This window comes from Galleria mellonella, unplaced genomic scaffold (assembly GCF_026898425.1).
Source record: "Galleria mellonella isolate WM207_F2 unplaced genomic scaffold, CSIRO_AGI_GalMel_v1 utg855, whole genome shotgun sequence".
Classification (NCBI taxonomy): domain Eukaryota; kingdom Metazoa; phylum Arthropoda; class Insecta; order Lepidoptera; family Pyralidae; genus Galleria; species Galleria mellonella.
Genome location: NW_026442164.1, coordinates 112,582 through 556,044, shown reverse-complemented (window position 1 = coordinate 556,044; position 443,463 = coordinate 112,582). Strand labels below are relative to the sequence as shown.

Genomic DNA, 443,463 nt, shown 5'->3' with positions numbered 1-443,463 from the left:
AAAAATAAAAAATCTCTTTCGTCTTTATAGAAGTTTAAAAATAAAACATAGATAGGGTAATATTTTCAACATGGAACTGAGACAAATACGGGTAGAATATGGTTTATGACAATGAAGGTGATAATGCAGCGAAATTATACCTTATCCATTTTATTATTGTTTTTTAAGATATCTCAATTAGAATAGACGTGGGCAATATATAGAAATATTTATATATTTTAGTTACAATATCTATGTATTGGTACGATAACGAATATGTTAAAAATCTGTTACCCTAAAAACAATATTCTCACGACTCTGTAACGCGCTTCCTGATGCCATTAAGAGACTTGCTTTATGTCATATATATGTAAGTATATTTGTTATACATATATATTTATTCGTTTATATATGTAATTTTAGTATGTATGTATATCAATAATTACTAGTGCCGCATTCGAGTATTCTGACACTTCCCTATGTTTGACTGGGAGAGAATGCTTTTAGTATTAAGTCCGCCATGTACACATATTTGTACTAATGAATAAATAAATAAATTGAACAACAGATTTTTAACATATTCGAAAACACATATAGAAATAGATTTCTCTGTCAACAGTGTCCAGAGATACCCAATATATACATAGGTATAAGATTGCTACCCATATAACCCATGTCTAATTAAGAACAATTATTAATGACTTTAAAATGATTTTTATATATTATTATTGTTTAATTAAGTCGATTATTACATTAAATGCTATTACAAAGTTGGAAAAACAACAGTCTTTGTAGTAAATTGATTTTGTTTCTAGAACATTAAGGGATAATAAAATGGATAAGATATATTCAAGTGAAGCAAATTTCACATATGTATGGTAAAAGTGCCATTTTTTGCTGTCAATGTTTATAAATTATGTGTATTTGTATGTACGATTAGAGCATCTGAAGTCTTAAACTAAGATTGATGTTTCGGCACCAAAATTTGTGATATTACAAGGTAACTAATAATATTAAACGAGATTGCAATATATGTATTTATAATAGTAATAATATCTATATAATAAAACTATTTACAAAGAATATCTTCATTTGTGATTTTTGGTTTTAAATTGTTCTTTCCTCGCGAGGAAACATAATATTTATTTACCGTGCGTATTGTTTCATATGACATTATTTATACAGGGTGATGTCAAAATCATCAGCATTCCTTTGAGGGGGTTACCATTCTATTATCACCCATTAAAAAAAAAAACAGTGAATCTTAAAATAACATGATAAATATTTCAAGCCTTACCAACACGGAGTTAGTGTGAGAGGCTCATTTAATCTCTTTTCAATTCATTTTCTTCACAAAATATGCACGAATGGATTCAAATAATGGTACTTATTAAATTGTGTACATTAAAACCATTAACAACACGTATACAAATAAAAAATAAAAAAAAAAAGAAAGATGGAGGGGTAACAACGGGCGGCTTTATCGCTAAATAGTGACATATCCCAGGCTCCCAGGCAATCTTAAACGTATTCAGTTTCACTGACCCTAAGAACGACAATGTTTTTGATTTCACGCTGTATGAATAAAAAAAAACATCAGTGTCATGCAAGCACGCTAAATTTTTTGGCCCTCAAACTAGGATACCCTGTCTTCTGAGGAGTTAGATTATATACATATATTGTTTACTATATAATATATATGTATACATAATATTTGACAGGCCTGTGCATTATTTTTTATAACGATTCATTATTATGCAATGTAGCATAATAAAAAGAAATATATGTAATTTAGTTTATTTCACAACATTTTATTTGTAATTGTTATTTTAATTTACAATTACTCCGTTTATAATTCAAATATTAATATTGTAATAGTAAATATCGACTTATTTACAAATATAGGGTAACAGTACCGTGTGTCGTCATCGCGTCATGTTACGAGTAATTTAATTCGTGTACACTATAAATACTCGTAAATTTATTCAAATTGAAATATATATATATATATATATATATATATATATATATATATATATATATATATATATATATATATATATATAAGTAGTTTTAATTCGACTAGTGCGTAATATACTTTATTTACAATATGTGCATTTTCTTATTTAAGTTTTTGCAACGAATATTAACAGGCAGCTGTTTCCCGTGACATCACTTCGTTATTTTTCGTTTGTATGGAAATTTCCAAAAATTCTTAAAGATCCTGTAATGAATATGTAGGTCAAATTACAACTTTAATGTTTCGAATTTATGAAATTTCTTTATAATTTAATGGTTTTTAATTCTTAATTTATATAATTACCGTGCTGCTATGTACGTTTTAACTGATTTTCGATACAGTTCAAGTTTTTTTTTTATGGAATTTTGTAAATGTGTTTCGTTTACTTCAACTTGAGTGTTACGATAGTTTTTATCTCCATAAATGATCTATCGAGGCAAAAGGACATCTGTCGGGTCAGCTAACCTATACTATTAAAACATTGCAAAGAGGAAATACATACATTACGCAGCTGATTTTCAAAATTCTTTCACCTATAAAGGTACATTATTTTTTAAAATTTTACCAACCGGTGCGAAGCCGGACCGGACCGCCAGTTATATATATTTATAATGTCATATGAAACACACGGCCAGCTAACTACTAGCTAAATACGATACAATTGTGATGGTCACTCAGACTGATCACTTAATTTATATTTACAATCAGACTTTACAACAATAACACTAAATTAAAAAAAAAAAAATGTTAAACCAGATATATTCTCAAACTTTTATATTACACACAGTTTGCGCCTACACTTCATGTACAATACATACGAATATAATTTTAAATATATAATTAATACTAATTTCCTGGTCGCAGGACAGGTACGGTTATTATGTGCTTAATTGAAAGTTACACAATATGACTAGTGATATGTCGATAACTATAGAATATGGTAAAACTCATTATAAACGTATCCATTCACAAATATATCCAATGAGATTATAGTTTTTTTTTTTATTCATATGTTATTTATTAGTCAATATTAACATTAAAATATGTTACGCTATACACAACGCACCACGGGGAGAATGTATATTTAAAAATATATAAATATCTAAATAAAACTAATTATAACAGTATGCTTGTAATTGGATATTAGTTACTCCCTAAGGATTATGATAGAGGACAACAAATCCTTGAAACGTGGAGGTAGGTTTATTAATTTATTCTATTATGCATGCTCATTGTAATAACTATTTAACTTAACTATTTACACTAACATCAGAAATTTGGTCAAACTTGTTAATTTTAATGGAATATAATATCTAGGTATGACGATAAAAATATCATTTACCTTATATTGAGATTTGAAATTGGGTATAATAATAATAATATTAATTATGACTGTAAAAATATAGTGTACAGTCATACACATCAACAATTATTATATATCGACGCAATAAATGTTTAAAACTTCCTTAAGCTACAATAAAGTTTGGGTTAAGAAAAAAAGTTTGAACTTGCAACTTTTTTACGACATTCGCCAGTGTTGTAACATAGGAGAACTTAAGCAGACTGCAAGTTCCGCCTAAGTGGAATGCTTGGATCATACGTTGGACTCGGGTCCTTCTGTATTGTGCTTGAACGACGCGCGTATTCTCGCCAAGTACAGTGCGCAGATGTGGCCGTAGCATTTGTTGTACCACTCCGGTGTACGACCCCTGAAAATTAATAAATAAAATTGTATTTCCTTGATTGATTTGTATTTTTAGTAGTATGATTCTTTGCCAAGTAGCTCAGAAGTTATGATGGGGAAGGAAACACGTGTTTGGTATTAAAGAATTGATGAAAATGAGTCAAAACTTGGAGTATTTTGACATTAACTAAACCACTTTTTGGAGACAAGTTGTTGTATGTCTAAAGAGCTGATCCCTTTAATACAATATAGAGTCCTTTCTAAAGGGCAGCGTTAAAAAGAGCAGTAAATATTATTTTTACTCGAAGTGGTAAAATTGTTAAATAATTGAAGCCATATGTATTTTGGGAAAAAGATATTGTCGAGTAAGGCTCAAGTTTCTGAGAACACGATGCCCACTCCGTGATGTGCTGTTCACGACACCTTGTACGTCACACGAAACCATAGACAAGAATGCACTATGACGTACATGTCACTCTGCAGTATTACCACCACTGTACCCTGTAGTTTCACTGCCATATCTCTCCAAACTAAATAGGATTACGGTAGAAACTTAGTGGGGACGTAGATATTCGAGCAGACGATATCAGTAAATTTGCTCTCTAACATTTTTGTCAGTTTTATTCACCGATGTTAGTGATTGCTACAGTTAATGGTGTACACCAGAGGGAGACTTTGTACAAAAGTTGTTTGCTTGGCCAACTCTGTCCCATTCGTGTTTCTAACGTGAAGCAGTTGTGTTTGCATGGATGGCTGTCTTTCGGTTTGTAGGGTGGGATATGTCTGTAAATTTATGAGGTAAAAAGGAACTAACCGAGTACTCAGGAATGGCAACGCATGGGGGGTATCATGGGCGAAACAGTATACTCTGTTATGTCCGTGGTACTACTCATGTCTATAGGCGACGGTTACCACTTTATATTAGGTGGGTTGACAGTTTGTTTGCGATTCTAAGTTGCTTAAAAAAAACAAAGTGTAACTCACATGGTATCGACCCTGGCGAGGTGCACGAGGCGGCTGCGGCCCTTGCCGGCGGGCTGCGCCAGGTAGCGCGACGCCAGCACCACGCCGCGCGCCGCGCCGCCCGCGCCGCCCGCGCCGCCCGCGCCGCCCGCGCCGCCCGCGCCGCCCGCGCCGCCCGCGCCGCCCGCGCCGTCCGCGCCGCCCGCGCCGGTCACGCCGGTCACGCCTGTCGCGCCGGTCACGCCTGTCGCGCCGGTTGCGCCGCCGGGGGGCGCAGCGGCGTGCGCCACCGACGTCTCCGCCACCGCACACCAACCGCCGGCGCCGCCGCTGCCACCGCCTTGCTGCCACGACCTGTGGAAATTATACCGGGATTTGTAATTCCTCACACTCTCAATTTGCATTATAATATTGTCATTGGTTGTTTCATGTGTTATACAAACTTAATCAAGTCAGTTTTCAAATACAAATTTTACTTTAAAAACCTGAATGCAAAAGAAAATAACATGTACCTTAGAACACAGTAATCCCTCGGCGGCAGGCCCACACTGGACGCAGTAATATACTGGAACACTTCAGCGTTGGTGCCCAGCTTCTCCACTATACGCCACTTGATCAACGAGTCATCCCATATGTGTCGCTCTCGGAGTATTCTGCAATTAATAATAAGTAAAATTGATTAATTCACAAACTACAATAAACGCTAATATTGTCTTTTTTATGCAACTTAGAATGACAAACAAGCTGACGGTCCACCTGATAGAAAGTGGTAACAGTCGCCTATAGACATGAGCAGTACCATGGGCATAACAGAGTATACTGTTTCGCCCATGATGCCCTCCATGTGTTGCCATTCCTGACGACTCAGGTGTTATTCCTCCGTACCCTGTAAATTCACTGCCATATCCCACTCTTCAAACCGAAACACAGCCATGCAAACACAACTGCTTCACGGTAGAAACATGAATAGGGCAGATGTGTACAAGCAAACGACTTTTGTACAAAGTCTTCCTATGATTCCTCTGCAGAGGGATTTAAAAAATAAATTTACCATTACAATTTAGCTCTGTCTATCGACGTTGTTTGACAGGTAAAGTAAATATAATCTCATGATGATAATGATGATATTATTAATTATTTATTTTATGTAATTTTATTTACAGAAAAATATTGCCAGCAATCGTAACATAATTGCAAGAAAAACATCAGCGTTTTTGCTGACGTTGATTTTAATATAAATTCTGAGATATGGCACCATCATCGGCGTGTTCCAAATTATCCAGAAGCTAAATCCAAACGTTAAAAAACGTAATAGTAACAGCATCGGAGCCTACAATATTTATTGTTATTTATGTGTTTTTTTTTATTGGTAGAAAATGGTATAGTAACTCCGCCTGCGCTAACGGGATACGCTGCATCAGTGAAGGGTGATCGATGAGGATGAAAACAGGCCAGTTAGCCCATCATGACGAATTCATCAGGATCATCAATCTGGTTGGGTATATTGCTAGCAATGGGATTCTCAATCTCCATTACTAACAATCCCTTTCCCCTCCCTTCCTTCCTTCCTTTCCCTTTATTTATGTATGTTCAGGATATGAACAGTCATGCATACTTAGTCAATTAAACACAAGCGTCCTTTATAATGGGCATTCTATCACTGATATCGGGGTTACTGCGACACATATGGCGAAAACATATTTTTATTTTTTGTTTTATATTTAAAAAGATGTAATTAATTTGATTGTATTAACTCGTTGTTAATTTACATGTGTCATAAATGGCTCAAATAAAGTGTTTATCTATCTATCTATCTATATCAAGTAGTAAGAACAAGACAATTATTATGTATTAAATATCGATAGCAAAGCGTACTGCCAACATTATATTACAGATAGTTGCTTCTACTTATGATTCATATTCAGAATTGTTTATCATCATCCTACCCTTATCCCAAATATTATTTGAGGTCGGCGTAATAAGTTTTTTATTCATATTACAAAAAGATTTGGCTTATAGTTTTATGACCGGCCGCTACCCTGAAGTCAACCCTTTTTGAAAATGTATTTGTAGGTGGTTTTTGCCATCTAAGATATGGAGGAAAGGATTGAGGAAAAAAAGAAGGGTACGTTAGAAATGCGTTAAGGAAATTGGTAAATAGGAGGAATAAGGGATTTATCTGGGAAAGGAAAGGACTGGGACTATAAGAAGGAAACACTGCAGTTGCAGAAAGGACTGGGAAACTGCAGCTGTTCGGGTAGCCAGGGTTACATACCCGTATGGCCTTATTCTAAAATCGGACAGATTTCTAGAAAAGGACACCCCTGACGCTGTTCAGAATTGAACACCATGCTACTTTAATTTTGTTGTTGATTATGCACACGCACCTTTGCATAACCTCCTGGGGCGGCGCTTCCACATCGGTGGTAGCTCTCCACAGTCTCAGCGGGTGACCATCCCCCACTTTCTTGCAACACAACTCGACGTGAGGAGCTGCGCCCGACACCGACATCCATCCACGTGTTCTGGAATATAAGCCATATCATTCATTTTCTCTTTTTAGGTTAGACTAAACATTTTATTAGATTTTAGTAACGTACTAAGCCTCTAAAATGTCCTCTACTCTTTCATTTTTTATTATAGCTAGAGACATTTTACATTCAGGGATATTGAAAGGTTTGATTTCATTTGTAAGTTCAAATCGTTTACAAATAAATTTACAAATTTGAGGGTATATCGAGTAAAGTTTTGATTTAAGTTTAGCAAGAAGTTGTTAAGTTTAAATAGACTTCATAATTATAATAAATTTGGTTAGACTTACAGTCTATAATTCTAAGACTAACTCTCAAATTCAACATTAGTTAGAGAACGTTTTTCGTTATTTTATAGTGTTATCATAAAAATACTTATTATTTAGAAAATATTAAAAAACAAAATTATATTATTTTAAAATTTCAAAAAAAGGGTCTTTAGTAGTGAATATAGTGTCGGGAATAATATTAAATGTGTCATATTGCAATTTAAAAAGTGCGTAAACATGCAATTTTTAATTATTTGCAATCAACAAACTTTCTTATTTTAGTTCCAATAAAAAACATTAAAACACCTAAGTGGCCACGACGTTGCTACGATGAGAATGGAGTGAGAAACTGAATTTCGGTTAATGATCCAGAAAATAAACAGTTCTGTTTCCTACTGAGATTTTCTATGGAATATAAAAGTACGTTCAGGTTTTAATTTTCCTTGAAGTAATATTTCATCATTGTGTGTCGGAGTCATTGTTTGTTTTATGTAACTCATAATGTTATATTTACCATTATTATTAACTTCTTGAGGTAATTTTTTGGACTATGACTCACTCTAAACAGATTTAAATTGACAAGATCTAATCTTGTCAATTTAAATCTGTTTAGAGTGAGTCCATTTACATTCAATTTATGAGAGATTATTTTTCTATAATTTCTTTAGGCTCTTTATAGATCTTTTCAATCTGATGACAATTTTCATTCGTAATAATATAAATAAAAGAATATTTAATTGATTAAATAAATTATTACTTTACAATTCCGAACACACCATAATTCTCCTTGTTTCTTCGTAGTATAAACGTACGGTGTGTCATAGATAATACAGTATTTTCTGTAAAATTTATGGCATTGTACATGTCTATAGAAGACGGACACTACCTATCTACTTTTTAAAAGACATGATTAGTCCTAAAATTGTAATTCAAGAGCTGAGCTATTATTATTATGATGATTTTATTACAATAATAATAATCTGCATCGGCATTTATTTACAATAGGACAGAAGAAACATTTGCACTTTATTAATAGGTAGATAATAGTTTCTAGATTTTATTAAAAATTATTGTAAATATTTGTAAAATTATTGATTTAAACTATTTTGTATAAATAAAAAATTTGAACACTCTAAGTAAAATACAGTAGAAACAGAACTGCAAAATCTACATCGATGATAAAAGGTTAAGTGGGACACGCTCTAACACCGATATCTCACCTCTTTCCCGATCGGCCACAGACTCTAAAAAAGCATGAAAAAAGTTAGAATCTAGACACAAGTGTAGGTACAACAGAAACAAATGAGAGGTGGTTCAAATATAATTTCTTTAATGATCGCGTAAATTAAAGAGAAATTCTATAGATAAGAAATAGTTAATAAAATATATCTAATTAATAAATAATCACTTATACATACAAGTTTTCAACCAACTCTCACATATTTCTGGATAGACTTCATGTATAAAAAATAGTACGGCAAAAGGAGAACCATGGTCTATAATACGGTCTACGTAAGGCGCAGTTGTTCGGCATTAAATGAAAATTAGGTAGCTTCTGGAAGTTTTGCAGTAATTTTAGTACGAAAGACTCACTTTTCTTTGGCTTCTTTGAGTAGAGCTTTAATGCACGCCTGCTGGAAACCTTTCCAGTCTTGGTTAAAATCTCCACCTAATTCTTCTAACGCCACCTAAAAATTATTTGGGTGTAAAATTCAGAAATAATTTGTCTTCTAGATAGATTAGATTATTTAGAGTTAGATTATTTAATTGCAAAACTCTCAACTCTTTGACAATAACTGCTTGAAATATTCTACATTATTTAAATGTAAATTGACCAAATCAGTTGGAATCAAATAAACAACACAATAAAATTAATTGTAAACAATTTTAAAGAGTACCTCAGGGTCTAATTTTGGGCCCGCACTTACCGGTACACTTTCTTCGAAGTAATTGAATTTACAGCGGGCCAGCATATCAGCAGGTGCTAGGAATAACTGTTTATGCTTCTGTATTAGTAGCAAGAGGCAGGCATGAGCAGCGCGACTCTCACTTATCTGACGTTGATCAGCAACGCTCTCAATCACCATTCTATAAAAAGTAATAAAATAAGTATTTGTTTAGATGACTTTAATAAAAACTTACTATCTGTAAGACAAAAATACTATCTCAATCGTCCTCATCATTCTCCATCAGGCTAGATTAAAGTTAATCGCGGGATGATAAAGTTGCCAATCGACTTACCTGTTAGAGTTGCCCTCTTTGGTGCTGCCAGTGGTGGGTGGCGCGTGGTGCAGCCGCAGCAGCGTGGGTGCAAGGCACACCGCCAGATTCGACGCTGTCATCTGGTTCACGGCCGAGTGCTCCGCCACCTAGCGGCATACCAGGTATTACAAGACGAGAGCTATGTTTGGGACTAACATGGATACTTCTACAAACATGAATATAAATAGATACCGTAACTGCGTCTATAATTTATGTATTAATTTTATATTACATGTCGTATTTTAATTTAAAGGATAACGTATAACAATGCCATTACTGGATACTGTCATTTAAGATCTTCATTGATATCATTGGTGTCGTTTTGTTAATTTACAATATGATTGATTGTATTCTTCATTGTTAAAAAAATTATTTGTTATTAGTCTCAATTTTATTTGCCTATGATATATTCATAATATAATATCTAATATGAATGATCGAATATGTAATATTAAGATTTATTAAACTTTCATACTAACATCAGCTAGAAATATCAATAAGGAATGCAACGCCTCCAAATGTTCTTCAGGCAACAGTAACAAAGCACACTGTACCGCATCAGGTCTTAATGGTTCGGGAACATCTGAAAATAATAAAAGCAAAAATAAGTAACTTCATAATAGTATTGCGGAAATGATAAATATTGGAGGAAGTCTAGACTGAACAGAAACAAATAGATCGTGTACAGTTTGATCTTCCTCAAACTCAATCAAGAGTAGGGGTATAATGTGAGACTAGTTATGAATGTGGGTGAAGCAAGAAAAGTAGTTAAAGATAAAAGCTTTGGTACTGTATCTATTGGGTCAGAGATCTGACTATAATTCACCTTAAAAGATAAAACTACCGTTCACAAAATATATTCTCCCTTGTGATTATGGAAGTTATTGGTAGTTAGAATCCTAAATAATATCCTAAAAGTAAACGTAAATACTTTATTCTTCGTAAAGTATCAAAAGACAAAACTAATGAGAGGTTATCCTAGTTTTTTCTGTTGACCTTTACTGAGTGATAATTAACGACAAAATGAAGTACAAGTACTAATTACACAGTATTTACCTTTAATTAAGTCGTAGATTTTTCTTTCTTAGATGAGATTTCTAAATTTCATTTCATGAAATGTTTATAAAAATCATTACTTAATTTTAAAAATTTTATACAGCTGTTTCATACCAGCATCATTATATATGTAAATTTATTTTGTTACTTTATTTTAACTGTATGTTGATATCTAAATTTTTATGATACGATGCTTATATTCATATTCACAGAGATTAGTAACTTGTAAAATTAACTATTTAAAATCAGTATTAGTTGAGTTATCAATTGCAGCTGCCCTGTGAGAGGCTGAAGACCGTGCGAAATGGAGAAATATCATAAGAGAGGCAATAGACACCTTTCAAGGATACGATCTTCAGTAATGAAGTGGACGAAGAGAGAAAGAGAACAGCTGAGTTGATTGTCTGAACTATTTAGTTGATTTCGAATGGTTGATACATAGAAAAAAAAACACTCTTTTTAATAAAAAAAAATGATTACTTACGTTGGAATATAGCAATGAAGGTTTCGCTTAGTTTATTGGTCAGCAGTGCATCAGGCAACTCTCTGAAGTATTGCTTCACCATGTCGGCGACATCATGAGCTTGGGATCCGTCGAAGTTAAGGTTCGATTGGTTAGGATCTACTGTATTGATGTTCTCTATTGCAAATGGCGCGTTCGCTGCCCCCGCTGCTTCTACTGTCTGCCGAAGTTTCGCTATACGTGATTTAACACCAGCTTTTCTAAATATGCCCATCTGGAAAAAAATATTAAATTAAGATTTTGTTATATATTGACAATATAATTTTTTATTATGTTTAAATTTTTTTTATACTGTTGAGCTAACGATGTTTGATGGAAAGTGAAAATTATCTTTAAAATATTTTTTTATGTTCACATTTATTCAACTAAATAAAAATTAATTAACAATTAATTTTTATTTAGTTGAATATTTAAATCAAAAGGCAGATATGTAAACACTTTTAATTAATAAACTATCAGTTGGTATTATGTACGAATGTAGGCTAAGTACTTAATACGAATCTTTAATAAAAGTAACTGGCTTCTAAACGCCAAAATTTGCATCAATTTTAGAATCCTATTTTCTTAAGGTACTAGGAAAATATGAATTGTGCAAAACAAGTAACAAAAATGCGCAGTTGATTCTTGTTGAATGAATAGCATCCAATTATAATAAGTACTTGTCACGGACAGAGGAAATGTGTTTAAATTAATTCATGCAAGATGAAGATTAATTCATGCATCTACGATATCGTTGAGGAAAAACCGATCCAATTATTATTTCGAGCAATATTTTTCTTGTAAATTCAATTAATATTTTTTCAATTTATATACTCGTATTAATTCTTTTCTTAAGAACAAAATAACTTATTGCATAATCTTTGCCAATGACTTACAAAATCATATTTATGAATCAATTAAAAATTAATTATTTGCTACAAAGAGAATCTAATATTAATTTGTTTAACTATCAAAATTACAGAAATTAAATTTGCTTAACTAAATCTGTTTTAAGTTTTTGTATTTTCTGATCTATATAAATATAAAGATGGAAATGTGACAAGTGCATTTTGCTTTGCAAAATAATTCAGTTGTCGCATACAGACTGACAAAATACAAAGTATTTTGTAGACGCCTTGAAAATATTTGAATTTAGAACGTGAAGTAATTATATTTCACAATAAGTAGTTTTGCGTCTCAAACAATATATCAGCTTCAATAGCACACAATTAATATGGGATCAGCATAGGAGTTCGTAATAAACGAATTTAGAACCATCTTTTTTAGGAAGTGGTTGAAAAAAACTGTTCCTTACCTGATCCAATGCGTTGTTCTTCAACCAATTCAACGCAGATTGTATTGGTTTTGGTAAGGAATGGCCTGTTCTTTGTAATGACACTGTTAGAGGTACACCGAACACTGTTTTATCTGAAAACAATATTTTCATATGTAGATCTTTAAGTTTTATATTGCATTAATTTATATGTAATTTAAAATTATCAATATACATGCCTATAGATTTAGTATAGCAATCAAATTTTATAAAAAATTTATAACTATGTTAAGATTGTTATTTTGATATTTATATTATCAAGATTTTGTCTTGAAATTCATTTACAGTTATAATTTTTTACTTCATTATCATATTCTACAGTACTATTAATACTTCAACAGTCCTATCAGGAATTACAGGATTTTCGAGCATATTTCATGGTATAAAAAAAAAAATTTAAATTATGTCTATTCAGTTGAGGATTATTACGTTCTTTACTGATTATAATTTTCTGGCAAATATATTTTACATTAAAATCACCATTGATAAAACTGCTAATTCCATTAACTTCTTTAAATACTTTATTTTTTTTTCTAAAAACAAATTCGTATTATTGTTTTCTTTAATTCTTTAATTTTATATTTTTACCTTTGTAATCTGGGGTTTTTATCTTTCTGATGAGTTTGGGAAGTTCCCAGTTCCATCCAGATTTGTGTGAGGGGCAGTATCTCTCCATACACGCTGTCAGTCGTAGAAGAGCTAGCTTCCTCAGTATATGCAACTGCCCGCATGATAACGATGACATTGGTCGCGACACTACACATAGAAAACAGTTTAATTAATTATTATATTATTTAAGACCTTTTTTCCAAAGATACCTTATCAAAAATTTTACCAGAAGATTCACAAACTAACATTTTGCAAATTTAGTCTGCTTGAGTAGTACCCTTTGTTCCATTCGTATTTGCATTAATATATTGCTGTAGCTTCATTGTTGTGTTTCAGTTAGAAGGGTAGGATATTGCAAAGAAATTGTTATGTTTAGAAGCATAAAGTTTTAGTTCTTAGAATGTCAATGCGTAAAGTATTAGGAACCTAGAGCATTCTGTACGTTCTTTTTGATATGTATAGGTAATAGTTACCAATTTCAGGAACAGGTTGATGAACCTGTTTGCCATTCCAAGTACAAAAATAGCAATAAAATAATGAATATAATATTTATCACAAAGGAGTAAAGGCTAACTTACAATAAGTCTCAGGGTCCTTTTGGTTGGGTACCGGTTGGAGGGTATTATTCGCTTTGGGTCCACCGTTGAGTGCACTTGTCCGAAACGAGTACCATCTCTGAATGTTGTTTCTGAAATGAATTGATTTCTGCTTTATCAACTTTGTTCAAGACTTTTGATATCTTTTAAATACGTATTTTTATTTCCTATAGGAAAACATCCTTCCGATTATCATACAATTTAAAATTAGACACAAGACGGTTGAATGTTATAATAAAAATAATCTATTATTATTATTATTATACAATGTCCTAATTTGTTAGTAACATAATCTTAGCCTAATGCTAGAACATCTTACAATAAAATAAAAAAATGAAATAAACAAATTTGGTCACCAATGAAGCATTTGATATACTACAACAGTGGCCAATGTAAGGCAGTCCAACCTGCTTGCATACATATTCAGGATACCTTTGATTGGTTGGTTTGTCGGTAAAAAAAATTTAAGATTAAGTGAAGATTTTTTCATTATATAGTATATGTAGTTGGTCAAAGCATATAACCCATCAGATTAAGGTCCTTCTAAATAATCCTTGATTTTACTTGCATATGGTCCAGCATTTTATTATTTTATTACCCGAATATATTGATACAATCCGATGGACAGCGGTAATTGTAACATCGGTTTCCATCTGGTGGGCTCTTAGCTTGTTTGACATGCAAATTGCATATAAAATATATATAACGTACAGACATCAAAGGTCATCTCCTAAAAGTTTTAAGATCCTATATCTATCCACCATTGTATCTTTGGATACTTTAATCTTGATTATAAAAGTATGTACTAACTTCTTAGTTTTGATATCGAGGCTATCGTCATCGTCATCCTGATCCCCGTCGTGCGAGCGAGAGCCAGCCGAGTTCGGGCTGCTGTTCAATTCTGAACTTCTGGATGCTGATTTATCTCTTTTGAGACTTCTGTCCCGGAACCTTTGTAGAAAAATGAACATATTTAAGAAAGTTAAAATGAAAATGCCCGGCGGGCGATTTTTAATGTACTAAAATTTTTAATAGATTAATTTTTTGCTCGACTTATTCAGCACGCAACAAAATCGCCCGTTATGAATTATGGTAACATTAACATTAATTGACTGTTATAAACGAATTTCGCTTTGTGATAATTGCTTAGTTCGTATATAATGAGCGAGCTGCAAAGTATCCCGTTATTATATGCTTTACTGGTAATGAAGACACACACACATACACACAAGCATATACAATCAAATAAACACGTACACATATAGTTTTTGTCAAGCCATACAAGCCCAGACAAATTTATTATATGTATTGCACGAATTCCTATGATCACCTTCCGTCTTTATTATCAGACGACGATAAGATAATATTAAATTGTCATGGAATTAAATAATTATGGCAAGTTTCAGTACAAGTTGATTCCAGCAGGTGGTTAACAAATGGACAACAATATTTCGAATGAAAAGACATACTAAAGCAAGTTTAATAGAAGCTTATAAAACAAAGGAAAATGACACTAACTTTTGTCCATCCTTCCCGAGGTTTAGCGAGCTGGTCCTGATAGCCTGCCGCCTGTGTGGCGTGTGCCCTGGTGACTTCTGCACCTCGCGCAAGATCTCCGGATCCGGCTTTAGCTCCACTGGTGACGGTGGTTCTACGTACACCTGGTAATCAAGAAGAATGAATGTGTGACCTATTATATTCTTTTTGAAGTCGATTTCTAGAATTTGTTTTTTATTTGAACTGAAACTTAAAATATATGCTCTGAGTATATTCGAATCAGCCATCAACTGTTCATTGCTGAACTTAGGTTTCCTCCATAAGGGGGTTTTGTCTGTAGTTGCCACACTTGGTAGGTGGGTTAGTTATGCTATTGGTGCACCTAAGATATAACTATTAGAAATAAATTATCATAAAGTACGAATGATAAAAATGGCAGTCGCATTATTTGTCGCGTTGGCTTTTCACTCAACGTATTTAAAATTCCATAATTTTTGTCAAGACTGTAATGATCAATATACAATTATAATTTAAGTGAAGTGAAATTGTACTATAGCATTTAGGATATTTTCGGGGGTTTTTTTGCCAGTGGTTGCCACGCTTGGCTTGTCATTAGCTATGTACCTTGTGAAAATTTCTTTGTCTGTAAATATCTTAACAAAAAATAGAAAAATTACCTCAGTAGTGTGATGAGTATTATGATCCTTATAGTAATTGTGTCTCCAACTAGCCGGCTGACATTCCGAGTCACTTAGGGCACTGGAATCATCATTCTTCATGCCTCTATGAAAAATTCTCTTTGCCCGTCCAAGCTTGGACTTGGTACTTTTATTGCTCGAACCCATACTACCATCGGATGCATAACTTGAGCTATCATCTCCAAAAGGAGGATTCAGTACAAAGGATTGCTCCAAAGGGGCTATAGGGGATGGTGGCATTATAGTCATGGGAGAAGGTGGTTGTGTTCTAATTGCTGGGGCATGGAGAGGAGAACTGTTAAAGTCAGGGAAGGGAAACGCAGTTGGGGAGGTAGGAGTCATATCTATGTAGTTCAATTCTGGATATCTATCTTGTTGTGTATCTAAGAAATGAGGAGAAGAGACGATAACTTCTGTTCTGTTTTGCCGTTTTCTTCTCCTCGTTTTGAGAGATTCGACTCTTCGAAGAAAGGCTTTAGCGCCGTCTCTGAGACGTTCGGAGCCTGTCCTTCGAAATCTGGTACCAGTGTCCTCTTCATCTTCTTTGTCACTCGGTAACTGTATTACTGGCTGGCCTGGTATAGTTAATCTAAAACAAATAATATATGTCTTAAAAACAAATACAGCTGCACTAGTTATGGAAGAAGGTAACAAAATTCTGTATGCATAATTTTGTATAATAAAATTAATAAAGAATCCTCCCCACCGAGTATATTAGAACCTAATATAGCAAATGATAAGCCTACTGTTTACCATTTGGTACATTATCGGTTAAATTCAGTCTTTTTCGTAATCAGAGCTTTATTTTTCTTATTATTTAGAAATTAAATTATTACATGACAGCAGCCAATAAAACTTTGACGTCGTTGGTAGTCAGTTAATGTTGTAGTAACTTGTCCTGTGCGATCCCGAGTAATCGTCAAGATAACAGGCAAGCAATAACTTTAAGAGTTACATTTTAAACGTGTAGTTTGTGAGCTTATCGCTAACGTTAGCAGCAATTACGATATCTCCTCACTATCTCTGTCGCAACAGTTGCGTATGGTATCCGGTATTTCTTTTTACTAGTCTGTTTGACTCGTTTGGTCAGGTAGCATGATCTTAACTGTTTATTGTCATGTGAAATAGTTATAAGTACGTTGTTATGTCTCAGTTTGTGCATCTGTAGTTACAATTTCTGTGGTATTGAGGTACCAAAATGAATTTCAGTTTAATTTCTGTTGTTAGAAGCTACCGCATTTCAGATGGCCGATCAGGCAACAATCATCTGAAAGCCAACCATGGATGGATTAAGGCATGGATAATATGGATACCGTGTGGGGGGAAAGGGATTGTTAGTAACGGAGACTGAGAATCCCATTGCTAGCAATATACCCAACCATAGTCGACCTCCTCGCGGTTCTCCCTGGAAACTATCATGGTTAATTCCTAATGGGCTAACTGGCTTGTTTTTATTCTCATTTATCACCCTTCACTGGTGCTGCGCTAGCATATCCCGTTAGCGCAGGCGGGGTTACCATACTATTTTCACCCATCAAAAAAAATATGGATACCGATCCAATATCTATATATTGGGGATTGGGGAAAAAAAATCATCACTAATTTCGATATTACGCGTATAGATCGGATATCTATTTTCGAATAGTTTAAAAGTCTGTTATTTAATATTATTTTTTTGGATAACAGACTTTCGTCCCATTCGTGTTTCTATTGTGAAGCAGTTGTGTTTGTATGGTTGTGTTTCGGTTTGAAGGGTGGAATATGGAGTGAATTTACAGGGTACAGAGGAATAATACCTGATTCATTAGGGATGGCAACGCATGGGGGATATTATGGGCGAAACAGTATACTCTGTTATGTCTATAGGCGACGGTTACCACTTTCCATCAGGTGGGCCGTCAGCTTGTTTGCCATTCTAAGTTGTATAAAAGAAATCATTATTGGACCAGTATATAGTATATTCTAATTACAATATATATATATTGCTATATATTATATAATTTTATTTATTTATTTATTATTACTATTACCTATTATATATTACCTACCCCTACCAACCAAACCAGAGACAATCCACGAAACTTCGTTGTCTAAAATGGCTCGATGAGTATGAACTTGTACTTGAAACTAGGGCAGATGTTCTCGTCACGGGAATTCCTTTTAAGGAAACCAAAGGGAATGACATTTATAGATACTTGGTATCAGCAACAAACTGTCGTGACACGAAGCAAGTACTTACCATATCTGTTAACTATTTCTAAATTGATACTACTAGATGTATTAACTATTCTGCCGCACGTATCCACTTTGGCACGTGTAAAGCCAAACTATTTAGTTGCTAAGTAATTGACTTGTTCGATACTTGATTCGAACTTGTAGCATGTCCTTAGATTCATAATTTATTTACAATTACTCGATGTTGTTTCTAATCCACAACTCCCATATAAACTTCCATTGCTTATTTAAATCTTCTAAAGAGATGATTTTTTAAATTAAAAAAAAATGAAAATTCCTTCTTCCTTCCTTCTCTTGTACCTAAATTATTTACCAGTATAGGCAAGGTTCCCGTCTGGTCCTGGCATAGAATACCACTTCCTTTCCCATTGGTGTAGTAAGAGGCGATTAAGGTAAGGCGAGGGATATGCGGCGTCTCTCCTAAAACATCACCAAAGCCTAACTGCAGTTACCAATCCGGCTGCCAAGCATGGCAACTACTAGTAAAACCCCTAGGGGGAGACTTATGTTCAGCAGTGGACAATTAAAAGCTGATATGGTGATGATCAAGAAAAGACAAATTATTAGATCTATTGAGGACAGAAGGGGAAAAATTTTGGGACACTTGATACGACACGACGAACTTATGAACATTATAATAGAAGGTAAGATAGAAGGAAGGAGGGGAAAAGGGAGACCGAGATATAGTTACATCAGGCAGATCGAGGAAGGAGTTGGTGTCGTGTCGTATCAAGAGGTGAAGAGACACGCTGAAAATCGTAGTGAGTGGCAAGAGCTCCACCGACAAGAGCGCAGCTCTTAGATAGGATAGATAGACGGTGATGATACATATTAACAGATTTAAAAGTGTAACTGTTGAATTTCTTGCGAGCTCTTGTCAACATATAACAACTTTGAGAACCCTGTATTTATAAAAAAAAATGACGATTTAGAAGTACTTGTGAACAAGTCTATTTTAATAAAAATAATTAAAATTCGTATTTGAATAAATTTAAAACTTTTATTAAGTGTCAATTGTTAAGAAAAGTTTTTTTTTTTTACTCTAAAATCAACTTAGAAGACAAACATACTCGGTACTATATTTATTGTTCTGGGTCTCCGACATAGCTGAATACGGCAGTTTCGAAAACTACTGACGACGCTTGTTAAAAGTTGTATAATTGTTAAATCTCATATAATAAAGTCGGTTTGTGAAACTTTACAACTTTAGGCTGGATCAGCGATGGCGCTAATACAAACAAATAGAGTTATTAAATCACGCTGTTGTAATTGTAAATACAGCCAGTGTTTAGTAAGTGATATATATATATAGAGTTAGAGAAAATAATTAATTAGCGGGTCTAGTGCAGGAAAGGTATAAGTAAAAATAATACAAATAGAATAAACATACACAAATTGTTATATATATATATATATATATATATATATATATATATATATATATATATATATATATATATATATATATATATATATATATATATATTATAGAATCAAGATCCTGGCATAGAATAGGACACCCCTACTGTGGGGGGAAGGGATTGTTAGTAATGCAAATCAGAACCAGTCCCATTGCCAGCAATATACCCTGTCAGGCCGACCTCTACGTGGTCTCTCCTAGAAACTGTCGTGCTGAATTCCAGGTGTATTCATCACGATGGGTTAACTGACCTGCCTTTTCATTCTCATCTATCATCCCTCACTGGTGTCTCGTCAAAGTATACCGTTAGCGCAGGCGGGGCTACCATTCCATTATCATACATTAAAAAAAATAGCCTACCCCTTCCTTTCGTGCGGGTGTCGTAAGAGGCGACTAAGGGAGGGCCAGGAATGGGCAGCAACGTCTCTGTTGAAACATCACCAAAAGCCAAACTGCGAGTGCCAATCTACCTTCCAATCGTGGTATTCTATGCTGGGACCACACGCCAAAATTACAATATGTTAACATTACGTGTAATTATTTAAATGCACTATTATAATATTAAAAGACAAATCCAATGTAATTTAACGCTCGTTCTCATAAAATTGATTTTTTTGTAAACCATATTTCAGAGTAGCAAGCTTGAAGATTATTGTTTTAAGAAATAATAGAAGTTAGTTAAATGGAAAATCAGCGTTGATTTTAAGAATGACGAGTACAAAATAAATAAAAATCAACCATTTTATAATGATTAATATTCAGTCTACGTTTCAAGAGAGGACCTGCCACTTGGTCTTTCTTGACTAATCAACTAAGGCCGCGAGATATAGGTAATAAGATCATAAAACAATAATGGTTATTAATTACTAAAAATTAAAAAAAAAAGATTTCATTTTAAAGAATTACTGTAGCATTTGTTTTTATTACCGTCACCTGTACTCGATTATAGAATGGAATCTGCGTTATCTCATATCGTATCGTGACGAATGAGCGTGAATTCTATCTCAAGATGGAAATATTTCCCTTGAGTTTTACATTCTAGCAATTAATCTTGCGTTAACGCTTTCCGCTCCAAATTCGTATACCCTTTATTTGGGTTATTCGGCTGGCGTAATGTATGCGGACAATGCGTGGACTCACTGAGAGCGTTTATAATCTAATATTAATATATTTTAATTAATAGCAAAATATAAACTATTTAAAGTAAGATTTATAAATAGTTAGTCTAAAAGAATCTTAATTTATCTAATAAATACATACAGCAACCAATATATAACCATCTTAGCTCATAGAAAATTAAATTCCTTTATATAATTTCTTCTACCCAAAAGATGGGAAACTACACATGCATTGCTGATTCACGACAAAAACAGGCACGATTGTAGAGTTACACAGAAATCCTATTTACTCTGATTCCCCTAGAGACCACAGCATGGGGTTCTTCAAAAGGGACGCAATAAAGTATTTGAAGGATTAGCAACACGTACGTGACATCTCTGGTATTGCAGGCACACATAGGCTACAATTACCGGAATAATTTGTCACTGAAATGGTATAAAAAATCATAGTATTATATTGATATACTACATATACCATAGCTCTGTATCAATGGGATATGCAGAAACAGGGATCGCCAAAGGATCATAATTAAATAGATAGAACTTCCGTCCCTTACACGTCTGTTAATTCAAACGGTAGAGAATGGCCCTTCCTTATCAGTATTTACACGTATTTCGCGCTTGGTATATTCTTAAATGAACAATTACCTCTATCGTAATTCTTTTTCATTCAATCTCTCCAAATAATCAAACCAACATACGGAAAACATCTACTTTTTACTCTTTGTCACGCTTCTCTGTGATTGTTCTATTCTTCACTCTATGTTTCAAATAGATTCTCTATATAGAATTAATTATAAAAATTATATAGAACTAATAGAACTAATTATAAAAATTATATTAAATGACAATTAAACGACAATTAAACGGAGTTAGTTATGCAGAAAATAGTAACATTATTTGAGATGACCAATTATCTATAAGTGATGGCTGTTTTTTGCATAAGATTTGTTTATCTTATTTGTTTATATTTATGTTTAAAAAGATACATATTACATTGTGTATTATCAGATTACGTCCTAACGCTACAAAATCAATATCTGCTGATTAATCGCTTTTCAAATTGTACTACGTTTGCTAATCCGCTCACCGCTCGCAGTGGTTCCAAGCCCGCCGTAATAGCCTATCATTATAAGTTACGGTTTGGCAATCCGAAATGGAAACGTGATAGGTGAAGGGCTAAGTAAGTAGTTAGGCACTACAATGGTAAGTAGAACAAATGGCTTGTACCCTTGATTATAGTCATTGTTGGCCCTTTCAATGTACAACTCGACACAAAAATAACACACGTCCGAGCGGACGTCGCCGTGCATTGCATCATGTCATTATATGCAAACTGTATTTGTCATTGCGGTAATGTTGCTTATATACTTGCTATTCGTAAAGACCTTTCACTAGTTACAGTATTAGGACTCGAAATAGTACGTTTTTTTTGTGATGTAATGATGCGTTCCCTTAATGATACAGTAAGAACACTATATGTAATTTTTTCTCAGTTCATTATTTTATTAAATATATTTAAAATATCATATTCATTAAAAAATTAACCTATATTTTTATTATTAGTTTCTGAGGAACGATAAAAATTATCTAAGGCTTGGTAAATCGTATAGTCAGAAAACTAAATAGACAGAAAGTGTCAAAAACATTATATCAAATAGAATATGGAAATACCAGTGGGAGACTTTGTGCAAAAGTCGTTTGTTCAAGCACCTCTGTCCCATTCGTGTTTCTACCGTGAAGCAGTTGTGTTTGCATGGCTGTGTTTCGGTTTGAAGGGTGGTATATAGCAGTAAACTTACAGTGTACAGAGAAATAACACCTGAGTCCTCAGGAATGGCAATGCATAAGAGGTATCATGGACGAAACAGTATACTCTGTCATGTCGATGGTACTGCTCATGTCTATAGGCGATGGTGACCAGTTTCCATCAGGTGGGTAGTCAGCTTGTTTGCCATTCTAAGTTGCATAAAAAACCAATACAAAAACGCCGGGTTACCAAGTTGTCAGCTACATCTACTTTACTTTATTACCACACCATCAAACTCACTCAAAATAAAACTATATGTTATACCAAATCACCTAGATTTGATATATGGTTTTATTTTGAGTCACTTACAACTCATAAAGTGTGTCAAAAACCGTTATTGTTTCAAATATGACACATGACGTACAGTATAACAAGGCCCCCCAAGTGTTACGAAATTGATCTCACTGCTTGGAAGTTTCGACAAGTGAGAAGCTCGCGCTGCGATGGTTGTAAAGTGCAGACTCAGCATCTATCAAACATATCAATCGTATGCGCAATCAAAGGCCAATTATTTAGAATTGAGACAGTCTGATTCACACCGACAGCATTATACGACATTAACTGTTCCGTCTTAATTGGAACCTGTTGCTTTCTATTCTCGGGGGGATTTCGGCAAATCCTTTCTTAGTGGATGCTTATAACAACATTGTGATGATGGATTCAAACATTTCTTTTTTTAACTTTCAACTATTTTCAAAGAGGCAGCAAAAGTATTTTTAAGTGCATTTACTTAGCGTCATACACGTATTTGTTCTTATATGCTCTGCACATAACCTGCTGTTTAAATAAATTTCAAACAAAATTATGCCTTATTGTTATAATATTTGAATTTTGACTCGAGATACTGAATTTAAATTTTTTTATCTTTAATATTTGTTTGATACTGATATTTTTTTTTATACGACTTAGAATGGCAAACAAGCTGATGCCCCACCTGATGGAAAGTGGTAACCGTCGCCTATAGACATGAGCAGTACCATGGACATAACAGAGTATACTGTTTTGCCCATGATACCCCCCATGCGTTGCCATTCCTGAGGACTCAGATGTTATTCCTCTGTACCCTGTAAATTCACGCCATATCACACCCTTCAAACCGAAACACAGCCATGCAAATACAACTGCTTCACGATAGAAACACGAATGGGACAGAGGTACCCAAGCAATCGAATTTTGTACAAAGTCTCCCTCTGGTAAATATCTGGTACATAGGTACTGATATTAATTAACATACAACGGTCGGGTATTATTTATAGTTATGTTATAAGGAGGAAAGACTTGATATATTGTATGTTTGTTCATTTGTAATGGATTAACTCAAAAATTATTCATGCGATTTAAAAAATCTTACAATTAGAAAATTATCAATAAATAACATCAACTGTATATTATTAAAAAAAAAAAAGAAATAAAACCTACAATTATAAACTAAAATTACAATAATGTAACCTAAAATATCTAAAATGTGCCTATTAAAGATAATATAAAATACTAATTGTACCTACCTAACTTAATCTTTTATCTATCTACGCATGAAAAGCCGGAGTAGAACGCTAGTAGACTAATAATTTGAAGAGAATTCTGCATATCACTATACAGGTGAGCAATTAAAATATCGCGTTGTCGTAATGACCGTTCAGTGTGAACGTGCCTCAGTACAGTTAGTCATTAACATGTCAGCATCGTGATTAGTGGATTGTGGGAGTCGATTATTAATTTCTTTGTTACAACATTGATTGATAGGGCTTTTGGTATTTTAATTCGAACGATTGTTAAGACGGTGGCTATTAGAGATGATATCGTTATTTCTAAAGTGATTTCAAATGAGAATAGACCAATTGAAATCGTTTCATTTCAGTTGAATGGGTTTATGATCGAAGTACTTAGCAAAATGAGATATTGCAAGCAACTGGCAATTTTCGTGATACCTAATGGATCTTTTTATTATATAAAATATATATACTATTAAAAGTCGCTTAATAAATATAATTCTGCTGTTTTTTTTTTTTTACAACACAGGGGGCAAACGAGCATGCGGCTCACCTGATGGTAAGTGACTACCGCCGCCCATGATCACCCACAACACCAGCGGCATTGCAGGTGTGCTGCCGGCCTTTTAAAAAGGAATATACTCTTTTCTTGAAGGTAATGTTGTTGTATCGGTTCGGAAATACTGCTGCTGGAAGTTGATTCCAAAGAATGGTTGTGCGTGGGAGAAAGTGCCTTGAAAAACGCACGGTGGAAGACCGCCACTCGTCCAGATGATTAGGATGAAACTTTAGTTTGTGGCGGGTTGTACGGTGGTGAAAATCAGCAGCAGGTATCAATCCGAACAATTCCTCAGAACACTCCCCATGATAAATTCGGTAGAAGATGCACAGATGTATATCCTTTTAAATAATCCATATTAATTTTGTTGTTAAAAGAATCTTAAGTACATCTACACATCTATATAATAACGTAAGAATAACCAGTAAATCGGGAAAGCTCAACTAATTTTCATGGCCGCTCACGACTAAGGGTCCTGTATGGTCCTGAAACTAGTCAAGCTTTTTCGACTAAAATACATGCAAGTCAATCTGGTTATTTTTATATTGAAATAAATTAATTTTGTCGACCTCGATGGTGTAGCTGTTTAACTAACTGCCTTGTTTTCCGATGGTTGTGGGTTCAATCCACTGATACAAATATTGGTATTCATGAGTACATTTGTCTGTATTATCCTGGCCGTATTTTCTACGTTAGCATGAATTTGTAAAAATGTATGTAGTTTACATAAATTCAAATCAACTTTATTCTAATAGACTCGTTTGGGGGGAAAGGGATTGTTAGCAATGGAGACTGAGAATCCCATTGCTAGCAATATACCCAACCAGGTCGACCTCCTCGCGGTTCCCCCTGGAAACTATCATGGTTAATTCCTGATGAATTTATCATGATGGGCTAACTGGCCAGTTTTCATTCTCATTTATCACTCTTCACTGGTGGTCCGCCAGCGTATCCCATTAGCGCAGGCGGAGTTACTGTTACCATACCATTTTTACTCCATCAAAAAAAATAGACTTGTTTACAAGCACTTTTAAATCGTAACTTTTTTTTAATCATACTGCAGGGTTCTGAAGGTTGTTATCTGCTGAGAAGAGCTCGCAAGAAACAACAATCAACAGTTACTCTTTTAAATCTCTGTTAACATTATGTGTATTTTTTTAAATGCACTATGTCTAAAATCACATGGTCATTAAAAAGCCCATACATGATCGACTAACACCATGGCCATTTGTCATTCAAGTAATATATAAGCTCTTCTCTTAATTTGCAAATGGATGGCTTATTTATTTAGGTATTAGTACTAATGCCACTTGGTCGATTACAAGGACAATACCGCTTGGATAATCTGAAATCCAAGGTTAGCGGCAGGCACGGCGGCAGTGTTATGTATCTAATCTACATGTATCATACAAACAATGTAAAGCGAATTAAACTTTGTAAACTGCTTAAGGGGCCTATCATATATTACAGGGAGATAATCCTGAGTAACTTGGAGGAAAAGGGATTGTTAGTAATAGAGACTGAGAATCCCATTGCTAGCAATATACCCAACCAGGTCGACCTCCTCGCGGTTCCCCCTGGAAACTATCATGGTTAATTCCTGATGAATTCATCATGATGGGCTAACTGGCCTGTTTTCATTCTCATCTATCACCCTTCACTGGTGCTCCGCCAGGGTATCCCGTTAGCGTAGTCGGGGTTACCATTTCATTTTTACCCATCAAAAATCCTGAGTAACATGGGGGAAAGGGATTGTTAGCAATGGAGTTTGACAGCCCCATTGCTAGCAATATGTCCTATTAGGTCGATCATCACGTGGTTCCCCCTGGAAGCCATCCTGAATAATTCTTGTTGAATTCGTTCGGCTAATTGACCTGCTTCATCCTCACCTATCATCCTTCACTGGTGCCCCGCCGGTGTATACCGATAGCGCGGGTGGGGTTACCATTCCATTATCACCCATTAAAAAAAATCCCGAGTAACTTTATACAATGCAAAATTCATCAGTTCGAATGAGTTTGAAAAAAACGTAGCATTAACTTAAACTGTCGATTACTTTTTTCAAATGATGGAAACACCGTTAACAAACCAAGTCAATCTAAGTGACAGCGGTAGTTTAGTAGATATGGGCATGTCTCGTGTTACGCTTGCCACAACGATGCTATAAAAGGATACGATGCTGAATAGGCCACCCCTTCCTTTCTCGTGGGTGTCGTAAGAGTCGACTGAGACAGGGCGAGGGATGGACAGCATCCCTTTTAAAACATTTCTATAACCTTAACTGCGGTTACCAACCCGCTTGCCAAGCGTGGCAACTACTGGCAAAACTCCCCTTATAGGGAAGGCTTATGTCCAGCAGTGGACAGTTAATAGCTGAAGTAATAGTATAAAAAATAATACAGCTAGGTTTAGGTCGGTATTTGGACATACATTTCTCACAATCAAACTGTGCCCTTTGACTGAGACAAAACGTTCTCAAAGCTTTACTCTGCTGAGAGTCATCAGGCTCAGTGCTCTTGATGCGGCCTCTTTGTATTCCGGCCCGGTTCCTTTGTGAAGTGGTCGGAACGTGTCTACAGAGGGATGTTTAGAGATTTCACCGTTTAATTGTGTAAAGTGTAAAATGGAAAACGATGGAAAACATGCATGCCATTTTTTTTTTATCAATGTAATATATAAGGTAGGTGTCTTTAAAATTATTATTGCTTTTAAATATTTCGACTAGCTTTTTGCTCGTTACTCAGTATGTGTGGATTTCAGAAGTAGAAAAATCTATTAAATAAACAATAAACGAACATACATACAGACTAGCAGACAGAGAAAATTTCTAAAAATTATAGTTTTGGTTTCTATAGGTAGTTTTTATTACATATATACATACATATCTGTCACGCCTGTCTCCCATTAGGGTAGGCAGAAACAATGGAACGCCAAATGCTTCGATTCAAACAAACCTCTTTCGCTTCTTCCACATTCATCAATCTTTTCATACACGCTCGCCGGTTACGGGTACTATTAATTCGGCCCTTCTTCAGCACGTCGCCTATTTGGTCGACATACGTCCGTCTAGGGCGGCCTCTACCGACATCCCCATTCATTCTTGCTCGATAAATAGTAGCTCTTATTAAGATCTCTCATATATATATATTTTTTAAATGTATTAATATTTCTTCAGGATCTTTTTTTTAATGGATGATAATGGAGTGGTAACCCTGCCCGCGCTAATGGTATACGCTGGCGGGGCACCAGGGAGGGATGATAGGTGTATAATAAAAAAAAAAAGCAGGTCAGTCAGCCTATCGCGATGATTACGCCTGGTGTTCAGCACTATGGTTTCCAGGGGAACCGCGTGGACGTCAACCTGACAGAGTATATTGCTAGCAATGGCACTGGTAGCCCGCATTACTAACAATCCTTTCCCTCCTCTTCAAGGTCTACAAACGTGCATGTGGTACCCCTATATTGGCTGTATATTAGTTTACCTTCGTGGTATAAAAACAAATACTTACAGGTCTGGCTCAACATCAGTGTAATGACCGTCCGCGTCAACCAGCCCCACCCTGATGGTGGGCAGGCTGTCGTCCTCGTCATCTTCTACTTCCCCTCTTGCTTCTCGTGCCTCTTTTTCCGCTAAAGCTTTCGCTGCTATTAACTGTAACAAAGAATTGATTGATATTAGATAAACAGTCATTGTAATCGTAGTACCTTATCAGCCGTTGATATTTTTTTTATACAACTTAGAATGGCAAACAAGCTGACGGCCTACCTGATGGAAAGTGATAACCGTCGCCTATAGACATGAGCAGTACCATGGACATAACAGAGTATACTGTTACGCACACGATACCCCCCATGAGTTGCCATTCCTTAGAACTCAGATGTTATACCTTTGTACCCTGTAAATTCACGCCATATCCCACCCTTCAAACCGAAACACAATATGCAAACACAACTGCTTCACGGTAGAAACACGAATGGGACTAAGGTACCCAAGCAATCGACTTTGGCATTTCAAGTTGTATAAAAAAAATACAGGAAAATAAAATTTAACCCTTTTTTGGTTCTTAAAAATAAAGATTCGCCGCCTCTTTCCTCTTTAACGCGGGACAAGAAAAGGGTTGGTGGTGTTTCCTTGTGTATTTTTTATATATAGGAGGGTAGCTATTTCACCATGCTAATATAATAAACAAATGTAAGCAGCTGTAACGTTTATAACATTTGTTTGACTTGTCTTGCAAGAAGTAAGGCGTGCGTTATCGTGTTTTGCTCTAAATTTAAGTATACGTATATAAACAAGGATATTTGTTCAACGAAAAAGCTTTTATATATGTTGTGAACTTGCAAACATGAATTTCAGTTACAGCAAAATGCTTCGTATTCACAGAACACTAAAGTGCTAGTTGAAAGCAGACAATCTGGGTGCATTGTATTCTATTTTAGCTCATCATTAATTAAAACCAAGTTTTAATTAAATAGAAATGAACAAAAATGTACTTGCAGAGATTAGTGGTGGGATCTTAATTTATTATCAACCCACTTCAAAAAGAGGTGAGAGGGAGGAAAAATCTCGGATGTATTTTTTTACGTTTTGTTTTGGTACCTTATAACGCCATCAATTTTTTTTTGATGGGTGAAAATGATATGGTAACCCCGCCTGCGCTAACGGGATACGCTGGCGGAGTACCAGTGAAGGGTGATAGATGAGAATGAAAACAGGCCGGTTAGCCCATCATGATGAATTTATCAGGAATTAATTATGATAGTTTCCAGGGAGAACCGCGAGAAGGTCGACCTGGTTGGGTATATTGCTTGCAATAACGCCATCAATTGTAAACCGAATTGGAAAACTCTTTTTTGTCTGAAAAAGTATACTTACAAATTGGTAATTAATTGGTCTAGTAGTTTTTAAATCAAAATAACTTGTTTTACCACAATTGAATTATTTATTTTATTTAGACACGAGTATGGATAATATTTATAATTTTTTATAGTACTTAGAATGGCAAACAAGCTGACGGCCCACCTGATGGAAAGTGGTAACCGTCGCCTATAGACATGAACAATACCATGGACATAACAGAGTATACTGTTTCGCCTATGATACCCCCCATGCGTTGCCATTCCTGAGGACTCAGGTGTTATTCCTTTGTACCCTGTAAATTTTTTTTTTTTTTTTTTTTTACAACACAGGGGGCAAACGAGCATGCGGCTCACCTGATGGTAAGTGACTACCGCCGCCCATGATCACCCACAACACCAGAGGCATTGCAGGTGTGCTGCCGGCCTTTTAAAAAGGAATATACTCTTTTCTTGAAGGTTATGTTGTCGTATCGGTTCGGAAATACTGCTGCTGGAAGTTGATTCCAAAGATTGGTTGTGCGTGGAAGAAAGTGCCTTGAAAAACGCACGGTGGAAGACCGCCACTCGTCCAGATGATTGGGATGAAACTTTAGTTTGTGGCGGGTTGTACGGTGGTGAAAATCAGCAGCAGGTATCAATCCGAACAATTCCTCAGAACACTCCCCATGATAAATTCGGTAGAAGATGCACAGAGATGCAACATCTCTGCGCAGTTTCAATGGGTCAAGTCGGACAGTAAGGCGTTGACTATCGATAATTCGAGCCGCCCGACTTTGAATGCGGTCTAACGGAAGGAGTTGGTACTGTGGCGCTCCTGCCCACGGGTGAGAACAGTATTCCATATGCGGCCTGACTTGGGCTTTATATAAATTCAGGCGGTGTTCTGGCATGGAATATCGTCTCACCCTATTGAGCACTCCTAACTTTTTGGAAGCTATCTTAGCCTTCTCCTCCAGATGACCGCAAAACTGGACGTCGCAAGATATATCAACGCCCAGAATTCCTAGACTTGACTTTTTATCAAGGGAAGTGCCCTGAAAGTGAGGAGATACGACAAACGGCGTCTTTTTTGCGGTAAACGCGCAGACTTGTGTCTTTTTGGGGTTAAATTGGACAAGATTTTGTTCACCCCAGATCGAAACTTGATGGAGTGAAGTTTCGATTTCAGACACAAGTCTATTCCGGCACTCATCGGTATGTGCCCGCGAGATCTTTGCATGACCGGTATATAATGTATCTCCTGTACTGTCGTCCGCATAGCAATGAATATTACTTATCTGTAACATATCATTGATATGCAGAAGAAACAGAGTCGGAGATAGTACACAGCCTTGCGGGACACCAGCATTCAAAGGTTTTAAATCAGAGCATGCACCGTCGACTACGACCTTAATGCTACGTTCCTTGAGAAAACTGGCGACCCAAATGCACAGTCTCGCAGGCAACCCAAATGAAGGTAGCTTTGAAAGCAGCGCTCTATGCCACACCCGATCAAAGGCCTTCGCAATATCCAGACTAACTGCTAAGGCCTCTCCCTTATTCTCGATTGCCACTGCCCATCGGTGTGTTAAGTAAGCTAAAAGATCACCGGCCGAACGTCCCTGTCGAAAGCCGTACTGGCGATCACAGATCAGCCGGTGCTCTTCTAGGTACCGGAGCAGTTGACGGTTAATGATGGATTCCATAACCTTCGAGAATAACGAAGTGATAGCTATGGGCCTATAGTTATCTGGATCTGAGCGATCTCCCTTTTTTGGGATCGGATGCACCAGAGCAGTCTTCCAAAACTTTGGGACTATGCCCGATGAGTAGCTAAGCCGAAAAAGACGCGTAAGAACCGGAGCCAACTCTGGTGCGCACGTCCTAAGCACAATTGGAGGAATACCATCAGGCCCACTCGACTTATGGATTTCGAGGGAGAAAAGTGCTCTACGCACTGAGCTATGCGTGAATTTAATGTCAGGCATAGAGCTCCTACTACACGTGATGGTCGGTGGTGGTTTCTCCCCGTCATCCAATGTCGAGTTTGACGCAAAGATGGATCCAAGAAGATCGGCCTTTTCTTTAGCGTTCTGGGCCAACGAGTCATCCTCCCTGCGCAAAGGTGGAAAAGATGACTTACAGAAATTCCCTTGTGCAGCTTTGGCAAGAGACCAGAAAGCTCGAGTCCCAGAGGGCAAACTAGCCAATCTCTTGCCAATTCTACTAATATGCTCTGACTTCGCTGTGGCTATAACTCTTTTGAAGGACCTAGAGGCAGAGTTATACTTCTTTTTAAGAGCACTGGTGTTAGGATCTCGCGACGCCACACCTTTAGCCCAGGTTAGGAAGCACTCCTGTTTCAGACGAGATGCTGTTCTACAGGAGGCTCCATACCAGGGCTGGGATTTCCCGCCGACGGGCACCACAGAGTTAGGAATAAATAATTCCATTCCCTGAAGCACCACATCAGCAATGGAATCGGCAATGGCGTCGGGATCATCCAGTGTGAAGCAAACCTGCCTCCATGGGTAAGATGCGAAAAAAATCCGCATCTCATCCCAATCTGCCGACCTGTAGTGCCAAATGCGACGTCTACCCGTAGAACGAGTTGGAGTCGGACTCGTAAGAGGCACTTCGCTCCGCACCAAACAGTGATCCGACGATCCAAGCGGGGCTTCGACGGAGATCACATAGTTGTCTGGGTGGGTGGTCAGCAGAAGGTCCAGCAGTGAAGGTGAATGGTCCAACACATCAGGGATTCGCGTAGGCGAGGAAACAAGCTGTGTCAGACCATAAGCCAAAGCAAAGTCATGAACAGATCTTCCCGCATAGTCGGTTGTACGCGAACCAAGCCATTCGGCATGGTGGGCATTAAAGTCGCCAACAATCACGACTTCAGCGGAAGGAATCTGCTCAAGCAGGGAATCTGTAGCCATTTGGACGTGCTCAATAAGTTGGTCGGTTTCAGTGTTACCGCTGTGGGACCTGTATAGGCACGCATAGATGCGGGGATGGTCATTGCAATCTACGCGCAGCCATAGAATGGACAGGTCCGTACCTTCAAGAGTCCCAAGGCGTCTACAACAGATATCCTCTCTGACATACGCACATACACCGGCACGCGAAACAAAACAATGTTCAAGCTTATACCCCGGGTAGGTCAGGTATGATGTTTCGTTAGGAGGGGATATCTGTGTCTCCGTGAGGAAGAGCAATGCCGGCCGCGCCGTTTCTAGGTGGTGGTGGACAGCGTTCAGGTTTGAATGAATTCCCCTAATATTACAGAGGCTCACATTGAGCAAAGGGGATGCCGCAGAAGTCTTGCTCTGTTTGCCCTTGGTCCCATAGAGCGGAATTTTGCCCCCCCCAGAATACGCAGGGCAGCCCGAGCGTGGTTGCTCGAGGGAGGATTTTCCAGCAACATGGCTGCTGGTACCTCCCTGGGGTACGTTATTTTTTTTAAATTCCACTGCCATGGTATTGAAAGATGGGGGGACGGAGTTGGGGGAGGATTTTAGGATAAGGAAGGGGATGGGTATAGGATGGGCCTCCGGACTCCCTCACTCACCATACGGAATGTGGTCGCACTAAAAGTGCGGCCACTTAGCGTCGGTATTCTGTGAGGGTGTGGTACTTCCCCGGTCGAGCCGGCCCATTCATGCTGCAATACCATATGGTATTACAGCGTGGCTCTACCACCTATTACACATATACACACCACATCCCACCCTTCATTCCCATTCTGTCCGATTCTGTTTAGACTGTGCGAGAAATGTGGAATATTCTGTGAAGGTATTTTAATCACAAATGCTCTCTTTGCACAATACACACGGTACGCGTAATGGACTGCGGATTGTCGACATATTTCTGTATAGAGGTAGATAGGTATATGTGTGTGGACAATTTTAATTAATATTGAACTAGAGCTACATTAGTTTACTATTGTGTTAATTTTTTTTTTATATACAACTTAGAATGGCAAACAAGCTGACGGCCCACCTGATGGAAAGTGCTAACCGTCGCCTATAGAAATGAGCAGTATATAATATAAATTCAACTCATATTTACTCCAATAGAGTTATTTTTAAGCTTTTTTAAATTTTAACTTAACTAGCATAACTGAATTTGCCAAACTTCTTGCAAAGCGTAGTAACTATTAGCAACACCCTCCTAATGGGGGAGGTCTGTATTCAGTATCGTAAATTTAACGGCTGATATGAATGCATTATACATTTAAAACCTCCGGTTACGTGGTTTATATTTAATATTTATCTACACTAATATTATAAAGAGGAAAGATTTGTATTTTTGTGTGTATGTATGTTTCTAATGAATGAACTCAATAACTACTTTGCCGATTTCAAAAATTCATTCACCATTACAAAGCTGCATTCACGTTGAGTAACATAGGCTATATTTATTGCTAGAAAAGATTAGGGATCCTTACTAAAACTTTAGTAACGTAACTCAAGGTGTAAAAAATGCTATAAAATATCTTTCGTCGCGTGCGCTGCGGAAACTATTGGTGATAGAATAAAAGTATGTTCTACAATATTGAAGAAAATATCAATAACTACAAAAAACTTCGCGGTACTATATGACCAACTATTATAGTTATGTCACAATAACCACTTTTTAAAATGTTGTAGAAATGTCCACCCGTGCGAAGCCGGGACGGGCCGCTAGTAATATAAGAAAGAGAAAGAAATAATTTAATCAATGAAGCTTACGGCCCACACAGTAGCGCACAAAACAAGAACAAAAGAAATCAAAACAAAACAAATATAATATAAAAATATTATATGTAGGAGCACATGCCTGTAGCCGGCGCTGCGCTTGCGGCGTGATCTCGACGACTCGCGACCACCGCCGCGACTTCCTCTCGTACTGCCACTTGTCGCTCAGCGCACACTGCTCGTCGTCAGAGTCGTTCTGTGGGCAATAACAATTTAAATTCAGTAAACATATCTATTTTATTAAAATAAATACAATGTTGCCTAGCTAGTTTTCTTTACTGAAAATCAGTCCTTTCGGACATGGCGTATAGCTAAGTGACACCATTTTATGGTTTTCTTTTTGTTTATTTTATTTTATTGCTGAGCATTAAATAAATCTTTCTTTCTCATACGTCATACTTGAGAACGGAAGCAGAATAATGCATCTACAAGGATCTGCTTGACACGAAACATTTTTTGTTTCATAATAAAAAATATATATTTAGAATAAATATATTTAAATATATATTCGGAATAATAAATATATAGATGGATAGATAGATAATTTATTTGTATTACTTACAGCACACAAATAAGAATAGATATAGATACGTACGCAAATAAAGGAATAAAAGAACACACACATCCCTATGGTTGACTGGGAGAGAATGCTTTTAGCAGTCCACCATGTACACATATATGTACTAATGAATAAACAAATAAAATAAATAAATAAATATATAAAAAAAGAAGAAAATATATAAAAGAATAATTTTTCCTTTCATGCATGTGCCACAGTTACACAAAATGGTCACGACATATTCTATTGTGGCCACTAGCCGGCTGCGAAATGTCTTAACGAAAAAAAAAAAAATTAATCGCTACAAAAATAATTTGTCATTAAAAATAGAAACAGTTGTAAATAATAATTCCAATTTGGAAATTGAACCTCGATCTTTATTCTATAATGTTACAAGGCTATATCTAACATAATAACTTAAGAATTACACTAACAGAATTCCGAATACTGATATCGCACAAGCGATGTGGAAACGGATACGTCTCCACTCCTAGCTCTAAAAGGCCTTTTGAGATCTGTCTCCCCGGAGACAATAAGCGATGTTGTCACAATATCGTCGGGGAATTGTTCTCACCGGTGTAAATGAAGCGACTGACGTTTTCTCGTAATAATACGGATTTTACTATAACAATGAGAATATAAAAAAAGAAAAACTATAGACATTATTACTGAATTTGAGAAATCGACACAGAATGAGCAAATTGGTTTTAGAGAAGATTTGTTTTAGGAGATTTGATTTAAAAAAGCGTTAGAAAAGTTGTTTGACGCGAAAATTAACTTTGGCGACTAGTTTCAATTTTAGTTTTTTTTTAGATTTTGCGATTTTATCGTTACGATATAAGTATTTTTTTAATAGATAATAATGGAGTCGTAATCCTGCCGGTGCTATCGGTATAGGCTGGCGGAGTACCAGTGAGGGATGATAGATGACGATGAAGCAGGTTAGTTAGCGTATTGTAATTAATTAAAAAAATTATAATTTTTACTTTTGTCTACCACGGAATGAAAATGAACAAAAAATCTTAAAAGATTTTGTGTTTTTGTTCTAACTTTTTTGTTTTTTATTTGTATGTTGTTAAAAGGTGAAGTCGCCTCTTTTTGTTAGTCAGACAAGTACTTTATATAATCTCATATTGGAATAATTTCTAAATAAAGTGTAACCGTTGAGGAGATGGTAACTTTAATAATTTCTTATTACGTACATCGGTTTGAGCAATATTTCCTTTTGAATAATCACGATTTTAATAAATTGTTAGATTTTCCGAAATATAATAATGATATTAAACTTTATTTCGGACGCATTAAGAGCCTTTTTTCACTAGGTAAGTTAGAAACGAATTGAAACTTATTCTCAATGGAAAAAAAACAAATTAGGTTCCTAATTCGTTTGTATTTTTTTTAGTTTGTCACTTCATAACTCCGTCAGTTATAAAGCGAATTGGAAATTTACTTTTTTATCTAAAAGGAAGTATTTATATAGGCCTTATATAAATTCTATTAAAATCTACGACGTAGTTTAGGTTTTAAATTAAAATAACTGATTTTTTCCCAATTGAAGTAGATTTTTTTTTGTGGAAGGCAATTTTAATATTTTTTAAATAAGTATGTGTTTTCTTTTCCCAAAAAAATTACTTCAATCGTAATAAAAAAAAAAATAATTAACAACAATATAGTTTATATTGAAAATATTTGTATTTAGAACGCAATGTTGTCTACCTATAAGATTTTGCTTCGCAAATGGCAGTCTTTTGCTTAGCAAAGAAAAATAGACTGGAAATTGATTTAAAATTATCGACGTAATTGCGTAACACAGATATAAAAATATATCGAAACAGAAAAGTAGGAAGGAGGAGGCGTTCTAGAAATCTCTAAAATATAATTGGTGAAAATATATCATGACATGCATGTGTTAGTATTTTTTTTTTAAATATCTCATGCACACTTATTAATAACTGTAGATTTTGTTCTTTTTTTTTAAGCGGCTTAGAATGGCAAACAAGCTGACGGTCCACTTGATGGAAAGTAACCGTCACCTATAGACATGAGCAGTGCCATGGACATAACAGAGTATACTGTTTCGCCCATGACACCCCCATGCGTTGCCATTCTTTAGGATCAGATGTTATTCCTCTGTACCCTGTACATTCACCACCTACCCTTCAAACCGAAACACAGCCATGCAAACACAACTGCTTCACGGTTGAAACACGAATGGGACAGAGGTACCCAAGCAATCGACTTTTGCACAAAGTCGCCCTCTGGTAAAACAGGTGGTTTGTTATAACATAGGGGCCAAATGAGCATCTGTCTTGGCTGATGGTGAGTGTTTACCGCCGCCTATAGGTGCCCGTAACATTAGAAGAATTACAAGTATGTTGCCGGCCTTTTTGTGAAGAAATATGCTATTTCCTTGAATGTTTCAATGTCGTATCTGTACGGAAACACTGCTGCTGGGAGTTGATTCAATACTTTGCCTATTTTCAGAACTTTTTTTTTTATACAACTTAGAATGGCAAACAAGCTGACGGCCCACCTGATGGAAAGTGGTAACCGCCGCCTATAGACATGAGCAGTACCACGGACATAACAGAGTACACTGTTTCGCTCATGATACCCCCCATGCGTTGCCATTCCTGAGGACTCAGGTGTTATTCCTCAAACCTTCTTTCGTGACGTCGGTTAAAAGTAATTTCAAATGCAAAATCAAGTTTCCGAGTCAATAGTTTACTAATACGATAACTTCAAACAGAAATGAATATGCATTAATGTGAAATATTTTAATTAAACTTGGGTTTAAATCGATTTTCGTAACGAACGAGCCGAATAAAGCGGGCGAATCCCACTGTAAACGTAATAATCGTCTATTGAAGGAGCTGAGCGGTTGTATAACTTAAATTAATTGTAAATATATCGTTAACGACGCTAGCGACATCTACAAGATTAAAATGAAACGTTTAACATATTTTTAAGGGAGTTTTACTAGTGAAGTGGGCACCGCCGTTTCGCCTGTACTGCTCAGTTTGCTCCCACTTATCAGGCTATTTCTCTGCTCAATTCTCTGATTGCTCAGCAGCCAGATATTGACATTTTTAATTACAAATTAGATAGATTTTCTAAATGTTGTTTAAACTTTTTAATTTTATAACATAAACCTATGGCTCACTACACGTAAACTGTAGTGAGCCATAGGTTCAATGTGCTCACTTCACTTACACGGGAAACTGTAAGTGAAGTGAGCACATTGTACATTAATATATAAATAAAAAAAATTAACAATTTTTTTTTAAAGTAGAAATAAAATACAATCGAATAAAGTGTCTCCTTTTTTAACTCCGCAGTCCAAGTGGCAAATATATAAGTTACTATTTTATTATCGATTCGTTATAAAAATGAATACCCTACTTGCACCTTCTGTGGGGGATAGGGTTTGTTAATAATGGGTTCTATCAACCCCATTGCTAGCAATATACCCACCTTGACCTCCACGTGACTCCCTCTAGAAATCATCATGGGTAATTCTTGTCGAATACTTCAAGATGGGCCGACTGATCTGCTCAACTATCATCCATCACTGGTGCCCCGGCAGCGTATACCGATAGCGCAGGCGGGGTTACCATTTCATTAAAAAAAACCTGTACCTATTGTATATTACCTACATGTGGAACGAACGTGTAATAATATAAGAATTTCCATCGAGGAATCAATAAAACATGATTCATTACAATACGGCAATCCGTGGGGAAATCACGGGATGGACGAAGTTTCACAAACGATCAACACTCTGACGGATCGACGTAAAATCGAAAATCGAGAGTATCGCTTCGACCTAGTTTTTATTTTTTTTTCTAATATTTTAAACCAGCTGTGAATTGGGAGTTTGTTTATATGACATATAGGATTTTATTATTATTATTATTATTACAGGGTACAGAGGAATAACACCTGAGTCCTCATGAATGGCAACGCATGGGGCGTATCATGGGCGAAACAGTATACTCTGTTATGTCCATGGTACTGTTCATGTCTATAGGCGACGGTTACCACTTTCCATCAGGTGGGCCATCAGCTTGTTTGCCATTCTAAGTTGCATAAAAAAACATATAGGTAAGCAGTTACCTATATATTTTTTTAAGAAGACGAAGGGATTTTTAGTATCCGCATTATTCTTGTATCCCCGTAACTACTAATATTTATAACCAGCTGTATCCCGCGGTTTTGCTCGAGTGCATCAGTAAATAAAATGTCCTATATGTTACGTTAGGATTATAACCTATTCGTGCGATATATCTCATTCAAATCAACTGAGCCGTTTAAGCGTATTTGTGTAACAGACATACAAATATCTTTGAAAACTTTCATGTAATATTAAGTTGGATGTCACAATGTCTAGTGGCTTCGTGGTTCATTTTTGGATAATTCGTCACCATTTGCGTGACCTGACTTCATTCTCAGCTATCATCCGTCACTAGTGTCCTGCCAGCGTACACCGATATCAGAAGAAAGGTCACTGTTCCATTGTTACGGGTTAAAATGTATTAATTGACAATTAATATACACATTGTCATTATAGACATATTGTTCGTGTGGTCCCGCCATAGAATAGGCCACCCCTTCCTTTCCCGTGGGTGTCGTAAGAGGCGACTAAGGAAATATAATAGTTGAGGGATGGACAGCAGCGTCCCTTTTAAAACGTCACCAAAGCCTAACTGCGGTTGCCAAACCACCTGCCAAGCGCGGCAACTACCGGCAAACACTCTCTTGGAGGAAGTCCATGTTCAGCAGTGGACAGTTAACGAGTGATATGACGACGGTGATGATTGGAAATATTATTTTTGTTTGGACGAATTGAGAAAAAAATTGTTTTATTATATATATATTCTTTATTGCACATGTAAATTACATTGTTAATGCATTTATAAATATTGTGAGCAAGGGTGGACTTATCTCTGACAGAGATCTCTTCCAGTCAACCCGATGCAGTTAGAAAACATGTTGTTAGCGGGCAGCTGAAGTGTTACAACTATTAATATTTTTGTTTTATACTGAGTCAGGAATATAATTTCGGTTACGTTCACAAAACAACCTAAATACCGTTTATATTTGATTTATATACAAGCACGTACGTGTTCCTTAATACCCTCTTTTAAAACATCATTTTTCATCATTACTTGTCGTAACATTTTTGACTCATTAAAACGATATTAATGTTGTCATCATTATTTGCCAATGACCCACGAAATCTGCTTTAATAAGAAATCGGCAAAGCGTGAGCCGTATTTACAGTAACCATATCGTATAGATAGGTATTTTTTTTTTATTTACAATTCAAAATTTTTATAAAACAGTTTGCTCTATCTTTAAATTATAATGATGAAATTCGCTTGAAAATGGCAGCATATTTTATTGCTTAAACTAAGTAATAATAGTAATTTTTTTCCTAATATTTTACTTACTCAGTTTAAAAATGAGGATACTGAGTAAGACTCAGTATCCCTAACTACAACCAGTAGGATAATATTAATACTTTATTGCGTAAATCAGCTTACAATCTTATGTAGTCCTGATTTCTGAAATAGCGTCTGCTGTATATCTAGAATTATTTCCTTCAAAACTGATACAACAAACAGACAGTCAGTTATATATTAAGTTTTTTTTTTATACCATTGTGGTGATAAACTAGCGTACGACCCACGTGACCTGTGAACGTCTGCAATACCAGATGTACGAGGTTTGTCCGGAAAGTACGTATAAAAGTTTTTTAAAAATTTTATTTTACAATTATTCAGGTAAATCAATTTTATCCCCTTCAAAGTACTCCCCCTGTGACATAATGCACTTGTGCCAACGCCGTTTCCACTGTGAGAAGGCTCCTTGAAAGTCCTCTGGTTGTAGGTTTCTCAGCTGCCCCGTCGTAGCTTTTTTTATCTCATTTATGTCCCCCAAATGCCGCCCCCGAAGTACCAATTTGGTTTTTGGGAACAAGAAGAAGTCACACGGGGCCAAATCCGGCGAATAGGGGGGTGTTCGGTCACCGTAATGGAATTTTTACTCAAAAACTCACGGACAACAAGAGAGGTGTGGGCAGGGGCATTGTCGTGGTGAAGAATCCAACGCCCCTCTCGCGCCAATTCTGGACGAACTCGTGCCACACGAGCTTTGAGGCGTCTGAGCACATCGACGTAGAATTTTCCATCAACTGTCTGGCCTGGAGGAACGAATTCTTGATGGACAATCCCCCGAACATCGAACTCTTTCTTGGCCCTCTCTGAATCTTTTTAGCCACTTGTGGACGGTTGGTTCCTTCACAGCATCATCCCCATAAACTGTTCTGAGATCGGCAAAAATTTCACGGCCATTCTTGCCGAGTTTCGAGAGAAACTTGATTACGACGCGCTGCTCTTCAACGGAAGCGGGCTCCATGCCGACGGGGTTTCGTTAAGAGGTAACTTCACAGATGGCGTGACAAGCCAGTTCGCACCGCACGGCGGTCAGACCAGAACTGAAGCATTGTTAGGGACATAAGGAAGGGGTCCTGCGCTTACCTGGCCTCCCCACTCCTCTTTCTCGCATTCCAGAACACTTTTATACGAACTTTCCGGACAGACCTCGTATTTCGCGTGCGTTGCCGACCCTAAAGAAATCTCTTTACCCCCCTTTTTGGACATTTATTTTATATAATACTAGCTGTTGCCAGAGACTTCGTCCGCGTTTCCGTCGTTTTTTGTAAAATAAGTAGCCTATGTCCTTCCTCACGATTAAGTGATTTTGATGTAACAGACACATTTCCCTTCACTGCTCTGCTCCTATTAATCGTAGCGTGATGATACTATAACCTGCCCAGCAGTATAAAGAATAATTTTACCAAGTTTCGTTAAAATCCGTCGAGTAGTTTTTGTTTCTATAACGAACATACAGACAGACAGACGAACAGACAAAAATTTTACTGATTGCATTTTTGGCATCAGTATCGATCACTAATCACCGCCTGATAGTTATTTTGGAAATATATTTCATGTACAGAATTGACCTCTCTACAGATTTATTATAAGTATAGATTTGCGCTATTTACGGGAAAATAAATTTGACATATATTTTTTAATATAAAAAAAAAGGAAAGCCATTTTAAACCCGAAAGTAGTGACCTAAAATGACTTTTTTAATTACAATAACATTAAATATCTGTTTATAATTCATTTTCACGGAACGCTATAAAAAAAAAAAAATTTTGCAGAGATACGCGGTCGGCGGTTGATTTTTTTTTTGCAACTTAGAATGCCAAACAAGCTGACGGTCCACCTGATGGAAAGTGGTAACCGTCGCCTATAGACATGAGCAGTACCATGGACATAACAGAGTATACTGTTTCGCCCATGATACCCCCATGCGTTGCCATTCCTGAGGACTCAGATGTTATTCCTCTGTACCCTGTAAATTCACGCCATATCCCACCCTTCAAACTGAAACACAGCCATGCAAACACAACTGCTTCACGGTTGAAACACGAATGGGACAGAGGTACCCAAGCAATCGACTTTTGTATAGTCTCCCTCTGGTGTCTTTCGTTATTTACTTTATTTAATTAAATCACTGCTTTTAATAAGGAATTCCTTACACCTATGATTGCAACATTGATTTATCGATAAATATCGAATCATCGAATTGAATCTCTCACAACACTTACTGGCATAACGATCATTGGCAATCGAGTATTAAAGATACGATCTTTCGGCGCGTCATCGCTACAAATTGGTATGTAATCACTTCACCTTTGTAATTTACACAAAGAGGTATTAAATGGCTAGTTTAGTTTGTCCGTCTGCTACACCTGACCACCGTAACAAGGTTATGACAGCCGGTATTGTCGGTTTAATTGAATGTTTCTTTGCAGTTAACGTATATCGAAGTGGAAATATTGTGGCGCGGTATAAGGCACTTGGACAGTGATGGAATTTCATTTACAATTTATCAGAAGTATATTTTGTATAAAAATCGTCTGTTGGGTACTTGTGTCCCATTCGGGTTTTTACCGTGAAGCAGTTGTGGAAGTGTTTTACTTTAAAAGTGGTTTCTGGCAATGAAATTACGGGGTATGGAGGCATAACATCATTGTTGGGGGGGAACAGGATTGTTAATAATAAGGTCCAATTCTTAGCAATATTAGGTCGATCAGGTCGACCTCCACACGGTTCCCTCTGCAGAATAATAGTGTGTAATTCTTGAAATTCTTCTAGAAATTATGTTATGTCTTTTATATACTTTCTTTTTTTTACAACACAGGGGGCAAACGAGCATGCGGCTCACCTGATGGTAAATGACTACCGCCGCCCATGGTCACCCACAACACCTACGGCATTGCAGGTGTGCTATATATTTTTTGTATATGTTTTATTGCTTTTTTTAAGTATGTACTTAACTTATGTATAGCTAATGTTATTTGTGTGCTGCAAGTGATTCAAATAAAGTATCTATCTATCTATCTATCTATCTATAGGCCAACTGACGCAGGTCAGTCAGGGTGAAAGCAGCCTCACCTATCATTCCTTACTGGTGCCTCGGCTGTGAATACTAATAGCACACGTAAGTGCCCAAAAACACATATATGGTTCCAAAGAATAAGATTTATATTAATAATAATTTATTTGCTCGAAATGTGGTAATAATAATGGTCTTAAATATAATAGATCTACACATTTCGCCTTATCTAGAGGCATGGAAATTTAGTATTATAATTTAGTGGCTTACGTATATTTATTAATTAAATTAATAGCCTAGTAGGAGTCACTCCATAAATATTGGCTGCCGCACACATACTAATGGTAGCAGAACAAAACAAATACAAATCAAACAAAAACAAATACATAACAAGTCAAAAACATAACAAATGACATACAATACAACATACTTTTTAAAAAGGTAATTTATTGAAAAAAAATTGCATTCCAGTAACCATTTTTTTAACCGTAATTTAAAGTGACTTACTGGTAGTTCTCTTATTGATTTTGCTATTTTATTATATATTTTAATAGTCATTATATCACAGTTTTGTTGATACAGTGTGGTTCTGCAGATGGGCAGTTTCAACATTGCCAATATTGAAATTGCCCATCCAAACTAACACTATTCTTTCTTTCCAAATCGGGTAAAATATGTAGCTACATAAATTTGTTTTAAACAAGACACAAACTTTGAAGAGTTCCGCAAAGTTTCGATCATTTGCTAAAGTTTATCTTGCACCTACTATATTTTTCATAAATTACAACTATGAATACTTGATTCACGTGACGAAACTGAGCGTCCTAGCGTTGATGTCAGTTCAACTCGGAAAGTACGTGACGAAAAATACTGTGGGACAAGTTTTTATGATTCCAGTGGCGTCGTAATTTTCATAATAAAAGGGTCCGATAATAAAAAGGGGTCTGAGTCTGAGGTTCTATCCGAGGAATAGTACATAAAACTGATGCAATGTCGTATAAACTCATGTAATTTCAGTTTCACGGAACGTTGAAATAGTGTTAATTAACATGATGGTTTGAAAATAAATCTAATTCGGAAATTTAAATAAATATTATTATTATTATTCCCAAATTCGTGTATAATATAGTATATATCATATATGTATAAGTATATTTGTTATTCATATATATTTATTCGTTTATATATGTAATTTTAGTATGTATGTATATCAATAATTAGTAGTACCGCATTCGAGTATTCTGACACTTCCCTATGGTTGACTGGGAGAGAATGCTTTTAGCAATAAGTCCACCATGTACACATATTTGTACTAATGAATAAATAAATAAAATAAATATTATATAGATTTTATATTTTATTAGATAATCCTCGCGTTAATAGTATACACTGGCGGGGCATCAGTGAGGAATGATAGGTGAAGATGAAAAGGCAGGTCAGTTAGCCCATCGTGATGAATACACCTGGAATTTAGCACGATGGTTTCTAGGAGGGACCACGTGGAGGTTGACTTGGCAGGGTATGTTGGACGGTAGTTCGTATTATTAACAACTTCCTCCCCCCCCCCCCAATGCCGTCCCAATTAGAAATAAGAACCTTTGAGGAGGCAACAGTCTACAAATGCCTCTGACTGGAATAGCCAAATGAAATTTTTTCCCTCAAGTGTACATACTCGTACATGAACTGGAAAAGCGTGAAAACTACTGAAAAAACCCCCAATAAATCCCCTATTGGGGGTTTTTCCAGTAGTTTTCACGCTTTTCCTATGTTCAGCAGTGGACAATTAACAGCTGTTATGGTACGGTACGGTACTGAAATAAACTATGTACAAGTAATCACATGTAGTTAGATTGTAAGACACATTTTTTTTTGTCATTTTTAAATTGATTTATTTTGGAAAAATATTTAAATTCATTCATATAGTATGTATATTTATGTAATCATAACGTGCAGTAGTTCTCCATAATACAATGGGGAGGAGTGATTGTGATTTGTAAGTCAATATCGATACGTACGTATCAATATTTATTTGTAACAATTTTCAATTTTTTTCACTGCATAATTAAATTTCTGTTTTGCCAAAGGTTGACTGGCAGAGAATGCTATATAGTATTAAGTCCGCCTTTTGTATCAGACATATTTTGTAATGTGGTCTAAAATAAATAAAAATAGTACATTAATTTAAAATTATGTTAATAATTACTATTTCACTCTGGTATACTTACACGTATCTACACCGGAAAACAGTACCGTACTTTCTTTAGCAGTCGGGTAATAAACTACAAAGCGATATGGTTCCCATGAGCTTGTAACACAACAAAACAAAGCTTAGATAATGCGAGAAACCTCGGTGATAAAGAATAAGATTAGGCCGCCTTGTTTGCAGATGCCCGATTTATCAACAGTGGTGATAAGTGTAGGGATATATGTTCCACTATGAACTAGTGAAATATATGATTACCAGAGGTAATTATATGTTTTACCAGAGGGAGATTTTGTACAAAAGTCGTTTGCTTGGGAACCTTTGTTTTTTTTTTATACAACTTAGAATGGCAAACAAGCTATCGCAAGCAATCGACTTTTATATAAAGTCTCCCTCTGGTAAACCTTTGTCACATTCGTGTTTCAACCGTGAAGCAGTTGTGTTTTCATGACTGTGTGTCGGCTTGAAGGGTGGGATATGGCAGTGAATTGACAAAGTACAGAGTACAAAGTAACACCTGAGTCCTCAGGAATAGCAACGCAATATACTCTGTTATGTCCATGATACTGCTCATGTCTATAGGTGACGGTTACCATTTCCCATCAGGTGGACCGTTAGCTTGTTTGCCATTCTAAGTTGCACAAAAAAGTGGTTAAATCTCGATATGGATTAAAAATAATGATAAATATAAATGCTATACAATCGCCATCAATCGCCCGGTCCGTAAGCTAAGATACCTTGTTTTAAAAGAGATATTGATTATCAAAGAAAGAAATGACCCTTTTTCATTCAAAGTCCGATATCTCTGCGAAAAATGATCGTATTGAGAATTTAAAAAAAAGGAATTTGAAGCTGAATAAACAAGTTATCTGGTGCATATAGTGATAATGTCAAAAAAAATTAATTTTTTTTTAAAATGTCTCTTTGATTATTTTTTAAGTTACAGCCTATTAAAAATCACTTGAAAATTTGAATTTTTTTTATCCCTTAATTTTCCCATTAGTATATTACATCACCTGGATGAGCTTTACAGTCTTCCACTAGAACTCGAATAGTAATATATAGTATAGTGATATTCGAATACATTGTATTCGAATATCGAATAAAGTGTATAAATAAATGGAAGTGGAATCTTTCAAACAATTTGCACGTAGATACCACTCATAGATACTACTCATACTCGTACATCCCTATGATGCCAATTACTTAAAGTACATCACGAATACTGCATAATACCAGTTGTCGTGGTAGAAACACTTTCCGCGTGTAACTACCACGCGTCAGTGTCGACACTCCATAATTTATGACCTTTTACTGTATTACAGTCCAATTGCATCTAGATAGAGTACATCACTATAAAACAGCCTCAAAAAAGCGCGTTTATAAAATAATTTTTATTTAAATTTACTTATTTACATTTTTTATTGTTATTTCAACCGTTAACTGTCTATTGCTGGATATAAGCCTTCCCCATAAGAGGAGTTTTGCCGTAGTTGTCACGCTCGGTAGGTAGGTTGGCGACTACAGTTAGGCTTTAGAGACGAGAAGAGGGACGCTGCTGCCCATCCCTCGCCCTCCTTTAGTCGCCTCTTACGACACTCACGGGAAAGAAAAACAAAGTCTCCCTCTGGTAAATATATATTGGTAATCTATAGTGTTTACTTCCATATGATTCTTATATTAATTTTGTACCGATTGAAATATTTTTTTATATTTTTGGATCAAAAATCTAGAACATTTTTAAACACCCAGTGCTACATCTAAACACGCATATGATCTACGTTTAACTTGTAATTTAGCAGACATTTCAAAATGGCTCAGCGCTTGGAAAACACCATGGGATTATTATGAAGGTGTTAGGATGCAATGATCAGGGCAACTGTTTACCCGACTGCCGCATAAAAAAGGGTAATGTTTATCGTGTGTATCCTATAACTAAACATTAGTGACCCGTGACCGGATTTTTAGATAAATAGGTAGATATTTTTATTTTTAAGTGACTTAAAAATAGAGGTTTTCATTCAGTCTGAATTTCTCTTTTTTTTTCGATAATTATTATTAGGCAATGATTATATATAAAAGAATTATCAAAATAAGTTTTTAATTCCGCTAATTTTAATATTATTTTGCTGATTCTTTTTGATATTTTAAGATTATTCCTGCTTTGGTCAAATATTAATTTTGTCGAAAGTAAGGTTTTTTTTGCGGAGCAAAAAAATTCATTGTTGCAAAATAAAAGTGCTTGTAGACATATATACCTCGCATTCTAAATTCAAATATTAGTTACAATTGAAGAGGTTGTACTTTTGTGGGGCAAAATCTAAACACAGATGTGCATAAACAGAGATAGAAACTGTCAATCTGATATCACATTCAACGCGAAATGATGTTAAGATGGAAAACAATGTGAATATGTTTCTCATATCCCGTTATTAGATATTGAGGTACTGAACCGTGAATGACTACCGATAGCCGCCCTATCTTGTAAATATAGTATAATCTACAGGGTTACCATCCATATATAGATTTATATGGACATACATATATGATTTTTCCGGACTTCTAACCGGATTTTGCGGACTTCATTCGTCAGAATTTATTAAAACATTAGAATTTGTTATACATTTTAGATTAACGTTTTTATAAATGGCAAATATATATATATATATATATATATATATATATATATATATATATATATATATATATATATATATATATATACCTATCTTTGGAAGATTTTTTTTATAAATAAGAGTCACACACTTGGTTCCCAAGTTAGAGTCATCATCGTCATCATCGATATCATGTGTTAGTTGGTTTCCTAAATTGGTAATAATCAAATCCAGGGCCTTATTATGCATTATGTCTTGCTTACTGATGAGCCATAGAGGTCAATGTAGATAGATATTAGTTTGTGTGTGAAGGGTTAAGGGGAAGATCGTTAGTAATGGGGACTAATACTTCCTATAGCCTTGGTCTGCCTGATATAACTATGCTTTGGTCTCCCTCTTCCCCTCCTTCCTTCTATCTTACCCTCTATTATAATGTTCATAAGTTCGTCGTACCGTATCAAGTGTCCCAACATTTTTTCCCTTCTGTACTCAATAGTTTTTATAATTTATTTCTTTTCCTTAACCCTAAGCAGGACCTCCTTAATATTAATTCGATCTCTCCAGCCAATCTTTTCCATCCTTCTCCAGCACCACATTTCAAAGGCTCTAAGTTTATCTATTCCCTTCTGAGTTAATGTCCACGTCTCACATCCATTACGAATCATATTTCATTAAAATTCGTCCAGACTTGTCGAAAAGTCCGGATTTTCGTCCGGGCTTTTCTAATTTAATTATGGCAACCCTATTATGTAGCCTGTTGTTGTAAAGCGAGCCACTCGCACGCTGTCACGCTTGAAATTGGATGGGCGCTGTGTGAACACTGATGAGTTTTAACGGCATTGTTACAGAATTATGGTACTTATGGCCAGGGATTATAATATTAGGTTTGGCCACGGTGTGACGTTTCAGTATTCATTTATTTTTAGCACACCGGGAAAGTACCTAGATAAATACCTGTAGGGTATCCAGTCGTCAGTATTTTTTTACTGTGTAACTTACTCTGTACAAGTGAAATTAATCTTTTTTTTTTAAAAAAAAATAGTAAACGAAAAGACAAAAGGAAGAAAAATGTTTTAAAGCTCCCCCCTCACTATTTTATTAGAAGAACGAAATAATCAAAGGCATTAATTTATAAATAAACACCATAGAAATTGATTTAAACTATTTCTATTTTTTGGTATTTAAGTTTTTTTTCATACAACTTAGAATGGGAAACAAGCTGACGGTCCACCTGATGGAAAGTGGTAACCGTCGCCTATACACATGAGCAATACTATGGACATAACAGAGTATACTGTTCGCCCGTTCCGTTATAGAGTCGCCCATGATTCCCCCCATGCGTTGCCATTCCTGAGGACTCAGGTGTTATTCCTCTGTACCCAGTAAATTCACGCCACATTCCACCCTTCCAACCGAAACACAGCCATGCAAACACAACTGCTTCACGGTTGAAACACGAATGAGACAGAAGTACCCAAGCAATGGACTTTTGTACAAAGTCTCCCTCTGGTCCTAAGTACTCAACCTATGTGTAATATTTAGGATTCCAAATGATTATTCATTTTAAAAATATCTTTAAAAATGCTCAATAGTATTATTCAGATTTTTGTACATTTTGCGAATGGTAACACAATACATTTAAAACTAGCAGCTTCCCGCGGCATTGCCCATTTCTAACTACGTAGTTTGCGTATATGATTCCCATTGTAACTCTTAATAAATCTGGTCTTATATTGTATTATATACTTAAATGATAATTACGTACCTAATACCTTCATAAAGTTTTAGGCCATTCAACTGATCGGTTACTTTATAGCATTTTATATGTTATTCTTTAGATTGATATATTTTTTTTATTTATGAACCGATTGAAATGAAACAAACACAAAATGTTAAGAGAAGTAAACCGCAGCGTATTATTGAAAATGGTGTTCAAATCGGTTAAGCCGTTTCTGAGATTTTTTTTTTAATGGGTGATAATGGAATGGTAAGCCCGCCTGCGCTATCGATATACGCTGGCGGGGCACCAGTGGGGGATGATAGGTGACAATGGAAGCAGGTTAGTTAGCCCATCGTGACAAATTCCGCTAGAATTAACCGCGAACCTAGGGAACCGCGTGAAGGACGACCTGACAGGGTGTATTGCTAGCAATAGGTCAGTTAGACCCCATTACCAACAATCCCTTTCCCCCCGTTTCTGAGATTAGCATGCACAAACTCACAGTCAAACAGATAAAAATTCTAAAAATCATTATTTTGTGTACTATTACAATCATAAAGCTAAATCATAAGGCAAAAGATATAGTTTTTCTTATATATCTTTTATGTACAGACAGCGACCAGTTAAGATTTTATTGTATACACTAGCTGACTCGGCAAACGTTGTTTTACTATATACGTTATTTCTAGAACTATACATGAAGTTTTCTCGTACTACAATTATTATATTCGATTGTCATCTTGCAACTCTATTGCGGCATATAAAAATCGCGATTAAAAAACAGGGGTTGATCGTAAAATCGTGAAAACTTGAATTTGTATGTATTTTTCAATGCTTAATCATAATAAAATGAAAATAAAAAAAATTGTCAAAAAAAAAAAAAATCATTGAGGGGTATGAAAAATAGATGTTGGCCGATTCTCAGACCTACTCGATATGCACACAAAATTTCGTAAAAAATCGGTAAAGCCGTTTCGGAGGAGTTTGGTAACAAACACCGCGACACGAGAATTTTATATATTAGATTGATGTTCGTTTGAATGTAAACGAGTAACGTTTTACGCACATCTCCCAGGCTGTCAGTGAGCATAATATTTCACAGTGTTAACAAGGCAGGTCGCGACACGCGCATCCATCACACTACCACATAATTATACGGTTAGCCAATTAAACAGTAACAAATTAACTAATTTAAATAACTCGAACGGAGATTTGCATTTTTGTGAACGTGTTAATGTCATATGTAGTTTGTTTGACGGTTAATCTTTGCGGGTAAGCGGTAAAACAATAGATATTTGCAAGCTGAAAGTTGAAAGATTTATATATAAAATTGTTTAACAAAAAAAAAATTCAATGTTGTTTTCAAAATTAAACTAGTGAACCGATTTTGATAAAATTTCTATTTTGCCAATTTGCAATTTTTATCTTTTCAGATATTTTTTTTATACAACTTAGAATGGCAAACAAGCTGACAGCCCACCTGATGGAAAGTGGTAACCGTCGCCTGTAGACATGAGCAGTACCATGGACACAACAGAGTATACTGTTTCGCCCATGATACCCCACATGCGTTGCCATTCCTGAGGACTCAGATGTTATTCGTCTGTACCCTGTAAATTCACGCCATATCCCACCTTTAAAAAAGAATTTTCCAAATCGGTCCGTGACTGACGGAGTTATGAGGTAACAAACATAAAAACAATACAAACGTATTCAAAACCTCCTACTTTGCAAAATAGGTTGAAAATTCCAAACTATCGTTTAATTTCGCAAGATCCCATCATACTGAAGTTAGTAGAACTGATAAGAAAACAAATTTCGGGTTTGCCAATTAGAATTTGGCAAAGTTTACCCGAGTAGGATGCATGTATGTACACGGCGGATACATACTTCACTAAAGAAACTAACTGTATTAGTTTGTTGTACAATAAGTTGGGAGTATCGGTTTGTTAACCAACTTATACACTAAACTAGTTGTTGCCTGCGGCTTTACATGCGTGGTATCGTGTGCGAAGCCCCTTTAAGTTGAAATTTTCAAATATCCCTTCTCAGTGGATGCTTATGTTGTATTAATGTTTCAAATGTCAGCATTCTAGACTGGATAGTTTTAATGTAATATCTACAGGTTTAGCTTACGTGTAATTACATCGAAAAAGCTCGACTAGTTTTAGAGTCAACTCGTGATCTTTAGTAATAAGCGATTTATTTATTAGCACGAGCTAATAGTGAATAGTTTTGGCTATACGGTAACTGTCAATCTAGACAAACAATTTTATAAGTATACAGATTAATTAGATTGAAACATGATAACTTCTATGTAACATAATAAATAAAAGTAATTTTTATTCAAGTAAACTGTTTTGAAAATAATAATCTTTTATGAATCTAACGCAATGCATAAATAATTAATTAATTTAAAAATTAATTAAAAGCAATCTCGATTAAATCTGTCCTTAAGACAACCGCCGCCGACAAATTATAAGATTTTTCCCGTCTTGAGAGCTTTTCTTGCATCGGGGATAAAAGAATGGTATCGCGTAAGTGTTTTAATTATAAATCACAGCGGTATTCGGTGTGGCACGGCGCTGTTCATCTATAGACGACAATAACCACTTCCTATCAGATGTACTGTAGCCATGTGGGCCCGGTATAGAATGGACCACACCTTTTCTCTCCGCAAGTATCATAAGAGATAGATAAAAAAAAAATTTCCAAGGTAATAAATAAAAGAAAAAAGTACAATGGAATTGAGAACTTTTTTTTTAAGTGGATTGAAACTATGTTATTATTATGTCCACTGCTGGACATAAGCCTTGTCCAAAAGGGAAGTTTTGATAGTAGTTGCCACGCTCGGCAGGCGGGTTAGCAACCGCAGTTAGGCTTTTAGAGTTGTTTTAAGAGGGACGCTGCTGCCCATCTCACGTCCTTCCTTTGTCGCTTCTTAAGACATCCACGGGAAAGGAAAGGGTGGCCCATTCTATGCCAGGGCACACACGAAGAAATTGTATATTGAGTCAAAATGTTACGTCATCAATCGACATACTCTTAGCATTAGTTTAGATCAGAGAGAAACTCTGTAAAAAAGTCGCTTACTTGGACACCTCTGTCCCATTCATGTTTCTACCGTGAAGCAGTGATTTTAACAGTGACAGGCAATGAATTTATAGAGTACAGAGGAATAACACTTGAGTCCTCAGGAACGGCAACGCATGGGGGGTATTATGGGCGAAACAGTATACTCTGTTATGTCCATGGTACTGCTCATGTCTATAGACGACGGTTGCCACTTTCCATCAGGTGGGCCGTCAGCTTGTTTGTCATTCTAAGTCGTATAAAAAAAACTGAGTCTTACTCAGTATCCTCATTTTTAAACTGAGTAAGTAAATGTTAGAAAAAAAAAGAAATTAGTTTAAACGGTAAAATATGCTCCTATTTTCAAGCGAATTTTGAACAAGCTTGTTTGCCATTCTAAGTTGCATAAAAAAAAGCATAACAATTTTATATACATGTAAGTCTTTAGATCCATCTATTCACCTTATTCCAATACGAGTAATAATAGTAAATAGGTAAGCATAATTGTATATTTAAAATTGCAGTGATACCAAGCACGAGCTAGTAGTCTGTGGTTTCATCGGCAATTTGTGTGGGACACGAGGTTTCTCTTCTGACACGGCGAGGTAGTAATGAGGGAAGCAATAATCGTAATAGTTAAAATATTAACTTAAGTGCCTTAACCGAGGGTAAGTGCACAGTTTTATAGGGTTTCTTCATAGGTACGCGTTGGAGTAGAATGGCCACGTAGTTAATTTGGGTTTTTAGATACAATAATAAAATCTCGTTTTTAAAAAATGGGATGTTGAGGGGATGGGTAGCAATGACTCTCTTAAAACGTTACCAAAAGCCGACCCGCATGCCAAATGTGGCAACTACTGGCAACTCCCCTCCCCCCCCCTCCTCCTTATGGGGACGGCTATAATCAGCAGTGTAAAAATTGCACAATGCCATCAAGATCCAAACTAAGTAAATCTTGTACTATGGGAACTAGATAACTTACATGGAATAAACATAAATAACTTTTTATTCTACATATTATACCCATAACAATATAAACGGGCATCATCATCATCATATCCGCCTTTAACAGTCCACTGTTGAACATAAGCTTCCCCCTTGGGGGGGTTTTGCCAGTAGCTGGCATATTTGGCAGGTGGGTTGGCAACCGTATTTAGGCTTTAGAGACGTTTTAAGAGGCACGCTGCTGCCCATACTTTGCCCTCTCTTAGTCGCCTCTTACGACCTATGGGAAAGGAAGGAGAGGCCTATTCTATGCTGGGACCACACGGCATAAACAGGCCTACCTACATATTAATACAAATATTTGCATTACGCGGAAATCGAACTTACGGCAATTCGAAGATAAAACAGTGTTATTCCGCTGTACCACAAAGTTTGTCAATATAAAATATGTTTTTTTTTCTCTTATTCATCTTTTTTTTTCTGTTGGATAAGCAAAAGGAACAAATCCATACAGCCTAGTTTGACGTAAGTGAAGTTTGATTTTTTATTTTTTTCTTTTTATGAATATTATAACTAGGTACTTAATCTTCTTAATTGTGTTCTTAAAAAAATATATATAGATAAGAATATTATTATTAATATCGGGAAATCTGTTGTATTAGAGATAGCTTCTGTCAGTTCCATTTCTTTGTGCTGTCAAAGCAAAATCGCTGATTTATCTCTATCAAAATTTCATAAAAATGGCCGGTGTGCCTCAACGAAATTTCTGGATTTTCTTCAATCCAATAGAAATGTTTACGGGTGGCGATGGTCGCCGTGTACCTTGATTGCTTTTGTAAATTGATATAATTAAACGAAATAGGTGTCATTGTAAATTTTATAAGTCGTTTGACTAATACCTTCGTCTCTATTGCCAGCAGAATTTATTAACTGCCTTTTTAGAAGTCTACACCTTGAAATGGTAACGGAATTTATATACAATTGCTTTTTTCGTCAGTCCAGTAATAAGCGGGACACGATTCCCTGCTCCTCATATTAGGATACTCAGTGTAAAGTAAAGAGGAAACACGCGACCACCACCAGAGGGAGACTTTGTACAAAAGTCGATTGCTTGGGCACCTCTGTCTCATTCGTGTTTCAACCGTGAAGCAGTTGTGTTTGCATGGCTGTGTTTCGGTTTGAAGGGTGGGATATGGCGTGAATTTACTGGGTACAGAGGAATAACACCTAAGTCCTGAGGAGTGGCAACGCATGGGGGGTATCATGGGCGAAATAGTATACTCTGTTATATCCAAGGTACTGCTCATGTCTATAGGCGACGGTTACCACTTTCCATCAGGTGGGCTGTCAGCTTGTTTGCCATTCTAAGTTGTATAAAAAAAAAAGCAACGAAAATCTTTGAGCCGAAACTCAAAATACCCAGACTTAAAACACCCAAACCCAATATAATTATATCTACTTATATTTTGATGTTCATCATCATACCAGCCTTTAACTGTCCACTGCTGGACATAAGCCTCCCCTTTGGGGGGTTTTGCCAGTAGTTGCCATACTTGGCAGGCGGATTTGCAAACACAATTATGCTATACAGATATTTTAATAGGGACGCTGCTGCCCATCCCTCATCTTCCTTTAGGCGCTTCTTAAGACATCCACGGGAAAGAAACGGTGACCTATTCCGGGATCTACACATCTAAAAAGAGCATATTATTTCTCAAAAGACCGGTAACACACTTGCAGTTTCTCTGATGCTGCGGATGCATATGGGTGACAGAAATCGAGCTGCACGCTCGTTTTTCTCCTATGTTATAAAAGAATCTGTAAAAACACAGCGAGATTGTTACCCTACTATAATATTGTAAGGATCTAAAATAATTATCTCAGTATATTGTTTACACGAGGCAAGTGCCCGTACAACAATCACAAATCGTAAAATCCTTACGGAATGCCCACTTGTCTATAGGCGATGGTGGAATGAGTCGGGAGCCATTTACAAAGAAATTATTAGCCATGCGCCAGTGGTAGGTTGGCCGATTTCATTTCATTATATCTGTTTTCACTTCCAATACATGTGTGTGGTGTGTTTGTATGCGCTAATCACTCGTGCGAGTGACTAAACACTTATTTGAGTTTTGTTTTTATAGTTATCACTTTACATACTTTCGTTTTCTAATGAGATTGAAGTTTTGTTGTTTATAGTGTTTTGAGATTTAATTGGATTTCCACGATGGCCCACGTGATGGAAAGTGGTAAGCGTCACCTATCCATCATATCCAATGCAGTTTAAAAGTAAAATCAACAAGTTATTCAGACAAATAGTGATTTTTATCAATTATTAAATGAATAATATTAATATTTACGATACTCGAATATAGCATTTCGTGATTTAAAATAAAAAAAAAGTAACTTGGTAGAGTAGTTGTATAAAAGTGTTTTCTTTTTTGTTTTTATGGGTCAAATTGGAATGGTAACCCCACCAACGCTAACGGGATACGCTGGCGGAGCACCAGTGAAGGGTGATAGATGAGAATGAAAACAGGCAATTTAGCCCATCATGATGAATTCATCAGGAATTAACCATGATAGTTTAAAGGAACCGCGAGGAGGTCGACCTGGTTGGGTATATTGCTAGCAATGGGATTCTTAGTTTAACTAACAATCCCTTTCCCCCCTGTATAAAAGTGTTGTTAAAAATATATATATTTTATTATGATTTTTGTTAATTCAAATTATTAAAACTACATATATACGTATAACTATATAGTTAACAATGTTGTTATGTATATATTGTACAATATTATAAGACGCGTTTATTTTCAGAAAGTAGAAATTTTGAATTAGATTTATTATGAAATTTATTTGCTAGAAACATTGTAAAAAAGGTGTTGTATTTGTGAAGTTTATAAGACGTCCATTATGTTTCGCCACATCAAATGGCATGTAAATATTAATTATTGAATTTATCTACAGATATGCTATTTAATACAGATATATTATATATTTAATTTTCAATTATTTACTATTATATATTTAATTTACTACATTATACAATAAATCACTAGTAATACCAAGTGCACACTTTGGTCATGCATTATAAGCAGTCAATAAAGCTATTATGATTATTAGTGCAGTATTAAATTGTCATTAGCAATAGATTTGGATTGAGATCGATGTTGGATTCAAGAGTTATCCTACTGTTTGTTTGTTTGTTTGTTTATTTATTGATTATTATTATAATTTAATTGCTTTCTATTTGTATACAATTGTTGTTTTCTTTTGTCTGTTTTGTTTTGATTTCTTTTGTTCTTGTTTTGTACGCTACTGTGTGGGCCGCATGCTTCTTCGATTAAATTATTTCTATTCCTTCTTTTCTTTCTATTATAAATAATAATAATGATAGAAATGCCAATTATTCAAATTATATATAAAGGAATAATATAAATTAAATTATATAGTCAATTATAGAAATGTTAATTATTATTATTACAATTTAAGTTTAGTCAATTACTTGCACCGTTTTAAACGGGTCACAGTTACGTCATTAAATATAAACTTTATACACAAGGTAATCGTAAAACCAGTGAACTTATCTGTAAACTTAACTCGCTCTATAGGAATTAATGTAGGAAACGATAAGTACCGCTTAGTACACGCACGGGAGAAATGTGAAATAATATGTTAGTCTTAGACCAATAACATGCAGGTATACTCTATCTAAGTGGCAGTGTGGTCCCGCCATAGAATAGGCCTCCCCTTCCTTTCCCGTGGGTGTTGTAAGAGGCGACTAAGGGAGGGCGAGGGATGGGCAGCAGCGTCCCTATTAAAACATCTCTAAAGCTTGTTTGAAGACTGGCATATGATATAAAATCTCTTTCCCTTTAAGCTTCTCCTGCTGGTTACTCTGTTCGAGTCATAGATTACTATTTGCTCTTCTATTGCAGTTGTTTTATTTAATTGTTTTATATAGTAATATTTTATGTATTTATTTATGTATGCATTTATTGTATGTATATATTTATTTATTTAATTATTCTCTATTCAAAAATGCACCGCCTACGTATTTCTCAGTTTGCCCAATGGTTGACTGGTAGAGAACACCGTCCGGTGTTAAGTCCGCCACACGTAAGCACATAGACTTTTACTGTGCATTAAAGTTTAAATAAATAAATAAATATGGCAGTGAAATTACAGGATACAGAGGCATAACATCTTAGATCTCAGGAATGGCAAAGCATAAAGGGTATTATGGTAATAACTACGTGTAATTTGGTTGAGAAAGCTCGACTAATGTAAATGTACTCTAAGGACTAAGGGTCCCGGGTGGTCCCGAAACTAGTCGAGCTTCCTCGACTAAATTAAATACGTAAATTAAACTGGTAGTTATTATATTAAACTATAATGTGTACTTACAAAACTTTTAACATTACACTCTGTTATGTCCATAGTACTGTTCATGTCTATGAATGTACGAATGAATGAATGGTTTATTTTCTCTTCACGAAAGGTAGTATAAAGTGACAACTTGAGGTACAATTAAATATGTAAGACCAATTTTGTGAGAGACTGGTGCTTGCGGTAGGTTTTGAAGGACCTGTGTTACAAGTCACCAGTGCCCCATCTCCATGGACTACACACACACAAGGCAACCAATTAGTGTTATAATACACAGATAACAATAATGAGGTATAAAGTGTAAGAATAAACGTAACATTAAAACTTATAAGAATTATAACTTAGGCAAAATTAATTACAAAGTACAGACTCTGTGTTCGTGCGCGCGTGTGTGCGTGCGTGCGTGCGTGCGTGCGTGCGTGCGTGCGTGCGTGCGTGTGTGTGTGGGGAGGGGGGAAGGTTTGAGAGAGAGAGCATAGGGAGTGAGTGTATGTGATGTCTATAGGTGACGGTTACCACTTTCCATCAGCTGGGGAGTGGCAAGTATGTTCAGTACTGGATCAACAGATGGTTTTTCTGATGATGATGGACAGAGATATTAATATTATGGGAGTGCAGTCTCAACAGATTATAAACTTTGAGGGTTTCTCTTCATATATTAAAAGGCATGAGGAACGTTCGAGACTAATTTTGATAATTAAATTCTGCATAAAAGTTTAGAACTCTTGTGGCTGATGTCGGTCGTCAGAGTGGGTTAATCCTTAAAATAAACTTTTGCGTTAATTATTGTGTTATTCATATACATGGATTTATACGGATGTCAGGAATGGTATTTAGCGTGCTACTTTTTTGCTCTAATTAAGCACTAGGGCAAAAAGTGTCACGGAAAAAAATCCTAGTTCAATATAAACCTCCTGGCAAAAAATTATGTCGAAATTATTGATAAATTGACTAGAATATCATCAAGTGTTATTAATATTCATCTTACCAGAGGAGGATTTTGTACATAAGTCGTTTGCTTGGGTACCTCTGTCCCATTCGTGTTTCAACCGTGAAGCAGTTGTGTTTGCATGGCTGTGTTTCGGTTTGAAGGGTGGGATATGGCGTGAATTTACAGGGTACAGAGGAATAACATTTGAGTCCACAGGAATGGCAACGCATGGGGGGTATCATGGGCGAAACAGTATACTCTGTTATGTCCATGGCCATGACCATAATGCTCATGTCTATATATATATATATATATATATATATATATATATATATATATATATATATATATATATATATATATATATATATATATATATATATAACCTACATATATATTATTAAATATTTACAACAAAATAACAAAAACAAAGGTAATTTACCAAACAGCCGAAATATATGCCACTAAGGGATATTAATATATGTATATTATGTACAGAGTAAATAGCAGTTACAACTTAGTAATGTAATTTAAAGTTAAGAACACAATTACAGACTTTTCAGGACCTAGGTACATATATATGAAAACAAATGACTCTAGTTTTGTAATCGTAAAAGTACATTAACAACACTTGCTGTAACCCGCGGATTTTCTTCTGTTAATAGAGTGTTTGTTTTGAAAATAGTACGTATAAATCTATAATTATAATAAATCTGTAGAGAGGTCAATTCTGTACATGAAATATGTTTCCAAAATAACTATCAGGCGGTGATTAGTGATCGATACTGATGCCAAAAATGTCTGTCTGTATGCTCATTATAGAAACAAAAACTACTCGACGGCTTTTAACGAAACTTGGTACAATTATTCTTCATACTCTTGGGCAGGTTATATTATACTTTTCATCACGCTACGATCAATAGGAGCAGAGCAGTGAAGGGAAATGTTGGGAAAACGAGAGAAGTTACTTAAATTTTAAGCTTCCGTCGCGTGTGCAGCCTTAATGACCATTTTTTTAAATGTAAAAATGCCCACCCATGCGACCCCGGGACGGACCGCTAGTAACAAATATGAGTATTAAATATCAATCTGTATTTACCAGAGGGAGACTTTGTATGAAAGTCGTTTGCTTGGGTACCTCTGTCCCATTCGTGTTTCTATTGTGAAGCAGTTGTGTTTGCATGGCTGTGTTTCGGTTTGAAGGGTGGGATATGGCGTGAATTTGCAGAGTACAGAGGAATAACACCTGAGTCCTCAGGAATGGCAACGCATGGGGGGTATCATGGGCGAAACAGTATACTCTGTTATGTCCATGGTAGATAAATAACTTACGTATGGTGAGTCTTTAGATTGATATATTTTTTTCATTTATGAACCGATTGAAACAAAACAAACGTTAAATATTAAGTGGGGCAAACCGCAACGTACTAGTGAAAACCGTATTCAAATCGGTTAAGCCATTTCTGAGATGAGCTTGCACAAACGTACAGACAAACGGATAAAAATTCTAAAAATTATTGTTTTGGGTTCCTATCGTATTCAAAAAGCCCCCCTTTAATAGTTTTTCTTATTAATCCTCCATGTGCAGACAGCAACCAGTTACGATTTTATTATACGTATTGGTACACTATCGGAACGCGATGTAAAACGTTTGCAGGTAATTAGTACCTACGTACCTGTTTCTTTCTTTGTTGCCGACGTTTTGACGTGGATTGCACCATGGTGTAATCACCATAGCTACTTACATATGATTCTTGTTATGTAATATTAAAAAAGAACATAATAAAACCATCATGGCCACCATAGCTACCCCTACATAATGATAATAATAATAAATAAAAGTTTATTTTTTTATACCACTGAGGTGGCAAACAAGCATACGGCCGCCTGATGGCAAGTAATTACTGTAGCCTATATGTACTCTTTTTTATTTTTATTTTATTTATTTTATATGTACTCTTTATTGTAAAATGGCAGTCATAACCTCAATTTGTTTGCCATTCTAAGTAGTATAAAAAAAAACTTAAGATACTACCAATAGTAAATCTTCAGTTTACATATGTTTTCTTGTTATGTAATATTAAAAAAAGAACATAATAATCCTACATCCGTTTGTAATATCCAATCATAGTTCAATCGTTTTCGAGTGACGTAACAAGAAAAAGATGTCGAACACAACAGTACAAATACAGACGTGGGCGAACTGGCTCGACACCATGTAACAGGTAGGCAACAAAGAAAAACAAAGTTTTCCAATCAGCACGCAGTGCCAATAACACTGTCACTTTCTTTATTCCTCTATCCAAAAGTGGCATGTTTTATTTTTATATTATTACACTAACTATTTAGTATGATTACGTTCAAATATTAGCTGTAGTCGAGGGGGAAGGGGATTGTTAGTAATGGGCTCTGAACCATTGCTTCCACTTGGACATCATAATGGTAACTTCTAGTGGAATCCACCACGATGGGCTAACTGACCTGCTTTCTAACTACTAACAAACTGCCGCCTATCATCCCTCCCTGGTCCCTAGCCAGTGTATATCGATACCGCTGCTGTAGTCCCCACTTTCTCGAGTAAATTTTGATTTATATAAAAAAAATGTATCTCACAGATTAAATCACTTGTACATTAGGTTAATACGTAACTTGATTTTTGAGCTTGGAAATTATCTATCTGCGTACCAAATTTCATTGGAATCTGTTGAGCCGTTAAGTATGAATATGCAATAAATATATTAAGGTACATATTTTTTTTATGTATAACGAGAATAGCTTAAAGACTATGATACGAGAGGGAGTCATTTTCTTATGAGCAGTAGAAGGATTTCAAATGTACCACTCACCGATCTCTTCTGATGGTGATGGTGTTCCAGCTTCATGTTGGCGCAGCGGTTCAGGGCCGTGAGTCGTCTGAAGAGGGACTGCAAAGAGTCTGCATCGAGGAATGGATGGTCGTTCTGTACTCCGGACACGTCTATAGGGAATTGGAGATCTGTAACAAGCAAATTTTTGGTAAGTAGGTAATCTTTATGGCAGTAGCATTCATATTTCTTTTTATTATTATTTTTAATAAGGAATTTTGCGACTGGCTCTTGTCCACAATTAGATTTTTTTTATACAACTTAGAATGGCAAACAAGCTGACGGCCCACCTGATGGAAAGTGGTAACCGTCGCCTATAGACATGAGCAGTACCATGGACATAACAGAGTATACTGTTTCGCCCATGATACCCCCCCATGCGTTGCCATTCCTGAGGACTCAGGTGTTATTCCTCTGTACCCTGTAAATTCACGCCGATGTCGTACAATGACGTGCAACGTCTCCGAAGAGATCTCCGCGCCACATCAGGTGGACCGTCAGCTTGTTTGCTATTCTAAGTTGTATAAAAAAAAGTCTCTTGATCTGACTGCCGTCAATTAAAGTGACATGTCATCACATGCCCGAAATCCATTGTTTTCCAAAACACACCGCAACTTTGCATAAAATATCGCTCATTTATCGAATCAGACAATGAGCAAGCAACATTATCTTAACCCAAACGACAGGAAACGTCACTCAGACATGGGAATAAAGCGGCTGTCGCGCCACACGTGAACGTCAAAGCAGAGCTGAGTCCATTGAACAATATAGGGAGACGTAGGGAACACCATTCATAAGTCTCCAACTTGATGAATGTGACAATTATACATACATTTGATGTTCATATGAATGATTCTATTCGCATGGTGACAGCACTTTCCATAATGTTGAAAATTGGCAGTAATTTGAGTTAGGCGAATTGATTTATTTTATTTCATTCCGCTACCGTTAGTATGCATGCGACTGCCAACATTTCATGACTGATTACTCGACTCCACTACTGTAATTACAAACTACATACATACGAGTACATATCTGTCACGCCTGTCTCCCATTAGGGTAGGCAGAAACAATCGAACGCCAAACGCCGAAGGGGGAGAAGGTATTGTTAGTAATGAGGACTACTAGTCCCATTGCTAGCAACAACGTCCTTCCTGGAAATCATCATGCTGAATTCCAGGTGTATTCATCACGATGGGCTAACTGACCTGCCTTTTCATCCTCACCTATCATCTGTCACTGGTGCCCCGCCAGCGTATACCATTAGCGCAGGTGGGGTTACCATCCGATTGTCATCTATTAAAAAAATGGCATGAATTTACTGGGTACAAAGGAATAACACCTGAGTCCTCAGGAATAGCAACGCATAGGGGGTATCATGGGCGAAACAGTATACTCTGTTATGTCCATGGTACTGCTCATGTCTATAGGCGACGGTTACCACTTTCCATCAGGTGGACCGTCAGCTTGTTTGGCATTCTAAGTTGTATAAAAAATAAATAAAAAAAAAGTGAAGGTTTGAGTAAACTACAATAATAACAACCCTATATTTTAATCTAAATTTAAACTCTTTTCTAACAGTAATAATTAACTGTCATGTAAGTAGGTGGGTAGTGTAAAGTTCTTGCATCCGTAAAACTAGGCCGATTGTCATTTCAATACTGTGTAGTTTCCGGACCGATGCGGGGCCGTCGAGGGGGTGGGGAGGGGTTGCTTTGAACGCAGTGGTGGGAGATTTCCGACGTAGGCATACACTTGTCGACCATCGAACAAGTAGGTCGCGTCAAGATTGTTGAGTTTGGTACTTTTATGTTTATAATTTCTTTCAAAAGTATGCACGTGAGTCAATAATATATGAAATAATTATATATTGCATCTGATCATTAATAAAACGAAACTTTAAATGGAATTGATGTTTTTATCTACTGTTATTCTGTTTGTCAAGGCACTTTAAATAAAGAGAAGGCAGAAGAAAATCTTTCAATTGTATTTTTATGAACCGATTTTGATAGAAATTTTTGTAATATTAAATTAAAACAAAAACAAAATTGCTTATTGCTTACTTCAAATCAATAATCATTATTTTCTAATGTTATTAAGTATAAAGATGTTACAATTAAACCAATTCTTAGGTACATGAATATAATTTTGTGTTACTATGGCACATGCGTGAAAAAGGGAAATTGTTGTTCTATATATTTTGCTTTTTGTTTGTTTTTTTTTGTTGCTTTTTTGTTTTTCATTCTTTTATCTCTTTTACTGTGTATTATGTGTATGTTTGTATTGTAATTTGTATGCTGTAAGTAATGTAAGTAAATCATCTATCTATCTATAAATATAAAATACAAATAACCATAATAAATGTAAATAGATTGACAAATAATAAAAAAAAAATAATACGTAAACGACAAGTAAATTAATAAGCTCTTATTATTTTAACACGTTTTTAAATTAATTTCAAAATAGATTAGCAATTATTTGTCATTTTGCAATTTTTTCAGTTTTCAATTAAAATTATTTCATGGTAGCTCAATTGTAATTTCGTTTAACTGTAATTAATTATTTCATCGTAATTGCTTTTTACACTTACTTAGGGCTATGCATATATTTTACCGTAAACTAGTTGTGTTTACATGGCTATGTTTCTGTTTCAAGAGCGGGATATGGCAGTCAAAGTATAAGGTATAAAGTGATAACACTTTAGGTTAGGGGGGAAGGGATTGTTAGTAATGAGACTCCATTGCTAGCAATAAACCCTATCAGGTCGACCACCACTCGGTTCCCCCTAGAAACCAGCTTAATTCTTATGGAATTAGTCATAAGGTTAGTTTTTCGAAAATATTCAATTTGAGTGATAAGAAACCGTTTTAAAATAATATCTTAATGTCGCTTTGTGTATACAGCAGCTCGGCAATGTACGGGCTTGTTTAAAATTAACCCGTGGCCACCGAATCGTGAACGTTCGGCTCGTCGCTCCCGCCTTTCATCCCGGACCGGCAGCGTGCCGCTTCAGTACATTTAAATGGGATTTTTCGTATATTAGCAACTCACTATTGTTAGGTATTTATAATGGTTCGCTGGTGTTATTATTAGCTAGGCATTAAACTAATGTAGTGGAAGCTCGCTCTGTTTTAATATATCATTATCTATTTTTAAGACAAGGGGTTAACAGAGCTATAAGGCCTCCATCGTGCGTTTTTCAAGGCGCTCTCTTCCACGCACAACCATTATTTGAAATCAACTGCCAGCAGCAGTATTTCCGAACCGATACGACATCATAACCTTCAAGAAAAGAACATATTCAATGCCTCTGTTGCAGGTGATCATGGGCGGCGGTAGTCACTTACCATCAAGTGAGCCGCATGCTCGTTTGTCCTCTGTGTTATAAAAAAAAGTACAACTTTTTATGAATTAAAATATGATTCTTTTTAACTGACTCAAAAAGAAGGAAGTTTTTTATGGAATTGTCTTGTATTTAAGTTTTATTATTACATAATCAGTCGTTAATTGTCCACTATCTTGCTAGTAGTTGCCACGCTTGGCAGGTAGTTTGCCAATCTTTTGTGATGTTTTAAGAGGGACGCTGCTGTTCACCTCTCGCCTTCCCTTAGTCGCCTCTTACGACACCCACGGGAAAGGAAGAGGTGGGCTCACACCATACCATTTAGACGTGCCATGTTAGTGTCAGATTGGCATTGGTATTTAATTATGCATTGCAGGGAGTCAATCGATGCTGGTAGCTCAGGACCGTTCCTTATGGTAGTCTATGAGGGAGGTTTATGTCCACCAATGGATGGGTAATGGCTGAGATGGTGATGATGATTCAATTATGAAAGTTTTTTTTTAAAACCTATTCAGTTTCACTAACAGAACACACTCTAAACCGAATGTTCTTTTTTTTCTTGATGTGTGAAAATGGTATGGTAACCCCGCCTTCGCTAACGGGATACGCTGGCGGAGCACCAGTGAAGGGTGATAGATGAGAATGAAAACAGACCAGTTAGCCCATCATGATGAATTCATCAGGAATTAACCATGATAGTTTCTAGGGGGAACCGCGAGGAGGTCGACCTGGTTGGGTATATTGCTAGCAATGGGATTCTCAGTCTCCATTACTAACAATCCCTTTCCCCCCACCCTAAATCGGATGTTATCAATTCAGATAACACGCTGTATACGCTTTCAGCAATTTCAGACGATCCCGCGGTTTGCTGAAGGAGAATTCTTTATTAAACAAATAAGGAAGTCATGTTTTGCACGCACGGAACTTGGGAACAGTTTGGAGTTTTATTAAATTCTAAATTGGGTACACGCTATGTGGCTCTTGGATATTTTAAGACTTTAATCTGCTACCCCTAATCTTATCAGGGGTAGCAGTGCAAAGTTTTCTCTTTGACGTCAGAAGAAAGTCGAAGACCAAAATAGCTTTGTACTTTGTTGTTTAAATGTATATATATATTATATATATATGTTAAAGATATATAGGTTAATTGTACTAAATTTTTTTTAATGATATCTTATTTACCAGAGGGAGACTTTGTATAATAGTCGATTGCTTGGGTACCTCTGTCCCATTCGTGTTTCTACTGTGAAGCAGTTGTTTGCATGGCTGTGTTTCGGTTTGAAGGGTGGGATATGGCGTGAATTTACTGGGTACAGGGGAATAATACCTGAGTTCTCAGGAATGGCAACGCATGGGGGGTATCATGGACGAAACAGTATACTCTGTTATGTCCATGGTACTGCTCGTGTCTATAGGCGACGGTTACTACTTTCCGTGGGCCGTCAGCTTGTTTGCCATTCTAAGTTGTATAAAAAAATTTTGATATCATTTTCAATCGACGAATCAATTCAGTCATATTTTTTAATGTTTGTTACCTCATAACTCCGTCAGTTATTAACCAATTTAGATTTTTTTTTGTCTGAAAGGATGTATTTTAAGATTAGTTGCGTAGAGGTTTTATCAAAATCGGTTTAGTTTTTAAATCAAAATATATTAACTAATTTTGCTATACAATTGAAAGTGATTATTTTTTAAGGGAACACAATCTCAAATTATGATATTAAAAAACTCTGTATGACCTCGTAGTGAAGTAGTGGATATTGTCTTGAATAAATAAGGTAACGGGTTCGATTCTCGGTCGGGTCAGTTTAGAAAACTGAACTTTTCCGAAATCTTGGTTTTCTAGATATACCTCTAATTTTCATCACCTCGTTTCTTATAACGCAGGTTGTCTTAGTTCGGGGTCCAGACAATTGGTGTGTTTGTATGGCATTTAATATTTTATATACATATATATACATATATATATATATATATATATGTATATATATATATATATTATACAACTTAGAATGGCAAACCTTTAGTTCTCCCACAAATAAAGAGGAAGGCTGCTACGTGGCACGTCTACGTGACTTTACTAGTTTTTACCAAACACTTCATTCGTACGACCGTTATAATAATTATGTTCCCTGTCCAGGATAATAAGTCTATGTCTTTCTTCATCACAAATGAATGAGTTCACATGTGTACCAAATTTTACAACGATTGGCTGAAAGGTTAAAGTGTAAAGAGGTAATAAACAAACTAATTTTCACGTACATATAAGGATATTAATTTGTAAGTGAAAAGGTTAAGCCACAACAAATGAATAGAATAGAATAGAATAGAAACATTTATTATCAGTAAATATAAAATTACAATATAATATATAAATAACATATACAAAAAGTGTCCCATACTAGGCAAAAGGAACCGGCTCAGCTGATGCTGCGAGTGTCCCAGCGCAATGTGAACAGCAGCACGGCGCTGGTTTTCAGCTAGTCCCTCCAAATCCAGTGTTCGATAAAAATGGCATTTAATCTATTACATATTGAGGTGGCTACCGTAATATCTGGATAATATTCTTATCGCTCGAGTAATCTCACTGATAATGCACTTGTGCACCGTTTTTGCTAAGTTCTTAGTTTGTTATATTTGTTTTTATATTTAGCAGTATGAGCGCCCAACGGTTAACACTAGGCTCTGAGTAGAGATGGAAAGTGGTAACCGCCGCCTATAAACCATTTATATATATATTTACCAGAGGGAGACTTTGTACAAAAGTCGATTGCTTGGGTACCTCTGTCCCATTCGTATTTCAACCGTGAAGCAGTTGTGTTTGCATGGCTGTGTTTCGGTTTGAAGGGTGGGATATGGCGTGAATTTACTGGGTACAGAGGAATAACACCTGAGTCCTCAGGAATGGCAACGCATGGGGGGTATCATGGGCGAAACAGTATACTCTGTTATGTCCATGGTACTGCTCATGTCTATAGGCGACGGTTACCACTTTCCATCAGGTGGGCCGTCAGCTTGTTTGCCATTCTATGTTCCATAAAAAAAAAAAAAAAAAAAAAAAAAAAAAAAAAAACATGAGCAGTACCATGGACATAACAGAGTATACTGTTTCATCCATGATACTGCTCATGCGTTGCCATTCCTGAGGACTCAGGTGTCATTACAGGGTACACCTGTAGATTCACTGTCATATACCATCCTTCAAACCGAAACAGCCATGTAAATACGACTGCGTCACGGTAGAAACACGAATGGGACAAAGGTACCCAAGCAAACGACTATCTATAAATGCAAAGCCGGATGGAACCACGGTCATGTACACAAAGTAATATTATTACTCATTATTTAAAAAAAGTGTTCTAAATTAAAATCTCTAATTTTTTCGAAATGAATGTTTCATCAAAAACTGACGAAACATTTATAAGCTTCTATATTTATATGACGCGACCCACTTTTAGTTATATGAGAGATGAAATTGACATTTTTCATTCTACGTTCCTTTGGAAGAAAATATGAAAATTTTGTTACCACTTTCCATCAGATGGACTTTTTTTATAGCCCTCTTAAAATGGCAAAAAGCTTTCTTCCCTTTTCAAATTTCAACAAAAAATACATCAGTTAATTGTTTCTAACAATCTATACAAAATATAGCTGTACTTGCTTATATATACTTTATTGTGTTGGTATTGCCTTTATAAACATTAGATATTGAAATAACAGAGAATCGGTGGAAACAAAGCTCGTCGCTGGACCGAGCATTCCATTAACTCTGCAAATGGACTCTCTCTTTGTTTTCTTTATTCGTTACTCTGTTGACAGATCTGTGGCTTTCCGTTTTAAATTTAATTTTGCTACGTAAAAACACCAGCAACAGTTGTAAGAAAATTGATATAGGACATGTTTGGATACGGGAGAACTTATAAGTTGTAATTCAATGCAATTCAATCATTTATTGCTATTTTAAGTAACAATATAGGTCTTAAGTTATTAAAGGTAAAGAATCAACATGAACCCTGGAAGGGCGCAGCAATCACATTAATAAATATTTCATAAAGTACATAACAAAATTTTTACATTATATATATGTATAGTCGATTAACATAAAATAAATAAAACATTACTACATTGAAACAAATAGGTACAAATACAATTAAATTTTCTTATTGAAAAATTCCTGTAGTGTATAATAACTTTTTGTAATTAAATATTTTTTTTAGAGCTATTTTTAACTTTGAATAATACTACAAGTTGATTTTTTATTTATACTAGGGGCAGGTTATTTATAATAATATCTATATATTTTAGTTATAATATGTTTTTTTGTGTAACTTATAATGACAAACAAGCTGACTGCCCACCTGATGGAAAGTGGTAACCGTCGCCTATAGACATGAACAGTACTATGGACATAACAGAGTATACTGTTTCGCCCATGATACCCCCCCATGCGTTGTCATTCCTGAGGACTCAGGTGTTATTCCTCTGTACCCTGTAAATTCACGCCATATCCCACCCTTCAAACTGAAACACAGCCATGCAAACACAACTACTTCACGGTTAAAACATGAATAGGACAGAGGTACCCAAGCAATCGACTCTTGTACAAAGTCTCTCTCTGGTAAGTAGCGTCCCTCTTAAAACATCTCCAAAGCTTAACTGCGGTTGCCAATCCACCTGCCAAGCGTGGTAACTACTGGCAAAACCTTCTAAAGGGGAGGCTCATGTTATTAGAAGAGTAGTTTTAGTTTAAGTAGTATTAAATATACTTAATGCGCCAAATAGCTACCGCCTCTTTTCTTCTCTACCCAAAGGTTGTCTGGAAGAGATTGCTTTACCGATAAGACTGTCTTTTGTACTTTATTTTTTATTGATTTATTAAATTTTTTATTGTACACACAAGTTATAACAATATGATAGAGGTAATCAAATGTACAAAGGCGAGCTTAACTCTAATAGAGTTCTCTTCCAGCAACACCCAAAGTGGAAAGGAGCTTCAATGTCAGCGACTAGAGCGATATAAAATATTGTGACAATTGTAAAACAAACTAGACAAAATTAAATTAAATTATATATATATATATATATATATATATATATATATATATATATATATTTTATTTGTATTATTCTTTAAGTGGTACAATAAAAAGCCAATAAACAAAAATAAATAACTTTTGGAAACCGCCAAAGACATTACGCCTCTTTATTTGGCAGCTGAGTAAACATAACGAGGTCGACTACGTAAGGTGAAGGTTAGTTAGAACAATTGACCTCTGTGCTTATACAACGAAGCACTTTGAATATGTACTCTGTTGGAGTCGAATCCAGACGGAGAGGCAACGAGGTGAACATTGCACCTACGTACTCGTGTGAGATGGATTTTGTCGTTTGTTGCAAGTAAAGAACTTACGGTATTACACAATAAACGTAGCTTTTACCCGCGACTTCGTGTGCATAATATGTTTACTGATCGGGACGAAAAGCTACCTATATCCTTCTCCGTCCCATATAGTATGTATGTATCAAATTTTATAACGATTAGTACAGGGGTTAAGGCGCTAATAGGTAACAAAAAAAAACTCATTTTGACATTAATTTACAATGTAAATATTCGAGAATGGGTGTGTATTCTACGTATAAGGTCTTTTGTATTCTATTTAAAATACTCGTAAATTTATATCTTTAATTCCATATCATCATCACCATCATCATGAATGATGGTACTTTACTTCCGTATTAGTCCCATTTTAATTTATCACGCTTGAATTCTAAAGAAAAAAAACCAGATAAATGTCCTTATTAAATTTTCGTGCCTCTTCACTAAACCGATTTTGGTGATTCTTTATGCAATTGATAGGATTTACTCTTTTTTTATAACACAGGATAAGTTAGCGTATAGCTTACTGATAGGAAGTGATTACCGCCGCCCATGATCACTCGCAACACCAGAGGCACTGCAGGTGTGCTGCCAGCCTTTTAAAAAGGAATATACTTTTTTCTTGAAGATTCCTTTAATCTCGTATAAGTTTCTAATAATCTTATTTAGACCAAAATAGTTTTTTTTTATAGTAAAAGCAATATAAACGTTTTAAACAATTAAACATTCTTCACTCGCTTATTTCCTATAACTTAAACACTAGCCTGGATTATTTTGTATGCGCATGATTGGAAGCGAAACGGCCAAGGTTGAGCCGCGCATGCGCATACAGCACGTGCGGCGTAATACAGTTAGTGCGGCAAGGATTCTCTTGAATGAATTAATACAATTAAGAGATCAAGGTCGTTGGCGACCGCTTTTAGCGGTAAGGTACTTTATTTTTATTTTTACTGTGTGACATGTCTCTTATATTCTTATGGGTATTTAAAAAAAAAGATTTTAAGTTTCTTAAAATTATTTGTATTGGTTTTGTAAATGGTACTGCTCATGTCTGTAGGCGACGGTTACCACTTTCCATCAGGTGGGCCGTCAGCTTGTTTGCCATTCTAAGTTGTATAAAAAAATATGCTATGAGATGACATCGTAAATATTGAATTGACTTCCATAAAGAATTTTGAATATAGAGATATATACTAGAGTGAGACTTTGTACAAAAGTCGATTGCTTGGGTACCACTGTCCCATTCGTGTTTCAACCGTGAAGCTGTGTTTGCATGGCTGTGTTTCGGTTTGAAGGGTCCTAAGTCCTCAGGAATGGCAACGCATGGGGGTATCATGGGCGAAACAGTATACTCTGTTGTGTCCATGGTGCTGCTCGTGTCTATGGGCGACGGTTGCCGCTTTCCATCAGGTGGGCCGTCGGCTTGTTTGCCATTCTAAGTTGTATATATATATATATATAGATTTTTCTATAATTGTACCGTCCATTTGATACGCAATTTCGGCTAAGTAGAACAGGCAAGAAACTCAGTTATTGTGTTTCATGATAAAATTTAATTATAATTCTTTTTGTAGTAAGTAGTTCCTCTTTTTACAGCCATATGGAGGCTGGCTCCCGTGTTGGTTTCATATAAAAAATATTATAACATCAATTGCCTTTTTTAGTTTCACCATCATCATATATCTTCTTATCTTCATCATCATCTTATCATCATCATCATCTTATCATCATCATCTTATCATCATCATCATCTTATCATCATCATCTTATCATCATCATCTTATCATCATCATCATCTTATCATCATCTTATTATCATCATCATCTTATCATCATCATCTTATCATCATCATCATCTTATCATCATCATCTCATCATGTATCTTAATATTTTATTTAACTATATATTTGTTTATGTGCACTAAATATTAATAGTTGTAGCACTTCAGCTGCCCGCTAACAACATGCTTTCTAACTGCATCGGGTTGACTGGAAGAGATCTCTGTCAGAGATAAGTCCACCCTTGTTCACAATATTTATAAATGCATTAACAATGTAATTTACAAGTGCAATAAAGAATATATATATCAGCCTTTAACTGTCCACTACTGGACATATATGAACGTAAGCCTCCCCTTGGGGGATTTTGCAGTAGTTGTCACGCTTGGCAGGCGGATTGGGTCCGCCTTCCAAGCGTGGCTTGTCAAGCGGCAGTCAAGCTTTAGAGATAATTTTAAGACGAACGCTGCTGCTCATCCTTCGCCCTCCTTTAGTCGGTTCTTACGGGATTAGGAAGGGGTGGCCTATTCTATGCCGGGACCACGGCCAGTTTTACCTTATACGCGATTTTGAGTGAGTTCAAATTCCATCCGTTTTGAATTTTCATTTATTGGAAAATCATTTTTTATATTTTAATAATATTTCTATGTAAAATGGATTAAATATTTTTTTTAATATTATTAAATGGTACAAATTAAACTGTTTTTAGTAATAACAACTCAATCTCGGCAAGGATCCCCAAAATGGCTGCTATCAACGTCCCGTCCGTGTAAAATTAACATCAAAAGAACCCCTGATCCCTTAAAATGGGGTAAGGGATGTTCGTCTAAATCTGAAATACCAATTGAAAAATAAATCCATGGAATAAAGGAAACACGTAGAAGGGTTTCTATTGAATGATATGCATATTTATTTATTTATTTATTTAACACTTTATTGCACCAATATAACAGGATTTGTTGAACAATTTTCGATACGTATAGTGTAGTACAAAAGGCGGTCTTATTGCTAAGCAATCTCTTCCAGACAACCTTTGAAATATCATTAAATTCACAGTTTAATTTTTTACTAATATTATAAATTTGAAGGTGAGTTTGTTTGTTTATTATCTCATAACGCCTTAAAGGGCTAATCAATTATTATAAATAATATTTATTTATTTATTGTTTTAAGGGAAACTTACAGCTATAATAACTTTATAATTAAATATATATAACAAAATAATAAGCTAATTAATTATTAATCTACTCTTGCGCCACCTACCCACTACTTTCTGCTCTCCTTTAACCAAAAGTTGTCTGTAAGAGACTGCCCTAGCGATAAGACCACCTTTTGTACTTTTATGTGTATATTTCAATCTGTATTTATGTTACTGTATTTCACTTGAATTATTCAATTGTCATTGTATATTTTTGTGTATCTAGTGCAATAAAGAATTAAATCAATAAATAATGAAGAAGGACATAAGGTACCTTTTACTTTGATTACTGAACATATAATAGTCATGCGGATAAAGTAGCGGATAAAAATTGTTTTATTTATTGTATTGTATGTATTTTTTGTATGTATATATTTATTTATTTAATATATTATGTATATGTTTATATAATATGAATTTATCAAGTGTTGTTTTATTTTTCCTCTATTCAAAAATGCACCGCCTACATATTTCTCGGTTTGCCCAACGGTTGACTGGTAGAGAACACCGTTCAGTGTTAAGTCCGCCAAACGTAAGCACATAGAATTTTACTGTGCATTAAAGTTTAAATAAATAAATAAATACACAAAAAATATATAAGAATGTAGAACCTACTTATTTATAATAAGTAAATTGTGAGATGGTTTTTTTAATGGGTGATATTGGAATGGTAACTCTGCCTACGCTATCGGGATACGAGTTACGGGGCACCAGTTATAGATGACAGGTGAGGATAAAAAGACAGGTCAGTTAGTCCATCGTGACGAATTCTACTAGAACTAACCACGATGTTTTTTCCAGGGGGAACCGCGTGTAGGTCGACTTGATACACCCTGTATTGCTAGCAATGAGTCAGACTTAATTACTAACAATCCCTTTCTCCTCAGTAAATTGTAGGTATGGCTATGCAGACTTGTTGTGGCAACCCTAAACGTAACAGGACTTCTGTTAAATGTAACAGAAACATATATTTGCTCAGAAGGAGCGGCTTATTTTCGTGTCATCGCCGACCTTTGCCCCTCCTCCCCCCGCATAGAATACAGGTAATATGCGTGCCGAATACCCATTATAAACTATATATTTTATATTATAATATTATATAAATACACGACCTTGTAATGTCGACTCTGTACTGTGTTCGAAATGATTGGGCGAGGTTTAGTTACTAAGCGAAATGCCTAATTATTCATTAGGGTTGACGCAGCTAAGCATGCTTGTTAGCAGCTCCTAAACACAGATCTTATGAATAAGCGTATTACTTTTTAGAAATAATTATAATATTACTTGTATTGGTATAAAATAAACCATATTTTTTTATACAATTTAGAACGGCAAACAAGCTGACGGTCCACCTGATGGAAAGTGGTAACCGTCGCCTATAGACATGAGCAGTATCATGGACATAATAGAGTATACCGTTTCGCCCATGATACCTTTTATGCGTTGCCATTCCTGAGGACTCGGGTGTTATTCCTTTGTACCCTGTAAATTCACTGCCATATCCCACCCTTTAAACCGAAACACAGCCATGCAAACACAACTGCTTCACGGTTGAAACACGAATGGGACAGAGGTGGCCAAGCAAACGACTTTTGTACAAAGTCTCCCTCTGGTAATATAACTGTAATTATGATTAATTTCATTTTACATTACGTAATGTTATCAGGGCGACCCCAACGATAAACAACGAAAAAAAAAAACAACAGATTTCATAACAAAAATAACTCATTACGATAACAACCTAGATATGAGTAGATTTGACATCTCAATAATAATATATAAATGAATCGTACCTTTAAGCAATGTAATATATAGCTTCTAACCGCGACTTTGTTGATAATAATAATTATTTATTTAACAAAAATATACTAATGCAATTATAAGTAACAAATACATTACATATGATTGTATTGTATGCTCGATGTATGTAGGCTGTGTTTTCCTTTAAGACGATTTTTTTTTATACAACTCAGAATGGCAAACAAGCTGACGGTCCACCTGATGGAAAGTGGTAACCGTCGCCTATAGACATGAGCAGTACCATGGACATAACAGAGTATACTGTTTCGCCCATGATACCCCCCATGCGTTGCCATTCCTGAGGACTCAGATGTTATTCCTACGTACCCAGTAAATTCACGCCATATTCCACTCTTCAAACCGAAACACAGCCATGCAAACACAACTGCTTTACGTTCGAAACTCGAATGGGACAGAGGTACCCAAGCAATCGACTTTTGTACAAAGTCTCCCTCTGGTAAAACGTTCATCCCTTGTGTAATGATTTGTGAAATAGTCGAGCAATAGTTGACTAAGGCGTTATCATACCGACAGTGCAAACATTCAATCTCTTATCACGGTCTATAAGCACTGCGGTAATAGAAATTTGAATGTAAATAAATAAAGATAAAAAGATAAAATAAATAAAAATAAAAAAAAATACGATACCTTCATTACAAAATTCGTTAAAATTTTCTTCTAGTTTTTTTTTTGTGCAACTTAAAATGGCAAACAAGCTGACGGCCCAACTGATGGAAAGTGTTAACCGTCGCCTACAGACATGACCAGTACCATGCACATATGAACACCGTTAAGCGGCGAAAAATGTTGTAAATATTATTGGGTTACGTCATGAGGAATGAAAAGTACAGAGTACTCTGCCTAATAATCAAAGGCAAGTTTGCTGGTAAAAAAGTGCTGGTAGAAGGCGTCACTCCTGGCTGAAAAACCTGTGGCTGTAGTTTAGCTGTAACACCACCTCGCCCTTTAGAGCTTCATAAATTTGGACTGCTCTTATATTGTCCAATCAGTAACCAACAACAACCAACAGTATACTCTGTTATGTCCATGGTACTGCTCAAGTCTATAGGCGACGGTTACCACTTTCCATCAGGTGGGTAGTCAGCTTGTTTGCCATTCTAAGTTGTATAAAAAAAATATAGGTGGCTCAGGATTGTTCTTTACCGCAGTCTATGGGGGAGATCTATTTTCAGAAGTGGACAGACAACGTTCGATATGATAATTTATTATTACTTGAAATTTAGTAACTATTGTTATAATATACTATGGTGTAAAGTAGTTGTTGATATCCTTCTAAATTATATGTAATTACTCCTGCCACGATACATTTACATTGCTAAGTCAGTGAAAACCTGTTATTGGCTTTTTATATTAATAAATTATTGTTATTCTATTTATTTATTTATTTCTTATTGCATTCCATAATATACTTAGTAGATAACATTTCAATTATGGACCCTGTTGGACACAGCAAGTAGGAGAGAGGAGGACAACACTTTTTTCACTTTAGAAATAGTCTAAGGATCTGTTACAATATTATCCAGTCATTGAAATTGTATCACTATATGTACGTATTTTCTTATTATTATTCATTATTTAAGTATTGGTGTGTATCTATTTAAGCCACAATTTGTAAGCTGTTGGTTTCCCAGTAAATAAATAAATGATAATAATTGAATTTAGTAAAAACAAAAAGAAAAAACTTAGAACGATTGGTTAGAACTGAAAAAAAAAAAACTCTATGGCTGAACAAAAAGGTATGCTCGTATTGACTTTAGGCGAAACTTTACAGACCTATCAAACTAGTATTGCTTCGAACAAAGTTTCATTAAAGCAAACTCATTATTTCTTGTAAAAGTAATTGAAGTCTGTCCATTTAATGTGCGTAACAGATTTATTTTTAGAATTACAAATAAAAGAAAGAGTATCATTCTTGCCTTCAAATGTAAAAATACGATAATTTTTTTTTTATGCAACTTGGTATGGCGAACAAGCTGTCGGCCCATCTGATGGAAAGTGGTAACCGTCGCCTATAGACGTGAGCAGTATCATGGACATAATAGAGTATACTGTTTCGCCCACGATACCCCCCCCCCCCTGCGTTGCCATTCCTGAGAACTCAGGATTTTAAGTAAGTAAGAGGTTCTCAAGTCATCTATATTTTTTGTTTATTTTTTTATACAACTAGTGATCCGACCCGGTTTCGCACGAGTAGATGGAATTTTTGAAATAATATAGAAGCCTATATTACCCAATGAAAATGTAGCTTTATACAGGTGAAAGAATTTTTTAAAATTAGTTGAATAATTTTTGAGTTTTTCCATTACAAATAAACAGTCAAATATTTACTCTTTATAATATTAATGTACTCGTAGATTTCGTTACTAATTCTGAACCGATATCGATGTTTCTTTTTACAACTGATATGGTTTATTTCCATGTGACTAGACTATTATTTCTGTTACGATAGAAATTGTCTACATATACATAATGGCACAATTCCACGTGTTTATTTCAATTATTTTTAATTTAATGTGACATTATATTAATACGTTTGTTTTAAAAAAAAACCGACTTCAATTATGGCAAAAATCTGTTATTTTGATTTCTAAACTATATTTCCATGAGACCAATCTGTAAGTATATCCGTTTAGATAAAAAAAAAATCCAAACAAGTTTATAACTAAGGAAGTTATGAGGTAACAAACATAAAGAAAACCTCTTTTTTTAAGTCGGTTAAAAATACTAATCACGTGGCATACCGAAGGACTTCTATTTTTTTTACAACGTACTACAATTTTCGTGAGAGACATTCAAAATTATACTATATCTATACTCACTCTACTATAAAACTTGTAAACGGCCTTGCATTTTTTCAACTACACTTTAGTCCACTAAAAGAATAAACAAAGTTTTTTTTTAAACACCAAACACTCCACTAAACAGCCATCATTTTACGAGTTGATAACGTTTCGATACGGGCGGTTTCCACCGCGCTCCAACTCAACTACTAACTATGCTGTACCTGCAGCCATAATAAAAAAAAAAGTATTTTGACAGCTTCGTGCTATCCGTCACTTATTTCGACCCCCTACCCCAAAAAAACCTACTTATCCACCCGACAAGATAAAACCACTCATATTCTGAACACACTAGCGTCCACTATCATTTACCTTATCACATTACGTTTTTTATATCTGTGTAGCGATGCGAATATGTCACCATTTAAAAGTAAACTTTGTATCTAATTATTATGGTTGATTTTTATTTATATTGTTAAGGAATTTAGTCATCCCGTGGCAATGTTTACCTGAGCAAGATAAGGCTAATCGGTTATATTATGTTTGTTCAAAGTATGACGTTAAATAATGTTCTCCGACAGCCGGAAAGGGCGGACACTTTCGTTTGTCACTCGAGACCTATTATGGTCGAGTTACCTGTAAATTATACTATTTAAAGTCCATAAACCGGTAGTTATACAATCCAATCGAGTTAAATAGTTCGGGTTGCGGTTACAGTAAACTGTATACTTTAAAACTATTTCCGTTAAAAAATCCGTTACCATTAACTACGTAAACTACCTTTATGTTCGAAATTTAGGGATTGTTAGTAATGCGGACTGCCAGATCCATTGCTAGCAATACACCTTGTCAGGTCGACCTCCACGTGGTCTCCTCTAGTAACCATCGTGCTGAATTACAGGTGTATTCATCGCGATGGGATAATTAACCTGCCTATTCATTCACACCTATCATCCCTCACTAGTGCATCAGCGCAGGCAGAGTTACCATTCCATTATCGTCCATTAAAAAAAAGTACCTTTATGAGTTGGTAAAACAAATTAAGAATTATTAGACTAATCTTAAAAGATAGAATTTTTCAAAAAATTTAGAAGAATAGAATGTATATTTATTTATATGTATTATTATATCCAATAATGAAGTAGCGCGTTCGTGATTCACTGTTCATCCCAAAGGTTGACTGGTAGAGAACGCTACTAACAATAAGTCCTTTTGTACCATATTTTATTTTGGTCAATAAAGTTATTATAGATAAAATAAACAAATAAACTATTCTTTGTACGAAATAAAAATTTAAAAATCTCCAAAAACAAGTATGCAGAAAAAGGAAACTAGTCAGATAAAACTGGGAGAAACAACCAGTATTACAAACTTTAAGATATCACTCACCGCTGATGCATACCACAACAATGATTCATCATAGTTGGAATCAATGCACTTGTTCCGAGAATTGAATTCGGCGTGCGCACACGCAGCTAACAAAACAAATCCTCTAGTCATCACTCTTACAACCTTACGATACGGTTTAACATTATTTTTATCAGTTATCAGAACGGTTAGTTTACCTGCGATACAAACGACTTGAACACCTAATCTTATCTGTTGTGAATCATTTACTATTATATTTTTATATTACATTACTAATGGAAAGTGGTAACCGTCGCCTATAGACATGAGCAGTACCATGGACATAACAGAGTATACTGTTTCGTCCATGATAATCCCCATGCGTTGCCATTCCTGAGGACTCAGGTGTTATTCCTCTGTACCTTGTAAATTCACGCCATATCCCACCCTTCAAACCGAAACACAGCCATGCAAACACAACTACTTCACAGTAGTAAACACGAATGGGACAGAGGTACCCAAGCAATCGACTTTTGTACAAAGTCTCCCTTACATTCTTCACATAACAACATTGATTATTTATAAAGTAAGAATAAACTGTGTCACTAGTTTTTTTCATCCCCACAATGACAACTCGTCATCGACAGGGAATTCATTCTCGCACATTATCGGGAATGGCAATGCATGGGGGGTACCTATCATGGGCGAAACACTACTACTGTACTATACTAGCGACCCGTCCCGGCTTCGCACGGGTGCACATTACATCACATCACATTAGTAACCTTAAAAATTATTAGTGTTTCTCTACTATATTATGCATGTATTATACATATAAATCTTCGTCTTAAATCACTCTATCTAATAAAAGAAACCGCTTCAAAATCGGTTGCGTAATTTTGAAGATTTAGGCATACATAGGGACGGACAGACAGCGACAGCGACTTTATTTTATACTATGTAGTGATTTGTGTATATGAGTATATATATAATATTTATACATATTTTAGTAGTAAATGCACCGCCTGAATTAAAATTGCTTAATTTTCTGCTTATCTCATGGTTGATAAGTACGCCATATGTACATATATATTATATAATTATGCATTGAAGTTTAAATATATAAATAAATTAATTCTTTGCTTCTTTAAAGTACTTTAAAAAGAGAAGTTTTAAAGTTTCTGATTTCTAAGCGAAGCTTGTCAAATCAAATGTGCCACACAATGATATCTGATTGCTATAGAAACGTGCCCATTTGTGTAAAGGGCTGTTTACCTTTAATAGGCAATAGGTACGGACCCGTCACTTGGCCATCACAGGATACATCACTTGATACTTGTCATCGTTTTGCGTTGAAATAGTATGGACGTCTCTATTGAAATTAAATTGTATTTTTTTTTGATGGGTGAAAATGGTATGGTAACCCCGCCTGCGCCAACGGAATACGCCGGCGGAGCACCAGTGGAGGGTGATAGATGAGAATGAAAACAGGCCAGTTAGCCCATCACGATGAATTCATCGGGAATTAACCATGATAGTTTCCAGGGGGAACCGCGAGGAGGTCGACCTGGTTGGGGTATATTGCTAGTAATGGGATTCTCAGTCTCCATTACTAACAATCCCTCTCCCCCCAATAAATTGTATTAAAAAATAAAACAGACTTTAATTGTGACTTTATGACTGCATTACTAACAACCCCCCACCCCCCCTTTCCAATATTCGTAGTTAAAACATGTTGTGGAGGCGAAAACCGGCGATTTGTTAATTTGTTCCTCGCGTTAAACTTGTTTGTAGGATGGAAAGGGATTGTTAGTAATGGGGTCAAATAGCCCCATTACTAGCAATACACCCTTTCAGGTCGACCTCCACGTGGTTCCGGAAACCATCGTGGTTAATCTAGTTGAATCCATCACGATGAGCTAACTGACTTGCTTTCATCCTCACCTATCATCTCCCACTGGTACCCCGCCGGTGTTTACCGATAGCGCAGGTGGGGTTACCACATCATTATCACCCATTAAAAAAAACTTGTTTTTAACGGATAAAGTTGTTTGTTATCATGCTATCAAGGTTACAAATCATGACCGTATTTGCTAATCTTATCTCATAGTACGTACCCCTTCGTTTACGGTGAGTGTGGCATTTTAATGAGTTTTAACATGTCGCTTACTTGCAGCATGACAATCATTCGTTTTTACATCATAATGGGGACTTTAATATATTAATTCCTCTAATATACTAGAGGAAGAAGAGAACAGTACAGAACTTGTCTTTTTTTTTTATACAACTTGCAATGGCAAACAAGCTGACGGCCCACCTGATGGAAAGTGGTAACCGTCGCCTATAGACATGAGCAGTACCAAGGACATAACAGAGTATACTGTTTCGCCCATGATGCCCCCCATACGTTACCATTCCTGAGAACTCAGATGTTATTCCTCTGTACCCTGTAAATTCACGCCATACCCCACCCTTCAAACCGAAACACAGCCATGCAAACACAACTGCTTTACGTTTGACACACGAATGGGACAGAGCTGCCCAAGCAAACGACTTTTGTACAAACTCTCCCTCTGGTGTGTTGTCTGCACGAGTACCTCTGTCCCATTCGTGTTACTTTCGTGAACCAGTTGTTTGCATGGTTGTGTTTCGGTTTGAGGTTGGAATACATATCCCAGTTGCTATACGCAGTGAAATTACAGGGTACAGAGGTGTAACATCGTAGTCCTCGGTAATGGCAATGTAATAGGGATACCATAGACATTATAGTATATTCTGTAGTATCCATGGTGTTCAAAATGTACCTTTATAGACATTAATAGTTATATTTTTTAATCATATATATATATATATATATATATATATATTTATTTATTTATTTATATATGCTATATGCTAGTAATGCGGAATAAATAATAAATACCTATTACTAACAATCCCTTTCCCATCTGTATATAAGCATTAGATACATAGGTATGTAAATTTCTAAAATCATAACCCTTCCTTCCGACCGCACACAATCGGCTAAAATAAGCCGGGCGGATCAGCCCTCCTAATATACAGGACAAATGACATACTCTGTCCGCTAAGCATGATTAATAGTTTTGGGGGACAGGTAGGGTCTCCTATTGTACTCATTTAATATAATGACATGTTATTGATAAAAATACTGTGGAATTCTCATGTCCAATCATTAGACTTGTAATACAAATCTATTGATAGCTCGCAGAAGGGATATTTTTTTTTATACAACTTAGAATGGCAAACAAGCTGACGGCCCACCTGATGGGAAGTGGTAACCGTCGCCTATAGACATGAACGGTACCATGGACATGACAGAGTATACCATGGAGTAGGGTGTTATGCTTCTGTACTTCATCATCACTACATAGTATAAAACAAAGTCGCTGTCGCTGTCTGTCCATCCCTATGTATGCTTAAATCTTTAAAACTACGCAACGGATTTTGCAGCGGTTTTTTTTAATAGATAGACTGATTCAAGAGGAAGGTTTATATGTATAATACATGCATAATATTGTAGAGAAACACTGATAATTTTAAAAGTTTCTAATGTGATATGATGTAATGTGCACCCGTGCGAAGCCGGGGCGGGTCGCTAGTTATAAATAATAAAGTGTTCATACACGATTCCGTTTTATCCGTCTTAGCTAATCTTTGATGAATTTATCACAATGGGTTAATTGACTTTATTTATTTAACTTCATTTATACTTATCAACTCACACTTGTACTCTCCAGGGTTTAACATGTACAATACACTACGTATGTGGATACCATTTCACCGTATTTATATAAAAAAAAAAGCAAAACCGAACACTTACCTTCGTACATCTGCGCGTACTGCGGGAAACCAGCTGCTCGTAGCCATTTGCATGCTTCCGTCGCTTCGATCTCTGTAACAAAAATTTTTTTTTATATTAATATAAGTTATAGTTATATTAAGTAATACATTTTTTCACGACAAAAAAAAAAACAATTGTTTCCACCATTTCATTGAAAATATTTATTTATACTTAGATTCGTGTAACTACAAGAACAAAGTAATTTTTAACCCAATAATTTTTTGCTTCGCAAAACAAAACGCTGAAATAAATGTAATATACTAATAATAATATATTTATTTATGTCTTTTCACAAACAACTTAAATTTACACATAGGTATTTAGGATACAATAAAATTAAAATAATACGGAACTCTGCTGTGAGGAGCTGGTGTCTGTAATAGGTTAAAACCTGTAGTACAGATCACCAGGCCCCCAACCGATATATGTTTAAATAATAATTAAACAAAATACATTCCACTGAAATTAAACAATCCGAAAATAAAATAAAAAATAATATGAGTCCACACAGTATATCGAATTCAGAAATAATTATTAAAATCGGATCAAAATTGACGAGTTAATTGTGTAATATAGCCACTACATTGTTTATGTAACAATGTAGTAGTATATAAATAAAAATACAGATGTATTAAAAAAAAAAAGAAAAAGAGGACGTTTTACACCGCATTTGCTTGTAAAGGAGCGCCATTTGGGAAACCGAATGAATTGTAGGTTTTTCGATCTACTCGTATATGGCTGGCTTATTGCTACTTTAGCTTGCTTATCCTTGGGGCTATATTAATAACTTTGGTTCTTCTATAGATATACTCATTTTAAATGCTGTCACGTAGTGAAACTATGAGTTTACTATAGCCCTTTCCATAAATCTTACATATTACAGTAATATGAAGTTTATATTCGGTTCAAACCACAATAGGTTTTGGACAATATAAAATTAGGGAAAACAATACCATTTGTAAATCTTACATTACACAAGCGGTCAAATCCCTAACTAGAATAGACAATAGATATGTAAATCAAGCTTTCACCTAATAAATATTAATATATGAGGTCCAGCGTTACAGATCCCCGTAAATTTACTAATACTGAGACATGGGACTAGAATGTTTAGATATTGAAATGTCAGGTTATAATGGCCAGTTTTATATGCTGTTACACGTTCTAGGGCAAAGGGCCAATCAGTACTATTGTAGGGTCGACGTGTACTAATGTCTAAATAATGGACGAAAGCAGATACAAAGCTATAAAATGGACGCGCGCAGATAAGCCGTGAAAGCGATTGGATACGGCAGTTTCTTGTCACGTAGACTGTTACGTCATTACGTTAGTAGGGAACGTGTGATTAGTTGCCGGTAGGTGCTGCCATCTTTCTATAATAATTATTATATTCATTGTTGGTATAATTTGTTTAAAAATTGTGAATAAAAAAAGAGACAAAATTTATCATAAAGTAATAATACTATATATAGAAAAATTGTCTCTCTTTCAATTCATAAAATCAATTGTGAAGTGAGAATTGATTTTTTTGTTTCAGAAAAAAAAAATATACAACATGTCTACTGCACACTACACATTAAAATGTATTTTTATATATAAAAAAAAAACTACAAGAGTTATTATTCTTGAGAACATATTACCCTATTGATGATAAAACTATTAAGTTAAACAATTTAAGTTACTAAATTGTTGAATTTAGTAACTTAATGTGTTTAAACACATTAAGTTACTAAATTAATTTAGTATTGTTTAATTTTGTCCTTCACTTGTATTACATTTGTGCAAACTTTAATGGCTGTCAAATCATTATATAAGTGTGTAAATATGTATTGTTCTAGCTGTTTGCCTTAAATAAATAAATAAATACATATATATAAAATAAGATAGGGTTGTTGTAAATTATTTAAAAAAAAAAGACAGATGGAGTGTATCGAAACAGACATATCTAGAAAGAAAGTGCATAATAATATGATTGCTAATAGAAATACCAGTAAATGGAAACAAAAACATAATGGCGGCTCCGAATAAATATTATATAAAAATTTGACAGGAAGATAATGAGAATATGACAACCATATCCTAGCTACGCACACTGTATTCGTATATCCAGGTCCGGTATTTAGTGGCAAACTAGAGATGTGGTTTTTTATTAACATTTATTTGATCGGCTAATGTAGTTGCCGCCGTGCATGTCTCTAAGATGCGTAATGTGTTTGTCCATCAGAGAGATAAACTCAAGAGTGGAAAATTTAAGTTGTTTTCGCCATTAATCTTATTGTGTTTGTTGGATCCATCTGACACACTAATTAAGGGTCTGAAACTCAAAACAAGAGTACTTTACATAGAAACAAAACAATGAATCGAATGTTATTTGTTGTTTTGAGATAAAAGTTAAAATTGAAAGCGAGTCTTTAGTTTTTTTCACTTTTAACAAATTCCTACTAATATTATAAATGTGAAAGTGAGTTTGTTTGTTAGTTCTTAGCGCTTTAGAGGCTTAACCAATTAATATGAAATTCGGTATACATATATTATAGGATATAGAGAGGGACATAGGCAAATTTTTATCCTATTTAATGAAACAAATGCGGGTAATATGGATAAAGTTGCAGCTAGAAGATAGTAATATATATTTTAGGTCATCATCATTTTCGTCATTATTCGTCCACTGCTGGAAATATGCCTTTTTTATATAACTTAGAATGGCAAACAAGCTGACGGCCCACCTGATGTAAAGTGGTGATCGTCGCCTATAGACATGAGCAGTACCATGGACATAACAGAGTATACTGTTACTGTACTTTCGCCCACGATACCTCCCATGCGTTGCTATTCCTGAGGACTTAGGTGTTATTCCTCTGTACCCAGTAAATTTACGCCATATCCCACCCTTCAAACCGAAACACAGCCATGCAAACACAACTGCTTTACAGTTGAAACACGAATGGGACATAGGTACCGAAGCAAACGACTTTTGTACAAAGTCTCCCTCTGGTTTCTGCCTTCTCCATAGACTGCCATAAGAAACGGTTTTGAGCCACTTGCGTCCACTGACTCCCTGCAATATATTTGAGGTCGTCACTCCATCTAGCGGGGGATCGTCCTATATTGTGTTTGCTCATACGCGGTCGCTAATAAAGAATCTTTTTCCCCCATCGGTTGTCGATTCCTCGAGCTATGTGACCAGTGATTTTAGATCAATAAAGCTTTTAAAATAATTGAACAATGAGTGAAAAATAATTGGAAGGTTCTAGTTGCAGTTAAAAAGACTTTTCCAATTTGATGTAATTTTTTTTATATTAATTTAAAATTTACAATTATTGAAATTTCCAAGGTCTTTTTTCCTAGCCTATATCTAGTTTCTAAAAAAATAAATTAAATACTATAAAAGTGGAAATAAAAAGTGGAAATACCTAAGAGTTCACTTGCAGGTCATTAAACTGGAAGTGCAATTGCTAGATCAACCTTGACACTACGAAGCGTGAACTTGTCAAATTTGATGCAATACTCTAACTATATAAATACATAGTGACCAGTTCAGGTTGTATTCGACAAGTCTTACTATGAGGTGGTGCATAGCATTCGGACTTACCCTTGCGGTTGTATCCGCCATGGGCATTATAAAAAGAGACGTAGATTTGGAGACAGCTGCCTCTCATCACGGAGACAAATGGGATAAAGGTCACGGAGGTCACCATCATGGCGACGGTCATGACCATCATAAAGGAGGACACCATAAAGGGCACAAGGATCATTATGGTGAACATCACGGTCATCATGGACATCATCATCACGGAGGGCATAAGGGTCATCACGAAGGGCACGGTGGACACGAGAAGCATCATCATCACGATGACGGTTATCATCATCATGACCATCACGGTGAAAAGGGTGAGCACGGCCACGGACACGAAGAGCATGGCCACTGGGAGAAGGGACATGACACGAAGGGTCATCACGAGATTGATAAACACGACGAATTCGAACAGGTGACGCATTTCCACGAGAGTCACGGTGATAAAGGTCATCACGAACATTACGGGGGTCATCACGACGAGGGAGAACATAAGAAGGGAGGCCACCACCATCACGGGCATAAACACGGTGAAGATCATGAACATCATCACGGCAAAGGCGGTCATCACGAGCACGGCGAACATCATCACGGTCACAAGGGTCATCACGAAGAAGACGACCATCACGAGCATTGGGATCACGATCATGGGCACGGAGAAAAGGGCGAGCACGGCGACCATAAGCATTGGGAATTTAAGAAGGGTCACTGACACTGAGTTAATGGGTTATTAGGTAAGAGATACATATTTGTTTTTTTTTTATTACAATTGTATATTTTGTATATATAAAGAATAATATTTTACAAAAATATGTTTTTGTTTCTTTTTTTTTTCTTTTTAAATTGCATACAACTTAATCTATTTATATATAATTATATAGTATTCATATATTTAAATATTTGATAATATTATATTATATATATAATATATAGTTTATTTATTATATCTTCAAGTTTAATCAGACCTTATACGATATATATACACGTATATAGTATTTGAAATAGAAAAGGCTATTTTTATTCCGGCCAATTAACATATTACGGTCACGCGGACCATGCAACATACATACATTTCTGTCACGCCTGTCTCCTATTAGGGTAGGCAGACAAACAATTACAAGAAAATATTGATAGAAAATTTAGGCTATTTTATTATTTCTCTTTTTTCTTTCAATTAAATGTCTGGTTTTTATTCGAAATATCGAACGTTATGCCGTGGTCTCAAGTTAACAGATTCTGTTCTGTAAAATTTAATTATTAAAAAAAAAAACCATTTAATATTGTTAAAGTAATTGATATCCAGTCAACATGAAAGATCGTAATTATTTAGCGGAACATAGATTTAGAAACGGTTTCATCGGACAGACGGAAGGTCAAATATTATCTAGGAATATAATAGACACCAATAAAAACTTAATTCAATTTAAACTTTCCACAATCGGACATTTTTTTTATGCAACTTGGCATAAAAAAACAATGGCAAACAAGCTAACGGTCCACCTGATGTAAAGTGGTAACCGTCGTCTATACACATGAGCAGTACTATGGACATAACAGAGTGTACTGTTTCGCCCATGATACCCCTCCATGCGTTGCCATTCCTGAGGACTCAGATGTACTCTGTACCCTGTGAGTTCACTGCCATATCCCACCCTTCAAACCGAAACACAGCCATGCAAACACAACTGCTTCACAGTAGAAACACGAAAGACATTTTTGAAAGAGCCGATAAATTTTCTCTAGTTATTTTTTTCTTCCTTGTTGTCATGTTTATCAAAATTCAGGAAATTAATTAGTTAAAAGAGAATTAATATTCTCAATTATGACAGGTAAATGAAATTATAATTGATTGATGTTAATCATTAGGGTTCCTTGTATTAATAAAATATACATTATAATGACTTGAGAATTTTCGAGAACGGTTAAATGGTCAAGTCAAGCCAATTTTTTCAGTAAACATTGTTTTAAAAGTACCTACTATAACTTTGTTATTTCTTAACTAAATTTCAAGTTAGCAGCATTTTCTCGTCATCATCATCACCATACCAGTCTTTAACTGTCCACTGCTGACCATAAGCCTCCCTCTTGGGAGGTTTTGCTAATAGTTGCCACGCTTGACAGGCGGATTGGCAACTGTAGTTAGGCTCTAAACATGTTTTAAGAGGAATGCTGCTGCCAATCGTTCGCTCTCCCTTAATCGCCTCTTACGACACTCACGGGAAAGGAAGGGGTGGCCTATTCTATACCGGGAACACACGACATAGAATAGGCATATGTAGCATTTTTTCTGCTTTCATTCTTTCCCCGTGTTTATTATACATAGCTTTGAATTTTAAATTCAATTATACCTTTCCGATATGACCGAAGTTATTGGACATAAATATTTTCGTAAAATCATATTTACTACAAAGTAACAGTACCGTTTACTATGACGCCTTCAAACTATCTGTTTACAATTATAAACTTTATCAAATATACAATCCTTACTTAGATTCGTGGAAATAGTCTGTTGTTATTCTATTTCAAGGCTAAAATATTAAACTTAAATAATTTTATGTCGGCAATCTTTTTTTTATACAACTTAGAATGGCAAATAAGCTGAAGGCCCGCCTGGAAAGTGGTAACCGTATGGACATAACAGAGTGTACTGTTTCGCTCATGATACCCCCCATGCGTTGCCATTCCTGAGGACTGAGGTGTAATTCCTCTGTACCCTGTAAATTCACACCATATCCCACACTTCAAACCGAAACACAGCCATGCAAACACAACTGCTTCACCCAAGCAATCGACTTTTGTACAAAGTCTTCCTCTCCTAGTGAGGAAGAAAGTTTTCATACAGGCAAAAGCAGCATGGGACAACACCCGGCACCGCATTACACATCTCTAATTTTTATAATTGTTCATATTATGTGTATACCAGAGGGAGACTTTGTACAAAAGTCGATTGCTTGGATACCTCTGTCCCATTCGTGTTTCAACCATGAAGCAGTTGTGTTTGCATGGCTGTGTTTCGGTTTGAAGGGTGGGATATGGCGTGAATTTACTGGGTACAGAGGAATAACACCTGAGTCCTCAGGAATGCAACGCATGGGGGGGGGGGTATCATTGGCGAAACAGTATACTCTGTTATGTCCATGGTACTGCTCATGTGTATAGGCGACGGTTACCACTTTCCATCAGGTGGGCTGTCAGCTTGTTTGCCATTCTAAGTTGTATAAAAAAAAATACAAATTACGTTTCTAAATTCTTTGTCTATTAAATCAATCTAAACAAATAAATATGTACATTTTTTTTTTATATTTCTACAATTATTCAAATTTCAAATTGCCAAAGTACAGTGACACATTCCGTGTGTGTGTGTCTGTGTGATACGCAATGGATTTCACATGAACAGTATTCATAAATAATAAACATAGGTGAGCGGACAAAATTAATTATTTATAAACCATATTGTAGCTATTGTGAGATAACAGAATAAATGGTTATATTATACGAAAAAAAAGCGATAATATATTTGGTATATGATGTGATAATTCAAAGGTTAGGTTACCAGAAAAGAGAAAACTATGAATGTAACAAAATCGTGGGAAGGTTAATTCGGTAGTCGCTAATAGTATGCGTCGTATTAAATAAATTTATTATAGACTCATTATCATATTGATCGTTAACTGTCCACTGCTGGACATAGGCCTCCTCCATAAAGGGGGGTTTTGTGAGTAGTTGCCACGCTTGGCAAGCGGATTGGTAATCGCAGTCCGACTTATATATATATATATATATATATATACTATACGGATTGCGGATATAATACGTAATAAAGAGTAATAGTTGGACAATTATTTACCGACTATTACCAGAAATAAAAGATGTTTTTAATCTTGATATCTTGTTCAATGCGTGTTCCCTCGACAAATATTAAAGCAGGAATGAATGACAGCCAGTCTATTCGGTACTACCCACACAAAAAAAATATATCTACAAAAATAATTAAACCGATACATGATCGAATCAATTGCTACATTTTAATTCATAATTAAAACAATTGACATTTCAATAATTTAATGTGCATTTACGTGACAATTCCTTTCAAATACTTTATTGCCATTTAAACCTAAATTTTCAGTGATTGATCGATAAGAATATTATCGCAAGATTAAGTTTGCTGGCTAAGCATTTTTTTAATAATCAATCAAAGACATTGAAAATTGTTTTTGAAAATTGACAGTTAATCTGGAACGTCGACACACTTCCGCAAGCAAAATCTTTTGAATGCTCATATTATATATATATATATATATATATATATATATATATATATATATATATATATATATATATATATATATTCTTTATTGCACTTGTAAATTACATTGTTAATGCATTTATAAATATTGTGAGCAAGGGTGGACTTATCTCTGACAGAGATCTCTTCCAGTCAACCCGATGCAGTTAGAAAACATGTTGTTAGCGGACAGCTGAAGTGTTACAACTATTAATATTTAGTGTACATAAACAAATATATAGTTAAATAAAATATTAAGATACATAATAAAATATTACATAAATACATATACTATAAATAAATATAATACCTACCTACTTAACCTACTTATACAATGGATGTTAAAATAAATGCATATACTACCTACAATAGAAATTTAGTTAAATGATTTTGAGGTCATAATATAATTTACTGTTTCCGAATCTATATTTGGCAGTCCAAGTGGGTCCTTTTGGGTTTAATTAAGGCAAAACGCTGACACCCAAAGTACCAATAGTTAGTAAATCTGTTTGAATCTATTTCTGTAGTTACTAAGTACTAACTATGTACTAACTAACATTAAGGGTTCGATGAACCACGTTTAGGATTCAGTCTCGGCTGTGGTAGTTAAGATGGGAGATTAACTGCCGAGTCCACGTACGTTACAGTAAACACTGTATGATTTACGACGAATTACATTTAACTAGACAGCTTATAAAATTTACAACCTCGTGAAACGTTCTCACGTAATTATTACTAGTTACATCCCTCGGCTCCGCCCACAGTAATGAAGTTAACTTGCACTTTGGTTACATAAGGATACTAATGGGTGACTTTCAGCAAATACGATTTCTCTCGTACCTTCCTTGAAATTTTTCGATTCTCTAACTTCATCGAAATTCGATTTCAAATCTTCTGAACGTGGACGTTCCCGAAAGGTATTTTATAAAAACCTTGTTTCGGGAACATTGGATTTTCCGGGAACACGAAGTTGAAAGCAGAGTTGAAAGGTCACCACAGTTGAAGAGAGGTCACACTTGCTGAAAATCACTCTATTATAGGACTGTAACTAACATATTTTTTATGTTGTTATTGTTTATTTTAGTTCTATTTTTATTACAAAATTACAAAATAAAAGAATGGCAACCCATTCTATTCTCCATAGGACAATGATCCTGCATCCTCGAGTCTCTTTGCTCCTGATTTTGCTCTTCAATGGATAGTATCGTAGAATATGGTCTATGGAGGTGCAAAATGTCTTTCGAATACATTCAGCTGTTTACAAATATTTCTGCAAGCTTTTACATTCATAATTTTAATAGGTTTACTCGAAATCAGCGTGCATACATGAGTTATGAGAGCACGGAGGCGAAAGATATGAGTAAGGTAAAGACCTTCTTTGCCACTTAGTTCTTGAGATGACGATGAGAGTAATATTATTAACCGACATTGCAGACGGTTGCATTACTTTAGAGGTTAGGGTATTAAACGTTGTAACGTTTATCTGTAGATAAAAACATATCATTAACAAAACAGCAGATTACGGAATAGTCGTAAACAAAACAAAGTAGAAAAAACAATGTGAAGTTATTAAAAAATTAAATATTTCGATTTTATTTTAACATGACCACTTTTCGCCGAGCACATTCGAATCCAGTGTAATAGGAGACGAGTCTGCTGCAGTCACTTCTTATTTTCGGCGTTTTCCCAGAGTCTAAAGTTTAAATAGACCCAAAAATTTCTGATATCCGGTAGATTCGAAGTCACAAACTTTGGGATCTATAAGTCAGGGTCATTATGTCTGTGAGTCATGACTCTTTTAATGTATATCTATAGGGAGACATTTGTTATTATTATAATCATCAATCTAATGTTGACAAATCACAACTCTCTCTGTTTTTTTTACCTTTACTAATACTTACTTTCTTGTTAAAAAAAAAATGTGCTCGTGCCATCTGTGGTATCCCACCTTGGAAATCATGTCGGCCTTTATTCAAAAAACTTCACCTTCTTCTCTTACCATGTATGTACATATACGAAATAGCAGTATTTGTTAAAAAATATTTTAGCAAATTTACTACTGCTGTACAACAATACCCAAAAAATACGAGACAGCCAAATAGATTAGTTTTAAATTGTATTCCAAAAACAGCAGTCTATCAAAAAAATTGTTATTATTATTATATTATAAATGTGAATGTGAGTTTGTTTGCTATATCTTAACACCTTAACCAATCACTATGAAATTTGGTATACATGCACTGTATGGGATAGACAAAGGTTACTTTTTATTTAGATCAATAAACTTAACATAGAAAATGCGTATATATAATGTAATTGTAAATACTAAAGACTAACAACTAAATGATCTAATTGCAACACTCAAGGAATTTGATTTAATTAGTATCTAATATTTAAAAAACAAAACCGATAATTACCTGTTATTTGATCAACGCTCAAATTAGGAACACTCATACTGCACATCACTTGAAACGGACCACTAAAAACTAAACAGAACGGGAGCGGCGCACGCGCATCGGCACTGAATCACTCAACTTTCTTGAAATTCGATCGGTTATTAACAACTGTACACTGATTAACACGTTTTAACTAACCGTTTTTTTTGTTACACAACCGACCGGTCCACGGAAAAGTCATGGCGTGGCTATCAGTTATACGTTTTATTGGTAATAACATCTATTGATCGCTGTTGTTTTATTCATATCAGGGAGAAGCGGTCCCATTGATAATTATAACTGTATACCACTGACTGAGCTTATTAACGTTATAGTTTATTAAATTTTACATCACTCTATTATACTTTTTTTTTTTATTATATACCTGACAGAAACAATTTAAAAAATAAAAATCTTACTATAAACTTGTTAATAAAACTGGCCGAATATAATAAAAAGTGTCACACATTAGAATAAAATTTAAAAAAGTGATAATTTAAAAATGGAACGCCGTACACGGATGTTAGAAGCAAATGAGTGTGTACTTGAGGAGTCGTTGTTGAGATTAGTTATCAGTTTTTATCGCGACCAGTCGTTAGTTGCGCCCTTTAATCGTTGGACGCCTCAGCGATAGTGGTGCACTGCGCCTTGCAATAAATACGTTCAGTTAAAGTTTGGATGTGTTTATTTATTTTAAAATACAATTTATCAAGAAATAAAGTAGCAAATAAATTTAAAAGTGAATATATATATATATATATAATATATATATATATATATATATATATATATATATATATATATATATATATATATATATATATAAAATATATGTAATAATAATGTTGTCGCTTTGTGTGTTAACTTCATTAAACATAATAAATTATTCTAAAATCTGTGAATAAATAATCAAAATTACTTTATTTATTAACATGTTATTTTTTATTTTCATGCAATATTATAGATAGAATACAATTTTATTTTAATATTTTTTAAAATCGCATAAATATTGTTAAACAAATAAAAATAAATATTTTTTAATTTTTTTTATGCTGTATAAACTTAAAAAAATACAATCAAGTTAACTGTCCACCTTATGAAAAGTGATAATTGTCATCTATTGTTCAGAAAATCATAGCACGATGGGCATTACAGATTATACTGTGACACCTTCGGTACTCCTCATGCGTATTATCTCCGTATAACTCTGTAAGCACAATTGCTTGGTGATAGAAACCAGAGTATTCAATATCTTCTGACTATTATTTATTAATTATATTTATATAGTATAAAAATAAATAAATCTATGAAGAGAAAAATATAAATAAAATGAAAGAATTATATTTGAATTACCGTGTCCAAACTAGTCAATTATCCTACATCCTTGTCTAAGTAACGAATGAGTTTAAAAATTAAGGAAAATATTTAGAGCTATGTTATCTGGCCTGTCATTCAACGTGATATAATAATACTTGTTGGTATACGGACTGCGACGCGGGGCGAGCTTGTCTGTGTGCACCGTACCGTTATCAAAATAACACAGTGTAACTTGGCTGTTTGCATTTAGTGTTTGCGTCGTCTAATATGTATAAAAAAAAAAAAAAAACATTCTTTATTTAAAAATTCATATTCTTTGAATTTTAGCATTTTATTTTTAGAACAAAAATTAATTTAGACTGATGTAAACTTCCGAATCTATAAAGTGTAATAATTATTTTTAAATAACTAGCTGTTACTTGTGGCTTTGCCCGCGTGAATCGCTATATATGTATAGTATTACATGTGTTAGGATATCAGCTAGCCGTGTACCAAATTTCATTCGATTCAGTTCACTCGTTTCAGTGTGTTTGAGTAACAAACATATAAACATTTTCACACACTTGCACATTTATAATATTAACGTGATATTATTTTTTTACGAAAAAAAAACTATTCCAAGTTTCAAAGAATAAATCTAGAAATACTAAGTAATCCCAAACTATTTTATTTTATTTATATGTAATAAACATATATAACTTAATTACTTAATTTTATTTATTATATTTATATTTAATTATATTATCTGAAAACAACTATGGAATAGATGTTTTTAATTAAAAAAGAACCATTAAAATCATTTCACATTTTTCGACGACACCGCGATAGACAAGTAAATATGGGACAATATAATCGAATGGAAACCCATAATTTTGAAATCGATTGAAAAGTGGAAAGTTATAAGTGTATAACGCGAGTTGATAATCGTAATTTCATTCGGCGCCTGTCATATTACTGCACTATAACGACTTTATGCAACTTTAATGGCAGTATCAGAGTGATGGTAGCACGCGACCGCTTCACCGTCACTAATAATATTATAATAAATGTGAAAGTTTGTCTGTTTGTTACGTATCCGAAATAGTAAGCTACTGCGCTGATTTCAATGTTATTATTAAAAAATATTTTAATTAAAAAATTTGGTTACTTGAAAATTGCTTTTTACAATTCGTATGAATTATTTACTTCTTGAGATATATTTTTTTTTTATACTGACATCATAAATGATATACATATGTATATGAGGTGATCAAGTACCTTTCCGTCGCAAGTATCGAAGACTCGTTTATAGCTACTTCAGTTTGCTGATTGTTGGAGTATGAACAATCGTAAAAATCATTGCCATTAATCATTACTCACAATCATCTCGATGGAGATTCGATAAGGAAACAGTAAATTCGATAACATCTCAGTGCTGTGACTCATACAAGTGTTTGATAAATGATTATGCATGCCATTTGTTTTTGCATTTTCATTCAAGAAGGATAATTCATTTGTATCTATAAGAGACTTTAAAAAACGATAACTTTCATGATTTCATGATTTTAATGACAAAAATGGTATTTATTTTTACGGCCCGTCCCGGCGTCGCACGGGTCGACATTTTTAATATTTCCCTTCACTGCTCTGCTCCTATTGATCGTAGCGTGATGAAAAGTATACTATAACCTGCCCAGGAGTATGAAGAATAATTGTACAAAGTTTGGTTAAAATCCGTCGAGTAGTTTTTGTTTCTATAACGAACATACAGATAGATAGACAAAAATTTTACTGATTGCATTTTTGGCATCAGTATCGATCACTAATCATTCCCTGATAGTAACTTTGGAAATATATTTCATGTTCAGAATTGACCTCTCTACAGATTTATTATAAGTATAGATGATCCTCAACATATCAGCCTTTCACTGTCCACTGCTGAACATAAGCCTTTCCTTGGGTTTTTTTTTACAACACAGGGGGCAAACAAGCATACGGCTCACCTGGTGGTAAGTGACCGCCGCCGCCCATGATCACCCGCAACACCAGAGGCATTGCAGGTGTGCTATCGGCTTTTTAAAAAGAAATATGCTCTTTTCTTGAAGGTTATGACATCGTATCGGTTTGGAAATATTGGTTGGAAGTTGATTCCAAAGAGTGTTTGTGTGTGGAAGAAAGTGCTCAATCGCCAAACATGTCAAACAAAATTTTGTTTTTGTTTTTATGGGTGAAAATGAAATGGTGGCTAGGACTGTTGGTATACGTTAACGGAGTACCAGTGAGTGGTAACGAGGATGTAAGCAGGTCAGTTGGCTCATACTGATGAATTCAAAAGCAATTAATCATGATGGTTTCAGGGGAAACCACGTGGAAACTGACTTGATGAGCTATATTACTTACAATGGACTGTTAGACTTCATTACTAATCCCTTTTTCCACAAAATGGATTTTCATTTAGGCCGTTAACTGTCTTTTTTCTTTTTTTTTTATACGACTAACTAAGAATGGCAAACAAGCTGACGGCCCACCTGATGGAAAGTGGTAACCGTTGCCTATACACATGAGCAGTACCATGGACATAACAGAGTATACTGTTTCGCCCACGATACCCCCATGCGTTGCCATTCCTGAGGACTCAGGTGTGTTATTCCTCTGTACCCAGTAAATTCACGCCATATCCCACCCGCCAAACCGAAACACAGCCATGCAAACACAACTACTTCACGGTAGAAACACGAATGGGACAGAGGTAGCCAAGCAATCGACTTTTGTACAAAGTCTGGTAAATGGTCTGTCTACTGCCCATATATATAGATATCCGTGCAGTAAGGAACGGTTTTGAGCCATCTGTTTTAAGGATTATGGATAAGTCAGTCGCTATTATTGTAAACTATGAATCTGGGAAGTTATTAATACAAACATACTTTGCATCGAATCTACACGAGACAATCATCGTGTTCCTGAAACCGGTTTTAATACATTTACAGTAAATAAACCAGATGCTCTTCCAGTTAGTTGAATAAAGCTCATAATAATGTTACCGGGAACCGACGATCAGTGTGGGAATTGAGGAAAATTTGTTACTTATTTATTTATTTATTATATTACGTAGTTGCTGTGTGGTCTCCGCAGCCGTATGGTCCCGGCATAAAGTGGCCCGACCCCTTTTTTCCCGTAAGTGTCGTAAAAGATGACGCGATCGCGGTCGCCAGCGAAAAGGAATCTTGGAAACTTTAGTGGTTCAATTCCTTGAGAATTCATCACTATGGACCGACTGATCTGAATACATCATCATCTATCATCCCTCATTAATACTCGTATTATGCTAGCATGTAGACAGTACAGACAGAGTGATCATTTTCATTATTTAAAAATCTATCTATTGTACTAGTATTGCCCTCTTTTAGGGGAAAGGGGTTGTCAGTAATGGGGTCTAATTTCCTCATTACTAGCAATATACCCTATCAGGTCGACCTCCACGCGGTTCACCCTGGAAACTATCGTGGTTAATTCTAGTGGAAATTGTTACGATGGGCTAACGGACCTGCTTTCATCATCACCCATCACGCCTCATTGGTGCCTTGCCAGTGTATGCGCCAGCGCAGGCGAGGTTACCAGTCCATTATCATCTATTAAAGAAAAAAGAAAAGTACTGCCCTCTAGCGGATAAACAAGTTAATCGAGTATCAAAGGCTATTTTTACATTCATCTCTTACTTCGTTCTCTTTTATAAATTGTATCATACATATACAATTTAAATCCTATCTTCTCCATCACACAACAGTGCAGCATTCTCCTAAGCGTTGTCCTCAGTCAAAAATACCACTGTCCCCAGTGGCCGGAGCTTGTCATGTCCAGTTTGTGTTTTCACGTACTTAAGTTTGAATTTAGAATTTAAACATTTTAAACCGGAACTACGGATTTTTTTTACATTCATTAAAAATATTAGCTTCATAAGTCAACGGGGTCATAATAGATAAATTTATCTTAACAATTTGTCAGTTTACAGTACCTAATTATATTTGTGGACATGATAATTATTGCGTTAATGATTTACATAATATATTATATACAAGTACAATTTATTGTATCTATGTATCAATGGAGGCAAAGAAAAATATCTTTGTGACGAAATATTTCTGCTCTTATCTGCTGTATTATTCAGATTTGACATAAAATTATTCATTCCATTTCCACAGATCTATTTGTCGCAACTTAGTATTTAAGCGCTTTATAATTATGTATGTATATATTTATTTCTTTAACTTATGTTAGATTAACTTCGAAGTAATTCTCCAGAAAGCCATCATGGTTAATTTTAACTGATCTGGTTGCATCCTAATATACAAGTATTATATATATTCTTTATTGCAATTGTAAATTACATTGTTAATGCATTTATAAATATTGTGAGCAAGGGTGGACTTATCTCTGACAGAGATCTCTTCCAGTCAACCCAATATAGTTAGAAAGCATGTCGTACATATACTACAACTACTAATATTTAGAATACATAAACAAATATACAGTTAAATAAAATATTAAAATATATAATAAAATATTACATAAATACATACACTATGAATAAATATAATACCTACCTACTTATATAATAAATGTTAAAGTAAATAAATATACTTAAAGTAAATAAATTTAGTTTAACGATTTTAAGGTTTGACAGTTCAATTAGAAAAAGAGTATTATCGCTTACCGCTACCCCACCGACATAAACAAACAACGTTTGATCCATTAAAAATACCATACCATTTACAGCCTGTCCATTCGTCTCTTCTATCTTAGTTAAGTAACCGGTATATGACAATTATCTGTATGTACGTGTATATTACAAAAAAAAATATACCAATTCCCTAACGAATAATTTTCATCTGATAGCAGAAAAAATTTGAAAAAGTAATTATTTAGTAGAAACTATTAAGTAACCAGCTTGTAGTCGCGTAGGTCCCAGCATAGAATTGGCTACCCCTTCCTTTCCCGTGGGTGTCGTAAGAGGCAACTAAGGGAGCTTATGGTGGAGAGATGGGAAGCAGCGTCCCTCTTAAAGCCATCACCAAAAGTCAAACTGCGGTTGTCTACCCGCCTGTCAAGCGTGGCAACTAGTGGCAAAACCCTATAGGGGAGGTCTATGTTTAACAGTGGACAGTCAATCGTTTTTTTTTTTATGGGTGAAAATGGTATGGTAGCCCCGCCTGCGCTAACGGGATACGCTGGTAGAGCACCAGTGAAGGGTGCTCTACCTATCATGATGGATTCATCAGGAATTAACCATGATAGTGTCCAGGGGGAACCGCGAGGAGGTCAACCTGGTTGGGTATATTGCTAGCAATGGGATTCTCAGTATCCATTAGTAACAATCCCTTTCCCCCCGACAGTCAACGGTTGATATAATAAAATAATAACTAAATAGTTTATAATATGGTGCAATCGAGGAGACGTTACAATCCAGGATGATGTCACTGATCCATCAACACACGAATGATATCATTGCAATGATTGCATGACAGAATGACCGTTAGTACACAGGTATTAATGAGGAATAAGCTGTGAGACCATAATCCACGTTAACACCTAATGATGCAATGGACGCTGTTAAGACCTTAGGATACGGATGTACCAAGTTTAAGACAGCGAATTTCGATGAGCGCAAGAACTACTCAAAACTTGTTGTTATGTTTAAGACATGCTTAAGTAATGCTTAAATAATCTTTAAGATTTTACTGTTTCCTCTTTGCTTGGATGTAATATTTATTTATGATTATAGTAATTAATAAACTTGTCGTGTGTCATATGGATTTATCTTTTCATAATATACTAATTTTCCAACCAGGTTTCGCATGGATATATAGTATTTTAGAAAGTAACATGTAGCTTATATTACTCGCTGATACTGTATCTTTCTATAGGTGAAAGAATTTTTAAAATCGGTTGACTAGTTCTTGAGATTTATCTATCACAAATAAATATATAAAACATCAAATCTTTTCTCTTGAAAATATTAACTGTAGACAATGAGTTACGGCTGTTGTCATAAATTAAGCGGCGTTTATTAGCTATTTAATGACTTTTCTCATGCAGCATGTCCACTATTTAATAATGTTACGTCGAGAATGTCAATTTTCAATGTGTGGGTTCCAGATTAGGCCAAGTTGGTGAGCGGATGCTGACCCGGATACCGGTTTTGCCTAATCTAACTTGCATATATGAGAAACTGTGGCTTCATCTCCACAATTTGGTCGAAACACGGCGCTACTGTTTAATTAATTTCGTATCCGCCGTGGTAATTAATGTAATTTTAATTAATATTATTGGTGGAATGATTGAGTATATACATAATATGAGATGCGTACAATTTGACCAATGTGTAACACTTGTCTTTGTTTTGTTTTTATTGTAATAAAAATTGAATATCAATGATAATAACAATTAAACAAAAAAATACAATAAATAATATTAATTATATAATTATTATTATATATATATGTAGTAATATATATGTGTATGCATATTTGCACACACACACGCAATAAAAGGGGTTGGGATCTCAGCTTTCTTTTTTCCAAAGGTTTTTAAGACGGGTTGGGTTGTCTGAGAAAACCGACAAATTAGCCGAGAACGAAGTAAATAGTAAGTAAATATTTTATATAATTATATATAAAATATATTAATTTTATAAATTCAATGACTTTTTTTATAAAGCTTGCCATTAAGTGGACTGTAAACTTCTATTTTACGTCAGTGGTATAAAAAAAAATTGAATAAAGTATATGTAATTCTAATTTCGCCATCGCTGTGTAGTACCGGCATAGAATAGGCCATCCCTTCCTTTTTCATGTGTATTGTAAGAGGGGACTAAGGAAGGGCGAAGTATGGGCAGCAGCGTCCCTCTTAAAATATCTCCAAAGCCTAACTGCGGTTGCCAATCTGTCTGCCAAGCGTGGCAACTACTGACAAAACCCCCAGGCTTATTTCAGCAATGGACAGTTAAAGGCTGATATAAAAATGATAATGCATTGTAATTTCAATATGACGTGAAAATTTGTTATTTCTTAGTATTTTAATTGCTCAACTAACTGTCATACAGCCACTTTTAGGGAAGAAGAATAACATACGCCACTTTTTATTACGCTCATTAACTTGTCGTCACGCGGACGAAATCACGGGTAAAAGTTAGTAATAAATATAGTACAACTCTATAACATTAAGAATTATTGACATAGTATAAGGTTTAAAGGAATACTTGAGGCGATGATCGGAATGGACTCATTCCAACGATTAGAGATATTATGCATGTTATATATATATATATATATATATATATATATATATTAAACTTTTATAATGTTGTTATGTAGTATCTAGCCTACACAATGTACTTTGTGCTTTGGATAAATAAATGAATATTCATGTTGCAATATTACAAATACCTTCTGTTACACGCAATACAACTACTAGTGTGACAGTTAAAAAATATTACACGACGTGCACCGTTGTGATTTAAAACTAATAGTAAAATAATAGTTAAATATAAAATAGCGCTCTGGGATTAAAGAAAAGGCAGCAGAAGCAATCCAGCAAGTTGTTATTCCTTCGCTTGATTCAATTTTCTATAAAACATAAGAACATTTGGCACAAATCGAATTGTGGAAACATTAGTGGCATACATAAAACAATTCAGTAACAATATAAATTTGTTTTAAGACTGTCATTGATAACTGCTTTGTCCTAACATATCGACACAAATACTTCTACATCCAATATCCGCCTAGAATATGCAGTTTGTAATAATTTCCAATGTCGCCGGTTATTTACGCATTCATTACTATTTATGAGGTAACTATATATAGCTGCGAATTGACAATATTCAATTGCCTTAAACGCAGCCATGACTCAGAGACACCTTTTCGTATATAAACCATGATGTCCACAAGTCACATCGACTGCCTCATTCACATTCATGGCCATATAGAGAGATACAGAGCAGAGGGAGAATAGTCGTTTGCTTCGGTATCTCTGTCCCATTCGTGTTTCAACTGTAAAGCAGTTGTGTTTGCATGGCTGTGTTTCGGTTTGAAGGGTCGGATATGGCGTGAATTTACAGGGTACAGAGTAATAACACCTGAGTCCTCAGGAATGGCAACGTATGGGGGGTATCATGGGCGAAACAGTATACTCAGTTATATCCATGGTACTGCTCATGTCTATAGGCGACGGTTAGCACTTTCCATCAGGTGGACCGACAGCTTGTTTGCCATTCTAAGTTGTATAAAAAAAAAGTATTAATGAAATTCCTCAAGCAGTCATCTCACCAGTATCTCTGCTGGGATATTACAGACCGTATGTTCCATAAAGCATGCGCGCGACATTTTTACGACACTGCCCGACTAGTGAGGTCCACAAACGTCCCTGTTTTATGTGCTGTTTAAAATTCTTTGCTTGGGAGAGGGCATGATTAGTTCGCATTGCGAGGTTCGGCTCGTGACACGACACGATTTATTTATGTTAATCACAACATTATATCTGTGATTTATGAATTGCGAATAATTTTCTAATGATATTTAAATGATTTTCAAAAGAAGGGAATTCTCAATTGGTTTGTATTTTTTGCGTGTATTGTAACCATTTCTGTGCTAATTTTGACGATTATTTTTCGTATCGATAGGATTTTCTACCATTATTTTTTAACAATTAAAGTTACCATTTTATTTACGAAACTAAAAGCTGCTTGATAAGAAACAGAAAGATGGAATTTTGCATTGTAAATAGAAATATTTTCAATTTAATTTGTCTACGAAATAGATTATTGTACATACATCAGTGGATTTTAATAGACAATAATATTTTATTTTTTGCTGAAAATGTTAGTAACACATAGTTGTTTTTTGATTTGTCCTGTGGTTTTGGCAAAGAATGGTCCACCCCTTCCTTTCCCTTGGGTGTCGTAAGAGGCGACTATAGGAACTTAATGGTCGAAAGATGGGCAGCAGCATCCCTCTTAAAACATCACCAAAACCTAACTGCGGTTCGGGGGGAAAAGGGATTGTTAGTAATGGAGACGAAGAATCCCGTTGCTAGCAATATACCCAACCAGGTCGACCTCCTCGCGGTTCTCCCTGGAAACTATCGCCATTAATTCCTGATGAATTCATCATGATGGACTAACTGGCCCGTTTTCATCCTCATCGATCACCCTTCACTGGTGCCCCGCCAGCGTATCCCGTTAGCGCAGGCGGGGTTACCACTCCATTTTCATCCAATAAAAAAAACCTTACTGCGGTTGTCAACCCGCCTGTCAAGTGGCACTACTGGTAAAATCCCCAGGGAAGTCCTATGTTCAACAGTGGACAGTTAAGAGCTGATATGACGATGATGATGATGTTTTTTAAACACAGTTTTTATAAAAAATTCAAGTATAAACTTGAATTCCACCTCGAGCTAAACAATCCCACGACAAGCGACAACCATTGACGCGTATACAATATTTACATTTTTTTTTTATGTTTTATCTAGAAAATTTATGACAGGAAATCATATTTTCGCAATGTTAACAAGAGCTTATCAGAAACATCGTAAAGTGTGTTTCAAATGGTGGAAAGTGATCGAGCGGTCGTCTGACGAGGTTTACGACCCGGCGATGGCCAATATTCAACTATGTTCTAAATTTTAATAAGGTTCTACTTAAATGTGTGCTGTTACATTATATTTATGTATACTATTTATATTTTTTACGAGACCATAGCATGGGATTCTTAAAGAAAGGGATAAAGAGATTTTGCGAATCTGCGACTGTCAGAAGGCGTAGAATTAACGAATTAATTTTTTATTTCCGAAATATTTGCTAGATATAAAAAGTATAATTATGAATTTTAATACAGCTTGAATTATATTTATATTATATAGTATTTTTTTTATACTACTGAGGTGGCAAACAAGCATACAGCCCACCTGATGGTAAGCGGTTACCGTAGCCTATGAACGCCTGCAATACCAGGGGTATTACACGCGCGTTGCCGACCCTGAAAAAACCTCTTTACCCCGCTTTTGAAGAATCTTTTATACATCAATGACTGATGATGATTTTGCCCTCATATTTATATACATTTATCGTGCATTTTTCAGGGCACTTTCTTCCACGCACAACCTCTCTTTGGAATCAACTTCCAGCAGCACTATTTCCGAACTGATACGACATCATAACCTTCAAGAAAAGAGCATATTCCATTTTGAAAGACCGGCAGCACACCTGCAATGCCGTTAGTGTTGTGAGTGATCATGTGCAGCGGTAGTCACTTACCATCAGGTGAGCCGCATGCACGTTTTCCCCTGTTTTGTAAAAAAAAATATCGTGACGTGAAAATCGTGCGATATCGTGTCGTGCTACGACAAAATTGTTATAGCGCTCAATAGATAAGTGCCAGTTCGTAGGTCGATTGTAGGCAGATGGTAATTCGAACAGATGTTCCGTTTCGTCATGGTGTCATGGTGCCCACACTTAATGTTGCTATGTTTTGCAACATGATTATGTATTAGTTCACAAATTAAACAGTGCTAAAGTCGCCCATTGTTTCCTCATTGTGATTATTTCTTGTAATTGTTTATATCTATAATAAGTTTACTATTGTAATCTTTTGGAGGAAACAATAAAGAGTATCTGTCTATCTATCTATCTAAAGTGAAAATACGCAGGTACCGAGAAAGTGTATGCTAATGTACCTCTATAGGGGGGAAAGGGATTGTTAGTAATGTAGACTGAGAATCCTATTGCAAGCAATATACCCAAAAAACAAAAAAAGATAACTATTACGCTAGTCTATACAATGGACGCCACTTTTAGAAAAAAAACTACGTACTCAAACGTACGTAAAAACTACACTCAATTCAATGAAGCCTAACAAATGTGCGTCTCAAAAAAGAATCTCATATTTTTAATTTCTGTTATAAATTATACGGCAACATTACGATGCTATTTCACCCCCTGAATGATCCACCCGGGACATCACCTCTCATAACTAGCCGCTTTATACCGTGCCTTCAAAATTTATGACCCCTACGTAAACCTAATTAGTCCTACTAATTCCTACCACCAACGAAGATATAAGAATCAAATCAAAATTGAACTCTACGCTTTCGGCAAAAAGTTTATTATAATTTTATATTTATTTTATATGATTCACTATTTCAATTTTATTTCTTTAATTTTAACCCTACACTTATATAAATAAGGTGTATTTAAACATTCATCTCTAAAAGTTGATATTGTGTATTTTAAATTGTACTCTATAACTGTAATAATTAAGTTGAAATTTCAACATGTTAGAAGTTAATTTACGTTGAATATAATTAAGAGATTGGTGCACTATACAAGGTGGTTTCTTTTGTACGATATTATCATATTAAATACATTTGTTTATGATTATAAAATTAATAGCCTTGTATTCATTAGTTGAATAAGTAATTATTATACATGTATGCCCATTATTCTTTACCTAATATGTGACCAATTACCAGAGGGAGTCTTTGTACAAAAGTCGATTGCTTGGGTACCTCTGTCCCATTCGTGTTTCAACCGTGATGCAGTTGTGTTTACATGGCTGTGTTTCGGTTTGAAGGGTGGGATATGGCGTGAATTTACAGGGTACAGAGGAATAACACCTGAGTCCTCAGGAATGGCAACGCATGGGGGGTATCATGGGCGAAACAGTATACTCTGTTATGTCCATGGTACTGCTCATGTCTATAGGCGACGGTTACCACTTTCCATCAGGTGGGCCGTCAACTTGTTTGCCATTCTAAGTTGTATAAAAAAAATATTTTATTCCCGTAATAAAGTCATATTCATTAGCCGACTTTACCCTATTACCCTTCAAACCGAAACACAGCCATGCAAACACAACTGCTTCACGGTAAAAACACGAATGGAACAGAGGTGACCAAGCAAACGACTTTTGTACAAAGTTTTCCTCTGGTAAATTCTGATTCTAATATGTACAACAATCAAAATTTGTTTATACCAAGAAAATTAGTGTGTTAATTAAATAATTTGCAACACCCAAACTGTGTTTTTATGTTACCTGTATGGCACACAATAAATAAATATCTTAAAAGCGATCTAGTTGGAAGCATTAGAGAAATGGATATATTAGAAAATCTTTGCATCTATCTCATTTTAATCCTCTAACTAAATAATAGAATTCTCGTTTCGTTCACATTTGATTTCGTAATGATTCGTATATTTATTTTCTCGTAACTTTATTCGCTTTTGAACATAGTTCAAGAAACGTTAAAGTCCAAAACAAACACTAGACTTGTATGAGTGACATCATCTCGCGCGCCGCACTCCTGCGCATGGTGTACAGTCCAATTCATAAGTATTAGCGGAAGAAAAATAGTGTTCGAAATTGGATTTTAGAATTTTTTGTACAAAAAACATATGTTAACGTAGAATCGTAAATAAGCTGGCAGCCCACTTGGTGGTAAGTGGTATCTATTGCCTATATATGTGAACAGTATCAGGGGTCCTACAGAATGATGTGGTGAGTGCGAAAGCGAACCCATATCTCCGGCATATGGCACCTCGAGGGTATATCGTCTGGTTTTTGGTAGGTACACCCCGCCTTACGGGGGATTTCCACAGTACCCATTCACCTCCTACAAGGTGTATGGGTCTGCATAAAGCATTTTCCAGACGTTACAAAAAAAGGGTCCTACAGAATGTACTATGACGCCCGTAGGATCCCTCATGCACTTACATTCCTGAGAACTAAAATAGTATGTAATTTTATTGCAAATTCACTTTAAACTGACTGCTTTATGGCAGAAATACGATTGCCTGGAAGACATCGCTATTTACCGACAAGACAGGCCATTATTACCCCTCAGCAAATTTTTTGTAATTAATTATATTTTTTGAAGAATAAATAACTTTCATTAACTAATTAAAAAGCAAATAGTGCAATTTTTTTTGGCGTTATTTAAAAACGATCCGTTCTTTCCGCTACACGCCTATAACTTGTCTCATCACAATCGAAACACAAAATTGTTACGTTTAGTTGTGTTTGGATATTAACACAATCGCACTTACGAAATCCGTCCGTTACCTGTTGTTTGCCGGACGGATTCTTTGCTCCTGATGCGATTCGCTAAGTGTTCACCAAACACACGCGTTGCCCAACTTGTGGGTGATTATCCATAAAACATACAGTATTTTCCTAATAATAATAACACAGTGCTATTTTTTTGGTTATTTTGTAATAGGATTTTAGTAAGTTTAAAGCCCATCACAAACAAAATGGACGGACGGAATACATATTATATTAATATAAATGGTGGTTGGTTATAGTTGAGAGTTGTACAAAAGTCGATTGCTTGTGTACCTCTGTCCCATTCGTGTTTCTGCCGTGAAGCAGTTGTGTTTGCATGGCTGTGTTTCGGTTTGAAGGGTGGGATATGGCGTGAATTTACTGGGTACAGAGGAATAACATCTGAGTCCTCAGGAATGGCAACGCATGGGGGATATCATGGGCGAAACAGTATACTCTATTATGTCCATGGTACTGCCTATGTCTATAGGCGACGGTTACCACTTTTCATCAGGTGGGCCGTCAGCTTGTTTGCCATTCTAAGTTGTATATATATATAAAAAAAAAACACTAATATTATAAAGAGGAAATATTTGTATTTTTGTGTGTATGTTTGTAATGAATAAACTCAAAAACTGCTTTGTCAATTTCAAAAATTCTTTCACCATTAGAAAGCTACGTTCACCCTGAGTAACATAGGCTATATTTATTGCTAGGAGAGATTAGGGATCCTTACTAAAACTTTAGTAACGTAACTCAAGGTTTAAAAAAATGCTATAAAATATCTTTCGTCGCGTGCGCTGTAGAAACTATTGGTGATGGAACAAAAATATGTTCTACAATATTGAAGAAAATATCAATAACTACAAAAAACTTCGTGATGCTATATGTCCAACTATTTGTCTTTATGTCACAATAACCACTTTTTAAAATGTTGTAAAAATGTCCACCCGCGCGAAGCCGGGACGGGCCGCTAGTTTTACTCGCCTCATGGTTGACTGGTAGAGAACGCCATTAGCTGTTAAATCCGCCATATGTACGCTTACTTATACTATATAAGTGTGCATTAAAGATTAAACGAATAAATAAAGAATACAGTCTAAATATAAACTTCTAAAATCAGTTGAAAACGTTTAATACAATGGAAAATTAACAATTCCCACAGTGGACACATTAATACGCGTTATCGGACAAAATTTGACAAATCACGGAAGCTTGTTGACAAATCGTGCTCGCCGCGCATCTATCACAGCTTCATTGTTCGGAGCGAAGCGTGTTATGTAGCAATACCAACGACGCACTCTACGTACTGTTGGTATTCCCGTTGATAAATAGATTTACAGTTGGATTAATCGAATCCTGTGGTTTCCTCTTGCAATACACTGGTTTAAGGACTTAAAATCAAACGGGAATGAGGTTATTAACCGACATAGAAGTTTACAAACTAAATTGTAGGTGCAAAGAAAAATAATTTCACCTAATAGTAATTTATTATATTTATTTGCTTTGCTGTGCTTGGAGTCTTTTTGCGTGATAGAATCCGAAATGAGGATATCCGCAAAAGTACCAAAGTAACCGACATAGCCCGAAGGATAAGCAAGCTGAAGTGGCAGTGGACTGGTCACATAGCTCGAAGAACCGACAACCGATGGGGAAGAAAGGTTCTTGAGTGGCGACTAAATGGAGTGACGACCTGAAATGCGTTGCAGGGAGTCAGTGGATGCAGGTGGCTCAGGGCCGTTCTTTATGGCAGTCTATGGGGGAGGGTTATGTCCAGCAGTGGACGAATAATGGCTGCAATGATGATGATATCTGATATGAGATATATCATTTATTCAGAACAAAATGTATTTTATTAAAACAACAAATGAATTAGAAAAATATGTGATATGCAATATATTAACTATTGGCAATGCAATTGGCGATTTTAATTATTATTTTTCATTTCATTCAGTCAAACTGTATTTGCGAATTTTGGGTATTTACAATTTAGTTTTATGATAGTAATAATATTAGATACACTATATTCGGTCTGGTAGGTATCAATATATTATATACCTTTAATTGTTTACTGTTAAACCGCTTGCCACGTTTGGCAGGCGGGTTGCCAACCGCAGTCAGGCTTTAGAAAGGTTTTAAGAGGGGCACAGTTGCTCATCCCTTATCCTCCCTTAGTCGGCTCTTACGACACTCACGGGAGAGGAAGGGGTGGCCAATTCTATGCCGGGACCATATAGGTATAGAATGGCCTTAAAAGTATAGAATGTTCATACAATATTAGAATTGAAAAATTTTCAAATACATAATTAAGACATATATATATTTTTTTCATTTATTTAGGTAAACAAATATTAACAAAATAAGGAATAATAAAAAAAGATTAATAAAAAAAAATGGATAAAGTTGCCATCAATACGGAACTTTTATTACTTTTATTTAATTAAAACATTGAAATAATGTTTATTTTATGAGGTATAAATCCTTTTTGATATCTCCAAACAGAAGCCCAGTAACAATGGTTCGAGACAGCGGCGCGAGCGACGATACCAGCCGACGATATGTCACGCTAATGCACTTCCGTGAGAAACGGCGGACAATGCGGTCCAGTGACAATGCATTGTCTCTCTCCTGTTGCATTGTTATATAATCGTCTCAAACTAATGGTGACACTGTATATCTACTGCACCCGTGAATGGATTAATTGTACTGTTTTATTGAATCTTATTGTACTTGTAGAAAGAAATATCCAATTTTTTTCCAATTTTAAATTTAAAATGGTAAAGTTTGCATGTTTGTTGAATAGATTATATATATAATATAATAATAGTTGAATTTGGTACATAGATGTAACGTAATTAGAAAAGACTTGGGATAAAACATTTTAAGTAGTCAATTCTATATTTTCACGTTTTTCAACTGACTCCAAAAACAAGGAAATTCTCAATTTGGTTATATTTTTTTATTTGTTATCTTCTAACTCCATCAGTTATAAACCGATTTATAAATTATACCTTTATTTGAAAAGATATACTTTTTATTTTGGCACCACAGAATTTTTTTTAAAAATCGGTTCAATAGTTTATTTTTTAAACCCTAAATGATAACTGGTTTTGTCACAGTTGAATTCGCTTTAATTGTGGGACACGAATTTTTAATTAAAATCAGCTATAAAAAGTCTGCTAAATATCTGCAGAAAGTACTATTAATGCAGATAAATAATAGTCAACATATTTTAAACACACAATCACAATAGTAAATAGTAACTATTAATAATCTACATACCTGAATGCATTTTAATAGAATCCGAAAATAAATTTAATCAACCGCTAGATATACTATTTTATTTTTTTGAACTTCTGTCATGTCTGTCTAACGTAACTGTCCAGCATTTTTTTATGAAATATATATGAAGTACATCAGGCAGATCATGGAAGGAGTTGGTGTCGCGTCGCATCAAGAGGTGATGAGACTCGCTGAAAATCGTAGTGAGTGGCAAGAGCTCCACCGACAAGAGCGCAGCTCTTAAATAGGATAGATAGATAGATAGATATATGAAGTGCCTTTCAATTTCTATATGCATATATATTTTTGTAATTTTTATAAAATTCACAAACGGTACGAAATTGTTCAAAAGCGCACTTAACCGGCGCACTGTCCAATAAAGTGCAATGATTGATGCACTCTCAACTCTCCTATCAATTTCAATACATTTTTCCAATGGCACATGGCCGTCCGTAATTGGCTATTGTTTAAAAGAGCTCGGATAATCTGTACGTTTGTTTAGTAAGTAAATATTGTGAATAAATCGTTCGGATTGGCTATAAAGATTACAGAACGATGCGAGGGCGGGTAACGTGTACCAGAAACGACTAAATTACTCCATAATAGACAAAGATGACAACCTAAATAAAAAAAAAAATCAGATGAATTAGGAACCTGAGGGCTTACCATGAAGTGTGTTCCGAAATTTCGGTGACAAACGAAACACAGATTTGATGTTAAAATTACATAATACATGCCGTTTGGAAATATAAATGAATTGTTAAAATATTGTTCCTTTGGACGTTTATGATAGGATGTATGACGAACGAAATGTTAAACTCCATTTGTTGATCCGATTTTGGTATAAACAAAAACATGAAATTGGGTCCGAAATTTCGGAATTTCATTTCATGGTTTTGAACTTTTGAACTTATCGTATAGCATTATTTATTTATTTCATCATTATTATGTAATAAATTAATAAATATGATAATGTTGATTGATTAAGATAAATAATATATATATATATATATATATATATATATATATATATATATATATATATATATATATATATATATATATATATATATATATATATATATATATATATATATATATATATATATATATATATATATATATATATATATATATATATATATATATATATATATATATATTATTACATTTTTTTTATACAACATAGAATGGCAATCAAGCTAACGGCCCACCTGATGGAAAGTGGTAACCGTCGCCTATAGACATGAGCAGTACCATGGACATAACAGAGTATACTGTTTCGCCTATGATACCCCCCACGCGTTGTCATTCCTGAGGACTCAGGTGTTATTCCTCTGTACCCAGTAAATTACATGTACATTTATAATATAACATAATACTTATATAAATAATAATGCTACTGTTCAAACAATACACACAAAAGTAACGTCGACAAACACAGCAACAGTAGCTGGTGGTGAAATCAAACGAGTTCCTTATATTGTGTTAGACAGTGGACAATATATCAAGCGGTAAAACATTAGTCAAGTGGCAAGTCAAATTAATTGCTAATTTTATTATATCTGTTGATCGGAGATAACTCCGGCCGTACCAGTATGTGTAAAAGCTGTTGATATATTGTTTTAGGATTGTTGTATAACTGGCTAGCTATTGTAGTTTTACTGGCTTCGTTTGCTGTTGATAACTTGTGTATTTATCACAAATTGTCACAATTAATGTTCAAGGAAAATCCGATTTGTATCTCGACAAAAATATTATGAAATCAATGTAAAAAATTATATGAAATACATAATATAATTATTTATTATAATATATGTAAACAGGCAGGTAATAAATAAAGTGGTATATAAAAAAAAAGAAAAAGTATTATTAAAATCGGTTCGATATTGGAAAACAAAAAACATAATAAAAAAAAAGTTTTGTTAAAAGTTTCGTAAGCTCACATTATATTTTAATGTAATAACTGCCGATTTAATTTACATGTAATTAAATCGAAATAGCTCGACTCTTTGCAGTCAGGCTCACGTTCGCATCACAATTGCTCATGACTAAAGATCACGGATTGATTCCGAAAGTAATCATTACAAATGTTTGTAAAAATGTTTCAATGTATTTCTAAACGGATTTAAATGAAATTTGGTACGAAATAAACATTATGTATAAGCGTAAATAGGAGATATTTAAGAAAAACAAGGTCTTGGTAAGAACAACATATGAGAATGCAATAATTTTTAGAAGTTTTCTGTCTGTCTGTAACTTTTATATTATATTATATATATATATAAGTTTGGGTATTTATATAGGAATGTAGAATATATAATTCGACAAGCTGTTATTCAACTGAATAGGTTTCTAATAACAGGATCGCTGTATCGACAACGACAATCGACAATAAATTATTAAATTTCTATAGCTGACGACATCGATTGATGACATGTCAAAAGAAACTGCGCAATGAGTCACATAATCCTGTGCCGCCAAAATGGTTGACAGTCTAGAAAACATGTTTATTAGAGAGAGACTGTACCTATAAAAGTCGTCTGCGGACAACTCCACCCCATTGGGGGGATAATGGATTGTTAAAAATGGGGATTAGTAGCCCCATTGTTACCAATACACCCTGTCAGGTCGACCTCCTAGCGGTTCCCCCTGGAAACTATCGTGTTCTATTCCAAGTGAATTTATCACGATAGTCTAACTGACCTGCCTTTTCATTGTCACCTATCATCCATCACTGGTGCCCCGCCAGCGAATACCGTTAGCGCAGGCGGGGTTACCATTCCATTATCATCCATTAAAAAAAAACTTCACCCTATTTATGACTCTACCGTGAACCTACAGTTCTTTCTCATCTATTTCGATTTAAAGGACATACCATCATCGTCATCATCATATCAGCTATCAAATGCCCACTTTTGAATATAGGCCTTTACAATAAGAAAGGTTTTGGCAGTATTTACCACGCTTGGCAGACCACACGGGTCTCGTGTCACGCTTTAATCTTTTAGTCTGTCACGGGTCTCGACCACACGGCAGACTCGGGTGTTATTCCTCTCTACCCTGTAAATTCAACCTTCAAACTGAAACAGAGCCATGCAAACACAACTGCTTCACGGTTGAAATACGAACGGGACAGAGGTACCCAAGCAATCGACTTTTGTACAAAGTCTCCCTCTGGTTATATATTCATTATATATTTTACATGGTTTATGTGCCAGTCACGCAGACGAAGTTGCGAGTAAAAGCTAGTATTAAATTAAGTTTTAATTTTTAATTTATTAAAAAAAGTTAAATAAATCGAATCCGGGTCCGGGATTGTGAGAAACATCGGCAATTTTCGGCACTGCGCCCACGCATCATGTAACTATACTATTATAGATCTTATTCAACAATATTGCATAAAAACGCATTGAAGGCAATACAGACACCATGTTTTATTCATTGCATATAAATATTGGTGTCTCATTGTATTCAAATGTAGTTAACTTTCGCCAATTATACCGATGCGGATAGTGCTTTCACGGGCAGAGCCTGGGCGCGGGGCTAGTGGGTGTGCTTTCGAAATTTTATGGTGGTGAAACATCATCACTCGTCACCATGACGACTGACAACTGCGTACAACACTAGTTTGCGTTTTTAAAGGACATAATAAAATTATATTTTTTTATGAAACATGCAATGGCAAATAAGCTAACGGCCCGCCTTATGGAAAGTCCACCCATTGTCTATAGACATGAACAGCACAATTATCTTCATAAAACACTCCGTGACTCCAATGGTGTGCGTTGCCGTTCCTAAGGATTTTTTTTAGAACATAGGGGGCAAACGAGCATGCGGCTCACCTTATGGTAAGTGACTACCGCCGCCCATGATCACCCACAACACCAGCGGCATTGCAGGTGTGCTGCCGGCCTTTTATTGAAATTGAAATTGAAATCATTTATTTGCTGGAATAAGGTACATTTTTATAGGAGTTACATTATAAAATTTTAAAAATAATAAACTAAATTTGAAAATTTTTTCTTACTGAAAGTTTATACTTTTACATTGGTCCGATAGAAATTTCATAAAGTGGTTTAGTTTTTGAATCAGATTGACTGGTTTTTACTACGATTAAAGTCGGCACTTTTTCGTGAAACTAAATCAAACTTGTTTACAATAAAGAAACCAATGGACACTTTCCAATGACATCATTTCGGCGTCTCCCAGTAGAAATCCGAGCGGCTCCGGTTACGTCCAGAATTTCACTGTGACTAACTCGCAGAAAGCGTTATAAAATAGGAATATTTATGAGTGGCGGCCAACAATGCTCGGGCCCAATGAAATGCACGTCAAATTATTTGCCATTAGCGCGCGCTCTCGTATCTTGTACAATTCCACTTACCTGTCCGACGGAAATTGTGTACTGTTTTAATAGATTACTTATACAGGATACCCTCTTAAAACAACTTTAAAAGCCTAGCTGCGGTTGTCAACCCGCCTGCCGAACGTGGCAACTACTGGCAAAACTCTCCTTATGGGGAAGGCTTATGTCCAGCAGTGGGCAGTTAACGGCTGAAATAATAAAAAAAAAATATACAGTATGAAATTTGTTTATTTTATTTCCATACTTATATTAACACTATTTTTAACCGACTTCTACACTAATATTATAAAGAGGAAAGATTTGTATTTTAGTGTGTATGTATGTTTGTAATGAATAAACTCAAAAACTACTTTGCCGATTTCTAAAATTCATTCACCATTAGAAAGCTACATTCACCCTGAGTAACATAAGCTATATTTATTGCTAGAAAAGATTAGGGATCCTTACTAAAACTTTAGTAAAGTAACTCAAGGTGTAAAATAATGCTATAAAATAACTTTAGTCGCGTGCGCTGCGGAAACTATTGGTGATAGAACAAAAGTATGTTCTACAATATTGAAGAAAATATCAATAACTACAAAAAACTTCTCGATACTATACGTCCAACTATTATCGTTATGTCACAATAATCACTTTTTAAACGTTGTAAAAGCGTCCACCCGTGCGAAGCCGGGACGGGCCGCTAGTTAAAAATAAGAAAGAATGTATTTGTATTGCAATGATTATTGTAATTAATATTGGTAATTCTAAATAAATAATGCATAATGCACGTTAAAATGTATTTTAGTAAAATACATGATAATGACAACGTCCTATAAAGAGCGACAAATTCAAACAGATTATAACAATAATGAGGTACTTATATCATCCAAATTAGTAAAGAGAGGAGAAACAATGGACAATTTATAAAAAAAACCAATCGTAATTTCACAACGAGACACAATTGTAGAAAAAAATAAAAAGAAAACTGTGCAAGTGAAACTCGACTCTAATAACAGCAATTGAAGTGCCGTTATTGAAAGTCGATAAAAAGTTGGCGTTGTTCATCATTGGGTTCTACCTGCGATTCCCACAATAATATTATAAATAAAAAATACTGTCAGGTATGTCTGCGACTTATTCTCTTATAAAGTTCCGTATCATAAGTTTTGATAAATGATATTAATATTATATATGGTATATATATATATATATATATATATATATATATATATATATATATATATATATATATATATATATATATATTGCTAGTAGTTGTCACGCTTAGCAGGCGGATTGGAAACCGTAGTCAGGCTTTAGAGATGTTTTAAGAGGAACGTTGTTGCCCATACCTCGCTCTCCTTAATCCCCTCTTATGACACCCACGGTAAAGGAAGGGGTGGCCTACTCTATGCCGGGACATGTACATAATATTATAAAAAGTAAAGATTTGATCGTTTGTTTATAAATAAACTCAATAACTAATCAATTAATTTCAAAAATTCTTTCATCTATGGACAGTTACAATATTAACGATTAATACTATTATATAATTTTCAAAAATACTATTTACCCTTGCAAAGTCTGACCATATATGTATAATATAAAGAACATGTGCAAAACAATTGCCTAAACTTTTGACAAACTTTACTAGAAGGAGACTTTGTACAAAAGTCATTTGCTTAGGTACCCAAGTACTGTACTATTTGTGTTTCAATCGTAAAGCAGTTGTGTTTGCATGGCTGTGTTTCGGTTTGAAGGATGGAATATGGCGTGAATTTACAGGGTGCAGAGGAATAACATCTGAGTCCTCAGGAATGGCAACGCATGGGGGGTATCTTGGGCGAAACAGTATACTCTGTTATGTGCATGGTACTGCTCATGTCTATAGGCGACGGATACCATTTTCCATCAGGTGGGCCGTCAGCTTGTTTGCCATTCTAAGTTGTATAAAAAAAACTACCCACAATTCTCCGTTATATTTTTTTCATTAAAGACATAACTTTTTACTCAAAATTTCGTATAAACGTTCAATCAGGCAAGACTGGTCTTGGAAATGGTCTCAGATCTATTAATTAACTGGTTCGAATTAAAAAATTACTTTTATACTATTATTATTATTCTTTACCGTTCAGGATTATGGACGGAACCCTAAAAATAAGTGGGAACATTAAAAACCCGCTTCGTAATGTCAAAATGTCTGTCTGTCACTCTCATCAGTTTTTGTCGCGTCGCGATGTCGCCTCGTCTCGAGCCCTTACCGAGACGTTTGGACAAATAATTATTTAGTACGTACGAAATAAAAAAAATAATGGCAAATACCTACATTATAAAGGACTAGCTCTTACCCACGACTTCTTCCGAGTGACCGAGATATGTTTATTGACCGGGATAAAATTTAGCCTATGTCATTCTCCATCCCATACAGTGTATACCAAATTTAACAGTGATTGGTTAGGCCGTTGATGTACCAAGAGGAAACAAGGAAACAAACAAACTCTGATGAAATTTGATATATTCGTAAATACAGATAGAAAACTAAATTCTATTGTAACAAAACCCAGTACTTAGGATTTAAAAACTAAACTGACTCTGATGCAATTTCAGTGATTCCAGTTTATATTGAATTTACAACCGACTTCAAAAGGGGGGAAAAGGATCGTTAGCAATGGAGTTTGACAGCCCCATTGCTAGCAATATACCTTATTAGGTCGACCTCCACGTGCTTCCCCCTGGAAACCATTGAATTGGTCACGATGGGCTAACTGACCTGCTTCATCCTCACCTATCATTCTTCACTGGTGCCCCGCCGGTGTATACCGATAGCGCAGGTGGGGTTACCATTCCATTATCATCCATTTAAAAAAAAAAACCGACTTCAAAAAGAAAGTGGTATATACTCTATTTGGTTGTACTTTTTTATGTTTATTATACCTCAAAACTGCGTCAGTAGTAAAACCGATTTGGAAAATTCTTGTTTTATTTAACAGAATATACAGAATATTAGTCAAATTGAAATTTTAATAAAATGTATTCAGTAATTTGGTTTCTAAATCAAAATAACTGGTTTGGTAACAACTGTTGGGGACACTTTATACAAAAGTCGATTGCTTGGGTACCTGTGTCCCATTCGTGTTTCTACCGTGAAGCAGTTGTGTTTGCATGGCTGTGTTACGGTTTGAAGGGTGGGATATGGCGTGAATTTACTGGGTACAGATGAATAACACCTGAGTCCTCAGAAATGGCAACACATGGGGCGTATCATGGACGAAAAAATATACTCTGTTATGTCCATGGTACTGCTCATGTCTATAGGCGATGGTTACCACTTTCCATCAGGTGGGCCGTCAGCTTGTTTGCCATTCTAAGATGTATGAAGGAAAAAACTGAACTTGATTTTTTGTGTGACACAATCTTTATTTATTTTGAAGTCGATTGAAAAACAAGAACTATCCCTATCAATCAATATATTCCGTTTACACGGACGAAGTCACGTTTCAGTACAAGTACACTGTATAAATGCACGTGACAGCAGGCAGCGCTAAAGAAAACTATACAGTAATATCCCATAAACAACCATTAAGACTGCACTTTTTATGGGAACGTATACAATGAGGACGCAATTCTTTGGAACAACGCGCGGCCCTCCGAATTTCGACTTCTGAATGGACGTCCGAAAACATTGCCGCACATTTCCTGCACCGTCGGTTAACAACCTGAATGGAAATACATAAAACATCAAGCACGGTCGTTGAACCTTTAATTCCTTCGGTGCAATCATCTCATTAAATGTTCTTTTTAATTTCCGAATACTGCTTTTTTTTTGTTTAATTTTAAACGATTTAAAAAAGAAGTAGGATTCTCAATTATTTCGTATTTTTTACATATTATACTTTTTTTTTACAACTTAGAATGGCAAACAAGCTGACGGTCCATCTGATGGAAAATGGTAACCGTCGCCTATAAACATGAGCAGTACCATGGACATAACAGAGTATACTGTTTCGCCCATGATACCCCCCATGCGTTGCCATTCCTGAGGACTCAGGTGTTATTCCTCTGTACCCTGTAAATTCACTATATTAGCCGTGTAAGTCCTGGCATAGAATAGGCCACCCATTCCCTCCATCATAAGTCCCTTACTTACCTTAGTTGCCTCTTACGACACCTACGGGAAAGGAAAGGATGGGTCATGCTAAACCGGGACCACACAGCGAATATATGCATTATAAGAATAGAACAGAACAGAAAATGTTTATTGGCAGTAAAAAATAATTACAAAAGAAAATGTAAAGGTATTACATGTATAAGAAGTGTCTCATATTAGGAAAAAGGAACTGGCTCAGGTAATGTTGTGAGTGTCGCAGTGCAATGTGTACAGCACAGCTACACAGCACACAGGGCCTACCATGAAATGTTTTCCGAAATTTCGGAGTCGAACGAAACACAAATTTGATTTCGTGTTTCAACCGTGAAGCAGTTGGGTTTCGGTTTGAAGGGTGGGATATGGCGTGAATTTACTGGTTACAGAGGAATAACACCTGAGTCCTCAGGAATGGCAACACATGGGGGGTATCATGGGCGAAACAGTACGCTCTGTTATGTCCATGGTACTGCTCATGTCTATAGGCGACGGTTACCACTTTCCATCAGATGGGCCGTCAGCTTGATTGCTATTCTAAGTTGTATAAAAAAAAATTTAAATTACATAATACTTACCGTTTAAAAACATTAAAAATATTAAAATATTCTTTTGGACTTTTATGATAGGATTTATGACGAACGAAATGATAAGCTCCGATTTACTGGGGCGTATTAGGTATAAACGAAAACACGAAATTGAGTCCGAAACTTCGGAATTTCATTTCATGGTAGGGCCCCTGGTTTCAGTGAGGCCCTCTCTTATTGTATTTATTACCTTATTATTGTATTAAATGTAAATCCAGCTTATTAGTATGCTGGCGATGGTACACGTGCATAATTGTTTCTTGCACCGTACCGACCACAATAATTATCGAGCAATTAAAATTTTCATTAATTTACAATTCGAAGTTTAACCGTCGCACCGAATAAGAACTGAACGATTTTTTTTCTATACAACCGAATCGATAAATATTAATCGATTAATCGGAATGTGAGCAGGAAGCTGTGTGAAACGAATCACTATATACTCAATGAAGTTCACATAAACACACTGACATTCCGAATCGATGGGGTTTTTTTTATGACTATATTCGGTTTATCTTAAAATACGATCTCGGTCGTATCGGGAGGCTGTTGAGATGTAAACATGTATGGTAGTGACGACATATCGAGATACAGTTATATATTTTTCATTTATATTATACTAATTTTATCCGCGACTTCGTCTGTGCGATTATATATATTAGATTTTATTTACAATTTACAAACACAACGTACAATTGTATCGTTGTGTTTGTAAATTGTCTTACTTATTTCCTATATTGTATAATGCAAATAAAGTATACTTATTCATTCATTCATGAATTAAATGTATTTCTTTTTCTAAACAATTTAAATACAAATTAAATCAATCCATTTAATACTAACAAAGCTATTTAAATTGCAACAAAATATACAACAATTGAAAAAAGAATGCTAAGAAAACTAGTAAAGATATCGTGTAACGTACAATTCTCACATTTAAAATTCGAATTTCGAATTTGAAAAACAAATACGTATTTCAAGTCCTTGGATGTTTCATTCACTCTGGAATATAGATAAATGTCGCCTATAAATACGGATCAGACGTCGCGCAAAAAGAGGCAAAGCAAAATTATATACGAGCCGAGCTGCATCACTGAATGGACATACGAAATGGACATGAATTCGTTGCAACTATTTTTATTATACCGATTGAATTTCCACCGCGCACAATACAGCAATGAATAATGTATCGCAAGCGGTGTTGCCAGTTATTGCATTATTTGTGGGATATTTTTTTTGCTATTGGTACAAAATAAGTGACTTTAAATAGTCAACAAGGTAAGTCGATTCTTGGTCTAAAATTAACCAAGAAATAAAATATGTTTTATTTATTATTTTATGAACTAGTGTTTACAGGTGACTTCGTTTGTATTATAGAGATATGATGACTGGTATGTATGACTAATTTAACGAATAAGTGAGTGAAAAAATAATTGTATTAATATGTTTTCGGAATTTACGATAAAGATCATTTTCATACATAACATTTTGTAGTACCTTACAATTTTATATTTTAAATTAATATTAAATTTATTAAATACTATAAAGTCGTTTATACAATATACGTAATGCATATAATATATACACATTTAAAAACTTTACTTTTATATTAAAAATACAAGAACTATCTTAATTTCTGTATGTTTCTTTTTTTTAAATAATCTGGCGAATAATTAATGAACTATCTAATACAAAACTGTTACTATATATCTAAAGACAATTATTTATCATCTAGGTAATTTATTTAAAATATTAAAATTAAATATTTTGATAGCTATCTACAACAACAAAATGTCCCACATTCCAACCTCTAGTCTCAGAACGTTTCTGGCAACACCATCTGAAAAAGCACTGTCGTGTGACGACATTCGGCCCCGTGTCCGATGGTTTAACTTTCAAGATTTTTTGTGCGAGCTCTCGATTTAATTGCTTCAAATTAATACAATTGCGGTACGTGCTGCGAACGGTTGAATTACAGAAGCGCTTTTCTTTGTAACTCTACCAGTTTTTAGCGTTTCGCGTCGAAGATACAAAAACGTGAAGATATTTCGCATTAAAAAAAAAAACTAGCGTTTTTAAAAATGACAAAGTAAATATCGAGTATAAATTTAACACAGTTCTTATTTTAAAATGCGTACAAAATACGTAAAAAGACATTTCATTGATTCGTTGGATTAATGAAATAATTACGTAATTCTTAATGAAAGAATTACGAGAAAGATTTGGAGATGTCGATAGGAGCTGCTCTAGCAGGACGTATGTTGATTAAATAGGCGAAATGCTGAAAAGAGAGGCAAACTACAATTACCTGTAACCGGCGAGCGTATATGAAGTTTTTGTGTTTGAATCGAAGCATTTGACGTTTCATTGTTTCTGCCTACCCTGATGGGAGACAAGCGTGATAGATATATATGTATTTAGATCGCGAAACATGATATCGATGTAATTTATGTAAAGCAGTACTATTACGTGTACTAATATTAAAAAAAAGATACAAAAGAATCGAGAATGTGTCCCTTTTACAAGTACTTTAAAAATAAATATAAGACATAATGTTTGATACTCACAATATATTTATTAAAATATAATTCATTATTCAATTTAAATAGTGACTGGTTACGAAATATTTAAAGCTTTTAAATTTTGAAATAAATCATATACAAGGTATTGTAGATAATCAAAAACTTATTTTTTTATATTCCCACGGGAATTATACAAAACGTGTCGAGCGCAATGTTTTCTCTATCACTGTGTGTACAAACACCTGTGCCTTATTAAATTATAAATTGTATAAATAAAATATAATTAACGTGTCACTAAAACATAAATTATTTTAATAAAAGATGTATATAAGAACGTACGCAAGTACTGTGGTTTATATCAAATGCGTACGCGCATACCAGCGGTAAGCGCACTTTATATTTATTAGGATAATCCCTTTATGATGCCCAGAGACACGGCTCAGCTGTACTTTATTGGTTCGCATTTAAATGTACAGGGTGCTTGTTTTATAAAAAATACATATAAATATAAATACACTTAGTATGCATGGATATATAGCAATAAAAAAAGATTATAAAAAGTGTTTAATAATTGTAATAATAAAAGAAGTATAACAAAAATATATTTACTTATAACTCACCGAGACAAATATAATATTAGCGAAGTGGTAATTTTATTTATTTATTTATTTAAGGCAAACAGACAGCTAGAAAAATACATATTTACACACTTATATAGTAATTGGACAGCCACTAAAGTTTGCACAAATGTAATACAAGTGAGGGAAACATAAAATTAAACAATACTAAATTAAACAAATTAAACAATTAAGGAGGTCAAGAATATGGCTTTGGATAGAGCTGGCTAAAAGAAGATGCATGAATTAGTTGCACTGACAAGAGAAAACTCTTAAATGAGAAAAAAAAAACAATTATAAGCTAGTTATGTGAATGGAATCATATTAGAATTAGTTCCGTTTTTATTTATTCGTTTACGAGTTCTCTTAATCTGCAGCAAGTTTTAGTAAGTAGCAGTATAATGATGAAGTTATTGAAATTGACCGTTAAATGGGCGACCGCAAGATGACTGCAGTTGCTCGATCGATGACTGAGCATTTACTTATTTCAGTAGCAGTCTTAGGCAGTCTATCTTACTTGCCCTATGCCACCTAACTTGCACTCTACGCCCATATACATTACGTCCAATATCACAGGTATTCCGTCGACTGTATGACGTAGCGAGGACGTGGGGGAGAGGGAATTGTTAGTAATAGGGATTAGTAATTCCATTGCTAGCAATATCAGGTCGATCTACATACGGTTCCCCGTGGAAACCATCGTGATTGATTCATTGTTGAATTCGTCACGATGGCGCAACTAACTTGCTTCATTCTCACCTATCATTCCTCACTAGTGCATTTTACTGCAGACGGGGTAACCATTGCTTTAGTATCTTAATATAAAAAAATAGCAAGCACGAGATACTTAAATAAATGCACATCTTATTAAAAGAAAGCATCAATCGTTTTTATTACCAAACTTACGATACGAAACAACGTTGCAGTACAAATCACACTAAAGGTAAACAAAGTAATTTTTGTTGTCCAATAAAAAGGTTTTTGGTAGTAAATAATATCGTTTTACAATCCAAAGGGAATAATAAAACAAAGTTTAATTCATTAACAAGCGTAAATTGTTCTTATCAGTCGGAAAGAAAAAATGTTAAACAGCTCTCTTAAAACTTTTACAGCCTGTATAAAAAGGCGGGGAAGGGGCTTAAAACATTTTTATAAGCTCACAATTTTTATGGGACTTAAGGATTTTGATGGGACACCATTAAAACGCGTCAGTAGCTAGTTTATGAAATCTCATTTGTCGGCAGGTAAGTTTCATTGTTCGATACATTTTTTTTTCTATCAGCCTCGTTATAATGTATCACGATCCTATAATCAAGGTGGTAGTGCAGGTAATATGTTTAAAATAAATATTTATTAGAATTCAAACTTTATTATTAATTCATAGTAAAGATTATATTTAGAGCCATTATATTTAGAGAGATTTGTAAACAATATGTAGTTTACACAAAGCAATAATATAATTAGATATGTTTTATTTTATATTTTATAATTTCAAAAAATTGATAATTGTTAAAAAAAGGTAAAAATTACTTATAAATATTTTGTGCCATTAAATATATATGTATAAGTATATTCTCTGTGTGATGAATACGTGGGTCACGCCTTCCTTTTCGACGGGTGTTGTAAATGGAGTCGAGGGATAGGCAGCAGCGTCCGTCTTAAAACATTATGAAATCCTAATTGTGGTTGCCAACCCGCGTACCAAACGTGGACACTACTGGCAAAATTCCCTTAAGGGTCGGGGCCTATGTTGTGGCAGTGGAGAGTTAAAGGTTGATATCATGAAATTATATATATATATATATATATCTAGTCTAGAAGTAGTATAAAAGTAAGAAAAGACGGTAACGAAATTTGGTCAAAATTCGTATTGGATCGTAACGAAAGTAATTTGATTTGATTAAAACATGATTAAAATTTGTTTATAATTGACGAAGATATAATATAACATACAAATAAATACCACAACCTAATAACCTCCGCCTTTTAGAAATCCAGTATACAGATTTGTAGTTAGTAAGTAATTATTTGCCTAATATTAAATATGTAATAGTTAACAAGATATATCTGTATCTATTACTTAAAATTTCGAAATATGTTGTACTCAACTGTAAGAACTTATCTTTTACTAACGCTTCCTCAAATCACCCAACATTATAACGTACTTAAATACACTATCAAATTCCCATCATGAAAAGGCGACATGTTTCAACACTTAATTAAAATGTTGGGAGATATTGTGAAGATAATAAAAAATATATATACAAAGTACGTACAGTAAATAATGTTCTTTGAATCTCACAGCTGAATGGATGTACACAGGAAATTTGATACTTAATAATATTTTTGTACGTAATTAAGTGGGTGTCATAATATTATCGTATAAAAAATTACGTAAAATAAGAAACTTTATACTGTTTCGAGTCGATGGATGAATGTTGTGACTTTTTAACGAAGAATTATGAGTAAAATTTTACTTTAAAATTATCTATAAATCTTTTACCCGCCATTTTTTTTAATGGATGATAATGGAATGGTAACCGCGCCTGCGCTATCGGAGCACCAGTGGGAGATGATAGGCAAGGATGAAAGCAGGTCAGTGGATTCATCACGATGAACTAATCGTGATGAATTCCACAAGAATTACCCAATTGTTTCCAGGGGGAGTCGCGTAAAAGGCGACCTGATTACCTATTACAAAAAATCCCTATTACAACAATATATATATATATATATATATATATATATATATATATATATATATATATATATATATATATATATATATATATATATCTCTTGTTCAGTCTTCCTCTGCACTCATGACTATCTACGTTCATACGTAATACCTTTCTTACCACATTCTCTTCTTTCTTTTATATCACATGCACCATGACAAATGACTACTCCTCGTCTTCTTCATTATCGGCGCTACTTTTATACTTCCATTCCGTTATCCATTCTTGGCACATCACGTAACCATCTCAACATTTGCACCTCAGTTGTATGAAGTCATCTTTTCTCCAACACTTTCACGCCATCATTTTTATAAATCATCATATCCATCTTTAACTGTCCATTGTTAAACATAAGCCTCCCCTTGGGGGGTTTGCTAGTAGTTGCCATGCTTGGCAGACGGGTTAGCAACCGCAGTCAGGTTTTAGAGATGTTTTAAGAGGGACGCTGCTGCCCATCCCTCACCTTCCCTTAGTCGGCTCTTACGACACCCACGGGATAGGAAGGGGTGGCATATTCTATGCCGGGACCACACTGCCATTTTTATAAATGCCTCACTATATTTCTTTTATATTAGTCGTTCTATTTACAACAACACGTTACTTTTTGTTAGGCGCGCGATATCTTTACTAATTTTGAACTGATTTCGATGATTTATTTTTTATTAGATGAAGCTTACTTCTGTTTTGATTCCATACCAACTAGTCAAAATTAATGTTGGCTATTTATGGTTATTTTATAAGAAATACTGAAAACGATTTTTTTCGACGAATATATTGAGAGCTGTTAACTGTATAAATACCTGTATTTCATGTTAATGAAGTAATTACGTATCCATCATACCTGAAACAAAAATATTAATAAATTGTAATATATTTTTAAACATATCAGATGAAAGAGAAACTCATTTTAGACGGATACAACAGATATTTTATTAAAAACTCATGAAACAAAACAACAATAAATATATCTTATCTCTTAAAATATTAAGTAGATATTAGACAGAGCCAATCTTGTACCTAATCATGATTCGTACATTATTTGAATAGTTAAAAAGCATTTCAATGATACACTATCAAGTCAAGTATATGTATATACATAATGTAAGAACTAGTTTCTTGCCCCCCTACTTTGTATGCATCGTTTTCAGATGTAGGAAAACCAACAAAATAACCACTTATAAATGGCGTAACAAAATAAAACACAGACCAGTTTTTAAGTTATATCTTTAGGAAAACAGCAATGAAAGTCGCATTCAATTTGGTGCAATAGTTTTAACGTGATGTCAGAACAAACATAAAAAAAAAACTAACAAAATTGTACAATTATATAAAAAAAAAGCTCACAATATAGTCAGTACAATAAAGCATCCCTAATAACGTAAATAAATGCAGTTTAAAATAACGTTATCAATTCAATAGAGAATTGAGTGTCTCATTTGAGAAAACATTCAAAAATTAATAACTGTTATATCACGTCCTTTATACCAGTTAAGGTTAAACACTCTGAATACGAAATAAAAAATATATTATTCAACCGCCATAGAAGGGTAATTACACCATAAATCACCACACATCCATACAATAAAGCAAGACATTTAGAACCACATAAAACACATATGGGTTTACCACCTTGCTTGTAACAAAGGGTGGCCTATATCCTATTACGGGGTTATTATATGTGTAACGACTCTTATAAACGGAAGGATTTGTTTAGGATACGGATACGGATAAATAAATATACACACGACTATAAACCCTAATGGGGTAGTCAGAGGCATTTGTTGATTGTTATCGTTGTGGTGAACGTAACACTCGATATGCCCACATTTCGTTGAACATGTTAGAATATAGAGTGACAGTGGGCGAGCCTACTCACATGATTAATTTAGTTTATGAGATACAATTGAAATCTATGTTTTTTTTTTTATACAACTTAGAATGGCAAACAAGCTGACGGCCCACCTGATGGAAAGTGGTAACCGTCGCCTATAGACATGAGCAGTACCATGGACATAACAGAGTATACTGTTTCGCCCATGATACCTCCCATGCGTTGCCATTCCTGAGGACTCAGGTGTTATTCCTTTGTACCCAGTAAATTCACACCATATCCCACCCTTCAAACCGAAACACAGCCATGCAAACACAGCTGCTTCACGGTTGAAACACGAATGGGACAGAGGTACCCAAGCAATCGACTATTGTACAAAGTCTCCCTCTGTGTATCCTTTATGGAAGTATCAATGAAACTGTATATTTTCCCCCAAAAAATATGGATTTGAAATATGACAAAAAATTGAGCCTCCCCTACTAACGCGGCGCATTTCGCTGTGAAATTAATGAAGTTCAACATTTTTTGTTGCTTTTGCTATATTGTTTTTAAAAACGTTCAATTTAGTTTTTTTTTTTCATACCACGAAGATGGTTTATGAACCTATGGACGCCTGTAACACTAGAGGTGTCACGTGCACGTTGCCGATCCTGAAGATTCTTTAAGAAAAACCTTTTTAAAGAACCCCATACTCTAGTCTCTAGGGGAAAACCTCGGTGAGGAGCTAATTTCACAGCCTGAGCGTTCGCGGGAGGAAATTTCTCTAAAACCGTACTATATGCGACCATTTATATTCTAATTCGGTAGGTTGAATTCCCAGTCATTGGTGAGTAGTAGAACTCTTCCATAAAAGGATCGTCATCATCATTTCAGCCATTATCCGTCCACTGCTGGACATAACCCTCCCCCATAAAGAACGACCCTGAGCCACCTGCATCCACTAACTGCCTGCAACGCATTTCAGGTCGTCACACCATCTAGTAAGGGCTCGTCCTATACTACGTTTTCCCGTACGCGGTCGCCACTCAAGAACCTTTCTTCCCCATCGGTTGTGGGTTCTTCGAGCTATGTGACCAGCCTATTGCCATAAAGGGATGCCACTGATTAATTCCTGTGTGTGTGTTGATTACTTCAAAGATTCTAAATAGATTTTTTTATTGTATTTGATATTATGGTCTAGCAAATCAAGCGTTGACAACTTAGTTGGATTACACTTGTGGCTGAGGAACAAAAAAATTTTCATTGTCATTTCATTTCATTAAACGAGTTTTATTTAAATAGTAATGTATCTTTATCAGACGTAGAGCATTGTAAACGGACAAACTCTCTCATTAATAATATTAGTAAGGAAATGATAAAGCGTATCCGTAATAGCGTATTGTTGTTAAGTCATTGTGTGCAAACAGACAGACACATTGTTTGGTTTGTATAATATTTGAAAGATGTTCCCTATTCACCACCCTCGTTTGGTTTCCACCACAAAAAAAAACACCCTTTGTTGGTTCAGTCGAGATTGATAAACCCAAATCTGGCGGACGTAGTTATTTTTTAATGTTTATTTTAGGATTAAAGTTATAATACCAAACAAATGTTGATACAGTTTGTGTTTTTATAGCAATATGTAATATATTAAAGGAAGTTAAATAAAAACAGTAATTTAAATTTACCTGCATATTTAAAACTTCTCTTTGATCGATCTTAAATTAAGTTATTTTAGTTCTTTTAATTTAAAATACAATATAATATATTAAAATATATAAATAAAAGCACCAATTACTATCGTAGCGTTTGCAATCGACAGGGAATTTATCTTCACGCGCTAGAACCTAAATGCTCGTGTACAGCGTAGTTTTAAAGAAGTTTTATTACTCGAAAGCTCAGACTGTGGTATAAACTTTCTGCTAAGAATTCCCCTATTTAGATAGATACTCTTTATTGTTTCCTCCAAAAGATTACAATAGTAAACTTATTATAAATATAAATAATTAGAAGATCTTATCACTAAGAGCGATCTCTTGCAGGCAACCTTTGGATGGAGAGGAGTAATTATAAACAATTTGGTGGGAGACACGATGAAAAATTTTGTTACTTGTTCTAAATATGGGAGATGTGATACATATAATAATATTATAATCAAGGGAAAATCTTAACCCATATTGTACTCAGAATGGACAGAGATATGGGGTTTTTCAAAAAGGCGTATTAAGATTTCTTCAAGCTCGGCAATGTGCATGTGACATTCCTAATGTTACTTGTGTCCTTGAACTACAGTGAGCGCTGAGCGTCTACCATCAGACCTGTATGTTTGTTTCTTACCTTTGTGGTATAAAACAAAATACCAAATTTAGAAACCGAGAACCAACAAGTCGATTTTGATTCGTCATAAGTAGCATGTTTAATAATTAAGAAATTATTAGGAAATCAATACTACAGAAAACCCTATCGATTGCTGAATAAATTATTCGAATCTTTTAAAAATTGACCATGTTATTACTTAGAAAAACACGAACGAATCGAGAACGTGTTCCTTTTGGAAGTCGTATAAAAAATAAATAATTGGAGAGGAAACATCGCGTCGCCGTTGTTCCGGGAATAATTGGAAGCCGATACAAATATACGTTTGCAATATCCAATTAAAGTTCTATTGAAATCCGTACCCTACGAGTGACACTTCAATTACAAAATTTCGTCCAGTTTCGTCCAGTACAAAAACTGAATATTTTTAATATCGTTCAATATTTACAGGGAAATATAATTTGAATGCGAAATCTTTGTTGTTTTTTATGTTTTAGGTGAAAATTGTTCAGATTGACCGTTAGCTAAAATTATTTCTATTCACAGAGAAACATTTTAAATTAAATTTGTAACAAATTGAAATATTTAATCAATTAATCAATTAAAAGTTGAACGTGGTAACTGTCGCCTGCAGACGTGAACTGTACCATGGACAGAACAGAGTGGACTATGTTGCCCATGATACCCCTAATGTGTTGCCATGCCAGTGTTTTGTATCACCGGGGAGTTAGTCGAGAATTTAACTGGCACATAAATCTTAAAATAACATATTTAATTTACTTTTACTTAGAAAGTATTAATTTCCATAAAATGTATCAAATATTCTATACGTCCCCATAATAATTGGTTTAAAAAACAAATTGGGTCACAAGTTCAACTTCACACTCGAATTTCCTTAATTATGCATCAACATTTAACACTCAAATTGTCATAGAACTTAAATTTATTTCCAAATAACTTTCTAAAACGATGCTGGACATTAAATCAAATATCTCATTAGAAGTAACAGTGTGTCCCCTTATTTATATTGTAAACGGTATCTGGTGTCAACAAATTTTAGTTAATTTAAGTTCGACTTCGGCTAAGATCAAAGATTTTTTAAAGGTTTACATTTCTTTATTGATATATCGTGTAGTCATTGAGTGAGAATTGTAACATTTAAGATATTGTAAAAGGCGACTAATGGAACAAAATACAATAGGAACTATGAAATAATTAGCTTATTGCCTACTACTTCGTATGCGTGGATTTCAGAAGTAGAAAAATCGATAGAATCATTTCTGGATGGTGTATCTAGAATAAAAATATACTATAATGTTAGTTAGACCGTGAGAAACACAACTGTGCAAACCGTGCATCTGTGTGACTGTAAAAACAACTGAATCAAATGGAATACGATTTTCACAGTTGTATTCAGGTCTAACTTAAAAACTGGTGTATGCTTTATCTTGATATATGGTCTAGAAAAGCTATATTACGTTAGATAGTTGTGTTTGCATGGCTGTGTTTCGGTTTGAAGGGTGGGATATGGCAGTGAATTTTCAGAATATAGAGAAATAACACCTGAGTCCTCAGGAATGGCAATGTGTAAGAGGTATGATGGGCGAAACAGTATACTCTGTCATGTCCATGGTACTGCTTATGTCTATAGGCGACGGTTACCACTTTCCATCAGGTGGGCCGTCAGCTTGTTTGCCATTCTAAGTTGTATAAAAAAAAATACAAATATAATAAGAATTATCTTTTCGAAGTAATTTAACACAAAGACAAATAAATAAAGTTATCAATCAGTATATGTACATATTAAATTCAAGATATATTTACCCATTCGTTTCTTCTTCACTCGACACTATTTAGGTCAATCAAGATAACTGTTATAAAATTTAACCAACAAATTAACCTAATGCGCGATATGGGAGTAACCGGGCCCTTTAAATATGTTATCTCGTCTTATTTAGTACACCAGAGATACAGTCCGTTGATTTTATGGTTCCCATTGAGTTATTCACTTAAGTGTAATGAATTGGTAGAAACTGTGAGCTATATTTGCCTTTCATTTACCGCAGTTTCGTATTATGGAAAATTTAATCTGGTTTGAGACATTCAAGTTTTAGTAATGGTTATTTAATACGAGAATAAACATTCTTTTTTATACAACTTAGAATGGCAAACAAGCTGACGGCCCACCTGATGGAAAGTGGTAACCGTCGCCTATAGACATGAGCAGTACCGTGGACATAACAGAGTATACTGTTTCGCCTATGATACCCCCCATGCGTTGCCATTCCTGAGGACTCAGGTGTTATTTCTCTGTACCCAGTAAATTCACGCCATATCCCACCCTTCAAACCGAAACACAGCCAAGCAAACACAACTGCTTCACGGTTGAAACACGAATGGAATAGAGGTACCCAAACAATTGACTTTTGTACAAAGTCTTCCTCTGGTATATTAATTTAGTAGCGGCCCGTCCCGGCGTCGCACGGGTGGAAATTTTTACATTTTAAAAAATGATCATTAAGGCTGCACACGCGACGGAAGTTTAAAAATGGAGTAACTTCTCCCGTTTTCCCAACATTTCCCTTCACTGCTCTGCTCCTATTGATCGTAGCGTGATGAAAAGTATACTATAACCTGCCCAGGAGTATGAAGAATAATTGTACCAAGTTTCGTTAAAATCCGTCGAGTAGTTTTTGTTTCTATAACGGACATACAGACAGACAGACAAAAATTTTACTAATTGCATCTTTGGCATCAGTATCGATCACTAATCACCCCCTGATAGTTATTTCGGAAACATATTTCATGTACAGAATTGACCTCCCTACAAATTTATTATAAGTATAGATTTCGTGTTTAACTCGGTTGCTAACTTTAAATTGCTGTGTATTTTTTGTTTAGCAATATTTTTTATATTGGATTTTATGTCCGACTTATAAACATAAATATCCCTTTACGTACTAAATTTATTTTAGTAATTTCTGCCGCTAAGCGTCTATCTAAGCGTTCTTGTGGAATTCATAACCATCAGCTAACTGGCTTGCTTTCTTCCACACTTATTATTTCTCAGTGACACTCCGTTAACGTAGATCAATAGCGTATACAGGGTTACCATTCTATTATTTATTAAAAAGGAATACCTACAGAAAATCACATAGAACATGTTTATTAGACATCTATGGGAATCGATATAGTAAAAATTCTAAATATTATGGAAAAGTATTATAAAAATTGAACCAAACCTGAATTCATTGTTATTATGTGTGCCGTGTGGTCCTGGCACAGAATGAGTTTGTATGTGCCGTATGAAGCGACTAAGGGAATTTAATAGACGAGTGATAGGCAGTGGTCCCTTTTAAACATCACCAAAAAATTAACTGCGGTTGCCAAACTCGCCTTTCAAACGTGGCAAATACTGATAAAACACCACTATGAGAGGGCTATCCTTTACTATCCAACAGTGGATAGTTACTGGCTGGTGTGACGATGATGAGTTCTTATTATTATTACTGTACAAGCTGTATTTATTTATTTATTTTTATTTATTTATTCATAAGAAAACTAGGACTACACTAGAGCAAAAAGATGCAGTTTAGGATCACAAAATAAGCCACTAATAGGTTTCACACGTAGCAACAATATATAAATTTTCATATAAATAAATAAATAAATAAACATGGCGCTGTACATTGCTATATATATATATATATATATATATATATATATATATATATATATATATATATATATATATATATATATATATATATATATATATATATATATATATAAACTGGCTTTAAAAAAAAAAAAAAAAAAAAAAAGTAATTCAATTGAGTTTCTTGCCAGTTCTTCTCAATTGGATCTATATACCGAACTGGACGGCAGGGAAAATATAAAATTATAATGTAAAAATTTGACGTTCATAAGCGGCTAAAATGTCCTACATGAATAAATGATTTTTGAATTTTGAATTTTGAATATATATATATATATATATATATATATTACCAAATTTCATTCAAATATCTTCAGTTGTTTTAACTTTTAAAGACTAACAAACAGCTATCCATTCTTACAGACTTCCGCATTTGTACATTAATTCCAATTCGAGTGCAATAAAAAATACTTATAATCATAAATCTACGATGAAGACTATGTTCAGCTGTGGACAGTTAACGACTCATATAATAATAATAATAATAAATAATCATAAATAAAGAAAAAAAAAAATATTAGCGCATACAAAACACCATATCAAATATCTCGTATCTTTACCCCAATATCAACAATCACAATAACAATATTTCTAGTCGTACATTCGTGTTGACAGTAAGAAACGCGTGGGCCATCTCTCAGTTGGCTCGGTGAGAGAGTAATTAACCAGTGGTGTAAGGAGGACGCATAAAATTCAGTTATCTATGCTAATGATCTTCTAATTTCAATCACAAAGCGCCCGCGCTCGCGCGTTAGACGACACCTGCATTGATATTACAGTGTAGCTTGCTTTACAAGCAGTAGTTCGAGTCGGATTTAAAAAAAATTTCAGTATGCGAAAAATAAAAAATAATGAACGTTACATGTTTGAAGATTTTGTTCCCAAAAAAAAATACCAGCGCAAAATATCTAAGAGATATTTTGATTTAAAATTAAACTTCTGGGTCAATTTTTAAAAACATCTATACGATTCATCTGAAGTATATTCTTTTAATATTGAAAAAATTCCCATTTATAAATAAACGATTTATAAATAACGAAGCTATGAGATTAAAAAAAAAAAATAAAAAACAACAAAAAAAAAAAATAAAAAAGTACAACCGAATTAAAACCCTCCCCTTTTTTTGAAGTCGGTTGAAAATTAATATTAAATAGTAGCAAATTCATTATTCTTATAAAAAAAAAACATACCGGAGAATGACAAGATGTTTCATTTTTTTTATACCACGAAGATGGCAATCAAGTACACAGCCCGTCTGATGGTAAACGGCCATCGTAGCCTATGGACGCCTGTATACACGCATTAGATTTAAAATGTTCGATCGTTAAATGCAAAATCATGCATTTTACACTATTACGTTTTCTTTTGGAGGAAACAATAAAGAGTATCTATCTATCTATCTATCTACGTTGTTGTGTTGCGATACAAAATCCTGATTGATTTTGTATCGCAACGAAAAACTTTCGTTTCAGATTTGATAATATTATGGGATTATTGGAAGCAAACTATCTAAATATAAATTTCCTCATTTTAATTTTATTACAAATTCTGGTTTTTTTTTGTCTTCAATTATCCTATTTTCTTATTACATATGAAAAGTAAATTATGCTGCCCTTTATCATCGGAAAATATGAAGTTAAAATTTATGAAGTTGGAACACTGGTGTAATTTATACTGTAAGATCGGATATCATTACATCGTGGTAAAGTGATTATAGTATTTTATAGTACTTATTTCATTTATTGAATAAGTACTTGACTGGATCGGGTAATCTTTTCTTGTATTTTCGTAAGTGATTGCATTATTTATTTATTTATTTTTTATACAACTTAGAATGGCAAACAAGCTGACGGCCCACCTGATGGAAAGTGGTAACCGTCGCCTATAGACATGAGCAGTACCATGGACATAACAGAGTGTACTGTTTCGCCCATGATACCCCCCATGCGTTGCCATTCCTGAGGACTCAGGTGTTATTCCTCTGTACCCAGTGAATTCACGCCATATCCCACCCTTCAAACCGAAACACAACTGCTTCACGGTTGAAACACGAATGGGACAGAGGTACCCAAGCAATCGACTTTTGTACAAAGTCTCCCTCTGATGTATCTAAATTTATAACTTCATAATTTCTGAGATAAATTCGTAATATTAATACAAATATTTGTATTCATATATATCCGTATCCATATGGACACGGAACTATGTGAGTTCATTTATGTGGAACCCTAAAAATAAAAAAAAAACAATGATTCAACAATCGAATACTCAAGTATTTGTGACATATTTTAAACACGGTTTAAAATATCATTCGGTCGTGTGGACAGTTCGGTATGTATCGGTATAATACGGTTTGAAGATACAAAACACAAGCGGAAGCGATATAGTTGTAAATCGAAGTCAATCAAATTGCTAGTCAATAGTACTTTTGACTAGTTAAGTCTTGACTGCAACATATATAATGAATTTTAAATAAATTCTGTTAAGTCTGAGCCATATGCTAGAAGAAAAAAAAACTAAAATCATTAATTTAACAGGTAATAACTTATTAATGTACAAAGAGATTTGAGCGGAAATCGACTGCTTCCTTGAACAGTAGAGCCTTTTAAACGGACAACTGTTTGCTTGACAGCATTGATGTTCATTGACAGGTCATTTCCGAATCATTTTTGCTCTTTATTTTTATTTATTTACATATATATCGTCAATGGATATGATATGAAGGTGAGGTTTACATACAATTTAGTAAACATTTTTTTTTTATATTGAACAGAAATTAATAGTAATGAATGAAATAATTATTTTTTTGATTAAAAAGAGTCGTCATATAATATTTTGCTAAAATACGTTTATAATTATGACAAAATTTGCAATTGTTCTAAATCTGTGTAATGTGTTTCATACATACGTACATATTAGTTACGCCAACTGTGTTCCAAAACAGGAACAAAAACTTTTTGTATCAACATTTTCCCAAGAGACTACAGCATGGGTTTCTTCAAATGAGGGGTAAAGAGGTTTCTTCAGGGTCGGCAACGCGCGCGTAATACCTCTGGTATTGCAGGTGTTCATAGGCTATGGTAACCACTTAACATCAGGTGGGTCGTATGCTTGTTTGCCACCACAGTGGTATAAAAAAAATATATAAAATAAATATTTTATGATGTTATCAGTTATAATATTTAGTTAATTTGTTTTAACAGACGCAAATTATTATACACTTGAGAATCCTCTATATTTTAAGTTGGTTAAAGCCAATGACCGCTACCAGTTCATGCCTTATACTCGATCGGAAGGTGTCAATTATGAACTCGCTCGACACTCAGTAATTATTGTCCAATGGAAGTATTGAATATCAGTTAATTTAATCAGATTCAATTCCCACGACTTGTATTGTATTTAGTTATTATAATTAATAAGTATTCGATCTAGATCAGTGATTCTCAAAGTGGGCTATTCCTCCCCCCCTCTCTCGACCCCATGTGAGTGCTGGAAAACTACATGGTACATAAAACTTAGGCCACCCCTTCCTATCCCGTGGGTGTCGTAAGAGCCGACTGAGGGAGGGCAAGGGATGGGTAACAGCGTCCCTCTTAAACCATCTCCAAAGCCTAACTGCGGTTGTCAACCCCCCTGGCAAGCGCAGCAACTACTGTCAATACCCCCAAGGGGAGGATTATGTTCAGCAGTGGACAGTTAAAGGCTTAAATGATGATGATGATGAAAGTCAGGAGGTATTGTACTAAAGTAAGTCTGTTAAAGAAAATAAATAGCATATATGTATACCATAAGTTGTTTGCTCTTTTTTCTTTCTTAGAGCAGCATTTCTTAAATGTATGAACTTAGAAATAAATTGAGACTTATTCACACATTTTATTTCATTAAATTAAAAAAAAATATTGCAATTATGATTTCTAAGACGAAGTGAGGTTAAAAAATTTAGGGGCCGTTACAAATAATTGACTCTCAAAGTGGGCGGTAGGCGAGATAAGTTTGAGGACCTCTGTTCTAGACGAATGGATGTCTGTTTCATAGTTATTCACACGGTAAAAATGATCGGCCGCGTTCAATGATATATCTTTTAATTGTTGATATTGTTTAAAGATTAAATTTTTCTCACCTAATATTTATAATTACATTAACGTTTCAGATACGAAGTTATTATTTGGGGATTTTTTTAAATAAAAACTGTTTTAAATGTATCATAATTTATATATTAAATTAATTAATTATAAAATAATTATTGAATTGAATTTATTTACAGTGAACTTACTGGGTACAGAGGAATAACAACTGAGTCCTCAGGAATGGCAACGCATGAAGGGGTATCATGGACGAAACAGTATACTCTGTTATGTCCATGGTACTGCACATGTCTATAGGCGACGGTTACCACTTTCTATCAGGTGGACCGTCAGCTTGTTTGCCATTCTAAGTTGTATAAAAAAACATGTTAAATTAAGGTGTCAAATAAGGCGACTTTATCCTATCGTAATCAAAATCGTCATCATCATTATGCCAGCCATTGATTGTACGCTGCTGAACATAAGCCTTTCTTTTGGGCGGGTTTTGCCAGCAGTTGCTACGGTTGGCAGGCGAGTTGGCAATTGTAGTTAGGCTTTGAAGATGTTTTAAGAGGGACGCTGCTGCCTATTTCTCAACTAGTAAATTCCCTGAACCACTTCTTACGACACCCGCGGCAAATGATACCCCATTAAAAATCATTATTTTTTATTAGTAATAGAGATTTTTTCTTTATTTTTTTTATACTACTTGGAATGGCAAACAAGCTGACGGCCCACCTGATGGAAAGTGGTAACCGTCACCTATAGACATGAGCGGTACCATGGACATAACAGAGTATACTGTTTCGCCCATGATACCCCCCATGCGTTGCCATTCCTGAGGACTCAGGTGTTATTCCTTTGTACCCAGTAAATTCACGCCAATATAATAGCCCCATTGCTAGCAATATACTCAGTCAGGTCAACCTTTATTTATTCGTCTTTATGACCCAACCAACCCTTTTCATCTGGGGGGAAAGGGATTATTAGTAAAGGGGTCTAGCTCACCCATTACTAGCAATACACTATTGTCAGGTCGACCTCCACACGGTTCCCTCTAGAAACCATTGTGATTAATTCTAGTGAAATTCGTCACGATGGGCTGAACTGACCTGCTTTCATCCTCACTTATCATACCTCACTGGTGCCCTGCAAGCTTTCACTCATTAAAAAAAAATCTCTAGATATTTTTAATACTCCCTAGGGGGGAGAGAAGGGAGGGAGGAGGCGGGAGGAAAACCCATCAATGACAAACATATTAACATGCGGAACCGACGGAATAACATTATTAATGTCCTTTTAAAATGCAAACTCTGTTTGCCAATCACCGAGTGGAGCTGGAGTAATCGAAACTAAGTAATTCACATGTTTGGAGCGTATATCACTCTGTTGATTTTGATATAGATCAAATTCATAATAATACTGACCTGGATAATTCATATAATCCCCATAATAAATTACCATGATAGTAGAATTTTGTTTATAGTGGGTATCATAGTTTGTATTATTAGTTCAATTTCTGGGTTCTATATTCTATGGTGAAATTTCGAAGCAAATTTCGAATAATTTCTTAACTTATTTATTTTTTTATTTATTTAAACTATTTAAGAATGTATTTTAATATTTATTTTAAATTAATTAGTGTATAATATTAAATTGATAATATTTAATTCAATTATTAGATGAAAATGTATTAAGAAATAAATCAAAGATGATGCGAGAGTGAATATTTGTAAATGTATATGAAATATTGTATGGATTTTTAAAATTGTTTGTACAAATATGTAAATAAAAAGTCTATTCTAATCTTGCATTTCTCACAAATAAAACGTTATTCATTACAGTTATAATAAATTACACTTCAAATCACTTTCACTTTGCGAAATAATTAAATTAATACCGCGATAGTTAGATACTCGTGCGTCCGAACTGTTCGGCAGTCTGACCAGTAATGACCGATCTCTACTGTGTCGCCATCTACAGAGACTGGAAGTTTACATTTTGTTAGACATAGTTCTGCATTAGCCATCAATAATTGATTAAGATTGATTACTATATTGTTCGGTAACGTTAATTACCAATATGTTCGAACATATATTAGCAAATTATAAACTCAAATAAAATTAGACTGTTTGAACTCCATTTAGTATATTACTTCCTAATTATTAGAAAGCCGTATAGCGTCAGTATGGCGTCACATTTCAAGTTTAGGGATTGACAGTTAAATTTAGTTAAAGTAACTGTCGAGTTTGCTGACTGGCTGACTGATAGAACACGGGCAATAATTGAATTAATGTTAACAACAATATTATAATACAATCAAGTTGAGATATAATAACAAAGTTTTGTGACTGCGTTCAAATGTTTATTGAAAATTAAATTCAAATTTTAAAAAATTCAAAATTAAAAAAGGAATTAGAAGAATATAAAATATGTCATACTGAACCTTACATATAATTTTTTGTTCAACTCCGAAATAAGCTAACGGTTGGCGAATCGTTAGGGGTCGTACACGAAGTACGTATAGCAATTTGGAGGGGGGGGGGGGGGGAATTACGCAATTTTACGATGCATTCCAGGGGTGAAAGGGGGTTTCGAATAACGCGTAATTTTACTTTTTAAAAAAAAAAGGAATTAAAATCTCGCCAAGTTGGCAACCCTTTTTGTTGATATTGTACGTAATTTTTTTGTTCTCAGTATTCTGTAGTGTTGTGACTTTTAAGATAAAATGGTCACTAGGGTGTTACGTTATGTTGGAGGAGGGGGAGAGGGTACAGAAAAATGTTACAGCGTGTTACTTGACTTTTTTTTCAGTTATATATATTTTTTATTTTGATGTCTGCAGCGTTGTTTATATGTGTAAACGACAATTATTAATTACTATTCGTAAAATAAATACCAGTTAAATACCAGAGGGAGACTTTGTACAAAAGTCGATTGCTTGGGTACCTCTGTCCCATTCGTGTTTCTACCGTGAAGCAGTTGTGTTTGCATGGCTGTGTTTCGGTTTGAAGGGTGGGATATGGCGTGAATTTACTGGGTACAGAGGAATAACACCTGAGTCCTCAGGAATGGCAACGCATGGGGTGTATCATGGGCGAAACAGTATACTCTGTTATGTCCATGGTACTGCTCATGTCTATAGGCGACGGTTTCCATCAGATGGGCCGTTAGCTTGTTCGCCATTCTAAATTGTATAAAAAAAAAAATATTCATCAGGTAGACGGTCAACTTGTTTGCCATTTCAATTGGTATAAATAAAAAATCCTTTTTTTTTTTGTACTGACTTATCAATGTAACCCTATTGGAACCGTTGAAGAACTCTCGCCATTCCGTTTCTAATTTTATTGCAATAAAAATAAGATTACTTTTAAAATTTTATCCGAACATCGTCCATGTTTTAATTTCCATCTATAAAATGCCAAACAGTTTTTAACCCTATGTTTAGTTCTATAAAGGTGAATCTGTAATACATCTGGCAAATGCAAGGCCAGCTAATCCAGATACGGTTGCTTTGATGTGCTTGCTTTTGAAGTGCCCGGGAGAGGGCACTCTGCCCGGTATCGAGTTCATTATAGGCTTCCGCTTTTACTTCCTTTAGTTTATTACTTATTTATAAAATAAAGGCGTCATCCATCATTATTCTCATTTGGGTTGAAGACTAATAAGATATGAGGTTCGATATCATAAGATTGTATTATGTATATAGAAGAATTACGAAAGAGATTTATTGAGCAAGAATGAATGGTGATGTCGGTAGGAGCAGCCCTAGACGGACGTATGTCGACCAAATAGGCGACGTGCTGAAGAAGGGCCAAATTAAAAGTACCCGTAACCGGCGAGCGTGTATAAAAAGATTGTTGTGTGTGTTTAAATCGAAGCATTTGGCGTTTCATTGTTTCTGCCTACCCTAATGGGAGACAGGCGTGACAGATATGTATGTATGTATGTATATACAACAACACTACAACGCCTACCGAGACTTACGAGACTTAAGAGACTACCGACTAAACCGTCTTTCAAAAAAAGCGTTCACGCTCACTTTTTATTTTTATCCGAGCAGTAAGTACTTTATATTATTCTCATTTCGTGTATAATATAGTATATGTCATATATGTGTAAGTATATTTGTTATTTATATATATTTATTAGTTTATATATGTAATTTTAGTATGTATGTATATCAATAATTAGTAGTACCGCATTCGAGTATTCTGACACTTCCCTTTTGGTTGACTTGGAGAGAATGCTTTTAGCATTTAGTCCGCCATGTACACATATTTGTACTAATGAATAAATAAATAAAAAGATAAATAAAACTCCCACGGGAAAGGGTATTCTACATAAATAGTTATTTAATTATTATTACTTAATTTAATTTTGCTAACCATTAGTTTGTATTAAAGTGCCAACATTCCATGTGTAGTATCGACTACCACTGTCGAAGATCTATAACTTTCCCTATCACTAATCAATCTCTTACCAATTACAATTAATTACTTAATAATACTCAGCCATTGATTACTATCAAATATTAAAAGTTAAAGAGATTCTACTATTAGTGGTCGTTCCATCGTACTAAACGTTGGTGGTCTCTCACGAGTACATATAAATGGTAGTGAAATTAAACATAATAATAATTGAAAAATAATATTTGTGTAATAACAATTGGTTTTACTACGTAATACTTATAGAATCCGGAATCAAATTCAAATTGTCTTATACTCTGTTATGTCAATGGTACTGCTCATGTCTATAGGCGACGGTTACCACTTTCCATCGGGTGGGCCGTCAGCTAGTTTACCATTCTAAGTTGCATAAAAAAAAAAACAACTGCGTGTTACCAGTGATGACATGGAACCGAAACATGGTCCTACGCGGTTACCCGCATGCAAAGGAGAGGGCTATGTTCGGAGTTTCTTTGCGTGATAGAATCCGAAATGAGAATGTTCACTGAAGAACCAAAGTATCCGACATAGTCCAAAGAATAAGCAAGCAGTGAGCAAGAAGTGGCAATGGGCTGGTCACATAGCTCGAAGAACCGATAACAGATGAGAAAGAAAAGTTTTTAGGGCGACTCCCATTAGATGACACACTTAGAATGGCAAACAAGCTGACGCTTGTTTGCCATTCTAAGTTGAATAAAAAAAATTTTCATTCAAATTGACTTGTGCTTGTAGCACTTTTATATCGTCACCTTTTTTTAAATCTACTACAAGGTTCGGAAAGTTGTTATTTGTTGAGAAGAGCCCGTAAGAAACTCAACAGACCTTAACTCTATTATATTAATATATAATATTGGTCTCTCGATTTGTTACAAATTTATTAATAATAAATGAACACATTACATAGTACCTCATGGACCTATAACTCCGCTAATACCTCCATTTAGTAGAACTGTTCTGAATAGTAATTTTCCAATAGTAAGATTATGTAAAACTATTAACAGCTGCAGTGACCAGGTCTATATTAATTTTAAGTCCAATTGCTTTTGTAAGAAATATCTATAAATTTATAATTTGAGTCGTGCTGCTGGATCTGCTTATGGATATATGGTGGCTTTAGTTGTTAGTTGTTAAGTATTTAATAATAGATGTAAGCTAAGTATATATATTTCTCAAAAAAACTGTTACACTTAGTTCTAAGCTCCATAACTGTATATACATTTACACTATTTTGTGGAAACAATTGTTGGTGAACATAAATAAATAAATAAAATAAATAAATAAAATGAATAAACAAAATAAATAAATAAAATAAATAAAAATATACCATCTATTCGCAATCTACGGTGAACCCACTTGTGCTATTGGCATACACTGGTAGGGTACTAGTGTGAGATGATAGATGAGGATGAAGCAGGTTAGTTGGCCCATTGTGATGAATTCAACAATAATCGACCACGATGGTTTCCAGGGGGAATCGCGTCTTGAACGAAACGACTGAACGGAATTCTATATCTTAAATACAAATGCTTGAAGTAAGAGACGCTTTATAACAAAACTGGTGATATATACTGGTCTCTTATAAACCACAAAACATGCAAAGCAAAACTGTTAAATATTAAAATTTGATGGTGTTGATTGACAAATTCAAGATTTATAAAAAAAACAATGTCGATAAAAGTACATGTGGACATAACCAACACTTGAAATCAAACTTTAACGGACGTTTGAAGAGTTTATTTTGTCTATCAAAACAATGTCAAAGTAGCTCGATTAGTGATCGATCAAACTTTAGATCAATAACTAGCGCCGGCGCAGGTGCGAGTGCGCGATGTTCACGTGTACAGATTAGAATTGATTTACAACAACCAATCAATATGCATTAGCCATGTTTAATTCATAAGTTAGAAATGTTGTTATAAAATAACTTAACGGTGCCTTAAAGTGCATGGGAAGCAAAAATTCTGAATCGATTCTTAGAATTGAAGATAAAGAAAAACCGATTACAATGTTAGATTTTGTATTGGACAACGCAAGAAAATTCTTTCGAGTTAAAAACACAATATCAAATTTGGTAGAAAATTGTTGATGGCATTGCATAATACATATACAAACCTATTATTAAAGTTATTGATTGATTAGTAATGACACATTGATGTAGTAATGGGTTGACAGAAAAAAATCGAAGTTTCTTATATTTTATAATAAATTCATTAATATATAAAATATGATTTAGCACAAAGAATTCTATGTAAATATATGATAACAAACTCAGCCCTGATGGCCACATAAAATCTGGAGCAATAATTATAGCAGTCCTCGACAACAATGGAGTCTGTGAAGTGACAAGTCGCGCTCGCAGTGGACGAATTTCCATTTGAGATAATAATACAGTTGTCATCTGTAAAATCCACATTTTAGGATAAGGGCTTAAAAATCTCGGAATTTTTCTTTTATCATTGATCCATTCGCGATCGACTGTGATGTTATTTTTAATAGATGAAATGGTAACGCCGCCTGCGTTAACGATATACACTGACGGGGCACCAGTGAGGGATGATGGGAGAGAATAAAAAAGCGGGTTAGTTAGCCCATCGTGATGAATATGTCTGGAATTCAACACGGTGGTTACCAAGTAGCACCACGTGGAGATCGACCTGACAGGATATGTTACTAGCAATGAGGCTGGTAGTTCACGTTACAAACAATCCCTCCCCCCCTCCAACTAGGATGTTACCCTGATAAATTTCCTGCCACAAATACTAAGGTTATATTATACCTTTCTATCAACAATAGACGATCCTTAATATCCTATAAGTCGCACTCCCGCGCAATGATTGTTCGATGCGCGTGCGCAAAGCGTTGCGCAACCAAAACAATATTTCGCTTGACGCTGTATTGACTTTAAAAGAATTTCTTGTGTATTCTTTTGTTAGTTTAATGGAAATAATGTAAAATATCAAATTACAAAAAGCTATATAATCAATTGCTGTCACAATAGAAAATGGATTAAGTAATAAATTATGCTATAAGTATATATTATGCATATTAGACACATTTTAACACACAATGAAGCTGTTATTGCATAAGTAAAGGATGTATGACAATTATATGAATATTTAGACATATTCACATTTAGAAGTAAAATTTACAACATTGAAAAATCGATAACTGAAACTTCTGCATATAAATATATAGTTAGATATTATAGAAGGATTCCATGCAAGCACAAGTGAGTAAGTACCTTAAGTCTTAGGAGAGATTTTACCTCACTCTGCATGTTCTACCGCTTATACAACGGATCAGAGGAATTATTCAATATGATGCCTACGGCCACTTTCTATCATTGTACGGGTCGCCATCGACAGGGAGTTCACCCTCATACCCTACAGCCTAAACGGTCGCGTACAACGCGGTTTCAGAAATGTTTTCTTCCACAAACACTCAGATTATGGAATGAGCTTCCTGCCGAGTTGTTCCCAAGGTAACCGCTTACCATCAGATGGGCCGTATGCTTGTTTGCCACCTCAGTAATGTAAAAAAAAGTACTATAAGTAATTTTATGAAACTCCAAAATTACGAAAGAGTTTGGAACGAATGTAGAAGAAGAATCAATCTTATGAATGTGCTAGATTTCAGATTGCTGTATCTATGCTCATTAATAGGGCGTGGATTGTTATTAAAATACTATAATAGTACCATTATACTCTATTAGATGATAGGTTTCACCCATAAGGGGGATTTTGCCATTAGTTAATTTTCTTATACAACTTAGAATGGAAAACAAGCTGACGGCCCACCTGATGTAAAGTGGTAACCGTCGCCTATAGACATGAGCAGTATCATGGACATAACAGAGTATACTGTTTCGCCCATGATACCCCCCATGCGTTGCCATTCCTGAGGACTCAGGTGTTATTCCTTACTACTACTACTCCCTTTGGTATACTTTGTAGGCGAAAAGGGAACCGCAGTAAGGCTTTTATTGATTGAGTGTTTATTTAGAATACAGCGTGCAAAGGAGCATGGCAATCAGGTAAACCGCAGCATCAGTGACTACTGTCGCCCATGATCACCCACTACACCAAAGGCATTGCAGGTGTATTTTGATTCAGCCTTCAATCATCAAGTTCCCTATATAATATAATTCCTTTTACCACCTCCTATTCAATGATCTTTACTTTTTTAATCTATAATAATCTTACATAAAACCTTTACAAGGATTCGTCGACGGTATTACGTAAAGCGTCCATGGTGTCTTTTAATGTGACATTTCTGTGGGTGTATTAAATATTAACGTCGGACTTCTGTGGCAATGTGCACTAAATAGTATGGAGACAATAGTGCGTGGGCCAGGAGCCATCGTGTGGTGCTAAAGTGCGTTTTGTAACGATTTGTTATGCTTTTATTATTAGGTGATATGTTCAGATTTACATATGAAGGAAGAACCTGTTGTCATTCCTTTTCATCTCTAGAATGAGGTGTTTAGAGGAATAAAGTGCAATACACTAATAAAAGGAGAAAGAGATTTAAAAAAGGAGTTCAAACATGTCATCATAATCATCATATCAGCTTAATTATTCACTAATGAACACGGGCCTTCCCCTTAGGAGGCGATGCTTGTAGTTGCCCTGCTTGGCAGGCGGATTGGCAATCTCAGGTAGACTTTGGTGATATTTTAAGAGGGATACTGTTGTTCGTCTCCCGACCATTAATTTCCCTTAGTTCTCTCTTACGATACCTACAGTAAAGGTTCTTTAATGGGTGAAAATGGAATGGTAACCCCGCCCGCGCCGACGGTATACACCGACAGGGCATCAGTGAAGGATGACAGGTGATAATGAAAAGGCAAGTCAGTTAGCCAATCGTGATGAATACACCTGGAATTCAGCACAATGGTTTCCATGGGGGACCACGTAGAGGTCGATCTGACAGGGTACTCTGCTAGCAATGGGGTTTGTAGTCCGCATTCCTAACAACTCTTTCCCCCCTACAGTAAAGGTTAGCCCATTCTATGCCAGGACCACATGCCTATTAATAATCGTGTGACCCATTAAAACTACATTATATGAAGCAGCAATTTACGTATTAGGGTATTAAGGTGTAAGAGTGAATACCCTTTCGATAGTAAGTGATATATATTATTAAAGTCCGGTAGGATCGCTCAAACAATTCCTCGGAACAAAGTCCATTATACAAACGGTAGGACATGCGAAGTGATCAGGAATTCAATTTTGTAAAACGTAGTGCTTTATCGCTGTGTTAAGGAGATCTTGAATGAAGATGTAAATGGATTATCAGAGGGAAACTTTGTACAAAAGTCGTTTGCTTGGGTACCTCTGTCCCATTCGTGTTTCAACCGTGAAGCAGTTGTGTTTGCATGGCTGTGTTTCGGTTTGAAGGGTGGGATATGGCGTGAATTTACTGAGTACGGAGGAATAACACCTGAGTCCTCAGGAATGGCGACGCATGGGGGGTGTCATGGGCGAAACAGTATACTCTGTTATGTCCATGGTACTGTTCATGTGTATAGGCGACGGTTAACACTTTCCATCAGGTGGGCCGTCAGCTCGTTTGCCATTCTAAGTTGTATAAAAAAAAAACTCGCATCTATATTAATATTATAAAGAGCAAAAATTAATTTGTTTGTTTGTACTGGATAAACTCAAAAACTACTAAACGGATTTTTAAAATTCTTTCACCTATAGAAAACTACGTTATCAGCAAGTAATATTGGCTACATATTATTCTCAAAAAAGCCGGGTTAGATAGCTAGTCTTTAATAAATAATTTACAAAATGTACCCTGCATCGTGATATGTTATATGACATTTCAACAATGTCATCCAATAATTTTTCATTTAAAACTCAAAACAAAGTGCTGAGAGTAAACCCGTTTGTGGAAAAAATTTCATTCGAATACCAACTGGGAGAGACTGTGACATAGTACGGGTAGGTAGAAGGGGCCGCGGTCTAATTTGGTATCGTTATTTCTCGAATACACATCGCCTGAGAATAGGTGATATATCAGTGAGTTATCGACGCAAAATTGTGATATAATGGACCATTGCGGTAAGTGTCGATTGTTATACATTATATATTAGTTCATTGTATTTATATTTAACTAGGCAGTTTCGTATTGAGGCAATTTTAAGCGTACTTTCTAACGGTTGTAAGGCATTAGAAGCATTTTCTCCCAGTCGTATTGTCGTGTCCTCTTTCTTTCTTTCTTCATCTCCAAATAATCTATCAAATGGTGATTCTTAATTAAAAAGTAGCTGACTAATGCATTGAAAATTATAATTGCCAACATTTATGGTGGGACATTAATAATTTTTTTAATCGATGATACTGGAATGGCAACCCCGCCCGCGTTAACGGTGTTGCCATTCCTCACTGGTAGGGCACCAATAAGGGATGACAGGGGAGAATGAAAAGGTAGGTCAGTTATCCCATCGTGATGAATATATCTAGGATTCACCCAGATAGTTTCCAAGGGGAACAACGTGGATGTCGACCTGATAGGGTATTTTTTTTGAAGAGTGTTCGATGAGAATGAAAACAGGCCAGTTAGCCCATCATGATGAATTCATCAGGAGTTAACCATGATAGTTTCCAGGAGAAACCACGAGGAGGTCGACCTGGTTGGGTATATTGCTAGCAATTGTATTTTTAGTCTCCATTACTAACAATCCCTTTCCCCCCGACAGAGTATATTGCTAACAATGGGACTGTTAGTTTACATTACTAACATTCCCTTCCCCCCTGGTACTTTAATAGTTATTCACGTTAAAAACAATTTTATGGGAAAATTATAGAAGGGATGGCATATTCTATGCTGGAGCCTATACAACTATATATAATATACAAGTATTTTTAAATTAAAATATTAAATATTACACTTACAATTCAGTCAGTGTCTAGTACACAGAACAAACGCTGCTTAACTTAGAACTAGATGGCGCTGCGTCCAAAGGTGTTATTTATTTATTTACTTACTAGCTTTTACCCGCAATCTTATGTGCGTGACCGAGAGACGTTCACTAATTGGGACAAAAATAGCCTTATATCCTTTTCCATCCTGTAAAGTGCCTATTATCAAATTTCATAGTGATTGGCTAAGCTGTTAAGGTAACAAGCAAATTCACTTTGACATTTTTATAAATGTCAAAGTGAATTTGCTTGTATATATTATATTACTAGCTGACCCCGTAAACGTTGTTTTACCACTTATTGCGAAATATAAAAATCGCGATTAAAAGACAGGGGTTGATGGTAGAACGATGAAAATTTAAAGTAGTATGTATTTTTCAATGATAAATCATAATAAAATAAAAATGGAAAAATTTGTCAAAGAAATAAAAAATTTTTTTTGGGTACGGTCACCCTTATCATTGAGGGGTATGAAAACTAGATGTTGGCCGATTCTCAGACCAACCCAATATGCACACAAAATTTCATTAAGGAGGAGTTTGGTAACAAACACCGTGACACGAGAATTTTATATATAAGATATTATTATTAGTATTTCAACTGGTACTGGACAGGAATTTATAACTTTCCTCTTGTATTGACAGTCTAAAGCACATCAAAGAGGCATTTAATTACATTGTTAATAGCAAGTGTATTGAAAGACTCTTTGTGAAAGCAGCGAGTTCAGAAGCTTCGGCTGAGTGGACTACGGAGAGCGTAGTGCCACTTCAAACTCTGTTCGTGAAGGAAACTTGTGTCTTTGGTAGTAAGCGGATATAGATTCGATGACAAAGGATGTAATCCAATTTTCACTAGAATGCAAGTCGCTAAGTGTGTTTGTGATATGTATTCTGATGGATCTTTTTGTCACGATACATGCAGAAGTATATCTCATGTCTTGCACGTTGTGATACTTGTGTATGACAATATGCATAAACTAGATAGAAACATTCTATAAGTATTATTCGTATACAAGTATGTATAATACGATTTTTTTATTGTTTTATATATATATATATATATATATATATATATATATATATATATATATATATATATATATATGCACATACATACATATGCATATCTGTCACGCTTGTCTCCCATTAGGGTAGGCAGAAACAATGGAACGCCAAATGCTTCGATTCAAACAAACCTCTTTCGCTTCTTCCACATTCATCAATCTTTTCATACACACTCGCCGGTTACGGGTACTTTTAATTTGGCCCTTCTTCAGCACGTCGCCTATTTGGTCAACATATGTCCGTCTAGGGCGGCCCCTACCGACATATCCATTCATTCTTGCTCGATATATCGCTTTCGTAATTCTTCTTTTAATAATTCGTAATTTTTCGTAATTCTATTTTTAATGTACCTTTAAACATATGCCATTAGTATATATATATATATATATATATATATATATATATATATATATATATATATATATATATATATATATATATATATATATATATATATATATATATATATATATATATATATATATATATATATATATATATATATATATATGCACATACATACATATGCATATCTGTCACGCTTGTCTCCCATTAGGGTAGGCAGAAACAATGGAACGCCAAATGCTTCGATTCAAACAAACCTCTTTCGCTTCTTCCACATTCATCAATCTTTTCATACACACTCGCCGGTTACGGGTACTTTTAATTTGGCCCTTCTTCAGCACGTCGCCTATTTGGTCAACATATGTCCGTCTAGGGCGGCCCCTACCGACATATCCATTCATTCTTGCTCGATATATCGCTTTCGTAATTCTTCTTTTAATAATTCGTAATTTTTCGTAATTCTATTTTTAATGTACCTTTAAACATATGCCATTAGTAATGCCATACATACTTGTTTAGTTCCAAAAACAGGTTTGATTAGATTAAATAAAATACAAGTAAATATTTGAGAGAGGGACATCAAGTCTGAAAGGGTCGCGTCGGCGGCACTGCGCAGTAATTAGGGCACAGACGGTTTTAGCCAAAAATTGCGTAGTAAGTCTTTATTATTAACACTTCTAAGCTGGATACTTTTTGTGGGTGAATGTGGAATGATGCTTCGCCTACAGTATTGGATTAGCTGGCGTGGTGTTAATTGAGGATGAAAGGAGAGGTTGAAGTCAGGTCAGTGTCCAATGTCCAGTGACCCATTGTTTTCTAGCGGCGGTCGGATTAATCTGACATGGTATATAATTAGTAATGGGACCCATAGCTGACCAAATAGGAATAATATAATTATGGGTTCAGACCTAGAAAATCAGTATATAACGAAGATGGCAAAATATTTTTGGCCTAAGATAATACTTGTAGACAGATAAGTTCTCATTTTAAACTCACACGATCTAAATTTAATGTGTCTACAAAACATCTCGTCGTACATCTGTATTTCATCAAGATAAATTTTTTTACGGAACAAAATGTATTTATCATTTATTTATTTACACTTTATTGCACCAAGTAAATAGAGAACTAACAAATACAGTAAATATTAATTAGAAGTGATACAAAAGGCGGTCTTATCGCTAAGCAATCTCTTCGAGACAACCTTTGGGTAGAGGGCATTGAGAAAAAGATAAAGGGTAGGTGGCGCACTATTATATAAATATTATCATATACAAACATATATACATACATATACATATATAATATATACACAATTTAAATATGTACATACATACACATACTTAACAGTACACATACAACAGAAAAAAAATTACGATATATCGTTCATATAGATACAATGATAACTACTTCCACTAAAATACAAGTTGCAATACATGTTGCAAAAACAATATTATTTGCGAATGGTATTCTGATGAAAACGGGAGGTTGGAAAAGTTAATTATGTTCCGACAGGGTCATTAAAAATATATATCCCGTGGGCGGTTTAAATGTCAAAATTTGGCATTCAATTAATTCATATATTTATGCCTAATATTTAATTTTGTATCAAACAAAACTAGAAAAGCTCTTACTTAAAATTAAATTTACACAGTTGTGGAGTGAGCTCCCTGCCGAGGTTTTCCCAAGGGACTACAGCATGGGGTTCTTCAAAAGGGGGCTAAAGAGGTTTGTTCAGGGTCGGCAACGCGCGCGTAATACCTCTGGTATTGCAGGTGTTCATAGGCTACGATAACCACTTACCATCAGGTGGGCCGTATGCTTGTTTGCCACCACAGTGATATAAAAAAAAACACGCGGTTGATATTGCTTACTAAAACCTTAAAAAGTACTAATAAATTACTAGTCCTATTTATTCCATAGATACTGTATATATATAATATAATCAAATATTTTCGCCAACTCCTAAAGAGGTTACTTAATGACTGTGGCGGGATGGACCATATAAATTGACGTAAGAAATCCAATAAGGAAAAATCAATTCCTCCGAACACTACCCATGATGCAAGGCGCATAGAGACGAAACTTCTGTACGCAATTCTAGTGAGTCAAGTCGAATAGAAAGATGGTGATCAGTGATTCTATTAGTACGAGAGGATCAACAGTATTTGTTTTGTTTTCGTCTCACGTTTATTTTGGTGAAAATTATCATTTTTTTTGGTAAAATACTTCTTTCATCGGATGCCAAAGGATTTTGATTTCGCTCTGTCCACACCTGCACAGTTCGTTTTGCAGTTTGGGCGCTGAGCGGTTAACATTAGGTCCGAGCAGCGATCCAATTATTTGGCTGAAGATAATTTAAAGGTGAAACACGTAATGCAAGGCGTGCGTGAATAAAATAACAGTGGGAGATTGATGGCTAATATGGAAGGTTGTGGAATTTCTGGTAGTAATAGTGGTGGTCAGTCTTCGAGTGTTGGCAGTCGCACACATACTAATGTTAGCGGAATTAAACAAAATAATTCTTATTAAATAATAGGTTAAAAAATGAACATAAATTTTAAGAATTGTATTCCATGTATAGATTTTAATCATGATTAAAGTTTTGTTTAATTTTGCGAAGTAAATTCTACTTGTATTGAAGGTTAGTACCATCAGGTGGGCCGTCAGCTTGTTTGCCATTCTAAGTTGTAAAAAAAAAGGTTCGTTATGTACTAAGCGTTTCCTTTTAAATTCCAAAGAAGTGTCGATAATCCGAACTTCCTCAGCTAGAGTATAAATATATAATAGGACTTGATTGTCTGTCCGTCCGTTTCCCCTGCACTCGTGTGTAATGCATACTGAGTAAGTACCACTAAGTGTCCCGTGCGACGTGAATAATTTGAAATTGGTAGTATTTTCTTGTCTGTCCATTTATCTGCTAATTCATTCTGTAAATCTTAATGGTAGTGAATTTGTAATTATTAAAAGTAACAAACGTAATAAAAACTTATGCACTGAGTTAAAAAAAAATAACGCGTTGTACGTTATTGCGAACTGATATCGTCGATTTTTAATTCAATCGACAAGATTTACTGTCAAAATTAAAAATACTTTTTCACATTGCACCTGCAATGCCGCTGGTGTTGTGGGTGATCATGGGCGGCGGTAGTCATGCGGCTTACCATCAGGTGAGCCGCATGCTCGTTTGCCCCCTGTGTTGTAAACAAATTCAAAATCAATGTCACATTGATTTTTTTTTATTTTTTTTTTATTTTATTGTCCACCTAATGAAAAGCTACCGTCCCCTATGAAGACCTAAAACACGAGGAGAGTTGCTTGTATGTTGACGATCTTTTATATCTTTGTATACACGTTTTTTGATAAGCCCCATATTATATTGTAAAGAGAAAATTAAAGAAGTGAAGTCATTCTACGAGCCTGATGCACAAAGTAGGAATAAAAGGGATGGACAGTGATACTGTGCCACGCAGTCAAGAAATATGGGTGAACTCCATCTCTACGGCATGAGATATGGTGGTGAAAATGTAATGAAGGCATCAAGTCGTATAAGTTTTTGTAATCAAATATAAAGACTATTAAATAATGTAACAAACATAGATAGATAGATACTATTTATTGTTTTCTCCAAAAGATTACAATAGTAAACTTATTATAAATATAAACAATTATATAAACAATAAAACAAAATAAAACAACAACATATTCCATAAATGAATGGTGATGTCGGTAGGGGCCTCCTTAGACGGACTTATGTCGACCAAATAGGCGACGTGCTGAAGAAGGGCCAAATTAATAGTACCCGTAACTGGCGAGCGTGTATGAAAAGATTGATGAATGTGGAAGAAGCGAAAGATGTTTGTTTGAATCGAAGCATTTGGCGTTCCATTGTTTCTGCCTACCCTAATGGGAGACAGGCGTGACAGATATGTATGGATATATATATATATATATATATATATATATATATATATATATATATATATATATATATATATATATATATATATATATATATAACATTGAAATTAAAATTATTAATTTTAGCCTTATATCTGATTTTCTTATTATTACGGTTCGCTATAACAATAAAAAAATTGTATTATACATACTTGTATATGAATAATACTTATAGAATATGTTTATGCATATTACATAAGTATATATATTATATATATATATATATACATATTCCATGTAAGCCCTGAGGGTCACGACTCATTTGTAAATACATTAATTCCTGCGTCCTTTCACCCATACATTACATATTTATCTCTGTTTATCTAAACCTCATCTTATGTTAGATATAGTCATAAAACCCATAAAGAGTGTTTGCGTACTTCTGTATAGGGGCATAACAGTAAACAGTAGGTCATTTTGTTCATTAGTGTAGCCTTAAAATTTTCACTTGCAATATCCATTAGATATTCTAAGAAGCGCTTATTTGACTAGGGTTGTCACCTGTATAACATAGTCGCTATATTTTCCCTTTAGAGTTAGCGTAAAATATCAGAAAAAAATTAATCTTGCCAATTGTTATAAAAATAATAATGGTTTTTATTAAAATTAAAATAAATAATTCAAATTGCTAACCATATGAATAAATAAATTGCAATATTTACATAAATATACACATAACATTTACTCGTACATGTATATTTAAAAAAGTAATATTTTTATTATTCTTCTAAATTATTTAAATTAAAACAAATTAAATAAAAAGAAGTAAAAAATGTATTATGTAAATTTATAATTGAATTGATAAAATCTGATTTATTTCTAAATACACTAACAAAAGGTATTTTTTATTAAATGGAAAAAATGTGAGCATGAATTACACATGTCTCATTGGTGTAAGTTTATGTTATTTCTAAAGAGACAATTAATGAATATTAATTGGCTTGCATTGAAAAATAATGTCATTTATTTTCACAACATAATAATTGGTACTATTACATCGGATTAGTGCCAGCCCTACCACACGTCTACCATTTTATGATCAAGTGAGATTGCGTTAGGCGGTGATGGCCATTCGCCAATTGACTTTGAATGGAATCACTTATCACATACATTTATCTATTGGGAAACTATGTAAGATCATTGGAACTCATGTATGCAATAAATAAATAAAAAAAAAAAACTGACAACCAAATGTTTTGGATAAATTATTTATTTGTGGAAAAATAAGTGGATGAATTGAAGAGACTGGCATTTGATCACTAGTATTTATCCGCGACAATTTTCACGCGTATGAACATGGAAGTAGGAAGTAAGGAAATTAATGTAAAAAAGTCACTTCTAATTGGCGTATTGAGAAAAAAAAAAACCGCATCCAATCTAATTCTCTTACACACTTATAGATCTTTGCGTAATACCAACGTAATCTGTGATGTTTGTTCTGGTATAAGCATTACAGATACACAATTTCATAAATTATATTTTTTTTTCTTCTATTACTCTTATTAAGACCGACTCCCCCCTCCCTCACATGAATTTGTCTGATATATCTTTTTTTTTTTATACAACTTAGAATGGCAAACAAGCTGACGGCCCACCTGATGGAAAGTGGTAACCGTCGCCTATAGACATGAGCAGTACCATGGATATAACAGAGTATACTGTTTCGCCCATGATACCCCCCATGCGTTGCCATTCCTGAGGACTCATATGTTATTCCTCTCTACCCAGTAAATTCACGCCATATTCCACCCTTCCAACCGAAACACAGCCATGCAAACACAGCTGCTTCACGGTTGAAACACGAATGGGACAGAGCCAAGCAATCGACTTTTGTACAAAGTCTCCCTCTGGTATCTATGTATAATGCTATATGTTACAATTATTTTAATGAATAAATAAATAAATAAAATATAATATTAAGTCCGCCTTTTATACCAAACATTTTTTTTAATGTAATCTATAAATAATAAATAAACGTATTTAGACATAATTTGTTTACAGTTTTATTACATGTATATACTAGTAAATAATACGTTTTCTTTCTTAAGACGGTATCTATTCATCTACTGCTGCTGATAGCAATTATCAGTCTCAATTTCTATATAATAATAAACAAAGTCGCTTTCCACCATCTGTACGCTTAGATCTTTTAAACTACGCAACGGATTTTAATGCGGTTTTCATCTATAGATTGAGTGATTCAAGAAGAAGATTTATATGTATAGTTTAACATTGCTTTGTGTTAATTTATTAAAATATAATATATTGTTTTATGTTGATTTATTGGAATATGATGATAAATGTTCAAGATGTCGGAAGAAATCAAATGGGCTGAGAGCTTTCATTGAAAATGCTGAAATATAACAAAATAATATATAATCGAATTATTTCTTTTCGTTCGGACTATAAAAAAGTTAGATAGCTCTCTATAAATATTTTAATGTTTTAAAAAATATATAAAAGTTTTGTGAAGTTTGGAAAACTATTTTTTTTAAAACAACTTAGAATGGCAAACAAGCTGACGGCCCACCTGATGGAAAGTGATAACCGTCGCCTATAAACATGAGCAGTACCATGGACATAACACAGTATACTGTTTCGCCCATGATACCCCCCATGCGCTGCCATTCCTGAGGACTCAGGTATTATTCCTCTGTACCCTGTAAATTCAGTAAATTCATTTAGTATTTAGATGGATACAACAGTAATATTATGAATCACTCCCCATTGTTACCATGTTGTTTCTACAATGCACTCGTGGGAAGTCGAAGCAAGTCGCTAGTTATAAACAAATAGCGAACTACTATGAGTGTAACTTCACGCGAATGCCTTAAGGGGAGGAAGAGATAATCGGATACAAAATCCTGTTTCGATTCACACGTCGCTCAATCCTCTTTTATAAATCGTGTCATGCATACACGCTAGTTCCGGAGACCCTTGACTCCTCCACAGATAATATTTACACTACTAAGATCAATAGAGATTACGTATATCAGATTAGATAGATAGACAGATACACTTTATTGTGCCCTTCAAGAAAAATTTTTTTTTGTACAACTTAGTATGGTAATCAAGCTGACGGTCCACCTGATGGAAAGTGGTAACCGTCGTCTATAGGGGGAAAAGGGATTGTTAGTAATGGCGACTAAAAATCCCATTGCTAGCAACCAGGTCGACCTCCACGCGGTTCCCCCTGAAAACTATCAAGATTGATTCTTCATGATGAATTCATCATGATAGGCTAACTGGCCTGTTTTCATTCTCATCGATCACCCTTCACTGGTGATTCGCCAACGTATCCCGTTAGCGCAGGCGGGGTTACCAATCCATTTTTATCCAACAAAAGCCGTCGTCTATAGACATGAGCAGTAGATACCGTGGACATAACAGAGTATACTGTTTCGCCCATGATACCCCCCATGCGTTGCCATTCCTGAGGACTCAGGTGTTATTCCTCTGTACCCAGTAAATTCACGCCATATCCTACCCTTCAAACCGAAACACAGCCATGAAAACACAACTGCTTCACGGTTGAAACACGAATGGGACAGAGGTACCCAAGCAATCGACTTTTGTACAAAGTCTCCCTCTGGTGAATTACAGTAAAAGAAAAAAGAAAAAAATAGAATGTAAAAAAACAATGGGCGAACTTATTATTAAACGTATTCTTTCCAGACAACTTTATGATGAAGAGAAATAATTAGTGAGATTCAAAGTTCAAAGTGAAAAATATTTTTGTACAAAATTACCTGCATAAATTTAAAGTCTAAATTATGACTTTGGCAGTGATTTATACGTTTTGTTAATATTAACATTAAAAACAAGAAAAAATTCATTATATGTTTATAAAAGATAACTTCTAAAACCACTCAACTTTTTTAAAAAATACTTTCCCCTATAATGTACCAGAGGGAGACTGTACAAAAGTCGATTGCTTGGATACCTCTGTCCCATTCGAGTTTCAACCGTGAAGCAGTTGTGTTTGCATGGCTGTGTTTTCGTTTGAAGGGTGGGATATGGCATGAATTTACAGGGTACAGAGGAATAACATCTGAGTCCTCGGGAATCAACGCATGGGGGGTATCATGGGCAAAACAGTATACTCTGTTATGTCCATGATACTGCTCATGTCTATAGGCGACGGTTACCACTTTCTATCAGGTGTGCCGTCAGCTTGTTTGTCATTCTAAGTTGTATAAAAAAATTTCAAAATATCAATCCCGTGCGAAGTTAGGCCGAGTCGCTAGTTTTAAATAGATAAAAATGCAATGGAAACTCCGCCTACATGGGGCATCATTGATGAGATACTTAGATGAGTGAAGAAATATGAAGTCAAGTTAGCTGACATATCATGACGAGTTCCTTAGGAATTAACCACAATGTTTTCCAGGCGAACTACGTAGAAGTCGAATTGACTGGATACATTACTAATTTATGATATGGAATAAAATACAATTTTTATATGTAACAGAGCATATAAAAGAGCATGACATGTATTATTTTCGTGATTGTAAGTCTCAAACAACACGAAAAACAAATTTTTATTTTTTTTTATTTTATTATATAAAAAGATCTTGCAAAAATTCTAAAAAAATATATGATATACTCTGTAATGTAACCTATAACCTCGCATTGGTCTCGCTTCTTTAGCTTAATAAGTTTTTGAGATATGTTACTTTGAATAACAGTCATGCGTATGGTTATTTTTTCTCATATCTCAAGGTCAAGGTGAAAATTGGTCGCGAAATATACATAAATCGTGTTGGTACACCAAGTAGATATTAAAACATAAGTTTCGATATAGGTTCCCATTTGGGGGCAGATTCGACATATTTATCCGGCTAAACCCTTTATCCACCAGTGGTACTGAGTATCTGAACGAGGAAATACTCAACAAATTCGAATTAGATAAAAATTTTGTTAAGTTCAAATACAATTACGACCTTTCTAAGTCTCTTCAAATAAATTGAGTAACATTCTTTTAAACCCTCACGAGGCCTGTGCCACATGTACAAATTGTGTTATTGAAAACAATAATGAAATATGTTTATGTTTTACGTATGTAAATCTGAATGTAAGAATATTGGAGAGGAAGGGATTGTTAGTGATGGAGACTAAGAATCCCATTGCTAGCAATATATCCAACCAGGTCGACCTCCTCGCGGTTCCCCCTGGAAACTATCATGATTAATTCCAGATGAATTCGTCATGATAGGCTAACTGGCCTGTTTTCATTCTCATCGATCACCCTTCACTGGTGCCCCGCCAGCGTATCCCATTAGCGCAGGCGGGGTTACCATTCCATTTTCATCCAATAAAAAAAAATTTAAGAATATTTTTTATAATGCGTTTGTTTCAGTAAAAGAATTAAATGTATGTATGACTTTATTTAGACAAACACATATCAAATACTCTTTTGTAGTAAGCCGTTTAAATATGTATTCATTGAACGCGTCAATCGCAAGTGTACCTTTTTTTTGTGGTAAGACAAGTTTTTAAAGTTATCACCTTCTGCTCGATTCTGGTCCCCGTATAAAACTGTCGTTCGTTCATCTTTATTATATTGTTGTTTGGAAGTTCTTCCATTTCTGAATTAGTTACTATTTATAGGATTTCAGATTTACTCACTACGACTAACTTTTTTGTTTTTTTTTTATACCACAAAGGTAAACAAGCATACAGCCCGTCTAATGGTAAACGGTCACTGTAGCATATGGACGCCTGCAACACAAGGGGTGTCACGTGCACGTTGTCAACCTTAAAGAAATCTTAATATATCCTTTTTGAAGAACCCCATACTGTAGTCTCTAGGGGAAAACATCGGCAGGGAGCTCATTCCACAGCCTGAGCTTTCGTGGGAGAAAATTCCTCTGAAACTGCACTGTTCGTGACCATTTAGGTTCAAGCGTGTGAGGATGAATTCCCTGTCGATGGCGAGCGTCTATAATAACTCTGTCTTTTAATGAAAACTGAATAAATAATTGAAAATTCATTTCACCAGTTACTCACCGTTATTGCTTTAGTATCCGTTATGTTGATGCCTTACATTCAAATACTTTTGAAAGTGTTTTCTTACCTGAAAAAAAGAAAAGACATTATTAGACTTTGTTAGTTTCTGTCATTTTGGTTTCAATCGACTTGAAGATGGCCGTTTCGCATTCTATTACTACTTTCCATCAGGTGAGATATCATCCTTGTTCAGATTCTTGGTCAAATCTTTCTCACCTATTATGCCTATAGTAGCCCGCTGGTGCAAGTCAAAAGCGCAAGCGGGTTTAATTAATTAATTAATTTAAGGTAAACAAACAGCTAAAATAATACATAATTATATACTTAAATAGTAATTTGGTAGCCACTAGAATTTGTATAAAATAAAATACAAGTAAACGATACACAAAATTAGACAATACTGAAATTAAACAAATATAAACAAAATTAAACAAACAAATACTATTGAAAACCACAGCATTGACAATGTGTCAATAATAATGCTCAGAAGTTAATAAAACATTTTTTCAGAAAATTACATTTTCAATAAAAATAAAACTGTGTTTGCATTCGATTGGAGTACACAAAGCATAATATATTTAAAGTGCGTCAAAGTCAGTAACGATAAGGTGACACGGCGCGGCAGACGCGTCGGCGACGAGATTTGAATTGCAATGAACACGTGCGACGGGTGCGGCGCGGCTGTGCGGCGGTGCGACGGTGCGACGGTACCGCGTAGAGATGAGCGACATCACTGTAATATCGAAATTTATTGTTGATATCGCTAGCTTAGTATGGAGGTGTGGACTTTTTTTTTAATTGGATGATAATGGTATGGTAACCCGGTCTGCGCTAACGGGATACGCTGGCGGGGCACCGGTGAAGGGTGATCGATAAGGATGAATACACGCCAGTTAGCCAATCATGATGAATTCATCAGGAATTAATCATGATAGTTTCCAAGGGGAACCGCGAGGAGGTCGAACTATTTGGGTATATTGCTAGCAATGGGATTCTTAGTCTCCATTACTAACAATCCCTTTCCCGCCAACACGGAGCCGTGGACTATGAGATGATATGTATAATTTAAACATAATCATGTTCATCATATCAGGCTTTAAATGGCCTCCTCCTTCGGGGGGAGGGGGGTTGCCAATTACTACGCTTGGCAGGCGGGTTGGTAACCGCTGTCACGCTTTAGAGATGTTTTAACAGGGGCGCTGCTATTATTTATTTATGTATGTATTTAGTGTATGTATATATTAATTTATTTAATATATTATGTGTATGTTTATATTAGTAATTATATGTTTGTATTATATGAATATAGTCAAGTATTGCTTTATATTTCCTCTATTCAAAAATGCACCGCCTACGTATTTTCTGTATGCCCAATGGTTGAATGGTTGAATGGTAGAGAACACCGTCCGGTGTTGAGTCCGCCAAATGTACATAGAATTTTACTGTGTATTAAAGTTAAACTTTATAAATATATATATATATATATATATATATATATAAATGAATATTTTTAGCCTGAGTTTTTAAATCAAATTAAAAAATATATAAGTGTACCCTTTACTGTGTGTACTAATGGGGAAAAATAGTAAAAAAATCAAAACGATATTTTTATATATTTATTTTGAAAAAAACATTTGGTATTATTTTTGATACTTTAGGCATTACGGTAATCAAAATATTGAAATTTATTTAACAATGAAACAATACAAACCCCGGTATCGAATTTGAAACTTCAGGTATTTAAGGGTTTAGCAACAGAGGAAAATAAAATATTAAAACTATCTATCTAAAAAAGGTACGTATTTTATCTTATTATGCATTAAAATACACTTTCAGATATCGATATTTCGATTACCATTTCAAACTCATCTCTAGCACCGCGAAGCCGCGCTGACGGGAGCGGCAGCCTGAAGTAACGGACGAACTATTACATATTTATCGCTTCACACCTATATTTTGTCGAATTGATTTGTTTTTCAAATGATAGGTTCGGGAAAAACGTGTTTGTTAACATTTCTCAAGGTGAAAGTCTCATTAGTAGAAATTATTAGCTGTGTACATTGTGTATTAAATATTATATATATATATATATATATATATATATATATATATATATATATATATATATATGTGTGTACATTATGTGTACGCATTTCTGTATATCAATTACTATACAGCTAAGACTAAGGGAAGGCGAGATATGAGCAGCAGCGTCCCTCTTAAAACATCTCTGAAAGCCTAACTGCGGTTGCCAAGCGTGGCAACTACTGGAAAAACTCTCCTTATGAGGAAGGCTTATGTTTTTTTTTATACAATTTAGAATGGCAAACAAGCTGACGGCCCACCTGATGGAAAGTGGTAACCGTCGCCTATAGACATGAGCAGTACCATGGATATAACAGAGTACATTGTTTCGCCCATGATACTTCCCGTGCGTTGCCATTCCTGAGGACTCAGGTGTTATTTCTCTGTACCCAGTAAATTCACACCATATCCCACCCTTCAAACCGAAACACAGCCATGCAAACACAACTGCTTCACGGTAGAAACACGAATGGGACAGAGGTACCTAACAATCGACTTTTGTACAAAGTCTCCCTCTGGCACCTGTGCAGCAGTGGTCAGTTAACGGCTAAAATAAAAACAGTTATTATAAAGAATACTTTATGGTTTTTCCATTTGGAGATTACAGTATTTTTTTATGGTTTCAGGTAATCGTGATCCGGAACTGGAATGTATTCTGAATTTTATAGTTTTTTTTTTTATCTTTATTGAAGTACTCTTGTTCATATTTTTTCTTTAATACCGTACCATACAGTGAAACCGCTCTACTTATCGATAGTTAAATAACTCCGCGATAGTAGTACAAATTATAAAAATAAATTCCGAACTCCATCAAGTACTAATAACCTCCAGCATTATCAGATTTTTTTATTTTAGTTCGATCTACGCGACTCTCTTGCCAATTATGAAAATGCTAAACATTTTATTGCGGTACAAAATATTAAATTATTAGTTTTTTACATTTTCACAGACTTTTAAACTTTGTTGAAAGGTATCATATTTGGAGATTGTAATAAATTTAAAACATTGTCTAGCAGTTTTTACAAATTTAAAACATTACAATCAAAGGCCAAATTGACATGAGAGCAGGATGACGCTAAGGTCGGGCGCACACGAACGATTACGCGATAGTCGCATTGTCCGCGGACAGCGGCCGAGCGTGGCCAATTGTGTGTAATTACATGCTCAACTGATATTCACGTGACTGTAAAATTACTACGAAATTACTAACGGACACCATACAATAAGGGCGTTGATAACATTAGACGACGTTATTATTTAAGAATCAAATGATAAAAATAATTTAAATACGGGCATTTCTGTACAAAACATCAATGGGACATTTAGCCATTGGCGTAAATATTTATAAATTCAGGCGATATTGTACAAACTCAAAAATAAAGGGAAGAAGATAATGCAGTGAAGAAGGTATTACATATGAATGTCGATGCTTTTAATATAGAAGAAGATCTAAGAAAGTGTGAATAAAAAAATGCGATGGACAGAAAGGCGACTAGTGAGATGATTACAAATAGAAATGAATGGAAGAAGAAAACATAGTATGCCGGCCACAAATAGATATGGAGAAAGGGCATGGTGAAAAACATAGACTGGTCATTTTGTACAAAGTTATTTTTTATTTATCTTTTTTATTTAATACTTTATTGACACATTAGATAAAAATATGACAGAGAAACAAAAGTACAAAGAAAAAAAACACCCAAAGTGGAAAGGAGCATCAATGTCAGCTTGAAAGATACAACAGTGTACAATTTTTAAACAGCCAAAATTAAATTAATTACATTATATTTTATCGTACAAATACACATATACATATACATAAATATATATCTACATCTATGCATATACTTACACATACATACACATATACCTACATATATAGTTACATATCTGTCTGTCTGATGTCATCTCAGTGCATACTCACTGTACCTATTATGGTACTTTTAGTCACACGTGTTGTAACTCCAGTGAAATAAGGTGGTATAGTGGTAGTAATCTCTAGTATCAAGAATAATAAATATAAATATAATACAGTTAATGTCCTTCGAAGCAACATAGCAACATGGAAAGAGACGGATGAGAATTAGGCCACACCTGAGTTTAGACTTAGAATCTAAGAAACGAAATTCAAAAGAAAATTAGCAACATTATTATTAGATACTTATTTGCAAGAGAAATTACGCTTTTCATTGAACAATAGCCTTCTAAAACAATAGAAATGGAACAAATTATAGAACATTTTAGTTTAGTTACGCTCGTTGCCCAAAAGTTTAACTACCTAAAATATATTAAAATACAAAGTAATTTTTGGAGCGTTGAATAATTAAAACTTATACACTGTATAAAATAATTCTAGTTTATTATTATTCTGATAATATTATATTGTTTTAGACAGCGTTATGACCTAGTAATTTACTATGCCCATTTATAGATACCAAATAAAAGTCCCGAGTTCCAGTTTGACCGACTTTACTATATCGTATATCAGTGAATATGTTCGACTAATTCTTCAATGACGTGTGATGACGTAGACCTTTACGGAAATTACAAATTGAACAAACACAATTGTGGACAAATGGCAAACTAGGCCTATTCGTAAACATGGCTAAACTCGAAGTTTATTTGTTGATGCTGCCAAAACGAAGAGGAAGTGCCACAGCATAACCTACTCATGTACAAATAAATACTCCTTTGATAAACACTCTTCATCCTGAGGAGATAAAAATATAACTGTTAAGAATATTTTAAAATCCCCTTACAGACTGAAATGCAAGTTGCCGAGATTTTCCCAAGAGACTGCAGCATGGGTTTCTTCAAAAGGGAGGTAAAGAGGTTTCTTCAGGGTCGGCCTCTGGTATTGCAGGTGTTCATAGGCTACGGTAACCACTTATCATCAGGTGGGCCGTATACTTGTTTGCCACCACAGTGGTATAAAAAACAAATTAACAACTAACTTTACAAGCATAATGGATCTGAAAAAGTCATAGTGCTACGATTCTTAATTACCCGAGATATTTCCAAACTTCAGAATAAAACTCTCTAGCGATAAAAGGCACTAATAAAATATCAAATAGAGGTGAGAATCGATAGTGAGTAATCAGCTATAACATTGTATTCAAATACAGATATTATCCCTCTTTTGTTTCACATTAGGTAAGCGAAGAGACTGAGAAAGTTAATCTGCTGAATCGCTTCCATAGAAGCGTTTCACCATTGAACCTTCATAATCCGTAGGGTATACCCAACCCATTTCACTTTAGACTACGCAAGGGCTGCACTAAATTGAATGGTAAGTAAATATAGTCATGTTGATGTATATTTGAGACTTTCACGAGAGCGCGTTTTAGTTATCTACTTTGGTTTACTGATACAATATTCAGTGCAGAGTAGTGATATAAGTAGTAATACACGGGTGGTGTATTAGGTAAATTGAAACACTTTTAGAATTAATTATTGGCACTTGACAAAATTTTGAGTTTAATATTTTTTTCGGTAATCATTAATTATATTTCATTACATTCATAAAAACTTTTTTTTATATATATATATATATAATAACGCAAAAAAAGGAGACAAAACAGTTCAACAGCAGAGCAGAGTAGGTTTGGGTGAGTTTGTAAATATCAAAAGGAAGATGTTGCGGTTCATTGCATTCAGGCCAAGCTTTCTACTATTTCTGTTAGTTGGTTATTACCAATTTTTATTTCAATTTACCTTATTGCCAATTCATAAAATATTGATATATATATCCTTAGTCACTTCTTAGCAAAATTTTCATTAACAGAGGTTTTTTCAAGACATTATTCTAAATTATTGAGTCATGAGTCTAAGTTTAAAGATAAATAAAAACCAGTCAATTAGTGATTGCTAGCTTTTATTATCGTTTCGTGGTCTCTTAAATCTGGATCATTCAAACGAACAGGAAATCAGCACCACAAAAACTTAATAACACACGTTCGATATTTTTTCTTCGAACAAAACAAAGATGGCCAAAAGTCAATTAAGCAAATTGATCGGCGCAATCGGAGGCTAGAGTAATGTGTAATAGTAATAACCTCAGCCGACGGGAAGTGATCCATTGTGTGTGCTCGTCTCGTCTGTGCAAATACCATTAACTTTGTCAACAAGTCACGAGATGGTAGCGGAGAGTGTCAGTGACGGTAAAAGGTATTTATTTATCACTCTAAAGTGCAAAAGTTAAAAGTTTTCCGTTCTTCTTCACTGGAAATGCTTTTCATTGGCAGAGTGTCGTAAGATGGGAGTAGCAAGCAATAAAAATAAAAACTCAAAATCGTTTAGAAGCAAAGGACTTTTTCTCATTTCATTCAAGGTGCATACATTTAGAGCGTTCTCCACTTCTCGTACTCCCTCGATAGACGGTACAAATGGGTGATTGATCCAGAAACTCAACCCGCTTCGCTTTTAATATCAACTAAAGCAAAGACAAAGCAAAAAGCAGGAAAAAATAGGCAATAATCCGCTCATTTATGTAAATTTAATTTGTCTAATCCTTAGATTTTTAGTAGAAAATTTATTTACTGTATATCGAAATAGTTTTTTTTTTTTTTGTAAACTAACTGACGAATCACTTTTCTTATTACCAGAGAGAAAAATGAGTAGATGGTCCACCTGATGGAAAATGAGTTCCGTCCTCCTTGCACACCTGCAATACAAGAAGAATTGCTTGTGCATTGCTGGCCTTTTATATGTTTATAGGCGTATTTTTTTTTTTTTTTAAATACCCCATATTATATTTCAAGGAGAGAATTGAAGAAATCTTATCCTATAATCCAAATGTATGTGGTAGAAATGAACTGGATACTCGAACAGTGGTAGTGTAATAGTAGTAATCCACCTGAGAAATTTGGGTGAGTTCCAGCTCTATGACAAGAAGTAAGGGAAGTAACGGTGATAAAAAGGTGATGAAGACATCAGGTCGTATAATTCCTTGTACATCCTCTGTTATACAAATAATTGTACTCGATAGATAGTGGCTATCGTATACTTGTATTGTTTTCTTGTATCTCAAACGCTCTACTCTCATACCTTGGACCATATGAAATCTAATGATATTTTGATCGATCAATAATTCATATGGATGTACAAGAAAATCAATTATGCTGATGGGAAAAATATATTGGTGCCTGTACGCATCATACGTGTCGTTATTTTTTATGACATCTACATATTAGATGTATTGTTTTGCTTGAACCAACCGGTCGATACACACTCGACACACCAAATTCGGAAGATTGATGTAAAAAAATTATTAGAAATATAATAAATAATCATTTCTTAGTAATTCTTTTCATTCTGAATCATAATCATTGTCATTGTTCAATTACTATTATTTTTGGTAGACATTTGTGTATCTGGCATTTACATTTGTATATCCAGGTACATATAATTCTAATACAAGTTACTTAGAAAAACATGTACTGTATAGGACGGAAAAAGACATAGGCTACTTTTTATCTTTTTTACTATAGGGAGACTTTATACAAGTCGCTTGCTTAGGCACCTTTGTCCCATTCATGCTTCTACCGTGAAGCAGTTGTGTTTGCATGGCTGTATTTCGGTTTGAAGGGTGGGATATGGCAGTGAATTTACAGGCTACAGAGGTATAACACCTGAGTCCTCAGAAATGGCAATGGCATGGGCGAAACAGTACACTCTGTTATGTCCATGGTACTGCTCATGTCTACAGGCGACGGTTACCACTTTCCATCTGACGGCCCGTCAGTTTACTTGCCATTCTAAGCTGCATAAAAAAAACACATCCTGGTCACGCGAACGGAGATACGGGTAAGAGCTAGTCGTTTACAAAAATAGCAATTCTTCCAAAGAAATATACTAAACAAGATGTTTCTTTCACAAGCCATTGTCTCCCATAAAGGTTGCGGGCGTGTGCGCCGTATACGGCCTAATGTGTGCGTATGTGTCGACAATATGTCGACACGATGTCGACATCTCACCATATGGACGCGAGACAATAGATCTGATACCGGTAATTTAATTTGATGGCGTCTTTAAATTCTATTTTAGATCAACAATCGTGGAGAGTAGACGCTAACGTAATATGCAAATGTCTCTTTTCCGGTTACAAACTGTATTCAAACAGCGTTATCCATAATTGCATATTGATTGTTTTATTTTTTATTTTATCTTTATTTGGTCTCTCAGCAATTGTTACACTGATAAGAGTTAATGTTAAAGTTACTGTCCATTTATACTTAGTGTACAATCAATTTAAAGGAAACACAGCATGCTAATTAACAAATAAACAATAATATGGCATAACTAACTCTTGAGGTATTTGACATTGGTATAGTTTTTTAGATTCAATAGATGATTGCTTCACATAAGTTTTAGCTATTCAAATTAACTGCAATTCTTTCCTATAGAAATCCCCCTTCCGTATCGAAGTGAATATCCAAGTGTTGCTTGCATTTATTCAATAGCTTGTAAAATGACTTATTTTTGTACAATTACTAAAAGAAAGTATTCAATTAGATACATAGATTTGCATTACTTACAGCACAGACATAACAATACAAACATTTTTTTTTATACAACTTAGAATGGCAAACAAGCTGTCGGCCCACTTGATGGAAAGTGGTAACCGTCGCCTATAGACATGAGCAGTAAGTACCATAGACATAACAGAGTGTACTGTTTCGTCCATTATACCTAATAATACACATAATACACAGTAAAAGAGATAAAAAAATGAAAAATAAAAAAATAAAAAACAACAAAAAAAAAACCAAAAAGCAAAATATATAAAACGACAATTTCCTTTTTTTCTTTCCAATTTATAATTGATTTTTATTTTTTAATCAAATTCAAAAAGAAGAAAATTTTCGATTCGGTTGTATATTTTTTTCTACCATTGTTACCTCATAACTCCGTCAGTTGTGGACCGATTTGGAATTTTTTTATTTTATCTGATTGAAATATACTTTCCGATTAGTCCCATTAAAATTTTATCAAAATCTGTTAAGTAGTTTAGTTTTTAAATTGAAATAACTGATTTTGTCATAATTGAATTTTATTTTTGTGAGAAACGATCTTTAATTATTCGCAGTATTTTTTTTTTGATGGGTGAAAATGGTATGGTAACCCCGTCTGCGCCAACGAGGTACGCGCGCGGAGCACCAGTGAAGGGTGATAGATGAGAATGAAAACAGGCCAGTTAGCCCATCATGATGAATTCATCAGGAATTAACCATGATAGGGGGAACCGCAAGGAGGTCGACCTGGTTGGGTATATTGCTAGCAATGGGATTCTCAGTCTCCATTACTAATAATCCCTTTCCCCCCTCGCAGTATTGTTAGGATGGCATTTTATAAACTGCGTAATAGTTTTTTTTAATTTTAAAATACATATATATGTTTTTTTTTTTAATATGTTTACAATAACAGTAAGAGATTCTTACTATGTAATAGTATTATTGTAATCCCTGGTAGTGTAGGCAGAGACATTTGCCGGCTACCTATCGTTACAGTGTTTTATAGCTATTTACAAACAATAAAATAAGTTGAAAGGTTATTTTTCTAGACTCACACCCACTGGGTTCAACACGCAACTTTCTCCTTGTGTTTGCATTACAGTTAGAATCGATACCGCGCGGTCGGCTAAGTGGCCACAATGGATTCAGCAAAAAGCGCAAATTGCGAAGCCCACGGTTTGAACGGGGCGGGTGCTACGTTCACGTAGGGTTGCCACTACACTAAATAATAAATAAATACTATTAGATGTATTATATAGCTCCATCTAGTGCCAAACAAAGAATAGTTTTTATTTTTTTATTTATTTAACACTTTATATTATACACTAATTACATATAAAAATATGACAGTGGTATTTAAATGTACAGAGGGGAGCTTAACTGTAAAAGAGTTCTCTTCCAGCAACACCCAAAGTGGGAAGGAGTATTTATGTCAGAGGGTAGAGCTATGTGTTTGTTTGTTTATTGTACAGTACAATTTTACTATACATACTAGACAATTGTCCGAGACATATTTTTAAATACATATTTATTATACAAGTACATATATCTGCAGCTGAAAACAAATATAAATGTTTGTATTATGTAGGATTGAACTAGCGACCATCGGAAGGTGAGGCGAGGCAATTTGTTAAATCGACGCATAGTCGATATTGTTAATATCTCTAAATAATATAAAACAAAGTCATTGCAGTCGATTTTGAGATGTTATTTCTTTAAACGTATGTCATAATCTAATATTTTAATTTGATAGTTCCGCGAAATTACCGTTTTATGGACCATCATAAAATACATTTTATAATAATTTCGACTTTAATCTATTAGAAAATCGATTTATGTTGGTTTTTAAATTAAAAATTTCTCCTTGATAACAAATTGAAATTTTAATTTTAGATAGGAGAAATAGCGCCCCAAAATAGACCTCACTGTGTACGACTGTATTTCTTCGCTTACTTCTTTAACCAAACAACAGATTTTGATCCGGGATAAATACAAAATTTGTGTATCTAATGAAATGCCAACTTATTTTATGCCTCTTTTGTCTACTCTCGTACGACACGCGGTTATGTCTTGTATTGTACTCGCGATACATTTTACTAATATTATAAATACCAATGTCAAAAGATATTGAACGAGTTTGAATGAAATTTCACTCATTTATAAGTACACGAATAGGTTATTATTTTTAATTTAACACTTAGAATACTTTATATATTTTGTAAACTCTGGATTTTTACTCTCAAGTACCCCACAGTCCATTAGCTCTCAACCAACTGGTCTCACTCTCAGTTGTTTAAATATTCTTAAAGCACGCTTTTACGTACAAAATAAGTATATTTTCTTCAATATAGTTTTCAGGAGTAAAAATAAATCGCAAAACACTCAAACAAACTGAGAACCTACTTTACTTCGAAGTCAATTAAAAAAAAATTACAAGTAGTTATAACAAATATAATAAACAGATTCGAACTCACGATCTTTACAGTTTTTAACTATTAAATGTAACGATACAATTGTATAAGCATTTTCAAGCGGTCTTATTGCTGAAACCAATTTTTTTAACACAACCTTAGGGTAACGATTAAATTCTTGTACAAGTAAGTATGATAATAACACATAATTATATTAAAACAAATAATTATATCTATATATTAACTTTATCAACAAAAAATATATATTTATTAAATACTAAAAAATATATTACATTTTAAAATAGGTGAAACAATTTATGTGACAACCCTACAGGTCGTCAGTCATAATCATAGATCCCACTTTCATTCACCGTCTGCATTGATATACGAACATACAATTTTGCATATGAATATAGTAATATATGTTGTTACAAGGTAATATATATATATATATATACTATACTTATTACATATAATCGACATACAGAAGAGCTGTATATGTTTTTGTGTAACAATTTATCAAAATAATAAATAATTTTATAGTTTTGGGTTACATTTTCATGTTATGTAGAAGAAATATACTGTATTTTTAACGACTTTTAACGTCCATGTAATTTTAGACAGTACATTTAAATAAATACACATAATATTAACAGAGATTTAAAAGAGTAACTGTTGAGTTTCCTGCGGGCTCTTCTCAACAGGTAACAACTTTCCGAACCCTGCAGTTTTTGATCAAAAAAAAGTTATGATTTAAAAGTAGATAGATAGATAGATAATTTATTTACATTACTTACAGCACACAAATTACAATAATAAAAAAAACATATACATAATACACAGCAAAAAAAAAAAAAAATAAAAGAATAAAAATAAAAAAACACAAATAAAAAAAAAACAAAATATATAAACTAACAATCTCCTTTGTTTCTGGGCACAGCTCAGTTTATTGCTTTGCCCTTAAAAGAGCAAAACACGTCTATTTGAATAAAAATGATTTTAATTTGAATATATTAATATGTTTTTTTTTAAAGAGAACACAAAAAATATAATTTATAAATATTTTACACAAAATTCGAGATGGTTAACAGAGAGTGTACTAAACTACTCCACCAGTTGTAAACCAATTTGGATAACTCATTTTTTTATCTGAAAGGCGGTACTTACAGGTTACTTCAAAAAAAATTTGATTAAAATCTGTTCAATAGTTTAGTTTAGAAAATCAAAATATCTGGTTTTAGCACAATTTTATATTTACTATTAAATACGAGTAGCTTAAGAATTATACTTATTTATAACATAATTTGAGAAATTGTGATTATTGTGAATACTAGATTTTTTATGCAACTGACGAATAGCAAACAAACTGACGGCCCACCTGATGGAAAGTGGTAACCGTCGCCTATAGACATGAGCAGTACCATGGACATAACAGAGTATACTGTTTCGCCAATGATACCCCGCATGCGTTGCCATTCCTGAGTACTCAGGTATTATTCCTCTGTACCCTGTAAATTCACTGCCATATCCCACCCTTTAAACCAAAACACGAATGAGACAGAGGTAGCCAAACAAAAATCTCCCTCTGGTAAAAAGGTAGGTTCATGATGGTTGCTTATTCGTAACATTTTAAAAACTCCTAACATTTTTAATCTTTTAAATATAAAAAAGAAAAACTTTAATTTTTTAATGTTTAATAAGCACCTACTTTTACACATTATTAGAACTGATGTACAGTAATTAACGCCAAATCATTTCATTGATACTAATTGAGGAGAATGTAGGTCACTCTCATCTGTACTGTACATAGCAATACTACGCTTAACAAATAGAAAAATATTTGCAAACACTCTCGTGTTTAATGACCTGACAGCGGTCACTGCAAATCGTATAAAATGCAAGCCTCAATAAATCGAATAGATAAAGAGCGAGGATTGATTGATTACTCTAGTAAAAGGCTCGTTATTTTCACCATTTATAAACCATTACTGGTCATATGGACGTATGAAGCACCTTCATCTTCATAACTCAAATAATATCTTACCTTACTTCATGTAACACAAATGGAAGCAAGAATGCATCAAAAGTTTTGTAGTGAGTTGATAGATATGTATGATGCATAGTCATAGTTTATGGCAAAATATGAGAGAGATACGTTCAGCTACAAACAATGTAAATTAAACCGAGTCGACTGAGACTCGAACCCGGGACTTCATTATGTGAGGTAATGTACTTACTACTATACCATAGAGGTCGCGTTAGTAATATAGTAAACCGGAGGGAGACTGAACAAAAGTCGTTTGCTTGGGTACCTTCGTCTCATTCGTGTTTCAATATATGCGGGCAGCGGCAGGCAAAAGTTGTATGAAAATCCATATCTGTCGTGTTTTGCGGCCAGATAAATTACTATGTAAACTCATATCTGTCCTGTAATTTAAAAATGGAATGACCTTTTACTTCGAAATATGCCTACCAAGGAGGTAACTTATAAAAGGTTTTATTTAAATTTCGAACTGGCTTGCAAATATGTAGAAAGCTGTTTATTGAAAAAAAAAACAAAGGAATATTGTGGCGCGTGAAAAATTATTATTTTTCGTTATTCGTCATTGAACTTAAAAAGTAAAATTGTGTTTTTGATTTCCGCGCATTGTTTGAGAAAAGTACTATACAAACCTTGGCCACAACTAGGCATTGATGGACTCAGGTATGTGTGCCTCGGCTGCGCCCCGGCCCACATTTGCACGTTCGTCCATCAATGCATCAGTTGCTGGCCGCTGCAGTAATGAACTATTAATAACTACTGAATCGATTTTGATAAAATTTCTATGGCACCAATCTGAAAGTATATCCATTCAAATAAAAAAAGAATTTTCCAAATCGGTTTACAACTGACTAAGTTATGAGGTAACAAACTTAAAAACAATACATACGAATTATTTCTTTTTGAATTCGCTTGAAAACGTTTGAATATCAGAGAAATAACATTATAAATACCCTAATTAATGCCAATAAATCAGGTTAGTGTTCTCGAAATATACAAAATGTGTACATATCACGACTCAATATTTTACGTGTGGCAAATGAAATTTGACGCCATTACAGGTATGTAATGGCGTGCGACATTGAAATTCACGACTAGCTTTATTTCTTACGATCATGCGAATACGTCAAAGTATATTTTTTCCAATTCCACCTTCGCTAGTTCATGCGTCAATTATTACATTTTATTACCCTTTTCATATTCAGAAATAGTATAAAAATGTATAGGAAATTTTATCTAACATAAAACGTTTTCTAACACTAGTCAGGGGGCCTACCATGAAATGAAATTCCAAATTTTCGGTATCAATTTCGTGTTTTTGTTCGTACCTAAATCGACCCAGTAAATGGAGCTTAACGTTTCATTCAATATAAATCCTATTCTAATAGTCCAGAGGAACAATATTTTAATATTTTTAATAATTTTAAACGACATGTATTATGTAATTTTAACATCAAATTTCTATTTCGTTCGTCCCCGAAATTTCAGAAAATATTTCATGGTAGGCCCTCAGGTCAGGTCGACCTTCGAACAGATCATCTTATAATCCATAGTTGTTAAATCGTAGTAAATTCATCACAATTTGATGAAGAGAATTGGAGGGGGAAGAGATTGTTAGCAATGGAGTTTGACAGCTCCATTGCTAGCAATATGCCCTATTAGGTTGACCTCCACGTGGTTCCCCCTGAAAACCATCCTGAACAATTCTTGTTGAATTCATCACGATGGGCTAACTGACCTGCTTCATCCTCACCTATTATATAAGCACCTTCACTGGTGCCCCGCCGGTGTATACCGATAGCGCGGGTGGGGTTACCATTCCATTATCACCCACTAAAAAAAAAACTTCAAAGTACCTGTTATCCTTTACAGGTACTTCGTAAGCATATACCAATAAGACAGGCAGGAACATCATTTCAATTTCCCCCATTAAAAAGCCACAAATAAATATACTAACGAATACAGGAATTAGTAAGTATGTCTGCTTGTATTGGTTTACTTTAGTCACCAAGAATTTTGGCCACTGTGCTGAATATCTACCATGGAATGAGTATCACAATAATTATCTATACTTATAATAAATCTGTAGAGAGGTCAATTCTGTACATGAAATATATTTCCAAAGTTACTATCAAGAGGTGATCAGTGATCGATACTGATGCCAAAAATGCAATCAGTAAAATTTTTGTCTGTCTGTCTGTATGTTCGTTATAGAAACAAAAACTACTCGACGGATTTTAGCAAAACTTGGTACAATTATTCTTCATACTCCTGGGCAGGTTATAGTATACTTTTCGTCACACTACGATCAATAGGAGCAGAGCAGTGAAGGGAAATGTGTCTGTTACATCAAAACCATTGAACCGTGAGGGAGGACATAGGCTACTTATTTTACGAAAAACGACGGAAACGCGGACAAAGTCGCGGGCAACAGCTAGTGACAAACAAGATAGAACATTTTACTGACATGGGTGTTATCTTGCGAAAGCCCATAATCACTGGTTATTTTATTAGAATTATTTTGTTTAATTCCGCTACCATTAGTATGTGTGTGACTACCAGCATTCGAACATTGACCACTACCAGATGCCGTGCGGTCCCGGCATAGAACAGGCAACCCCTTCCTTTTTCGTGAAAGTCGTAAGAGGCGACTAAGGGAGGGAGAGGGATGGGCAGCAACGTCCCTCTTAAAAAATCTCCAAAGCCTAAGTACAGTTGCCAATCCGCCTGCCAAGCGTGGCAACTACTGGCAAAAGCCCATACTTACTGACTTATGATCAGCAGTGAACAGTTAAGTAAAGGTACCTCTGTCCCATTCGTGTTTCAATCGTAAAGCAGTTGTATTTGCATGGCTGTGTTTCAGTTTGAAGGGTGGGATATGGCGTGAATTTACAGGGTACAGAGGAATAACACCTGAGTCCTCAGGAATGGCAACGCATTGGGGGGTATCATGGGCGAAACAGTATACTCTGTTATGTCCATGGTACTGCTCATGTCTATAGGCGACGGTTACCACTTTCCATCAGGTGGGCCGTCAGCTTGTTTGCCATTCTAAATTGTATAAAACAAAAAAGTCGTGAACTGCGCTCATGAATAAAAAATATCGATTACAAAACTAATCGAACATTCTCGAATTAAAAAATGCGAGTAAAGCCGGTATAAATAATTACTACCATCATCATTATCATCCAAACTAATGATTTTTATACTAATATAGTGGTAATAAAATACTGATAGTAATCGATTATCATACATTTGGACACTTGTAACACCAGAGCTATCACACGCGTGTTGCCTAATGAATAATACCATAACTGTCCACTGCTGGACTAGGCCTTCCCATAAGGAGAGCCAGCAGTTGCCACGCTTTGCAGATTGGTTGGAAACCACAATTTTTTTTTTGAGGTGTGAAAATGGTATGGTAGCCCCGCCTGCGCTAACGGGATAGGCTGGCGGAGCACCAGTGAAGGGTGATAGATGAGAATGAAAACAGGCCAGTTAGCCCATCATGATGAATTCAGCAGGAATTAACCATGATAGTTTCCATGGAGAACCGCGTGGAGGTCGACCTGGTTAAGTATATTGCTAGCAATGGGATTCTCAGTCTTCATTACTAACAATCCCTTTCCCCCCGGCAATGGCAATTAGGTGTTAATAGTATTTAAAGGGGAACACTACTGCCCTTCCCTCGACCCTTAATCTTCCTTAGTTGCCTCTTACTACACCCACAGAAAAGGAAGGGGTGGCCTATTCTATGCCGAGACCACACGGCATAATGAATAATGGAGATTATTAAATACACTTATAATTATTAAACGGGTGGTCCCAGCGTAGAATAGGCCATCGCTACCTTTTCCGTGGGTGTCGTAAGAGGCGGCTAAAGAACGGCGAGGAATAGGCAGTATCCGTCTTAAAACATCTCCAAAGCCTAACTACGGATGCCATTCTGCCTGCCAAGAGTGGCAACTACTGGCTCTTCTTATGGTAAGGCCTATGTCCAGCAGTGGACAGTTAAAGGCTGATATGATGAAATACACTTAAATCAAGAATAATTCCTAAAAGGAATAATTTAAAAGGTAACAAGATACAATTATATCTGTACTGTAGACAGAAATCGATTTACATTTCATAGAGCGGTGTTCCACGCGGGAGCGTTCTATAAATAGCCCAGTATCTATACGTGGAGGACCGTCGAGCGAATCGACAAGTAAATTGCGTTTCATACACATGTTTCGCGAATCAGTGTTTCAGAAATATAATAAAACTGTGTGTCTGTCCACGTCTCTATTATCCCATCTTGCAAATTTTAATATCGCTCTATGAAAATCATCATTACTATCAAATCAGCATTTAATTGTCCATCGCTGAACATAAGCTTCCCCCTTGGGGGGAAAGGGATTGTTAGTAATAGAGATTGAGAATCCCATTGCTAGTAATATACCCAACCAGATCGACCTCCTCGCGGTTCTCCCAGGAAACTATCATGGTTATTTCCTGATGAATTCATCATGATAGGCTAACTGGTCTGTTTTCATTCTCATCTATCACCCTTCACTGGTGCTCCGCCAGCGTATCCCGTTAGTGCAGGCAGGGTTACCATACCATTTTCACCCATCAAAAAAAACTCCCCCTTTGGGGAGTTTTGCCAGTAGTTGTCACGCTTGGCAGGCGGATTGGTAATCGCAGTTAAACTTTGGTGATTTTTTTAGGGACGCTGATGCCCATCGCCTACACTTAGTCGCCTCTTACAATATATATAGCAAAGGAGGGAGTGGCCCATTCTATACCGGGACCAGTAAAGACACCGTCCAGTTACAATTTTATTATATCAAGTAAGAAGTAAGAATGAACTATTAAATATATAAAACACTTCGACATTTACAATTAAAATAGTTTCTTTTTTTAGCAAAAGTTCATATTATATTCTGTTTTGTAAAAAAAATTCAGACGTTTATTTTTCATTTCTAACTTTTACATTTTTTTTTGCAACTTAGAACAAAAAGCAAACAAGCTGACGGTCCACCTGATGGAAAGTGGTAACGTATAGACATAAGCAGTACCATGGACATAACATAGTATACTGTTTCGCCCATGATACCCCCCCCCCCCATGCATTGCTATTCCTAAGGACTCAGGTGTTATTCCTCTGTACCCTGTAAATTCACTGTCATATCTTACCGTTCAAACCGCAACACAACTGCTTCACGGTAGAAACACGTACGGAACAGAGGTGCCCAAGCAAACGACTTTTGTACAAAGTCTCCCTCTGGGAATAAAAAAGATTAATGAAACATACTCTTCTTACTTCATCTCTTTTCATTTATGAGTTTCCTCTTGTCGGTGCAACTAATTCATGCATCTTCCTCCAGCCAGCTCTATCCCAGGCCATATCCTTTATCTCCCTATACGACATGACGCCTAGTGTTTCCTTTATCTGTCCCATGTAGTTACTCCTCGGTCTTCCTCTTCCTCTTTTGCCCTCTATCTTCATATGGTCGTAAAACTATAGGGCTGTATCCTGCCCTTAATCCTTAGTCCTCAAGAATGACAACGCATGAAGGGTATCGTTGGCAACACTATATTAGGTCCATAGTACTGTTCATGTCTATAGGCAACTGTTACCAATTTCCATCAGATGAGCCGTCAGCATGTTTGCCATTATAAGTTGAATAAAAAAACTTCATAAACAAACGGAAATTCAAACATACTAGAGCAAATGCAGACACGTCGATTAGTGTTCACCACAACGCTAACAAAAACCTATGACAGACAGACGCTTGTATTGGCAATAAATATAGAGATGTTAGTGTCACCGGCGCCCTATATTTGAATGATTGATTGATGAATGAATACGTCAGTCGGTATGCTGTAGACACATACAATGTAGTTAGCGTGTCTGGAATGGCATTTTGAGCACGGATTTATATCGTAGGTATGTTTGAGTAATTCCATACGATTTGTTAGTAATCACTCCGCTTCATATGTGCAAATAATTTGAGGGTATAAATACGGCAATGTGGCCGAAAATGAGTCATTCGCAATTTGGACGCCAAACGATTAATACTGGGCTCTGAGCAGCGCTGTTAAATTGCCTAAACATGCTTCGTTTAGATATGAAACAGATGTTGCGAAATTATGGATGGAATGGAATGATGCGGTTGGAGAGTGATTTTCAACAGGTATGGAAATATAATTGTACAGGAAATTTAAAAAAAGAACTCTGGTAATTTTTTGGTGAATACATTTTTTGAGTTAAACAAAGCTGAAAATAATTTTTTTCTAAATTTTCTAGGTGTTGGGCAGGAAAATTTTTTTCGCACGTATATTAATTCAGCTTCAAAAATCGCTTTGGATGAATTAAACAAAATATTAGAAAAATTTAATCAACTAACTATCCACGCGGGTATCTGCAAGTTTCGCGTCAAGGTCGTAAAGAAAAAATTTTTTTCCACTTTCAAAAAAGTAAAAAAGTGAACGCGTATCTTCTTTGGGCCGTTTCTTTAAAAAAAACCCCTTCCCTAAGTCAACGGTTTTTCCCGGACCAATTGATTGAAATTTTGGAAAAAATAGAACAAGGTTTTTGTCCCTTAAACTCACCTAATCCATTCAAAAATCAATAATTTTATTTGTTTTTCACTTTTTATAATTTTTTTTTTTTTTATATCAAAAAAAAAATCTTTTTTTTTTTTTTTGAAAAGTCGAAAAAAGTTTACAAAAAATTTTTTTTTCGTTTTTAAGAAATCAAAGTTTTTGACAAAAACTTTGATTGATGATCGATTTACCGCCGGCATTAGCAAAGCATACCACGTGGAGTTTGCACGGTCGGATTTACGCTTCTTTTGTGCTTACGCACGTAAATCCGACCGTAAAAAATTATAACTTATAATTTATAATTAGTTGTAGAACTTATAATTGTTGTCAAATTTCGGGTGTTGGCAGTCGCACGTATACTAATGGTAGCGGAATTATACAAAATATTTTTAATCAACTAACTATCCACGCGGGTAAAGCCGCGGGTCATAACAAATACTACTTTTATCGTTTGAAATTCCGAATCAAGTACATCTCTCTCTTTCTGTTATTCTTTGATTAGGTACATACTAAGTTTATTCACTGCATATAAAATAGAGAGAACAATCAACTGTAATCCGCATCGTTAACAAATTGATCAAGCTAACTAAGTCTCATAACAATGATCTTTCTATATCTGTATGAACCTGGCCTATTCACATGGAGTGCATGGAGGCGACATGGCGAATAATAAAATAAATTCGGTCGAAAATTAAAGCATCTTGGTGAAATTAAAACGAAACCAACATAGTTACAAACTGTTTTATTAAAAAAAGAATCGAAAAATCATTATGGATCGAATATGTTATGGAAAATAAATTAAGAAACATTTTCCATGAAAATTAATTAAAATATTGTTATATCAAACTAATTTGGATTTTTGTATTAGTACATATTATAAATTACGTGTAAATTGATGAATCATTAAACTTGTAATAAGTTTGTATGAAATTATTTCCTGACCTTATTCTTAGTAATGACAAATAATATTTCGTTCCCAAAAGTTTTTAAACTCATCAGACAGTTGCGATTGGAGTTGAAATTTCAAGGATTTTTCTTATCTGCTTTCTCATAATAGAAGCTAAGGTGAGTAATGTAGTCAGTATAAAATTATACTTGTACGATGATGAAATCATTTGTAGTACAATTTTCTAAACTTGATCTCTAAAATTAAAATTTTTATTTCAAATTTAAGTCAAAGTAGAATCTAAATCTGTTCAATCCTATTGAGAATCGACTCTATTGTCAACAATTGAGCGACTTACTTTTTTTTATACAACTTAGAATGGCAAACAAGCTGACGGCCCACCTGATGGAAAGTGGTAACCGTCGTTTATAGACATGAGCAGTACCATGGACATAACAGAGTATACTGTTTCGCCCATGATACCCTCCATGCGTTACCATTCCTGAGGACTCAGGTGTTATTCCTCTGTACCCAGTAAATTCACGCCATATCCCACCCTTCAAACCGAAACACAACCGTACAAACAAAACTGCTTCACGGTTGAAACACGAATGGGACAGAGGTACCCAAGCAATCAACTTTTATACAAAGTCTCCCTCTGGTAAGTTACTTATTTACTTTTGTGACTGCTCAGAATCGCGCCGTCCGTTCAGTCTAAATCGGGCTTAAAGTCGCATTCTAATTGCAGACCCTTTCCACGAATTAACTTCGCTATAAACATCAATTAAAATTAATAAACGCAAGCCCACATATATAAATGAGGGCTTCCTGATCTAACGCCACTTCCCCTAATGTTATTGTGCTTAATTGGAACTCTAGAACGGGGGAAAATTTGTTCTATATTATATCCCTAAACTTTCTTTTATTCAGTTTTTTTTAATGGGTGAAAATGTAATGGCAACCCCGCCCGCGCTATCGGTTTACACCGGTAGGGCGCCAGTGGAAGACGATAGGTGAGAATGAATGCAGGTCAGTTGGCCCACCATGATGAATTCGACAAAAATTAACAATGATGGTGTCCAGGGGGAACCGCGTGGAGGTCGACCTAAGAGGGTATATTGCTAGCATTGAATCTATTGGAGCTCATTACTAACAATCCCTTTCCCCCCTCTTTTATTCAGTTTGGATATATTTTTATATTTAAAACCCTATGGAAATGGCACGTGTATTAATACACCATTATCGAACGCAGAGATGTAGTTGGAAATAGAAGATTCGAAAGGGTCTCGTTAAAAATAAATTAAAATTTTTTATTACCAATAAATCCTAATATATTGGTGGTTAAATTATATTACCTACGTAAATAGGTACAATTATATATAAAACAAAATAATATTTTTTCAATATTCTTTGTCTAGAAATCCAGATGTTATTAGTATTAAGTAAGACTCTTTTACTTTATTTTATGTTTACAAGTTATATCCTATGGTTTCACCCGTATAAATTAAGAAAAAAGTTTATAATTACTCCTCTCCACCCAAAGGTTGCCTGGAAGAGATCGCTTTTAGCGATTAGGTCGCCCATTGTTCTCTCACTGTGATTATTTCTTGTAATTGTTTGTATCTATAATAAGTTTACTATTGTAATCTTTTGGAGGAAACAATAAAGATCATCTATCTTTATTGTTTCCTCCATTATGTGTTAATTGTGTGTTAATTTGGAAAAAAAAAACATTTGTGTATCAAATTTCATTTAAATCCATTCACTCGTTGAATAAACACCTAAACATCTTCAACTTTTACATGCACATGTAATATTGATTGAATAATTTAAAATTGCCAACAGGTTCTATAAAAAAGCAACATTCATATATTGTTTAAAGGCTATTTAAAATTAAAAGCCATTTCGATGTAAAATCAACGCGTTAGTTTCGTGTTACATTTCAATATCCCGTTACAAATGGGTTAATTTATTTACAACGTCACCGCCTTGCCATCGACATGCGAGTTGTCACGCGCTGTATTTGAATGCGGCTCGTTTGAATGGAATTGAATGGTTACCATTCAATTTGTGGACATTAGATATCGAATAAATCTATCAAACGCCACATCGGTCTTGGTTAGAGTGGTAAACTGGTGGTTACGAAGTGCTGAAATGCTGGTTTCACTTGGACAGGGAAAAAGGTAGTTTCTAAAGCTCTTATAAAACATTTTTTTTTTTTTTTTTATAAAACTTAGAATGGCAAACAAGCTGACGGCCCACCTGATGGAAAGTGGTAACCGTCGCCTATACACATGAGCAGTACCATGGACATAACAGAGTATACAGTTTCGCCCATGATACCCCCCATGTGTTGTCATTCCTGAGGACTTACTTACAGTTACTTGGTTACGTTTTTTATTCATACTACATAGTAACAAACGAGTATACAGTCTGATGGTAAATGGTTATTGTAACTAATGAATACCTTCAACGCCATGAATATCATATGCATTAACCCCATGTTGTAGTTTCTAGGGGTAACCTCGGAGATAGATAGTACGTTCACTGGAGGTGACTCCTTTAAAACTGCACTGTGCATAACTATTATAATTTTATTTTATTTATTTATTTATTCTTTATTGCACAATAAAACTTTGTACAAGTGGCGAACTTAATGCCATATGGCATTCTCTACCAGCTACTCATTAGGTAAAAAAAGAAAGCGTATGAAGGGTAGATGTGGTGAAAAATATGTGACATAATTATAGCAATATACTGAAATAATTATACATAATAATACATAAGAAATACACATATAACACATAAATACTACTTATAATATATTATTTAGTATACTAATATATATTTTAGGGTATGAGATTAAATTCTTTGCTGATGGCGAGCGAGGTCATGATAAAAGAATAGCTATGAACATCATGTCGAACAGTTCTTCAGAACACAATACATTTGTTGAATCATCACCATAACAGCTGTTAATTGTCCACTGCTGGACATAGACCAGCCAATTTTTGCCAATAGTTGCCATGCTTAGCAGACGGGTTAGCTACTGCAGTTAGGTTTTGGAGATGTTCTAAGAGGGATACTGTTGTCTATCCCTTAAGCAATAAGTTCACTTAGCCGCCTCTTATGACATTTACAGAAAAGGAAGGGATGGTCCATTCTATGCTGGGACCACTCGACAATTTGTCGAATACTCGGCTCCAATACACACTCGTACACGCACACACACACACACATACACAAACTATTACAAATTATTATATATACTTATATTAAATGTCTATCCAGTTACTGTAAAAGGAATATAAAATTTATAACAGTGTATAAGTTATAAGATATAGTAAGTTATATGTGTTTAATAGGTCCCTCAGATATAGGCTCGACCCATATAGTGGAGGCCATTGTTAAGCAACTTTGTAATTTACTGTTTTTAAATAAAGATTATTATTATTATTAATAATAACTTAGTACTTCATGAGTTCATTATAATAATTGCATATTTTATTCAGGAAATTATAGAAAAAAATAATATATATACATATATACATATATACATTCGTTATATATATATATATATATATATATATATATATATATATATATATATATATATATATATATATATATATAGTAGAATAATATATATACAGCAGAACTTGTTTAAGGCGATTATAGATTGTGGAGGGACTCCGCAAAAAACGCATTTCATCGACGAGGAAAACGTATTAAGCGTAAAAGGAAAAATAATGAAATGAATAAAACAATAGGTAAGTATTTTGTCTCATTATATATTTCTTGTGGTTTTCTATCGCAATTTTTTTTTTGTTATTTATCATAATTTCCGCTTAATTTCTATGATTTTAATCCATAAAAAACAGGATATTTTTTGGCATCAACATGTCTATATAATTATATAGTACTATTACAAATTTTGAAAATAATTATCAAAATCAATTTAGAATTAGCGAAAATATTGAGTTTTGAGGTCGCAGTGTTACTAGTTTTGCTTTCAATAATAAAAAAATAACACTTTGTGCGTAAGATACAAAATATTTTTTTAAGCCCTTTAAAAATTAGTGCACTTACATCTTCAAGTGGGGGGTTATGGTAAAAAGGCAAAAAATATATATAAGGCATCTTTATCTGGTGATGAAGTAAGAACACAGTGTATCATCAAGGCTTTTTATTCCTATGATTAAGTTTTTATAGTGCAAAAAATTTCAAGTTATTCTATCAACATGGAGTCAACCTGATAACAGTATATGATTTCTGGTAAAAAAGCCTAGCAACTCCATTGCAAGCAATATACCCTATTTGGTCGACCTCCATGCGGTTCCCACTGGAAACCATCGTGATTAATTCTTGAATTCGCCAAAATGGGCTAACTGTCCTGCTTTCATCTTTACCTATCATCCTTCACTAGTGGGGCACCAGTGAAGGATAATAGGCCATGGTATACCGATAGCACAGGCGGGGTTACCATTACATTATCATCCATCAAAAAAAACTTGGTAATAGTAGGCTATATCCTTCTTTTTTTTTGGAAGAAACTTATGCCTAGCATTTTACGTTTTGATATTCTATATAATAAAGGGTTATAAGGTAAGAAATAATGAGTTTTAAGCATGTATTTTTGCCAATACATGAAAACACGAAAATCACTATAAAATAACAAAATATGCAAGCAATCGTTATTGTTTGTACATCTAATCGTACATCTAACGACTACGTAGTTAGTATGAACGTCAATTATACTATTATTGTAAGCAACTGTCCAGCTAACGACCTGACCGCTTCCCACGGTGCATCGCGTGCTACAGAACTCTAGCTGGATCACTTTCTTGGTCAGCGTCAGTTGCCCCTTTCTCGATTGAATCGATTTCGCTACCATCGCTCGAATGCATAATCGGGTACGATCGAACGAGAGTGAAAATTTTATTGCCCAAAGCTAAATCGATCACAATCGGCTCGTTAGGATCCGCTACTGTTGCTCGTCGTTGGCCACGAGGCGTTCGCAACGCAAAATCAAGTGATGTGCACGCACGAACGATTCTCTATCGATTCGTATCGATCGATATCAATACATACATCTGGAACAATAATATTAAATTCACATGGCAAGACAATTTCTTTTCCAGTCCTTTTTTTTTATTAATATTACGTAGCGTGACTGTAATAATGTTTAGAATTGGCTCGTTGGGTATCTCTTACGTATTCTTGGAACAGAGAATAACGTTTGAAATTATGGTACGGTCGGTTGCTTTGATTGACTAAACATAATCACGTTTAATATCATCATCACAGTTACAACTATTTTTTTTTATTGTTTAACATAGACAAGAAATGGTTATGAACCACCTGCATTATTTTACGAGCACTACTTTATTCAATAAGTAAATAAATATTTTCTATCTACATTCTACTATTTTACTGACTCGACATAGGAAATCTTGTACGAGCTATTATGAGTGCAATGTAACTAAGAGATAAGAGGTAATCGAAAGAAGATAGAAAAAAAAAATTCGCTGTAAAATTTTACTAAATATTTTACTGAACTAGATGTTATTCTGCGGAAGTCCATATCACTTGTTTACAGTTATTTCGTTTAATTCCGTTACCATTAGGATGCCCGCGACTGCTAACACGTGAAAATTTTCTACTATTACTATAACCAGAAGTTGGACAACATATTAGTCATCAATCAATTTGCGTGGACGAAATAACAGTTGGCGATAACGTCTGCTACCAGAGGGAGACTTTGTACAAAAGTCGATTGCTGGGTACCTCTGTCCTATTCGTGTTTCTACCGTGAAGCAGTTGTGTTTGCATGGCTGTGTTTCGGTTAGAAGGGTGGGATATGGTGTGAATTTACAGGGTACAGAGGAATTACACCTGAGTCCTCAGGAATGACAACGCATGGGGGGGTATCATGGGCGAAACAGTATACGTTATGTTCATGGTATTGCTCATGTGTATAGGCGACAGTTACCACTTTCCATCAGGTGGGCCGTCAGCTTGTTTGCCATTCTAAGTTGTATAAAAAAATATATAGCAGTCAGTCTTCGAGTGTTGATATTTGCACACACACTAATGGTAGCGGAATTAAATAAACGAATTGTAATAACGAATTATACTAAGATTTCTAAATTATGTTCATTTCTTTTAATTCTGAAAAGAAGTCCACGCCCAACAGTGGAACATTAATAAATGTAAAGCTATGTAGTACGTATTGCTAATATTTCATCCAATTCCCGTACGCTCTTAGCTACTAACTCAATAAACATGTGTCACCGCTCATAACCAAGTTTCAAGTGTCGCTTTTAGAAACAATACATTCCGATACAAAGAAAGTCTCATGTCGTGCCACATGAGTGCACCAGTAACGTCGGCACAGAATCGGAAGATGTTATCGATTCTAAGCACAACCTAGTTTGTATTGTGGCGACACTGTTTGATAAGTTCTTTATCTTGTTACTGTTATTGGTGAAATAAATTAATACTCGTATGATTTGTGGTAGGATATGTAACATTTGCAGACTTTACGTAAAATTGTCTGTTATTACTATTAAAAAAACAAGCTTCCATTGTTTTTTTCTAATAAGTGAGATGAAATGATATATATATATATATATATATATATATATATATCTATATACTATATACTATATATTATAAAAGCAGGTAAGTTGGCTGTGACGAATTTATCAATAATTAATCACGATGGTTTCTAGGAGTGATCGAATGGAGATCAACCTGTTAAGGTACACCGCTTGTAATGGGGTTGCCCATTACTAACAATCCCTCTCCCTTCCCTTTTCGTACTTGCATGGTTGTGTTTTAATTTGAAGGACAAAATAGAATATACTAGTGAAATTGCAAGTTGTGAAGACTTTACACCTAATCCTTAGAATGAAAACGTATGGAGTAATAGGTTATTATAGGTTTCATTTGTCAATTTATTATAGGAAAAAGCAAAGAAGTTGGTAGTCGCACATATACTGATGGCAGGAGAATTAACCAAAAGATATTAAATTAACTAGTGATATATACTTCTGCAAAATAACACCTGATTCAGTAAGAAAAAACGAAGATTCACGCCTATACTCCACCTTAAGATGGAATCTAAGTTCCGGCAGACAGTGAGCCTATCGCTTTCTGATCGCGGCCGTATCGCCGCGGGATCTCCGCCCTATCGGCTGCGATCGCCGCTATCGCGACAACGATCTTAGCACTATTGTCATGCGCACGCGCTTCGTTAGTTCCAAAACGAGATCGCAATCGCGTGTGGACAATTTCGCTCGCGTGTCGAACTTTCCTTTATTTCTGCAGTAGTGCCACCGGGTGATACAATATAGAGAAGTCATATCGATGTTAATGATTGTTAAGCTGTACTACTACAGCTAATATATATGTAAGGATAAATAAATATAACAATTGACTTTTCTATTTTTCATTTTTTAATTTAAGGCAAATATGAATAAGTTAAACGTTGGCCCGCGAGCTTCCTCTTAGACCACATTATTGTATGTGTAGGTGAGATAGTAATCAATCACGAGACTCTTCAACAGTACAAAAAAAGAAATCATGTTTTTTTTTTTAAATCTAGGAGACTTTAATTCTGAAATGGTGCCACCAGGTGATAGATACAGAGAAGTCTTGACATTGATGATTGCTGGCACTTGTTGGAATTTTTAATTGGAGCTAGTTACGCAGAAAATAACTCTGATGGATATCCAGGACTGCATTCCGCATAACTAACTCCAAATCATGTGTGGAATAAATCGTAATGGATATACTAGCCGAAACTCAGTAACAATATTCATTAAAATTTATAACTTTTCCTGAAATTTCAAAACTAAACTCCAAGATTACGCGATCGATTCAATGTAAAATCTATTCCAAGTATTATGTAATAAAAAATTATATTCAGTAATGAGAGATCATATTAAAAAGACGATTATATTAAAAATGGGCGAAACAGACGATTGTGTCTATAGGCGACGGTTTGCATCAACTTGTTTGCATTCTAAGTTAAAAAAAAAAAAATGCATAATTTATGTACTAGACTAATTTAAATATAATAATATACTTGTGTGATTTGTAATGTATTTTCTTTCCAAAACAAAATAATAACTACAAAAACACGCCAAATCAATTAAGATTTTTTTTAAGAGAGAGAGAGAACGAGGGCGCTTTTGCTACTGTAATAAATTTAAATCTGTTTGTTTGTCGCCAACACGTGTATATAAGACACATAATAAGATTTTATACAACAAATACAGGTTGTGCAAACCTAATAAAAAGTATCACTTTTACAATTCGGTTGCTCACTACTTCCTTCACCACTACCACAAGAATGAAGAAAACTATCTTTGCCACATTGTAACTAATTTCAACCCATCCTCTCGAGTTTACAGTGAAATAAAGTATATATATTTTCTGTCTGCTCCACATGTACAACTCAGTGGTGGTAACTAACGATGCGATAGTCACCCACGTCCCTATACATCGCCGCTAACAAGCTAGTCAATTCATAATTACATCCAGACGGCTCATAAGAGAAACAATACGCTATGAAATACGAGTATTTATTTAATAAACGAATATAATACAATTGTATTACGCTGTAATATATTGCTGCTAACGCTAGTAAAATGCTGTTGTCGCCGTGTATGCCCAGACATAGAATGTGCCACTCCTTCCTTTCCCGTGGGTGTCGTAAGACGACTAAGGGAGGACGAGGGATGGGCAGCTGCGTTTCTCTTAAAACATCTCAAAAGCCCAATTGCGGTTGTAAAAATGTCCACCCGTACGACGCAGGGATGGGTCGCTAGTAAAAAATTAAAAATAAAATTGATAAATCAATGTGTTATTGCAAATTATTAATTATAAATACTTTACATGGTAATTTGTTTAATATAAAATTATTAGCCGACTCAGTAAACGTTGTTTTACTATATATATTATTTCGAGAACTATTCATGAAAATTTATCGTACTACAATTATTATATTCGATTGTCATCTTGCAACCCTATTGCGGTATATAAAAATCGCGATTAAAAAACAGGAGTTGATCGTAAAAACGTGAAAATTTGAATTTGTATATATTTTTCAATGCTAAATCATAATAAAATAAAAATAAAAAATATTGCCCAAAAAATAAAAAAATATTTAGGGGTAGGTCACCCTTATTATTGAGGGCTATGAAAAATAGATGTTGGCCGATTCTCAGACCTACCCGATATGCACACAAAATTTCATAGAAATCGATAAAGCCGTTTCGGAGGAGTTTGGTAACAAACACCGCGACACGAGAATTTTATATATAAGATTGACTGACTGACATATCAAATAACTAGTCTCAGAAACTTGACCTTAGACACGAAAGCTACTTAAGTAACCAAGGAATTTTCTTACAAAGGGAATTCCCGTAGGAGCGAGAGAGAAAGGGATCCGCGCAGATGAAGCACTAAGTCGTCTTAAGTGAGATTTTTCAACCGACTTTCAACTCTCAATTAAATTGCATTTTTTATGTTTAAATAAATACCAGCGCCATCTATATTTACGATTATCAATTTCGATATTATATAACACTGACTCCATTAGCTGTATACTGATTTTTTTTTTATATATGAACGAAAATCACTTTAGTAGTTTAGTTTTTAAGTCACAATTGGAGATATTTTTTTTTTATGACATACAATTTTAATTTATTTAAGCATTAACTTCTAATTATTGTTATTTTTACTACTACATTTGTACAGATGTTTGTATGTTTGTTACTCGATCATGGTGAAATAGTTGGACGGATATTAATCATATTTATATTCTTATTTAACATATATTTTGTATACTGATTCAATAAGCAAAATGGCGGGCTACAGCAAATTTTCTTCCGCGAAACGTTACGCTGAGGTTGTGAAGAGAGCTTCCTGCCGAGGTTTTCCCTAGAGACTACAGTATGGGGTTCTTCAAAAGGGATATATTAAGGTTTTATCACGGTCGGAAACGTGCATGTGATACCCTTAGTGTTGCAGGTATCCATAGACTACAGTACTTGTTTACCATCAGACGGGCTGTATGCTTATTTACCATATTCGTGGTATGAAAAAAAATACTAAAATAATAATTATACCTAACGTAACCCATTTGAGTGCAACGTTGCACTATATAGTTCTCAAATTGTTTGCCATTTTAAATTGCATAAAAAAAAAGTCAGTAGCAATACTATAATTTTGGAATAAACGACCAAGCAAAATGTACGCTCAGAGGAATTCTTTATAAACCTTGTAATACTTTGTGGAACGTATGGAAGCTTTCAAGGATCAGTCTATGTATGTCAATAGATTGAAAACACTGTGCGTGGAATACATAATATAGTTCGTAACATAGTTTGCTACTTCTGATAGTAGGAGGTACTCTCTTGGCTCGTAATTTTTATGTAAATATGTCTTATTTAACTTTCATACACATAAGAAGGGTACAAGGTGGACATAATACATGGTGTTCTCTATGAGAGAAACGGAGACTTTTTTTATTTTCTTTTTAATTGATGATAATGGAATGGTAACCACGCCTACGCTATCGACACTGGCGGGGCACCAGTGAGGGATAATAAGTGAAGATAAATCAGGTCAGTTAGCCCATCATGGGAAATTCAACAATGAACCAATCACGATGGTTTTCAGGGGAAACCGCGAGGAGGTCGATCTTATAGGGTATATTGTTACTAATATATATTATAGGGTTGCTAATCACCATTACTAACAATCCCTTCAATTATGGCATGACAACTACTGGATCCCCTAAGGGGGATGCTTATGTTCATCAGTGAACAGTTAAAGGCTGGTGTGATGATGATGACTTAAAAAAGACTACAAAAACACAAGCACTACATATCATATTATATATATAGAATAGAATAGAATAGAATAGAAATCATTTATTCAAATAAACTTACATTGAAGCACTTTTGAAAAGTCATTACATTTTTTTTAATTTACCGCTCGTTCGGAAAGCTGTCTCATCACAAGAAGAACGAGCAAGAAACTTGCGTGATGCTCTTTTAAATAATTTTATTATTATTTTACATTTTTAAGTTTAATTGTGTGAATACAAACCACCAATTAGCACTAATTCAATTAAATACTCAAAAAGAAAAAAAAATTGAATACATAACCAACTGGTTAAACAATTAATAAGAGGAAATCAGTCATAGTGATTAGAGCAGACCAGTCCCTACAAGCAGCACCCGTTCACGAGTATGACGGATGAGCCAGCCATCACTGCGCTCGACCATATTTTAGGGAGCCCAATGACCCGGCCCACCACGCCGCCACAAGTCTGGACATTTTAGTGAGCATGACTACTCAAAACACTAGACCACGTCAAAGCTACTCACAATTGCCATCTGATAGTTATAGTATTCACATTTTACATAAGAATGCATGCGGCAATTAATACAAAAAACCGCTACGCTTTCATATTTCTAAAATTAATCAATTAAATCAAGAAAGCAATGAGAAAATAAAATTATAACGTTGTATGCTAATAAACTAATTATTTACTTGATATGTTGTCATCTATGAATTCGTCTATCCTGTAATAGGCTTTCTTACATAAAAATTGTTTAATATAAGATTTGAATTGCCTCTCTGTCAGATTTAATGCAGATTCCGGCAGTTTATTATAAAATCTTATGCAATTACCATAGAATGAATTACTGATTTTGTGCAGACGGCATTTAGGTAAAATAAGCTTATTTATATTGCGTAAGTTTCTACTTGTACAGTCTTTGAGTTTTTTAAAACTCGCTAAGTTCTTCCGTGTATACATAATATTTTCATAAATGTATTGTGAAGTAACTGTGAGGATATTTGAGTCTTTAAAGCACTGACGTAATGACTCTCTTGAACCCATACCATAAATAGAACGTATGGCTCTCTTTTGTAAAACAAATATAGTATTTATATCGGCTGCTTTACCCCACAGCAGTATGCCATAAGACATTATGCTATGGAAATAACTAAAATATACAAGTTTAGCCGTCGCCACGTCTGTTAATTGCCTAATTCTTCTAATTGCATATGCAGCAGAACTGAGTCTACTGGCCAATTTTGAAATATGGGGCCCCCATTGTAATTTCGAGTCCACTGTTATACCTAAAAAAACTGTATCATTAACAAAATTTACTATTTCGTCATTAAGCAATAACTGTGTATTTATTAGTCTTACATTAGGAAGTGTAAATTTTATACACTTTGTTTTGCTGGAATTTAATAATAGGTTATTACATGTAAACCAATTTAATATTGCAGACATAGCACAATTTACATCGTCTAATTGATTACTTTGACGTCCAATTTTAAACACTAACGAAGTATCATCCGCAAACAGCACTATATCTGCAATTTTCTCTACCATAAAGGGAAGGTCATTTATGTAGATTAAAAAGAGAAAGGGGCCTAAGATTGACCCTTGTGGAACGCCCATCTTAATATTAGCTCCCTTAGATTTTACACCGTCAATATCTACAGTTTGAACCCTATCCTCTAAATAAGTTCTCATTAATTTTAGATCATTATCTCTTATACCATAATGTTCGAGCTTGTACAAAAGCGTTTTATGATCCACACAATCAAATGCCTTTGATAGGTCACAAAAAACTCCGAGTGCATCCTGTGACCTCTCCCAATATATATATATATATATATATATATATATATATATATATATATATATATATATATATATATATATGATATATATATATTATATATATATATATATACATTAAAAATTACACTCGACTTGTCCACATTTCGCCGAGCAAATGAGAATCCAACGTAGCAGATGGCGAGCCTACCGCTGCCGCTCAGATTTATAATCATATCTTGTACATTACTGTAGGATAGAAGTATTCAACTAAACACTTGAAACTTAATTTTAAGCTATGATACTTAACGAGCATTGTTTGAAATAAACGTCACGGCGTAATGGACAATGCGTGTACCGGATATTACGTATAATTAACATTAATTTCTCGTGCGAAATGTACAAATGGAACCAGAGGGAGACTTTGTACAAAAGTCGATTGCTTGGGTACCTCTGTCTCATTCGTTTTTCTACCGTGAAACAGTTGTGTTTGCATGGCTGTGTTTCGGTTTGAAGGGTGGGATATGGCAGTGAATTTACAGGGTACAGAGGAATAACACCTGAGTTCTCAAGAATGGCAACGCATGGGGGGTATCATGGGCGAAACAGTATCCTCAGTTATGTCCACGGTACTGTTCATGTCTATAGGCCACGGTTACCACTTTCCATAAGGTTGTTTGCCATTCTAAGTTGTATAAAAAAAAAAGTTTATACCAATACTAGTACCTCACACCGGCTTCGTACGTTTTCTTGAAAATAAAATGCTGCCTATTTTACTCGCTAATAATGTATCTTTCTATAGGTGAAAGAATTTTTAAAATATATTTTGTTCTAGGTTTTTCCATTAATCAATCAATCAATATATATAATAAAAACGTTATTGGTCGCCGTCTGTACATGGAAGAAATATAAGAAGAACTATAATAGGGGGGGGGGGGGGCTTTATCAATTTCTTTATCATTAAAATTTTTGTCTGTTTGTCTGTACGTTGTGCACGCTAATCTCAAAAACGGCTTAATCGATTTGAACACGGTAAACATTTAGTGCTTGTTTTATTTCAATCGGTGCATTAATAAAAAAGTAATATTAATCTAAAGAATCACATATAAAATGCTATAAAATAAACAATTAGTTTAATTGGCTGAAACTTTATGAAGGTATTAGGTACGTGATTATAATTTAAGTATATAAAACAATATAAGACCGGTTTCATGGAGAGTTCCAGTCAGAATGATATACAGGTACTACAAAGGAGCAAGCAACGCCGCGGGAAACAGCTAGTTACAAATATAAATAGAATATACTCTCTTTATAACGTTAGTTTATCTCATAAATTAAAAACCTATCCAATCTGCCAGAGACAAATTAGTATCTATGAAAATTATTTCACCGAAAAAAGGCCCGTCTCAGTCTCTGCACGTACCAGCAACTTTTTGCTATTACAATAAAATAAAGTTTAATTAAAACAGTATAACAAAACTTGAACTTTGATCTTTTTACAAAGAAGTATTAACAAGATCTGTATTCATAAACTTCAAACAGCTGCACAACTTCTGGTCACGTTTGAGGAAACTTCTGGGTTTCTTCAAAATACATTGTTTTCTCGCTGATCCTCTGGATTTGTTCGAAACATTTTAATACAAATCGTTAGTTTAATCGTTTAATTGTTATATGTAACTTCTTTAAAGCGATTTACAAAAAGAGAATGTCTCAATTTGTCTGTATTATACGTTTATTATATGTGTCTTCTTCAATTCAGAACCGATTTCGTTAATTATTTTTACATTATAATTAAAGTTTACTTCACTAATGCAAATTATGTTATTTTTCTTAGTTGAGACAAAACCATGCTTCATTCCCTTAATCATTAGTAGTGTATCAATGTATTCCCTTTGTCCTATAGACTCATATTCTTCAAACCAGAGGAAGACTTTGTACAAAAGTCGTTTGCTTGGACACCTCTGTCTCATTCGTGTTTCTTCCGTAAGCCAGTCGTGTTTGCATGGCTGTGCTTCGGTTCGAAGGGTGGGATATAACAGTGACAAGGTACAGAGGAATGACACCTGAGTCCTCAGGAATGGCAACGCATCGGAAGTATCATGTGAGAAACAGTATACTCTGTTATGTCCATGGTACTGCTCATGTCTATAGGCGACGGTTACCACTTTCCATCAGCTGGACAGTCAGCTTGTTTGCTATTCTAAGCTGCATAAAAAAAGTCATGTGAAAAAACACCCAGGGAGTCGGCAAACCGTTGAAAGTAGAACATTCTATTTTTGGTTGATCGTATTCGTGGACCATACTGTCCTTGTGTTCACACAGGATAGTGGAATCACATGTTATGCTAATAAAAAATACGTCTTACGACATTCTAGAAATGAAAATTCTAGGAATGGACATATAAATTCCAGCTACACCACCGCACAGGGTATTTGCGAATAATAACAACTAATTATTGTCTACCAATCTCCCAGTGGATCATTGTCCTAAAGCGTCGTGTACACGAGCGGGAGAACGCAAATTGCCCCGTGGGGGGCGTGGGGTCATAAACATCGCGGCTCTAATTACTCGCTAACTCTTGCGCACAGCACCAGCGCTTGCGCACACTGATTGTATAAGGCTACGTTTATAAAGTATTGCTCGTTGAGATTATCTATTATGCTCCCAATATTGTTTATTTTTTATTTACAGAGACAAAACGGTTTCGATAAATACAATTTTTATATACTATTACGATTTTGAGAGTTTTCATAGTATTACATTTTATATGGTCATATGGTCCCGGCAAAGAACAGGTCACCCTTCCATTTCTGAGGGTGTCGTAAGTGACAACTAAGGGAGGGCGAGGGATGGGCAGCACTCTTAAATCATCTCTAAAGATGATGATGAAGGAGATCTATATTTGACAGCAGACAATTAAAAAAATTTAATTGATCACCATTAGAAGCTTTTCAATGTATTTATTATAAAAAAAGGGTTTTTTAACCTTGAAAATTCTATAGTTTTCTTTCAACTTCTCAAAGGTTTACTGTAAGAGATCCCTCTATGTGATAAGTCCGCCATTACCATAGGGAACGATATTTCAAATTTAGCTATATATATATATATATATATATATATATATATATATATATATATATATATATATATATATATATATATATATATATATATATATATATGGACAGAAAAACTAACGAATAAAGAAGTCCTGAAAAGAGTGAACGAGAAAAGAACATTAATTAAAATAATCTATTATTTTATATATTTGCTAGAAGAGGCAAAATGCTGGGCCACCTTATACGACATGACGATTTTTTTAAGAGCATAGTAGAAGGAAAAATAGAGAGCAAAAGAGGAAGAGGAAGACCGAGGAATAACTACATGGGACAGATAAAAGAAACACTAGGTGTCAGGTCGTATAGGGAGGTCAAGGATATGGCCTGGGATAGAGCTGGCTGGAAGAAGATGCATGAATTAGTTGCACCGACAAGAGGAAACTCTTAAATGAAAAGAAGATATATAATACTTATAGGACATTTGTTCATCCACCAGTGTATACCAACCTTAAGGCTAGAGCATATTGATCGATGAGCCACGAGCAGGGTCATCCTTATATGGCAACTTAATAACCGTTCCATTTACTACTGCATTCTGATCGATAAACCACAATTTCACCTCGACTCAACATTTATGAGTGCAATGTTGCTATATATCTGACTCTTAGGTTATATAGATAGAGTATCAAGCCTCAAAAACGCGTCAACTTTTTGTCAGCTAATTGTCGAATTAGCTGACTTGTATTTTTCATTGATGTTCTTTGTATTGTATTGTAAATTTTTTTATTGTACATAATTTATTAGATACATTAAAAGATACAAGAAAATATACAATGGCGGACTTATCCAATAAAGGGATCTCTTACAGTCAACCTTTGAGAAGCTGAAAGAAAACTGTAGAATGTACAAGGGTAAAAACCGTACAGTTAAAGATTAACTAAATAATATCCGGTAAAAATTGAATATATATATATATATATATATATATATATATATATTGATATCTCTATATTTAATTATTTAATAAACAACATGAGTTTTTACGCATTAAAAAGGTGCAGAATTTATAAGACAAACTGGAGTCCACGACCATCGGAAAGCGAGGCGGTGTGTTAGTGGTTTACCACTAAAGTCATTGATAATTAACATTGCCGTGTACTCCCGGCATAGAAGGGCCAACTTTTTCTTTCCCATGCGTGTCGTAAGTGACAACTAGGGGTAGTTAATGGTCGAGAAAGGGGCAGCAGCGTCTCTCTTAAAACATCACTAAAGCCAAACTGCGTTTGCCAACCCGCTTGCAAAAATGGCATATACTGGCAAAACTCCCCAAAAAATCAAGATTAAAAAAGAACAGTACATACTAATACCTACAGATGGCGCTTTTATTATTATTTCTTTTTGTTATTTTAAAGGTTTAAGTTATCAGGTTATTGTACTTATCGGTATTTTATTATATTCTCTAATGCAATTGCTTAGTGCACTCCACTATTAACTAGAGATACTAGATAAAACGTCTAAGTACACTTTTATGTTCATGCTATAAAATGGCGAATATGTCCCATCAATTCGAGAGCACGTGTGCTGCTAAAAGCTTAAAGGAGGCAGACCACACGCTGAAGAAAATATGACTGTCTCTGCTGCTGATAGCCAGTATATTAAAGCTAGATTTAAACATACGGTTTGGTATGAGTCGATGATACTTTGCTTCAACTGTAAGTCGGTTAAATGTAAAAGAAGTGTATAACTTCTATTAATTGATACAATGCCAAATTTAGTGAAATAATCTTATTTTCTTTTTAAGAAAACAATGTAATTTTTATTTATTAAATAATATAATACTTTTTGAATTTTCAAAAATTTTATATTTTATTTTTAAGTTTGATCTGTAATAAAACAAACTATAATTGTGATTAAATTAGTAGATCTTTTCCATTTTCTTTAAACTACAAAAGTGGTAACAAGCATACATCCCGTCTGATGGTAAACGATTACTGGAGCCTATGGACGCCTGCAACACTAGATAGTATACTGAAGTATCTCTTTTTAAAGAACCCAAATTCGCATTATACCAGAGGGAGACTTTGTACAAAAGTCGATTGCTTGGGTACCTCTATCCCATTTGTGTTTCTACCGTGAAGCAGTTGTGTTTGCATGGCTGTGTTTCGGTTTGAAGGGTGGGATATGGCGTGAATTTACTGGGTACAGAGGAATAACACCTGTGTCCTCAGGAATGGTAACGCATGGGGGGTATCATGGGTATCATTATACTGGTATGGTATCAGTATACTCTGTTATGTCCATGGTACTGCTCATGTCTATAGGCGACGATTACCACTTTCCATTAAGTGGGCCGTCAGCTTGTTTGCTATTCTAAGCTGTATAAAAAAAAGCATTTAATTGCAAAATTATATAAAAAAAATTAGAACTTTCTTCCTTTTAGATGTTGGTTAAAATATGTTTTTCTGTCATGGCATTAGTATGAAATGCTTTATTTTTTATGTGTGTTTACATACGGAATTTTATTATAAAAAAGCGACAATGCATTGCGTCGCGTATTTGTACAAGGGTCGTGTAACGTGAACAATGCTATCATTACTCACTGTACAGAACGCTCGTTATTGTTTTAATAAACAAAGAAATTGTTTGAAACGACCCTGATAAAAATAGTCCATGGCCTTTTCTATGGCAAATAACACGCAAAAGCGTGCGGCTTAGTATAGTATTTTTATTTTTCAAATTATGGTTTTTTAATACTTAAAATGGTAAACAAGCTGATAGCTCATCCGATGGAAAATCATAACCGTCGTCTATAAACACGAACAATACCACGAAAATCAAAGGATATACTGTGACACCCATGGTAACGTTCATACGTTGCCATTTCAGAGAACTATGGTGTTATACTTCCATACTTTATAATTTTCCTGCCCTATCACATCTTTCATACTGAATCACAGCCACATAAACACAGCTACTTGGATTTGGTTTCGAGGGGGGGGGGGTTAATGCGGAATACTAGTCCCATTGTTAACAATATACCCTGTCAGGTCGACCTCCACGTAGCTACCCCTGGAAACCATCATGCTGAATTCTAGGTGTATTTGTCACGATGGGCTAACTGACCTGCCTTTTCATCCTCACCTATTATCCGTCACTGGTGTCCCGTATACCGCTAGCGCAGACGGGGCCACAATTCCATTATCATCCATAAAAAAAAGCTACTTCAAATTTTCCATCTCTTGTCTCTTTACTAAAAAAAAATACAGTCAGCTTGATATTCTGTAATGTTTGCTATATTATAACAAATTACTTGAGTACTGTCCTTCATTGACACGTGAAGATTTGGAGTCAAAGTACTCAATAGTTAGATTATCATACCTAACCATTTAAACCGGGGGAAGGGATTGTTAGTAATGGGGAGGTTAGTCTCCATTGCTATCAATTCACCCTATCAGGTCGAACTCCACGCGGTTCCCCCTGGAAACCATCGTGCTGAATTCCAGATGTATTCGTCACGAAAAGCTAACTGACCTGCTTTTTCATCCTCACCTATCATCCTTCACTGATGCCTCTCCAACGTATACCGTTAGCGCAGGCGGGGTCACCATTCCATTATCATCCATTAAAATAAATTTAAAAAAAAAACCATTTAAACCTAAGTGGAGTATGCAAGAAAGCAGCTATTAATACTAACTTAGAAGTATATTATCGGTTTTGTACAAAGTTTTTTTTTTAGTCGACATATTAATATATTAACATTTCTATTAATACACTTTAATTTCACACAAAAGTCCAATATGAAAAATAAACATTTTAATTCTAGTGATTTGCATTCTGTCAATGATAGTAAGTAATTCATAAATCATAATTAATTCTGTTTAGGCAACACGCAATTTGCGATAATAGAGCGACCAAAAACATCATTAGAAAGCTTGCAAATTAATGAATGTATAAAATAATTAAAAGCCAATGACTACGCATAAATAAATAGTATCAACAGCACAGCACTGGCAAGAGAACCAACCGATTATACTAAATAACACTCAAATAAAATTTATTCCATGACATTTAAAAGTAACACATGTACATTGCTGCATTAATCCTTCAAGAACTATATAAGGGTCGTTAAAAACGGGTAATGTAGAAAACAATATTAGGCTTAAATAAATTAAACGTTTCATTATTGTTATTGGTGGCGGCAATTGTAACGCAATTTCATTACCGTGAATCACGGTATGACCTCACTACTCGGTTGAGAGCACTCGTTCTATAAAAAAAAAGGCTTAATGAACATTGATTATTGAAGAAAAAATAACCGGAGCACACATTCATTGAGCGTGGGTCTGACGGAACATTGACACACATCGACTCGATAACCCCTGACATTAGACAAGACATCACTATACGCTCTTGTGGATGATATTTTCTCGTCATGTTCCGTTTAAGTATAGACAACGTTATTAAGAAGTGATGTAGATATGACAGTAGCACTTTTAAATGTGAAACGCCTGGGAATTAGTACAAAATAATTCAGCGCGAACTTTTGTTTGGAGTTCGTTGCTTTGTTTAATTTGATGTGGCTCTTGAAACTTTGTTTCTTCAACAAAGTTTCATTAGAAGGTACGAGTATAAAACAATACTATCAACTGGCTAACGATTATACTACCGGTAGCTTGCGACTTCAACCGCGTGATATCCATTACACTACAATCTCAATTGCATCATTAGATATTCATTATCATCATTATTATCAACCGTTAACTGTCCACTGCTGAGCACAAGCCTCCCCATAAAAGGAGTTTTGCCAAAAATTGCCATATTTGGCAGGCAAATTGGAATCCGTAGGCTTTGGTGATGTTTTTAAAGAGACATAGCTGCGAATCCCTTGACCATTAAATTTCTTTAGTCACTTTTTACGACATCCACGGGAATAGAAGTGGTGGCCTTTTCTATGATAGAACCACAGTCATTGCTATACGTATGCAAAAATAAATAAGCATGTTCATATTTTTACATATTTGCTAAAGTTCTATCATCATTATCATCATCAATCAATCATCGCCCAATTGGCATACATATAATCTTTACACAGAAGATCACAGTCTCCTTTTTATCTATGTCATGAAGACTAAGTAGCAAATATAGCTAGCAATAATATATTAATAAGGCTTCCTATTTTACGAAATGTTACAATTGATTTGAAATATAAAGTCAGAAGCACCATAACATTTGCAGAAAGACAAACTCTTTGTGGACTTGCCAGACGTGCCAGAGATAGCATTACTGATTTTAATTAAAGTTACTGTACTAACAATTCGCATGAAGCTTTTATTGTTACTTTCCACAGACAACAGGGAATCATGACTGCTAAATTGACCGTTAACTCTGACCTAATTCGGTGATTAGTCTGAGAAATCGCTCACAAATTGATTAGGCACTTTCAAGCGGTCATAATATGAACTCAAAGCAGATTTCGCGACCCAATCGCGTGGAAGCCATGAACGTCTTTTCTCCAATGATTGAGTTTGAATAAAAGATGTTTGGTATAAAGATAAATTTACATTAAATTTATGTTAAATGATAGTGTCGGTCTATATGATACTAAAAACTAACCTGTATTATTTATACAAAATGAGCTAACTGAAATGAGTTGACTTTGATGACAATGAGCATTTTCAATGCAATCCAACGACTTAACAATACTGCACTAATATGTATTCAATTTACGCTAATTAATCAATCTTCAAATATTACGATGCTATAATAAGACAATGAGACAGTTAGACAGACGTTCGTTTTGTGTTGATAAAATTGTATTTTGACCTTTTGGTAAAAGAGTGTATACTTGGCATCTTTAGGTGCTTAGTGATGTTGATAAAAATGATTAATTTATAATAAAGAACAAGACATCATGATTTATTCTCGTCGTTGAAAGCATTAAAGAAAAAAGAAAAGCCCGGTATATCGATATTTATAGTACACCACTAAAATTTGCTAATACGAGATTGAAAAAAGAAACTAACACAAAGCGTCAGGCAGTCTGCAGTCAGACTCGCTGTTGTACAAAATCAAATATGAACGAACGAACGAAATCGCCATGCAAATTGTAACATTACACTGTCGTTTTAAAGGCTAAGAGAAACGCAAAATGAAACTTGTTCTATGTTTATTTTCTTGCTGTAAGTAAGCAAATTTAAACCTGGGTCACTTAAGAGTAAAAAAGAAAAACAAATTGGATGAACTACGTCATTGAAGTAAAACCGGTAAAAAGGAATTTCAGTCTTACTACCCAAATACTCAAGACTGAATTATTAATGAAGATGAAAATTAAATAGCTTATACGGGACTGAACAAACATTCAACTAGGGTCAGTTTTAATTAAAACAAAGTTGATATTGAATTTTTGCTCATTAAGCCTTCAGAATAAATTATAAAAGATCTCTACAGATCTCTATAATACCTTAATTGTAAGAGTTTGGTTTATTTTTGGCTAACTTTTAAATAGTATCATAATCATCTAGCTATTTAGCATCGTGATCAGTTTTAAATATAGAATTTTGTTAAATAATAAAGTTAAAAAATCATCACTTCACTTCAACATGAATTCCTAAACGAATTTTTCTCGAATAAAGGAACATATGAAAAACAAACTAATATTATATCTTCTACAAGCGCAATTTCAAAAGCAAGATCGTTAACGTTTAAAGCATTTTACCGAAACTCGGCTGTGTTCATTGTAGAATCGCTAATATCTTTGATGACAGGCCTAAGTGATATTTAAATACGGGCTACCATCGTTTCTTTTCAATAAAATTATGCTTACGGCCTTTATGGAACATTCAATGGAGTATAATCACAGTCGTATGTTTTGAGCGGGTGTATTGTAACTCAGGTTGTATTGGATAGTTATACAGTCTTAATATTTCTAGTTATTTTATGGTGAAAGTTTTGGCTACTTTTTTATGCAACTTGGAATGGCAAACAAGCTAACGGCCCACCTGATGGAAAGTAGTAACCGTCGCCAATAGACATAAATAGTACCACAAAAATAACAAAGATGATACCCCCATTAGTTGCCATTCCTGAGGACTATGGTGTTATGCCTCTGTACAATGTAATTTCAATGCTATATCCTGCATTTCTTTTCTTGCCATCCCTTCCTTTCCCGTCAGTGTCGTAAGAGGCGATTAAGAAAACAATGGTCTAGGGACAGGCAGCAGCAATCCTATTAAAACGTCACCAAAAACCTAATTGCCAACTTACGTGCTATGCGTGGCAACTACTGGCAGAAACCATCCAATTGTAAACTAACATAATGGACGGCCCTGTTTCTTATGGTAGTCTATGGGCAGGCCTATTCTCTGCAGTGGACAGTTAATGGATGATATGAACAAATTAATAAATCACCAACATCATAGTAGATCGATTTTTTTAAAGTAATATATAGCTAATATTATTTCCTGATAGATTTCCATAGGTCAAAATAATTTTTAAACTTTTTGAATAATATGTCCTTTAGAAATAAAAATAAAATCTACCCTCTATGTAGCATAAAATATAGTTTTAGATTTATATTAGTCCATATTAATATTCAGAATGGAATCAATTCAAATAATGTCACAGATTTTAATATGCAAATATTTATTTGAACCCTTACACGAAACAATTCACGTTATTCAATCTTCTTATAATCAATCATGTATTCATATTTGTGGGATTTATAAACATTGGAACAAACCTTTCCATACAGCTGTGACAAATAAATGCAATAAAATTTCAAAACCCTGACACAACGCTCATCTCGACAGTTCTCCTTTGTCATCCATTCGAATGAATGACTGAATAGTGAACCGATACTTTTCTCATACATTTATCTATCTGGATATTTGTAATAGACTATTTATTCTCTCTTGTAAAACTCTCAGCAGAACGATTTGCTCATTGCAATATTTTACAGCGTCGTTGGTTTTTACATCAGCTACTACCAGTAGAAATGCTTACAGAACAACTCAAAGGGTTGTAATAACGATAAGGATTCTAAATTACAAGATATTTGATTGCTTAATATTATTTCGGTTCCTGATGCAGGAGTTATAATAACCATTAATATCGTATATTTATTTACATTAGTACAGTGCCTCAAGGTGCAGCGTATCGTCTTACACTGTCACGTAAAGCACTGTTCTCCCCCTGAAGAGGACTTTCGGATGTAGTCGGAAACAACAGACATAGTAAATTAATTACATGTTTAATTATTTCTCAAAACCTTTACTATCAAAAACTTCTTCGTTCATTTGATACTTAATAAATTTGAGTTATAAAAATATGTCCAAATTTGCGATTAAAATAATTTTAAACATTGTATTTTGGCTGTTATTTATTATTTTTCGGTTTGAAAGACTAGACGCAGATGGCTCGGGCATTACCAACAGATTTACGTCAATGAACGAAAACAAAATAGCTCTCACAATGAAACCAGCTGATTGTCTCGATTTTGCCCGCACAAACACGTTATCTCCCGTTCCGTGGAAATTATAAATAACCTGTAATTACTCAGGAAAAGTGGTACATTTCCAATAATTAAAGGATGAATGAGTTTTTAGAATCGGTTCAGTGATTCCATAGAATTTGTAATGAATATGTAGATTTATTTTTTATTATACCTCTTATGGCCGTGTGGTCCCGGCGTAGAACAAGCCACATCTTCCTTTCCCATGGATGTCGAAAGAGACTAAGGGAGGGCAAATGATGAGCAGCAGCGTCCCTCTTAAAATCTCTAAAACCTGACTGCGGTTGCCAATTCGCCTGTCCAGCGTGGCAACTACTGGCTATCGCTTTAATTTGCCTTGATTTTTTTTATACAACTTAGAATGGCAAACAAGCTAACGGCCCACCTGATGGGAAGTAATAACCGTCGCCTATAGACATGAGCAGTACCATAAACATAACAGAGTATACTGTTTCGCCCATGATACCCCCCATGCGTTGCCATTCCTGAGGACTCAGGTGTTATACCTCTGTACCAAGTAAATTCACGCCATATCCCACCCTTCAAACCGAAACACAGCCATGCAAACACAGCTGCTTCACGGTTGAAACACGAATGGGACAGAGGTATCCAAGACTTTTGTACAAAGTCTCCCTCTTGATGTTTACTACATGTTATTTACTATATTTATTTAGTATATTTATATTTATGTACTATTATTTATAATATGTATGTTTATATGATTTAAGGTTATTTTTATATAAATGATATTTAGAATAATATGCATTTTATTTGGTTACTTTTTTTTGTATTACTGTGTCTGATTTGCTCCATCTACCTTTCTCCCTTCATCTATTATTTATGCCAGATTGTTTGTAAGAGATTCCTTTTAGCGATAAGCCCGCATTACCTATATATATATATGAATACTCCTTGTGTACGTCTCTTTTGAGCGCAATAAAGTGTTTATTAGTATTATAATAAAATAAAACTCGGTCTCAAAGTAGGTGCTGAAAACTTTTCTAGACCGATAGATCTGGTCTCATTAATTTTGAACCAACATACAATAGCTGCCAAACAGGAGATCCCGTCTGAATACGGCCGCACACTTAGTTTACCTCGCGCGAGCTTGTTTTTTAAGCCTCTTGTTTTGCTCTCTCACAATGAATGAATAAAACAATTTTACCTGAAACAAAAACGAAACAAATGTTTAATCCGCTGAGTGGTTTTGCATTTTAATTAAATTTCCCAGGGCCTCTCGCCAAGAATAGGATTTATTAATAGCATTTTTTATATTATTAGCATTAATTAAGAAAGTAATTAATTTAACGCGAACACTTCACGTCTTGTTGTATTCGAGATAATACTCTCACATTCGTTTATTATATTAAATAACAATAATTTAATCCAGATACTGACAGACCCATATAAAATGTTACATGATAAATATAATATCATTTATGATTTGGATTAAAATTAACTGTTCTCAATATTTAATTATCAGGCAGTACACGGAATTGTTCCCGGATAGCTTTAATATAGTATTGCTACAATCTGCATTTCTGTGACGAAAACTTGCTGTTTATATTTTCTTAAAACATGTTTCATTAGTATATACGGAAAGCATCATTATATTGAATTCGTACAGTAGCTCCTCCTATAAAAGTTAGTGGTAGTCCAAAGTTGACTTGTGTAAAAGTTTGTACAATAAGTTTGAAACAGTATGATTTTGTGTGTGCGTGTGTGTGCGTGCGTGCGTGCGTGCGTGCGTGCGTGGGTGCGTACGTGCGCGCTTGCGTGCGTGGGTGCATGCGTGCGTGCGTGCGTGCGTACGTGAGTGCGTGCGTGCATGCGTGCATGCGTGCATGCGTGCGTGCGAGCGTGCGTGCGTACGTGCGTGTGTGCGTGCGTACGTGCGTGTGTGCGTGCGTGTGTGCGTGAGTGTCGTGTCGTGTCGTGCATGACACGGTATACTCTGTTATGTCCATGGTACTGCTCATGTCTATAGGCGACGGTTACCACTTTCCATCAGGTGGGCCATCAGCTTGTTTGCCATTCTAAGTTGCATAATAAAAGTCACATGCAGCCACGTAATGTTTCATATGCAATCTTATCATCTTCCATTTTGTACTGGATTGTTTCCTTTTTATTTCTCAAATGATATTTATTGCATTTAAAACTGATATTAATATTTATCTTATCAAGTGGAACAGTCGTGAACTTTATGAAATAAATGTTAAGTACCGTGTAAACATGACTGTTATTATATTGTACGCTCATTCTGGTTTGTGGAGTTTTATGTGACTTACATGGCTTTACATTATTACATTGATAATGATATAGTACTTATAGGTTAGTATCTCTTTTTTTTAAACACAGGGAGCAAACGAGCATGCGGCTCACCTGATGGTAAGTGACTACCACCGCCCATGATCACCCGCAACACCGGAGGCATTGCAAGTGTGCTGCCGGCCTTTTAAAAAGGAATATGCTCTTTTCTTGAAGGTTATGTTGTCGTATCGGTTCGGAAATACTGCTGCTGGAAGTTGATTCCAAAGAGTGGTTGTGCGTGGAAGAAAGTGCCTTGAAAAACGCACGGTGGAGGACCGCCACTCGTCCAGATGGTTAGGGTGAAACTTTAGTATCTTTTATTATATATTATTAATTTATTATTTATTATATAGATTTTTATCTCCATTTTTATGCAAATACAAAAACAGTTGACGACCTACATGATGGAAAATAGTAATGTAAACTGTACTGTGGATATAACAGAGTATACTGGGATACCCATGGTACACAGGGGGGAAAGGGATTGTTAGTAATGGAGACTAAAAATCCCATTGCTAGCAATACACCCAATCAGGTCGACCTCCTCGCAGTTCCCTCTGGAAACTATCATGGTTAATTCCTGATGAATTCATCATGATGGGCTAACTGGCCTGTTTTCATTCTCATCTGTCACCCTTCACTGGTGCTCCGCTAGCGTATCCCGTTAGCGCAGGTGGAGTTACCATTTTCATCCACCAAAACAAAAAACCCCTGGTACACTTCATGCGCTGTCATTTCTGAGGACAAAGGCGTTATATTTCTGTACCCTGTAATTTCATTGCCATATTTCACCCAAATCATAGCCACGCAAATAACTGTTTTAGGGTAGAAACACGAATAGGACCCAAGCAGACAACATTTGTACAAAGCTTCTTTCTGTTATTTTATGTATGTTTATGGACAGAAATACAAGTGAGATAATATACTAAACGATTTTCTTCAAAATCTCTTTTAGATGAATTTGTTGGAGGGTCCACAGTTGATAAGGCGTTGATCCTTAATATAAATTTTAATCTGAAAGCTTATGCTTTTGTTAAGGGATGCCTGTCGTTTCAGATTATGAAAATCTCAATGTTGACTAAAATTGGAGTAAACGAGAGGAAAAAGAGAGTCGTTAAAAACTTAATTAAGAAGCAACTTATGCGTTATGAGACACTCTTAGTGATGTACGAATATAAAGGAGTGTGCAGCTCCAAAAGATCCATTTTAAACTTTTCTAGCAATATTTCTGTTCTTCTAAGTATTTATGTATGTTTCATTAATATTATAAATGCGAAAGTTCGTAACAATGTATGGATAAATGGATGGATAGATAGTTACTCTTTTATCCAAAAAATACTAAACGTATTTGAACGAAATTTAGATACATAAGTAGGTTATATCCTAACTTGGCTAATACAGATTCACAAGGGTAAAACTGCGGGGTATAGCTAATAAATAATAAATTGTTATAAAGTTAAAAATATAAGTAACTCATTGCCTATTACAGATTATGACGATTAAGAAACATGTATCAGGACAAATGTTCGTACGCAATTGTTATTGTTAATAAATAACTGGATGTATAAATATAACTCAAAAGGAGTCAATTCTTATATATATATATATATATATATATATATATATATATATATATATATATATATATATATATATACATATATATCTACTCAACCCTTTGAAATTTAGAAATTCATCTAAACCTACTCTGCTCTGCTGTTGAAATGTTTTGTCTCTTTTTTTTTTGCATTAAATTCTCAATTTGAAAGAAAGTGACAAAAGAGTAATACACAGTTTAAATGGGTATATAAAAAAATGTTTTTATGAATGAGGTAGTCCTTAATCATTACCGAAAAAAATATACTTTTAAATTAAATAGATAGATACAGAGTTGAGAGTTTATGAATAAACTTTTAGATTACTTAAAAGGCAATCTTGTAAAGGTTATCGATAAAGGCAATTTGGGTAACAAAGGCCCTTTGTTTCCTAATAATAAACGGTCGATAATTGACAAGACATGTACCTAACAAGGTTGTGCAATTCTGAATTAGATTATTTATTATGATAGGATGTAAGTGATTAATTTATATTGCTTATAATTTTAAATCCAATATTGTAGAATAACGGCAAGCATATGATAAGTCTGTATTGTGATTTTTTTTTTACAACAGGGGCAAAGGAGCATGCGGCTCACCTGATCACGCACAACACCAGCGGCATTGCAGGTGTGCTGCCGGCCTTTTAAAAAGGAATATACTCTTTTCTTGAAAGTTATGTTTTCGTATCGGTTCGGAAATACTGCTGCTGGAAGTTGATTCCAAAGAATGGTTGTGCGTGGAAGAAAGTGCCTTGAAAAACGCACGGTGGAAGACCGCCACTCGTCCAGATGATTGGGATGAAACTTTAGTTTGTGGCGAGTTGTACGGTGGTGAAAATCAGCAGCAGGTATCAATCCGAACAATTCCTCAGAACACTCCCCATGATAAATTCAGTGGAAGATGCACAGAGATGCAACATCTCTGCGCAATGTTGCAATGCGATTATAATATACTGTTAGAGGTTCATGTTAAAAAAATTACCGTGTGGTCCCGGTATAAAATAGGCCACCCATGCCTTTCCCGTGGGTGTCGTGAAAGGTGACTTAGGAAGGGTGAGGGGTGGAGTACAGCAGTCCAACGTTATAGTAGTAGACAGGATGAAGTCGCTGTTGGGTCACCGTTCAAAGAATTTCGAAAATTCAACCTATAACGGGTTGAAATGAAGGTCAAAATTTTGTTTAGAATTTCCTTAGTTTAAAAGTTACACACCTAGAATTTGAATTAGCTCATGGTTCCAACAAAAATCCGCGAGTAATCGTATACCATATGCGAGCAAAGCCTCGGTCAAAAGCTTGTCTATTAATATTTATTTATTTATTTCTTATTGCATTCCATAATATACTTAGTAGATAACATTTCAATTATGGACCCTGTTGGGCACAGCAGTAGTAGTACGAGAGAGGAGGACAACACTTTTTTCACTTTAGAAATAGTCTAAGGATCTGTTACAATATTATCCAGTCATTGAAATTGTGTCACGATAGCTACGTATTTTCTTACTATTATTATTTTTCATTATTTAAGTATTTGTGTGTATCTATTCATGTCGTAATTGTTATTAGTATTATATAGTTATTCAATATATTCTGTAGTTTATAATTATTTATATTCATATTGTAAAATTAATTAATAAATAGTTTAATTAATATATACTTATAATACTTATAAGTTACAATACAATCATATATGACATGTTGCAATAAACAATAACTCATAACTCCCGGCACAGTAGTGTGTCAACACACGTGAACATAAATCCAATCCAATCGCCTTTCACTCTTGGCGGCATTGTTGCCGATTGTAAGTAATTATCTAATCTCGATCTCATTCATGTCTACAGCCAGTGTTACCAGATTGGGTATTTTTTCCACAATTTTGGGTAAAAAATTGTATGATAGAGAAAATAAAAAAATATATTGTTAGTGACATTTTTTTAATAAAATAGCAGTAGATAATTTTGGATATTTATTTTTAAATTAGTAAAGTATATGTTCAAGTATACCCATCCATAACATACACCAATGAAAGTAGTAACAATGTGTTAAAACAGAACGCCCTTTTCTTTTTTTTTTAAATCGAATTAAAAAAGATTAAGATTCACAATTCGGTATGTTTTTTTTTTTTGTTTCTTACTTCAGAACTCAGCCAGTTAATTTAGAAAATTCTATTTCCAACTGAAAAGATATACTTAGAGACTGGTCTCTGTTTTATGATCACTCTTTTGCCACAACCGAAGTCAAATTTTGAGAAACACAATTTTAAATTATTTGTCTCCCGTGTAGTTTTTACATAGTAAAATACTTAGAAAAAAGCTCAATAATTTTAAAATTATGGAATTCTCAATGAAATTGGAATAAATTCGCTAATGATTTAACGTCAAGCCCCAAACATCATTAGCGGTGTAATGAATTAAACATTGAACACTCGGCTAACTTTACTCAACTTCTTGTTTTCAGGGTTCTACGAAAAAACTGGAGGAACGACAAAAAATAATGAAAACTCATGAAAGATTAATAACAATAAATAATCATATTGTAAAAACTGTACTCCTCACTGCATACCAGACGACAAAAGATTTTATAATGAAATAATTTAAATTTGTATTTTGTAATTAATGTGTATTTTAAAAATAATAATAATAGTATGTATAATTAATAATGTAACTGTAAACTAATGGGTATATACCTGAAAATAAAGATTTATTTATTTATTTATTTATTATTATTTATATGTATATATAACGAAAGCGACTTAGAAATCTTTTAACACCAGAGGGCGACCCCTCACTGAACTATAGCAGTATTTTGTTAAAATGTAACGATATTTATTTGCTGTGAATGTGGTATATAATGGGTAAATAATAAGTACATATATAGATAGATAGATACCCTTTATTGTTTCCTCCAAAAGATTACAATAGTAAACATATTATAAATATAAATAATTACAAGAAATAATCACAATGAGAAAACAACGGGCGACCTTATTGCTAACAGCGATCTCTTCCAGGCAATCTTTAGATGGAGAAGAGTAATTATAAACAATTTGGTGGGAGGCACGATGAAAAATTTTGTTAGTTCTAAATATAGGAGATGTGATACATATAATAATATAAATATTATATAGTATAATATATATACATATCTAGTATTTGTTTGTCAATTAACAGCTCATAATATTATTCACATATCATTGCTCTTTTAAGGGTAAAGCAATAAACTGAGTTGTGACCATTTTGTGTTACTATACTATATGTTTTTATATAGATAGTTAGGTGCCGGCCGTTAGGTTGTTTGGCACAGCATTACATGACAAATACAAATCAGCAATAATAAGATTGTATTTTTGTTATAGATATCTTCAGCTACTTCGAGAACTAAAAGTATCATCAACTTGTCTATTTTTCAAACAAATCTATTTTTAAACTTATCAAACCATTGGAAGTAAACGTTCAAAACCTTTTTCATATCGTAATAGGTGTATTAATAAATCAATAATTTAACAAACTCATAAAATTATGTCAACCATTTTACATTTAAAGTAATCATTAATGGAAGCAGAATATATGATATTATTTGTACATACAAAATGTAATCAGTGTTCTGTAAATTGCGGTTGTGTCATATGACTGTACCTTAATAATAGTAAATAGGCTATGATGTAAATAGGCTTACATAGTTATATATAACTATATTATATAAATATATTGATTTAAATTAAATTAAGTGCCTCTACCTCTACCCAAAGGTTGTCTGGAAGAGATTGCTTAATAACAAGGCAGCCTTTTATATCATTTCTCATTAAAATTAACTGTATTTACTATTTTATAAATGGTGCAATAAAGTGTAAAATAAAATAAAAAATAAGTCCTACCCCAAGGGCTTCCGCTGAAAATCAGCGCTGTAGCGCCTTAACTGCAGGATAATTCTCCTTCACCGTCTATACATATTATTTAATAAGCTATTATTTATTTATATACATTTATTAAAAAAAATTAAAAGTATAAAATTATCAGACTTTATTTCAATTCAATTACAGTTTAAATATAGAAACAAATAAAATACAATAAATAAATATATTTTTTATTAAACTTAATAATAATAACTTTTCAAATTGTAATTTTTTGCTTAATCTACCGCCCAGTTCGATACGCAATTTCGGACAAGAAATACCTGTTGTTTTTTTTTTTTGAAATAAAAGTGTACAACAAAAAAAAATTACCGGATGAAATGACTATCACAAACTTCCTATTGACAAAAAAGCTACAACGCTACTATCAGTCACAGTATTCTCGAACAGACCAGTCTCTACTAGAAGCATCCGTTCACGAGTATGACGTTTGAGCTAACCATCGTTGTGTTCAACCAAATCATAGGGAGTCCAATGACCCGGCCCACTACGCCGCCACCAATCTGGATATTAAAGTGAGCGTGACTTTTTTTTACAACAAAGGGGGCAAACGAGCATGCGGCTCACCTGATGGTAAGTGACTACCGCCGCCCATGATCACTAATAACACCAACGGTATAGTAGATATACTGCCGGCCTTTTAAAAAGGAATATGCTCTTTTCTTGAAGATGACGTTGTCATATCAAGATTGTTTCAAGATACGCAGTTACGTCTCTACAAAGTTAATAAACATAATACTAATATCAAAATCGATTCAGAATTAATGAATATACTATTGTATGTAAAATATAACCGATTAAAAATATAATTAAACTATATACTCTGTTGCCTTGCTATAAATAAATAAATAAATATTGAGAGTTGATTGAAAATAACAGCTGTACGGAACACTACTTACATGAAAGACTTGCGCTTTACCAGTTTACCGTGCAGCTTTACATGGTAGTGTTTAGTGTTGCGTACATTATTGGATATCAGTTACAAAATTGGACATAAATTTATAAGAATTTTCGTTTTGTAAAGTGTTTAGTGGCGACGTTCACACGACAGCGTAGTTGCGTTAATATATAATACATAGATTTTTTTTTATACAACTTAGAATGGCAAACAAGCTAACTGTCCATCATCCTGATGGAAAGTGGTAACTATCGCCTATAAACATGAGCGGTACCATGGACATAACAGAGTATACTGTTTCGCCCATGATACCCCCCATGCGTTGCCATTCCTGAGGACTCAGGTGTTATTCCTCTGTACCCTGTAAATTCACGCCATATCCCACCCTTCAAACCGAAACAGAGCCATGCAAACACAACTGCTTCACGGTAGAAAGTCGTAGTCGCCTCTTACAATATACGAGTATATAGCAAAGGAGGGAGTGGCCCATTCTATACCGGGACCAGTAAAGACACCGTCCAGTTACAATTTTATTATATCAAGTAAGAAGTAAGAATGAACTATTAAATGTATAGAACACTTCGACATTTACAATTAAAATAGTTTCTTTTTTAGGAAAAGTTCATATTATATTCTGTTTTGTAAAAAAGTTTCAGGCATTTAATTTTCATTTCTAACTTTTACAATTTTTTTATGCAACTTAGAACAAATAGCAAACGAGCTGACGGTCCACCTGATGGAAAGTGGTAACGTATAGACATGAGCAGTACCATGGACATAACATAGTATACTGTTTCGCCCATGATACCCCCCCCCCCCCCCCCATGCATTGCTATTCCTAAGGACTCAGGTGTTATACCTCTGTACCCTGTAAATTCACTGTCATATTATACTCGTTAAACCGAAACACAACTGCTTCACGGTAGAAACACGTACGGAACAGAGGTACTCAAGCAATCAACTTTTTATACAAAGTCTCCCTCTGGTAAATATATATACATATATAGTGATACTAGTTGACCCCGTAAACGTTGTTTTACCACTTATTGCGAAATATAAAAATCGCAATTAAAATACAGGGGGTTGATCGTAAAACGATGAAAATTTAAAGTTGTGTGTATTTTTTAAAGCTAAATCATAATAAAATAAAAATGGAAAAATTTGTCAAAAAAATTTTTTTTTTATATAAGGTCACCCTTATCATTGAGGGGTATGAAAAATAGATGTTGGCCGATTCTCAGACCTACCCGATATGCGCACAAAATTTCATAAAAATCGGTAAAGCCGTTTCGGAGGAGTTTGGTAACAAACACCGCGACACGAGAATTTTATATATAAGATTGTATGTACATTGCGTAAAATGAAACAACTATAACTATATAATATTAATATTAATTAATTTTAAGTACACAATTAAAACACTAAGTGGCACTCGAAGTATTCTGTTTCACTCATTAGTGCCTTATATTTGTCTTCATAAAATGTTACAACTAAACGTTCATGAAAATCCGTGTTTATTTTCGTATTCTTACATAAAATTCACCAGACGAAGACTTTGTACAAAAGTCGATTGCTTGAGTACCTCTGTCCCATTCGTGTTTCAACCATAAAACAGTTGTGTTTGCATGGCTGTGTTTCGGTTTGAAGGGTGGGATATGGCGTGAATTTACTGGGTACAGAGGAATAACACCTGAGTCCTCAGGAATGGCAACGCATGGGGGTATCATGGGCGAAACAGTATACTCTGTTATGACCATAGTACTGTTCATGTCTATAGGCGACGGTTACCACTTTCCATCAGGTCAGTCAGCTTGTTTGCCATTCTAAGATGTATAAAAAAAATCTTTCTGAAGGAAGACTCATAAGACTAGTTATGAAAGTGCAGAATGCAAGAGATGTATGTAAGGTCGGACTGAGGTCCTTTGCAATCAGTTTCTTCTGATTATCCTATAAAAATTAAATAGTTGACTTTAATTAAAATGTAATTTTTAAATACCTAATTTAAGATTACGTTCTACAAAAAAGAAAACTTCAGTTGTGGCTAAACTGCTTTTTTTTATTTTATTTTTATAAGGTAACGAACATACATTAAACAACCGAATTGAGAACCTCCATCTGTTTTAAAATCGGTTTAAAATAATAACATTTAACTATCTCTCCTCCTTCAGAGGATTAATTTTTCGAGGAACGAAAATAATTGTAAGTAATTTAATTAGCTGCTGATAAAAAAGCGCCAGAAAAAAGTTGTGAAACAAAATTAAATTCTTAAAAATTATTTCGAATAAATCCCATATCAAGTTTAATATCTTTAAATAAACTAAATTTTAAGCGATGACCTTGCTGTATGTCTTCATAAGCATATGAAGTACTGAGAATTAGGTGTAAGTAAACATTTTTTACATTCTAACAAACCGAGATACTTGAATCACTCGACAAACGTATACAAATATTTGTCGCACCGTGGGAATCGATCCCGGAACTACACCGAAAGATAGCATTCAGAACGAGTTCCATAGACACTTGGGCCGTTGATTGAATAAGTTTAATAGTTAGTGATGTTCCCACCCAGAAAACTAATCGGTCTAATCGATGATTTATTAATCGATTAATCTACTAACTAAAATTATAATTCATCTATGCGAAGGCTTCACATGTACTGTACTATAAGAAACTTCTATTCCAATTATTCTCGTGAAATGAATTGCATCCACTTTTATGTTTTGGATTTAAAAATTAACTTGATATAATTATAATGTAAGACTATTAACAGATTTATGACTCAAATTCAAAGACCATTTTCTATTGGTCAAAAAATATTTAGTACTATAGTTTAAAATTATATTTTTTTTATTTTTTACGTTCCTTATTTTTTTTTTCTTACAAATCCAAACAAAACCATTATTAAATCCATTAGTATAATTTTATTTTGACGGTTGCTTGTTAAAAGTGCTCTTAATATTGCGTTTGAGTAATTTAATTAATATAAGGAAAATGACATCGGAATTTGTCTTTCCCTGGTGTCCCAACCTGCCTGTCACAGCTTATAATGGCAGTTATTAATTAAAAAGTTATTCATAGAATTTGAAACGTATTCCACAAATTTACCTTTGTTATAACAAACTTGGCTCGACACACTGCCGCATGTCTAGATTATAAGTACCTATACTTTATATCAATATTTTCTTAACGTACACCGAACTAGTGATTTATTACTTCAATTTACAAGTTCTACCACAAAAAAATACATAATAATATTGAACATGTCGTGAGCTCTAGTTACGTAGAAAAAAAAAAAACAGTGGCACTCTGGGTGTGCCAACAGAAGTGAAAACTTGTGTTATTACGTATGTACGTATTTTTTTAATTATCAAAGCTGTCGCGCCGTGAGTTCATTGGTTTTTTCCTATCTCAAAAAATGACCAACACGCCTAAAGAAATTTCCATTAAAAAAAGTAACTATTGAAGTATGATTACTAATCGGCGCATCACTATTTAGTAAAATTTTAAAGCCAGACAAACAATCAGACGAGTTGTCAAGTAACTCGAGTAGGCCACACAAGAAGTTTGTTTTGACTACATACATCGTTTCATGCTTCACAATTGTTCACTTACTGATTGATTGACGTACAAATAGATCACTCATTGACACCGCAACGCCAAAATGGATTTTGAATAATTGTTAATGCGAAGAGCTGTTTATTGTTGTGATTTCTAATGTCCCTCTATGTTCGAGTATGATTCTCTCCGTGCAATGTTATTTGCATACAATATAATATAATTCGAATCATAATCGAATCCGGATCGAGTGTATTCGTAGTTGAATCATAATGTTTATAATTGACCACACTAGTCGGAAATGTTTTAGAAGTTCTAGGTATTTATATATATTGACATTAAAAGGCGATTACTCTACAAAAATAATTAAAATAGTAGTGAAACAAATAGTAACAAATATAAAAATATTTTTACAATCTTTCACAAGTACTAACTGTACAATTAACATAAGGTGGGGTGTATATAAGTGACTAAAGACCATTCTTTATGGCAGTATGGATGAAGTTTATGTTCAGCAGTAGACGGGTAATGGCTGACATGATGATGGTGAAAATAATAGGATGGATTTGTACTATTTTAGTATGGAACTCTTAAAAGGCAGAGACTTATACCAGAGGGAGACATTATACAAAAGTCGTTTACTTGGGCACCTCTGTCCTATTCGTGTTTCTACTGGGAAGCAGTTGTGTTTGCATCGCTGTGCTTCAGTTTGAAGGGTGCGATATGGCAGTGAATTTACGAGGTACAGAGGAATAACACCTGAGTCCTCTGGAATGGCAACGCATGGGGTGTATCATGGGTGAAACAGTATCATGTATATAGGCGACGGTTACCACTTTCCATCAGGTGAGCCGTCAGCTTGTTTGCCGTTTTAAGTTGCATAAAAAAAAAGACATTAAAAATTCCAGGCAGGACCACATGGAGATCTGACAGGGCGTACTGCTAGCATTTTTTTTATGGGTAAATATGGTATGGTATCCCCGCCTGCGCTAACGGGATACGCTGGCGGAGCACCAGTGAAGGATGATAGATGAGAATAAAAACAGGCCAGTTAGCCCATCATGATGAATTCATCAGGAATTAACCATGATAGTTCCAGATAGGAACCGCGAGGAGGTTGACCTGGTTAGGTATATTGCTAGCAATGGGATTCTCAGTCTACATTACTAACAACCCCTTTCCCCCCTAGCCCATCGTGATGGCCCATCTAGAATTTAGCACGATGGTTTCCAGGGAAACCGCGTAGAAGTCGACCTGACAGGGTCTATTGCTAGCAATGGGACTGGTATTCCGCACTACTTATAATCCCTTTCCCCCTATAATTGTAAATTAAAAACTGTGTTCCAAAAAAAATCCGACTTCAATTATGACAAAATCAATCATTTTAATAGAAATAGTACATTACTGCAGTGGCCAGCAACTGAGGCATTGATGGACGAACGTGCAAATGTGGGCCGAGGCGTAGCCGAGGCACACATACGTGAGTCCAACAATGCCTAGTTGTGGCTAAGGCTAGTATAGTACTTTTCTCAAACAATGCCCGGAAATCAAAAACACAATTTTACTTTTTAAGTTCAATGACGAATAACGAACAATAATAATTTTTCACGCGCCATAATATTCCTTTGTTTTTTTTTTTTTCAATAAACAGCTTTCTATTTGCAAGCCAGTTAGAAATTTAAATAAAACCTTTTATTAGTTACCTCCTGGTAGCCAAAGGTCATTCCATTTTTAAATTACAGGATAGATATGACTTTACATAGTAATTTATCTGGCCGCAAAACACGACAGATATGGATTTTCATACAACTTTTGCCGGCCGCTGTCCGCATGTATCTGGCCAGTATGGCAATTTTGATTTATCTCGAAAAAGATTGTAAAAATAATGCTCACCTTTCCAAGCATGTTTGAGAAAAGAATATAAAATATACAAAATATAAAAACGGCCGGCTGGCCAAGTTGCCAAAGACAACACCATTTTACTCACAGCACCTTATTTCCGTTCACATCGCCCGCGGTTAACTGAAAAACAACTTGATGCTCAAAAAGAAATCCTAAAACGATAGCCACGTATTATAACCTAAACAAACACTGGTCAGTAATAACAAATTGTACGGGTTCGATACAGATTTTACGATCCGTCGATACTTGTGCATCAAAGGTGGCGGGGATTGTAAGCGTCTATGTACTATAATTAATATTAGATCAAAGCGCGAACTATGAAATGTTAAAAAGCGATTCATCCTCTGATACATTTCACATTTGTACTCGTAACGAAGTGAGTCGTAATTAAAATTCATAGAAATCGTATTTAATTCATTCTGTTGATCTTTAAAAGGGCAAAAGGAATGTTTAAGTGTTGTCGTGCTAAATTAGTGATTTATAATGTATCCAATTCTGAACTGTTTCTTTGTTTTGTTCGTTATATATATATATACTTTTTTTTTGTGCTAATTGACTTCTATTTCTTTTTTAGAGTTCCGTATCTCAAATGGAAAAACGGATCCTTTATAGGAGCATTTTTTGTCCTTCTGTTCAGATCCTTTTTCTCAGAAACACGTAGAGATGACGAGCTTTTTTTTTATACCACTGAGGTGGCAAACAAGCATACGGCCCACCTGATGGTAAGTGGAGCTGAAATTAATATCAAATATTCAAGTTTAAAAACCATTGAAGCTGTGAAAAAAGCTAGCGATCGGCCTCGGTTTTGCACAGGTAGGTAAATAATAAGATGAATTAGTATTTTATATTAGCTTTCAATAGGTAAATTTTTAAATCTTAACGTAATAATGATATATTTTTTTAAATTTTTTGATTTAAATAATTTTATTGACCAAAATAAAATAAGGTAATAATTCCGCCTTTTGTAAGTTTTGTAAGTTGGTATTCTCTACCAGTTAACCTTTGGGATGAACAGTGTATCACGAACGCGCTACTTCATAATTGGAATAGGTGAAGAAAATAACGACTAATAATGTATACACATATATAATAATGTATATCTATAAATAATCGTACATAAATATAAAGGAATGTGCATATATCAGGTCGACCTCCATGCGGTTCCCCCTGGAAACCATCGCAGTTAATTCTACTGCAATTCGTCACGATGGGCTAACTGAACTACTTTCATCGTTCCCTATCATCCCTCACTGGTGCCCCGCCAGCGTATACCGATAGCACAAGCAGGGTTACCATTCCATCATCACCCATTAAAAAGTTGAATGCACTCTACAAACATTCGTGGAAGGTTCAAAATCGTTTGCTAATTTAGTAATTAAAATTTTCTTCAATTGAATAAAATTATTAAAGAAATACACTTTTCGTGGAAGACTCAAGAAATGTTTAATTCAATGTTTGAACCGACGTAATTACGTACTGTTGCGCTGGTAAAAGTTTTCCTAAAAAAAAAAATACACTCATTAATTTTATCTTGAAACTTTGTGAGCCGAAACGTCTTAAATAATTAATTTAAACTTAATTTAACGGGCGACGTTCAAGTGAAGGTAGGGCCGTACTAAGTATGTTTACGTATTTTCTAAAAACCATTCCAACAACGAATCAGTCTCTGTGAAAAACTACACATATATCTTCTCAAATTTTAAACAACTGTGATATAGTTGCGTGACGTAAGCATAAAGAAAAAAAACAAACAAAATCGGACCTTCCTACTATTGAAATTCGTTCTAAAATATAATGTGACTTCCCTAAGGTCATTGGTCTACAAAGAGGTACGACATGAAAATTATCGTTACCAATTACAACTCAATGGGCAGTACTTGGAAATGGTGGTGGTTTATCAGTCGATATAATATCAATCGATATTTTCCACATTCACCACCGCCCACAGCTGCACCGGTCGAAGCCTTAGACGTAGGTGTCTGCATTACACACTTAACAACAGCCGCTTTATTGCATTGTGAGCGGCGTGAAGCATCCCACATAAGCGATGACAGCGAAATGACGATTTTATAGCCATTTAGAATTTTATGTGACAAACACAAGACGACTTTCCTCTCGTTTCACTTTCGATAAAATTTTTATCTCAATTTTTACTAGCCGCACGTTGATTGTGCCACACGATTTTCGACTTTGTTCCTAGGGCGTGAGAGCCACTGGAGATGTTGCAGTGTATCTAATTTGATTTCACGCAGTTAATACTTCCGCTAACAAAGTTTTACACGTGACTGTTATTGCTCATAATTTCGGTGTGGCGACGGATGTGGTATGCTTGATAACCACACAATTGTCTGATATTTCTAAAACAAGGATACTCTATTAGGCACTAGAACAATATCTGGAGACGAACTAATTACTATACAGACTTTTCGAAAGTGTGGATGTATTTTTTTTAAATACACCCGCTTGATTTAAATCGAATTTATAACTGAGTCGAGCGGATTGTTAGTCTGTTACCCAGGTTACCTAGTCAGATAGTTCTCCAAGCGATTTTTTCTAAACTTATCATATTTATATCCTGGACAATTAGTTCCGATGGTCAACTAACATGCCTCCATCCTCGCCTTTCATCCTTTAAAGGTACCCCGCATTCCATCCCTTAAAAAAATCATCTCATGCTTAAGTATGTTTAAAAAAGGACATTAGCAAAACCAGTTTTTCAAGTCGAGAAACAAATGAGAAAATTTAAAACATAAATGTTTAATACGAATAAAGGTGATTAACTATTATCGCAACTAATGGATACCAGGGCGTTACTTGCGCTTTTGTTAAACCTTATAGCATGAAGTTCTGTTGAAATTGTCCACAGGATCACTCTCTAAATGAAATTAGTAACAAGTTTAACAATCAATTAGTCCATTTCCGATCAACAGTGATATTGGACGATGACAGACGATCTTGTCGTCGGGTCATTTATTGTTTTTACATTAAGTTATATAGATCATTAAGTTCTATTGAAACATACCTGATATTTTCATTGGCGGTGGAAGTCGGTATAAATAAATTTAACTGTAAAGTAGAATATATTTCGTAATCTTATAGTACAGGGTAACTATAATGTGGAACTCAGTTAGTTGGTAAATTATTGTCAATTATGTGTTATGATATGCATATTAAAAAGAAAATGAATGAATGAATATATTTTATTTGCATTATACTTTATAGGAAATAAGCAAGACAATTAATAAATGTAACGATATAGTTGTATAAGTACAGCAAGGCGGTCTTATTGCTGAGAGCAATCTTTTTAAGACAACCTTAGTGTAATGGACTAATTGTTGAACAATGAAAATGTGTAATATATCAATAGTAGTCAGCACTAGTAGTAAAGTACTCCACAAATGTATTTAATATGATATTATTTTATATTTCGCGACAATTTTTTTTTATACAACTTAGAATGGCAAACAAGCCGACGGCCCACCTGATGGAAAGTGGTAACCGTCGCCTATACACATGAGCAGTACCATGGACATAACAGAGTATACTGTTTCGCTCATGATACCCCTTGAGTTGAAACACGAATGGGACAGAGGTACCCAAGCAAACGACTTTTGTACAATGTCTCCCTCTGGTAATGGCCAGTTGCGAAAATTTTTTAATCTTCATAACCACGTCAGTGATATCGATGTCAAAAAAAATCCATTTACCTGAAACAATAGAAAGAAAGAGAATTAAATATGATATAAAAAGTTTAAAGTTTATGGAATCAAAAGGTATTAGATGAAAAGACGAACTAAAATATTGAATGTCATTAAGTACAGGGTAGCTTAGGTACCTATTCTTTAAAACGGCGTATATGGATTAAATAATTCAGCATTTGTCAATTAATGGCTGAAAAAAATATGATTATACCGAATGTTGTGTAACCCAGTAGGTACTATATTACTAGATTCATACATTTTAAGAAGTTACAGAAGTAGTTGTAAATTATTTTTTAAATACACAATCGGGTCTTAATGCGATGAAAAACCTTTTAAAACATGTATGAACAACGCGAAAGTGTTAAAGTAAAATTTACCAGTAAATTTTTTACATATGTCGTATAACGTCTAACCACTTATATATATCTGGACAACAACATTTTTATGAACTTACTATGTTTGTCGTTTTCGGTAAATAAGCGTAAGTTTTAAAAATAAAAATTAAAAAAAAAATTAAAATTCTAAGTTGTACAAAAAAATAAAAAAAAAAAAAAAAAATTTACCGAGTATTCAAAAAACACAATAAAACGTATGACGTATATAAAATAATTTAGAATTATTACAATGAATTTACATTTTTAAAGTACAATGCCATTTTAATGGCTTTTAAAAGCTGAAATTATGTATGGTGACGACAATTTAAGTAACCTTCCTACGTAATGTCGCAATAAGGTGAAAGATTACGCGGCATAAGCATTTTTATGATTTTATTTATCACATAACCTACGTGACAGAAATAATACTATTGACTCGCAAACAGCATGGTATTGTGCAAGTGTTCCAAATTTCCTAATTTGGTTGGAAGAACATATATCCAATAAATTAAAAGCTGGCGTGGTTGAAATGAATTTAGATGGTACCCATATAGAATCGTGTTACACTTCGTCGTTAATTTGTAGTTTTTTTTTTTTTTTTATACGACTTAGAATGGCGAACAAGCTGACGGCCCACTTGATGGAAAGTGATAACCGTCGCCAATAGACATGAGCAGTACCATGGACATAACAGAATATACTGTTTCGCCCATGATACCCTCCCATGCGTTGCCATTCCTGAGGACTCAGGGTGGGTTCGATTCTCGGTCTGGTTTATTAAGAAAATGAATTAAGAATTTTAAATTGTTTGCTGAATATCCTAGATTTCAATGTTTCTTCTTGGACATCCTTTTTTTATACCACTGAGTTGGCAAACAAGCATACGGCCCACCTGATGGTAAGCGGTTACCGTAGCCTATGAACGCCTGCAATACCAGAGGTATTACGCGCGCGTTGCCGACCCTGAAGAAACCTCTTTACCCCCCTTTTGAAGAACACCATGCTGTAGTCTCTTGGGAAAACCTCGGCAGGGAGCTCATTCCATAACCTGAGTGTTCGTGGGAGTAAACATCTCTGAAACCGTGTTGTACGGGATCATTTAGGCTGTAAAGTATGAGGGTGAATTCCCTGCCGATGGCGATTCTTTTCAGACTATTATTTTTCCCAGCTGCAAATAGTGTCAGTTTTCTTTCTTCACTCTATCTGATCTTGTATATTTACCTCGAGCAAGACATTAGCATGCACATAGCTTAAAGAACCGATAACCCCCCAGTACGACAACCCCGTATGGGCGAAACGCAGTGTAGGACGATCCCCTGCTATGATGGAGTGACGACCTCAAATGCATTGCAGAAGTCAGTGGATACAGGTGGTTCAGTACCGTTCCTTATCAATGGGGCAGGTCTATGTCCAGCAGTGGACGGATAATGGCTGAAATCATGATGATAATAATGATTTGATATTATCAACTATTCATGCACATTTAAGCTCATATATGTATATCTAATGGTTAAATATACCAGTTTCAAATATATATACTTTTCAAGTACCAATACGGAATACTACAATAAATTTAGATGTATTAGCATCCGAAGTAGTCAACAAACGGATCAATTTTAGCACACATCCAAAATTTCTTCAAATATCATCAACAGTATTTATTTTTACGTACAGTTAAGATAAAAACAACGAGTCTATTCCAGTAATCTTAATTTTCTCACGCCTAGTACTGAGACTTTATGATGATAAATTTATATCTATAATAAGTTTACTATTGTAATTATTTGAAGGAAACAATAAAGAGTATCTATCTATCTATCTATCTATAAATATCCCACTATATATCAAATTATCTCGGACTAGAGAGCCAAAGTTATCCGTATAAATTGTTCGCAAGGCGCCAACACTATCTGTATACCGTTTGCCGTTTTATTGTTGTGATAGTTGTGAAATAGGAAGCGATGGTGGTAACAGTAGCAGCGACATCAATACTCGTGAGTCAGTACTCTTGTGTGGTACAAGTCACTAGCTCACTACATCTGGGGTATTTTTTTTATACCACTGTGGTGGTAAACAAGCATACGGCCCACCTGATGGTAAGTGGTTACCGTAGCCTATGAACACCTGCAATACCAGAGGTATTACGCGCGTGTTGCCGACCCTGAAGAAACCTTTTCTTTATCGTACGAGATATAGTCTTACCAACAAAATAAAGTTATAAATCGACAATGTCTGTACACGAGAGATATTAAACAATAATGTGAGGGATTTTAATAAGTATTGATATTTTTTATACATTTTGTCCGTCTATTTATTTATTTGTTTCGGTATCACGTAAAAACTATCACACCAAAATGGATACGGTTTTTACAGTTGTATTCCTTAAGGTCTAACTTAAAATCTGGTGTATTTTTATCTATATATATATATATATATATATATATATATATATATATATATATATATATATATATATATATATATATATATATATATATATATATATATATATATATATATATACGGAAAGATAAAAATGCAAAAAAAATTAATTGAGCTTCAAAATTTAATAAAAAAATATACAAATGAAAAAAGTTACACTAATATACAGTTAATACAATTAAATAGTAATATCTTATAAAAAATATGAGTTAATAACACTATTTACTTAATTACAGAAACATTTCTAAAACCAAAACGCCATGATATAATGTTGATATATAAAGTTGTTAATTAGCAATAAATGATTGAATTGAATTGAATTGAATTGAATTATGACTATGAGTTTATATGACAAAAAAGTAAATAATTATCAAGCGATTTAAAAAAAAACAATTTTAAAATATTATTCAATCGCTAATTATAAAAAAGATAATATTTTTTTATTAAGACTTCAATTAAATTAAATAATTTTATACACATTCAATAACAACTTAATGAATTGATCCCAAAATATGTAGACTCATAATTTTAATGTTATTATAATCGGAGACTGATTTTGAAAATAAAAAAGAATAATTAACCATAGTGACCAATTTAATAAAATATAATTTATATAAATGTTGTATATTTTAAATATTCTTATGTTTATTACATGTATGTTTTTTTTTTTTTATTGTTTTGTTGGTGTCAGTTTATGTAATCGATGACTTAAGAAAATGTTGTGTACATCTGTTGTTGGTGTAAATGCAAGACGCGAGCCCTGTATATCAATTAAAATTAATGTCTGTATTTACACTGTTGATGTACCTTTTAAAAATAAATAAATATATAATAATATTTATGGTTAATAGTTTTTTTTTTTAAGTGGAGAACGTCTCAAAAGCTTATAACTTGCATTGAATCATGGAAATACAGTTTATTCATGCTTCTCCCACACTATCGATGCCGCGTTATTTTACCTACAGTACGGTTTATTTTTCGAAAATATCCGCTATTGTGTTTCGATGATTTAACGACTGCATTATGCAATATTGTAATCCAAATATTATGAAATAGAAATTGGATGATTTAGATAGTTTACATTTGTATCGTTGGTTTTGTAATACGTATGTTGGCAGCCATTCAAGTGGTTGAGTAAAGAGAAACAAATTATAATCATATTTGGTTATACTGAATAGTGCGTAATATTATGCATATTGATGCGTCAGGGGTGTTCTTCTCTAGAAATCTATCCGATACTAGAAAAAGGGCATACGGGTATGCGACCCCGGCCTCCCGTGCCGCTGCAGTGTCTAAGTCCTTTCCGCAACTGCAGTGTCCCCCCCCTCCTTTTCTTTCCTACATAAGTCCCTTATTCTTCTCATTTACCAATTTACTTTACACATTTCCAAAGTTCTCTTCCTTTTTTTCCTCAATCCTTTCCTCCATAACGTAGGTGGTGGAAACCACCAACAAATGCATTCTCAGAGAGGGTTGACGTCAGGCAGGTGGCCGGTCGTAAAACTAAACTAAGCCGACCCCAAATAATAATTGGGATAAAGGTAGGTATAATAATATAGAATTATCTATATTATTTTTAGGTAAACTGTTTGACCGATCAATGGACAGCTAAAAAGCTGTAGGTTCAAACAAGAAAAGATGTAGACAGTTTCTAATAGACAGAGTTATAGAGAATATCAAGTGTGGAGTAGTTGTGTTTGCATGGTTGTGTTTCGGTTTGAAGGGTGCGATATGAGAGTGAATTTACAGGGTACAGAGGAATAACACCTGAGCTCTCAGGAATGGCAACGCATGGGGGGTATCGTGGGCATAACAGTATACTCTATTATGTTCATGGTACTGCTCATGTCTATAGGCGACGGTTACCACTTTCCATCAAGTGGGCCGTCAGCTTGTTTGCCATTCTAAGTTGTATAAAAAAAAATTACATCAAATGCTTATTTCATTCCATAACCAACTTAGAAAAAGCTAAGGAAGAACATGTTATTACTCGTAGAAATAATATTGGTTCTTATTGTTAGAAATATACCCTGTAATGTTCACCTCCACGCGGTCCTACCTGGAAACCATCATGGTTAAATCCTGATGAAATAGTCACGATGAACAACTAGTCGGTCTTCATCTTCGTCGTATCACTCCTCACTGGTGCCCCACCAGCGTTTATTATATTCTTTATTGCACTTGTAAATTACATTGTTAATGCATTTATAAATATTGTGAGCAAGGGTGGACTTATCTCTGAGAGAGATCTCTTTCAGTCAACCCGATGCAGTTAGAAATGATATCGTTAGCGGGCAGCTGAAGTGCTACAACTATTAATATTTAGAGTACATAAACAAATATACAGTTAAATAAAATATTAAGATACATAATAAAATATTACATAAATACATATACTATAAATAAATATAATACCTACCTACTTATACAACTACCTACGTTTACCGATAGCGCAGGCGGGGTTACCATTCCATTTTCATTATTTAAAAAAAAAACAACTCCACTCGTCTAACTCAAATTTCTATAAGATAACTGTAAGAGATCAGTCTTTGGAATTTTATTTACTTATTTATTTAATACAAAAATCCATAGCTATTAAAAAAACAGCTTACATACTAAGTCTCTTATAAATACAACCAATAACAGATTTTAATTATATAAACGAAGCACCTACCTTGCTTTAGAATTATAATTCTAAAGCAAGGTAGGTAAGTTAGAGTGGGTGTACGTAAGTAATTTAAGTATGTAAGTCCGTTATTGTATATTAAATAATTGTAAATTAATGTGTCCAATGTAAATTATGTAAAATAAAGATTTTACAATTTACAATTCCTATTGTCATCATTACAATTGTAACACGTAATATAAACGTGTTTGTTTGTTTGTTCGGCTATCGGCCATCGGCGCGCGGCGTGAAAATTATATTGTATTGATTTCTCACGTAGATATATAGATCTTTCATTGTTAGATTCAAGTTCGAGCGTCACAAGTCCACTGCACGAAAGTCAAGTTCAAAGACCTAAGTCTTATGCAATTTTTAAGCGATTTCCGAAAAAATTTTTAAGAGGAGACTTTTTTTATACAACCTTGAATGGCAAACAAGCTGACGGCTACCTGATAAAAAGTGGTAACCGTCGCCTATAGACATGAGCAGTACCATGGACATAACAGAGTATACTGTTTTGCCCATGATAACCCCATGCGTTGCCATTCCTGAGGACTCAAGTGTTCTTCCTCTGTACCCTGTAAATTCACTGCCATATCCCACCCTTCAAACCGAAACACAGCCATGCAAACACAACTGCTTCACGGTAGAAACACGAATGGGACAGAGGTGTCCTGCAAACGATGCAAACGACTTTTGTACAAAGTCTCCCTTTGGTAGAAATACTCTATTATGTCCATGGTACTGTTCATGTCTATAGGCGACGGTTACCGCTTTCCATCAGGTGGGCCGTCAGCTTGTTTGCCATCCTAAGTTATATATATATATATATATATATATATATATATATATATATATATATATATATATATATATATATATATATATATATATATTAAGAAAAACACTGAACACTGAGACTCCTTCCAAAAACGGATTTTCTACACGAAACTCGTCTTAACACTGGTATAAAAGCGATCCCATATTTCAAAATAAAATAGCACGTACAACATTGAACCAAATCGCTTTAGAAATAGAGATTAAATTTGTACATAATATAGTATATTGGTACCGAGCCGCAGCGATCGCTGTACAAGCACTTTCATTACCATATCAACTTCATTTGCATCGCTTAATATCTTAATTCTGCTTGTTTTATACCAAACGGGAGGACCACACGTGTGATACGCTTACATGGCGGTTACTGTACTTTCGATTTGCTTCGTATTAACTTTATTATTTATTAATTTAACGTTACTAATTGGAAATGTGTTGCGACCAGCGTGCGCACTTGTGTCACGACTACAGATGATGGCTTTCATATTGAAATCTTTTTAAGTTTAAAGACGAGTGCATTATAATGTTTAAAACGACCATTCCAACTCAATTTCACAAAGATGAGGGGAAGGGCGTTTCAGTAATGCGGACTACCAGTCTACATTGCCAGCAATATTAGGTCGACCTCCACATGGCACCCCCCGGAAACCATCGTGCTGAATTCCAGGTGTATTCATCATGATGAGCTAACTGACCTGCCTTTTTATTTTTATTTTATTTTATCTTTATTTGGTCTCCTAGTAATTGTTACACTGATAAGATTTAATATTTAAATTACCGTCTATTTATACTTAGTGTACAATCATTTTAAAGGAAACACAGCATGCTAATTAACAAAAACAATAATATAGTATAACAATCTCTTGAAGTATTTGACATTGGTATAGTTTTTTCGATTCAGTAGATGATTGCTTCACATAAGTTTTTAGCTATTTAAATTAACTGTAATGCTTTCCTATAGAAATCCCCTTCTGTATCGAAGTGAATATCCAAGTGTTGCTTGCAATAATTCAACAGCTTGCAAAGACGTGGTACAGTGGAGTTGGCACCAAGAACAGTTCTACGGAACGGCACGGACATTAGACTGATGTAACTACGGGGATAGTGTACGGGCAATCGAAAATTAAATTTGGCAAGAAGCTGAGAACAGTCAATTCTGTTCCTAAACAACTTATATAAGAACATTAAATCTATTAATGTTCTACGCTTATCAAGTGATACCATATTGAAATAGATAAGTCTGTCCCCGTAGGCCACCAAGGTCTTAGATTGTTGAGCTGAAAAAGCCAAATGCCAGAGAAACCTTTTTTGTATACGCTCTAATCTTAAAATATGGGTCGAATAATGTGGTCGCCAAACTATCGAACCATATTCCAAGACGCTTCGAACTAATGAATAATATAATTTTATTTTAGTTTTTGGATTTACTAATTCCTTGGCATTGCGAATTACAAAACCTAAAGCTCTTGATGCCTTTGCTATTACAGACTCTATTTGAGGTAAATATGTTAATTTACTGTCTAGAAGTATACCCAGATCTCTTATAGTGCTCACTTCACTTAAAGTTTCACCATAGATGTGATAATCAAAGGCAATTTTATTGTGTTTTCTAGTGAATTTTATATGAAGACATTTCCTAAAATTCAGAGACATGCCATTATATTCACACCACATAATTAGTCTATCCAGATCGCGTTGCAAAAGCACACAATCATAGACAGATCTTATAATTCTTGCAAGTTTCAAATCATCTGCAAACAAATATGCTAAGGACGACTCAAAACCCGAAACAACATCATTTATAAATATGTTGAAAAGAATCGGACCAATATTAGAGCCTTGAGGGATACCTGATGTAATCATTTTATTGAGCGATTTAAATCCATTAATAACAACGTAAAATGATCGACTGGTTAGGTACGATCTCAGCCATGATAGCAAAGGATCTGCAAAACCATATAAAGATAGTTTTTGCAGCAGAATATTATGGGGTACTGAATCAAAAGCTTTGCTAAAGTCTGTATAAATAGCGTCAACTTGCAAGTTAGTATCTACAGCTTCAGTAATAAAATCAGCAAATGTTACTAAATTTGTATTCACTGATCTAGCCTTGACAAAACCATGCTGAAAGTCCGTGATTAATGGTTTTATGAAATTTTGAATCAATGGACATATCAAGGATTCGAAAACCTTTGCAATTGTACAGAGTAGGGAAATAGGTCGGTAACTGGACACCAAAGCTTCGTCATCGCATTTATAAATAGGGATTACTTTTGCTAATTTCCATTGTGAGGGAAATATACCAGTTTTTAGTGATAAGTTAAATATGAGATGTATTGGAATAGCCAAATTCTCTGCACATGCCCTTATAAATAGAGGTGGAATTCCATCAGAACCTGCACCCTTATTGACATCCAATGTCTTCAACCTAGCCAAAACTTCATCTTTAGAAAATTGAACATTCGTAAGTCCATAGCCTAAGCTTGATGGCAATAAGTACCTTGCCACATAATTATTATCCAACAGTGTTTGAGTATCTGACCCATAAATAGACGCAAAGTAATTAGAGAACATTTCACAAATCTCAAATCCATCTGTACTGGAATCAACGCCATTGGAAACTTCGGCTGGAAATGAACTACCTTTATTCCGTTTACTTTTAATAAATGACCAAAACTGTTTCGGATCTTGTTGTATCTTTTTTTCACTATTATTTAAAAAAGTTTTGTAACAGTCTGTGGTCATTTTTTTACATCTCTTACTTATAATATCTAGTTCTATTTTATCCCTTGGATTTTTGTATTTTTTGTATTTTTTTAAAAGTTTGTACTTTTCTTTATAGCGATTTATTAAACTATTGCTAAACCAACACGGATACGTGTTTTTCTTATGTTTGTATTTCGGCACAAAACGAATCAGGACATCCTCAACCTTTTCATTCTCACCTGTCATGTCTCATTGGCGTCCCGTAAGCTATAGCGCAAGCGCAGACGGGGATTACCACTTCATTGTAATCCATTAAAAAAAACTTCACAAAGTTGTACTTATAAATCTTTTATGTGACACATAACTTTTCACAAGAAATATGTCACGACAGCTTAATAAGTAATTAAAATAATAACGGGGTATTTTCATGTGGTCGCATCGATGTCATTTTTTATCGATTAACGAGAATCGTTTAGCACAGACGCGACGTTTGAATCGGTTGCTCGCTCTCGCAAATTGTCGCGGTATGGGAACGCTTTTATCTCGCCGCCCCGGTGATTTGTTGACACGGATTGACAAAAAAATCTGGCCAAGAACGTGCAGGACAAGCGTTAGCAGGGTTCCGATTTAAAAATATTATTTTGTAAGCCGTTAACTAACTACTGCTGGACATAGACCCCCCATAGACTGGGTCCGGGGACTGGGGACCGTTCCCTTATAGTGGTTACCATTAGGAGGTTTTGCCAGTAATTGCCACGCTTGCTAAACTGATTGGCAACCGCAGTTAGACTTTTTGTGATGTTTTAAGGACGTATGGAAAGGACGCTTATATTTTTAATTTACCCTGTACTCGTTTGCAGTCGCAGAAACAGAAACCAGAGGCAGACTTTGTACAAAAGTCGATTGCTTGGGTACCACTGTCCCATTCGTGTTTCTACCGTGAAGCAGTTGTGTTTGCAAGGCTGTATTTCGGTTTGAAGGGTGAGATATTGCGTGAATTTACTGGGTACAGAGGAATAACACCTGAGTCCTCAGGAACGACAACGGATGGGGGGTATAATGGGCGAAACAGTATACTCTGTTATGTCCATGGTACTGCTTATGTCTATAGGCGACGGTTACCACTTTCCATCAGGTGGGCCGTCAGCTTGTTTGCCATTCTAAGTTGTATAAAAAAAAGAACATAACAGGCTGGTTAAATTCTAGGCACATTCTCAGCGACTGAAGCAATCCCGTTTAGTATCTATTTAGCACATCAACTTGCTTTTCAATCAGCCGCCGTTTCGTTGCACAAATCTATTTAGGCATTCGATACACACAGTAAGGACAGACAAATAGACAATTTGCAATGTAATCATCTCTACGTTGTAACATAAAAGGGCTATTTACAATTTAGCTATTTACAAGTAATCGAATTAAATTCACGTTAGGTATTTATCCAACAGTTTCTGCGGTACTATAGGAATACTTTATACGTGCTATTTATATACTAAAAGCTAAGCCACTTAACATTTAAGTTACTAATATATTACTTATCTCTCTACCTTCACGCCGAGTTTCTTCGAGGTAGGCAGTGAGAACCAAGTACCAAATAATTCTATCCAGAGGGAAAAATATTGTTAAGAATAGGTATTAATGGGCTAACTGACCTGCTTTATCTTCACCTATCATCCGTCACTGGTACCCCGCCGGTGTATACTGATAGCGCGGGTGGGATTACCATTCCATTATCACCCATTAAAAAAAAACATTCCAATGGCTCTTGATTTTGTCAAATTTCATTTTATGCTTTTTTTTAATTTCACTTAAAAGTTTAATTTATATACCTGGACCTAAATATATATGTAAGGGGGGAAAGGGATTGTTAGTAATGGAGATTAAAAATTCCATTGCTAGCAATATACCCAACCAGGTCGACCTCCTCGCGGTTCTCTCTGGAAACTATCATGGTTAATTCTTGATGGATTCATCATGATGGGCTAACCGGCCTGTTTTCATTGTCATCGATCACCTTTCACTGGTGCCCCGCCAGCGTATCCCATTAGCGCAGGCGGGGTTACTATTACATTATCACCCATAAATATATATATATATATGTGTGTGTAAAGGTGTATAGCATACGTGCATCTTAACAAAACAGGCAGAGAAACAAAGTAACGGTTGCAATATTCGACAGTTTTTAATTAAAATAATATTTACTAATTTCATCAATTAATCCTTAATTTGTAGTATTTCTTTTTGTATACTTTTATTAAACAAATATACCTATTATTTGTCTGTACAAACGCTATCTCGTCTCACACGACACACCCAAGTGTGGCTGTGAGGCCGATCAATTTGTAATCGATACGTCGAATAATTAATAAAAAATAATAATTTGAGAGTACAATCGACACACAACGACCGCGAGCGATCCACCGTCGTTTACACATCGTTGATTCATAATCGGTGCTTTCATCGGCGCCCGAATCCGAATTTAGTGTCTTTAATCTTTGACACCGTTCCCATTGTGTTATCCGGCACGAAGTAAATCTTTGAATATTTTCGATTGGTTTTATATAATAATTGATTGATTGACAATTAAAGAAACTGCAACCTCTGTCTACATCATCATTGTCGTCATATCAGTTTTATAGCCTCCCCCTAAGGGGGATTTGACATTAATTGCCGCGCTTGGCAGGCGGATTAGCAACCGCAGTTAGGCTTCGAAGATGTTTTAAGAGGGACGCTGTCCATCCCTCGCCCTTTCTCAGTTGCCTCTTACGACAATCACGGGAAAGGAAGGGGTGGCCTATTCTATGCCGGGACCACACGAGAACCTCTGTCTTACCTATTAATAATTCTGCCGTCAAACATTTTTTACTTGCTGTATTTTATTTGAAGAACAGAATGATAACGAAATTAATAGGTAAGGAATCAAATCCTCCAGTATAAATATTACATATTTTTCGGAGTACTGTTAATGCAGTATTCATATATTGTCACTATCATCGTTTATCACTTGATATACACACAGAGACGTGGATATAATTATTTGCAATTCTAAATTATACAAATGAAAAAGTTCAGTCATTTATTGTCGAATCCATTTAAATGTGAACCAGAGGAAGACTTTGTACAACGCTCATCTGTATAAGTAGGTACGTCTCTTCCACTCGTATTTCTATCACCAAGCGGCTCTGCTTGTATGGTTTTATTTGAGTTTAAGGGTTACATATTACAGTGACATTTTTTTATAACATAGCGGGCAAACAAGCATGCGGCTCGCCTGATGGTAAGTGACTACCGCCGCCCATGATCACCCGCAACACCAAAGGCATTGCAGGTGTGCAGCTGGTCTTTTAAAAAGGAATATGCTCTTTTCTTGGAGGTTATGATATTGTATCAGTTCGGAAATACTGCTGCTGTAAGTTGATTCACATTACTGGGTATGAAGACATAACAGCATAGGTTACAAGAATGGCAACAAAAAATCGTCACCTCTCATTTCAGCGATTCGTCGCCTTATTTTGTCTTAACAAGTAATATAAAACTATCTAGCAGATTCATTGAAATTATTCAGAACTTCCGACTTTTTTGCCGTATCGTCGCAATCGCAAGGGAAGTGGAAACGCGTCGTATCGGCGCGACGTCCTTTAATTAATCGATTGCAATTTACCGGACGGGGCAACACTGTTGATAAATGTATAAAACATAGGTCAATTTTGTAAGCAACGGATATTGTTGCGCGGTTTCTTTTCTTTTCTTTGTTATAATCGTTTTATTCTCGACCGACTTCGAAAAAGGAAAAGGTACTCAATTAACTCGTGGTACGTGACATCCTCGTCCAATTATCAAAAGATTATAAAAGTAAATTTTTAAAAATTTGCATTTGTTCGCCAATTATGGTGATCCTGTTTTAATAGAGAGAGTTCAGTTAATTTTTTTAGAAGAAACAACCGCTGAGTTTTTTGTCCGTTCTTCTTGACTGAAATTAAGTTCCGAATACGCGATAGAATTATAAAAAATAACAATTTATATCATATTTAAAACTATTCTAATCCCATTTTCGTAGCATTTATTATAACTGAATTTTTAATCTACTTTTATGTGAAACAAAATTATTAAATTAGGGTTTATTTTTATTTTAAACTACAGTGAGCTTCGAATTATATTGTAACATATTGTAACCAAACGACATCTATTTAAAGAAATCCGAAGTAGCAATTCTCATTCTCAAAATCACCAAATTTTAATTTTTCGATTATTTTTGAACTTTATGTAATTTCAGAGGTTATTTTGTTTGAAACCACCCCTGTATTATAATAAACAAAACAAAAAAGAAATATTCAAATCGGTCAAGCTATTTTAGTGTTTAAGCGAGTCTAATGAACAGCAATTAATTTGTTATATATAAATACACAGAAGAAGATAAAAGACATATTATATAATACATAATTATGCAACCATAAATTAAAAATGAATTTATAATTTTGTTACATGAAGTCTTCACAGAATACGAGCCGATTTTGGTGATTTTTTAATCGAAGGGATTTAATTCACTCACTTATAAGCTCCTATATTAATGAAGTCTTTTTTTTAAACTATCTAATAAATAGCAACCTAATACAATTTTAATATACGAGTATACACAGAAACCATAAAGGCAAATAACATTAGCTTTCATAATGTTAATATAATATAGCGCAAAATACCAGAAATCCGAATCTTTTGAGATTTAGGTCAGTTGAGACCTTGACATGATACCACATAAATTCTGAGAAGCTTTAAATATGATAAAGGAGCTGTGTGTAAGGGTACCCTAGTTTGGAATGAATATTAATATTGCTTTACCAAATTCGTATTTTAATTTAAAAACAACCAATTAATCCAAGTGTTACGTTACAATCGTATATACTCGGGGTGAGGGAGGGGAGGGATAGCAACAGTTGAGTTTGTTGCCCGTTATTCTTGGCTGAAATTGCGTTCCGAAAGGTTGGTAATAGAAAGAAATGAGTATTAAAAAATGCTTAAATCTAAATTTACTTGTATAGGAATATTTCTTTCTTTCTTTTACCCGTTGTTTGTTTTTTTTTTATACAACTTAGAATGGCAAACAAGCTGACGGCCCACCTGATGGAAAGTAGTGATCGTCGCCTATAGACATGAGCAGTACCATGGACATAACAGAGTATATTGTTTCGCCCATGATACCCCCCATGCGTTGCCATTCCTGAGGACTCAGGTGTTATTTCTCCGTACCCAGTAAATTCACGCCATATCCCACCCTTCAAACCGAAACACAGCCATGCAAACACAACTGCTTTACGGTTGAAACACGAATGGGACAGAGGTACCCAAGTAATCGACTTTTGTACAAAGTCTCCCTCTTTTTTAATACTGTTTGGTTAACCTACATGTAGTCGTTGGAAATCATCATAGTTTATTACTAACTTCATCCTCATCTATCATACTCTTTGGTACTTCACCAGCATATACCGGTAACGCAGGCGGAGTTACCACTCCATTATCATCCCATTAAAAAAATATGCTCGGGAAAATGTGGGCACATTGAGTGGTATGGTCACCGCAATGACAACGGTCGATGCCTTTGACTACCTCATTAGGGATTAGGGTCGTGAACTAGGACACAATTGGCAGCAATATTTCTTGTCAATCCAAACTTCAAGTATCCATTAAACAATGGTAGTTGATTCATCGTAAACCAACAACACCAGCGAAATTACTATTTTAATTGAAAAAAAGCAATTATCAGGCTACAATTCATAAAACAAATTAAGCAAAGTCAACATCGGTGGGATTATTTATTTATTCATAGGAAAACTAGGGCTACACTAGAGCAAAAAGATACAGTTTAGGATCACAAAATAAGCCACTAATAGGTTTTCACAAGTAGCAACAATATATATGTAAACATGGCGCTGTACACAAAGAAAAAAAATAGGAGTTAACAAAAAAAAATATGAACAAACAAGAACGAAAACGAAAAAAAAAAATAGAATAAAATATAAAGTAAAAATTAATTACAAGTATTTGATTAAAATATGGCCTTCTTGTCCATATAATATCTATTCAAACTGACTATGAATAAAAAATTGCCTACTCAGTTGGTCTCTCACTGATATTATGTTTTTCGAAAATAGATCTATATTAAGACTTTTAGAAATAGTATTAAAGTTGTTGCTAGCTCGCCAAAGGAACGAATTTTGTCTATAATTTGATGACACTAGAGGGAAAAATAGAGTAGAATTATGCCTTCTAGACTTAATTGGTACATTTAGTTTTAATTTTTGTAGTATTATTTTATCAAAAAAAAATCCTATTACAGTCGGTCCATCATCAGATTCATGGCCGTGACAGCTTTGTCTAACAGAGCGACCCAGGGGTTCAGGATCGAATCCCGGACTAAACCTCTGTTACTCGCTTCATGTTTTGGAGATTTAAATTGATCACAATGGGCTTACTGATCTGCATTCATGTTTACCTATCATCCCTCACTGGTGCCCCGCCAATGTAAACCGATAGCGCGGGCAAATTACCATACCTTTATTTATTTAGTTGTATTTGCATGGTTGTGCTTCGGTTTGATGAGTGGGATATGGCGTGAATTTACAGGGTACAGAGGAATAATACCTGAGTCCTCAGGAATGGCAACGCATGGGTGGTATTATGGGCGAAACAGTATACTCTGTTATGTCCATGGTACTGCTCACGTCTATAGGCGACGGTTACTACTTTCCATCAGGTGGGCCGTCAGCTTGTTTGCCATTTTAAGTTGTATAAAAAAATCCATAAAAATACTTGTCATAAGAAGTCGTCCACATTACACGTGTAGTAGTATTTCGTTATCACCAAAGTAATAAACTCGAAAATAAATTACAAAACAAATATCAGATCTATCAGACACCGGCAATTGCTCGAAAAGAGATTACGAATGAAACAGAAAGCTGTACAAACGAAGCAAGATAAATAAAGGGGTTTTAAAAATGTACAATTATTATGTTTCAGCGGTCCCCGGCAGCCGGCTCGTTATTTCAACCAATTATCGTGTACTTCATAACTTCAGCTTTATACGCACACCCACATAATTATAATGTATTATGTATTATCGTGCCTCTAAAATACTGAAATTGTATACGGGAATCGACGGTATTTTGACCGACTACAAAAAGAGGACGTTCGCAAATCAATTGTACCCATTCATATACGAAATGTGGTATTTAGGTCTGTGTAAGAATTAATTGTGTTAATGTTTTTTTTTTTTATTACTAGATGATCAGGTAAAGTTCGTATCAGCGCCATCTATTAAAAGTAAGCCGAAGTAGCGATTCTCATACTGATTTACCTATTTACATTTTTTCGATATTTAAACTTAAGGGATTTATCAACTTTTAAACTGCCCCTATATTATAGTAATTCGAGCCGTATTTCTTTCAGTGGTAGCTGTCGGCCCAACTGATGGAAAGTAGTAACCGCTTTTTACAGACAATAACAGCATCGCCATTCCTGAGATTTAACCCTTCTTTGCATAATGGTGAAAATTTCCATCATAAAATGATATAAAAGGACAAGTTCACTTTAAGTTGACCGTGTCTGGATACCTTTTTAATGTCCATTGCAGAAAAAAAAACATAGCTGTCAAATTTATTTTTTTAACCATTTTTCCTTTAATTTTGAACATGAATTATATCATCTTTATTTATTTTACCAATAAAAAAAATCATGCAAAGAAGGGTTAATGTGTTATGCCTCTATTCATATCCTGTAGTTTCACGATTATTCCCCTTAAAACCGAAATGCCACATAAACTCAGCTGTTCAGGGGCAGGTACATAAGTTGGACAGAGGTACTAAAACAGACGACTTTAACAATTTTCCCTCTAATAATATTATCATCTTGAAAATAGCCAAAAAGTTCGAATTGGAATTATTTTTTATAGGTACTATATTCAATGGATATCTACTTTCTATATATTTTTTTTATACAACTTATAATGGCAAACAAGCTAACGGCCAACTTGATGGAAAGTGGTAACAGTTGCCTATAGATATGAGCAGTACCATGGACATAACAGAGTTGACTATTTCGCCCATGATACCCCCCACGCGTTGCCATTCCCGAGGACTCAGGTGTTATTCCTCTGTACCCAGTAAATTCACGCCATATCCCATCCTTCAAACCGAAACACAGCCATGCAAACACAACTGCTTCACGGTAGAAACACAAATCTCATGGCGTGCTAAAATGTGGGTGAAAAACAACTATTACTGCCTACTGGCAGTTTGACGCCGCCAACAGTCCTCGTTCTGACGCGATAATTGAGTCATTAAAACACTTTTTGGGCTTTCTACATAAGAATGTACAATCTGTACTCAAATAATTCCCAATTGTAGCAATTGTTTCTTGCTTATTTCCTTATAGCCGACTTGGAATACAATTCTTAAATAATTTGTATGTATTGTATGATATATTAATTGTGGCAGTAGAAGCATGAAAGTGAGATAAATGCTATAGAGAGGGGGGAGGGGATTGTTAGTAATGATCCCCATCGGTATCAATATACCCTAACAGGTCGACATCCACGCGGTTCCCCCTGGAAACCATCGTGACTAATTTATCGTTAAATTCGTTAAGATGGGCTAACTGACCTGCCTTTTCATCCTCACCAATCACCTCTCACTGGTGCCCCGCCGGTGTGTACTATTATCTTCCATTAAAAAAAAATGCTGTAGAAATGAGAATTCTGAGCAGTATGTGTGGTATTACACTAAAAGATAGAGTGAGAAACAGTGTGGTTAGAGAGAAGTGTGGACTTAAAGACGATGTAGTGACAAAAATCGAAAAGGGAATGTTGCGTTGGTTTGGTCATTTGGAGAGGATGGATGAAAGAAGAATTACGAAAGGGACTTATCGAGCAAGAATGAATGGAGATGTCGGTAGGGGCCGTCCTAAGGACATACATATGTCGACCAAATAGGCGACGTGCTAAAGAAGGGCCAAATTAAAAGTACCTGTAACCGGCGAGCGTGTTGCAAAAAATTGGGGAATGTGGAAGAAGCGAAAGAGGTTTGTTTGAGTCGAAGCGTTTGGCGTTCCGTTATTTCTGCCTGCCCTAATGGGATACAGGCGTGACAGATATATATATGTATGTATAAATTGTAACGCAATGTTGACATATTTTTTTTAAATTAAATTTTAATTCTTAGGGTTGTTGACTTTAGATAATTGAACAGTCAACTACAAAATTAGGCTGTTTAATTATCTATGTTCCAGAAACAGCTATGCATGCATGGCTGTGTCACGTTTGATGCACTAACTAAACCGTATCTTGTAAGTTCACTGCCATATTCTACTGGATATGACAGTGCACTTACCAAACCCCAATAGCAATATAATAAAGAAAGAAGTATATTCCTTTTTAAAAGGCCGGCAGCAAACCTGCAATGCCGCTGGTGTTGTGGGTGATCATGGGCGGCGGTAGTCACTTACCATCAGGTGAGCCGCATGTTCATTTGCCCCCTGCGTTGTAAAAAAAAATCCAAAATAGTAACGCTTTGCAAAAATGCGACTTAAATCGTCAATGCGCCAATAAATGACGCGATATTTACCAACGACTTGCCTAGTAATCCTCATTGTAATTATTTCGAATTTGCATATAGAATCACTTAACTTAATTTAACTTCTTAAAAATTCAATCAGCACAAAATTAAAATAAATGGGTACAGAGGAATAACATCTGAGTCCTCAGGAATGGCAACGCGTGGGGGGTATCATGGGCGAAACAGTATACTCTGTTATGTCCATGATACTGCTCATGTCTATAGGTGACGGTTACCACTTTACATCAGGTGGCCTGTCAGCTTGTTTGCCATTTTAAGTTGTATTAAAAAAAAAAAACAAGATTAAATGTAGTTATACATGGAGCGCAGTTTCAGGAAAGGAAGTTGTATAACAAATTACCAATTGATCTGAAAACTATCCAAAATTGGAGAATCTTAAAAATCAAACTCCATGCCTTTCTGTTGGAAAAATGTATTTATAAAATAAATGAATTTTAGAGATATAATAATTGTGAGTTGTATATACAGCTACTTGTTTTTTTTTTTTACTAAAAATTGTTATTATTATTAATTCATTACTTGTATGTGACATTGTTTATATGTAAAATTGTTGCATGTTTGTGATTTTGCACTTGTACAGTCTAAAACTCCTATCATATTCGACACAATGTAATATTGTTATGGAATAAATTGAATTGAATTGAATATTGAAATAATGCAAATTGATTCTTAATTGACTACGTAATTGCATAACATAGTCATAAAAAATGTTATATTTATGTTATATTTTTTTATGGCTATGTAATCAAACAATTTAAAAAATGTTTACAAATTGTTTTAGTCATAATTATTTTTTTAAATCTCATGTCAACAAAACTGTTTAGAACTTGAGAACCACTGCCGACAAGTTATATATCTGAGTGCAGTGTTTGCCTAATCTATTTGATATAGGTATATATCGTGTCTTCTCTTGTGGTAATATTGTGTTCTTAGTAAAGTGAACATTTAAGGGTGAGGCCAAAGACAAAGAAACCTACAGCGTGCAGAGCTGCTCAACATTTTACGTTTGTGGCCCACGACGATTTTTGTTTAAAATATTTTTTTGTTTTATTTTTACTATAAAATTACTTACTCGTACATTTACATTTATAGATTTAGTTTAAATTGAAATTAACAAAATTAGTTTATTAAATAATCCAACTTATGATTAGTTATCTACATCTACACTAATATTATAAAGAGGAAAGATTTGTATTTTTGTGTGTATGTTTGTAATGATTAAACTAAAAAACTACTTTACCAATTTCAAAACTTCTTTAACCATTAGAAAGCTACATTCACCGTAAGTAACATAGACTATTTCTATTGCTAGAAACACAACTGCTTCACGGTAGAAACCTGAATGGGACAAAGGTGCCCAGCAAAAGACTTTTGTACAAATTGTATTTTTTAACACAAGGGGCAAATCAGCCTGTGACTCACCAAACGGTAAGAGACTACCGCCACCGATGAGCATCCACCAGAAGATTTGCCAGAATATATTGTATCTTTTATATTATCTATAAAAGGTAAATAAAGAAGTCTCGCGGGCCGCAAGTTGATTGTCAATGTCGTAAGAATCGCAAGGTGCTTTCTCGAAAAATATTCAGTCCAGGTCCGAGGTACACCCATACAAGGCGGGCGTTTAAAACGTATGAAAACGCGAACACCGCGAAAGCACCGCAGATAGAATCCCCTTATGGTGCCATGTAATTGCGCAACCGAAAAAGAGAACTCTGGACGTAACATGGTATATGTATTGGTTTAAAATTTTATAGCAGTCACATTTGTCTCTTGATATTTAATTGTGTTATTTTAAGAATTTAATTCCGTACAGTGACGCAGTCAGCATATAATGCGTCACCTTTGTTTATCACCTCTTTGGTAGTAAGAAGCCATTTGCTGAACCCTAAACATAGACCCCAGACCTACCTCTATTGGGGAGTTTTTCCAGTAATAACCGTGCTAAGCAAGCGAGTTTGTAACCACAGTTAGATATTGGTGATGTTTTTTTTTAAAAGATTATTAGTCATTAGTCATTTATTCAAAAAAACAATGTACATTGTGTCTGAAATAAGGGATAAACATACAAAAATCATTACAATAACCTGAATATTACAACCATCCAAACTATAATAATAACAATAAATTATAATAAATAAATTCTGCAATAAACAGTGTCAACTTCATAGTAATATTATATACATATGTCAAATTGATTTTTAATTATTTATATTAATCATCAGTACAGTAGTCATGTACGGAGTAGTAACATTTCTCCAATAAAAGGGATCGTAATTTGATCTTAAAAAAATTGAGACTTCGTATAATTTTTAACTGGACAATTATTAAGGGAAGGGTACCCCACCTACGCTAACGTTATACGTTGGCAGAGCACCAGTGAGAGATGATAAGTGAGAATGAAAGGGCTGATCAGTTAGTTCATCGTGATGAATACACCTGGAATTTAACATGATGGTTTCCAAGGGATACCACGTGGAGGTCAACCCCATTGCTAGCAATATACCCTAATATTGCTAGCAATGAGACTGGTAGTCTGTGCCTATGGTAGTAACAATCCCTTCCGCCCATTTTGGTGATGTTTTAAAAGGGTCATTTCTGCCTATCTCTCGACCGTTAGGTTTCCTTAGTCGCCTCTTACGACACTCACAGGTAAAGAAGAGGTACTCCATGTCTATGTCGGGACCACACGGCAATTTTTCTTCATATCATGACATTATACTGACTCTTCACCCTGAACAGCTTTTAATTAAGTTTGCTTAATAATCGCTCGTATCTGTTAACTGTAAGCTTTACAAACTACATAATCCGATTAAATTTATCGAAGACGGTGAATAAATTATTAATATGAATATTTATAATGTTGTACGTTTTAATACGATTTAATAATTTAAAATAAATTCAAAATATTTAGAACACAATGGTCATTGAAACTGGAGGGGAAAGGGATCGTTAGTAATGGAGACTGAGAATCCCTTTGCTAGCAATATACCCAATAAGGTCAACCTCGCGGTTCCACCTGGAAACTATCATGGTTATTTCCTGATGAATTCATCATGATGGGCTAACTGGCCTGTTTTCATTCTCATCTATCACCCTTCACTGGTTGTCCGCCAGCGTATCCCGTTAGCGCAGGCGGGGTTACTATTCTATTTTCATCCATCAAAAAAGAAATGGCCATTGAAATAGAAACTATTTTTCGCAATCTATAGGAGGAGAAGATTCACAATTTGAATATATTTTTTATATATTTACATATGTTTACCAGAGGGAGACTTTGTACAAAAGTCGATTGCTTGGGTACCTCTGTCCCATTCGTGTTTCTACCGGGAAGCAGTTGTGTTTGCATGGCTGTGTTTCGGTTTGAAGGGTGGAATATGGCGTGAATTTACTGGGTACATAGGAATAACATCTGAGTCCTCAGGAATGGCAACGCATGGGGGGTATCGTGGGCGAAATTCGAAGGGCTTGTAAACTTGTCGTGTGGTAAGTCAGAAAAAAGGCGACCTCCGCTGAATAGCGAAACGGAATCTGCTTTTAAATAACGAGGTACTGAGTTCGATTTCCGATTGTGCCACTTTAGGAAATGAATTTTCTAAATACACTCGGATCTGGGTGTTATTCTCGGTTATACTTCTAGACATGGCTGGATTCTTAACGTGGGTGTCTAGCGAAATCTAAGCGCTTTGGGGATGGGTGTGATTGTCTAGCACTTCCAAACAAGATAAGTCACGGCAGAGGTCGTATAACGAAAGGGGCACAGAAACTCTTATCACTAGAGGGCGACACTCTCACGAATAGCAATAGTACAAATTGGAGGTATGAGGTTAGAACGTGAATTCATCCATTTGATCCAAAACCTTTAGACGAGTGCTTTGAAGTTAAATTTATCCTTGTGCCTACACTCTTCAAGGGCGTGGTAATATCTCAAAATTAGGTTTTCACTCGACGGAGCGTATGATTCCCAGTTGTTCACGTAGCTACTCGTAGCCGCTTATTCCGTACGACTCATTACAGGAGAGTGGATATAAATTGTTTAGGCACCCTTCAAAATTTAGCTGCCTCTTGGGCATGTCTCGTAAACTTGCCAATATTGATGCGGGAAAGGTGAAATGTATTAAACACCATTTAGTGAATTGTACACGAGAGCAACAGCATAAGGAAAGGAAGCGAAAAATGAGACGAAATAAGTGATAAGAGATAGTACTCATAGCAACTGTCTGACAATAGTAAGCAGTTGATATCACATCTTTGTATTATTTGAACAATTTATCAGGGGGGAAAGGGATTGTTAGCAATACAGTTTGATAGCCCCATTGCTAGCAATACGCCCTGTTAGGTCGACCTCCACGTGGTGATGGGCTAACACAGACCTGCTTCATACTCACCTATCATCCTTCACCGGTGCCCCGCTAGTGTATACCGATAGCGCGGGTGGAATTACCATTCCATTATCACCCATTAAAAAAACTATTTATCAATAATTAAGTACGGTGGTTTCCAGTGGAAACTGCATGGAGGTCGACCTGTTAGAGTATTATGCTAGCAATAGGCTTGTTATATTCCATTACTAATAATCCCTTTCCCCTACTTAGCTATATTGCCACCAACTGCTCTGATTAATTTATTATTTATAATACTCGGTGCACAAAAATGAAACTAGTATAGGTATACATTTTGAGTTTCCAGTGTCATTTAGAATACATATAATATTAAAATCATATTATAAAAAACATAATATTCTCTAAGTAAAAAAAAGAGCAAAATGAATATGAACCAAGACCGGAGTGAGATTTATTTCTGGTTCTCAATTTGCCTTTGAGGATAATTAACGATATTTCACTAATTCTCAATCGATTCTCATGATTTATTTCAAAATCTATAGGATTTCCTCTGGTTTAGGTCCCAAACCTATTAATTTTATCATTATTGATTTCGTTGCTTTTTCAAATCTAAATATTAAATTACTCTCTATGTTCAATTATGTTTCATACGCATTAATTTTACATTAGTATCAGTTAGCCACTTATAAGTGTATTACAAAATACATGACTTGCAAAACAAGTAATTCGGTCCATGACACTATACTAGTTGCGCCATCCCTGTATAAATAAGTACCAATCTATACACATACGAATAAATAATCACAGTTAGTTATTAGGCACAAGTACCATTCCAACTGCGAGATAGACAAGTAGCGTTCTAATCAAACTGCCAACACACAGATATAAAATTTTACCAGAGGGAGACTTTGTACAAAAGTCGATTGCTCGGGCACCTCTGTTCCATTCATGTTTCAACCGTAAAGCAGTTGTGTTTGCATAACTGTGTTTCGGTTTGAAGGGTGGGATATGGCGTGAATTTACTGGGTACAGAGGAATAACAGGAATGGCAACGCATGGGAGGTATCATGGGCGAAACAGTATACTCTGTTATGTACATGGTACTGCTCATGTCTATAGGCGACGGTTACCACTTTCCATCAGGTAGGCCGTCAGCTTGTTTGCCATTCTAAGTTGTATAAAACATATAAAATGGCCAGCGATATTTCACTCATTTTTTATTTTATTTTTAATATCATATCTAGAATCAACGAAATTAAATGAACCAATAATCACCGTAAACTAGTTAATTACAGTAAATCAATCTGTAAGTATAATATAAAGTCCTTTCAGATATAGAAAAAAAAAATTCCTAATCGGCTTAGAACTGACTGGGTTTAATAACTCTGTCAGTTCTATGGGACCAATCTGTAAGTATATAATATCAAATAAAAAATGAATTTACCAAATCGTTCAAAATTTTCCAAAATTCGATCAATTCATATGGTCGCAATAAAACCTTTAGTGGATACCAAACTAATTTTATAAAAAGACAATGCTACTCATTCCACTGTAAAGTGTATAAATACGGCAACGATCGAAAACAAGTCATTCGGTGTTTGGGTGCCGAACAGTTAACACTAGATTCCGAGCAGCGATCTAATAATTTGTCTGAAGATACCACATTTAGAGATGAAATACGTGTCGCACAACGTGCGTGGACTAAATGGCAGGCGGAGATTGAAGGTTAATATGGAAGATTGTAGAACTTTTGGTAGTAATCATAGCGGTCAATTTTCAAGCAGACACACGCATACTTATAGTAGCGAAATTAAAAAAAAATCCAATTAAATGGCTAGTAACATGTACTTCCGTAAAATAACACTTATTTCGGTAAAAAGTTGATAAATGCAAAAAAGAAAAACAATTGAAGACCTATCTTCTATTTTTTTAACTTGTAATGACAAGTTAAATAAAATCTTGTATAAATACAGATAAACTGAAAAATTTCTTCCGATAGATGTCGTTTAAAAATGTAAACAATGAACCCGCGAGTCGTGCGCTCGCTCGGCAGTTCCATCACCGCCGTATCCGTGGCGCACTTCGTCATTCATTAACATGGGAGCGAACGTGTCAAGGTGAGCGGCACGTCACGTCACGTCACGCCAGCAACCAGCGGTACCAGCGCGCCAGCCGTGCAGTCGCCACGCGTTGGCGAATATTGGCCAATATTGACAATGTTTGCATAAGTTAGCCAGAGGGACGCTTTGTACAAAGTCGTCTGCATGGATCTTTCTATTAAGGATGCGTAATATACTTATAGCAATATCTTTATATTGTATGTATTTATTATTATTATTTCAGCCGTTAACTGTCCATTATTGAACATAGGCCTTCATCTATTGGGGGATTTTGGGACTACTCACACTTATTCAGCTCCATTCGCGTTTCGCTGAACGATTTTGGTCACACTTATACAGATCTGCTTCTATCAACCGCGTACGGCGTCGTAAGAATGAGAAAAGCCGTCATAGCATGCTATCTCCGCTGAAAGGCTTGTCTACTGCGTACGACGTTGAATATGCTGCATTTCGTAAAAATAAAATAATTATAATTACTATAAAATACGTCTGCACTCTTTAATCCTTGCGTACATAATGATTACGCAATAATAAATCAAATCAATGCAGAAATAATACAGGTTGCAACTTGTTGATAAGGCGTCGCAAAACATCCCTGTAAAGAGCTGTTTGGCTGCGTTCGATGGTGAATGCGGCGGAACAGCGCTGAACGCTCTCTATAGCATTCGCATGATAAATACACATTGATCCTCATTTTATACTGAGTTGCCGCGAATGCAGAATAGACGCGGAAAGCTGAATGGATGCGTACACGTCTCCATTCAAAATCGTTGTTTTCTATGGACAAAAGCTGAATAGAGCTGAATAAGTGTGAGTAGTCCCTAAGAGGGACGCTGCTGCCTATCCCCCAACCATTTAATTCTCTTAATCGGGAAGGAGAAACCGTGCTGAAAAACTAGTATACCCGTACTATATTACAATAATTCCTATTATTTCATCTTATGAATAAGTAGCACATATTCATAGATACGAAGAATAATTATGAATCATCCATGATGATGGAAGAGCGAGCGAGCGTTAATGAGTGAATAATGGCTTCGACATTCGTCGTGAATATTGAAGGAACTTCGCATCGTTGATTTGTATTTGTAATTATAAATGACTTTAAACAAGAGGAAGTTCCCAATTTCTATGTATTTTGTGTAAATATTATTAAAACAAACCGGTTTTGAACACGCGACGTCTTCATCGATCGTAAACCAATTTTGATTATTTCTTTTACAATTGATACAGTTTAGATTAACTCTCGTGTATATAAATTAAGCCATAATTGTCTGGTTCTAATTGTTTTAGCGACTTTAGCAATTATCACTTCTATCAAGCTTATATTTTTACTAGAGGGAGACTTTGTTCAAAAGTCGTTTGCTTGGGTACCTTTGGCAAACAAGCTGACGGCCCACCTGATGGAAAGTGGTAACCGTCGCCTATAGACATGAGCAGTACCATGGATATAACAGAGTATACTGTTTTGCCCATGATACCCCCATACGTTGCTATTCCTGAGGACACAGGTGTTATTCTTCTGGTCCCAGTAAATTCACGCCATATCCCACCCTTCAAACCGAAACACAGCCATGCAAACACAGCTGCTTCACGGTTGAAACACGAATGGGACAGAGGTACCCAAGCAATCGACTTTTGTACAAAGTCTCCCTCTGGTAAAATATATTGAATATATAGAATATTGAAATACAACATGTTTAAAACAGTTGAAATACTAATTAGTATTCGTGTAACTCTAACGACGCACGTACTTGGTTTTCTAATTATCTCAGTTCAGACTCATTTACATCACAACACATATGAGTACCTACTCATCTGATATTTCGACAAAATGCTTTGGAATTGCATCATCGCAGTCCATTTGTATTGTACCGTATTAGTTGTTAACTGTCCACTGCTGACTGTAGCCTTTTGCTAATAGTTGCCACGCTTGGAAGGTTGGAAACCGCAGTTTGAGTTTTTGGTGATGTTTTCAGAGTTGTTTTTTTTTATACAACTTAGTATGGCAAACAAGCTGACGGCCCACCTGATGGAAAGTGGTAACCGTCGCCTATAGACATGAGCAGTACCATGGACATAACAGAGTATACTGTTTCGCCCATGATACCCCCCATACATTGCTATTCCTGAGGACTCAGGTGTTGATTCCTCTGTCCCAGTAAATTCACGCCATATCCCACCCTTCAAACCGAAACACAGCCATGCAAACACAACTGCTTCACGGTTGAAACACGAATGGGACAGAGGTACCCAAGCAATCGACTTTTGTACAAAGTCTCCCTCTGGTAAATTTAATATTGTTGTTGGTTGTTTTAATATCATCACCAAATATCATCATCATATTCGCCATTAACTAACCACTGCTGAAGACAGGCCTTATCGCATACAAACTGGATTCACTTGGCCCATGTTTGTTTGATATTGTTGTTATGGCAATAGGAGATGAAGTTATAATAACCTTCAAGAAAAGAGCATAGTCCTTTTTAAAAGGCCGCCAGCACACCTGCAATGCCTTTGGTGTTGCAAGTGATCATGGGCGGCGGTGGTCATTTACCATCAGGTAAGCGGCATGCTCATTTGCCTCCTATTTTATAAAAAAAAAAAACTTTATCTCCTATTATTATTTATATTATTTATTATAATTAACTGTTGTAATACGATTTTTATTTTTTTATTTTATATTCTTTATATATTAGTGTGTGGTTTCGTTATTATAATTCTTAATATTTTTTTTTAGTCCCTGTGTAGGTGTAGTCGTGTATTTCTGTAAAATAAAGTTTCGTTCTTTCTTTTTCTTTCTTTCTTTCTTTTTTCTTTCTTTCTATTATCTCTTACGGCTAGCTTATACCGATGCCGCTGGCTAGTTACCATTCCATATTTATCCATTTAGACAGCTATGGTGTTGCAAGGGTTGAACATCCTATACGTGCCGTGACTAGCTGCATATCAATTCACACTGAACAATAGACCATTTAGGCTTCCGTTATTGTATGGTCCAATGCAAGAAATTATTACTGCAATAAATTAATTTACATATGACGTAGTTCAAGTAATTACAGACGCTAAGTCTGAATAGATTTTGATTATTTAATGACTTTAATAAATTATTTTTGATAATTTTTTAAATTATATTTTATATTAAAAAGCAAGCAAATAGTCCGTCTAACGGCAAAAAGTCACTGTAGCCTATGAACGCCTGCAATATTAGGAATGTCACGTTGTCGATTCTAAATTAATACTATACCCATTTTGTCTCATATTAATTTTGTAATTATAGTTTTTTTTTTTTTTTATTTTTTTTTATGGTACTTAGAATGGTAAACAAGCTGATGGCCTACTTGATAGAAAGTGATAATCGTCACCTATATAGGCATGTGCAGAACTATGGACATAACAGAGTATATTGTTTCACTCATGATACTCCCCATGCGTTGCTATTCCTGAGGTATTATTCCTCTGTACCTTGTAAATTTACTACCATATGCCATCCTTCAAACCGAAACTCATCTATGTAAATACAACTGCTACACGGTTGAAACACAAATGGGACAGAGGTACCCAAGCAAACGAATTTGTACAAAGTGTCCCTCTGGTATTTATCTTTCAGAGCAAAATCTTTACTTATAATATCACCAAAATCCCTGATCGGATACAATATCACAGGCATCACGCGCTTTACCGATCGGGACAGAAAAATGTTTAAGTTCAGTATTCAGTGGACATGGATAGTACACTTAGCTAGGAGGGAAGATGAATGGTGGAGCAAGGCCATGACAGAATGGGACAAGAGAGGCACAGAGACCAGTTGGTAAACCATTAACCCGATGGTCGGCTGGCATAGTGAAATGGATGAATTTAGCAGAGAAACGTTACAAGTGGCGTAACAAAAAGGTGAAGACCAACAATGGTTTGATGTGAGCTGATTAGATAAAAAGTACCCAGTAATTTCATTGCTATATTTCACTCTTCTAAATAGAAACCAAAATATATAAAAAATAAAACTTACTAGCAAAAAATTTGTAAAACAAACGAGACAGAAATATCTATGATTATATAAAGTTTCTTCCTGTTATGAATTGTTGACGATCGGCGTCTTACCGTCCGACTCGACCCACTGAAACTGCGTAGAGATGTTGCATCTCTGTGCATCTTCTATCGAATTTATCATGGGGAGTGCTCTGAAGAATTGTTCGGATTGATACCTGCTGCTAATTTTCACCATCGTACAACCCGCCATAAACTAAAATTTTATCCCAACCATCTGAACGAGCGGCGGTCCTCCACCGTGCGTTTTTCAAGGCACTATCTCCCACGCACAACCATTCTTTGGAATCAACTTTCAGCAGCAGTATTTCCAAACCGATACGACAACATAACCTTCAAGAAAAGAGCATATTCCTTTTTAAAAGGCCGGCAGCACACCTGCAATGCCGTTGGTGTTGTGGGTGAGCATGGGTGGCGGTAGTCACTTACCATCAGGTGAGCAGCATGCTCGTTTGCCTTCTGTGTAGTAAAAAAAAAATTCGAAGGTACACATTATAACTTTAAAGTTAAAATTGCTCAATTTGTCATTCGATTTATAGACCATGCGACACCACTAGTCGCGTATTCTGCAGATAAATTCATAATTAAAACACTTTTTGGTAAAAACGCAAACGCCGATATATTGTTGAGAGTAGCGAATGTGGGGAACGGGCGATGATCATTATGATATGCACTGTAATTGCACCACAGTACCATATGTAGGCACTGTCGCTGCAAATTACATATTACTCAGTCCCTAATTTACAAAAAAAAAAACATTATTCCCGTTCGTGTCACACGCTACGATCGGATTTCCCGATTGTAAAATAAAAACAGGTAAAGTATGCTCCTCTATTTCACAGTTAGGTCTTTATAAAATGTCACAACCTGATCATATAATGGATAAGAAATTCAGCTTTTCATTTATTTATGATAATTATAATGGAAAGTGACACCTATAAACTTAAATCCAAAGGTGAGCCAAGCAGTAGCTGTTAAGAGATAAATTTAATTTTACTACAAGATTACAATCTAAAAAGTGGTTATTAAAAATTAAATGCCTTAATTAACCTATTCTTAAATTGAAATATTTCTGTTTCACTCTTCATTACTACTCTAAATTCGGATACTGCTAACTACTGCTCAAAATTGGGTCACACATAAATGGAATTCAGAATGCGAACGCCACTTGTTTAGTGTAATGCGAACTTTCCAACATATTGAGGGCGAGTCGCTAACTCAACAATTGTTTCTGTATTTGACGTTTTTGTTCTAACGAGACCGTTGCAAATTGGACAAATACTTTTGCAGCCATACGCCTACATATATTATCTACACGACGTGGTATCATTGTATAGGTACATTAAGATTTTTTATTCCAATTTCATACTATGTTCTTTATGGTCAACTAAATGCAAGAGTGTCTTTAGACACATCTATTGCTTTATCCACTTTAATAATTGTTTTAAAGAATTCTCCTTCAGACGTTTAAATGTTTTAAATAAATACAGAATAAAATCTGCTGGGTATTGTAATGCGAGATCTTCAATTAACAAGCATTGACAACGCGACTGATGGCTCTAGTGTTGCTAACGTTCATGGACTACCGAGACCGCTTATCATCAATCGACTGCTTCTTCTCATCTTGACTTTCATCTCGGTGTATCAAAACAAAAATTAAATGCGATGCGTTTACAAATTCAACATAGTATCCGCAAAGTACTGCTGATTTTATAATGGCAGGATATCACGTCGTCATACTAAAACTGAGAGTCCTTAAGTTCCGTTTATTGCACATAAACTATCTTGTGTGTCAACGCCTTTGAACGCAACGTTCGGAATAGCGCTCGACTCATCTAGATATTATAAATTCTATTACTAAAGGGTAAAGCTCATTTTCGTATGCGAACTACATTGCCAAATTTGCTTTTTATGCTCTTTTATCATAATCGTTTATAAAGCGAAAACTAATGAGGTAATAATAACATAAATCAGTTTCTACAATGTATTATATTAATTATTTTTTATACTACCGCATAATAAATAAACCGAGAGTTCAGTTGGTGATGGAAAGTGGACACAGTTGTTTACACACATAAACAACTTCATAATATTTATTTATTTATTTTACATTTTATTACACCATTTATAAAATTGTTAATATATACAGTTAATTTTAATGAGAAATAATACAAAAGACGGCCTTATCGCTAAGCAATCTCTTTCAGATGACCTTTAAGTAGAGGACATTGAGAAAAGAAAAAAAAAGACAATATAAAAAAAAAACAAAAGAAATACATATACGTAGAATATACTTGATGGTCATTTCACTCCAATCATTTTTGAGGACTAAGTTATTAAATCTTTTATGTTAGAGATTATACATGTTATCATATCCTTCAAATCAAAATACAAGGCACAAATTGATGCTAAAAGCCAAAAATAGGCAAATGGTGGTTCCCAGGGAGACGAGTTTTACATTATCTCCAGTAACGGTATGTTGCAAGCATTATCATTGAAATAGCTATTATTCTCTGCACATAATCTGGATAGAAGGACTGAATTATAATAATTATCCTTCGACAATGTTGCAACCCGTGTTCTTCCCATAAGAGGCTGTTGCTACACCTTCAATGACCATATCTGATATTTTCATAACAACTCTATTGATAATTTTTTTTTATGGTTTACTTTTGTCTTTTATACCTTCTGTTACGGTAAACACAGTTCTATTAATATTCTGATTGATAATAAATAACTTAATAATTACCATTGTAAGAATTTACTTCAATTTTTCAGTATATATATTATTGTATTCTATCTGTTCTCCTTTAACCAAACGTTGTCTGTAAGATATTGCCCTAGCGATAAGACCGCATTTTGTACCTTTATGTGTAAATTTCAATCTGTATTTATGTTACTGTATTTCACTTGAATTGTTCAATTGTCATTCATCATCATTTATGGTGCTATAAAGAGTTAAACAAATAAATATTTTGTTTCTCCATTCACCCCTTATTACATTCTGAGAATAAAAAGGACCAACAATACATTATATTCTAATTTCGACCTCTTTCTATAAATCGATTTTCCAACACAAATTGGATATTATAATCGTCCGAGTACATGCTGTTCGATCAGCTAACATGTATACCATCCCGTTGCATTTACCATCCCACATCGTCACAGTCCTGCTGTGCACTTGTTCTTTAACATGCACCATACAACATGTCCAACCTATAAGTACAACATAAGGTGACACGCCTACCTTATTCTTTAGCATTGTACATGAATCTATTGAGACAATGCTACAAGATGTGTTCCAATATTGTAATGAATTATTCCTATTCGAATGAAGATCAAAATAAAAAAGTGAAATAATACTTTTTAAATGACAATTTGCAAAATTTAAATAATAATGCACGAAGCTGAGATTCTACGGATACATTCCTTCGAAAGGCGAATTTGATAAATGCAGCAAATAAAGCTGCTGACAATAAATCCTTAAAATTAAAACAAGTAAGAATTGTTACAGTACAATCAACAGTTCAACATCTTGCAAAGATTTATTCAACTGCTACTAAAAATACTATTGGTAAAGTTAGAATCAAAGCACTGCAAGTAATTTAGCAGGCAAATCAATAAAAAAATTATAAGCAAAAAATAAAAGGAATTACAAACATTCAAGTAATTTATCGTAAATGGTTTATTTGTTAAATATATGTGTTTTTCTTTTACCAGAAATCAAACTTGGAGCTCAAAATATATAAAGTCAATCGTCCTTACACTGAACCATTGGCGATTATACGAACGGACATTTTATGATGTAAGCGGAAATATTATTGGCAGGCAAATCGATAAAAACTTTTAACGACTTCTGCAACTAATCAAATGTGTATTCTGATAAAAACCAATATACAAGCATTAATACTGTATACAGCTATTGACATGAAATAAAATTACAAACTTTCCCGTGTCTGAAATAGGTCAAACCTGTCGTTCATAAGTCAGTATTATTTTGGATGAACTAAAACATACTTACATTTCACAAAAATATATTGATGTCTCCGTGTGATCTTGGCATAGAATAGGCCACCTCTTTCTTTCCCGTGGGTGTCGTAAGAGGCGACTAAGAGAAGACGAGGAATGGGCAACAGCGTCCCTTTTAAAAGATCTTCAAGTTCTAACTGCGGTTACCAATCCACCTGCTAAGCATTGTAACTACTAGCAAAACCCCCAAAGGGGAGGCTTAGGTTCAGCAGTGGACAATTAAAGGCTATTATGATGATGATATTCAAGTCATAGTGGTGGTCCCGAGTCGCCCTCGCAAGAAAAGGACGTTATCAACTGTTATGGTACTGCTCAGATGGCTTGGTCCTCGGTTCTTATAGTGTTTTATTTGAGTTCCTTTTTTAATTTGTTCATTCATTTAACTTTGTTCTTATAATCGCCTTTTACTATCTATAACCTTTATCATCTAGCGTTTCTTGATGAATTAAAATAAAATACTTGTTTTAAAAATTCTTTCATCTGTAGAAAACTACCAAATATTTATTTTTGGTAATATGGTGCTAGAGTAAATAAATAAATTAAACCTACTATTACAGAGCGGTGGACTTAGAAGAGGTGATAAATGATGAAGTCATGGATTTTAGCAGAGAAACTGTATAACGACCAAGCAAGATAAGACCATGTCGAAAAAATACATAATCAAAATTATAAATTATAACATACTCAAAGTAAATCTGTATAAAAAAGTATGTGTTAAAAATGTAAATGAGTTTGCATTGACCTGTCGCCAATAGGGGCATCATACATGATAATGCAATTTTCTATATTGCTGTATATTATTAAAACAAAAACTGTACAAGGCCAGGGCGAGTTACTAGTAAGTATTATATTGATTTGATAATGGTACTAGAAATTGAATGTTGGGAAACCGATCCACAAAATTTAGACGCTGTTGCTGATAAATATACTAAATAAGATATGAAAACGCATTCACCACTTGAGCGAAACAACAATAGAGAACTAAAGAATGACCGTAATGAACTTGTCACTAAGACGGGCCTATCGCAGGATCACTGAGCCGGCTATGACAAAGATAGTGCACGTTCAAACTTTGGATATTTTTCAAACACAAATATTAGACAGAATCTTGCGTTATGATTTACATACATTATATTTAGACAAGAATAGTATAGGTTATACTATATTTGGTGTTTCTCTGAATATTGTTGCTGGAAAATGTCATCCATTTCAATATCGCCCACACCAGAATGATATATAGATAGATAGATAAGCTTTTTATTTGAGCCATTTATGACACACGTAAATTAACAAACGAGTTTATACAATCAGATTATTTATACTTTTTTAAATATAAAACAATAGATAAAGTATGAAAATATGTTTTCACCAAGTGTGTCGCAGTGACCCAAATAGGCTACAGCTTAGTGATAGTTTTGCTTAAAAGCAAAGCACTGATTTACAGCTGCTGTCTGAAGTTAGGCTACACGGACGCGTACAACAAACCCAGAGTGTAACCTGTGTAGCCAATTTAACAGTAAAAGATAAAATTGTATTATATAAATACATACTTATATAAATGATGCATAAATAATATATTTCATTAATTAATTAAACATACAGCATAAATAATTCACTACAATATTTATTATGTTAAATAGTATATATAGTCAACCGATAGGAGCCACAGACAGCCCTCTATGTCGAGGCTGTTTCGATGCCGAAGAAACGGCTGCTCACGTAATCCTGGAATGTGAGGCTAGGCCCAACAACGTTTAGAAATCCTCGGAACGGTGAGGTCGCTCCGTGAGGCCTGTGAAGAACCCAGGAAGCTTCTGCACTTCTGGGCGGAGCTAGGTTGGCTGTACTAGCCACGACTCATACGCACAACGGCCCAAATTAGAGGCTAAGCGCGGAAAATGGAGTCCTATTTCACATTCACATTCACATATATAGTCAACTCCTATGTTATTGGGCTATATATACCTATTCGTATATCGCTATATATTATTCATTCCTAACGGTATTTAAGTGGGGCTAAAGGGATTGTTGGTAATGAGGTCTAACTGACCTATTGCCAGTAATACACCCTATCAAGTCAACCTCCACGCGGTTCCCCCTGGAAACCATCGTAGTTAATTCTAGTGGTATTCGTCACGATGGTTTAACTGCCCTGCTATCATCCTCACTTATCATCCCTCACTGGTTCCCCGCAAGTGTATACCGATAGCATAGGTGGAGTTACCATTCCATTATCACCCATAATAAAAAAACATATTTAGGTTACGTTTCGTAGATGACAAGACAGGGTTACCATAGAAAAATAATGTCATCAATATTTAATGTGGCAACAAGATTACTACGTCTGCAAGATAAAAATCCGTGAAATAAACGAGATAAAAAATAATACAATAAAGTGGAAAAATGTTAGGGTCCCGACAGACACATGAGAGGGCTTTCGGCAGGGCACTGGTGAACAAACGGTGGCTACATGTAACTGATACACGCATGTAAATAATGGTGTTCATTAGCAAGCTACAGAGTAATGTACAATAATTACTTATCCACGACAATGTCTGTAAATAAATTTACAAAAAAAAGAGTTGCTATATTTTTAGGACTTGATTCTAAAAAAAAAATTGTTTGCAAAATAAAATATACAAGAAAATAACAATATTTATAATAATCATCTATACATATAATAAAAACTGTAGAGATCGTATGTCTGTACATAGAAAAAAAAGCTAAGAAGCGAGTTAGGGGGAAGTTAGAAGTGAAATAGAACACGTCCAGATTTTTTTTTTCAAATTTTTTGTTACCCTGCCTGTTTGTCTATTTACACGGGCTAATCTCCGAAACTGTTGGACGGATTTAAATGAAATTTTGCATGGTGATACCTCACATCCACGGTCAACATTTTAGATACTTTTAATCACTGTAAATTAAAGAGTTCCCGTGTGATAGTAAAAAAACTATAGTAACCTATACAGCTTAGTACACAACCTACTTAAGCAAAGTAACTTTGACCTAAGTCAAAGAGCGAGAACGACACGTCATTTGTTAATTTTGGTCCAGCATTACCGGACATACCAAACTAACGAATGAGGAAGTCCTGAAAAGAGTGAACGAGAAAAGAACATTAATTAAAATAATAGAGAATAGAAGAGGCAAAATGCTGGGCCACCTTATACGACATGACGATTTTTAAGAGCATTGTAGAGGGAAAAATAGAGGGCAAAAGAGAAAGGGGAACACCGAGGAATAACTACATGGGACAGATAAAAGAAACGCAAGGTGTCATGTCGTATAGGGAGGTCAAGGATATGGCTTGGGATAGAACTGGCTGGAAGAAGATGCATGAATTAGTTGCACCGACAAGAGAAAACTCTTTAATGAAAAGAGTTTACAAGACATAATAAATAGGTACATATATACATCGATACACAATAAACAGGAATAACAAATAGTACGCGGAGACCAGAGGGAGACTTTGTACAAAAGTCGTTTGCTTGGTTACCTCTGTCCCATTCGTGTTTCAACCGTGAAGCAGTTGTGTTTGCATGGCTGTGTGTCAGTTTGAAGGGTAGCAGATGGCATGAATTTACAGGGTACAGAGGAATAACACCCGAGTCCTCAGGAATGGCAACGCATGGGGGGTATTATCGGCGAAACAGTATACTCTGTTATGTCCATGGTACTGCTCATGTCTATTGGCGACGGTTACCACTTTACATCAGGTGGGCCGTCAGCTTGTTTGTCATTCTAAGTTGTATAAAAAAAAACAAAGTCACGGGCATCAGCTAGTATTACATATTTTTATAGATAACAATAAATTCATGTCGAACCGCGCCAAAAGTCCAAACTTCAGATAGCCGCAAATATATTGCAAGGGTACAATGGATGCAGGTGGGTCAGGAACATTTCTCGTGACAGTTTTGAGGAATACTTACCCATGTTTAATAGTAGAGAGAATGATAAATATTCGTAAATTTATTTTTATTATTTTCTTTATATTATATTTTGTTTGTTTGATTAATAAAATTTAGAAAAATAAATGGTTTGGTCATTTGGAGAGGATGGGTGAAAGAAGAATTACGAAAGAGATTTATCGAGCAAGAATGAATGGAGATGTCGGTAGGCCGCCCTAGACGGACGTATGTCGACCAAATAGGCGACGTGCTGAAGAAGGGCCAAATTAAAAGTACCCGTAACCGGCGAGCGTGTATGACAAGATTGATGAATGTGGAAGAAGCGAAAGAGGTTTGTTTGAATCGAAGCATTTGGCGTTCCATTGTTTCTGCCTACCCTAATGGGAGACAGGCGTGACGGATATGTATGTATGTATGTAGAAAAATAAATTAAAGAGACTAATAAATAGGGCGTAAAATAGAAAAATGCCTTAAATCGTAATAAAAAGCTTTTAAAATATCAAATTTGATAATCTTATAAAAAAGTAATATAGATTCGTTCCTACATATATGTACTTAAGTAATGACCAATTTCAATGATTTTGCATTATTATTATCAAAGGGAGACTTGGTACAATAATCTTTTGCTTGGATGGGAATGGGACAGCAATTCTAGTTTATGCCGTGAAGCGTGTTTGCATGGCTGTGTTTCACTTTAAAGGGTGGGATATGTGCATGAAATTACAGGATACAGAGGCATAACACCTTAGTCCTTACAAATGCCAACGCATGAAAGTTATAATGGGCGACACAGTATACTCCGTTATGTCTATGGTACTGTACATATCTATAAACGATAGTTACACTTTCAATTTTTAACAGATGTTAATAGAATGATAACCACACCTGCATTAATAGTATACGCTGGCGGGGCACCAGTGAGGGATGATAGGTGAGGATGAAAATGCAGATCAGTTAGCCCATCGTGACGAATACACTAAGAATTCAGCATGCACTTTCCATTAGGCGAACCATCAGCTTGTTTGCTATTTTTAATTTGTATAAAAATATATTTTTTTTAATGGATGATAATGGAATGGCAGCCCCGCCTGCGCTATTGGTATACGCTGGCGGGGCACCAGTGTGATAGATATTAGATGAGGGTGTAGCAGGTCAGTTAGCCCATCGTGGCAAACTCAACAATAAACCAATCACGATGGTTTCCAAGGGGAACCGCTAGGAGGTCGACCTGATAGGGTTTATTGCTAGCAATGGGGTTGCTAATCCCCATTATTAACAATCCCTTCCCCCCAAAATAAATGATGTATAAAAAGATTGTGTACAATATTGTATTATTTCATACACGTACCGTTAAAATTAATTACACAAAATTGTTACTTTCAACTTTACAGCCGATGGATTAGAGACAGCTGGCGATACGGGGGAGCACATATCAATTGACTCAATACACATACGATACCGGGAAAAAGGGATATAACCGCAAAGACGTGCCCCACATCTGTACAAGCATCCCACCCGCACGAGATTCCAATCTGAATGAACATTCCGCATCCTATTCATCGGCGAACAATAGCCCAAAAACAAACACCTCGACAAAAACCTCACAGGCACCGCTTGGTACTACAAAGGTACCCTAATTGGGAAGCAGATGGATATTTTACCCACGTGGCTGTGGCGCTTTCATTCCTTCCCGTTCTAACTTCGTCGACGTAAAACCACTGTGATTAGCAGATAAAAATTCACCTTATGAACAAACCTCGGTAAGTTCACAATACAGTGGCACCCGTGACAGATTTACGACCGTTGGCAATAAAATGGATATGACTAAAAAACAGAAAAAGCCCACTTTATTACGGAATGAAAGACACGCGTGTGGTTTCTTCGTTTTTGGAATCTTTTTTTTTTTCACGAAGCCGGCGAAGGTGCGAAATGATATAATTTGTAGGTCAATCTTCTCTGAGTATTTCATACGGGCTGTGGAATTACATTATTACTTACAAAATGCAGCGCAGCCGCTGGAACTCACCTGGAATAGACAAAAACACTCTTATTTTTTGTTTATTATGCATTCACAGCTGCGATTGGATTCCATTACACAACAATAGAGAATTGTTATGCTAATAATTTTATTATTGCTTTAAAATGCAAAAATACGTTAATTAGTACCAGTGGATAGCGTTAATAAAGAAATAGAGGAAATAAAAGTTGTAAATTATTTTACTTTCACTCAATTGTTTAACATAATAATGCAATAAATGTTTAAATACTTTAATTATATTATATAATCATTGTTAACTCTAATATTACGAGAAAAGCCGTGCTAGTTTTCTAGCTATAGTAAAATTTACTAATAATTAAATATTATATAATAAAATGATATAAATTAAGGTGGTTTGTATTATTAACCTAGTTATGTATATTTTGAAAATTTTTAACAAATACTCTTGTCCCTTAATACCAAATTAAATATCATATTAATATAAAATCTACAATTACTAATATATTAAGCTTAATTTTTGGATCATTAGAAATAATTATCTCTCATTACGATACAGTTAATAGTAAAAGAAATCTTTTCTAAGAAAAATTAAGAAAACCATTCTACTATACTTTAACTCACGGCACTTTATATGTACTCGTATATTTTGTTTACAAATTATACAAATGGATCTCGTATAGATTAATAATGTACATTAAAAAGTTATTTATTTAAATTGTACACACATGGTTTATCTATTTAAACTAAAACTGTTACTATTTCCTTAAAAACCTCGTCACTCCTAATGAAAGGTAGATAGTGAAGTAGCAAATAAATCAAGCATCACTTTCCAACAAGTTAAGCAGGTGTTTGTTGTAATGTGTCCGGAGTCCCGCCGACCACAGATTCAATTACTATTCCAGTTTTTAATTGACCGCCATATTTGTCAGCGTCATAACCGCCGAAGCCACATCCATACTTTTCCATTGCACATTAATTCCCGTGTAGGAAGTCTATATCCGTCAAGGAAACTGAAGAGCGAGACGTATATATAGGGAGAGAGTGCGTGGGACAGTGATGGAGAACTCTATATTTGCACAAGTAATTCGACCGGGTGACAATGTGTAAAGAGAAAGAGTAGCAACAAGTAGCGACTTCCGCAAATTGAATTACGCCTTTATCGAGTTACACGGTCGGTCTTATGTCAATTGGTAGCGTTCTCGTCGCATTGGCTTTATGTGTCTGTGTTGTATGTACTATTTGTATGTTAGTATTAGTGTATATTGTTTACAATATATAATGTACTATATATATGTATATATAGTACATAAGGGTGGACTTATCTCTGAGAGAGATTTCTTCCAATCAACCCGATATGGAAAGCATGTCGTTAGCGGACAGCTGAAGTGCTACAACTATTAATATTTAGAGTACATAAACAAATATACAGTTAAATAAAATATTTAAATATATAATAAATGTTAAAATAAATGAATATACTACTTACATTAGAAATTTAGTTTAATGATTTTAAGATTTGACAGTTCAGAGACCAGAGGGAGACTTTATACAAAAGTCGATTGCTTGGGTACCTCTGTCCCATTCGTGTTTCAACGGTGAAGGAGTTGTGTTTGCATGGCTGTGTTTCGGTTTAAAGGGTGGGATATGGCGTGAATTTACTGGGTACAGAGGAATAACACCTGAGTCCTCAGGAATGGCAACGCATGGGGGTATCATGGGCGAAACAGTATACTCTGTTATGTCCATGGTACTGCTCATGTCTATAGGCTACGGTTACCACTTTCCATCAGGTGGGCCGTAAGTTTGTTTGCCATTCTAAGTTGTATAAAAAAAAATCAGCCGTTACCTGTCTACTGCTGAACAGGCCTTACCCCTCATGCGTTGCCATCCCTGAAGACTCAGGATACGTACTTATACAATACCTACCTTCAATGTTTAATTTGCAATTTAATAATGCATTTTAAATAAAATGCATGAGTTAATAACTCAGTGGATTTAAAAATAATTAAGGAAGTAATCTCTCCATGGGAATCAGATTTTTTTTCTAAAAGACATATGGGTCAAAATACAACAAAAAATTGAAAACCCACATACTAACTTGACAGCTGAATGCGCCGTGTTAATGTGGAGGGATCAAAATTTTTTGTCCCCTTTCGACCCATGTTAATTTGGGGAAAATGTTCCATTCGACTGGTAGCACATTCCTTTACATTTTCGATTTGATCCGATAATAATGTTTACAAATTAATTAATACAATAAGACTTATTATAATTCATTTTCGATAGTTTATACAATTTATTTATTTATTTATTTATTTATTTATATACATATTTTTGGTGAGTTTTACAGTTTTTACTAACTAAAAATTTAAAAATCAAACATTATAATAATACAATATTGAAATAATAATATTAATAATAAAAAAATCTAATTATGTTATTTAGATGAAAAAACAAGCATACAGCCCGTCTGATGGTAAACGGTAAATAGTAAATGGTAGATTTTCACAACAAAATATGATTTTTAATAATAATCTTTATAAATAATTGCATGCACCCAAAATAACATTATAAATAAAAGGCGGTCAAGTGCGAGTCGGACTCGCGCAACGAGGATTTCGTACAAAATCATGAAGTTTAAGTTTTTTTGGGAAAAAACTCCTTTACTGTTTTTCGATTATTTCTTTTATTTGTGCCATTTTTTTTTTGCCTAATTTCATGATTCTAGATCAACGGGAAGTACCCTATAGGTTCTGATTCTTTTTGGGAATGTTCAAATATGTGATATAAATCAAACATATAGGTCCGTATCTTTTAATTGTGTCGATTTAGAAGCTTGATTTTTTCACTGTTTTAGGAAATTACAAATCTGAGTATATGATATTAATTTAAACTTGATACCTCCACGTGTTCCTAAGGAAAAGGGTCTTGACAGACGGGCAGACGGACAGACGGACAACGAAGTGGTCCTATAAGGGTTCCATTTTTTCCATTGGTGATACGGAACCTTAAAAAACAATTGCATGATAACAAGTTTGATTACGTAGTTAGTAATATTAAAGTCACGATTTGGGGTATCGTGTACTTACAGACTACGTAATGCAACTAATACATCATGTAATATTTAAACGATTACATCAGTATTTTACTGAACTACGTATTGTTTTTGAACGTGTGGTCCCGGCATAGAATTGGCCACCCCTTCCTTTCCCCTGGATGTCGTATAAGTCGACTAAGAGACAGCGAGGGATGGGCAGCATTGTCCCTCTTAAAACATCTCTGAAGCCTAACTGCGGTTCCCAATCCGCCTGCCAAGCGTAGCAACTACTGGCAAAACCCCCTAGGTGGGAAGCTTATGTTCAGCAGTGGACTGTTAAGAGCGGAAATCCATTAGTCATTATGGTCAGTCGATTAGAACTATTTTGTTTATTTCACTGTTCGGCCCCCAGACTGTCTAGGCACTAAGTTCCGAGCAGCAATCTATTAATTTGCCTGAAGATGCCTCGTTTAGAGGTGAAACACGTATCGCAATGCATATGCAATATAATCGCATGCGCGTGGACTGAATAACGGTCGGCGATTGATGACTAATATAGAAGGTCTCTCTTCAATCATTGAGTGTTACCAGTTGCACGCATACTAATGGTAACAGAATTAAATTAAATAATTCTAACGGTCTAACAATTGCATTAATTATTCTAATTGTCTTGTAAATTTTGATTATCAATTGTACTCAAATTTTACTTTGCCCATAATGACCAAGATTTTTTTTATACAACTTAGAATAGCAAACAAGCTGACGGCCCACCTGATGGAAAGTGGTAATCGTCGCCTATAGACATGAGCAGTACCATGGATATAACAGAGTATACTGTTTCGCCCATGATACCCCCCATGCGTTGCCATTCCTGAGGACTCAGGTGTTATTCCTCTGTATCCACTAAATTCACGCCATATTCCACCCTTCAAACCGAAACACAGCCATGCAAACACAACTGCTTCACGGTTGAAACACGAATGGGACAGAGGTGTCCAAGCAAACGACTTTTGTACAAAGTCTCCCTCTGGTGAGACAATGTATGGCGATTGCTTGAGTTCATTTGTTTCGATGGTCAAGTACTTGGTGATAGAAACACAAGTGCAATGGCGAAAGGGTCTGTTAGTAATGAGATTTAACTACCTCATTGCTATTAATATATCTATCAGGTCGAGCGCCACACAGTTTCCCCTGGACACTACAATGGTTAACAATTTGTTGAATTCACCATGAGCCAACTGCTTCATCCTCACCTATTATCTCTCACTGCTGCTCTGCTGGGGGAAGGGATTGTTAGCAATGCGGACTATCAGCCCCATTGTTAGCAATATACCCTGTCAAGTCGACCTCCACGTGGTACTCCTGGAAACCAACGTACTGATTTCCAAGTGTATTTGTCACGATGGACTAACTGACCTGCCTTTTTTATTCTCATCTATCATCCGTCACTGGTGCTCTGCCAGCGTTTACCTTTTTTTTTTATTATGGATGAAAATGGTATGGTAACCCCGCCTGCGCTAACGGTATACGCTAGCGGAGCACCAGTGAAGGGTGATAGATGAGAATGAAAACAGGCCAGTTAGCCCATCATGACGAATTCATTAGGAATTAACCATGATAGTTTTCAGGGGGAACCGCGAGGAGGTCGACCTGGTTGGGTATATTGCTAGCAATGAGATTCTCAGTCTCCATTACTAACAATCCCTTTCCCCCCAGCGTATACCGTTAGTGCAGGTGAGGTCATTTCCACCCATTATATACAACATATATAAAGTAGAAACTAGTATCTGAAATCAATCAGATACTTGATTGGATCGAAGTTTCTATCTATATTTTATACTTTAAAGTGTTCAATGTCTAAATTAAATGTCTTATTTTTTAAATTTCCAAAAGAATTCCATCCATGTTTCATTAATAAAAATTGATTGCACGCTCGATTAGGTTTTATTAATATACAAACTACTTTGATAGCCGTAATAAAACCAATAAATAGACGCGGCTAAAGAAACAGATCGTATCTGGATTGTCGTACGAATTTAAACCGTAACGCTTAACAGATAAGAGTGCAATAGCAGTTGCCAGGTAGTCGCCGTGTCGGTCACGGTCATCTGAGATAGTGAGGTACATCAATCACTAGAAAGTTCATGTTGGTATTATATAATTTAGCGATAGTTTTTTTTTTTTATGTCAAGTGACTCGAGATGATATCGTGTTTGTGATTTTTAGATATATTACAAAATTGAATGACGCTTATATCTTTAAACAACTTCAGTAATGACGAGCTTCGCAATACGTGTGTATTATTTTTTATTTTGTTAAAATATTCACGTTACTGCCGCATGGTCTTAGCATAGAGTGGCACTTAACTTAGAATGGCAGACAAGCTGACGGCTCACCTGATGGAAAGTAGTAACCGTCGCCTATAGACATGAGCAGTGACCATGGACATAACAGAGTATACTGTTTCGCTCATGATACCCCCCATGCGTTGTCATTACTAAGAACTCAAGTGTTATTCCTCTGTACCCAGTAAATTCACGCCATATTCCACCCTTCAAACCGAAACACAGCCATGCAAACACAACTGCTTCACGGTTGAAACACGAATGGGACAGAGGACAGAGGATGGGAGTAAAAAAAAATTTTTTTTTTTTTTTTAAGAATAAATCTTTAATTTGAACATGCTAAGGTTTCATGACGACATGTTATAACATTCTTACCATTGGGGTCATAGGACATGAATAATTTAAGTAAAAATTATTGCTATAAAAACGCACATTGTCTATTCCCTAAAATGTATAATTGAAGTAATTTATTCCAAATTAATTACATAATTTTATTAATGCTAGTTATTAGTGTGGAAGTCCCGCTGCGCTTGGTTATACCACGGCATTAACATGACCGCCGTAATACGTATAATCTGGACGGTAATCGTAATTACTTGTTGGTACTAGTGATGTGGCGAGCCGACTTTCTTTGGTATTCGAGTATTTTAGTACTAAATTAAAAGGAGAATCGAATTTTGACTCGATTCACAAGCTCTGACAAGTACTTGATTACTGACATGAGTATCCAAATCGACTTGGTTACTACGTCATTTGTTTTTTAAAGTTTACTTTTTTAAAGATAATAAATGTTTAGTAATTTATTATTTTTTTAGTAATTAAGAAAAAATATTAAAAAACAATGGAATAGAAACTAAAAACTTACTATAAACAAGTCGATTCGATCGATCGATCGATATTCGAGTATCATAAATACTGCGAACCTGTATTCGAATACCGTATATCCGAATTCTGTATATTGATTATTCGAGTGCCTGAGCGCTTATTACGAGTAGTTATTCGAGCCAGTACTCGAATCAGCTTGACTCGGTACTGCTGTAGTTTGTAACAAATAAACTTTTTTGCCGAGCTTTTTCTACAGTGAAAGAATTATAACAGTTTGTTTTGATTGTTTCTGTAAGGCAATGGCACCTAATTGGTAAAAATTACACTGTGTGACTCGAGGTAATTGGCGGAAATAACATTGTCGAGTTTATTTCTTTTGAGTTCCGCAACGAAGAAAAATGGAATACGTGCAGTAAAAAACATATACGGTCAAGCGGCTTGAATCAAGCACGTCTATTTTAGCTTGATTCAAACGTGATTGATTGTTCAAAATTACGCCATTCTGAAGCGCTATTTTTCTAAGTCTATTTTTTAAACTAATAGTTTAATTTGGTATTTTAACGCAATTATTGTATATATATGTATATCATAATGTAATTTATAATTATTTTATTTTAAATTTAATAGAAAGTTTTATGTATTTGTTGTTAAGCGTGTTGAGTCTTCCATTCGAGAAATAGGTATTGGCGACCCGTATGCATGCTAAAGGTAAAGGAGTTATGGGGCCGCTGAAAATCAGCGCTATATAGGTACATCTTGCTCACATACTGCTGTAATAAAGGTTATCTATCTATCTATCTATCAAGAAATTTAGTATATACTAAACAATAAAGATTCACTATGGTATAAAATGGGCATTTTCATTAGTGAAATTACGACTCGGAGTCGATCTGAATTTCTGGTTTACTTTTTAATTAAGCCATTAAATATTTGACTAAACAATGAAATTATATTATTAAGTAAAAATAGAGACATAATACTAACACTATCAAACATATGGACCATTAGCTTATATGTCATTCTAAATTACATAAAAAAATACCTTAGTTCTCCATGATTGAGGTGTTATGCCTCCACTGTAACTTCACTTCCACGACACTTGTTTTTTATTTTATTTTTTTATACAACTTAGAATGGTAAATAAGCTGACGGCCCACCTGATGGAAAGTGGTAACCGTCGCCTATAGATATGAACAGTACCATAGACATGACAGAGTATACTGTTTCACCCATGATACCCCCCATGCGTTGCCATTTCTGAGGACTCAGGTGTTATTCCTCTGCACCCAGTAAATTCACGCCATATCCCACCCTTCAAACCGAAACACAGCCATGCAAACACAACTGCTTCACGGTTGAAACACGAATGGGACAGAGGTACCCAAGCAATCGACTTTTGTACAAAGTAACGAACGACACACCGTAATGCTAACACTATTCAAATAATCCTTGTCTGTTTATAAAACAAAATCTGCAATTCTTTACGGAACCCAGTCGTTAATAATAAATTTCACTTTATAATTGTTAACAACTTGTTTTCAGTGAATAAAGATTATGAAATCTGATGATCGAAGAGACATTATAATTAATTCAATCAAATGCATTTTAAATACATAATTTTATTTTAATAAGAATGCAAATTACACGCTTTTAATTTAATTTTACGTTTAGATTATCACTGCATCTCGCATGAATCAGGAAAGAAAAATAAAGTGAAATTAAACTAGACAATCCTTGTGGGGGGTGGTCCATGGTTACAACATGATATATGCCCTGATGCGCGGCCGCGAGATGAGTCTTTTGACGTATAGTATGTCTTTGTAGCGCAATTTTAGCCACTTTAACGGATTTTTAAGTGCGCAGCGTGCGGTTTTGCTTCCGCTCCCACTAAGCTATATTTCATCTATAACCATAATTATAACGACATAATTTTATGTTAATAAGAATGCCATTTACACGCTTTTAATTTTTTTTATGTTTAGATATTGTATCACTGCATTCCGCATGAATCAGGAAAAAAAATAAAGTGAAATTAAACTAAACTCTATGTTTATTTTACTTATCTTTGGGCTTTTAGCCATAATAACAGTACCTATTGCTTTCGTGTAATCTATTTTTTGAAATTTTTGTTTATACTTCTATTAAATTTCTACAGCAATCTTTTGAAGGGAATAACAATGTAATAAAGTTTGACAGCCCCATCACTAGCAATATACCCTACCAGATTGACCTCCACGTGATTCCTCCTGGAAACCATCGTGGCTAATTCTTGTTCAATTCGTCACGATAGGCTAACTGACTTACTTCATTGTCTCCTAACATCACTCACTGTTGCCCCGCCAGTGTATACCGATAGCGCAGGCGGGGTTACAATTCCATTATCACCCATTAAAAGAAATATTAGAATTACGAGAATGAATCTGAAAAAAAGGAAAAAAAAGGAATATACCTTTTCTTGAAGGTTATGTTGTCGTATCGGTTCGGAAATACTGCTGCTGGAAGTTGATTCCAAAGAATGGTTGTGCGTGGAAGAAAGTGCCTTGAAAAACGCACGGTGGAGGACCGCCACTCGTCCAGATGATTGGGATGAAACTTTAGTTTGTGGCGGGTTGTACGGTGGTGAAAATCAGCAGCAGGTATCAATCAGAACAATTCCTCAGAACACTCCCCATGATAAATTCGGTAGAAGATGCACAGAGATGCAATGAGTAAAATATATTTACAGGAAGCTCACGACCAACCAATGAATACGAATTGAATAGTAATCACGAATAGAAATATTGTTTTATTAATCATTATTTTATTATTTACACACAAGACGTTATTAATTTGACCATACAATATTGTGGTCATTAAAAGCGAACATATATCAACAAGCTGCGTGTATGATACACACAGTTGAATGGAACGTCGAATAAATCAAAAGAACAATATTTCATTAAACCATCATATTAGCCTTCAACTGTCCACTACTGAACGTAAGCAAAGTCCTGGAAAAGGAGGTTTCGCCAGTAGTTGCCACATTTGGCAGGCGGATTGGCAAAGGCAGTTAGGCTTTGGAGATGTTTTAATAGGGATGTTGCTCCCCATCCCTTTCCCTCCCTTAGTCGCCTCTTACGACACCCACGGGAAAGAAAGGGGTGGCCTATTCTATGCCGGGACCACACGATATTTTATTTACATTACAATATTATCGCAATTAATTATATTAGTAAGGATTACCTTTTACCCATAACTTCGTACACGTAAATTTTAAAAGAAAGTATAAAGTATCAAGAAAAAACACATACAGGATTTTAAGTTGAAATTTCGAAAATACAAGTGTGATGCCGAAAAAAATAGCCAAACACACGAAAATAAAAAAATAAAATTATTAATTTGACCTCTATTGCTCTTGTCAAAATTTCACATATCAAAAATTTCTCAAATTTCTCGTATAATTAGACTAGTATTATTTATTTCCATTTATTATAAACAAGTTCCAGAGACATTTGATAACATTTCCCTCGTAAAACTTGCTATTCTGTAAAGCCGTAAGTCACAATATTATGGGAAGCGTGTGTGTCGAAGTCCCGCCGCGCACCATAAAGCCGCGACATCGTAATGCGGATTTTACACCGCTCATTACAAACCCTGGCCGCATATTAATTTGATTACATCTTTAATCATGTGACGGTAACAAAAGGCATTCAGAAGTTACTTATTAACATTTCTATATTTTTACCAGAGGGAGACTTTGTACAAAAGTCGTTTGCTTGGACACCTCTGTCCCATTCGTGTTTCTACCGTGAAGCAGTTGTGTTTGCATGGCTGTGTTTCGGTTTGAAGGGTGGGATATGGCAGTGAATTTATACGGTACAGAGGAATAATACCCGAGTCCTCAGGAGTGGCAACGGATGGGTGGTATCATGGGCGAAACAGTATACTCTGTTATGTCCATGGTACTGCTCATGTCTATAGGCGACGGTTACCACTTTTCATCAGGTGGGTCATCAGCTTGTTTGCCATTCTATGTTGTATATAAAAAAAATACTATTATTAATTTAAGATCTGTATGGATTTCATTGTTAAAGAAAATCAACATACCAAAATAATAAAGTCAAACACTGCTTTTACGTATTCCAAAAACTGTGGAGAACAATACAATAACACGACTTTCTTTATAAGAAATTCCATTGAAATTTCGACATCCTGTTGATTGATCCATCACACGGCCAACCCAAAATAACAATTGCTCCCGAACAGACACTCTCGCCAAGCCGTGTTTATTTGATTAATCCAAAGTAGACAATAGAATGATATACTAATAGGCATCCATTTTGATTAAACCAAAATAAACACAAGTCATCCGGGTGGCCGGGAAGAAAATACAACAAGTGATAGATGTATTTCTGTTATATCCATTTAAACCACTTAGCAAATTAAGGATGTGCTTTCATCAGTAAACTAATAATTGCTAAAGCAATCAGGAGCGTGCCACATACTCTGTTATTGTTCAGTAATGGTAAAAACTAATATCCGGATAAACTTATCACTGCACAGAAAAAACTAAATCCAGAAAGTGAATTTTTGTATGGTGATTTTGAAGATGGATTTTTTATGCAACTTATGGTAAACAAGCTGACGGTTCACCTAATAGACAGTGGTAACCGTCACATATACGTATGAACAGTACCATAGACTAATAGAGTATACTATGTCGCCCATGATACCCTTTATGCGTTGTCATTCCTGAGGACTAAGATGTTATGCCTCTGTACTATGTAATTTATATTATAGTTGCCATTCAACAATTACTACGTATTTTTACACTACAAAATGTCGTGATATCTTCAGGCCTTTCTTTAAAGTTTGAAAGAGAGATAGAGAAAGAGAGAAACTTCCATAATTCGACGAGATACAGGAGCTACTAATCCTTTTTGCTTATAATACTTATTAACGATATGATGCATATATTTCACCGGCATAGGTTATTTTATAACTAAATAAGACCAGAACAATAGAGATATTTAGAAAGAGAAATTATTTATTATTAAAGTAAGTATAAAGTTTATTATTTCCTCTAAAAGACTATAATAATAAAATTTGCAAAAACATAAAATTACAAGAAAAGATCATATAGAGAAAACGATGGATGGCCACATCACTTTCAAAGCGAGCTCTTTCAGGCAACCTTCGAATTATGCACAATTTCTCAGAACACATTCGATGTTCATGTAATCAAGGATTATTTTTAAAATATTCACAAATTATGCAATCCACTTAAAGTAACATCTTCGATCTCATTTCATTCCATTTCAGAAGTGGGTTTCGGACAATAAAATGGTAAGAAATTAGAGGTGCGAAGTATTAAAATCATCGGAGAGGTCAATAAGTCGGGGCAAGATCGTAAAGTTTATTTTAATATAATATAGAACTGGAACCGAATCCGAAAACCTGATCTCATTTGTGCATTCGGGTCACCACTCCAGCGGCAATTACCGCAAAACCACGAGGTGATGTGTTTTCCAAATATAAATTCTATTAAACGTCAGCTATAAAATTTGATTTTGGAATATAAAATTATCTTCTGTTAGTTAAATTTATAAATCATAACCATCTTCATCATGTGTAACAATTCAAGCGTAATATCATTGTTCACTATTAGTCAAATTAGAATTTTGTATTCATATTAAGAAGATGATGGGGCAGAAAGGTTCTTAAGTGTAGACCTCGTTCTTACGTTTATTTGCTCTTCCAAATGTAGTGTAAAAAAGGGATGGCCTATTTTATGCCAAAATCATACGACAAAATAATCAATCGATCGATCAAATGCAATTCCTAATATTGTAAAAATATTTTGTACTCGGTCACACTTAAACAGCTCAATGGATAGATGTATGTATATGGATCATACTTACATACTTACGGGAAAGAGTAAAAGTACGCCGGACTTTTACTTTACTTTTCTACTTTACTTTTACTCTTTCCCGCAAGTAACGCCGGATATTACAGCTAGTAAGATATATCGGTAATTAGTGTTTATGCTTCACACTAGAGAACAATTTGCAGTTTCACGCGAGGACCTAATCTTGCACCGAATCTAATTTTCCTATGAAATTCTCGTGTAATCAGGATAGAACGCCACCCAACGTAAGTTCGTTGTACATTTAATAAGATTTCTTAACCTGAATGTATGTTATAAGATATCTAGATAATATTTTAGCTAACTTTAGCCGAATAAAATGAAATAATGTTCAAAGTATAGATACATATATATTTTAAAAAACCCATGAAAATAAAATGTTCAAATATTCTTTGTAAAATGTTAAGTACAAAAATATTTTTTTAAGATTATTTTTTCCGTCTTTTTACAATAATTGCATTAAAGAGATAGCCTTAAAAGTTATGTAGATTTAGTATTCTAACCCATTACTAAATACCATATCTATATATCACCAGAATGGCAATAAATGTAGAAATATCTGCGAATAGAGGTGAATGAAAGAAGAAAACATATTACGTCAAGCCCAAATAATCGGAATAAGTGCAGGAAAATGATGGTCACTTAATACTATATTAATCATCTTCACCATATCAGCCTTTTCTTGTTCACTGCTGAACATAAGCATCAAGGGGGGTTTTGCCAGTAGTTTCCACGCTTAGCAGGTGGATTCAAAACCAGAATTAGGCTTTGGAGAGAGATTTTAAGAGGAACGCTGCTGCTCATTTCTCGTCCTACCTTAGTCGCCTCTTACGACACCCACGGGAAAGGAAGGGGTGGCCTATTCTATGCCGGGACCACACGGGATACTGCATAATACTGTATCATTACTAGCTTATAAATAATACTAAGAACTTATAGACAAATAACCTCTTCAAATCTTTTATTTTATTTACATACATTTCTTCTAAGTATTTTAGGAGTAACTTCTGTCTAGCAACAATGTAAGGTGCATCGTAAAACCACATTATAGCTCGTCCGAGATGCTAGATAAAACAATTTTGTTGACTTGTCGCATTTTACAATTTCTAAAACCATTAAATTCCTTGTTTGAACGGTTGTTATTTTTAATAGTTCTGTATTTAACTTTACAAGGAATTTTTATTACATACTATCTATATTATTAAATTATTAGAATAAAAACAATCTTTATTGAAATAAACTCGTTTCGAAGTCCATTTAAAACGTTACCTTTTGATGACGATTCACCCAATGATAAACTTTATTATCTCTGAGAAGAACTTCAACAGTTACACTTTTTAAATAATTTTTTATACAAAATACTTTATTTATTTAATTCTTTATTGTATTGTAAAACATGTACAATTGGCCAGTTAAATACCTTATGGCATTCTATACTGGCTTACTATTAGATAAAGTTATAAAGCAATTGATGAGCAGTAATGGGAAAGAATTGTGATTTTATACCACCTAACACGACCAAGTAAATGGAATTCTTGGAAACGACTAATAGTAAAAGTTTGTTAATTTCCTGTTATATATATATATATATATATATATATATATATATATATATAGACAATGAAAAAATATTGTATTTTTAATATAAAATTTTATTTTTATTTTCTTTGGTTTTTGAGACTGTCCATGGTGTAGTTTTACGTTGTCTTAGGTAAAAAAGGTACCTAGATTCGATTCCTGTTGTGAATGAGAAATGAAATTAACTTTCATAAGTTAACTCAGACATGGGTTTTTTTTTTTCATAGTGACATATCATTTTGCGATTTCTCATAACACAATTTAATCTTGCTTTATTATTTCTAGTTACAGGACCAGGCTGGCAGCTGGTGTAGGGCTGTTATATAAATACTATAGTAGGTATACAAAGAAAAGTTTGTCCATAACGGCTCTCCTGTGGAGGCTTTTAAACAAACCGCGGGGCACTAGCAGCTGGCTACTAACGCACTTAATTGTAAGTACATTTGTATGTGAAAGCATTGTTACCTCCAGTCGTGCTTCTACTATTTGGAATGTTACTTAGTAGCGTTCTTTGTACATTAATGATTGCTGTATTCGTTTCATCATCAGTATCGATGCTGTTTTTAAATTATTTTGGTTTAAAAGTATCGTCAAGGTAACAAATAAATTTTTGTTCACAGTTACAATGACATCTATTTTTGAGAATCTTGATGTCTAGTTGCCTCATGATTTTTATTATATAAATAATAGGTACCTATAACGTACTAATGTTTTATTAATTAATTCATAGATTTTTTGTTTTTTATTTTTTTATTTATTATGCTTTGGCCAAAAGTCATTAATTAAAAGGTACAAGTGTTAAAAACTTAGTAGATTCATAGATACTAGATTTAGAATATTTGAATTTAGAACAGTAAAATTGAATGTCAAATATAGAAATGTGGATAAACCAAGCAAAATTTTGTTTCGAAAAAAGAGCAATTTTAATCGTGCAGTAACTGAAATAGGACCAATACACAATTAAACTCGCGGTTAAAAAAATAAGAATCGGTTTAGTTTTCTCTGTAACATATGAATAAATATTACAACAGTAAATATTAATGGACAATGTACAGATATTGATTTATCTAGAAGCAAACGGAAATGTTATATATAAACAAGAGGATAAGTTAAACCACCATCCGAATCACAATTAAGAAGCACCGTCGCCCCGGGCTGTACCAATAGCAATCATCAGAATCGAGTCGTATTAACAAACGAGTATGTACCTAAATAAACAAGAGAAGTAATATAATCAATTCCAACAATTGAAAGTCGCTCAACGAGTCATGGAAAGAGCTCTGTTTGGAATTTCTCTGAAGGATTTAATTCGAAACAAAGTACTTCGTCACAGGACCAAAATTACCAGCGTTGCTTAAAGAATTTGTAATCTGAAATGAAAGTTGACTAGTCATATCTGTTGTAGAATCGATAACCGTTGGAGTAGACGTATTTTGGAGTGGAGATCGCGAATCGTCAAGAGTTGTGTGGGACGACCTGCGGCTAGGAGGAATAACGGCACAAGTAGGGTTACGAGTAATAACTAGCCAAGAAAAGAAGAAGATCAGTGGCGTATCGGAGAGGTCTATGGAACCATATCTATGTTGATGCGTGCAGTGCAATAAAATTGTTGGTTTACTTAGAAATTTAATAATTGTTAATTTAGCATTGCACGCACTAGGTCAATGTATCGCCTCACCAGTTTTGTATTAATTTCTCGTATGTTTGTATTTAGTATATAAAATCATTTTTATTTCTTAATTTTGTCAGTTATAACCGAGTCATTGCAAATATACACTTCCACAAACCTCGTCGTCCAAATACAATAGCGCAACATCCACCAGTGGACTGCATTAGGCTGATTGTGGTGAAGATGTATATACCCGATAGCTATTTTAATTATGTGATATTGCATAACGCCCACACTTGTAAACACGAGGCTAGCATCACCTTATAAAGAATAATTTGAGGTCGTGACTTCTGTACGGCTACTACGGCCGTGGAATGAGTCGTTCAATTAAACAAACCTGTACCGTTGACGTGGGTTGTCCGAGTCTATATTTTCATTAACTCTTCTATTAATAACGATCTTTAAAAAATATTACTTTTGGGTCTATCTACGAGTATAATTGCATTTTATGTACAGAAAAAATATTGAAAATGTTTTAAAAAAAGAACGAAAATAGATTACAAGAGTCACGTCGGCTGCACGAACGAAGGTCCTGTACTTTTCCCATTATGAGATAAATGATTAAAAAATATTACTGCGTTATTGGTTAAAGAAAACCACATGCCAAGTCTGAATTTGTTATCTTGTATTTTTCTCGCAAATCAGTTAGTATAATTTTTTTTTCTTAGTAGATACTTAAACTCTGAGCATAATAAAACTTGAATGTAAACTTCATTATCATAGTTTAGTGGTTTGATTAAAAATTCAAAACTTTTTTTCTTTTAAAACCTATATCTATAATATTTTATCATAAATGAAATAAGCGTCATATTATTATTTTAATAAATTTAAGTAATTCTTTTTGCAATAGATTTGTAAGACACTAGCATATACCCACGTTGATACTATATTAATTATATCACGATAGATGGGTTTTCTGTGGAGCAAAATCATGTTTTTTGCAGAGATTTTTTTATGCAACTTAGAATGGTAAACAAGCTGACCGCCCACCTGATGGAAAGTAGTAGCAGTCACTTATAGACATGAACAGTACCATAGACATAAAAGTGTATACCGTATAATCCACGATACCCTTCATGCGTTGCCACTCCTGAAGACTAAGTTATGCCTCTGCACCCTGGAATTTCAATGCTATATTCCACCCTTCGAACACGAACATTACAGAAGTATAATCAAACGACTTTGGTACAAAGTCTCCTTCTGATCACAAGATTTATCTATTTGAATCATTCTTGCAAATAAATATTCATTCATTCATTCGAATACTTCATTAAATAGTTTCTTATATTAATTAATTACAGTACAAACAGTACGAGAGTACGACAATGCTGTTACGCGTCTTATGCAATGCTGTCCACTAAGGCACTACTCAAAATGCCTCCCTTTAGCTATTGTGCTGTGTGCTCGCACGCTCCGAACGTTACAATAACATAACGGGACAATACTAACGCATTAAGATTTTTTACTGATATTTTCTGTATCAAGTTTTCGTAACTGAACGAAGCGTTTGATGTACGCCGCAGACTCACGCGTGCTGTAGGAAGTTAACAGATGTAGCAATACCGTATTGTATAACGTCTTTGTATAAATAGTATAAATTTATGTATGTATTGAAACATACGAAATATAAAACGTGTGCTTAGTTTTAAAATAAATTTTGAGGATTTTTATTTGAGCAAGTTGTCATCTTCCTAATCTGTTTATTTGTCCAGTTAGCATACTTGTTTCTTCAGATATCTGAAAATTTTATAACTTTGTGTTTTACGCATACATGTGAGGAGTATTTATATATTTTTATGTATTTGTATAGGCGTTTATATGCATGTATATATGTAAGTGTATATGTGTATGTATGTATTTATCAATGTATATATATATATATATATATATGTGCGTGTGCGTGTGCGTGTGCGTGTGTGTGTGTGTGTGTGTGTGTGTGTGTGTGTGTGTGTGTAATAATGAGTAGGGATATATATTTACATTATGACATGTATCACATCTCCATATTTAAAAATAACAGAATATTCATCGTGCTTCCAGTGAAATTGTTTATAATTACTCCTCCCCATCCAAAGGTTGCCCCATCCAAAGAAAGAGATCACTTTTAGCGATAAGGATAAGTATACTATTCTAATCTTTTATAGAGAAAACAATAAAAGTATCTATCTATAAAGAAACAATTTTAGCATTCTGTGATTAAATGAGAAATCTGTAGCGTGACTTCCGTCTATTCTTTTAACCATTTTAATAGAGATGGCACTGTAATGCTGACATTAGTTATATGTTTTTTTACTGCTTTGAAAAAAACATTATTTAGAAGTAAGTACTTCATTTACATTAAGTATGATTAATTGTACTCAATACTCTCTGTACTTGCCGTGTGGTCCCGCCATAGAATTGACCACCCCTTCTTTTCCCATGGGTGTCGTAAGAAGCGACTAATGAGGGCGAGAGATGGACAGCAGTCCCTCTTAAAGCATCTCCAAAGCCTAATTGCGGTTGCCAATCCGCCTGCCAAGCATGGCAATTACTGGCAAAATCCCCCAAGGGGAGGCTTATGTTCAGCAGACAGTTCAAGGCTGATATACATTATAAAAGGGAAAGATATTATTTTTTTATGTGTTTAAGATAAAAATAAGCATAAATTAGCAAGAATAATTAATAATCCATTATTCCTGCCAAATCACATGTATTTTTTTTTAATGACAACACCCAGAAAATAAAAAGGTATGGTGACTAGTATGGTTTTCTTACCGCTTCATCACAGTACTCTATAATTGTTGGTGTCTACTTAGAGGAGTTCGATTCGTCTAACACATTGAATGTGCAGTTGTTATGTGACATTGTTACGTAAGCCGTGTGTACCGTTAGGAGGCCGCAGACGACTGGCCCGAGCCGGCCCCGGCGGTCGCACCACCACGCAACACATTCAGAATGGGAGACATCACACGTGCTTACACGGAGAGGATGGATGGGATCATATTTATTAGTGGTAGTTGTCGCCAGGGTTGCTAGTTATGGTTTTTTATTTTTACCCAAATTTTAAATATTTTTTCTCCAATTTAATACGGTTTCTTTTACTTTTACTCCAACTCTACTATGTTTTGTCAGGAGTCATTGTTTAATATTCTGACACTTCCCCAATAAGAGTGACTTAAAGAATATGCTTTTAACATTGAGTCCGCCTTGTACATACTAATTTTTAATAATCCTGCTACTATTGTATAAACATAATTATAAATTTATTAATTACAAATTACTAAATAGTTTCGTTTATATTTTTTTTGGTTTAATATTTAGATTATTGCTGACAGTGCTTTGTCCTGAATACGTCACTCACAACGTATAACAAGAAGCAGGTTTGTTTATTTCAAGGAATCCAATAAACATTTTAAAGTGACGTATTTTAAAAAACAAAGTCACCGTTTCGTATTTGGCAACGAAATCTCCGCGGTGCCTTGATATCAATCATGTAAAATGATGTAGAGGTTGAATAACTAATAAACAACGATGATTTTGCCCTTCAGAATTACCCTTTAAATTACATACATCAGCAAATATATTTTTATTTCACGGCTAAAAACAATTATGGTACATACAGAAGTGAATGGAATGAAGAGTAAAGAATTGACTCATGGTGATGGAAATCAGTTTATATTTCAAGATAGGAAATTTATTTTATGGTGCAAAATGTATTTGTTAATACATGTACGCTTTGTTTTTTTTATACTCCTTATTTCACTAAAACATACAGTAATAATAACAAATAGAAATAATGTAAACTTTTTTATTTATTTATTTTTATTTTTTATACAACTTAGAATGGTAAACAAGCTCTTCCAGTCAACCTCACATAGTGACATAGGAAGTAGTGACTGGGCAGAAGTACAGCAAAACAGAAATCTAAGCTACAATAATAAATATTTACATTATATACAAATAAATATACCTATATTTATATCAGAACGGTGGCAAACAAGCGTACAGCTCGTCTAATAGTAAACGGTCACTGTAGCCTATGGACGCCTGCAACACTAGGGGTGTGACGTGTGTGTTGCCGACCCTAAAGAAACCTAAATACATCCTTTTTGAAGAACCCCATACTGTAGTCTCTTGGGAATACCTCGTCAGGGAGTTCATTACAGCACACATTATTCTAAAGAGTAGTATATATATATATATATATATATATATATATATATATATATATATATATATATATATATATATATATATATATATATATATACCCATTGAATTTATATATATATATATATATATATATATATATATATATATATATATGATAACTAATACGTCCGATTAAGATACAAAGATAGCCGTGATCTCATTGATTCTCAACAAAAACCAGCAATAAGTTGAGCAGATAATAGGCGGGGGATATCATTAGTATGCAGGAGCTTTGCATTGGTTTTAAAGTTCATTACACCTAGTAATTGAATGTACATAAATATACAGTGGGCATAGTGCATGCGAGGTTTTAGTTTTTTTAAGTAATTCCTAAAGTAGGAGTCTCTCCATTCGTCTGTATTTTTATGTATATATTACGTAATATATTCGGCAATTCTGTTTCAAATGCAAAATTTCCATAGACAGAGTAAAGCAGTTGTGTTTGCATGACTGTTTTTCGGTTTGAAGGGATATGGCGTGAATTTACAGGTAACACCTAAGTCCTCAGGAATGGCAAAGCATGGGAGGTATCATGGGCGAAACAGTATACTCTGTTATCTCTATGTTACTTTTCATGTCTATAGGCGACGGTTAACACTTTCCATAAGGTGGGCCATCAGCTTGTTTGCCATTCTAAGTTGTATAAAAAAAATATAGTGAAAGATAAAAAAAATATTTTTATTAAAATAAACATTGATTTAAGCTATTTTGAATACTATTTTTTTTTTCATTATCGCCTATTACATTAATTTTAATTTAAATATTGAATGATTGATTTGAATTTATATCGTGTAGAAATTCACTCTCTTACTTTTGTCACAGTGTATGGAGTTTTTTATATTGTGCTACTGTTATAAATGCGAAATTTTATGACGACATTTGAATGGATACATATTTGTTACTCTTTTACGCAAAATCTACTAAATTAATTTCATTGAACTTTGGTACACAGACAGGTTATATCCTAACATAGAATATAAGATACTTTAAATACTGATTCTGGTAGATCAAGCCGCGGGTTATAACTAGTTATTAATATTCCAGTAGACAGATTGAAACCGTTATGTAATTTATTTTCAAAATTAATATTAACGTGGAATTTTACATTTACCGCAATAGATATTGTGAAGATAAAAGGTTATGCGTATTCTAATATGTCTCTGCCACGCCCAGCGGCCGCGTGGAGCACGAGGCTCGGTGCAACAATGCAGTGACGTGCACAGTTATACGAGAAAAATGGATGTCACCGGCGCGTGACCTCGCGGACGGCGTATAAGGAGGTCTACTCAACTATCACGCTATTAAATATACAATACAATAGTTAATGTATTTTTTTCTAATTATTTTTTTACATAACTTAGAATGGCAAACAAGCTGACGGCCCACCTAATCGAAAATGGTAACCGTCGCCTATAAACAAGAGCAGTACCATGGACATAACAGAATATACTGTTTCGCCCAAGATACCCCCCATGCGTTGCCATTCCAGAGGACTCAGGTGTCGTTCCTCTGTACCCTGTAAATTCACGCCATATCACACCCTTCAAACTGAAACACAGTCATGCAAACAACTGCTTTACGGTTGAAACACCTATTAAAAAAGACAGAAGATATACCTTTTTATTTTGTTATTTTAAGGATCAAATTTGAATAATTGATTTCCAGTTGTAATATGAGAAGCCACCTTAATCTCACAGATTGTATGGTAATGCAGTGTCAGTCACGCGACAATCCGTAACGGTTATAGGTCATGAACCGTTCGCATCAGCGCTTCCCAAAGTGTAGGAGCTAAATGTAAGGGTTCCGCGGAAGAGAAAGCGGGGCTCCTCGTATTAGTGACACGCTGTCAATATTGGAGATTTTGATTCAAATTAAATAAGCACGCTTTAGTATTCATCAAATTCTGTAAATTATTTAATCCTTACTTAATATTTTATTTTATTTTAATATTACATCTGGTATCAATTGATTTTAAGTCCCCTTCCTTAAAAAAGCAACTAAGATAACTTTACAGGCAAGGGATGGGCAGCAGCGCCCCTCTTAAAACATTCCCAAAAGCCTAACTGCGGTTACCAACCCGCCTACTAAGGTCAGCAACTATTGGCAAAACTCCCAATAGGGGGGGGGGGGGGGGGAAGAACTATGTTCAGTAGTGGACAGTTAACGGCGGATATGAGCTGATACTTTAAATATGAAAGTGATTTTGTTTGTTTGTTACGTCTTAGCCACATAAGGACTTAACGAATCACTTTAAAATTTAGCATACACAAATACGCGTATACGAAATTTCATATTAATAGCTCTCTATTCTATATAGTTATATAGAATAGAAAAGAACACTTTTTATCTAAGTAAACAAATTCCGATCACGCGGAGGAAGTCTGGGGAAAAGCTAGTAATAAATAATTGTCCTTTTATCCTGTCAAATGAAAATTTGTGAAAATGTATGTAATAAAATGTGTATGTAATGAAGTTTATATATATATATATATATATATATATTTTTTTTCTTTTTCTAGTCTGCTAATTGGCAATCTGTTCCTTATAGAACAATAGTCCATTCTGCTGTTTAGATGTCAGGTTTTAATCTTGTTAATATAAGATGAGGCCAATCCATTAACCAGCTCTCAGTCTCTGTCTGCAAATCTTTCTACCAATCCTTGGATACTGTGTCTTTTTAATCGAGAGAAACAAATGCTTCCCGATCCCTGTAACTGAGCGGCCAATTCATTTCTATGGCTGTTCAATCTGGACTGATAGTTTTTGCTGAATGTCTCGATTTCCTGTTTAATCCTTTTCAGTTTGATGTCCATATACTAAAATTTATTACTTAGATATTGTGGTTTATATAATTTTATATATATTAATAATAATAATAAGCCTTTATTGCTGAAAGTATTACGTTTTACAAACATTTAACACTACAATTCTAATCGACTTTTCCAGCCTGTCCTTTGACATAGGCCTCCTCAAGATCCCTCCACTTTTCTCTATCTATCGTTAATCTATACCACAACTTTACCGCTGTTCTTTTTATGTCATCCTCCCATCTTTTTTTCTGGCGTCCTATCTTTCTTGTCCCATATCTTGTATACCAGTCTGTGACTGATTGTGTCCATGTGTTATTTTGTCTCCTCATAATATAATTAAATATTTATTTTGTTTGAGTAAATATTGTAAACCTTTGATCATTCATTGAAGGGAACAACGAAGAGTCGTTCATTCGAAATACTAAACAATAATTTAAAATTTTTTTCCACAAAAGTAATACACTTTAATCTTGACAACGTTAATATAGAACGACATAAAATTCCGCCTCTATCCATGCAAAAAGAGTTATCAGAATAGATTTACAATTAAAAACGGCACTTTTTGACGTCAGTTTTTTTTTTATGAGTGAAAATGGTATGGTAACCCCGCCTGCGCTAACGGGATACGCTGGCGGAGCACCAGTGAAGTGTGATAGATGAGAATGAAAACAGACCAGTTAGCCCATCATGACGAATTCATCAGGAATTAACCATGATAGTTTCCAGGAGAACCGCGAGGAGGTCGACCTGGTTGGGTATATTGCAATGGTATTCTTAGTCTCCATTACTAACAATTCCGTTCCCCCCTTTTGAAGTTCGTTGAAAATGAACAGATAACGTAAGCATTGCTAATTTCGGTATTAACACTCTCAAAAGTTTGGAAACCACTGATTTAGAATAGATACGCCAGCGTGTACGGACGCAGTCGCTATTTACCTACTCGCAGTTGTCCGCGGCACCGGTTCACTTGTGTATGACTGTCTACTCTCTATGCTTGTGTCAACTGGGCCTAATGTTACAAATTGTATGGTAATAGAATACGGCGCGGATCGTCCGTAATACAGTTACCGGGTCATAAGTTCAAATCGCACAATACTGACGTTCGAATAGGCGGCACTATATATATTATGGGCCATTATCTGTTGCAGTTAATATTTTAACCGACTGTTAAAAAAAGGAGGGTAATTATTGCTGTGTACATTTTTTTATACAACTTAGAATGGCAAACAAAGTGACGGCCCACCTGATGGAAAGTGGTAACCGTCGCCTATAGACATAAGCAGTACCATGGACATAACACAGTATACTATTTCGCCCATGATATCCCCTATGCCTTGCCATTCCTGAGGAGTCAGGTGTTATTCCTCTGTACCCTGTAAATTCACGCCATATCCCACCCTTCAAACCGAAACACAGCCATGCAAACCCTTAACAGTTTTACTGATTTAATCTTTAATTTATAAGTGAGCATGCCTATATGTATATAGTGGCTCAGAATGGTTCCTTATGGCAATCTATGGGGGAGGCCTATGTCCAGCAGTGGACAGATAGTGGCTGAAATAATGATGACGCCTATATGTTTCCTCCACGTAGTCTTCTACGTAAACCACCATAGTTAATTCCAGGTGAACTGATCGCTATGAGGGAACTGACCAGACTTCTTGCTCGCCTATCAACACTCACTACAAGAGTACGTTTACCATTCAGCTTGTTTGCCATTCTAAGTTGTATGAAAAAAATCCATTTCATTTAATGTATTTCATAATAATACACATTGTGCCGAAAAAATATTAATAAAGGTCCTAAAAATATTTTACTATTCTAACTGTCCACTGCGGGGAGAAAGAGATTGTTAGTAATGGAGTCTGAGAATCCCATTGCTAGCAATATACCCAACCAGGTCGACCTCCTCGCGGTTCCCCCTAGAAACTATCATGATTAATTCCAGATAAATTCATCATGATAGGCTAACTGGCCTGTTTTCATTCTCATCAATCACCCTTCACTGGTGCTCCGCCAGCGTATCCCGTTAGCGCAGGCGGGGTTACCATACCATTTTCACCCATCAAAAAAAAACTGTCCTCTGCAACATAAGTATATGAACGTATTAAAAACAAACATTCTAACAAATAAATGATCGTACCTCGAAAAAAAACACCTAAGTCACACTTCTCATTTCTAATATGATAATTTTCTTTATAAATGTCGTCCTCAGTTCCTCAGACTGTGCGTAACAAACGGACCAACCAATAAAACGTCATCTTTACAATGCCAGCAGAGTAGAAACTCGGAATAAGTACGGCCGTAACGTGTCATTACACTGGCGGCCACGGTGACTACACAAACGTATGTCAATCCATTGGTATGTCAACGCTATTGACAATGACTTTTAAGGCGAAGTCACTGAACACGTGTATTTGTTTTTTAATGGGTGATAATGGAATGGTAACTCCACCCGCGCTATCGGTATACACTGACGGGACACCAATGAAGGATGATAGGTGAGGATAAAGCAGGTCAGTTAGCCCATCGTGACGAATTCAACAAGAATTGTTCACGATGGTTTCCAGGGGAAACCGCGTGGAGGTCGACCTAATAGGGCATATTGCTAGCAATGGTGCTGCCAAACTCCATTGCTAACAACCCCTTTCCCCCCTCTGAACACGTGTAATTCACTATTTGTCATGATACAAATTTCTTTTTATACAACAAAAATAAAAATACAAAGTCGCGTATGCGACCCAGGGGGTCTACCACGTAACGAAATTCCGAATTTTCGGACTCAATTTTGTGTTTATATTCATACCGAAATCGAACCACTAAACGGAGCTTCATATTTTGTTGGTCATCGAATGTGTCTTAAAAATTAAAAGGAACGATATTTAACATTTTTAATATTTGTAAACGGTTACGTGTAACGTAATTTTAACATCAAATTTTTGTTTCGTTCAACTCCGAAATTTTGGAAAACTTTTCAGTATAGACTGACGGGGGAAGCATTCTAGCACATTCTGTGGTTAATTAACTTTATATATTTTTATATGCAGCAAAGACTTTGTCAAGTATAAATATGTATATTTATAAAAAAATAATTTAGAGAAATAATAGAATGAATTGTAGCAGCAACTGACACTTAAATAGTTGTCACCATCAATTTAACATTCAAATCTCGCGCGCATTCCTCGACGGGCTCATGTCAGCGGGGGATCTATGGGCACACTACATACGAGGATATAGTGAGTAGTAGGGAACGCTACGAGCAAGGGAAATCACTTACGCACTTCAAAGCAACAGCTTCCCACCAACGTTAAGAAATATTAAAAAAAAAATGTATATTAAATATTTTCTATTTTTATTGTGAATGTCAACTTTATTGACATAATTTTCTGTACGTTTTAATTAAATATTTTTTATTGCATTTTCATTATCATCAACTGAAAAGTTACAATTTAGATATCTGTAACGAGTCTGAATAAAGAATGTACTTTCTTTTACTCTTCTATTCTTACTCTTACCAATTTAATGGCTTAACCGATTACTTTGAAATTTGTACTATATTGAATAGAGAAGAATATAGGCTTTTTATATAGATCTGGGGGTCTACCATGAAATGAAATTCCGAATTTTCGGGCTCAATTTCGTGTTTTTGTTCGTACCGAAATCGACCCAGTAAATGGAGCTTAACATTTCATTCATCATAAATCCTATACTAATAGTCCAGAGGAACGATACTTTAGCATTTTTAATATTTTTAAACGGTATGTATCATGTAATTTTAACATCAAATTTGTGTTTCGTTTGGATCTGAAATTTCGGAAAACCTTTCATGGTAGGCCCTCTGGTCTATGAACATAGCCCGATTACACGAATGACGTCACGAGTACAAGCCAATAGTGCATATTACTTTAATACTTCCACATTATAATACCATGAACATTAGTAATACAAAAAGACTACCATGCTTAGTATTTTTAATTCAGGTTTTCCATTATTGCACTGCTATTATACTCCTGTGATCCTAGTCTTTTATATTCACTACAACGAGTACAATTTTCAAGTAATTGAGCAATTTGATCATCATCAATCCTTTACAATTTCTTCAATTTCTAACTAAACTCATCATTCGTTCAAAATTGTTTCAAATTTCTTTCTATGAGAGACTCCATCGTCATTCTTCTCTTGCCCCTGGAATATTGGCCTCAAAATTATTTTCCGTTATATTTTTTTTTAATGGGTGATAATGGAATGGCAAACCCCACCCGCGCTATCGGTATACACCGGTGGGGCACCAGTGAAAGATGATAGGTGAGGATGAAGCAGATCAGTTAGCCCATCGTGACGAATTCAACAAGAATTGTTCACGATGGTTTCCAGGGGGAACCACGTGGAGGTCGACATAATAAAGCATATTGCTAGCAATGGAGCTGTCAAACGCCATTGCTAACAATCCCTTTCCCCCCTTTCCGTTATATTGCACACTCTAAACTAACATGCTCATACCAATGACTCATATCAGCCAAACAATCAGATACGTGTGTCATAAAACGCCACGTTCTCTGTGGAATACATTAGTGGGTGGATTTAGGAATACGTGTGTCATAAAACGCCACGTTCTCTGTGGAATACATTAGTGGGTGGATTTAGGGCTAAAGCAGAATAGACGAGCCGTTTTATTCTATATGGTGGACTACAAACGACGCCGGCGCATCGCACTGTCGACCGCTCACGGCACAATATGGACGTGATGACGTCACGGCATTCATGCCACATCTGTTAGCCAAATGAAACAGATTCTAATGTTGTCGACGTAACTTTATAGTTTTAAACGTATAATATAAATAAAATAGACTCATATATTTTAAACTGAAGTTTGTACATATGTGTATATGAGTAGCATATATTGGATAGAACGACGGAGAAGAATAAAAATGTACAACATGAATTTTTGTTTTTCTAATAGATCTCCTCTAGTCAAATCCAACATCGTAGTGTAGACAGAGAGAAATTAATGCCCAAGACAGAGACAATATCCAAAATCTGTACCCTTACATACATCCCTTGTTTAATATTCCTTACTTTACTTATTTGATCATGGTTTTACCAGAGGGAGACTTAGTACAAAAGTCGATTGCTTGGGTGCCTCTGTCCCATTCGTGTTTCAACCGTGACGCAGTTGTGTTAGCATGGCTGTGTTTCGGTTTGAAGGGCGGGATATGGCGTGAATTTACTGGGTACAGAGGAATAACACCTGAGTCCTCAGGAATGGCAGCGCATGGGGGGTATCATGGGCGAAACAGTATACTCTGTTATGTCCATGGTACTGCTCATGTCTATAGGCGACGGTTACCACTTTCCATCAGGTGGACCGTCAGCTTGTTTACCATTCTAAGTTGTATAAAAAAAAAAGTTCCACAGACACTTAACTCTTCCCTCAAATAGAAGCAAAAAGTCTACTTGAATAGTTAAGAAAAAAATCGATAGTAAATCACAAAAGAACTGTATTTAAAATTGTCCTAAATATAGTACAATATTTATGGTAATAATAATAATAATAATAAATTTACTACTACACACAGCGTGCCCACTCCCTGCTCCTCTCCTAACCGACCTCACCTCATCTATGTGCTTGAAATATGATGGTGGATACATCAAAAGAATAACGTAACGCGCTCGCATACACATTTCATATATATAATATACGTAGAACTACTATGAATCACTCCGTTTTCGTGTGATACCTCTGGCATTTACAGATCAAGATATTTTTGTGTTTATGCATAGATTAATTGGTTTTAGTTTCGAAAATATACAGATTAAGCAAAGAAATTATAGACATTCCTAGCCCACTTTTTGTAATACGTGAAGATGGAATGGTAACCCCGCCTGCGCTATGGGTATACGCTAGCGGGTCACCAGTGAAGGGTGACAGGTAAAAATGAAGGCAGGTCAGTTAGCCCATAGTGACAAATTGAACAAGAATTAACCAATATGATTTGCAAAGGGAACCGTGTGGCGGTCGACCTGATAGAATTCTAGCAATGAGACTGTTAAATCTCATTACTAAATAGCAATTCCTTTCCTCCCTTCCTAGGCCACTTTTTGACCCACTCAATATAATATGCAAATCACAGCTTCAGGATTACTTTGAAATATTTTATGCTCTGCCTACCTTCATTGAGAGAATAAACGTGATAAAGTCGTAACAATACGTGAACCCTTATTTACAACACAATAAGGTCGAGAGACGCGTGTGCGATGCAAATGTCACCGATATGCCCCCAGCGGTTTAAATATGGAGATTTGTCTAAAAATAACCGCTCTGTACTGATGACAGGCTCACTGTAACACACGTTGGGCTGCATGATTTATTTGTTCTAGAATTTGTATCTGTCAATAACATATCTCAAGCAATCAGGAGGGGAACACTGTTTGTACGTTTTACATGGATACATGTTTCTGTCGCCAAGCAGCTGTGATTGCAAAGCAATGTTTACGATAGAAGAATGGTATTACGCTTATGGTAGAAAAAGCTTGGGACTTTGAACAAAAGTCGTTTGCTTGAGTGCCTCTGTCTCATTCGTGTTTCAACCGTAAAGCAGTTGTGTTTGCATGACTGTGTTTCGGTTTGAAGGGTGGGATATGGCGTTAATTTATAGGGTACAGAGGAATAACATCTGAGTCCTCAGGAATAGCAACGCATGGGGGGCATCAGGATGAAACAGTATACTCTGTTATGTCGATGGTACTGCTCATATCTATAGGCGACGGTTACCACTTTCCATCAGGTGGGCCGTCAGCTTGTTTGTCATTCTAAGTTGTATTAAAAAAATCTGTGAGTTGAGATCTTCATATCGCAATAAATGATAATGCGTAAGTTTTCTTCTATTTAATAAAAATGGCATGTGTGTACTCGCCCATACTTTTAGTTTATCATGATCTTCATCATGACAGCCTTCAACTATCCACGCTTGGCAGGCGGATTGGCAACCAGAGTTAGACTTTAGAGATGTTTTAAGAGGGACGCAACTGCCCATCCCTCGCTGTCTCTTAGTCGCCTTTTACGACATCCACGGGAAAGGAAGGGGTGGCCTATTCTATGCCGGAAACTACACGACCATACTTATGGTATAATATATAATGGAAGGGAATTACTGAAGATTTAAACAAGAAGGATAAAATCAGATCAGTTTGTCCATCGTGACGTAACTTGTAAGTTATCTAAAGTTGTTTTTTCACATCTGGCAGACCAAATGTAAATGTTCTAGGGGAAAGAATTGTTGATAACGCGGGCTACTAGTGCCATTGCTAGCAATATACCCTGTCAGGTCGACCTCCACGTGGATCCCCCTGGAAACTATCGTGCTGAACTCCAAATATATTTATCACGGTGGACTAACTGACATGTTTTTTCACTCTCACCTATCATCCCTTGCTGGTTCCACGCCAGCGTATATCGTTAGCGCAGGCAGGGTACCATTCCATCTACGAATACAGTAAAAAAAGACCAAATGTTTTTTACCATCATACTGATATAAATAAAAAAATATGTTCTGTTTGTCATGTTTTCTATTCAACATAATAATATCATAAATATAAAAATGAGCTTTGTTTGTTATTATTTGGCTCTTTAACGGCTCGACCAATAGTCAATAGTATATACATATATATATATATATATATATATACACTGATATTTCATCGCATTGTATAAAGTATAAAGATAAAATGAAAAAATATTTTTTATATATATGAGATATTATTCATGACATTATTTTCTAATTATTAAAGGTCATCTTTAAATATAAATGTCATATAGCAATCACTCTTCAATCATCATCAATAAAGAAAAAATCAAAAAGCTAATTAACCTGATATAATATAGTCTTCCTTCATGTAATAAAGCAAAGCAAAGCTGATATAGTATAGTCTTCCTTCATGTAATAAACATGTCAATAAACAATTAAGTGTGACAAAAAGTATGTACTGTCTTTAAAATCTTGGTCTTTGATTTAAAAAAAAAAATAAGTAAATTAAAACTAGAGATTTTGAAAACACTTGATTACTGGCCAGTGTGCGTTGGCGCATTGAGAGCCAGGGAACTGTGTCAACAGATGGCCGTCGATTTTATCTGTTGACAACAGTCCCCTGGCTTACATTGCCGTTGTCTTAAGTGTCTGTGACGCACGCCAGTGCTTGACCTGTGACATTGAAGTGCATGTAACTTTCTCATCTCATTTATTAAGGTAATTTTACATCGAATCAGTTACAGGCATTAGTGTCGACACTGAAAACTGACTCGCACTGTTTACAGAGGGTCAGTGGACTGACTTTAAGAATATATAATGAAAATTTTAAAATCTTCTAAGTCTTTTAAGATTCTTTAAATGTCGATTATAATTAATCGACAATTCGATTCAAGGAATCAGATTTTTTCATATTGGCCTTCATTCACGTAATTTTTTTTAATACTACCACTCAGTTTATTATTTGATTGGGGCCGCAAATAATCTGCCAATCGATAATTTAACCAATAATACAATATAAGTAAGCGATTTTTAACAACTACTTGATATTGTCGGTAACAAGTACTAGAACAATAATATCATAATAGGTATAAATGTAATAAATTTTAATAGACAAACTAAACAACCACTAGGTCCATCATTAAAGTAAGAGTTACTTTAAACAAAAAAAATATCAACAAATTCTATTAGCCATATTGTATAACTAGTAGGTAAATATTCCTTAAAAAATCACCGGCTTTATTTGTAACAAAACCAGATTGATTCTGATTTAAAAACCAAACTTCTAGATCGATTTTGTTGAAACTATAGGACCAATTTAAAGTACTTATATCCTTTCAAAAACAGAAATTTAATCAATTTATAAATGACAAATTTCCTTCTTTTTTTAAATCGGTACAAATACAATGAAATTTAGAAGCCGTTTCTTTCACCAGTTAAAAATATCCCAAGTGAAACATGGCCAGCCTTGTAAATAAAATTATTAAGCAATAACTTCGGTAAGGCAACGAGAACAATACAAATCGGCCGCTGTAAAGTTAGCGCTGGGCGCGAAATAAAAATAAGAACATAACTACTTCGCATGCGGCGAGCGCCCACGTACTACAGAATTAACTATACCACCTACTACAGTACTATACACGGTCCAGTCCAGTGGGCCAGTAGCTTAGGGCCGGCGCCCACTGACCGGCTGGTATCAGATTTTACGAATAAAATACCGTAATGGGATTACATTAAAGTTTAAATATCGAAGTTGTACGTGTTTTATCACAGGCATAGGCTTGAACAGATGTCGCAATTGGTTTGATTTGTGTGTAATTTTTTAACCCTTAATAGACTCATTTAACCTTATTATCATTATAAGTTTTTATTTATTTATGTAGAAACACGTTTATTAAAATTTTGAATGGGAATGAGTTTGCTGTTAAATAGTAACTAACTTTTGTTATCAATGAAATTAAAATTATTTGTATCCTTTTAAATATATGTATGTTCCACAACTGAAACAGGGCCTTGTTTTCTAAAACGATAATAGAGAGAAGGGTTGAAAAATGACAATAATAATATGGCGTCTGAACTTTCAATTGTTTAACAATCCATGTATCTTGATGAAAACTGTATAGTTTGACTGACAGAGCACACTCTAGTTTTCATATCTCTTATATTGGAGAACTCGCGTCGTCCATCTGCATCCATGTCAGTGATCCACGCGCTATAAAATTATATATATCACATACTATTGAATACGGTAACCGGTGGACCAGAAGCTTAGGGTCAGCGCCCACTAACCGGGTGGTATCAGATTTTATAAAGAAAATACCATAATAGGCTGACATTAAACTGGAAATATCAAAACTATGCATTTATATTATTACAACCAGCTAGCATATGTTTTCAGTAATAAATTCGACAAATTTATATCATTCTACCATTTCTACTACGACAATTATTTTAGAATTTTACAGTGATATTTTTATGTTTAATGATATAATTTGAAATAAGAAGACAAAAAGATCTTATTATATCTATATAGATATATGTATAATTATTTCAGTATGTTACTATAATATATATCACATATTTTTCACCATATATCTGCCCTTCATACAGTTTCTATTTTTACCTATAGCTCTACCATATTGCATTACGCTCGCTACTTGGACAAAGTTTTATTGAGCAATAAAGAATAAACAAACATCGTATAAGGCGCGTAACTAAATACATAAGAAACCTACAATTGTTTGAAATCAGTTGAAAAATACTATAGATCATTATCACGTAACAGTTTTAATGGTTTTAAAATCAATTTCTTCTTTCGATTTTACGACGAATCGCCGCCGGTACTTTTGCATCTCGCTCGCGCCGCGCCAGTGTTGCCGCTACAATAAAAGTTGGGAACAAACGAAGCGATAAATCACTTGCAATTCCAAGAGCGGTGTTGCCACTTGGCAGCCATAAAACGTAATTGAATAATACCATAACACATCAACTTACTGGTGAGGTGGCTCTTAAAATTTGTTAATAGACAAATTCACACTGACAAATCTGAACGTCTTCTCTATTAAGTAATTAGGACTAAATTGATTAGGAATTAATTAACGAGTTTATTATTTATATAAATATATTTTATTAATTAAAAGAAATAAATTCATTAAAATATATATTAGTTTTACAAATAAAAATAAAATAAGAAATTACTATAAATATATCCATCTAAAAATTGTAAATGTGTCTCTATATTTTTCCAAACTCAGCTGCTACAAAAAAACCACCGCTGTAGTTCTAGTATTTTACCACGTCTTATAGTTCACGAAGTGCTTCGGTTTGAAGAGTAAAAAATCTGTGAATTCACTGTTATCTAAAAGAAAGGTAATTTTCCATTCTATTCAGGCATGGCAAAGCATCTGTGGTACTAATGCGTATCACAATAAGGTAAATAATAGACAATATGTACTGTTGATTGGCGAATTTTGTCATTTTCTATAGAAAATTCGCCAATCAATTCTTATAAGAATTGAAAGATATACTAACTTAAATATAATATAAGATATAATAACTATAAATAAATAAGTAACCTTGTTTTATTATATATTTAATTTAATTTTCACTCTTGACAATATTAATTTGTGATAACTTGAAAAATATATACATAATATGAAACAAATCATGCACGTCATAGAGATCCGATTAAAATTGGAGAATCAAGATTCAGAACCTGTGTTCAAATTATAAGACCTAGAGAGATTTAGGGTCTAACATGTTATACAAATTAAGTTTCATTATAATTCATGTTGACTTTACTACCGCTGTACAATAGTCGAAAGAAAATCAATTAAAATAATAAGATATCGCTCTGAACGGTTCCTGTGGATCAGGCTCAAACAAAGAAAAAATTCGCGGTATGTAACCAATAAAGGGGTTTATTGCGGGAAAAGAATACTTGGTATTCTCGAGTTTAAACCTTATTTGGTTAATTGGTTGCTTTCGCCTCATATAGGGATTCTTAAAGAGCCGTATAAAGATTATCTACTAAAGAAAATGGTGCTATTTTTATAACATTGTCTATAACAAGAACTTGTAAGAACAAAATATATGTAGTTATTTGATTAGGATTATTTTGTTTAATTCCACTACCATTAGTATGCAAGTAATTCTAATAACCAATAATATGAACTTCCCTAATGGGCATTAGCGTATCTTTTAAAACATAAAAAAAAAACACAGCCACTCTTTGGAATCAACTTCCAGCAGCAGTATTTCCGAACCGATACGACAACATAACCTTCAAAAAAAGAGCATATTCCTTTTTAAAAGGCCGGCAGCACACCTGCAATGCCGTAGGTGTTGTGGGTGACCATGGGCGGCGGTAGTCACTTACCATCAGGTAAGCCGCATGCTCGTTTGCCCCCTGGGTTGTAAACAAAAAAAAATCTCCAAAGTCTAACTGCAGTTGCCGATCCACCTGCCAAGCGTGGCAACTACTGGCAAACCTCCTAAAGGAGAGGCTTACGTTCAGCGCTGTACAGTTAAATGATGAAGATTTATTTTACCTAACACAAATCATCAATATTACCTCCACAACCCAACAATATGCAATATATAAGAATATTACTTAATAATATTTCTAATGCTGGTTATAAATCAACTGTAATAAACACAGTTAACAGTGGCATAACATTGTATACAACGATGTAATAAATCGAATTGACTAATCGTGCAACTTATTTATCGACAACAGTCGTATCGTTGTTTGTGTATCCGTTACGTGGCAGCGCGTGCGCATCCCAACGGTCACTTTCGTAATCGAAATGACAAGTCGACTCGGCTTAATAGTGGTCAGTATTATAATGAATTGAAGTAGTCCTAACTACATTGTAATTAGTGATTACATCGTGTTATCACGATTGCTGTACAGTTATAATTAACTCGTCATATTTATTTATGTAAATGACTTGTCTTGAAAGAACTCTTTATAGTATTCTCGATTTCATAATATCTCGTATCGATAGATACTAATTTAATCTCATAATACGTATAATACTTCCCTTTTGTTTCCAATCTGTCCGTCTTATTCTTCCTCTCTTTTTGCTTTAGTCTTTTTCTTCTGAATTGATTTTCAATTTAGATTTTTTTATCTTTAATTACGAATAATAATTTTAAATAAATGCATTCCCAAAGAGGGTTGACGTCAGGCAGGCGGCCGGTCGTAAAACCAAGCCAAATCTTTTTGTAATATGAATAAAAAATATATTACGCCGACCGCATATAATAATTGGGATACGGGTAGGAAGAAGAAGAAGAATTACGAATAATTAAAAGTAACAATGTTTGTAACAGTGTTTGTGCAAAGGACCTAACTCAGCATATGTCGCTGTTTTACATCTAAAGCAACGACACTGATTTTCTCTGGGCCCTAAATATGTGACTCACGAACACATGTATGCAAGAGATGTTATGTATAAATATATAAGTATAATATATAAAACAGTGATAAATATATATGATAGACACGATAATGAAAATAAAAAATATAGAATAGATATAGATCCAACGATGGCTTACACGAGAAGGATACATGTAGTGGCTTATAGTGCACAGCACCTATCCTTGGAAGCTGTAAGCCATATGTCGTTAAGAAGGACAAAAGAAGTACGATTTGTTGTATAAATATATAAGGGAGAATATATAAAAAGTGATAAATATATAGGATCTGTCCCATTCGTGTTTCAACCGTGAAGCAGTTGTGTTTGCAAAATGTGTTTCGGTTTGAAGGGTGGGATATGGCGTGAATTTACTGGGTACAGAGGAATAACACCTGAGTCCTCAGGAATGGCAACGCTTATATCATGGGCGAAACAGTATACTCTGTTATGTCCATGGTACTGCTCATATGTCTATAGTTACGGAAGCCACTTTTCATCAGGTGGGTCGTTAGCTTGTTTGCCATTCTAAGTTGTATAAAAAAAAATAAAAATAAAAATATTACATCTATCCAGGTATCTATTAACCTCATATGTACATACATCTGGAGATCAATAATTAAAATGATTGCAATTTCTTTTAATCTCTTTACATTATTACATATGCAGAAAGCAATAATTTACATAAAATTTTATAAAAGACGTCAAAATTGTAATAAAAAGTGTTTTACAAGAAAGAAAGCAACATTTAGTTTTAAAAACTATGAACTAACAATTTCGTTGAACCTGGTATATTATATACCAATAAATAAACAAGATAAATATACAAAACGAAAACTCACAATGATATTGTACCTATTCGAAGTAATCAGATAGCAATGCTCGACATATCAGATTTGTATGGAAGCCCCGCGCACCTACAGTGATTCTTAACTGATTACCAAGGCGGTCGAGTATACGCAGAAAGTAATTTGTTTGCTTTCGCAACATTGAGACCTATAATTTCGTCGGCTCGCTTTGTCGTACGAGTTCTGTTACCGACACCGCTGTCAGCTCCGACGTGGTATTGATCGTGTCAGGAGAAAAATATATTATCACTTCACCGGACAGCTGTGTTAATATTTACTCATGTACCGACTGCAACTTGAGTGAGGAATCTTGCGTCCCAATAATGGTGCAACGCGAATACCTTGGATGATATTCACCTGGAATGCGGTGATGCAAGCGCTTTCTATAAATCATGTTTGCAAAACTCACTGCATTCGCTATTTGAGCAGCCTTTTGAAACACGCACTTGTCGAGTAGGCGTTCAAAATGTCATTCATTTCTTAAAAGGATTCCTATCTTCGAACAGTTATGGGCGTTACGCGTAGGCAGACCTATAAACTATACAATAACAATGATAAAAGCAATCACACTACATTTATTTATTTATTTATTCATTAGTACATGTATGTGTACATGGCGGACTTAATGCTAAAAGCATTCTCTCCCAATCAACCATAGAGAAGTGTCAGAATACTCGAATGCGGCATTAGTAATTATTGATATACATACATACTAAAATTACATATATAAACGAATAAATATATATAAATAACAAATATAGTTACATATATATAAAATAGACTTTCTTATACACGAAAATAAGATATACGAGATATATGAAGATATACGAAAACAATTTATAGCACTTACTGCTCGGATAAAGTAAAAAAATGAGCATGAACGTTTTTTTAAGACGGTTAAGTCGGTAGACTCTTAATGGTATCAGAAGCGCGTTCCAAAGCCGTGAAGAATATAGGAGAAAAGAATTCGAAGCGTAACCAGTACGAGAGAGGGGATAGATAGTTGGAGAGTATCACTGAATGAAGGTTATGATCGTGAGTTTCAAAAAGGTACTGGAATTTGCTGCTTAAGTAGTTAGGAGACTGGAAGTTTCGAAGAAGAGTAAAGAGAGTACAAAAAGTCCCAACGTTTCTGCGTTGACGAATGGGAAGCCATTTGAGCTGAAACCGACAGAAAGAAATGTGATCAAACTTCCGAAATTTGAAGATAAAGCGTATGACTTGGTTGAGGAGACGGTCTAGCTTATCGAGAAGATCTTCATTAAGATCTGGATAACATACATCAAAAACGTACTGGAATTTGCTGCTTAAGTAATTAGGACGACGTTCTGTTGGAACGTTTTGAAAATTGAAGAGAAAACTTAACAAAAGCTTTAAATTACTTAACACGGCACTCATTACAACTTTTTGTTGGTATAATAATCAAATGCACTTCGCGTGTAGGTTCAAAAGGCATAATCTCTTACAGATTCGTTTAGCATAGATACATTTTATCGTTTATGGCGACGCAGGCGCGAGGTCGCGTCGATGAATTTCGACATGTCAGTATGTTCATGTATGAATTATCTGTACACTGAATAACTCTATTTGCATCTATGTGTTAACAAGAAAGTGTGACGCAACTGTCACCATGGTCTGAGTGATGGCAGTTAGCGAACTGTGGTTATTTCTCTATTACAAAATAACTATCTTCATATGCTGATGTTAAAACTAAAAACATTTCAGTTAAAACAAACGTCATATTACCAAATTAAGCTCGCTTTCACTAGGTATTGTAATCAGTATATTATAATTAACATATAAAAATAATATTCTTATTTTAAAATGAAAGAAATGTATCAAAATTGACAAAATGTTTTATAGATTTTTTTTTTTATTTATTAGTCCTTGGCCTGGAGTCTTCAGCCGAAAACAGTGCATTCTAAGTACAAAACAAATAGTACTCTTAAACCCCAAGTGTATGGTCATATACTGAGATATAGCTCATGTAAGTAAATTATTTTTTTTCTAAAGTAGAAGTGGTTAAAGCCAATATTATAAAATACAAATTATAAATACTGAGATAGATTAAGACTTTGCAATTTCATAGAAATTAGAATACGAAATTTGCCCTAGTAATTTTTTTTTTATACCACTGAGGTGGCAATCAAGCATACGGCCCACCTGATGTTAAGCGGTTACCGTAGCCTATGAACGCCTGCAATACCAGAGTTCCAATATTGCTTCGTAAAGAAAAACAGTTTTTTTTAATCATAAGTAAATTAATATGGGGTCAACACAGGAGTAAATTGCAAAAAAAAATATAAAAATTTGGGCAATATTTTTAAAGATATAGTAGTTATAATATACACTCGAGAAAAGTCAAAGCTAATTTGAGGACTTCCTTTTTTTTGATGTCACTTAATTAGGATACAAATATACGGAGTGCGATGCGCGCGTGCATTCTTAAGTCTGAATTACAAGGTCGATATTTTAATATGTAAGTCGGTAAATATGAAAAGCTTACTTGTAGTGTTTGCCAAGCTGCTTGTCAAAACACAGACCGTGGGATTTGGGTTTGTGATTGATCATTGCAGCAGTTTGGAATGTATGAATTTAAAACGTTTAAGAAAACATATCGCTTTAGCTATTTCCCACGTTACGCAAAGAGCAGACACGATCACCCATTCCATTTATGTAGGTAATGCCGAGGACTTTTGTACAGAACTACTAAATAAAAATATTTTTAATTTACATTATATTCACCTATACCAAACCGTTGTGGGAAACAGGATTATTAGTAATAAGGTCTAAATGACCCATTGCAAACAATACGCCCTGTCAGGTCGACCTCCACGCGGTTCCCCCTGGATACCATCGTTGTGTTACAAATTTTAACTTTAAAGAAAATGTTTCAAGTTTTCTAGTTCCTTTTGATGGCTGACTAATGAAACATGTTGTAAACGAACGTACTGCTTTCAAGGACTAATCTCAAAATTTCTTTCAAATATTCCTTTTAATCAGGGATTTTCATTATAAATTACTATGTTGATTATTACCATTGTAATCAAATTTAAAATTTACTTTTTCTTGTGTATTTTCTTATATATTGAATATCTTACGAGTTCTTTACAGATAACTACATTCTAACACCAGCTATAGAAGCATAAAAAGAAATGTAAGAGTTTTTTCCATCGTGTTAAGTCCCGATTGTGTATTGAAAATAAAATATAAAAGAACTTGTGAATAAACCTATAATATATAATTAGTGCTAATTCGCATGTATTTATTTAAATACACTCAATATACAAACAAGCATAAAAATTATACATGTGATAACATTTTCTTTGTTGACACACACACATACACACATACACACACACACACACACGTGCACACGCACGCACGCACGCACGCACGCACGCACGCACGCATGCACGCACGCACGCACGCACACACGCACACAGAGTCAGTGAGAGAGAGATACTTTGTTGTTTATTATCTATATTTTGTTTTTAAATCTCAAGAGAAAATATATATCTCTTGTATACAAATGTTGGCAATTATATACTGGTGATTCGGCGAAGGTTTGGGTATTATCAGGGGAAACAATAATGGTGTGCATGACATACCTCAGTACAATCGTGTTTCTAGCACCAAGCATTTATGTATGCATGGCTGTATTCGGTGTAAAGGATGGAACGTGGAAATTACAGGGAAGTCCTTTACAATGTTAACGGAATAGACACCGTGTATTCTGTGATATCCTCTTCAGAATGTATAATATTATAGGTTTCATATAAAAACAAATAAACAAAATTCAAAGACTTCTAAAATACAGTGGTAACCATAACTTATGCCCAATAGAGGGACTACTCGTACTGTAACTTGTTACAAATATTATAAATGAGTTAACGGCTTTTCGGCAAAAAAAATAATATAGGACGTAAAAGATATAGGCTGCTTTTTATTCCGGTCACGCGGACAAAGTCATGGGTAAAAGCCAGTCTCTCATAAAAAGGGCGTCTTTTTCTGCATTATTATACATTACAGTTCTAGCTGGATCATTTGGCATAGAACTTTTTAGCACTCCTTCTTTTACTCTATTGACCAATATTTTTTTTTATGTGACAATGGTAAACAAGCTGACGGTCCACCTAATGGAAAGTGGTAACCGTCGCCTATAGACATGAGCAGTACCATGGACATAACAGAGTAGGTATATACTGTTTCGCCCATGATACCCCCCATGCGTTGCGATTCCTGAGAACCCAGGTGTTATTCCTCTATACTCTGTAAATTTACTGCTATATCCCACACTTCAAACCAAAACACAGCCATGCAAACACAACTGCTTCACGGTAGAAACACGAATGGAACAGAGGTGCCCAAGCAAACGACTTTTGTACAAAATCTCCCTCTGGTAACAAAAGTAACTAGAAGATAGTAAAACGTTTACTAAACAATTTATGAGACTAATAGGGTATACTAAATAACTTAAACGTTAACTATAACTCTAGCAAGTGATCACTTGCACCGTAGTTCAAATAACCGTGCCCTGAGGCGTCGAATTGAAGTGTTAAAATATGAGCCGTGAGGCAGAGTGCTATGGTTTCTGAAACACGTGTCAACGATAGATCGCTATTAACCGACTTCAGTAAAATGGGAAGTTCTCAATCTCTTTAGATACGCTAATTCTGAATTAATTCAGATAATTCTTTTTACATTAAAATTTACATACAATTGATATTGTTACTATTGAAATCACTATTTTTTGCAGAGATTCTTCTCATTCTCTGATTCTTTTCATTAAAGAGTTTCCTCTTGTCGGTGCAACTAATCATGCATTATCTTCCAGCCAGCTCTATTCCAGGGTCTCTAGACAAGTGGCAAACGAATTCGTCGATGGAATCGACATCGCTAGCGAGTCCATGAGTTGGAATTAGTCATCCGACGTTGTTATCTCATTCTATCTCACGGACTCGCTAGCGATGTCGATGTCACTTGTCTAGAGGGCCAGATCATATCTTTGACCTCCCTATACGACATGACATCTAGTATTTCCTTTATCTGTTATTCCTCAGTCTTCTCCTTCCTCTTTTGCCCTCTGTTTTCCCTTCTACTATTATTTTATTGCTACACTATATATTTATATTGTTAAAAATTTAAACAAATTTTATAACTTAGTAATTAATAAAATCAATGAAGTCATTTGGTCTACAGGTTGCACCAAAAATCAGGGCAAATATACATACATGTGTAAAGTTAAACCATTTTTAACAGTCAGGGGAACAGCTACGGAACTCTATTAATACCACGTGTCCGAGACACTGCTTTGAAGTATATACATATTTACGACGCCATACATATTGCTTCAATGGCATACTGTTGGCCGGTTGACATTGTTATTGAAATATTGAATTATATTGACGCAGCTTCTTTCAATTCGCAGCTAAAATTGTTGGACTCGGAGATACAGACTATGTGTATTTAGATGTAGCATCGATGAAAAAACGTCCACACAAAGATCAGCCTAACTAACTTACGGATGGTTTGAAATACAGTCAAAATTATACTGTATTTTTTATCATAACTAGTAGGCCTAACATGAAATGATTTCCGAAATTTCGGGGCCGAACGAAACAGAAATTTGATGTTAAAATTACATAATACATGCCGTTTAAAATTATTAAAAATGTTAAAATATCGTTCCTCTGGACTATTAGGATAGGATTTATGATGAACGAAATGTTAAGCTCCATTTACTGGGTCGATTTCGGTACGAACAAAAACACGAAATTGAGCCCGAAAATTCGGAATTCCATTTCATTTTATTTCATTCCACCAGCATCCAATTCAAGTGTTTTTCTCTTGTTAAGATTAAGTACAAAGTCTGAAAATATTTAATGTCATTTTAAATCGTGAATTTTAAAAAAGTTAAACTCTTCTTGTCAAAGCGTCAAGCGTTTGTAGCAAGATACTCCATCTAAATATTATTAATCCATAGTCTTCACAATAGATATTCGCATCCAGCCGCTGTGTGGTCAGTTGGCGCTTTAACATCTCGAGAAAATGGCTTCCGCCTATTTTCTGCTGATTGTAAACACAAAGTATGGACGAGATAAACTTGCAACATCCTTGTACTTTTATCCTACTGGTAAATAAAGGGGGTGTTGTTTTTTGGATGTATTATATATGTAATTCCATTTCTGCCAACCCTAATGAAAGACAGGCGTGAAAGATATGTATTTAAATAATAGTATATAGAAGTATGTGGCGCAATGAGTAGCTTAAACAGCTGGTCAATACATAAAGGAGTCATTAATCGTTATTAATGATTCCTTATTCCCTTGGGATTATCATTATTAGGGAGAAAAGAGCTTTTTCTAGCAGGTTTTAACCTGTGCCCTCTATGATCTATTGTACTCGCCCTTTTTTAAAGTTCGCTGCTAATTCCTGTTAGTGATAGTTTTTTTTTTTATACCACTGAGGTAGCCCACCTGACGGTAAATGGTTACCGTAGCTTATGAACACCTGCAATACCAGAGGTATTAAGAAACCTCTTTCCCCCCCCCCCCTTGTGGAGAACCCCATACTATAGTCTCTTGGGAAAACCTCAGCAGGGAGCTCATTCCATAACCTGAGTGTGATAGCTATTTTAAGATGTTCTTAGCAGCGATGTACTTTATCTCCCCAGGATATAAAGTGTTTTCCAAAGGAGATAAGTCGTTTGTGCATGAGTGCACTTCAACCACAAGTTATGTGCTGCGACGTTTCATCCTCATCGTGTCCAAATCTGCAAACGGTTTTTGGGTGAAAGCCTAATTTGACCATTGAGTAGCTTTGACGTGGTCTAGTGTTTTGAGTAGTCATGCTCACTAAAATGTCCAGACTTGTGGCGGCGTGGTGGGCCGGGTCATTGGGCTCCCTAAAATATGGTCGAGCGCAGTGATGGCTGGCTCATCCGTCATACTCGTGAACGGGTGCTGCTTGTAGGGACTGGTCTGCTCTAATCACTATGACTAATTTCCTCTTATTAATTGTTTAACCAGTTGGTTATGTATTCAATATTTTTTTCTTTTTGAGTATTTAATTGAATTAGTGCTAATTGGTGGTTTGTATTCACACAATTAAACTTAAAAATGTAAAGTAATAATAAAATTATTTAAAAGAGCAACACGCAAGTTTCTTGCTCGTTCTTCTTGTGATGAGACAGCTTTCCGAACGAGCGGTAGATTAAAAAAAATGTAATGACTATTCAAAAGTGCTTCAATGTAAGTTTATTTGAATAAATGATTTCTATTCTATTCTATTCTATTCTATTGCTTATTCAATTTGCAGAGTCCAAGGGCCCTTGTTAATACACAAATATTATTCTTTGCCCCTTCCTTTGCTAATTGGTCAATTGTTTCATTTCCATGAATGTTTGAGTGGCCAGGAATCCATCTTAAGATAATGTTATTTCTGCTGCCCAAGTCGTTTAATTACATTACGCAGGTATTTGATAAGTTTTGATTTAATTTCGTATAAGTGTTAGTAATGCTGCTTGATTCGAGTAAATAAATTTATTATTATTTATGTAGTTACAACAGGAACTAACCGTAATCCGTATGGACTTCGCATAAAATAGATCACCCCTTCCTTTCCCATGGGTGTCGTAAGAGGCGACTAAGGTATGGCGAGTGATGGGCAGCAACGTCCCTCTTAAAACATTTCTAAAGCCTAACTGCGGTTGCCGACTCGCCTGCCAAGCGTGGCAATTACTAGCAAAACACCCCAAGGGGGAGGGTTATGTTCTGCAGAAAACAGTTAAATGCTAATATGATGATTGAGCCTTTTAAGATAGGGCATTGCCCTTTAATACCCCCTCCCCCCACCTAACTACCATGTGTAGCTTCTAAAATGAAATAACTGGCTTTGAAACAACTGAAGTCAGTTTTGTTTTTTTTATTTTATGGAACAAAATCTATTTGTTAAACTCGTTTAAAAAGCGGAATCCGCGTTTATGTCACTGCGACAAACAAGATACTTTTAACTTTTGTATATTGTGTGAGGTAATGCACGAGTATGTATTGTTTCCGAACGTACACGTGATTCCTGTGTAACCCATAGAATGGAATGTTTTATCATACATTACTGAAACTTAACAATGCAACATTCCAGAGTTTGGACTCTAGAATGCGGAGTCACCAAACCCACACTTACACAACGCATTTGCACAAAATAGAAAATATTTTGTGTCACGATGTCACGGTCATATGGTTGGTGAAAATTATAAATCGATCGTCTTATAATGAACTTACCATGGCAACTACCGGCAAAACCCCGCAAAAGGGAGGCTTATGTTCAGCAGTGGACAGTTAAAGGCTTGATGATTGATGATGATGAACTTACCATACCATATGAGTCTTTAAATATCCACTGCTGAACATAGGCCTCCTGCTTGGGTTTTGCCAGTAGTTGCTATGCTTGGTACACGGGTTGGCAATTAAAAGTTTTAAGAGGAACTAGCCATTTCTCGATCCTTAAACTCCCTTAATCACCTCTTATGACACCCACAGAAAAAGAAGAGATGATCCATTCTATGGCGGAATTACATGGCCAGATGACGATGATGACCATATTGAACTTAAAAAGGTCATAATTCATCTGTATGTAACAGACATATTAGGTAGTTAATGCGAAAGAAAATATGATAATTAACATGTTCTTATAATAGTTTTATGACGTCATAACATTGTACTTTTTTGTTTTGTTACGTAATGTCTTCGCAAATTCTAAACTGACTTTGATATTTTTTTTGTAGTCGATACAATTTTCCGTCTTTTTTCTTACTTTTTACATGTACACATGATAACGGATTCTAAATTCTAAATAACGGAATTGCTACGTTTTCATTTTAAGGGAGGTAATAGTGACTGATATAGAAAATAGAAGAGGCAAAATGCTGGGCCACCATATACGACATGACGATTTTTTAAGAGCATAGTAGAAGGAAAGATAGAGGGCAACAGAGGAAGAGGAAGAACAAGGAATAATTACATGGGACAGATAAAGGAAACACTAGGTGTCATGTCGTATAGGGAGGTAAAGCATATGGCCTGAGATAGAACTGGCTGGAGATAGATGCATGAATTAGTTGCACTGAGAGGAAACTCTTAAATGAAAAAAAAAATAGTGATTGAGATAGTACTTAAGGTTCAAAAATGTTTTTGCTTGATCTATTTTAGAAAATGACACGTCTTCTTACTACATTGTTTTATTGCAAACTATACTAACAATCCCTTTTTACTAATACTTATATTATAAAACCTCAGGTGACGGCGTGTAGTATGTTCGTGTGCGTTAAGTATGGATGTATGGTATATGTGAATGGATTAGTGTGTGAAGTGTATGATAAGATTACATAATTATATTCCTTTATTTAAATCTATGAACAATATACCATAAATAGCTACAACAGTGACGTTAATGCCAATATTATATTGTTGTGATTGAATCGTTGGTTTTTTTCTTTTATTAAAAAAAATAAGCTTATTTTCTGCAATCGTATATTGTTACCACTTCTTACGTAACTTTGTGGACAAATAAATACAATTTACGATTTAATATTGCATTAATTATTTAAATGCTCACACTAAAAGCTCGATTTGTGTCATATAAATGTAATGAAAATAAATTTACAATTACCACAATTACATAATAATATTATTTGCCCAATAAATGCAAGTGCATTTTATGGCTGCGCGTGCGCCTCTCACCGAAACGCATTTTGGTGTCATCGACCTAAATACCGCGCGCTACGGCACTACGTACGAACAGTGGCCGATTGTGAATCGACGAGGAAGCATGTTTTTCGGCTATATGGGTCAACTTTGACGAACCTAGTGTCGGGACTGACGTCGATGAACTAAAATATTCTATACAAAATAATTTTACTTTAAAAAAAATTATTGATGAAATGTATTAATAAAAATACTTTAAATTTGAAAATATATAGCATGGTAGTGCTACAAAATATTTGTGCTTTTATTCATTTGTAATTCCATCCAATTTCTTAACTCGTCTCATATACAATAGAAGACTGTTCCCTTAAACGGTTACGATCTAATTGATAATCACTAAAATATGTAATATTATTACACTATTATGATACAAATTTGGTGTTAAATTTAAATTATCTTTAATTAATTTATACGATCATTTTATTCATATTACAAATTTAAAATATAGAACAAAAAACTTACGGCGAAATGTATTTATACGTGGATTCTATCTTTGATGCTTACCTGAAAAAAGAGGAATAGTTCATTAATTTTTTAATAAAAATATAATAGTGTATATTAATTGTTGGAATTAAATATGAAGTATTTAAGTATTTATAAAGGTTACTATTAAGGAAATTCTCTTTCATCAAATATCCATATTTTTTCTATAAAATCACCATGGCAGATGCAATTGTCGAACTCTTCAGACCGAAACAACCTTACACGCATTGGTGGTCCATGGCGGAAATAATAAGACGGTTATACACATCAGCTACCACCGGTGTTTTAACATGCAATCACAGAACTAACAAGCAACTCTGTAAAAACAAATAACAGCTACTTAAAAAGTTACAAAATAAATATTGTCTAGTAAACTCACTATTATTTCAAAAAACAAATAAAACACCGATAAATGACGTGATGATTGTAGATACATTATTGTTTTTTTCGAGATTTTTCTTCGCTAAATTAATATTTGATCAATACTATAAATCTTATCGATTGCAAAAAATATTATCAAAATCGTTTTTGAGTTTTAATTTTAATCACGTAAAATACACACACATGCCACACAACCGTGAACCGCGCTCATGAAAAAGTACTTATATCAAGTTAGAAATTTCATAAAGTAACTTCGAACTGAATATCTGATTAAATCCGATATAAATAACTACTATATAAAAATGAAACTATTTAAAAACCATCTCCTTTTGAAAACTATTTTTTATACAACTTAGAATGGCAAACAAGCTGACGGCCCACCTGATGGAAAGTGATAACCGTCGCCGATAGACATGAGCAGTATTATGGACATAACAGAGTATACTGTTTCGCCCATGATACCCCCCATGCGTTGCCATTCCTGAGAACTCAGGTTAATTGACTGATTAAAAAATAAAATATTTATTTGTATCGATATCGAGAACACTGCGCGTCACTACGGTCCGATTGCATCACAACAAAACACCGGTTGAGATTTTAGAGGCGGTTGCGTTGTTTTACCCAATTTTTCTTTGTACTATCGTCACTTGGAGTCATTGTATTGTAACAATGGCCTCGCCGCCGTCGTTTAACCGGAAAATTAATAATTGAGGACACTGGGCCGTTTCCTTCTGTATTTTACAGTTTCGTGGAAATGAATAGTTCAACCAGACTCAGTACTGAGCGTCACTAGGTTCGTAATGGGTGTGAGTAACCCTTACGTTACTCGAAAGTGTTGAGTAATAAATCAAAATATATACACATAACCAAATTTCAATTAGACGATACCTGTAGTACGTAGAAATAAGAGAAGACATAGAAATAGATATAAGTAAAAACTCATATGAGGAGAAGTAGAAAAAAAAAATAGAAGCCGTATCAGTATTTTTTATAATTTTTGTGTATATCTGTATGTTCTTGTATCGGCATTACACTAAAACTACTGTGCACAATTTAATGAGGTTTTTACAGCTGTGTCTCTGAAAGTTGCATTTAAAATGTGATAGGTATATTTTTCTCTGAATACACTTGACAGTGTGATACACTTAATACACTCAAATGTATTTTTTTATATAGGTGATAATGAAATAGTAACCCCACCCGCGCTATCGGTATACACCGGCAGGGCACCAGTGAAGGATGATAGGTGCGGATGATGCAGGTCAGTTAGCCCATCGTGACGAATTCAACGAATATTATTCACAATGGTTTCCAGGGAGAACTACGTGGAGGTTGCTAGCAATGGGGCTGACAAACTCCATTGCTAACAATCTCTTTCCCCCGATACTCAATTGTATTAAGTGTATTACACTATTTAAATATAAATAGATCATATTGTCAACAAAATGATCTATTCAAATTCTATAATGTACGCATACGAAGTCGCAGGTAAAGACTAGTCCTTGCTTCATCACTACATATTATAAAACAAAGTCGCTTCCCGTCTGACTGTCCCTATGTATGCTTAGATCTTTAAAACTACGCAACGGTCTGTGATGTGGTTTTTTTAATAGATAGAGTGATTCAAGAAGAACGTTTATATGTATAATACATGCACAATACAGTAGAGAAACACTGATAATTTTAGAGGTTTCTAATGTGGTGTGATGTAATATGCACCCGTACGAAGTCGGGGCGGATCGCTAGTATATTATAAATATGAAAGTATGTTTGTTTGTTTGTTACCACCCGACGCCTTAACGGCTCAACCGCACATCATAAGATTCTCTCGTCTATAACTCCAACTAAAATCCATTATCAATATTGTCTCCCATCGGTTGCACACTTAACCATTTCAATTTCAACTGTGAGGGAGCTCAGCGAAGTTTCCAAGTTTGCGAACCGCAGTGCCAAGTTCGTGCGAGCCAAGTTTTTGTTCATATTCGAAGCCAACTAATTCCGTGGTCACTTGAGCGGCGAGTGTGGCTCTCTCGAAATGATTCAATACACATCCGGTGGCCCGGGCCGACATGTGTCTTGCATTCCTGATGATATTTTAAGAATGCCGCACGTTGCAGTTATTATAATGTCTTTAATCTGTTCGTAGCTCTGTACTCGGCATATGGTAAACACTTTTGAGTTTGTTATTTTTATATAGTAACTAGCTACATTCCATGGTTTCGCCTGTGTAAATCAATAAATAAAGTATCCCGTATTCTAAGTTAAGCTATAATCTGTCCATATACGTAGTATCATTCAAATATATTTAGTGGTTTTTGCGTGAAAAAGTAACAAACGTCGTAAATAAATATATCGTCTCAAACTTTTGCGTACGTAATGCGAGTAGTAGTGAAGTGTAATTTAAAAATAAATCCCTACTGAGAGTTAAGCAATATGAGACAAATTTTAAATATTGGAAACTTAATAAAACATGTAAATAAATACACATAATGTTAACAGGGATTAAAAAGAGTAACTTTTGAGTTTCTTGCGAGCTCTTCTCAATAGATAACAACCTTCTGAACCCTGCAGTAAATTTTAAAAATGACGATAAAAATAGATTCGCACCGAATTATTTATTATATATAGTCCGCGTTATGTAGTAAACATATCCGGACTGGAATTAAAAGTATTGTAGTTTATTTTCTTTTCCATCCCCTATAGTACATATACATCAAATTACATAGCGATTGCTAAAGCCGTTAACTTACTATAAAGTAACAAAGAAACAAAACCAGAGGGATTGTACAAAAGTCATTTGCTTGGATACCTCTGTCCCATTTGTGTTTCAACCGTGAAGCAGTTGTATTTGTATGGCTGTGTTTCGGTTTAAAGGTTGGAATATGGCAGTAAATTTACAGGGTACAGAGGAATAACATCTGAATCCTCAGAAATGGTAACGCATGGGAGGTATCATGGGCGAAACAGTATACTCTGTTATGTCCATGGTACTGCTCATGTCTATAGGCGACGGTTACCACTTTCTATCAGGTGGGCCGTCAGCTTGTTTACTATTTTTAGTTTTATAAAAAAAAAAACTCACTTTCACATTTGTAATATTAATAAGGATTCTAAAATATAAAAATAGGCAGGTCTTGCAAAATTTCTCCTCTGTGACAAAGCCACACAGTATAACATTATGCAATAGTATTCAAGTGACATTTTGACAGTGTACCTAAACAACCTGAGCCTATTGTTTACGGCTGCAACTAGACACAGACAATAATTATGACTGTAATAAGTTAATTTATTGGCATAATCTGTGTTACGCAATAAAGCTGTCAAAGTTTGTATAGAGTCAAGCAACACGCACTCCGCCACACCAGACAAGTTAATAGCCTGGCTTCAATAGTGTTTACAGCACAAATAAAAACTAGTGCGAGTAATTATTGCAAAATTATACCTATACAAGTATGTAGGTTGATGTAAACTTTCTTTTATAGCAGACTTCTAAAAGGATTTTGTAAAATTCTAATGTATAGTTTTGTTTTACATGTAACATGAAATGGTAAACAAGACAACGGTCCACCTGATTGAAAATGGAGAACCTGGACGACGGTTACCATTTTTTATTTTAGTTTTATTGTTGTAGGATTGTTAGTAATGCGGACTACCAGTCTTATTGCTAGCAATATACCCTGTCTGGTGGTCCCCCCTGGAAACCATCATGCTAAATCCCAGGTGTATTCATCACGATGGGCTAACTGACCTACCTTGTCTCATGCTCACCTGTCATCCAATACTGGTGCCTTGCCAATGTATACCATTAGCGCAGGTAGAGTTGCCATCCCATTATCATCCATTAAAAAAAATCCTTCACCCATGAACATAACAGAATACGCTGTGATGCCCATAGGCAAACCTCTCACGCGTTATCATTACAGCTAACTATGATGTCGAGTCCCCGTATCCTGTAATGTCTCTGCCATATACCATCTTTTATGGGGGAGGCCACTATTCAGAAGTTGAGAGATAATGATGATACCATTTTTTTAATTGAAATACAGCCATATGTGCCTGACGACTGTTATGCAGCAGAAATGCTGTGTAACAATAGACATACAAAAACATACCTTAGTTACTATTATATTAAGGTCCTTTTTCAGTTTCAGACCTTTTTTATTTCGTGAAAATATCTAACTGAAGTAGTCTCTATGTATTTATCTATATCTTTATACCAGATTTAAAAAAGGATGGGTAGAGAAAACAAGCCAATAGGCGACATCGTTACATACATCTAGGACTTATTATGTCATTCTTAAGTCTTTTCAAGGTCGCAACGGTAAAATGACTAAAAAGTGACGTCCTTTTAAGGTCATCAACGTCAGCACGCTACCTACTCTTGCGTCACACGCTCTTATAAATGATTTTCATATTAAAAACCTTGATAAACTATTGTTCATAATGATGTCTTGTTATTTTAATTCTAAAGAGCCACACTGTCGCATCTGTGCTAACATTGTACAGTTGGTGTGTTATTGTGTTTGTATTTGACTATATTATTGTTAGAATAATAAGTTAGTGACTTGTATGGTTGAATGTATACGTACATTAAACTCTGACGTTGAACGCTTAATTGAAAAATGTCGATTTTGGACAACTGAGTCCATACTCCTTTGATGCTGTATTAATATGTTTGGAATGCTAAGCATTTACTGATAGTAGTATACTACTTTATACTTGCAACATTAATAAGTATATAAAAAAACTTGATTGATCGGCTAAATGAAATATAAATTCTTTTTTTATAGGCTGTGTTTCGGTTTGAAGGGTGGGATATGGCGTGAATTTACTGAGTACAGAGGAATAATACCTGAGTCCTCAGGAATGGCAACGCATGGGGGGGTATCATGGGCGAAATAGTATACTCTGTTATGTCCATGGCACTGCTCATGTCTATAGGCGACGGTTACCACTTTCCATCAGGTGGACCGTCGGCTTGTTTGCCTTGATTCTAAGTTGTATAAAAAAAAACATGATTACCATCTCATTTTCATCCATAAAAAAAAAACAAACAAATGCTATAAGTAAAAACTACAACAGTGGAATTCTAACTACAATTAAGCAGTTTTATTATTAACAATTCTAAGACAGCAAAACGTCCTAACTCTTTGAATATAACATCTGCTATTTACCCACGGTCCTCGCAAGCGAGCGCCTTAATATTGATGTATGCCTTATTCTTGGAAGGTTAACTTTGTTTGTCTTCTTTAATTAATGGCCGAGTGTAATGGTCGTGGCGGTCGGCATTGAGACTAGTGCTGTTTATTGCACCCAGATGTGAATTGATGCAAATATTTGGGTCACATGGTCTGTATTTACGTTCTTACTATACGCATTATTTAGCACGTGAATAATGATATTGTCTTAGATTATATAGAAAGAGTGTCTCCATACAAATGCTTCGAGAAAAATGGGTAAACTTCTTTTATTAATTAAGTTTTGCATCATAAATAGTTATGAGTGTTTTCCTTATCTATCTATCTATTTAAAAGCTGCACTCTTGTCGGTGGAGCTCTTGCTACTCACTACGATTTTCAGCGAGTCTCTTCACCTCTTAATACGACACGACACCAACTCCTTCCTTGATCTGCCTGATGTAACTATCTGTCTAGCTAATTTGACAATTAGCTGACAAAAAGTTGATCCGTTTTTGAGATTCGATACTTTATCTATACGAGTATAATGTATTGGATTCTGGACGAAACAATGGATAAAATTCTTTAGGTAAACTAGATTTTATTATACTTATAATATTAAATATAAACTGACTATAGGTTCAATGAATTGAACCAAATTGATTTTCAATATGAAATTTACATGGTATTATATATATATATATAGTCTATCATAAAAACTATTTTTTTTATAACCTGCTTTTAAAATTTTCTATAATCTATAAAGTATATATAAATAGGTACCTATTTGCCGGTGACGCAAATATATGAATGACGTAATTCTACAAATTGTTTGTACAAAACATACCTGATGTTTCTAATCAAGAATTTTAGAATTTTATTTTATTTTAAATTAATTATACAATACGTCCATTATCCACAATAACACAATAATAGGTACATTCATATCCTACTGAACATGAATTTCTCTTTATACGAGGACTGTTCTAGCTAATAAAACCTCGCTGGCAAGAATTAATTCTTGGTCTGCATTTATGTTTCGAGTTGTATTTCGTTTCTTTATCGCCTATTACATCCTATGGCTGAACAAACCCGATGATGGTGATGTATTACGTAATAGAACTGTCTGTCTTACGCCATCTTATTGTGTATTCAAAAATTACTAGTTTTCAACAAAAAATTCTGGCGTCACGTGGAAATCATCCATCGATTACATAATTTGTATTAAATCTAATGCTTTAACAGTTGTTGGTTTTTTTTATACAACTTAGAATCACAAACAAGCTGACGGGCCACCTGATAGAAAGTGGTAACCGTCGCCTATAGACATGAGCAGAACCATGGACATTTTTAGACGTTTACAAAGAATGGTCTAAATGGTCGCGTACAACGCGGTTTCAGAGATGTTTTCTCCCACGAACACACAGGTTATGGAATGAGCTCCATTGCCTAGGTTTTCCCAAGAGATTACAGCATGGGGTTCTTCAAAAAGGGGGTAAAGAGGTTTCTTCAGGGTCGGCAACGCGCGCGTATTGCAGGCTTTCATAGGCTACGGTAACGGCTTACCGTCAGGTGGGCCGTATGCTTGTTTGCCACCTCAGTGGTATAAAAAAAAGAAGGTTGCAATTGAACGGAATCAAACGAAATTATAAAGATATATTTATTGAAATTAATTTAATTTATTTGTCAAAATTCATAATCAATTTAATAGTAAAAATAAGTAAAAGTAAATTAACAAATTGTGAACACAATATTTAGGCATCACAGTATTTTCTGTGGCGTCTATTGCCCTTTACGTCTATAGAATACAATTGCTACGTTCCATTACTTGGTCTACTAGTTTCTTTATTATTCCAACTTACATAACAGATCCTTCTTAATTTCTCATCTATATTGTAAATAATCATTTTTCCTCCCTATATTTCACCCCTTAGGGGTCGATGTAATACGTTTTTCTCTTCCAATCGCCTCTATTCGTAGTCATTTCCGCATGCGTTTTCCGTCTGGCCATATTTTTAAGTCGCTTCTTTACAGTCTATGTATATATTTTTTTAGGAATGAAATTGGAATGGTACTCTACCTGTACAGGTATACCCTGGTGGTGCACCAGTGAGGAATGATAGGTGAGGATGAAAGCAGATCAGTTGGGCTATCGTGACGAATTTAACAAAAATTAAGCACTATAGTTTCCAGGGGGAATCACGTCGAGGTCGACCTGGTAATAATAAGACTGTTAGACCCCAATTATTATATTCTTTTCAGACGTTAATTGTCCACTGCTGAACAGAAGTTTTCCCCATAAGGAGAGCTTTGGCAGTAGTTGCCACGCTTAGCAGGCGGATTGGCAACCGCATTACTATATATGTACATACCAGTGGGAGACTTTGTACAAAAGTCGTTTGCTTGAGTACCTCTGTCCCATTCGTGTTTCAACCATGAAGCAGCTGTGTTTGCATGGCTGTGTTTCGGTTTGAAGGGTGGGATATGGCGTGAATTTACAGGGTACAGAAGAATAACACCTGAATCCTCAGGAATGGCAACGCATGGGGGGTATCATGGGCGAATCAGTATACTCTGTTATGTCCATGGTACTGCTCATGTGTATAGGCGACGGTTACCACTTTCCATCAGGTGGGCCGTCAGCTTGCTTGCCATTCTAAGTTGTATAAAAAAAAAACATATATAGTCAAATATATATTAAAGCAAATTTCAAACAGATCCTGCTATTGCTATCAAGACAGTTCTATTAATATCTCATGTATCGCAAATAATTGCTTGCACATATGTAAATAGCACACGCTCGTTGTGTTTAAACGACTTTATGTAAAGTCGAAGTGATTTTACGACGTGAGAGCCTGACACTATTAGAATTGCGAATATTTTCCAAGCATTATTGAATTCTAAGCTCGATTTAAGAGGAAATGTTGATTAGGATTGCTAACGATTGTATAAGTAAGCGTATACAAGGTATAGTAATAGAACAAAGACAGTCTCCTAGAATAATGTAAGCAATAAATTTTAATTGTTTAATTTTCCTAAAGGACTAAATGTTAGAGATATAGAAAGATAAACTTTTATTTATGGCAAAAGAAATAAACTGATGAAGGTATTTTTGTTTGTTTTATTGTTTTTATACAACTTAGAATGGCAAACAAGCTGACGGCCCACCTGATGGAAAGTGGTAATCGTCGCCTATAGACATGAGCAGTACCATGGATGAGGGAGGTATCATGGGCGAAACAGAGTATACTGTTTCGCCCATGATACCTCCCATGCGTTGTCATTCCTGAGGACTCAGATGTTATTCCTCTGTACCCAGTAAATTCACGCCATATCCCACCCTTCAATCCGAAACACAGTCATGCAAACACAACTGCTTCACGGTTGATACACGAATGGGACAGAGGTATCCAAGCAATCGACTTTTGTACAAAGTCTCCCTCTTGTTTTTCATTCTTTCAGTGTAAGTCTTTGAACGACGAATATGTACAAGCATATGCAGTGTAGGACGACCTTGTAGTAGATAGAGAGACGAGCCCAAATGATTCGATGTGTTCAAGAGAGACATTGACTGCAGATAGTTCAAGACAGTTTCTTATGGGAGTTTATAAATAGGAACCTTTCAAGTATCATACTTATAAAACATTATTAAAATAATTTAGAGTTGTAATAATCTTTATAACTGTGCCTCTATATATAAAAATACAATTGTTTTGAGATCTCATAAGTTATAAAAGAAATTAAACAAAACTCAGAAATATCGCCATCACTATATGATCCATTAAATGTCCACTGCCGGACATAGGCCTCCATCATAAGGGAAATTTTGCCAGTAATTATCACGCTTAGGTTGGCAGTGGCAGTTAGGTTTTTGGTGATATTTTAAAAGGAAATCAGCTACTCATCCCTGTATCGTTAAATTCACCCACGGGGAATGAAGGAGTGATCCGTTCTATGCCGATACCACACGGCGAACTCACAATGTATTTCAGTTACTGACAAGTGATTTCACAAAACAATACTCCTTCCGTACTAATATAAAATAACATAAATATTTAAACGTACTTCGAGACGGTCTAACAAGCAACTAACATACTTATCGTGCAATAACAAAACAAAATAGTTGTCCATTTAGCAGCGCGAAATAATAAAGATTTACTAAGTTGGAATGTCCTCTGTCTACACTCACAGTACAAACATAGAAATCAGCAGACCTGGAATGGACACAGGTTTTTCTTATAGTTGCTAATGGAATGATAATCCTGCCTACGCTATCAGTATAAGCTGGCAGGCCACCATTTTTTTTTAATGGTTGATAATGGAACGGTAACCCGCCTGCGGTATACGCTGGCGGGGCACCAGTGATAGATAGTGACAGTGAGGATGAAAGCAGGTCAGTTAGCTCATTATAAGAATTAACCATGATGGTTTCCAGAGGCAACCGCGTGGAAGTCGATCTGACAGGGTATATTGCTAGCAGTAGGGCTGTTAACACTCTATTACTTTCTATTACTAGCAATCCCTTCCCCTTGGGGAGAGGGGGGATTTTACCAGTAGTTGCCATGCTTGGCAGGCGAATTGGTAATTAGACTTTGGAGATGTTTTAAGAGGGACACTGCTGATCATCCTTCGCCCTCCCTTAGTTGTCTCTTACGACACCAAAGTGAAAGAAAGAGGTGGCCTTTTCTATGCCGGGACCACACGGCACCGAATTAGAATGAGTATTGGCTCACAAATACACAAAAAGCATTATCTTCTATCTTTATGAAGTTATTTAAATAGTTTTACTTCTCTTTCACCATCCACTTAGCCATGTCTGATAGACTTTGTGCATAAAAAGTCGCCACAACTTTGTTCAAGCGATATTCAACTTCATTAGTTGCAAAAGGACATTATACTCGGCACTTAAACGCAGGACACAGCTAAAATTTACTTAGTTTATGTTAAGATAAAGTAATAACTTTAAACAGACTCTTTTAGGTGAATAAAACCTTAATATTAAAAAAAGTTTGTACTACCATCTCTATTATTCGTGTCAAGATAGCGTCTTCTGATATCAAGAGTTTACAGGCCTCCTCTTCCCACTTTACGTGCCCTCCGAAATACGAAACAAATGATAATCATTTTTAAATGAGTAAAACATGAATTTAAAAAAGGGCACCTACATAAATAAAAAAAATATATGAAATAATACAAGACAAATAATCTAAATCGTTTAAAGCCTGGTGACGTAATTGGTTAATACTGTAATATACATATGTACAACAAAAACACAGACGAATTGGGAAACACTTCCTTATGAAAGTTGCTTAAAAATATAGTTATTATTTATTATTTCAGCCGTTAACTGTCCACTGCTGGACACAAGCCTTCCCAATAAACGGAGTTTTGCTAGTAGTTGCCACGCTTGGCAGGCGGGTTGGCAACCGCTGTTAGGCTTTTAGAGATGTTTTAAGAAGGACGCTGTTACCCATCCCTCGCCCTCCCTTAATCGCCTCTTACGACACCCACGGGAAAGGAAAGGGTGCCCTATTCTATGCCAGGACCACACGGCAAAAATGTAGTTAATTATATTACAATGCAATATTTTCTTTATATATTCACTCACCCAATTCACTTTTTAATATATTATTTGTTAATCTTACAATACTTTATCAATGTTTCTTCTATCATATTTTAATAAATTAAATAAAAGCCAACCGTAATTCTACGATTAATATTAAAGTATTAATTTTGTTGTATATTTTTTTTATACAACTTAGTATGAAAAACAAGCTGACGGCCCACCTGATGGAAAGTGGTAACCGTCGCCTACAGACATGAGCAGTACCATAGACATAACAGAGTATACTGTTTCGCCCATGATACCCCCCATGCGTTGCCATTCCTAAGGACTCAGATGTTATTCCTCTGTACCCTGTAAATTCACGCCATATCCCACCCTTCAAACCGAAACACAGCCATGCAAACACAACTGCTTCACGGTAGAAACACGAATGGGACAGAGGTACCCAAGCAATCGACTTTTGCCATGTAAATTAGGGTCGTCCGCCGGTTGGATTTCTAAGAAAATGTCGCAATACACTAATATCGATGTTATAAATAAAACGACCCACGAGGGGCCCTGTTGAATCGTGAGCAAAAGTTCATACAAAAAGTTCGGTGTCAAGGTAGTGATGGTACCTGCGAAAACTCAAACACGATATTTAAAGTCGAATTTAGACTGAAATTACCCAGTGGATTTAAATAAATCGTAAAACTTGTTGATTTTAGATGCTTAATATATATAATATTTTATAAATTATTTATTTATTTACCTATTTATTTATAATACTTTTGGTGAGCTCTACAGATTTATCAATGCACTCACAAAAAAACCAAAAATAAATCACTATAATATGTAGCTATATATAATAAAAATAAAACATTAATGAAAAAAATAATAATAAATAAGTCTAATTATACTATAAAAATAAACATTAGAATGGTTATTGTTACCAGCAAGTAATATGGCCTGTATTTTATTAAAAAAAAACCGTGCGACACCGACGCGAGTCGCTAGTATTCCAGATATGAATTGTTTTGAAGTTCGATCGAAAAAAGTGGTCATTTTTAGACTCCCCTCTTCCGTACAGAGCTTTTTTTTGATGGGTGAAAATGGAATGGTAACCCCGCCTGCGCTAACGGGATACGCTGGCGGAGCACTAGTGAAGGGTGATAGATGAGAATGAAAACAGGCCAGTTAGCCCATCATGATGAATTCATCAGGAATTAACCATAATAGTTTCCAGGGGGAACCGCGAGGAGGTCGACCTGGTTGGGTATATTGCTAGCAATGGGATTCTCAGTCTCCATTATTAACAATCCCTTTCCCCCTCCCGTACAGAGCTAACACAATGTATGCTCACGTACAAGCAACATGCGGCACAAAACATTCACTCACGGCTATTGGGTAAACTAAACTTGGCAATTAACTTTAAATTACGCAACAGCACTAATTGCCTTTACATGTAGGCACCAGAGACAGGCTTTTGTGTAAACTGATACGTTGTACAAAACCAAATGTTATATAGTAAAAATGTAAATAATTACGCACATGTTTGTCTCGTATTAATTAATTAATACCAATGAGTTATTCTTGCCGTTAAAGGAAGGTCATTTCTTCCTTTCCCGTGAGTGTCGTAAGAGGCGACTAAGAAAACTTATTGGTCGAGGAATGGGTTGCAGCGTTCCTCTTAAAACAATACCATAGCCTAACTGGCATAACCCCCTATGAAGCAGAGGACAGTTAATGCAATATCAGCTTACATATCGAATTATATTCGATAACTAATTTAAAATTTTGCTAAAAAATCTTTAAACTTCGTTATCTTGGCATACAAAAAAACATTATCCAAATGAGAGCCTCTTTTTTTCGAAGTAGGTTATAACAGTTTTGTTAACGTTGGACAATAGCACAGTTGATAATATTCATTGCATTATTGATTATTATCTTCAGACTGATATAAAAAATGTAATTAAACTTGCGCCATTACACTCATAAAAACATACCATAAAGTAGACGTAACGAAGATGTCTTGTATTTAACGATAGTCTGAATGTCAATGAAGTAATTAAGTCAGGACTGTATTTTGAAGAATAGAATAGAATAGAATAGAAATCATTTATTCAAATAAACTTACATTGAAGCACTTTTGAAAAGTCATTACATTTTTCACATGAAGTACGGGCCCGGGGCCCCAGTACCCATGGGGCCCATGAAGTGTGAAATCAAGGAACACAATTGTTTACACACCTTTATTATCTAGTGCTTGTAAATTCAATGTATTTTGTACTCGGTAAAGAATTTAATTAATAATTGTATCAAGAATCCTTTTTAAAATGAAAAAGAAATCTTGTAAATTTAAATATTGTATTTATAATCCAGCTGTTACAGCAAGGCTTGCATTGGCGTATTGTGGCTTGTATTCACCTACTCGACATTCTGAGAGAGTTAATGGAGTAACTAGTTTTAACTAAAATCAAATTCAAATTTTTTTTACAAAAGATTTGATTTAAATAAAGTTTTTTGTTCATTTGATTATATTTCATTTAATTTCTGAAAGGGGCCCCGAACTGTGTAAGGGCTTATACGGCCCTGTATTGAGTTATAATACTTATAATACGTCCGTTGAAAATATTATCTTTGATCGTAGCAACATAAAATAGTTATAGCCTAGATCGTAGTACTGCAATTTACAGACAGAAAAGCAATTAGTATGCACATTTTAATGACTTTAGCCAGAAAAATAATTAAGGAAAATCAATATTTAATTGACTTTCATGAGACATTATCATATTAGTTGTTAACAGTCCCGTGTTGAACATAGGTATCCCCCTTAAGGGGCGTTTTTCCAGTAGTTAGTACGTTTGTCAGGCAGATTAGCAATCGCAGTTAAACTTTGATAATGCTTTAAGAGGAACGCTGCTTCTTATCGCATTACCATTAAATTACCATAAAGGGGGGAAAGGGATTGTTAGTAATGGAGACTGAGAATCCCATTGCTAGCAATATACCCACCCAGGTCGACCTCCTCGCGGTTCCCTCTGAAAACCATCATGGTTAATTCCTGATGAATTTATCATGATGGGCTAATTGGCCTGTTTTCATTCTCATCTATCACCCTTCACTGGTGCTCCGCCAGCGTATCCCGTTAGCGCAGGCGGGGTTATCATACCATCTTCACGCATCAAAAAAAATTACCATAAAAGACTTCTTTATTTGTTTTATTATATAAATAATAACTTCTTATTTTTTTTTTTTAATACGGAACTGATTCATACGAAGCAGGGGCGGGTCGCTAGTTAATAATAAAATAAGTACTCCTAAAAACGTTTTCAATAAACTAAAAGTATTAAGTGACTTAACTTGTTGAGATAACAGCACCTATAAAATTATGATATATTTTTAATAAGTCAAGAGAATAAAGTACAAGATTGGAAATATGTATTCATGTAACGTAATCCTAAAAGCTATAAGGTAAGGCGTTAGTACGTACTTACCATTATCTTAGTATAATACTGAAATCGATAAGTTGTATTTTACTTCCAGTAAAGTTTAACATGAATTTAAGATTAGCTGATTTGTTCTTAGATAAACTAATGCCTATGTATCGACTAGCTTCTTCATTCACTTTGAATTTAGTATTCATTTTCTATTAATAATTTTGATTAAATTTGGTTTAAAGAAAACTTTCATGGCATCATTCATGATTATCAGCCTACTTCAATCTACTGGTGAATACAGGCCTTAATGCCTTCCAATCAATGCTTCTCTGCCTTTTGCATTCCTTTTCTTCCTACTGTTTTGCGGAGATCATCAGTCCATCTACCATATTACTAAAGGGAGGCTTTGTACAAAAGTCGATTGCTTGGGTACCTCTGTCCCATTCGTGTTTCAACCGTGAAGCGGTTGTGTTTGCATGGCTGTGTTTCGGTTTGAAGGGTGGGATATGGCGTGAATTTACAGGGTACAGAGGAATAACATCTGAGTCCACAGGAATGGCAACACATGGGTGGTTATCATGGGTGAAACATGTTATGTCTATGTTACTGTTCATGTCTATAGGCGACGGTTACCACTTTCCATAAGGTGAGCCGTCAGTTTGTTTGCCATTCTAAGTTGTATAAAAAAAATAATGACCTAAGTTTTTTTTAAGTTGGAAATATTTAGAAAATCGTATTCAAATAAATATTATTCTTTGAAGTAAATTAAAAATTTCTAGTTTTATAACGTTGTGGTCTACAAAAAGATGTTACATTCAATCAATACAAAAATTTATGTAACAGTAATATTTATCAACTGAAAAAACATTCATCAAATTTTACGCAGACTTGGGAAAAATACAAAATTCAAAAAAAATTCAAAATTCAAAAATCATTTATTCATGTAGGACATTTTAGCCGCTTATGAACGTCAAATTTTTACATTATAATTTTATTTTTTTCTCTACCGTCCACTTCGGTATATAGATCCAATTGAGAAGAACTGGCAAGAAACTCAATTGAATTACTTTTTCATTTTTTTTCTTTTTTTTTTTTTAATTTCAAAAAAATACAATACAATTTGGAATCTCCTTTTTTAAAGTTACTTGAAAACATCTCTAGTTTTAACAATGGCACGCAGACCACGTAATATTGAGGTTAGAGGCGCTCACTTCATTTTTTGCTTGGCGACAATAGATCTTGCGGTTGGACAAACGACAAATACCCGTAACAGCCTATATAAAATTATTTGTGTGTACTCAAAGAAACGATAAAATTGTTTAGAAAATTAAATTACTATTGTGGAACTTTACACACCGACCATTTTGAATATCTATTTATTTTTATTTTAAGGAACAAAAGTAAAATATTCTCAATTTATTCGCATTTTCGTATACCTGTCTATTCGTGCGAAGCCGGGTCGGATCGCTAGTATTTAATAATAATTATTACCAATGTCAATATCTGAACAATAAATAGATTAAGAGGTATGTCTAAAATTTTTCCTTAATAAGTAACATCTGCTGTCGATACGTTAATTTATGTAAATATTTATTTTAACTTCTGTTTAGAATTACTACTGCCCACTCACTACTTCCTATGCCACTGCGTTAGGTTGACTGGAATAAATCTCTTTTAGAGATAAGTTCGCCTTTGCTAACATTGTTATTAACTTATAGTTGTTACTGTATGTTTTAGTGAAATAAAAATATAAATATATATTTATATATTTAGTTAGTATCTTTGCGGGATATTATGTCTAATTTTAAATTCAAATGTGACATAACTGTAGACAGGGCCACAGACAATATAATACTGTGGCGGGAGCACAGTCAACTTTTTACAGCAGCCGTCTGTCTCTCAATCAAGTAAATAGATTCGAATGTTAACTCAACCTCGGCCGGTGACAGTTTAACCGTTTCCTTTGACAACTTTTTCGTCTTTATGCCCTTTTGCAGAGGTCCGGTCAGTCAATTAGGGCGAGTTCTAACTCCGGTTGTTACAGTTCGTGCTGATATTGGGACCAAATTATCACTTGTACTTTTGACCTTAGAATTACATCAATACTAATATAATAATAAAACTATATCTGGTCGCTGTCTGTACATGGAAGATATGTAAGAAAAATTATTTTAGTAGGGCTTTATGAACGCAATACAACACAAAATAAATATTTTTAGAATTTCTGTCTGTTTGCCTGTACATTTGTGCAAGCTAATTTCAAAAACGACTTAAACACTTATTTATTTTATTTTTATTTTATTTTGGTACAAACAGTCATTACAAAAAAATATATAGTTAATTTTTTTTATGTTATATAAAGATAGACAACAAGTACCGAAATTTAGTGGTTGTTTTATTTCAATCGGTTCATAAATAAAAAGTTATATCAATCTAAAAAATCACATATAAATTGTTGTAAAATAACCTACCAATTAAAATTGGCTGAGATTTTTTTATTGTATTGATTTTCGAAAATTCTGTCTACTTATGCGAAACCGAGTCGGATCGGATTAAATTAGTATTTTTGAGGAGGTAGAAGCGCAAATATATTTTATGTTCTTTATTAAAATTAATTACATCATACGTACCCAAAAAATATTTTGTATTGAATTAATTCATGCAGGGTAAGCAGGAACTGTTAGTAATAAAGACCAGCAGCCCCATCACTAGCAATAAACTCTGTCAGGTCGACATCCACGCTGTCGCTCCAGAAAACCATTGTAGTTAATTCGTGATGAATTCATCCCGCTAAAACAACTGACTTGAATTCGTCCTCACCTATTGTTATCCCTCACTGGTGTTCTGCCAGCATGCTTGTATTGTGATAACACAGTCGGTGTTTTTTTTAAATGAATGATAATGGAATGGTAACCCCACTTGCGCTATTGGTGTACGCTGACGCGACACCAGTAAGAAATGATAGATGAGAATGAAAAGGCAGGTCAGTTAGCCCATCGTGATGAATACACCTGGAATTCAGCACGATGGTTTCCAGGGGGGACCACGTGGAGGTAAATTGCTATCATAGAGACTGGTAATCCGCATTACTAATGATCCCTCCCACCCCCCGCACAGACATACCATTCCAAAAAGAGCATGGTACTGTGGGCACAGCCAGTGCGTATCCATTGATTACTCGAATGTAAGTTTTATTGTAAACTTGTTTTCTCTCCCATTTTTACGGCTCATAAACGCGTTCTTGTTAGAAGTTTTATGTTCGTAAGTAATTGGTGAGCGGACGGTGGACTGTAACTTGATTACACGCGTTACCGCGTACCGAGACGGTACAGCGGCCACTCGTCGCAAGCTACCTTCGTTTATCCAATTATATCTTCAATTCATGGTATTATTTAACTAGTAAATACACTTGCCATATATTTCACGCCTATACTTTAGATAAATGCGGGTACAATTAAAATAATTATCTTGTAAACACTCTCCGCTTACTGACGACGGATCGTTCAAAGAATGACGTATTGGCATCTTTACAGTTTTTCTCAGTAATGACTAGCTTTTAACCGCGACTTCGTCCACTACGACCTATGTTTATACGTATAGATTGTCTACGATAACATGGCACGTCCCTCCAAAATACTAAGAATTAAAAATGTGTCAGAAAAAACACTCAAAAAAAAATTTCAACAAAGAAATATAATACTCCTCTGGCTAGACCGCTACTGAAGAAGTTTAATCACAAACACAAACAGAGTACCAAGTCTATATATGATCACAAACGTTGAAGCAAAAAGTTGGGGGGGAGAGGCGTGCCATGTTAACGTAGATAATCTATACTATGTGTATACCAAATTTCATAATGATTGGTTGAGTGGTTTATTCTATTTCACGTTTTATAATTTAATAAATAAAATTTTTTCACAACTAATTTTTAACCTCAATTCGATCAAGTCGAGGTTGCCCATGATAAAAAAAATAGCTTATGGCAAATCGCATAGGAGACCAGATCAATCTACCTGCAGCCTCTTCGAAAACTGTCCATTATGGTAATTTCCTAATAAATTCACCACGATGGGCCAACTTGCCAGGCTTCTTCTTCACCTATCACTCCATACTTCTACCTTCTATTTTCATCCACAAAAAAATTGGAGATCAGAAAAATGTAATGAGAGAGCCAGGGGAGAAAGGGATTGTTAATGCGGACTAGCACCACGATTGATAGCAATGTAGTACCCTATCAGGTCGATCTCCTCACAGTCCCCCTTGGATTAAGCACAATTCATTCTAGGTGAATTCATCACGATGAGCTAACTGACCTGCCTTTACATGCTCACCTATCATCCCTGACTGGTGCCCCATTAGAATATCCCGATAGCACAGACGGTGTTATTTCATTATCACCCATTAAACGAGAGAGTAATTTTGTTATCATATTCATATGTTTGTCCGTCTGTCCGCGTCGGTTGTTCTGTTATCGTTTGCGGTGTGAATGTTGAAACAAGAGTCGATTCTCACGCTCTGCCCGTAGATGGCAACACAATGGCCGCTTTGATCTTGCTAGGGTTGCCAGTTATCACGTGCCTGTTATATTATTGGGTGCTAATTTTGTTGCTTTATTTGCAAAACTATTTCATGTATCAATGTTGTTGATTTTAAAGCGTCTTTTAAAAGGAATCGTATTGAAAAAATACGACTGTTTCTTTGGCAATCCCTCTCTGGTGTCCCGCTAGGGTATACCGTTAGCGTAAGCAGGGTTGCCATTTCTTTATCATCCATTAAAGAACTAGCGTTGAGTTAGACCCTCTGCTTGTCCTAACAAGTTTTTTTTTAAAAAATCATCGAGTAGATTGTTTTATAAGGTGAAAATAGAATAGCAACCCCTCCCGTTATATATATATGTATATGTGCTAATATTAACCAATTAGGGGAAAGGATTGTCAGTAATGGGGAGGTTAGACCCCATTGCTATCAATACACCCTATCAGGTCGACCTCCACGCGATTATCTTGGAAACAATCGTGACGAATCTATCGTCGAATTTGTCACGATGGGCTAACTGATTTGCCTTTTCATTCTCACCTATCATCCCTCACTGGTGTCTCGCCAGTGTATACTGATAGCACAGGCGTGGTTACCATTCCATTATCATGCAATAAAAAAAATACTAACCATTGAACGATGGTATTAAATGGAATCGAAACATGGCTCTACACGATTGCCCGTATGCAAAAGCTTCAATTTACTCAGCGGGCTATGGAGTGGGCTATGCTCGGAGTCCCTTTGCGTGATAGAAACCGCAACAGAACTAAAGTAACTGATATAGCCCGAAGGACAATCAAGCTGAAGTGGCAATGGACTGATCACAGAACTACGAAGAACCAATAACCGATGGGGAAGAATGGTTCTTGAGCCTTTCTTCCCCATAGCGCCCTCGTACGGGAAAACGCAGTTTAAGACGGCCCTCCACTAGATGGTGTGACGACCTCAAATGCATTGCAGGGAGTCAGTAGATACAGGTGGCTCAAGACAATTCTTTATAGCGGTCTATAGGGGAGGCCTATTTCCAGCAGTGGACAAATAAAGACTGAAATGATGATGACGATGATTAATGTAAGGTCAGTTAGGCTATCGTGAATAATTTACCTGAAATCGACCACTCTGGTTTCTAGGATGGACCATGTGAAAGTCAAACTGACAAGATGTAATTATGTATAAATATATATTCCCTTTGGCCGCAACAGAATATCAGTGCTTTGCTCTTTTGAGGGCGAAGCAATAAACTGAGTTGTGGCCATTTTGTATTGCTATGGCACACTCACAAACGAAAATTGTATTTAGCTATATGTATTTTTTTTTTATTATTTATGTTATCTCGCTTTTTTTTTGTATAATATGTATGTTGTAATTTGTGTGCTGTAAGTAATGCAAATAAATTATCTATCTATCTATATATCTCGTCGTTTTTTTTAATCAAATAATTATATTCTAGTACTATGGCAGCCCTGTGCACCATTACAGCGGCCGAGTGCCCCGCGCGTGGGCACAAACTATCTACAAACACCAACATTCAGCTGTAGTACTAAGCAGGCACAGACGCCGCGTGTAAACTGTGTCCCGCAATCTTGCTAACATGGCCTATATTGTATTAGCAATATGAGTCAGTTATAAAATGAAGATGGGAGTAAATCCTATTGATTGGAAAAGTAATCATTGAAATCAATTCAGAATTGAAGACACCATTGGTGTTACAGTGTTTTCTTTGGTATCCATGATGCTGTTCATGTATATAGACGACAGTTGCTACTTTCCATCAGGTGGGCCGTCAGCTTATTTGCCGTTCTAAGTTGTAGAAAAAATAAATATAAAAAGTTTGTTATTCAAAAAATCACCAAAAGGAAACTTTGTACAAAAGTCGTTTGCTTGGGTACCTTTGTTTTATTCGTGTTTCAACCGTAAAGCAGTTGTGTTTGCATGGCTGTGTTTCAGTTTGAAGGGTGGGATATGGCGTGAATTTACTGGGTACAGAGAAATAACACCTGAGTCCTCATGAGTTATCATGGGCGAAACAATATACTCTCTTATGTAACTCCCTGCGGTGTCTCTGGAAACAGACGACGTGATTTTCATTTATCTATATACATATAACTATATAATCGCTATTCTTTACTCTCACAAAAACTCAAAAATTGCTTAAATTATTCAATTTTTTTTTTTTTTGTTTTGTTCATTATAATACCGAGGTGCAAAAGCAAAAACAATCGAAAATCCTTAAAGTTTATCTGAAAAATCGAGAAATTATAAATAGGCATTTTTGTTTGGGAATCGTTACTTCTGATCACTTTTAATAGAGGGCATTGAAGGTGACACGAAGTTCACAGGGACATCTAGTTGAAAATAAAAACACGATTTTCTTGTAGAATAAAATATGTACATAAGTTGGGTGTAAAACCCGGAATATTGAACTTTATCTCAAACATTGTGAAACACAGTCGGTCGCTGCTTGGGCTTTACATGACTCATTATGAGATCGACCTGCGTTGGTGTATGGCGAACGAACAATGCTGTAATTAGATACTGCATACATACAACGCACTTAGCTGTAAGGGGCTTACTTTTTAACTAACTCCAAAAAAAAGGAAATCCACACTTCCACTGTATTTCTTATAACTTGTACAATATTTTGACTTCTGAATAGATTTTGATGCTGCATTCGGTAAGGTTTACGTGTCGATTCTCTAGTAATGTTTTTGAAGTCGCTTTTTTATGGAACAATAACGATTTACGACTACGAAATTAATTATATGAATATATATTTCAATATGAATCATACAATGTAGATGTATTAAACATACTATGGGTATTCAGCGATATGTCCATATTATTATATAGTTAATTAAAGTTTGTGTCCCACAAATAAAATAGATTTCAATTGTGACAAAGCTAGACACTTTGATCTAAAACCTAAGTTCTAGACCGACTTTAATATAATTTATATAGAACTAATCTACAAGTATATCCTTTCAGATGAGAAAAAAATATTAAATCTGTTTAAAACTGACAGTTATAAAGTAACAAACATAATAAAAAATAGAACCGAATTGAGCTTCTTCTCTTCAGTTGGAAATGTTATTTGATTTCTATCTGTATATTGATTATCTTATTATTAAAAAAAATACAAATAAATAGATTTCAATTAATATTTATAATAGTGTAACTTCTGAAGGGTGGGATATGGCGTGAATTTACTGGATACAGCGGAATAACACCTGAGTCCTCAGGAATGGCAACGCATGAAGGGGTATCATGGGCGAAACAGTATACTTTGTTATGTCCATGGTACTGCTCATGTCTGTAGGCGACGGTTACCACTTTCCATCAGGTGGGCCTTCAGCTTGTTTGCCATTCTAAGTTGTATAAAACAAAACTACTCAGCTAATTTAAGTATCAGTTATTATTGTATCCATGTAAGGATCATGAGATGCACTTAAATAGCAAAGTCGGCGTCGAGCGTAGAGGTCGTTATGAAAATAACGTGATATATTTATAATCCGTACAAGAAATATTAATAACTTTACAATATTATAGCTATTTATTATACAAAAAAAATGTTATAGGTACGCATTATATTATCTTTTATCTGTTCTCCTTTAACTTAAGGTTGTCTGTAAGAAATTACCCTAACGATAAAACCGTCTTTTTTTTATACAACTTAGAATGGCAAACAAGCTGATGGTCCACCTGATGGAAAGCGGTAACCGTCGCCTATAGACATGAGCAGTACCATGGACATAACAGAGTGTACTGTTTCGCCCATGATACCCCCATGCGTTGCCATTCCCGAGGACTCAGGTGTTACTCCTCTGTACCCTGTAAATTCACACCTTTATGTATATATTTTAATCTGTAATTCATAATTATATTTTATTTGAATTATTTATGTTTCTGATGTAATAAGTTAAAGAAATAAATAAATACTATTAAATTATGCAATGTTGAACATACACAGGCCCCTCGCTATAAAGTTTGATCCCATGCTATTTGTATCCATTGATTTCCTGCAATCGTTTTGAAAACCTCACTCCGTTTCGTGGAAGGTTGCCCCATACTACGTGCTACATGCTCGGGGTTGACAGACAAGATTATTCTCTATTGTAGGTACATATTAACGTGATATTAACTTACAAAATATAAATGTAAAATGTAATCTACAAATTCAACAGATACCTAGGCTTTTTACATATAATAATTTTTTTATTGGATGATAATGGAATGGTAACCGGGTAGGGATTGTTAGTAATGGAGACTAAGACCTCTATTGCTAGCAATATACCCAACCAGGTCGACCTACCCGTGGTCCCCCCTGGGAACCATCGTGCTGAATTCCAAATGGACCAAAGTCCATCACAATGGCCTAACTGACCTGCTTTTTTCATTCTCATCTATCATCCCTCACTGGTGCCCCGCTAGCGTATATCGCATATAGTTAGCGCAGGCGGGGTTACTATTCTATTATCATCCATTATAAAAAAAATGGAATGGTAACCTACACTGGCAGGGTACCAGTAAGCGATAATAGGTCAGCATGAAAGCAGGTAAGTTGGCCCATCGTGACATATTCAACAACGTGAAAGACGACCTAACGGGGTATATTGTTAGTAACGGCAATGTTTATTACTAATAATCCCTTTCCCCCAATAAAAACCAATTGTCGAACGTATATAAACGCATCGTTTCAGAATGACTGCATCTATTTGTTCTCTTTTTTTTTTGTTGTGTTTTTGTCTTTACAATTGTCAGGACAGGGTTTGTATGAAAGAAACAGTTTTAAAAATCGCACGGAAACATTACATTCGTGCGAAGTCGGAACGGACAAAGAGTTTACAATAAAAAAAAAACCTTACGATATACAAATTTCTGCCATTTGTTAAAACTTTTCCTTTGCAACAATTAAGATTCTGTTCCACACAAAACAAAACATTATTTATTTTCATTACAGGAACCCCATTTCTAAAGTGTAATAATTTTGGTAGATTTTTTTTTTAAATACAACTTAGAATGGCAAACAAGCTGACGGCCCACCTGATGGAAAGTGGTAACCGTCGCCTATAGACATGAGCAGTACCATGGACATAACGCATGCGTTGTCATTCCTGAGGACTCAAGTGTTATTCCTCTGTACCCTGTAAATTCACGCCATATCCCACCCTTCAAACCGAAACACAACCATGCAAACATAACTGCTTTACGGATGTAACACGAATGGGGCAAAGGTACCCAAGCAAACGACTTTTGTACATAGTCTCCCTCTGGTGTATTTAATTGTGCCAAAACCATTTATTTCGATTTAAAAACAGAACTGCTGAATTGATTTTGATAACATTTCTATACCAGCAATCTATAAGTAAAATCATTTTAGATAAAAAAAAATAATTTTACAAATCGATTTACAACTGACAGCGTTATGAGGTAATAAACAAAAAAAAAAATGCAATCGGATCGAGATAGTCCTTCTTTTTGAAGTCGGTTAAAAACTCGCTAATGACGTAAGCACCGAATTAGCGCAGCGCGCCGATAAACTGGCGGCAATTTACAAATTTAACAACACCATCCAGATAAGCTACCGGAAACACGTTCAGTTCAACGCACTTCGTAACCCGACGGCGGCGTAAACAATACGAATTGTAAGCACCGAGTTAAGTAATTACTCTACTTAGCAAATGGATTATAAAAGTGAAATTTGTGAGAGAGAAAAATATTTTAAGTAATTAAAACACATTGTTCAATTTTACCATAATACAACATCTTGCTTCATAGAAAACAATGAAATAATTAATATAAGACCAACACTTTGGGAGTAAACAAAACAAATTATGAAGATAGAAGCAAAAACTATAATATATATGTAAAATATGAAAAGTATGATTCAATAAAATCACTTCTTTTTCAAATTTGTCTGATTTTTTTTTATAATACAGAGGGCAAACGAGCATGCTCATGACTCACCTGATGGTAAATGACTACCGCCGCCCATAATCACCCGCAACACCAGAAGCATTGCAGGTGTGCTGTTAGCCTTTTAAAAATAACTATTATAAACTCTAATGGCTACCCCATTAGTGTTTATGGTAGTTTTTTTTTTCATATGATCAAAAACATAACTTACAGTTTAATAAAACTACGTGTAATGAATGAAATTCAATAGCTGTTTATTTGTTTAAACTAAAATAAAAAAATTTATTAATTTTCGCGAAGAAAAGTCCAGTAGAATTGGTAATTGACATTCTATAATTTCAAAAATATGAAAAAAATATGCCTATGTTGTTTAAAATATGGTAGATTATTGTATTTCAAACCAAAAGGCGCAAAAAAATAAGTTTCGCTAAAAATGTTAGTGTTTTTTCGCTGCACAACGACGATATAGTGTTCAGGTTTATTAAGTAAGATAGGACAATGAATATTTCTAGGTACAGTAACAAGATCATGATGTTTTTGGGGTTGATATAGACCAAATATGGGTGTAAAACATAGACAATGACGTAAGAAGAAATAAAGATACTTGACACTTTCGAAATGTAGACATAGAGGAGAATGGAAAGGATAAACTGTACAGAAAAACTAACGAATGAGGAAGTCTTGAAAATGGTGAGTGAAAAAAGAACATTATTAAAAACAATAGAGAATAGAAGATGCAAAACGCTGAGCCATCTTATACTCTCTATTTAAAGCGTATTGTACATCGTTGTATTCGGCGAGTCAGTGGTTCCAGTATACTCGGGGGACCTGCAATGCCTTGCGTATCCAATTTAATAATAGTTTCAGGTTACTGTTGCGGCTTCCGCGCTTCTGTAGCGCCTCAGCGATGTTTGCCGACACTCGCACAGATAGTTTTGACGCAGTCTGGCGAAAAAAGACAGCTTCGTTTTTACCTGTTGTATTATATGTATTATATTATTGTATTATATGTTGTATCCTGAACATGTTTGTTAATAAATTGGATAGTCCTCTCGTGAAAATGCTCTCCGAGAGAACTAGATCATTATTAGTAATTAAGTATTAACATAGTTTTTAAGTACACTTACTAACAAGAATGGATCCCAGTTATCTAAAAATAAATAAATAAATAAATAAATAAAATAAATAAAATACGACATGACGATTTTTTAAAGAGCAAAGTAAAAGGAAAAGTAGAATGCAAAAAATGGAAAAGGAAAACAGAGGAATAACTACATGGGACAGGTAAGGTAAACACTAGGTGTCGTGTCGTATAGGGAAGTCAAAGATATAGCTTGGGATAGAGCTGGCTGGAAGAGAATGCACGAATTTGTTGCACCGACAAGAGGAAATTCTTAAATGAAAAGTGATTCACTCAATCAGGAACTCATTCACTCTGAAGGCGACAACCTCGTTTTAAAAGATAATTACTTAACAGATGCTTATTCAATTCGGTATCTTCATTAAATCTTTCCTCTTAAAGCCATAAAGCTTTCTAAACTTTTTCCTCGTTTCTACAATATCCTCGTCCATTTACTACGAAATTGAATTTACATTTTATTCACCTCTTATAGACGCTTTATAAATATAAAAAAACATCAAATCAACATTATTCTTATTATATAATTTTATTACAGGATTTTTCCTGTTATAAATTATTTTTATAATAAATTGAAAATTTATTTTATAATATAATAAACTGTCTTTAAAAAAAAAGTTCAATATTATCTGGGATAAAGTAAAAAAGTGACCTTTTTTTACTTTATCCGAGCAGTAAGTACTTTTCCCTATAGTTGACTGGGAGAGAATGCTTTTAGCATTAAGTCCGCCATGTACAGATATATATATTTGTCTACCTTGAATGGAATAGTATGGAAAGTAAGGCGGGGATAGAATAAAAAAAGATAATGTGGCCGTGTGGTCGCGGCTTAGAATAGTCCACCCTTTCCTTCCTCGTGAGGGTCGTAAGAGCCGACAATGGGAGCTTATGGTCGAGAGATGGGCAGTGGCTTCCCTTTTAAAACATCTCCTTACCCTGACCACGGTTGCCAATTAACCTGCCAAGCGTGGCAACTACTGACGAAACCTCCCAAGGGGAAGCTTATGTTCAGTTAAAGACATGTGATAATGATGATGATGGTGAATGTGTCTTCATTCACTCTTTGCCACTCAGTTTTTTTACCTATCCTATTTACTCTCATAGGATACATAACTTTTTTATTGCAGTTAATGTCGACGGGTTAAGGTTACCATTTTCCATCGGGTGGGCCGTCAGACCGTTTGCCATTCCGAATCTCGTAAAAGAGAACATTATATCTCCTATAAATAAATTAGGTACTTAGGTACATAAAATTTATTTATCTACTTATAATATTTTTATAAAGGTCACTATTGATATTGAGAATAAATCTTATAATCATGATTCAGTAAAACCACAGCGTCATTTCTAGGAATCCGCTTAGATAATATTTAAAAATAAATTATAAAGGTCGATCCGGATTTTTCTGACTAAGTTTGGGACATCCTACAAAAATTGCGAACAATTTTGTATTTTTTAAGTAAATATAAGAAAAGCTTTTAGTGGGATAAAAGGATTAGCTGTAAAGTGTATTTAATAATGGAACTATAATAAGTGGATTAAAATGGAATATAACTCCATTTGCGCTTTTATTTAACGCTAGCTTGACCAGCGAAGATTAATAAGTGATAATGAAGTAAAGACTTCCATCATGACACAATCATCAGGAACTAGCCATGATAATTTAAACGCGAGAAACTGGAGTCCAACAGTGGACGTTTACAAGTTGCTTATAATATTATTGTTCAATATTTGCGTAGCAATATCTCTCTCAATAGTTATCACATATTAGCATCGCAGTAAATTACTTGGTTTATTAATGTCATAATTAACAATTAAGGTTGCGTAAAAGTTACTCGTAAAATGCATTTTAATATTATAATCATAAAGATAAATAAACTGGGTAGAAGTGACACCTATATACTTTATAAATGCAGCAGTTCCACACAAATGTACCCATCTTGCGTTCAGACCTCGTATAAGTTGGGAGGGTTGTCACAAATTTATTCGAACTAACACACAATTTTACGATATAATGCTACGGATACGACACTCTATCACTGCTATACCTGTTACTTGCAAACCCTGACTGATTTACTTTTTAACAGGACGCGGGCCAACAGTGTGCGAGCGTAGTTAGTATTATTGAATGGGCTATGTCGCTTCCACCTGGATATTATATTCATATGTTACAATCGAGCTGTAAGAATAAACAATACTGGGTATTAATTCTTAATGTTACTACAATATTATTAAAATCCTGACGACTTTAAGCCGGTGACTAACAATAATCTTAATTGACAGCAGCACCTCTTTGCGGCTCATTTGCATAATCTCGTTTTGTTGTAAATTCCACCACAATGGCATTGTGACAGTTTTTTGTTTGTTTCGTTGATTTTAAGACGGGAGGCTGAGTGCCACTTCGTTTGGCGTGTGAGTCACGAGCATCGTTGTAGAATTAAATTCATCAGATTAAACAGACAAGGAAAATATTTACATGGGATTTTCCATACCTGGTGGGTCTAAATAAGGAGACACTGAATTTGCCTGTATGTATTTTTTGTGTGTTTTAGCCTATATTTGTGTGTGTTTTTAATTCTATACCTATTTGGAAACTAACTGCGGCTTTTTTCAAAGCACAAAGTATAAGATATATTCTTCTGGTATTTCTATTTTAACAGTAGGGGGGAAAGGCATTGTTAGTAATGGTGTCTAACTGGCCCATTGCCAGCAATACACCCATATCAGGTCGACCTCCACACGGTTCCTCCTGGAAACCATCGTGGTTAATTCTAGCACAATTGCACACGAGGGGCTAACTCACCTGCTTTCATCACCCATCCTCCCTCACTGGTGCCCCGCCAGCGTATATCGATGGCGCAGGCAGGGTTACCATTCCATTATCACCCATTTAAAAAAAAATCTACACAGGAGGTAAACGAAGTTATTAAGGTCTGCCTGTGAAACTAATATTTTTTTTCCCAAAGAAACTTGAACCGAAAACAATAGAAAATTGTGGATAAGTATGTACTTTCTATTTTGATATCTGAACGTAACGCGTTAGTATAATAGAATAAACATTTTTCTGTCATCTTTCGCACAATCGATTTAAAGGATTTTTTATGCAACTTAGAATGGCAAACAAGCTTACGGCCCACCTGATGTAAAGTGGTAACCGTCGCCTATAGACATGAGCAGTACCATGGACATAACAGAGGATGTTAATGATTTCGATTTTTAATTCTGTCATCATCATATCAGCCATGAACTGACCATTGCTGAACAAAGTACTCACAAGGACAAGAGTTATGCAAGTAGTTGCCACGCTTAGCAGGTAGGTTGGCAACCGCAGTCAGGCTTTGGTGTTGTTTTAAAAAAGACCTTACTGCCCATTCCTCGACCATTAAGTTACCTTAGTTTTCTATTACAACACCAACGGGTTAAAAACGGGTGGCAAAATTCTATACCGGGACCACACTGCAAATTCTGTAGATAATATTTAAATGCTACCAAATGCAGTTAATTAAAAGATACCCTTTACACTGCGATGAATTGATCGAACCTTTATAACATTTTAATTGATCATCGACGAAATCGATTTTACATTTGCAACGCGACTTGTCTATAAAACTGCACAAAAATGACTCGCATATAAATAATAGAGTGTATCAAGGTCAGTTAATGGACTCAGTTAAGATATAATAACTGTTACTTAAACTCTCAATGTCGATGTTTCGTAAGAGGTAAAGCTTGTGCACATGTTAGAAGCAACAGCGGTAACATTCTCGAACTATACACAGCTATTGATTAGGTGATTGATATTAAATCCTGCATTATGTAATCTTACATCATTATTAATATTATAAATTTGCAAGTAAATTTGTTTGTGTATATTTGTGCCAGAACGATTCAATAAATCCAAAGCTTTAGAATACATATTGTATTTGGAATAGAGAAGGACATAAGCCATATTTTAATAAGATCATGCAATTTAAATGGCAAATATATTTAGTTCAATAATTCACCAAACTCATCATCGCCATAACTATGAAATAATTTATGTAAATATTTACTTTAATTTCTGTTTAGCACTACTATTGCCCACTCACTACTTCCTATGCCACCGTGTTAGGTTGACTGGAAGAGATCTCTTTCAGAGATAAGTTCACCTTTGCTAACATTGTTATTAACTTATTGTTGTTACTGTATGTTTTAGTGCAATAAAGAATATATAATAAATAATATTCCCACTATTGGGCACAGATCCCCTATTATACGGGGATAATATCAGCCTACTATTATTACGCTCAAGATAACATTTTTTCAAATATTCCACTCTTTGTTTTTTGACACTGGTATGTATACGTAGTCTTGCACGAGATCCTGTTAATATAAGGTCAATGCCTTATTATCAAATTTTATAGCTTATGCGCAACCAGAAGACTTGACGGGACGGAAGACTTTGTACAAAAGTAGTTTGCTTGGGCACCTCTGTCCCATTCGTGTTTCTACCGTAAAGCAGTTGTGTTTGCATGGCTGTGTTTCGGTTTGAAGGGTGGATTATGGCGTGAATTTACAGGGTACAGAGGAATAACCTAAGTCCTCAAGAATGGCAACGCATGGGGGGGTATCATGGGCGAAACAGTATAATCTGTTATGTCCATGGTACTGCTCAAATCTATAGGCGACGGTTATCACTTTCCATTAGGTGGGCCGTCAGCTTGTTTCCCATTCTAAGTTGCAAAAAAAAATTAAAGTTCTTCTAAACACGTGTGCACATACCTTAGTAGATCGGAGAATCGATAAATTCCGTTGCAAAACTGACGCAACCACAACAAATCGCAGCGACTAATCTATGCGATTAATCTCGGATACAAGTAGCTGATTTACTACTAAAAATAGATGCCTTATCACGCTGGCGCGACCTTATATTTGAGAGCGGCACAATTTTGTTTAGATAGACACGTCAAAGGTTACATGTGTTACATCTAAATGTACAAAGTACTGTACTGTATCGGTTATTCGGTCGGTCTTAGGACCCGGGACGCACTATAAAGGTTTTCGCCTTTATCGATATGTGCCTGTGTATGGCATTGTAGCTCTCAAGATATTTCCAGACAATTATTAAGAAATTAGCTATTATTTATACTTTTTCGCTCATTAAAATATATCTTTTTTTTTTTATACAACATAGAATGGCAAACAAGCTGACAGTATATATATACATGTCTGTGCAGTATGGACATAACAGAATGTTTCATCCATGATACCCCCCATGCGTTGCCATTCCTGAGGACTCAGGTATTATTCCTCTGTACCCTGTAAATTCACGCCATATCCCATCCTTCAACCCGAAACAAAGCCATGCAAACACAACTGCTTCTCGGTAGAAACACGAATGACAGAGGTATAAATTCAAAGACAATCGACTTTTGCACAAATAGTCTCCTTCTGGTAAACATATCACAAGCGGAATAATACCTGATGGCATATCTTTACCAGTCAACCGTTACGATAAACAGAGAGAATAAATAGCGATGCATAGATTCAATAAAAACAATTTGTAAATGAAATAAATATTTTAAGAGATAACAACATTGATACACTTTCAGATAAATGAACATACAGACATTATATATATATACATACAGATAGATCATACAGGTCGCCGTCACCAGGGATCATCATACTCCTATACCTTAGAGCCCGAATGGTCTTACAGCGCGATTTCATAGATATTTCCTCCCATGAACACTCCGGTTATGAAATGAGCTTCCTGTCGAGGATTTTTTCCAAGAGATTACAAGGTTCTGAGGTTTAGTTAGAGTTGGCAATGTGCGCGTATAGCCTCTGATATTGCAAGCGTTTATAAATTATAGCACAGATACTATAGTAACTGCTTACCATCAGGTGAGCCATATGCTTGTTAGCTACCTCAATAGTATAAAAAAAAAAAGATAATAACCTCAGCTGTGGAATCGTTATTAAATGAACGCTCTCTCGCCGTATCTAGTTAATTGAAATTGAAAATAGCATATAAATTCGAAGACACTGCTATTTTGCTACCTTGGTCTAACTGTAACCAGGATAGTCTACAGACTACCAACTTTCCGATAAATCACCTAAGATGACCTAACTACTATGCAAGTAGATATATCATGTTTGCCGTCATCAATTCAGAATTTGACCTCCAAATTATAGAGTACGAGGACATAATAGATTAGTTCTCTGATATTGAAGTGAACTGAAATTCAATAATCGATAGATAGGATATAGCGTCCTTTTTAAAACATCACCAAGGCCTAATAACTGCAGTTTACTATTACGGATTCCCATTGCTAACAATATACTCTAACAGATCGACCTTCACGTGGTCCCCTCTGGAAACCATCTTGCTGAATTCCTAGTCTATTCATCACGATGGGTTAACTGACCTATCTTTTAAAAAAAACACCACCACCAGAGGGAGACTTTTACAAAAGTCGATTACTTGGGTACGATTCTGTGGTTTCAACCGTGAAGCAGTTGTGTTTGCATGGCTGTGTTTAAAAAAAATACAACAAGGGTGGGATATGCGTGAATTGTATTGGGTCACAGAGGAATAACACCTGAGTCCTCATCACATGGGGGGTATCATGGGCGAAATATACAGTATACTCTTTATGTCCATGGTACTGCTATCATAGGCGACGGTTACCACTTTCCATCAGGTGGGCCGTCAGCTTGTTTGCCATTCTAAGTTCTATAAAAAAAAAAAAAAAAAAAAAAAAACCTATCATCCCTCACTCTACCAGTGGTGGTGGTGACCCACCAGTGTATACCGTTAGCGCAGGCGGGGTTACCATTCCATTATCATCCATTAAAACCTAACTGCGGTTGTCAATCCACATATCAAACACGGCAACTGCTGGGAATAATAGGAGAAGGCCTATGTTTAGACAGTAAACGGTTGAAATGGTAATAATACTTTGAACTGAGCGTTGTGCGTGATCTTTAAATAAATATCATAGTATTTATTACGTTTATTAGCTATTACGCTATATATAATTATTACATCGGCCGCCACTTGCACAGTAAACAAGCGTGATTCATTGATAAAGTAATGGCATTAGTGCTCACATGAATGGCTGTATTCGGCTCGCGCGAACATGTGTCGAACAACGCTGACCACGGGGGGGAAGGGATTGTTAGCAATGGAGTTTGACAGCCCCATTGCTAGCAATATGCCCTATTAGTTCGATCTCCACGTGGTTCCCCCTGGAAACCGTCGTGAACATTTCTTGTTGAATTCGTCACGATGGGCTAACTGGCCTGCTTCATCCTCACCTATCATCCTTCACTGGTGCCCCGCCGGTGTATACCGATAGCACGGGTGGGGCTACCATTCCATTGTCACCCATTAAAAAAAAAACGCTGACCACGCTCGTAGTAACATTAGAATGAAACATCTCCACTCTTCTCGTACTCAATTCGTTCTCTCTCATTATTAACAGTATTAAAATCATATGAAAGTTTTAAAAACTTTTTATTAAACGTTTTTATTCCAATTTATCATTTATTTGTTTATGTATTATATGTGCATTTATGTATTGTGTATTGCCTTAATGTGTTACTATAATTGTCACATATTTTTCACTACATCTGCCCTTCATACGCTATTTTTACTTAATGGTTAGCTGGTAGAGAATGTCATATGGCATTAAGCTCACCATTTGTACGAAGTTTTATTATGCAATAAAGAATAAAGAAATAAATAATTTGCATAAACATAGGTACAGTTATAAGTTTGATGTTGCATAATATGTAGCATGAAATAATAATAATAATAATCTTTATTTAAAACGTTAAATTACATAATTGCTTGACAATGGACCCCATAAGAGTCGAGCCTGTATCTGAGGGACCTATAAAACACATAAATAACTATGCACACAACCATTTTAAATATATTTGATTTGTAGTAATAGGTGGACATATATATATATATATATATATATATATATATATATATATATATATATATATATATATATATATATATATATATATATATATATATATATATATATATATATATATATATATATATAAATATTTTTTGTGAAAAATATCAACTATTAGAACACAAAAAATAATAACGATTTACAATTCAAACGGGGACAATTTCTGATTACTGTGATAATAAATATAAAAAAAACAGACTTCGATCGTGGCACAACCAGTAACAAAAGTTATTAAAAACTAGACTACTGTTTTAATGGTGATTTGTTTCAATGTTCAAATAACGGTGAAAAGAAAACATCAAAATAAAGCTCTATGCCAAGCCACACGGCCGGCATGATAACAATCTTGGTCAGTAAATATACAGTCATACAAAAGATGAAATTATATTTTAATTATGACTTTAAAATAAACTGTATATTATGACTTGCCCAAAAATAATGTCCATAAACACGAATTTCTCACTTTCTAATGTCCGTCCATAAAACAATCAAATTATGTGTTGTGTGTTGGCCTGTGACTGTGACATGGGCAACCTATAGGGTTGCCACTTTCGAAAAGGACTCACAATTCTATTTAAATACTAGTAAATTTTGTTGTAAAATAACAATCCAAAAAATATCCTTGCATATTTTGAAATTCTGTAAGTATATTTTTTATAAATAAATAAATAAAATATGTATTCAATTATTGAAACTAAGAATTACTGAGTGCATTTCACAACTGACAAAGATTCTCTGTGTAACCTGTTACAATTTCATAAACATTTGGGCAGGAACAATAAAGAGTTTTCAATAATTTATTCACATAAATTGATTATTAATATAATCCATAATATAACTAGCTTTGATGTTATTGAAATTTAAAAAATTGCAAAGAGAGAACTTTGCAGTTTTGAAAATTTATTTACTAGTGAAATTCAATTTACAATAATTTTTTTTTTTATACAACTTAGAATAGCAAACGAGACCTGATAAAAAAAGGTAACCGTCACATATAGACATGAGCAGTACCATGGACATAACAGAGTATAGGGATTAATTCATATAGGCATTTGAGGAACATTTAACTATGATGAAAGTGAATATGATAATTTTAATTAAAAATATTATTAATTGGATAGTGACAACCCTGTGCGGTGAGCACTTTCATTGAGTAAACACGCCACGGTGCGATGCACGCACTAGTGTTTCTGCTGCAGCACCGCGCCGCGCCGCGCCGCGCTGGCATTACGCCCAGTGAAATTTTTCAATTTCAACGTGTGAAAATTGCTTTTCATTTCACCTTTAACAGCTCGCACATTAGCAGAGAAAGGTCATTAGTATTAACTAATGACCTTTCTACTGAGACTGACTATTATAATGACTGTTAAATCACCTCAAGTTTACAAACACAATTATGTATGTACGAGCATATATGATACATCGCTGTTAAAAAACTTAAAATTATTGCTTTGTAACTAATTGACTGAGAGGGGAAAGGGATTGTTAGTAATGAAGACTGAGAATCCCATTGCTAGCAATATACCCAACCAGGTCGACCTCCTCGTGGTTCCCCTGTATTCTATCAGATGGAAACTATCATGATTAATTCCATTGAATCCATCATGATGGGCTAACTGGCCTGTTTTCATTCTCATCTATCACCCTTCACTGGTGCTTCGACAGCGTATACCGTTAGCGCAGGCGGGGTTACCATACCAATTTTATCTACCAAAAAAAAAAAACTAATTGACTGATTCTAAGTTAGTTACTATTATTTTCTGTGTAACAATACCTTAATATAACTCAGAGAACTAATATATCTAATTTCATTCACAGACCAAGTAATTAATTGGCGTGAGTTCGTATTATTAAACTGTATTTATTCTTTAATTAGGTACACGATGATTAATTATTTATTTTAGTTGTGTCGTGTTGTGATAATTATCAGTTTCTTAGAAATAATAAAGATAAAGCGATGTATAATACTAAGTACTTACTACGAACACTAACGCCTTGACATCAGACAACGCGAGCGTTCTCGTGTGGGCAAAACAAAACCATCCTTTGACTCTTCTTGTTTTGCTTTTTAAGAAATTTGAATGCGTTTAAACATAATTACACTTTTTTGTTGGGATCGAATTTATTTATTTAACACATAACTCTCATATGCATTAGATTTTAAATACAGAAAACAGCCATCAAGTGATAATACCATATATTGCAAAGGTGTAGTGTGAGATGTACCAAAAGGTATTACGGGTATAGTGATGGGTATACATCTTTATTACTTTACTAGACTCATTGGGTGTTAAAGCTTATTACTATACCGCGTATGTATACTTTACTAATTGCTGTTTGACTTTGTTATTTTATTTATTTAAATAACTTTATTGAACAAATTTAAATACTTTTTAAAATAGTAATTTCTGTAAGATAGCGATCTTTGAGGCGACAATTTTTTCAATATATTACAAAAGGCGGATGTGGAACTAGTAGCATTCTCTCTCTACCAGTCAACCTTTGGGATGAACAGTAAATCACGAACGCGCTACTTCATTATCAGAATGGAATTATAACAGGTATACTTAATAATTTATTCGTGAAAGCTTCACAATATTTATATTTTGTTTCTTTCATGACAAATTTATTTGTTCTACCAGAGGGAGACTTTGTACAAAAGTCGATTGCATGGGTACCTCTGTCTCATTCGTGTTTCAACCGTGAAGCAGTTGTGTTTGCATGGCTGTGTTTCGGTTTGAAGGGTGGTATATGGCGTGAATTTACTGGGTACAGAGGAATAACACCTGAGTCCTCAGGAATGGCAACGCATGGGGGGTATCATGGGAGAAACAGTATACTCTGTTATGTCCATGGTACTACTCATGTCTATAGGCGACGGTTGCCACTTTCCAGCAGGTGGGCCGTCAGCTTGTTTGCCATTCTAAGTTGTATAAAAAAAATATTTACAAAGTTTTACTAAAATTTCTAATAATAGAATTTGATTGTAGAATCGGTAAAATTAATTTCTGATTGTGATCCATGTGTTATTAAAGTGTATCATTTTCAGACTCCATTTTGTGGTTTATCTGCGATGGACTGTGTCTCTGCAAGATCATATTATTTACAATTTCTTGAGGTTTTCAAATTCGAGGTTAATACAAAGTTAGGGAATGGATTAGGTCATTCTTCAGAGCCACATATTTATCAAAAACATCAACTTAATATATATACTTATATATATATATATATATATATATATATATATATATATATATATATATATATATATATATATATATGTTTAAATATTTACAATATAAACATAGAATGAAATAGAAACTTAACAGTCATAAACAATGAATCACTTAGTCAGTCCTATTTATATATCTAACAGAAACAGCACTATCTATTCGGCAAACTGACACTTTATCTAGAAATCTTATTTGGGAGTTATTACTACTTTCTCCTTTTTATCATTATTATTAATATCTACACAATTTTATAAATAAAAAAAAAAAAAAACTAATATTTGTTTTACACGTAATTTAAAAATTTTTAACATTGAATATTTATGATAATTTATATAAAAATGTAGCGCTGTTTGTTAATTTTCGTATTAATTGATAGAGGTCTGTGCTTTTATTTATGTCTTTCTTCGCCTTATAGCTTAGAATGGGCCACTCCGTCCTTCCCGTGGGTGTCGTAAGCGGCGATTAAAGATTTGCGAAGGATGGGCAGCAGCATCCCTCTTAACACATTACCAAAGCCTAACTGCGGTTGTCAACCTGCCTAATAAGCGAACTCACATTCAAAAGATTCTAATTTTAAATTTTCGTCTGCGTTTTGTGTGTACGTGTTTGTATGTACATGTGTACATACATACACACACACATACAATACCTTCGTAATTCCGTTACGCTTATGATTTAATAAATACATATATGTTTTTATTTTATTTTACATTTACTTCAATATCGTTTCCGTACGACGTCAACGTCGAACTCTTTTTGTGAAAAATATTCCTTTCATTTATTACAAGAATTATAAACTCAAATACAAAAGAACAGAAGATATTTATTCCAAAACAATTATTGTTTTACGTAAACAAAGGAAAATTTTAAAGAAATTTTAACTTTTCATAATATAACATTTCATTATTTGTAATCCTAAATAAATACAAAAACATGATGAATCCTCAGCAAATACTTTTAAATTCATTTTTACATTTGTTTACGCTACTGAATGGCAAATGAGCTGACAGCTGACCCCTGAACAGCTCCTGGACATCACGAAATATACAGTGACGCCTCGTGAGTTACCGCTCCTGAAGTTTAACGTGTTTTGAATTTTAACTGTTCGCCTTAGTTTATCATATACATTGAAGTACGTCGTATATACATCCCATTGAAATACCCAACCAGGTCGACCTCGTTCCCCCTGGAAACTATCATGGTTAATTCCTGATGAATTCGTCATGATGGGCCAACTGGCCTGTTTTCATTCTCATCTATCACCCTTCACTGGTGCTCCGCCAGCGTATCCCGTTAGTGCAGGCGAGGTTACCATACCATTTTCACTCATCAAAAAAAAATACGTCGTCGATCGCTAAGTCTATGGCTGACTTTATTTTTACCTAATGGTATTTATAAATTTCTTTTCAACTAACTACGGTAAAGTTAAATATATCCTGTGCTGCCTTATGTACGTATACAGTGCAGCACGGTGTTTACATTGCGTAGCACGTGGCTGCGTGTGCGTGAAACCTGTTACTCAGTGGCCATTGTCACAAATCGCGAATTACGAATTCATAATGGCAACACAAACCGGTTTCGGGGGAATGCGGCGCGACGACCTTTGACAAAGTCGTCTAAATAATGAATTTGTTTGTCGATGTTTGTACTGCTTCTCGATAGCGAGTACGCAGCGAGTTGTGCGTACACTGTTTGCAATTATAATATCCTTCATACAATAAACTTCCACTTGTAAATGTGTAGTGTAAATTAATTCTCAACGACCACAGTAAACAAATAGAAAACAATACACATAAGTACATTTTGGTCAGAATTTCAATCATGAAAATACACACATACACACACACACGAACCCACACACATACACACAAAAAAGACACATGTACACGTTCACGCACACACGCACGCACTCACGTCCACGCACGTACACACACATACACTAACACACGCGCGCGCAATGCACAATGCTAAATGAGAAGATTTTTTTATACAACTTAGAATGGCAAACAAGCTGACGGTCCACCTGATGGAAAGTGGTAATCATCGCCTATAGACTTGAGTAGTACCATGGACATAACAGAGTTTAATACTGTTTCGCCCATGATACCCTTCATGCATTGCCATTCCTGAGGACTTAGGTGTTATTCCTCTGTACCCTGTAAATTAAATGTTTCAAAGATACCCAAAATTTTAAATTTAGTACTAAAATTGCATGCTATATTCTTATAGTATATAATTTTATAAATGTGAATGTGACTTTATTTATTAATTCTTGAAACTTTAAAAGCTTAACAAATTGTCATTACAATTTGTTGAAAACATACTATTTTTTTTATAGCGAACAAACGAACATGTGGTTAATTTGATGGTAAATTATTACCGTCATTCATAACCGCAACATCAGTGGAATTGCAAGTGTGTTACCTGTATTTATTTGGGATAGAAAAGGCCATAGGCTACTTCTTACCCCAGACATATCTTGGTCACGCGGACAAAGTGGCGGGTCAAAGTTAGTCCACTATATATTCAGGATAGTTAGCAGATTACGAAGTCAGTGACACGCGGCTGATACTCAGTGCCAGTGGGGCCATTACCTTCGATTACAAATAGGAACAAATGGGTACGAACACAATAACGTAAACCGTTGTCCGACGTGCTCGGAATTGGAAGCCGCTCTCACATAGCTACAAGTACGTACCGATACCAACAAATTGAATGTAACCATTCACAATACAATAAACTGTTCTAACACGTCTACGTAGACAGTATTTCTTTATAACTTGTTTGTATTTGCCACGGGACAGGAATTTCTCGATATTATACTGTTTTAGGTAAAAAAAGGTATAGGAGGCCTATGCTCAGCAGTGGACGGTACGGTATGCTCTACTGCTTTTACCCGCGAATTTTTAGTTTAGTTTTTAAATCAAAATATATATATAAATATATATATTCTTTCTTACACTAAAACATACAGTAATAACAAGAAGTTAATAACAATGATAGCAAAGGCGAACTTATTTCTAAAAGAGATTTCCTAAATATCTAGATTTCTTAAAAAAAACTATTTAATTTGCGACGATTGAAGTGTTTTTTTTTTTTATGAAACACAGTCTTAAATTATGACTTTAATTAACATCCTATCATAGCCTTTAACTGTCCACTGTTAAACATAAACCACCCCTCTTGAGGGGATTTAATAGTAGTTGCCACGCTTGGCATGGCTTATTAGCAACCGTGGTTAGGCTTTGAAGATGTATTACAGGTTCTTTTAAGGGATTATAATGGAATGGTAACCCCACCCGCGCTATCGGTGTATACACCGGCGGGGCACCAGTGAAGCATGATAGGTGAGGATGAAGCAGGTCAGTTGGCCCATCGTGTAGAATTCAACAAGAATTGTTCACGATGGTCTCCAGGGGGAACCACGTGAAGGTCGACCTAATAGGGCATATTGCAAGCAATGGAGCTGTCAAACTCCATTGCTAACAATCCCTTTCCCCCCATGTATTACAGGTTTAACACACTGTATACTGCAGTAACAATTATTTTATTAAAGCTTTACACGTCGTTTTGTATAATTTAACCTTCTCTTGTTATGTTTAACTAATGTGTCATCGACGACAGCAAACAGGTTATTCGAGCACAATACGAAAACTAAATCCCGTTACGGGAACCACTATGACACTATGATATTGATACTCGCAGGTGTCAAGTTGCAATAAACAATATAAATCACTGCGTCTCATATAAAAGCAATTAACTATGAGAGATATCTTTTAGCATCTGTGAAATCTCAAGCAGTATCAAGTTTTGGTTGAGCACTCTCAGTCGATAAATTAAAGTGACAAGTAGATATTGACTTGGCATATTATTGTGTATAGAAAAATTATATTGTATAAGATTGACAATTACTAGTATTTTTTTTTATACAACTGAGAATGGCAAACAAGCTAACGGCTCACCCGATGGAAAGTGGTAACCGTCGCCTATAGACATGAGCAGTACCATGGACATGACAGAGTATACTGTTTCGCCCATGATACCCCCCATGCGTTGCCATTCCTGAGGACATAGGTGTTTTTCCTCAGTACCCAGTAAATTCACGCCATATCCCACCCTTCAAACCGAAACACAGCCATGCAAACACAACTGCTTTACGGTTGAAACACGAATGGGGCAGAGGTACCCAAGCAATCGACTTTTGTACAAAGTCTCCCTCTGGTATAGTAGATATTGACTTGGCATATTATTGTGTACAGAAAAATTATATTGTATGAGATTGACAATTACTAGTAAAGGTACTCGTAAACTAACGTTAACCTTCGAGGCGAGTATAATCAAATCCATTACGCCCGAGGACACTAGAATAGGTGATGTAATTGTTATTACGTATCAGCTTCTCTTATAATCTTATACACAGTCAATGATCTAAACAAAACATATATTTTGCTTTAAAAAAAATTGAATATGAATCTATCTATCTATTTAAGAGCTGCGATTTTCAGCGAGTCTCTTCACCTCTTGATACGACACGACACCAACTCCTTACTCGATCTGCCTGATGTAACTATGTCTCGGTCTCCCTCTCCCCCTCCTTCCTTCTATCTTACCTTCTATTATAATGTTCATAAGTTCGTCGTGTCGTATCAAGTATCGCAACATTTTTCCCCTTCTGTCCTCAATAGTTCTAATAATTTGTCTTTTTTCCTTAACCCTAAGCAGGACCTCCTCATTGCTAATCCGATCCCTCCAGCTATCATATAATATACATGCACAAATGTAAGATGGGATATTTTGTAGACACATTAGATATCTATACTGACCGTATGGTCCCGGCATAGAATAGGCCACCCCTGCCTTTCACGTGGATGTCGTAAGAAGCCACTAAAGGCGAGAGATGGACAGCAGCATCCCTCTTAAAACATCTCTAAAGCCTAACTGCGGTTGGCAATGTGCCAGCCAAGCGTAGCAACTATTGGCAAAGCTCCCCAAGAGGCTGGCTGGAGGCTTATATCCAATGGACAGTTAAAAGCGGATATTATCATCATCATGATGATCAGATATTAATATAAGTATTTTGGGCTAATAACGGATCTATTAAATATCAGTTTTATTGCATTGTATTGCAAAATCTTTATTACACATAATTCACATTAAACACTGATAAATGATTCAATATACAATGGCGGACATATCCCATAAAGGGATCTCTTACAGTCAACCTTTGAGAAGCTGAAAGAAAACTGTAGAATATATAAGGGTAATACATATTAATATATAAAAACCCGATTGAAATGAATTTCGAAGTATTCGACTGGTGTTGACGATATCGAAGTGGGTGATGACCTTTCTCCGCAATCAATGTCTAGAGTAACTTATTATATATATGTCGAAACACAATCATTGTTATCCATGTCTTATTTATTTATTTATTTAAACTTTATTGAGAAATAAAATATAGTACAAGACGTGGACTTAGTGATATAAACTTACTGAAAACTCAATCCTTTTAGAAGTTAATTAAAGACTTAGAGTTCAAAGTAGGAGCTGTATTTTATTGGCATGTTTGTAATATCTTCGTTGGTTACAAAATATGTAATTTTAAATCATGATTTTACTTTCAATTTAGTACTTGCAATTAACACTTGGTATGCCATATTGAATTCATACAAAATTACTGCAAAAACATGTATTTGTGTAGACGCTTGTAATTAGCATATGTATGAGACCAACCATATAAATAAACCTTGTAAGACACCATCAATTCAATTTTATTAACTTGACCGAGTCGAAACCTTCCAAGCATATGTTACACTATTGTATATATATGACCATATTTAAATTAATTTATCAATTCTCTAAAACGATGGTGTCTTTCCGTATCAACACAAAATAAAATAAAAATAGCATAAGTTTTTCAAAATCTAGTTCAGAATCTGCAAAATCTTCTAGTAATGACATTTTGAGATTTCCAAAAGAAGAATGTAACGTACTCAGTCCATTGTTATATGTATTCTGAACTGATTTTGATACATCTTTTTGTATACGATTAGTTTAACTCCCAGATTATACTCACATAGATTATTTTACGTCCTGAAAATGAAAATAACTGGTAACATATTGTAATCTTATTTATGACGGGACAAACACAAAGGTTTACAATTAAAAAAAAAAAAAATTTCTAATTATTTTTACGAGCCGATCTCTAACATGAGCGGATATCTTACGTCCCAACATCACACATAAATGTAAATCTTCAAGTTTTATACGTGTAAAAACATATTTTCACGGCGGTGGTAATCTTAAATGGAGGACAGAATTACCGTTTAACCCCATAGCTGTCGCAGCCGTAACGAGATACCGAGAGGTAAACAATCGTTATGCCATAAACGTAGCGGACGGTTATGGCAGCACCCTTTGACCGCACTTTGAATATATTTTCTATGGCCAGACTCGCTCCAATCACGATTTCTCCGTTCAACGGTATCAATGTATGGTAACAATACCATTTGGTCGTGTTTTAATTGGATTGGATTGCATTCTAGCAAAACTTTTAAACTTGTAAATTACATTATTTTAATTAATTTTACGTTAATGAGGGGTATTTCCAGATGGTTCCGGCATAGAATGAGCCCACCTTTGTTTCCTGTGGGTGTCGTAAGAGGTGATTAAAGAAGCTTAATGATCGAGAGATGCGTAATAGCGTCCCTCTTAAAGCCTCGCCAATTCCTAACTGTGGTTGCCGACTCGGCTGCTAAGTGTGACAGCTATTGGCAAATCCCCTCCCCCCACACCCCTATGGGGAGGCCATTGTGTTCAGCATTGGACAGTTAATGGCTAAAACGATATGGTATGAAGTCTAGAATGGGAAACAGCTCCCCATATGATGGCAAGTGGTAACCGTCGCCTACAGACGTAAACATCTCCATGGACATAACAAATTACACTGTGATACCCATATTACTCCTCTTGCGTTGCCATTCCCGAGAACTATATTGTTGTCCCTCTGTACCTTGTAATTTCACTTTGTATTTTAAACTATGATAAATAATATTAAAATATTGTTAATTTTTGTTCTATATCTGTGCGAGTTAATTTTATCCACTGTATTAATGTTAATTTACCGTTTATTTAAGTGCCTACACTTAAATATAAGGTAAATTGAGTTAAAGTATTCCATTATACATATATAACTATATTATTTCTATTATATAGTACAGGCAGTAGGCTCAGTATTAAGGGAGCGTTCGCTTCGATAAATGTTGTTTCGGAATAATATTAACATTAATTTGTAAATTAAAAAATTTTTTTAGTTAACTTTTATAACCATTATCGTATACCAAGAGCCACTGTAAATAAAATCATGTTTTATTACATGCGTGTGCGTGCGTATATAGGCTATGTGTGTGTGTGAGTGTGTGTGTGTGTGAGTGTGTGTGTGTGTGAGTGTGTGTGTGTGTGAGTGTGTGTGTGTGTGAGTGTGTGTGAGTGTGTGTGTGTGTGTGTGTGTGTGTGTGTGTGTGTGTGTGTGTGTGTGTGTGTGTGTGTGTGTGTGTGTGTGTGTGTGTGTGTGTGTGTGTGTGTGTGTGTGTGTGTGTGTGTGTGTGTGTGTGTGTGTGTGTGTGTGTGTGTGTGTGTGTGTGTGTGTGTGTGTGTGTGTGTGTGTGTATGAGTGTGTGTGTGTGTGTGTGCGTGCGTACGTGCGTGCGTGCGTGTGTATTTTATAAAATATATTTCGGTATATTCTACAAGGAATATAATTATTTTTACTAAATGAGCAAAAAACAAACTGATGTTATTAATTTATTTCTTTTTATAATTACTCGTACTTACCTACAGTATAATTAAAAAAATAACTGCACATTATTCATTTCTGACGTATGTTGTTGCATGCTAAAGCATGATTAAAATAAATGAATAATTTATAAATCATTATATAAAAAGTGCTAATTAAAAATAATATAAAAATGATCATGTTTTAAAATAAGCATAAAATACAAATAATGTTTAAGAAGTATATGATATACACGTATATGATCAATTAAATTCAAATATGTGTGAGTTTGTTTATTAAACCGTCATGATTTCTAGGAAACATATATTGTTTAGAATAGGACAAGACATAGAATATATTTAATTTTTTAATAAGTAAATGGTCTAATAGTGAAATTATGAGTCACCATGAATTGTTTCACGCACATTCGATAGCCGCAATTTTTGCGAAGAAAAAAATCTATTTATACTACAAGAGTTCAATACAATTTGAACAAGTAGACGATAAGACATTTTTATACCACATTTTTATTACCGCTGAATAGCTAGTGTTGCCACCTACAAAAAAAAATACCTTATAATATAGTGTGAATTGTCAGCAAAGAAAAAAATATATATTAATACATTCATGTACTGAACAACAAGAAAGTGAGAATATTTGGATGTGCGATTTTTTTAATTGATAAACGATAAAACTCTCATACATAGGGAAATGTCACATCCGAATAATTTGTGTAAACGGACGCTCCACTGAGTCACCGTTGCGAGTTTACGATGTCGTCAAATGAGTTACAAGTACAGTGCTTATTTACTTGGACATCGCTTTGATTTACGTTTGTTATTACTTGCTCGTACTTTATGTCTGTTTGTACACTTTGTTTACAATTACAAGTATCATCGTGTTTTATGTGTTCCATTTTATCGCCGCTTTCTGTCCCTTTTATTGCGTCTCGTCCCTTTTTGATTAAAGAACAAGAAACTGACCCGCGATGGCACAGTTGATATAATGTTTCACTGCGCTCCGGAATTTCAAGATTGCGACCCATCTTGAGAATTTTTGATTTAGATATATATTATTGTGTTATATTAAATCAGTAACAAATATTTCAAACAGTTAAGGTACTCTGTGAATTGAAATATTTTAAATTGAATGCGACGAAAGATCTCTCCGTACGTTGATTGTTAGTGTAAATTGGCTACACTAATATTGTGAAGTGGATAGATTTGATTTTTTATATTTATTTTTAATATTATAAAAATAAAAAATTCGGTTTTTGTTTGTAAAGGATAATCTCAAAAAAATACTTAACTGAATTTAAAAATTATTTCACATATAAAAGGCTACATTATTAGCAAGTGACATGAGCTATATTTTATTTTTAGTAAAAAACCAAAGAGATATTCAAATTCAAATCATGTTTATTAAAATAGACTTGTTTACAAGCTTTTTTTAAATCGCCATTTTTTTTATCTACTGCAGAATTCGGAATTATCTGTTGGGAAGAGCCCGCGAGAAATTCAACAGTTACTCTTTTAAATCTCTGTTAACATTACATGTATTTATTTAAATGTACTATGTCTAAAATTACATGGATAGATAATTTATTTGCATTACTTACAGCACACAATAACGACAGATAAAGATAGACGCAATAAAAAGAGATAAAAGAATATATATAAAAAAAAGCAAAATGCATAAAATAATTTTTTCTCTTGATGCGCGTGCTATAGTATCTTCTACCTACCTTTCCGTACGGAGCCGGGGCGGGTCGCTAGTCAATAGTAGGTAATTTTATCACGACCCAAGTCACTGTTTTGCAAATCAAAATCTGCTTATATGCTTAGAGTATCAACTTGAAACCAGAGGCAGACTTTGTGCAAAAGTCGATTGCTTGGGTACCTCTGTCCCACCCGTGTTTCTACCGTGAAGCAGTTGTGTTGGCTGTGTTTCGGTTTGAAGGGTGGGATATGGCGTGAATTTACAAGGTAACAGGGTACAGAGGAATAACACCTGAGTCCTTAGGAACGACAACGTATTTTTTTTTTTTATACAACTTAGAATGGCAAACAAGCTGACGGCCCACCTGATGGAAAGTGGTAACCGTCGCCTATAGACATGAGCAGTACCATGGACATAACAGAGTATACTGTTTCGCCCATGATACCCCCCAATACGTATACGTACGATGGATAAAAATGTATAAATACGTATGATGGATATCACGGGCGAAACAGTATACTCTGTCATGTTCATGGTACTGCTCATGTCTGTGGGCGACGGTTACCACTTTCCATCTGTTGGGCCGTCTGCTTGTTTGCTGCTGCATTCTAAGTTGCATAAAGAAAAAGAAACTGCATCTTTAACGACTTATGAGCGACACGTCTGAATATGAGCCGGGTCGGATTTCACACACATTAAATTTAACGATGGCACACGATAATCTAATCAAAACACAGGTGAATAACCTAGCAAAGAATTTAAAATTATCATGGAGATTAGTCCTCCATAGATAATAATTGTTTAATAAATAAATCATTTTGCGTCTGTGATTCGTTACATTATGAAAAACAAATTAATTATTTAGATAATTAAGAGGCTTATCAATATCATATACCTATATATATGTATATATATATATGTTGTTTTTCGACTTCAAAACATGGAGTACCTCAATTCGAGTATGTTCCTGTATGTTATACGTCACTTTTATCAATTATTTTTGGACTGATTTTTATGATACATTTTTTGTATTATTATTTTCAAGTTTGTCTAGTAACTATTTTATCTATAAAAAAATCATAAAACCAATTGAATAGTTCTGGAAATATAACACCTCTGCTGTATATATTGACAATCAATATATTGGAAACTTTCATCATTCCACTATCAAGTGATGATTACTGAACCGATTCTAATGAACCTCATAAATATGATAGGTGTACTTTAACAAAACCGGTGAAATAATGCACTAGATCGAAAAATCCTATATCCAGGAAGTGGACAGCTTTATAAGGCGTGTAGCCAACTTACAATGGGGTGGGTAGCGCGTAATAAGGATTCCATGTCGACGGAAGACAAAGAAAATAATTGCGTATTACATTTCGTATTTAATTACATTCCCAACTGCATCCGGAGGCAAATAGTAGGCAAAAACGACAAACATACGTATATATATATATATATATATATATATGAAAGTGGTAACCGTTGCCTATAAACATGTTCACTGTTTCGCCCATGGTACCATGACGCCATTCCTGAGGACTCAGGTGTTACTTATTATTACTATAATCCGAGTACATATAATATAGTTTCCATTTCTTTCACTTTTCTATTTCTTTCTCTTTCTCATTTAAATTCATTGTTCCATTTAAACTGGCCGCCATTTTAATTAACACAATTGTATATTAAATTATAACCAATAACAATATATATGTATATATTTATATAAATTCAAAATAAATAGTTCCTAATTTATTTAAAAAACTCGATTTGGCTTAGTGTGAAAAATTCTTAATCTAATCACTTGCAACACTAAAATAATGGAGCGTTTGTTTTGATTTAAACAAATGTGTCAATTTGAGTCAGTCAAATGTCAATTTAGCTGACTGAACGTTGATACGTTTTTGACAATCAATGCTCTATATAGATAAGGCAACGAGTTTACCCGTATATAGATAATCTAAGTGCAATACAAAATATCCCTCGGGTTATTTTTTTTATGCAACTTAGAATGGCAAACAAGCTGACGGCCCACCTTATTGAAAGTGGTAACCGTCGCCTATAGACATGAGCAGTAACATAGACATAACAGAGTATACTGTTTCGCCCATGATACCCCCCATGCGTTGCCATTCCTGAGGACTCAGGTGTTATTCCTCTGTACACTGTAAATTCACTGCCATATTCCACCCTTCAAACCGAAACACAGCCATGCAAACACAACCGCTTCACGGGACAGAGGGACAGAGGTGATCAAGCAAACGACATTTATACAAAGTCTCCGTCTAGTTAGATTATTATCCAAATAGGTCTAGAGTGAGAACCGATAGCATTACAAATGTCTCCGCATACTGTAACTGTAAACAGACAGTCATTATCTCACTGGGATAACATGATTTGCGGTGACCGCAACAAATTAGCGATATTGGCCGCTCGGATGCACCGGCGTTAGTAATGCGAGCACGCGGAGACGCGTTATCAGACCGCATTCCAGCGGTAGCGGGGATTGATAAGCTCTGATGTAATGCGGGATGCGCTATAAAGTATCAGCCACACTAGCAGCTAAGCGATACTAACTATAGCTTAACTCAGCTTTTTTCATGTAACTATAAATGATTAACAATTCACTTTCGCGCCACCTAGCCACTTCTATCTGTTCTCCTTTAATCAAAGGTTGTCTGTAAGAGATTGCCTTAGCGGTTTTTGTACCTTATGTATATATTTCAATCTGTATGTATGTTACTGTATTTCACTTGAATTATTCAATAATCATTGTATATTTCTATTGATTCGGGCGCAATGAAGAGTTATATAAATAAATAACAAGCTGACGTGGGCGACAGTTTGAATGACAGAAATTTTTAACCGTCACTTATCAGGAGGCACGCTAGTGCCTTCGCCGAATCAAGTACAGCCGTTTTTTGTATTGACTCACGGTACTTATGATCCCACTGTAACTTCATTGTGGATAAAACAAGTAATTCGAGTTTTTAGTCACCAAGATAGATATAAACAGGTTCATGGACATCACAGAACACGTTATGATGACCATTGCCCATGATAATCTTCACGTTCACGCCAATGCGTCGCCATTCATGAGAACTGTGATATTATGTTTTCTTAACTTAACTCTATAGTTAGCAGCGTAAACATAAGTAATTATTTCTTTTTTAACGAATAAAAATAGATTGGTAACCCGTCTGAGCTATCGGTATACGCTGCCGGGGCACCAGTGACAAATGATAGGTGAAGATGAAAGAAAGCTTGTTGACTCATCGTGACGAAAACAACAAAATTTCATCACAATGATTTCCAGAGAGAACCGCTTAGAGATCGACTTGATAGACCCCATTACCGCCATAATCCCTTTACCCCAACATAGGTGTATTTATGGGAGGCGAGGTACCCACCCCAGAATTGTCCGGTACCCAACCCAGGATCCAAGCGAAGCTTTGCAAACATATGTCTTAGAGTAAACCTTCTTTTTAAGAAGTCAGGTAAGTCCCCTTTTGATAAATAATCTTAAACCCGTTAATGAGTGTAAACTGTAGTAAGAAATGTCTACGTAGACTGCATTAAAGAAAGTTAGTTTCGTATAGCGTCGCTCTCAGTGTGTCGTGCGCATGAGTTGGCGGTGCGCGGTGCGGTCACCTAACTCTGTACCTTACACAACTAATTAGTAATTACTCTCTCGCTAAATTTTTAGAGATTTAAATCTTGTAAACTCATGTTACTTTGTTTTTACCATTTAAATACTTTTATTATTATATACATGTCACATAGCTTTGCTCGCTATATTTAGAATAAAAATCATCAACATCTTATTAGCTGTTAACAGTCCACTGTTGAACATATAACCCCCTACCTTTAGAGGGTTTTACCAGTAGTTGCCACGTTTGGCAGGCGGGTTGGCAACCACTGTTAGGCTTTGCTGATATTTTACTAGGAACACTGCTGTTCAGTCTTCGACCATTAAATTCCCTTAGTTGCCTTTTACAACACTTAAATATAAAAGAAGGGCCGGCCCATTCTACGCCGGGACCATAGGGCAAAATGTAAAAAATAAAAATAACTCATGTTAATTTAAAATGTATTGCGAATGTCATTTAAATCCATACGTATAAACTTAATTGAGTAATAAACATGTTTTACACGCTTCGAAATAAACAGTACACTATTTATCGCAACACAGGCAAAGTTGCGATATAAAACTACCATTAATCACATAAATAAATTGCATAATACATATAATCGTTATGAAATTATATATAACTGTTATTTTATAACGTATATTACGAATAATATAACTATATATTTCCGATAGTGGACTGTAATGCGTAGGCACGTTGAATACGTCGCCCCGCACCGAACTGCTTGATTGATAGACTCTCACGTATGTGGCCGGCGTAATCTACGCCCACAGGACCAATACATAAGGCGGTAATAACATAGTATTATGCATAATATTACCAAGTAATAGATACAACATGTGTCAAACAAGAACATAGTCCGGCTTGGAATAGGCCACCCCTTCTTTTCCCATGGATGTCGTGAGAGGCGACTAAGGTAACTGAACAGTCGAGGGATGTACAGCAGTGTCCCTCTTAAAACATCACCAAAGCCTAACTGTAGTTGTTAGCCCGTCTGCCAAACTTAGCAACTACTAGAAAAACCTCCCCCATATTATTCAGTAGTGGACAGTTAACGGCTGATTACCTATGATGATGACGATGATGATGATGAACGCTAATCAACGGCCGACAAACGACGATAACATAAATCACGTAAACCAATATATGCCACGTTATATACCATCCCAATCACAAATCAAGTGAGAATAATTTTGAAATTCCCCTAACAAAAATTAAAAATTCTAGTCTAATCCCTCTCCAGAGGGAGACTTTGTACAAAATCGATTGCTTGGGTACCTCTGTCCTATTCGTATTTCAACCGTAAAGCAGTTGTGTTTGCATGGATGTCGGTTTGAAGGGCGGGATATGGCGTGAATTTACAGAGTACAGAGGAATAACACCCGAGTCCTCAGGAATGACAACGCATGGAGGGTATCATGGGCGAAAAAGTAAACTCTGTTATATCCATGTACTGCTCATGTCTATAGGCGACGGTTACCACTTTCTATCAGGTGGGCCGTCAGCTTGTTTGCCATTCTAAGTTGTATAAAAAAAATCCAAATTTTGTACTGATATTCGATTCAAATTAATTTAAGTGGAAGTAATCTTAAAACCACACCTACCTAAATGAATTTGCAAAGGCACGTTTAAATACATTTGAGCATGTATGATCTCATGTTTTGAACAATTATCATTCTGGAGGTACTCGTATCAACGATGATGACCTTTTAGTTTTTACTGGCGTGCGTAATAAGACGTTTTTGACCACGTTAGGTGTAATTACTAAATACCACGGTCAGGCTGCGTCCGATTGTTCCACGAACAATCGGCCTAATGTTTATTGTTTCGTATACATCTGACAAAAGGACGTCTGCGCCTTCCTTTTATATGAGGCTTTGTTGCTTCGAACAAAAGTAGAAATAGAATTTACCGTGCATAAAAAAAACAAAGTCTTCGATCGTAACTAAATTAGTATTGACTGGTAATATCCCTTTTTTTTTAATTTTTATTAAAAAAAAACTCTGATGTAAAACGATATGTTTAAAATATGTGAATCATGTGTCTACGTATAGATTTTGCTGTGCCAAAAAAACCGTTTCGATAGTGAGAAATATTTGGATCAACACAACAGTAAACACTGATAAATACAAAAGACTGTTTTTAAATTAGGTTTAAAATTGGCGACAATATCAAGTTTATACCACTAAAGTGGCATATAAAAATATATACAAGCGTAAAGTCCCTCTGGTGGTAAACAATTACTGTAGCCTATGGACGCCTGCAACACTAGAGCACGTCACGTGCTCGTTGCCAACCCTGAAGAAACCTTAATATGCTCTTTTTGAAGAACCCCATACTGTCTCTAGAGAACAAATTTTATTAAATATTATTATTGAATACTTTAACTCAACATCATACAAAAAAGATCCGTTTAATATTCTCGAACACTATAGTAGTTTTTAGAAGTAAATGCATACATATGTTAAAACGTAAAACGTAAACAATTTGTTTCCTTAAACCAAATGGCAAATGGTAAATTAAATAAAAAAAACTGAAGGTCTAGACAAAATAATTCCACTCGACTCAGAAGTGGAATCGTCTGCTTTCCGAAGGCTAAAGCGTATCGAATGATTTTGTAATATAACTCAAATAAAATAATGTTCATTTTGCTTTGTGACTGCTGAAATATTTGTATATATGTATATATTACTTTTTGCTATCTGCTCTTGTCTGTTGCAATAATAAATTTTTAAAAAAATCTGAAATCGTCGCGACATATCGGAAGATAGAATAACACATTTCCTATTATAACGCAACTAGATTTTAGCCGCGACTTCTTGTGTGACCGAAATATCTTCACTGATCGATATAAAGGTAGCCTAACTTCTTCTCCATCCCATACAGTAATTGTATACCAAATTCCATAGTGATTAAGTCGTTAAAACGCTAAGAGCCAACAAACAATCAAATTCACTTTCACATATATACATACATACATATTTGTCACGCCTATCTCCCATTAGGGTAAGCAGAAACAATGGAACACCAAATGCTTCGATTCAAACAAACCTCTTTCGCTTCTTCCACATTCATCAATCTTTTCATACACGCTCGCCGGTTACGGGTACTTTTAATTTGACCCTTCTTCAGCACGTCGCCTATTTCACTTAATATTATAAAAGATAACTTTATCGACCAACGAGTGTGGATCCTGCTTCCACCGAGGTTGTGTCTTCTAGATTTCTGGTCTTATTCAACAATCAGGATTGGCTGCACTAATCCCACTCTCACAATAGTCCAATTGTGCCTGGTAATGAGAGATCTTAAATCAGTAAATACAAGTTTTCTATCAGTGGCCTAGTTAACGGCGGTCTTTTAAAGATTACCTACTTTACGGTCACGTTATGTAGGTAATCAGCTATATCAAAGGGCACACTGTTATGCATCTCAACAGCAATGATACCTGCACAATTAGGGCAGTACTTCAGTATTTATGTAACTCCATGAATACAGAGTTTGTTTTTATCTTTTTATAATTTAAAATTGTATTTCACAAAAAAAAAAACACTCTGCGTGTTCTACCGCTTGTACAATGGATTGTGCTCAGAGGAATTGTTCAATATGATGCCCACGGCCACTTTCTACCATCGTACGACTCGCCATTGACAGAGAGTTCATCCTTATATCCTACAGCCTAAATGATCGCGTACAACGCGGTTTCAGAAATGTTTCAGCATGGGGTTCTTCAAAAGGAGAGTAATGAAGTTTCTTCAGGGTCGGCAACGCGCGCGTAATACCTCTGGTATTGCAGGTGTTCATAGGCTACGGTAACCACTTACCATCAGGTGAACCGTATGCTTGGTTGCCACTTCAATGGTATAAAAAGAAAAGTCCGACTGTATTTTTGGCAAAACCAGTAATTTTTATATAAAAACTAAACTACTAGTTCGATTTTGATAAAATTTCCATAGGTCAAACTGTAAATATATCTTTTCACAAAGAGATAGAATTAGGAAGTGACAAACGTAAAAAAATTGCAACCGAATTCAGAACAGATATACTAAATATAAATATAAGATACGACAATTCATAACTAGAATTCAAGTACAAGTAATTACTATAACATGATATTACTGAATCATTCTATTTAGTTATATAATAAAAATCCACGTGATTCATAGTTCCATATGAAATACCATATATTTCTTTCTATAACGTCTAATGCAGCGTTTCCCAAACTTTTTTGTGCCATGCCCCACTTGAACATTTCTAAAAATTTTATGCCGCCATACATAATCTTTTCCTACAAAGTTTACTTGACGACTCTAATCGCCCAGTTGGTATTTTGGTAATGTCAAACAAAATTATACCTTATAAATATTTACAGTATTTTTTTTTTACTTTTTTGTTCAATTTGACACCGATGTCTACTCGCATTTAAATGGCCCGGAGCAATAGGGTTAAAATAGCTTCGAGTCCATTTTTTTATCCCCCCCCCCCTTAACTATCAAAGTGCCCCCCTGTGAGGCGTGGGCCCCACGTTGGGAAACACCGCTCTAATGGGCTACAAGATATAAATTGCACATAATGATCTGTTCCATATTATAACAAATGTAGCGTAAGTTATGGTTATGTACAGTGCCCGTGTAAGTTGCGCCGGGACGTCGGTGCGTCGGTGCGTCGCTGTTAATAATTATTAGTCGTATGAACTAACGATGGGCATTATTACTCCCCTGGGCCTATTAATAAACTGTAAAACAGTTTCCACACACGAGCGATTTGCCGAAGCAGCGACCGACCGGTACTCTTAAATCATAAAATTGTAACTGACAATGTCTGTACGGAGATATTTAAGAAAAATGGTAATTCAGGCTCTTAGTGCGCTATAGAAGCTGAAACAATATATATATATATATATATATATATATATATATATATATATATATATATCAGTTGGTTCCGGCATCGCTTAATAAATAGAATGCGGTTTACAAGTTTGGTTTGAAAAAAAAGTCAAGGTTTGAAAGAAATAAATCTTGTGTACTTTCTATATGCCATCTAAAAGTAGTTGTCTACATAAAAGTCCATAGATACGAAGTTGCTGGCAACACCAGTTAAAAAAATGCTTATAATATTCCTTTTGTGTGAAAAGAGGTATTTGTATATTTTTTAAAACAAATTAGATTCTATCGCACCCAACCTCTTTAAGTTTTAATTCAAATGTGTTTTTTTGTATAAAAAAAAACGAGTTAGTTTTGACAAAATTAGTAAAAAAGTGATTAAAATAAAACGTTAAGTTCCACAATCATGAGTGAATGACAAATTGGGAGCAACACTTTTTGCTTTGTATACAATTAAGTGATTTAAAAATCGTTTCACATTTTAATCACCGTTGCCAGATTGGGTATTTTTTCGCGATATAAGTAAAAAATTTTCTATTTGCGAAATTTCGGCAAAATTAATCTTAGCGAAAAATGAAATGGGCTTAGAGAAATTTGGCTAATTTTTTTGAAAATTTTGTGTACTAAATATATGACTAATTACATAGCAGAAAGAGAAGGAGAGTATAGTACATAACGGAAAGAGAAGGAAAGGGAAGAAAATTAGAAACAGAAGGAATGTAGTTTTTTTCTTTGTCGTTCATTTTGTGACATATAGCAAAACATATTGGAAAACAATACAACTTTATGATATAATAAAAAACCTGAAAATCATATTGTTTTAAAGAAAAATCTTTGAAGTTTGGATAAAAATCAAAATTCGCATCTGGTAAGCCTATAATCAACAAAATTACTAGAAACCATTGTTCTTTATCTATAATATTACGTAATACACTTAGAAAAAATATTTATTTATTTATCTATAATTTATTGTAAACAAAAATGTCATTTTTTATAATTTATTTTAAATAAAGATGTAGGTACAACAGGCGAGCTTAACTTTGTAAGAGTTCTCTTCCAGCAAACGTTCACTGGAAAGTAACATTAATTACCAGCAATAAATATATTTTTAAAGTCCAATTATGCTTCACGGTGACAATACAATAGCCATATCTACGATACAAACATACAACTATATTGTAATGTAGCATTAAAATGTGCGCTCTCAAGCTCTCATACCACGACATAGCGATCATCCGCTCTTGTGTGGGCAACCTTAATAACCCAGTAGGTACTAGGCAATTAAGGATACCTGTACGTGAATCTGCAGCCGGAGTAATGGACTGAAATCATTAGGAGTACCAGCTAAGTCGTCGGTTTGGCACTAATGGCCTGCGCGTATGATGTGTGCCCAACATTGTAACGCCATTACATTGCCATTCAAGATATCGTGTTTTAATTGTGCTGTTGCCCTTGACTCGATAACATATTACTGGTATATTACGTGAATATAGCGATATCGCTGTAGTCATTAGTAGACTGATTTTTATAATTTTGTAAACAAAATGATAAAAGTAAGTCTAGTCAAATTAATATTTGGTATGGAAACCAATAGTCCAAAATATAGAGCTATGATCATAATCAATTCAAACTTGAACCCAGACCTCTCCCTAAAATCACCCCAGATATTGTTAGTAGTCTTTTTTTATACAACTTAGAATGGCAAACAAGCTGTTGGCCCACCTGATAGAAAGTGGTAACCGTCGTCTATAGACATAAGCAGTACCATAGACATAATAGAGTATACTGTTTCGCCCATGATACCCCCCATGCGTTGCCATTCCTGAGGACTCAGGTGTTATTCCTCTGTACCCAGTAAATTCACCAGTAAATTCACGCAATACCCCACCCTTCAACACAACTGCTTCACGGTTGAAACACGAACGGGACAGAGGTACCCAAGCATTCGACTTCTGTACAAAGTCTCCCTCTGGGTAAAAGTCGCTACGCTTGGCAGGCAAATTGGCAAGCACAGTTAGCCTTTGATGATATTTTAAGAGGGACGTTGCTAGCCACTCCTTGACCATCAAATTCCCATAGTCGTCTCTTACGACAGACACGGAAAAGGAAAGGGTGGCCTATTCTATGTCGAGGCCACAAGACGAATGGATTTTTTCAGAAATATTTTTTTTTTTATAGAACTTAGAATGGCAAACAAGCTGACGGCCCACCTGATGGAAAGTGGTAACCGTCGCCTATAGACATGAGCAGTACCATGGACATAACAGAGTATACTGTTTCGCCCATGATACCCTCCATGCGTTGCCATTCCTGAGGACTCAGGTGTTATTCCTCTGTACCCAGTAAATTCACGCCATATCCCACCCTTCAAACCGAAACACAGCCATGCAAACACAACTGCTTCACGGTTGAAACACGAATGGGACAGAGGTACCCAAGCAATCGACTTTTGTACAAAGTCTCCCTCTGGTATCCAAACCTTATTCAACTTTTTAATTTGTTCGTGTTTTTACATAGAAAAATGTATGTTGCACGTACAAGTTTTTCTATGCATACGTTTTCTTAATTAGAAATTTTGTCGAAAAAGAAAAATTAATAGATATTAAATATTTAGTAAAAATATAATACGTACCTTACATTCAATTTACTCGAAAGACAATTTAATATTGTACGTTTATACGTAAAGGTTTTATTCAATAAACTTTGATGGAGGGTTCAAATATAAATTCTATTTAAAAAAATCTACTTTGTCTAATAACAATAAATACCAATTTACCTGAATACATTCACAGAGTAGTTTATAAAAGCTCAGTTTACTGCAAGAGATAGTATAACAATTTTAATAAACTAAAAAAAATCACATTGATTAAATAACACATTGTAATGTTATTTTCCGCACTTAAGTTGACTAGCAGTTTCTCGCGATTTTGTTAATTTTGGAGGTAGGTAGATATGGCGTGAATTTACAGGGTGCAAAGGAATAACACCTGAGTCCTTAGAAATGGCAACGCATGGGGGGATATCATGGGCGAAACAGTATACTCTGTTATGTCCATGGTACTGCTAATATCTATAGGCGACAGTTACCACTTTCCATCAGGTGGGCCTTCAGCTTGTTTGCCATTCTAAGTTGCATAAAAAAAATATGAAGTATGTACGAATGAATGGATAGATTGATGGACGCTTGTTAATCTTTCACGCAAAAACTACTGAACGGATTTGAATGAAATTTGGTGCATGGGTTGTTTATCCTAAATTAGCACATGGGATACTTTATATACTGAATCGTGCAGGTGAAATCACAGGATATAACTAATAATAAGATTATAATTTCGTACTCCAGTAATAGTCGCGAAAGGCGCGTCCAACTTAGTGCTAAAGTGTTTGCATAACTCTAGTGCAGACACAGAGAATGAAATTTTAAAAACTGTTTCTCTGCCTTCTATTCCTCTTATTAAGAACCCTTTACCATTTTTTCTTATCTCCTTCAATGTAGTTACAATTTTATTTTGTTTACATTCTCATAGATGTGGTAGAGCCGTTCGTTTTCCGAGCTCTTGTGTGTTCCACGGTTTCTAATTACACTTCACTATTTCATTAACGTCCGTTCTGTAATGATTACAATAATAAAATGACTGTTTGACAATTTAACTAAATGATCATGACATCATCACGGCGCCAACTTCAGTCACATGTAGACGAATGACTTCATATTTTTGTAATTATGCATAAATTTTATATTGTGATGTTTGAGCAATTTTGAGTTATATTTTAGTTTAGAAAATCCCTATTTTTTTTTGAGTAATTTAAAAATTAACCTTTTATGAAGGATTTTCTTTTAATTGCGATATTTTTTGCTTGCAATTCTATCTTAAGTCTATCTTAATGATTATAATATTTGATTTCTCCCATGTCATTTAAAAATATACCTAAATATATTTACTCGATTACTTAATCAACAAATAATAATATTAATTGCTGAATATTCCCTCACATTGACTTTAATTGTAACAAAACGAGTTATTTCGATTTAAAAACTAAAATACTGAACCGATTTTAGAAACATTTTTATAGGACTTATCTGTAGGGATTTGCACTTTGAGATAAAAAAGAGTTTTCCAAATCGGTTTAGAACTAACAGTTATGAATTAACAAACATAAGAAAAAATATAACCGAATTGAGACCCTTCTACTTTTTAAAGTCGATTGATAAAAAAAAAACATGTTCCGTATAAAATTACCAAAGGGAGACTTTGTACAAAAGTCGATTGCTTGGGTACCTCTGTCCCATTCGTGTTTCAACCGTGAAGCAGTTGTGTTTGCATGACTGTGTTTCGGTTTGAAGGGTGGGATATGGCGTGAATTTACTGGGTACAGAGGAATAACACCTGAGTCCTCAGGAATGGCAACGCATGGGGGTATCATGGGCGAAACAGTATACTCTGTTACGTCCATAGTACTGCTCATGTCTATAGGCGACAGTTACCACTTTACATCAGGTGGGCCGTCTGCTTGTTTGCCATTCTAAGTAGTATAACAAAAAATAAAAATAAAAAAAATTGATATTTCCTGGAATGTATTTTAGAATATAGATATGGACAATATAATACATATATTTATATGACGTCAAAAGGGTAAATGTGTAAGAGATTTCACAGTGTGGTCTAGCAACAAGCCAACTTTCCTGACGGGTAATAACCTGTTAAGATTTTAACAACGAGGTTTCCTCTTCGTTCTGGGTGCAGTCACTGTCAAGCGGGGCCCGCAACGTAGCGTCTATAATAACAATCATTACAACAGTTAACTATTTAAATTATTATTTATATTGCCCCTACTATCATTTACCGAGTTCACTTCGTTATATATATACATATATATATATATATATATATATATATATATATATATATATATATATATATATATATATATATATATATATATATATATATATATATATATATATATATATATATAATCTTGGAGGCAATCTTGCGTCTTATATGGGCGAATTTACCAATGATACTGCGTCCTACTGACTTATTGCGTCCGTATACCGGACGCAAGATTGATCTTTATGCCACAGACTCCTTATTGTTAGTATAACGTTTTACCAAAAAATTGGCATGGACGCTATTTGGTCACCTTATTGTAATTCGGCGTATTTTTTAGTTCCGCGGTTTGTCGCACAACATTTGGAGGGCGATACTGTGCGCCGTATATCGGCGCATCGTATATACAACTTTTTTTCCATACATTACTCCGCGAATGCTACTACCGTATACTATAGGCAATTTTCAAGTTTTTATCTGTCTACATTCATTATTTAATTGCTTCCGTTGGTAAAGTATATATGGGAACGTATGACAAGGAGTAGAGATGGAGGGGGAGGGGGTAGCTGTTTTAATTCGCGCGTTTTAATGTTTATTTATTTAAGAGCGGTGTGGCATATGGTCATTTAGCGTCCTTTATGAGCGGACGCTGCAAAGGTTATATACGTGAGTTTAGTGAATATCAGGAGTGAATATTGGAAACGAAAATGAAAAGGAGTATGAGAATTTTACAATTATTGAAAGGTAAGTACCTAATATTTATATTAGTAAGTATACCTTATGTTAGAAAATTAAAGGAAATTTTAAGGACATAATCTTACGTCCCTACCTACATACGTTGATAATTTAGTTATCTTAAACATACAATAAAATCAAGTCAGTTGCAGTAGTCGATTCGTCGTTATAAATCGCACGACCTCATCATGATCATTGTTATTGATGTAGACAGATTTTTTAATAGAAATGACTTCAAAAGTTATTATAAACATTGTCTACTGTGGCCGTGGTATTCCACTCATTTTGTGTTAAATAAAACATGTTGTGTTTGTGACACAAAAATTGCAAAAGATCTTGATTCGATTCCAAATCATTTTGTTTTATCTATGAATCGTGATGATATACTAAAGCTGTGTAATAGTTCCTTCTTTTGGTGTAATATTTGTCAATATGCAATTTACGATCACTACCCAGAAGACGAATGTTTTTGTACTTAAAAAGGTTACCTAACATATTTTATTTATAATCGCAGAAATAATAGACATTCTTAGCATATTAAATATATTTTTGTGTTATTTAGTTATGTACTATTGCCTAATTTGATTTCGACGGTTACCACTTTCCATCAGGTGGGCCATCTCATCAGCTTGTTTGCCGTTCTAAGTTGTATAAAAAAAATTGTTTTTTTTATTCACATTTCAGAAATGTCTGACTAAATTAATTACAATTCGGGAACAGATTCCAACTACACTGTGTCAGCACATGACGTAAGTAGACAATTTTTTTTTAATTTACCAGAGGGAGACTTTGTACAAAAGTCGATTGCTTGGGTACCTTTGTCCCATTCGTGTTTCAACCGTGAAGCAGTTGTGTTTGCATGGCTGTGTTTCGGTTTGAAGGGTGGGATGGATGGGTGGTGGAAAAAAAAAATTGATTTTTTAATACTTTTCAATTTGATTTTTCTATATTTTGTTATATCAGTCCTAATTCATCTAAGAAATATAATCTTAATATGAAATTATTTTTTATTTTCATACTAATTTTATTTATGTGAAAAACTCAACAAATGCTTTCTTGTTTCGACTACATTTATAGAAGTATATTGTTCAATGTCATCAGTATTATCAGTACTGTACTGTACATTGTTCTATAAGCCATGTATAATTATTTCATCATTTGTTCTTTTATAAAAGAAACAATGTTCAATGTTAAATACTTTATTCTTATATTAAAAATATCATTGATTTCTACTTTATATTACGTTTCTCAAAAAAATCATAATGATTAAATACATTAAATTTTTGCATGCATTTATGAATTAAAAATTAAAATGTATTTTTTGCAGACTAGCTCTGATGAATCATTCATACAAGAGAATATGAACTGTCCCGTCATATTAGAAAGAAACATCCAAGAATCAACAAAAGACGTAGATAGTACTAGTCGTCATATTAGTAATAAAAATAATACTTCTTGCGGCGAAATAACTTCCATTGAGAGGTCTTTATGCAATAAAAATTATCCTTTGAAACAAGATAATAATAATAATGTTCTTGGAGACAGTAATAAAAATGAGATAGTAATACCTAATATGCAAATCCCTCAAAAAAAAAAAGTAATCCGTAATAAAGACTTTTGTTTTTACTGCAAAACTTTAGTTCTAAATTTTGCGAGACATTTACTAAGAAACCATGCTCTTGAAACAGAAGTACAAAAAACATTATCAGTACCTAAAAAAGTATAACAAGAAAAAAACTTATTACGGAACTAAGAAAAAAAGGAAATTTTATACAAAATTCTGTCGAAGTGACGAGGCCCATGAGAAGACATAAATATACTAATTATTTACCTTGCACTAATTGGTTAGCATTTTCTTTAAGAAATCTTTTATGGAAACATAAAAAGAAGTGCACTGGAAAAAATACTAAAAATGTGCAATCAGAAGCACAAAATTTGTTAATAAAACATTTGAAAATCGATGAAAAACTTAAAGAAACCGTATTCCCCAGAATGAGACCTGATATCGTTTGTTGCTAAATCAGATTTGCTCATTTGTGCATTTGGGTCACAATATATGAAAAATCATAGACAAATACATTTTGTGAATGTAATTTCTAGAAAAATGAGAGAAGTAGCTAAATTGTTAATTGAAATAAGAAAAAAGATCAATCGGTGAAAGATTTATTAGGTGCACTTAATCCGAAATATTATGATCTTATAGTGTCAGCTACAAAGGTTGTAGGTAAATATGACTCGGAAAAAGATACATTTGATTCGCCTACATTTGCAATGAATATTTCTACTAGCATAAAGCAGTGCTGCAATATAGCATTTATGCTTGCATTAAAAAAAACAAGGGCCATACATGGAAGTAAACACTGCTGAAATAGAAGCGGGCCTCAAAACTTTGATACACCTTATAGATTCTAATTGGAAATATGATGTTTCAAGTCAGGCTACGATCGATCTAAACAAAAAAAAGTGGAATAAAGTTACCATAATACCTTTAGCAAATGATTTAAAAATTTAAAGAAAAAATTCCTAACAAACACGCTGAAGAAGCTGCCAATAAAATTAAGGAAGGTTCTTATCATCTTGGGGTATACATACAATTATTAGGGACAATATATTGCAGAGTTTTGCTACTGAATCGGCGCAGACTTGAGGAATTTCAAAGAATTACGCTACATGATTACTTGGAAAATGACCTAAATACTTCTGAAAAATATGAAGAATTCGATCGGACGCTAAGTGCATCTGAGCGAGTTCTAGTAAAAACATTTAAACGAGTTGTTGTTAGAGGCAAACGAGGACGTGGGGTTCCCATGTTATTTAATAAAGAAGTTCAAGATGATATAAAACTTTTGCTTACAATAAGGGACAAATTTGTTTCTACAACAAATAAATTACTGTTTGGGAACCCAGGATTCGAGAACTCGATATATGGTTATAAAGTTTTGGAAAGGTACTCGAGGTTATCTGGAGCAAAAAATCCGAAAGCAATTTCTTCCACAAGACTGAGAAAACATTTAGCGACGCTATCACAAATATTTAGTATGTCTGAAAATTATCTGGAACAATTAGCTACGTTCACGGGGCGTACTAATGAAGCTCATAAGAAATCGTATAGATTGCCAGATGATGTGTATCAAACTGCTAAAATTTCAAAACTTCTAATACTTATGGAAGATGAAAAAGCAGATGCTTATAGAGGGAAAGGTTTAGTTGAAATAGATTTAGATCTAAATGAAGAATTGCAGGAAGGAGAAAAAATTGTAAATGATGATATTTTAGATTTTGATTTACCCACACCACAATTGTCAGTTGAAAATTCTTGTGTACAACCTGGTCTTTGGATTGAAAATAAAATATCTGAACTTAATCCCCAGGTGATGACAATGACAGATAAAAGAACTGAAAAAGGGAAAAAGAGAAACTTAGTACCCTGGTCTATGGAACAAAAGAAAATTGTTACCAAATTTTTCAAGAGCCATATACAAAATAAAAAAAACCTCCCAAAAGATTAGAATGCGAAACTTTAAAAGGACAATACCCAGAACTGTTACAAAATAAAGACTGGCTCAAAATTAAAGTTTTTATTCAAAATATTTATTCTAAAAAATAGGATAATTATCATTACATTGGTTTATTTGAAGCAAACTTACTCCAAAAACTTGCTTATCTTTTAATATGACCCTTTATTTAAAATATACATATATTAATATAATTAAGATGTGCGTGTAAGTGTTCAAAGTAATATTATTTATATTGAGCTTACAGATTTATTAATGTTGCTGATGTTGAGCGATGAAAATTAAATAGACATTTATTTTATTACACTATAGATTTAACAATAATGTGATTTTTGTTAAAAAATTTGTTAGTTACTGTTATTATAAGAGGTCTTGTTTGTTTTTATAACATTTTTTATAAGTATACAGATTGTACTGATTTTCTTTAAAAGATAAAACAAATATTTGATTGTAATTATAAGTTCTTTTATGTAATTAAAAGCTTTGTTCTGAATAATTATTTTACAACGGCACAATTCTAAACCTATGAAAGGTTTAGAATTGTGCCGATTTTGTTAGATAAATAAAATAATAACGTGCTTCGATTTAAACATGTTGATGCTTAATGTTACTGTAAGAAATCTTATTTGTATTCATTACATTCATTTAACAGATTTTAAAACTGATTTTCTTAGACAATTTATAAAATAATATGACTCAAATAAAGAAATACTTTTGTTTAATGTTATTATGAGAAATCTTATTTGCTTTGTTATTAATAATTTTATTTAATAGATATCTGTACTAATTTTCTAAATAAAACAAGAATGTGTTTTTAGAAAAAATCTTTTAATTATAGTACACCTTGCATGTATGCAAATTTAAAAAGTATATGGAAGTAAAATACCGTATGATTACCATTATCAAGAGACGCATAAAGTTAGTTAAATAGAATACATAACATACGAAATATACGGTGCGCCATATAGTATCTGTCTTAAAAGGACGCATTTAAATTTACACAAAATACTATAAGTATACGAATATACTGAGTGCTGCATGATCTGCGAGACGAATGGACGCATGAAGTTTGCATGACATACAAACTATATACGGAATATACAAATGTGCCATATGATTCCCGCTATGAACGGACTCCGGAACGTCGGCTAGAAATATGGAAAATTGAATATTGATATCTGCTATTTAAAAGAAATATAATTATGAGTACTGATTTTAGCACGAAATAAAGTAATAATATTCACTTTCAAAACAATTGTAATTTTACTGCAACTGGGGGATGCAATAAGTATCGGAAGTGAAAAGACGCAAGAAGTCGTCTGCGATTTATATATATATATATATATATATATATATATATATATATATATATATATATATATATATATATATATATACTTACAATATTTCATTTAAATTCGTTTAACAGTTTTTACAGATTAGCATGAGTAATCTTTTTTTTATACCACTGAGGTGACAAACAAGCATACGGCCCACCTGATGCTAAGCGGTTACCGTAGCCTATGAACGCCTGCAATACCAGAGGTATTACGCGCGCGTTGCCAACCCTGAAGAAACCTCTTTACCCCCCTTTTGAAGAGCCCCATGCTGTAGTCTCTTTTTTTTATTTTTACAACGCAGGGGGCAAACGAGCATGCGGCTCACCTGATGGTAAATGACTACCGCCGCCTATAATCACCCACAAAACCAGCGGCTTTGCAAGTGGTAAAACCTCGGAGCAGGGAGCTCATTCCATAACCTGAGTGTTCGTGGGAGAAAACATCTATGTAACCGCGTTGTACGCGACCATTTTTATATTATTAAGATATCCCATCGAGGTAATGATATTTATTTTTGTTATTATTGGTAAGTGACAACTTTATTTTCACATTACATAAAAAAAATATGTAATATATTTATCCTGAAAATTACTGAGACATATCACAGATAATACAATAACACCTGAGCCCTCAGGAATGGCAACGTATGGGGGGTATCATGGGTGAAACAGTATATTCTGTTATGTATGTCCAAGGTACTGCTCATGTCTATAGGTGACGGTTACCACTTTCCAACAGGTGGACCGTCAGCTTGTTTGTCTTTCTAATATGTATAAAAAAAAAACAGATATTAGTTTGTGATTGCAACCCAGCCATAAGTAAACTCTGGAGTTTGTCTCAGAGCATTAAATATCATTTCAAACTCACAGCAGAGCCTGAAGCCTGAATATAATGTAGTTTTGTCATCGTTGTTAGTCATTAGTGTCATTACATACACTGCAGAGAGCGTCATTTAAGTGTTAGGTCCTAGGAATTAGTTGCACTCTAACTACATTTTAATAACACTGCTAAAGGAATATGAATTCCAGGTGAAAATTGTGTATGTACACGAGTTTTCTTAATAACGATAATTCATAGAATTACAAATTAAATTTTAATTGCCGTAAACAACTCCAATAATGAAATGACAGCGCTGTTTATCTCAATAATTTCGCGGAATTTATTTATATATATAGAAAATTCTTTAAGGAAATGCAAGTGAACCATGAAATTTAATAAATCGCAAAGGTATTATTTTCAAATTATAAATATTTCATACAAACTTCTAACATAAAAACAAAGGTATTTCATAATAAAACAATGTAGAATTACTTTAATTATTTATTTAACTCTTTATTGCACCAAAAACATAAAAGTAAACAATGATATATAAACAATTAAAGTGAAATACAGGAGCATGAAGTAAAAATTGAAAAATATATACATAAAGGTACAAAAGGCGGTTTTATCGCTAGGGCAACCTCTTACAGATCTTTTTTATCGATAATTAAAGTAGAAATCTACCAATATTTTATGTAGTCTGTATCTCAGTGCTGGGTAAAACTGAGCATTTTGTTGAAAACACACTAAATATTGATGTTAGAAAAAAAGAGATTGAAGTAGCACTAGGCAGAGCATATTCATCGTATGCACTCAAAACGATACCTCCATGAAACTAGAATATGGATCCCGACAGACGGTCAATGATGTTGAGGAAATACAAACCATGATGACACTAGATTGATGATATTTATATCTTAAAAAAAAAACTTAGGAATAATAAATTTCTTAAAAGTTTATACTAAAACCTGTGTTTTAATATAAACTCTTATAAAATTTCTTATTTCAATTACCTATATAAGTTGAGCAATCAAAATGATTAAATTAATAACAAAGTCAGATAACATTTTCAAAGCAAATTTTTAGAAGTTTTTTAATTCGTTTTTATGTAATATTCATGAACTTTTTGGCAGTGTGTCTACTGCTGCCAAAAAGTTGATGAATATTCAAACGATTGAATTGCAACATAATGGCTGCGACTTTTTTGTGTTCGCTTTTTTATCGGATCCCTTTTACGGACTTTATGGCCGTGGCAAGGTCAGCATCTCGTGTGTGCTGGTGCTGTGGTGCGGCTACGTCACCGTGCACGGTCAGATGGCCATTCAACTAAGCACAAATGCTACACAAGTTTACTTATTTTAGTAATTTATAAATTGTATTACTCCTCTCCGTCCACACGTTGTCCAAAAATCGCTTTTTTCGCTTTCGAAATTGTTTCTCAGAGGATTTAAGTGTATTGCCAGAATTTTGGGTCATATATGCAACCACCAAGATTCAGTAAAATACTTGGTTTTATTATTAAATATAGTTTTTACATTATTATTTATATTATTTTACTACTACTTGACAGGGGGATGGTAGGTACATATTTAGTTATTTACATTTTGTTGTTTGTATAGATGACGTTTGCCACTTTTAACTCACATGCGTTATATGTATTCTCAGCAGTATATAAAGAAACTCAGGCACCTTATGGATCTAAGTTAAAAAATTAACTACTTAATTACAAGCAAATTTCTAGCAAAGCACGTCTGTAATTTTTTAAAATTACCTAATTTTAAAAATGTATAAATCTTAACAAATTATTTCTAAAATCCAAACTCTTCAGTCACAAAAGTGAATAGTATGTATTTATAAGAAATTTAATGTAAAAATTAACATTTATTTAAATTTTTCAAGGTAAGAAAAAAAAGAGAAAAAGTCCGAGCAAAAGGTCAAAACTTCAAATATGTCCAGACAAATCTTTATGATGAAGATGGAAATTGTTTGAAAAAAACCACGAGATAAGAGATTTTATACTGCGATCTTTCTAGCTCTCGCTCCACTTTACCAAACCGTCGATATAAAACCTTCACCAGAATATTATTTGCGGCATAAAATTATTTTTCACCGAGCCGTAATTTTGACAAGTACTCACTTATCTTGATGTCACGTTGAATTTCACTAAATACAAAAAACATCGCGTTTTACAATGTTATCTATTGTGAACGGAATTTGTGCCAGAGGGCAATACATTTTAGGGCTATAAAACCCTATTATTGTTGTAGTAGCGTCTCTCTATCTCTATTTATATGTTGTTATGACAATAAAATAAAAAAAAAGAGATTTTATATCACAAAATAGCTTCACAACACTAGTGTGAAAGGTTTCAATGATCAAACGAACTTACCTATAGTGAAGTTCGATCAAAATTATCTTGACTTCGTAGAAGAGATTTAAGGTCCCTCCTACCTCTGCTTATAAAACCCAAATTAATATCAATGTTGCTAGCAGTTGCTATCTTATGCTCTAAATAGAATGAGGCTGGGTCTGAATGTGTCGGCGTAAGAAAGTGACAGTCATGTCATTAAACATTTTTTATTCCTACCCTCTGAATGCTTGTGCGAAGGGTTGCAGCGCAGCGAGGCTACTACATAGTCAAAGATAAATCTCGGAAATGAAGTCAAGATAATTACGGTTCAAAACGGTTTAGAATTTAGGAAAATATCGTATAATGAGGAAAAAGGTTTTAAATTTAATGAGTATTTTATATGTATTCCTATTACATAAGAGTCCCATCAATATAAAAAACCGTTTACCAATTTTTTTATGCAACTTAGAATGGCAAACAAGCTTACGACCCACCTGATGGAGTGATAACCGTCGCCTACAGAATATGTATATATAGTCGAATCTTCACCCAAGATTTAATAATACGACAGGCGGGCGGTTTGACAAAAGCTGTTAGATACTGACGATGTTTTATAACACTCATAGAAAAGGAAGAGGTAGCCCATTCTATGCCGGGACCACGTGGCAAAATATTCAATATTTTACTAAAGTTAGTGGAACTAAGTGTAATAATAATAATACGAATTTATAAAAAGGGTTTTATTAGTTTATGAGGGTTTATTTTAGTTTGACTCACCAATTTTCTCGGAAATATCTTTCCTCCTACATCTACTAAATCCAATCTTGATAGCTATCCCCTTTTATTTAGATGTTGCGTATTATTTAGACAAAAACCTTTGATTTTATCCTTAATTCCATAATAATAATAAAAAAAGAATAAAAAAACAAATAATAATAATAATAAAAGTGTACTGGTTCTAAACAAATAATTGTTTAGAATTATTTTGTTTAATTCCACTATCATTAGTATGTGTGTGACTGCCAACACTCCAAGATTGACCACCACTATTATTATATATGGCCATGTGGTCCCATCATAGAATAGACCACCCCTTCTTTTCCCGTGGGTGTCATAAGAGCCGACTAAGAGCGAAGGATGGACAGCAGCGTCCCTCTTAAAACATCTCCAAAACCTAACTGCGGTTGCCAATCCGCCTAGCAAGCGTGGCAACTACTGGCAAAACCGCTAAGGGAGAGGCCTATGTCCAGCAGTGGACAGGTAAAGGCTGATATGATAATGATTATTATTATTATATATATCACTGCTCGACGCCCAAACTGCGAACATATAACACTAGGCTCCTAGCAGTGATCTAATAACTTGCCTGAAGATGTTTCGTTTAGAGGTAAAACACGTATCGCAAAACGTATGCAAACCTAATGGCAGTCTGAGATTAGTGGCTAGTATTAAGTTGTGAAACTTCTGGTAATAATAGTGGTGGTCAGTCTTCGAGTGTTAGCAGTCGCACACATACTAATGTTAGCGGAATTAAACAAAATAATTCTAATAAAATAACTAGTGATGTGGACTTCAGCAAGATAACACCTAGTTCAGTAAAAACAAAGAAGTTACAAGAAATCAGATTTATGATATTTACGTATTCTTTTTTTTTTTTTTTTTGCTTAACGTAATATTATATCAACGCTAATTCTAAACCCCTTCTGTCAAACCATCGTCTTTTTCAATCAAAATCTCCGTTATTAATTTTATAAAAATTATAATACTTTTTAGTAAAAAAATTCTAATTATAAAAATTTCTACACTAGTGACGTAGCTGGTATTTTATACTTTTTTTTATCGACTATCGCGCCCTTACGTCACTGGCGTGACAATACCGGCGAGTCGCCGCGCCATAATGAAGTGCCCGACAAATAAACAAGCCTGGTAGGAATCTAGCTCACCTTGGCTAATATTTCCTACTTACTTACCGTGTTCAACGAGTAAGCATCGCCCCCGTACCACGAAATGCGACACGCCCGCACTTTGCACAGAAGTTATCATACAAATAGTGTCAAACTCGTGATAAAGTTTTTTTTTTAACTACTCATCACTATTGGATAAATACAAATGCGTGGCTAATATATATTATATTAATAAAAAAATTCATAATCATTTCGAGAATTTACAGTTATATCGAAATACATGTTAATATACTTAATATACATTTTGATTTAGTTATTTTATATAGATAGAGATATATTTATTGATAATTTTCAAAATTATAAGTCAAATTTTATTTTATATTTGTATTAAAAAATAATAAAATTACGTAGTTAAATAATTATATTTCCTACATACAAAAAAAAATGTTTTAAAAAACACATCCGATTAACGGACGATTTATCTTTCTTATCTAACAGATCGCTCTTAGATACGCCAAGTGGGTATTAAATAGTTTTTAGAATGAACAAATGAAGCGAGCTATTTACTGAGTCAATCATTCAGTCGGTGTGTATATTGATTTTTGCCGAACACACCTGTTTGGTTTGGCAAAGGAATTCCAATTGCCTCATAGTACGAAGTACAACGATTAATTCTATTCTATCGATTTAAACGAATCGATTCTAATTCCAGTTTGCAGATATCCAATACAATTTTATTTAATAAATATACCTAATTTACAATGATTAGTTTGTAATATTTGCTATTAATTAGAGTACTTATTATAATGCTAAGTGCTGAACACGCTGGCGGCGTGCTATAAATTTTAATTAGTTCGAAACAAAACCACTTTAGATATACCTTATCGGTTTTATGCAAATTCAACATTTTCGAACAAATGAGCCACGTTTGTTATTAAAAACAATGTGGCCATAACTGAACAGTCAAATTGCGAAATATAACGCGAACGCGAGCATAGTTACTGAGGTGGAACGCAAAAAATAAAACCTTATTGAAAAAAAAAATTGTAAATGATACATACCGTTTTGAATCGAAAGAGCTAACAGTTCGCCGTCTTGCAGCCATCGTAGCTCGCTAATTATAGACATATCAGCTTGGTACGACATTAATGCGACATGATAACAGCATAACAACAAACACCAGTAACAATTAACAGATTACTCGGCTGCACATTACACTTGACCACAGCACCACCACTAAACCGCTGGGCGTAACATAAAAACATTTTATGCGATTTGAATTATTCATAATAAAACTCGCGCCATAACAATCTAGTAATTAAATCGAGCTCCTAACTCGGGAACACTAATCGGGAGCGTCACTGCACTATTTCACTGTTTCCCAGTTCGTGAATTGTTACGAAACGTCAAATTTTGACAGCTGTTCGATCGAAGTTGGGGTGAATGAACGGCGCGCGCGCGGCCACCGACTCGCGTGCACTGCGCGTCGCACTCAAAGCAAACTGACTCGGCCTCCGGAGCCCGGTGCCGCGCCAACCGCTCCATGGCTTGCACGCGCTAAGCGGGGGGCCACCTTATGACATGTCCTATAAACGATACCGTATCGATACCTTTGTGAACATCGATAAATCGTACAACACTAATAGCTCTGCCCTATACCAGCGAAAACACTAAGTCACTAATTTGTGTTTTAGTCGAAACATGTAAGCTAATAGTAGGAGGTAGCTTATGTGATTACCGCTACTACTATATTAATTGGATTATCGCAAAAGACATTCCTATTCAAGTATTGAAGCACTTAAAGTGAGTGTTTAAACTACGGGTTTTTTTTTCAATGGATGATAATGGAATGGTAACCCCGCCCGCGCTATCGGTATACACCTGCGGGGTACCAGTGAAGGATGACAGGTGAAGATGAAGTAAATCAGTTAGCCCATCGTGACGAACTCAACAAGAATTGTTCACGATGGTTTCCAGGGGAAACCACGTGGAGGTCGACCTAATAAGGCATATTGCTAGCAATGGGGCTGTCAAACTCCATTGCTAACAATCCCTCTCCCCCTTTAACTACGGATTAGTTAACTCGTTAATATTAACGAGTGAAAAAATAATTAAAAAAATAAATAAATCTAAAACAAATAAATATTTTTTTTATACAACTTAGAATGACAAACAAGCTGACGGCCCACCTGATGGAAAGTGATAACCGTCGCCTATAGACATGAGCAGTAACAAAGACATAACAGAATGTACTGTTTCGTCCATGATACCCCCCCCCCGTTGCCATTCCTGAGGACTCAGGTGTTATTCCTCTGTACCCAGTAAATTCACGTCATATCCCACCCTTCAAACCGAAACACAGCCATGCAAACACAACTGCTTCACGGTAGAAACACGAATGGGACAGAGGTACCCAAGCAATCGACTTTTGTACAAAGTCTCCCTCTATAAATAAACATCGACTTAGGTTAATGACGTTTCCAATTTTTTATATGCAAAGCGGAATTATGTCTTTACAAGTGATTTTTACATTGGATCAAACCACTTTTGCCCCACAAAAAACACTAACATAGACATACCACTTTTTGCTCTACAAAGAAAAACCAAAACAGAAGTCATCTATCTCTCAGATCTATCTATCTATCAAGCGACTTAAAAAATCACCAAACTTCTAATCGCGTAATAGCTGACAAAATACAGTTGGCTTCCTTCTCTTGGAAGTCGCGTAAAAAGCGAGCAGGTGTGCAAACACCTTCACTGATAATGATGCACTGGAACCGCCATTTAATTATTAATAAAAAAAATAGGCAAACCAGGTGTTAGCTGGTGGAAGTCAGCTGCTCACACGAACGAACGGTTCACTCAGTTTATTGACCGACTCAAAAAAAGCAAAAGTTATACGTTCAATTCGTATCTTTTTTTATACAAGTATGTACACCAATTTCTCCAAAATACCAAGTGCGATTTTCATGATTTCTTTTTATTAAAATGTGTTTAAATGATTTTTGTCAAAATTACATCAGTTTCAAGTTCTACCGCGACTTTTACTTGCTCGGATATGAAATTGAATGCTATATTTTTTGTATACCACTGAGATGGCAAATAAGCATACGACCCACTTTTTTTTTATCGCCTGGAAAATGCTTTATGCAGATCCCTACACCTTGTGGGAGGTGAATGGGTACTGTGGGAATCCCCCGTAAGGCGGGGGTGCCCCCACCAAAAACCAGACGATATACCCTCGAGGTGCCATATGTCGAAGACATGGGTTCGCTTTCGCACTCACCACATCTCCGACGGCAACATACGACCCACCTGATGGTAAGCGGTTACCGTAGCCTATGAATACCTGCAATACCAGGGGCATTACGCGCGCGTTGCCGACCCTGAAGTAACCTCTTTACTCGCTTTTTGAAGAACTCCAAGATTCAAGTATGAATATTAAAATAAACTACCTATATCCCGCTGGTTCGCTCATGGTCGTATCGTGATATTGACTATAACCTTCTTCAAGAATTCAAATACAAAAAAAAAATTCAAATAGTTTTCATAGCTTAGCGCGTTCAAACAAACAGACTTCCGTTTTATAATGATAAATACGTGACGATCGATTGAGTTGTTACGGAGCCAAGTGGTAACAAACAAACTCACTCTACAATTGTGCATGAAATTAAATTTTTTTGCAATCAGTAGAATTTGCTCTCGTGTTCATCCTGTGTTGATTTTGCCACCAGCATCTATGTGCTGCCGCGGATGCTCATTATCAGGCAGGCCGTATGCTTTATCGACAACCTCGTTGTACAAAATGTGCAGACATCTACAATTACAGTACGGGAATTCCGTAGAAGGTGGCGCCGCGTGTGGGCGCCCAGGGGCACATGTCCTCCGCGCTGAGGAGTCACAATACACTAAATCTATTCACGCCTCTTTTTTACACTTAATGTCCTGTCCTTTGGTCCAATTTACAAGCGTTTAGCATCTGGTAATATTTATTTTATGGATCAAATAATAATATAATAATAAATTTCTTATTTTCAAGTATATACCCAAAGGTATTATGATTAAAAATTCCTTTTAATTAATTAATACAATTTTACATTATTAATTTTTAAACTATACATTAAATACAAAATACCAATTTAAATTAAATTCCATTTATTAATTTATTTTTACAACACAGGGGGCAAACGAGCATGCGGCTCACCTGATGGGTGACTACCGCCGCCTATGATCCTCTCACAACACCAGCGGCATTGCAGAATTTTTGTAAAGTTTAAAAATAATAATATAATAATTGAAAATCTTGTCGTATCGGTTTTCAGGAAATATATTATTGATTCCAAAGAATGGTTGTTACTGGAAGAAAATCACAAAAAAACCAATTTAAATCAAATCGTCCAGATGATTGGGATGAAACTTTATTTATATGGCGGGCTATACTTTTTTGAGAATCACAAAGGTATCAATCCGAACAATACAGCCCGTCTAATAGTAAACGGTCATGATAAATTCGGTGAAGATGCACAGAGATGCAACATCTCTGCGCAGAGTGTCACGTAAGGCGTTGACTATCGAAGAAACGCCCGACTTTGAATATATCCTTTTTGAAGAACTGTGGCCATCCTGCCCAAAGTTGAGAAAATAATCCAATGCGGCCTGACATAATATAATTTCAGGCGGTGTGTATATGTGTTTATATCGAAAAGCTAAAAACTTTTTTGTACTACAAAGGTAGCAAACAAGCATATTATAACCCGTCTGATGGTAAACAATTACTGTAGCCTATGGACGCCCGCAACACTAAGGCTCGTCATATTTTCGTTGCCAACCCTGAAAAAACCTTAATATACCCTTTTTGAAGAACCCCATATGGAAAAAGTTTGAAACTAATAAAATAAAAAGTGTGACATAATAGATAATTACTACTGTTTAGTAATAAACATAAAATTAGTATGTAATAAAATATCAAAAAAAAAAATTTGGAACCTATGATACTATAGACAAGTAAATAAATAAATACTACTAAACTTATTACACAACGCCATCTAGTACTAAACCAAGCAGTTTGTACTGTGAGATAAACTGACAGACATGCTTAAATACTATTAGCAAATAAAAGTTTTAAATTTCAAATAGTCATACCTATTGTCCTATGTCAGTATATAGTTTGGCAAAAGAATATATACAGTAGTGTATTCTTTCGCCAAACTCAAATGTATACTCAAATCACAGACGTAGTAATCATTATACTTTATAATCCAGTGATCAAATTGACTAATTTATCATGAAAACATCAAATAATTACCTATCATTTCTTTCCATCTTATTTTGTGAACTTTATCATAATTGCGACTTTGGTAACCATGTCTAAACCTACTATCACAGAATTTACTCTTTTTTTTTTTATACAACTTAGAATGGCAAACAAGCGAACGGCCCACCTGATGGAAAGTAGTAACCATCGCCTATAGACATGAGCAGTACCATGGACATAACAGAGTATACTGTTTCGCCCACGATACCCCCCATGCGTTGCCATTCCTGAGGACTCAGGTGTAATTACTCTGTACCCTGTAAATTCACGCCATATCCTATCCTTCAAACCGAAACACAGCCATGTAAACACAACTGCTTCACGGTTGAAACACGAATGGAACAGAGGTACCCAAGCAATCGACTTTTGTATAAAGTCTCCCTCTGGTAAAAGTCAAATCGGTAGGTATGTGAATGCAATAAAAAATATGTATGTCATAAAATATTTACCTTGACGTCAAGTATTTTAAAAGGCAAGCAAAGAAACGAGCACTGTAATGATTTTGATTGACTCCGATGTTTTCTCTAGAGACTACAGTGTGGAGATCTTTAAAGAGTATATTTATTAGCTTCACGTCTCTTCCGTGTAATCCTAACATAGAAAAGGCGACCCTTTCCTTTCCCGCAGGTGTCGTAAAAAGCGACTAAAGCAGCAACCTCCCTCTTAAAACATCTCTAAAGCCTATCTCCGGATGCCAATCCGCCTGTCAAGCGTGGTAGCTATTGGCAAAACCTCTCAAAGGAGGCTTATGTTCAGCAGTGGACAGTTAAAGGTTGATATGATGAAAATGTCTTCAGGGTGTGCCGGATATCCCTGACGCTCCTGACATCTATATAGTACAGTGATCATTTTTCATCAGATGGGTTGCTTGCCACTTTCGTGATATAAAAAAAAACACAAAAGTTAATTTATAATGATAGGTTAAGTTGAACTTCTCTTGCTTCTTTCCGCTTTCGCGGCTGGTATATATATTTCCAAGAAGAAAAGTCTTCTCTGACAACGTACGGGTAAACGCAGTGTAGGACGACCCCCACTAGATGGAGTGACAACCTGAAATGCATTGCAGGGAGTCAGTGGATGGAAGGTGGCTCGGGACCGTTGTCTATAAACTGACGTTTATGGGGTAGGCATACCGGATGGATAATGGCTGAAATTATGATATATTTCCGTATATATAAATCGCTCGACGCTTATACTTTGGACCGGTTGTTAAAGCAAAATGTTACACTTAGTGTCAGTGTCGCGCCGTAATTCAGTTGGCGCTGATTGCAAACATAACAAGCGTAGTGTGCGCGCGTCGCGCGTCGCGCGTCGCGCCGCGTCGCCGCCCGTAGCATAGCATTGTGTGTGGGCGACCGGGATTACAACTTGACACATGCCCTTTATACATATTCTATTTTTATTTATTTTAAAATTAATCATGTCCTTTAGACTTACAGCGTCACGACAATTATTATTGTTAAGTACTAGCCGCTTTGCTCGAGATTTCTTTACGTAATAGAAACTGTAATGAGGGTATTTGCAATAAAACCAACGTAACTGTCATAGCCCGAAGAATAAGAATGCTAAATGGCAATGGGCTAGTCACATAGCTTGAAGAACCGACAACCGATGGGGAAGAAAGGTTCTTGAGTGGCGACCGCGCACGGGCAAACGTAGCGTAGGACGACCTCGCACTAGATGGAGTGATAACCTCTGAAATGCAGGCGTCAGTGAATACAGGTAGCTCAGGACCGTTCTTTATGGCAATCTATGGGGAGGGTTATGTCCAGCAGTGGACGGATAATGGTTGAAATGATGAAGAGATAAATTATTTTATGTGACTAGATTCGATTTCAGTAGAGAGTTCTGGTTTGCCCGAGTTACCAAGTTATAGAATACCCAGTTATAGAACCTATTGCATTACATAAATGGCTTCAAGATTCCAGATCCCAGAGACGGAACTCTCGCTCTTCCATTATTGCGTTATGAAGGACAAGAGATGGTGCAATGAAATTTGATGTGGGAGGATATGGAAGATGTGGAGTGGTATTTTTAAACAATCGCCCCTATGTGCAGATGCCCGATTGGCAATATGGCGGCAGACTAGCAAATGTATGGAGTAACATTGATACTATAAAATTTATATTTTTAAAGATTAGTCTGAACTGAAGACTTTATTTTATTTACATAATAATAATAAACTCTTTATTGCGCGTAATAGAGATGTTTTTTTTTATACAACTTAGAATGGCAAACAAGCTGACGGCCCACCTGATGGAAAGTGGTAACCGTCGCCTATATACACGAGCAGTACCATGGACATAACAGAGTATACTGTTTCGCCCATGATACCCCCCATGCGTTGCCATTGCTGAGGACTCACTTATGTATTCTTCCTCTGTACCCAGTAAATTCACGCCATATCCCACCCTTCAAACCGAAACACAGCCATGCAAACACAACTGCTTCACGGTTGAAACACGAATAGGACAGAGGCACCCAAGCAATCGACTTTTGTACAAAGTCTCCCTCAAAAGTATACAAGAAGTATTTATACAGAATGTGCATTTACAAAAGATGACCTTATCGCTAATAAGGTATCTCTTGCTGGCATAAATAGTATATAAATGGCATATATAGTAGCCCTGGGTGGGCGTATTGGGAGACTGTAAGGCTCACCCAGTGGATGTAATAAATAAATAAATAAATAAATAAATAAGTACAGAGAGAAAGGTAGATGGCGCATATCAGACACAGTAAATACAAAAGGAATCAAACATAAATATCATTTATATAAAAATAAGATTACAATACATATTAATCAACTTGACTTTATGGACACCCATTGTTATAGTTTCTTCCATACATACACTTACATTACTTACATACACACACTCTAACTTGCCTGCCTCGCTTTAGAATTATAATTTTTGTTTGTATAATTAAAATCCGTTGTTTTTTTTTTTTATGGGTGAAAATGGTATGGTAACCCCGCCTGCGCTAACGGGATACGCTGGCGGAGCACCAGTGAAGGGTGATAGATGAGAATGAAAACAGGCCAGTTAGCCCATCATGATAAATTCATAAGGAATTAACCATGATAGTTTCCAGGGGGAACCGCGAGGAGGTCGACCTGGATGGGTATATTGCTAGTAATGGGATTCTCAGTCTCCATTACTAACAATCCCTTTCCCCCCAAAATCCGTTGTTGACTGTATTTATTTATTTATTTATTTAATAAGGCTCACCTACAACTTTTCCATTTTACACGCTACTTAATCAATAAAACAAAAAATAATTTTGCCTAATGTAAAAGTTTTTTACAGGCGAACTTTAATTTTCCTCAATTTATAAGAGACTTAGCATGCAAGTTATTTGTTTTGGAGCTATATATTGTACTAAGTTATTATGTCTTTTAGTATATAGCGTCGCTGCTAATTTCTCACATCCTGCTATTAAATGTTGTACTGTCTCGTCTTTCGTTCCGCATAATCTACATTTTCCATCTGTGGAGCGTTTAAGTATATCCCTCTCGTGCTGTTTAGTTACTACGGCTTGGTCTTGTATTGCGAAAATTTTTGATTCTAAAATAGGAGAAATGGTGTATTTCTTTAACCACAAAAATGAAGATTCTTTATTTATTCTTTATTTTATTATATTATTATTTATTAAATTTTTACAAAATTCTCATCTCCCCTCTTAAGGAGAGGAGGTGGCAACTAACCCCCGGCAGAAGCACAGTCGGCCCGGGTTCAGGGCCCCAGGGAGAGAAACCGGCGTACAATGCGAGCAGAATCTAAAAGCACCGCTTTCTGCATCTTTACCGGGAGTGAGCCGCCTCGGAATGCCAACCGTCTGAGATGTTGTTCCAGAGTGGTTGGGATAAAACCGTTCACCGACAAAACGATTGGAATGATTTCAGTGGACGTCACCCCCCACATTTCGGTCACCTCGTGAGCCAGATTATTTTATTTTAATAAAATTTTATTAGTAAAATACGTAATGAATGTAATTGTAAACAGATCACGCAGGAAAATGTTGAAGCAAGGCGTCTCGGCGCGTTCCGCGTGCAGTATCACGACTCCCATGAATCGCAACAAGGGCTCTTTGTATCTAATTACCAAGAGAAATAATCCAAAGAGAATCGAAGAGGGCGACCTTCAGTACTCCGGCGGCGGACGGCGACGGGGCGCGTGACTCACCGCGAAAAAAGACGATCGCCCGCTACGATCGCGATAGTGAAACAGTCGCTTCATTATGAAACCTTAGATCATTTTTGGACGTATTCGATGTTTAATATACTATTATAAAATTTTAAGGTTCGTCAACATCAATCGTCAATATTTTTTTCAATATTGACGATTGAATATGATAATGGAAATGTAATCCCACGTGTACTAACGGTGTACGTTAGTAAGGGGGTGGTGGGCACCAGTGAGGGGTGATAGCTGATGAAAAGGCAGGTCAATTAGCCCACCGTGATGAATACACATGCAATTCAACATGATGGTTTACAGGGGGAACCACGTGGAGGTTGACCTGACAAGGTATATTGCTAGCAATACGACTGGTGGTCCGCGTTATTACAAACCCTTCCCTTCAAATAGTACATATATACCAATTTTTGTGGCAAATGTTTAAATCGTTAAAGTGCTAAGAGGTAAACAAAAATCTTATCAAATTTTAACTTTGTACATTATGCTTTTATTTCCTTACGTGCCATATTTATTATTATTTCTTTTTTACTCAATTATTATATAAAAACAATATAACAATAAATTAAAGTTAATATAAAATTCCTTAAATACTAATACTAATTATAAGTAATCCCCCAACGCACCACACCGAGGCAGCGTACCCAAGATACTGGCAGCATTACCTCTTTGGATTGCCAAACTTATCTTTTGGGCAAAGTAGCTACCAGCTTTTGGGTCACCAGTAACCTCGATGAGGCGCGCTTTGTACATAAGTTGTTTGCTTGTGTACCTCTGTCCCATTCGTGTTTCTACCGTAAAGTTGTTGTAGCTGTGTTTCGGTTTAAAGGGTGAGGTATGGCAGCGAATTTACAAGGTACAGAGAAAAAACACCTGAGTCCTCAGGAATGGCAACGTATGGAGGGTATCATGGGCGAAACAGTATACTCTGTTATGTCCATGCTACTGCTCATGTCAATAGGCGACGGTTACCACTTTCCATCAGATGGGTCGTCAGCTTGTTTGCCATTCTAAGTTACATAAAAAAAAACATTAGCAAAGATGTCAATTTTCAAACATCTAAATGTGTTCATGAACTTTCACATTTATAAGGTAAAGGGTTCTGTTATCGGAATTGATGGATGGAAGTCCCCACAGACCAATACCAATCGACTGAACATAATATTCTTGGAAAGCTCATTTCATGACTGTAATTTGTTACTATGATGACCAGTGTCAGCAATATAGAATAATAGACATATAACAGTTAGGTCTTACTACTAAAAATGCTATTTCAATCGTAATAAAATTTATAATTTGGGACCAATACGAGAATACGCCAACTGCAAATGGAATTATCAAAATTGGTACAGACTTTTCGAAGAAACCCATAATATGCTGCTAAAAAATACAAGTGAAATGAGCATCTTTTATTGGAAATTGCTTAATATATTTTCTTTATTTCTAACTAGTTTTACCCACAACTTCGCCCGCGTGGCTGGAATTCGTTCATTGACCGGGATAAAACTTACTTATATCCTTCTCCATCCCATATACTATATGTATACCAAATTTCATAGTGATTGGTTTAGCCGTTAAGGCGCTATAAGGTAGCAAACAAAGTCAATTTCACATGTATAATATTAGTAAGGATTGTCAGACATAAAAACGTGAAACAAAAAAAAACATATTTATTAAAAAGATTTATAACTATGTAGGTATTATTTAACTGTATGTCAAAAAAAGTTAACCAAAAAACCACAAGCACAACACGTAATACCCAAAATCGCAGAGAACGAGTTTACCTTATTCATATCATTCCTAATTTCACTTTCAAACTGTCTTTGTAAAGCGAGTACACCAAAACAAACATGCACTGTCAACGCGTCATTCTCGAGAGACGACATTACATTAAGCCATATCTCTTCGTTACCAATTACTTGCAGTTTCACTTCATCAATTAACAATTTTTCACCTGTCGCAAGCAACACCGCGTCACTGCGGTCCCCTCTCGGCCAGCGACCTACGCTAACCAAAATTTCGGGCGTGCCAACATGTTTTACGATCTATAAACATCAATTAAGTTAAATACTTACATTCGATACGCTATCGAACAGATGGGTCATTATTAAATATTTGCCGAAAACGCACGAGTTTAATTCGTGCTATTAAATTTCACTATGATTCGCTAATATGAGATGATGGGGTCATTAAACCGTCTATCATAATTGGTAGTCAAGGACCTCGGACGAATTCTTGTGTTGGACTAATTATCTAACAAATTTCATAGTACAGTTTTAAAGTGTGTTGCTTTGAAGGAATCTTGACTTCAATTCTCGATAGGGCTAAATGTATGTCATTTTTTAAATTGATTGAATTTGCTTGTTTTAGCCCTTACCTCACTGGTAAAGTAGTTTAATATTATGTCATTTAAAGTTTACTATGACACTAAATATAAGAAAGAATAGTGTCACTTAAAAAAATCCTAAAAACCACAGATTTTTTTATCATTTTCAAAGTCAAAAGTGTATAATAAAAACGGCTATAAGCGAAATTGAAACAGTAAGAATACTTTGTTCGAAAAGTTAAGTACTTAATAAAAAATTCTTTTGTAAACTCTAGTCCAGAAGGGAAAGGGTCTAATATAGAAATTAAATTACTGTAAAGGTAAAGAGGTGGAAATTCTGCCTCTTGGAGGTTATTTATTAAATTTGAAACGTCATTAACTTCAAAATAAATTAAAATATTATGTACTGTGTCACGGCCGGTCGTAAAACTAACAGCCAAAATTTTGAAATGGATAAATATTTTACTGAACTAAATGTTATCTTGCGAAAGTTCATATCACTGGTTATTTGTTTAGAATTATTTTGTTTAATTCCACTACCATTAGTACGTGTGTGACTGTCAATACTCGAAGATTGACCAGTATATGAATGTTTTATACCGAACTGTCGCAATGACTTATTGCAAGACAATATCACTAACCCCTTTAAAAAAGGCAAGAAAATGTCTCTAACCCCGTTGAGAGGACTTAAATACAGAAAAATGGTGAAATCACATATCGCAAAACGTGAATAAACAAAATGGCAGTTGGATATTGATGGCTAATATGGAAGGTTGTGGAACTTCTGATACCCGTAGTAATAATGCTAGTCAATATTCGAGTGTTGGTAGTCGCACACTAATGGTAAAGGAATTAAACAAAATAATTCTAATCAACTAACTAGTAATATAGATAAAAACAATAATATGATATGTATGAAAGAAGAAAGGGAGCAGAAATGATAAATACGGGGATCAGTGGAAAAGCTAACATTTGCGTCGACTCCAAATAAAACATAGTCAATGTAGTAAAGTTTTCTGTATCTCACGAGAGAAAAACATCAATTTCAGCTATGAAGCAGCATTATATATTTGACTGCAATGTATCTTAATATCCAATTTCTCATATAACAAACGTTATATTTAATAGTATTACATATCTTTAAACATACAAATATGAGTAGCCTTACTTTATCATGTTTTGTAGATGAAACAGTTTTAAAACATCGTATTCAGAACGAATTTTCAAAATTAATCAGCGTGTATGTTGACGATATTTTCATCGAACTGGAAACTGTAACTAATAAAATAAATAATTCGCGGAAAGAGACAGACTTGTTTGTGAAGGGAGATTCCAAATTTCTTTGAACTAATCTAATGAAATGTAAAACGTTTGATATAAACGAAGATATTAAGCATGTAATCAAATAATTAAAAATTGTCTTAAAAAAATTTTTTTACTTTAATTGTGACAAAAAACCAGTTATTTCTATTTTAAATTTAAAGTACTAAACTGATTTTGATAAAATTTCTATGGAACCTATCTATAAGTATATTTTTTTCAGATAAAAAAAAACATTTTTGATATCGATTTACAATTGAGAAAGTTAGAGTTATGAGAGAAATAGTAACAAACATAAATAAAATACATCCGTATTAAAAGCCTCTTTCTTTTAGAAGTCTATAGAAAATATCCCAGTATTAATCAATTACAATGTAATATTTTAACATATATATAGCGAAAAATGACCAGGTGGACCGTCAGCTTGTTTGCCATTCTAAGTTGCATAAAAAAAATACTGGAATTTTTAATCGTCGATCCTCCTGTCGATTAGAATTCGATTGGAAACGAAATATTAAAGTAATCACATTCATCTGTAGGGCCGGGCGGCGCGGTAGAAGCGCGGCGCGGGGCGGTGCGGCGACGCGGCCTGAAGTAAGTACATGCAGTGTTCAATCGGATTTTTGCATTTCAATCTCATCTCTAATTACATCGACACGATTCTGATTTAATTACGATAGCGTCTTCTCTCCGTTGCTCCTCTTTAAAATTCCCAGTTATTTCGATTCGATGTTTTTTTCCAAGTGTTTAGTCTTTAAATAAGTTTTTTTAATTCAGTTTTTTTAGATAATTTTTTTAGAGTCTCCTGAACTGATTCTCTTTACCTACCCCTTAAGGGACTTGACATAAAGAGAGACATACTTTTTTAACAGAGAGACACTTTGTGCAAAAGTCGTTTGCTTGGGTACCTCTGTCTCATTCGTGTTTCAACCGTAAAGCAGTTGTGTTTGCATGGCTGTCTTTCGGTCTGAAGGGTGAGATATGGTGTGAATTTACAGGGTACAGAGGAATAACACCTGAGTCCTCAGGAATGGCAACGCATTGGGGGTATCATGGGCGAAACAGTATACTCTGTTATGTCCATGGTACTGCTCTATAGGCGACGGTTACAACATTCCATCAGGTGGGCCGTCAGCTTGTTTGCCATTGTAAGTTGTATAAAAAGACAGGTACTTTTAAATGATTGCTGCCAGAATTTATATCATAATTAATTGTTAATTAATTCCCAAATCTATCAAAGTGGAAATCAACTGACAGGCAAGATATATTTTATATGAAAGGGATTCTCATAAGGATTTTTTATAATGGAAATAGTATGGTATCTCTACTAGTAACAATAATTTACGATGGCAAGTCTCAGCAAATGATGATAAGTGAGAATGTCATATTCGGGTCAGTCGGTCCATGCCGGCAAATCCATTAAGAATTAAACACAATGGTTAACAAAGGGAGCATTAAGATACACCTGACAGGGTATATTGGCAGATTTGGGATAGGTAGGCCACTGTTAACTATCCTCTCTTTCCATGATGAGGATCTAACTAGATTTTTTTTATACAACTTAGAATGGCAAACAAGCTGACGGCCCACCTGATGAAAAGCGGTAACCGTCGCCTATAAACATGAACAGTACCGTGGACATAACAGAGACATAACTGTTTCGCCCATGATACTCCCCCATGCGTTGCCATTCCTGAGGACTCAGGCACAGACAATATAATACTATCAGGTGTTATTCCTCTGTACCCTGTAAATTCACGCCAATAGAATAAGTGAATACAAAAAACTAAAGTTATTAGTTAAAACGTATACCTATCAACATAGACAAATAATAGTTTCTACATTTTAGACAAAAAACGAAACTCGTGGAAGACATAATAAAATTGTAAATGTCGAGTATGGACTTTCGATTTGAAACCTGTATCAGTCGAGCAATACGGAATGTATCGGCAATTAACGTCCGATAGTCCAGCTGATAACAAATTGACGCTCATTTGTGAGTACTCCTTTTGGGAGATTCGCTTTCGATTTCTGCAAAAGCGAAATCTAGCAATTTAAGGATTTATTGGCTTAATAAACTATTATTACCATTATAAACTTAATACGATGTGATTGTATACTTTATGATGTATAATGTAGATACACTAGTACCTAATAACCTAATGATTTTATTGCAAAAATGAAAATGTATAGTTTACTAGTATAATAATACTAGTTTACTAAATGTTTCAATTAAGCAATGTGTTTAAATTTTCTGTTATGTCCATGGTACTGCTCATGTCTATAGGCGACAGTTACCACTTTCCATCAAGTGGGCCCTCAGCTTGTTTGCCATTCTAAGTACCATAGCAATAAAAAAAAGAAAAAAAAATGTTTGTACGTTGATTACTTATATGCATAAAGAATCTGAGACTGACATTTCTAGTACATATGGATTATGCTCTGACTATTCATACTTTTTTATATAAGCATTCCTATAAAATCACTTACAGTTAAAGTCCTTGCAGATAAAATTAATCTTTTACGGTTACAAAATATATAAAGTATCTATATCAAAGATCTGCCATTTCACCAATGTGAATCCGTAAATGTAGTTCCCGTGGGAATCTCCTATAGCGGATATACGTTGCCATAAGCAATATGCATGTGAAATTTCCGTTTCTCAGATTCTTTTTGTGATTTCATGATCATTCAATTGATGCTATTGATGACTGCTTTTACATCATCAACAATATATTCCATTTCTCGATAACCAATTTCGGTTTTCGTGTCAAGTGTCAACCTATTAATACAACTAATATCCTCTTTTGACCCCACTTTATATTCTGCTTAAATGAATTTAATTCTAAACGTAACTTAACTGTTCATTATAAACTTGTTTCATTCAAAATTCAATGTCGTTTTAATAAATTTGCAAACACTGAATTCGAACAACCATAATAAATTCGAGTAAAAATCAATACAACTTCAAATCAAAGAAAATCGTATCAAAATACGAGGTTCGTTGCATATTTGTTGAGAAAGATAATGATGTTTGTATATAAATTGAAAAAAATACGCGATGTCTACAAGCAAGGACTTACTGTAAACTTAGTAACTGGTTGCTAGTATTTTTTTTAACATTTTTATCATCAGTAAAAAGTTAACTTACGTACTTTCAATATATTTAACACAAATGCCAGCTATAAATATTATAGTAAATCCAATTATTATAAACGTGAAAGCGAATTTGTTACCTTTTGATGCTCAAGCATTTGTTATATTAAAATTGAAATGTCTATTTTTGGAAATGAACAGGGATGAAGGACATGAGACTACTTAATCACTATTACGAGAACAAAGTCAAGAATATAGCTAGTATAAAATAATTTGTATGAGTGACAAATACGTAATAGTCAGTTATAGAAAAAAATATAAAGGAATCATTTTATAATTCATATTTATATTTTAAAATTTTATATTTTTATATTTAAGCAAAAAGCTGAGTTGTGGCCATTTTGTATTACTGTGGCACACGCATGAAGAAAAAAATTTTTACTAATTTTATGCATTCTGATTTTATTTTTGATTTTTTTTAATCTTTTGTACATGTATCTTTTTTTTATCTTTTTTCACTTTGCATTTGTGTATTTTGCTGTTTGTGTGCTGTAAGTGATGCAAATAAATTATCTATCTATCTATCTATATTTTTACAACAACAAAAGCACAAAAAAATTGTCATTAACAGTACTACTAACGCTGCAAGTGTAAAGGTGGTGCCCTCTGATATTAGAAGTTTCTTACTCGTGCTCATTATAAATGTAGACCTCTATTGTGGATTGCTGAAGAACGCTTTTACATACCCGTCGAAGCATGAAGCATGTGACAATTATTTTAAATGATCCGAATGAAAATTTGAAAAATTTTCCAATTTAGTCTGAGTTTCCATTATTATTTATTAGTGCTATTACCATCCTTCCATCTATCACCATAAATGAACGCTGTAAAAGGACATTGAAATTTCAAGGGCGCCCTCTTGAGTCCTCCGGTTGGGCGCGAATTCTTTGTATTAATCACATTGTAAAATGTAATAAACTTCGCTGAGAACTTCAAACAAGTTCACGAGGACTTGGCTAATAAATTTATTGTCCCCGTTAATTAAAACAAATTACATTTGATTAAGTACGAGTGAGATAAATTAAATTAATTAAGTTTGGTGAATGTCGATGCGCCATTATTTAGAAAGTTGTTGCAAAAATGATTGCCTATTTTGCATGTGCGACATAAATTGTTATTTACGTTTTATTAGCCTTTAGCCTCGCACCAATAGATAAGCAATTTATTGCGGCTTCATTGAAATTTATTAATTAGATATCTCTCGCCCCCCGGCACCGTCCGCTTCCTCTCACCTTAATGATAGTTGGCACATGAGTGATTGCTTATCCAACGAGTATTAACAATATTTCATCTCTAGTTATCAATGGGTCGACACCATCATAGCCTAGTGGTATTATATCGACTTATAGACTTCAAAGGTCGAAAGTTCGCATCTGGCCGACACCAAAAGCTTTGTATCATTTTAAATTTCCAACTTACTCTCTGGTAATGAAAAATTTGTCTTTATTTAAACATTAATTCACAAATATAAAAAGAAGTATATATGACGGATTTTGTAACTGACTGCATTTTCTACTAGTCAACCATCGAGCAAACAAACAAAAAGTTGGCGGTGTTTTTTTAAAATTTTAAAAAAGTGCACTTTGAGTTGGACTATCAATTTTTTTTTTTAATTTTAAATATCTCGGCTACTTATGTAATATATAAACATTGTTAGCAACATAAGAGTGACAGCAGCAGGCTGGCTCTCTGCCACCTAGGATTTCTAACCCCTATATTTATAAAAACTAACACTATCTACTAATTTAACTATAACCCTGTTTTGTCACTTCCTTATAAATGACGAATGTAGCGTAAAAGAAAGAGACAAAGCAGTTCAATACCTAAAATAGGTTTAGAGGAAATTTGACGTGTTTATGAATATAGTGGGGGGTGTGAGCTCAACGAAATATGGACATAATTATTCAGTAATAGCACAGATAATACAATACTACACTTGTAGTATCGGATATTATTCCGCACTCATTCTACAGAACAATAAAGTGTTACAAAATGCCGAGATGATGTCGATGCGAGAGCGCGCGGCAATGACCGAAATATCATTATTTGTTCACGATGGTTTACGAGCGAATAAATCATAAACATCGCTTGATAACATCGAAGTGTAACAAAAAACGGTCAAGTGTGAGCGGTGCACGCGTGCACAACCGACTATTTGTTCGCGTGGCACTAATTGATAGGTTTTGAAGAGAATAATTTAAAATGTTGCTTAGGTCTAAGAGACATGAGGCAATATTATAAGACGTTGGGCCTATAGCCAAACTCAACTATTACTAATAATTTATATTTTTTTTTTTATACAACTTAGAATGGCAAACAAGCTGACGGCCCACCTGATTGATTCAAATTCAATGGATTAAAATAACGCCATATCCCACCCTTCAAACCGAAACACAGCCATACAAACACAACTGCTTCACGGTTGAAACATGAATGGGACAGAAATTACAAATACATTATTATGTAATCAACCAAACATTTTGCCCTTGATCGAAATTAACCAAGTCGACTCAGTGTTCTTTTTTTTTATACAACTTAGAATGGCAAATAAGCTGACGGTCCACCTGATGGAAAGTGGTAACCGTCGCCTATAGACACGAGCAGTAGCATGGACATAACAGAGTATACTGTTTCACCCATGATACCCCCCATGCGTTGCCATTCCTGAGGACTCGGGTGTTATTCCTCCGTATCCAGTAAATTCACGCAATATCCCACCCTTCAAACCGAAACACAGCCATGCAAACACAACTGCTTCACGGTTGAAACACGAATGAGACAGAGTATCTAAGCAATCGACTTTTGTACAAAGTTCTTGAAAAAATAAATATGTTAAGGTTCCTTTTACACATTGACACGGACCCCTAAATCTAGAACAAAGTGTTCAGTCAGATAACAAGCTTGTAGTACATTATCAAACGGTACCGTTGTGTAACTTCAAGAACATAATTACTGTTATTAAACGATTATCTATACGTACAAAAAAATATTATTCCTCGTTTAATAACGAACGGGAAGAATACCTTATGATGAAAAACAAAGCAATTTGCACGTGGCTTTTTATATTTATAGTACAAACAAAATTTATGAATTACCAACCTTCTGAACGCGCCGGTAAAAAATACGAGTATATTTTTTATAAATAACACCACGGTTTTCGTTTTAAACTTTGGGAGAGTTATGTCATCATAGCAAAATAAGGCAGACGGACAAAAATAATACATCGTCGGAGGTTAAATTTAATAAAAAAAAGTTTTACCAGAGGGAGACTTTGTACAAAAGTCGATTGCTTGGGTACTTCTGTCCCATTCGTGTTTCTACCGTGAAGCAGTTGTGTTTGCATGGCTGTGTTTCGGTTTGAAGGGTGGGATATGGCGTGAATTTACAGGGTACAGGGGAATAACACCTGAGTCCTCAGGAATGGCAACGCAAGGGAGGTACCATGGACGAAACAGTATACTCTGGGGTGAAAGGGATTGTTAGTAATAGAGACTAAAAATCCAATTGCTAGCAATATACCCAACCACGTCAACTTCCTCGTGGTTCCCCCTGGAAACTATCATGGTTAATTCCTAATGAATTCGTCATGATGGGCTAACTGGCCTGTTTTTATTCTCATCGATCACCCTTCACTGGTGCCCCGCCAGCGTATCCCGTTAGCACAGGCAAAGTTACCATTCCATTTTCGTCCACCAAAAAAAAGAAAATGTCCGTCCGTCCGTCTGTCAAAGCCCATTTTCTTAGGAACGCGTGGAGGTATTAAGTTGAAATTAATATCGTATACTCAGATCTGCAATCTCTTAAAGCAGTGAAAAAATCAAGTTTCTAAATCGACACAAAAGGTACGGCCGTTTATGTTCCATTTATATCGCATATTTTGACATTCGCAAAGGGAATCAAAACCTATAAGGTATTTTCCGTTGACTTAGAATCATGTAATTTGGCAAGAAGCAATGTCATGTAGCACAAGTAAAGGAAAAAATCCGAAAACCATAAATTTGTTGTTATTTCACAAAAAATAATGTAACTTGATGATTTTGTACGGGACCCTCGCTGCGCGAGTCCGACTCGCACTTGAGCGGGTTTTTTTTGCAATCAAGAGATTACTTCCGAGTTAGTTCGATACTTGTTTTGTCGTAATTAAATGTTCTTTTGTAGAATGAAATTTTAAGTTACTTGCTACAAAAATATTAATATTAAAAGTATATGTATTATTTCTCAGCTTATAGCTGGTTTTGTAGAGACAAGGACGGGATTGTTACCAAGTCACTTGTTCTCATATTTTATTTTATACAGTAGGAATGTTAGGAATTAGACTATTTAAAAAATTTCTAACTATGGAGCATGTATCTAATACTGTAGATTTCTGGAGTTCAATAAAGAATATACTAACATTTATTATATAAGTAAGTAGGTATTATATCTATTTATAGTGTATGTATTTATGTAATATTTTATTATATATTTTAATATTTTATTTAACTGTATATTTGTTTATGTATTAATAGTTGTAGCACTTCAGCTGCCCGTTGACGACATGCTTTCTCACTGTATTGGGTTGACTGGATCGAGCCTATTATATATATATATAATAGGCTCGATGCGGAAATGGGAGTACAATTTGCAATTTATTAAAAGTAAATATTAAAAAACTTCCGCATTCAAACTATTTCAAACTGTCTACCAATATTTGAACGCGGAATTATGTTTAATAGAAGATAGTGAAAGTGTTGTTTACATTTTTAACGAATAATTGACTCGATCGATTGATACAGGACAGTCTGCTGATGTTCAATAGGTACAAATAAAAAAATTGATTAATTCTATTGATTGTTTTTTTCAATTTTATTGATTGTTTGATTCAAATGTTTCAAATTGTTACAGATTTTTTTACAGAACGTTTCCCTGATAACTTCAACAAAACTTCGTTACCTTTTAAAAGAAAAAATAAAGAAATATTTTTATTCAAATAAACTTAGATTCAAGTATTTTTGAATAGTCATTTTTTTCATTACCGCCTATTCATTGATTCGGAACGCAATTTCAGCAAAGAAACTTAGCTGTTAGTTTTTTTTCAAAAAGTTTAACCATATAAATAATGAATTTGTGTGAATACAAACTATTAAGCAGTATCAGATCATAAAATTTAAAATATTATTATAATTATAAATATAATTATATATATATATATATATATATATATATATATATATATATATATATATATATATATATATATATATATATATATATATATATATATATATATATTAAAAAGTATATAAACTTTATTAAGTTGTAATAACTATTTGTGCTTATGTGCTAGTATATTGTTTCTATTTGTTGTCATTATGAACGGCAACACGTCGGCAACATATCCGCGACATGTTATGTGCGTGTCGCTTCCTGGGCCCGGGTGACAGCCAACCCTTCCTAGTATAAGCTCAGTATCACGACGGGCTGCGCACGCGCAGCCGTGCACATCGAACTATAGACAATGGAACTGTGCAAGCGGAAATTAAATTGTATTCATTACTCGAATTTAATTTTATTTAAATGATTTTTGATTAAAATAAAACATCATCATTATCAGCTTTTCCACAGCTGAACATAATCCTCCCTTTTGGAAAGATTTTCCAGTAGTTGCTATGCTTAGCAGGCGGCAATCCGCCTGTAACCGAAGTTAAATTTTGGATATGTTTTAAGAGGGACACTGCAGCCCATCCCTCGTCCTCCCTTAGTCGCCTCTTACGGTACTCACGGAAAAGGAAATGGTGACCTATTCTAAGCCGGAACCTCACGGGAAATATAAAATAAAACATACCAGTACATAATAAGCGAAAATATTGTATTACATAGGTACAAACATCTCTTTTTGTAGTCGTTTAAATAACCAACATTTTTTTAAATATATATAAAATTTGTATTGTATTTTTTCGATTTCAATTACAAAAATTGTATTCTTTCGATTGAAAAAAAAAATATTCAAAATCTAAAAAATATACTAAAGAGAGACTGCGAAAGTCGTCTGTATGGACATCTCTGTTCCACTCGTGTTTCTCCCTTCAAGCAGCTGTGTCGACGTAATGACATATGACAGTAAAACAGTACAGGATACAAAAGCAATATGTCTATTGAAAGGAGAGACTATTAGCACTCCCCTTGACAAGGATGGAACACACAAAATGGTTAAGGCACAACTTGACCACATTTTTGCCGTCGGAGATGTGGTGAGTGCGAAAGCGCACCCATGTCTCCGACATATGGCACCTCGAGGGTATATCGTCTGGTTTTTAGTGGGTACACCCCCACCTTACGGGGGATTCCCACAGTACCCATTCACCTCCCACAAGGTGTATGGGTCTGCATAAAGCATTTTCCAGACGTTAAAAAAATTATACAAAAGCAAAACTCCTTAATCCTCAAAGAAAGCAACGCATAACTACATACTGTTGCTATTTGTAAGCGAGGATTACCTACCACTTTTTGTCGAGGGAAAGGGATCGTTAGTAATAGGGACTTTCTCCTGGAAACTATTGTAATTAATACTTGTTGGGGTTGTAAACAATGGGCTAACTAACCTGCTTTTTATTCTCATCTATCATCTTTCACTGGTGCCCCCCCCCCCAGTGAATACCGATAGCGCAGGGGAAGTTACCACTTCATTATCATCCATTGAAAAGCACTTTCTGTCAGGGGGGACATCAGCTTGTTCTTTTTTTTTTTAAACACAGGAGGCAAACGAGTTCTGAGTTTCAGTGTTCGTGATTCTAGTTCGCTTATAAAATATAAAATGCTTAGGTACGCGTGCGCGGCTCTTCCACCGCGGTCAGTATCCACAATCAATTTCCACACAATGCGTGCGTGCCCCCGCGCTTCAATGGGACGAGCGTGGCCGGTCACCACCGCTTGTGAACAGCGCCACGGGACTTTTGACAACTTATTGTTTTGGTTCTTTTATTTTTTACTTCATTTTTGGTTATTATTTTTTAAACATGTTACAAAGCGTTACCTTGTTCTAAGCTAAGCTAAAAATGTTGGTACAAGATTTTTAAATGGTTTAACAGGAAGACTAAATAAATATCTACTCCTTATTCTCATTAAAGGATGAGGATCTTAATATTTTCAAAAATATCGTAATAATAATAGAAATTATGCCTCTCTCTCTTCGTCCACTTCATTACTAAAGGTCGTGTCCTTGAAAGGCCTTTCTTATGATGTTATTCCATTTCGCACGGTCTTCAGCCTCTCGCAAGGCAGCTGCAATTGACAGTCCCGTAACGGCGGTTACTTGGTCTGACCATTGACTAGGCGATCGTCCGCGTGATCTTTTTCCCTCTATCTTGCCTACAACCATTAGAAATTATGAAATAATGTATGCAAGTGTAAATTTGTCTCTAAAAGAGATCTCTTCCAGGCAACCTAACACAGTGTTATAGAACTCTCAAGTATTTTAATTTTTCTTATATACTACAGTGACAGCAAACAAGCATACGACTCATCTGATGGTAAACAGTGGCCTATGAATATCTGCGTACGAATATTAAGAGCGTCATCTCATACTTTGAAGAAACCAACGCTATTGTTTGTAATTTTATTACGAGTATGCACGTTACGCGATACCAGTGAATTTACAGGGTGCAGAGGAATAACACCTGAGTCCTCAGGAATGGCAACGCATTTGGGGGCATCATGGGCGAAACAGTATACTCTGTTATGTCCATGGTACTGCTCATGTGTATAGGCGACGGTTACCACTTTCCATCAGGTGGGCCGTCAGCTTGTTTGCCATTCTAAGTCGTATAAAAAAAAATCAACAATCGCATATAAAATGTGATTATTATTTTTATAAAATAATTTGCTCCCATAATAATTCGATAGAAAATTTATCAAGAACGAAGTTAATTACTGTACATTGGAAGCAAAATAATTACATTATGTTTTAATTAAAAGTAATCGAGATAGGAAATGTAAGTAAATTTTTATTTTTTACAACACAGGGGGCAAACGAGCATGCGGCTCACCTGGTGGTAAGTGACTACCGCCGTGGTAAGAGAGGAACACTGACGATTTTCTATGAAACCAATTATGAAAGTGAATGAGACAAGATATGTAAAATTAGTTTGTCGACTTTCAGTCTTCTCTGTCTACCCTCTAATGACACTTGACGTGAAAATAATAACTTATTAACACAAATATGTACAATATAAATATATCGCCGTGTGGTCCCGCCATAGAGTAGGCCGCCCATTCTTCTCCAGTGCATGTCGTAAGAGGCGACTATGAGAACTTAATAGTTGAGAGATAGGCAGTAGCGTCCCTCTTGAAGTATCACCACATCCTAATTGCGGTTGCCAACAGGGAAGGGATTGTTAGCAATGGAGTTTGACAGCTCCATTGCTAGCAATATGCCCTGTTAGGTTGACCTCCACGTGGTTCCCCCTAGAAACCATCGTGAACAATTCCTGTTGAATTCGTCACGATGGGCTAACTGACCTGCTTCATCCTCACCTATCACCCGTCACTGGTGCCCCGCCGCTCTATACCGTTAGCACAGGTGGGGTTACCATTCCATTATCACCCATTAAAAAAATCCCTCTTATGGGGTAGGTCTTTGTCCAACAATGGACAGTTAATGACTGATATGATGATGGTAATTGATCTACTGAGATAAGTAGAATTTATAGGATACGGGCCGTGGTAGGATAACATTTTAATTTTCAGAAATAGCCACGCACTAGCCGTTGCTCGGGTGTCACAGTGTATACTGTGATGTCGGTGTTGCTGTTTATGTCTATAGGTGACGATGACCGCTTACTATCAGATGGACCGACGTTTGTTTGCCATTCCAAATTAAATGAAAAATCACATATCTTTCTACAGTACTATGTATTTATTAATACTGTGTAAATGTATGTATATGTACTTATGTATATGGGTTGACTTAAGTATATATCAGTAACTTAAAATGTACATATATGTATTCTCATTATCATACGTATTATACACGTATATTTATAGTATTTAAATTTAAGAACAGAGTTTCGTGCCTTCAGTCAAACTGTTTATAATTACTCCATCTAAAGGTTGCCTGGAAGAGATCGCTTTTAGCGGTAAAAACCTTTTTAAAAGGCCGGCAGCACACCTGCAATGTCGTTAGTGTTGTGGGTGATCATGGGCGGCGGTAGTCACTTACCACCAGGTGAGCCGTATGTTCGTTTGCCCCCTGTGTTGTAAAAAAAGAGACGCCCATTGTTGTCTTAGTGTAATATTTTCTTGTATTCGTAACTGTTTGTATTTATAATAAGTTTACTACTGTAATCTTATGGAGGAAACAATAAAGAGTATCTGTCTATGATATCTAATGACGTGTCATCTTTTTAGACGAATATCCTGATATGTAAAACATAATAAAAATATCCGCTGACTCGGAAATATATGGTCACCCCTCAAACGGTCAGTGACCCCGATGTTTATCCGTCTGTCTCGCATCACTCCTGCACTACACATCAGAGTACGATGCGTAAGAGTTGAGTTTATTTAATTTTAACGTAAAAATATATTCAAATATATATATATATATATATATATATATATATATATATATATATATATATATATATATATATATTTTAAAACATTTTTTTACTTGGGAATATTAAATAGTAAAATATGAAAAATTTTAAAACAAAATTAATAGATGGCGCATTAATATCGTGTGTTCTAAAACGACGTTTAAAACAGTGATTTAAATTTTCATGTAGTATCACAAACTTAATACGGCATTAACACTATAGTAAACTCTGTCGATTTAAAAGAATAAATAATTGATACCTATTTATATATATATATATATATATATATATATTGATATGTATGTATATATTAATTGATTATTTATTTAACTTTTATTATACTAAAAACATAAAAATATACAATTACAATCAAAAAAACTCTAGGGAAATATAGTAACATAAAGTACAAATTAAAATATGTACTTCAAGATACAAAAGGAGGTCTTATCGCTAGGGCAGTAGCTCATATATGTATATGTAACATATAATATCTCACACTGAATATATAGGAAACATACATAGTCAAACTATGGTCAAGCACGTTTGTTTAAATAATCGTTTAGTGAGTAATACGCTATGTCTAAAAATATAATAATAGACTATACAAGGCCTTATATGTCGAATTGCAATTTATAATGATTCCCTACCCCGGTGGTCTATACATTAGCTATTCTGCACACAAGTGCTTTAGTAGTCCATTCACATACAATACATATGTGACTCAACTGTACCAAGCCACCAACTCATCGTATAATAATAACATATCGTAGCTACCTACCTATTAACTACCCATAATATTAATCATTGACCACTATAATTACAGCCCTATACACTATAATTATCTGTAGATTGCTTGGGTACCTCTGTCCCATTCGTGTTTCAACCGTGAAGCAGTTGTGTTTGCATGGCTGTGTTTCGGTTTGAAGGGTGGGATATGGCGTGAATTTACTGGGTACAGAGGAATAACACCTGAATCCTCGAGAATGGCAACGCATGGGGGGGTATCATGGGCGAAACAGTATACTCTGTTATGTCCATGGTACTGCTCGTGTCTATAGGCGACGGTTACCACTTTCCATCAGGTGGGCCGTCAGCTTGTTTGCCATTATAAGTTGTATAAAAAAAAATAGCCCAATCATCGTCCTTTAAAAACCAACATCGCATTACAAAAAAAATTAACAAACATTTTATATTAAAGTACTAATAATATATTATTCTAAATTAAATTCTGTAAGCAATCGACTTTTGTACGAAGTCTCCCTCTGGTAAGATAGATTACTTAGCTGTACGAATATCCGGATTGCGGATTCTATACTACAGTGAAACTCCGAGCATAGTCCTGTCATAGCTCTCCGAGTGACTTAAACATCCTCATACGGATAGCAGTGTACTTCATAAATTGTAAACATAATATTATGTTAATTAATTTAAGAGAGGGCGGTAGGTTCGCTCACAGCGCCTTGAATTTCTACGTAAATATTATATCTACTATATACCTCATCGTAATTATGCTACCAAATAGGTACTCGTATATAGCGTATTTCGTATCTGTGTTAACTAAATAGTAATTATGTAAGGCATAATGTGTTAACTAAACTGACAGACGATGGAAAGTTGTCTGCCGTTGCGTGGGAGTTTCACCACAACGTCGAAACTAATGCAAGCTGTGATAACTCAGTTGAATGACGCTTGCCTGTGGCCTGTAAATTCTAAGTTCCTAGGACAAATCTCAAACCAGAGGGAGACTTTGTACAAACGTCGTTTGCTTGGGTACCTCTGTCCTATTCGTGTTTCTACCGTGAAGCAGTTGTGTTTGCATGGCTGTGTTTCGGTTTAAAGGGTGAGAATGGCAGTGAATTTACAGGATACAGAGGAATAACATCTGTGTCCTCAGGAATGGCAACGCATGGGAGGCATCATGGGCGAAACAGTATACTCTGTTATGTCCATAGTACTGCTTATGTTTATAGGCGACGGTTACCACTTTCCATCAGGTGGACTGTCAGCTTGTTTGCCATTCTAAGTTGTATAAAAAAAGTATGAATCTAAAAATTTCTCATACTTATATTTACATAATTTACTTGCTTTGTACTTGGATAGCATGTAGTTATCATGCAATAAGCCAAATCGAATTTCTTCACACTACAGAATACCACTTCCATGAATTTAGTTTCGAAAATAGTGACAATATTGCTAACCATTTCTCAAGATTTCGCCGAGTACTCAGAATTTTGTTAAATCAGAGTAGTTGTCAAAAAAAAATTGTACAAAGTCGTTGATAGGTTTCGGATAGATAGGTTGAGGGGTACGATAATCCAGCGTAATTACAAGGTACTTTGTCACTATCATTTGAACCGTATACTAAATAAATAGCCGCACTAGTAATAAAAAAATTGTCCTCTATTGTTTCATAAATATCTACTTAAAAAAAGTCAGTCTGAGAATGATGGCTAATATGGGAGGTAGAAGAACTTCTGATAGTAATGATGTTCAATCTTCGAGTGTTAACAGTCACACACATACTAATGGTAGCGGAGTTGAACAAAATATGTAATTTCAATCAAATGACCAGAGATAACCGTGTAGATCCCGGCATAGAATGGGCCACCCCGTCCTTTACCGTGGGTGTCGTAAGAGGCAACTAAGGGAACGTATGGTCGAGGGATACGTAGCGCCCTTAAAATTTCACCAAAGGTCTGACTGCGGCTGCTTACTCGCATACCAAGCGTGACAACTACTAAGAAAACCCCCCAATAATCTATGCGGGAGGCCAATCTCCAGCAGTGGACGGATAATTACTGAAATAATGAACTAGAGATAAGGATTTCCGTGAATTAACACCTCTTTCATTAAAATATTTACTTACTACTACTCTCAATTCTAATCTCTTTTTATTATTATTTTTAATAAGGAATTTCGCGACTTGTCCACAAATGAATATCAGTGTTTTGCTCTTTTGAGGGCAAAGCAATAAACTGAGTTGTGACCAGTTTGTATTACTATGACACGCGCATGAAAGGAAAAAAATAAAATGTTGTTTTATATATTTTGCTTTTTGTCTTTTTTGTTTTTCAATCTTTTATCTCTTTTACTGTGTATTATGTGTATGTTTGTATTGTAATTTGTGTGCTGTAAGTAATGCAAATAAATTATCTATCAATCTATTTTAAAAAAAGAAAAAAAAATCTTTGTAATTGGAATGAACAATAATTTCTGATAACGCCTTCCGTATTCATATGAGCAATATTTATTAAAAGCGTATCGCTGTGTTCTATTCGTAACGGCGCTCCATTTAGCCAACAAGTTACCACAATGTATTATAAATATTTATTCCGAGAACCTCACTGTAATCATATTATTCGCTACTTCACTGTAATCGTTTAAGATTTGAATTTTTCTTATAGTTTAAATTTATCAAGACAACTACCACAAAACTTGATACCAAAGGGAGACTTTGTACAAAACTCTATTGCTTGGGTACCTCTGTCCCATTCGTGTTTCTACGGTGAAGCAGTTGTGTTTGCATGGCTGTGTTTCGGTTAGAAGGGTGGAATACGGCGTGAATTTACAGGGTACAGAGGAATAACATCTGAGTCCTCAGGAAATGCAACGCATGGGAGGAATCATGGGTGAAACAATATACTCTGTTGTCCATGGTATTGCTCATGTCTATAGGTGACGGTTACCACTTTTTATCAGGTGGGCCGTCAGCTTGATTGCCATTCTAAGTTATATAAAAAGAAAAAAAACTTTCGGTTCCCAATTTAGTATTAGATATGTTCATATATATATGTATATAAACAGACCCCGTAGATAAACAGTAGCATTTTACGCGACACAGACTCTTTTAATGAAGTCTCCGAACGACCGAAATTATACCCTTAAAAAATTCCTTTGTAATTTTAACATCAAATTCAGTTTTCGTTTGCTTTGAAATTTCGGATAAATTTTATGGACTGCTAGCTCTATGTACTTCCTCCTTATATATTATGTAAACTCATCTCACTTGTGAAAAGTAAAATATTCATTGCGCGAGTCCGAGTCGCACTTGACTGACTTTTTTGTTTTCGATTTTGTATCATTTGTTATTGACAATAAAATATCACCACCACCACTAAAACAGTTGATGTTGTATCAACCGTTAGTCGCTCATTGCTGAACAAAGCCTTCCCCATTAGGGAGGTATTACCGGTAGTTACCACGCTTAGTAGGCGGTTTCGCAACCGCAGTTTGGCTTTTGGTGACATTTCAAGAAAGACGCTGGTGTCCATCCCTCCACCATAAACTCCCTAAGTCGCCTTTTACGACACCTACAGGAAAGGAAGGAAAGCCTATTCTATGCCAAAACCTACACAGGACTACCAAAGACAGTATTTTACATGAATTAAATAATGATTTACAAATATGCGCAAAAGATCACACCACCTGGTATCTACTTAGTTGGAGATGTCTTCACATTTAATAATCATAATGGTTTCAAATAGCTTTCGTTTAATTCAACAGCCGTGCTATGTCTTTATAAATTTCCAGAGAAATTAATACATCCCGCCAACGCGTTTACATGTAACGAGTAATGAGAACACAAATGCGTTTCAGCGACAAGAACCGGCAACAATTAGAGGATGTCGTAAACGTTACGGTTACCGCTTCCTCTCTCTAATACTTTTGATGTATTCGTGTTTACTCGCAATTCCAGTATTGGATTTTTAAAAGAACATTTTGCACCGAAAATTAAAAATCTCAACTTCCCTACTTAATAACCAAAATAGCCTAAAAAACTATAGCCATTGTGATTCGGGATGATATAAGATCATACTTCTAAATCTGAAAAATACCTAAATAAGTAATAGTACGTTGCTGCAGCGACCAGCAACTGAGGCATTAATGGACGAACATGCAAATGTGGGCAGGCGGAGCCTTTGGCACACATGTGAGTCCATCAATGCCTAGTTGTACATTTGTATAGTACTTTTCTCAAACAATGCGCGGAAATCTTAAATACAATTTTATTTTTAAGTTCAATGACGAATAACGAACAATAATAATTTTTATAATAATGTTCCTTTGTTTTTTTTTTCAATAAACAGCTTTCTATTTGCAAGCCAGTTCGAAATTTAAATAAAACCTTGTATTAGTTACCTTATTAGCCATATTTCGAAGTAAAAGGTCATTCGTTTTTTTAATTTATAGGACAGATATGAGTTTACATAATAATTTATCTGGCCGCAAAACACGACAGATATGAATTTTCATACAACTTTTGCCGGCCGCTGCCCGCATGTATCTGGCCAGTACGGCAATTTTGATTTATTTCAAAGAAGATTGTCAAAATAACACACATTTCCAAGCATGTTTGAGATAAAGTTATAGTGAAATAAAGAAACTCTTTGTTTGGGCATTTCTACTGTACGTACTGTACATTTTGTGTCTCAATAATTACCTAGTTCAAGCGTGAAAAACACTTCTAACAACATACACTAGACATCCAAACTGCATTTGGCAACCCGCCTGTCAAGTATAGCAACTACTGGTAAAAGCCCTCTTACGGAAAAGCCTATGTTCAACAGTGGACAATTGACAACTGATATCATCATGATCAGACCAGACTTTGTACTCGTACAACAGTTGCCTACATTTTTTTTTTGATGGGTGTAAATAGTATGGTATCCCCGCCCGCGCTAACGAGATACGCTGGCGGAGCACCAGTGAAGGGTGATAGATGAGAATGAAAACAGGCCAGTTAGTCCATCATGATGAATTCATCAGGAATTAACCATAATAGTTCCCAGGGAGAAACGCGAAGAGATCGACCTGGTTGGGTATATTGCTAGCAATGGGATTCTCAGTCTCCATTACAAACAATTCCTTTCCCCCCGTTGCCTACATTAGTACCTCTGTTCCACTCGAGATCTGCCGATAAGCAGCCATGCTTGCGTTGTTTTGGTTTGAAGGATAAGGTAATCTTCAGGAATGACGCGGTATGAACAGTACATAACAAGTACCATGAGGATTACACTACATTTTGTGACGCCCGTGATGCAGTTCATGTCTATGGGTGATTGTTACCACTTTTTATTCGGTGGGCCCGTTTAGGCTTGTTTGCCTTTGGCCAATAATTTTTCAGAAGACGTTTCACCAGAGAGAAGCTGCTGATTTCGCATTGCTGTTTCGATTTAAAGAGATATGGTATTAAATTAACTGGGCATGTATAATTACAAGGATGCATAACGCTACAAACTTCAGGACGTTTGAAGGGTACCTTGAATGTCACGGTGTATTAAAAGTCTATGTAGGCGACGGTTGCCGTTTTCCATTACAGTTTTATTTATCATCAACTCCTTTTAGAATACAATTTATTTCTTGAACAAAATAACAAATATTTAACTGTAGGCCTTCCCGAGCCATCCATCAGAACTGCTATGTAAATAGGCTAAAAGAGAACTGTGCAAGTTGTTTGTACAAACTGTATCAGAGGCGCCGAGTGGTGTGTCAACACGTCAACAGTGCGAGATGATTGAAGTTTGATTTGCACGTGGGACCAGATTGGCGCGCAATTATTGATGACACGGACGCCTACTGTCTACTATGTGTACAATCTAGTGATACCACCGGCTATTGCTTCTCTGTTCGGTTAGATTTTTCAATACTAGATGCTTACAAAAGTAAACATTTTACAAAAAAAAAATTAAATAATTTAAAGGACTCAAGGAAGAAGAGTAAATTTCTTCCTGAATTCGTCCATACGTTTTTGTCGCTACCAGTTCAGAGCTGATTTTGATATTTCTTCTTGCAATCGACAATGTTAGGAACATCGTTAAAAGCTGCTGCTTTTTACGAAGCAAACAATGCGTTGCTAAGTGAAATCTACTTAGACAGATGGTACAATGTTCTAAATGTAAATTTTCTTCTAACATATGTATAAAGCTTCTCGTTGTCTTTCAATGTATTTTCATGTAATTGGAGTCGCTGCTGTTTTCTTCTTTTTTCCGTTTTTTCTCCATTTTTATGCACTTGTTAGTTTATAAATAACATAATAAAATATATTTATAAAATAGTAATCCTGCAAATCAGCCCAGAAATATTGTAGAAATGGATATACACAAGCTTATCGCCATGAGTGAATTACCCCTTACTGTCGAGTGAGTGCCATAAAAGGCGACAAAGGGAATGTAACGGCCAAAGGATGGGCAGCAACATCTCTCTTAAAACATCACCTAAGCCTAATTGCATTTGCCGATCTGCTTGCCAAGCGTAACAATTTTTGGCAAAACCCCCATATGGAGTAAGCCTATGTCCAACAGTGCACAGTTGACTTTTTTTTTTATACAACTTAGAATAGCAAACAAGCTGACGGCCCACCTGATGGAAAGTGGTAACCGTCGCCTATAGACATGAGCAGTACCATGGACATAACAGAGTATACTGTTTTGCCCATGATACCCCCCATGCGTTGCCATTCCTGAGGATTCAGGTGTTATTCCTCTGTACCCTGTAAATTCACGCCATATCCCACCCTTCAAACCGAAACACAGTCATGCAAACACAACTGCTACACGGTTGAAACACGATATATGTATCTGTAGTGGCTGAGTATATCACGAGTCAGCCACAACAGTACAATCACTCGGCGCATGACAAATAAACCCTAACATTGGCCGGGAGATTGTCGTGTTTATAGGCCATTCCGGGAACTACACTTTATAGCCTTTATCTATTTTGCCCAAATATCTGCACTATGCCTGAAAATCGATTATTAATTAATCGACTTTTCATTCCAAATTCGACCACTTGTCGATAGATTGATTAAATCGACAGTTTTAGAGTCGAAAATGTGCTCGTGATATTACTGGTATTGCAGGCGTCCTTGGGCTACAGTAACCATGTACCATCAGACAGGGTGTAAGCTTGTTTGTCACCTTAATGGTATAAAGAAAAAGTATCAATACAAAGTTATACACAATTTAATCCACAAAACCACTACTTTCGGACAATCAAATGACCAGAGGAACACCAAATGTGTTTCGAAATTTCGGTGCCAAACGAAACACAAATTTGATGTTAAAATTACATAATACATGCCGTTTGGAAACATCAAAAATGTTAAAATATTGTTCTTTTGGACTTTTATGATAGGATGTATGACGAACGAAATGTTAAACTCCATTTATTAGTCCGATTTTGGTATAAACAAAAATACGAAATTGAGTCCGAAACTTCGGAATTTCATTTCATGTTAGACCCGCAGGACCAGATTTAAGGGAGATAAACTTGCCAAATACCAGAAATGCAAGAGCAGCATGAATGCGCACCCAAAGCACATACAAATATGGTATTTTTAGAATTTACATTAATTTGTAGAAAAAAATAAAGAATGAGTTCCAATAAAAATAAATATTAAATAGCCACACGAGAAGCAAACGTAACATCTTAAACATTCTCAGAAATATAGGTCACGTGACATTGAAATGAAAACTACGCATAATAATAACTAGCATCCCGCCCCGGCTTCGCACGTGTGGACATTTTTTACATTGATATAACTTTTTTATTTATGAAATAAAACCAACGCTAAATGTTAAGTGGAGCAAACCGCAACGTATTAGTGAAAACCGCATTCAAATCGGTTAAGCCGTTTCTGAAATTAGTATGCACAAACCTACAGACAAACACGCAAAAAATCTAAAAACCATTGTTTTTGGTTCTATTGCGTTCATAAATAATAATAGTTTTTTTTTTTATATATATATATCTTCCATATACAGACAGCGACCAGTTATGATTTTATTATACATTTTATTTTTATAATTTTCCTGTTTGTCGGTTTATCTATTATATATATTAATGTTTCCGGTAAAAACTGTCCAATAACAAAGTGTAATTAAGAATACTAAATATACTCTAGTTTTATTAGCGGAAACTGGATCGCTATTTTAATATCGTGCTCACAAGCCTGGCTAGCTCAGTCGGTAGAGCATGAGACTCTTAATCTCAGGGTCGTGGGTTCGAGCCCCACGTTGGGCGAAATATTTTTTACATCGAAATATATTTTATGACACGATTTTGTTTCTTTCTATATATTTATTTCCTCTTAATGTATTATTCTTAAAAATATTAATATCAATTTAATTGTTTAACTCTTTTAGTGGGTCGTATCTCAAAAAATTCTATCTTCTCTTTTTATTTTTGATAGTATTTTATTATATGAAAAATTTCTATTGAGCAAAGTAATTCTGTATTACCAATATTATTAGCACCTGTTTGAAATTATTTAAAAAATTAGAAACAAACTGGTTGACATCTGTCACTGTGACAATTTTACAATTCACAAATTAAAATGGAAAAACTTACCTGCAATTTTTCTCTCTCGCATTTTCCTCCACAGCTGTTCCGCCTTCCTCATCGGCCAGTTCTCCACCTTGGCGCTGAAGGAACGGAAGAACTTGTACTCCTTGAAGTGAGACATCCTCCTCTCCATCTTGCTTGGCGTGTGGCCGGGCGGGGGCGACGGCGCCTTGGGCGTACTCGACGGCGACGCCATACTAATGTTTCTACTACAACGCTTCGCAACTATTTCGCTTCACAACTATCACGCTTCGCTACAGTTCTCAGTAAAAAAACTACTAAATTCACAAATTTGGACCCGCTTTATTCGCGTTTGAATTTCCACTTAACTGTTAGTGAATTGTTTTTTAATTTCAACGTTAACATTTTTTTTAAACCTTTTTTTTTAATATAAAAAATATACACAGACCTGTAATTTATTACGTTAATATCTTTAAAACGATTTAGAATTTAATAAGCTGTGAAGCATAAGTGAAAATGATTTAATAATAAAGCTGTGTAATATTATTTCTTTTGCCTTAATATCTCTAAATAGAATAAGGTGCGGTTCTGTCCGTTTGTTCGGTCGTCTTGTACCGCGGATAAAAATACCTATTGTCTGCTACTAAACCAATATTAGTTGAGCACTCGTTTGCGGAGCGTTCGTTAATTAACCTGAAACAGAAAGGGAGGTTGTTGGTTAATTATAAATTAATAATTGAGCAGACCACATTGGAAGTACTCTGCAGTATTTATACTGCGGAAAGCCTATAGAGTTATAGATAGATAGATAGATAGGTAAACTTTTTATTTGAGCCATTTATGACACATGTAAATTTACAAATGAGTTTATACAATCATTTACACCTTTTAAAATATATAACAAAAGAAAAATATAATACGAAAATATGGTTTCACCATGTGTGACACAAACAGACTACAGCTCAGTGATGCTTTTGCTAAAAGCAAAGCACTGATTTTCAGCTGCAGCTGTTATCATGGCATTATTCAATTTTAATACAAGTGTGGAACGAGTGCAATTTTTTAGCCAACGTCAAAATGAAGGTAACAATACATCCACGTACCTAGTACGTGGATAAAATGTATGGTCTCCATCCCGTATAGTACCTTATATTAAATATAATGATTGGATAAGCCATTAAAACGCAGCAAGAGGTAACAAATAAACAAACAAAGGGAGTTCACTTTCATACCCTACAGCCTAAATGGTCGCGTACAATGCGGTTTCAGAGATGTTTTCTCCCACGAACACACAGGTTATGGAATGAGCTCCCTGCCGAGGTTTTCCCAAGAGACTACAGCATGGAGTTCTTCAAAAGAAGGTAAATAGTTTTTTTCAGAGTCGTCATCGCGCGCGTAGTACCTCTGGTATTGCACGTGTTCATAGGCTACGGTAACCGCTTACCATCAGGTGGGCCGTATGCTTGATTGCCACCTCAGTGGTATAAAAAAACACTTTTATAATATTAATAAGGATGTGTGAATTATAAGTTTTCATCACTTCATACACTAATTATGTCTCATTGTTTTGCTCGCATGAATCTGTTTATTTATAAATATATTTGTCTAGCAAATATTAATCTATACTGTTCGATAAACTGTAACAACATGTAAAGATCGTCACACACTTCCTGATTTATATATTACTAGCGTTTCCCCGCGACTCGGTCTGTGTGACCAGGACATATTGACCAGGATAAGCACGTATTAATGACGATTAGTGAAGATAGTTAAGGTGCTAAGAAATAATAAACGATTTTTTCTCTATCATCATATAGCCGTAAACTGTCCACCATAACCTTCCCTCATAAGGGAGTGTTCTGCCAATAGTTGCCACGTTTGGCAGGTGGGTTTTTTTTTAATGGATAATAATGGAATGATAACCCCGCCTGCGCTGACGGTATACGCTGGCGGGGCACCAGTGATAGATGGTGAGAATGAAAGCAGGTCAGTTAGCCCGTCGTGATGAATTCATCTGGAATTAACTACGATGGTTTCCAGGGACAACCACGTGGAGGTCAACCTGATATTGCTAGAAATAGGCTGATAGTCCGCATTACTAACAATCCCCTCTCCCCTGGCAGGCGGGTTAGCAACCGCAGTTAGGCTTTCGTGACGTTTTAAGAGGGACGCTGCTGCCCGTCGCTTCCGACACCTACAGGAAAGGAAGGTGTGGCCCATTCTATGCCGGAACCACACGTCAATAATATCGTATACGGGATCTGATATATACGTATTCTCAATATCTGATCCCATGATGTGATTTGAAATTCTAGATTGGGGGGAAGGGATTGTTAGTAATGAGGAGTTTAGTCCCCATTAAATATACCCTATCAGAACCTCCAACGTGACCAATTTATCATTGAATTCGTCACAATAGGCTAACTGACCTGCTTTTTCATCCTCACCTATCACCGCTTACTGTATAATAAACAAATAATATAATATCTAGATTGTCCTGTTACATTTTGAATAACTTAAATAATATAATATATTATAATATAATAAATAATAAAATATAATAAGAGGATATTAACAAAATGTCTCTGAGGGCAAGTCATCAAATACAAGAAACCTTAATAGCAACATGTAAATATATGTACCAACGCCATCTAGTATCCGATTTCAAAACTAAAGTCTGTATACATAAATACATTTATTGAACAATTTTGTCAGGAAAAAAATGCTTGTGACTGTAATCCGTGATGGTGTAGTCACAGCCACTTACCGACTGTTACCGTTACGAACGTATCACTCGGCGCGCCCACATTTCGCCGAGCGTATTCGGTTTCTATGTTTAGATAAGTACTCCAATATATTTCAAAGATTTCGCCGAATTCATGGGAAATTGCGAAATTACGTTACTGGGAGCGGCGCGCGGTATAAATCGGACGTGTTGTTTGTTAGCCCAGATTTTTTTTTAGGATTTATTATCAAGTGGTGTCGGTCAAGGCGAGCGCTGCGATAGATCTACGGACGGCGGTTACAATCAATTTGTTTATATAAACACCGCGCCGGTGAAATTATAATATGAGTTTGAATTTTATCGCCACCTCTTCACGTTTCTATCTTTTAACAATTTTTATTCATCAATATATATATATATTTTCCCCCTTTTCGTGTTATATGTATTTTTTTAACACTACAGCATAATGCTGAGCACGGACCTCATTTTGCAGGTATTGCGACGCACGCACACACACACACATTTTTGATGAAATTGTTATAATACGAATTGTTTTATTTTTCTTTTTTAATTTTATATTCTTTTATATATATATATATATATATATATATATATATATATATATATATATATATATATATATATATTGTTGTTTCTTTATTATAATTCTTAATATATGTATTTTTTTTAACCCCTGTGTGGTTGTTGTCGTATATTTCTGTAAAATAAAGTTTCTTTCTTCTTTAACAAACAAAATTCAGACCTAGCTCACGAGCGCCACCATCAGGATTGAGTACCTTCTCCTTTCTAAAATCGCTTAAAAAGCTACATCCAATTTGATGACTTATAGATTAGAAAACATAAAAACTCGATTCAGATAGTGCGGGGATGTCGCTTAACATAACGTCATACACTTTCTGAGTACATCAGGATACTTATATGATGCTATATTACTGCATTTCATCAAGTATCTCCCCTATTAATGCTAAACCTCAGCTCAAAATGACGACAATTGCAACTTAAAGAATAATGGTTAGTATTGATGTTTATTTTTGCTAACAATATACGTCGCGGGGGAGGAAAGGGATTGTTAGTAATGGAGACTGAAAATCCCATTGCTAGCAATATACCCAACCAGGTCGACCTTCTCGCGGTTCCCCCTGGAAACTATCATGGTTAATTCCTGATGAATTCCTGATGAAATCATGACGGGCTAACTGGCCTATTTTCATTCTCATCTATCACCCTTCACTGGTGCTCCGCCAGCGTATCCCGTTAGCGCAGGCGGGGTTACCATACCATTTTCATCCATTAAAAAAAAAAATATATACGTCACGAGTATCAGGTGAAAATCAACACGATTCTCTCCTTTTTTTATACAACTTAGAATGGCAAACAAGCTGACGGCCCACCTGATGGAAAGTGGTAACCGTCGCCTATAGACATGAGCAGTACCATGGACATAACACAGTATACTGTTTCGCCCATGATACCCCCATGCGCTGCCATTCCTGAGGACTCAGCTGTTATTCCTCTGTACCCTGTAAATTCACTCTCATATCCCACCCTTCAAACCGAAACACAGCCATGCAAACACAACTACTTCACGGTGGAAACACGAATGGGACAAAGGTACCCAAGCGAACGACTTCTGTATTGTTCCTTCATAAATATTCTGTTTTGTGTAAAAATCTTATCAGTGTCACGAGGGTACAGCGTACGAACGATCGAATTGTTTTAACCATCGGTCAATATCGTCGAGTTTTTGTTTCGTTCGATGGCGAAATTTCAGGAAATTTTCATTATACTATTCATGTCGCGTAATTTTATCACGATTGATGTTGCTCCTTTTTATGGGACGATATCTTAGATTATTGGAAATTAATATTAAATTGATTTCAGCAATATATGTTATATATCTAATTGTGTATATATTATATATGTATATATAATTGTGTGTATTTATTATATATGTATGTGTATGTATGTTATGTATATATTTAATTATGTATATATTATATATGTACGTGTATATATGTATGTATGTATGTATATATGTTTGTATATGATAATATTTATATAATAGTGCGCCACCTACCCTTTGTCTTTTTCTCAATATCCTCTACCCAAAGGTTGTCTGGAAGAGATTGCTTAGCGATAAGGCCGACTTTTGTATCACTTCTCATTAATATTTACTGTATTTGTTATTTCTCTTTTCACTTGGTGCAATAAAGTGTAAATAAATAAATAAATATATATCTTCTATACTTATAATAAATCGGTAGAGAGGTCAATACTGTACATGAAATATATTTCCAAAATAACTATCAGCGGGTGATTAGTGATCGATACTGATGCCAAAAATGCTATCTGTAAAATTTTTGTCTGTCTTTCTGTCTGTATGTTCGTTATAGAAACAAAAACTACTCGACGGATTTTAATGAAACTCGGTACAATTATTCTTCTTACTGCTGGGCAGGTTATACTATACTTTTCATCGCGCTACGATCAATAAGAGCAGAGTAGTGAAGGGAAATGTTGGGAAAACGGGAGAAGTTACTCCATTTTTAAGCTTCCGTCGCTTGTGCAGCCTTAAAATGTAAATACTTTTTAAAATGTAAAAATGTCCACCCGTACGACGCCGGGACGGGCCGCTAGTAATATATAATATTGCCGTATGGTCCCGGCATAGGATGGGCCAGCCTTCTTTTCCCGTGGATGCTGTAAGAGGCGACTAAGGGTATTTAATAATCAAAGGATAGACAGCAGCGTCCCTCTTAAAACACCAAAGCCTAGCTGCGGTTGCTAACGCGCCTGCTAGGGTGAGGGGTGGGGGGGGACTACTATTAGTTATAAGAGTACCAGTCCACTAGCAATATATCCTGGCAGGTCGACCTCCTCGAGGTGCCCCTGGAAACCGTCGTGCTGATTAGTAAGTGTATTCATCATGATGTGCTAACAGACCGTTTCATTCCCGCTTTCACCCTTCACTAGTGCCCCACCAGCGTATACCGTCAACGCAGGCGGGGTTACTATTCCATTATGATGTATTAAAAAAACGCGTCTGCTATACGTAGCTAGTATTCGCAAAACCCCCTCTTATGGGAAGGCCTACGTTTAGCGGTGGATGATTAACGGCTGATATGAGGTGATATGATAAATATGGAAATAAAAAAAAAAACGTAAAAAATTTCCCACGACGTAGTACTACAAGCCCCAATATTACACACCTGTCAATTACGACAGATTTATAGTTTGCATAGGGTTGGCAACTTTTTAATACAAGAAATAAAATATATTTAAGTCTGAGAAGAATATTAAATAGTAATTTAGAAAAATTAACACAAATTTATGTATTTAATGTTTTAAATACATATTTTTTTTAAAACTTATTGCACAACTTATATTTATGTACAGTCTTTTTTAAAAAACTTCAGATGCCTTAACACGATTATAACTAAAATTGAAATAAATGAGGAGCTTTTTTTTTTTAATTAATCTGAACTGAGTAAAAAAAAATTGTGTGAGCCTCTAACATTTATAGTGTTAAGCATTTTGAACCTTGAAACAGTTTTTTGTATACTTTATTTGTGTTCAACAGTAAAAAGTATAATGTAGTGAAAAACAGTAGAATACTGTATTTAAAAATACAGTTGGCAACCCTAAGTCGGCAATAATTTATTTTACGCGCGCAAGTAAACAAATTGGCGAACGTGGCGCGTTACACTGATATGTGAATGATTGATGATGAGGAGGCTCTCCTCATCCGCACGCTCCGGATAGAGTATAGTTGATACAGCTTTAAACTAACTTTTACGGAGCGGTGGACTGTGATGAGGTGATGAAATATTTTTGATTCTTTGACTGTGATGTGATGAGGTGATCTTGACTGTGATGAGGTGATGATATATTTTTCATTGAAGATGATCATGTCTTCCTGCCCCCCATCAAGAACTGGGCTTATGGGGCATATAAGGCCTATAACGAAGTAAACCCTATCGAATACAAAAATTATCAAAACCGCTTCTGATTTGGTGACGTGATCGCATCACGTACAAAAACCCGCTAATCATTTTCTATCTCACTGCGTCAGGTCCGTTGGAAGAGATCTCTGTTGCAGATAAGTCCACCCTTGTAACGAGATGTATAACCATATATTTTTATAAGGGCAAAATTTATCTTTTCATATATAAAACATACAGATGGATTTGAAGCTCCTCAGTTCGAAAGTCGCTTAAAAACATTAATCCTAATCATCTAATAAGTTAATCCTATTATTATCAGTAACACATGGCTCTGTATAAATGAGGTCCTAGGTTCGATTATCAGTTTAGCCAATTTAGGAAATAAACTTTTTGAATTGGTTCTAATCTGGATATTCTGGATTACACAAAGTAGTCTAACTTGAGAATCAAGCGATTAGTGTTATTATGTGACGCTTCGTCATCATCATGTTAGCTTTTAACTGTCCACTGCTGAACATAAGCCTCCCCCTAGGGGGTTAGTAGTTACCACGCTTGGCAGGAGGGTTGGCAACCGCAATTAGGCTTTAGAGATGTTTTGGATGGATTTTAAAGAGAGACGCTGCTGCCCAAGCCCATCCCTCGCCCTCCCTCAGTTGATTCTTACGACACCCACGAGAAAAGAAGGGGTGTTCTATTCTATGCCGGGACCACACGGCAGTGACACTTATTATTTGTTTATTATCTCACAATTGACATAATACTAACATCCCTCCCACATCAGACACTCGTTTCCAATAGTGGGATGTTTTGGACGAAAAAATTCCATAGCAACATACTCGTTTCCGCGTCACACAACTGACGCGTTATTGCCACTTGTAATCACGATTGCTTCCTTACCCCTTCAATCGAAATACAAAATATACTTATAGAAACAAGTAAGTGAAACACTGAAGCCACTCGGGAAAACCACACAAACTACTCAATGACCTATCTTCCCGTGTATTAAAGATTATTTTTCAATGGCTTCTATGACTTCCATGCTACATCCTGCTTCTCATGTCTATAGACGACGGTCATCAGTTTCCACCAAGTTTAGCGGTCACTTTATTTCCTATATAAAATTATACGATTCAAAAAATATATATTCTATGAATATATTGTTTATAGAACAGAAATCTTTACTGTTTTCACACACATTTACCATACATTTTTTATAATTTTTAACAACTTCAACAAAGGACGTTCTAAAGTCGTCTGTATTTATTTAAATGTTATACAAAAACTTCTACAATTCTTTTAGCAATTCAAATTGGCATCCATTTTCGTTTCCATACCACTGATTGAAAATTGAACGACGTTCGAAATATACATAAAAAAGTGAAACAGTTTACAGCTTTCCGTACTAACTCGTCAGCTATGCCGTCGTCATTATTGATATGGGGCCCATGATTCTTTAAAATAAACTATTCCACTTCTAATAGTCTCCTTTAAAATGATGCACGACCATACTCGATGTCGCTTTGTATGAATGATACTGTAAGCGACAAAGGAAACCAGGAATGGAAATTGGAAATATATTTATATTGGTTAAAGGAATTTAGAAGACTAGGGCCGTGAAGGCAAGCCAAAAAGTAACAATAGAGATGCACGTCAATTTCAAATTTGGTAAATAATAATATAAAGCTATAAATAATGTATGTGGCCTGTACTCCATAGATACATAGGTTTTTCATTCAAATATTATGAATGATAGTCTAAATTCCTACAGGAATAAATTACTGAGACACTTTGTACAATAATCTAATAATAAGTAACTCTATTTTTTTTTTATACAACTTAGAATGGCAAACAAGTTGACGGCCCACCTGATGGAAAGTGGTAACTTTCGCCTATAGACATGAGCAGTACCATGGACATAACAGAGTATACTGTTTCGGCCCCATGCGTTGCCATTCCTGAGGACTCAGGTGTTATTCCTCTGTAAATTATGATAATATATATACTTTTCTAAATACTTGCTAATATAATTAACTGATTATCGTATTTACTGATATTATTCACAACTCCGATATATTATATGTACCTATATTTCCTCAATTAATAATGAAACTTTTTAAAATATTTGCAGTCTAGTATTACCTAATATTTGTATGGAAATTTCACACTAAAGCCTGTAGACGTCCTACTTCCTAATAATATTACAGGTAAACGTGAAAGTTTGTAAAAATATCTGAACGTTTACATATTTGGATGTTTGTTGTATGGATTTTAAAGAAAATCATACACTGACGAGCCATACTATGTACTGAATTAATACATTTTTATTTATTTAAGTATTAATTTTATAATTTATTGTACACACTAATTATTGTAGGTGTGTGGTCCTAGCATAGAATATGCTACCCCTTTCTTTCCCGTGGGTGTCGTAAGAGCCGACTAAAGGAGGGCGAGAGATGGGCAGCAGTGTCCCTCTTAAAACATCTCTAAAGCATAACTGCAGTTGCCAATCCGCTTGCCGAGTGTAGCAACTACTGGCAAAACACCCCATGAGGGAGGCTTATTAAAGGGTACTTGATAATGATGGTGACACACTAATTATACATAAAAATATGACAGAGGTAATCAAATGTACAAAGGCGAGCTTAACTCTAATAGAGTTCTCTTCCAACAACGCCCAAAATGGAAAGGAGCATCAAAGTCAGCAGGTAGAGCGGTGTACAATATTGTGACAATTTACAAACAAAAGAAATACATAGGACATACATACATGTATGGATACATACTTTTTATTTAAATTAACGCGGCCAAAGTCGCAGAATAAAATTAAAATTAGCGCCGAAACATAGGGTCGTTTACTATTTCATATTCCATAAAAAGGGGTTAATTAAAAAGCAAAAATCGTTGTTTGTAATAAAACTTAATAATAGCAGATTAATAACAGGACATGATGTGAAATGCCTCGAGTTTTTAACTGTTTATTTTATATCTACTACTGTCAAAAGTAGACAATGGAGTACTCGTATTCATTAAAATATATATAAAGCTTTTATGTCTAGCTGTAAAAAAGCTCTAAACATACATACAAAGACTTCAAAACATTACCCTCTTTTCTTTAATAGTCGGGTAAACAGAACAACGCGAACTATATATATTTAAAATTGAAATAATAACAGCTATTTAATTCAGAATTAAAACACCGCTCACGCAAAAGATTACAAATCTTAATTGATAATTACCTCACTATTATGTCTTCCAGTTGTTATTTACACTTACACTAAAACAATTAAACACACAACACTTTACGCCACTTAAGCACACATCACTAATATAAAGAAGTAACTAGCACTACGAGAAGAGATAGTTGTAAAGTTCGCCTACGGGAACTAGCCCCAAGCTTGCGAAATTAAAGAAGCGTCTACACCACGCGGCCGAATCTACAGGTCTGCTCTGGCCGCATTGCACAGAATTTCCCGCGTCAAAGATGGAAAGGGACAAATGTATAAATTTGCCTACAATCAGAGAAGGACGCGAGTACTTTTCGCAATTTCCTCACGGTCGGAAAAGCCCTCGGTGTGGGTGTGTGTATCGAATGCGGCGTAACATTCGCATAGTAGTCCTCACGTTTTTGATGGTTTGTGCAGTTTTTAAAAGGTTACCAGGAGATCTTTGTTACGTAGGCGCGGTGACCATTGGGATCTCTTGTATAATTTACAATAGTACGACACGATATCGTACGATTTGACCGTCACGACATTGTAGAGAAACCAAATGTGTGATAATTTTAATTTTCTGAAATTCAGGCACAGAAATAAAAAAAGCGTTTTCATGTATATAATCCTTCATCATCATCATTATTTGATCAACATCACCGTTAACTGTTCACACAGGCCTCCCTCCATTTGGGGGGTTTTGTTAGTAGTTGCCACGCTTGGCTGACGAGTCGACACACATAGTTAGGTTTTGGTTATGTTTAAAGAAGAACTCTGCTGCCCATTTCTCAACGATTACGTTCCTTTTGTCGCCTCTTACAACCACACGGCGATTTTGATGTATTACTTATACATTATTATTACACATAGTTAAATACATATCTGTAAACCTGTCACCTATTAGGGTAGGCAGAAACAATGGAACGCCATTATTGTTGGAATTTACAAATAGTCAATTGCCAAATATTTAATCATAAATAAATAATAACACAGTTTTTTTTTTTATTATTAGCGGATTTACGGCCCGTGACGAATTTTTACATTTACTGTCAGTAACACCCTCCCTTGCCGGCCTCTACCATTCGATACTCTATTTTACAGTCATAGTGAATTTACTGGGTACAGAGGAATAACACCTGAGTCCTCAGGAATGGCAACGCATGGGGGGTATCATGGGCGAAACAATGTACTCTTGTATGTCCATGGTACTGTTCATGTCTATAGGCAACGGTTACCATTTTCCATCAGGTGGGCCGTCAAGTTGTTTGCCATTCTAAGTTGTATAAAAAAAATATTATATATAATTTTTTTGTGAATTAAATTGTAACATAATGAATACAAAAAATGCCCCTAATTTCTCGCCCCTTATATCTGCCGCTCTAGGCTCCAGCCTACTCAGCCTGCTGGCAAATCCGCCACTAACTACGTGGGAAGTCTGCAAGTATGACATTTACAAAACGTTTAAATTATGCTTATAATTAATGCCCAGCGATATCATTTTGTATGATTATCCCTTATTTATATTAACTAAACTTTAATATTAAAATTTACAATATTGTAACTCTTTATAAATCCAACAATTGCTCTCGTCTGACAAATGAGAAATGTCAATAACTGTATTTTTTAATCAACTCCATAAAGTAGGAAGTTCCCAATGCGGTATTGTTTTGTGTCTCACGTGACATTTTCGCTTATTCAAAATACATTTTCAATAAACTAAGTTTACCACTATGTTTCAGTTATTGTTAAATTTTTATTGCCTAATTATTTATTAGCTACAATCAATTATTTAATTAATTATATACATAGTTAATTAAATAATTGATTGTAGTTAACGTCGTTTTAGATTTTAGATTCTTTTATTACATATTTTTGTATTTGGCCAGAATAAATATAAATTTACTTCCTTTTTTAACATAGAAACGTTTTAAACATTGGCAATAACTATTTTTTCAATTGCCCACTTATGACTGAAGTCGCTATTTTTGCACAAAATATAATTTCTTATTCATGTTATGCAATCGAGACGTTATATAGCCGTAAAAATAGTTCCGATATAATTTCAGGCAGAAGATGAAAAGTGAAATTCATAAAAGATATCTCTAGGGAAATCTCTTTAGCAGCGCAGACGATACATTTCTTATGTGAGTATTAAGTGGAATGGGAGCGGAGCGTAACGTGTAATCGACACACTGTCGGTATGATATTTTTTTTAATTAGAAATATTTTTTCCATACTCGCGAAATACCAGAGGGAGACTTTGTACAAAAGTCGCTTGCTTGGGTACCTCTAGGATATGGCGTGAATTTACAAGGTACAGAGGAATAACACTTCAGTCCTTAGGAATGGCAACGCATGGGTGAAACAGTATACTCTGTTATGTCCATGGTACTACTCATATCTATAGGCGACGGTTATTACTTTCCATCAGGTGGGCCGTCAGCTTGTTTACCATTCTAAGTTGTATAAGAAAAACGCCTTGTACCCTACTGATTCTCCGTTGTGAATTTTCAGAGGTTCTGCATTTAATCCTGTCTGTTACAAAATACTAGATGAATCTCTGATGAATGTGATAATCTAGAATCATTATGATATACCTTTTATACATATACATCAGTCACGCCTATCTCCCATTGAGGTAGGTAAACAATGGAACGCCAAACGCTCCGATTTAAACAGGACATTCAATTTTGTAACACATCTTCCATTTAACACATGTGACAAGATGTGTTACATCAAACTACATTCAAATCCATTCAGCTGTTCAGCTGTTAAAATAATATCATACTCATACAATCTGAGCTTCCTCATTAATAATAGATGTTAGATTCATTCGAACTACATTTCTGTCAGAGAAATATATGTATATTTTTACACATAGTAGACATTCCACGTAATGGTAAGCATCTAACTACAGTCCAAGAACGCTTGGAAAATATCACTTGAACATTGCTGGAATTTCTGGCAATGGAGCTCTAGTCATCCAGTAATTTCACTGTCTTATACCATATACCTTGTAAACTGCAGTACAGAAGTGAAGCTGCTTTATAAGGTCAAAAAAAGGATGTGCAGACTACTTTATACAAACTAGTGACTTGTCCTGATTCCGAGCGGTTTTTTTTAATAAAATACAGCCCATATTTTACTGATATTTGTAGCTTTCCACAGATAAATCAATCGACATGAATACTGGTGGGCACCTAGTGTTTTCAATGAAGAAGGACACAGACTATCTTTAATCTCAGTCACTGACCTGTTTTCATTCTCATCGATCACCCTTCACTGGTGCTCCGTCAGCGTATCCCGTTAGCGCAGGCGGGGTTACCATTACATTTCCACCCATAAAAAAACCGTTTTTTACTACATGTATATGAATATATATGCGGTACATAAACCAAAATATTTTTTTTTACAATTTTTGTCTGTCTGTTTGTTCTGGCTAATCTCTGAAATGACTGGACCGATTTAGACGGAACTTTTTATTGGCAGGTAGCTGAAGTAATAAGAAGTAACTTAGGCTACGTTTATTTTAGAAAAATAAAGTAATGTCCAAGTACTGTCCACTATCGCGCGCAGCTCACACGCATGCCACGTGGATGAAGTCGCGGGCACAGCTACTGCCAATAAAAATATAACTTCATTTGGAATAACTAAGAATAATATGAAATTAAATAACTATCATAATAATAAAAAAAAACTATAAAATTAAAGAATCGACTGTTACGCGGAATGAAGTTCGCCGGGTGTTGCTAGTTCTACATATTAGACACTAGACACTATTCGATGGATATTGTGATATTACAAGTGTTGTTGTACTCGACAGTTGACACGCGTGTTGTTCTCGTCTCCTTTGTCCTGAGGGCTGCTCCCGCCTCCCGTTAGCCTGAAGATGACGAGGATCCTGTCACACACAAACACTTGCTTGCTATAAACAGTAAACAGCAGCATACGACTCACTGATGTCGAACATCATTTGTTTTATTAATACATTTAAATTAGGTAACGTTCTGTCAAACTTTGTTTGTATTTTAAACCAATTTGAAAGAGGAAGGTTTATTTAAATACATTGCCTTTTTAACTACATCGTCAATTTTTTTTATAATATTAATAATAAAGCTTTCATACGCATTCCCCAGAGGGAGACTTTGTACAAAAGTCGATTGCTTGGGCACTTCTGTCCCATTCGTGTTTTAACCGTGAAGCAGTTGTTTGCATGGCTGTGTTTCGGTTTGAAGGGTGGGATATGGCGTGAATTTACTGGGTACAGAGGAATAACACCTGAGTCCTCAGGAATGGCAACGCATAAGGGGGTATCATGGGTGAAACAGTATACTCTGTTATGTCCATGGTACTGCTCATGTCTATAGGCGACGTTTACCACTTTCCATCAGGTGGGCCGTCAGCTTGTTCAGCCGCCATTCTAAGTTGTATAAAAAAAAAAAGTCATACATTACAAAAAATATTTTTTTTGTTATTTTAGAATAAATCTTCTTAAATCCTATCAGTATTACAAACACTTTCAAAATCTTGCAAAATTTCTATAGAAAACTTAAATAAATAGGAAAGTTAAAAATGTAAAATTCCTCTGGCGAGTTACCATAATTCTATCACGGGATACAAACAATATGGGAGAGTAATATTTATATCGCAAAGTTTACGTTTGCATTCCTGAATTACATATTTATCACTATCGGTGATACACAGGTGGTGGGTAGTGATATAGTTAGTGAGTCAGCCATTTGTTATATGCAGTACACACTCAGCGTTTAAGATAAATAGCAACACTGTGTAATTGGTGAATGCAAAATATTCACAGGGCCTGAGGCCCCTCTGACAAAGACGATAAAAAAAAATTGTCGTCAGTTTTTTTTTTATACGACTTAGAATATCAAACAAGCTGACGGCCCACCTGATGGAAAGTGGTAACCGTCGCCTATAGACATGAGCAGTACCGTGGACATAACAGAGTATACTGTTTCACCCATGATACCCCCATGCGTTGCCATTCTTGAGGACTCAAGTGTTATGCCTCTGTAGCCTGTAAATACGCATATCCCACCCTTTAAACCGAAACACAGCCACGCAAACACAACTGCTTTACGGTTGAAACACGAATGGGACAGAAGTGCCCAAGCAATCGACTTTTGTACAGTCTCCCTCTGGTAAATTTAATACAATTTTGATGCAAGACTCCTTCTGGATCTGGGCGTTCTTCTTGAATCTAGGCGCAATCGGGAACCGCCCCACCGCCCCTCTTCTCTAAAGTCGGTACGGAATATAAAGTTAGTCGTATTTAGCATACCTTGCTGCAACCCATCTGTGAAACTAAATAACTTATCCCAAGAAGCATAGTCAAATCTTAAAATTTCTCTTTTTGAACCCTTTGTACAAATAGTGCGATCGAGTGATCTTTGTAAAAGAAAGAAGTAATTTAATCCAAAAAGCATGCGACTCGCACAGTAGCACACAAAATAAGAACAAAAGAAAAATAGTGTACAAATAAAAATATAATAGTATAACAACTATTTTTTGTCTTCATATTTCAGTGGTAAGTATGCCGTTGTGATTAAATGAATTCCCAAGTTCGATTCTCGGTCAGAGAAAGGAAACAACTTTTCTAAATTGAAATCTCGTAAATTCAGAACAGTTGCTTAAGTACAAAACTGTAAACAGTAAAGCTGTATTAAATAATAAAATCTCCAATTGAATCTCTAAGAGTCGCTGTCTTTCTCATAAAACAAGGTAACTTAGCTTTAAGACCAAGCAGTCGGCGTATTTGTGTGTCACTTGTTTATTCTATTGGATCCCCTAGATAATAAATCTGCTGATAGAAACAAATTTAAAAATAAAATAAAACCTTCATGAGCAACATCCTATTTACAACGTGACCGAAGATAATACCAAAATGTCAATTTAAATTACGATATGTTTTATTTATTTATTTTTACTTGTAATAAACCTGATTTTTTACTATAGCCATATGCGCGTAATACCCTTGGTATTGCAGGCGTTCATAAAGTATGGTAACTGCTTACCATCAGGTGGCCCGTATGCTTGTCTGCCACCACAGTGATATAAAAAAAAGCATTATTGACATGTAATTGTATTATAATTAATTTTATTTTATATTTCAAATGATATTATCATTACTGTTTATTTTGGTAAATTTAAAAATAAAAATGTAGGTAATTTTTTTAGACCACTGAGGTAGCAAACAAGCATACAGCCCACCTGATGGTAAGCGGTTACCGTAGCCTATGAATACCTGCAATACCAGAGGTATTACGCGCGCGTTGCCGACCCTGAAGAAACCTCTTTTTAAAAAACCCCATGCTGTAGTCTCTTAGGAAAACCTCGGCAGGGAGCTCATTCCATAACCTGAATGTTCGTGGGAAGAAACATCTCTGAAACCGCACTGTACGCGACCATTTAGGCTGTAAGGTATGAGGGTGAACTCCCTGTCGATGGCGATGATGATGTAAATATCGACTTGTAATTATGTGAAGAAAACTGTTATATTTGTTAATAAAAAAATATAATATTATCGTTAGTGAGCTCAAGATAGAATGAGATGGCAACGTGCGCTGTCTTATTCTTTTACATGTGATCGCCAACTGAAGCGATTCCATCAATAGATAGGGAAGCTATTTATATAACGATACTACAAAGTTATAGAAAAATTCGCCACAAAAAACAGTTCAGGGCCGATAATCATTTGATTATGTGAGTGTGGAATATAGTAGTTCTATTTATAGAGGGCGCGGTCATCGTGATATGATTCAAGTGAAACCGAACAGAGGCGATGCTGGAATAGACATTAAGCCGGCGACACACTGTATTAGTAAACTTCACTAACTAGAATTCACTGTTTGTGTTGTAACTTCTTGATGCATTGTATCATTTGTTCCACAGACAACCATATTTTAGAATCAATTGCCAGCAGCAGTATTTCTGAACCGGTACAACGTCGTTAACTTGAAGAAAAAAGCTTATTTCATACTAAAAGCCCGCAATTCCTTCAGTATTTCGGTGTGTACTAAGGGGCCGCGGCAGTAGTCACTTACCATCAAGTGAACCGCATGCTTGTTTGCCCTCTGTGTTAAAGAAATAAAAATTCTATTTAAAAAAAATGTTATTGTTATACCGAGTAATTTTTTTTCTGATCAAGGTTATAATTATCCTCTTTCTCAAGTTGTAAAAAAACAGTGCACATTTGCAAAAAAATATTAATATCTGTTGAGCGCTTTCGAAAATTAGAGTGATCAAACTTCTTGACACGAGATTTTTGGATGTGCCTAAGAATAAGAATAAGCCTATTTCTTAGCTTCTCGCCGTGCAGGTTCCAGCATAGAATAGGCCACCCCCCTCATTTTCCGTGGGTGCCGTAAGAGACAGCTAAGGGAGTTTAAGGTGAAGGGATGGGCAGCAGCGTCCCTCTTAAAACATCACAAAAAAGCCAAACTGCTGTTGCCAATCCTACTGCTAAGCGTAGTAACTACTGGGAAAACCTTCCCTTATGGGGGAGGCAATGTTCAGCAGTGGACAGTTAACGGCTGAGACAACAAAGAATGTGTTTAAGTATACATTCAAAAATATTATGCATCGATTCAAACTTTCAGTAACATTGAATCGATTTGAATAATAGTATTGACATGAAATTTAATTGAAAAAAATATACAGTCAATGATCTAAACAATTTTTCGAAAAATTAAGAACGTAATAACAACACAAATCATTACAGGAGCTTCTATATTATAAGTTTTATACTAACAGGATACTCATTTATAAGGATGCTGATGATTTTGTTATCATTATACCTTTTTTTTATACAACTTAGAATGTCAAACAAGCTGATGGCCCACCTGATGGAAAGTCGTAACCGTCGCCTATAGACATGAGCAGAGTATCGTGGACATAACAGAGTATACTGTTTCGCCCATGATACCCCCCATGCGTTGCCATCCCTGAGGACTCAGGTGTTATTCCTCTGTACTCAGTAAATTCACGCCATATCCCACCCTTTAAACCAAAACACAGCCATGCAAACACAGCTGCTTCACGTTTGAAACACGAATGGGACAGAGGTAACTAGCAATCGACTTTTGTACAAAGTCTTCCTCTGGTATAGTACCTACTGTATAATACTTATTTCTTTCTTTTTATAATCAGACCAATCGCCTGGTTTAATCCTAAACGACACAACCGACAGTCAAATTTAAATTCAAATCATCTTTATTGAAATAGACTGATTAACAAGCACTTTTAAATTGTCGTTTTTTTTTTTAATCTATTGCAGGCTTCGGAAGAGTGTTATCTGTTTGAGAAGAGCCCTTAAAAACTGAACAATTACTCTTTAAAATCTCTGTTAACATTATGTATATTTATTTAAATAAAAGGCTTTGTTCAGTAAATGTTTTTTAATAAAAGTGTTATACTTATTGTAAGACAGATCCAAAATATCCTTCGATATCTTAATACATATACATTTAATGCCCATTCCCATAAAAGACCTATTCACTCTTTCTAAACGATACGATACGAGTCGAATCTGGAATCTCATTTACGCAAACAACGTTACCACCACTGCACTACAGAGGTAATTTTTTAATTTTTATCTCAATGTTGGATTTGTTGTATTTATTGGTATTACATAGTACAGTATTATTTTTAAATTAATATTTTTTATGTAAATATGCACTATTAGAATACGGTGTGGTTTTAGCTTAACTTTCGGATAGCGAAGAGTTATCTCCGTATGTTATAAATATCGCTGTGAATATTTTTATTATGCAACACTAATATATCAAGTCTAACATTGAGTATTATACGTATTATAAATTACATTTACATATTTATTTGTTTAAATCTGCATAGTATTTCGTTTTGGCTGGAAATCCTTGCTGATAATAAATAACTCGAGGCTGTGTAAACATGCAGTACCAACATACAAATAATGGGAAATGCTCTGGGTGTGATTAATAAATATCTCCAGTCGTCCTGTCAACGTCATGGTGAATCTCATCCAGTAATTAATAACAGACTGTGTGTAACAGACTGAAACAGACTGTGATTACACGGTTGTTTTAGAAAAATATGCTCACAACTATCTATCATCATCATTATGATTTCAGCCATTATCCGTCCACTGCTGGACGTAAGCCTCCCCCATACACTGCCGTAAAGAACGGTCCTGAGCCACCTGCATCCCCACTGACTCGCTGCAATGCATTTCGGGTCGACACTCCATCTAGTGGGGGGTCGTCCTACACTGCGTTTGCCCGTACGCGGTCGCCACTCAAGAACCTTTCTTCCCCATTGGTTATCGGTTCTTCGAGCTACGTGACCAGCCCATTGCCACTTCAGCTTACTTATATAATTACAGTTAATGTGATCAGAGACCCTAATAGTATAATGAAAGTGGCCTAATATCAAATATTGGGGGAAAGGGATTGTTAGTAATGGAGACTGAGAATCCCATTGCTAGCAATATACCCAACCAGGTCGACCTCCTCGCGGTTTCCTCTGGAAACTATCATGGTTAATTCCTGATCAATTCACCATGATGGACTAACTGACCTGTTTTCATTCTCATCTATCATCCTTCTCTGGTTCTCCGCCAGCGTATCCCGTTAGCGCAGGCAGGGTTACCGTACCATTTTCACCAATAAAAAAAAATCTAATATTAAGATATGAGAGGGTCCACCATCACAATGAATAGTAATATTAGTAATCAAGTGGAACAATAAAGTGGAACTATAACTTTAAATACCCTATCGGGATTTAAACACTGCCCATGCACCACGCATCTTTTTGGTTTCTTTTTTAATTTTATTAAAAAGTATTTTTGTTTCGTAAGTACACATTATATAACTAACGGTTTAACTTACGTATAATGAGATCGAAAAAACTCGACTAATTTCGGAATCAATTCGTAATCTTTAATCATGAGCGACTGTCACCATCACAGTTGTGTTTGCATGGCTGTGTTTCGGTTTGAAGGGTGGGATATGGCGTGAATTTACAGGATACAGAGGAATAACACCTGAGTCTTCAGGAATGGCAACGCATGGGGCGTATAATGGGCGAAACAGTATACTCTGTTATGTCCATGGCACTGCTCATGTCTATAGGCAACGGTTACCACTTTTCATCAAGTGGGCCGTCAGCTTGTTTGCCATTCTAAGTTGTATACAAAAAAAATGTTAAACCGGTAGGTAGTTATTACATTAAAACATGATAATATTATTTTAGACAAAAAAAATTGTGCACTAGAAAGAGACAAAATATGAAACGGTACTAATAATTGTTATCATAAATCTTTGTTAATCAATCTAAAGAGTACGGAAAGGATATAGATATATTCAAATAAATAAAGGGTTTTCTGGAAAGAGGAAAGAAACGAAGACATTACCTCAACCCGAAACGCGAGTAGGTAATGGGATTAAAGCGAGGCAATGATGAAATAAATGATTTTTCGATTTAATCGTGTTATCGGAATGGAAATCGGCTCACTGGTTCGGAAGCTACGTTGACACAAACACAAACACAGAAGACAAAGGCTTCAAACGTCCCTTTTGGATTGAAGATTAAAAAAACAAGCAACAATGTGGATTCTTCCCTTACATATAGAGTACGTTTATTTTTGTTGCACGCACGCCGCGCGCTCCCCGATACGCCTACTGTACTTCGTCCCCGCTCGCCTTTGTAATCTTTTGAGTGTTGGTAATCTACCTATTGTATGAATGTTTCAATTTTCTGATATTTTTCATACATTCAAATGCTATTTTTTTTTAACTCATCTTGCATTTTGTAACAGACAGGATTAAATGCAGAACCTCTGAAAAGTCATAACGGAGAATTAGTAGGGTACAAGGCGTTTTTTTTATACAACTTAGAATGGCAAACAAGCTGACGGCACACCTGATGAAAAGTGGTAACCGTCGCCTATAGACACGAGCAGTACCATGGACATGACAAAGTTTACTGTTTCGCCCATGATACCCCTCATATGTTGCCATTCCTATGGACTCAGGTGTTATTCCTCTTTACCCTGTAAATGCACGCCATATCCCACCCTTCAAACCGAAACACAGCCATGCAAACACAACTGCTTTACGATTAAAACAAAAATGGGACAGAGGTATCCAAGCACATAGAGTCTGTAGGTACATAGACATTTGAATGCCAATATTTCCCAGCGTATTATGGTGGTAATGAATGGAAGGTACGATATAGAAGTTAAGTTACTAGGCAGGCACTATGAGAATGACTTCTTACTTGTGTCGCCATTTATTTTACTAATACTGTAATTTTGCAAATACATTTTCTATCTAACGATTGGGACTTGTTAGTAATGCGGTATCAGGTTGACCTACACGTGGTTCCCCCTGGAAACCATCGTGATCAATTCCAGGTGTATCCATCACGGTGGACTAACTGATCTGCCCTTTCATCCTCACCAATCATCCCTCACTGGTGCCCCGCCAGCATATACCGTTAGAGCCGGCGGGGTTACCATTCCATTATTATCTCTTAAAAAAATTAAAAAAAAAAAAAACACTGAATGTGACTATCGATTACAATTGTCCTTCCCGTACCGAGGCTCAAAGAAGTGTAATGGAATTTCTTCAAAACTCAAGCTTATATACACATAGTTGGGGAGGTCGGGGCAGATTGTTTACTGGAGCGGGTAATGTGGACACGAACAATCTCGTTAGTGGAACACCCCCAGGACTACAGGCCGGGCAGGAAATACACAGGGGCAGAATGGACTACAGCATGGAAACAGGATTTTTTTCAGTAAATATTAGTATTTTGTTGTTCTTAATTGAAAATGTAAATTAATCTCTTTATTTACATTTCTCTCTCCTTCATTTAATATAAGAGAGAGGAAGAGGGCACATAATCTTTTTAAAAATCAAGCAACTGACGTGGTGTTATTGATGTCTGTGGGCTCACTAATTACTTACTATACATATTATGAGGTGAGCCACATGCTCGTTTACCTAAAGGGCAATATAGGGGGGAAAGGGATTGTTGGTAATGTGGTCTAACTGACTTATTGCTAGCAATATACTCTGTCAGGTCGACCTCCACGCGGTTACCCCTTGAAACCATCGTGGTCAATTCTAGTGGAACAAGTCACGATGGGCTAACAGACCTGTTTTCATTTTCACCTATCATCCATCACTGCTGCCTCGCTAGCATATACCGATAGCGCGTACGGGGTTGCCATTCCATTATCACCCATTAAAAAAAAGGGCAATGTAGTGTCTTTACAGTTCAACTGAGTACCGGAACTCAAGCGCATCTTATGAACATTTACAACACTCAATGTGTCAGGTAAGTATTAACACTATTTATTATTATATCAGCCTTTAACTGCCCACCGCTGAACGTAGGCCTCCCCCATAAGTGGCGTTCTGTCAATGCCAATTGTCAGCGCCACGCTTGGCAGGCAACTTGGTAACCTCAGTTAAGATTCAATAATAATTTAAGAGGAAATACTCCTGCTCATTCCTCAACCATTAAATCCCTTAACTGCCTCTTACAATACTTACAGGAAAGGAAAAGGTTTCCGAGACCACACGGCTTAACTATTGTCAGAGAAATGTATTGTTGCAGTATAAATTTTTAACATTTTCTGGCAGTTCACTTTTATTTTTTATATTAATATGATTTTTATTCTTTTTTAAATAGAAAGAGAATTTCGCGTACTGGTCCCACAGATCCGCATTTTAATCCGATCTGATTTTAATCAGCATTGATTACATTTTTATGTGAAACGAAAGCTTAACATTTTATTATATAAACAAGTTTCATATATATTTATTATTATTTATTTATGAATTTATTTCTGTTTATGAATACAGATAATATTAAAATAAAAAAGAATACATACATAGTAAAAAAAAATCCTAAAAAAATAGAGATAAATAAGGAAATATGTAGGTCCGATTAACCCTCACTGACTCGTTAGTCGCTTTTACAGTATCTAAGGGTGAGACCACACTATCTAGGAAAATCAACAGGTATGATTATCAAGCGGGGTAAATTTAGGAAAATTTCCTAGATTTAATTAAAATCGAAACGTTCTAAGAATTGAGTCTCACTTACAGGGTATTGTAGTTTCAGGATCAAATAATTGATTGATTATTAACTTATCTTCTTTGTCGACTCTCCTTTTCCTATGATGCCAGTTTTGTCTTTGTTAATACTGGGAATTTTCAGGTAATAGAGGCTACAGCATGGAATTCTTCAAAAAGGATGTTCAGCAGAATATGTAGGGATTTTATTTATTAATAACTAAATAGCCAAAAGCTGAAATACACACTTGATACTCTATAATTAGACGGATAATGGCTGAAATAATGATGATGACTCCATAATTCAAGCATCCATTAGAGTATGTATAGCATTCGCTTTTTTTGCGTATATTATACCTACCTACAATATATCTGGCCAGTTTTAAAATGATTTTGATAGTTCATTTTGGAATTTACAGAGTTTTCTCCCATGTTGATCTCATATTAAATTTATCACGATGCAGCGATATTTTTTTGCATAGTGGATTCTTACTTTATATCTCGCTGTATCTTCTTTCTGGCTTCCTTTCTCGAAAAATTAATCAAATACAAAAAATACAACTGATAGTTCCAGAGGTTAGCGCATTCAAATAAACCGTCCAACAAATTCTTCCACTATATATATTATGCTAGCTGGATCCCGCGGCGTCACCTGCATGTAATAATATATAAAGTATCCTACGTACATAGGATTAAACCTACCTGTATATTAAATTTCATTCAAATCCATTCAATAGTTTTTGTATGAAATAGTAATAATCATCCATCGTTACAAATATAGAATTATTATGAACGACTATATATAAAGAAAATGTATCAACCGAATTCAAATACAAGGAAGTTCTCTATTCGATTGTGTTTTTTACGTTTATTTCTTCATAATTCTATCAGTTATAAACCTATTTGAATTTTTTATATCAAAAAGTAATACTTACAATCTGTAAATATTCCAAAAATAATAAGGATCTCAATTCGGTTGTGTTGTCTTTTTTATGATTGTTACCTCATAACTCGATCAGTTTTCTAAATCGCTTTCGAAACTTCTTTTTATTTAAAAGTACATAGATTGGCCCCATAGAAATTTTATCAAAATCGGTTCAACAGTTTAATTTTTAAATCAATATAACCCATTTTGCCACCATTGAAGTCGGTTTTTTGTGGAATACAATTTTATTCTAGTTTATTTTTTAATGATTCCAACCGTGGTCCGCTAAGTGGCGCGCCGCCGTGTGAGCCTGCCCTAATCTAAACATCGTACGAAATGAATGTCCCGAGCGCGTCTCCACGTCCACGTCCACGTCCGCGGCCGTCACTCTCGTCCGCCGGCTCGTGTCGCGCTCCAGCGCCTCTCCGCACCGCACCATCACCGACTTAACACGAAGCATCTTCGTATTTCGGATAGTGCGAGAAATTAATTTAACCTAACCTGATGATAGAGGGGGAAGGGATTGCTAGTAATCAGACTGCCAGTTCCATTGCTAGTAATATACCAGGTCGGGTCGACTTCCACATAGTCCGCCTTGAAAACCATCGTGCTGATTTCTAGTGTATTTCATCACGATGGGCTAACTGACCTGTCTTTTCATCCTCATCTATCACCCCTCACTGGTGTCCCACCAGTGTATACAGTTAGCGCAAGCAAGATTAGAGCACTTTTACATATGATGGCCACAGGACAGGGTTCCATGAGGAACTGAAACAAATCCCCTAGAAACTTATACAGTACCTACTGGCTTTTTCCCAAGGCTTCACTCGAGTGTGGTATCCGATTTCTAGAGGGAATCACTTTTCCGTCTCAGTCTTTTAAATTGTAGCTCATTTATATATATATATAAATGAATGAATAATAAAATACGCCAAACAGTAGGCTCACTCACCGTCTCTCCGCATCTCCAACTACATGAGTGGTCTACCTCTCCCGCTGCGTGTACCTTTGACTTGTTTGTACCTATATGTACATACCTGTCCCGTCGTTGTATCACCCGACATTCTTTCCACATGCCCGAACTATTATTAATCTCTGTCATGTTTCCGTCGACACTGTATTCCTATGTTTGCCCAGCCCAGCCCAGCCCAGCCTCAGATACATCGCAGTGCTCTTATTTCGGTCGCGTATAGAAATAGAAACATGTAATCTGTATTTAAGTTTGTTTACAAGTCTTAAATCATAATATTTTTATGATTCAACCGCGTATTTCCGAATGTTGTTATCTGTTGAGAAAATTGTTTAAATAAATTTTTCATATAATTGCAATATATGAGTGGGACGCTGTTATTTCCCACTGTAGTCCTTGTCTTGTCTATTACTGGACATAAACCTTCCAATAACCTTTTACCACTCTACGTATTGCTTCTATGAAACCGCAAATCGTCTCAGACTACAATTGCTGATTCGTGGATTACTGATTCGAATTTAGTTTTTTTTTTATACCACTGAGGTGGCAAACAAGCATACGGCCCACCTGATGGTAAGCGGTTACCATAGCCTATGAACGCCTACAATACCAGAGGTATAACGCGCACGTTGCCTACCCTGAAGAACCTCTTTACCCCCCCTTTTGAAGAACTCCATGCTGTAGTCTCTCGGGAAAACCTCGGTAGGGAGCTCATTCCATAACCTGAGTGTTCGTGGGAGAAAACATCTTTGAAACCGCGTTGTACGCGACCATTTAGGCTGTAAGGTATGAGGGTGAACTCCTTGTCGATGGCGATAGTTATTACTTATTCACTGTTTACTTAATGGTTTATATCAAATATTTTGTTCCTTTTGGGAATTATTTCCACTTGGGATTCGATCTTTCATATAAGCTCGAGCCAAGTATAGGTCTTCCCATTGTTCTCTGGGTGACCTAGTCATATCAGCAGTACAGATTATATATCTGCACTATTATATTTATAATTACTCGTATGATAGGTAATATACTTTTGTCTTTAAACTTCGTAGTAAAGATGAGGAAAAAGCTCGCCGAATTCTTCTAAAAGCTGTTCAGATCGTCTTGTACTTTATCCCTGATTTCATTGAATTGTCATCGTATTTATTTCCGATCATTATTTTCGTTTTTATTTAATAAAGTTGAGCTCATAATTCACATGAAGAAATTAAGTGAACACCCAAAATATCTACATATTCCAAACTGTTCCGCCCCTTCTGATTGATAATGCGTCTTCAGTCAGTAACATCAGAGGTCAAGATCAAGATCAATATCATCGTGTTCTCTACAAAAGCACAAATTTCAATAACATATTCATTGAATTTCAGACCAAAATTTCCATATAACTAAATAGGGTTGTATGTGAGGACTGTAAGGAATTCAGTACATCTGAAATTCCTGGAAACATCTACCTTACTAAAAATATCGGTACTAGTCAAAGATCTCCCAATTATTGCCTATCACCATGTTGATCTTTTTTTTTTTTTTTTTTCTGAATGTGTTTGCTGTTGGCCGTGTGTGGCCTTTACAGCTTCACCGGACGCGAATGCAGGGGCGAGTGCTGATGGCACTCCAAGCCCGCGAGAGGGGAGCGACAGAGGTGTCGACTCTTTCTTATGGACTGCGGTGTGTGTGTGCGCCTAAGGGCGCCAGAGTGGCTCGGCCTCGGCTTAGGCCACCGCACTTCGACCCCCGTCGAGGGACGGCGAAGGGTCGGTACGTCTGGGTGGGTGAGATTGCGACGCGGTTGTTATGCGCTCGGGCGCAAACCTGATCGCGCGCGGACCGTGTGTCGCGAATATGTGTGCGATGTGTGGGTGTGTTTGTAGGGGCTCTTGTCGAAGATTCCGCGGTAAGGGAGGGAGGGAGACGCGTTTGCCGTCGTAGTTGAATCATCGGGGTCCAAGAGTGCGTGCCTCGGGCGACGACGTTTTGGAGCGACGTTCTCTATGGGGGGTTTGTATTTGACCGCTCTTACTATGAGCGGATTTGAATGGGACTCGGCTGAGGCAAAGTAGCGTCGAGACGCTTGCTTCATAAATTGCCTTATAGTGGGTATTTTGAGGTCGCGGTGTAGATCCACGTTGCGCACGTACCACGGGGCGCCCGTGGCCCGTCGCAGAAATTTATTTTGCACCACCTGAAGGGGGTGAAGTAATGAAGGAAGGGCGTGGGCGAAGACGACACTAGCGTACGTCATCACCGGTCTTATACATGCTTTATAGAGCGTCAGCTTTGCGTTAAGCGACAATTGGCTGCGCTTGTTAATAAAGGGATGGAGGCGTCCCAGTATAAAATTGGCCAGGCCTCGGACGCGCTTAAGATGAGATGCGAAACTCAACTTGGAATCTAGTGTCACGCCTAGGTATTTGGCTTCGTTCGTCCAGGGGACGGGCGTGCCAAACAGCTGAATAGAGGCGGGATGGGATGGTTTTCTTTTGACCGTGAAAAGCACGGCGGCGCTTTTATCTGGGTTGACTTCGATGCGCCATTTTCTGAACCAGTAGGCCAGCTCGTCCACCGCCCGTTGAAGCCTGTTGGCTGCACAGGCGGCCGACGTGCTGTCCACATATAGGGCTGTATCATCAGCAAAGAGGGCGATTTGCACTCGGGGCTGACGCGGGATGTCGTTGGTGTACAACGAGAAGAGGGTGGGGGAGAGGACAGCGCCTTGAGGGACGCCGGCTCTAATCGGTCGTGCGCTGGAACGCACTCCATTGACGCGATAGCGATATGACCTATTGGACAAGAAGGCTCGTATGATGTGCACGAGCCTCACTCCCATCTTGTGCAGTTTGAAAATCAAGCCGCTGTGCCAGACTTTGTCAAAGGCCTTCGCTACGTCGAGAAACAGGGCACATGTGACCCCGTTGGATTTCAGGTGTCGGGCGTTGAGGACCATGTTGATCATAATGCTCTAGCTATAAATACAATTCTAAAAAATTTAAAAAAAAACTTTAGAAATTTGTTATTTAATCACTTTAAGAATTTTATGATATTTGGTAAATAGATAAACCACAGTTAATTCTATACTTTCACGTCGTTTACACATATTTTAAGTCCCGATTGAGTATTTAAAATAGATGAACCATATCTTTGATTAGCATAATAAGTATAAGTACTACTTTAATGAACCAAAATCCCAAGAGAACGTTTGCATAATATTTCTAATTTTTCTTCTTTTGCAGGATTATTCTGTATTATCTCTTACATCGTCCTATGGAAGAAAAAAATGAACGATGACGCTTTATATACCAATAAAACTATTTCCTATATGAAATCTCCGGATTGTCGCAAGAGCTGC

The 443,463-nt window shown here is 35.0% G+C and overlaps 2 protein-coding genes, 3 long non-coding RNA genes and 2 other non-coding genes across 9 annotated transcripts; 5 read left to right on the top strand and 2 right to left on the bottom strand.

Annotated features, from left to right (window-relative positions):
* Positions 1 to 2,992: 2,992 nt before the first annotated feature.
* Positions 2,993 to 425,357, bottom strand: LOC113513277 (rho GTPase-activating protein 7). 3 transcript variants are annotated; one of them, XM_052902002.1, is made up of 21 exons: positions 425,171 to 425,357; positions 415,290 to 415,937; positions 83,467 to 83,538; positions 61,965 to 62,113; positions 34,292 to 34,405; positions 28,141 to 28,283; positions 15,979 to 16,588; positions 15,323 to 15,465; positions 14,615 to 14,755; positions 13,787 to 13,896; positions 13,188 to 13,355; positions 12,582 to 12,694; positions 11,249 to 11,501; positions 10,188 to 10,291; positions 9,688 to 9,815; positions 9,375 to 9,534; positions 9,040 to 9,134; positions 7,034 to 7,171; positions 5,159 to 5,299; positions 4,668 to 5,000; positions 2,993 to 3,708 (listed from the first exon to the last, which is right to left on the bottom strand). In XM_052902002.1, exons 2-21 carry the CDS (start codon positions 415,477 to 415,479, stop codon positions 3,594 to 3,596), a joined length of 3,420 nt encoding a protein of 1,139 aa, XP_052757962.1. In that variant the 5' UTR covers positions 415,480 to 415,937; positions 425,171 to 425,357; the 3' UTR covers positions 2,993 to 3,593. The 3 variants fall into 3 exon arrangements, with proteins under 3 accessions (XP_052757962.1, XP_052757963.1, XP_052757964.1); XM_052902003.1 differs by lacking the exons at positions 415,290 to 415,937; positions 425,171 to 425,357 and adding an exon at positions 381,116 to 381,568; XM_052902004.1 differs by lacking the exons at positions 415,290 to 415,937; positions 425,171 to 425,357 and adding an exon at positions 93,764 to 94,375.
* On the top strand, positions 78,865 to 84,842 carry LOC128202273 (uncharacterized). Its single transcript, XR_008253699.1, has 3 exons — positions 78,865 to 79,833; positions 83,384 to 83,540; positions 84,656 to 84,842. It is a non-coding gene; the product is annotated as an uncharacterized LOC128202273 (long non-coding RNA).
* Positions 87,007 to 105,809, top strand: LOC113519357 (histidine-rich glycoprotein-like). Its single transcript, XM_052902005.1, has 2 exons — positions 87,007 to 87,795; positions 105,212 to 105,809. The coding sequence occupies exon 1, from the start codon at positions 87,051 to 87,053 to the stop codon at positions 87,771 to 87,773; it is 723 nt and encodes a 240-aa protein (XP_052757965.1). The 5' UTR covers positions 87,007 to 87,050; the 3' UTR covers positions 87,774 to 87,795; positions 105,212 to 105,809.
* On the bottom strand, positions 160,436 to 161,689 carry LOC128202275 (uncharacterized). The gene is made up of 2 exons (XR_008253701.1): positions 161,591 to 161,689; positions 160,436 to 161,139 (listed from the first exon to the last, which is right to left on the bottom strand). It is a non-coding gene; the product is annotated as an uncharacterized LOC128202275 (long non-coding RNA).
* On the top strand, positions 208,194 to 213,024 carry LOC128202274 (uncharacterized). The gene is made up of 3 exons (XR_008253700.1): positions 208,194 to 208,427; positions 210,306 to 210,579; positions 212,189 to 213,024. It is a non-coding gene; the product is annotated as an uncharacterized LOC128202274 (long non-coding RNA).
* LOC128202277 (U6atac minor spliceosomal RNA) lies at positions 402,494 to 402,583 on the top strand. The gene has a single exon (XR_008253703.1). It is a non-coding gene; the product is annotated as a U6atac minor spliceosomal RNA (small nuclear RNA).
* Trnak-cuu (transfer RNA lysine (anticodon CUU)) lies at positions 414,890 to 414,962 on the top strand. The gene has a single exon. It is a non-coding gene; the product is annotated as a tRNA-Lys (tRNA).
* Positions 425,358 to 443,463: the final 18,106 nt, after the last annotated feature.

Coding starts and splice junctions, on each gene's coding strand:
- LOC113519357 (XM_052902005.1), top strand. CDS start 87,051: ATGAGGTGGTGCATAGCATTCGGACTTACCCTTGCGGTTGTATCCGCC.
- LOC113513277 (XM_052902002.1), bottom strand. CDS start 415,479: ATGGCGTCGCCGTCGAGTACGCCCAAGGCGCCGTCGCCCCCGCCCGGC. Junction 16,589..28,140: donor ACTGATGTTGAGCCAGACCT/GTAAGTATTTGT, acceptor TATTTGTTTTAG/ATTAACTATACCAGGCCAGC. Junction 5,001..5,158: donor AGGGATTACTGTGTTCTAAG/GTACATGTTATT, acceptor TAATTTCCACAG/GTCGTGGCAGCAAGGCGGTG.